The sequence below is a fragment of the Cylas formicarius genome, unplaced genomic scaffold, assembly GCF_029955315.1.
Source record: "Cylas formicarius isolate icCylForm1 unplaced genomic scaffold, icCylForm1.1 PGA_scaffold_6__28_contigs__length_40554024, whole genome shotgun sequence".
Classification (NCBI taxonomy): Eukaryota; Metazoa; Arthropoda; class Insecta; order Coleoptera; family Brentidae; genus Cylas; species Cylas formicarius.
Window position 1 is genome coordinate 37,400,598 of NW_026844347.1, and position 487,587 is coordinate 37,888,184.

General features: G+C 34.7%; 8 protein-coding genes, 1 long non-coding RNA gene and 2 other non-coding genes across 16 annotated transcripts; 8 read left to right on the top strand and 3 right to left on the bottom strand.

The window, feature by feature from the left end:
• Positions 1-66,032: 66,032 nt before the first annotated feature.
• Positions 66,033-70,230, bottom strand: LOC132703871 (uncharacterized). The gene is made up of 3 exons (XR_009619178.1): positions 69,743-70,230; positions 68,946-69,656; positions 66,033-66,399 (listed from the first exon to the last, which is right to left on the bottom strand). It is a non-coding gene; the product is annotated as an uncharacterized LOC132703871 (long non-coding RNA).
• An 8,790-nt stretch (positions 70,231-79,020) lies between these two features.
• LOC132703469 (endoglucanase-like) lies at positions 79,021-82,562 on the top strand. The gene is made up of 3 exons (XM_060672737.1): positions 79,021-79,085; positions 81,800-82,096; positions 82,151-82,562. Exons 1-3 carry the CDS (start codon positions 79,046-79,048, stop codon positions 82,534-82,536), a joined length of 723 nt encoding a protein of 240 aa, XP_060528720.1. The 5' UTR covers positions 79,021-79,045; the 3' UTR covers positions 82,537-82,562.
• Positions 82,563-84,451: 1,889 nt separating this feature from the next.
• On the top strand, positions 84,452-92,039 carry LOC132703325 (endoglucanase-like). The gene is made up of 3 exons (XM_060672499.1): positions 84,452-84,525; positions 89,740-90,039; positions 91,624-92,039. Exons 1-3 carry the CDS (start codon positions 84,489-84,491, stop codon positions 92,007-92,009), a joined length of 723 nt encoding a protein of 240 aa, XP_060528482.1. The 5' UTR covers positions 84,452-84,488; the 3' UTR covers positions 92,010-92,039.
• A 48,904-nt stretch (positions 92,040-140,943) lies between these two features.
• On the top strand, positions 140,944-141,061 carry LOC132704225 (5S ribosomal RNA). Its single transcript, XR_009619246.1, has one exon. It is a non-coding gene; the product is annotated as a 5S ribosomal RNA (ribosomal RNA).
• Positions 141,062-141,122: 61 nt separating this feature from the next.
• On the top strand, positions 141,123-141,240 carry LOC132704235 (5S ribosomal RNA). Its single transcript, XR_009619254.1, has one exon. It is a non-coding gene; the product is annotated as a 5S ribosomal RNA (ribosomal RNA).
• Positions 141,241-166,570: 25,330 nt separating this feature from the next.
• On the top strand, positions 166,571-459,005 carry LOC132703035 (roundabout homolog 3). Of its 3 annotated transcripts, none has more exons than XM_060672056.1 (14): positions 166,571-166,845; positions 419,388-419,571; positions 427,698-427,972; positions 436,409-436,591; positions 444,236-444,418; positions 444,474-444,655; positions 445,392-445,772; positions 446,039-446,266; positions 448,547-448,727; positions 448,782-449,350; positions 450,933-451,163; positions 453,145-453,334; positions 453,398-453,945; positions 455,843-459,005. In XM_060672056.1, exons 1-14 carry the CDS (start codon positions 166,782-166,784, stop codon positions 456,041-456,043), a joined length of 3,600 nt encoding a protein of 1,199 aa, XP_060528039.1. In that variant the 5' UTR covers positions 166,571-166,781; the 3' UTR covers positions 456,044-459,005. The 3 variants fall into 3 exon arrangements, with proteins under 3 accessions (XP_060528039.1, XP_060528040.1, XP_060528041.1); XM_060672057.1 differs by lacking the exon at positions 166,571-166,845 and adding an exon at positions 327,869-328,173; XM_060672058.1 differs by lacking the exons at positions 166,571-166,845; positions 419,388-419,571; positions 427,698-427,972; positions 436,409-436,591 and adding an exon at positions 444,000-444,052.
• On the bottom strand, positions 272,010-275,056 carry LOC132704158 (uncharacterized). Its single transcript, XM_060673984.1, has 3 exons — positions 274,492-275,056; positions 272,746-273,405; positions 272,010-272,195 (listed from the first exon to the last, which is right to left on the bottom strand). Exons 1-3 carry the CDS (start codon positions 274,894-274,896, stop codon positions 272,010-272,012), a joined length of 1,251 nt encoding a protein of 416 aa, XP_060529967.1. The 5' UTR covers positions 274,897-275,056.
• A 581-nt stretch (positions 459,006-459,586) lies between the features above and the next one.
• On the top strand, positions 459,587-478,599 carry LOC132703255 (phospholipase A-2-activating protein). Its single transcript, XM_060672402.1, has 9 exons — positions 459,587-460,219; positions 463,809-463,953; positions 466,622-466,789; positions 470,187-470,321; positions 470,377-470,566; positions 472,344-472,623; positions 472,683-472,798; positions 475,809-476,034; positions 477,994-478,599. The coding sequence occupies exons 1-9, from the start codon at positions 459,655-459,657 to the stop codon at positions 478,575-478,577; spliced, it is 2,409 nt and encodes an 802-aa protein (XP_060528385.1). The 5' UTR covers positions 459,587-459,654; the 3' UTR covers positions 478,578-478,599.
• Positions 478,586-479,310, bottom strand: LOC132703256 (NADH dehydrogenase [ubiquinone] 1 beta subcomplex subunit 7). The gene is made up of 3 exons (XM_060672403.1): positions 479,094-479,310; positions 478,870-479,038; positions 478,586-478,820 (listed from the first exon to the last, which is right to left on the bottom strand). Exons 1-3 carry the CDS (start codon positions 479,224-479,226, stop codon positions 478,718-478,720), a joined length of 405 nt encoding a protein of 134 aa, XP_060528386.1. The 5' UTR covers positions 479,227-479,310; the 3' UTR covers positions 478,586-478,717.
• Positions 479,311-480,312: 1,002 nt separating this feature from the next.
• Positions 480,313-481,691, top strand: LOC132703446 (uncharacterized). Of its 2 annotated transcripts, XM_060672703.1 has the most exons (5): positions 480,313-480,471; positions 480,523-480,655; positions 480,718-480,873; positions 480,924-481,053; positions 481,109-481,691. In XM_060672703.1, the coding sequence occupies exons 2-5, from the start codon at positions 480,586-480,588 to the stop codon at positions 481,302-481,304; spliced, it is 552 nt and encodes a 183-aa protein (XP_060528686.1). In that variant the 5' UTR covers positions 480,313-480,471; positions 480,523-480,585; the 3' UTR covers positions 481,305-481,691. The 2 variants fall into 2 exon arrangements, with proteins under 2 accessions (XP_060528686.1, XP_060528685.1); XM_060672702.1 differs by having other exon boundaries at positions 480,523-480,873; positions 481,109-481,687.
• A 222-nt stretch (positions 481,692-481,913) lies between these two features.
• On the top strand, positions 481,914-486,209 carry LOC132703115 (uncharacterized). Of its 3 annotated transcripts, XM_060672189.1 has the most exons (6): positions 481,914-482,156; positions 482,782-483,096; positions 484,630-484,756; positions 484,807-484,935; positions 484,989-485,057; positions 485,113-486,209. In XM_060672189.1, exons 1-5 carry the CDS (start codon positions 482,108-482,110, stop codon positions 485,047-485,049), a joined length of 681 nt encoding a protein of 226 aa, XP_060528172.1. In that variant the 5' UTR covers positions 481,914-482,107; the 3' UTR covers positions 485,050-485,057; positions 485,113-486,209. The 3 variants fall into 3 exon arrangements, with proteins under 3 accessions (XP_060528172.1, XP_060528171.1, XP_060528170.1); XM_060672188.1 differs by having other exon boundaries at positions 484,989-486,209; XM_060672187.1 differs by having other exon boundaries at positions 484,807-485,057; positions 485,113-486,206.
• Positions 486,210-487,587: the final 1,378 nt, after the last annotated feature.

A 487,587-nucleotide genomic window follows, 5' to 3' on the forward strand; every position in this document is an offset into this window, starting at 1 on the left:
GGATAGATAAATGGCTAAGCTCGTGATGTCGACAGAAACGTCACTAACGATTGGCTGGAGAAGACGTGGCCAAAACTAGCACAAAAATACAGCTTCTTTTAATTCAACTTCGTCGTTAAACCGCCGTCCACGTAAGTCCTTTTTCAAATATACAAACAAAATAATAGTCACTGGGGCCATATCTGGACACACTCTAAAATGGCAGCTTGTGCAACACCAGCAGTATGGACAGGTGCATTTTCCTTCACAATTCTAAAAGATCGTGGCTATTACCATTTTTGTTGACTGGCAGACTATGAATTTTATTGGAGGTGCTTCACAATTACGACTCCATTCCATTGATTCTTTTTTCAATAGAAGGTCATAATAGAGAACCATAGTTTCATCTCCAGTCACAACAGCTTTTGTCACACGGTTCCGACCCACAGAAATCCAAAAAAGACCGCGCACACACGACACGGCGTTGTTTTTGAATAGCCTAAAGGTGTTTAGGAACCCATCTTCCACTTACCTAATGCATACCTAAATGAGCATGCAGGATTCGACGAACACTTGTATCAGAAAGCTTAGTAATTTCTGAGATTTCCTTGACCTTTAAATGTCGATCACTCAATACCACCTCTTCCACAATCGCAACAATATCTTCCGTTATGACCTCCACTGGTCGACCAGTTCTTGAACCATCTTCAAAACGTTTTGCCCATTCTTTCACTACAGAATACGAAGGAGAACTTTGGCCGTAAACACCATACAGCCTTTTTTAAATAATTTTAGGTGCTAACCCTTCTTTTGTCAAAAACTTTATGACTGCTCTATACTCAATTTGCGCTATTTGAGACATTTTGTCGGACACGTTTTCTTTAAAATGCTGTCAATACGCAACATGTGGAGCCCATGGCTTGTCTTTGTTCCCAAGGCAAGGGTCAAAATATGCTTCGTAGGCTTCAAAGGGAACGTGAAAATTCTATACCTCGAATTCGACGACATTTTATGGTTTCTAAAACACATTGTTTATCATTCAAATGGCATCTACCTTCGCCGTGTGAATTTAAGAACTCCGCTCTCTTCGCGTAGTATTTTTGACTGTATTAAAATTAATTACAATTCATAAAAAAAATCAGAAATGATTATTTTTGATTTATCACAAAAGCAAACTTTTTTGTGCATAATTAATCGACGAATTGTAAAATAAATTTTGGGACAAAACACGAAAATTCTTTTGTAAAATCGTGTAATTTTTCACCACGTTTTAGTTCAGCAAGTTCCAAGGAAGTTTCTATGGGACGTTCCCTTAGGTGTTTCCTGTCGGCTCATCCACAAAGACGTTTTGATTAAATACCGGCCCTTTGACCAATAAAAAATAATGAAACAACACGAGCGGAAACGTAGAAAAGACAAAAACGGCCAATTACCAGTCGCTTCAGGCACCCGATGACGTAACAACCTAATATTTTCCCCCGATGAGGGACGCCCTTTAATATGGCGTACGGAAGAAAAAAATATACCATTTAATGCATCGCTGATCGGGCAGTGTACAAGAATGAAAGGGGCGAGGGGAATTGGACAGGGGGATAAACATTGACATGTGGGGTAGGGTAAATCCAAGAAGGGCGTAATTAAGAATCAGTGGCGGAACAAGACAAAAGAACTGTCGGTGAAAATGGATAACATATATTGAAACAGTACAAAAAGGAGATTGAAGTTGATTTACTGGTTGCATACACATGAATCAGACTTTTACCGAATCACTTTGAGTAATTTCTCGGTTTAATCTGTTGGGGGCCCGGACGTAATAACAGCGATTTTATCAGTACAATCAAATGCATTTGAGTCGGTTTGTTGTAATAAAAAACTTGAAAAAATCTTAAAAATCAAATTACGAAATGTGTAAAGTACATCAACGGCTTGTAAGTAAATTTATCCACGTAAATTTCGGTACTAATAGAAAAATGTTACATTATAAAATAGTGAAAGCAAATTAATAACAAGGTTATAAAACATCGCCAAAAATTGAGCCCTGCAGAATTTTATGCTTATAAAGATATAATAATATCGTTTGAAGCGTATAAAAGCAAAGCAAAAAAAAAGTATCCACCTGAATTTTAATATTTATTTATGTTGATATTTATATGTAGTAGATATTATTTACAGTTCAATAATGTTTTGAGCTTTGAGAATTTGGTAAGAAAGGAAACATTTTTTCAAAACATAAAATTATCTATTTATTTTTATTTTTCTTGGCCTATAGCGATATTTTCTCACAATTTTGCAAATTTTCTACATCATAACATAAACTCAAAACAACTGATAATCACAAAGTTTTGACTTTAGTTTATTGTTATCACATTTGGAAATGCGTTAATGAAATTCTTGAAATACAATATATTGATCCACAAGTTAATAAAAAAATTACGAAAACCCTGTAAGGCCATAGGAAATAAAGTATAGTTCAATAAGACAAATTTCTAAGGATTAAGTCAAAATTGCTGAAAAACAGGCCAGACTTTCTGCAATCAAAATCATAATTTTTGAAAAATATGTCAATTTTTGAAAAATAAATCACAATTTTTGGACATCAAGTCCAACCAAAATCAGGTAAAAATTTCTGACTGCTTTTTCAGAAATTTTTACATATTTTTCAAAAATTTTTACTTATTTTTTGGAAATTAGAAATACATAAAATTATCCCCCTTACAACAAAAACTAAAAGTTTCACTTCCTCATGTAGAATGTAATTATATAAAATATATGATGATGATGACAAAAACCACGAAAATGGGATAAAAGACTTATTATTGATTTAATTTTAATAAATTTCTCTTAAAAATATAAAACAATCGATGATAACAAGGTTAATAAATATAATACGCTTTTTTTTTGTCAAGATCCACTTTGCATTTTGAAGTTGATTATTTATATAGATTATAGAGATAATAAAATGATTCGAAAAACAAAATGTTTAAAATACTTCAAAGATTACAAAAAATACTGGATGCTTTGAATATTCGACCAAAAACAACTGTTTGATTTGCTCTAAGTTTATAGAGTGATCCACCAACTGATGACAAAGTTACAAAAGCCTGAAAACCCATAGGAAATATATATAGGCTTTAATTTAATGAGACAAATTTGTGACGAATAAGTCAGACTTTCTGAAAAATAAGTCATAATTGCTGAATAACAAGTCCGAATTTTGATATAAATCCGAATCAGACTAAAATCGAGTCAGAATGTCTGGTCTTGCAGCGATTAAGACTTATATTGGAAATAAATAAACTTAAAGTCGGCTCAAAATTTCTGACTGAAATTATGATTTATTTTACAAAAATTCTAACTTATCTTGCAGAAATTGCTACTTAAACTGGATATAAATAAAGTTATTCGTCTTAAATTTGGTATTGGACGTATTGAAGTCACAACAAAAGCAACAGCTAAAAAATAATAAAAAAAACACACAATATATTAGTTTGTTATTGGTAAGTCAGAATTTCTCATTTGTTAGGTTTTAGTTTATTAAGGCAATTTTTGAAAGAATAAGTCAGAATTTTTAACGCAAGTGAAGTCAGTATTTCTGACTTGTTTTTTAGAAAATCTCACCTACTTTTCAGAGACGCTGACTTATTTTCCAAAAATTCTGAATTATTTTTCAGAACTTATGATTTATTTTTCAAAAATTCCAACTTATTTTGCAGAAATTGAGACTTAAATTGGAAATCAATAAACTTAAAGTCGGATCAAAATTTCTGACTTGTTTTTCAGAAAATCTCACCTGTCTTCTAACTTGTTTTCCAGAAATACTGATTTATTCTTCAGAAACTATAACTTACTCTTCGAAAATTTTAACTTATCTTGCAGAAATTGCTACTTAAACTAGAAATAAATAAAGTTATCCATCTTAAATTTGGTATTGGGTGTATTGAAGTTACGACAAAAGCAACAGCCTCATTTACCCTTAATCGAAAAATAATAAAAAAATACGTCAGGATTTTTAACTAAAATCATGTTATCTACATATCACCTATTTTTTAAGAAGTTCTGACTTGTTTTTCAGAAATTCTTAACTTTGGTATATTGTATTTTGAAGCTATCATAAAAAATATCAGTACCGTCTAATATAGCCTAATCGAAAAACTTAACTTTATAAAATAATTAAAGAAAATCGCACAAGATATATTATTAATTTTACTTTAATATATATATATATATATATATATATATATATATATATATATATATATATATATATATATATATATATATATATATATATATATATATATATATGAGTGAATAAATAGAATACAACGCTTTTTATCGACTTCAGTTTTAGCACACGCGAGATATTTTCGTTAGGATCCATTTCGCATTTTATCGTTTGTTATTTACCGTATTCTTCGCTGCCCGGCATACCTTCAAAGAACGCTTTCCCTCCCAAGTTTATCATCCAAAGTAAGAACCTTCCTAATCCCCGCGGTATAGTTGATACAAGCGTATAAATTCCTCGCCATAAAAATCCCGCAATTTGCCTCTTATATCGTTCTTCGTCGACGAGAAAAAATCCCCACTCGAACAAGTTTTCACATAAAATTCGGGTTTTTTATCGTTAAAAGACGGCATAAAGAAGACGTTTTTGACATAATAACGTTTCCTGAGCGATTTTTGGGGGTACGCATAAATAAACACGCGCGTTCGGAAATTGCTGGGCCCGTTTTCCGCCTTGAAAAAATAACTTCGAATGCGTAATTTTTGCTCCAATAGTCGAGGTGGTATAAAAATTTTAGGGACGCTCTTGCGAGCGCAAAATTTGTAAAATTTTGAATTATTATTTTCAATTATTTTTCGAAATTTTTTTTTATCGAAGGCCATTTATCTTTTCTTCACTTTGTCGTTTTTCAGAGAAATAATAATTGTAAGTTTTATTGCTAAAATTTATCATTTACGAACATCGCATAACTACGCCGGTTCAAGACCGTTTTTGAAGATGAAGCGCCCATAGAACTGGTTAGGCATACTGAGGTGGCAAAAAATAGAGCAAGATCTGGTACAAGGTATTTGTTTTGAACTTTATTTAGTTAAAATTATATATTATCGTTTTCAGAGAACGAATATATAATGGAATTTTTTTTTATTTAGCATTATGCTACATAAAAAATACAAAATACAAATTCTAAATATTTTTAATTTTCCTTTCTTCAGGACATTTTCTTCAGGTGCGCTAATAAACTTCTCAGAAAGGACATATCTGGGTTCTCAGAATTTTTTTAGGACATTCTAGTAATTTCTGCTTTTTTTTTGAAAATATTGAAAAGCGTTAGTATTTACTTCTTGCAAGGTCGAATTTTTTTTGTGTTCTTCTTCTTTGTTATATGTAAAGTTTCTGAACAATTTCTTTCTGTGGATTCATCCCAAGGCAACCTTTTCAGCAACATCGTCTGAAACTGCTGAAAAGGTTGTAAATATCGTAAATTTTCAGCGAGGCAGGCACTTTTGCTGATGATCCTGAAGGAATTTTTGCCAAGTTCCCCAGATATTCTTCGATATACAGAACGCGGAAAACAGAACTTATTGAGATATAATTTGATATCAACTGTTTATAATATCTTCCCGTTGATGCATTTGTGTGTGATACATAAGGAAGATTCTGCAAGAACATCGGTTAGATTGTAGACAAATTTATGAGTGTTATAGAAACAGTTTGATTGCAAAAGTTGTTTAAACTATTTTTTTTTGTATTATTTCATATATCACTCAATTACATACAGGGTGGTCAATTAAAGGTATATATGGACATTGACCTGAAATGCATTGCTCTGAATTTATTGAATATTAATGTAGTTAGTTTTGGTTAGTTTTTTCTGGCCTAATTCTGAAAGCGTTTCTAATATTTTTTTATTGAAATTTCTGGTTATTTCAAATACGGTTAAGTGTTAAAAAAATTATTTCAATTAATTTAATTTAACTTATTTAATTTCACTTTAATCATTAGTCAATATTGATATCGGGAACATCAACTCCTTATTTGGAATATTATGGAAGTGGTGATAAAAATGGATTTCAAAATGGCGTCGTCTTTTGGCCGATAAAACGCCCGGATTTAAACCCACTGGACTTCCGTTTATTTTTATAAAAGATGTATTATACAAAACTAACTCCATAGAAGCTTTTGAATTACAACTACAAATTATTGATGCAATTAACGCAAATATGTACATTCAATATGATATAAAATTATTTATTTTATTTTTGAAAAATTCTGTCAAATGTTACTGTTTTAAAAATAAAATCCATAATTTTAACAGTATTTTATACAGCAATTTCATAAAAAAGTATTGGAGAATTAGGATTAATAAAATGATAAATTGAAAACGGTGCATCGAATGCAAAAATGCACAGGGTGTTTGATTTAAAAAAAATGAGAGGAGTAACATTTTGCGGAACATTGCAACACGGCAAGTATTTTTTTGCTTTTTACAAAACTTCTAGATTGCTCCTGCGTCGGTTTTTGCTTAATCGAAATTGCTAACGTTTCGCAAGGAGGAATCCGGAAGTTTTGTAAAAAGCATTACAGTAGCCTGTGGAAGTTTCTTTGAAAAAAAAAAATTAAGTATTTTTCTAATTGCAACATTTCAGTTTTGAAAATAGTCTTTGCAAATAGCATTATTTCTTAAAATGTGTTACGCGGAACATCACCTAATAAATGCATCTTATACATATAAAAATGCAACTTTATTTGACCACCCTCTATGTAAGTGAAGTAATAAAAAAAAATACTGAAAACAAGTTTTGGATTCAATAAATTTAAAGATATGCCGCTCACCCTGTAGAAAATTGTCTTAATCTTAATACCCGTAATTAACTAGTTTTAACTCTAGTTATTGCCTATTTCATTTTTAAAATTATCTTGTTTTTTCGGTCCTAATTCTGAAAGCGTTTCCAATATGGTTTTAATGATTGCTGGTTATTTCAAGTGTTAAAGAAATTCTTTATTACAAAAGCATTTGAATTATTTCAATTTAATTTAATTAATTTTATTTACAATTACAACTACAAATTCTGGACGCAATTAACCATCTGTTATAAAATTATTAATTTTATTTTTGAAAAGTTTTGTCAACTGTTTTAAAAATAAAATCCGTAATTTTTACAGTATTTTAAATAAATCATTTAAATAAATCAGTTTTATAAAAAAGTATTGGAGAATTGAGATTAATAAAATGATAAATTCAAAACCGCGAATCGAATGCAAAAATGCACAGGGTGTTTTTTAATTGCAATATTTCAGATTTGTTTTAAACGTAAATGCAACGTGACAGAAACTTTATCAACCTCACCTAATAAATAAAAATACGGCTTTATTTGACCACCCTCTATGTAAGTGAAATAATAAAAAAAATGTCCATTTCATTGAAAACAACTTTTGCAATCAATAGATTTAAAGATATACCGGTCACCCTGTACAAAATTGTTGTAATCTCAATCTTAATTCCCGTTATTAACTCTATTTAATGCTTATTTTATTTTTGAAATTCTCTTTTTTTTTGTTGTGTTCTTTTGGAATTTAATCTTTGGCTGATACCCTTACTAAGTTGGAATAAGAATGTGGTTAATTAAGTTAATATAACAGTGTAGTGCAGCGTTAATTAGGGGCTTATTTCATATGTCTATGTATTAAGTACCCTCAGAAATTTTGAAGTGATAATTCTGCACTCTCCTTGGGCGATATTCTACGTACCTCGTATCTTCCATGCGGTACGGGCTGGAAAAAAACGCCTTTAATAATAGCAAAGCGAATAAATTGGGGATAATAATTGGGGTTGCCTCGAAGTTAACAGTTGCGAGTTTTGTCGAAATCGGTAGGAAAGACGGGGAAACTTCCAGACATACACGAAGATTTAAATCTAATTTAAAAACTTGCGAACTCCATTAAAATTTCTCCTTGATAGAGCGGATTCTCCCGCTTCAAATAGTAATAATTACGGTTCGGAAGATAAAGTTTTATCTTTAGACCCAGGGCCCTAATGCGGTTTTAATTTGACTTTTGATTCGCCAAAAAATCGAGAAGCGTATATTTTCCCTAAGCCGGATTTAGAAAAAAAAAACACGTAAAGTTAATAAATCGGATCAATATTTATAATATTTGAAATGGCGTGGAGCCTTTTAAAAGAAAAAGTACATTACATTATTTTTTAATTTAACTATAGATTACATATACATGAATAACAAATATTTATTTTTATAATTTCATGATCATGCATTCGGGTAGATAATACAATCACCTTAAGATACAGTTTTTGCTTTTTAAATAATCTGACATCATTGATTGTCTCAGTTAAAATAAAACAAAATGAAAGAAAAAATATTTCCCTTAACCTTAACCTTAAAGTCAGGTTCTTTAAAATCGTTTTCAGCATCACGGGCTTTTTTGCCGTATTTCTTCAATACAGTTAATAATAATCAGTTCTTCAGTCTCCGTGGCTAGATTGATGTCAATTAATTAAACTTGTTTCAGGTAAAAAAAAAATTTTTTTTTTAGCAAACTGAAAACATATGAAGCTTTGAAGTCACTTAATCCTACATTCTATTTGCTTAAATTATGGTGAGTACTTGTTTTGAGTCTTACAAAACCTTTAATTGGCCCACGGCGAATGCTTCGGTTTTATTAAGCTTTCGTTTTTGATGACGGTTGTCTCTGTCTTTTTGGTATAATGATTGTAGTTGATATAATTAGCAAAGCAGGGTGAAGAAGGACTTGAAATATCCAAAATTTTTAAGTATTTTCAAAATTCAAATTTAAAAAATATGCATCACATATTATAATACTAGTAAGCAAATACAACTAAATCACACTATGCCAATCCCAACCACAAAGACTACCTTATCTATCCAAAATTCATATTTGCAAAATTAAACTCGAGATATTCTCGTATATTGTAGAAAGCCCTTTCAAGTAGATTTTTTTTAAGTTCGCTAGAAACGCATTCAAACTTAAATCCCTTAATTTGTTGGGTAATTTATTATACAAGACAGGACCGTAATAGTTATGAAAGTACCTGCTATGGGTCAATCTTGTAAAAGGCAATCTTATATCAGTTGTACTACAGGTGTTATGTTCATGGATTTTAGTATTTGTCGTATAGAGTTTCAAATTTCTTGTCTTATTGGGGTTGTGTCAAAAATATCTGGACTATAGAAATTTTGATGTAGTCTGTCTCAATCTTCATCGTGCTGGCTTTTGCCCGCAATTATGGAAGTTAGCTGCCGACGGTCTGGTAGGTTTTAAAGGAAAGAACATTTGGGACGGACTCTCAAAGATTTTGGTAATTTTTTTTTTGTTTATTTAGGTTTGCATATATTACTAAGAAAAAACAATAACATATACAATAAATTCATAGCTAGGAATACCTATTCCTAATTAATTTTTTATTCAAAATTTCTAAATATAATTATAGTTGTAATATAATTATAAAATGATTTATATTTTGTATATACATTTAACTATCCTTAACTTTCATAATGTGCTGTAATGAATTTATCCTGATGTCAATTGGTATGATATTAGTTACATTTTTTATAAAATTTATAACAGTGGGACTTAAAGTAGGAGTAACCTTTTCTGCCCTGACCTTTGATTTTATGCATTATGGGGTTAAACATGCAATAATATGGAGGAAGAAGTAAAACAGTATACCCATTGCGTATGAATTAAGGACTTCCAAAAGTTTTTGTAACTGAATTCAAAATGAATATCATTTTCTAACAAATGTTCGTGGATTTCAGTTTTTGAACTTATTGAGCCTGGTGCTTTGCGTTATCAATGACAATAACCTTTTGTGCATCAAGCGACAAATGATTTCGACCCGACATTTTTATATTCTCGTAAAATAACTTTTTCGAAAGGCACAGTAAAAGCTATTATTCAATATTGCCAGAAATGGTCAGCACTATATATACCTGTTCCACCCCTGCCTTGTCACACAAGTATAGATAAGTTTTTGTCAATGGCTTATTCCAATAACAATAGGTAATAACATGGTTAAAATTTTATTGGAGAGAGAGGGAGACAGACTATACCTGGAGAGGTGAATGGTCAAGTTAGTTATATCTACTACTTCGAACATTTCAAACCTTTCATTTTATTTCAGTTGTCTTATTTGAAGAAGTGTGTGTCAAACATGTATTACGAAAAATTGAATGTTCGCTTTAAAAACATTTTTTAAATAAATATTTAGCAAGTCGACATAATTCGCTTCAAAGAGAGGTACAACACAACGTTTTAAATTTTTTCCTCTCAAGTAATCCGTTAAAAAAATGAGACATTATAAAAATATGCGCCAGACGCTAGTATTAAAATCAAACTATGAAAAAGGAAATAACTCACTGCGTACGTACGAGGGCAGCGTCAAAATTTCCCGGCCTGAATATGGAAGAAACAACAGAACAAACAAAGTATATAATCCCCCTTAAATTCTATACACTTATTACATCTCTTTATTAACAACTCAATCCCTTTAAAAAAATATTCTTTTTGGTTGTCTGCAAAATGAGCTAAAACAGCCTCTTTTAACTGAACTTCCTCGTTAAACCGCTCTCCACGAAAGTCCTTTTTCAAATATCCAAACAAATAATAGCCGCTGGGGGCCGTATCTGGACTACAGGGAGGATGATCTATCTGTTGGAACCCACACTCTAAAATGGCAGCTTGTGCAACACGAGCAGCATGGACAGGCGCATTATCGTGCAAAAGACGCACGCCTCTGGTCAGTTTTTCTCGACGTTTTACACGTATGCAGTCTCGCAATTTATGTAATAATGTTGAGTAATATTTACCATTGACAGTGGTATTAGTTTCTTTAAAATCAATCAAAAGAATTCCTTCACAATTCCAAAAGATCGTGGCCATCACCTTTTTTGTTGACTGGCAGACTCTGAATTTTCTTGGAGGTGCTTCACCCTTACGACGCCACTCCATTGATTCTTTTTTCGATAGAGGGTCATAATAGAGAACCATAGTTTCATCTCCCGTCCCAATAGCTTTTATCACAGGCTTGGGTTCCGCCCACAGAGTTTTAAAAAAGACCGCGCACACTCGACACGGCTTTGTTTTTGAATAGCCGAAAGGTTTTTAGGAACCTATCTTGCACTAACCTTATGCATACCAAAATCAGCATGCAGGATTCGACGAACACTTGTATCAGAACGCTTAGCAATTTCTGAGATTTCCTTGACCTTTAAACGTCGATCACTCAATACCACCTCTTCCACAATCGCAACAATATCTTCCGTTATGATCTCCACTGGTCGACCAGTTCTTGAATCGTCTTCAAGGAACTCCTGCCCAATTGGAAAACGTTTTGCTGATTCTTTCACTACCGAATACGAAGGAGAACTTTGGCCGTAAACACCATACAGCCTTCCTTTAATAATTTTAGGTGCTAACTCTTCTTTTGTCAAAAACTTTATGACTGCTCTATACTCAATTTGCGTTATTTGAGACATTTTTTTGGACACGTCTTGTTTAAAATGCTGTCAATAAAAAACTATTTGACGCAAGACTTCAATTTTTTTTTTCGCAGCCTACTAAGATATACATTTAAGAGAAGACAAAGTTTTATTGTGATGCTGGAGCTGCATCTATGTCAGGCCGGGAAATTTTGGCGCTAACCTCGAATATCCTTACCTACACCGAAGGCGCGTTTACTTAGAGGAAGGAAACGACGAGATAAGAAGGGCCGAATTCATTTCGGAACCACTATCAAGAGCACAAAGTTATCTTCGTCCGTCGAAAAAGGAGTACGCCGCGTCATTTACCTCTTACTCGCAACATTTGCATGCGAACCGTTTCTATAATTTCGAAAGTTTGCCGTCTGGATATCCCGGGCTAAATAAAAATATGCTCCGCAGTGTACGAACTTATAAAGTTGCCGCTCTATAGTTTTCCGTGGGTCCATTATTAATTCTTACTTATTCTGCGAGCATACTCTTCGACGGTTCGTTGGGAATACGAAACTTTGTGTTTAGAACGGGGAGTTTAGGAACGGAATCAAAAATTAACGTACCGTAGCTTATAGACCTGACTGCTCTTTCATTGGAAAGTAACAAAAAGTTATTTTGCATAAATGCATATATATAACAGCCAAAACTAAGACTTACGTTGATACCTTGATTAAAAATGTATTGGAATTTCTTCCGAAAATTTAAAATAGAAGTTCATTCTAAATCTGTAACATACTCATGCCAGCTCTTGATCTAATTCTAGAAACATTTTTTGCATTCGGTTTTCGGCACATGCATTACTTCCTCTGGGCTGCTGAAACGCGTTCACAGTGAGCCAAATCAGGTGAGTTCGGAGGCTGTTGAATGGTTTTTAGCCTAAATATTACTCTTTGACCTTCAGGCAAAAATTCATGATGCAGTAAACAGTATTCATGAACATTAACTTCTTTTTTGGTCGATAACAACCTTTTTTTTGTCTCAGTTCATTTCGTGAACGTCTGATGTGTGATGTCTGGAATGTGTGTCGTGCTCATAACTCCAAGTCTCATCTTCAGTAATTATCGTGGGATCACATTAAACCTTAAACCTTGCAAATCATCTGGATGTCAACTTGGTCTCTCTCTTATGAAATTGACGCTTTATGATCCCAACTTTGCAGCACACGACGGTAAACCAAATCATTAACCAAAATGTGTTCGACGGATCCATAGGAAATGTTCAAGTCAGTAACATTTCTGTTACTCTATCAACATTTTCGGCGGCTTTTGATGTCGATGGTATGCCATTGCGTTCATTATCTTCGAATCGAACAAAATTTCCGACATTCGCGCACCATTAAATCCGTTTTTAACGCAAGATTTAATACAAGTTCGTTGTTCCAATTTTAAATTCTGAGATAGTGGTTTTCAAGGCTACGTAACTTCTGCAAATGTAAGGCTATGACGTTAAAAGTTAGAGGGAATGTCAACAACATATGTGCCAACATAACACAGAAAAAAAAACTTAGTAGAAGCACCACACGGCGGTTATTCCGGACGCTTTTTGATCAAGGGATTACTTCATTTCAATGGAAGTGCAAATTTTCTTAAAAATTTTTGATTTGAAGTAGTTTACCAGAAAAATTAAATATTTAAAAATATGGAGGCTATAGTTACCAAAAATATTGAGATGGAATCCGATCCAATATTTATAATATTTAAATTATATATGACACAATTAACATACGTTAAGCTGGTCAAACTGTCTTTTTCTTATATTGTATTATGAAATAATTCCTTATGGTTAAATTTATAAATAATTACTCAAATAGTAGATATGCTTCACTTGATATTTCTCAGTATCTAGGGGGAGGAAGATGCTCAGCTATCAAGATTTTAAAGTTCAAATTTCTTGGCGAAACTAAATCCGAATTCTTTCGTGAGCGAAAAGAGAAATCGAAATTTTACTATCTACAATTCTCCCAGAGATTACGGTGGATGGTCAAGTTAGGGATGTCTACTACTTAGAGAAAATATTTGTTTTATTTAAGTAGTAACTTTATTTACAAAAGTACATTTTTTAATACGTATAAATAAAAACTTTTTCAACAACTGTTTTAATAAACAATTTAATCAATGTTCAGTATGTTGACATGATTCGTTTCAAAGAAAAATTGGATACCGTGTCAAATTTTTGACATTTAAATAGTCCGACAAGAAGATTAGATATTACAAAAAGTCTCGACAGAAAATATCCTTTAAAACGAACTATAGGAAAGGAAATACTGCGTTTCGTTGCCATAGAAAAATATAAAACGTAAAGTAGACATACGATCTTTCCTTGGAGAGTAAAAGGAAACTTAAGAAAATTAGGCAGAGAAAAATCTCGAAACCAAATTAATCTGGTGACACAGAGTATAGACACGACTGCTCTTCTTTTTTGAATAGTAATAGAAACTCATTTTTTTACCCTCTTTACAAATGCATGTGTTGGATATTCACTTCAAAAATAATTTTCTTAATAAATTGTTCTTCGTTGATTTAAAACGTTACATTCTGTCAATTCAATTGTGGTTCAAATCGTCGGCGAACAAAATTCGATATTATATAAAGATGCGACAGAAAAAAATAGATTCAAATTTATGTTGCATAGTTCCAAAATTCGTCTTATTTCAAAAGATAGCTTATTTTCAAAAATATGAGTGTAATTACAAATTGTGAACTGCATTGTTGTTAGGTTAAGGATAAGTATGCAAGAATATGTTTATAGATGTGCATTTCATGTTCTTATTTTCCTTGAGCGATATCGAGGTTTTGAACATTGAAAATTTCGGAGAGTCATTGATATAATCTAATTAGACAACTTTCGAGTCCCACGTTAATTTTCTCACATATTTTTTTTTTGACAAGTTACGAACTCTTTGACAAACAAGCTGTCATTAAAGTTTATTGCTTGTATTGAAAGATTTTCCTTGAAAACCCGGATAACAACAATGCAGGACATGCCTTAACCCCACCCTACCCGAATATTCACGGCAATGAAAAGTTTTCCTCTGCTTAGAATTGGTACCACCACACTGATAGGTAAACACTTTCTTGGACCTGAACAACGATTCGTTTTTGTCTTTGAGTTTAGATTCAACAGTGCCTGTAGTTTTGGTATATCTTTGCATCAGCGTCACACATTCAAAATCAATGTAAAAACACGGGACGATCATAAATGGCATTGACATTAGTTAATTTCAGGAAGAAGTGCAAAATTGTATAACATATTTTGCTTTTGTTAATGAGATGATTAAAAAACGATTCGAGAAAATGATTAAAACCACACCACAGGGAAACGATGAAAACAAATTGGACAGAGGGAAACATCAAAAACTCGGACGCTTTCCAAGTATTTATCGCTATCACAAATGACCATTTTAACGAAGTCACGATCAAAAGTCGGGTTTATCGTCCCTCTCGATTATGTTTCCTGTTGGATCACGGGGGCTTACCGCCGTCTACCCCGGCCCAAAATAAATCGTCCGGGAATGGACCGATGAACTACCCCTCCGCAATATCGTTGCAAAGCAATTTCCTGAGTCGACTGGTCCCCTATAAAAGAAATTTCCTTACGCAATAAGAGGGTGAGCGGGATTTGTATTGTTTCGTCAACGCGTTTTTGCTTTGGTTGTAGCAGTGGGGCTAAAGTCTCTCTTAATTCCAATGCACTTCATAATATCTTTGATCTACCTGGCGATACAAGAAAATGTGAACGTGGAATTTTTCGACACCGTGAGATGCGGTTTGAGCGGAAAAGACGGTAACTTTTGAAATTTAAATAACACTCAAAATTTTTTTGCATTTTGCCCATTTTTTTTTGGTTTTATTTTTTTAATTTTCATGCTACTGGTATCACGTGAAGATGAGAAATATTCTAAATGATACTTTGTTACACTTGTCTAATGGCAAAAAAAAACTAGCTGCTTCAGTAGATGAAGAAAAGCATATAATCTCAACACACAATAACGCGTTTTACCACAAACCGAAACTCAATTTTACGTACTCAACGCGCGTTTCGCCAACCAAGTTGGCATCTTCAGGAGAAGATTAACACTCAGTTTTAAACTTCTCCTGAAGATGCCAACCTGGTTGGCGAAACGCGCGTTGAGTACGTAAAATTGAGTTTCGGTTTGTGGTAAAACGCGTTATTGTGTGTTAGTACAGTGCCGAAGGTTCCAGTCAAGAGATTGACTATAATCTCAAACCTTGATTTGAAGCAGGAATGTGAGTACGTAATACGTCATAGGCGAGGATGATTTGAAACAGGTTATGTAAGCCGGAACTCCCTGAAGTCATCTACTCACTTCTGACATCCATGAAATATTACCCACGGGTTCGGAAGCGGCCAGATGTTTTCGGAGATTCTTCTTCTTTTCCTTCTTCTTCTTTCTTGATGGACACTCGCCGATCGCCGACATCCGTCGAGAGATCTTTATAAAGCCTAAAGGACAATAATAATGGACCATTATAAATGTTAGCTCCATACAGAGCAAAGTTCGTCATCAAAGCAATTTATATCACTAGTTCGCACTACCAGTTCAAAGCGCGTATATTAAGAAAGCTACATATAGCAGTAAGTTCCTAATTGCATGGGGAAAATAAAGCAGGAAGGAAGGAAATAGGATTGAGAGTAAATCAAATGCCTCACACAACCAAATAATATGCCTTCACATCCATCTGGTAGCGGCAGTTGTAATTTCTTTTCTTGTGAGATTCAACCCGTGAAAGCAGGCTTTAACTAGGCTGATCCTCATCCTTCAGGAAACCATTTTTCACCATTTTAAGGAGCAGGATCGCTTTTAAGAGCTCAAAAAAATTCAGTAAAATCCAGTAGTAGTAGGTTCTGTTAATAAAAAAGTATTTATTAAGAATTATTTCCGAATTGTTTACTGTTTTTGAAAAAAAAAACAATAACAATGGAAGTACCTTTATCTTCTCTGAACCAAGTTTACTTATCAGTAAGCAGCTTATTAAATATTCCTAGTAGTTTCAATTATTACTCGCTTTATGGTGTAGTTTAAAACCTGTATTATGATTTTGACTATAACTGTCCAACGCGGGAGTTGACGTTGTGCTCATAGGTCTGGTAACACACAGACTCGCTAGTCATTGTGCTCTACTCAGCTGCCTAGTCGCTTTTTCCTCTATATAATAGATTCATACCATATCTATAGAGTAAAGTTTTTTCTCTCGTTGGTTTTAAAAGCTACGAGAAAATAGTAAATATTGTTATATATTGTTAAAATAACGCACAGTAAAAACGATGATCACTTAAGAGATATATCAGAAAGAAAGGAGTATACCTGGCCCACCCCTGCCTTGTCATTCAAGTAAGCCATAATATTTTGTTAATGACGTTACCCAATAACAATAGATAATAACATCGAAAACAAACGCGATGAAGGTTGAGACAGACTATACGGACGGTAAATGGTCAAGTTAGTTGTATCTACTACTAAAAAATTTTCAGTCCTTTCTTCAAATGAGTTTTATTTAAATTAACTTATTTGAAAAAGTGCGTGTCTAATATGTATGACTAAAAATTGAATATGAGCTTCAAAAATTTTTTTTAAATAAATATTTAGTAAGTCGACATGCTTCGTTATGAGAGGTACAACATCGGTTTAATTTTTTTCGTTTCAAGTAATTCGCCAAGAAAAATTGAAAAAGATGCAACATTAAAAAAAATATATAAAAAAATAAATAATGTAAACAAATTCGACATAAAAAAATATGGATACTTTAGACAAATGTTACGACTAAAAAAGCCCCAGTGTTATCTTTTGAATGTGAGATTACCCAGTGAGATTTTCGTCAAACACGACTCCTAAATACTTTGCTTATCTGGAAAAATTCAATCTCTAGCAAATTATACATTTCGCCGTGCTAATTTCGTGGCGCATAATTCGACTTTATGAATCCGTATTTGATCGCGGAGTTTATAACGAAACGAAGTCCTATTTACGAATTCCGAACGAAACAAACAGACATCCGCAACAAAGACGAAATAATAGTATTTGTCGATGAGGTCGCGTTTGTTCATAGTTCGTAAATTTGCCGTAATTATGTTTACTTTTGTGCCGACGCAAGATTCAATTTCAACAGTTCGGAAACGCGGTAAAATAAAGCAGGGCTCTGTTTGCGCGGATCGCTCGCCGTGAAAGTCGAAAGTTAAATTGGGAATTCGGAGAAAAATAAAACCGATTTCGGTTGCTGCGGTTCTATTAGACACACGTGTTCGTCAATTACTTCATTAGAATTATAAATTTTTCGGTCGTTTTGCTCTTATGCGAATCGAGTTAAATTCCTGAAAATGCAGTCGAAACTCTGTATAGCGAAATTGAAGGGACCCGTTATAAAGAATTATAGGCACTTGAAAAATAACACTACGCATATGTGTTCTGTAATATTTAATTATTTTATATACATATTTTAACATATACTTAGGAACATTTTATATATATATATATATATATATATATATATATATATATATATATATATATATATATATATATATATATATATATATATATATATATATATATATATATATATATATATATATATATATATATATATATATATATATATATATATATATATATATATATATATATATATATATATATATATATATATATATATATATATATATATATATATATATATATATATATATATATATTTAGGAACTACATTTAATGTTTCAAATAATCGGTCATTTTCTTTTGAATTTTTTTAGTATGCCAGTACGCATCTCGTACTTTGCCTTGTATTTGCAACATTTCTTCAACAGATCAACTTCTTCATCTTCTTCTTCCTCTTGTTGCTTTCGAAAATCGATGAAATCGTATCTGCGCTCGTATAAAAATTTTATATCTCGGTAACGGTAAGTCCTACGGGATCGCCGTTGGTACAGAAATGAAGAAATTTGTTTTTTGTCTGTCCGTTCTCGTCTTTTGGTTTTTCCTGAATAACTTTAGAACGGTTGGAGCTACAAAATTGAAATTTGCCTCCTTTTTAACAGTCCACGAGGCACATACAAGAAACAAAACAAAAACAAACAAAAAACATCATTTTTCAAACACTGTTTACGTGACCAAAAATATTCTTGAACCAGTAGAAGCAGAAGGTACGGCTCTATAAACTTGTGTTCGTGAAAATTTTCCAAAAATATATAAGGTGCGTCGAAAATTTTCAATAATTTTAAATCAGTGTTTTAGATGTCAGTTTCTTTTACATGACAATATAGCCCACCTAGCCGGCTTAAACTTTTGTATTTACGGTTTTTAAGTATTGTACAAGGTGTTCGCGATATTCCGTGCAATATTAAAAAACATAATAAGTACTCGAAATTTGCAGCTGCCGACTTCAGACTTGGGCGAGAAATAGAAGTCTGGACCCGCATTCAGACTCTAGACTCTAGAGTAATAAGATAACGCGAAGTATTTTTTTTAATTTTTGATTTTTTTTGTGGTTATTTTGGCATCCAGAACAACATCTTTTCCTTCAAAGCCATTACAGTATCGTAAACTGCGTCGAGAGAGAGTTTAAGGTTTCGTCTATAATACAGGGGAAGCAAGGTGATTGAAAAAAATTAATTTTAAATTACCTTTACCAGTACAAATTTTAATATTTACCGATGTTTGCTGTAACTTTGAAGTTCCAGGAGATGTGAAGGACATTTTAATTAACAATTAAATTAGATCGATTTTGCGAAAGTTCCACAATGCGTCCCTCTAGGACAAGAATCCGCGAAGCGTCTTCTTCTTAAAATAACAAGGTCATTCGCGCTATTCGCGACAAACTTGCCCCTCCCAGTGAAGATTTTTCGAAAGCAATCTTGTTGCTCTTCCTCACCCTTCCTTGCTTGTTGTCCTGCATGGCGAGGAGTGTTGAATTGTTTCTGCTGTCACCTTTTTCCAAGCTTTGCTAATAAAGTTGTATCTGGAAAATTTATCTTCGGACTCGATCCATTCCATTAAAATGTTTTTCCTGTATCGCCTTTTAAGATTTTAAGACTTTTATTACGCTCTGACCCATCGGCTGTAATACACTTGTTGTTTCAAAAATTTGCCATGTCATCCATGCAGACTTGTTTGCCTTGCAAGTGACCGGCAAATGCAAACATCGTGGGTTAGTTGATTTTCCCATCACGACTAGCTTTTTTTTCTGTCCCACTAATATGGGCAGCTGCTAACACTGTTATACGTTCTTCAGAAAGTTTTCCACCCACACACTTTTCGCTTTGAAATGTAAGATTTTTATATGGCGTTATTTTGTAAAAAATATCAATTTCGTCAACATTAAAAATGTTGTCAGCAGGGTACTTTTCTGCTAGTTTTGGCCACGTCTTCTCCAGCCAATCGTTAGTGACGTTTCTGTGGACATCACGGGCTTCACGCTAATCTGTCCCTAATTTATACCATGTTTCTGTTTGAACTTCTCCAACCATCCTTCCGAAGCCTCGAAATCGATAATGCCAAGCCGTTCAGCAAACTTTTTTGCTTTTAGTTTTACGATAGGTCCAGAGACGTTGCCGTTGGCACCACTGCAACAATGCCCGATCCAAATCTTCAAATTTTGACTTTCTTAGATATTTACTAGAACTGCCTGCCGCTTCAGCCTGAGTGATTTTTTCTTTGCACTTTCAAATCGTGGATACAGTCGATGGTGCAAGTCAGTATCGACGTCCCACATCATTTTATAGGTTGACTGAAACTGGCTCTGAAGCTCTGAAGAAGCCGATAGGATTTGGCGAAACGTCAGCAATTTCGACTCAGCAAAAACCGACGCCGGAGGAATCCAGAAGTTTTGTAAAAAATATTTCAGTAGCCTGTTGAAGTTTCTTTGAAAAATATTCAAATTGATTGCATAAAATCCTAAAAATTTAATGGCCGTATATTATAAACCCATGGCACGTCATCAGAAATAGTTCGACTTTCAAACAGATGTATTCGGTCTGACTAGAAATCAATTTATCGATTGCAGCGTAGGTTCGAAATTTTTGTTCCTGCGTGCCTTGTTTTGTGAGGTGAATTGCATCTATGTCTGTCTGTTCAGTGTTTGTTAAAATGTCGAAAACTAACTTGTATATCTACTATGTCGTGGATAAAGAGCTATCTTGGGTTCACTTAGGATGTCACATATTTTTTTCCAGTATACAGTAGAAAAAGAGTGTGTATTGGCATAATCCAAAATGAAATCAGGTTTTCAAGCAAATTATTGGTAGCTAATGTTAACAATTTTGGATTTTACAAATTTTTTTTTGGGGTTTCCAGCGAAATTTCTGTCGGGATAAATGTTCAAATACATTTCCGGTATCTTGTGTCTAGATTTCATAATATGGTAAAGATTATTTTTATCGACACCGTCTAAAAATATTAAAATGTCATCGGCAGATTTGAAAACTTAAAGCTTACTATAGTATAAAAATTTTTGTTCAATATTTCGAATTCGAGGGACTACAAATACAACTTTTGATATATCTATAAGAAGGCGATAATACGGACTAATCAACACTGCAAAAATCCAATATGGCGATCACGAGGAAAATAAAGTTGATGATGGTTTGAGAAAAAGCTCCAATGAGGATGTATTTAGAGATTTTTGATAAGTTTTAAAATAACGACATTAAAAAAAAAGGAAAACCGGAAGTTTCAGATTTTCCGCTACATTTCCCGAAGTAACAAAAATAAATTTAATTGCAAAACGGAACGTTATAGAACTCACCGATGCGCAACTTTGCCTTAACTTAAATCACCCTGTATCTCTTACCGTTACCGAGGTCCTAATTGTGAGGGTTGAGTTTGAAACGCCCGGTATATTCTAAGTTCTCGTCAATACTATAAAGTTTGAATTAAAGAACAAAACTAATTTAAAATAATACCCAAAATGACGGACACTTTGCAAATGCTCTTACCCTCCTTACACTCTCAACCGGATATCAAACGGAACCGGATATCCGTGTTTCGCGTACATATTTGATTGGCCTCGGCATAATACCGCCAGCCAGATAGCTCGGCGCCATCTCTAATAATCAAAACGCTCTAGTCGCTCGTGTGTGTATTAATTAGAAATTTCCCATTCCGTTAAGCGATCTCGATTATTTTGTCGATGTTCGGATTTAATTAGTTATCGGTATGCGGGCGAGCATAATGCGCGTTGTTCTGACTGATTGAAATTTTTCTAGTGGAGTCAACGATGGCCCGCGGCAACCGTAAAATTGTATTCGAAAATTGTATCGATACTTCGCTGGCATAGCGGTAGAAATCACAGAGCCGGGGGTAGAGTTGAGCTCAAATTATTATTATTTTTTTAACCCATTTTGTCCCAGTGGTGCTGCGGTGGCTTTTACTTGATGAAAATCCATTTATTAAAATAAATAAGAACTAAAAGTCACATTTTCACGAAATTATATATTTTGACATGACAATTGTTTCGACAAAATCGCGTCTTTATCAAATTTGATAAAGACACATCCAGGAAATATTTTTGCGCATCCATTTAGAAATTTTATTATTATCACTACTAAAGGACATAAAACCGTAGAAATCGCTAATTTATGTGTAAAGGAAACATCTTATATATGACTTCAAAAGTTAACAACAGTTGTACATAAATTTGTATCATATTTTCAAGTAAATCCAAAATAGTAAAAAAAAATATTTGGGATTTGTGTTGCCATTTTTGTAAGGTTTATAGCATGTAGATTACATCGCAGGACACATATATTGGAAATACTACTTTGATTATGTTTTATTTTTTGAAAATATTTATTGGTGCGTGAATGCACCACTGGTTTTATCTCAGCGCATGTAAAATAAACATCCAACAATTAGCGTGTTCTTTAGTATTAGTTTGAGCCTTGAGCAGTGAACGTTACAGTTCGCAAAATATGCCATTTCCGAGGTATTTGACTCAAAAGGAATTAAAGGCGGCTATGGAGGAGATCGTGATGGATGGGGACAATAACAATGAAAGTCGTACGTATTATTTGGATTTACGTATTCTTATGTGTTGTAGCATTCCATTCCTTGTAAATTTATGCTCAAAATAACATGAAAAATTTTTTAGAGAACATATTGACGCGGTCTATATTCCATCCGACTTGGATACCTTGACTGACGAAGAAGATATGAACGATAACATAAATCTACAAGAGTTTGGGGAATCAACTGAGTTGTGATACAGCTGTCCTTCAGCAGTCCTGTAATTCATCAACTACTGAACCTGAATGATGATGAAACCCTGGAATTCAACGACAGGCTCGATTCTACTGTCAAATGAAAGATAGGTCAGATTGAGTACACTCACACATATCCGATGAATTTGGATCATGTGAGGAACTAAAAAATAGGCTTTCTGTAAAAACTCCGCTTGAAATTTTTTTTATGTTTTTTGATGACGAAGTGATTCATTTGATTTTAAAATTATGGGCAAAATGAGCTCAAGACAATAACCGCCATGAATTCTCGTTGTCAAAAAATGAACTTTTAAATTTTATTGTTCTCGGGTTATCATTCATTGCCACATATTTAGCATTATTGGTCTACTGATGAAGACAAAGGAATTCATCTTATAAAAAATGTATGAGCCGCAATAGATTCCAATTGATAAAGCAAAACTTGCACTTATCTGACAATAATCTGTTGGATAAAAATGATAAAATGATTGATTTGATTTTAAATCTTACATTGCTTGGCGACTTTTGAAAACTGATAAAACAATTACTCAAAGAAATCTTGCGCCTGCCATAGATGGAGTGCCCGAAGAAGATGTAGAATCTGCCACGGTCACACAATTTACGTTTGTAATACGTGTAATGTGCATTTACATACTTCATGCTTTGTAAAATATCACCAAAAATGAAACTGGGTGTTACCAGTGGTGCGCTCATGCACCATAAAATATTATGTGTTTTTTGGTATCAAATCAGGTTCTATTTGGAAAACAATCTACTTTTAGTTGTTTTCTGTCGAATTTGAACTTTCTTTTGTAAACTTATGAATAAACTATATGTTACATCTTTTGTGCTACAAAACATTTTTTTTATTTTTTTTTATTTTTGGGATAATATGGGTTCTTCCTTATATTCAAAACATCAGAAGTTTTTAAAGAATATAACGTCAAAACCAGATTTACTGCTTGTCCATCTTGGATCCGTCAAAGATAAAATTCCATTTGAGATACAATATCGGTGAAAGGTAAAGACTTGAGTCGTGGTACAAAGTACAAGGCGAGCCAGTTTCAGTAAGCTCTGATGAAGCCAACAGCACGATTGGCGAAACTTTGCTAGTTCGACTCAACAATAACCGACTCAGGAGGGATCCAGAAGTTTCGTAAATACAGTGAAAACTCCCTATAGCTTAACTGTGTATAACGGAAAACTCTGTATTACGAACAAAATTTGTTGTTCTATTAGGTCCCCATACAAAGCTATGTATAACGAATTTCTCACTCTTTATACCGAAAGAAAAAAGGACAAATCAGGTAACAAAGTAAGGAATGTAGGCCGACTTGTAATCCATAGAGTCTCTTACGACACAAAAGTAGGTGAAAATTATTTTTCGCATGTGCGAGATATATTGCGCACACATTCATTATAGTCATAGGAGAAACCAATGAACCAGAAACATTAACCAACCTTTTTTTCCAAGCAGAAAATTTCGTATTCCTAATACGGTTAAGGCAGCGCAAAATTCAAAAATATTTTATTCTGAAATATTTCATGTCACTTGTTCGGCTCATGGTATCATCAATAGGATGCCAGAATGTATAATACCTCGTTCCATTGATAAATAATTTATAATTTAACAAAAAAAAAAGTATTTCTAAAAGCATCTTCACGTGTTCCACCTCGTTTTTTTATGACAGATTCACTGATTCTAATAAGTCATTTTGTGGGAGATAAAAGTTTTTTTAAATTTTTCTGATTTTGTGCTTTGTAATTTTCTATGTAAGTATCAACGTGTGTATCTATGAATAAAGAACTTTTATTAATATATTTTTTTATTCAAATAGGTCTGCGGTGTAGGTAAAAAATGATGGGAATTCTGAAGTACGGGTTTAATTATAATGTAATAATAAAAATTATAATATAATCTAGAAGAGTATCTACAGAACTTCCGGATGTAGTGTGTGTATCAGAAACTTGGTGTAGAGATATGCCGAAGTGTAACCACAATTACGACGAGATAACCCTACTTCATATTAACAATTATATATTGGCATCACATTTTTCTCGACAAATCTTCGAAGGGGGTGGTGTGGCTATATATGCTCGCAATGGTTTGAAATTTGTTTCAAGAACGGTGGCAGTGGCCAGTGTTGAAAAACAGTTTGAATTCGCTTTTTCTGAAATTGGGTTTCATGACAATTTTTTAAAAATATTTTGCTCGTCTCGTTCTCCTTCCGGAAGCGTTGATACTTTCGTAGATTGCTTGGATGACCTATCGCGTAGATCGATCGCCACTTCTGCTGCTGCTTTTATTTGCGCAATTCAGGAGAGCCTCTTAATATTGTTAATATATTTGCAAGTTACTGGTTCGGTAAAACTGTAGCCGAATGTCCCATGTCTATAATCGAAAATATTTTTACCAGTATTGACTTTCTTTCATCTATGCTATCTATACCTTTTTGCAACTTTCCTCCATTATGTTGTTTTAAAAGTGAAAGTAACATAAATGAATTTCAAGTTGAAGTATGGCAGTTTTTGTTTGACGATGTTGGTACAGGTGAAGAGAAATTTGACTTATTCTATAAAAAATTTCAGGAATTATTTCACTCGTCTTTTCCATATCAAAGATGCATGCACAGGGCCAACAGAGCCAAAAGAGGATGGCTTTCCGTTGAAATTAGGGAATGGGGTGAATTGCTTAGAGACTTGCACAAATATTTTAAATATACCAACAGTAATGAAATTTTAACCAAATATAGAATTATAAAAAAGTACCATGAAAAACAACTTTTTACAATAAACTTCTTACAACTACTGCTAACAAATCTCAAACGGCGTGGACGATTATAAAAAATAAAGTAACCTATCTAAACATAAAAAGTTTCCAGAATACTTCATTGATGATGAAGGTAGCGAGTATGTTGATTTACACGCGACCTCTGGAAAATTTGACCAAATTTTTGTAGATTCCGTTAGAGAAATAATAAATAATATAAAAACAACACAAACAACTAATAAAAAATCTTCAAGTCGAATTCTAGTCTTAACATCTTTAACGGGTGTTGAACTTCGAAGATTCAGCTGGGTAGAATGAAATACCCTGTTCATTAATAAAAAGTGTTACAGATTTTATAGTTAAACCTCTTACTTTTTTGATTAAGCTGCCCTTTTCAGAAGGTGTATTTCCCTCAGCCTTAAAACACTCCATTGTTGTGCCTATACACAAGAAGAAGAATACCCATTTAATTTCCAATTATTGTGGAATATCACTTCTATCGGGTTTTTCCAAAATATCCGAAAAGTGTGAAAAGAAGGAGCAATTTTTCTCAATTTCTCAGTTTGGTTTTCGCAATGGATTATCTACTTAAAACTGTTTTCATATAATCAGATAGTCTCGAACCTGAATCAGAATAATAAAACATTATGTATGTTCTTTGACTTCAAGCGAGCTTTTGATATTAATTTGTTGTTGAATAAGTTAAATAATTGCAGTATACGGGGGAATAGTTACTCCTGGATTGAGTCGTTTTTGACGGGTCGTGACCAAAGTGTTGTGCTTAGAAGTTATACTTCTGTGATTAGATACTCATTTAAAGAACTCACCAGCGGTGTCCCACAGGGAAGCATACTGGGACCTATATATATGACATATCTGATCCTTTCCCAGACAATTATGCTTCCTTATATGCAGATGATACTGCTGTGACAATGTCATCTAAGAGTCTGGAAAATCTCACGTCCTTGGCGACTAGGGCGGTAAGTGGTATGACCCGATATTGTTAACGTAACGGTATTTGTTTGAACGGGACGAAGACTGAGATGATGTTGTTTTCGCTTAGGGATTTGAACAAAAGCTTATTGGTTAGAAAGCAGGATCGATCGATTAATCAGACTAACGTTGTCAAGTGTTTAGGTTTGTTCATAGACAATAATTTTTCAAAGAAACTTTCACAGGCTACTGTAATGCTTTTTACAAAACTTCTGGATTCCTCCTGCGCCGGCTTTTGATTAGTCGAAATTGCTGACGTTTCTCCAATCAATCATCCTTCTACAGAGCTTGACTGAAACTGTTTCAGTCAAGCTCTCAAAACAAAAACGTATTGTTCGAACAATGTTGGAGCAGTCTCGTGGTCGCTCTTGTAGAACCCTGTTCCCAAAATAAAATATTTTAACGTTTCCCTCTCTCTTCCTATTAAATAGCTTATTTTACATAAAGAATAATCTATCTAATTAGTGCATGACCATCTCTGCCGATGCATGCCGATCTCTCAGAGTGTTTTTGTATGTATCTGTTTTTGTATTTTAATATTCTAATTATTTTTATACTTGTTGACATTATCTGATACTTTTGTTAAAAGTCAATGGAAATAAACATTATTTTTATTATTATTATTATTATTATTATTATTATTATTATTATTATTATTGTTACTATTATTGTTATTATTAATATTATTATTATTATTATTATTAAATTATTATAAATTTTAGGAGGCGACAAGATTGATTGCTGTTCCTACGGAGGCGAATCCTTGGAGTCGGGTCCAATTCCTGATGATTCGGGAGCAAACGCTCCATTTGATGCCGCAAAAGAAATCATGTATTTAAAAGAACTTTTGAAGCAAAAAGATCTTGTTATCGAGGATCAAGCCATAGCCATTACCGCTTTAAAAGAACAGGTGAGCCTACTAAAAAGCAGCAGACTCCTTGAAGGGCAAACTCTGGATTCTGCAAATAGGGCTAAATCATCACAGACAGGTTCAATTAAGCAAAACGCCTCCAAGTCGGAGCACCTGAATAAAATTACAAATAAAGAACTATCTAGTGCAGTCAGTGACGCTGTGTCACGTCAGATATGCTCTGAAATGATAGAACTGGATGGTGGGTCCAAACGCAAAAGTTTCAGAGTCCTAAACGATAGGGTCAAACCGCTTAAAGGATCTCTTAGCGATAACTCTAAATGTGCACTTCGAGTTGCTGAACGTAAAATCAGTTTTCACATTACTAAACTGCATCCGAATACCAAAGCTGAGGAGGTCCGACAATATCTAGCACCGATAGTTAGTGGAGTAGAAGTGTTCCAGGTCCCATCAATGTATCCTGAGAGTTACTCCTCATTTAGGGTATCGGCCATGGATCACGAAGCGCAAAAAATTCTGGATACTTCCATCTGGCCCACGGGTGTGTTGATAAATCAATTTTCCCCCAGGCGTCTGACAAGAGAAAAAACCGATCCAATTCTAGTATCAACAGAGAGACGTCTAGTGAGTGAGAATCCCGACCCAAGACTACCGATGGAGGTAGGAACAGCATTAATATCTTGAGCTACAATGTGCAGGGTCTCCTAAGTAAACTCGATGTGGTTACTGAATATCTAAATTCTATTGGTTTTGACATTTTATGTTTCTGTGAACATTTTGTAAATGGTGAGAAGTTGCTTAATATTATTAAGGTTCACAATTATAAATTAGTTGGATATTATTGTCGTCTCAGTACCTCCAGAGGAGGAACTGCTATATATGTTAAAAATAATATTGCCTGTAGCAGTCTTAATCTAAGTAAATATTGTCTGGATCTTCACGCAGAGTTTTGTGGTGTGGAGATACCAGTGCTTAATCTTATTTTAATCAATGTTTATCGCTCTAGCTCTAGAGGCAATTTTTCTATATTTGTAGAAAAACTTGAACTCTTGCTCGCTGAAAGCTTAATATTTTGACCTTACCATCACTTTTTATTTACTATACAGTCACTCTCATACATGAGCTAAAGAACGATATGCCTAAGCACTGTGATCGCCACAATCACTACACCAGGGGATCTGAATTAATTGTCCAGGGCCATTCTAGGCTGCGCACATCCGAGTTAAATAAATTGTACATTAATTACTACAATGTTCTACCAACCGTTGTCAAGGATCTGCCATTCACTAAATTTTATAATATAATAAAACAATTTCTATTGGAGAACGCATTCTATACTGCAGATGAGTACATCCGTGTTGCGTCACGAGTGTCTCTATAATACTAATTGGGAATTTATTTATTTATTTATTTACTTTTTTTTTTTACCTAATTTTTGTTTCAATGTTTGTTATTTGTCTATCTGATAATTATGTTGCTCTCTATGAATGTTATTAGAATGTGTTTGATATTGTGACTTGCCATTTGTTGTTCTTGTAATGTATTTAATGGCCAATAAAGTCTAAAGTCTAAAGTATTATTATTATTATTATTATTATTATTATTATTATTATTATTATTATTATTATTATTATTATTATTTACTATAATAATATTGTTTGTAATTTTTCATATTTTATGCATTTAAATGCACATAAATTAATTATTAGTCTTTTTCCTTGTGCTGAAGGCACCATAGTAATTATGATGAAGTTTCCATTTAATTATATCTAGAATCAGGCATCGAAAACAATCAGCCATATACAGTTAGCTTCAGCTGCATCGCAAACATACCAAGGATTATTCTTAACTGACGTACTAGGTAGCGTGAATGGTGAAAAACAGTTCTGTTATGTTCACACAGTTCAGGAGATTCTTACGCGGCAAGTCTGCAAGACAACTGCGCTTTAGCTACACAAAGCATTTGTTTTATTTAGCATTTTATCGGAACAGTATCTGCGAAGGTGAACGAGGTAAGCATACATTGAAATTCGAAAATTATTTTTGCTTCATACCAGCAAAACTATGTAAACGCATTGCGCTGCAATTAAAATTAACATGTTTCGTCCATATCGAACGAGATCTAATCCCACGAACGAAGGAAACTTGTTACGTTTTCAATTAAAGTATGCTAATATCGACGATTAATCATTTACAATCTTATACTTCTAGTAGCAAACTCTACTGGCTCACTATTTGTATAGACTATATATCGATTAAGGCAGCACTAGGGAAAACGGGACACAACAATCCACCAAAAAAGCAATCAATTTTCAGAATCGCAGCGTTGCCGGTTGTAACCAAAAGTAGCGACAACTTCGTTTTTTTTTGTGGAATATTTGCTCAGTAGTTTTCGAGATAAACATTATTTTTAATATTTTTCGAATGTAACAGACCTGAATTGAAATTCCTGTTGCCACTAGTACTTCCCGGTGGAGTATTTACTTCTACATTGTACAGGGTGGTTACAAAATCACGATTTTGCAGTCTAACACAAAATTGGAAAACAATCATCACTTATTTTGACATATTTTTAAGTGCTAGACGGCCCGTGATATATGTCTGACAAGTTCGCCATTGACAAACAGATATTTTATCCACGAAAATCCCACATTTTTATTTATTTTAAAGTACTGATAAAGAAAAATACGTTTTCAAACAAATTTTTGAAGTAATTTTGAGTTTGATTTAGTTAAGCAAGCCCTGGTTACCAGGCACCTAAATTTAGATGTCAAATGACCAACAAAGGAAAACCCAAATCTTTGTGGATTAATGCCATTTAAAAGTGCTATTAAATAAATAAAAAGTAAGTAAACTAAGGGAAAATAATAAAATGACAATAATACACACATCGCCATACAAAAAATAAGAAAACAAAAACTAAGAAAAAGATAAAAAAGTACGGGAAAAGGAGAAAAGAAAAAGCAGTAAAAAACCGACAGTTAACTGACATCGCTGTAGAAGAAATAAAATACTGTGAATTAGATCAAAAGTTCGAAATGTACAGAAAAATCGGAATGTAATAACTAAAAAGACTAACTTAGCTTAAAAAAATATTCAGGACAAACCAGGAATAAGCTTTGAAAAATACAGAAAAAGCAAAAGAATTAGGAAGCGGGAACCGGAGAAAAAATCTCCATGGTGAAAGAAAGCAGTTAAAAAAAAACGATATAGCTGCAAAAAAGAATCTGAAACTACAAACTAAGGAAAAATAAAACAGAAAAAAAATCGAAAATATGAAAATGGGCGAGGAAAAATTGTTAAAAAAACTACATAACTGACATCGCTCTAGAGTAAAAAGAGTAATTAGGAGAAAATGGTACTATAGAGGAAGACAGTAACTAACAACATCAATTAATTGACAAAGATTTAGAAAAAATATTTAATGTAAAGTTTGAAACTTTTGAAAAATACTAAATAAGCGGAAAGGAAAGAAATACTAATGAGAAAGAAAGTAATTAAAAAGATTACGTAAATATGGAACGACAAACTGGGACAAACAGAAAACTTTAGCATAACTTTAATGGAGAAAAAGAAAATAGGGAGAGAAATATTATAAGATATCCAGAAAACAGTAAATCCTATTTATCCGGAACCTAATAGAGAACACGAACAATTTAAAACAATTACATACATATTAGAACCCAGTGAAACTTTTTATAAATAAAACATTTGATAAAGACACAGTGTTGTCGAAACAATTGTCATGTAAAAATGTAAAACTTTTAGTTCTTATTTATTTTGAAGAATGGATTTTCATTAAGTAAAAGCCACCTCAGTTCAATTTAAGGAAGAAAATAATTACCAAATATTATTATATTTTAGGTATTAAAGACCAACTACGAAGAAAAGAAAGAAAAGAATACTAGGAATGAATACAATCGAGGGAAACTTGGGGAAATTGGACCTTTAAGATTCGCCTCCCGTCGATCGAGTTTTTCTCTTCAGTGGCGACGACAAGATCGCTAAATCGACTGGTCCGGATTTGGTCGGTTAAAAAGCCCCGAGCTGACAAATTGAGAGTCGCGTTCGCCAGTAATTCGCGACGTCTCGTTGCCGAATCTATCATCGAATAAAGAAAACTACATTAGCCACCAGACCGACGTCGTAACGACCGGGCCAGTGCGAAAAAAAAAGTTCCGGGTTTTATTCCGGACCCTGAAATCCGGGTATACGATTTCGCTTCTATATCCGTCGGCACTATCAATCTTTAAAAATGAGCGAAAAACATTTCTGAACATCTTAGTCAGACGCTACGGCCCATTTGTCATTTCCGCGTGGCGCGTAAACAGAGAACGCAGTGGCGGAAGGTTGGGGGGGGGGGAGATACAGGGTGGTCCGCTAGCCGATCAGAGAACACGTAAGAGTCACAGCAAAGAAGAAAATCTATTAAAAATGAATTTTTATTGAATTAATTATCTTATTTATTGTTGTTATTTAAGTGTAAGTTCCTCTATTTGCACAGATCGTACTAGGTATTTTTTTATGTGTCTTTTTCGTGCCTAGCGCTGCTACCTTCTTCTTAGGATAGGTTTAAAAACGGAGACGCAAAATATCTTATTTACCCAAAAGAAACTTCGTATTTTCAACTGTTTCAAGTACTCGGATGTCACGTGAGCCACTCTGTATACGATGAAAAGAAACCCGTCGTCTGTTGGAGAGATAATAAACGGAATAAACGTATAAATCTCTGTTTCACCCGGAAAAAAATGGCATTGCGTTCCGGCGACGACAAACTCCGGGAAGAAAAGTGATTCTTGACGGGGTTTTTATTAAGCGGGATGTCCTTTCTTCTAGAGGTTTTCTTTCGCGTTTGTATCGCGTTAAGTTGTTTTGTTCGCGTTTTTCGCTCCCGCTTAATCTATTACGGCAGATAATTTAACGTCTCCGTTGTGAATGTAACCGGGAATCGTCGAGACGTTGCCAGAAAGAGACTCGTGACGTCGTCAAAGTTATGCAACCAACATCTCGGGAGTCGCAACGCATCACAGGTGCCAAAGCTTTGTAAGTCAACAGTGTTGAGCCAATCAGAAGGCAGTATCATCGATATGAATCGAATAAGAAAACGTTTTTCTTTTCCATTTATTAGGTTTTTGTTGATAAGGCCCGCCTATATTTTATTATTATTTGAAATCGAGTTTTAGCAGCGACTTATTTAGTTGTAAAAGCATTTTTTTTATTTATTTCAGACCTGTGATTCGGCCTTTAATATTAAACTGACCAACTATACTCATTTACTAAGTTTTGTACTCTTTTTTCGCAAACCGTACTCTGAAAGTACCCATTTGTATAATTTTATACTTGTTTGTACTCTTAAAACATTTTTTGAGATATTTAAAATTATTTTGACAGTGATTTGAATTTCGCGGCATGTATGGCTGCCATTTCCGGCACAATTGATAGGCCGTATTATGTACCTCGAGAGATAGATTGATACTACAGACCTCTTTTTCTAACAACGTCAAAATTTCATTTGTGAGAAGAGATGGATATATCTATCTCTCCAATATTTGTGTACGTAATCCCCAGGCTGATCTTTGAAGTGCAGTATGTACGGCAAAGTTTTATGTGAATGTTCTTTCTGTTTGATTAATTTGAAAACCAACAATTTCGTACATTTTGTTCAAGTTAACAAGATTTGAAGTGTACAAAATAAAATAAAATTTGATTTTATTTATCTAGTGAAGGCCAAGTTGCATAAAAGTTTTAATGCTATAGTTTAATTTTCATTATACTCAAATAATATCAGATTATAATATTTATTTAAAACCAAAATAAAAATTATATCAGTAATATAATTTTTAGATTATTAATTCAAATGCAAACGACAACAAAAGAAGGAAAAATTGTTTAAACGAAAATTAAAAAAAAGTGTTTCTGTTCATTGTAGTCAAAAATCGAAATGATAACTGCTTGGTTAAAAGTACAATCTGCAATAGGGAATTTTCAATTACAATTCACGAACGTCCTGCAACGACACACAAATCTCAAGATTTTCAAATGGAGTACCCTATATTTTTATTCAGATATCAATTCTAGGATAAAAAATAAGTAAAGTTTGTAATTTATCTTACATTTAAATTTTTCATACTTTTTGAGATACTCGAGGTTTAAGATAACACCCGTATAAATTCTTGTTGAATTTAAAGCTGCCCATACTAGGTTACTTGTTGGCAATATTAAGTATTTTTTAAATAGCAAAGACACGATCCTACTTCTTTTAAAGATGTAATACTCCAGATATACGAATAAAACGTTTCTAACAATACACATTTAATAAAACTGCAGAATTCATATAATTAAAGTTTATAGGTTAACTAGCCAAGGTAAGAAATTCGAATAAATATATCTATAAAATATGTTCGTTAATTCGGTCCATAAAGTTTAGTTAAAAATATTGCTCTTAATAAGTTCGTTTCCTCTGGCATCAAAACAATAAAGAAATATCAAAATATTTAAAAGTGTAGTTGGCTATGAGATCACAATCTTTTTTTTTGACATTTCTATTTATTTTTGTTGTTTTTAGTATTTCTATTTAAAAAGTTCTCAGTTGTCAAGTTTTTTGTTAGAGTATATTTTATTTGTATTTTAAGTAAGTTATCGTTTTTTGGTTATCCTATAAAATTTAATTATTTATTTTTGTTATTAGGTATTTTCAACCAAGCTAGATAATGAACTATTAAATGTTTCTTTAAATATGAATTCTGAAGTTTTATTAAATCTGTTAAAGCGTGTAGAGTCCATTTTTCTCAAAATCTCCACGTGATAATGAACACCCTGTATTGTTAGCAATAGATTTTATTAACTAAAATGGCAATACAAATCCAAAAATATTGTATATTTATGTACCGCTTTTGTTAACTTTTGAAGTCATATATAAGATCTTTCCTTTACACATAAATTAAATATTTCTACTGTTTTATGTCCTTTAGTAGTGATAATAATAAAATATCTAAATGGATGGGCAAACATATTTCCTGCATGTGACAAAAAAAAATAGAATAAGTGGTGCATTAACGCACCACGGGGACCAAATGGGTTAAAAGGAAAATTCCAGATAATTAGAATTATTTATTTATATTGGAGGAAAAATTTGCGCTTATTTTGTCTTTACATTTTTTTATTATTTATTAAAAAACATGTTTTTAGGTTTCAAGGTTATGTTGGGTGCGATATCGTTGCCGATTTCTTAAGTTATTGCAACTATAGTAAATGTGAATTTTTCACCGTTTTTCCTTTTTTTAAGTTCTGAATAATAAGCGGTTTGTCGCTATCAGCCATTTCGAATGCGGACTTTCCAGTGGTGTAAAAATTTTACCGAAATTCGCGATATAGCACCTGTTTATGTTTATAACAGGATTGAAAAAAAAATTACATTTCCGTTTCTTTTTTTACAAACGTAATTCAATCCGGCTTCGCCGCGAAGGGCAGACGTCGTCTCGAATCCTGCGTCCGACATTTCCTCCGTTCATAAGCCGTATCTCAAAGTTTCGGACACCTTTCTGACTCCGTCCGCAAAGTTTCCTCCGGTTGCAATTCACTTGTCTCGGACAACAACGGAATATCAGTCCGGAAACTTCGGCCGAAGTTAAAAAGATAGTGGAAAACACGCCATTACCATTTAAATGCAGAATCGGGAGATGCGGCGAAAAGTTTGGTTGCTGACTCCATACCGTACGGCGACTACTAACAATGCCGCTTGTAATTTTCCGGAACTCTTTTAGCTCAAATAAAATAGTGCTTAATGTATTGCTGTCGGTTCTCCTCGAGTAATGTCAAAGAAAAAGAAATATCTGATTATCAGCAAGGCCAATATCCCATTTGCTATTTACAAATGATGATGATGACGATTTAGACTTGCAACTATTGACTATCAAATTCTGCAGGTGTTGACTGTGTACCTGCTAGAATGATTCAGATGACCTTTCATATTACCATACGTTACACATATTATGAATTGCTGTTTGGAAGTAGGCTTTTTTTGCTAGTATTTGGAAGTTTGCTTTGATCACACAAATATGATCACACAAATGATCAATCAAATAGTTTTTTATTGACAGCATTTTAAACAAGATGGGACCAAAGAAATGTCGCAAATAATGCAAATTGAATATAGAGCAGTCATAAAGTTTTTAACAAAAGAAAGGTTAGCACTTAAAATTATTAAAGAAAGGATGGATGCTGTGTGCGGTCAAAGTTCTCCTTCGTATTCTGTAGTGAAAGAATGGGCAAAATGTTTTCGAATGGGGTGGGAGTCCCTTGAAGATGATTCAAGAACTGGTCGACCAGTGGAGGTCATAACGGAAAATATTGTTGCGATTGTGGAAGAGGTGGTATTGAGTGATCGACGTTTAAAGGTCAAGGAAATCTCAGAAATTACTAAGCTTGCTCATACAAGTTGTTGTTGTTCAGGTATGCATAAGGTTAGTGCAAGATTGGTTCCTAAAAACCTTTCTGCTATTCAAAAACAACACCGTGTCGAGTGTGCGCGGTCTTTTTTGCGGAACCGAAGCCTATGCTAGAAACTATTGTGACGGGAGATGGAACTATGGTTCTCTATTATGACCCTCTATCGAAAAAAGAATCAATGGAGTGGCGTCATAAGGGTGAAGCACCTCCAAGAAAATTCAGAGTCTGCCAGTTAACAAAAAAGTTGATGGCCACGATCTTTTGGGATTGTGCACCATAATGCACCTGTGGGTTCCAACAGATAGATCATCCTCCAGATATGGCCCCCAGCGACTATTATTTGTTTGGATATTTGAAAAAGGACTTACGTGGACGGCGGTTTAACGACGAAGTTGAGTTAAAAGAGGCTGTTTTAGCTCATTTTGCACACAAACCAAAGGAATATATATTTTAAAGGAATTGAGTTGTTAATAAACAGATGTAATAAGTGTATTGAAGTTAAGGGGGATTATATTGAAAAATAATAAAAAAATGTTACTCTACCTTGTTTCTTTCATGTTCAGGCCGGGAAATTTTGGCGCTGCCCTCGTATCAGAGAGTTACCCTTGACAATGTAAGTTCTGAATTTCTCCCTGTTTCCAATGTTCTGTCCTTGGACCTATATTATTCTTAATTCATATTATTTAACATATATTATTTTAATATATATTATTTTGATAAATGGATTTTCATCAAGTAAAAGCCACCTCAGTTCAATATCTAATAGAGGTTTTCCATCTGTTCTATATTAATAAATAATGAGATCACGATTCAAATTTAGAATACAAAATAAAGAAATAAAAGAAAGAAGAGAAAAAGAAGACTTTCCATAAAATAGGCCTTTCCCCAAATTCTTTGATCAATTGTACACACATATGGGTGTGTTTAAAGACGCATTAACGTGTTCGAAGCAGTGCGTGCTCATTTGATTCGTTCGCTCAGACGTGTACACGGCTCCACAAAAAATAGGTTTGTCTTGATCACTTGCAAATAAGCGTAGTGCTAGGAACACACAGCAAAATATATCTGGAATATTTTTGCCAAAGTTTGGCATTTTAAGGAAATTTAACTGGACAATACACACTAACTTCACTAGACGGTTGACCACAACGAACAATTATACGATAAACGGGCTTTCTTCCAGATTACGTATTTGAGAATCTCCTCTATATTTTGCTTTCGCGAATTTGACGCTAATATACGAGGTGTGTTTAAAAAGTTAGGTGACTTTTAAGTTTTATCAAAAAATATTTATTTGTTTCTCAAAATTAATGTTGTCCCCTTCAAAATAATCCCCTTCCCCAGATATTGTGTAAGCATTTTGTGGTATAGCATCGACTTCTTCCAGAGATTTTTTTCTTTATCTCCTACATCGTTCCAAACCTCTTTTTTAGGAAATACAACGTCCGAACCAGATTTATTACTTGTCCAAAAATCTCTTCGATCCTTCAAAGACAAAATTCCGTTTAAGATGCCACCAGGAGTTTACAGCCAGAGTGTACTAAAAGTTAGTTTTTGGCGGTATTTTCGAAGCAAACTAATTTCGACAAAAATTGCATTTTAGGGCGGGCGCCGCTAACCAACAAATTTTCTCGTATCTTTATAACAACGTGCTTAACTATAATATTAGTATTTGTAGACGTATATATCAGTATTTGACACACTCAATAATGTTAAATGAAAAAAAAAACATTCATTTTATGCTGTAATCGTAAAGAAAACATTCTAAGGAATTATAATTTTTTAAATATTCGAAGTGTGTTCAAAACGTAAGGTCACTTTTAAGTTTTATCAAAAAGTAATCCCCCCAGATGTAATACGCTTATGCCAACATTTTGGTATAGCCTTGAGTTCTTCCAGCGATTTTCTCTCTGCCTCCACAATCGTTCTAAACCCCCTCCCTTTCATGGGTTTCTTGAGATTTCGGAACAGCAAAAAGTCACAGGGGGCTGAGGTATGATTGTGGTTCTGTTTTTGGTTAAAAAGTTAGACACAAGCGACGATGAGTGATCATTATCGTGATGCAAAATCTATGAATGGTTTTCCCACAATTCCGAACTGTTTCTCGCAATCGGCGCATGGCTTCAAATTGACAGTACGACCTGGTGGTGAGAACTCTTGATGTACTACTCGACGATAATCAAAGCAAACAGTAAGTCTTCTTGATGATATACCCATAATTCGTCACCAGTTATGACATTTTTGACAGCTTTTGAGGGATGATCTTTCGACGATCTTTTTGTTCAAAATTAAGCAGTTTCGGAACAAATTTTGCTGCTACACGTTTCCTGTCCAAAACTTCGGAGAAAATTGCGCAACACAGCAGCCACTTCTCTAACAGTGATTCCACGATTTTTCAACACCATTTGTTCCACTTCTCCCACGCTTACATCAGTTATTCAAGTAATGGGGCGTCCAGAACGAGGTTTGCCTTCTCAGCCAACTTGAAAAGCTTCAGCAGAGAGCATTCATCACATGCCGTTGTCAACATTTCATATATTTTGTAGCACTGTATTCCATTTTCCATACAAAATTTTATGCTTTTCTTCTTTCTTTCTTTCTTTGTGCCATCTTTTTTGACAGCAGAAAATCACCGAGCACACAAAACGCGTCCATCAACTCACAAAAAAAGCAAACGTGCAAACTGCCTGATACTGCGAACATTTGTTAGGGACTAACCAAAAAAAAACATCGAACATTGAATGCCCAATTACAAAAAATCTTTGTTGGCCTGTGTAATCGGAATCAGGGTTGGCGATGTTTGTCAACTTCCTGAAAGGCCGGCTCTACCAGTCTGATGTTAAAAGCGTCAGGCGCACGCGATTTCAAACTCAAATTATACGCTCGGCAGCTCGAAATGGATTCAAAATCCGTCGGGGTGTCATCGGAGGGGGTCGCTACCAGACGCGTACTGAAGTGCACACTAAATATCCTCGGCATTTATTACGAACTCCGCTAGAGGGTGATTGATGACGAGCCGCCCGAGTATTGTTTCGAAGGAACCCGCGCTCGATATCGCTGCTCGATTTGCCGTTTTGTTTTCGTTTGTCTTTTCCTTACCCCGGAAGTTTAAATTGAATTCTTTTTACTTCGGGAAAAATATTTCAATACTATATACGGGCGACGGGTGCTAAAAGCCTCGCAAAAGATGTAGGTCTTTACACGTGGGAAGCACGAACCTGCACGCAGAGAAAAAACGTTGTAAAATTTAAAAGAAAACGCTAATAATGTAATCAAAATTAAATATGACTTTCCTTCCTTGGTTCCTCTTTCTACTTCTAACTATATATACATATTATAATTATATGTTACAAGCTAGATATTATCCCTTGCCTAAATCATAATCCGTTTCCCATTTAAATAACATTGGATTTTCGGACTTTTCGCAGTTCATTTTTTTTATCGAAACAAATATACCGTTCGAACATACTTTGTCGGAAATTTCAAATTTTTTTATTCATATTAAATCTATCAAATAATATTAGCGAACTTGAGTTAATGAAGAAATCACTATCCTCCTTTCTTAACTTTTTTTACTTCATTATCGATCGGATTCTGAATCTTAACTACTCTTCAACGCTATATTTGGATATTTGGATCGAAAAATGCCAGAGTAGCTGTTTAAGTATTAAACAACGCAACATTTGACCCATCAGTATTTGGTATTTTCGTAACAAAAACACAATTTAAAACTAGTTCGTAAATGTCATGTCTGCGAGGTAGATATAAAAGCTCCGTTTGTAATATTTGCTCTAAATTAATCGCCGCTCCACTTCGACAGCCTAGATTTGATGCCGTTGTATCACAACAAATTGCTTTAATATTATCAGTTAATCCCCATTCAAATATCAGCTTTCCATCCCAATACCGGACCAACTTCAATCTCACCAAATCCTTTTTTTTATTCGTGCAGCAGCTTCTCTTCGAAGCTTTGATCGGTATTCATTGAATGATGTTTTGTTCAAAATTAAAGTACCAATGTAAGTTCCCAGGGCGGTTGATATAACTGATATTAACAGAACAGAATTCCTGGAAGAGATGTTGCAGCTATCTAAGGCAGCAACTACGTCTTCAGTCAAAATATTTTTAGGCTCCTCTCTCATTTTTAGGCTCCTAATATCGACCTTCAACTTCAAACATTGAGTGTGAGCTTTGGTGAGCAGTAGATGCACCGCTTAATGCTTGCTCCCCACTGAAAGGCTCATCACTAGTGATTTTAGAGCTTGAAGGTAAAGTCAAATCTAGAGAGAAAATAATAAATTATTTTGAATTCATCCTAATATATAGTATATACGATATTTTCAGCTCCGAGCAGTAAGTTGCTTTTATTTATCTGAAACCGAACGATGCTCATCGTTGGTTATCAAATCAATATGGTCTTCATTTTCAAATACAATTTTATCTTTCCACAGGCTACTTTTTACAAAACTTCTGGATTCGTCCTGCGTCGGTTTTTGCTGAGTCGAAATTGCTGACGTTTCGCCAATCATCCTGTTGGCTTCTTCAGAGCTTGACTGAAACAGTTTCAGTCAAGCTCTGAAAAAGCATCAGTATTCTCGTTTAACTTTTACTTATCTAGTGACTCACGATCATGGTCATTCTCTATGCAAATACGTAAATGATATTTTCTTTCTGTTCTTTGATCTGATAACAACTCTAACGCTATCAGCTATCTCTTGCAACGTCCAATAATTTTTCAAGAAGCTCACAACATTCTCCTTCTGCCTTTGGATTTGGATTTTTCTGTACACTTCTATAATTATTATACAGTTTTTCTACTTTTTTCACACATGTTGATGTAATTTGTCCTTGATTTACTGCCTTATTCCGGATTTTGATTACTTGTTCTGATACGACGAACTGATAACTTGCTGAGAGTGTTTTGTTTTCTTCTCGTGTTTGATAAAACAGCAATTTTAACACTTGTTTGTTCGTTGGTAATTTATTGCCATTGATTGTTTCAACAGGTTCTCCTAAAAGAAACAATTGATTTCTCAAGCTTACAGATTTATTCATTCTTTTGCCAAAATTTTACTGAACACTAAAATTGCACAATAATAATTAATCATAATAAATACTTCGCCGAGAGGTTAGAATCATGTGACATGAAGTTCTCTCAGGCTGCTAATAGATGGCGTTGAAATACAAGACGAATAAAATTAAAACGTGACGTTGTTTAGCTTCTTTAGTTAATTTGCATTAAATTCACATAAAAGAGAGTTATTTAAAAACCAAAATTTATGTTAAAGTACGTTAATATACAGTTATTTGTACGCATATTGCAGTTATTTCATAATTTTATTGCAAAAAAAAGATAGTAGATAGAAAAAAAAGTAAAACGATGATTTTTTTTTAATGCTCTTTAATCTTTAAATAACTTTTACAGGGTTGAATTTATCGAAGAAAGTATTCAGGCCTTTTTGTAGAGCGTGAAATTTCCGACCAAATATGTTCGAACGGCATTTTTCGCTATATTTGTTTCGATAAAAAAAACTGTAAAAAGTGATGATCTAGACACGGGTTTTTTTCTTTCACAATCTAAAAGCTTGGGGGGTTTTTGAAAAAAATACCAATTTGAAATAACGGACACCCTAATGTCCAAAGATAAATAAATAGATAGATAGATTTTAAAAATGTAAGCGGAATTTTTAAAATAAAAAAATATACCTATTAAGGAGTTTGCGATCATTTCATGATTTCCTCGAACTGCTCCGGTATAGTTATTAACAATTTAAACTTGAATGAAACCGCTATACGCATTCCTTATCGCTTGCATCCGCATTAGTTGGATAAAGTTCCGGAAAGGAAGGAAAACTTTGCACGAACATCACGAAAGACGGAGGTGAGATTGCTCGCAAAAGCCCCTACAGTTAATGCTGAAAGCTTAACTCGTTACCAAACAAGGAACTTTTTGGCGTGCTGCTTTTAAAAGTTCATTAGTGATTTACATTTAATGAATGATTTAATAAATGATTTGATGCTCACATGCACAAGTAGCTGTACATCGAGAACATTTTTGTTGCAGGATTGGCAGGGATTCTAATTAAAATTAAAAATGTTAAAACTTTAATTACGTCATAACGGCCACAATTTTAAAATAAAAGCCGATAAATGCTAAAAACCTCAAATCCAATTAAAATATATAAGACAGTGAAAGTCAGTAGTCAAGATTTGATGATAAATAGCTCTACAGGTCCGGAAGGCCGATCGGCTGGTTGACTTTGTTTCTCCATTCTTTTCTGTCCTTTTTTTGGCAATCTATCCCTTTGTCATTCGCTCTGTGTGTTCTATACATCTTTGTCTATGTTCTACAATGCCTACAATATGAAGGTTGGTGAAATAGCTCTTGTAGTTCCCAATTGAATCTTCTTCACCATGGTGCCAGGACAAGTCCTTTGCAGTTGCAATTTACTCAGCTGCTTATATCATCTGAAAACGTTACACATATGACTCCTGTTTATAGAAAATATACGTACGTGTTAGCTTGATCATTCTAATGGGCTTGCTATCTACTCTGTACTACTTAGTTTAATCTGATCAGTTAGCAAAATATACCTATTCTACTAGCCCTGTTACGCTTACAAGCGCCATACAAAGAGCTACTAACCAGGTACTGCTTGATTTTAAGTTTAGATAACTTTTTTTAAGGACCTTATATTCAATGTTCATCTTTTCAGAATTTAACTGAACAAATGAATAATATCGAGATATTTGTAAATAAGCATATATAACTGAATACAAGAAAACTACAGCAATAGCATCATATCAACAATTTTTTTTTCAAAAATACCAAAAATTTTGTGTCTGCATTCCACTTTATACCTGCTTATATACTCGGAATTTTCTTTGGTAGAAGAATTGATTACATGCAAGAATTTTAGTCTGGTCGTATAAGATTTGATGTCCGGTTCTCAATTTCATATCCTTTTAGCTTAGTTGATATTGTTTTTCCTATGTATTCGTTGCCGCAGTTCCAGTTAAGCTCTGAGGAAGTCATTAGGATGATTGGCGAAACGTCAGCAAGTTCCATCAAGTCCTAAAGTAGGCTGTTGAAGAATTAAGGACAAGTTGCTAGGTATGAAATATTTTGGTGACTTTAGGCACATCCCTAAAAGTATAGATCAACCAGTAAGAACTTTTTTTAACGACTACTTGACTTGATTACGGAACTTAAAGCAATTAACTGGTGAGACGGTTTTATTTAAATCAGCAGTTAATAAAATTGTCTGTTAAAAATCCACAGAAAAAAGTGGATCTTCCTTTTCAAATCTGCATGACTCTCACTTAAGAAATTGTAATCTTGATATTTCTAAATTTAAATTAACCAAATGTAAGAAAAACTAGCCGGACTTCAAGACTGATAAAATAAAAAAACACAATTTTAGAGATTTTTAAATATTTTCTTCCTAATTGTTTTTGCATTGTTTTGAATTTTTTATTGGGTGCTTCTTAACTATCTATATTTCTTCTTCTTTTGAATTGCTATAATATACGTACTTCGAAAATTGTACAAATTTAGTCAATTAAATTCTGTTTTATTGTTTTTTTTTTATATGCATAGGTTAGAAAAAAAAGGATAGGTACCATCGAAAGTAGGATAGATGATTTATATAAAAAATGGTTTCTGAGTTTGTTAATCAATTAATTACAATTTGCAAAAAAAACAAATTTACATTATTAAGACGAACGCAAAAAATGGCAAAAAAATAGACAGAGAACAGCTGCATATTAGAAATCCTTTAGCGTCGTTGCCATTGGAATATGGAATAACCTGCAAAATCATAAAAAAAACTTATGGGAAACAACAAGAAATATGTTTTCATTTTTTCCTGCTTTTAAGACAAATTTTAAATAATGGCAACATCGCTATGTATAATTGTTTTGTATCGCAAACGTCCACTTTTATCGGATCCTTTGTTTAAAAAATAACTTCACCTACTTCGCATTCGAAGCCTTAAAACACAAGCCGAATGCAAATTGTTCCGCAATTTTCGACATTTTGTCCGCATTGCGAGGGGCCGGGGGGAGGGGAACGAAAGAAATAGGACGAACGCGCGTGTAATTAAAATCTCATTTTTCGCCTAAACAGCAAGGAAAAATGAACACGCCAATAATAGACGAGAAACTAATGGAAAATTCCACGCCAGGCGATACGAGTCCGCGATAGCTAAATAGCGGCCTACTACAAAAGGAAATAGTTTGAACAAAAGCTTCGAAACGGGCGTCATTTCCGAAAATTCATCTTTTTCGAATATTCGGATATTTTTTGACCACGATGAGATGAGATGAATGAAACAAGAATGCAACAGAAGAGAAATAGAGGCTGCATAATCGGAATTAGGAAGAACGGAGAGAAAAATAAGCTTTTTGAGACTTTTTCACCAAAATGAATGAATTACTATTATCCGTGAAGGCAAGTGTCTCTCATCTTTTTCCATAGTTAACTAATTTGCATTATCTGTTACGATTATGGACAGTCTTTTGTCAAAACTAATAGCTGTATTGTTTTGAATTGAGATTTATCTTCTATTTTGCAATAACCTTTTTTTACATTATCTGTGGTAATTAAGGATACTCTTTTGCCCAACCTATTCACTGTATTATCTGTGATTAGACACGTTTCTTCTCTTTTGTCACACTAATCATTTTCCAATATGTGTGGTGATTAGGAGCACTCTTGTGCTAAAACTAAGAAATGTCTGTTATCTATGACGATTAGGGATACTCCTTTTATCTGTGATTAGAGATTTTTCTTCTCTTTTTTGCTATAACCAATTTCTAATATCTCTCAGGATTAGAGTCAATTAGGTCTTTATCTGTGATTGAACATTTATCCTTTCTTTTGTCAAATTTCCAGTATGGCTACTATGCGTCGGTTGTTGATCAACCAACCTTATTGACGTTTTGCCGATCATTCTACTGGCTTCTTCCAGGCTTAACTGAAACTGCATCGCATTCTGCTCTGTACCCGCTTATATATTGATTGAGGGAGGAGGAGTTAAAGGAGGAGCATGAACATTGTCTCGGATGACTGATTCCCATATTGGCAAAGGCCTGAGTTGGAATTAAGATTGTTTGGTCTGTGTGCGTAGGTTTTCTGTAAAGAGAATGACCAAATGTTAGGTCTGAGTTTCTTTCTCATTTATTTTACCATAACTAGACAAATGTCATCATATATGGCAATTAAAGACACACTTTTGACAGAAACTAATCCATTTCTGTTATCTCTGAATTATCGGGAAAGTGAGCTTTATTTATCATTTGAATTACAGAACCCAAAGAAGCTTGGGGATATCGAGTAATTAGGAAAACAAGAATATTTTTGGACACGTTTTACCAAAATCGATGAATTTCAATTTTCTGCTAGATGAGATGAATGAAACAGGACTACTGATAGCTGACATCTGCAGTTTTGATGCGGTTTTAGGTTCGATATGTGTCGGAGGAGCCGATTTTGATGGGAATCTGATTGAAAAATGGAAGAAAAACCTACCATCAATCCAAGAAAGTGGGTTTTTGAGTAGTTATCTGCAGTTTGAAAGTGGATTTCAGTCCGATAAGTTATGAAAATGCTGGTTTTGACTGTAAACTGCTCTTTTTGGAATTTTATGTACATATCTGCTTTTCTAAGGTAGATTTGGGTACAATAAGATACGAAAAAGCAGATTCTGACTGGGATCTTTTCGAAATCGGCAACTATTTGACTCAGAAAGAGGGTTTTACACCGAAATCTAATGGTTTATAAAATGTATCGTTACTATAATGCTTAAAGATGTCAATTTCGACTAGTATTTGAAACTAAGCACTTTACTGTCCGTAAAGGAAGATTGGTCTTCTCTCCAATTTCTATTATCCGCTATCTCAACAGAATTGGGGTTCAAAATTCGCCAGTCAAGGAAACCCGAGATAAAAAAGAAAATGGCGCGGCCGCGCGGAAAACTGGTTCCTCGAAAAACGGAGACGGCGATAAAATAATCCTTGACCGGTCGTCTGGGGTTTCTGCATCTTCCGGGGACTCAATTAATTAAAATCCCCCCCACTCGAAACAAAGAAGAGCGGCGCACCGTTCCCAGAAGTACGCGTTATATAGAGGGATAATTAGTCGGCGGAATTGCTTTAAATTAAAGTAAACTAGATCCGGCAATGGGACGGACGAATTCGTTATCGCCGGCGTCGCTCCCGAATGATTTACGACTACTACGCAATTCATTTACGGTAACCTCAAACTCCCGGGATACTTTATTGGACGAGATAATAGAAATTCGTGGTTAGTTTTGGCAAGAGGACATCTCCGCGCAGATAATAGGAATTGGTCGGTCGCGCCAAGAGAGAAGTGGACTTTTATTCGTGCATATCAAAAATTAGGTTATTTTTTATGAGTATATAATAGAGATTTTGTTTGCTTTGCGAAAACCTTTTTTTACAGATATAGTTGAAATGGTATTCTACCAAAAGAGAAGAAGAATTTACTTCTTAGATGCCAGAAGATAACTAATCATAGATAATAGAATAGGTAGGTAAATAGAGGTAAATCTCCTCTACAGCTAATAGAAATTGGTTGGTTCTTTGTAAAAGAGAATAAGAATTCTGTTCGCATTTATTTGATCTGATCTGACGAAAGAGGTTTGCTCAGCTTAACAAAAACAGTGCCTTTTGTGGTCATAGATAGTTGGAATTGGTTAGTTATGCCAAAAGAAAGAGTATATCTGAAATTAGGGTATTTTTTATGAGTACATAATGGAGATTTTGTTAGCTTTGCGAAAACCTTTTTCTACAGATATAGTTGAAATTGTATTCTACCAAAAGAGAGGAATTTACTTCGTAGATGTCAGAAGAACTAATCATAGATAATAGAATAGGTAGGTAGAATGGAAATAGTTATGAATGGCAAAATAAAAGGTAAATCTCCTCTACAGATAATAGAAATTGGTTTGTTCTTTGTAAAAGAGAATATGAATTCTGTTCGCATTTATTTGATCTGATCTGATAAAAAAAGGTTTGTTTAGTTTTACACAAACAGTGCCTTTTGTGGTCATAGATAGTTGGAATTGGTGGGTTATGCTAAAAGGAAGAGTATATCTGAAATTAGGATATTTTTTATGAGTACGTAATAGAGATTTTGTTAGCTTTGCGAAAACCTTTTTCTACAGATATAGTTGAAATTGTATTCTACCAAAAGAGAAGAATTTACTTCGTAGATGACAGAAGATAACTAATCATAGATAATAGAATAGGTAGGTAGAATGGAAATGGTTGTTAATGGCAAAATAAAAGGTAAATCTCCTCTACAGATGATAGAAATTGGTTTGTTCTTTGTAAAACAGAATAGGAATTCTGTTCGCATTTATTTGATCTGATCTGATAAAAAAGGTTTGCTTAGTTTTACACAAAGAGTGCCTTTGGTGGTCATAGATAGTATAACTTCATCATAGTCATATATCATACATCATAGATTATTGTTGTAGGTAGGAATTTCGTTATCTTTGCAAAAATAGTAATTTTTGCAGTCACTGGAAATGGTTATTAATGGCAAAATAAAAGGTAAATCTACAGATGATACAAATTGGTTTGTTCTTTGTAAAAGGGAATAGGAATTCTATTCGCATTTATTCGATCTGATCTGACGAAAGAGGTTTGCTCAGCTTAACAAAAACAGTGCCTTTTGTGGTCATAGATAGTTGGAATTGGTTAGTTATGCCAAAAGAAAGAGTATATCTGAAATTAGGGTATTTTTTTCTGAGTACATAATAGAGATTCTGTTAGCTTTGCGAAAACCCTTTTCTACAGATATAGCTGAAATTGGTGTGTTCTTCCAAAAGAGAAGATGTATTTACTTCGTAGATGTAAGATGTTATCTGATCGTTGATAATAGAATAGATAGGTAGATATTCGGGATTTTGTTATATTTACAAAAACAGTGTTTTTTTCAGTCACTGGAAATGGTTAGTAATGCCAAAATAAAAGGTAAATCTCCTCCACAAGTAATAGAAATCGGTTTTTTCTTTGCAAAAGAGAATATGAACTCTGTTCGCATTTATTTGATCTGATCTGATAAAAGAGGTTAGCTTTAAACAAACAGTGCCTTTTGTGGTCGTAGATAGTTGGAATTGGTTATTTATGGAAAAATAAAGAGTATATCTAAAATTAGGTTTTTTTCTTTTCATAGGCAATAGTGGTTTGTTCAACTTTGCGAAAACAGTGTCTTTTGTTGTCACGGATAATGGGAATTGGTTAGTTATGGCAAAACAAAAGATATTTATATATTAAAAAAATTGGTTTCTTCGGCTAAAAGGGAATAGGAATTCTCTTCTTATATATCCGTTTCTCTTCTTAGATAGCAAAGGTGTGGTTAGCTTCACAATAACAGTCTTTTGCGTTCACATAATTCTAATTGATTTGTTTTGTTAAAGAAGAAATTTTTCTTTAATTATTAATTTAATTATATAATAATAATTTAGTAGGTTATTTTCCCTTCATAGATATTGAAGGTATGGTTAGGTTTTCAAAAACAGTATCGTTTGTGGTCATGTATAATTGCAATTGGATGATCATGACAAAGGAAAAGATAAATCTTTCTACTGATAATAGTAATTGATTTGCTCTGTCGAAAAGGAAACGTAATTCTGTTCGTATATATCTTATTTTAGGTTATTTTCTCTTCATAGATATTAGAGGTGTGGTCAGCTTTGCAAAAACATTGTCGTTGGTAGTCATACATAATTGCAATTTAATGGCTACGGCAAAAAAGGTATCTCTCTGCCGATAATAGTAATTTATTTCTTCTGTGAAAAAAGCAACGTAATTGTGTTCGTAGTTATCTGAAACTGTGAGGATTGGTAATGTAATTTATATCGTCACAGTCTTGCAGCAGAGTTCACGAATCTCAGATTCGTGAAAAAATACAAGTGCAAGGACACTAAGCTGACAGAGGTCTGCTTCAGCTACTCATCTTTTGTCCACGGAGCATAAATTTTCTCCGCATATTTTTATACTTCTTAATCTTAATATTTCCTATTTCCTGTTTTAAATCTCGATAAAATCAAATGGATTCATTTCATTTCTTGCCTGTGTGCGTATTCTTAATTTACGTAAATTATTTTATTATTTAAAAAAAATTGCTTTTAGAGGTCGGAGGAGTATCGATAATACAGTCATTTTAGTGATTGAGATCATTCGCGTAATACAAAGCGACCCCCATCACGAGCAGACCTCGCCACACGTTAATTGGGCAAGATTAAACTGCGGCAGTGGGGGTCTACTCCGGCGGACTTCTTAGCGGGAAATGGCGTATCTGAAGGACAGCCATCCCTCCGAATAATTAGTCTGCGGATAGACTAAATAATTTGCATTGGCTTATCCCGAAGTCGGCAAGTGTCACGTGACAGCGGCGAAGTGTTAAATTCGAGTTCCTATTTAGATTGCGGCTAGTTTAGTAGTCGGTTACGAATTTGACGAGCCCGCGGCGACGGAAGCGACGTTGCCGCTTCTACCGCGTCCGGGAAACGAGTCGCCTCTGTCAAAATTTAAGTTGATTTTAAATTGTGTTATATCAAAAAACTTCAATCGGTAATAATCTAATGGTATGTCGCATTAAACAACAAACAAAACCCGGTTTAATGCAGAAATGACGTCACAATTCAGAGTCCCTTGCAATTCTGCATCAATCTTAATCCTTACGTTCTAACAATTTTAATTTTGTTGATGCCAATGTTGTGTAGCTGGAACTTACAGGGATCTCCGTTCCTAGGTTAAATGGCGAAAGTTGTAGAGGAAATGAACAAATTGACAGCTGTCAAAATGAGACATTAATCAGACGACTTCCCAAGAAGCCAGATGATTTGTCCAACTGAAGAATAATGAGTGAATAACGATATTAGTAGATTTGCAACCTGGTGACTGTCTTTCGTACAACCTTAGCAACTCTATTTCGGTTAATATTTTTAAATCGGAAGCACGACTTAAAAGATTCTTATGCATTTTCAAAAAGTCAATTTGTAGAGGTAAATCTTGAGAATAGCAGCAAAGTTATAAAAAAGTCATACTGGCTGCTAACTGAAGATAAAGGTTCGAAGTTGGTTTATATCATTTCAATTTTTCAAATAAATTTACACAATCTCATGTAATACTAGTTTTCTACTCCCGTGTGTAAAATGCCTGAATACACAGAGATCTAGCGGGAAGCGGCACTTTACCACGCCAGTTTCGTTTCCCACGGCGCCGTGCCACTTCGGACATTTCCGGGATTTTACCGCACGGGTTTGGGAGCAATCGGACGTTTTCGGAGATATTTCCCACGCTTTAAATTTTGACGTTTGTCAATTCTGACGGTTATGTCAGTGAATATATTCGTGTTGTTTTGCGAAAATATACTCAAAAACTAAGTCACTCGTTTTTTAATTTTTTAACTGAAATGTTTTTGTGTAAATAATATTTTTTATGTTTTTTTAAAATATAATATATAAAAAAATGTTTATTCCCTAATTCATAACATAATTTGCTTATGCCTATTTAAGGAGTGAAAGCATGTAGGAAGCTGGAAGTGTACTTCAAATATTGCCATTAAATTTTATTGAAATTAATTGAATGACTTTTAATTTATTTTATTTAGATATTTGTGCTCTTTTGAAACGTCACTGAACTGAAAAATATCCAATGTGGCGGCCATAAGAAAAATGGATTGAGGCATGTTATACGAGCTACCTTACTCGTATTAGAATGTGTCACATTTTGACAGCTGTCAATTTAATCCTTTTGGATTTCCTCTAACACAAAACTAAACTAAACAAATTTATTGTTCCGGATAAAAATTAGTTATTGAAACACATGTTATAAGGACAAACATTCAGTTGTACAGCACTGCTCGTTAAATTTCTGATATTTTTCTCAGTTTCCCATCAATATCCCCAATTATGGAAAAGATTAAAACACCGCCAGTAGCTCAAAATACGCGTTATAATATACGGGTTAAACATCGAACAGGCTACGTTATAGATTCGGTAAATTTTGCCGTGCAGTCGCTTAAATTAACATCCTAATGCCATTACTGGCACATTAAAATATCGAAAGCTTCCCGACAAAGCTCTTCATCTAATAATAGTAACGGTGTTTATATATAACTAACGGCGGACTGATCTTTTTGCCCCGATAGGCGCATTAACTTTATTATATAAAGCTTTTAGAGTAATATAATTGCTCGCCATAATCTAGATTAATATAGTATGCGTCACAAAATAGTAATAATTTATTTAATTATGATGGGCTCGGCGCGGGTGGTGCTGGGGGGGGGGGGTGCAAATGTCAATAACGAATTTAGCTGAAAGAAATAGGTTCAACCCCGTCTATTTCCTAATAGACACTAACTAGATTGAACAGCTTTATCTGGCACAAATGAAAACGATGTCGCAATGTCTTCATTCACTTCACTTCTTGTCGTAGACATTTGCAAAGCTGTCCGCACCAGTTGCGACTGCTGGTCGCTCGATTGTTACTGCTGATCGATGCAGGCGTCACATAGTATGCAGTCCACAACATCGACCAGCAGTTATGTTCAGCAGTCACACTCAGGACTCTATTTATATTTACTTTTAGTAGTTTTATCATTATTTTCTTGAGAACGGAACTAACCACAACGTTGAGATATTATTTATTTAACAATTTATTTTATAACAAGGTACCCTAACATAATAAACTAACGTCATAGTTTGTAACTTATATGGTTTAGAGAAAAACTCTTGCTGTTTGATTCCCAAATGAATTGTGCGACAAAACAAAAATATCTATGTGCCAAAAGTAGAACAAAAAGGAATATTGTTATGTAATATTTCACAGAGGATATTAACATTGTCAAGAGGTACAATAAAAAAACATTTGGCGCCAACACACGTATTTCACACAGTAACACAATATAAAATATATAAGCACAAAATTTACTACATTAGTGAGTTAGTTCAAAACAAAAAACATTCACAATCAAAAATTAATATAAATCCTTGTGCTATGAAAACAATTATTTACAAAATATTCTTTTGTTTTCTTTCGTAAATTCTTTGATGGTTGTTATGTTTCGAATATTATCAGGGAGTTCTGATAACATAATATTTTGGAGTTCTTCCATTATTGGGAATGGAAAGATTATTCCGTCCTCACGTCACATCCTATGACTATTTACCTGGCCGTTAGCAAGAAAAAGTTATTTGTTATTTATTACAAAATTCACTAAGCGATGTATATATAATGACGGTAATGATATTATTCGATTTTCTAGAAAATCCATAATTTAGTAGTGATTGGACATGAAAAAAATAGTAGACCATCAGTGCTCCTAAAGGCTCCTTATTTCGTATCTCTCTTAAAACATATGCATAAACAATGAATAATAGCGGACCCAATATTCAGCCCTCTGGCATAATTCATTATGTAAATATAGAATCGGCTATCGCCCGTTGTTTTGGTTAGCCGTCCACTATGCACAGTCCTGGGTGCACTATGACCGCTCGATTTTGACTGCTGGTCGATGCAGTGTCACATAGCGGCAATTACACGATCAGCAGTCACACTCATGACCCTAATTAAGCTCGTAGTTTTAAGAGCTTTACCATTATTCTCTTGAGAACAGAACTAACCACAAAGTTGAGATATTATTTATGTTTTTATTTATTATATAACAAGGTGACAAGGCAAAAATATCTTGTGCTATATTCAGGAGCCTACATAAAGATAAAGATAATTCTTCTAACAATTTTGGACAGTCTACTTTGTAATTAATTATACCATTCACCTAGCAGATAACTTCAACTTCTCAAACTCTTGAGAAAATGTTTTTAATTCTGATTTGATTGATAAGCTACATGTTATATTCAAATTGTTTGCTAATAAAACTCAATTTTTTGTTCTCTTTTTTCGTTGCGTTTTCAATATGAAATTCTAAACTAATTTTGGTTATTCTCAGATCTCTTACGAAGAGAACGGCCGAAGTGTCAAGTGCGTTGCCTGAGGTATGTAAGATGTGATAAACTCAACATACTGAGTCCTAGAACTACGTTATGATTGAAGATGGTCGTCGCACGATCAAAGTTTTTAAGTTTTACTAACATTGTAAAATGAGAGGGGAGATTTAAAAAAGGTCGGGACAATTTGTCTGGGTACATTGACTTGCTTAACTGAATCCCAAAATGCTTTTACGATTATTTTCCTGTATTTTTGACGTAACTTTTATGACGACGCTAACTCTCAGTTTAGAAAAAGTCACATAATCAATTGGGTTGCTCTATTTTTTGACATGAGACATGCCAAGTCGGATACTTATTGTTAGTGTTTTTCTCAGGAGCATTATCAGCGACAATCTCATAAAAGACATGCACACAGACCTCAACTTTCAGATCATTGAAACCATTTACCCACGACACTCGTGAAAATTCATTATTTAAGTTTGGTAAAATTCGAATTTTTTCTTAAAGGATTCTAATGCGTTTCTTTCAATAGAAATATAAAATTTAGTTGTGTTGCGTGACCCTTTCTCTCAAGAAAGGATCAGGAGAAGAGATCAAGAAACCTGTATTGTCATCAATCAAATTAGAAGAGTCAATCAATAGTCCAAACATTGCCTACACCCTGGTTAAACCAGTCTATTTGGTAATATAAAGTAGACGAACCAAACTCTTCATTATGTAGATGTAGCTATCACTAGCTGCTGTAGACAATCACCAAGCTGGCTGGATATTGCCTCCACTCCATTGTCCTTTAGTGAGCTAGGTGTGGCTGATAACCGCTCGACTTTGACTGCTGGTCGATGCAGACACACACCACACACCAGAAGTCAGCCTTCAACGACCGGCAGTCACAATCCAGCTATCAGCAATCACACCAAACACGATAGAGTAAACTTGACTATTTCATTGGTTTCAAAAGTTGGGAGAAAATGGTAAATACAAGAGTTGTGATGATTGTTGAGATGCACAATTTAAAATTATTTTAAAGTATACGTGATGACTAAAACATACATAATATATTTTTTTGAAAGTTTTTTGAAAACCTTCAACTTTTTTATTAATAATTATTCCAAAACTAAATAGTTTTGCAAATAATTTAATTTTTCTTTAAAAAAAAAATAAAAAAAGGTAGATAACTCATATTTTATTGTTGAGCAGCGTTCCTCTTAGAACTGGCTTTTTTGGATTCTCGCGTTATTCGAATTCTTTACATCCCTTTGGATTTTTTATTCCAAAATTTACGTAAAACTGTAAACGTCCAAGGGTTCTAGCTAAGAAAATGTTCTCAAACTATTTAGTTTGAATTGTTCACATTAATAGAAAATTACAAAAGCTTTTACATTACCTTATGGGGCAGAATGCGAATTTCATTTTTCTTCTTAACAGGTACCGTCAATTTATATTGATAACATTTTAATTGGCTGTAACTTTTTTGTTTTTAGAGATATCAAGGTAAACAAAAGAAAAAAATGTAGGGTTAGTAGCCAAACCCAATAATAATTTCAAAGAACAAAAACACCAAAAATGACAAGACCTACTAAAGTAAATAATTCTCGTAAATAACCAATGTAATAGGAATAAGATAATCTATTAAACACATATATAATATACAGGGTGTTCCATTTAAAAAAAATATGATATAGGCTTATGTGTTACAAAATTGATAGTATTTTGTTTCATACATTTAGAATAGAATAAAACTTGGCTACTAATCCTACATTTTGCTCTTTTGTTTACTTTGATATCTCAAAAAACAAAAAAGTTACAGCCAATTAAAATGTTGTCAAGATAAATTGAACGCACAATACATTATTACTTACATTCTTCATTATGTTCATTACACTCAATTCAGTGGTTCGATATTGGCGTTTTTTGAAGTAAAATTCGCCCCTGCCGTGTCCCCCAATAATATTGTTCGTCGTAATCTAAAACGATATACTTTGGGACAGACTATACCTCGATGTGAGTTTCTAATAATAATCGCTCGAGCCTTATATTATATATACTGCGAAATAATTTATCATAAATATTAAGGAGGGTTCTGGGTTTTATAGAGTTCGTGTATTTCGAGCGGCTGATAAACACTCTCCAGGATGTTATTGATTAAGTGAAACATAATTTCGGGTCAGCCTCGATCGGCATAGTAAATATCTGTAAATATATAAACGAATACAGTTAATTATAGAAATTTCGGGGAATATGATTGATTCACTTCCAATGATGAAAGATGAGTTATCAATCGGTAACACGCAACTTGGGGCTAAGATTAAGATTAGGTTTAGATGTTTATATTAACCACGATGCATTTAGGCAGGATCTATCGAGTTTGTGCGATTTTTTCCAGCTAATATAATTTGCGATGCTGGAAAATGTTAGAGACGGGAACAACTGGAGTACCTAATAATAGCGTTTAGTTTACTGTTCCCTCCCAATATTACCAAGAGATCTTCCTGTAAGATTTCGCTTTCGTCTTGGCAGAATAGGAGTCCAGATTTCAATCCTATTGATTTTTGTGTCGATAGTGTATGAAGAGTAGTTCATACTCCATAATAAGTAATAATAAAAACGCTGCTAAGGTATGTAGTAGCATATCAGATCGGTTATCACGGTTGTTATTTTAAAAATTATAGCATAAAAAAATGAAATTTTGCTTTTGTGTTTTTTGTTTGAATATAAAGAAATGATATTATATAATAATATAAATATAAAGATATTTTTATTATATATATATATATATATATATATATATATATATATATATATATATATATATATATATATATATATATATATATATATAATATTTTTTATTTTATATTTTTATTATATATATTTTTAGTTGTCGTTACCGCTGCATTTTATGTATATATAATTTTATGTAATTTTATGTATAATAATGTATAATATTTTTAGTGTACCAAAACGTATATACAAGAAAACTAACTAGGTAAAAATTATTTATACTAACTAAAACATGCTATTCTATTCTCGCACCATACAAATATGTGACAAATATCTTTAAATATTATCATTTCGAATTTTGAGTCAACAATCTCACTTGTGCATTCAAAAAAAATCCTCGAAAGGTTTTCATTACGATTACTGCATGTTGAATGTTTTTTTTTTCATTTTACTTTGTTGCATGTGATAGTTAAACACCTTATATACAGATATTATTGAAAATATTTAAAAAAGTTTAATAATAATAATAATTTTATTTAGGTATTAATCTACAATGAAAAGGACACGGTTCAGATGAACAAGATAAGATATTTTGAGCCTCCGTTTATAAACCTATCCCAAGAAGAATAATAAATAAATAAATGCCTAGCGATATGGGCAAATAGAGGGACTTACGCTTTTGAAAATAGTATACAGTAGACATTACTTAAATATTTAATGTGCAGGTGTGTGGAAAAGGTATTGTTTAGCAATTTAAGAGACTGATCCAATGCATTATATGTTTTATCCATGTCACAAAAATTCCAGAAGTGTGACGTGGAGGGGTGAGCAGGCCTTTAAATCTAAAATTTAAATTGTGAACGTCCGTGCGAAAGCTGATTTTTTTGAAAAGATAACGTGGAGACTTCTATCTTATAATCTTGTGTTAAAGATTACATTTATGGAGATATCGTCGATTCCTTCCTTCAGGTTATGACTAACAGGCCTGCCGCGTTTAATCCCAAAAATGATTCTTAGACAGTATTTCTGGATTTTTTGAATCCGTTCTGAGGCAGCCGATGTTAGACATGGGCTGCCATAGGGCAATGCTGTAGGAAACGCGGACGTATATATACAGTATAAAATTGGCCCCAGAATGGAGCCTTGAGGCACCCCAAATATAAATTCAGTAAGTAATTTAGACTGTATAAATTTAATGTAGGTAATTTTTTATCTGACAGGCAACACTTTTCCAAATTTTTATCGACACGGGATTATGTGAGCTATTCCTTGTTCTTCGAAACTACGGAAGAAGTTGTAACCTCTTGGTTACATAAAGCGGTTTATCCGATTTCTTAATCCTATAAACAAATCTTTGTATATGAAATTTTTCACGTTTCATTTTGAGGTCGAAAATGTCACTTTCCGAATGAAAATTACGAAAAATATCAAACTGATTAAAAAGCAGCGTCGCGCCTATCGGTTTTGTATATATAAATGTTTGCGAGTAGCATGCTGTTGGCCCAATTTCCATAAAAGGTTGGCCGGGGGGGGGGGGGGGGAGTGATATTTTGTATGTCGACGTTGCGGGACCGGAATGGAACGGAATACTTCATGAACTAAATGGATTTGGAGCCATTGAAGCCCCGACGATATATATGGAGCGCTTTGAAACATTTTTAATTATGAACTGTGGGCGGACCCGCGAATTATCCGCCCCCCCCCATCGGTGATTCGTGGGCAAAATTGAAAAAATTGCCGTTCCTTCACGCCAAAAACATCCGACTTTTATGAGAACAAATTTCGTTTCAAACATAACCTCCGGTAATTATCAACGCGGTGGTTCTTCTTGATATTTATCAATAAGGGAAAAAATAAATGCCAAAAACTCCAATACGCACGTGACGTTCAATTAAAAAATATTTTCGCTTTTGCAATGTTGCCGGTTCTGCCCGAAATTAGTCGCAACCTGGGAATTTCAAATGGAAGTTTTTTTTGCTTTTTGAAGTACTTCAAGAAATTCCCTTTGCAGCATTTCGAAACAGCAAGAAGAGTTTGCTTGCGTAAAATAATTTGGACTGAAAAATTTAAGATGCTTTTTATAGATACACAGTCGACATCTTTGGGCAACAGAAAATCAACTCCCAAAAATAATATTGAAGAATCAATTATTCTAATACGCAGAACCTAAAATCGAGGTGATATAAAGAGCATTTGTCATGCCCGATTTGAGAAATGGCTAGTGCAAAATGGGGGACATATTGAATATTTAGATTAATTATTACTGTCATTAAGGTATTTATTTCAGACTTTTGTTACTAAGAAATGCACATCACGCATATTCAGTTGTTTCGCCGAAAGCACAATGATTTTGTAGATAATTCGTCAATGGAAATGAAAAAAAAAATAATTCTTTTAATATGACTACACTTCTTTCAAAAGTACACTTTTTCGGGGTCCCCTGTAAAAATATTATCAATATCCCATTAAGTGCATTCAAGGAGTGCAAAGGGGTAGTGAGGAAAGTAGACGAAGCGACGAATGTCACGTTGGTCTGGGTCCCGGGTCACACCGGGATCCGGGGCAATGAGGCAGCGGACGCCTCAGCCAGGGAGGGCTCCTCGCACAGGCATATGAGACCACAGGCTCGCCGCGTGAGGCAGGGAGCTCTCGAATCCTGGGTGAGAGAACGAGCCGTGGTGGGCTGGAGGGTTGCTCCGGGAATGAGGCAGGCGAGACTTATGATGGATGGGCCCGCGCTCCCTCTGACCAGGGAACTGCTTGGTCTGACCAGAAGGGAGTGAAGAGCACTAACACAGGCTTAGGCCGGCTTATGAGGCATCTTAGGTTGTTAGGCATTGTAAAATATGGCATTTCCGAGGTATTTGACTCAAAAGTCTTCATACCATGGACAAGTAGGCTTTGAACCGCGTGGCCATAATACGAAATTGGCCGACGCGTAATTGTCGTCAAAATACACTTCCCATCTCGGCTCGTAACAACTATTACGATAATTAGCGCCATTAGCAGCCACGCGAGCCTTCCATAAATCAATAGGTTTTATAATATTAAAAGACGCGTCGTTAAAACGTGATCAAAATTTCATCCCCGGTGTGGGCGTGGTCGAAACATCGGATGCGTCGAATTGTACATCGTTATAACCACATGCCAACTTCGAATCAATCAAACGGCGTTGGCCGTGACGGCTCGCGATCCCGCCCAAGAACGTCACTTCGGAGAGATCGACGCGAGCCGGTATCGCTGCGGTGACGTCACCCGTCCTACTCGAAGCGTTTTCCGCATCGATGCGGTTTTGAAGGATTTAGGGCGATAAACTTCTACGGCATGTATGTGCAACTAATAAAGGAGCACTCCTTTCAAAACTTATGGGAAAATGACCGAAAGCTGTAAACATTGTTAGTATGGACAATTTAAAATCTTTGTAAAGCATACAAGGGGGCACCAAAAAAGTGCAACGAATGAAGCGTGCTTTTTTTATGGAACACCCTATTTTTAAATTTTGTGTTCGTTTTGATTTTTTTTAATAATAATAATAAATACCAAAAACTAATAGTTCTTCAGACTAGCGTTATTCCAAAATGTCGTAAAAGATATATTCAACGGAATTTGAATTAAATATTACAGGGTGTTCGAAATATATCTAACAAAATTTAAATTAAATAGAAAATAATTTTGGTTACTTTTGAGAAGAATCCTGTTATTTTTCAAATGAAAACTTGCCGCTACCAAAATTTTCGAGGATCTTTTAGTTTTCTTTCCTGTAGATTTCAAGTCCGCTTTCGGAATCAGTATATCGGGCTAGGTCAAAAAGGTTTCGGATCCTACGTTATTTCGCATATTTATTTATTTTAACTATAATTTTTTTTTTCATAAATATAAAACAGTATCCAGTTTTTCTCAGAAACAAGCAAATAAATGACAATTTGCTCTTTAGCTTTTACAAGGTGTCCCAAATAGGAGGTGCCGTTTTGGCGAATTCAAATAACAAAATTTCAAGATTTTCAAATGGAACACCCTATATTTTTATTCAAATATCAATTCTAGGACAGGAAATAAGGCAAGTTTGTAATTTATCTTATATTTAAATTTTACTTACTTTTTGAGATATTATTAGTTTTTTGATATCTCTTTAAATAATGCCGACAAAAAAAATAAAATCGACATTGCCAATATCATGTAAATAAGCGTCATGGACCACAACTTTTTCCTGATTTATTATAAGCTCAATTTCCAACAGATACCCGGATTCCAATGCAGGATCCTTATGTTGGACACACTGTATACTCCATTTCAGGGTAGCATCGATGTTTACAACCAATTATTTGCAATTACTGCTTACGATTTTTTTTCCCATTTTTTGTTGTTTTAAAAGAGCTCTATCGGTACATAAAATTCCGTTTATTTGACAATCTGCGGGGGGCAGCACGGCCTACGGAACATATCGCACAATGGCCTGTATGGCTGTCCGAAATACAATAGATAATGGTTTCCGACCGCCCCTCGCCCGCCTTTAGAAAAAAATCAATCACACGTGCCCCGCGGATGAAACATCCCCCGTCCGGGTATACAGTTTAAAATTGATTAAAACCTCCCTTTCTACAAGCATCCCGTTCTTTGTTGATTTATTGCGTTTAATCTATATGCAGTGGCGACCCCCGCGGTCGTCCCCCCCGTCTCCGCCCGCCCCGCAATAACAATTTCGGTTTTGACGGTTCGGGGGGTGGGAGGGTTCCGTCTCTAAAATTCTCCGATGGGGGAGCGTTCCCCCTCCTGTATCGCCCCCGGCATGAATTACCTCCGCTCCGACGGAATTGTACGAGGGCTGCCTTTTATATTTCGGGATTTTCTTAAACTAGTACTGCCATCTGGCGACTAACGTTTTTATAGGGAAGTTTGACATTTTGAGGTTAGGTTTGCTCAGTTAGGTTTTGGCGAAAGAGTTTTGTTTGTGTTTTTTCATGATAAATTTAAAAAATTGTGACTGTTAAAAATGGAATGGAATACTCGAAAACCAGTAAAAGTAAATTTATTTAGTTTGGTCCTTTTAGATGGTAAGATAACTGCTCACTTACGTGCCGGTATAAAATATGGGGTGCTTCATTTAAAATTCCCACCTAACATGGATTTTTATATCTTGCCAATTGGGCCTTAATTTATGAACGCCCTGTACGCGATAAGTTAATTCCCATACTATGTTATGATAAAGTAATTGAAAATTCAAATTCATACGGTTGCGAAAAAAATTATGATTTTATATTGGGTTGTTCGAGATAGGTATGTAAAAATGTAATGCGTTACGAGTATATCTGGCAACACCGCATGGCCGAAAATATTTTACGTAGGTAGCTTACATTTCAGGTTTTTACCGTAAGTGACACTCCATAATAATAGGAGTAACCATGTATAATTTGGATTAATTGGAAAATGTTGTAAAAGCAACAGCGGTTCCTCTGGTCGGAAGCAACACTAGTACAATACGAAATTCAACGAAGCAGGTTTTATCCAGGAAAGCAAAGAGGACTTCCGCAAGAAATCAGTCGAGGCAAAGAGAGCATGGATACCACAAGTCCAACAAAGACATCATAGACCAGCAACCAGGAGTCACACATAGTTAAGCTGGTAGTTTTGTGAATTTTTTCATTCCTCTTTAAGTTGAATGTGAACAAATCGTTTTTAGCTACCTTTGACTCCATCAGTATTTTTCCCGGTGACAACCGGTATACTAAAACCGTTTTCGAAATCTCCTCCGATTCCGAAGTCGTCAGGCGATCTTTTCGATATCTATTTACTAGCGAAAACTACTGGTCCACGCGTTTAGTATGCCCGACGTTATCCGCTACTCCAAACAGTGAATTCTTTGAAAACAATCGCGTTGTTTGTCCTTGTTTGGAACCTAGGTCACGTGCCTCTCCGAAGTCTCCACCTAATCATAATTGGAAAGGTATACATCGGACTGACCGTCGGGTACTTTTAACAAGTCGTTTCGCAGAGAACGTGTGTAATGGAGAATACCGTTAATGCTCGAAAAGAGCTTTATCGACGACCCAGAAAGCTTCCGTTCGGTTTTATTAGGTTCGTTCCGATAACTAGGTTAATTGTGGAGGATAGATATGACTTGGCGACGCAACTGACTGACATTATCATGTCTCGATTTTGAATTAACGAATGGGTCACCATCCCATAACTAATGCTTTAGATATTATTCGAAATTGTACTAAATAGTAGTAGATGGTAGGTAGTCGACTATCACTGCCTTGGGCTCCTGGGTCCCTCCAGAATCCTACAAACGAGGCAAGGATAATTTGGCAGTAGGTACAATGTTTTCTGGGCATGGGGCTGCCTCCTAAAACGGACAAGCAGCTGTCAATTTTCAATTAATTTACAGGGAAGAATGTATTCTGAAGGACTAGCTGCAATTTTAGAGGAAGGAAAGCTTCCCATCTACATAGGAAAGACCTGAATGGGCGAATGGTCCTTGGAGTCGCGCTGAACATTAATTGCGAAACAATTAATTAAATTGATTTGAATCTAAAATTATTGTGGCTACAATGTGGCTCATTGAATTGGCTTATAAAGTAATTACGATATTTACAGCTATTGTTACTGGGTAAATCTAACAACTAACAATTTGTTCATAAGTAGACAGTGTTGCACAACCCATTTGTTATTAGAATCTTTAATAGAAACCTGTCTACATATAAAACCCCAAAATCCTTGATCAATGATTTGAATTTTTGAATGTAAGAAAGAAACTAGTTATTTTCAGCTTTATCGTCTGGACAATAGTAATCAAGATATAAGATCAAAAATATATTCGTTATTCTGCTTAAGGCAATCTGTTCCATTTTGCAATATCATTCTAAATACACAAATAAATAAATAAAATACAAGCAAAATTTAAAAAAATGTTTTAGGTAAAGTGCCCTTTTACTAAAACAGGGCTGTGTGTAGAATACCAGCTTATTCCGTTAAAAGTAAAATAAAAAAAAAGAATTTTTTCTACTCCCGTCTGTAAAATACCTAATTACCCACGGATCTAGCGTGCGGGGAGCGTCACTTTACCACGTCAGTTTCGTTTCCCACGAATCCGAGCCACTTCGGACATTTTCGGGGTTTTACCGCACGGATTTGAATGTAATCGGATGTTTTCGGAAATATTTTCCACGCTTTGAATTTTGAACTTTTTAACTCACTCGTTTATTAAACACTCGCTCCGCTGCACTTCCGCTCGTGTCAAATAAACTCGTAAGTCAAATGCCGTTTACCGCACTTGTTGCATAATATGCTATTGAAAAGCTATAATTCGGAAAATATTACGACTTCGATATTTCGTTACATTGCTTACTTCATTACCAATCATTCCTCCAAGTTTCCGAACTCAATTTTCGAACACCCTGTATAAATTTAAACCCGGGAAAAGGGCGATTCAATCAAAACCTATATTTTTAATATGATGGATAAAATAACAGAAAATCCTCCCTGAAAAGCAGGATTCAAAATGGAAAATATTGGTTCTGGAAGGCCTACTATACTAACGATTCTGCCTTATTGCAGATTCTAAGGATAATCTTTCCATAATAATGCAAGAGATAATACAAAATTGTATTCCTCTCCCGGTATTTATTCATGTAGACTTTTCTGGTGATTTTTTAAAGTAGTCAAAACCTGTTATTCCTTAAAGTGGCTTTGATTTTATTTTTTGAAACTTCGGTAATTGGTTAAATTATGAAGTGAACAAAAAATTCCACACATATTTCCGCCTTTTTTCTTAACAGATACCAACAACAGACACCATAGTCAACTATGACTGCCATATAAAATTAGAAAGTTTGTATCCATTTATGAGAAAACGGGGAACTGTAGAAATTGTTTGAGTACGCCACTTCATGTGTACCTTCAAAAACGGGAACAGCTATGGGTTCTCCACTATCACCAGTCATCGCGAATATATTTATGGAAGCCTTTGAGAAGAAAGCTCTCGACACCGTCCATCTAAAACCAAAATACTTTTGTTATTTGGCCTCATGGTCAGGAATCCCTAGTAGATTTTCTTAGACATTTAAACTCTATATACCCTGCGGACGGCACCGTTATAATTGCTGACAGTCCCGAGGTCTTCAAAATCTAATATATAAAATAACAACGGTAAGTGACCGCATAGGGCTACAAATAAATACAAAAAAGACAAAAACGATGTTAATGAGCCGAACCCCGAACCAGCCTCTGGACATAGGTGGGACAGTTATATCAAAAGTGCAGAACTTTAGATATTTGGGTTGCTGGATTGGAGATCTAAATCCCGATGTTGAGATAAGAACAAGAATAGAAATGGCCAGAGCAACATTTTTGAAAATGCGAAACTTGCTAAGTGACAAAAGCCTTAACACCCAAATCCGGTATAATTTCGTTAAATGCTATGTGTTTTCTGTGCTATTGTATGGGGTCTAGAGTACTAGACTAGACTAGTACGCTAAACAAATCACAGGTGTTAGAAATATGGGTTTATCGCTGAGAATACGCTGGACTGACCATGTAAATAACGAAGAGGTATTACTAAGGATGAACAAAGAACGGGACCTCATAAACATCATTAAGAAAAGGAAAACGGCCTACCCAGAGGCAACAAGTATGCATTTGTAAAACTTATAATAGAAGGCGAAATTGAGGGTAGATGAGGGCTGGGGCGGAGACAAGATTAGACAGGGCTAGACTCCCATACATGGCTGAGGAGTGCGCAAGATCGAAACGAATTTGCCAGGATAGTTGCCGATCTTCATTGAATGGAGTTGGTACTTTAAGAAGAAGAAGATACCCTAACATACGTTTTACCATTGAAATAGAAACTAATAACAACATCTCACTCTTAGATATTCTTATCAACAGAAAATCAGATAGATAGGTAGAAAACCTACGCACACAGACTGATACCTTAATGCATTGTCATCAACTATCTCAGTCCCGGTTATTGAACCCAGAATTAAAACACCTCACCTCTGCTCTTCTCTCTAATAATTTAACGTTCTATCGCAAAATACAGTTCACCACGACCTTCCAATAGCGACTGTTGTCCTTCCTTATAATCAAAACATCACTGACCACAAAAAAAATTTCAATGAAGCTCTGAAGAAGCCAACAGGATGATTGGTTAGCTAGTCAACAAAAACCGGCGCAGGTGGAATCCAGAAGTTTTAGAAAAAGTACTTTTTTTTTCTGAAAATGAGTCCTTTCCCTTCGTATCGAACGACGGCCAATTATCAAAACCGTACTATATTCCGCGAAATTATGCGGTGCGGGCCGTTAAGCAAATACACACGGAACGGGTGCGCAAAGTGGTCGTTTGTCCCCATTAAAGGTGCAGCGGCGTCACCTCTACCCTCAGCGTTGTTCATGCATATTCGATTAAGCCGCTATCGGCGAACCAAATGAGGCAAAAGTATCGCCGTCGCTACGCTAAGCCGACGACGCCTCATTTTAATTTCATATCCCTGCTAAACGGTGTCGTCGCCGAAAGCGATTTTTTAAATTCGCGTTTTGATCTGAAAATAATCGACAATATCCCTAATTTTTCGATATACAATAAATTTCCTTTCACAACATATCCAGAAAAAATGGAAATAGGAAAAAATCAAACATTATAAGAATGAAGAAATATTCAATTTCTCGTATTAAATGTAAAATGTAAAAATAAAAATAGCATTTAATCACCTTACTGTCAATTATCTGTCATATTCACAATCAATTCTTCGGTTAAAAAAGGATATTCTCATATTTTCGTCATAACTTGGCAACAGGGCGAATTTTTTGAATGATGAGGTGTAAGTAAGTGTTTATGGAAGAAAAAAATTGAGACGGTCCATTCAAGATTTAAAATCTTTTTTGAAAGCAATGACCCCCGCGACATTCAACAGCCAACATTGCCGTTATGAATTAAGTTTAGAAGCGGAATTTTTAGGTTACTATTCTCGCGAAATATGCCAAGATCACTTCAGACCAATAAATTTCCTTTTATAACAAATCTAAGAAAAAATTAACAATTTTAAGAAAATTATAATGATAATAAAAATAAAAAAAGGATATTTTCGTACTTTCGTCATAACTTGGCAACAGGGCCAGTTTTCTGACTGACGAGGCGCAACCGCAGAGTAATAAAAGATATAGTGGAGGCGCCGTCTAATGCTAAGTAACTATGAAAAAATATTGAGAACGTTCATTCAATGATCAAACGAACTTACCTGGTAAGTGAAGTTCGATCGTAATTATATGTTACACCTCTTCGTAGAAATCAATATACGTAGTCCCCCTTCTAGTCGCTAGGTGGCACCACAGCTTTAAAGCAGAGCCAAAAAACTGTGGAATAACTTACCATGGACGGTATATTCGCCATCTATGGTCTTAACCTCATTCTATTTTAAAGCCCGTTTATAATAAATTTGCCAAAGGGCATTTTAGTACTGTTCAGAACAGTAAATTGGGCGGGAATGGGTGATTTCTACGAAGAGGTGTAACATATAATTACGATTGAACTTCACTTACCAGGTAAGTTCGTTTGATCATTGAATTATATGTTACACCTCTTCTATGAAATCAATATACGTAGACTTTCAAAGGCAACTCAGCAAATTTGTTATAAAACGATTTTATTCGGCTATATAAGGAAATCCAGGAAGTTTATGAAAGCCTCGAGTACAAATACAAAATAAATGGCTATCCGAGAAAACAAACCTTCTGAAAAATTCTATGTCCCAAATGTGGCATTAACAAAAAGGCCTGCACTTGCTGTACAAATAGGTCTATTATAAAAAAGGGGAAAACATTTAGAGCATTCTCACCAATCTGCCGTTTTTCCAATCATATCAATTGAAACACCTTTACAAAACGCAGACGATGTTGAGGCATGTCGAGTTCTGTGAACAGTAAAAATAAAAGTGTAGACACCACTATCTTCTAAAGTTATCTTTATTCATCTACTTTTGTTGGGTATAGTTGCTGCCCTACAAGGCTTTTTAAATGTAATGAGTAAACGAGATTCACTGCCTCTTAAAGCACTGGCCCTCTCATAATATATTTGAAACCACACAAAGATTTACATCTTCATATTTATGCAAAATTAAAAAACAGGTCGAATCTTATTTATAGCTGAAATCTTAATTGGATTCGTTATTCTAATTTCTAATCCATCTGGAAATGATTTTATGTTGACCAATTCTATAAGAGAGAGCGTTTGGACTCTATGTACAATCGTTAACTTCAGTAGGAAAAACTAATTTAATTGTTTTAATGACAGTTAATTGCTTTAATGACAAGTCATTAGAACGTAACCCTTTTACAAAGTCAGGGACATAACTAGGGCCCCAAGTGCTGTTATATCTTGGTTTACTTGGCCTTAGATTATAAACACCTTAAAAAACCTAGTTAGATTTGCATTGTTAAATAAATCTGATCCAAAAATAAGGCGGTGCTGCACTGAAAGAACTCAATGAGCCATAGGACTTGCCTTGTCTAAAATGAATAGTAAGGAAATCTAATACAGCCTAGGTGAGAAGTAATAACACTCCACTCCCCTCCTTTCGTAGAAGCTCCACCAAAGTTTAAATGCATGCAGGTATTAAATGCCTCAAGGTAGCGCTCTGAACAGATGATAGAAAAATATCCAGCAAATCTTCTGGAATGCTTGCCTGACAAAATCCCTGCAGCCAGGGTAAGGGATTTCCACAAAGGGTGACCTCTCCTGTCAAAAGAAGAAGGTAATTTGTCTGGAATTAGAAACAATAAATAACTACAACGCCTCCCATGAAAAAAGAAAACCAATGCTGGCTGTGCCCGTAAGGGATTACTGCGATCCCTGTAGCTCAACAAACAAAACGGGGAGAAAACATAGAAGAAACTGTCGCTCCAAAAAACAGTAAACGCGTCTTCATTAGATGCCTCCGGATCTGGAAATTAGGAAATAAACTTTCCGCATTTCTTACTTAGGCGAGAAGCAAACAGTTCGATTTATGGGAATCCAAATTTGCTTGTTGTTTTATCAAAAGCATTGTCCGAAAGGTACCATTCACCATCAAAATTCAAATTCGTGGGTTCCTTATGCGCTTCAAAATTATCGGAAGATCGAATGTAAGATGCTTTAACCCATAACCTCCTTTCTTCACACCAACCCCAAGGCGCCTCGAAATTTCGTTTAAAACAGGAAATTTTACTCACCCTATTCTATTTACATACAAAATAGCAGTTGTGTTATCAATCCTCAAAAGTGTCTCGCAGTTAGTCAAATACGAGGCGAAGCATTAGAGACCAAATGAGGCCGCAGTTAATTCTAGTGCATTAATATGAAACTGAGCTTCCCTAGGACTCCAAAGTCCTCTGGCACAATTCCCCAACCCAAAGGAGTACCATCTGAGAAAATCTCAAGTTTGTAACATTGCTGCCTTACAGGGCATTCAGGATTCTGTAAACTTTTTAGCCACCACATAAAATCCCTCCGTAAATTACAAGGAATTATCATCCAAATATCATAATTATCGACAGAGTCTTGAAGGGCTAGATATTTGATTCTCTCAAAAATTCTTAGTATATACCCAACTGTAACAAACTGCTGGGCAAACTGAAAACTAGCACAGCACAAAGCTCGGCAAAGACTCTTATTTCGCAACGGTTCAAATTGCAAAACTTACTTACTCATCAGAAAAACAAGTGGTGGGATTCAAAAAAAACAAAACCTAAAAATTTACGGGATTTCGAAGGATGTAAAACATTCTTATAATTAATAACATAACCCAACCTAATCAGTGTGTTGCAAGTTACTTGAACATTTTTTAAGGATAGCTAACTATCACCAAATAGTAAAGTTATCTAAATAAACTATTGAGGGAAAAGCCTTGGCAGGGAGATAAGAAACCACAGATTTCATTAATTCTGTAAAGGCCCACGAGGCGGTGCATAAACCAAAGGGTAACACGTTAAACTGATAACAGAGAGCATCAAAATAAAATCTTAGAAAATTCTTTTGATTTTCAATTATTGGGACTAGAAAGTAAGCTTCTTTCAAGTCCAGAGTGGTCATAAAGGACTTCCTTGTGAAGAGTGTTTCTACTAATTTTCTGTCTTCCAGTTTAAAATGACAAGTGTCAATAAAAGCATTCAGTTTCTTTAAATTTAAAACTAATCAAACCGAACCATCCAATTTTGAAACCAAAAAGATCTGTAAAATAAATTGATTCTTACAAGGTTCGCAAACTGCAATTGCACCTATCTCTAACAGGTGTTTGACCACATTACAAATTGAATCTTTTTCTTGTTGGGACCAAACAGGATCTGTCGTAATCAAGTCCTGTATAACTGGCCTCGCAAATGGAATTTTATATCCATCTAACCAAGGTAGAATCTGTGCATCTTGAGTTCTAGAGTTCCAAATGTCCCGAAACTCGTGCAATCTTTCAACAAAAGTACTTACTATTTTTTCCTGGGGACACAACTCCACCCCCTTTCCTCTCGAACCTTCCTGTATTCCCTCTTTTGAGGGTACAATGACTTTCACCCACTTCAGCCTTGCAACTTCCGGGAACGAAGTGGGACGGTCGAGTTTAAATTTGTATGCTATAAAAGCCTTGTTCCGGATGCACCTGACTTTAACTCGGCCACTAATCTGCAGCTAATCTGATTGATTTGAGCCTATCAGCCAAATCTTCTCCATATAAACAAGAGTGCAAAGAAGCATCAACGAGCACTTCCTTCATACAAGGCTGCATTTCATTTGAGACCAGCGAAAGGCTTAACGCGGCTGAACTTCTATATACTGAACCTAAATGGTGTATTTTGCTTAAAACAAATATTGCATTACTCAACATTTCGATGAGAAGTAAGTACTACTCATCCTTAACCGGTTTCAAAAGTAAGGTCAAGAGCGCCCTACCAACCACCATCAAAGCACCCCTTGTTGCAGTCAGTCTCTCATCCCTTTTCTTTCCACCTTTGTTGATGGCAGATTTCATCTGCACATTCAATTTAGGAGAGTTATTGAGCGGGCAATTCTTCGGCACAGGATATCAACGCAAAAGGTCACTGAGACAATCTTCGGACACACCGGATTTCAAAAAGGTATTAATCTGACTTGCCAAAATGTCATGACACATCAAACTTTGTGTTGGGACTATCGACCCCATAGCTTACAGGCCATTTTGCTTTAAATCCGTCTCAAGGGGCTCAACAATGACATCAGAATTAATTGAAGGGCCTAAAAAATATACTTACGATGGAGTAAATGCATTCCAACAGCCATAAAAAATTGTTCATTATGTCCCAGTATCCCGGGCGCCTCATCCATAGCCGGACGAGCCAGAAAACTCTATTTTTTCGATGTCGAAAAAATATAAAACCATATGTATGGCCGACCCCCTCACAAAAGGATTGCTTCCAATTGTGAAACACTTACATACGACTGCTGTCGTATAAGTGGGAAAGATGGGGGGTCTTTCGAGTTCTGGGGATTCCGATCGGAACCCGGACGATGAAGAAATCGTCTCCCAATTGTAAGAAAATCTCGTTGATGGGAACCACGCCACTAGCGATTATGTAATCGCGGATGGAAAGATTTAATCTTTCGTCGTAGGTAGGTTCTTTCTTCATCCGATAAGGAATAACGTAAATCTCACTTGTACTTCTCCATTTAACTTCCAAAAACGCTGAAAAAAGCTGAAAACACCGACGCCGAATAAAAATGAACATGTGCCACCAAAGCACAAAAAGAGCAATGAGGTTAAGACCATGGTAAGTTATTCCACAGTTTTTTGGCTCTGCTTTAAAGCTGTGGTGCCACCTAGCGACTAGAAGGGGGACTACGTATATTGATTTCATAGAAGAGGTGTAACATATAATTCAAGATTCTTGATTGTAACCAATGACTCCGCGGCATTAAACAATCAATATGGCCTCTATCGATAAGTTTAGACGTGACATTTTTAGGTTAGTATTCTCTCAAAATGTGTCCAGATCCGTTTAGCACTTCAGGCAAAATAATAAATAAATAAATAATAAAAAAAAAATAGAAATAGAAATAGAAATAGTTGAGATATAGTAAAGAAATATGCGATATTTTATATGAAATTAAATGTAAAAATAAAAAAAAAGCATTTTATCACCGTCAATGAAAATAATTAGAATTCTAGATTCTTCCAAATTTAATTTATTAAAAAAACGGAGATTAATCTTTCAGGCGACAAGGACGTTAATTATTAACATTGTTATTGATCTATGTTAACAAAACTTGGCAACATGGCCAATTTTATGGCTGATGAGGTGCTACCACGTAAGTACTAGAGACATTGTCGAGGCCCTTCCTCATGCTGATGACAGTTTCGTGTGAAGCAACTATGAGAAAAAATTAAGAAAATCCTTGCGGTATTCAACAACTAACATAGCCGCTGACAAATCGCCAATAAGTTTGAATGGGGCATTTTTACTATGGTATTTTTTCATAATAAAATACATAGAAGTAAATTTGTTGCTATAAACTTTGGCAGGAATAATTTTTCCCGATTTTGTATCGTATCTTTTCTCTGAATTCCGTTTAATTTTACGAATTTTCTGAACATAAGTAATACTTCTGCGTTCTCTGAATCCTTCTTTGAAGGTGCTGTTTTGTAAATTCTCATTCTCAATTACTTCCTCTTCCTCTCTTGAAGAAAAATTAAATATAAGATTATTGTTTAAATTTCAATTTAATATCACAACCTAATTTACCTTCATCACTGCTTTCAACATTTTGGGCCCCACTTTTTGACATCGTCAATAAAAAGTGGACTTAGGTCACTTTCAAAATTAGGATTTTCAGTATTTACATTATTTTGAAAATGTACCTGATATAAAATTTTCAAACATAATAATACCGAGATGAAAATGGACTTAAGCCGCTTACAAAATAAACAGCTCAAATATATTGCGAAATAAGTATACATTTGTCTCATTCATAAAAAAAATCCTACTTAAACTAAGACCTATATGTTATTTTTGCGCATTCACAATTTCTCAGCCAGTTTGTAATTATTATCACACTGATTAATAGTTCTCTATTAAACAAAAAAAAGATCGGTACGCCACTGAGCGGTCGTTTATAGTGGGACTTCTTCCCGACGATATCGCACGTACGGCGTTTTGTTGTCCCAAACAAGAACACATTTTTAGGGGAGATAAAGTCCTTTAAAGCACACGCACTCTGTCTTTCCGACAACGGCACCTTGCGAACCATAACAATAAGTACCGGACCGAACGCGTTGCCTCTCCTGCCCCCCTATTGTGTCTCGCGATATTCTTCCGTCTCCCTGAGGATGATCGATGCGGAGGGAGCTCGACTTATCATCCCCGCACCGTCAGCTGACGCTTCGTTCGTTAATAACCGCGGTGGATGATAAAAAGGATGGATGGGATACTCTTAACAACTGTTTGTTAACATATTCCTTTGGAGTTTTTGTTTTCAATTTTGAAAAAGGTTACTTTACTTTCACTTATACGGGAAATTTTAATAAGTTAATCAATAAATAAAATAAATAAATAAATATTTTTAAAAATCAGCCCCATTTTCCAAGTAATCGAGATAGACCATAGTCTATGGAGTCCAGAGAAATATTAAAGGCCTTTCGAGAATGTTATCAACTTCCTTTTTCTTCTGCAGAATTCCAGAATGATTTTGCTCCACCTTACGTGGTTACCAAAGCTACTATTCATATTTATTTATAAATTTATTTCAACGGCTGAGTCAATTTACAAGAAAAAAAAAACATTATAAATGTAAATAAAAATAGCAACATGGCATATCACCAACTTAGGTAAAAAGCTTAATGTAAATAACCTTATATAAAATATGAAAACAACAAAAAAGCAATAAAAAAAGTAAAAAACAGTATCACACTAATAATCTACAATCGTTCCTTCTTTAATTAATTTGGTTAGTTTTGGTCAGTATTGTTCAACAACTAAACCCAGAATTAAACTAAATTAAGACTGTTGTACTGACCGCATATCAAAAGTTCTTAAGAAATATAACGTTAAACTAGATTTACCACTTATCAGAAAATCTCTAAAAATCTTCGATCCTTCAAAGACAAAATTCCGTTTGAGATACCAGGAGTTTACAGCATGGGAGAGACCGGACGGAAAATATTGACTAGGCTCAAAGAACACGAAAGAGCCTTAAGACTACGCGAAATAAACAGTATTTGAATGAAACCGGATTACAGTAGCCTGTGGAGATAGTTTTAGGGCTCTGTAAACAAGAGAGTTGATAAACGATGATTTTTGGGTCCGGTAAAATGTATATTAGGGTGTATAGAGTTTAAACGGTAAAGAAAATCTTCAATTTAAATCAGAAGATTCTAGGATTTTAATATATCTGAAATAATGTTGAGGGTGTCAGGAAGAGGGACTATGAAAAGTCCTGCTGATATGTGAGACCTACTCTGGAAAAACTCATAGTGGTTGTCACATTACTTTTTACAATGCCAGGAAAAATGTCGACAAAGTGCATTATGAAATCATTGGTTTTGTCACCATTCTTATGACTTAGCGTGAAATAACTTTCCAGTAATCAAAAAAAAAACACTGCTCAAAATAAATGCAATATTTATAGTTAGGAACATATCCTTCATGTTTTTGTATGCCGATGAAAACTGTTTCGCAAATAAGTTAGCAATTTCTTGCAATTTTGAAGTGGTTCCTAAATTGACTAGGATCCCTTATGACTTCAGTGTTTAATCTATATATAAAATAGAAAATATTCTACCAGAATCTCAAAGAATTATAAAGGTCACAGATCACGATAACGAAATATATTTGGACTTTATTGGAGAAAATGTTACCAAGGGACTAACTATGGAAAAATCTAGGCGAAAACAAAATGATAAAGATGTAATATACCAAAATAAGTTCTCCACAACCATAGCAGGATTAAGAGGAGGAGCACACTTTAATCTTCACAGCCTATGTTGACAAAATATAATATATATAATACATGAGAAATGCGACAGTATCCGAAGGATCTAGTAGTAGAAATAACCGGAAACGGGTTTACAGAATAGCATGATGATCTGGAATGATGCTCTGGTGGATTTTAGAATGAAATTGAACAAAACCAAAACAAAAGTAATGATGTGTTGATACAGCAGGTCACAAGATTAAATTACTTAGGAGAAGAAATAGTGAACAACGGAAAACAGGAAAAAGAGATAAATATGAGAATAGAAAAAACACTAAAAACGTAATTTACACTGAACGAACAATGAACTGAACTAAAGACAAAAAACAAACAAACATGAGGCGGCAGTGTTGCTGTGATTCCGCAAAAAAGTGGCAAAACTTGGAGCAAGGCGAGAAATAAAAAAAATGGGCAAAAGTCCTACATGAATATTAAACCAGACATAGTTAAGATGATATTGAACGTAAAATTATAGGATATGAATAGTAATAGCCCAACACCATTATGTAATAGTAACATGGGTTTCTTGAAACTATATCAAAATATAAATATAATATAAATAAATAATTAAAAATAATATAAAAAATAAAATAAATATAACAGACTACGCGCAATCATCATCTAATCATTTAATTTAATTAATTTTTTTTCTGAAACCAGTGATCAGATCAAAAGAAGAAAATGCTGTTTAAAAGGCAATTTAATATGTTTTAATACGAGGTGAAATTGTTTGAAATTTATTTCGGATTTTTGGGTCTCGCGAATTCATGAGGCAAATTAACTTTTTTATTACTAAAAGAAATAGGCTTATTGACAATTAACAACTTAATATTTATTCCCTATCAATATGTGTGACCTTCTCTTGCACTAATGGCATCTCCTATATCATTACGCATAGATCTAATCAAGCCGCTATTGTTTCATGTGGAATGTTAAACCACTCTTCCTCTACTGCAACCATAAGCTCTGAGATCGAGGTTGGGGTACGAGTTCTAGCTCGAACTGATTGATTGATAACTCGAAAATTATGTTTTCAGTTCATTCAGATAATCATCAATACCTCAATTCCTCCTCAAATTTGCTTCGAACTAGGAAGTTTAAAGGCATACACTAAAAGCATGAAAAATTCTCTTGACCAAAATAATACAACCTAATTCCAAATCAAGTCAAAGACTTGCAATTTAAAATTTTTGATAATCAAAATAAAATCTTCTTTTTTGGAGCATTGTTTTTGCTCTGTGGAGGAATACAAACAGAATGTAAACGATATTACCTGACTATCCGATTCTTGATGGTGGCCACTGTTTGGTTGCGTTCGGCATCTTCCTTTTTTTCATTTTAATTCCTGTATATTTCTATGTTATATATATGCAACCTCCTTCATAAACCTAGCACCCTTCGCTGCCTTGACCATGGCCGCCAGGGTCGGTTCCTGCATCCATAGAAACTGCACCCCAGATCATGCGGGAAGCCTAAGCACTCTTTTCTTCATTCTTCAAATCGCCCTTCTGGGTCTTCGGTTTCTTTTTCATGGTCGGTCGCAAAAAAAAAAATAGACCAGACCCCCATTGTTCCGATGTCGAATTCAGATGGAAGTTTTGAACCAATTGCAGGTATTTTGGGGTCAGGTTATTTTCGCGCAGTCTTTTTTTCAATGTCAATTGACTAATCGCCACCCACGGAGCTGTCCAGCTGAGTAAATTTTCGACTGAAGCAATAATTTGAGCAACCCTGGCATCAAGCTCACGCGCTTAAGCGCAAACCAAGTTATTAAAAACGAATAATATGAAAAGGTCGGTTGTAAAGGCAATTAATTTAAGTTCAATCCAACCAATCGCTCGGAAACTGCGTCCCCCAACTCCCGTCGCGTTAATTGTCTCGAAAAATTCGACGCCTTAATTCAACAGCTCGAACTGCTAACAAGAGCTAAATCTACACATAATTTAAAGTTTTCCAAATTGTCCGTTCGCGAATCAGGTGATTTCGACTGCGAGGTTTTAACGAATCGGTTTTGCCTTTCGCGCGTTCTTTTTTTCCTCTCACTCCAAAGAGTTAACATCGTTATTAGTTTCGTTTTAATTTCCGGTAGAGGCGTACTTTTCGATTCGAGCCGACCGCCAGTTGATGCCTCGTGCTCCCTTCACCTTTCCGATTTTAACGACGTCATTTTACGCTTTGAAAGGCACACGCACATTCTAAACGTCAACGGTTTTTTCCTTTGCAGAAAAAACTGTCCGGCCTTGATCTCGGTTTTTGCACGTCACATATTTCAGCGGTACATTTAATTTGCAAGACCGGCAATTAGACCATCTATATCGGATCTAATGAAGCTTTGATCGGCAAATGTCAAACGTTAATTACTTGATCGTCAGAGATAATGGTAAGTCGTTGATAAACCGTTGATAAGAAATGGTTTACTATTCTGCAAATCTAATGATAACATTTTTCAACTTGATAACTAAAATCCTTGCTATATGGCAACGAAGAACTTGGGAAAACATGTAAGCATCTAGGAAATTAATTTGGTGGTTTTCGAAATGGTTATTTAAAGATGTTAACTGTTGAAACTGCTGAGAAAACAAAACTAGCCCGGTCAGTAACGCAACCAACCATGATCCTGATTTCCTGTAATTAAAAGTCAGTCATGAAAACGACTTTGCTGAAAATGACTCTTATGAATACGATATTTTCTTTATAATAGAAGATCTATATAAAGCACGAAGCGCCCAGCTTGAAACCCTGCTCTGGAATGATAATGTCTATCCCAAGTCGTGGAAAGAAGCAATAGAAGCAAACGAAAACTGCTAGAGAGAATGGCTAACGACAGACTTCACGGATGCCTGATGAGTAAACACTTAATTTTTTCTTACCAAGCAGGCTGTGGAAAGAGAATGTCGATAATATAGTACAGCTTAAACATCATATACATTAAGTCCTCAGAGAGGACTTAGTGTCAGTATTTTTTGATATACCAGTACCACAAAAACTGAAAGAAGTAGGTGCAAAGGGTACTCTTCTATGATTTATTAGCAGAAGTTTCAACGTTAGAGTTGGCGATACTTACTTATTTAATATCTTCCTTTCTGCAGAAGCTTGGCAGATATGGTGTCCGTGGTCACCCTCAGGAACTTATATAATTTATTCATTGTCTTGTTTTTTATATACATATTTTGTTTACGCATTGTATTTATGACTTGCCATAATTGTAAGAATACAATGTGGTCAATAAATTCTATTGTATTCTATTCTATTCTATTCTATTCTACATCTAGAGTACCAGAGAACGGTATCCCTCAAAGACCAACCCTTAGCTGTACGCTATTTGCAATAAATGATATATGTGGAAATATAAGTATATAAATAAAAAAGTCTGTCTATGTGGATGATATAATAAAAAGGTTGTAAATATAACAAAAGTGTTAATGTAATTAAACAAAAGTCAGAAAAGATCGGTTTTAAATTTTCAAAAGAAAAAACTAGTTGGATGTGTAATAAAAAACTATAAGCTACTAACTTTACTGCTTCTTTTATTAATGGTCGATAAAACCAATCATCAAAGCACTTTTCCCGTATCTAGTCGGGCACCTCCAAAACATGCTTTTTAAAGGCATCAATCTCTTCTTCCGGTGTTAAAAATCGAGGCCCACGTAATTTATTCTTAATGCATGGGAATAAAGAGAAATCATTAGGTGCTAGATTAGAACTGTATGGTGGATAGCTCATCAAATCAACGTTTTTAATGTTCAAAAAGTTCTTTGTTTGCACTGATCGGCGAGAGCTAGCATTGTTATTGTCATTTCTTCGAAGACTTTCGGCAAACAAATGGATGTGTACTATTCAGAATTGACTGTTTTACCTTTCACCACAGAAACAGATGCAACGTGGCCAGTGGCGCGCGAACAACTCTTGTGGATATTGTCTCATTATGAAAGGCCCACACAGTTCATCACCTGTCACGATATCATAGACGTGTTCGGAAGCACCGCTATCGTATTTTTTTAGCATTTCCTTCGACCAATCAACACGAGCCTTGTTTTGAGCTAATGTCAAATTGTGTGGAATCCAACGCGAACAATTTTTTTTAACGGAAAATATTCATCCAAAATTGTATGTGTGCTGGTCCCGCTAATGCCCAAAGATACCCGATCTCATGGTAAGTCACATGACGATCCTGCAAAATCAATTTCTGCAGTGCATCAGTGTTTTCTTGGACAACCATTTTGGACGACCTTCCAGAAATTCATCCTTAAGAAAAGTACGCTACACCAATCCAGAGACTCCACTGTGGACCTGGATTGATGCTAACAAACCTAAGAAGGAATGAATTGCTGTTTTCCGATGTACATTCTGACTCCAGTAGGAGAAGTATCGCACTTTCTATGCAGAGTGAGATATTGAGAGTATCCCGAAAAAAATGATTTTAACGTACAGTGGAACTGATAGATTGCAACTGCAAAAAAGAAGAAAACAGTTCAGAAAATTCGGTAATGAAAAAATCAGTCCTAGACTGCCAAACATCTTTGTTGGACGTAACACCTTGCTTAGAAAGACAACAGCAGAAGTAACAAAAAATATAAATGCACAGAACTTTCCAGACTGCGAGCAGTACACACAACCCTTAACAACAAATATTTTTTGACAGTTTGGTAAAAATAACACCAGTCAGTTTAAAAGAAAAAGTATAGTATAACTATAGTATAGTATAAGGATTTCAGTATAAGTGGTATAGTATAAGTAGTACAGTATAATCGTTAGCTATCTCAAAAAATGTGAAATTGTAATAAAGGACGGAATAACTGATCAAGCGTCAAAGTTCAAACAACTTGGAGTAGAAATATCTAGCCAGGTTGACAGCAGCTTATATTTGGGGATGCTTATGGGATAGCATCTGGAAGAATAAAGACCTGAAATTGGGCGGATAAGGCCTGAAATATAAATCATGGGTTGCATTTATTATACTTTGGAAATTAGAAGATATACAACGGACACAAAGGTGATTCTAAAGATTGTAGAAGTGAAAACGCAATAGCAGGGAACACATTGCTTGAGAGAAAGCCGAATGGTCAAATAAGAGGTCTTGTTAAGTTCAGGATATTGTGCGGGAAGACAGAAAAGAAAGTAGTGGAAAGAGCACATTTGCTGAATGAGTCCCCAATAGGAAATAAGTCGTCAGGAGGTCACTTCAAAAGATGGTTAGTCAGCTGGCAATCTACAAGAGTATCCCATAAATGGTAATGTTATCTCCATCTTGCAGTTTTTTACAATATATTCTCCAAAGTGCAGATTGCTTCAGAGAACGCCGAATGGTCAAATAAGTAAAGTTCAGGATATTGTGCGGGAAGACAAAAAAGGAAGTAGTGGAAACAGCATATTTGCTGAGACACCGTGAGACAAAGTGCATGGGGGAAACAATATTTGTGTAGGGTGTTAGCAGGGTAGTTAGGTAATATACGTGTTGCCTTTATGCCGGTTGCTTTTGGAGGGGGCGATAAAGCCTATAAATAACCGAGAAATAAATCTATATAAATCGACCGGCCAATCGTTGTACATTTAATACGTCGGCAAATAATCGAATAACAACACTTAAGATGAAACGTCAAGCATCTCTAATCTATTTACTTGTTTTATGTAAGTAAACAGTTTTGGTTCAATGTTATTCAGGAGTAATCTCGCTCAGATAAATTGAAGTTGTTATTTTAAAAGGTATATTTTCTTTTTCCGTTTAATAACAGCTGATTTTTTGAAATTCTCCGTTCTCGACATGGCGATGTTTCTTTTGTGAAATTCGTGACCAATTAGTAAAAAAGATAAATAAATAAATGAAACGCGTAAGTCAAATAACGTAATATTTAGAAGAAAATATATGGCATCTTCAATGCTCGCGCTCCGAAGATGCCAAGTGAGATTTTGGCGAAACGTCTGCAGGATTCCAGTCGGATGCAGGATTCCAGTCGGAGTTCAACGAGCGAACGGATGATATCCCGGAATATAGTGTCATCACATTTTTCCATCCGTGAATCAATACGTGAGAATTCATCACAATATACATTTTACCACACAACCTCCTCAAGAAAATGATTCTGAAATCACACCCACACTTACCACTGTGATCTTTGCTTATGTAGATTATGAGGCGCTATAGTATATTAAGCAACAAGTCCGGTAAAGGACATTTAACTTACGAGTTTTTTTGACACGACCGGAGCGAGTGTTTACTGAACGAGTGACTTAAAAAGTGACGCTTCCCTCACGCTAAATCGGTGTGTAATTTGATATTCTACAGACGGGAGTAGAAAAATATGTTTTTCCGGAATTTTACAGCACGGGATTGGGAGCAATCGGATGTTTTCGGAGATATTTTCCACGCTTTGAATATTGCCGGTCATGTCAGTGAATGTATTCGTGTTGTTTTGCGAAAATGTACCCAAAAACTAACGGTCGTAGAAAAGGTATAGTATGCAACATGTTCGGTAAACTTTTTAAGTCACTCGCTTATTAAACACTCGTTCCGCTACGATCCGCCCCTGTCAAATAAACTCGTGAGTCCGCTGCGCTCCGCTCGTGTCAAATAAACTCGTGAGTCAAATTACCGCACTTGTTGCATAATACACTATTACGCCAACAAATATCACGCTGACGCTGTAAGCGTCGATTTCGGAAATAATTCTGCTAGAAAGCGCATAGAAGTAAAAAAAAAAAGTTTATCGCATATGTAAAAGTATATAAATAAGATAAGTAGGAAAAGTTTTTCAAGTTGTATTAGGAATACTAGTATATGTGCAACAGTTCAAATCATACTTTAATCTTCAGGAATTATTAAAGATTGGCTTGATCACACGGGATTGTATTGACATGTATAGAACTTGGCATAGAGTGTATTGGAAAACAATGACAGTTGGCCACTTTTCTTTTCATTAATGATGTTTAGCGTTGTGGTGACTACTATCTATCTGGGCTGATGAAAGAGAGTGTTATCTAATAATGATAATCACGTACATTGATGCAGGTAGTGCAATAAGCACTTAGCACTTTTAATTTTAAAGAAAATTAATGGTACCTAGCCACATGCGTCACATATTGTGTAAGTCAAAACGACAATAGACATCGTCGAAGTAGAAAAAAGTCTTTATAAACACACCTGTCTTTTAAAGAAAATGAGTGTATAAAGAAGAATGTATATAAAAGATCTTCGATCGCCTTTCATACTATGTTCAGGGTGAGTTACTAGAAAGTGAAAAATACATACGATTTTTAAAATGCACAATTTAAAATCATTTTAAGGTATAGGGGGTGGCTCAAAAAAAAGTGACATATACATTTTTTCAAATGGAATTTGAAAATTGTGTTTTGAATTCGTTTTGTAACCTAATGGTTTTTTCAATATTCTAATTTCTCACGCATGCAAATGGATAACGTTAGCGCGATTATTTTTGAAGGTATATTAGCGTTACTCAAAGATGACGAAAAAGGTATATCAAACGTATATTTAAATAATTTTCAATTGAAAAATCTCTATTGTCTTAAATGACACAATGGTATACGATATATAGTTTATTTTCTCGGAAAGATCCATCAAAAACCTACAACTTTTATTAAACAGACAATTATTAGCTACATCAAATACCTATAACTTCATATTAACTTATCTTACTGAAACCACATTTGTTGGATTTCAATGTTATCAACTTCTTGAAGAAGTTCTTTTGTTCCACACCACAGATTAAGTGACCAATGGTTTTGGTTTTCCATTTCTAGTACCCAGGATTTGTCGGCCGCTGACCTGTGGATTATCTTGAGCTTGAAAACCTTTAGATTAAACACTGAAGTATCTTGTTGGTATAAATTTAGTCTTACTGTCAAGAAAATATTTTTTCCGCCTCACCCAGTATATAATACATCAATTAATTGATGTATTAATTGTATGTATCGTATTCCAACCGCCCTGTGTACCTGAAAATAATATTAAATTGTGCATTTTAACAATCTTGTAAACAGAGGAGTTTACAGTATTTGTTGCATATTCAGCAAAGATAACGTTGGAGAAACAGGACAAAAAACATCTACTAGGCTAAGAGAACGTCAAAGAGCCTTAAGAGTTTTTCAACCACAAAAAAAATCCAAGAATCCATATAAAAACCTGCAAACGACCAAACAATTTTAACCGCTGCTCAGATCCTTATCTTTCATCAATATTTGAAGACAATGATGATTCCAGAAGATTTGTAAATTGTACTAGTGAATTTAATTTTGGCCGACTTGGTGTTTGGTCCAAGATTAGGATAAAATTACCCAAATCGTCAGTCTACGCTGATGAGGTGAGAGGTCTGAAACTTTTGTTTCAGGTTCCTTTTCTAATGGACAATCTTCTCCGGAGATCGTCCCAGTCCAGAGAGGTTTTAGCGGTTCAGGGGTAACGACCAGGTACTGGGACTGTTGTAAACCGTCCTGTGCCTGGCAAATACCTCAAACCAACGTCAAAACTCCGGTCGAATCTTGCCAAATTGACGGTGTCAATCCGATCGACTTCAACGACCAATCAGGTTGCGATGATAATGGCGTAGCCTATATGTGCAACGATCAGCAGGCTTGGGTGATCAACGATACTCTCTCTTACGGATTTGTAGCAGCCTCGTTTTCCGGTTACTGATATATTTAAAAGAGAAAAACGTAATTTCACTCATACCGCCTTCTAGGTGGTTCTGATTTGAGCCAGTGTTGTCATTGCGTCTTGCTGTCGTTCCAAGGGAGATTGCTGGGCAAACATCTACTAGCGCAAATCACCAACACGGGGAGCGACTTGTACCAGAACCATTTCGACATCGCCATACCCGGAGGAGGCCTTGGTATCTTTAAGAGGGGGTGCATGACCCAATGGAACACCACGGAAACCGGATGGGGTCAGGAGATCGGTGGAGTGACGTCGGAAGCGGAATGCTCTGAACTGCCGGCAGCACTTCAGAGGGGCTGCGACTGGAGGTTTGAGTTTTTGGAGGGAGTCGACAATCCGGACGTCTTGTTTCAGGAAGTCGAGTGTCCCGCTGAGTTGACCGCCATTACGAAATGCGTGTCCCTTTCTTAATAAATTCGATAGAATAAAACGTAATAAAAGCAGCCAGGATTTTTTTTATTGCTCCCTTGGTAAAATTCCAAACATGATTTACATTAAATTTTTTTGTGGCCTCTAGGTACCTTCCAAGGTGTTCTTTATACCAGAAAAATAAAATAATAAAATGATTGAGTGAAAAGCAAGATGTGTCTCAAATTAAACTTTTATTTTCGTTACTTCCGGAAATACGGCAGAAACTTCCGGGTTTCGTTTTAATTGTTTCAAGTTTTTATTTTAAAACTTAGCAAAACTCTGTAAATACATTCTCAGTGGAACCTTTGACGCTTCATGGTATGGCCATCATCATCTTTATTTTTTCTTATGATCGCCATATTGCATTTTTGCAGCGTTGAATAGCATGTTAGAAATTGAACTGAGGTGGCTTTTACTTGATGAAAATCCATTTATCAAAATAAATAAGAACTAAAAGTTCAGATTTTCACGATATGATATTTGAAATATTATATATTGTTTCGACAACACCGTGTCTCCTTCGTATTCTGACGTGAAAGAATGGGCAAAACCTTTCCGAATGGGCCAGGAGTCCCTTGAAGATGATTCAAGAACTGGTCGACCAGTGCAGGTCATAACGGATGATATTGTTGCGATTGTGGAAGAGGTGGTATTAGTATTGGTATTGGTATTAAAGGGGGGCGCCCTCGCGGGCGTCCAAGCACTTAGGCCACCAGAAGGAAGAGGTGGTATTGAGTGATCAACGTTTAAAGGTCAAGGAAATCTCAGAAATTACTAAGATTTCTGATACAAGTGTTCGTCGAATCCTGCATGATCATTTAGGTATGCATAAGGTTAGTGCCAGATGGGTTCCGAGTGTGTGCGGTCTTTTTTGGAACTCTGTGGGTCGAAACCGAAGCCAGTGATAGAAACTATTGTGGCGGGAGATGAAACTATGGTTCTCTATCGAAAAAAGAATCAATGGAATGGCTTCGTAAGGGTCAAGCACCTCCAAGAATATTCAAAGTCTGGCAGTCAACAAAAAGGTAATGCCCACGATCTTTTAGGATTGTGAAGGAATTCTTTTGATAGACTTTAAAGAAACTAATACCACTGTCAATGGTAAATATTATGCAACATTATTGCATAAATTGCATACGTGTAAAACGTCGAGGAAAACTGACCAGAGGCGTGCGTCTTTTGCACGATAATGCACCTATTCATACTGCTGGTGTTGCACAAGCGGCCATTTTAGATTGTGTGTGGGTTCCAACAGATAGATCATCCTCGACTATTATTTGTTTGGATATTTGAAGAAGGACTTACTTGGACGGCGGTTTGACGACGAAGTTGAGTTAAAAGAGGCTGTTTTAGCTCGTTTTGCAGACAAACCAAAAGAATATATTTTTAAAGGGATTGAGTTGTTAATAAAGAGATGTAATAAGTGTATTGAAGTTAAGGGGGATTATATTGAAAAATAAAAAATTGTTACTCTACTATATTTCTTTCATATTCAGGCCGGGAAATTTTGGCGCTGCCCTCGTATGTCTGTGAGAAAATTGACAGTGTTTTGCTTTATACGTTACTTGAAAAAAAACTTTTTGATTTTTGTTTACTTTGATATCTCTAATGAGCAGTATGAGCAGAAAACAACTACTCTTTTACTAAATAAACGAAATTTGTAAAGAATTCTTCTAGAATATTAGAATATGACGTTGATTATTCTAACTGTTTGTAGAATGTTAATAGAATATTTTCAGGATGTTTGGTATTGTAAAATAATATTGTAAAACAAAATGGTGTTATACGTATATCATACCATTCTTTAGAGTAACGCAGCGACTGTAACTTTTCCTGCCGGTATATCTCTTCCCTCTTCAAGTATCACCGATTAACTGATTAGAGAGAAACGGAGGTATAAATATCAGCTGCATACCAGAGGGATACGTTTCTCGATTTGATCAGAATTCAAAATGAAAGCTCAAGTGTTGTTCGCTTTGTTCGCATCGCGTGAGTACAACGTTCTAATTAAAATAGTTCCGGGTTATGTTCCACTAAAATATCTTTTTTTACGTTGCTTGCGAAATTCGTTAATTCACCACGTAATTACATACGCTTGTGAAGAAACGGTGAAGCGATCATGGCGATAACAGTTGTTAAAACCTTTAACTTGTCTAAACTTCTACGTAAATTTAAGGTTAAAATTAACCGAGCTGCGTCTGCAGCATGTGTATCTTCTAATTCATTCTGTAATTATTAAATAAACATGTTTTAATTTTTGGAAGCCTTAAAATTGCCAAAATGTTGTCCCCAAAAGTTTTCTCTTCCTTCGAAAGTTTAAAAAAATAAAAATGGCGGGGGGATATTAAACCTGTACTCGTTATGTAATTATCAAATTATATTAAAAAAAAAATCGTATTCAAAGATCGAAAAACAAATCAACTATAGATAATGCGGTATGAAAACACTTCAGCCGTTATCCGAGATAAGCGTAGGACATGTTTTGGTTAGTTTGGTTTGGTATTTATGATTCCTCGAAATTCTGCTGAATTCCTTCAAATTTCTAGGAATTTGAACTGAGGTAGCTTTTACTTGATGAAAATCCATTTGTCAAAATAAATATGAACTAAAAGTTCAGATTTTTACGAAATTATATATTTTTACACGGCAATTGTTTCGACAACACCGTGTCTTTATCAAATGTAATGTTTACAAACTACGTGCTACTATATGTACCGAAAAATAACAATAAAACCTTAACTAATGTTGTTGTGAGAATTTAAGTTCAATAAAGGAGACAAAGACAAATAACAACAATTATGAATCCACAACCGTCGAAATTATATTCTTTATTTAAATTATAAGGTTGTTCGGAAAGTCATTTCGTTTTTACCCGTCAGAGGACTTAATTACGTTTTTTCGAAACCAACTTCACACTTAAGCCGCATAACCATTATATGTCTTGAGAGCTGATATTGCAAGGCTTGTGTGTGAAAAAGTTCTATTAATTCTACGCAGTAGTTTTTGGTTGGTGCCCTTTTAAATATGGAGAGCAATAAGCAGCATTTTCGTCATATTTTACTTTTTTACTTCAGAAAGGGTAAAAATGCTGTCCAAGCGAGAAAAAAATTGACGGATGTGTATGGAGAAGGCGTGTTAACAGTACGCCAGTGCCAGAACTGGTTTGCAAAATTTCGATCCGGCAATTTTGATGTCGAAGATGCACCACGGTCTGGAAGGCCGGTCGAAGCTGACAAAGATGCGATAAAGGCATTAGTTGATGCAAATCGGCGAATAACCACACGAGAGATCGGTGAGAGATTAAATTTGTCGAATTCGACTGTTTATGGCCATTTGAAAGGCATGGGCTTAACCTCAAAGCTCGATGTGTGGGTGCGCCATGTCCTTACGGAGCGAAATTTGTGTCGTCGCGTTGACGTGTGTGATGCGCTCCTCAAACGTCAAGAAAATGATCCATTTTTGAAGCGGATTATTACTGGGGACGAAAAATGGGTTGTGTACAGCAATGTTAAACGCAAGAGGTCATGGAGCAGAAAAGATGAACCGGCTCAAAGCGTGTCAAAAGCCAACATTCACCAAAAAAAGGTGATGCTCTCCGTTTGGTGGGATGTCAAAGGAATCGTTTTTTTTGAGCTTTTGCCGGAAAATACAACGATTAATTCAGAATGATTCACTTAAAGAGAAGAGGCCCGAATTAATCAACAGGAAGGGTGTAGTGTTCCATCAGGATAATGCGAGACCTTACACAAGTTTGGTCACTCGGGGAAAAGTTTTACAGCTTGAATGGGACGTACTGCAACATCCACCATATTCTCTAGATCTGGCGCCTTCCGACTACTATTTGTTCCGGTCCCTGCAAAATTTTTTGGATGGCAAAACCTTTACCTCAAATGAAGATGTCAAAAACCACCTGAACCAGTTTTTTGCCAGCAAGGACCAAAACTTTTATGAGAGGGGAATTATGTTACTGCCAGAAAGATGGCAAAAGGTGTTGGACCAGAATGGCCAATATATAATTTAATAAAATATTTATTCATTATACGAAAACTGTCTTTCATGTTCCCCAAAAAAAACGAAATGACTTTCCGAACAACCCAATACATAAACAAGATATATCCATTAGACCAGTTGTGTCTTATGTAACTACTCCAGCAGTTAAACTCTCAACAAAATTAGTAAATATTTTAAAGTTCCACACAGATTTTAAATCAAAATTTGCAATAAAAAATTATTTTGAATTAATCAACAAAATTAAAGATATCAAAATCTCTTCTAATGCAACAGTATTGTCTATTGATCTATAAAACTTATTTCCCAGTAATAGATTTAGTAGGTTTCACCCTAACTCGGAAACAAGTTAACCCATTGGTGAAATAAGATTTATTAGATTGCTTGATAGTATCTTTACACCAAAATTATTTTGAATTTAATGGACAGATTTATATCTTGATTGATTTGATTATGGGAAACCCACTTAGTCCTTTGTTAGCCGAGATTTCTATGGATAATTTGGAAAATATCATACTAGAACATACTTTAAGTAAAAGTTTTCCATGGTGGTACAGATACGTGGATGATGTCTTTGCTTGCATTGTTGGAACGGACAGACAATTGAATTCTTTTTTAAATTACAATAACTCATGGCATAATCGTATAAAATTCACTTTCGAGATTGAACAGGATAACTCTATTAATTTTTTAGACTTAGCTATTACGAAAACGCAAAACAAATTAGATTTCTCCATTTGTCATAAAACTTCACCCACGGACACAGTCATATATTACAGCTCAAATCGCCCTTATAGACACAAAATGGCTGCACTTCACTCTTTTCTACACAGATTTCTTAAAAGACCACTCTTAACAGAAAATTACAACAAAGAACTTAATATCATTAAACAAATTGCATTGAACAACAACTGCAATCCGTCCAATACAGATAAAATTATGAATAAACAACAAATCCAGACAATAGTGAACTCTATTTATCCGAAACCATATACAGAACACGAAAAAAAAGTTAAAAAAAGTTAAAACAGTTAAAAAAGTTTCAAAACATTTGTCAAAATGTGGTTCAAAAATTGCTTTCAGAACTAACAACACATTAGGAAAATTTTTGAAAAACAATAAAACCAAATGTTCAAAATCCCAAAAATCTGGTGTCTATAGGTTGAAATGCGGATCTTGTCCTTAAATTTATATTGGTCAAACAGGTAGATCCTTCAAAAAACGCATTAACGAACATAAAAGAGCGTTAAAAACAATAGTCTAGATTCTAATTATGCTACACACTTAACCACAGAAAAACACATTTTTGACGACAATTTTGATATTTTACATACGGTCACAAAAAGTTGAAAATTTAATTTATTGGAAGCCATGGAGATTAACAAAATGAGATATTCGAATGTATTGCTTAACGATCAATTACTCTCCTTTATGGAACTTAAATTCTCACAACAAAATTAATTAAGGTTTTATGGTTATTTTTCGGTATATATAGTAGCAGGTAGTTTGTAAATACTACCTTTGATAAAGACAAGGTGTTGTGTAAAAATATATAATTTCCTGAAAATCAGGACTTTTAGTTATTATTTATTTTTCTTGGAATTTATAGGAATTTCACCGGAACTATTCGAAATTCCTCAGAATTTTACTAATTTTTTTTAGAATTCCTTGAAAATCCTTAGGCATTTCTTCAAACCGTATGTACAGAGTGAGTCAAGGATAGAATAAAGTTCATTATCTCATTGGTTTTAAATGGTATGGCATCAAACCTTTCCACTAAACACTGCAGAGGTTATCTAGTTCGTAGACGTCTATTACTTCGCCTTGTACAGTCTTACTGGCAGCAAAGAATTTTTTTTTGCCTCACTGACACCACAATAAATTTTATGAATGTATTTTCTCGACTGTCAATAAATGTTTTAGCAATAGTGTTTGACAGAAACATGGGTAAATATTGGAAATTTAAAAAAATTGGCATTTTTTAGAAAAGATAATATAAAAATGAAATAATATAAAAAGAAAAATTCATATGAACATATTATGTCCTCAAACTTTTGAGATACAAGGTGGTAAGGTTTCGACATTTGATAATTTGACATTTTGGTTAATGATTTCTCTTCAAATAAAAATTATTCTTACAATCTCCAATTTTTTCTAAAAAAATTAAATTTCCTATTTTTTAAATTTGATGTACGGTTTTCGATTTAAACAATAAAAACTCTTCTCTCAATATCGTTAATATGACATCATTACTATTTCTGACTTAAGTAATTATCTGTTATCTGTTATGTACGTAACCTTAAATAAATAAAATAAATTTAATTAAGAATCGTTTGTTTATATTTTGGCTAGTATGTTGTGTAATTTCATTAAAACTGCAAAAGTAAAAAGACCAGTCCTCAAATTATTTTTTTTCTTAAGGGCACTACTTGGTAATTAAAAACTGGATATTTTGTTTTAGATAGATATTTTTTTTTTAAAAATAAGTGCAGTGACAACCAAATTAACCAAAATATCATTTGTTCATAGACAGGCACGCCACTGATTTTCTTAAAAAAAAGACATTTGCATTCATTTATGGCCAGATTTGATGTCTTCATTTCTTTTTTTCAACAACAAATTAAAATCTAAATTGTGCTTAACGATATTGTTATGATCATGCAGAGAAGAGGTTTTTATTTTTTTAGCTAAAACCGTACATTGGATTGAAAGAAACCAAGAAATGAAATTTCTTTAAAAATGATTGGAAATTGTGAAAATAATTTTAATTTTAAGAGAAATCAGCGCCGTACCATTAGTAAGCGTACCAAAATAGACAGATGAAAAAAATTTTACCATCCTTATCTCAATAGTTAATACCTTTAGGGCATATGTTCATATGAATTGTTGGCACTCAATTAGAAAACACCCTGTACATGGTGTGCCATTTAAGAAAACCGTGATTTTTCAATTTAAAACGATCCAAATATACCCGGCAATTTTGAATGTCCTGTAGCATCTAACTCAAATTCCGTTGCATATAACTTTTACGCCATTCCCTCATAACTTTTGCAAACCAATAAGATAATGAATTTTATTCTATAACCGACTCAAAATGTTTCGTCTGTAATTGAAGAAACCATAAAAGGGCCACCACCCTAACCATCAACAGGCAAGAGTTGCCCAAGGCACCAAAAGACCCATTTAACTTTCCAGTCCAGCTGGCTTATGGTCAGAGCTCCTCGCCCGAAATCGTTCCCGTCCCGGGAGGTCTCAACGGCACCGGTATCACCACGAGGTACTGGGATTGTTGTAAACCATCTTGCGGCTGGTTCGTACCAAGCACCAACGTCAAAACCCCAGTCGAAACATGCGCCGCCAATGGTGTGAATCCGATCGACGCAAACGCTCAGTCTGGTTGCGACGACGACGGTGTAGCTTACATGTGCAACGACCAACAAGCCTGGGTGGTCAACGATACCCTTTCCTACGGATTTGTAGCTGCCTCGTTTACTGGTAAATCAAACCGTTGCACAGAGGAACGGCTTAGTATAAAATCAGAGACATGGACCAAAACATTTTATTAATATTTTTAAAATTAAATTCACGTAATTATTTAGAAAGGAGTCCGCTTATTAACGTTTTGTTGTAATCTTTGTGCGTTAAATTTTGGCTACAAGTGTGTCTAATTACAAATGTTACTACTATTTAAATGAAATGCCAACAAAAAGCAATTATAAAAAAAATGAACTATAAATATTTTTGTTATATGATTGCCTAATACTGATTAGTGATTTTTTGAAATTTTTACACAAGTTTTTATGTATTCGCTCTACCAATAATCTCATTATAATTACTGGATTATTAGGTACACCAAAAATAAACATTTAACTACTACGATCTGCTACCAAGATAACAACCGCAATTTTTATTAAAACTAAAACTAAACTAAACTAAAACTGGGTCCAATACGAATTTGATTAAAACAAATTGAGGGATTGCCAATATAGAATTCAAAAATGGCACAAGAAGCATTAAAAAAGTAAAAGAGCTTGCTAATATTGAACATTTACATTTGGGGATAGAATAGAAGATCAAAAATTTTTGCGCAAAATTATATCGGAAGCGGGCCAAATCCTGTAGAGTCACATTTTGTTTAAGAAAATAAGAGATGGTTAGACGGCGCCTTTCAGTTTTTAAAAATTCATCCTAAAGCTATTTATAAGATGTTTATGTACAGAGCATACGGAAAATGGTTGTACTATATGGAAGAAAAAATTCTTTTAAATGTTTTTGTAATTTTTGTTCAGTTTTTAACTAGATGTATATTTTTTTCAACCTCAAAACAATTTTTTTTATTTTTTGAAAATTATCTTAAGGTAGACATAGTTGCCATATGGTGCAAACTTTAGCGCTTGCACTGTATTATATAGGGTGTCTCAATTGCCATTGCTATCTCGCTAACTATAAGAACTACAAGAATAGTCAAATGAGATAAAATGTACAGGTTTTGGGGCATATTAAAAATCTGGTTTCACATTAAAAAAAAAATTGTACCGAGCTAAGGGGGTTTTTCAAGTATAATTTTTACAATAACTTCGCAAGGAACATTTTTTTTGTATTTTTGACATATCAGTACAATTTTACTCGAGATGTAACACATAGTAAACAAATGGAAAAAAAATTAATAGCCTAATAGCTAAGTTTGTCAGCCATCTTAATTGTTTATGAAGTGTCGGAGGTGACAATTTTTTAATGTTGAAATACCCACTGAGTTTTTCAAAAATGACTAAAATTAAGTAAATTCTACAAAAATATTTGTCTAGCTTTTTAGTGCTTTATAAAAGAAATACGTTTTTATAATAAAATTGGTAGCTCCTTCTTTCCAAAAAAGGCGAGACGAAGAATTTAGATGCCATAGAAGCAAAGTTATAAGCATATAAAAAAATAGATTTTTGTAAAACGCACTATATTTTTGGATTTCCCTGTATATGGTTTAAATTATGAGAAGTAACTATTTTTTTTAAATAAAGACGTTGCTCTTTGTACAATATAAAACTCGACCAGCCACTTGTTTACTTAGCAGATTTAACGTTGCAGGTGGTGCGGATACCAGTCAGTGTTGTCGTTGCGTCTTGCTCTCGTTCCAAGGCAGATTGCTGGGCAAACATCTCCTGGCTCAAATCACCAACACCGGCGGCGACTTGTACCAGAACCATTTCGATATCGCCATTCCCGGGGGAGGGGTAGGTCTCTTTAGGCGCGGCTGCATGACCCAATGGAACACCACAGTGAATGGGTGGGGCGATCCCATCACCGGTGTAGCTTCTGAGAACGAGTGCTCTGAACTACCGGAAGTTCTCCAACCTGGTTGCGACTGGAGGTTCGAGTTTCTCGAAGGTGTCGATAACCCGGACGTAGTGTTCCAGGAAGTCGAGTGTCCCGCGGACTTGATTGCCGTTACGAAGTGTACTGCCCTCTCTTGAATCTACCAATAAAAGTCTGTTAAATGTGTGGTGTGTTTATTGTATTGCAAAACCCTCTTCTAGTATCCAGAAATGGTGGAGAAACATGCCAAGAGAAGAACAAGGAAAAGAACAAGAGTAGGTCTACTGACGTGAGTGGGAGAAAACACTGACTGCAGGTTCTGCCAAAAAGAGGAGAAAAATGCCACATATATGCTACACCAGGAACCCACTTGCTATCTATCACAAATCCCAATTTCAATCCTGAATCTTGAATACTCAAACGCAAATCGCAGATGTCATACGAATTATACAGGGCGTCCAAATAGTTATTTTAGCAAAGAATCTATTTAAACAGCTACAGCTAAACTTTATACTCTCTGAGGTATACACATTTTCACGAAAGCCACGGAAATTTGTCAAACCATGAGAGAATATAGCAATAAAAGCAGAAAAGTAAAAATAAATAGGTTAATTTTTCTGTTTTCATTAAATCAGAAATTTTCTCTTTTTTAAGGCTCAAAACATTTTTGAACTATAAATAGATCAGATCGCAAAAAAATCGCCATAAATCCGAGAACACTCAGTATAGACCATACCAATTGGGCGATTTAAAGAGAGTGTCTCTTATTTTGCCATATATTCATGAACCACGCTGTGTATTTGAAAGTAATTTTATATTGTTACCTTTAGTCTCATCTACAACTTTATTAATGCTTACACACTATACTTTATACTTTGATATACTATTTGGACACCCCGTATAATAACTGAAAGTTGTGAATGAAAGTCCACGTCTCCCACACTCTTGCGATGTTTGAATGCAAAAGATCCGGCACGGTTGATCAAGATTTTTCTTCGGTTGGTTGGATCTATTTTTGATGCACCGTTGCCGGGCGTGTGTGTGAGATTGCAGATATCAAAACTGACCGTCTCAACTTATTTTTTTTATAAGAGAAACTGGTGACGTCAATTAGAAATACGGACAGCTATTGGAACCAAATAAAATCTTAATGTATCTTATCTTATGTAATTTTGGTTTCGTTTTGAAGGAATGACAATAAGATAAGAACCTTGTACGTTTTAAAGAAAAGAGTTACGTAACTCTATAGGCGTAGATTAAATGAGAGACGCGGACATTTGCGACCAAAGTTGCAACTAACCAAAACCAACCAAAATTAGCGTTCATAGAAATAGTATAGTATCTCTTTTAGAGTTAAGGTACTGGTGCCTCATAAACGAGCCACATCTTGTACAAATTTATACTTAATAAAAGAAGACAATCTATTTTTAATGTCGAGAATTTTGAAAAACATGTAATTGCGAGTGGTAACGAAATTGTATTTAACCTGAGTTAATGAAATGACATGGGAATCTTTGTAGATAGGTGTAAATATGTAGATAAGGAAAAAGGACTTTATTTATTGAGTTTTTGATTTCATTTACTTTACATATTATAGTGTGCATATTTCAAGTACGTAATTTATTAGTATATAAAGAGGAGCATCATTTATAAACTATAAGTAAGTGAATGTTAACAATTTTTAAGTATTTATAAAATTGCTTTACTCGATTAACTAATGTTAACAATTTTCTTCTTCTTCTTATTTTTATAAAGCTTTTGCCTTGAACATTCTCTGTAGGTTGTTCTCATCTTCCGATATCATCACGGCATCGTCCGCATAACAGATTATTTTTATTTCTTTGACCCCTATCCATTTCCAATCTTCTACACTTCAGATATTAGCTTATCCATAATCAGATTGAAAAGAAAAGGGCTCAGGCTGTAGCCTTGTCTTATTCCTGTCTGTATGTGTACTTTGCGTATTTTGCAACAATCCGAAACTACATTTATAATAACGACATTTATTTTCACGAAGATTATACCAAAAAGCAATTAATTGAGGTTCTCCAAAGCTTGAACCTACAAAAGGAATACGTCTTTGATAATTATGCAAAAAATCTAAGGCATACAGTTTTAAGGCTTCCACCTTACCACTGTATATTTAATCTCCGTGTTAACTCCAACGTCCTCAAGCTTATAGAAACCGAAGTTTTTAACATCCCTCCACAAAATTGGGCAAATTCTGTTAAACATATAGAAAAAGCAGAACAATCGTATTGCAATATTGCAAATAATATAGAACAAATAATAATTAGAACAGACGATGATAGCGATAATGATAGTGATATATTAAATTGTGAATAATTTGAAGTAATTTAAGTAGGTAATAAAAATAATTTGTAATTTTAATTTAGATTTAAATATAAATAGATACATAAATAAATAAACATTGTTTAGTACCTTTCCTAACAAAATCTCAAATAATTAAATTCTTAGCAAAGTACGGACCTGTTCGCCCATATTTCATTCTTACAGCTTGCCCGGTTCTTTCCTTAATTCGTATCAGTTAGTCACTTTCTTATATCTATGAACAGACCTTACCAGCAGTTTAGAGCATTTCATGGATGTGGAAAGAGCACATCTTATTCGATAAATCTAAAATCCTTCAATCTAATCAATTGTTTTATTAACAAAATTTAGGAATAAGTCATCCGAGACCAGGTTCATTTAACCTCTGAAGAAGCAGGCTAGTGTAACTAGTTTTAGAGTAGCCTGTAAAAGTTGCTTTGAAAAATTGAAACAATTATAGGATTCTTGAAGAACGGGTTTAATTATATTGAAATAGTTCTAGTTTCATTTAAAACAACGGTAATGTTTATAATTTTTCAAATAATAGTGGGAAGTAGAAGAATGCATATATAAGGGGTGTTTTTTTCCGATGTATAGAACTTTAAGTTGCAATAAAACAACGATGGATTATTCGATTGACATGAATTTTATTTATCCGAAAGATAATCTTGTGGCATTACATTTTAAATATGATTTTTGGAATATGACCGCCACGGCCACATGTACTCCACTCTGGACGTCTAATTTTCGATGACTTTTGCCAACATTTGTGGCCGTATATCGGCAATAACACGGCGAATGTTGTCTTCCAAATGGTCAAGCGTTTGTGGCTTATCCGCATAGACCAATGACTTTACATAGCTCCACAGAAAGTAGTGTAGCGGTGTTAAATCACAAGATCTTGGATGCCAATTCACAGGTCCAAAACGTGAAATTAGGCGGTCACCATAAGTGTCTTTCAATAAATCGATTGTGGCACGAGCTGTGTGACATGTTGCGCCGTCTTGTTGAAACCACATCTCCTGGACATCATGGTTATTCAATTCAGGAATGAAAGAGTTGACTGTAACGTTCTGGCCATCATCATTTTTGAAGAAGAACGGACCAATGACTCCACCGGCCCATAAAGTTCACCAAACGGTCAGTTTTTCTGGATGTAACGGTGTTTCGGCATACACTTGAGGATTAGCTTCGCTCCAAATCCGGCAGTTTTGTTTGTTGACGTAGCCATTCAACCAGAAGTGCGCTTCATCGCTAAACAAAATTCGCTTATGAAAATCGGGAACAACGGCAATCTCGTTTTGGGCCCTTTCGACGAATCTACGCCTTACTTGATGATCGTTTGGCTTCAATTCTTGCACGAGTTGGATTTTGCAAGCACGTAAACCAAGATCCTTCCGCAAAATCTTCCATAAAGTGGATGGACACAGATACAATTCCTGTGCTCGATGGCGAATCGACTCATTCGGGTCTTCCGCAATGCTACGCTCTACAGCAGCAATAGCTTCTTCTGTACGCACCGTGCGCCGTCTCTGGGGATGTGAGTTATCAATAAGAGTAAACGTGGTGCGAAAACGTTCCATGGTTAATCGAATCAACTGCTTTGATGGACGATTTTGTCGACGATAAAATGGACGTAGTGCGCGATACGTATTCCGCACAGAACCATTATTTTCGAAATAAAATTGCAATATTTTCAAGCTTTGTTCAGGCGTGGGTCTATTCATGATGAATTGCCAAACCAAACTGAGAATAAATCACTTGACAGCTGTTAAATCGGTCGCCATCTTGAACAGTAATGCGAACTTAAAGTTCTATACATCGAAAAAAAACACCCATTACTTCCTCCACTTTGAGGCGCATCTTTTAAGTAACCCCTTGACCTTCCTCTCGTGCGGGGTTAATCCTCGTTAATTAACCACTTGGCGCGTGAGGCAAACGTCCAAACAGCGCGGACCATATAACGTAATATTTCCCGAAACAAATGTAGGTGGCAGCGCGCCTAATTTGCTTCCGTCGCCGTAGCGGCGCCCTGTTTTACCGGCTGTTTACAGTTAAATAAGGTCTCTAATCAACGCGGGACGACGAACGGCTGCAACGAAGGCGGAGCCGGGAGTGTGTGTAACGAATTAACCGAGAGTCCCAACTTGAGGACTCCCGAGGACCATAAAATCGCATTCGACTTTCCGTGCACACGCAAACATCTGAGCGAGTAATTTAACCAGTTTTCCGCAGGTTTAATTAAAGCGAGTTTCGAATTGCGTCGGTTACCGCGGATTAGATTCCGACCGATGCATGCCTGTAACGGCTCTTCAAACGGACGATGATGGATATGCGAGTAACACAAAATATAATACGACAAAAATTGTAGTGCATTTATTGCTTTGACGTTTTAAGAGTTTTACAGTACCTTAACTGCAGACCTTCGCAGGACCGTGGTAAATTCCATTCCAACAGATGTTATATATATATATATATATATATATATATATATATATATATATATATATATATATATATATATATATATATATATATATATATATATATATATATATATATATATATATATATATATATATATATATATATATATATATATATATATATAAACAACCTAACAATCTGAACAGCGACTCAGATCTCTACCTGTCACCAATATGGGAATTAGTCATCCGAGACGGTGTTTATGCCCGTCATTTAGCTCCTCCCCCCTCAAACAATATATAAGCAGGTACAGAGTAAAATACGAGCCAGTTTCAGTCAAGCTCTGAAGCAGCCAACAGAATGGTTGGCGAAACATCAGCAAGTTCGACTCAGCAAAAACCTACGCAGGAGTAATCCAAAAGTTTTTTAAAAAGTAACAAGACTATGGATTATATTCGCATAGAGAATACAGATAAATATTTATTAGAATCTTGCAATTAAAGTTTTCTGTTTTTTATGACTTTAAAATGTGTAGACCGTGCAATGAAGACATGGAAACCAACGCAGAATTTGAAGACGAAGTGGAGATTGTAATCGTACCTAATGACAAATTGTTTTGAACGTTTACAATTTTATAAGAAATTCAGGAGGGGAACTAGGAGCAGCAATAAAATCAAGTGACATTATCAACGTCCCGAAATCAACTGTAGGAAAGATTGTTGCAAATGGTCAAGGGGAAAGTGACAGAAGGTGCTGGTAGTGGTAGGTAGAATAGTGCTTTAACCCTAGAAGAACTGCATTAAAAAGTACTGACAGACTTAGACATTAGTTGTGATAAAAAGTCATTGCGTACTTGCAATTTTGAAAAATTTCGGGAGCGAAAACCAATCATAATTCTTCATGCTAGGTCCACACATGGTTGGGTAGAAGATGCCTTATTTTTGTCTGCCAAAAACATCAAAGATGTGGCGGAGTTGATCATTGAACTAGGTGACTAAAGTAACGATAGTGACGATTTTCTAAGTGACTGATACTCTATTATTATTATATTTAATATTTAACAATGAAATAGAACGTGATTAATTGTTACTTTGTATTATTTTTTTTATGTACAAGAAATGCTCGGCGAAAAAGATTGAAAACATACTTATATCGCGCCTGTTAGTGTAGGTAGATAAATTCCTAGCACGGTCCTGGAATGGTTATGGGTAAGGGGCTGCGGTTTTGGAGTAATAAACAGTAGGCAAAGTTAATCACGGTATCGGTTGTAAAAGCAGTATATTTCTGGTCCAAGTATAACTTTAAATAGCTTAATAAAAGGAAATGTCAGTCGACTTGAACATTATTTTTATTAGTACAAGAACAACGAATTGAAAAATCTAAATTGAATAACAAAACGGTCCATTATTTTTGCAAAAAATTCGTTTACTGGATTTTCTTCTTTAATGGCCTTGATATCTGCGTTCAATTTCTTCTATACCTTGCTCCTAACTCACAACACCAGGGGAAATATGTGAGTGTAGAAAGTGTAGTTTTATTTCCATTTTTTCACATTCACTCTATAATTTGGAAAATTGTTGTTTCCTAAACAACTTTGATAATATCAGTAAATGAAACCCACGTAACCTTTTCTTTGATCTTCCATTAATCGCTTTATTGGAGGACCTACTGAAATAGATATATAAAACATGCTCCATCTTTATTCAAAGGCTTAACTTACTGCTTCATCAGTCCTAACTCAATATGCAACGGCTGTAAGATCATTTTTCGCGAATCAATGAAGAATATTTTCTGGCGTGGCGATTTCTGAAAGGAGAATAAATTCAACGATATAACTTTTTTATGTTATTAGATAGTTAAATAAACCTAAAATATGAATAAAAGAATTTAACTTGCAAAACAAGGTTATTAACGTATTTAAATAGTAAAATATTTCAAACCACTTAAAAATGAATAAAAAATACATTTGCATTATTTCCAATTATCAAAATTGCCATGAAAACAATTTTTTTTTCATTTTTTTATCTTGTTAAGAACTACGCATATTTTTTTACCACAAAATGGAGTTCAGTTGTTGAATCGTCCTATGACTGTTGTTAATAGCTTTTTCGGTGTTTTTGTCTTCATTAATATAGCTTCCTAGGTACTTATACTTTCTGCAGCTTTTAATTATACTTAATTAAATTTTGACTTGATTTTCATAAATTATTACTTATTTTTCGGAAATCCTAATTTTATTCAGAAATTTAGACATTTTTCTGTCTTCTTATGTGAGAAGTTATGACATGTGAGAAATTCTGACTAATCTTTCAGAAATTCTGACGTTTCTCGAAAATTCTGATTTATGTGGGAAATTTTGATTTAATTTTCATCAATTCTGATTTATTTTTCAGAAATTCAGGCTTGTTTCGCTGTTATGTCAAAAATATGACTTATGTCAGAAATTCTGACTTGTCTTTCAGAAAGTCTTAATTTTTTCTCAGAAATTCTGATTTGTGTGAGTAATTTTGACTTATTTTTCATAACTTCTGACTTATTTTTCAGAAATTATGATTTTATTCAGAAATTAAGACTTGTTTCGCGCTTCTTATGTGAGAAGTTATGACTTATGTGAGAAATTCTGACTTGTATTTCAGAAATTCTGAGGTTTCTCAAAAATTCTGACATATATGGGACATTTTGATTTATTTTTCATCAATTCTGATTCATTCTTCAGAAATTCTTATTTATGTCAGAAATTCAGCCGTGTTTTTCATAAAGTCTTACTTTTTACCCAGAAATTCTGATTTGTGTGAGTAATTTTGACTTATTTTTCATAACTTTGACTTATTTTTCAGAAATTCTAACTTATTTTTCAGAAATACTGATTTTGTTCAGAAATTAAGACTCGTTTCTCTCTTCTTATGTGAGAAATTTTGTAGTTTTGTTAAAACACCATTGACCCTTGACCCATCCGTGTTTCTCGGCCTTCTATTAAATTTTTAACTTTAGAAGCATTTCATGAGGACTTGGCACATCGTTTCAACCCCTAGCCTAACGATATTTTCTCTGTATTTTGGCTATCTAAAAAAGTCACATCAACGCCTCTATCCTTTTTTCAAAATAGATTTTTTTGCGTTTCTAACTATTTAAGTTTGTTTTATTGCTAATTTACGAGCCGAAGAGGCAGTATCTTTGGGTGTGGCGGAGACAATCTAAAAAAGTCGAGTACTACGCGTCAGACTTTGTTGGGGGAGGGGGTAAACCGATTTGGAAAAAAAAACGCTTCCGAGAATTCGGGCGACGTTCGTTTCGAAATTTATCGCGTCGGACATTTTTAATCCTTAATCACGTTTTACCGAATTTAATCGCATTCACTTCGGACGTAAAACCACGCGAATATTAAAACTCGACGACGAGTACGAGCGATGTTTTAAATTTTCCCGCTAGATAATCTTATTCGCTTATATCTGGACGTTTAATTTCGCCGAATTTTTATCTCCCGTGTCGTGACGTTTAATTTATCCGCGGGTTAAAATGTCCCGCGCCTCTGTCGGCATTTTAATGCGGCAGTGATCGCGATCGAGAGGTCCGCTAGGCCATAAATGGACTAAGTCGCATCTCTGCCCTTGCATTTTGAAAATAGCGAAGTCTGTGGGAAAAAATAGGCCACGAAAGTGCAGATATTCATATTTTCGGAGTTAAAAGCAGCAAAACATTAACTAAATAAATAAGAACTAAAAGTTCAGATTTTCACGAAATTATATATTTTCACATGACAGTTGTGTCGACAACACCGTGCCTTTCTCAAATGTAATATTTAAATATAAATAACTAAATAATAAAACCGTAATTAATGTTGTTGTGAGAATTTAACTTTAATAATGGAAAGGTATGCTCTGTTCATAGATATAAGAAAGTGACCAATTGGTATTGAATGGGATTATGCAAGAATCATTAACATACAATGCAACAAAATCATTACCTAATGATTCGGAATTTAAATTTAGGTAAAATTGTGGTCCGTAATAGAAAATACCTACCTGTGTTTAATATTCTTTGGTTTGGTTAGTTGACTTTCTCTGTCTGCGAAAAATATTAAAGATTCTTCCACACATTCCTCCTAATAGCATCATTGTAATGGACAATGCAATTTATTACAGTAGACAGTTGACTAAAACCCATTCCTCATGTGACACAAAAGCAACAATCCAAAAGTACATGTATAATAAGGACATTTATTTTCACGAAAATTATACCAAAACGCAATTAACTGAATTTCTACAAAGCTTGAACCTACAAAAGAAATACATCTGTGATGAATACCCAAAAAATCTAGGGCATAGAGTTTTACCATTGCGCCATTGTATATTTGACCCCATTGAACATGTTTGGCACCAACTGAACTCTGACATTCGTTGTAACAATATTTTTCCGAAGAAGAAACCGAAGTTGGGCAAATTCTGTTAAACATATATAAAAAGCAGAACAATCGTATATCCATATTGCAAATAATATAGAACAAATAATAATTAGAACAGGCGATGATAGCGATAGTGATACTGATATATTATGTGAATAATTTTAAGTAATTTAACTAGGTAATAAAAATAATTTGTAATTTTATTTTAGATTTAAACATAAATACATACGTAAATAAATACATATTGTTTAGTATCTTTCCTAACAAATTGTGATTTATGTTAGAGATTTTGAATTATTTTTCATGAATTGTGACTTATTTTTCAGAAATTATGATTTAACTCAGATATTCAGAATTGTTTCTAAGACAGAACCTCTAACTCAACCCACATACTGCCTTCAGGTAACGATGACAAAGGATGTCGCTAACCAAAAGCAGCCACTACACAAACCATAGTATCTTAATTACTAGTAACTTACTTCATCAAGAATTAAACAGAAGCAGAGAAGAAGGATGAGTTGCAAAAGCAAAGTAACCAGCAAGACGTTGGAGCGAGCATGTCCGAAATTCTAACATGTCTTTCAGAAACTCAGACTTATTTCTCATAAATTCTGATTTATGTGATAAATTTTGACTTAATTTTCATAAATTATGACCTATTTTTCAGAAATTCTGGTGTAAGTCATAAATTAGAATTCTTTCTCTCTTCTTAGGTAATAAGTTATGACTTATGTGAGAAATTCTGACTTTTATTTCAGAAATTCTGAGGTTTCTCAAAAATTCTGATTTATTTGAGAAATTTTGACCAATTTTTCATCAATTCTGGTATTATTTTTCAGAAATTCTGATTCAAGTCAGAAATTCAGGCTTGTTTCTCTCTTCTTTGAAAAATTATGATCTATGTCCGAAATTCTGACTTGTCTTTCAGATATTCTTATTTTTTTCATAGAAATTCTGATTTATGTGTGAAATTTTGTGTTATTTTTCATAACTCCTGACTTATTTTTCAGAAATTCTGATTGAAGTCAGAAATTTAGACTTGTGTCTCTCTTCTTATGTGAGAAGTTATGACTTATGTGAGAAATTCTGATTTGTCTTATAGAAATTCTGACGTTTCTCAAAAATTCTGATTTGGGTGGGATATTTTGACTTATTTTTCATCAATTCGGATTTATTTTTCAGAAATTCTGCTTTAAGTCAGAAATTCAGGCTTGTTCCTCTCTTATTTGAAAAATTATGACTTACGTCCCAAATTCTGACTTGTCTTTCAGAAATTCTTACTTTTTTACCAGAAATTCTGATTTATGTGAGAAATTTTGACTTATTTTCATAACTTCTGACTTATTTATAAGAAATTCTGATTTTATTCGGAAATTCAAACTTGTTTCTCTCTTATGCTAGAAATTATATCAGCAATTCTGACTTGTCTTTTAGAAATTCTGCTTTAAGTCAAAAAGGCAGACTTGTTACTCGGAAATGACTTGTGTCAGGATCTCTGACTTTTCATTTAGAAATTGTTACGAATTTTTATAAAATTCTTATTGGCCTCATGAATTTAATTAAACCTTGAAAACGAAGACGTCCAGTATCAGCGCGCCAATCGTCCGATGATATTTAAGATGCGTCCGGTAGCCATGATGCGCACTCTAGATTTTCGCTCAAAAACTATCGGCACGTCGTCGTATATACGCTTAGAATATCAAAGATATCACTAATAGATTCCGCGAGAGGCGTCTACTCTATCCGGTATTCCATCTGCGTTCCGATAGAACCAACAACGACGTCGACGTGCCCTCGATCGTTATTAGCTTTGGAGATATAATATTTGAAAGTCGGTCAGTCGAAAACAACACCGGCAATCAAGAATCGTTCGGGCGTCGACTGCCGTCGCCCATATTATCGAATCGGGATTTAAACCAGGACCGAACGTCATTATAGAAAGATAGACATTTTATTGAGTAGGTACAACTAACCAGGCTGTTCTTCTTTTCTGCTTCGACATTTTCCTTTACGAGATCGCCGTTGTTGTACTCCACAGTTCTCTTACCCTCCAGTCCCTTGCTCTCAGATCTCTATCATGTCCTCTTCGTCTTCTCCTTGGAAGTTCCCAGCCCAGTACATTCTTGGTATGTGACCATAGCATTGTAATGCTCTGTTTTCTAATATCCTTGTTACCCAGCATTCGATTCCCATTCGTTGCCAAATTTCTGCAGTTCTTTTTCGTCAGTTATTGTGACTTGCGTCTTTCGTTTGAGTGTAAACAATTAAATGTGCCAATAAATCTTCAAAACCCATTAAATTTTCCAGATATAAAGAGAGATCGAAGGACAATGAGTTGAATACACAGGTTGTAAGGAGTATACTAATAGAGGGCGCTGATTTTCGTATTCAGACGTAACCACTAATGATTCGAAATGCAATAGGACCAGTCTTGGCAGTTTCCCATGGGCGGGATCGAGCATGCCAGTGTGGCAACCGTAACCGATCCAGGCAACAAAGTAACTATACCGCATATACACAGGTAATATAGTTACGCCGTATATGATAGGGCCAATTATCGAGCCGCAGTGAGACTGTATTCGGTTAGTCCTATTATTGGTGCCTTTGAGCAAACCCTCAGGATGCACGGAAGTTGATTGCTTTATCCAAACAGTCGGGACGGATGCAGATAGCAGTGGGTAATATTTCGATCGATAGATACGTTGTCTCGTTGTCTCAATAATAATAATAAGAAGAAGAATAATAATAATCATCTTTATTTTAAATTGCGATAGTATATTACAAAATACAAAAACGCAACACACATAGCGTCTAATACCTAGAGATACTATACAATTAACCATAACATATAAAAATTCTTACAATATTTTCTTAAAATAGGGTCCTAATATTTATTTTAAATCTTTTCAAAGTATTGAAAGAATTTTTACGGGTGTTATCTTAAACCTCGAATATCTCAAAAAGTAAATAAAATTTAAATATCTGAGGGGGTACCCATAAAAAACCGGAATTGAATTGCCGCGCGCAGAGCTTGTATAGTACACAGTCGTAGTACATAGTCATGGTGCTATGGTTACGATCCAGAAACGAAGCAACAGTCCATCCAATGGAAGACGTCACTGTCTCCCCGTCCAAAAAATGTCGTCAGGTCAAATCAAACATCAAAACGATGCTGATTTGCTTTTTCGAAATCAACGGCGTAGTTCATGCAGAGTTTTGCAGAGATTTTTATCTGGAAGTTTTGGTAGCAACAATATTCGACAAGAAAGACCCGATTGTTTTGGTTCTTTCACCACGATAATGCACCTGCACACACAGCCATTTCTGTTAAGCAGTTTTTGGCTAAAAATGGCATGGTTCCTCTGCCCCATGCACCTTGCTCGCCTGATCTCGCACCGTGTGATAGCGATTTGACAACATTGAAGAGGTCAAGAAAAAAACGAGAGATGAGTTGTCGGCTATAGCCAAAGATGAATATATATATAATATTTCGAACAGTGGAAGCACCGCTGGGACAAATATATTAGTTGTAATGGAGTGCATTTTGAAGGAGATAAGGTCAACAACAACTATTAACAGTAGCAATCATTATTACTGTACAGGGCGAATAAAAGATTCAACCGCCGCTATGGACACGAAAACTCAGGAAATAAAAGCGGTACTGATTTATTTGTATCAAGCGTAAGTAGTATGGTAAACGGGTTTCGGCGACAAATAGTACCACGTGCATGTCCGCTTGGTAGTTTATAACAGTAACATTCTTTTACCTCCCTATTCGAAAAAATTAATATTTGATTATCATGTGAAAGTAGTAAGGTTGCTAATATTGATAATTAAGTCATTTAAAAACAAATGCACGGATATATTTTAATAAATCGTGTACATTTTTAAGCTTTTAGAAGAGACTGTTGCGCAAGGTTTAATTTGGCGAACACGTTGCTTAAATTGAATTGGAGTTCATCCAGAAGATTACTGAGTAAAATACTGCAAGGAAAATGTGCAATAGGAAATGGGTGACCATAATGGGGAATATAACTCCCTCAAATTTTAAAAATATTGACTACTGTTTCCTGGCAAAGTTTTCTTTGGCGTTTTCATGTTCCAAGCCGCGAATATTTCGGAAATCGCGTTGACCCGAAACTCGCGCCGCTGCCTCGTAGCCGCAAACTTGATTAAATGTTGTGCCGAAACATCCGCGTACTTCCCCAAATAATAATACAACAAAGCGATCTAATTTGAATAGCGACCACGCCGTCGGACGACTTCGAAATTCATTAAATTTGTCTTCTCGTGCAACCTCTAGCTCCTCCATTTTCTCAGCGCAGCGGAGACACTGATACGTAGCGGCGGCTGTTTCATTACGGTTTGCGGAAAACTAAACCGGGAAAGTTCGTCCCGAGTTTTACGTATCGTTGTGAAATTTCCATTACGACTACTAATAATATTGTACGGGTTGTATCGGTTCACTGTGACAGAACTTTAACAGCAAAGAACACATTTAAAAAAGATAGTGATTTTTGTAGTGAACTGAGGTGATCTTTACTTGATAAAAATCTATTTATCAAAATAAATGAAAACTAAAAATTCAGATTTTCACGAAATTATATATTTTGACATGACAGTTGCTTCGACAACACCGTGTGTTTTTTAAATGTGTCACATTATTTATTTCTCTATTAGATACATCAAAACCTATACGAATCTGGATTGTGGGAGTGACCATAAGGAGAGAGAACGCCAACGGTCATCTAAACCCAACCCCTGGAATCTCGGTAACAACCACTTTTTCAAGCAGATGCTGACGGACACCGATGTAATTAACCAACCCAAAAAACCTCAGGAGGGAGCTCAAAATTAAAGGTATCAGTGATGGCGACGATAGACAGAAATATAGCGACCTTAGCAAAACGATCACCGGGACTATAAATAATGATAAAAATTCATATGTAGCCTCAATATGCAAAGACATCGAACAGGATGCTAATTCCAACCAGCCTCGAGATGTTTTTAAAAAAGTTTGAATGCTTTCAAAAACATTCCAACTTCATTGTCTCCCAATCAACGATCCCCATTACAAACTACCTCCTACTATATATACCGAAAAATGACCATAAAACCTTAATTAATGTTGTTGCGAGAATTTAAGGAGAGGTATGATCGTTAAGCAATACATTTGAATGTCTCATTTTGGTTAATCTCCATCGCTTCCAATAAATCTGATTTTCTACTTTTTGTGGCTGTATGTAAAATATCAAAATTGTCGTCAAAAATGTGTCTTTCTGTGTGTAAGTGTGTAGCATAATTAGAATCTAGACCAGTGTTTTTAAACTCTCTTTTATGATCGTTAATGAGTTTCTTGAAGGATCTACCTGGTTGTCCAATATAAATTTTAGGACGAGATCGGCATTTCAACCTGTGAGATTTTGGACATTTCGTTTTATTGTTTTTTAAAAATTTTCCTATTGTGTTGTTAGTTCTGAAAACTATTTTTAAACCACATTTGACAAATGTTTTGAAACTTTTTCACTAGGTTCTCCTATGTATGTAATTGTTTTAAATTGTTCGTGTTCTGTATTAGATTTCCGATAAATAGAGTTTACTGTTGTCTGGATTTGGTTTTTATTTATAATTTTATCTATAATGGACGGATTGTAGCCGTTGCTCAGTGCAATTTGTTTAATGATATTAAGTTCTTTGTTGTAATTTTCTGTTGAGAGTGGCGGATTAAGAAGTCTGTTTATAAAATAGTGAAATGCAGCCACTTTGTGTGTATAAGCGTGATTTCACCAGTTATGTATGACTGTGTCCGTGTGTGAAAGTTTATGATAAATTGAAAAATCTAATTTGTTTTGCGCTTTCGTAGTAGTTAAGTAAATTGATTTATACTGTTCAATCTCGATAGTGAATTTTATACGATTATGTAATGAGTTAATGTAATTTAAAAAGAATTCAATTGTCCAACAAAGCAAGCAAAGACACCATCCACGTATCTATACCAACATAGAAAACTTTTACTTAAAGGATGTTCTAGTATGACATTTTCCAGATTATCCATAAAAGTATCGGCTGACAAATTACTACATCTTTTATATGATAATTCTTAGCAGACGACTTTTTAAAAACAATGAGACCTGTTTAATCTGACGAAAATCATAAAAAATTGTAGAAAAATATGTATAGTGGTGCTTATAATATCAAATAAAGCAAATAAAAAGTCAGTGGCTATTTCTGTTTATTAGTTGTTAGTGAACAGTATACTGGGTGTTTATAAAGTATATATAATAACTGTAGATAATGATTCCTTGGCCAATTTCAAAGCGTTTTTGAGATACAGGGTATTTTAATTTTATTGTTATTTTTGTTTTTCGTGTAACTTAAAATTGTGCCGATTTTCATAAACCATTTTCGGCGTGTGAGAGCGTAAAGTAAAATACAGTATACAAGGAAAAAAAATTGCAAATAATTTTTGACAGGTATATTTTTCTGGGTAATATTTAAAAAAAAAACAATGCTAAATTTAGAGATGCACTCTCAAACTTTCTTTTTAAAAAACTATTTTTGTACACTTTAATAACAACTTACAACAATTTACTTTTTTTTTACAAAATGTCATAAAAACAAGGATTTTACCAATTCCTTATATAAATTTCACAGGAAAATATGAATTTTAGGTTCTTTGAAGAAAAGTAAGAATTTCCAAACCTTTTCTTCTTCTTCTCATTCGTTGTCCTAACGGAGGTTGGATATTATCATGGCTATCCTAGTCTTGTTGACAGTTACTCTGAATAGTTGGTTTGATGTCATTCCAAACCATTCCCTTAAGTTTTGGTTAGTGAGCTAACAGGTTCTTCTTCTCCCTTGAGTCCTTCTACCCTTGATCTTTCCTTCCATAATGTTCTGCAGCATCGCATATTTAGGTCCTCTGATCACGTGACCAAAGTATTTCAATTCTCCTCTTTTTAGAGAGTTAATTATTTCCTCCTGTTTCTGGATTCTCTGTAGCAGTTTCAGATTGAACATTGTCTTTTCCAGTATCCATGTTTCTGACCCGTAAAGTAATTTTGAAAAACATACCATTGAAGCATTCTTATTCTTAATCCGAAACTTATATCTCTGCTAAAAAGAAACTTTTTGATCTTTACAAATTTGAAGTTTCTTGCTCTTTCTATAGTTGTGTTGTCTAATGTAAGAATTCCGTTAATATTTACTGTCTTTGTAATAATCATCCACATCCATGTATCATTAAACCTTTGCAGCAGGATTTGCAGATCTTCAAGCCTGTCAGTAACTATATCCAACCAAACCTTTTACTTTCTCAATTCTCAAGTTGAATCTCAATGACGATTGTTACCAGAAACAGGACCAATACCAATATTTTCAAGTGAAGCTTCAGGGCAGAAAGAAATTTAAGCGAGTGGTGATCCTTTACTTCGAGGGTAAATCTTTTTCTTCTTTTAATTTTGAATTTCAATGGTATCCATATTGTCAATTGTTCTGTCTTTCTGTTAATTATAAATTTTTGCTACTATATTGCGTAATCTTATCCCAATGGGTTATTTCTTTCAATTGTTTGTAAACTCTTTATTTACGCATCCTTGTCAGTTATTATGATTTTGTTCGATTATACGGGAGACCCTCTTTTTCGCCAAACGTCATGTCTATTTTAAGTTCGCACTGTGAATCTATCATAGTCACGAAATCCATCGAAAGTTCCCAGTCGAGCAGCCGTCCATTTCCCCGGAGATATTTTACCATCGGCACCCCCCCCAAACCGTTTCGTCATTTATCCCGAATTGTGCCGCCATTTGAATGGGGGAAAAGAAGGGGCTCCCGTAGGCCGATCCAGGGGTCTTTGTTCAACCGAAACCGAAGATTGAAGAAAAATTACGTTATTACACAACGCGGGGATCAAGTGGTGTTTTCCTTTTGTTGCCGGATGACAAATGAACGCCGAGACACGAGTAATTAATTGCTATGTTCATTCGTCAAAGTTATTGCTCAAAATTGGTCCCGTTTATAGCGGAAAATTTAGAATGTTAACGAAAATTGCTACAGTTGCCTTAAATAGTGAAAAATTTCAAAATAATTTCGGCAGGAAAGTGCTCAAAATTGACCTCTGTTGGGTAACTGTCACTTCAAGTCAATAAATACCCTGTGGATTCCATCATTCTTGGTCTAGCTGTTAGAACATTGTGTTCCACTTTGCATCTAACTCCTAAATACCTGTTACTTTTTCAACATTACTTCTAGATAGATTAACAAAATATCTATATCCATATAAGTGAACGCACTACACCACGTAGGTTGGTCTCACCATATCCTCCCTGGATAATATTCTGCTCCATCTTTAATTACAAAGATTATCTATTTTGCTTTGCTCCAGTTAAACGTTCTCAACAGCTCTCAATAAACGCCCGTAGCTCCGCAGATCGAGTTTTTAGCTTGCCAAAGGCCTTTGCCCGGGATATATATAATTGCAAAGTTTTTTACTTTCTCGATTTGTTTGCATATAAAATCAGGCATTGAAAAGAGCCAAGAGTTGATTTATTGGGAGGAAAACTGGCATTTTGTTGCCTTCGAAGTTTAAAAAGTAGGACAACAACGTTATTCCTCAAGGTTCTTGCACATAATATCTGGCATTAAAAAGAGCCAATTTTTGTGAAGAAACTGATGTTTTGTTAGTATTTTGTTGTCTTAAATTATCTGCGATATTCTTGGTAACAATGACATCCTCACGTTCTAGATTTTTAAGAAGAATAAAACCTGGCATTTTTAAAGGAAGGTGATACTTTATTCTGAGAATTCAGAAAGGCTGATTTATTGGAAAGAAAATATACTTTGTTGGTATTTGTCGTCTTTAAATGACCTTGACAATATCAACTTCCCTGCATATAAAATTATTATGAAGAAACGGAAGTTTAGTTAGCATTTTGTTGTCTTCAAAAATCTTCGACATTCTTCGTACCAATGGCATCTTCACATACTTGATCTCTAGGTTTTTCTGAAGAAAGAAGTGTGATCTAGCTTGTCAAAAGCCTTTGTGGGAACGATTGCAGTGTATTCTCTTCTCAAGTTCATTGCATATAAACTCTTCCATATTTAAAGGCCATCAAGGTTATTTCCCAAGTTTCTTGCAAATAATATCTAGCCTCAAAAAGAGCAAATTTTTGTGAAGAAACTGATGTTTTGTTAGTATTTTGTTGTCTTCAATTATCTGCGATATTCTTGGTAAAAATGACATCCTCACGTTTTAGATTTTTAAGAAGAATAAAACTTGGCATTTTTAAAGGAAATTGATATTTTATTCTGGGAATTCAGAAAGGCTGATTTATTGGAAAGAAAATATACTTTGTTGGTATTTGTCGTCTTTAAAAGACCTTGACAATATCAACTTCCCTGCATATAAAATTATTGTGAAGAAACGGAAGTTTAGTTAGCATTTTGTTGTCTTCAAAAATCTTCGACATTCTTCGTACCAATGGCATCTTCACATACTTGATCTCTAGATTTTTCTGTTGAAAGAAGTGTGATCTAGGTCGTCAAAAGCCTTTGTGGGAACGATTGCAGTGTATTTCTCTTCTCAAGTTCATTGCATATAAACTCTTTCATATTTAAAGGCCATCAAGGTTATTTCCCAAGTTTCTTGCAAATAATATCTAGCCTCAAAAAGAGCAAATTTTTGTGAAGAAACTGATGTTTTCTTAGTATTTTGTTGTATTTAAGTATCTTCGACACTCGTGGTAACAAGATTTTTTCCGAAGAATGAAGTATAATCTAGATTGTCAAAAGCCTTTGTGGGATTGATTGCAACCTTATTTAGTTCCTTGCACATAAAACCTGGCATTTTTAAAGGAAAGAGCTAATTTATTGGGAACAAAACATATTTTTTTAGTACTTGTTATCTTTAGAAGTCTTTGACATTCCTGATTAAACTTGCTGCAATCACATCATTGATTCCCAGTAAAAAGGAGTGTGGTCTAGCTTGTCAAATGACTTTGAGAGATTAAACTAAAGGACAACTTTGCTTCTCATCTTTCTGCCGTATAAAATTATTGTGGAGAAACTGAAGTTAGTATTTTTTTGCCTTCAAAAATCTTGGACCAATGACATCCTCACATACTGAATTTGTAGATTTTTGAGTAGAATAAAGTGTGATCTAGCTTGTCAAAAGCCTTGTGGGATTGATTGCAAGTTCATTGCATACATTTTCAAAAGGAAACTTATATTTTATTAGCGTTTTTTTTGTGTTTAGAGATAGTCGACATTACTGGTGGCTAACTTGTTAAAAGCCTTTGATATATCGAAATATAGAAAAGCAGCTTTCTTAAATTCCTTACGCAAAAAATCTGCATTCAGAAGAGAAGAAAACATTTTGTTAGTATTTGTTATCTTTAGAGGTCTTTGACACTGCTGATATCTAGATTTTTCAGTAAAATGAAGTGTGATCTAACTTGTCAAAAGCTTTTGTGGGATTGATTGCAACGTATTTCTGCTCTCAAGTTCATTGCATATAAACTCAGGCATTTTTTAAAGAAAATTTTTATTTTATTAGTGTTGGGAAGAAAACGAATTTTGTTAGTATTTGTTGTTAGTTTAGAGGTCTTTGACACTACTGGCAACACGATAGAATTACACAACTTATCGCTGATTGTAAAAGGTAGCGTAGTATTGCTTGTCTTGTGCTGTTGTAGATCAAAATCTAGGACCACAACCTTATTTGTTGTCTCAGATTCGTTTCATATAAAACCTAGCATCGACCAGTAGCGTCTTGCTTTATTTAAAGACCTTCAACCTTACTGATAACAATGCTACCCTTATATCACTGACCTCCCTCTGTGCAATATAGTACTGCAGCCTGCTCAAGAGAGCAGTCAGGTAATTTTTTGTTGTCTTCAAAGATCTTCGAATATTCTGGTAATAATGACACTTTTCTGCAATTTCTTGGATGGTTCTGGTTAATAAAGTCCAGGGCAAAGTCAAGTCAGTAAAACACTTAGTGTCCAGTCGGTTACGGCCAAAAATCGGTCACGCACCACGCCCCTAATTTAATTCCCGGGAAACGAATTTGGTTGTCGTCGTAGCTTCCAAATTTGATTTTCGATTAACGCCGACGCCACGCTATCGCCGATCGGATTACAACCCTCGCCCTCGATTTTTTGACACCTACGCCCCACGCCACACGCGTTCGTTTGATAAATGACTGTCTGGAGGATAGAGTGCCGATTCTTTTTGCATGTCCATGCACACACATGCGGTGTGGTTTGGCTGGCTCAGGACCGGACTCAGTAACGGAACCCCAAAACTATGAGGTGAGTCGAAAAGATGGGTCATCTCGTCACTGCCAGATGGTTTGTCTGAAAACATTGAGACTTTTGTTATGCCACTATACTAAGGAAAGACCTGTATAATGAAAAGGCCATCTCACCACAGCAAAGCACATCATAACTTGCCAGGGATTTTATGATCTACAATCTAGTAGATTTTAGCGATAATCCCACTGCTATGGCAGCACCTCGTATTATGTCAAAAATATGCAGCACTAGGAAATCAACAAAGGACTGCTGGAACAGGAGACAACACTATTCATCTAAACATCCAAAAGAAACCCTAAGACTGGGCCTATCTTATCTTGATGATCACCATGTGGAACCACGATGAAGAGGACATGGTACATGAACAAACTCCAGAAAGCATTTTCATCCAGAAATCCATGAATTGAGGTAAACAAGCTATTACTGGATTTAAGCAGGTAGTTGAGATATAATTAAAAATGAAGGCAATGGAAGTCCAGACATTTATATTTATAAATCTTTCACATATTTTGTTGAGACTGGATTTGTATATTTGTCCTTTTTCTGTAAATTTCTGTGGTTGTTCTTCTTCGTCCAAGAAAGGTTTTGTTTATAAGGCGGCCCCCAGAGGTCGTCTTTCTAATTCTGTCTCTTCTGGTCTTATTGTCTATTCTTCGTAAGAATCTCATTTCCTTGAATTGAATTTCTGCCTTTTCTATTTTTGTTTATGTTCACGTTTCTGATTGTTGAAAACTTTTACTCTCTCTTCTGTTCTGATCCCTTTCTTTCTTAGGAAACTATTTTTATAACACCAAATAATTTTCTTCCTTTTGTCATTTTCTATTTTATTTCGTCGTCCTGTTTAGATAGCATTGGACCAAGATATTTTTTTCTCTCGTCTTTAGCTATTAGGACCATATCATCCGTCTAGTATAATTCCGTTATTTCTGTTATTTCTCATTTTCTTTGTTCTCGCTTCTTTGACTGCTTCATCTAGTATTGTTTGGAACTAGTTGTATATACACGTGTTTTCTCTTTGGAACTTATCAAGAGCTAGATCAATAGAGAAGAGATGTACATTTCCTCCTTCTCTTGAGTGATCCGTTTCATTATAAAGATTACAACATTAACTGCATTATTTGCTTCAAAATCAAACTGTGTGTCTTGCGAATTGACTATTAATCAGCAGAACCATGATAATTATTTCTTACTTAAGTTATTATGTATCCGTTTTATTAAAATACTTCAAAAAAACTAATACGAATACCAAGTATGTAAACTCTGATGTGTATATTTGAAGTCTTTATAATTATTTCTTATCATTGCAGTAGGCTGTGTCTGTAAGAATTATTAAATCAAATTGCGTATTATTCCTGGTTAAACCAATATTTGGGCCGATGAAAATAGCCATGTAGTTGTAGAATTTAATTATCAAGAACAGTTTTCGGTAAATGTTTGGGCTGGAATTGTTGCAAATTACTTAATTGGATCCTTTTCCCTGCCAGATAGTCTAAATCGCCATAATTATCGCCGGTTTTTAGAAGAGGATTTGCCAATATTGCTAGAAGTACCATATTTAATTAAGAACAAAATGTGGTTCAAGAAAATATTGAAATCACACATGGTGGGCCTCAACCATGGTCCCCTAGGTCCCCAGATTTAACTAGTTTGGACTTTTCTTATGGGACATCTTAAAAGTCTGGTATATAGCACCCCAATTAACACTGCAGAAGAGCCGAAAGATCGAATAAGAGCTCCCTGTGATTTAACAAGAAATATTGGAGGAAAAAAGCTGAAGGCGGAGGACACTTTCAACAACTTATCTAGTTTTTATGTTCCATTTTATTTTAAAAAGGATGTTATTTATTTAACACACCATTTTATTAAAAATTATTGTTGCTGTGTTTTTTTTTTTTAAATAAGTATCGCTTATTATTTGTTGTTGTTCTTAGGATGTTATTTCACTACAACTCTAAAAGTAAAAACAACGGTGTTCTAATATATTTTTTCTGAAAGACACTAGTTGTAAAGTCTGTTCATAGATATAAGAAAGTGTAATGATCTCTCAGAGAAGAGTTTTTAGAAAACCGTACATTGGATTTAAAAAAAATCTAGAAATAAAATTTCTGTATAAAATAATGCCTCTGGATACATGGTGCACGTGTGCCAAATATCATAACAATATCCAAATTGTATCAAATATATCAAAAATGGGCCAAATTTTTCATTTTAAAATATGCTACTTCAAATAACACTAATATCAATTATGAGTAATCTTTTTGTAAATGTAAATGTATTTTTTTAATTAAAAAATTGTAAATACTATCAGATTTAGGTGTGTATTATTATTATTAAAAAAATTGAAGAATTTTGTTCCCTAAAAAAAAGTATACTGAAAAATAATTTTATAGTTGATTCACCTTGTACCTATAATCGAATCTTACTGAGACTCTTTCGTTCAATTTCAAAATCTTAAATAATTGCTTCGCTTATGCCGATAGTGTATATCGGATCCATTAAACTTCTCCATTAACAGCGACCGTCTTAACATGGCGCCAGATGTTGTTAAGCTGCGTACGCCGCAAACTAACTCCCCCGTATTGATGTTCAATGAGCAAATGGCCGCATTAGCGATGTAATTTTTTATTGTTACGTCGCATCGCGCCCAAACCGCGATATCTTATTGTCGTCAAAATAAATATGCGCCGCGAGAGGGCGCAAACTGCATAACTGAAATGACTTTATTTGGCGGGTATGCACGCAGGCCTCCCAAGGGGTGAAGGTATGTATATTTAACGTTACGGCGACGTAGCAGATGCGGCAAATGTTTCGGCGTGATAGATAGTTGCGGGAAACTGCACGTTTGCATAATGTAGTAAATAAATAATGATAATGATAAGAATGTTCCGCGTCGACGACCTAACAATTACACGAACTTAAGGGAGTCACGGTGCTGAGGGCGTTTTGATGTCTGGGTATAAGACACCACCCTTAAGTGATAATATTATGATTAATACATAAATAAATAAATGAATAAATAGAGAGTTCTCTATTTTCCAGCAAAAAATAACATAGGGGTGGGTGGGGCAAGGCGGTCCACTTAAGCTTTTTATTATTTTTTGTGGCTTTTCACCAGCAAGTCGATTTATTTTATTCATGAAAAGTCCGTTGTGCCCAAGGGTGGTCATCGTTACCCACTCATCCCTATTTATAATGTTATATATAAAAAAAACGTTACTGATTACTAATTATTTTTCTATAGATTAAAAAATTTGTTATTGGTATTTATAAGATTTTCGAACTGTGGCTTTAGGCTAAATCCATAGAATTATCCAAAAAATAATACTTTCAATACATTCATTATGATTTTATAACGTTGTATATAATAATTATAATTATTTATTAAAACGTATTTAACAAAAAAAAGGTTACTGATTACTAATTATTTTTATATAGATTAAAAAATTTGTTATTGGTATTTATAAGATTTTCGAACTGTGGCTTTAGGCTAAATCCATAGAATTATTATTATGTTTATTAATTGTTCAATGAAGTGAAAGGAATTAAGTACGAAACTGCCAATTTTCCCTGTAAGGGCTTTTAAAAAGGAAGCTAGATATTTTGCTAGAGAATATCTTGGAGAACCAATGGTAATGACAATAGGTCAAAGGGATAATCCTGGTTTGTGATTTTTTGGAACTCCGTAGAGACGATGAGCGGTAACAGATGACTCAAAAGTTTAAAAATTGTTGGCCCGAGTAATCAAATGAAATTTAAATTTTAAAGATTATTTGACGACACATTATTAATTTCAAGCATTTGTAATACCCCGACTGCTGGAATAAAACAATAAAAAAAAACGCTCTCCACGTAAAAGGAGAAGGAAACCAAACACCCCCCGATTCTGACGCAATGCACAGCTTTTTCGCAGCTACGTAAATCCTTGCGCGCAGCACCGGAAAAGAGTTGAACTAAATAAAGTTTAATTTGCCGCGAAGGCTAATTTCCACCGAGCTTTTTGTCCGGCGTTCATCTCAATTTCCGAATCGCTTTTATGACTAACGTTGTAATTAATTTCGGCGGGGTTCTCTTAATTAAAATTTGTTTCTTCGTTTACGTTTAATCTCGTTTACACTCGCGCAGCGTCGTACTTGGAACAAGAGCGCTTTCTAGGCGTGCCGGACGTTATTTGGTCCCGGTTTGGGTCCCCACACGCGAGAGACGTGAAACGTGTTATTGTACGACCAAAAATATAGTGCATTTATTGCTTTGACGTTTGCAGGATTTTACAGCAAAGTCTGTCCATAGATATAAGAAAGTGACTAACTGATACGAATTAAGGAAAGACCCGGGCAAGCTGTAAGAATGAAATATGGCCCAACAGGTCCGTACTTTGCTTAGAATTTGATTATTTGGGGTTTTGTTAGGAAAAATACTAAACAATATTTATTTAGTTATGTATTTAAGTTTAAATCTAAAATAAAATTACAAATAATTTTTATTAGCTACTTAAATTACTTAAAATTATTCATCATGGCCTGTTCTAATTATTATTTGTTAAATATTATTTGCAATATAGATATACGATTGTTCTGCTTTTTCTATATGTTTAACAGAATTTGTCCAACTTTGTGGAGGGATATTAAAAACTTCGGTTTCTATAAGTTTGAGGACATTGGAGTTAACACGGAGAAAAACATTGTTACGACGAATGGCAGATTTCAGTTGGTGCCAAACATGTTAAATTGGATTAAATATACAGTGGTATAAACTGTATGCCCTAGATTTTTTGAATAATTATCACATGTATTCCTTTTGTAGGTTCAAGCTTTGTATAATCTTCGTGAAAATAAATGTCGTTATTATACATGTAGTTTTGGATTGTTGCTTTTGTGTCACATGAGGAAGGGGTTTTAGTCAACTGTCTACTGTGATAACTTGCGTTGTCCATTACAATGGCGCTATTAGGAGGAACGTTTGGAACTAGTTTGTTTTTAAACCAACTTTCAAATAAATCAGCGGTGGTGTCTTCATGATAATCCAGAGAAGAATCTTTAATATTTTTCGTAGACAGACAGAATCTTTAGAGTCAGCATGCAAAATAGTTTTTCTTTTACCTCTTTTTGATAGCGCCTTTGTTTTACATTTATCAGTTGAGTCAACCCAACCCTTTTCCGAGGTATCGTAAGTGTTGAAACAGGTTTCATCCAAGTAAATAATTGTCTTTTGTTGCTCTCTGTAAATTCTAATGTTTTATAGATATTCCAGTCGCCATTGTTCCTCGTATAGGTGGTAAATTTTACGCCGTATTATATCTTTCCTGGCTGAAATGGGATTATTCACAATTTTCCATACAGCTTGCCGGCACCACGTTCAATGAGAGTCAAATAAACATTGTTTATAACTTCCTTAGTCTTTACAATAGAACTTGAAGAGGATAACAGTCTTCCCTTTCTAGATGTACACATCACAAGGACCGAAGATGGACACTGTCTATAGAAAACCAACACACACCAATAGATATCTGAACGCCACCACCACCCATCATAGATAGAAGCAAATTGCTCGGTCCTTCAGGCTTACGAACGAGAAGAACAGAGATGATGAACTGAAGAAAATTAGTACCTATCTTCGGCAAAACGGATACCAAAGGCGCACCATCAGCAGGGCAATAAGCAAACAGCAGCCGCAACAGAGAGTGCAGGACGAAACCCAAGAGAGATCGGTCGCTGTTCTGCCATACATCAAGGGGGTTACTGACAGAATCGGCTTATATGACGAAAACACGAGATATCTACGGCATACAAAACTGATCATACCATTGGAGCAATATTAAGAAACTCCAAACAAAAAAATACTTTGGAGAACCAAGGAGTATATAGTTTGACAGCTTGACGGATCAATCAACAGATCAATAGGAGGATTAAATAAACAAACAACATCGGTTCTATTCCAGCACCAACACCAGATATTCCAATCTAAGTGAAAACTTTCGTTAAAATAAAAAAATCGTGATTTTTTTATTCTCTGTTGCAACGCCCCTCATTTTAAAAATGGCGTTATACCTTATTAACCCTTTTATTAGCACCTGTACCAATTCTATCTCCAAGTAGCTCCTTCTTTATAATATCTTTTTAAAATTGCTTCTTAATTATAGTAAGCCAATGAATGTTATGATTTTTTTTTTCGAGAAGACGTAGGTGTTGCTTCGGACTTTTATGACTGGTGGCTGGTATTATCTAAGGCTATAACAGACCTAGAGGGAATAAGATCTAGGATTTGCTGGAAGTAGTCTTTGCAAACATCAGCATTCATGCCTTTATGATAGTCGTGGATCGATTATCAATCTTTTATATTTTTCAGAGAGTGCTTTTATTGTTGCAGGGCGATAAGCACAAGCGGAATTCGCTACTTGTATCGACGTTTGCCGATAAAATAAATACGTACAAAATAACCGACACACGACAGACAAATACAGAGAACAACTGAATCCGATATCTACAGTGCTGAGAGGCAAAGATAAATAAACGTCAACGCAATATGTATTGCATATTACATATTCAATAGTATATTACGCAACAAGTACGGTAAACGGCATTTGACTCGCGAGTTTATTTGACACGAGCGGAGCGACTTTTTAATAAGCGAGTGAGTTAAAAAACGAAACTGACGTGGTAAAGTGACGCTTCCCGCACCCTCGTTCGGTGTGTAATTAGGTATTTTACAGACGAACGTAGAAAAATAAATGTACCTAACACGCAAATTATTGAATTCGTACATTTATTTATTTAATTTTTGATTCTAAAATGAATTATTCTTCATCTTCCCAAGTTTCGTCAGTTCCCGTCGGAACTGTCTATAAATATTAAAACGGATTTTCTGATCTTCCGTAACGCAAATTTGTTTCCTTTAAAGTGTTCCACAATGCCTTCCTTCTTTTTACATTTATTTTACATGTAGTTCCCTCAATTAGATATATTCTAGAAAATGCTTTTATGCCACGCATTGATTTTTTCAATCCTTCACATGTCAATGACATTTTCGTAGTTTGCGAATCATTCCCTTGGCCATCTGGCAACTTTAAACTCAATTCGAATAACATCCTTGTTTGCCTCCAAACCGGAACGTGATCCGGAGTCGACGATGTTTATTTTCGTCACCTCGATCCGGACCCGGAAAGAAAACTTTCGACATACATTTCGGTTCGTTACCGCGCGGGCGAAATTGGAGCTCGTTGGAATCCGAGCCAAATAAATATTGTCTGATAATAGGAGAACAGGTAAACTTACCAGAATCGACAATCGAACAAGTTTCTTTCAAATATTTAACGAACTAATGGGAAATGGGTCGCTTGCCGACACAAACAACACCCTCCCAATGGCCGTGTCCCCTTTTCCAAAATGGCTCGTCTTGAAATTTGCCTCTAAAACATACAGAAATTTTCAACGTTGAAGCTCAAGTCCTGTGTAAAAAAAAATATAATGAAACAATATCAAAACAAACGCAAGGGAACAAATTACAACCCATGTATAAACAAACCTATCAAACTCACAGTCTAGAGTGATTTTTTCTTTGCTCCTCTTGTATGTCAACTACTAACATCTATGACAGGGTTCCTAGCTTACAATTTTCTGGAATTTTTAGAAATTGTTTTAAAGGGTTGCGCCCTCGCGGGAATCCAAGCACTTAGGTCACCAGATGGGCCCCTTGTACCCCCAGAGGCAGCTCGATCCCGTTGTCTCGCAGTACGCTCCACCTCCGGCCAGATCTCCCATTCTGGACCCGTCCGTGTACCAGACAAGTCCATCCTAGGAGCCGACTCTGCCCTCTCTCCACTCTTCCCTTGATGGGAAGAGAAAGGTCAACTTGTCAAAGAAGGTCATCTCGGGGATCATGACGTCACTCGGCATGCTCAAGACCACGCGATCCCCTCTAACGGACCCCGATTGAAGGTTTCCTCCCTCCAGAGCCCGCAACTCGCGAGCCTCACAGCTGTGCTGGCCGTCTCCATCTGTACCCGATCCGCCAAAGAGGGCAACCCCACCAGAGCCTCTAGAGCCCTCGTGGGCGCCGTTCTCATGGCGCCCGTTATGCAGAGGCAAGCCAATCTCTGCAGTTTGTCAAGAACTAGCCTTGCTCCCGCTCTTTTGGTCCCCGGCCACCATGCCACTGCCCCATGCGTGAGCATAGACACCACCATGGTACCGTAGATCCACTGCATGATCTTCGGCCCCAGGCCCTAAGTGCCCCCTACCGCTTTCCGGCACGCCCACAGAGCTCCAAAGGCCGACCTGGTCCTTGATCTTATATGTTCCTGGAAGGTCAACTTGGAGTCCAACCATTTATTTCATTGTTCTTATTTGTTTTGATAAATGGATTTTCATCAAGTAAAAGCCACCTCAGTTCAATTGTCTTCAACGTTCATATCGGTTTAAATTAAGCTTAGGCGAACTGAAACGCGACATTGCCACACCGATTTTGCTCCCCTAAATACAACGAATACAGACACAGAACCGCGTCGCGATAACTACTTTGATTTATTCCAGGTTAATTGTCTTTTTTGCTCGTATTTTCGTAGTACAACCTCAAGCGAATATTTTACCAGAAAAATTACTGCGAAGCGTGTTCATAAATAAAACCGGGTGGCGATGGGACATCGCTGATATATTTTTAATGCATTAGCTAATGTTTTAGCAGCACCTAGGCAGACAATCGGAGATAAAAGCGGTAAGATCGGAGCCGGCTGAATAATTGAAATGGCCGCCTGTAGCCCCTTTTGTTTGCCTTTTTCGTTGGGGCTCCTAATTAGTCTAAGAGATCGCCCCAGGTATGGTCTGTTCATAGATATAAGAAAGCGACCAATTGCTTTTGAATGGGATTATCCAAGGGTGGTCATTAACATAGAATGCAATAAGATTATTTCCTAAAGTTTCGGAATTTAAATTCAGGAAAAATTGTGGTTCGTAATAGAAAATAATTTTGTACCTACCTGTGTTTATTATTCTTTGATTTGGTATACTACTTTAAGTTTATTAGTAATTTTTCATATTTCTCAGGCGATGCTTCCGCCCAATTGTAGAAAACACCATTCTATTTGAGACTAAGGAAGTTATAAGCAATGTTTATTTGACTCTCATTGAACGTGGTGCCAGCAAGCAAGCATCTTTAGAAGAAACGGCCACATTGACGAAAATTCCCAACATCAACTGTATGGAAAATTGTGAATAATCCCATTTCAGCGAGGAAAAAAAGAAGCGATGCTGAACTTACAAAAGGAATACGTCTGTGATAATTGTGCAAACAATCTAGGGCATACAGTTTTAAGGCTTCCTCCTTACCACTGTATATTTAATCCCATTGAACATGTTTGGCACCAACTGAAATCTGCCATTCGTCGTAACAATGTTTTCCCCGTCTTAGCTCCAATGTCCTCAAACTTATAGAAACCGAAGTTTTTAACATTCCTTCACAAAGTTGGGCAAACACTGTTAAACACGTTAAAAAAGCAGAACAATCGTATATCCAATGCAAATAATATAGAGCAAATAACAATTAGAACAGGCGATGATAGCGATAGTGATACTGATATATTATGTCAATAATTTTAAGTAATTTAAGTAGGTAATAAAAATAATTCGTAATTTTATTTTAGATTTAAACATAAATACATACATAAATAAATTAATATTGTTTAGTACCTTTCCTAACAAAACCCCAAATAATTAAATTCTTAGCAAAGTACGGACCTGTTCGGCCATATTTCATTCTTTCAGCTTGCCCGGGCCTTTCCTTAATTCGTATCAGTTAGTCACTTTCTTATATCTATGAACAGACTTTATATACAAATACCGGACGCAATTTCCAGCTGTTTATACAGAGTCGACGCCATATTGGCAAATGGAATAAAAATTTTAAATAAATTGACAACCATCACGACCGCAAGTAGGTAGCAAGGACTTTCGAAATGGGTATTCGTTTTAAGAAAAGCTCTAGGCTGAATCTCGTGAAAGATTAGCGATTGAATATTTTTCAAAATCTGTTGTTTTAATTATTAATATAAATGGCAATGACTTTTTTAATAAATGCTTTCTCTCAATAAACCCCAAATAACGTTATTCGAAGCCCACCATGTTGTTTTTAAATTTATCTAGATGAGCATGCAACATACCCAGATAGCACATAATATCCCCAGTATATCCGGTCAATGTCCCATTTAAGTCGCATGTCCTGGGACATATATACTAAGGATATACTGTAAAACATTTCTCAGGGATATCTTTCTAGCGGTCGTGCCGCGCCGGACTCACTCGGGTCTCGTCGATTTCTCCTCCGTCTCGTCATCCGCCATCTTTTCAGTCTTGTTTTTGTTGGCGGTAGAAGCTATATGGCGACTTGGCGTCTATTTTGAGTATTTTGTGTGCTGTGCTTACTGCTTTCGGTGCTTTAACTATAGTTATTTTTTTGTGGTATTATTGTTACTGAGTAATTCATATAAGTAAAGTTTTATGGTAATATATAACATAAGATTTGATAAATTCTAACTTGAACGAACCATTGTTGTGTAGTCTACCAACATCATGCCTTGTTTTTTATTGTCTTGCTAGGTCAATGAGATAGCAGCAGTTATGAGTTTGTAAAACAAGCCCCATTGATTTCAAATGAACTTGCCATGAAATTTAATTGGTTGGGCATGAAGAAAAAAGAGAAATTTTCAAAATTAAAATTGTTCACATTAATATTTGCTAAATAGATATTATGCTTTTAAAAATAAATAGGACCTAAACACAATATAAATAAAATATAAGTAAGTAAAGTATAATTTATTAAAATATGGCGATTGCTTGGTTGTTACTTGAGTGATCGCTGGACCCAGTTGAAATAAAACTTTTTTGTATCCTATATACGTTTTAGATTACATATATTTTTGGATTCTAGACTTCTTTTCGTATCTTGTTGCTTAGTTTTTGAAAACAAAAATAAAATCAACATTCTCTTCATGTTTTTTGAGGAGTTAAATTAAGGCATAAAAAACTAAACTATTTTTTTATGTTAGAGAAAATCCCCCAGGACAAATTTATATTTTTAGTTATATAGTATAGTTAGTACATATTTTTCATAAAATGGTTGCAAGAATCACCCCTCAAAAACAAAGTATTAATTTTAGGTATCACCCTTCATAAAGTACAATTTTCTCATTGAAACGGTTGTGGGGTAATTCATGAAAAAAAATTTCCTATTTTTTAAGGCTTGTTTTGATGGTGATAGTAGGTACCATCGCGAGCAAAAAAAACAAGGAAAATTTTTAGGTTGACAAAAAATATTGCATGAAAAACAGTCAAACTGAAAAGTCATATTTGTTCTATTTTTCCTCTCATGAAAGAGATCTTACCGATAAGAGTTGAATGAGGTTTGTTTGTTTTTCCGTTTCAACAATAGGTTCAAAGTGAATACAGGTTGTCCCAAAATTAGACGTCAATATTTTAACCACGCATTCTATGACCCAAAATAAGGATAAAACTTCATATAAACTAGGGTCCAAAACGCCTTACTTTTTAACAAACATTTTGATACCTGTTGCTTCGCTGTCACGTGAATGAACAATGAATCATTTGTTTAAGATGCACTTTGGACCTACTTGGGAAATACGCCTAAGGTTCGCTGCACTTCCTCCAGCATAACTTGTTTTCCGGAGTTGCTCGATATTTCTGTGGTTAATTCCTGAAGGAATATGAAAAGGTAATATTATTACATTTCGGTGGGAAATCCTTACTAATTTCTGCTGATATTTCATTTATCCATTTCCCCTTGACCAGATTTTGATAGTGAAAGACCATCCCATCCCTCCGTGTTTACATTCTAAATTATAAACTTTTTATTTTGATGTTATTACTATTCAGTCGAATACCCACAACGTTATAAATGATCTCCTTGAAGATATACGTTTCTTCAGTAAAGAAGTGGTCCGGTGTCTCCCACTTAAGAAATGTACATCGTTGTAACGTCTTGGATTATGGTTTGTCAAATTAACTAGCTAATTGATATTTCAATTTTATTTACATTATACCTTTCGAATGAAATTTATATAATTAAAATTTGAAACATCTTAAAATCACATACAAAATAATCGTTATTTACAAGGTTTACAATAATTATTTTTTTAAAACACTAAAAACTTTGGTTATGTTTTTATTTCAAAGAAACTTCCACGGGCTACTGTAATACTTTTTACAAAACTTCTGGATTCCTCCTGCGTCGGTTTTTGCTGAGTCGAAATTGCTGACGTTTCGATAATCATCCTGTTGGCTTCTTCAGAGCTTGACTGAAACTGGCTCGTATTTTACTCTGTACCTGCTTATATATTGTTGGAGGGGGGCACTAATGAGGGGTACAAACACCGTCTCGGACGACTGATTCCCAAATTGGTGACAGATAGAGACCTGAGTACGCCGTTAAGATTGTTAGGTTGTTTATAGATTTCTATAGACTCTGAGACTGATAGAAGAAACGATTACATGCAAGAATCTTAGTTTTATCGAATACAATTTTTATTTATTATTATTTTATTTTTATTATTTGTCTTAGTCGTAAGGCTCCTTCGTGTTCTTTGAGCCTAGTTGATATTTTTCGTCCGGTCTCTCCAATGTATTCTTTGCCGCATATGCATCGAATGCTGTAAACTCCTGACATCTCAAATGGAATTTTGTCTTTGACGGACAGCAGATGTTTAGAGATTTTTGAACTAGTGGTGGTGACGTTATACTTTTTTAGAACTTTTGGTAAGGAAGGACCACAGTGGCAAGTGTAGGATTGTTTTCGGCCTCATTGCTATTGGAAGGTTGTGGTGAAGCGTATTTTTTGATGTTTACAGAAAACCTACGCACACAGATCGATACCCTAATATCTGCCGTTCTCATGCACGCATACGGCATATAATCACCAAAATAAGCTCTATATTTCACTTTTTTTGTTGGAGTTGAGAATAATAATAGTCAAGACTGACTTCCACAGTGTTTTCACTATCAACTTGGTTAAAAGTTATGGATCTAAAGAGTTAAGAGTCTCCTGAGCTAGCACGTAGCACAACTGAACTAAAACCATAAAACATATGAAGCTTTAAGTAAAAAAAAGGATTTTATTTCATTGAATTTTTTGCAATTTCGTGTATAACGTGTTGCCGACCTGTGCGGTGCTTGTTAAGTGTCGCTTTAAGCTTACGGGTTCTGTTTTGCTTTAAGTTGTCCGGAAATACGATTAAAAACCGGCTTTATAATAAATTACGTCCGAGGCTGTTCCCCCTGCGGAAACTTTTTTCGAGCCCCGAATACTTTCAATTTATTTTTTAATTAAAAACAAACTTTCGGCGCGGGTGCCTCGAAATCGGCATTTCTGGTGTTAATTAAAATTAAAAGAAACAATTTGCGAGCGGCCGCCTTTCCGCAATCGAGTTTAACGAAGTAGTCACCGGTTTGTTAAAAATAAAGATGGCGATGCGTTTGAATAGTCCCCCGAAGGCTTCGAGAGCTTCTTCTTCCGCCTCTTTTCCCCACCAATTTTTGTAAAAAACGATGCGAACGCATCTTCACCTGACGGCTGGACTTATACGAATGCGGAACATTCTGGCACTTCTTTTTACCCGACCGTGTTACAATTTTTTTTATTCTAGTCCTGAAATTCCCAACATTTTTTCGGATATATTGAAACATTGAAATATGCTTGAATTGAAAAACGCTTGTCTGGAACACATTTTTCTTATTAAGGCTCGATGAACCTAAAAAATTGCATGTAATCAAACCTTCTATCAAAGAAAATCCAAGAGTCTATAGAAATCTGTAAGAAACCAAACAATCTTAACCGCGCCTCAGGTCTTTACCTGTTACCAATTTGGGAATCAGACATCCGGCGCAGGAGAATTTTTGTAAATGATGTTAAGATTAATAGTTTCTGTGTATTTCAGTCTTCCCAAAACTAATAATTAATAGGCGTTATTACGTCGTGACCTGTGACCTGTGGATGAGAGAAACGTGTCAGAAATAATCAATCCAATAGCGAACATGACAACATTTTCAACAATAGGGCGGCGATTAACCATCGACTTATCCAATAAATTATTCGTGTAAGAACTTAACGAAATGAATTTAGAATCATGTTTTTGAAATTTTAAAAATTAAACCATATGTGTATGTACAGGGCGTTTCACGGTTTATGGTAAAAACGAAAAAGTAGCATCAACATTGAAATTTGAAATGGGACATCATGTATATTATTGCATTTTTCGATCCTCTAGTACTTCAGACTTTTTATATTTAAAACTACGCTTACTTGGGTCGGCAGGTGAGCTTTTATATAGGGCACATTTTCTAAACTTCAAACCAAGTCAGGAAGGAACTTCCCTGAGTAACATATTGAGATCACTCTTTCTTGCGATCCCGGTAAAAGGTTGCTGTGGCGCCAGATGTCAGTAAATGCTTATCACGAAGTCTGGAAGCTGGCAAATCTGGAGATCTCTAATTAAATCATTTGATTCGCTCTGATTAAACCCTTCCAGCTCTCTGAAATCTGTTGTGAAATCTGAGTCATATCGGTCGGAATTAGATTCCTCTGAATCTGACGATATGACGTTTTCTATTTCTTTTGATGCATGACTAACTGATCGAATAGCAGAGTCAAGATTGAGATACACAGATTGTTTCTTATTTTATCTGTTGAACATTACACGAACAAACGTAACAATCATCACTGAGATTCCTAAGCAATCGCCATACCATAGGGACACCAAAGGTTAAACATTTTTTCCTACCTTTTTGCCAAACAAACAGTATGAGGAGCAAAAATAGGCGTGGTCCACATTTTTTTCAAAAGAAGTTATAGTTTGCCTTTGGTCTACTACTACTAGAACACTAGAAACACGCAGCAGCGAAGACAGCAGCTGCTAACACAGCAGAACGACAACCACTACAACCAAACTGCGCATAAGCAGCTTGGAATGCGCTATAGGCGCTTCTGCGCCAACTCTATTGCTTTGCAAAAAAATCTAATATTATCCAGCGTTGCCAAATCAAATTAATTTCATAAAAGTCAATTCATTTAAAAATCATGTCTAATATGAGACAAAAATATTTATTCAGTTATAGTTGGCCTTTGCTTTACTACTATATAACTACCACACAGCAGCATGGCTACTAATACAACCACACTGGGCATAAACAGGTTACAACACTGAATTGACGCTTCTGCGCCAACTGTGTGCTTTGCAGATAAATCTAATGTTGTCCAGCGTTGCCAAATCACATTTAATTTCATAGAAACCAATTCATTTAAAAACCATACCTAACATTGGACAAATATATTTATTCAGTTATGTTAATGTCTTCTTTCCTTATTTATACCTTCTAGAACACTAGAAACACGCAACAACAAAGACAACACCCGCGAACACAACGGCACTACTACTAAGCAGGTTGCAATGTTGTATTGTCTCTTCCGCGCAAAATCTGTCGCTTTGCAGTGAAATCTAATGTTATCCAGCGTTGCCAAATCACATTTAATTTCTTAAAAACCAATTCATTTCAGTTCCAAAGTAACTAGCGCGGGCGCAAGGAAATGAATAAATAAACAGCTTCCGTTTGTTGCTTCCAAAAACTAAACAAATTTCGTCCCGACTAATCGAAACAACCCATCTTTGATGCCACAAAAACGATACAGTTCCAGTTCCCAACGATCGACTCGGTAATATCCATTACGAGTCTGAATAATTTCCCCGCATATTCGATTTAGGGGACGTACGGATCGCTTTCGACCTCCATTATTACGATTTCCCTTTCGAGGCCACCCCCGTCGGGCGAATTTTAATTATCGCATTGACCACTTCCGACGAAAAACGCATGCTGCCGAACGATTCCGCTTTTATACGGCCCCGGAGCCGCCCGGATTTTATTTTAACAAATCGGTGGCAATTTTGAGCGCGATAATGCAACGCAAACTGAAACAAATGAGCGACGTTTCGTTTCACGGTTATGGGGTGACAGCCTGGTCCGCAGAACGATATACACGATATAAACCCAGTTTACGTCTCGGGCGCTGTCTTTAAATTAAATGCGCGAATTTGTAGTCTGTCGCTGCTGTCGGAAACGTTGCGAGAGTTTATTTACTCCGTACAGAACCTCCCCCGACCCCCCACGGAAAAATGTTTACTGTAGGTCTGAGTCACGTGACCGCCACGTCTATTTCGTGATTAAACCTGACGAAAATTCACACAACAAATTCCAAGACTGCAAGCACTTTTTCTTTTTAAATGTACAGGGTGATTCGTAAATATGCGGAAAACTGACTTTGTATGCTTTTCAAATAGAACACCCTGTATATTACAGCATTAATAGATACTCCATATATTATATAGATATTGATTCGCCCAATATAGAGTTGTTACGGTCTATATTGAGTGTTTTCCGATTTCTAGCAATTTTTTTCGTTTTTAATACTGTATATTTTTGACAGTTATTACACTACACTTACACTTACAATTGTCTTGAAGTTTGTTCAAATCGTTTATACAGGGTGAGTCAAAATGTGAAGTATTACTTTTCGTGAAGAAAACAAAATTGAACTCGCTGTATATTATACTTCCATTAATTGCTCCCATTCAAATAAATATTTGCCCACATTTTATGAACAGAGTAATAGAAATTTCCTAAAAATCACGAAAGTTTGAGAACAAAATGGATATTACCTGAACGTGAAAAGTCAACCGAGGCGAATTCATTATAATTCTTTCTGATATTAGCATTCGTTGCATATTAATAGAAAATGTAATGCGGAAATAGTTTTTTTAAACATAAATGAAATTATGAACATTGCCATTTTGGAAAAACAATGTTGCCAGTAGTTCCACTTAAAAATTAGGAACAAATCTGCAAAACAAAAAAGAACTGTTTAATTAAGATTCTACATTCATTCATTAATATTTCGGGCTTTAAGTAAGAATAGAAAGAAAGGGATCATTTTTCTCAAAAAACTAAATTATTTACCTGTTCATTTTTATTTTAAACAAGAAGATTTGTAAATAGAACATATTTTTAATATTTATTTATAGAAAACGACATATCAAATTTATTAAATCATCAATTTATCAATTGTCCCTCGTAGCTTGGAAACCATGTAATTAAGAAGAAAAAAACAATAACGGAGTTCGCATAAGAACATGGGACAGCCGGTTCATTCAGCAAAATTGTATCTTCTGTTCTACAACATTATTTAATGGTTTATATATTGTTTGGTATTAACATTCGATTAACTTTTATTACATATATATACCTTCTTTTACAATTGGCCGCAACTAATCACTGGTGTCATATCTACTAGAAAATTTTATCTTAAAATAAGAAATACAAAAAACATTTATTAACTAACATAACTAAAATTAAAAATACTATAATAAGTAATAGAAATAATAGAAACAAAATCATTTTCTACCCTATGTTTGGTGGAAAACGTTAGCCAAGAATTCAAAAAATAATATACCAGGTGTTCCATTTAAAATGAGGCACTTGATGGCTGAGAGATACTTATTCGATATCCTTTTTCGGAATTTAACGGAAACTGTTAAGATTTATAAACCATTTTCATTGCATGCACATAGTAGTAGTGAGCTAACCTCAATAGTTATAACCGAATTTTCTATTTTTATACAAACGTATTATAAAAAACACTAAACAACTAAAATTTATTTTCAAAATCTCATCAAAAGAAATGTAATGTAGGCAAAAACAAGTAAATAAAATGTTACAGTCTTACACTATTTCAAATATTCAGAGATTTACTTTGTATTTTAAGTGAAATAAGTGAAGAAAGCCTAACTATGGTTTTCTGTTACATTTGTTTTAAGGAAAGAATGTCCTTAATGTCGAGATTATTACCTTCAGCCAGTTGCAATATTAATAAAAAAATATTTTTTGCCAAACTAGTGCTAAAGTTCAATTTCATGTTAGAAACTGCCTAAATAATCAGTTTCCTTATCGTTGGATTGCTCGTGGGAGTCAAAAACCTTGGCCGCACAGCAGTCCAGATTTCAATCCTATTGATTTTTGTTTTTGAAGGTTTATGAAGTCGCTAGTGTATGATGAAGTAGGTCCTACTCGAGAATTTGTGTTTCAAACGTGGAATTATTACTTAAAATGATGCAGTCTTTCAATGAACGCGCCTCTAAATGCATTAGGAAGAATAAAAATCATTTTCAAAGTTTATTGCTGAATAGAAATATTTTTTATGAATAGTTTTTTTTATTTTATTGTAGTTTAAAATCTCAAATAATAATATTAATAATAATAATATAATCTTTATATAACATTATGCTACATAAAAAATAAAAATATAAATTCTAAATATAAAACATAAAATTCCAGATAAACGGAAACCAAAAGCTAAGCACACAGAAATCAGAATTTGGACATTACATGGCGTCTTAACAGTAATTTAAATTTATTGAGAGTATCACAGTTTTTAATATCATGCCGTAAATTGTGAAAATGGTTTAGGCCTTTATGGTATATAGAGTTTTGTACATGACTAGAATAATATTCTGTCAATATAAAATTACCACAATTTATTGTATTGTAAGTATAAATATCTCTGAAATAGTTAACATATTCACAAACATCATTGGGAACACACTGCTGTTTACTTTTTGCTTTACAGACAAGAAATTAAGAACACTGAACATACTTTGAATTGGCGTATTTTAGTATATTTCTCGTGGCTCTATTTTGAACAATCTGCCATTGCTTTAATTTATAATGAGATAAACTGAACAAAATTGTGGAACAAAATACTAAATCGGGAGCAGCTAGGCTGTTATACAATAAGATCTTGGTGTCAATTGGAACATTTTCCCTATTTTTATGCATTTATGCATTGTGTAATCGACATGTGTATGACACGTCAAATTTGAGTCAAATATTCAGAAGTCTTCTTCAGATCAACATTCGTTTTTCTTTGAATCTCATCCACATTTTCACCCACAATAAAAATCATAGTGTCATCTGCAAATAATACCGCTTTAGTATCATCTAAAACATTTACAATATCATTTATATACATGGTCCCGATACTGTCCCCTGAGGAACACCATGTTCTACAGTTATGCAATTTTTATATTTCGTTTTTTGTACCCTATCTGTTAAATACGAACAAAGCCATTTATACGCTGTTCCCTTAATACCCACTTCGCACAATCTTCTTAACTGGCTAGTTCTGCTTATTGTTTTGAAAGCACGCTTAAAATCCAAACATACAGCCAACACAAATTTACCATCCTCCAAGGCCCTCATATCATCATCAGAGACAATAACAACGACAGATTCAAGTGAATATTTGGAGCGAAAGCCCGACTGGTTAGGCAATAAAATATTGTTTACGCCACAATAACTTTGCAGCTGCTGTTTCACCACAACCTCAAGAACCTTCTCATAAACTGGCCTAAATTCTTGACATAGATTGGCGTTGGGAACCTTCTGTATAGGGGTCACCATTAATGTCTTCCATGCCTCCGGAAAAATTCCACTCGTAAGGAAGGTGTTCACAATGTCCAACAATCGATTTCCAACAACTGCGCAGGCATCAATCAATACACTCTTTGAGATACCACACTCATCACCACTCACATTTCTTAATTCTCTTATATTTTTTATGTCCTGCATAGTTATGGTATTAAACTGATCTATTTCTCCATAAGTGATATCATTCACATTCACACATTATTTTATTTCTATCAATAATATCTTAAAAATATCTGTCTTCTTCTAATTTAATGCAGCTTACAATGCGATTTCTCTCTTTTTGTAGGCACTCAATGTATCACTATTTTGTACAAGTACCGTTTATACAAACAGTCTCTTTGATACATAATTTCTTTTATCACATGGGTTATCCACTTTTTGTTTTGAAATTTATGTTGAACTTACAATTTTACTTTCGGACACATATGGTACTACCATATTAGTTTAGTTGTATGCATTAATTAATTGTGTTAAGCGGATTTTCATCAAATAAAACCCATCTCAGTTCAATAACTAATATTAATTTAACTAAACCGTATTTCGATGACTCTTCACGGCTCACAGAGTAGCATCCTAAACGCGTCAAACAACTTTTGTTTTATGACTCGTTCGCTGCGGAAAAAACTGCGAAATAATTTTATCTTTCCCAGTAAAATAGTCCGGAATTAATCCGGATAAACAGAGGCGGCGCTAAATCTTCTCCCTCGTTGCGGAACGATCTTCAACAAAGACCTGAGTTATCGTCTTAACGTGTTTTAATTACCGACATCTTTTTATCTCCTCCGTACCCCTTTTTCGCAGTCGTTGATTATTTTTATTGCTTTCACTTGGAGTACTCATAACCGTAGGAGAGAAAAAGTCAGGGAGGGATAGATAGGGATCGAGCGAAGATGACATCGTCAAAGTTTACATAATTAAAGATAAATAAATAAAAGAAAAGTATTTTTATTTGCATAAGAAAGAGTGACGATGGTTGTTGACATATGTGAAAAATACCAAAAACTCAGCACTTAACATAGGAAAAACACTATTTGCAGTATTTTTTTGTGATATTATTGTAATTGAAGAACGAATGATTCATGTAAGTTAAGCTTTATGGTAATATATAGCATAAGATTTGATAGATTCAAATCTGAACGAACCGTTGTTGTGGAGTCTACCAGCATCATGCTTTGTTTTTTATTATTTTGCTAAAATTGGACGAATTAATACTTGGTCAGCAGGTATTATGTTTTTTAAAAATAAACAAGACGTAAATGTAATATAAATAAAGTATAATATAATATAATTTAATAAAATAGATATATTATGGTGATTGCTTAGTTGATACTTTTTTTAAGGAGTGATTGCTGGACCGAGTTAAGATAAAATTGACTTTTTTGTAACCTGTATAGCTATATTATACATTTTAGATTACATATCTTTTTTGATTCTAGATTTATTTTTGTATCTTATTGTTTATTAAGTCAAATGGTTGTTGGGTTAATTCATGAACACGTTTTTCCTATTATTTAAGGCTCGTTTTCATGGTTAGTAGGTTACCACCACTTGCAAAAAAAACTTGGAAAATTTTTAGGTTGACAAAAAATATTGCATGAAAAACTGTCAAACTGAAAAGTCATATTTGCTCTATTTTTTTTTTGTCCGCAGAGTTTAATGAAGTTTATATTTAATGAAATGAAATACATAAATGTATACCTACATCATCGTGGATATTAGCAACTTTCATCACGTATACATTTATAAAACCTGTCTTTCTCAAAACTAAAATATTTTCAGATGCGGATAAGAAGGCAAACACATCACAAACATCAAAAGAACGTGAGAATTCGATAGTTGCTTGGCTACTTTTTTCATATCTACAATAGAAAAAAATGAACTTTTACCATCAAAGCAAAATTAAAGGTTAAATACACTGGTCTGCAAAAAAAATTTTTTCTCTCCTTGTTTTCATGCATGAATTCATCTTATTTTATGCTCTAAACACGGAATCTGATATACAAATAAGTACCACACACGTAGGTTTTTAATTTAATATTTATTTCATCAAAAAACAATATTATTAAAGTATAAAGTATTATAAGGAAATAAAATAAATGTGGCGGCTTGAGATTTACAGTAAAAAATCCTAAATTATATTAACAAAACTCGATTGAGATTGTAGACCTGAAATATTTTTATTTCCAGCCTCCTCATTAACTGGTGAAACTGGAGGTGGAGTGTCTTTATCACGAGGAATTGGTCTCTTTGCAGATAGGACGTTCGGATAAACAATCTTATCTCTATTTTTTTTCGATAATCCTCGTGTAGATGTCATTCAGAAATAACAATGATTCTCATGATTTTGAGGCTTACTCCAAATCATTGGCATTGAAAACGGCATGGATTTGTGACTTTCTTCAAGCCAACCTGTCAACGTTCTTTAACCAGATCGGTCATGAGATGTCGCTGTGTAGCAAAAACAATCTGAGGAATTTTTACAAGTCCGTGGCATTTTGTAACCTAAAATCACATAAAATTAATTTTAAAACAACTTTCAAACTTCTATTTTATATTTATTGGCTATACTTAAAAAAAAATACTCAAACTACACATCAAATACTTAAATCCAATGTGTCACAATGAATAATGCGCATGCGCACTTCCCTTCTTTCTCTTACAACTCCCTGAAACTCATTTTGTATGTATATTTACTTTTTGTAACGTCGACGAATGAAAAAATTGAAAAAAAAAAACAAAATTTTGAAATATAAAAAAAATCATATCTGAAAATCTAGACGTGATGGAAAAAATCGGCCAACGGGGATAGATTCAAATCGTTTGAATCATTATAGTTATCATAAAATTTTTTAAAGGAGTATTTCATTGCCAACCAAAATTTCAAATATCGCCTGCAGTGAAAACTTCCCCAACCATACCCACTAGAGGCCCATCGAATTTCGACCATCAAGTACAGTAAGATGATACTTATACTATTGGTACAGTTTGTTTGTATTCGGTTTTGTATGCATTGGCTGCTGATTTTCTTTTATAGAAAAAAGTTATTTTACAAATATCTCAATATTATTGATTTCATTGATTGATTGCTAACTTATTGAGTGAGTTTTATAGTTGGTATCCGAATAAACGACTTAAAGCAGCTCGATTCGATTTAATAACGGTTCCCCGATCAATCACGATTGTTTCGTTCGCCATGATAAATCCTGATCCGGGCCAATATTCCGCCCGACAAGCGACGGCAACGCGATATCGTCGATTCTCGTTTAATCAAGCACGTTACGTGATCGAAATATGCAAATACCGAAAATTACACCGTAATTAATCAGTCAGATCGTTTGGTCGGCTTCTAATTACTCGGATAAATTCATATTTCGCAGTCTCGAGCGACGGGGTTTGACTATCGACGAATTCCGGACGGAAAATGTCTCAGGCAAATACACAGAAAAATAAAGGCTGATAATGATTGAAGATCATTGCAGGATTGTATTAAAGTGGTCAAAAGGTCATTCGCAATATTTCAAGGTCAAAAAGTGTTTATTTACATAAAACCAATAGTCGTCGTCGGACGTTCCTTAGGAACGCCCGAGCAGTACCGATCGATATCCCGAGACCAACCGAAGCGGAACAAGCCCCGCCCTCCACCAATCGGCATAAATACAACCTGCGCAGGAAAAATCGTCAGTCTACGTCCAACATCCGAGATGGAAGGACCTCTGAAGAAGCTCGCCACTCGTGCTAGCGAAACGTTAGGAAGTAATTCCAATCGACGACGGCCTTTAAACCCGAATGAAGATAATAGCTTAGGGTTTTCAAATTATAGGCAAAAATCTCATAGACCAAAGACCTAAAAAATTGTTCTTTCACAGAGTAAATTAATAGCAGCAAATCAAAAATAGCAAAAAATATGACTAATAGGTTCAAACAGCGTCATAGGCCGCATCAAGAGCTAAAGTTTTTACGTTTGCGGTTTTCTTCTATCACAAACGCTGCTAGAGATATTTGAAAAAATCCGTATTGAAATCGCTATTTCGGGGGCTGTCAAGACCCGAAGACGGCATTGATTATTACGGGCGCACGGCATGGTTTCAGAAAAAACGTATTTTCTTAAAACCATTTACTATTTTCAAAAAATTCTCCATTGTTTGAATTGTGTACAGGGTGTGTCCTTGATGGGCAAAAAATCTAAAAGATCCTAAAGATTTCCGTTTTTCTGGGTAAACTATTGAAAAACCGTTAAATATGGGATAATTTTATTTGAACAGTATTGTAAACTGTGTCGAGAAAGAGTTTCACGTTTTATCAATTATACAGGGCGCGAAATATTTCTATTATTTGTGCAAAATTTTAATATCTACCGATGTTTACTGTAACTTTGAAGTTCGACGATATGTAAAGGACACTTTATACAAGGTGCATGTACAATTAAATTACACCGATTTTGCGAAAGTTCCTTAGTGGCCCGCAAGAGCACGATAGAAGAACATTGCGTCCCTTTTAAATGGAATAGAATTTTGTTAGTCTTTCCTTGAGTCTTTAAAAAACATATGCTAAGTATTTGGTGTTACTCATAAATTATTCCTAAATATTTACTACTGCCCACTCTTTTCAGACTCACACCATTAATCTTGGTTTTAAAATACTGTGAGAACAGAGTCTCTATATTCACGAAAGAGAAAAAAACTCTTTGTTGATTTGATAGAGCCAGGAGTGTATAATATCCATAGTTGATGACATGGCTTTAAATATTCCAGTTCATCATTTTGCTATCATTTGTACGGCAGTATCATCCGATCAATCAAGGTGATTTGCAAAAGCAACTAATTATTTATATATAACATTGATCCAACTATTGAGCCCTGAGATACTCCAACATTTGTGTTTATTTGCCCCTACTTACCTTCAGATAATTTGCTTTCAAAGTCAAACGTATCGAAACCTTTTCTGTAACCGAAAAGAGTCACAACTGTTGCTAGGCTAACGTACATTGAGTGATATTCCTCTATATCGCTTGATTATATTGTTATGGTATGATCTACAGGAGTAAGTCCAAAATGGAGCTAACATACTAGGCAGAAACCGCCGAAATATATTTCCGCTTTGGAAACGCGATATTAATTAAAGTTCGAGCCGTAAAGGAAATTGTATCACTGGTTGCCGCGAATCTGGCACTATGCGCGGATCCATATCCGATGCGGGTGATTTCTATGCAACGTTCCGGCGTAAGATAATTGCACTCGTACCACGTAATTCCAGTTATTAACTGCATTCGGGTATTATAATCGGACCAGCGAGGGCGCTAATGTGCTATTACCGTTCACTTTGGTGTCCCGGCGCTTTGTGAGGGCGTCTGATGCGAGCTCGGCCGCGTGACACACATTACACGCAATCTTATTCCGGACTCCGGAAACGACACGAGGCGCGCCCGATTATTCTTCCGGTTTGTTCCGGCGTAAAAACTCTGTTACCAAAATTAAACACGCAAACAGGCATACGAGGTGTGTTCAAAAAGTAACGTGACCGAAGTGAGGTGGCTTTTACTTGATGAAAATCCATTTAACAAAATAAATAAGATCTAAAAGTTCAGATTTTCACGATATAGTCGTTTTTGCAAGGTCAAGACCAAAGAGTTGTGCTTAGAAGTGATACTTCTGCGATTAGATCTTCATTTAAAGAATTCACCAGTGGGGACCTTTATTATTTATAATATTTATTAATGATATACCTGATTCTGTCCCAGACAATTATGTTTTCTTTTATGCAGATGATACTGCTGCGGCCCTACGATTTTACCCATAAAACTATATATTAAGTTGCCCTTGTCCGTCAGACAGATTTCCATTTATTTAAGCAAAAATTAAAGCTCATTGTGAATTAGAACGTTATTTATTCTATCGAAGATTAATTCGATCGACGTGATGCCGATCTCTCAGTGTGATATACTTTGTGTGTTTGTACGTATTTGTTTTTAAAGTTTGTATTTTAGTGTTCTAATGTTTTTTTTTACTTGTTGACATTATCCGATACTTTTGTTAAAAGTCAATGGAAATAAACATTATTATTATTATGTCTGGTGACTGGTCCCAGGTTTATGCCCCTCAAACAATATATTAGTCAGTTTCAGTATGGTAAAACGTCTAATTTGCCAAAAGCAGTAGTTCATTGCCGCAGATCCAATGGCTAGTGCGCAACATTTTGGAAATAGATACAAAATACGAGAAGATTACAAAAAAAAAACTGTATTTTAATTGAGTTGAATTATCTGCCTGCACGTTATTTTGCACTGTGGCCACAAAATTTGGTTAGAACGCCGCGTGGCATACTCAGAGTCGGCAGTTAGAATCTCGGCAGCAGCTAAAAAATGGCGGCATCCAGCTCTCGCTTTGTGTGCCTCCGTTTCCCGCAAAACGGTTCTAGGCGCGTAATCGGAATTTAATGAAAATCCATCTTAGACTATAATACAGTTGCCACACACGATGCGCTCGTTTGAGCTGCGGCGTTGCCGAGGCGATAAATTTGCGACGTTGCCGATGATAAATTGTAACCAAAGAGGCCGTGGGAAGAAGAGGCAACATTACGAACACGGAAATGGTGTTTTCACAACATTTTAAGGTGGTATGGCATCCTAATGTTCAGCAAATTTAGAGTTCTCTTTGTTTGATTTTGATTGATTGATGATTTTTGGGCAGGGTGGTCATGTGACAATGCACTAAGGTATCGGTCTGTATGCATAGGGTTTTGTAAACACAATGACCCAATGTTATTGGAGGTTATTATGGGAAAAGGTATGCTAAGGTGTATAGAGTTTAAATGTCTAGATGAAAGGTGTCGAGAGCTTTCTTCTCAAAGGCTTTCATAAATACATTCGCAATGACTGGTGAAATTGGTAAGGACGAAGCAATGCATTAAAGTTATTAATGATGATCAGGGTGCATTACGTCTGTTTACAATTCACAAGATGTCGAAACATAAAGAGATATATTCGACAACTTTTAACAAGTGTAGGTTCTGCGAAATATTATCAGTTATTGGACAAGTGAGGTTTATATAAATAAGTTTAAATGTTGAAGTTGGGAGGTGCTAGCAATAAGCAAACATTTAAGTTATGTTTGAAGCTCTTGGTGCTATCTAGTGCTAGCCAGTTGTGACCCGGTTAGTTGATTAAGGTTATGATGTGAGTTTTTATGAGACACATTAACGGAAAGAACGCGTTTTATTTTTTCCTTCAGAAACGGTGCTTCACTAGTAGGGGACACCGGGCTTGGTTGTGCCATTTAAAAAAAAAAAAATTATTATTTTTTAAAGCAAACGTCTAACTTCGGTTTTGTGTTGTTTTTATTCTACAACATTTCTTCTGTATAAAAATACAAGCTTTTGTATATAGAAATAAAAATTATCAGGTATTATCCAGAAAGACAAAAGCTAGTAGTTATGTCAAAAATAACTTCTTCCAGAAGTTCCTTGAGACATTGCGGGGGTTAGTTGTTACATAACTAAATACATTAAAGACTACCTAGATATCATCATCTGAGTCACAGTTTTGTCAGAAAAAGGAAGGATCTTTATCAGTGCACTAAAGATTTGCATCTAACATTTTTTGAGCATCAGTTCTAGGGTTTTTTGATGAATCATTCCTATCTAATAATGGCTGGGGAGGCACCTGGAGAGACTGGTTATTGCTGGGCTCTGTCTCGACAGTTTCTGGATTTAGTTTATACCGATAACAACGGCAAGCAGAAACTTATTGTCACCAAATACGTGTCAAATAAAAGGACAAATCCCATTAACTGGAAACCCAGCTTGAATATTATTTGGTGTGGCAGCAAATGGTAAAGCCTCTTTAGCAATGCAGGATGGTTTCCCACACAGGAATCAATCGCACTGTTATGTGTATTTTTTTAGCAGATTATATACTGACTAGTCTAATGTGCGAAACTTGTGATTTTTCTTGCCTTATGCCTCTTATAGATAGGTGAGATTCATAATCATCCAAGTACTTGCTGAAATGTTCCAAAAAAAATTCATTTTTCGATATCCGAAAGTAAAACAAAATGTAACCAATGTACCCTCCCCGCAGAAGTGACATATCCCACTTGCTTAACCCCCTTCCTAGCAACTATCCGATTGGGTTTTTGAACTGTGGTGATTCCCATTTCATCGATATTGTAGATGTCTTGAGATTCAACCTTGCAACTGTCTAAGACTCCCTCTGAAAAAAAAAATTGATTGTCACAACTATCCCCTGACGCCATCTTTTTCTATTTTCTTTTCATATTGCTCACAAAAAGCAAGGAAAAAAAAAACAAAATATCATCTTAAACTCTGCATGCCCTAAGGCGTATTTTGATCACACACTTTCTCAAAAAGAGCTTTGTATCCGCAATGATTTTATAGAGACGCTAATATTTACTTTTTACATGATATATCCCAATACTAGAAATATCCTCCGCATAGCAACTCATACGGATACCAAAATTATACTGAAGGAACACGAAAGTTTATATTTTAGAGTATTTATGCCACGTTGCCAAGTTGTCTTTATCAGTAATGGCCACTGTCACTCTAATAATCAACAGACGCCACATTCAAAGTAGCAAAAAAGCATTGAACCTAATTTTTTCCGCCACTAGCTTCGTTTTAATTAACATGCGCCCATTTCCGACTTTATTATGTTTAAAAAAAGAAAAACGACACCTCCGTTGCAACGGAATTCCTCTACGAAAATAATTCAAAGAAACGGACTTTTCATAATTTATCCCATCGCGACTAAAAAGAAAGTCCCGACCAATTTAGTTTGTCGAACACAAAAGGTTTGTTTGTGTTCGGTAATTAAATTTTCACAAAGGGATTTTGCGCGCAAAGTACGTTCGCCGACGTAAAGAAAAAAACGACACGAACGGAGTAACTCTTCCGCGCGATAATCTGCTGTCTGCAAAAAAAAAACACTTCAAAACGGGAATAATAATTCGAGTTCGGCTTTCCGAGAATTTATTTTCCACTCCGGACTAAATCATTTGATTCCTCGCTGCAAATCTCTTAATAAAAATCAACGTTATGCGATAGCTACGCATCGAAGCTAACGAAAAAATTTATATGCAACGGCCATACCATGCTGATACACCAGATCCCGTCCGATCTCTGAAGTTAAGCAGCGTCGGGCGCGGTTAGTACTTGGATGGGTGACCGCTTGGGAACACCGCGTGCCGTTGTATTTTTTTAATTATTTCTTGCGCAAGTTCCATTGTATAAGCTTCAAAAAAATTAAATTTTACATGCAACGGCCATACCACGCTGATACACCAGATCCCGTCCGATCTCTGAAGTTAAGCAGCGTCGGGCGCGGTTAGTACTTGGATGGGTGACCGCTTGGGAACACCGCGTGCCGTTGTATTTTTTTCTAATGAAAAATTAAAATAAAATGAATCAAAAGGTTATATATAATCCAGCAAGTTTTTTTTTGCGGTGTCAACTATTCAAAAGATCAAATGGCCAAAGAAAACTGAAATCAATGAAGGTACCGGTACACTTTTTGAAAAAATTGAAGATTTGAAACAAAAAATTTAAAAATCAATCAAATTGAATCAGGGCATTGTGCGTGTGCGTTGGAAACAGTTTCCAACTTTACAGATTCCAGATGAAACGATCTTGTTCCACATGTTTCATGCTCGCATGGAATCGTGGAACGAGTGACTTGAAAAGTTTACCAAACGAATTGCATACTATACTTTTTCCACGACCGTTAGTTTTTGGGTACATTTTTGAAAAACCACACGAATAATTTCACTGACATGAGCGTCAGAATTGGCAAATGTCGAAATTCGAACCGTGCGGTAAAATCTCCGAAAACATCCGATTGCTCCCAAACTCGTGCGGTTAGATCCCGGAAATGTCCGAAGTGGCTAGAATCCGTGGGACAGGAGACTCAGGTGGTAAAGTGACGCTTTCCGCACGCTAGATTTATGATTAATTAGGTTATTTTACAGGAGGGAGTAGGAAAAGAATATATTCGGCCACCATAAACAACATCGCAACATCTCAGACATACTTGTCCCTCATTTTTAAAAAGGCATGAACTTTTAAATTTAAGGTAGTCGTCAATGTTGTATTTAATATACATGGGCATTTAATTCCCAAGTACCCTCCCAAAACACTATTCTGTTTGGAGATGGAACTAGCTGAGGGTTATTAAACAGAAATGCCGTTTTTTCTCTTTAAAAAAAAAAACAGTGTAGTTTTAGGTGGAATAAAGGCCCTTTATTATTATTATTATTATTATTATTATTATTATTATATAATATTTGTCTATGATGAAAACAATAAAGTTTACATGACAAAGACATGGTGGTCATTAATGCATTGCCCACAAGCTTGAAACATAGTGCTTTAAGAGTCGTATCAGTTTTTTAGGAAACCAGCGGTACGTGTTTTACGTTTAATATAGACCATACGCACCGCAAAAATGAAAAATTTGGAGGGACACAAAATTTTGGTATCGGGTGTGGGGTCGATCATCAACTGCGCGACTTTCCTGCTTTTTTCTACGGTTAAGATTTTACGTAAAGTGTGACGCACGCAATCCCCAAATCTGTCCATATTAGATGGACCACTTAACCTAACGGTTTTCTGTTATCGCCAGTGACATTTTTTGAAAATAAAATAGCAGGTGATTCGTCGGACCCGACTAGAATATTTACAGTGAGGATGCCTGCATATGCAACCCTACCCTCATCCTACGTGTAATTCGAAAAATCCGACGCCTATTAAAAAACCAGTGATATTCGGACCTAAAAAAAAATTCCTACCGCGAAAACCCGTAATTTTTGAATGTTTGATGAGACGTCAAAGTTCAGTCTGACATGTAACTGATTTTTGCGAAAAAGGCTAATGGAACGGCGCGAGACAATTTAATTATGGCGTCGAAACTAAAAAAATATTCATCGCTGACGCTTTGCAAGTTTGGTTAGTTGGCATATACGCCCTGCATATACAGTAGGGTTTAGGCTGTTTCTTTTTATTAAAAAAAAAATCGTCACCAAAAATGATCCCTGTAGCTCAACTGTAAGGAGTCGGTTTTTTTTGTTTCCCATTTAATTAACAAGGGAAAAATTATTTTTTCACTAAAATTAAATTTACGTATTATGTTAGCGATTTTTTACAAAAAAACAATTTATTTTATTAAAGTTGAGTTTTTAAGCTTTCCAAAACAGTATAACAAAGTATGATTATCATTAAAAGAAGATTAATTACAGCCATTTAAAAATTACTAAACGTTGAACTTTTCAGAACTAGTTTCTAATCATTTTTTATCTACATAATTTCTCAAAATTTTTATCCTAACTAACCCTGATTATAGAAATGAGCTTAAAAAAATTGACAATTTCAATTCTGCATAAGGAAAGGAATTTAAAATATTCAGAAGTATTTAAATGTCGTTATTTTCAATTCAGTTTTTTAATCAGGGAATAGTGAGTATTATTATTTTTATGGGTTACAAATTTCAAAAATGGATGTCAGTACGTAGTGTGGGTGGCAGAACTCATGATGATAATTGAAAAATAATGGAGGTTATGTGGAAATTGTTTAGCATTAATTATTGATATTCTTATTGTTTGAATAATATATTTTTATTATTTCGTGTTTTTATTCCTCAGTATAACCCATTTGAAATATGTTAAGTAGCTTGACTTACACTGCAGATCTTTAGTTTTGATTAGTTGTCAAAAGTAAACAATTGCAAACACAGATAATATGGTTACTATCAAGGCAGACTTGACCAAACAATATGGCTATGGTCCAGAAATCGAATGATAATTATTTTTAAACTGAAATATCTCAAAAACGGCTAAATGAAATGTCATTAAACTAAAAATTTTTGAAATCAGGAAAAAAAGGTCTACGATTTAAGCTAATAATATGAACGGCATTATTAGGTTTTATAAAAATATGATGTTGCTGTTATTTTGACAGCTCGCGATTATCGTTTGTTATTTCTGATATTTGTGCAAGATGATAAAGCAAAAATCTTCATACTTTCGTATGATTCGTAAAATTAACCCTGTGCGTGGGTGTCAAAATATAATGAAAAAATAACCAGTACAATTTTTTTTTTACAGAAAAGTGGTAAGTAAGAATTCTCATTGTAAAAAATTACAATGCGTAATATAAAATCATGGCCGGATATCGTTGCGGAGTTCCGCCGCCTCCTCCCGCCCCCCGCAAATTTTGATAAAACAAACCCCCTCCGCGCACGTCAGCTACAATCAAAATTCTCGTCAAGCGGCCGTGCCATACGCAGAGATAAACGCAAAATTAAATTTCGCGAAAGTTTGGGGGGGGGGGGGGTGAAGGGGTGGGGCCTTTAAAATTCGTTCCGTTGTTTAATAATCAAACTCTGCGACACGTCGATGTGTAGCGGATTAACTCTGGCAGGGGCCGTAGCGCTTCGCCTCCGTCGATTTTGACATTTCGTTCGACTCTAATCGCTTCCGACCGCCGCTGCGTTAATGATTCGCCAATTACTGCGAGCCGAAATCGCGGCGTGCGGTTTCGTTATTATGGTGCGGATTTTGCGCGTCGGGCGGAACATGTCCACGCACCGAGCCCTGCGGAACGACCGCGTTATACCGGGTGGACATAGGAAATCCCATGTAAATTTTTAGGTTCCCAAGTATTGGCTCCCCTGTACATTTTATAGCAAAGTTGTAAAAAAAAATGAAGGGGTCGGTATGATTATATATTATATATTTTGACATGACAATTGTTTCGACAACACCGTGTCTTTATCAAATGTAATATTTACAAATTACCTGCTACTACATATACCGAAGAATTAAAAACCATAATTAATGTTGTGAGAATTTAAGTTCAATAAAGGAGAGGATAAATAGAGTTTACTGTTGTCTGGATTTGTTTTTTATTTTTAATTTTATCTATAATGGAGGGATTGTAGCCGTTGTTCAGTGCAATTTGTTTAATGATATTAAGTACTTTGTTGTAATTTTCTGTCGAGAGTGGCGAATTAAGAAGTGCATAAAAGAGTGAAATGCAGCCATTTTGCGTGTATAAGGGTGATCTTAGCTGTTATGTATGACTGTGTCCGTGTGTGAAGGTTTATGATAAATTAAATAATCTGATTTGTTTTGCGCTTTCGTAATAACTAACTCTAAAAAATTAATAGAGTTATCCTGTTCAATCTCGATTTTATATTTATTTTATATTTTATACGATTATGTCATGAGTTAATGTAATTTAAAAAAGAATTCAATTGTCTGTCCGTCCCTACAAAGCAAGCAAAGACATGATCCACGTATCTATACCACCATAGAAAACTTTTACTTAAAGGATGTTTTAGTATGATATTTTCCCAATTATCCATAAAAAACTCTGCTTACAAAGGACTAAGTGGGTTTCTCATAATCAAACCTTCTTTAGAGATGTAAATCTGTCCATTAAATTCAAAATAATTTTGGTCTAAAGATACTATTAAGCAATCTAATAAATCTTGTTTCACCAATGGGTTAACCTGTTTCCGAGTTAGGCTGAAATCTGCTAAATCTATCACATCCATAGGTGGAATACTGGGAAATAAGTTTTGTGCATCAAACGACAATAGTGTTGCGTTAGAAGGGATTTTGATGTCTTTGATTTTATTGAGTAATTCAAAAGAATTTTTTATTGCAAATTTTGGTTTAAAATTTGTGTGGAACTTTAAAATATTTACTAATTTTGTTGAAAATTTAACTGCTGGAACCGTTACATAAGGCACGACTGGTCTAATGAGCATATCTTGTGTGTAATTTAACAAAAGAATATAATTTCGGCGGTTGTGTATTGTCTTTGTCACTAAATAGTGTGGAGTTAGAAAAGTTCTGGTTTAAGAAAATTGTTGGTTTTTGAAATATATTCTGGGAGATCGATAGCTATGACTGCCTTCCCTTTATCTGCAAGCGTAAATATTATGTTATTTTCAGAAGCTTTGTTTTTCACACTTTTTACTAGTGACATTTGAGCCACCTCAGTTCAATTTTTTGGCAAAATCCTTCTGAGAAATTCAACTTGAAAGTGTTCCAAACCTCAGTTGAAGCAATTATTTGTGATAATAGTTAAAATATTATCCTAGACTGCTCAATTCGCTACCAAAGCCTTATCCGCCCCCACGATGTGAAACAGTACCCTTTTACCACGCTTAATAACCAAAATTAATATCGCGGCGCATCAACCCTCGGTCCCCGGGACTTGGTAAAAAGCCGGTTGCTGGGGAGGGGTAGGAAGACGTCAAGCAACCCTTCATTTTTGCCACCGGCGACGTCATGAAGTATTGGCTAAATCCGACCGCGACACGTGCTGTCGGGGGAGTATTTGCGCGTTAGGTACAAGGGAGTTCGTTGGTTGCCACCCCACCCAGAACCCCCACTCCGTGCCTAATCCCATGATAAAAGGGTACGGGCACGCACTGCGAAATATGCACTCCGTTGACGGTAATCCCGGGCAATTAATGGCCCCTCTGCATATACACGCCAACCCGTATGTGTATTTTAGATTGAGATTTTTATACGAAGGCGTGCGAGAGAACATCAGACGGCGTCTTCTCCCTCATGCAGCGATACAGATAGTCAGATATTTATTTCGCGTTTCGATACTACATATAACACGTAAATGGGTAAAGTCTGTTCATAGATATAAGAAAGTGACTAACTGATACGAATTAAGGAAAGACCCGGGCAAGCCGTAAGAATGAAATATGGCCGAACCGGTCCGTACTTTGCTTAGAATTTAATTATTTGGGGTTTTGTTAGTATGCATTTATCTTTAAATCTTAAATAAAATTACTTTTATTACCTACTTAAATTACTTTAAATTATTCACATAATATATCAGAATCACTATCGCTATCATGGCCTAATTATTATTTATTCTATATTAATATATTATATATATTAACTTTGTGGAAGGATGTTTAAAAACTTCAGTTTCTATAAGTTTGATTAAATAAACAGTGGTAAGGTGGAAGCCTTAAAACTGTATGCCCCAGATTTTTTGCATAATTATAACAGACGTATGCCTTTTGTAGGTTGAAGCTTTGTAGAACCTCAATTAATTACTTTTTGGTATAACTTTCGTGAAAATAAATGTCGTTATTCTACATGTAGTTTTGAATTGTTGCTTTTGTGTCCCATGAGGAAGGGGTTTTAGTCAACTGTCTACTGTGATAACTTGCATGGTCCATTACAATTACGCTATTAGGAGGAAGGTTTGGAACTAGTTTGTTTTCAAACCAACTTTCAAATAAATCAGTAAACTTGTAAACAAATTGCTAACATTTCTGATTATAGGACCAGGATTATACGAGAGGTCATCGAGATAGAAAAGTCCGGACACCTACATACGTGAGACGACGCTCTGCATTAATCCAATACGTGGAGAACGATAATCAAGTGGCAGAGCGATACGCTGCAGCCAACGGGGACATCGCAACTACGATCGGGCGAAATAAACAACGCGACAATTCGGGGGGCGGAGCCGTCTCCCCTCCCACAGAAGCAGCACCGGGGCAGGTTATAAATACCGAAGGGATCGCAGATAACCTACCAGTGTTCGAAGTGTTTTTGGAGCGCGAGCATTTAAGATGCCAAATGAGATTTTGGCGAAACGTTTGCAGGATTCCAGTCGGAGTTCAACAAACGAACGGGATGATATCGCGGTTACGCCTCCTTGCGTCTATTTTGTGAACCTTATTTTGAAATGTTTTTTTTTAGATTGTCGGCGTCCTTTATTGATTGGTCACCCGGTACATTAATTACAAGCCCACAAAAACCACTCTGTGTTTAATCATAATAAATGAATTCTTGAAATTTCGTTTGATTGAGTACAACTGAGTTTAAAAGTGGACCAAAAACAAATTATTTACTTTCCGAGTTGCTTTTTACGATTCAATACAACGGAGAAAAATTGAATAATATTGCGCCCTCGAAGTGGCCATCTTCTATTAAATTGCGACTCAAGTGTGGAGGTCAATACCGTTCTGCGGCGGCCGTTATCAAATAATTTCCTCCCACGGAGTGCTTTGGCTGTGGATGGGAGAGTAAACAAGAAAATTTCCGGCGATGGAACGGGTGATGATCACTACGTCACGTATAAGGTGTATCGTTCAATATTCTGGAGAACTGACAAATGGGACTTTATGTCGATAATATAATGGACACGGACATGTAATTCCAAATACGACATGCTTTATTTTAGTGCAACGTTTGGTTGAAGGTGGTAGAAAACGATTCAGTAAAAATACTACAAAATTCCATCTTTTTTTTTTGTTTACACAGACTTGCAACTCGAAAGACGCCAATATTAGATAATATAAGAGACGTTACAACTGTAAACAGATCAATTGCGATCTAAATACGACCACAATAGAAATATTAGATATTGTTCATATATTACTCCAGTGTCTGGCGCATTTCACAGCATTCTCATTGCACGTCCAAAGGTCACGCTAGAAGGTGCTCCATTGTCTGGGATTCTCCACATTCACACGTTTCCTCTTCTACGTATCGCCATTTCAGGAGGTTGTTCTTGGATCTCCCCATTTGGCACCGGGGTCGGTTGAGGGTTTTCCAGGTACCCCAGTCTAAGTCAGAGCCTGCAGGAAGTTTTTCTTTTATATTCCAGGTTGGGAGGTCGTTGATTGCTAGGCGCTGTTCCCATTTTGTCTCCTTGGTAGCAGTTTTAGAGGCTGTGTAGATTGCATAAAGCCTCGCCTTGATTTCAGTCTGGCCGCTGCCGGAATATATTGGTACATAGGATGTCTAGGGTCTTCACATTGTCTGCTTCGTTCGGCCATGGCTAGGGTTTCCCTACGTATTTGCGGTGGTGCAATTCCGGCTAGCATGTAAAGCTGATCAAGGTTAGTGGGTTTTAGGCATCCGGTTTTTAATCTACATGTCTCATGCAGGACAGAGTCCAGTCTATGGGCATGTGATGATCTCTCCCATACGGGGGATGCATACTCGGTTGCGGAGTAGCACAGTGCGAGGGCCGAGGAGCGCAGGACGTTAGGTTCTGCCCCTCATCGAGCATTAATCAGTTTCCGTAGAATGCCGTTTCTGGTGTTGACTATGGCCTTGATTTTATCGATATGCTTTCTGAACGTTAGGGAGCGGTCTAGATGGACTGGGTTTGGGCAGTGTTGCAGTCTGACTGAGTTCCATTCTATTTAGAGTTCCCTTCTCGCCTGTCGGTTATTGAGGTGGAAAAGGCATGTCTGCGTTTTCGCTGGATTTGGACGGAACTGATTTGATCTGTAATAATCATTCAGTCTTGATAGGGATTCTGTTATCTGCTCCTCTATCTCTGTGATGTTTTTTGACTGGCAGGTGATAGCTACGTCGTCGGCATATATAAAGCTTCTTGTTGATGGGCCTATTATAAATATTGAAAAGCATGGGTGCTAGCACGCTACCTACCGTCCTGAATTGGGGCTTTTACACTAATTTTCCCAAGGTCCCAGGTATTTTGACGTTTCTCAGTTGATATTGACAAGTCGCTCAACGAATGTGGGAAAAAAATACCATCGAAAGTATGAACGGTGTTTTACAAAAGTTAATATAAAATCGTATGCGATGCAATACATATAATAATAATAATAATAATAATATTTCGTAGTTACTTTCGTATGGAATGTCTGCCGAGCGCCTTGAATTTTTTTTGCGACGTAATTATTAATAAAATTATATTCGGTGATAAAGAAACTAACACATACGGTGTGTCCAGTGAAACGGGATCGTCGTTTCGAATTCGATGACCCCGATAAAAGCGAACAAAATCCAGAAAACTTTTATGTTCCGTGTCGGCAGCCCATTGCAATTAGAAAAGAAACCTTATACGTCCGTTAACTTTAATTAAGTGGCTCTTGATCGTTATTTACGTTTTAGCCGCAGTCGTGAATTCATTCGATAGCGTTTTTGCATAATTATTATTATCCGAGCGGTGGAAAAGTGCATTATGAGAGAAAAAAAAAAGCAACGCCATTTTGATGCGCTTTATAATGCCCCACAATTGCGAAAAATCACTGGTAAAGTATAAAATATGCCCTTTTTTTTAAACGAGATTCCACACGAAACTCAGCGTCGTACGGGGGCGAATGGAAATTAATTCAATTATAAATTAATCGCATAATTTAATGAATTAATTAAACTAATTTAATTAATTAAGAATTTAGTTAGTGATTGTTTAATTTAATTAATCCATTTAATTAAATTAAGCAAAGCAAGTGAAGATCTCTTCTCCCAAATAACTTTCCTTTAGTTTTGCATGCAACATCTGGTAAATCTTTTCGCCCACAACAATACGACATTTTTTGGAAACTGAAAGATTGTGATTTTCGCATGATTAACATTAATATTATCGTGTCGTGACGTTGAATTGCTTTTATAAATTCTTTTAATTTTAAAGTGAAATTAATTGAATTACTTGTTTTTTTTTTTTTTAAATACCCTTTTAATATTTATATACGGGGAAATGAATATGTGAAAACATCATTCCCAAGTAATTCAAAAACGGAAAGAGTTTAGAAAATAAAAAAAAATGCAAGCAAAATGCATGAAACTAATCATACTCAAATTATTTCCCGCTGCTCAGCGTAAAACAAAAATCTCGTTCTGTGACGTATGCATTATGGGATGGTACATTTTCTCCGAATTAGTAAAAATATCAAAAAAAGCAAAGTTGTGGATTCATTTTTACTTTTAAAATATTGTATTATTATATACAGTATGTTTGTATTTTGATGGACAGCTGGCAATTTTCTCATTTTAAATATTGAATATTTTTTTGGTAACTCCCTTATACTTGCATTGTACATATATATTTCCTAAAATTAAATGAAACAAGTTATTATTTTATAATATTTTATGGGTAAGAAAATCAAGATTACAATATTTAGAATATCTAGAACAAATATGGCTTTTCAGTTTGACAGTAAATGTCTATTTTCATGAAATATTTTTTGTCAACCTAAAAATTTTAATAGTTTTTTTTACTCATGATGATACCTACTATCACCATGAAAGCAATCCTTAAAAAATAGGAAAAACGTTTTCATGAATTAACCCAACAACCATTTTAATGTGAATATTGTACTTTATGAAGAGTGATTCCTAAAATTAATACTTTGTTTTTGGGGGTGTGATTCTTGCATCCATTTTAAGATAAAAATATACTAACTTTACTATATAACTAAAAATATAATTTCGTTCTGGGGGATTTTCTCAAACATTGCTTACTTAAATAAAAACTACTCCAAAAACATGATGAGTAAGTTTATTTCATTTTTGTTTTCAAAAAGTAAGCGACAAGATACGAAAAGAAGTCTAGAATCAAAAAAGGTATGTAATCTAAAATGTATAATATAGCTATACAGGTTACAAAAAAGTCAATTTTATCTTAACTCGGTCCAGCAATCACTCTTTTAAAAAAGTATCAACTAAGCAATCACCTTAATACGTATTTTATTAAATTATATTTCTCATACTTTTTAAAAACATCATACTTACCAACTATTAATTTGGCAAATTTTAATTTTGAAAATTTCTCCTTTTTCTTTATGCCCGACCAATTAAATTTCATTGGTGCCGCCGCCTGATCTTGCTATCTCATTGACCTAGCAAAATGATAAATAACACAACATGACGTTGGTAGAGTACACAACAATGGTTTGTTCAGCTTAGACATTATCAAATCTTATTTTATCTATCTATCTATCTTAAAGCTGAATGAACAAGAATTATTAGTTTTTCAGTAATAATCACAGCACACAAAATACTCAAAATAGACGCCAAGTCGCCATATACCTTATACTGCCAACAAAAACAATGCTGAAAAAATGGCGGACGATGAGACTCGAGCGAGTTCGGCACGGCACGAACGCGAGTGGTTGCGTCAGTGGTTGCAGCCGAACAGTGTTGTGTGTGTTTTTTAAGCACTTACCAACACGCAAGCTACACGTCCAGAGGATATTTTTGGGCTTCTGTAATTTTTTCGTTGAGTTTCCTATATTTATGTTATTCCTGCAACTTTTAGACTTCTCTGCATCGTATAGTCAGCCACTGTTCCCGCGCAGTCTTGATTTCTTCTTGGATTACACGATTTATATATATATATATATATATATATATATATATATATATATATATATATATATATATATATATATATATATATATATATATATATATATATATATATATATATATATATATATATATATATATATATATATATATATATATATATATATATATATATATATATATATATATATATATATATATATATATATATATATATATATATATATATATATATATATATATATATATATATATATATATATATATATATATATATATATATATATATATATATATTTATATTCCTATTATTTCTTGTACAGTTTATATTTTGCGGACGATCAGATAGTCATAGCAGAGGACCAGGACGATCTCAACTATATGATACGAAAACTGAAAGATGAATATCAAGCTGCTGGCCTTACAATAAATTGGGAAAAATCAGAATATATAATAGTAGGGAACGAACATCAAGAAGACCTAATATTAGAAAATCATAAACTCAAAGGTGTAAAAACTTGTAAATATCTAGGAGTTACACTTAACAAGCAGGGCAGCAATGACGATGAAATAAAGGAAAGAACCAATAAAGGTAAAAAGGTTATAAGAGAGTTGAACTCGATCTTATGGGATAAAACAATTAAAAAAGAAACGAAAAAATGGATATACATTAGCATCGTCCAGAGTATAATCACATACGGATCCGAAACGTGGGATATGACAAAAAAGAACAGAAACAAATTGATGACGACGGAAATGGACTTCTTACGACGTAGCTGCAGAAAATCAAAAGTGGAAAGAGTAAGAAATGACACCATAAGGGAAAGCATGAACATGAACACAAATATAATAGAACAAATAGAGAAAAAACAGCTGATATGGTTTGGACATACGAAAAGAATGGACGATACAAGATGGCCCAAACGCCTACTCGAGTGGGTACCAGTAGAGAAAAGAAAACGTGGAAGACCTCGAAGAAGCTGGAGGAATGAGGTAGATGAAGCTATGACATCCAGAGGGCTAGAGGAAGACATGTGTCTGGATAGAAAGAAATGGAAACTGGGGACGGAGAGGCGGCACGTACCGTCGAAATCCGTTATATATATATATATATATATATATATATATATATATATATATATATATATATATATATATATATATATATATATATATATATATATATATATATATTATTTCTTGTTCAGTCTCAAAGTTTGTCCGTGTGCTTTCAATGTCCTCCTGCTTTAGACTCTCTCTGCCCATCCGCGTAATTTGAAATGGCGTACCACAGTATGATAAAAGATTCCGGTTAAACAAACCCCGAAATCGCACACGTCAACAACATTATTTACCTCGAAATATATTCAGCCGTGGCTTTCAAAATAATCCGGGACCCGCGAGGTCGATTCCGGTTATATGCATGCATATCCAGAGGTTCATTATTTCCGCGCTCGCATAATTCCCGGAATATAAATAAACCATCGACACGTACGACTTCATAACATTCTAAAATCTAGGAAAATCGATACGGTTATGGAATTGCCATGCATCGAAATGTTCGACGGTGTCTCGCGGGACCCCCTCCCCCCCACCCCAACCCGTCCCGCCCGCAGACAACAAACAAAGTCGGATTGGGTTTAAAAATTCCGCATCGGCCATTTTATAAAATAAAAAGTTTTTGTAACGCGATTCCTTTCGATCCGACGCAGACGGCGGAGTTGAAAGTCGGTGACTTTCGCATTTGAATATTGCGTTATAACTTCCGCAGGATCCGGTCCGATCGGGGGCTGAACTTTATACGGGGTTAGTTAAATATACTGGAACGCTTAAAAAATGCATTTTACGTTTACATTTATTGAGTAATTAAACCTGTCAGAAATGATGATATGATATTAAAAATGACAATAAAAGCATTACATTTACTGACATAAATTTTTAGAAGAGAAATAGTGATAATTGCTTTTTTTTATTTACGCGAAATGAATTTCAAATTACAATTTTCAATTTTCACAAATTTAATTTTTTTTAACAAAAATTTTACAATTTTTTTAAAAAAATTCGTGATAAAATTGTGAATTTAGAAGCAATTTCTTAATCGACGAACAAAATTTCGCAAAGTTTAAAGTGAATTCACTAATTAAAAAAGTATGTATATTTCTTAATACATAAAATTCACAATATTTTTTTAAACGTTTTTCTTACAAAATTTAGAAAAAATGTTGTCTTCCAATTTTCGTATAAAAAGAAAAATTTTAAAAAAAATTATTTATACATTTTTACGGAATTTAGAAAAATATGGAAAATATTTTTTTTGGTTTATAAATTTATAATTTTTTTATGAAATTTTGAATACCAATCTCATATTATAGGGTGAATTCGCAAATTTAGATTTTGTTAGAAGTTTAAATCCTTTTCAAATTTATGAGTTTAAAAAGGCGTTAACCGTGTTTTTTACATTTATTGAAAAACTGAAAATTTTTATATTTTTGACCCTTAACGAAAAATTACAAATTTGCAAAATCAAGAAAATTGCGAATTTACGCTATCCTTGCGAAATTTTTTGAAAAATGAAAATTTTGGTAACTTCGTAAATTGGAATAAAACGGTAATTCAAATTTCTTTTAAAAACATACATTCACAAATTAACACCATAAATTGCTTTTTTTTTTAATCAAGATTTCGTAAAAAATGAAAATTTTAATTTCGAAAATGATTTGTAAAGTTTTGTGACTCATGAACTTAAAAAGGAATTATTTAAACTTCTTAAAACGTTCTGTAAACGTTCATATAGTATTTAGTTATATAATAACATTCATATAATTAGCGATTGGCATTCAAGACTCGGGAAATATAGTGTAAATTTATAAACTCCTTATAAAATAAAATTAATATTTTCATTCTTCTTCTAAATTTCTGGAAATATAGTGGAAAAATAGTGAATTTTAAAATTTGAAAACTTTGTAATAGTAAAAATAATTTACGAATAATTATTACAAACTTTGGTAAACAACTGAATAACAACGTCTTTTAAATGGTGAAAATTTCTTTTTTGTTTTTTTAAATTACATAAAGAAAATTCAAATTCAGAAGAAAACCATTTTTTTTTATGTTTGAAAATTTCGGAATTTGCTTCTTCAGGAATTTGCTTTCTTAGGGAATATATATATTTTTTTGATTTGCGATTTTAAATTAAATTTTATTTTTTATTTTTTTTTATTTTATTACGAAAGTTAATTTTCACTTTTTTAATTATTTTAAGAAAAAAATTTGAATTTGCAAATTTAAACTTTTATTGGAAAATTTAGAAATATTCCTTTTTTAAAAGAAGGGGTTGCGATTTTTCCTTATTTTTTGCTCGTAAACATTAGTGAACTTCCACATTTTTTTAAATACATGTGAAAATGTAAATTATAGTGTGGATGTATGAAATGTAATAGATCCACATTATCTGTTAATTAAAAAATAACAATATAAAACATTTATAGTTAAAATAATAAATACATTTCGGATACGTTTCATTCCATTATAAAAATGTTCATGACTATAATACTAGAAACCGTACAGACTTCATCCTAGTCAATCAATGTCTTAATTGGCTCGCAAATAATATTAAGAACGAAAAACGATTTGACCGACTCTGACAAACAGATAGAAGACAACTTTAGCAGTAACGAACCGTCACACAGTCGAAGACCTTTGATATTATTAGGATACTAAACGGGCATCGTACAAATGTGTTAAAGGGGGTAAAAAGAACCAGAGTAACATTCTTTAATAAATCGGCTATTGATTTATATGAGAAAAATCAAAGCATTTATAAACATAACTGCAATTATTATATACATTTAGAAAACAAGAAATATTATCTATACGAGTACATCTATTTAGTTCAAAATTTACTAGTCTCCAAGAATCATTTTTATTTAATTATTTGAGTTAAATCGTCGCACATTGCCACAGAACGCAAACTTAACGTCCGAAGGAGTTGTCTAGACGAAAATAATCGGCATAATGGGGTAAACGCTTGGTAATTTATACTCGATGCGCCAGGATCCGAGCACGGGATCTGATAATTAGCGAGCGGCACAACAGAGACGGAGCTCTACGTTAATGGAAATGGTAAATTAGAAGTTTTGTTCCGCGCCGCTATCTTCAACTCTATTTATTTCGATTTTCGCCTTTATCTCTCGCGCGGATGCTAATTGGGGCTGTTTTTCAAAGTAGACGCCATTACGTTATAAGGTGTCGGGACGTGTTTAGCACTCGGTGCGGTTAGTTAGGGAACATCACAAATGCTCGAATGTTCAAAGTGTCGAAAATCCCGAACGGCGTTCGGTCGCCTTTCGGAAAGTCTCGGTGAGTCTCGTCTCTCGAGGGATCTCGATGTAGAGGACGATCAAATGGTATGCTTTGTAATTTGACAGCCGATACTAGATAGGTATGGTCTCTTCATAGATATAAGAAAGTGACCAATCGCTTTTGAATGGGATTATACAAGGGTGGCCATTAACGTACAACGCAACAAGATTATTACCTAAAGTTTCGGAATTTAAATTCAGGTAAAATTGTGGTCCGTAATAGAAAATAATTTTATACCTACCTGTGTCTAATATTCTTTGGTTTGGTACACTACTTAGTTTAAGTTTATTAGTAATCATTCTTATTTCGTGTGTAATACAGCGTGTGTTGAGTCATGCGCGAATTATGCAAAATATGTGCGAGTCCAGTGTATCTCAGGAGATGCTCCCGCCCAAATGCAGAAAACACTATTCTATTGAGACTAAGGAAGTTATAAACAATGTTTATTTGACTCTCATTAAACGTGATGCCAGCAAGCAAGCATCTTTAGAAAGAAACGGCCATATTGACGAAAATTCCAACATCAACTGTATGGAAAATTGTGAATAATCCCATTTCAGCGAGCAAAGAAGGGATGCTGACATTTTCTCGAGTGTAGATAAAAGATATAATACGGCTTAAAATTTACCAGTTATACGAAGAACAAAGCGTGCCTACCTTAGATATCTTAATTAGGAGGCTTGAAAAGATGAAACCGGTGTTAAATGTGGCAGAACTACCTTATGGAAGTGTATTCAACACATGGGTTTTAGATTTTAAAAAATTGACAAAAGGAAAGTTTAAATGGAATTTTATAGAATTCGGAAATGGCTACTGGAATATCTAGAAAAAATTAGGATTTACAGAGATCAACAAGGGCCAATTATTTACTTGGGTGAAACCTGGTTCGACACTTATGATACCCCGAAAAAGGGTTGGGTTAACTCAACTGATAAGTGTAAAACAAACGCGCCATCAAAAAGAGGTAAAAGAATAACTATTTTGCATGCTGGTTTTAAAAATATTAAAGATTCTTCTCTGGATTTCCATAAAGACACCACCGCTGATTTATTTGAAAGTTGGTTTAAAAACAAACTAGTTCCAAGCATCCCGCCTAATAGTGGCACTGTAATGGACAATACAAGTTATCACAGTATACAATTGACTAAAACCCCTTCCTCATGTCACACAAAAGCAACGATCCAAAACTGCATGTACAATAACGACATTTATTTTCACGAAGATTATACCAAAAAGCAATTAATTGAGGTTCTACAAAGCTTGAACCTACAAAACGAATACGCCTGTGATAATTATGCAAAAAATCTAGGGCATACAGTTTTAAGGCTTCCACCTTACCACTGTATATTTAATCCCATGTTTGGCACCAATTGAAATCTGCCATTCGTCGTAACAATGTTTTCCCCGTGTTAACTCCAATGTCCTCAAACTTATAGAAACCGAAGTTTTTAAAATCCCTCCACAAAGTTGGGCAAATTCTGTTAAACATATAGAAGAAGCAGAACAATCGTATATCCATATTGCAAATAATATAGAACAGATAATAATTAGGAGAGGCGATGATAGCGATAGTAATACTGATATATTATGTGAATAATTTTAAGTAATTTAAGTAGGTAATAAAAATAATTTGTAATTTTATTTTAGATTTAAATATAAATACATACATAAATAAATAAATATTTCATTACTAAATATTTCCGGGCTTTTGAGCCGTGGTCCCGAGATTAAACTCGACGTTTCATCTACAACTGCGGAAGACATTTTCAAGAGCGGCGATGCGGTAACGGTCGAAGTGTTCTTCCGTACTGCTCTCCGATGACTGGTTTGTTGACTGGAAGATCTGCCGTATTTAAGCGCGCTGTAGTGGGCGTGACCTCGGTGGCGGGCTTGGGTTGAACTTGTCTGGGTAAACACGTTGTTTTGTTGATGACCTGAGTCCATGTTTTACTGGTATTGAGACCTTCTTCTTTTCTATTGAAATTATTCCGATGTTTTTGAATTTCAATAGCTTCTCTGAAAAGACGTGGATAAAAATGTGGTGTTTTGTCCAGTACCTGCGTGTCTTTGAACATGATACGATGGTCACCTTTGTCAAAAGCATGTTCTGCCACTGCTGATTTTTCCGTGTGTCCAAGTCGGCAGTTCCGTTAGTCTAGTTTCAATGCTTCTCTTTGTGGTACCTATATATACCGAGCCACAGGAACACGGAATGCGGTATATCCCTGGTGAAGAAAAGGCGTCCCTTGTATCCTTGGCAGACCTGAGGCTTTGTCTGATTGTAGTCGTTGGTTTAAAGACGACCCGAACGTTGTGTCGTTCTAAATGTTTACCGATCCTGTCTGTGACGTTCTTAATAAAAGGAAATGATACCTTCCCTTGAGGTTCCTCTGTCGTATCTCTTGTCTTAGAACTTCTATTTTTCATAGCTTTTTGTATTTCAGAGGTGGTATATCCGTTATTTTTCAGGGAATTGGTCAAGTGACCATCGTATCATGTTCAAAGACACGCAGGTACTGGACAAAACACCACATTTTTATCCACGTCTTTTCAGAGAAGCTATTGAAATTCAAAAACATCGGAATAATTTCAATAGAAAAGAAGAAGGTCTCAATATCAGTAAAACATGGACTCAGGTCATCAACAAAACAACGTGTTTACCCAGACAAGCTCAACCCAAGCCCGCCACCGAGGTCACGCCCACTACAGCGCGCTTAAATACGGCAGATCTTCCAGTCAACCAACCAGTCATCGGAGAGCAGTACGGAAGAACACTTCGACCGTTACCGCATCGCCGCTCTTGAAAATGTCTACCGCAGTTGTAGACGAAACGTCGAGTTTAATCTCGGGACCACGGCTCAAAAGCCCGGAAATATTTAGTAATGTAGTTTCTGGCCGTGAAAGCCTAACATCTTTGATAAATAAATATTGTTTAGTATATTTCCTAACAAAACCCCAAATAATTAAATTCTAAGCAAGGTACGGACCTGTTCGTCCATATTTTATTCTCACATCTTGCCCGGGTCTTTCCTTAATTCGTATCAGTTAGTCACTTTCTTAATATATGAACAGATTTTATTGTAAAACACTTAAAACGCCGAAACAATAAATGCACTATATTTTTGGTCGTATTATATATGGGTTAAATATAGAAACACCGGTATCTCCGCATCATCGTTTTCTGTGTTTACACAATAGAAGAAGCGTGTGCGGCAGAGGCAACATTTTAATGCACGTTACGATCGTTACTATCGTTTCCAGTTCCCGCACGCGTTTAAATTTTCTATATTTAAGCCGCACGGGTATTGTCTTTACGCCCGGTTCCGGATTTCTTTGTGTTTGTTAAACCGAAATTTAATGTATACGTACGAGCGGGCGCGTATTTTTAGATACTTTAATATGCGGCCCGCGGGTTTTCGGACCCAGCCTGGCGGTCGCGGTTAGTCGGTTCTCGTACCTTCCGAAATGTCGGCATTTGCCGTGACTGTTTTGTTTCCAAACACGATATTATTTAAACTCCGGTTCGTAATTCGGGCAGAAATTACGTATTTTCGCAACCAGGTGTGGGAAAACGAAAGAAAAAACGACTCTTTGCCTGTTGGATATTCGAACTGACGAATCGGAGTTATTCGCATATTCTAGAAACTCCTCTTCTTCTTTTTACTATTTATGGTCCTGCGACACAACAAATTGCGCCACCTCTGCCGTGAAAACCAAGAATCAAGTAAGACGATATACTTGAAAATTGAGGGTTTATTGTAAAAAGATCTCAAAAGGTGTACAGGGTGGTTCGAATTCGGGGGGCACCTATGACTATTCTATGATTTTTTTTGTCACATCCAGGAAATATTTTTGCATTAAAGGACATAAAACCGTAGAAATCGCCAATTTATGTGTAAGGAAAAGATCTTATATATGACTTCAGAAGTTAACAAAAGCGGTTCATAAACTTGTTGGGCCTCATCAGATGATGAAACCCTGCAATTCAAAAGAAGTCGAATGCTTTCGATGAATTTAGATTACGTGAGGAACTAAAAAAAAGACTTTCTGCAAAAACTCCTCTTGGAATATTTTTTATGTTTTTTGATGACGAAGCGATTGATTTGATTTTAAATCTTACATTGCTTTGCGACTTTTAAAAACAATTACTCAAAGAAATCTTGCACCTGCCATGGACGAAGTGCGTTATGATAATCAAGGTCACCTCATTATTGTTCATGCTAATAAAGCCCGAAGGCGATGTAGACTCCGCCACGGCCACATAATTTACGTTTGTAATAAGTGTAATGTGCATTTACATACTTCATGCTTTGTAAAATATAACCAAAAATGAAACCGGGTATTACCAGTGGTGCGCTCACGTACCATAAAATATTATGCGTTTTTTTGTATCAAATCAGGTTCTATTTGGAAAACAATCTAGTTTTAGTTGTTTTCTGTCGAATTTGAACTTTCTTTTGTATATTTATGTATAGATTATATGATGTTACATCTATGTGCCCCAAAACATTATTTAATGTTTTTTCCTAGTGGTTCGTTTACGCACCAGTATTTTTTTGTATGTTTAGAGTTTTTATTTTTTTTTTGAGACATTCATATAGTATAAAGAGCAAAAATGTATTTTTTAATTTTTTTTCTATGCTTGGGATAATATGGGTTAAATTTGGCGCCACGAGCTACGCGTTCTGATTGGTCGGCACAATTAGAAATTTGTACTGTCGGAAAATTAGTCTAGCACGCTCGACTAAGAAAAGGCGGACGTGTATTTACGCGGCTTTGTTGCTCCGACGGGGTGTATGAAAGCGTTTTACTACCTGCGCAACTGGATATTTACTCAGGTTAATACGGAACACGGAAATCTTAAGCAACGGGATTCGTACGCGAGAGTTTCACTCGTAAAATACTCCAAGGCGTTTATAACTGGTGGAGACGAAGTTACGTTGAGGTTATGAGGAACAACGAATTTTTTTCTGGTGAAATTAGACACTCGATAAACAAAGCAAACCTTAGCTTTTATTTGCCTAGCATTAAAGACGTCTGTTCCGTTGCCAGCTTTAGTTTATCGCCAAAGCAAAAAGAGATATTCGCCACATCTTAGAACATTGCCTATATCCATCAGCACTCTTTCTAGGCACTTAATGGCACCAATGTAGTAAAAGAAAACGAAACACTAAATGGGTTGTTATGGTCTATACCGAGTGTTTTCGGATTTGTATCCATCTTTATTTTTGAGGCATTTTCTGGAAGCTGCAATTTTTTTATGCAAAACAATTATATGAGAAAAATGAAATTGAGACTGTTTTATCAAAATTTCATCATAGTCCGGTTCCATTTGCGAAGCAGAAATTCTTAAACTGATGAAAGGTGGTCATCTTTAATTCTGTCTCTTAAAGAAGTTTTCCTAAGCTTCATTGTTGAAAAGATTTGTTCGCATCTATAAGATGAGCCGAACATTGTCATTATCTTCATTGCTTGAGTAATTAGATTGGAATTATTATTATTATTAGAATAGTACTGTATAAAAAATTTGTTTTAGGAGAGTATTACAGTTCAATTCTATTTTGCATCAACTTTTTCGTAATTAACATTGAATGGGGTCTCAAAAATACTAAACGTCCTGAAATCTCCTTTCAAATTCTGAAGATAAATTTCTCAAATTGGTTTCCTAATTTTTAATCTTATTGTTCAAACATTCTCAAGACGGCACTCTTAAACGGACCGGATTAAGTCTTTCCGCGGACCGTAGTTTCCCCATCACTGCCCTAACCGCAGTTCCATTAGACTACCCCGTACATAGCGTGGCACGGCAACCTCCCATCCCCCCGCTGCCCCGCACTATGCATAATTTCAGCGCGATCGGCGCCCAAGATCTCACTATAGCGAATTACCGAATATCAACTCGCTCGCTACCCGAAATCCAATTAACAAAACATCAAATCACTCGTTAAGTATTCGCGTTTCACCTGATTCGCGTTCGGTGGGTAATCGGGTGGGTTGGGGAGGGGGAACCCCACCCCCGATTACCGATAAACTTATCTCCGGTTACTGTCGAGCAAAACGATGATGCAACCCGCTATGCAGACGGTGTTCCCGATAAGCGATTTAGTGCCACCGCGTGTTTAACATTCAACGTTGTTAGCGGAAAATGGCCGTATGACGTGAAACAATCGCTTCTTGACGTTTTATCCGAACGTACCAAGTTATCAGGCAGGGAGTGACTCTAAGAGTCATGAAGTCCACTCAGAGTGGTGTGTAATTGGAGGGGGTGTTCCTCAAGGTAACGTCCTGGGGCCGCTCTTTTTTCTAATTTTTACTGACGGCATAAAAACCGTCCATTGAATATAATGAAGAAACAATTGAGCAGTTCCCCATATGACTGAGTAAGGAAGACGCAGTAGCCAGACAGACTCCGTTCTTTTCTCTTGTAGAACGGCTAGGGGTATTTTTATAACTCCAGCCTCCCTGGGGGCTCCATTTTCGAAAAGGAATGTTATCCATTGTTTCCTTACAATTTCGTCTTTTGTTAAACTAAAAAATACAATGTAAATTGAATTACCTAGATAAGCGACATCGAAAATAGGAAACAGACATATGGGCACGTCTACAAAAAAAATGGGACTTGCAATGTAACCCAAAAACTTGTACTAAATAGTTATTTACGAGGTGATACTTATGAGTTAAGGACATAGTTGGGGGTTGGGAAAATGGTCAGAGACTAATTAAGATCCTTTCTACTCAAGATGTCCCGAATCCAACAATCAGACATACAAAATCAGTACTTTTTGTTAGGACGCGTTTCTATATAATTAATGTGAAATTGTGTGTAGTATTCACTTAACTGCCTGACATATTCCTGGTAATTCTGAAAAATTCCCTGCAAATATTTCCTTTAAATTCTTCCTATTGCAGCTGAACTGATTTTAGTAATTCCCCACTTTTTTGCGGTAATAATTTCTGTAGTTTTTTTACCAATAGAAAAGTAATTACGTTTTCGTTAAGTGTGATGACCTAATAGGATTGCCCAATCCCATAAGACATACGTTCGCCAATATTATCGATCACACGTGGTCACTTGTAACGTAAGCGAAGTCCTCTAACGATTTTGGTGTATTCTGTCAATACATTTGAAGACGTATTAAACCGTTGGATTTTGTGTTCTTTGCACAATTAAAATAATTTCAACTAGTGAGTAGTGCACTTATGTTTGTGTTAATTATATTTCTGTAAAAAAAAACATTATTTAATGTTTTTCCCCAGTGGTTCTTTGACGCACCAGTATTTTTATGTATGTTTCGAGTATTTATTTTCTTTTTTTTTTACGCATGTAATGTATTCTTAAGTGCAACAAAATAAATAATTTTAGAGCAAAATTTTTTTTATGCTTTTGATAATATGGATTAAAGCTGTTTTTTTGTAAACACCTGGTGTAGCTATTCCGCCACGCCCCTGCGAACGAATTTCTCAAGCGAAGAAATCACCTGTCTCGACAAGATCCCGCGGTACAAGGGACGAAAGGGGCAGGGGGGGTTATTTTTCCTCCCGTTCCATTTCCGTTCTGGAACGCTGAGAAGTCATCAAATATTTCATTCGCCATTATGTACGCGCGCATAATATCGTTCGAGGCCTTAAGCCAACATGTGCTTTTCTCTCAGTCTCCGCATAGAGTCGTGCCACTCTAATAAGTTACCCGTCGAACAAAGGCCGAGCTTTGAATAGAAACCCAGTTCGGTCGAGAAGTTGTCGCCATGTTTTAAGTGCTTCGACGCCTCGAGTGCGGTTTTGCGGATGTAACCGGCCGATTTGACATTGCCAGAAAATACCGCACCGTATGCGCTTCACAAGCGAACTTTGGGGAAATGTAAAATGCGTCGCGTTTGGCAACACCGCTTAGAAACGTAAATACTTACTACGACACTGTCTATAAATCTTCTTCAGAGCCTAACCGAAACTTTACTTGTACCTGCTTATACAGGGAGTCTCGAAATCAGACGTCAATATTTTAACCACGCATAAGGATAAAAGTTCATATAAACTAGGGGTCAGAACGTCTTAGTTTTTAACATAGGGGGTGTTAAATTTGAAAAGGTGGATGGCGATTTTTTGTAAATATTTTCGAAACACGAAAATATTTTGAAATAATATTTGAATTTGAATTAAAACTCGCCTTGAGGGGGGGGGGGTAACACAGGGGAGGCGCGGGAAAAATTTGCCCCAATTTTTTTGTTTGTCGAATTTTCGTAATTTGGACTGCAGAATTTTAAAATCTGAAATTTTCACCGATCACACCGTTTTCGAGAAAAATGTTTTTGAAAACTTAATTACAAATTATTTTTCACGAAATTATATATTTTCACATGACAATTGTTTCGACAACATCGCGTCATTATCAAATATAATATTTGCAAACTACCTGCTGCTATATATATCGAAAAATGACAATAAAACCTTAATTAATGTTGTGAGAATTTAAGTGTAATAATGGAGAGGTATTTAAATTTAATTAACCGTTAAGCAATACATTTGATACATAATACAATACAGTCTCCATGGCTTCCAATAAATTTAATTTTCTATTCTGTATGTAAAATATCAAAATTAAAAATGTCTTTTTCTGTGTTTAAGTGTTTAATTAAAATCTGGACTATTACTTTTGAAAGCTCTTTTATGTTCGTTAATGTGTTTCTTGAAGGATCTACCTGTTTGTCCAATATAAATTTTAAGACAAGATCCGCATTTCAACCTGTAGACACCCGATTTTTGAGATTTTGGACATTTCGTTTTATTGTTTTTTAAAAATTTTTCTATTGTGTTGTTAGTTCTGAAAACTATTTTCAAATCACATTTTGTCACAAATTTGTCAAGTAAAAGCCACCTCAGTTCGACAAATTATTTTTTTTATTTTTATTTTTTATTATAGTAAGCCTTGGCAAAAAGTCCTGGGGTTGGAGGGCTTGGACATGCTGGTAATGATAGGGATGAAACCCTTGCATTCTTAACATTCTACCAATCTAAAAATGCGTCGCTTAGCGCTAACGCATTAAAAGCGAGTGATTTTTGAAAGGATATGACACTATTTATAAAACAAACTATAGCATAGTCAGTTTGTGAAAAAAACGTTTCTAATAATTTTAACACTGCTATAGTGAATTCGAAAAAGAAATACATATATACAATCTGATAGTTACTAGTTTTATGATCGGTCTCTATTGTAATAAGCGTATTGTTTAAGTTTTTGTTTGAATGAAGTTAGTGAGGTGACTGATATTAGTTGGAGTTTCTTGTAAGCCTTGATAGCATTGTAAGTGAAACTGCGCTGGAACTGTGCTGAAGTATGTTTGGGAACCGCCCCCTATGGCGAGTATTAACCGAATGAATATCCGCTCCACTAGTAAGTTTGTCAAAATGATACTTTTTTAATTAAGACCAAAAGCTGCGATCTAAAACGATCGTCTACTGTTAGCAGGCAATAATTCTATTCTATTCTTAACACTAAATTCTAATTTTCAAGTCCTATACTAACCATGGAAAAAAATACGAATTTAATGAATTACATATTTGAAACGCCCTGTGGGATTTACTGATAAGGACAGAGATGATTTATTGTCAAACCCCAAATAAATATGATATAGATTGAAGCTAATATCTTGATGTATAAAAACCCTGTTTTATTACGCTTCTTTCAAGCAAACAACCTTAAATATTTTGAAAAATTCGATAACAATATTTTGCTTTAATCTATATTAAATAAATTACCTTTTTTTGTTAAATTGTTACTTTTGAGGCACCCCGTATTATTTTTTTTTTATTTACTTAAATATAGTTATTCCAAAACTATTTATTTTTATTAAACGGTTTTCATGATTTAATTAGAACTGTTTGTAAATATAGAGTTTTTTTGCATAATAATTGTATTGTATTGTTTTTAATATTATTAGTCAAATGCGTACGATTTCCATGGCCCAATGCGCGACGCCCGTTCTCTCACCGTAAACACGATCGATCTTCCCTTAGACACAGTCTCCAATTTTCCGTTACCAAACACCAAATATCTAAGCACTCCGCGCCTACTTCCCTGACCCGGTCCAACAACCGCCTTCCCCATACATCGGCAATGAAAACTTCATACGCTTGTTGAGCGTCCTCATGCCGTCTCGGTCTCGCGCCCTCTCGCTCCTGCTTTTATCGGCAGCACGCGCGCATTTTCCGCACATTTCGCCGTACAACGTAGAGTCCGCATTTCGCTCGGGAACGGCGATCGTAGTGTGCCGTGGGCTCCCTCGCGCGTCACGTAAAAAACATCGCGACAGGCCTCGAATGACGTTTGATAGATCGAGAATGACATTTCGTGTCGTCGCACGCGTCCGTCGAACTGTCCGCGCGTAGATTGAAAGTGACGGTTGTGCGTCGAATTTTCTGGGATATTTTCGAGACTTTTCGAGACGCCGAGATGCGGCCGGCGTTTGGAGTTTCCGCGTTGCTGCTGGGCTGCTGCTTGGTCGTCGGCGTTTCATGTAAGTCAGAATGTTAAGGCGGCACACCATGTCTTATCATTACAGCAGGTTCAGGTCATCCACTAAGCTCGTTTCTAATATTTCTAAATTGCCATCTTGAACCTTCGCTGAGGACCTGTTTACGTATTTTATGTCTGGTGGTGTACAGTCGGTCAAAAAAGACTCCGTTCATATAGTATATTTCAGTTTTCTTTTAGTTTCTTCTTTCACTTACATTCAATGAAAAATATATCTCAAGTAAATATCGGCAATCTCATTAAAGGTAATTAAAATAACATAAAAATCATTTAAGACACTTTATTTGGCAGTTTTAGAAGCAGGAAACTATGTCAAATAAGTCTCTAAACACTTGAATAAATCACTATTCAGAACTGCAGGTAGAACCGTTAATTATTGTAGGGATCTCAGAAAAAATTGTTTACTTATTTATTTATTTATTCATTTCAACGGCCGAGCCAATTTACAAAGATAAATATAATATAAATAGCAACATCACAAAACAATAACTTAGAGAACAAGCTTTTTAAGCAAAGATATCGAGAGGGCAACTGTTAAATAACCTCAAGGTTGGAGTTAAAGTAGAAAAATAGCCATTTTTGATAGATGTTAAAATCAATGGACTGGGGGAGAGCCGGACAGTATATACACCGTTCAAAATTTTATAAAACGTCAAGATATCGAAGTAGGTTCTTCTAATTTCCAGACCATCTATCCCAAAAAAAAACCTAAATGATCATCATCATATTCGACGAATACTTGTATCAGAAAGCTTATTAATTTCTGAGATTTCCTTGACCTTTAAACGTCGATGACTGAATACCACCTCTTCCACAATCGCAACAATATCTTCCGTTATGACCTCCACTGGTCGACCAGTTCTTGAATCATCTTCAAGGGACTCCTGCCCCATTCGAAAACGTTTTGCCCATTCTTTCACTACATAATACGAAGAAGAATTTTGGCCGTACCCACCATCCAGCCTTTCTTTAATAATTTTAGGTGCTAACCCTTTTTTTGTCAAAAACTTTATGACTGCTCTATACTCAATTTGCGTCATTTGCGAAATTTTTTTGGACGCGTCTTGTTTAAAATGCTGTCAATAAATAACTATTTGACGCAAGACTTCCTTTTTTTTTCGCAGCTTAAAAGGAGAAGTTTCATCGTGATACTGGAGGTGCATCTATGCCAGGCCGGGAAATTTTGCCGCCAAACTAGTATATGGTTATTTAAAAAACTTGTTATCTAAGTCGTTCTTTTGTCATGTTGCTATTGATATTATATTTATATTGTTACATTTTCTTTGTAAATTGCCTCAGCCGTTGAAATAAATAAATTATCCATATTTTATGAAGTCAGCTTCTACCAAATTTTGCTTAAACAAATGAGCAAAAAGCAAAATGAGCGCTGAAAAATGTCACCATTAATTTCGGAAAAAAAAAAACCGAAAAGAAGTTTGGAAACACATGAACAAAACCAGGGAGTTTTGGGGAAACGTTATCTTTACCAAGGAAACAACAGTTAATCTTTTTGGGTCAGATGGTCGAGATAAAGTTTGAAGGAAAAAACATGGCTATTTGAACATCCCAAAGAATAATTTAAACCAAATTGTTGAAAAACTTGAACCTCGAGTGGCGTTATTTGTTGCAACGAGATAACGATCCTAAACACACTGCTACGTTTGTACATTACTGGATGATCCACAATGTCCACCACAATCTCCAAATGTTAACCCCATTAAAGCTACTAATGAAAAAACATCAAGTTACGAGTAAAGAATGCCCAAGAAATTTTGTAGTGACGATGAATTTTATATTGACTCGCCTGAAAATTGGATAGTGGTAATATTAGTATCCAAAGTGACTCTAGTAGTAGTAGTGATATTATAGTTAGGTACTAAGACAGAGAACCGAACCTTTACAATCAAGTTCATGCAGCAGTGACGAAAACGAGAATATAACACAACAAGGTAACTTTAGTCCATGGCAGGAAGCCACATGCCACGATAAGGTACCAGACAGGATTCTACTTACTTCCGTGGTTAAAATGGTAGGACCACAAAACCCATAGATTTTTTCAAGCTCTTTTTTACCGATGAGCTAATATTAAGGATAGTGGGCACACGTGGGCAGATCCCACAGTGGAAGAGTACCGCATTTATCGGGGTTATGTTAAGTATGGTTGCGATATCCTTATTTCTTATCCAACAGTTTACGCCAGAATACCTTTTTGTAGTAGCATATTTAGAAGAGAACGATTTTTACATATTTTACAAACTCTTAGGGTTGGATTTCAGAAAGTCAGTCACTATTTAGATTCTTTGGACTAGCAATTCATAGAACATTTTGTTTAAGGGTAAAATTAGTTTTTTCGTTGCTTGTGCCCCACTTTTTGGCCAAAAACAAAACGACAATCATGCCTCAGCCACCATACTCCCCAGATATAACCCCTTGCGACCCTGTTCCCGAAACTCAAGATACCCATGAATACGTTTTGATAAAAGCTACTTTTTGAACACACCTCGTATTGATTTATCTGTTTTTATAAAAAAAAATTCAAAATTTTGGACAAAATCTTCGAGAGGCTTATAGGCCTCAAATCTCCAATTACGGACAGATCAGAATTTCAAGGCATTTGACAATTATATTTATCTATTTACTTTGTCATCTTCAGTGTGATTAATTCGGCACACCGCCATAGCATCCGATTTTAGTTCTGATTCCATGCACTTTTATTATCACTGTTCTCAAACAATGAGAAAAAATATTAACAGTTTTCAGCTATTAATATTTAAAGATTTATGAACAAATATAAAATTCAATTATTTCTGTAACTTTATTTTAGTGGAAATACATATTGAATAGGTTTTGGTTAATCTACTGCAAATATACTGCAAAACTTGAACGATAAATGAAAAAGGAAATTTCGGAGCAATGATATCAGGAAAACTTGGTCATTTTCTCTTTTAAGCTTTTTTACATATGGACTTCAACAAATATTAACTTATGGAAAATATTAACTTATGGAATTCATTTATTTTCGTTCCTTTGGGGCACCATTTTGTGCCGGTCAATCGTTTCACAGCCGGCTGGAAATTTTCGTCTTTTCCCCTCCTTCCGGCGTGTTCTGTGGTGGAAAAGCTCTGTCAGAAAGGCAAGAACGTGTCGATAAGCGAGGTAGAAAAAGAAACATGAAAAGAACATCTTAGAAGATGAATATCATATATTCTCTCTCGGCATGGTGTCTTAAATGTTGATCCAAGCGGGAAGTGCGATGCGAGGTAATATTCGACAAAAATATAAACGCATTTTTTTTATTGCGGAAATGTTCCATTTCAAACCGCGATTTTGCAAGTAGCAAGTCGCGCGCCTCAGAAGATATTCAAGCTCTCATTGAATGCTCTTTCTATGTATTAGAAAAGGAAGGATTGCATTACCAAAATCTTTTTACAGAGGTTATAATAATAGTAACTACGCTTCCGACATAATCTCGTACACTGATATGAAGAGGAAATTTAAAGAAAATTTAGATGTAGACTGGGCAATGTTCTAAATATGAAGCTTTGTAGAAGGAGCTTAATATCAATGCATGGGAAGACCTCGATGAACTAGATGGTCTCTCTATGACTAAGTTTCGATGTCCGCAAAAAATATTCTTGGAGTCGATATAAGTCCAGAAGATGATATAATAAGGTAGTAAAAATTCTCCAGTCACAGTTGGCAATAAAACACCATCTAGTATAGGATCCATAACCGTAGAGCTACCGTTTAGCTTTATGAATAAAATTGGAACAGGAGGCTGGTATTATAAAGATTCGTGTGCTAGCTATTGGAAGCTCAGTAAAGCTCATACAGTTCGTCTGGTTAGATGTCATTCCTGTACAATTAACATAGGCAGGGCCTCTATATGTCTAATAGCCATATGGTACAGACGATCTCAGGATGTGCTAAATGGGATAAAATCAAACAGTACAAATACGACTTCGGAGGTATCTCAGGAGTTACTTTTGGGTCTCTTATTGTTTGCCATTTTTTTGTTAATCCTGAGAAATGTCACTGTGTTTTGTTTACAAAAAATTACCACAATTGATAGGTAAGTAAAAACTGAACTTTTCAGATTCTGTATTACATTAGATTCGGGGCTTCTTTTTAATATGCACCTAGAAAACATTGTTGGGTTGAATATGCTATCCTAGTCTGTATTTTAAATATATCGAACGGCTGGAGAGTGTACAACGAAAATTTGCAAATGCTGTACATTCTAGATTTAATAGACAGAGACATTTTTAGTTATATTGAGAACCTTAATTTCTATTGTACGCAGTCTTTGGAAAATCGTAGAACGAAGTTTGATTTATTATTTCTTTATAACGTAAGAAGTTTGATTGAATCTCCCTTCATTTTGGAGAAAACTCTCCAATTATCGGATGTATAGTCTGTTCATAGATATAAGAAAGTGACCAATTGTTCTTGAATGGCATTATCCAAAACACTTCGAAGTGTTTTCGGAGCGCGAACATTGAAGATGCCAAGTGAGATTTTGGCGAAACGTCTGCAGGATTCCAGTCGGATGCAGGATTTGCAGGATTCCAGTCGGAGTTCAACGAGCGAACGGATGATATCCCGGAATATAGTGTCATCACATTTTTCCATCCGTGAATCAATACGTTAGAATATATATATAAATATATATATATATATATATATATATATATATATATATATATATATATATATATATATCCGAAAAATGGTAGATCCATACGTTACGGAATTGTTGAGTGGTTTTTCCATCTCGCTTTTCGTTTCCTCGAACTACCGCTTTGGCCACCGTGACTCCGGCTCTTTGCAAGATTTTCGATTTTCACGCAAGTAGTTTTCGTCCTATAGGTGCATATATCGGACCCACCTAATTCGATTTGCCGAGAGTTTATTAAATGGTTTCCGTCGGGAGTTGGCACCTTGATTCGTGCCTCTATTCGTAACGTTGAGCTCCGTCGGTGTCGCGCGTTTTTGTCTCTTTTGCCGACCTATGCGCCGTGATCTCTCTTGCGGTGTGAAAGTTGACACGTTAGAACTGTGACAGAGGTATAGGGTGGGTACTTTTTCTCAGGAACTACTGATTTCAGAAGAAAAGAGTTTATGCGAAAGCTTTATGGTTTAAATTAAAATTTAAAATTATTTATTTTTTATATATACGGGGTGTTCGATAAGTTAGTTTTAAATGTTTTAAACGGAACACCATATATATTTTCATGTTTTTAGAATCCTTGCCAAAAGTATTATTATCACTATTAAATGTGTAAAGGAAAGATCTTATATATGAGTTCAAAAGTTAACACAAGCGATACATAAATTGGTATCCCATTTTCAAGTAAATCAAAAATAGTAAAAAAAAAATATTTTGGAATTGTATTGCCATTTTTGTTAAGTCTATAAGCATGTAGATTACGTCGCAGAAAACGTACATATTTTTTGAAAATATTTACTGGTGCGTGAATGCACCACTGGTTTTATCTGTAAAACAAAACTTTGTTATTGCAAGTCTAAACAAGTCACCGCATGTAGAATAAACATCCAACAATTAGCGTGTTCTTTAGTATTAGTTTGTGCCTTGTGCAGTGAACGTTATAGTGCGTAAAATATGGCATTTCCGAGGTATTTCACTCAAAAGGAATTAGAGGCGACTATGGAAATGGACTGGAAAATGCTTCATCCACCTTACTATGCAGACTTATGGCCATGTGATTTTCACAAGCTTAAAACTCTCAAAGAAACGATGAAAAAACCTTGAGAACAATATAAAATTTGAAAAAAAAAACGAATATAGATACCGATTTTGTTAAGAGAGATGAAATAGATACATAATAATTTATAAAAAAAAATGCAAATGGCTATCGCTTCTAGTTTAGTTGAAAGGAAAAGAAAGTAACTAAAAAAAAGGCATCTGGGATTACGAGTATTGTGAAACTTCCGCGTCGTGACCAAAGCTGACCCTTGCCCCCCCCACCCCCTCGCGATTAAACACGGAACACCAAAAATAGAATTAGCCCGAAACGAGAGAGATGCCCGGCTTGATTTTGTTTTGTAGCAACAGCGCAAAACGAAAAACGTGAACGGGAAATTATTCACGAAGGCACAAAATTTGCATAATGACTTTGCGGTAGCGGTCCATACGGGGTACGATCAAAAGTTTTCCAGTCGTAGAAAATAGGATTATTAGTTCCACTTGGAATGTTCTTACTACCAAAATATGGTGCTCGTGAATTCTTGAATATTATTTTTATGACATTAGAGCGCATTTATACAGCATTTCTATAAAATAACGCTTTGAATCTGATGAAAAATTAAGTATCCTTTTACATTACCTTGGTAGATTTGTTAAATAACTTGTTGAGTTAAATAGATTAATGTACCATTTTTAAATTGTCTAAAAAATCCATTAAATTCCGTACGGAAGTTACAGAAAAGTGTTGGAAAAATTTGAAGAACCTTTTTAACCCTTTTTAATTTACGAAAATTCAGAATTTGACTGACTGAGAACCAGATGAACCACGTTCAACTCTCGATCAATTTGAGTTTTTTTTGGTTCCTTCAGCAGTAAATCTAACCTAACCTTTTGGTTAATGCATAATAATAAGTAATAACAATTTTTTTTAGAATTATTTGCTATGTGTGGAAGACGCATAAGGAAAACTCAAATATTTCCATAGCAACTTTTTTTGCTCACATCATATGATACGGTGCTGTTTCCTAGCCATATTCTCCTTTTTAAGAGGTGGTGACTTGCATAGTATCGATAAAAGCACTGCGAGTGGACTTGCAGACAAAGCAATACAACGACATAAGCTACCTTGTTGTTAATTGTTCTTTTCTTTGTTACTCTATATTTGCTCTTTAATGTTTACAGATACTTTTTAATGGTGGTTTTCAAATAACAGAATTTTGTTTGGACGCCATGATAATATAGATGGCATTAGAGTAAATTAAAAAGAGGATATCAACTACGTATTCAGGAACATGGATGGACCGGTGGATTTTCAACATTTACGAGGGCAGCGTCAAAATTTCCCGGCCTGAATATGAAAGAACCAAAGTAGAGTAATATTTTTTTATTATTTTTCTATACACTTTTTCAATACACTTATAACATCACTTTATTAACATTTATTTGTCTGCAAAAAACAGCCTCTTTTAACGCAACTTCGTCGTTAAACCGCCGTCCACGTAAGTCCTTTTTCAAATATCCAAACAAAATAATAGTCGCTGGGGCCATATCTGAACTATAGGGAGGATGATCTATCTTTTGGAATCCACACTCTAAAATGACAGCTTGTGCAACACCAGCAGTATGGACAGGTGCATTATCGTGGAAAAGACGCACGCCTCTGGTCAGTTTACACATATGCAGTCTCGCAATTTATGTAATAATGTTGCGTAATATTTACCATTGACAGTGGTATTAGTTTCTTTAAAATCTATCAAAAGAATTCCTTCACAATCGCAAAAGATCGTGGCCATCACCTTTTTTGTTGACTGAATTTCCTTGGAGCTGTTTCACCCTTACGACGCAACTCCATTGATTCTTTTTCGATAGACGGTCATAATAGATAACCATAGTTTCATCTCCCGTCACAATAGTTTCTATCACAGGCTTCGGTTCCGGCCCACAGAGTTCCAAAAATGACCGCGCACACTGGACACGGACACTGAATAGCCGAAAGGTTTTTAGGAACCCATCTTGCACTAACCTTATGCAAACCTAACCGATCATGCAGGATTCGACGAACATTTTTATCAGAAAGCTTAGTGATTTGTGAGATTTCCTTGACCTTTAATCGATAACTCAATACCACCTCTTCCACAATCGCAACAATATCTTCCGTTATGACCTCCACTGGTCAACCAGTTCTTGAATTATCTTTCACTACAGAATACGAAGGAGAACTTTGGCCATACACACCATCCAGCCTTTCTTTAATAATTTTATGTGCTAACCCTTCTTTTGTCAAAAAATTTATGACTGCTCTATACTCAATTTGCGTTATTTGCGACATTTTTTGGGACACGTCTTGTTTAAAATGCTGTTAACAAAAAACTATTTGACGCAAGACTTCAATTTTTTTTCGCAGCCTACTGAGATATATATTTAAAAAAAGACAAAATTTTATCGTCATACGGGAGCAGCATCTATGTCAGGCCGCAGCGCTATATTCCTAATCAACAAATTGGTGTTTATTTATTTTACTTTTTATCAGTTTGAAAGATTATTCTTTTATACTTTTTTCGCAATAATGGATTCCTCCAGAGTTTGGTTGCGGATGAATTTGATATTACGTCATGACAAAGATGAAAATCTACGTTTGGCGTCTCCCACTGAAGAATTTGAAAAATTAACTTCAACACAAAGGAGACCTTCAAACTCAACCACCAGTGACTTTGGTGAAAGTATCATCGCACCAACTTTCTGAGGTAGGAACATCAATCCTTCCAATAGGTTCAAACTACGTTCTTGTCCCACGTATTATCCCGAGAGATGAAATCATTTCAAATGTCGAGTGTATTCTAAACAACCGCTCATGATTCTAAAATTCTTCATTTCTACACACTCTAGAGACCATTGGTTCTCCATATTAAATCCTTTACACGAAAAACTAATTGTTTCGCACTTAATCCTTTCGTTGAAGACTTAAAAAAAAAAATTAGATCCAAACGATATTCTGGTTAGTTTTGGTTAGTTTGACGTAGAATCCCTGATATATTGTCAGCACCACTAATAGTTTCTTGCTTAATTGCTTTCATTAAATATAAAATATTACAATAAATCCAACAATATTCTATTCTTATCAATACGTACTGTATGACGGAACGAAGTCTCAGGTAAAAATCAACACCTCTGGTGTTCCACAAGGCTCCACGCTTGACCCAGTGCAATTCTTAATATACATAAACGACATAAGACTGACTGATATTGATCAAGGGACTATCTTACTGTTCGCTGACGATACGGTTGTAATATATAACGACTGCAATCTCCTATCTTTAAATAATAAGTTAAGTAATGGAATGTCTGATATATATAATTGGTGCAGTTGCAATTTACTCAGTCTTAACTAGCAAAAAAAACACAGCAAATGGTTTTTAGGGTTTTATTTTGATCCACATCTAACATGTAGACAAATTATGTAATAGGATTACCGGCGATATATTTTTAATTAAATCACTGAACCATGTTGTACCTCGGTCTATGTTAATGTTGGTTTACCACTCGCTTTTTGTCTCTAAATGTTCTTACTGTTTACTTATAGGGGGCCATTCTGCTCATACATATCGTGTATTTTCTTTACAGAGGAGATTGGTGAGAGTATTGTCGGGAATAGGATATGCCGATGACGTATGACCATATTTTATTGGCCTCCGTATTCTGACGTTGCCCAGTCATTATATTTTATTGTGTCTTATTTACGTGAAGAGGAATGCTAATCTCTATGCGACAAATACTAAAATCCACGAAGATAACACCCGTGGTACAACTGATATAAGATTGCCTTTTACAAGATTGACTCATAGCAGGTGCTTTCATAACTATTACGGTCCTGTCTTGTATAATAAATTACCCAACAAATTAAGGGATGTAAGTTTTAATGCGTTTATATCAAATTAAAATCTACTATCTACTTGAAATGGCTGTCTACGATATACAAGAATATCTCGAGTTTGCTTTTGGTTAGTTTTATGTGTTTTATATTTTTGATTAGTTGAATTTGCTTATTTATTAGTATTATGATGCTTAGACTGTTATATCTTTTGATATCTTATACTTTATAGTGCACGTGTGAAAACAATTGTTTTATTGTAAATACCACGAAATAAATTAAAAAAAAAAAAAGTTGAAAAAATTTAGTTTCGTAAACGGACTTCTTTTTGAAACACAATAATAAAATATAACTTATATAGTATGTGTTTTTGGCACACCCTGTATATAAACAAGAGCGAAATATTAAATCTACATCTGCACCTTTTGTACTAATTTGTTTTTCTCTAAAATTCAAAATAAAAACGTTAAAGAAGAGTAACGTTTATAATGGACGAACCAAGTACGTTAGTGCGACCGTTATAGTGCAGAACATCTGCCGTTAAAGTGTAAATATCGACAGAAGCGTATCGCCAAAAAGGTGTCAAATCCGCGATCGACGGGACGTCATCAACAGGAATTGACTCGTTTCGGTCGTTTCCCAGTATTGAAATAATACGGCGTGCACCGTTAAATTTTGTACGACCGATAAAGCTGCACAGGTATATTTATTACGCGATTCACAACAATGTGACGAAGTGGTATTGCTTTGGTCGCGTATTTGTATTGCTTTTAAATAATACATGTAATTAAAAATGCATTTAAAATGTTCCTCCTTATCCATACATGCAATAGAAATTCTATTCTAGAATATTTCCCTAATAGAATAATAATAAATTAATATTATAATAAATATTAGACTTAAAACAATTTCTCTTCATAATAAGTTTAACAGAAACTCTACTATAATATTTAATTATTTGTTTCTCCGTATTTATAAATATAATAAAAATTTTACTTCAAACATTTGCTTAATAATAATTATTATAATGAATGCAGTACTTAAAATATTTCTCCTTAACAATCACTATAATAAAAATTCCACCTTAAATAATTCCTTAATGATAATTATTTTAATAAACACCATACCTAAAACATATTCCCATAATAATAGGTTTAATATAAATTCTACTCTAATATTTTAATATTTTTTATTATTACAGTTAATACTCTAATTAAAATAATAACAATAAATACAATAAAAATTTATTCTATAACATATACCTAATATAATAATAATAAATTACTATTATAATAAATATTATACTCAAAATATTTCCGTAATGATAATTATTATGATAAATACCATAATTAGAATGTTATTTCATAATAATAAGTTTAATAAAAATACTACTCTAATATATTAATGATTATACTTCTCTAAGTCTAATAAGAAATGTGCTTAAAACATTTTCTCAATAATAATTATTGTAATAATCATAATGGTTAAAATGTTATTTATTTTATTAATAATATATATAATTAAAATTCCAGTTTAAATAATTCTTTAATGATGATTATTTTAATAAATAGCACATTTAAAACATTTTTTTATAATATTAGGTTTTAAAAAAGTCAACTATAACATTTTAATAATTCATATATATATATATATATATATATATATATATATATATATATATATATATATATATATATATATATATATATATATAATAAATATATAATAATAATAAAATATATAATAATAATAATAATAATAATAATAAAATACCATACTTAAAATATTTCCTCATAATAATAAGTTTAATAAAAATTCTACTATAATATTTATATTATAATCATTACCATACTGAAAATACTTACCTAATAATATGTATTATATCAACACCATACTTAAAATATTCCTCATTGACAATAAATTTAAAATTTAATTTTTTTTAAATTTAATTTTTAATTTTTTAAATTTATAGCCAAACGTAAGGAAAATATACAGGAAAGTATTCATGATTTGATTGCAATTATGGTCTGTCTCAAAGTTCTACCCACCCTTTTTATAACGTATCGTGTGTATTGAAGTCTGTCTTGAAATTAAAATATAAATAAAAAAAAAGGAGGGCAAAAGATCAAAATAAATTAGTTTCGCAAGACGTGACGTCAGATATTTGGCCGAGCCTATTCGGACACTGTCGCTTCTGTCTGGTGTTTATTCTGGGAACGCCACGTCATCCACCATCCGTCGAATTAACGCCGTTTTATCCGTCGCGGATAAAGTTGTCATACGGAGCGATTTCGTCTGTCGCGTCCATCCGAGAATAGTTTAGCGGTTTTAATTGGATTGTTTTGACAGTCTCCGGGGACGGCACGCCAATGAGCACCCGAAATGCACTACCGTGTTGCCAATTCGCAAATCGTAGGCCCGGCCGTAAGCCCGGCTTGAAACCAACTTTCAAATCGAAAGCGTCTGTTCTCTGTTCTCCGTGACGAACTTTCGGGATGTTTTTGAAGCCGGATAAACCCAAACCTGCCCAGCAGACCATTACCCGTAACTATTCCAGGACCGTTGAACTGAGGTGGCTTTTACTTAATGAAAATCCATTTATTAAAATAAATACAGATTTTCAAGAAATTATATATTTTTACATGACAATTGTTGCGACAACACCGTGTCTTTATCAAATGTAATATTTACAAACTACCTGCTACTTTATATACCGAAAAATGGCAATAAAATTTGTATTAATGTTGTCGTGAGAATTGAAGTTCAATAAAGGAGAGGTATTTAAATCTAGTTGATCGTTAATATTTGTTAATCTCAATGGCTTTCAATAAATTTAATTTTCTGCTTTTTATGGCTTTATGTAAAATATCAAAATTGTCGTTAAAAATGTGTTTTTCTGTGTTTAAGTCTGTAGCATAATTAGAATCTAGACTATTGTTTTTAAACGCTCTTTTATGTTCGTTAATGCGTTCCTTGAAGGATCTACCTGTTTGTCCGATATAAATTTTAGGACATGATCCGCATTTCAACCTGTAGACACCGGATTTTTGAGATTTTGGACATTTCGTTTTATTGTTTTTTAAAAATTTCCCTATCGTGTTGTTTGTTCTGAGAGCCATTTTTAAACCACATTTTGACCAATGTTTTGAAACTTTTTCACTGGGTTCTCCTATGTTTGTAATTGTTTTTAATTGTTCGTGTTCTGTTTATCGATAATGGACGGATTGTAGCCGTTGTTCAATGCAATTTGTTTAATGATATTAAGTTCTTTGTTGTAATTTTCTGTTGAGAGTGGCCTATTAAGAAGTCTGTGTATAAAAGAGTGAAATGTGTATTTTGTATATATATATATATATATATATATATATATATATATATATATATATATATATATACCCATTTTATTTTATAGTGCTCTATTTATTTATTTATAAACAAGTGTTTCTTGGAGACAGACTTCGTGGTAGTCCAGAGAAGAATCTTTAAAATTTTTCGCAGACAGAGAAAGTCCATTTGGAATCCAACCATTTTTAGTGCCATCGTGCAAAATAGTTATTCTTTTACCTCGTTTTGATGGCGCGTTTGTTTTACACTTATCAGTTGAATCAACCCAACCCTTTTCCGGGGTGTCATAAGTGTCGAACCAGGTTTCATTCAAGTAAATAATTGGCCTTAGTTGTTCTCTGTAAATCCTAATTTTTTCTAGATATTCCAGTCGCCATTTCCGAATTCTAAAAGATTCTATTAAAACTTGCCTTTTGTCAATTTTTTTAAATATAAAACCCATATGTTGAAGGTACCATAAGGTAGTTCTGCCACATTTAACACCAGTTTCATCTTTCCCAAGCCTCCTAATTTTTTTTTTTCCGTAGCGTCACAAGCCTTCGTGGGTCTTAGCTGCATCTACGACTCGTCTCCATCTGTCCCTGTCCAACACAACCTCCTTCCAGTTCCGTACTCCCAAGATTTTTACATCCTCTTCGATATTGTCCCTCCATCTGAGCCTTGGTCTTCCTAAGGGTCTCTTTCCTGCTGGGTTTTCTTCCCATATCCTCTTTACAAGACGTTCATTCGGCGATCTCTGCACGTGTCCAGCCCACCTGAGCCTTTGTGCTTTTATTTCGTTTACTAAACTCGGTCTTTTGTACATGTCGTTAAGCTCCGCATTCGTTCTTATTCGATATTGACGCGTTCTCTCATCTATTGTTGGTCCGAAGATTTTCCGCAACATCCTTCGTTCAAAGCGTCTTAACACTAGTTCGTTCTGCTTTGTCATTGTCCATGTTTCCGAGCCATACATTACGATTGGCTTGATTACTGCCGAATATATCCGTAGTTTTGAGTTCCTAGATATCAGTCGGGACTTAAACAGGTTCTGCAAGGCGAAAAAACATTTATTACCCTTTTGTATTCTTGCTTTTATTTCGCTGGTGATATCGTTATCCGAAGTTATAACTGCTCCTAGGTACTGAAATTGGTTTACGCATTCAAAATTGTGGGTGTCCATGGTTATGTTCTGTCCTATTCTGCCCCTTCCTGCTCTCCGTCCGGCCCACATATATTTGGTCTTGTCCTCGTTGATCATGAGTCCTACCTTCTTGGTCTCCTTCTCTATGTTCATGAACATTTCTTTTGTTTTAATCGTACTGCTTCCTAATTAAGATATGTAATGTAGACACGTTTTGTTCCTCGTAGAACTGGTAAATTGGACGCCGTATTATCTCTTGATCACTGTCATCTACACTCGAGAAAATGTCAGCATCGCTCCTTTTTTTCCTCGCTGAAATGGGATTATTCGCAATTTTCCACACAGTTGATGTTGGAATTGTCGTCAATGTGGCCGTTTCTTCTAAAGATGCTTGCTTGCCACGTTCAAGGAGACTGAAATAAACATTGTTTATAAGTTCCTTAGTCTCAATAGAATAATGTTTTCTACATTTGGGTGGGAGCATCTCCTGAGATACACTAGACTCGCACATATTTTGCATAATTCGCACACGATTCAATACACGCTGTATTACACACGAAATAAGAATGATTACTAATAAACTTAAACTAAGTAGTATACCAAACTGAAGAATATTAAACACAGATAGGCATAAAATTAGTTTCTATTACGGACCACAATTTTACCTGAATTTAAATTCCGAAACTTTTTATAATAACCTTGTTGCATTGTATGTTAATGACCACCCTTGGATAATCCCATTCAAAACGATTTGGTCACTTTCTTATATCTATGAACAGACCATACCCATGGGTTTTTATTTCGTATATTTGTCTAGGATTATTTAAAGACCAATATGGCGTATTTAGTCTATTACAACCATTTCTTGGGGTGAACGAACTTCCCTCAGTCCATAAAATGTTGTTCAAAAAATTATTATTCTCATTATGTCTATTTAAAAAGACCAAACAAAACTGCATCCTCCTTTGACATTGTTCTGTACTTAATTTTTGCCTCTTACGAAATTGAAATGTTTTATATTTATATTCTTTCAAAACTGAGTATCAAGTTATCAAGATAAATTGGAAGCACAGTACATAAATGATTATTATATATTATTCAATAATTTCATTTCATTTTTTGAAAATTTTGTTTTTCTCGGAACGCACGATATCAGAACTGTCGTCTTGAATTATGAACGTGCTCATAAATTTTAAATCGACTTTCCTATAATACAAAAACCCAACTTACTCTATTTAATGACAACGTCCTAAATATAGGCAAAAGCCGATATCGAACCAACTATAGAAGTCCGCGATTCGGGCAGATTTTGCGTGGCCGAATTTATGTTCGGGCGTCACGCAATTTTTCCGCCGATTTTCAATATAATTTCATCAAAATTGATGCTATCGGCACCGTATAACGGCAATAAAAAAAATACAATCTAAACGGTACAATATTTATAACCGCCGCAATTTTGTTTTCCAATTTGTAAAACACGCACCTTCATTATTGTTATTTTCCGATGGCACGTTTGCTTTAGACCAAACCCCCGCCTCTCCTGCCGTACGACGAGCTTAAATAAATATTTTGAAAGTGTATGGGGTAATAGAATTGGAAATTATTTGCCGATGAGTTCGCTCTTTTTATTTAAAAAAAAAAACCATCCCTAGGTACGATTTTAATGGAGCTGCTAACAGCTGTTAAGGTGCCTTCAGGAAAATAATCATCCATATTGGAGGCGAAGAGGGATTTTTATTCGGTGGAGGTTACCACATGGCGTTCGCGAAGATTATTTTCGTGAAATGATAAAATATCTTCCGGCTGATTCAGTCATCGATCATCTAGATACCTTAGGAACTATACCAAGCAAAGCAAAGAAATATGACGTCAAAACTAGAATTACCAGTTGTCCAAAAATCTCTCAACATCTTCGATCCTTTACAGGGAAAACTGACAGTTTCGTCCTTAATTCCTTTCACTTTATTGAACAATTAAAAAGCATTGCATTAGATACACAAGATGTTCTAGTTAGTTTCGACGTAGAATCCCTCTTTACCAAAGTTCCTATTCCTGAAACTCTCGACATCATTTCAGATATATTAAAATCCGGGAATCTGGAACCAAACCTTCTCACCTTAATTGAAAAATGCTCGTCTGGAACATATTTTTCTTATAACAGCGATGGGTTCTCCACTATCACCAGTCATCGCGAATATATTTATGGAAGCTTTTGAGAAGAAAGCTGTCGACACCTTTTGGTCCATAGTTGGTCCTATGAAAATCGATGTTAAAAAGAGCCTTATTTCTTGCATTGGTAGGAGAAATATGAAAACCAACAGATGCCAGAAGATCCGGTGCATCCATCAAGTTATTAAGGAAAGGTGTCAGATTCAAAAGTTTCGTAATCTCCTCGTAGTTTATTTCCTCAAATGAGATTCCCCATTTAAAACCTACCCCTCTAAGGAACTTGCTGCACACGCTCTAGTTCTAGCATACTTGAACGCACAAGCACACAGTACAGCAAAGTCCGAAAAACAAACCCAAGCGGTCGAATAGCTCTGTTAGTCATAAAATCAATGTGATATGTACATGTGAGCTCCGAATCGAGCCAAACTCCAAGATCTTTAACTAGGTTCTGTCTCTCGAGCGATCCAGAGTTCAAATGATAGCTGAATTTTGCACTTGTTTGTATTAAGAGTTAAATTGTTCTGTCTGCACCACAAAGAAAACCTATCAAAATCCTCCGGTAATCCATGATAGTCAAGAGGTGATGCTACAACCTTAAAGAGCTTTAAGTCGTCCGCAAATGTGGCAAAAGCGAAAAATATTTTTTAGGTCATTAATGAAAAAGGAACGTGGAAAGATGTCCCCCTTGTGAGACACCAAGTCTCTAACGAAGTGTCATTTTTAACTTTAACTGATTGCTTTCGGTTACTGATATTACTGCGAAACCAATTTAGGAGGTCTCCAAAGATTCCAATCTCTGAGAGCTTCCCGACCAGAATGCCATGGTCAACGCTGCCTTGGAGAAGTCATCTACTTAATATCCATTCTCAAATGCGAACAGCTAACGTTCATAGCTCAGGAGGTTCAAAACAGTTGACCTTCCCTTGACAAAACCATGTTGTTCGGTTATAATAACATTTTTAAAATGAGGGGCGACATAATCGGAAACTATAACCTCAAATGTTTCCGAAAACAAGCAGATTTTAGAGATTGGGCGATAGTTTTTTTATGTTAGAACTTTGAAAGTGGGTGTAACACAAGATTATTTCCCAGCTTAGTGAAAAATTAAAAATTTTACATCAAATTTCGGATAGAACGAATTCTGCACCAGTGTCAGAAGTATACCGTCGGGTCCCGGTCCTAAGGTTCGCCGTCTTGGATTTTACCAAATCCTTTGATACTATTAGCCACCTCTTACTGCTATTTTACAGTGTTTTACAGTTACAGCGTCGGCCGGTGTCCTATTATTTTCAATTTGCATCGCAAATATGGGTAACATCGGAAATAAACTTCAAATTATTTATATGCGTTTAAAAAAATAAAAAAAATTTCGAACAGCATTCGCCATCAAAGACAAAAGATTCAGCTTTGTGATACTCTGATATTATCGCAGCTTGATTACGGCGGTCATCTTGCAGTAATTACCACATAGTCCAGACTTAAATCCAATACAGCACCTTTGGGATGTCCTAAAAGGATTAGTTGAGGGTTAGGTACCTACGTCAATTAGCCTGCAAGAGATAGAGTATTGGAAATTCCCTTTGTTTATAAAGTTGGGTGGATTTCTCTAAATTTAATTTTTTTTTACCTGACTTCTACATCTTGTACCAAAACTAACACTAATTTAAATAAAATGTGCAAAAATAAAGACATAATTACAAAAATTATAATATTGCCCTAATTTTGAACAGCCGTTTATAATTAGAGAAGAACCAACCAACCAAAACTGTTTCACTTTTGCTCCCATACGTAAAAAACGCGTCTTGGTGTGGCCTATGTGCCCGTAATGTGTGTGTATTTTATTATGTGCAGCCAGTCGTTTTGCTGAATCGGCAGTGTTTTACGATATTGTAAAACGCAAACAGAAACACAAGCGTAACTAATTTATAGCGAGGTAAGCGCTATTGCATAAAAAATGGTAATGGGACAGTTCCATATACCATGCGCGTTTGTGGTTGTCGCAGCGTCCCATAATAAACTATTGTTTAATTAGCCGTGTTGTATTTCAAATACGTTTTATTTCCTCTGTTATTATTTATATTTTTTTCCATTTGTCAAATTTGAGTAGTAATTAGTAATTATTTTTTCACCCATTTCCGAAAAACTTACTTAGTCATGATAATTGCAATGAATATGAATGTGATGAAATTCTGAATACGTTAAATACGTAAAATCTAGCTTAACTTAATTTGTTGTCTGGAAAAATGTATGAATGAGTATGGAAAATCTGCAATTTCCTTATTTATAATGATTCGCTCCGTTGTTTTATTATTTATTTTATTTCCAAAAGTACTTAAGGTACTTAGTCATGATAATTACAATAAATAGGAATGTGAGGAAATTCTGAATACGTTAAATGCGTAAAATCTAGCTTAACATAATTTGATGCTTGAAAAAATGTATATACTTAATGCAGAATAAATATCTACAATACGAGCTGAGAAGGTTAAGATAATGACAGAAGTCAGAGGTGTAAAGCGAGTACAATAATGGCGCCAAAAGACTACCCTGAGGAACCCCTCGAACCACAACCATGCAGTTTAGAGTACCCGTTTCCTAGAAATACCCTTTTCGTAATATAAGCAAACATAAACCGTCATGGAAAACTTGCGGAACCCTCAGGATGGTTGTGAATCCAAAAACCGCCAACGTTATTCGCGAATTCGAAAAAAACTGCTCTCAGCGACAGACATGTATCTTTATCGTCAGAGAAGTCTTTACCCGAGTTTTTTTTTTAATGAACACTTTAATTTAGTAGAGACTAGAAGCCTAAACATTTTTTTAAACTGCATCCAAACACTAATTAGGCTTTTAAAAAAGCTTCCAACGGTTGGTTTAATACAATTCACAACTCTTCTGGATTCATCCTGCGTCGGTTTTTTATAAATCAAAATTTTCTTGGGATGCGGGTTTGGTTATGGAACTGACAAAATTTGAATACTACATTTTTTATTTGACGTTTCGGTCCAAAAGTGACCTTGCTCAAAAAAAAAAAAAAATCTAGACAGTTAGAGTCAATTTCGGGAAGCATTGTATTATTTTCCAATTATTAAAATTGTTGGTCATGTACCCTTTTGTGGCACAATCCAAAATAATATGTATATAAAACGGCTCACGTACATGGAACGGTGGTTTACAATACAATTAACAAAAGGGGGGTAGAAACCCATTGAATTCAAATAAATAAAGTTTATTATTCAGTTGCTTTCCTGCTGTGTTGCCACAGTTGACATGGTATTTTGGTATTTGAAAGCAAAAGATTTTGACTGAAGCGATACAGTGATATGTGTAATGTTTAACTGTTATATGAAAAATAGGGAGGTATAATTAGTAGTAGAAGAATATAGCAATTGAAAACAAAACAAAAGTAATTTCTGTAACAAGAAACAATTTTTTCATTCAAAAGTGGCATGAAAATATGGCTTATTAAATGATTTTAAGTAAGGATCATTTATTAGTTAGATAGAAATAAAATCATCAATCTATATTTCATTTTCCAATTTTGACTCCGGACTAACTATGTTTTGGTCAGTTTTGAATGGCACTTGCTGCTTTTTCAGTTCATTAAAAACTGATTTGGCCTTAAATTTATTGGTTTATAAACGGTTGGGTACCAATAATTATAGCAGAAAATCATTAACAAAAGAGACAACAATTTAAAAAATCTATTTTTATATATTTACAGATGTGATTAGTGTTGCCTGCCTTAACTAAAAAACCTCGTTTCCGAGCTTAGTATCTCAAACCCAGTTCTTTGGGAAATTACTTAGGAATCTACCTTAAAAAGTCACTTACTACATAAATGACTCGCAAACAGCAATTTTTATTAGATTATTCGATTCGATGTTTTAATCTATATTTGGGGTCTCGTTAGAACTAGAACATTTTAAACACTTATTATAATATTTTAATTTGTGTGCTTCATTTACTAAATGTAATATTCGCTTACGAAATAAAAATTTGCTAATATGCACTTTAGACAGCACTAAATACAGGGTTTAAAATCAAGTGTAGTGTCTTATTTAAACCTTGTGTCAAAAGCCAACCGTTCGGGAGATATCATGCTACTAACATGGTGGAAAAATAATGCTAGGTCGGTGGGTAATTAGGTATTTTACAGACGGAAGTAGAAAAAAAGATGTTAATGTAAACAAATCGTAATTATTCTCTATCGAGGAAAATTCTTTCTTCACGGAAACGCTTTGTCGGCCTCCCTCCCGCGCTGCCCCTGACGCACCGATACGATTTTGACAAATGAACATTTGGACAAATACACGAAACACGAACGTATATCTCCGAAACTCCGAAAACATCCGATTGCTCCCAAACCCGTGCGGTAAAATCCCGGAAATGTCCGAAGTGGGAAACGAAGCTGACGTGGTAAAGTGACGCTTCCCCACGAATTCTTCCTTTTTTGCATTTCCATCTAATAACCTTACCTCACGAATATTTTTGTCCTACATAAAAAGTATTAATATATACGTCAGTTTTGCTACAGAGTTTGTCGGGTGCAGATACGTGTGACGCCCCGCTAGTCCTCCACTATTTGCGATTCCAATTACATCACTGCCTCTGTGGTGATAAGTACCAAGACACTCTACACAATACCGAGAACGGGATTTAGGCGAAGATTTCGGGCATGCTAGACAAATAGTTTCTCCACAATTATCCGTTCCACTATTTGCGGAACCACGCCTCAAGAACACTCTTAAAATAAAAATTATTCTGACATTTCTAAAGAAATATACAAAAATACAAAAACCTCTTCTCTGCATGGCCATAGCAATATTATTTTTTATTTTTAAGTAAAAACCGTACTAATGCAAATGTAATTTGTCTGTTGGCAAATATGGTTAAATCTAGAACCTTTTTTGTGAAAAAATATAATACCCGTCTAAAACAAAATACCTAGTTTTTAGTTACCAACTAGTGTCCTTCAGGAAAAAAAATTAGAAGACTATTCCTTTTACTTTTACAGTTTTAATGAAGTAACGTAACATCCTAACAACAAGAATAAACAAAAAACGATTCTTATTTAAAAAAAAACACTACCTGCTATCAATAATTTTTACCAAAATTTTAAATTAATAACCTTTTCGAAGAAAAGTAGAACATAGAAACTAAGTAAGTTGTTAAAAGGTATTGCTGCGCAATGTTTGAAGTATATCTCCAGTGTATCTTATTAAATCGCAGGACACTCTTATACGATCCTTCAGATCTTCTACGGCGTTAACTCGGAATCGATAAACCAGACTTTTAATATGCCCCCGTAAGACAAAGTCCAAACTATTTAAATCTGGGGACCTAGGGGGGCATGGATGAGTACGCACTGCATAGTTGTATTGCCATCTTTCTCTGCAGGCAACAGCAACAGCACGGTGCTCCATAGACAGTTCACTACCGCTGAAAGCGTTCTGCGCTTTAACGCAGACGGTGCTGCTTTCCTCGCAATCTGTCCGATGTGGGACTCAAAAGTTCAGCACGATTCCTAGATAATTCGATAATTCACTGACTGAGTAGGGTCTATATCCTCGCCTTTTAGTCGGAAAGCTACAGGTTTTGGCCAGCGCAGAGCCTTTGTTTTCTGTGTTGCCAATTCTAGGCCATTTCTTTTCATCCACACGTCCATTCTGTCCAGAGCCTCCTTCGCGCCGAGGATGAGGTTAACAGCAGAGACGCTATAACAGCGAGGTCGTCGGCGTACTCAACTGTTTCGGTCCTATTTGGAAGTCTCTCCCTGAGCAACGAGTCATAGTGGTTCCAGGTGAGTACCTTGTGGTACTCCGGTGGTCTCTTTATAGGTTGTTCCTCCGCTCTTATCCGTGCGGTTTGTTAGATAGCTTTCTACTACTCTTTATAGATAGTTTTTTCCCATGTTTTCCCACAATAGAGTCATATCTCGATCCAGAATTAAAACACCTCTAATAATTTCCACATTAAAGCTATTAAGGGTTCCATCACAAGATACACTTCACCAAAACTTTCTAAACTCATCAGCAGTGGCGAAACATTTAACAATATATAAACAGGTACAGAATAGAACTCGAGCCTCTGAAGATGCCAAGAGGATGATTAACGAAACGTATGCAGAAAATGTGTAAACGGTGGTGTTGCTACTTTTTTTTTCCTTTTTTTTTTTTTTAATTTAAAAGGCCCGTACCAAATCCTAATCAAAAGGAAAAAGAAACGCAACAGGTCGCCGCCCTCTGGCCGTTTAATTGTTATTTTTTGCAGCATACGGGAAGATTGCAAAATTCCCCGCCCTTCCCGACACTTTCAATTCGCCTCCAATCAACAAGTGAAAAACGGCGCGTCAGAAAAAGGAGACGTCGACGAAAAAAAAAACGAAACGGAGAACTCAAAAGGCCCGGGGGCTTTTTAAAATTCACTTAAGGGGGACGGCAAAGGAAACTCGGTCGCGTGGATGACGCCGAAAAGAGAGAGACGTAATTTAATTTGAATTCGGCGAAGATATGCCCGAATTTTGACGTATGTATAATATTGTACATCTATATATATTTTTTTTGCGCTCAGAATTTCTTTATTCGGGACGAAAGCTTCTCGATTGTTCGCGCGTTCAATGAGATCGCTCCCATTCGGCCCGCTATCGCGTTAAATTTTCCCTATATAGCGGAAAAAATAACGTTTCTTATGTTTTAGAGAAATAAGTCTGCAAAGAACTCTCCCATTTTAATAAAATAAATAAATAAAATTAATAGATTAAATAAGTATACTAATACGAGGTTGGCTCCAAAATTACACGGCCTGACATAGATGCAGCTCCAGTATCACGATAAAACTTATATCTTAGTAGGCTGCGAAAAAAAAAATTGAAGTCTTGCGTCAACTAGTTTTTTATTGACAGCGTGTTCGAAAAAATGTCGCAAATAACGCAAATTGAGTATAGAGCAGTCATAAAGTTTGTGACAAAAGAAGGGTTAGCACCTAAAATTATTAAAGAAAGGCTGGATGGTGTGTACGGCAAAACGTCAGGAGTCCCTTGAAGATGATTCAAGTATTCGTCGAATGCTGCATGATCACTTAGGTATGCATAAGGTTAGTGCAAGATGGGATCCTAAAAACCTTTCGGCCATTCAAAAACAACGCCGCGCCGTGTCGACTGTGCGCGGTCTTTTTTGGAACTCTGTGGGTCGGAACCGAAGCCTGTGACGGGAGATGAAACGCTGGTTCTCGATTATGACCCTCTATCGAAAAAAGAATCAATGGAGTGGCGTCGTAAGGGCGAAGCATCTCCAAGAAAATTCAGAGTCTGCCAGTCAACAAAAAAGGTGATATCCACAATCTTTTGGAATTATGAAGGAATTTTTTTGTTATATTTTAAAGAAACTAATACCACTGTCAATGGTAAATATTACGCAACATTGTTACATAAATTGCGAGACTGCATTCGTGTAAAACGTGGAGGAAAACTGACCAGAGGCGTGCGTGTTTTGCACGATAATGCACCTGTCCATACTGCTGGTGTTGCACAAGCTGCCATTTTAGACTGTGGGTTCCAACATAGAGATCATAATCCCTATAGTCCAGATATGACCTCCAGCGACTATTATTTGTTTGGATATTTGAAAAAGGACGAAGTTGAGTTAAAAGAGGCTGTTTTAACTCATTTTGCATATTTTTTTAAATGTATTGAGTTGTTAATAAAGAGATATAATAAGTGTATTGAAATTAGGGGGGATTATATTGAAAAATAATAAAAAAATTGTAACTCTACTTTCAGGCCGGGAAATTTTGGCGCTGCCCTCGTAAATAACTGTGTCGAGAGAGAGTTTCAGGTTTAGTCCATTATACAGAGCGTGCGAGATATTTGAAAAAATATCATTCGACAACTTTTAATATTTAACAAAGTTCGCTGTAAATCTGAAGTTCGGCGAGGCTTAAAAGACACTTTATACAGGGTGTATGCACAATAAAATTACATCGATTTTGCGAAAGTTCCATAGTGGTCCGCAGGAGCACGATAGAAAAACAGTACGTTTCTTTACTACACGAAACAGCGAAGTTATTTCCTTCTATAATAAAACGCTGCTTCGCGCTTGGTGTTATTTTAGTCTATTTATCAAATAATCGTAATTTTTTTACTCTCACTTCTACTAAATAATCTTTTGTTTTATTTTTTTTAACGTTTATTTTTTTGGTTGTGTATTTACGGGAATTAGTATGAATGGCGTTATATTGTAGTCGTGATATTGTGGCTGATACTGTTGGTAAATTGGTAAATAAACTTATTGTTATTATTATTATATTTCTGTCACGTCTACGGTTGATTCCAAAAAAACGCATTAAAATCTTGCGGACACACTAGAAATTGTTGGCGCCCCAAATGATAGCTCTCCGCATCGGCCATAAAATCCGCTTTAATTTCTCCGCAAGGCGCAAACCGGCGACGAACAACTCGCAAAAGTCGAAACGTCCGTATATATATATATATATATATATAAAAGGATCCCGCAAAAGTCTGGAAGTAGGACAAACTGTCGATTCGTTTTGTCCGTTTTAACGAAAGGGACAGCGAGCGAAGAGGAAAAAAGAAAAGCGTCGCTTTAACTTTAAAAGTTCCGACGCACTCCAGGCAGCCCGATAATTCAGGCCAAAACTAATTTTTAAAAAAACATAGGCGGCTTTGGAGAGCTGAAAGGTGTTTCGATTAATTGGCCGTTAGGTGTCAGACGCGCTGTCAGAATTCTTCCGCGTATGGTCTGCTATTTTTACGTTGGACGGGCAAACTGTTTTTTTTTAAAAGACCGTGAAAATTGTTCTTTTAGAAAGTAAATTATTAACCATAAATCAAAATTCGTACAAAAAATAGCTAATCCTTTTAAACAGTGTTATAGACCGTGTCAAGGGCTACAATTTTTGTATTTACGGTTTTCGTATATCACATACGCTGTTCGAGATATTTGAAAAAAATCCAAATGAAAATCACCATTTCTCGACCTCAATCTAGACGCGATGACGTCATTTACAATTACCACGTACTCCGTGGTTTCAGAAAACAAGTAGTTTTTTACATTTACTCCATTGGAAAAATTCGGATACCACGAAACTAAGGAGATCCAGGGCTATAGCCTCTGTTTCGAACATTGTTGGAATTGTATACAGGGTACCTCGTTTGTGGGCACAAAATTCTAGTAGATCCTAGAAATTTCCGCTTTTGTAGGAAAATTATTGACGATAAATGAAAAACTTTTAAAGATGTTATAATTTGATATGAACGATATCGTAAACTGTGTCGAGAGAGAGTTTAAGGTGTCGTCTATCATACAGGGGATGCGAGATATTTTTAAAAAATAACAATTTTAAATTGCAATTACCAGTACAAATTTTAATATTTTCCGAAGTTTACCGTATCTTTGAAGTTCGACGAGATGTGAAGGACATTTTATACAGTGTGTATTCACAATCAAATTACATCGATTTTGCGAAAGTTCCATAGTGGCCCGCAGGAGCACGATAGGAAAACAATGTGTACCTTTAGGACAAGAAGCCGCGAAGCGCCTCCATTTTAAAATAAAAAGCAGCTTAGCGCTAAGCGCTACGAACTTGCCCCGCCCAGCGACAATTTTTCGAAAGCAATCTCGTTAATTTTGTTTCTGCCTGGTACGTTTACTGTGTAAATAACGTATATATTTATTTACGTTTCAAAAGCAGTGACGTGCTCAGATTTTTTGTACAGTTCTGCTTTTTCTCGTAAACGAGCATAACGTTCTTATTTCATGTGGCAATCATAGTTGGCCATGGTCTTAAAAAGTAGCGATCCCGTTATAACGAAATCGGCGCGCGACGCTGATCGAAAATCGCGCCAAAAACCCGTCAGTTATTACAAAGCGATCGCTTTTATATATCCAAAGCGACCGCGGAAATAACTTTCCCGAGGTAAGTGGTGCAAATAAGCAAGGACTTTGAACGCGAGTCTTCCGGGAGTTTCCTAAGTGGAAAACAAATTTGGCTCGGGGGGACGAATACCGGCAACTTTCGCGAAGAGCCGATTTCGGAAAAACGTCTCGCGGATTATTCGGAAAATTATCCTGACGCGAGTTTGAGGAGGAACATCCAGCGGAATTAAAATATCGGATGAAGAGCGGCATTTTTCCGCTGTCGCTTTTTGATTCGGCGGATCGACGGAAAATGCGGGTGCTAACCAAGTCGGTATATCTTTTTTATATTACAAATTGGAAAAAAAAAACGCAAATATGCATCTTCGTTATATGAAAAATTATGAACATTAATGTTATTTTAAATAATGCCGGCACTATTTATAATTATTCGAGCATACTTCGTCCAAAAATATAGTGCTTTTACAAACCGACCCCGTCATTTTTCAATTCCATTAAAATAATCCACTCTCCATTGCGAAATTCTTTGAGATTCTATTAGCACTTGATTCCATTAGCATTAATTTTTTGGAACCGAAAATCTTTTTTCTTCAAAAGAGTATGCAACGACTCTTTGGCACAACTAATGTTTAAGTCTGTCGGCGCTTTATATGCCTAATTAGATCTGCTTGTTGCTATTTAAAAATTTGCATCTCCACTTCGTCTTCAAATTCTGCGCTGTTTTCCATGTCTTCTTCTAACAGGAAAACATCTGCTTCATTCCACGGTCTTCACATTTTAAAGTGTTAAAAAACAGGGACCTTCAAAATATGTTTAATTGTAAGAATATTGATGAATAATCTAATGAATATGATCTAGTATTGTTTAGAAATCGAAGAACTATGTAGAAGGCACAACAATACAAGAATAGAAGAATGTTGTTAATCGACAGGCACACAAGACAAAAATGATTATTTTCCTTACTTAATGCAGTTTTACCACGGTCCTGCGATGGTCTGCGGTTAAAGTACTGCAAAACACTTAAAACGTCAAAGCCATAAATGCATTATATTTTTGGTCGTATTATACCTATTTGAATAAATATGAATGTAAGAATCTTACAGGCACAAAATATTGTGATTATAAAAAAATATACAATTAATAATAAAATACCCTTAATGCAACTCGCACAACATACAATTCAAAAATTAACAAATTAAATGTTTTTCGAAATTTTTCAAACGCTTTTTGTATTTACCATTTTTCCCTTAGTAGCATCTTAAACGGACAACTCTGTAAAGTTTGTCAAAAATTCTTATCTCTACGTTTGTGAACAATTTCAAGGAAAATATCCAAATATTCCATTATGTAGGAATTCAGCACGTAAGCTAGTAAATAAATTTAATATCAGTATTTTAGTTGTGCAGTTATTAAAAAAAATCCATATATTGCACACTAAAATGAGCACAAAATTATTATCTCTCTGAAATTGGTAACACAAAAATTGTGAGATCAGCAAGCTCGAGATAAAATACAAATTTCGTTTTTGGTATATTTTCCTTCCAAAAAAAGTAGTATTGACGAGTCTTTTTGTATTTTATACTCTTATTCGTGATTATTACCGAATAAGGAACGGAGATGTGCGGACGACCCGAACGCGCAAAATGCCAAAGCATTACCGAAAAAGAGAACAAATCGAAATGAGGAAAAAGGAAACTTGGAAAAGAAACAAGGTCTGATTGTTTACCGAAGTTGTTCAGTGTGATGACTGGAATTTAATTTGTGTGTCGATAGGGATGTCGAAGTTTTTACGTAACCCTCGCCCTTTCTATATGCCTACCATTTTGAGTTTCTGCTTGCGACAAAATTCCATTTGCGAAAAGCGTTCGCGTTAAAAAAAAAGCTTTTATATACTTTAAGTTGGATATTTTTCGAAGCCCTGTTGATGGAATATTCGTTAAATCTGCACCGATGGTTGAGAAAAAAAGTAAAGAACAAATGCTAGAAATTATTTTCGAGCTTTCGAAATGACCACCAGGGGGCGCAATCGCCGTCTGAAATTTTAAAGAGCGTTATTAACAGGTGTAACTTGACTTTCACCAAAAAAAAAAGATAAAGATACAAAAACTAATCGTACGTGACACTGAAAAGCCATTTGCAAGGATGGTGCAGTAAAATAGAACCGTAAATCTTCGGGACGGTGCTTAAAATCAATATGGCGCCGGTTTTATTTCTCACTCGGTGCTATATATTTAAAATTTTGCGATTTAAATTCAGATAGAAACACATTAAGCGACCTGCAATAGTAAAGTGTGGCGCATAAAACGTTTTAGTATTTTTCTTGTCGACTCATTTTAACATCGTTTGGTTATTATATACGGGGTGAGTCGAAATGAGGCTTCAATACTAAGTCATCAAGTTTGAACTACGTATACATGGTGATTTATAAAGTACAAGGGAATCTTTAAACTGGAGATACTATATACCCCAAATTTCGTTTTGAATTGTCTCTTTTTTAAATGTAAGTAATTATTATAAATTAAATTATACACTCACAGATTTATAATTATAATATTATAATTATCATCATAAATATTATAATTATTTATTATTTTATATTATTGTAATATTTATTATAATTTAAATTTATTTAAAAATAAAAATTACAATATAAACAACATTCTCAAATAATAAAATGATTTAGAATAAAATTTATTTATTTTTTTAGTGCCTTCAGTTACCATTAACACTGAATCATAACTAGACTCCACAAGGTTTTCGTTTTTATTATACAGGGAGTAAAATGCGAACCGGTGTCGGTTGTCTTATTGAAAATATTGTATTTTCGTATAAAGATGAGTAAAATTTGATTGTACTTTCCAATACAGGATTTTGATCTGTTTGGGAAGTAAAAGTCATAATAGTATATTATGCAACAAGTGCGGAAAACGGCATTTGACTCACGAGTTTATTTGACACGAGCGGAGCGCGTGTTTAATTAACAAGTGACTTAAAAAGTTTACTGCACGTGTTGCATACTATACTTTTTCTACGACCGTTAGTTTTTGGGGACATTTTCGCAAAAAACAACACAAATACATTCAGTGATTGACAAACATCAAAATTCTAAGCGTGGGAAATATCTCCGAAAACATCCGACTGCTCCCAAACCCGTGCGGCAAAATCCCGGAAATGTCCGAAGTGGCTCGGATTCGTGGGAAACGAAACTGACGTGGTAAAGCGACGCTTCCCGCACGCTAGATCGGTGCGTATTTAGGTATTTTACAGACGGGAGTAGAAAAAATCTTTAATCTTTAAAAAAAAAAAATTAAAAACTTTCATTTTTAGATTGTTTGATCCAAGAAATTCATTTAATTTTACAGGAAAATCAGTAGCGTACCATAATTACCCCCTGTGACGCCACTGAAATGAATAATTTTGATTTTATACCGCAAATTAAAGTGTCGGATTTTAATTAATGAAATATTTGTACTGAATTCTGAAACACCCCGTAAAAGGAAAAAACGAATAGCCGCTCGGGGTCCGTAACATCCCATCCCCACGGTTTCGTATTATGCAAATTGCCGAAACAATGCGGCAACTACAAAGAGTTGGGGGGGGGGATAGGCAGTGTTCCTTATTTTTCGCGGAGGTACGTGACTTTTTTATTAAGCCTTTCGTTCACGGCTACAAAGTACATGCCGTAAACTTAAAAAATTTAATTAGCGCAGCCCCCCTTCCACCCCCTCCCGCGTTTTCATTTTTCTCCACCCCAAGAAAGGATCGAGGGCCAGTCGAATAAATCCTGGGCGCTAGAGCGGGGGGGAGGCGTCTGAGTTAATGGCTGACGTAAATTTCAAGATCGGGGCGGCCCCCTCCCCCCGTACCACCGATGGCCGGTTTTTTTGTGGGTTGCGGATTCTTCTCATTAAATATTTATTTGCTCTCGCCAGGGAAGCGGTAGGGGGTAGGTCAGGATTTTTTATGACGAAAATCCGTCTCCATTCTACACTATATATGTTATGCATTGAGATTGATAAAGCGACACTTTGGTCACGAGTTTGTTTTGGTTAAACGAGGGATTGAAGAAGTTATCAACAAAAATAAAAAAAATATCTTGACCTAAAGACACTCCCTTTAAATAATAATAATAATAATGACAATAATAATAATAATAGTAATAATAATAATAATAATAATAATAATAATAATAATAATAATAATAATAATAAAGTGCAGTTCTTAACAATAAAGTGGCCTTCTTCTATGTAACCAGAAGAACCCAGAAAACAGTAAATAAAGAAAATATTAAAAGAAATACCTTAAAAAGTTTATCCAACGTGTTGCATACTACACTTTTCTTACGACACGAATACATTCACTGACATAACCGCCAGAATTGGCAAAACTCAAAATTCAAGGCGTGAGAAATATCTCCGAAAACATCCGATTGCTCCCAAACCCGTGCGGTAAAATCCCGGAAATGTCCGAAGTGGTTCGGATCCATGAGAAACGAAACTTAGGTGGAAAAGTGACCCTTCTCGCACGCCAAGTTGATGTGTGATTAGATATTTTACGTGTTACCAGTTGAATTTTTAATAAAATAAAAAACTCAAACTCAAGAGTTAATAATTCTTAAAGGTTATAATGTTTAAAACAAAAAATCATTTTGAGCAATAAATAGTAAATAATATAGGATACAGCCAGTTTCGCTGCGCACGTAAAATTCAAAAATGAAAAAAATATATTTCGTGTCATTTTATTGCTCCCAATTTAAAGAGTAATGCGGGTCCAGACTTCTACTTCTCTCCCAAGTCTGAAGTCGGTAGCTGCAAATTTGGAGTACTTATTATGGTTTTTAATGTTGCACGGAATATCGCGAAAACCCTGTACAATACTTAAAAATACAAAAATTTAAGCTGTCTATATTGTCATGTAAAAGAAACGGACATCTAAAACACAGATTTAAAATTATTGCGCACCCTGTATATTCTTGACAAATTGAGAGGAATAAAAGGTTATGGAGCCGTATCCTCTGCGTCTTATGGTCCGAGAAAATTTTTGGTCTTTTAAAAACGGTTTTTGAAAAATAGTCTTTTTTGTAGACCCTTGCACACGCGATTGTTAACTTTTTTTTAAATACTTCCCCTAGCCCCCCCCCCCCCATTTTCAATACGTTGCGTCGCGGGTCAATGCTGCATACATGTGCCAAATATGAAGTCGGTTGCTTCACATTTCGGACACATAGTGTTTCATAGCAAGTTCCAAAAACCTGTCGAAAATCGCGAAAAAAGATGGATACCGGCTACGGATCATGGCCATTTTTTATAAGCTTATGTGCCTCGTGGAGGATTAAAAAGGGGCAAATTTCAATTTTGTAGCTCCAACGATTCGAAAGTTATTCAGGAAAAACCGAGAACGGAGAACGGACAAACAGATAAAAAAAATTTTTTTTTTTCGACGGTGATCATTTCTGTACCATCGGCGATCCCGTAGGACTTGCCGTTACCGAGATATAAAATTTTTATACGAGCGCAGTTACTTTCGAAAAATTCGATTTCGTCGATTTTCGAAAGTAACAAGTGACTTAAAAAGTTGGCTTGAAAAAAATCAAGTAACATTATGGAACATGTGTGGTAAACGGCATTTTGGGTCACGAGTTTGTTTGGCACGAGCGGAGGGAGAGATGTCATGTCAAAAATATTGCCTATGTACTTTACCGTTACCTTCAGTTTTTTATGCATTAACATTTCTGTTGGTGTCTGTTACGGAAATATTATTAACTTACCTAGAAGTGATTCGGCAATGTTAAAGTTAAACTTCGAATTAGCAGAACGCAGAGCAGGACGTAGCACATAGTTTGTATCGACCATTTTATTGTTCTTGTTAGCGTTGATATTTTGTTTTGCGCGTATATCATACAAAATACATAGATTATGTAAATTAATCAAACAGCCAACGAAAGACAAACAGTTATTACGGGTTGCGTAATGAAAGGCGTAAATATTGAAGCACTAACGTTAATATGAATAATTATGGGGTCGTTATTTATCGGGTGTTGACGAGCCGATGGATAAATTTAATTCGGTGGTCCCTGAAAAATAGACGGACAGCATTACACAGGGTGTGTAGAAATTAATAATAACAGCTTCATGAGGTTCATCGATTAACTTAGAACACTTGTTGTTGATGTTTTTTTTACATTTTTAAACTAAATTTGACCTTGCCAACGGTGGCCGTGACCTTCAGAAAATGACCTCAATTTTTTTTGTTTAAAGTTTTCTACACACTTTAAATACTCATTAATAACGACATTTAATAAATCATTTTTTGGGTAGAACTAGCCCTTAGACTGTTCATATAGTAGTTCTATGAAGTAAATAATACTTAACTTTGAGAATCCGGAAAAGTGGGAAAACTTGCTGCACAGGGAAAACTAATTTTTTTTAATCTGCAAATAGTAGTGATTCTGTTGTGATGTCTGGAACACATCACGAGTTCAGTTTCTCAGTAGTGAGTAGTGATTTTAAAATAATTGGAATATTTTGTGAACTTATTAGTTGGTATTTTATATATATTTTTTTAATATTTATGTCCTCGGGTTAAGAATGATACAAAACTGCCTTTGTTTAACTTAAGTGGGGCCAAAGTATTTAAAAATACTGGAAACGTATTTTTTATTCAACATTTTAAAAAATGACAATATTTTTTTTGTTTTAAAAATTCCTCTCCTTTTACGGTGATGCATTTAAAATTAATTTAACTTCCAATATTCCAAATATTTTTCTTTATTGTCGTTTTTTTTGTGTTTCAGCTTTTATAATTTAGGTTTTGCTAAAATGACAAAAACCTCAAAAAACTTCGTCGTCAAACTATAACTGGGGGTTTTATTTACTGCCATTTCGCTGTATTGTTTAAAAATAGTGATTACCAATTTTTTTTTTAACATCGTAAAAAATGTAAAGAGTTTTTTTGTTCCAAAATACTTCTTTATTTATTAATTTAAATTAATTAATCGAATCATTTCGAAACGTTTTTTATCGTGTTTACCTCAGCTTTTATAATTTGTTAAAATTCATTTTTTTATTCTTCATTTTATAGTGAACCAGTTAAAATTAATTTAAATTTTTGTGTCTGCTACGGCCGTCCCAATTTCGGTTGTGTTAAAATTAGCGTCGCAAAAAATTTGCGTGTAATTTAATAATGATTTTTTAATATTTATATTCTCATTTAAAAATAATACAAAGCCGTAGGCTTTTTATAACGTTATTGGAGCCAAATTGTTTCAAAATAGTAGAAACATAATTTTAAAAATTGTAAATATTTTTTTTGTTCTATAAATAGCTCTCTTTTTTTTAGTAACACATTTAAAATTAATTAAAATTATTGCTAATATTTTTTCCTTAATTTTTCATTCTTTTGATTCATTCTGTCGATCATTTTTTTTTGTTTGTGTCTGTTTTTATATTTTCGGAGTTTTTTGATATCTATATCCTCGTATTTATATTCAATTCATATTTAATATCAATACAAAGGAAAAATGTGAAAGAGAGAAGGAAAATAAATACTTTTTACAAAACTTCTGGATTTCTCCTGCGTCGGTTTTTGCTGAGTCGAACTTGCTGACGTTTCGCCAAACATCCTGTTGGTTTCTTCAGAGCTTGACTGAAACTACCAGTTTCCAGTTTCAGGGCAGGATGTTTGGCAAAACGTTGTCTAGTTCAAGTCAACAAAAACCAACGCAGGAAGAATGCTGAAGTTTTATAAAAAGTATTACAGTGGCCTGTGGAAGTTTCTTTGAAAAATTAAAGGAAAATAAATAAAACCAATCCCCTGGAAATTTCTTTTTTTCATTTCTTGTTTAATTCTTTAATTTATCGTTTTTTTTTGTTGCCTGTTTGCTGTATTCTTATTAGTTTGTGTTTTATTATTATTTTAAACTATAGCGAAAACGTAAGGGATATTTTCCCTATTTTTTCTCTCACACCTACGATCGCATCTCGCGGAAGAAATCCTCGGAGAAACATTCGAAAAAACGCGAATTCCTTTACGCGGATAGTACAGAGACGGACGCCCGACTTAAAGTATCAAATAGCTACGACGATTTGTCCAAAGGTAACGGCGGAAATATATATACGCGGCGGCATATCGCTCCCGCGTTTTTAGCTTTTCTAAAGGAATACTCCAGAGATGCGGCGAAAGCTCTCTTCGATCTTTTCCGAGGAGTTTCGCGGAAATCCCATATTTATTTGAGAACGTCGGGGCGTTTTTGTGCGATAGTCGACTCCGCGCGTTTTTGATATACGATACCGTCGCATCTACACTTTGACGTTTGATACGCGGAAAATACATTTCCACGTCTCTAAATTTCCGCGTTTTCGTTATCCGCGTCTACAGGGTGGCTCAAGTTCGAAGCTCAACATGGAAGCAAAGTGATGCTCAATAAAATGCCGTTGCTATTCGGGGATTTTGCGTGTTTTACATTGTCGATTATTATTCGGGTGTATTTTACGTGCTATCAGGTTCAGTGCGGAGTAGTACGTATAAACGTGAGGTTTTACACACCAAGTATGTCGCAAACAAGGAAGTGTTTGAATTTAAAACTAAAAACGTGAACTGCTAGAATCCGTGCGTGAAGGTGATTGTGCGACTCCGCTTACTAAAAAATATGGAATAGCCAAGTCAACCGTGTGTGCAACAAAAAAGAAACACAAAGCTATGTTATAGAAAAAACTCAGTTTGTTCTGGTCAATGGTTGCAAATGTGCACGGGTGTCCCCCAGGGATCGATCTCATCTGGGTCCTTTACTCTTAAATATTTTTGTTTTCGATGTTGACCTTTGTTTCCCGGTTTCTGTTTGTGCTTCTTTTGCCGATGATTTAAAAGGAAAAAAAAAGGGATTCGTTCACATTTAGATGATCGACACTTTTGATCGTATGAAGAAAACTTAATATTTTACAATTTGAAGTCGCTTGAAACTCGAAGAAACTGTTTTGATATTGTTTTTCTTTACAAAGTTCTTAATAACCTTGTAGAGTTTTCTTTTTGTATAAATTACCTGAGCTTTAACGCTAACGTTGTTGTGGTTTACCTAAATCCAACCTTCGCTTTCATTGTAGTCAGCCGATTTTGTTAAAGAATATAAGCCTACCATGCTGTACCATTCTGTAATTGGGTAGCTGCGTCTACCTTTTGAATGGCCTGTGACATACAAGGTTTTTCACTTAAAACTCCGCACGCCAATAAGTCCAAAACCAAAAGAAATATTTAACTTATGTAAAAAGTAGTCAAAGTGTGGGGTCAAGTAGATATTTCCTAAAGTTTAAAAAATTCGACGCCTGTAAAGAGCTGGGCGTCGCGACGCGTCGAAAAATTATTCGATTGCAGAGACAAAAGTACATATTATTTAAAAACTTTTTTGTTATTTAATCAAACTTATTTACTTTACCCGTTTCTAAGTTATACCGATTTAAATTTTGATTGATATTGATTAATAAAAAATGTGATTAACGCTTATTTTTACAAGTATGCCATGAATGTTAGTTACTATGGCAACCATTGTTATCGAAGTTGTTTTAAGTGCAATTACAAACGTAAGTTGTTATTGCTGTATCAAAAAATTGTCACATTTTGTCAGAAGAAATATCCAAATTTGTTCGGTTAAAAAAAAAACTAAGAATTATTATGTGAAAATGGTGCAATTTAGCAATGAGGAAAAAGTAGACATGTTACTGGTGTTTGGAGAATGCAGATGCAATTGTAGAGAAGCAAAAAGAGTTTACGCACGGCGTTATCCGCATAGAAGAGTCCGCGATGCAAAAACCTTTTCAAGTTTATGTAAAAACTTAAGAGAATATGGCAGCTTCATAAAACCTAAAAGAGATAGGAACAGGACGGCTACAAATGATGAAAATACTGCTGCTGTAATTTAGCAGGTTGATAGTAACCCCAAGATATCCCTATCAGAGATAAAAGAAAATACCGGTGTTACCATAAGTTCTTCGTGGAGAATTCTACATAGAAACTCTTTTCACCCGTACAAAAGTAAACTAGTTCATAAACTAGAACCAGGCGATTATGCTAGAAGAATGTATTTCTTAGCGACATTGTCCGATTTGTGTAGCCAAGATGCAAATTTTCTCTCGAAAATTTTATGGAGCGACGAAAGTCGATTTCAAAATAATGGAATCGTTAATAGACACAACTGTCGTTTTTGGTCCGAAAACCATCCTCGTTGGATTATAGAAAGAGGTAACCAACGAATTTTTAGTATCAATGTTTGGTGCGGCATATTAAATGGATTCCTTATTGGACCTTACTTTTACGAAGGAACTTTAAATGCAGATCGCTATTTAAGATTTCTTCAAACTACACTTCCGGAACTATTAGAAGAAGTGCCTCTTGACACTAGAATGAATATGTGGCTTCAGCAGGATGGAGCGCCTGCACATAATGCCCAAATAGTAACGAGGTATTTGAACCGAGAATATCCCAATAGATGGTTTGGTACTAATGGACCGGTAAGGTGGCCGGCGAGGTCTCCGGACATTACACCACCAGATTATTTTCTTTGGGGCTACCTAAAAAACGTTATCTATGAAGAACCTATCGAAGATATGGCTGATCTCATTAACAAAATTAGTGCAGCGTGTGCCGCTATCACAAGAAGGACTCTCCTACAAGTGACCCAAGCTCATCTGTTAAAAGTTTTTGATAGTTGTGTTCGAGCAGATGGACATAATTTTGAACAAAATTTTTGAAATGTCTTATTATGTAGTTAATTGCAATAATAATTTTGGTTATTAACTTGTAGGTATTTTACTGTTTTTTCATTTATTTATCATGTTATCAGAACTAAATCGATAAAAAATAATAAATAAAATCATACTAAAATAGTTGAAATCTATTGTTTGTAATTGCACTTAAAACAACTGCGATAACAATGGTTGCCATAGTAACTAACATTCATGGCATACTTGTAAAAATAAGCGTTAATCACATTTTTTATTAATCAAGAAATGTTTACTTTAAATCGGTATAACTTAGAAACGGGTAAAGTAAATAAGTTTGAGTAAATAACAAAAAAGTTTTTAAATAATATGTACTTTTGTATGCGCGTATTTCCAAACTCTCTGCAATCGAATAATTTTTCGACGCGTCGCGACGCCCAGCTCTTTGCAGGCGTCGAATTTTTTAAACTTTAGGAAATATCTACTTGACCCCATACTTTGACTACTTTTTACATAAATTAAATATTTCTTTTCGTTTTGGAGTTATTGGCGTGCGGAGTTTTAAGTGAAAAACCCTGTATAAATAAATAAATAAATAAACAAATCTTGGAGATTCAGAAAAAACGTTAAAGGCGTCTTGCTATTCTAACATGGAAAGAGACTGGGCCGATGCTTCAGGAAAACCGAAGCAATTGATGTAAGTTCTTCATTTAATGCTAGCAACGGTTGGCGAAACATGCGTTATGGCCAAATAAGTGGAGAGAAACTGTCGTCCCAGCCTGAATTAGTCGATCCATTTAAAGAAACTTCGAAAAGCACTATTGAAAGGCTGGATCTGACGTCAGAACAGATTTGTAATACCCATGAAACCGGCCAACATTTTCGGCCTGTACAAATGGCACAGGCAATCATGGAGAGACCGGACGTAAAATATTATTCGCATGTAATCAATTCTTCTACCAACGAAAAACCCAACTTAACCTTAATCTTAACCACGACTTCGGTCTTTACGTGTCACCAATATGGGAATCATCCGAGACGGTGTTTATGCAACTCATTTAGCTCCGCCCACTCAAAAAATATAAAAGCAGGTACAGAGTAAAATGCGAGCCAGTTTCAGTCAAGCTCTGAAGAAAGCAACAGGATGATTGGCGAAACGTTGGCAATTTTGACTCATCTAAGTCGATTTTGCTCTATCTGGTTCTCTTGTTAAAATACTCTAGTAACAGCCACATGGACTACTATTTCATCACTTACACGCTGCTAAGTTTGTATTTTAAAATTATTTCATTGCTAAAAACTTCCTGTTTGTTTATTTTTTATTCCTACAAAGTAAATAATAAAGGTTTCTTTTGTCTCTTTAAAGAATTGGAGCAATACTACTTTTAACTATATTCCTCCCGTTTTTCAATTAAAAATCAGAAGTCAACGAAATAAATGTCCAGTCATCTCTTATGTGGAGTCGAGTTTTCACCTCACCTCGTATATCACTTGGAGCCTCATGTATTTTTGTAAAACGATCTAATTAATACAATCACTAATTTTCATCCTACAATTCGATTCATCTTTCGAAAACATCTTTTCGGCAATTGAACCAAATTTTTCACGAAAAATCACCCCTACATATATGTAAGTTCAGAACCACCCTGTATATTTGAAAATAATTTTAAATTATTTCTTTTAGTCCTATCTGTAAGTCTAGTATTTACCGATCGTTGGGAAGTTTCGAATTTTGAATAATTTATTCCGGACAAAAGGAGTACGATATATAGATTTATACGTATATCGATTTTTATCGGGTAGTAATTAATATTGTTGCGATGCCGAACTAGAACACAACTGATGCGTGATCACGCCCCCCTCCGCCCTCCCAGACGGAAGGACAATCAAAATCGATCGGAAACAATTATTGCTTCGCTGAAAATGTGTATAATTGATAAGCACGAGATGTCCGTTGCACGTGTATTATTATTCGTCCAATGCGTTTTCCGCAGAATTAAAAACGGGCTCGTGCTGACAGTTTCAGTCAAGCTCCGAAGAAGCCAACGGGATGATAGACTCAGCAAAAACCGACGCAGGTGGAATCCAGAAGTTTCTTTGAAAAATCATCCCAACAGATGTTTATTCTGCATTAAGTAGATAATGCCTGAGATGGACCGTAACGAATATTTGTAGAAATTTTTATTTGAATCGGAAATGGGCCGTTTTAAATTTGATGCTGTGGGGTATTTTCGAATAAGTAAAATAGAGGTGTATTTTACAATTTTTCTAAAATATCAAAATCGATGTTGATTTTGGGCCGTCGTTTCAAAGCATAACCACTTGGGGCACCGCAATGTAAAGACAACAAAGCTCTAGCTCTGAGAAAAAGATTTCATTAACCTATTTACTTCATTTGCTCGCCATAGCAAAAACGCATAAAAATCACATCGAATGTACGATCGAGTGCAATGCGTCTTGTGTATCACTCTAGAAATATTTATACCCGACAATAACTGCAGAATTTGCTTCGCAACACACGATTTGAAATAAATCTTTTAGTAGATGGTTCGAAGTGTCTTTGTCGCCAGCGAACAATTCCGTCGCTTTTCAGAAAAGTTCATTCGAGTTTATGCTTTTCCCATGCAAAATTGATATTTTTTAAAGTAGTCCATAAAAGTTTTCTAGGAACACCGCGGGGTATTTCTTTTTAAATAAAATTAACTTGAAAAAAGATAAGCAGCAGCAATGAACTTTTCTTCGAGTTTAAATAAATAAATAAATAAATTAAACCGCCTTTATTTTAAACTCGGCGAAGGAACCGAAGCCTGTGATAGAAAGTATTGTAACGGGGGATGAAACTATGGTTCTCTATTATGACCCTCTATGGAAAAAAGAATCCAATGGAGTGGCATCGTAAGGGTGAAGCACCTCCAAGAAAATTCAGAGTCTTCCAGTCAACAAAAAAGGTGATGGCCACGATCTTTTGGGATTGTGAAGGAAATCTTTTGATAGATTTTAATGAAACTAATACCACTGTCAATGGTAAATATTACGCAACATTATTACATATATTGCGAGACCGCATACGTGTAAAACGTCGAGGAAAACTGACCAGAGGCATGCGTCTTTTGCACGATAATACTGCTGGTGTTGCGCAAGCTGCCATTTTAGAGTGTGGGTTCCAACAGGTAGATCATCATCCCTATAGTCCAGATATGGCCCCCAGCGACTAGTATTTGTTTCGATATTTGAAAAAGGACTTACGTGGACGGCGGTTTAACGACGAAATTGACTTAAAAGATGCTGTTTCAGCTCATTTTGTGGACAAACCAAAAGAATATGTTTTTAAAGGGACTGAGTTGTTAATAAGATGTAATAAGTGTATTGAAGTTAAGGGGGCAAATTTTGGCGCTGCCGATGAGGAATGCAAAACAAGTAAATATTTGACAATTGTAACAGAGAAAAATAAAAGCTACAGATTCCAGGAGATACAAAAACATGACATGTAAGTTACTAAAGAGTAAAACTAAAGTGAAACTAATACCGAAGAAAATAATAAAATCAGAATTTTCGGCGATTTTTACATAAATACGTAGAGTTATCGATGCAATGTTCCGCAACCGTACAAATACAGCCAGTCGACCTTTCGGGAGAGAAAAAAACCAGCGGCGTCCCGGACACTCGGTGGTGGATAATTGAAAAACGATCGAAAGAAAAGAACGGGCCCCCTTCGCCCCGCATCCGCCGACCGTACATAGTAAATCGTATATTTGTTTTCCGAGCGAGTTCCGGGAAACGCGGACGCGGCACGTCCACGATGTCGGAAATAAATGACGACACGGTTAGCGTAGACTGTCGGGTCCAAGTCCGACCTGGAAATTTAATTAGTTCAGGCGGGTGAGGGGGTTGGGGGGACGACGACACATTTTTCCAGACGGTAAATGTGGCAAACGCGACGACGGCGGTGTCGGCCGTAATGGCATAAATTTGGCGACTGGTAATTGTTTTTTTTTTGCTTTTTTTTTTGTTTTGTTATCTTGTCCTCCGCCGCTGCGCTCCGGCGCGAACCACTCGCGTTTTTTTTTCACGCCGCACAGAACGAGATTGAAACGAAAAACTGTTTTCCACTCGAACTAAAGTGGCTTTTACTTGACGAAAATCAATTTAACATATTTAAAAAAATGTTCACATTATTACAGTTATTTATCGGTTTATGGCCGATGTTTCGGCAAATAGAAAATATGAATTCTATTAAGAAAACTGCTGGCTTCCTCCTAAGTCGGTTGGTGTTGAGTCAAACTTGACAACGTTTCGCCAAACATCCTGTTGGCTTCTTCAGAGCTTGACTGAAACTGGCTCGCATTTTACTCTGTACCTGCTTTTATAATATTGAGGGAGGCGGAGCTAAATGAGGGGCATAAACATGTCTTTTGTGTCCGGTTTCGGAACCAAACCTTTTCATCTTAATTGAAAAATGCTTGTCTGAACATATTTTTCATATAATAGTCACTTTTTTGAACAAACGTCGGGAACAGCTATGGCCAGTAATAGCGAATATATTTATGGAAGCCTTCCAGAAGAAAGATCTCGATACCTTCCATCTACGAGATTACTGCAAAAATGTCCCGGCCTGACATAGATGTAGCGCCAATATCACCATAAAACTTTGTCTTCTTTAGTAGGCTGCGAAAAAAAATTGAAGTCTTGCGTCAAATAGTTTTTTATTGACAGCATTTTAAACAAGACGTGTCCGAAAAAAATGTCGCAAATAACGCAAATTGAGTATAGAGCAGGCATAAATTTATTGACAAAACAAGGGTTAGCACCTAAAATTATTAAAGAAAGGTTGGATGGTGCGTACGGCCAAAGTTCTCCTTCGTATTCTGTAGTGAAAGAATGAGCAAAACGTTTTCGAATGGGGCAGGAGTCCTTTGAAGATGATTAAAGTACTGGTCGACCAGTGGAGGTCATAACGGAAGATATTGTTGCGAAGGTCAAGGAAATCTCAGAAATTACTAAGCTTGCGGATACAAGGGTTCGTCGAATGCTGCATGATCATTTAGGTATGCATAAGGCTAGTGCAAGATGGATTCCTAAAAACCTTTCGGCCATTGAAAAACAACGCGGTGTTTTTTAGAACTGTGTGGGTCGGAACCGAAGAGTGTGATAAAAACTATTGTGCCGGGAGATGATACTGGTTCTCTATTATGATCCTCTATCGAAAAAAGAATCAATGGAGTGGTGTCGTAAGGCTGAAGCACCTCCAAGAAAATTCAGAGTCTGCCCGTCAACAAAATAGGTGATGGCCACGATCTTTTGCGATTGTGAAGGAATTCTTTTGATAGATTTTAAAGAAACTAATACCACTGTCAATGATAAATCTTACGCAACATTATTACATAAATTGCGAGACTGCATACGTGTAAAACGTCGAGGAAAACTGGCCAGAGGCGTGCGTCTTTTGCACGATAATGCGTCCATACTGCCGGTGTTGCACAAGCTGCCATTTTAGAGTGTGGATTCTAACATATAGATCATCCTCCTAGATATAGCCCCCAGCGACTATTTGTTTGGATATTTGAAAAAGGACGAAGTTGAGTTAAAAGAGGCTGTTTTAGCTCAATTTGCAGACAAACCCAAAGAATTTTTTTTTTAAAGGGATTGAGTTGATAATAAAGAGATGTAATAAATGTATTGAAGTTAAGAGGAATTATATTGAAAAATAATTAAAAAATGTTACTCTACTTTGTTTCTTTCATATAAAGTTATGGGAACGCTACGTCGGTGCTATTTTTGTTATTTGGCCTCGTGGTTAAGAATGTCTAGTGGATCTTCTTAGACATTTAAACTCTATACACCCTAACATACGTTTTACCATTGAATCAGAAACTAAAAATAGCCTCCCATTCTTAGAAATTCTTATTAATAGAAAATCATCGCAACATATACTTCACCACAAAACATCACTGACCACGTATCAAAAGTTCTAAAGAAATATAACATCAAAACTAGATTTACCATTGGTAAAAAATCTCCCAACATCTTGGATCCGTCAAAGACAAAATTCCATTTGAGATGCCAGGAGTTTACAGTATTCCATGCATATCCGGCAAAGAATACATTGGAGAGACCAGACGAAATATATCAACTGGACTTAAAGAACATGAAAGAGCCCTAAGAATAAAACAAATAAACCCATTTGCAATTGCCGAACATAATCACGAAACCGGGCATGAATTTTTTATTCGATAAAACTAAAAATCTTACATGTAATTCATTCTTCTGCCCACGAAAAAGAGTCTATAGAAATCTATAATCAACCTAACAATCTTACCTGTGACCAATATGAGAATTAATTATGTTTATGCCCCTCATTCAGCTACGCCCCCTTCAAACAATAAACAGTAAATTGCGAGCCAGTTTCAGTTGATCTCTGAGTAAGGCAAACAGGATGATTGCCGAAACGGTAATTTTTTTAATTTAAATTACGTTTATGTAATATATAGTAATGAAACTGACGAATCAAATGTTTTCAAAATTGGTATGGGAATAGAATAAGAAAAGGTCTTTAAACAGAGATATCACAATACTTCCCTGACCATTTAAAAAAAACTTAACATGGCGTCGTGCTGCCATTTTAACGTATTGTTTTTATGTCAAAAATTAGTTATTTGCGGTTTCAGTTAAGCTCTGAAGATGTCAATAGGATGATTGGCGAAACGTATTACAGTAACCTGTGGAAGTTTTTTTTTGAAAAAAAAAGAAAATATGAAAATTTTCCGACATCTATATACGGGGTATCCAAATAGTGCGGTTTACCACACTTGTTTCATAATATACTATTACAACCAGTCTAGTCTCAATATTGCTAATTGTTACTCGTTACAAATAGTTACAAATAAAAAATATTTTCGTTTTATTTACAGGCATTTTCTGTTTTCCGACTAAATTTAGTTAACTTAATAGAGTAGGATAGATAATTTCTCGGCTACTGTATCGACGATTCGTTTTTTTACAAAAAATCTGTAATTTCTGTAGTGACCTAATTTTTTTGCTAGCTGGCGCGATGATTGGCGATAATACAGAGAGTCTACGTCGAAACTAACCAGAATATCGTTTAGATCTAATGTAATGGTTTTTAATTGTAAAGGGCTTTAATAGAGAAGCTGGATTTGTTTGCTGGGAAATGGGTTGAAGGTCGAAATAATAATGAAAGGTTAATTTTTCAAAGAAACTTCTACAGGCTACTGTAATGCTTTTTACAAAACTTCTGGATTCCTCCTGCTCTGAAGAAGCCAAGAGGATAATTGGCGAAACGTCAGCAATTTCGACTAAGCAAAAACCGACGCAGAAGGAATCCAGAAGTTTTGTAAAAAGCAATAATCCAGGTTTATGAATTATGAATGAATGAGAATTTAGTTGTACGGAAAATATTTTCCTTCCATTGTTTAATATTGTTGCATTTCTGCTTTGGTTAGTTGTTTAATGTAATTTCGTGGCGTCAGGTGTGGGGTGTCACTTCTTTCAGGTATTTGCCCGTATTGCGTTATAATGTTTTATTTAATCTATTATTCTGTGATTTTTATTTTGTTAATTTTATTAATTTCTACCACCATTTAAAAAAAAATTAATTTACTAATACTAATTTAAACATAGGTTTAAAGTTATCAGAAATATTTTCTTTAACGATTTTAATGAAACCAGTAATTAAATTGTAAGCGAGATTAAAATTAAGCAAAGGTTTGTTCCCTACAGCGATTTCAGTTGGAAAATTAATGCGTTGTTAATTATACAGTTATTAAACGAAATGCACCGTTAAATTGGAAATAAATTAAGTAATATTTTACTCCATGCGCCAGTTTTTTCGGAGGGGTTATTATCCGCTATTCACCGAATTGTATTTATTTAAATATACCTGTAAACGCCGCATAATATCCGTTTTTATGTATATCGTACATTACTGACGGACCTTTTGTGGGATCTGTAACAGCAAACTAGTAATTCACCTTTCCCTATATATTATTCACGCAAACAACCTTAATTACCGAATAATTTATTTCTCATGGACGGATTATGTATTTTTAATTTCCCTTTTTCTCTTTTTCCAGGTGAGTACCGCAACGTGGAAATCGAAACTACGTACAGGGTAGACACCGTATTAGAGGCCTGTACTTTTTTCAAGGACTACTGATAATAAAAAACAAGTAAAAGTAACAAGTAAAAAAGCAGCAAACAAAATTTTCAAATTGTCCACCATTTTGAATAATGCACGTTGTGTAAAAATCGGTGTTATTTAGTTAGACTACAGCTTCTCTAATACACCTTTGGAGTTTATTTACCGTAGGGCATCTTTCTTTATAAACTATATCTTTGTCGCCTATAAAAAGAAAATCCATTTGGGTAAGATCTGGACTTCGGGGTGGCCTCCAGAAGTTTCCAATTTGTAACTTTGATTTAAAAATTCAATGATATTGTTTTGATATCTTGACTGTCGTCTAGAGTTCAAGTTGATATTAAAGAAAATATTCGCAAACTCAAACGCAAACAATAGCAGTTATTGGTTTTAATAAAATTGGTTGTCCTTCGTTCTTTTGGACTTTTTATAATTTGATTCATAATTTTTTTAGTCTTGGTTTTTATTTTTCGACCATTTTGTTCTGACGTTGCTTTTATTAATATATTTTCCTACCAGTCGATTATCATTTGTCTTTATGTAATACGTAAGAGAAACGCAAACAAAAGCAATATAGAATCATGGCAAACATGACTCCAAAAAACGAAAGTAGGCTTCGCTATTCGAAATAGCTTGTTCTCTGGAATGCGTCTTACAGGAAACTTTCTTCGATACTCTCTAAGAGCTGCACTTTTCGAATTCGATTTTAACTTAAGTAATTATAATATTGCTTCATTAAAATCGCATCTGTCAAACTGTGACCCTTAAATATAACACTTCTTTGGTTACCACATCCTACTAGGGTAAAAATTAAGTTTCATAATATAATTCTTATGTCCTTTAAAAAAATGGGAGTTTAATGAAAACTTTAAATATGCGAAATCTTAATAAATTGTCCCATCATTCGTTGAAACGATCATTAAAATCAAATAAAATATATGAAAGATATGCCATTATAAAATTCTTTTGGTTTCAGCTAGTTTCTTGTATGTATACCAAATTATGGGTATTTCGACCCGCTTTGAAAAAAATTACAAAAGCATGGGCGTCTCATTAAAAAAAAAATGAATACTGCAAGTTGAAATTTGAAAAAGAATTGCTTTAATTTAAGACACCCTGTATAATTTCAAAATACCTAGTCATCGCAGACCGCTAGAAGGAAGTCTTCTAAAAATTTGTTTGAAAATTGATTAAGTAGTCATTATTGCGAGCAGGGGAAAACCATACTTACTAAGAACTAGTTTCTATAAAAGTTTCCTTGGCAAGTATTCTAAAAATATCAGAGTCTATAGGACGTTCCGTTTAAAATTTTAAAACTGATTTCGGTGCAGCATTTATCGGACAACCCGTATATATAAAAAATAAATAATTTTAAAATTTAATTTAAACTTTTGTATAAACTTTTTTTTCTAGAGTCAGTAGTCCCTGAGAAAAGGTACAGGCCCCCGAATAAAGTGCCCAACCCTATCGGGCGGATGGGCAAGTTTTAAATCGATATATGGCGGCGCAAACGACTTTAGAATTCACCCCCCCCCCCCCCTTCGTCGCGCGGTACGCTCGTTTCCCGGGAAAGCTCATATTTGTACTCCGATATAGAGCAAAATTTATTATTCCGACTCGGGGCTCGTTCAGTAATAATAATTAAAACGCTGTGTGCCTGATGGTGTTTTAAGTGAAGCTCCGCCGCAAAGGGCTGCGCTTCCGCCATGTTTTCCTCGTTTCGGCGACCCCTCCGTCCGCGTTCAAATTCAATAATTCTTTGGCGATTCTTACCGAAACGGACACTAAAAGAAAACGAACGAAAAAATAATTTTCGCCTCCCATTTTGTGCTTTTTTATAATTTGCTTAGTTAATTCTACCGTTTTTTTTTTTGTTTACCATTATTGAGTGGTTTTTTTTTATCACAAAAGGTTTTAATTTCATCATTTTGATTTGAATTTAAATACTATTGCGAGGAAATAATGAAACACCAATCTATGTCAAGAATTTAGGCCAATTAATACCGTTCCAGTTTATGAGAAGGTTCCTGAGATTGTAATGAAATAGCAGCTGCAAAGTTATTGTGACGTAAACAATATTTTAGTGCCCAACCAGTCGGGCTTTCGCTCCAAACATTCATGTGATTCTGTCGTTGTTACTGTCTATGATGATGAGGGCCTTGGATTATGGTCAAGAATCCCTCCAAGATTTTCATAGCCATTTATGTTTTGCCTTGGAATTACAAACTAATAATAATCTCCTATTCTGAGATATTCTTGTCAGTAGAAAATCAGACCAAACATTACCTCGATGCAATAGTACATCACTATCCGGCCCAAAAATAATCGGTTATCAACTCTCTTGTTTACAGAGCCGTGAAACTATTCCAACCCGAGTCATTAAAACAATTTATATCTGCTTTTCTCTCTAATAATTTCCACATTGGAGATATTAAGCGTAAAATCGCCAAATACAAAACAGTTTCAGTTAAGCACGGAAGAAGCCACCAGGACGATTGGCGAAACGTCAGCAAGAAGGAATCCAGAAGATTTTTAAATTGAAAAAAGACATCACCAAGAGACTTTGGTTAGAACAGTAAAGAATGTAAAAAGCGAAGTGAATAGCCCTGGAGGCATTGGCAGACTTTCCTGGGATTGACGTAGTCAAGGGCTCTAATGGTGGTACCTTGTAACTTGACTACTAATGCTGGTAGGAAACCAAAACTACCAGAACACCGCCATCTAATAAAGCACCTATGAAAAAAATAACGTACCTTCAACAAGTCTCACTTTATTTCGATCTACCATAAAAAGTTTTCTATTAAATTTACAATATAATTTTCAATTATTCCAACTTATCGTCGAGCATTACAAATACGAGCCGGTCTAGGAGGGTCGATAATTATACCCCTACAAAAGTACCTCATAAAAATTTAATTAGACCCTCCCACAACAACAACAACGCGATAATAAAATATTTAAATGGCCTCTCATGCCTGAGGTCACGCACTGGCAACTTGAGTTATGGATTTTGGACAAACCAAAATTCAAGTGAAGCTACCATGAAACGTGGGATTAAGTACAAGTTCGGGGTTGGTTTCTAATCGTTTTTCTCCCGTCCGGTGAGATAGGTCGAAGTCGGAAAAAACGGCGGGAGGTTCAGATTTATCGGCTCATTTGTCCCGAGCGAAATAATAGACTCTCCCACTGTCCGCAAAACTAATCACCAACGCCACCATGCCGGATTTGGGTACTCCGGGAAATATGTGACGCTAGAGCCACCTATCTTTTGCTTGAGAAGAACACATTTTCATCTCATTTTAAAGTCTTAACGTTTATGTTATATTCAAATACAGTAATGGTTGACGTAATGTTTTGTAAGATTATATGACGTCTTCTCTTAGAAGGTCATCACGTCGAATCTTGCTTTTGACACTTTTAATATTGTCACAGCCCTCTTGCCTTTTGACATGCAAGGTAAAGTCTGTTCATTGATATTAGAAAGTGACTAACTGATACGAATTAAGGAAAGACCCGGGCAAGGTGTGAAAATGAAATATGGCCGAACAGGTCCCGTGCAAACCAAAGAATATTAAACCCAGGTAGGTATAAAATTATTTTCTATTACGGATCCCAATTTAACCTGAATTTAAATTCCGAAACTTTAGTTAATAATCTTGTTGCATTGTATGTTAATGACCACCCTCGGACAATCCCATTCAAAAGCAATGGGTCACTTTCTTATATCTACGAACAAACTTTAATAATCTTGTTGCATTGTATGGTAATGACCACCCTCGGACAATCCCATTCAAAAGCAATTGGTCACTTTCTTATATCTATGAACAGACCATAAATTAATTATTCGCAGTAAATAAAAAACTATAAAACATGAGACAATTTGGTTTAAACAGTATCGTAAATCGTGTAGAGAGATAGTTCGGATTTCGTCTGTCAAGTATCTTGACATTGACATTGGGTGGGGTGAGACATAATATAACATTTTTCTAAAATAGAATACGGAAAATAAACCCCAAATAACTGGCGTCAGCGGCTTTCCCGACTTTGTTTATTTTCTGTTTACCGTTAAACGAAAACGGAAAACGGGATAGTTCGCGAAAGATTAAGTCGAACTTTTCTTCCCTGGAAAGCAAAATCAAAAGTTTACGGAGAAAGGAGGGAGAAAGATGGCCGATAAGCGGACTAATGTCCCGCACTATAAGCGACGGCAGATGTCGTCGGGAAAAGGGTCGCGGGCTGGGACTTTTTTCCCCCGTCCCCCGGGGGATACGCGATCGACAAAAGGAGTCACACGAGTCCCGGGATTCCCGCAGGAATTATCGTCGCGGACAGCTACTCGGACAGGTTTAATGTTTTAGTTTTCGACTCGACTGGAAGTTCGGAATAGAAAAAAAATGACACGAACGCGGAATTCTGGGTTGACGTGATAAAGTGCAGATGACGTCACAGACGGGCAGAAAAAATATGAAATTTTAATTATTATTATTACGTCCTACAATAAGCATTAAACTTTCGACTCGTAATAGACACAATAACTAGATCATAGTAAGTAAAAGATAGATATGATCAAATTCTTCTTCTTCTTCGGATGCCATGTACTTACTGCCGTACGTTCTTTTTTTTTGTGCCCTCCTCCAGTATCTTATACTGCGAAGAGTATTGAGGCCCCCTTAATATATGTTGCATTGTTTTCCGATATCCATTAAATGCCTGTCTACTCCAGCTCTAGATCAGATTACTAAGAGATAACGAGAGAGTAATAATAACCATCAATATAATCCGTACAAAAAAATTGATGAAAACAAGGGCAATGGCATTAAATTTTCTACCTTAAAATATTTTTTTTTTGTGTCGCTCGGTATGGAAATAGCTGTTAGCTTAGCTGTTAATTGGGTCTGTCTTTAATGGTGTAAATTTCCGTTAAATAGGATATATGGGGGGGTTTGGAACTAAATCCTTACAAAAATCATCAATTCATTCTCATGAAAATGAAATAAAATATTTTAATGATTTTGGAACACATATCCTTCGCTCATGTGAACATGTTTTCCTTGTCCTAAGAAGCTCTTATCTTACTTTTACTTTTTTATACGTGATTTTTGCAGGAATTTGTATGCCGAAACGGCTCTCCCGCAGGAATCCCAATTTATTTTTCCTCCCTCGCGGCAACGTTCGTCTCTGTTTCGCTGGCCGCGGCTCAAAGCTCAAAACTCGATCCGGCGTAATTAGTCTTCAGCAAGTTTTACGCGCGGCGCGGGTGCGGGTGGGGTTAGGGGAGAGGAGAGGTTTGTCTTTGATCGTGCTTTTGCGAAAAAGGATGTTTAAATTCGAGCCGCAGGAAGCATGGCGACTGGAGATAGTTCTAGGGGCGAAGCCTGTTATTTTTTTGTTTTAAAAAAATGTCGTTTAGTTTCTATTAATCGAGTGGTGTTTATCATAAATTTGATTATAATTAGGCATACGTATTCCTGAAGCGTTTTGTATTTTCGCCACGTATTTGACGAAGAGCTCTTCTGCAACTATGTCGTTCATTTTTTAATGGGTATTATAAAATATTGTCAGTAGGTTGACCACAGTACTATAGTGATGTGAACAATGAGCAATAAAAAAGGATGTAGCACAGAATACAAAAAAATGCTGTTCGGGAGTGAGTTAAAAAGTTGGCCAATGTTAAAGGTAAAAAAAAAAACTACTCTCAAACATTGCCGTCTTATGAAATGGTGGAGTGATCTTTCCCCTAAACCTGATATTTGAATTCAATGCCTATGTATAAGTACGTAGGGCATTTGAAGTTTATAATTTTATAAAAAAAGCAAGCAGAATGTAATTCTCTCCTCCTCTCCATGCTAAGTCACCCTGTTTCAAAGAATATGTGTGAAACTTGCTGGTACTTCCTTATTCCATGAATGAGTCTAAGACATGAATTTTGAATTAATTGAATTTTTAATTCATCAGAACTGTTTAGACAATTTGTGTAAACAAGCTCACAGTAATTGAATAAGGATAGTACGAGGGAGTCGCAAAGTGTTTACCTTTTTTGATCTAAAGTGACGATTACTATATATATATATATATATATATATATATATATATATATATATATATATATATATATATATATATATATATATATATATATATATATATATATATATATATATATATATATATATATATATATATATATATATATATATATATATATATATATATATATATATATATATATATATATATATATATATATATATATATATATATATATATATATATATATATATATATATATATATATATATATATATATGTTTTATTCTGACATAAGCTCTTCGAAAACAACTATTTATATGGGCGGTAAATCTAAGAGAACCATCAAATACTAAGCCGAGATTACACACAGTCTCCTTTATGGGCAACACAGTATCCCCGTTGTCAACCCTTTGCACTGTCAATATCTAATTTATGCCCTAATAATAATAAGCAACATTTTTGGGGATTAACAAGGAGGGAGTGCTTTAAAGACGATTCTTTGAGTGCATTCAGCCCCCTACTCAATATTCCACAGCTCTCCCCGACGCTTCCCCTACTAAACGACAGATACATCTGCGTATCGTCAGCGCAATTTTACACTTTTTTAGTGCCTTGCGCAACACCTCGAAGGAGGTCCACTGGTTCTGATAATACAGATCCGATTATCTATGTGTTACTAAGGCCGACATAGTGCACAATTGCCAGAAGCAATTTGCACTTTAAATTTTGCTTTTTTTATTACTATTTTACCAATTTTCAGCTTTTTGCGAATACTGGAAACAGCCTGTACATTTTTGAAAAAGTCGTCAGATTAATTGCAAAGAAAACAACACAAATTTCTATCGGACATACTAGGATCAAATTTGCATAATTTATTTGTTTTTAACCGTCTCGATGTAAACGTTCCTCCTCAAAAGTATATAAAAAAAAATCTTTCGACCAGGGGGGAAAATGGCACCAGGTATAAAAAAACATTGCCGCTCCAAAAAGCCAGGAAACATACTTTACCGGGTTTACGAGGAAAAATAACAATTCTTTTCCGAATGTTCGTCCGTCGAAATTTACGTCGGAATATTTCACCGATCGGACAGCGAAGCCGGTCCGATTTTTCCATAGATTTAACTCGTCAGCCATACAGAATAGTCGTTAGATTGAACGGTCACCAAAATCCCGTTTTATATAGTTGAGATCCGTGCGAAAACGTTTCGACCATTTCGGAAGTCGATTTCGCATATAAAGTTCCCCTGCTGTAACAAAGAAGATCCAGTTCGGGCTCAGATTGAGAGAGTGCGCGTTTAGCTTGTCTGTTACTACGACTCAAAGGATCTAGCGTGACTGTTTCCATAATCATAGAGCTTTATCTAGGGTCGTCTGCCTAATTAGACTAAAGGGCTTCGACAATGACTGCTTGGTGTAGCTTGTTGCCGCTGGAAACATAATATTGTTTACAAATCTTCTGCATCGCTAGTTACTTTCAAAAAATTCGATTTCATCGCTTGGCAACGAAACTTATATCTCGGCAACGGTAGGTTCTAGGGGACCGCCGTTGATACAGAAATGATCAGCGTCGAAAAAAAACTTTTTTTTTCTGTTCTCCGTTATCCGTTGTCTGTTCTCCGTTTCTCTGTAGACCTGGCATTAATTGGCTGTATCTTTTGAACGGTTTGCTACACGGCTTTCAAATTTGGCTCCTTTTTAGCCATGCACACACTAGACAAACCAGTAAAAAATGAGTCCGCTCAAATCACGGCGTCCATCTTTTTTTTAGATTTTTGTCTGTTTTTTGGACTTTGCTATGAAACACTATAAATTTGAAGCCATCCACTTGGAATTTTACACATATATACAATTTAGCTCCTTAACGAAGTCTATTGAAACTGTATGGTTTTCGTCTATCACATACGCTGTTAGAGATATTTAAAAAAATCCATACGAAAATCACCATTCAGGGGTCTCAGTCAAGACGCGATGACGTCATTGATTATTGCTGCGTACTGCACGGTTTACTCTATTAGAAAAAATCATACACCAGGGAACATGAGAGATCCATGGCTACCACCCCTATTTCGAACATTGAATTATATACAGGATGTGTCGATTATTGGCAGAAAATCTAAAAGTTCCTTAAAATGTCCGTTTTTGTGGGTAAAGATGCGATAATTTGATTTGAGCAGTATGCTTTATTATACAGGGCGCGCGAGATATTTGAAAAAATATCATTCGACAACACAACACACAACAATTTTAAAATTCGGAGGGACATAGTTCCATAGTGAAATACAGGAGCACGATAGAAAAACAATGCGTCCCTCAAGGACAAAATCCCCGAATTGGCTTCTTTTTGAAATTAAAATCTGGTCCGCGCTACACTCTCCGAATTTTCCCACTCCCACCGACGATTTTTCGAAAGCAATCGTGTTTAATAAGTCCTCTACTGATTAAAGTTTATTTTATTTATATTACTTGCACTTCTGACGCAAAAAAAAAACAAAGACTCAAACAAACACCTCGATCTCTACGAGCAACCATTGTTTCCCCATTTATTCTAACTAACGATTATCGTGAAACTTGATATGAATATGCTTCCGACTCGATGAACGATCATTTAGAAAGTTTCGGGAAAATAACGATTATCCATCATACCCCGGCAACAAATGCCCCGTGCAGTACGTACAAATCATCGTTATTGCCTCTTTTTCGTCCACAACCCAAACGCGGAAATCTCAAACGAGGATGATATTTCTGCTTCCGTTCCTCCGCTTCCAATTTGTCATTTTCGCGAGACGTTTTCGTCAAAAATACGAAAAATAGCGACGCGATACAACGAAAGTAGCGGCGACAGAGGAAGAGAGAGGTCGTGGTAGGCGAATTATTATTATTAGAGTGAAAATAGACTAACTGCGACGAATGTCTCGCGAGATAGACGCAATAAACTGTATCGACTATCGGCTCTTATCGTCCGTAACATTCTCTTTGGTCGGAAAGGCCACTCCCGAACGGAGGGCAGCTGCTCGTCGAGTACAGGGCCGGATTTTCATTTTGACGTATCGAAGTTTGCAAAGGATAAGTAGTCTTGACTTCAATCTTCATCGCGTTACCTTTCAACGGACTCTACCCAATAAAACTTTGACGATGTTATTACCTATTGTTATCGAACAAAAAATGATCAGATTTGCACAGTTTTTAATGCTTTATGACTATATTCCGACACTTATATATAAAAATAGGTAGTAATAGATTTTTAAATCCACTCGGTCATAGCTTCCAACAAATTTAATTTTTTGCTTTTTAAATGATTATGTAATCCGAACTTTTATTGTTATACGCCCTTTTATGTTCGTTAATGCGTTTCTTAAATGTTCTACCCGTTTGTTAATTAATTAATGTAATCTTTATTTAGCATTATGCTACATAAAATATAAAAATATAAATTCTAAATATAAAACATAAAGTTCCAGATAAACGGAAACCAAAAGCTAAGCACACAGAAATCAGAATTTGGACAATACATGGCGTCTTATAAGTAATTTAAATTTATTGAGAGTATCACAGTTTTTAATAATATGCGGTAAATTGTTAAAATGGTTTAGGCCTTTATGTAATATAGATTTTTGAACATGACTAGAATGACATTCTCTCAACATAAAATTACCACAATTTCTTGTATTGTAAGAATGAATATCTCTGGAATAGGTTACTAAATACAAAATTTTGACTTGTCCGTGTTTATACAAAGGTTATTATTGCGCGGTCATTCAGAAAGAAGCCTTCTTCAGATCAGCATTCATTTTTCTTTGCATTTCGTCCGCACTGTCACCCACAATAAAAATCATAGTGTCATCCGCGCAAACAATACCGCTTTAGTATCATTTAAAATATTTACAATATCGTTTATATACATAAGAAACAACAATGGTCCCAAAACTGTCCCCTGAGGAACACCACGTTCTACAGTTATGCAATCAGATATGCAATTTTTATATTTCGTTTTTTGTACCGTATACAATACCGTACAATTTTCTTAACAGTCTAGTTCTACTTAATATTTTGAAACCACGCTTGTCCCATATAAATTTTGGGACAAGATCCACATTTCAACTTGTAGACTCCGGATTTTTGAGTTTTTGGTAATTTAGTTGTATTGTTTTTTTATAAAATGTCCTATGGTTTAAAAATTAAATTAAATCAATTAAATTAGATCAACGATCAATCAATTGATATTTTTCTATTTCAGTTATTCGTAGAAAGATGTCTATTATCCCATAATTACAATCCAAAATAATTTGTAATTTTTCTTTTTTTTTTCTTTTTTTAAGAGTTGTTTTTATTGTTTCTTGATCTATTTTTTTATCATCATCATGATTTTTGCCTCCAGCTGATAGCAAATTGAGAAAAAAATCTAGATTCATGAAAAGTTTTTGTAATAAATAAAAAAAAAGGAATATTTCAAGACATGTTACTTGCCTACTAATTAAAGCTGTTTAATGTAGGCTTGTCCTAATATATTTCAAAGATATCCTCCCGTTCTAATTGTTATTTTGTTGTTGTTATTACGGTCGCATCGTTGAAAACTAGTAAAATTAAGCAGAAAAAAGGTGCTTCACTTATAACTTCCCAGACTGCGAAATTAGAACGCCAAGGAAATAAAATTTCCTTCTAAACGTCCAATGTTTATATTTTTGGATTTTATGATAATATTAATTGAAAAAAAAAACTGATCCCATTGCGAGATACTGGCTTTGTTTCGGCTGAATCAGTCCCTGTAATCGAGAAACAAGTATCGAGCGCTGCGACGCCGTGGTACCTTTCGAACGTAGCTCGATATTACTTTCCATTGACCCGCGTCCAAAGAACCTAATTAACAGTCTTAAGAGCAAGCAGTCTTGCGGTTGCCCAGCATCGCCCGTTATCGAATCTTCGAAAACTTCTCAAACAATGTGATTTTCAATGTTATTCTTTTTATTTTTACTTTTAATAACTGTCTATTGCTCCATATTACTATTACATTCATCTATTATACTATATTTAATTTATCAATGTAATTATAGCTTCCGATTTATTTTTTAAACATTTAACAGGCATAAATGCAATTTATTAATATATTATCATATTATCTTTGACATGACTGTTACGAATTTGAAACTAGAGGGCGCTGGGTCCGCCGTACTTGAATTATATTATTTTATCCGTCGAGTTATGGTTGCCCATCCTTTATTAGGGTTCCCAAGTTACAGCCTTGTGGGACTCCCGACGTAGCAGCGCTGTTAAAAGCATAAATATAATCGGTAAATTTTCGAAAGGTGGTCGATTGTTCCGGAATAAAAATCCGCCATTCGTTATTTGTTCGGCAATAAATCCGGTTAACGCGTCGCTCATTTCTATGCAAATATGACGTAAACAGTGGTTTTACGTTGTATACAATTGGGTCACGGGAGCATTTAAAAGGCCATTTTCCGTTATTTACACGTTACAACAGCGCTAATTCCCTTATATATGGCGGCGGCGTTGTTTATTAGGAAACATCACGATACAAAGCGGGTTTTTTTCCCCCCGCCCCGTATACGATACCCCCCGGGGTGTAATTTAGATGCTAATTTGGCCCGTAAGTTGGGCGGACTAATGAAAATGTCGTTGCTTTCGTGAAAAGTTTTCTACCCCCTTCCCGCTCCACCGCCACCACCCATCCAGCTGCCCGATTAATATGATACCGCGAACTTTGTTTTTGATATTAAATTTCCCTCCGAACTCAGAAATAAACCATTTTGTTTGTTATATTTTAGCTTACATTTCGCGTTATAACTTTCGCCAAATTGAAAATAATAATTTTTTTTTCTTGCATTTTAACTTGCAAAATTTTAGTTTCTACTTCACCCCCTTAAAAAACACTTTAATTGGTTTTAAAATGTTTTTCCATCGGTTTATTTCAATATTATTTTGAATTCGAGTGTTTGATTAAAAAAAAAATGTTTTAAGTACTCATTCTAGTCCATTTGAGTAGTTTGATTCGTATTGCTTTAAATTGGGGTGTACAAAGAAAAGTTGAAAAAACATGAAAAAGACGAAAATTAGCATTTTTTTGGTATTTTAAAACATAAACATTTGTTTATGTTTTTTTTAGTAAAAAATAACTGTCTATAAAAAGTAAAGGCAAATAAAATATGTGTGGCGACAATGTATATACAGGGTGTTTCAAGACACATGCGCCACACGGCATAACAAAAAGAAAAAAGTTCGTGCTTTACATAATTGTCAAAAAATGTTGTATACAATCTAAAAACAGGTGTACTTTTGTTCAAAGTAAATAAAAAAGCAATATTCCTTGGGGTAGCGCTAGGGGGGCACTGGATTTCACGATTCGTACACCCAATAGCTTGTAATTTTTTTATATAGTCTTTACTTCATTTCCTATTTCGGGCGTTAGTATGTTTTTTGAAACGCCCTGTATTGTATCTTACATTTAGGGTTATAATTTCCAAAAAAAAACATTTCGATTTATACATATTTTAGATTAAAATTATAATTTTAATTGTCGAAAAAATATTATTGAATGTTTTCCACATTTTTCGAAATGTCACAACAAATGTGAAAAAAATACACATCAGTTTAATTTGTTTATTTACAAAACTGTCCTACAGGTGAAACCTAACACAGCAGTAAAACTGAAAAAAAAAACAAAAATACTTTAAATAAGTTTTACCACACACGTACAAAAGAGTGAGCAATTAAAACAATTCAAATATAAGAACTTTTAGGAGCACTAAATTCTATAGGAATAAGTCCATAATAGAAGTCGATGACTATAAAAAGTGTGCTTATTAATGTCGATGTTTTCGAAGACTGTTGATTTGCCTGAAACCTCCGTTGCTTTCGATCATGTTTGATCTCCAGCGGTGGTCACTGATTCAGATTTGTTTCGATTGTCTAAAAATGTTTTTATTTAACTACCTACAGAAAAAAAGCCTTTTTAGACAATCAAAGATCAAAATACCAGCATTGACGTAATTATTCATCCCAAACTGGTATTTATTTCTAAGATTTACTCTCGTATTTTGCCAGGACGTCCAGTATAACGCTCCTGCGTGCACAAAACAATAAACACCATCTAATCGGCGCAGGTTAACATGACAGCCCGTAATAAATTATGTTTTCCTTTTTTTTTGCGATCGCAATTAGCGGTATTACACACGTGGACGAGTGCGACGCCTTTTTAATATACTCGCCCCCTCTCCCACTTGAATCCACCTCCTTCACCACGAAAAAGCGATGGCCTAAATTTGTGGACACGAAAAAACAAACCCTCCTTTCTCATCGCGTGCTGGAAATTCCCAGGGACACGTTAGTGCATTTAAACACGACTATTAAAGTAAACCCCCCCCCTCCCTCCAAACGTGACTCGTTTGTTTTCATTACTTTATAGCTTTCCTCTCCATAACTAAATAACTCACAATGTTGAGGCGGGCAGATAAGCATGCTTTTCAAAATATAACTGACTCTCCACCATCGGGTGTTTTGGAAGTTACATTGGATATATATTTCATTTTAGTCTTCGATAAATTGCTGAGTTGTAAAGATAGAATATAGTTTTGGTTAGTTGTAGAGATTGCATCTAGTTTCACTGACCAAAGAACTTTTTTCCAGTCTTCTTTAACCCACTCGTTGTGTTCTGTAGCAAAATTTAGCCTTGATCTGCGATACTCTGAGGTCAAAACTTCGTACTGGGTTTCTTGGTTACAACTGTTGCTATTATTATTATTATTACTATTTTTATTATTATTATTATGATTTAGCATTGATTGCCATAATATGAAATTACAATGTTATAAGACAAGTCCAAATGTTGTAAATTTAACTGTAAATGACCATGGAAAACTCATTGACATCCTTAATTGGTCTCTGGTACAGGGGGTTGTATTGCTGAATTATCAGACATGGGTGTGAATCAATGAAAATGACTTTGGGAGTTCCACAGCGCACTCTGCCTGGTCCAGTACTTTTTCTGCTTAATATCAATGAAATGCTGTCATTAATTCCACATCCTTTGCTGATGATACCGTTCTCCTTCTTCAGACACGATCAAGTCAAAGTCTTTACTCCTCTTAATATACAATGATTTGCAGAAATTAAATATCATTCAGTACTACATATTGAAAATAATACACTCTCAAAGCAAATTATACCGAACTGTACTATTTGACTGTTTGATTTTACTCCTACCACGAAGAGCTACGATAACCAGTATCACAGTTTTCAAATTCGTCGGAGTACTTCTTAGCACCAAGGCCAATATCCAGTAATTTTTAATCTACACTCTTCTCGAAGCCTATAATGCCCTTGCTCTTGAGTTTGCACCATATAAATCCTCAGAATCTAAATGTGTCACTATTACAGAATTAAGAGCAAGTTTCAAAACATTTGGCAAAATGTGGTTTAAAAATAGCTTTCAGAACTAAGAACACAATAGGAAAATTTTTAGAAAACAATCAGGTGTCTACAGGTTGAAATGCGGATCTTGTCCTAAAATTTATATTGGACAACCAGGTAGATCCTTCAAAAAAAGCATTAACGAACGTAAAAGAGCGTTTAAAAACAATAGTGTAGATTCTAATTATTCTACACACTTAAACACAGAACTAACTAACATATTTTTGATTTTTGATATTTTACATACAGCCACAAAAAGTCGAAATTTAAATTTATCGGAAGCAATGGAGATTAACAAAATTCAAATGTATTGCTTAACGATCAATGTTTCATTGTCATGTGAAAATATATAATTTCGTGAAAATCTGAACTTTTAGTTCTTATTTATTTTGTTAGATGGATTTTCATCAAGTAAAAGCCACCCCAGTTCAATTTCTTATTTATTTAATGGTGATCAAACCTTTAAGAGAGACAAGGATCGGGTTTTAGATTTCCAATGTAATTTTTAATTTTTTATGTAATAATAACTGGACGTAACCAAACCAGAGACAGTGGAATCTAATCAAAGACACGAACCTATATAAACCTCCATGGCCATGGGAGGAGTCACAATAGATCCCTCCCGAACTATCTAGTCGCAATATTGTTCCCCATACGAAACATTCTTCCCTGGAAAATGGAAGCGAGTGTAATTTTTGGACGTAACTTTGGAATATTTAACGGCAAGTTAACCCAGAGTTATTTAATAGTAATGCACTGCAGTTGCAGGTGTACGCGAGTTAGATTAAAGGACCTCAGTCCCGCGTTAACAAATGGCCGAGCTTTGGCGAGGGTTAAATCTGTTGCGTCGCATTAATAAGGGGCTTTATATCCTTAAAACGTGAGCGGGAGAGATATAGAAATTTCTGACCAGCACACCCTCGGGGATATAAGCCGGACCGTTTGTCCATTATTCTAATTGTAACTTTCGTCGTAAACTTATAAAAATAAAATTAATTTTACATTTAATATTTCAAAAAAACTTCCACAAGCTACTGTAAAACTGTTTACAATACTTCTGTCGAACTTGCTGACGTTTCGCCAATCATCCTGTTGGCTTCTTCAGGGCTCAACTGAAACTAGCCCGCTGTACTCTGTACCTACCTTATATATTGTTTGAGGGGGGCGGAGCTAAATGAGGGGCATAAACACCGTCTCGGATGACTGATTCCCATTATGGTGGAGTCCCGCCTAGGATTGTTAGGTTGCTTATTGTTGCTTAGGTAGAAAAATTGATTACACACAATGATTTTAGTTTTATCCAATAATATTTTATGTCCGGCTTCGTGATTGTGTTCGGCAACTGCTGATGAGTTTATTTATCTTAGTCTTAAGGCTCTTTCATGTTCTTTGAGCCTAGTTAATATTTTTCGTCCGCCCTCTCTAATATATTCTTTGCCGAACGGTTTTCGATGAAAATATGCAGCTAGTTATTCTTCTGTATTTTGAAGATACTCCAGAGACCCCCGCCCGTCTTGCCGCTTCAGATGTAGACGTAAGACGAGCCACACTACAAACATGTTATACGAGGGCAACGCCAAAATGTCCCGGCCTGAATATGAATGAAACAAAGTAGAGTAACAATTTTTTTTTATTTTTCAATACACTTATTAACAACTCAATCCCTTAAAAAATATATTCTTCTGGTTTTTTTTGCAAAATGAGCTAAAACAGTCTCTTTTAACTCAACTTCTTCGTTAAACCGCCGTCCATGTAAGTCCTTTTTCAAATATCCAAACAAATAATAGTCGCTGGGGGTCATATCTGGACTATAGGAAGGATGGTCTATCTGCTGGAACCCACACTCTATAATGGCGGCTTGTGCAACACCAGCAGTATGGACAGGTGCATTATCGTGCGAAAGGCGCACGCCCCTGGTCTAGTTTTCCTCGACGTTTTACACGTATGCAGTCTCGCAATTTATGTAAAAATGTTGCGTAATATTTACCATTGACAGTGGTATTAGTTTCTCAAATATATCAAAAGAATTCCTCCACAATCCCAAAAGATCGTGGCCATTACTTTTTTTGTTGACTGGCCACTCCATTGGTTCTTATTTCGATAGACGGTCATAATAGAGAGCCATAGTTTCATCTCCCGTCTCATTAGTTTCTATCACAGGCTTCGGTTCCGACCCACAGAGTTCCAAAAAAGACCGCGCACACTCGACACGGCTTTGTTTTTGCATAGCCGAAAGGTTTTTAGGAACCCATCTTGCACTAACCTTATGCATGCCTAAATAATTATGCAGGACTCGGCGAACACTTGTATCAGAAAGCTTAGTAATTTCTGGGATGTCCTTGACCTTTAAACGTCGATCACTCAATACCACCTCTTCCACAATCGCAACAATATCTTCCGTTATGTCCTCCGCTGTTCGACCAGTTCTTGAATCATCTTCAAGGGACTCCTGCCCCATTCGAAAACGTTTTGCCCATTCTTTCACTAAAGAATACGAAGGAGAACTTTCGCCGAACACACCGTACAGCTTTTCTTTAATAATTTTAGGTGCTAACCAAACTTTTTGACTGCTCTATACTCAATTTGCGTTATTTGCGACATTTTTTCGGACACGTCTCGTTTATAATTCTGTCAATAAAAAGCTATTTGACGCAAGACTTCAATTTTTTTTTGACCCCCATAAAATTTTAGCTTTTTTGACAGAACCTCAAACGATACGCACTCAAGTGAAACCAATAATACAAAAATCATTGTTGGGGATAAAAACTAGCACAATTGTTTCGATCCGGCCAATCCGTTAACCTCGATCTTTTCCCGGCGATCTACTAAAGCACGGGCTTTTAAAAACAGCACAAACGATTCGCCGTCTCCTTTTGACCGCTAAAGCGGCGTATCTGCGGTTCACCGGCCCGTTCCGTGTACTTTATAAATTAAGGAGTAAATCGTATCAGATTGGAACCAGCTGCTTGATTTATTGGTTATAATAGGCAAATCCGGGATCTGATCACGTAAAAGTTCGGTCGAAAATTACAATTTGCCGAGAGCTTTGGCGAACGAAAAAGAAACGAGCTAGTGTCTACACGATCTCGATTTTTTTTACATTTGTTTAAGGGGTGTTTTTAAATTGACTCGGTTTTCCATTAGCAAATAGTATAGGTTTTGCATCCAGACAATTCTAGAGTGTTGATCTCAATTTCTAGAAAACTTTTGTGCAAATTTCCAGAGCTTTCGATTAAATTTGCGATTTTATTAAACAAAATTGTAGAAAAGTGTTAATGTTCTAGCAATTTAAGCCCAGAACTTTAGAAAACCTCGAGAAAAATGAAACACGTTAATGCCGAAATGGAAATTGTAGAACTTCAGGTTAACTTTTTCTTCAGAATTTAGAATTTTCTAAATTTTCTAGAAAAAATACGTTTATGATCTGCTATTAGTCTAGAACTATAGAATTCTCTGGAAAACTCAGCGTTAGAAAACTATAGAAAATGTAGAAAAAATGCTATAATTTTGAATTCACAAGTCTGATATAATGTTTTTTTTTAGAAAGTGTACAAAATCGTAGATGTTTAAAAAATATATATAAAATCCTGGAGTTTTAGGACCCCAGAGAAAATTAAAAACTTCAATTTTCGAAATAAAATATATACTCCGTTTGTTTGTTGTTTTTGGCAATTTTAGAACTCCGGTAATTGCTTTGAAACTCTACTAAGTTCTATAATGCTAGAGCCTTAGATGGTTCGATAAAAAATCAGAATGATCGTTAGTTTCCAAGAATGTTTTAGAAATTCCAGGAAATGCAAAATAGCGTTTCATTTGGTGAAATTTTAGGAAATGGTAAGGAAAAGGTGACACGAACAACCACCATCCCCCCCGGCCAACCTCCGTCCCTTTCGTCTTTCTAAAAAAAGCCAAAGGCCGTAAAATGTTGATCTATAAGGTTGTTCGGAAAGTCATTTCGTTTTTTCCCGTCAGAGGACTTAATTACGTTTTTTCGAAACCAACTTCACACTTAAGCCGCATAACCATTATATGTCTTGAGAGCTGATATTGCAAGGCTTGTGTGTGAAAAAGTTCTATTAGTTCTACGTAGTAGTTTTTGGTTGGTGCCCTTTTAAATATGGAGAGCAATAAGCAGCATTTTCGTCATATTTTACTTTTTTACTTCAGAAAAGGTAAAAATGCTGTCCAAGCGAGAAAAAAATTGACGGATGTGTATGGAGAAGGCGTGTTAACAGTACGCCAGTGCCAGAACTGGTTTGCAAATTTTCGATCCGGCAATTTTGATGTCGAAGATGCACCACGGTCTGGAAGGCCGGTCGAAGCTGACAAAGATGCGATAAAGGCATTAGTTGATGCAAATCGGCGAATAACCACACGAGAAATCGGTGAGAGATTAAATTTGTCGAATTCGACTGTTTATGGCCATTTGAAAGGTATGGGCTTAACCTCGAAGCTCGATGTGTGGGTGCCCCATGTCCTTACGGAGCGAGATTTGTGTCGTCGCGTTGACGTGTGTGATTCGCTCCTCAAACGTCAAGAAAATGATCCATTTTTGAAGCGGATTATTACTGGGGACGAAAAATGGGTTGTATACAACAATGTTAAACGCAAGAGGTCATGGAGCAGAAAAGATGAACCGGCTCAAAGCGTGTCAAAAGCCAACATTCACCAAAAAAAGGTGATGCTCTCTGTTTGGTGGGATGTCAAAAGAATCGTTTTTTTTTTTGAGCTTTTGCCGGACAATACAACGATTAATTGAGAAGTCTATTGTCATCAACTGGACAAATTGAATGATTCACTTAAAGAGAAGAGGCCCGAATTAATCAACAACAACAATCAAGGGTGTAGTGTTCCACCAGGATAATGCGAGACCTCACACAAGTTTGGTCACTCGCCAAAAACTTTTACGGCTTGAATGGGACGTACTGCAACATCCACCATATTCTCCAGATCTGGCGCCTTCCGACTACTATTTGTTCCGGTCCCTGCAAAATTTTTTGGATGGCAAAACCTTTACCTCAAATGAAGATGTCAAAAACCACCTGAACCAGTTTTTTGCCAGCAAGGACCAAAGCTTTTATGAGAGGGGAATTATGTTACTGCCAGAAAGATGGCAAAAGGTGTTGGACCAGAATGGCCAATATATAATTTAATAAAATATTTATTCATTATTCGAAAACTGTCTTTCATGTTCCCCAAAAAAAACGAAATGACTTTCCGAACAACCCGATATATTACTATAGATTTCTAGAAAAGTTTTATTTTGTTAGATCTAGTCTGGAAAACTTTGGAGCTCCTGGAAATTATAAAAAACTATGAAAAATTAAAGAAATTTCTGGAGCTTGCGATTAAGTTTTCTACAGAAAATTGCAGAGGAATTTAGATATTCTAGCCCTTTAAGAAGCTTTATAAAACTCTCGCAAAGAAGATTGTATATCTTCAGATTAATTTTTTTTTTGTAATTTTAGAATTTTCTCTACGGTAGAAAATGTAAAAACACTTGAATTAAAAGTTTGCCATACCGTTTTTTTTTAGAAATAATTGAAAATCTTAATTTTCGAATGGGAATGCTTGCTCTATAACTTCAGCGCTGCAGATTTTGGTTATTTTAGAGTTTTCCAGAAGAAAAAATGGTTCGTTTAGGAATGGTTTCTGTAAAACTCTAGAATTTGGCCGAAAATTCTGTAACTTTGGATTAAAAACTTTCTATTCTATCTATTATATTCTAGAATGAGCTTTATGTTTACTTTTTTCTTGTAGTTTCGCGCTTTCTAGAACTTCCGAAGCAATCTGCTTCAATTGTAAAGCTTTAGAAAGGGCGACACGAATCAGCCCCCCCCCTGCCGCTCCCTCCGTACCTTTCCGTAAACCGGAATTTTCTAAATAAACCCGGAAAAAAAATTCCGGTCGGCAGTGAATTGGAGACGAGAACGCGCGAGCGAAAAGATAAAGCGAAAAACCTCTCGCTTTTCATAAAATTTAATCAAAATTTTATATAATATTAAAGAATTCCGCGGCGCACAAAGCCTTTATTTTATTATACCCATTATAATGGCGAGTGCACGCGTACACTGCGGATGGGGTTCCTGTTTTTTTTTTATTCTCCCAGACCGCCATAATAAGTATAGGGAAAGGTCGTAGTGCCGCTTGCCGATAACATGTATCTAGTTTTTAAATAAAAAAAAAAACTCCTGGCTGTATTTTTTTAGTCCGCTCTTTATGTAGTTAATTCTGGTTAATCTTAATTGGGTGGAATTTGCTTGGGTTTTTTTTTTCTTCTCTCTAGCAAAAATAAATCGGATAGAGCGTTGCTCATTTAAACGTTTCCTCATATACGGGGTGTCACTATTTCGACAACAGAGCGGGAACCTTTGATAATTTAGCGCCTACGAACCTGGTAATTAGTGGAAATTTTAGGGGAAATGACTGGTCGCTACTGAATTATAGTGATAGCATTTTCGGAATAGGTTTAAGTTTAGGTTCATCTATTTAACCACAGGTATACAAACTGTATGTGTATCAAGTCAAAATAAAATAAAGAAATATATATAAGGATAACAAAACAATATATGAATAAAAGTATAAAACGCTTAAAACCACGAAACAAATTTGTAAAAGTAGAGAAAATTTAGCCACTTATCAGTACTTGAAAAACAGTTTATTGTCAGCAGGTGTTTGACAGGTCTCTTAAAAAAATTATTGCCAATGCGTTTTGTATTACAAAGTAATTTATTCTAACAGTTCAGGTTTAAAGAATTTCATTTCGCCTAGGGTAGGAATCAGTTTCAGGCTGAACAGAAGAGCTTGAGGGGCTTAATAAAATGTGCATAATGATTTATATAAAATGAAGAAAAGAAGCGGACCCAAGAACGATCCTTGTTGGATACCGTGACACTGGGGTAAAAGAAAAGTGGTACTACCCATCTACCCTCACATTTTGACGGCGATCAGTAAATTACGATTCGAAAAGAGATATGACAGACTCTGACAAACCGATAGTCGACAACTTTTGCAATAACACACTATTATTGACACAGCCGAAGGCCTTTGTTATATCAAAAAGAGCGAAAAATGCGCAACCATCCCTTTTATAGTTGACTTTACATGAAAAAACCCCGCTAGCTAAAAACTGAGTATAATTTCAAAAATATTTCCAAAAATGGACAGTGTTGCATTACGATTATACTGAAATATCTGGGTATGTAACTATATTAATGTTATTTTAAATAAAGCCAGAACTATTTGTTTATATGTAAACTCGTTATTCAAAAATCCTATAATTTTTACCTATATCACAAGCCTATTTGAATAAATATAAAAGAAAACAAAAAATGAAAATTTTAGCAATTAGTGAGTCTGTAAGCAACTCCGTCAGTATAATTTCCACAATTTTGTCAAAAATAGGCAACGTTGCATATGTTTTATATATTGAATATATGCATTTTTATTATTTGAAAAATTATGAATATATATATATATATATATATATATATATATATATATATATATATATATATATATATATATATATATATATATATATATATATATATATATATATATATATATATATATATATATATATATATATATATATATATATATATATATATATATATATATATATATATATATATATATATATATATATATATATATATATATATATATATATATATATATATATATATATATATATATATATATATTCTCACGTATTGATTCACGGATGGAAAAATGTGATGACACTATATTCCGGGATATCATCCGTTCGCTCGTTGAACTCCGACTGGAATCCTGCATCCGACTGGAATCCTGCAAATCTTGCATCCGACTGGAATCCTGCAGACGTTTCGCCAAAATCTCACTTGGCATCTTCAATGCTCGCGCTCCGCAGTGTTCGAAGTGTTTTCGGAGCGCGAGCATTGAAGATGCCAAGTGAGATTTTGGCGAAACGTCTGCAGGATTCCAGTCGGATGCAAGATTTGCGATTCCAGTCGGATGCAGGATTCCAGTCGGAGTTCAACGAGCGAACGGATGATATCCCGGAATATAGTGTCATCATATATATATATATATATATATATATATATATATATATATATATATATATATATATATATATATATATATATATATATATATATATATATATATATATATATATATATATATATATATATATATATATATATATATATATATATATATATATATATATAATATATATATATATATATATATATATATATATATATATATATATATATATATATATATATATATATATATATAATATTTTGCATATATGTATCGACATGAACAAAAAATTTAAATAAGCATTTTAATATATGAAAAATTATGAATATACAGAACTATTTCTTCATAAATAAACTCGTTATTCACAAATCCTATAATTTTTTACCTATGCCACAAACCTGTTTGAATAAATATAAGTGAAACAAAAAAAAATCGTAACAGAAGTTTTTTATTGATAGATAGGTTCCCAAATTCCAAAATAAAATTTTTTAAAACATAAAAATCTTAGTTACAAAAGAAAATTTAGTCTTTTATCTTTAAACCCATGTTTATATATGGTAAAACTTTGCTCGACATCTACAGAAGTTATTGGACAGTATTTTAGTTTTGGAATTTAGTATGTTTCTAATTTATAAAAATCCAGTATTCTTTCGAAATTAGTGAAACTGCCTATGAAAACATTTGAAATATTTTTTACGCTTTTGAAGCCTGTGTAAACTTTTAAACGAAGGCCCATCCTGTAGCCTGCGAGATCGTGTGATTTAACTACCCTAGATTTTTTGTTATGGGGGGCTTAAAAGATCTTACATTTAAAGATAGATATTTCCAGACCAAAGCAAAGTTAGAGCAAGGCACTCGAGAAGCGTTTGATTCCATCAGTCTTATAGAGTTAATTAATATCTGCCATTCAGTACGAAAATTTCAACATTTACGTTAAATAATTTCAATATAATTAATGTAGAATGTTAAATTTTAATGTTTTTTATTCTAATATATATTTTGTTTTGTTTATTAGGTAAAGATTATTATTATTATTAGAAATAATATCTAAAATTGAAATTAAAATATTAAATGGTTCTCAGGTTTCGTGTTTTGCAATTGAGTCATTTCCAATTGGCCTAATCTTTTTTAAAGTTTCAGTGTTTATTAAAATATTTAAAGGTTAATATCTATTAATACTAATATATCTTTATCTTTATCTTATTTATTAATAGATAAACACGCCTTATTTCGTCACACGCACCATATTGGGCTGAAAAAGACTCGGGTATTTTTTTAAGACCATATAAAATAAGAAAGTTGTATTTATTCATGAGAAAACGGAAAACTGTAGAAAAAATCTGAGTACGCCACTGCATTTGCCTTAAAAAACACTCTTATAATGTTTTTATTCTAAAAATTTTCGAGTGGCAATGCCATCTTTTTCCTCTTCCTAGCAAGGTGAATCTTAGATCAGGCCTAAAATTTAGTCGTTCCTTGGTTACTTCAACTTTAAGTGCAAGTTGGTTAGTTTAGATACCGCGGCCATATGTAGTTAGATGAAAAATTCAAAAAACAAAAGAGAGAAATTACGAACAAGGAAGCGTATAGACGTTGATAACTGGTGCGTTTCCCACCGTAAACATTTTATTGGTACTTTTCGTACAAGAAAAGGCTCTAAAAGAAAGTGACAATATATTATGGAGGGCTTAATATTTTTCCCGGCCTTAGCGTCGACTTTAAAGGCTGGAAGATATTGGAAACTTGCAGATACTCCAACGTTTTACGGCGGCTGAGTTATAAAATTGATATTTATTAAAGCGACCATATACGAGGGACACGGGCGATGTTGCCACATCAGCGGATATCTCTGAAAAATCCTCTGAAATGGTTGGCACGTGCAATAAAATCGCGTACAGTATATACAAATTTCAGTTAATTGCAGATTAAAAATAAATGATTTTTAAAAGTAAAAATGTACGCAGATGATGGTATTAAGATATACGGTATGTACGAATAGAATATAGTATTAGAAAATAATAATTATAATTACATAAGTACACAAAACCTGTTAAAATTAACCTACAAGATCGAGTCTTAAAATCCTTATCGCTAAATTGGATAGTTTTTTATACTGAATGAAAGAGAACGAAATCACAACAAAACAGGGGACTGAAAAACCTCACTATTCAAGGGATGCGGACCTAATTGTCAAGGAAACCGGAGTACCGCTCAACGAATGTTTTAGAGCCGCTGAAGACTGGGGGAAATGGAAAGATCTCGCAAATCACAGATCATGATGGGACGATACCCGAAAGGGACGGCTGGGACATGCTTGATTCAATTTTTTTTTCTTTTCTAAAATGCTCACCTTAAGTTAGCCACGAATTGAATATAAAATTAAAAAAAAAATTGTCGTGAAGCAAAATCGTGTAATTCCACGAATAATCGCGTGATCCGGCAACGTGGTGTCGGGGCGGGGTTACAGTGTACAGATACAAAGTAAGAACTCCGTATATAAAGTATCGCGGCGACTTGGACTCAAAATTTTATTGGGCGGAAATACCTACTTGTCCCGGAATCGTGGGATGTTGCCCAAATTTTACGGCACCCATTTTTTTTAATGGCGACGGTATATTTCCACGGCTTTCGCGAAAACGTTTATCTGTGTCGGCCGTTCCTACGTCCCCTTGGTGGGGAATAGAAGAAAGTTGATGAAATGGAAACTGAATCTAAAATTTAAAATAAATAAATAAATAAATAAAGATAAAAAATATATTTCTTTCTTACAGTATCTAATTTTTGCCCGTTAATGACCTGACACTTGCGTTCATTATTAAGACTTATTTTTAAAAAGAATACGATATCATCTTTATAAGATACATTTTGAATTTAAGTGTATTAGAAGTATCCAGAGAACTATGGTTTATATTTCAAAAATATTTTCACTGTGGCCAGATCTTTAATAAAGTCATAACAATCATCGGTTCAGTTATTTTTGTTCTTGTATTTTGCACAACTAACCACAACCAGAAAATACTTAATTTTTTTATTATATGCCAAAACTTACTTGTTAGAAGTATTTAGTTTAGATGAATTAAATCTATAATTTTCTAAATAAAACAAAATAAAAATAAACATATTTTTTACTTACTAAGTTTTTTGCATTTACTCTGAAATGCTCTGCACGGGATTAGTTTCTTTTCGTTCTAGTTAATTAATAAGGACCAAAATTATAAGGAAATAATACTTCTTATATATGTTATTTATATAAACTTGACTCGTCCCCGAAACCTTTTCCTTAGTACGCCTCTGAAACCTTCAGGTTATCAAATTGGAGGGCTGGTTCAGTTTAGAGGGTTTTTTGCTTGTCATTTTTTTTGAATTACGAAATGTTTTCGAGATAAATAAAGTATAAAGTTTAAGCGAAACATATTCAAAATTGACATTTATTAGGACGCATTGTTTATATCAAAAACCATTCGTTTTTCAAAAACCTACATTGAACGAGTCATCCAATTTGGCAACTGAAAGATGTCAGAGGCGTACTACGAAAAAGATTTGACGGGATACAGAAGCGTGTAAGTAACACAACTACAAATGAACTAGTCTGATTTTTAATTATTATTATGGTGCAATAAATGTTCAAAAATATGCCCTACCAAGGTAAAAAAAATACGGTTTAACAAAAGCCAGATGTGCTATGTCGACAGGTAAAGACCTGAGTTCCTTATAGATTTCTATAGACTCTCGGATTTTTGGTTGGTAGAAGAATTGATTAAATGCAAGCATTTTAGTTTTGTCGACTAAAATTGATTGTGTTCAGCAACTGCTGATATATTTGTCTCAGTCTTAAGACTCTTTCATGTTCTTTGATCCACGGAATGGAATACTGCAAACTCCTGGCATCTCAAATAGAATTTTGTCTTTGACGGATCGAAGATGTTGAGAGATTTTTGGACAAGTGGTAAATCAGGTTTTGACGTTATATTTCTTTAGAACTTTTGATATGTGGTCAGTGATGATTTGCTTCATTGCTATTGGATGGTTAGTTGAAAAAGTGAAAAGATTATTGTGCAAAGAATTGTTTTTATAGCACAGAAGAATATCTTAATAAGAATAATAGCATTCTAATGATTTATATGAATTTATTTTGTAGACTTTTTTTTTTCGAAAAAATGAAAGTAAAAAACGGCGCCCGCGACCGCCCAGTAAGCGATTCGAATTACGAAAATTCTGGCGGCCATGATTGGGTGGGGGGAGGGGTGATGGCTGATTTTCGTTTAGAATAAGTGCGGCAATCCGAAAAATAAACAGCCTTTCCGGGTTTCCGGACTCCGGGCCACATCGACTGTAAAATTGGATAGGCGAGAAAAGTCGCGGGATATACATACACGAGCAAATCCGGGATCCGGAATTCGAAATAAGTCCCCGGAATATATAACGTCCCGGACGCGGAAGTTTTCGTTTGTGTTTCTAATAGGTGGGCGGCGGGGGCCCGCCAAGGCGACGTGTGTCGACCCAAAAGTACTTGGAGAAGCGTTATCTAAATTGGCCATATTTTCCGTTTTTTTTTTATCATTATTCGATTTTTTTCTTTGTGTTTACTCCGACTGCGCCAATTATCAGTTGCGTTAGGATCGTTGCGATTTATTTTAAAATTCGAAATTTTAATATTTTATTTAGCTTTTGGCCACCTAGAGGGCAATTTTCAAAACTGGAGTGGAGCCATGAAATGAGTAGTCAGCAATCTCTTTTTTTAAAAAATACAATTTGAAAATTGTCTTTTTTTTATGTTTTTATTTTTGTTATTAACTTTGTAGGTTTCGGCAATAGATATTTTGAAAATTGTCCTCAAGTGTCTCAACTAAAAGTTCAGGTTTTCACGAAATTTTTTTTATTAATTATTTATTAATTATTATGCACTATCTTCTTAAAAAGATACAATTTGAAAAATACGTCTAAGAGTCTTATTAAAAACATTAATAACAAAAGTTGAATTTTAAAAATATTATTTTTTTTTTCTTGTTTTTTTTTTAGTAGCTTTGTAGGTCTCAGCAGTAGATGTTTCGAAAATTGTTTTTAAGTTTCTCATATTTTCATTTTTATTAATTATTTAGTCTCTCTAACGTATCTTTAGATAATTGTTTTAAATATAAAATGAAAAAAAAGAATGATGGGAAAGAAAGGTTTAGTGTAGTACAATTTTAATATAGTCGGTACGATTTGCGATGGCATAGTCGGTCACAAAGCAAATCCGCAGTAATCATTTTTGGCCGAAAGGGTTACGGGAGAGATTTTTATTGGGTTGCCATGCTGTGGAAATTAATAATAAAAAATTTAAGTTTTGTGATCCTGTGAGAAACTTAGGAATCATAATGGACAAGGATTTGAGATTTTCAGAGCATATTTCTGAATGTTTACAAAAGACATGTTAATATTTATATATCAAAATCTTGAATTTTTAAGCAGAAAACATAGAACAATGCTATGTGAGTCCTTGGTTTTGTCTCAACTAAGTTACGGGGAAGCTTGAAAACTCATGTCTCAGGTTGATTTTTGGGATCCAAAAGCTCGATAGAATTAGTCACACACTTCAAAGAGTTAATTGGCTAAATATAAAAAATTGGCTGTAGGTCTATTGTATCGTCTTTTTATTATGAAACATGGTGATAATACACTGGAAACTTCAATCAACCACGCCGTCCTTCAAGTTAACGAATAACAAAGAGTAAAAAAAAAAACACCGACGAAACAAAAAAAGTTTTTCCAAAGGATTTTTTGCGACGAAAGGTAAAAAACAAAAGGTACGGACCACAAATCAAATATTTTCTTCGGATTTCTCGGGCTTTATGCGGCTTTTCTTTATTGAAACAAAGTGCGGAAGTTGCGATGCCAACTGAGTTCCACAAGATCGATGCCTTTTTGTTGGGTGAAAGTAGCCCAACGGTATATCTATTGAATATTTAAGCCTTAAGTCTATTTTTTATTAAATGCAATTTTTTTAGATGTACCGGGTGGTCCAAATTCGAGGAGCCTCTCTGGCTTTAAACATTTGCAGCATAGTTAGCCCAAAAGTAAAAAAAAACCGCATCATGATATGTCAAAGCGTTTCTAAGCTACAGGGTGATTCTTAAAAATGTGCGTTTCTAAAAACCCTCTATAACTTTTTCATTTGTAAAGATAGAGATTTTTATTGAAAACATTTTTTGAAGATTTTGAACACTGAAAAGTACGACATGATAAAAAGTTATATTGAAAGTAACGAAAATCGAAAGACGGCGTTAAATCTATATTTCCAGAGATATCCCGAAAGAAGGCAACCTAGTTCAAAAATACTTTTGAAGTAAAAACGTCGTCTACAAGAATACGGATCATTTACAAAACCGAAGCCTTGGACGTATAAAAGCCTAGCCAGAGATAGAAACTTTGAAGAACTAACTGTTCTGGGAAAAAAGAAATTAACCCATATTATCCCAAGCATAAAACAAAATAAAGAAATACTTTTTTGCTCTGAAATTATTTATTTTGTTGCAGTTAAGAATACATTACGTGTCAAAAAAAAAAAAACTCGAAACATACAAAAAAATATTGGTACATAAACGAACCACTGGAAAAAAACGTTAAATAATGTTTTCGGGCACATAAGATGTAACATATAATTTATACATAAATATGCAAAAGAAAGTTCGTGAAAGATTTCTTTGAGTAATTATATTATCAATGTTTTAAAAGTCGCAAAACACTGTAAGATTTGAAATTAAATCAATTACTCATCAAAAAACATAAAAAATATTTCAAGCGGAGTTTTTCCAGAAAGCCCATTGTTTAGTTCCTCACATGATCTAAATTCATCGGATATACGTGTGCGAGTGTACTCAACCTGGCCTTTCTTCCATTTAACAGGAGAAGCAAGCCTGTCGTTTGCAGAAAGCATACGTCTTTTTTTGAATTTGAATTCCACCATCATTCGGTGTATGTCACTCGAAAGTTCCAACTATTCGTCTGATGAGTCCCATTCAGGTTCAGTAGTTGAAGAATTACAGGACTGTTGAAGGACAGCTGGACAACTGGAAGAAGCGAATCAAGGAAGGTTCAGTTTTAAGGTATGGGTAGGCATCTACATTCTACATTAAATTCTAGAAGCAAAATAGTGAGCTATACTTTCAACATGACGGTGCACCTCCTCACAATGCACGAGACATTACTAATTTAATTTACTAAAGAATGTGAAAATAGCATTAAGAGAAGATGTAGGATACGTTTAGAAGAAAACGGCGGTCAATTTGGGCGTTTGTTTTAGAATTAAAGAAACCTGTTAGATGTAGACTGCAAGTGTTACATATTTTAATTAAAACAAAAATTAAATAAAAAAATTGCTTTTAATAATTTTATTTCCGTTTATGATTTTAGGGTTGGTAATTATTGTAAATTAGAAATTAAAGAGCTAGGTTGCCGTGTCGTAGCCAACTTGATTTTGTATGAAAAAAAAAACAATAAAATATTATCTATATATTTAGGGCGCGCAGAGCCTACTATGGTAAATATCAAAACTTGCAAATATCTGTTTTAAACTGTTTAATGAAAATAGGTGTATGGCACATCGTTCTACAGGAAATTTTATTAGAAAACTGATTTTTTTGGAAAAATTGGGGGCATCCTATTTAAAGAAATATAATTTTGTGTGAAATCTCGGTAACTAAAGGCTCTAGGACAAAACGGGTAAAATGGAGAGATTTACGCATAAAAAAAACTAAAATTAATTCTTACAATTAAAAAAGTTATTGAGGGCCTTTTAAATCGCACATTTTTGAGAATCACCCTGCATAGCTCAAAAACGCCTTGACATATCACGATACGATTTTCAGTTTTTGACTTCTCTCGAAAATCGAGCTCTCAGCAAATTATTATTTTTCTCTATTTTGCGTGGCTATTTTTCTGTAGTGTATTTTCAGTCAAAAACAAAATTCGGATCAAAAAGTTATTTTTTTTAATTCTTTAACCTTAGAAATGGTTCGATATATCGAAAAAGTATAAGAGACAATTTTTGTAGAGCGTTCAATTTCCTATAAAAAAATAATTATAAAATTGGCTTAATGATTGGCGATTGATGAAAATGCAAAACATAATGAGGATAATATTAAGAAGTTATACGTGACAAGGACTTTCTAGGCAACTAGTTTTTGTGTTTCAGATCCAAAAAAAAAGTATCTTCTTTTTTTACCCACCCCACTGGATACGTTATAACGAAATTTTCATGTTATATGTTTTTTGAACAAATTTGAATAATATATTTATGTTATATTATAAGAAAAGTTGAAATCGTTCCTTTAAACCTAAATAGAAATAAAACCCAAGCGTTGAAATTTCGTGGGCTAGGTTATGGCACCCCTCCGCTCCCTTCCGCTCCTCGTCCTACGGAGCACAAATGAAATTCCGGTTCTCGTCCGCGGGATAAAGTCACAAAGGCACGAAAAAAGTTTCCCTACCTCGCATTAAACGATGTTTCTTAAGAGAATTCGCGGTAATTCGATTTAAAAATCGCTTTGAAAAGAAGTAAAATTGGATCAGCGGCGCTCCGGGCGGGCGCGCGGGAGAAACACGCCACTGGGTCGCGGTGGAGGGGAGCGGTGAGGTTTTTTTTTCAGCAAATTGGGCGCGTTACCGGATCCTTTTAGGCGTACGTCAAAGGAGCGAGATAATAGTGTGGGATATTATTTTATTTCAAGAAGACCCAACCAATTTTTAGGTCTTCCTACGGAGGATAATTAAGTTGCGCTATACCAAAGTTCAAGGGGATAATTTACATAATTTTCGAAATTTAGGATTGTGATTTTAACCCAATTACAAAAAAAACACATTGCCGTATATTTTTCCTTTCTTTCTTTTATATTTAATAATATTAAAAATGTTTATCGTTGAACTATATTTTCTTTCTTTTAGCTCAAATAAAAGTATACAGTAAAATAGCGAGCCTATCAGTGACATCTCGCAGAAAATAACTAAATTAATTTTCATCAATCACGAAAAATCAGAAATATAAAAAGTTTACTTTAAATTTTTTACTTTACGTATAAATTACTGCTTGGTGTTGATATATTTTTCAATTCTTTATTTTATCTTTAATAAGATTAAACATGTTTATCGTTAAAATATATGTTGCTTTTTTATCTTAAATAAGATGAACAGAATACAAGAAAAGTCAGAAATATAAAACGATTGGCAACGATGCTTTTTCTTTGAATTTTGGGTTATATATTTTCATACGCAGGGTGTAACAATTATATGACCAAATGTAAAAATAGTTTGTATATTTTTGAACCCTTAAACATTCAAACGTCTTAAATGATAGGAACTAAAAATATATTTTGGTGTAATCTACAGTGTGATCAAAATTAAATTTTATTTAAAGAAACTAGTTGTTTATATCCAAGGCTAGGTGTGTACACACGAACTTAATTATAAAATTAATATCTAATTTAGAATAGGGTATTATGTAGCTTTTGTTAGCTTTAAAATAAACGAGTTGCTGAAGAAAGCTGCCCATAACTTGTCACTACTAATTTTTGTACTAAAAGCTATATAGAATTAAATCCCATACTCAACAGAGGTGCTAAATATAGGGCGTTTCATTTAAAAAAATTAGTTTTTAAATTATAAAATACATTTCTTTTTAATGATCATTTGTGACCACCCTGTATAATATATTTTCGCCATATATAGGTCAAAGCATTATATAGTAACCACCGCCATGGATAGCTAATAAAAATTTCCCATTTTAGTTTGCAAGTGTAAAACATATCTTTTTCAAAGAATGGAAAAGTTTAGTTTTCTCAAAAACTACTGAAAATTTCGTATGACAAAAAATACCCAGAATCAAGCTAATAATTTGAATTTTTAATGATATTCATAGCGTTCGATACATACATAAAAATACTATAATTAAAATATGTACTTAGGGTCAAACACTTTTTCTATTTCACTTTTTTTCATCAATGTAGTACTTATTGAGATAACGTATAGGAGCACCTTAAACGAACCGCTCTGTACAATATTTCAGTCTAATCTAACCTATATAACTCACTTCTCTTCAGAAATAATATCAAAACAGTGATATATTGGAGTTTTTAATAAATTAATGACTTTTGGGAACAAAAAATAAATAAATTTTGTGGTTAACCTATTTTTTTTAACAGAATACCATGAAAAAATATTGTGCTAACCCTCTAACCAAATTTAAAATCACGTGAAACGTTACAATTTTAAAAATCAAATATAAACTACAACTAATCTACAACAAGAGGTTGGAAATGTTATTATATTATGGACTTTTAATTATGATTTGATTTCTTACATTTTAATTTAGCGGCCCCCATTGTTTTTTTTTCTAAGCCACCTAGTGTAATGGAGTGTTACAAATAATTTCCTTGTAAATTGGGTTAAAAATACCGCAAAAAGAAAATATCATTTATAGCCAACTTTTTTATTGTGCAACAAAATAAGATTTTAGTTATTTTTACATCTAAAATAATTAATAGCACACAGAAAATGGGTCCATTAAATTAAATACTTTTTAATTTCGTTCATAGAGCCACATATCTGTGTTTATTTTTTTTTTTTTTCATTGCAATGTCTTTTCTTAATTTTTTTTAACTAATGTTTTGAAATTAATAAGAACGAATGAAATATTTGTAACAAATAAATCTATTTTTAGCAACATATACGGTGCCACTGATAAGTAATTGTTATTTGGTTAAATTAAAAAAAAACCTTGCAGGAAATTTTGTAAATGCATTTTTCAAATTTAAAGAAAAACTCATTATTACTTACAGTATTCTTCTTCTTCTTCACGTGCCATCTCCGCTGCGAAGGTTGGCAATCATCAATGCAATTTGTATCCTTGAGACTGCAGCACGAAACAATTGGTTGGAGTTACATCCAAACCATTCTCTCAGATTACGCAACCATGACATCCTTCTCCTTCCGATACTCCGTTTACCTTGGATTTTACCTTGCATAATCAGTTGTAGCAATTTATATTTTTCTCCGCGTGTAATATGCCCCAGATACTGCAATTTTCTTATTTTGACCGTATCCATTATTTCACGTTGCTTGTCCATCCTTACAAGTACTTGTTCGTTTGTCATTCTGTCCGTCCAGGATATCCTTAAAATTCTTCGGTACGTCCACATCTCAAAAGCTTCTAGTTTATTCAGGCATTGTTTATTCAAAGTCCAGGCCTCCACGCCATACAAGAGGACCGAGAAAACATAGCATTTAAGCATCCTCACTCTCAAACTTAAGCTGAAATCCCTGCTGCACAACAATTTCCTCATATTATTAAAAGCACTTCTGGATTTTTCTATTCTTATTCTGATTTCTTTGGAATAGTCATTTGTCTCGTTAATGTTCGTCCCCAGATAATTATAATTCCTTACTTGTTCTATCTGTTCATTCTTTATATAAAGGTTTGTATTGATAATAGATTTTTTTGTAATTATCATAAATTTAGTTTTCTTTGTATTGAGTGATAGCCCAAACTCTTCGCTTACTTCTACAATTTTGTTCGTAATTCTCTGTAGATCATCCATATTTTCTGCTATTAGCGCGGTGTCATCGGCATATCTAATATTACAAACGGGTAAGCCATTAATCTTTACTCCAGCTGTTTCATCTTGGAGTGCTCTCTTAAATATTTCTTCGGAGTATAGGTTGAACAGAGATGGTGATAAGACACATCCCTGTCTAACACCTCTTTTTATTTTTATTCTGTCAATACAGTATTCAGCCTAGCCTAAATTTTTCCAATCAAGAGTTTCTGTATTTTGAAAAACAATCATATTTTTTAATATTTTTCCAAAAAAATGTCAATTTCCGACAGGTATATGTTTGAAAAGTTTCGAACACGATTTGATTTGATGAATTTTGATTGATTTCATTTTATTTGATTTTATTAATAACAAATTTTTCCATGTGATGTGTATAGACGTAATTTAATTTAAATGTTTGATATATTCAAAGGAACTAGCAACTAGTAGAAACAAGTAACTCTCTATTTAAACAAAAACCCAATTTTATTCAGTTAATTATAAGTTTTCAATAAATAAATGAAAAAAATACAATTATGTTTGTTATTAATATTATTACATTATGAAAGTAGGCATTTATTTTGGAACATGGCATCAATTTCCTTGTTTCTGAGAAAAAGTACAATCTATTATACATTTTTGAAAATGCAAAAAAAACAAAAATTTTATAGTCTGTACATGGTAAAATTTTTTCAATTTAACTCTGTATTTAAAAAAAACTAAAAGGGTTAAAAAGTTTTGTTAACGGAATTTTTATTTTCACGAATAAATGACGCTCTGCACTACTAAAATTTGTCAAATATCTAACTCACAGTCAAGAGCGTCATTCAAATTTCATTGCGCATAACAAACCGACGTAAGTGTCTGAAACGTACCATTAGTATTAAAATTTCACCGCTACTGCTGCTCTTCATCTTCATCCAAAAACTCTTTCTAGACGTCTTTACGTGGGATATTTTTAAATTTGCGAGAGATGCCGGTAGACGGTGTCAAAGCGGGCGACGTTAATTTGTGTATCAAGTCGGCGGCGGAACTTTCAAAAGACTCGCAACAAAATCATACGCCCTAGTCAAAGTAATCGACGAAAGATGCAGAAAGGGAAACTTTTTCAAACTAGCCCGACTCTAGAAAATTTGCGCTTCGCCGTTTTTCTACGCAAATTGGCGGCCATTGTCGCGTTTCGATCGCGTCAAGTTTGGTAACTGACAGATAATGAATCTTTAGCACGTTACACTTAATTATTGCACCGAAATTAAACGGTAAAAAGGGGTTTATTTGACTGCTTATGCCAGGCACACGCGGAGCAAGTGAATGCCCGGCGGCTGACAGGCTTCAGCGAGCGTTGTGCGCGGAGGGTGGCGCCCTCTCACGGATCGTCGTTGTTGTGCGTAGACGGTGGCACCCTCCCACGGATCGTTGCCGAACTACGGCCAGCCAGGAGGGCGAGTGTTGACTGGTGATGCTAACAGTAACACATTAGCATATTTATTAGACTGCCAAATTATTCGAATATTTTTTTTCTCGGTCCCATGTCAAAATTTCGTTGATATTCATGAAAAAAAAATTATGGGAAAACTACACCCCATTATCTCAATTTTTGAGTTAGCGCTCGCAAAAATAAGAATTTTTCAAAAAAACATTTTTTTCTTCGCTTATTTTTTGTTTATAATTAATTAAACACATTAAATAAAAAAATACATACAGTTAATCAAAGTTCAATTTTCTTTAAGATTTTTGTTTTTATTTTTTTATTAACACTTACTAATTTATAATTTTTTTTATTATATTTAGGATCTAAATAAATAGTTTTCATGCATTAATGAATATAAATACTACTACGCTATTAATATTTTCTAGTTTTAGAATTAGAGATTTTTTTTAAATTCCTCCTTTTGACATTAAACGAACTTAGTAAAATCAATGTTCATGGTATAACTTCTACAATTCCATGAATGTATGAATAATCATTGGTATTCTGATAGACATAAATAGTTTGTGGAGGTGAAATATATGAAAAACTGCAACTGGTAGAACATTTTTATTTAAATTTTATACCGTCTTTGTTCTTCATTATAAGTGACTTATCAGTCAATGCTACAGCTCTTTCGGCTATGTCATTTACAACATTAATTGATCGAACAATTTCTAAAGCAGCCTGATAATTGTCACCAAATTCCCATAGATCTACAGGTAAATCATAAAAACTTGTAGACAAACCGAATTTCTCAAATAAAATCATTGACCTCTTAATAACAAAATCACTTATATCTTTCGACCTGAATGATTCTAAATATTCTTGCTTTAAACACAGCTTTCCCAAAAATATGTAAGCTTAAGTCAGAAGCTCTTTAAAATCTCCTCTTGGTTGGAATATCAAGAAAAAATAAATTTTATGAATTTTATAGCGACAATAATTTTGAAGCTAATAAAATTTATTAACTATAAATCAATTAGTTTTTTTAATTCAACTATTTTTTGCAGTGAAATGAATTTTATCTTCTAACATCCGATACGATCTTCCATTAAAGCACGAAAACTATTTATTTAGATCCTAAATATAATAAAAAAAATCACATGTCAGTTTTTTGCCTCCAAAAACTTTTTAGTAAGTGTTTTTAAAAAAATGAAAACAAAAATCTTAAAGAAAATTGAACTTTGATTGTAGAAGAAGCGGTGTGGATCTTTTGGATTCGATCAGAGATAAATATATAAGTATATAATATAATTAATAACAACCATGTCCAGGGTTATTTTTCATTTGCAAAAACAAATGTTTTTTGAAAAATTCTGGGCTGTAGTTTTGACATAATTTTTTTTTCCATGATTCTAATAAATATTATTTATCTATGATTTTTTTTATTTAAAAAAAATAGTTTTCTAAGTTTTTCATTGTCAAAATATGCAAAATATAACACCTAAATTAAGCTCATGCCGCTTCTAACTTAAAAATATCAAAAACACTGTTTCCATAGACTTGTGGATTTCCGGCAAGCGAGCTTCATCAATGATATATTTATTATATAAAAAAAAGCAATTAAAAATAAAACTAAAAAACTTCTTAGTAAGTGTTAATAAAAAATGAAAACAAAAATCGAACTTTGATTAACTGTAGATAGTTGATCTTTTGGATTCGATCAGAGATAATTACATCTTTATAGAAAATTTAATTCTCTACAAAACCATGTCCAGGGTTATTTTTCATTTGTTTTTGTTTGATTAATTATAAACAAAAAATAAGCAAAAAAAAAATTTTTAAATTCTGGGTTTTTGTTATATATTCCGAAATCATTGCTGTAAAATATCAAACATCAAGCAATCGTCTTGGTTTCCGATCGGATCCGGCAACACCGCAAACGCATCCGCGAAACGATCGTAATCGTAGCCGAGGACGGTTAATGTTCGTCACGTCGATCGGTTTAGAACAATTAAGGCGGTTTGCGATTTATCAAAGAGCGCCTCGGAGTCGCCCTTTTGGTCGGCCGCCCCCTCTGCGGTTCCCGTTTACGAGAAAACTCTGTGTTTGCTTTCGGACGGGACTACAAAGGGAGTAGAGGCCGGCAAACGCAAACGCAAATTAAATAACAGTGAGTTTCGATATTGCCAAGTAGGCCGAGCTTGGCTCCAAAGGCTCGATTTCCCGGCCTTCGTCGGCCATTATCGACGGTCGGATGCACATACACGCCAGTGCGTTATGCAATCTCGATTTAAGATGTTAATGGCAGAGGTAACTAGATTGCTTTCGAAAAATCGTCTCTGGGCAAGGCAAATTCGTAGCGCATAGCGCGAAGCAGCTTTGTATTTCAAAATGAAGCCAGCTGTCGCGGTTTCTTGTCCTAAGGTGACTCTCACATCTCGCCGAACTTCAAAGTTACGGAAAGCTTTGCTGAAAAAATTTGTTTGACAAATATTAGCGTTTTTCCATGATATTTTGTCAAATATTTAACTTGCCCTGTATGAGAGACGAAACCTGAAACTCTCTCTGTTCAAATCAAATAGTGATTTCATTTGGATTTTTTCAAATATTTCAGAACAAAGTATGTGATAGACGAAAACCGAAAATACAAAAATTATAGCTCTCGATGTAGCCTATAACACTGTTTAAACCAATTGGCCATATTTTTCACGAATTTTGATTTACGGCTAATAAGTTAGTAGCGAAAAGAACGATTTTGAAGGTCTTTTAGATTTTTGTCTATTATTGAAAAACCGTGTACATAATGGAAAATCTCCCGCATTTTGTGGTTCACAAACTTTGCCGATAGGGTTAATAGTTTTCGAGAAAACATTTTTTTTCTGTAAGTCAAAATATACCAAAAAAAATTTTGAAAAATTTTGAAAAATTTAAATTTGAGTAAGTCCCTTCTTAACAGATGAAAAGCGGGCGTGGACTTCCACCCTTCTGCAAAATCTGAAGTCAATAGCTGCAAATTTCAGACACCTGTTAATTTTTGTAACAGATAAAACCTTAAATACAAAAGTTTTAGCTATCAATGCATGCTATATCGTCATGTACAAGAAACTGGTTTCCGAAATATGATCTTTTAATTATAGCTAGTTTTCAGTAATGAACCTGAACATTTTTGAAAATTTTTGAGGAATAAAATTTTATGGAGCCGAATCTCCTGCGTCTTCTCGTTTAAGAATTTTTTCGAGAAATGATTTTTTTCTTAGACCGTTGCAAACGCGATTTTTAATTTTATTAAAATACTTCCCAATTGCTCCCAACTTATGAAGAAATTTGAAGTTGATAGCTGCAAATTTAGGACGCTTACTATATATATATATATATATATATATATATATATATATATATATATATATATATATATATATATATATATATATATATATATATATATATATATATATATATATATATATATATATGATGACAATATATTCCGGGATATATATATATATATATATATATATATATATATATATATATATATATATATATATATATATATATATATATACAGGGTTTTTCACTTAAAACTCCGCACGCCAATAACTCCAAAACGAAAAGGAATATTTAATTTATGTAAAAAGTAGTCAAAGTGTGGGGTCAAGTAGATATTTCCTAAAGTTTAAAAAATTCGATGCCTGCAAAGAGCTGGGCGTCGCGACGCGTCGAAAAATTATTCGATTGCAGAGACTTTGGAAATACGCGCATACAAAAGTACATATTATTTAAAAACTTTTTTGTTATTTACTCAAACTTATTTACTTTACCCGTTTCTAAGTTATACCGATTTAAAGTAAACATTTCTTGATTAATAAAAAATGTGATTAACGCTTATTTTTACAAGTATGCCATGAGTGTTAGTTACTATGGCAACCATTGTTATCGCAGTTGTTTTAAGTGCAATTACAAACAATAGATTTCAACTATTTTAGTATGATATTATTTATTATTTTTTATCGATTTAGTTCTGATAACATGATAAATAAATGAAAAAACAGTAAAATACCTACAAGTTAATAACCAAAATTATTATTGCAATTAACTACATAATAAGACATTTCAAAAATTTTGTTCAAAATTATGTCCATCTGCTCGAACACAACTATCAAAAACTTTTAACAGATGAGCTTGGGTCAATTGTAGGAGAGTCCTTGTGATAGCGGCACACGCTGCACTAATTTTGTTAATGAGATCAGTCATATTTTCGATAAGTTCTTCATAGATAACGTTTTTTAGGTAGCCCCAAAGAAAATAATCTGGTGGTGTAATGTCCGGGGACCTCGCCGACCACCTTACCGGTCCATTAGTACCAAACCATCTATTGGGATATTCTCGGTTCAAATACCTCGTTCCTATTTGGGCATTATGTGCGCGCGCTCCATCCTGCTGTAGCCACATATTCATTCTAGTGTCAAGAGGCATTTCTTCTAATAGTTCCGGAAGTGTAGTTTGAAGAAATATTAAATAGCGATCTGCATTTAAAGTTCCTTCGTAAGAGTAAGGTCCAATAAGGAATCCATTTAATATGCCGCACCAAACCTTGATACTAAAAATACGTTGGTTACCTCTTTCTGTAATCCAACGAGGATGGTTTTTCTGACCAAAAACGACAGTTGTGTCTATTAACGATTCCATTATTTTGAAATCGACTTTCGTCGCTCCATAAAATTTTCGAGAGAAAATTTGCATCTTAGCTATACAAATCGGACAATGTCGCTAAGAAATACATTCTTCTAGCATAATCGCCTGGTTCTAGTTTATGAACTAGTTTACTTTTGTACGGGTGAAAAGAGTTTCTATGTAGAATTCTCCACGAAGAACTTATATCTTGGGGTTATTATCAACCTGCTGAATTACAGCAGCAGGATTTTCATCATTTGTAGCCGTCCTGTTCCTTTCTCTTTTAGGTTTTATGAAGCTGCCATATTCTCTTAAGTTTTTACATAAACTTGAAAAGGTTTTTCATCGGGGACTCTTCTATGCGGATAACGCCGTGCGTAAACTCTTTTTGCTTCTCTACAATTGCATCTGCATTCTCCAAACACCAGTAACATGTCTACTTTTTCCTCATTGCTAAATTGCACAATTTTCACATAATAATTCTTAGTTTTTTTTAAACCGAACAAATTTGGATACTTCTTGTGACAACATGTGACAATTTTTTGATACAGCAATAACAACTTACGTTTGTAATTGCACTTAAAACAACTGCGATAACAATGGTTGCCATAGTAACTAACATTCAAGGCATACTTGTAAAAATAAGCGTTAATCACATTTTTTTATTAATCAAGAAATGTTTACTTTAAATCGGTATAACTTAGAAACGGGTAAAGTAAATAAGTTTGAGTAAATAACAAAAAAGTTTTTAAATAATATGTACTTTTGTATGCGCGTATTTCCAAAGTCTCTGCAATCGAATAATTTTTCGACGCGTCGCGACGCCCAGCTCTTTGCAGGCATCGAATTTTTTAAACTTTAGGAAATATCTACTTGACCCCACACTTTGACTACTTTTTACATAAGTTAAATATCTCTTTTCGTTTTGGACTTATTGGCGTGCGGAGTTTTAAGTGAAAAACCCTGTATATATATATATATATATATATATATATATATATATATATATATATATATATATATATATATATATATATATATGATGACACCATATTCCGGGATATCATCCGTTCGCTCGTTGAACTCCGACTGGAATCCTGCAAATCCGCTCCGAAAACACTTCGAACTGGAATCCTGCAGACGTTTCGCCAAAATCTCACTTGGCATCTTCATTGCTCGCGCTCCGAAAACACTTCGAACACGGAGCGCGAGCATTGAAGATGCCAAGTGAGATTTTGGCGAAACGTCTGCAGGACTCCAGTCGGATGCAGGATATGCAGGATTCCAGTCGGAGTTCAACGAGCGAACGGATGATATCCCGGAATATAGTGTCATCACATTTTTCCATCCGTGAATCAATACGTGAGAATATATATATATATATATATATATATATATATATATATATATATATATATATATATATATATATATATATATATATATATATATATATATTATTCTGATTCCATCTCTACCAAAAATTCGATTTTGTCGCGGTGACGATGGATGCTTTAAATGGACTCTATAGATTTTTCTTGGTTACGGGAAAGTGCTAGATGCAAACATTTTTTCTCCGAGAGGAATTTTATTTTTAACCCTTGGTAGATTTTATGACAAGTAGGTAATCTAGTTTTGATATATTTTCTCGAAAAGGGGGGGTTAATTATGAAGTTACTTTGTGTAAGTGGTATGTTAGTACCTGATTAAGTGACTTGGCTTAAGATATTGCTCGTTCACTGAAGAATTTTAACTTGATGGAGACGTCATATTGTGTTTAAATATCGATCAGTATGAGTCGGTCTTCTATTGACAGAATGGCCTAATAGTGTTGTTTTCTAATTCTATTGGACGTATGGACGTATGGAATTTTAATTCAGAAAGGTCTGAAGTTTCGGTTTTAGATGGAAATTATCGACTAGAATTTTTCCGAAAAAACGCCAGTCCGGCTGTTTACTAGCAAAGTAATCACCACGCAGACTAACGTAATTACGTAGTTCCATACTTTATTCCGTTTGTCAGCAAACGTTCCTGTTTAGCGGGCCTATTTTCTAGATCAAAGGGACCAGTAATTGTTGCGTTTGACCCACATCGGTCAAATGAAATACGTTTACCGGTATTTCGTGCCAAATTATCAAAAACGAAGACGAACGGATAACGAAATATTAAAAAAGAAAATCCGGATTTGGCTCTTCTCGTCGCTTTCGGGGTTAATACCTTGTACATTTTTACGTCGCCAGCTTATGGGGACTTAGTACGACGGTTTCCAAGGAATTTCCACTTATTAAAGGTGACATGGTGGCAAGTTTCGGTTTTCAACAAAAGGAATCAGTGGCTTGTATGGATGAAAAAGATGTAAGGTAGGTGGTCTCGTACATACAAAACGGTTATACCAATGCAAGCTTTGCGGTGCCAAGCAAATCATAAAAAGAGTTTATAATCCTTTGCTCCATAATGGACTTAGCGTTAGTACATCTGATTTCTATGACAAAAATGAAATCCCATTAAAACCAGAAGGAAGTGTAAAGGTTTTGGTTCCAGCAAATGTTTTTATTACAGAGAATAAACAACAAGAACCTATTATGCAGGTTGATAGTAGTATGAGAATATACTAGACTACACGCAATAGCCACGGGTTCCAGACTGGGGAATCAAATTCCAGGATGGGGCGAATGTAAGTGGTGAAAAGTCTGCAAGCGATGCGAGGACTAGGAGTTTTAAAAGTCTTTTTTAACAAAAATAACGCGAAGTTTGCTTTCTTTGCAATATTTGATACACGTACAGACCACGCAAGTTCGTTAGTTACTGTCACACCTAGGTTCATCTGAAAATCGACACTCGACACAAAGTTTTCATTGATAGAATAGCTAAAACCGGGATTGTTCTTGCCAACATGCAGCACAGAGCACTTTTGAGCATTCAGCGGCAATAGCCAAGTTGAACACTACTTGGAGCTAGTATTCAAGTCCGCATGTGCTAAAGGATTTTCAAATAATTTAGTGTCAGCGGCATAAGCGCTATCATGAGAATCAATGCTGGAAGCTTTACTAAAGTTGAGGTAAATAATATCCACCCATTTCCTGAATACCAATACGCTTTGGAAAAAACTAACTTACGTAATTTTATTTAATTCAAGAGAACCTTCATTAATAATAATGGACAATTCATCCTATCACTGTGGACTTGCTAATCCAAAATCTATTCAAAGTTGGATCAAGCAGTTTCTCGTCGAATGGCTGAGAAAAAGTGATATTCCATTTCAGCCAAGTTTAATAAAAGACCAGCTACGTGAAGCATAACTTGCCAGGAAAACTGCATATGTAGTACCTAAGTATTTTTCTTTGAATATTAAATTATTTCAAAATACAATCTTTTAAGTTTTAAGTTAGCATTGGAAACAGTCATCGCGTTTTGCGACTTCCGCCTTATCATTGCTATTTTAATGAGATAGAGATGGTTCGGTCAGATTGTAAACGGTATTATGATCCCTTTACGTCTGAAGCTGTACCGGGTTTATAGACTGAAGAACTGATAGAGTATTCATAACACTTTGTTTCAGGTTTCACCCTAAAAACTGTAGGCACACAGACCGCCTGATAATTGAAGCTCAGGAAAGGGAACAATTTATCCATGAATCTAATATTCTCCCAGTTGTTATCGATATTTATGAATCAGACGATTACTAGTTTTTCTTCCCCTACGTTGCTCTTTGCTTTATGAGTTTTTGGGGGTTTTGTTGTTGAAGCATTGGGAGTTGTTCATTAATAAACCGATCTAATTGATATTTGTTTTCTTCCATATATTTGATGCTTTTTTTCTTGTCCGTTCGTACAAATACGCCACTGAACCAAGTTGCCATAATTTTTATATAACAAAATAATAATATACATGTCATTTTTGCGACATCTACTTTAAACTAATGAAATAATTAAAATCGGAACTGTTCTGACTGCAGTTTACCAACCAGATAGTTCAATTCGTATTATCTGCTCCGTTGTTATTTATACGTGATAGCAAATAATTACCAAGTCAAAGAGTTGCGAGATTGTTTCGTACACGCGCGTTCCACGCCGCCGGCCTGAAAGGCGTCCATACACGAGCCAACGAAGGTTTCGAGGAACTGTTCTCAGGAATTACTGATTTTTATTTTTATATATGCAGGGAGTCCTGTAAGTGCTGGACTTCCTTCTAACGATCTGCGATGATTAGGTATTTGAAAAATATACAGGGTGTCTTAAATTAAAGGACACTTTTTAAAATTTTCAACTTGCAGTATTCATTTTCTTTCTGAAATGTCCTATATCTAAATCTAATTGTTTTCGAAATTTTTAGGAATAAACTCGCTGGCGAAAAATAATTTTAATTATTGTTTCAACGAACGATGGAATAATTTATTATTAACATTTCGCATATTGACATAAAGTTTTCATTAATACTAAAAAACTCCTCTTTTTTATAAAGGCCATAGCAATATTATTATGAAACTTACTTTTTACCCTAGTAGGCTGTGGTAACCAAATCAGTGTTTATAATTGTTTTAAATGTCGTTATAATTAAGAGTCGGTGTTTGACAGATGTGATTTTAATCAAGCAATATTATTATTACTTTATATTGTGCAAGAAAAAACAGATATGCTTGAATGTTTTTTATCGAATGCAAAAAGTCCAGCTCTGGTTCTTAGAAGATGTCAAAGAAAGTTTCCTGTAAGGCGGAAGATGGTCGAGTTTTGCCAACATCGAAGAAAAAAATTTTCATACAAAAGCATCAATTTTTAATCTGAAAAACCCACACGCAAGGTAGAAGAACTGTAAAAGTGTGGTGCGGAATACACCGATCAAAGGTTGTAGGGCCAATTTTCTTTAATTAAAACTAACGATATTTAAATATACTCTGAAATGAAATACATTAATTAGTAATGTAAATAATCGTAAATGAAATACCGGCTTGTGAACGTGCTCAATTAATATGGCAGGAAGATGGCGCTCCGTACCATCGGGGAAACGATATCACTGACTTTTTAAATCAAAATCTTTGGATAGGACATAATGAAAACATCCACCCCGAATCCAGATCTTAGCCCAGTGGGGGGACAATTAAAGGTATGGTATATAAAAAAAGATGCGCTACGATAAATGAACTACAAAGGTGTATTAGAGAAACCGAATAACACCGATTTTGGGTCTAATGCTATAAAACATGTAGAGGTTGTTTGTACAACGTGCAGTATTCAAAATGGTGGACATGTTGAAAACCTACTGTAGATTTTTTATTTTGTTTTACCTTAGTTTTTACTTTAATTGTTACAGTTACTGTTGCTTGTTAATATTACTTGTTACTGTTACTTGTTTTCAATTTTTAAACTTATATCTTATTATACATATTATTTTACATTTTACATGCGAGGAAGTCTGCAGGTATTCATTAGTGTCAGCCGTGCAAGACACCATATTTACTAAGAACATAATTTTGCATAAAAGATTTCTGTCTAAACTACGCAAAATTCGAATAAGTAGATTCTATAAAATTTAATTAAAAATATCAAAATATATACGGTGTTCCTGTTAAAATTTTAAAACTACTGCCGGTGCAGCACTTATCGGACACCCTGCATATATAAAAAATAAATAAAAGATAAAACATTTTTTTCTAAAATCAGTAGTTCCTAAGAAAAGGTACAGGCCTCTAATAAAGTGCCCACCCTGTACGTACGATCCGGTCTTAATGTACCATAATGACGGATCTCCAATTTACGTACAAATTATAGGTCGGGTGCAAAAAAGTCGGAGAGAATATTTCGGCGTTATTCAAATGGCCTAGACAATTAAGATAACGATACACGCGGACCCGTTGGGTTAAACATCAAAAGCCTCGAGGCTAGACACGTGACGTGAAAGGAAAGAGAACGTCGGCCATTAGGTTGGAGTCCGATTTTCACGCTCGAGAGGATGAAAGCGCGGCTGGCTCTCTCCTCCGACGGTTATAAAGGTCGGAGCGTCAAAATCAAAACAGGCCCCCGTAAAATACGGAAGGGAAATGTGTTTTGTTTTATTAAAACGTCGCGTTTACTGGGGAAGCGAGCGGGAAATCATACGCGTGGGTTTGTCCGAAACACGTTATTGTCGGCGCCAGAGTGGGTTTTTATCGTTCCGCGTGAATGAGAAACAGAGTATAGCGGCTAGCTCCTGTGTTATATAATAATGTATGGATACCCATAGGAGATACGAAAAAAAGTTTCCGACAAAAATTTATTGGACTCTCCTGAAGATTTGAAATATTATAATTTTTGTTGATACAGGGTGTCCCGAAAGTGTCCCGCCGATATTATCTTTGTTATTTTAAATGGAACACCCTGTATTTTTCGACATTTTTTTGAATCCTTGGTTAGAATAAAGGTCACCTTCTAAAAAAAATCCTATTCAATTTTACATAATTTAGACATCTCTTACGGTTGATTTTTAATCCATTTTTTAATTAAAAATGCTTAAAATTTTCATTTTAAAAAATATGTTGTTAAAATCAAAATTGTAAAAAATCGCTTGAGGGATCAATTTCCTTTCCATGATAAATACTTATAAAAAATATGTATATAGATTATTTTTTTATGATCAACTGGTAAATGGGGGATCCACTTGACGTGATCTTACTCATGTATTATTATTAATAAGAAAGCTGAAGAATTTCAAAACGGATTCGAAACAAAATTTAAAAATAACGAGAAACAAAGTACTTTCAAATAATTTTAAATTGCGCATCTTAACAATCTTTGTATTTGCCATTTTCTCATAACTTTGCGAAAGTTGCCGTAAAAATTATTACAGGGTCGGGGGATTGTTAATTCTGGCCCGGCGGTCCGGGGGCTTAAAAAGACTGATGTTCGAGATTATGAAGCGACCGTTCGCGAAAAATGGCCGCGATTTTTAAAAGTCCGCGCGATCGGACGTTACTGAATTATGGGCCGCCGCCTGCCGCCGTCCGCCGTCGCCGCCGTCAGCTACAAATTATAAAACATATAAGCCTCTTCGCTCGACGACCGGCTATTTGTTGCGGTCGGCAAGAAAATGGACGCTGTCGTGATCGAATTACGAGTGAGACCGCGTTCCCCTAAGAAGACCCGACGTTATATTATAGAATTATGATTTTTAATTCTTATTCGACACTCCCTACCAAGAAATATAAATAATCTGCTTATTTCCGAAAAACCCTTTACTCAAAATTAGAAAACAGTCCTAACTATTTCAACAAAATGCTACGTCGTGAATTGTCATCATATATCGTTTTGTAATACAGTCATCATGGTTGCAGAGGAATTATTAAAAACGCAAAATAAGGAGCAAATTATTAAAAACGCAAAAGACAAAGGAAATTATTAAAAACGCAAATACAGAGGAACTTATTAACATCACAAAAGACAGAGGAAGTTATCAAAAATGCAAAAGACAGAGGAAATTATTAAAAATGCAAAAGACAAAGGAAATTATTAATAACGCAAAAGGCAGAGGAAATTATTAAAAACGCAAAAGACAGAGGAAATTACTAAAAACGCAAAAAACAAAGGAACTTATTAACAACGCAAAAGACAGAGGAAGTTATTAAAAACGCAAAAGACAGAGGAAATTATTAAAAATGCAAAAGACAAAGGAAATTATTAAAAACGCAAAAGACAGAGGAAATTATTAAAAACGCAAAAAACAGAGGAACTTATTAACAACGCAAAAGACAGAGGAAGTTATTAAAAACGCAAAAGACAGAGGAAATTATTAAAAACGTAAAAGACAAAGGAAATTATTAAAAACGCAAAAAACAGAGGAACTTATTAACATCGCAAAAGACAGAGGAAGTTATCAAAAATTCAAAAGACAGAGGAAATTATTAAAAAGCGAAAGACAAAGGAAATTAATAATAACGCAAAAGGCAGAGGAAATTATTAAAAACGCGAAAGACAGAGGAAAATATTAAAAACGCAAGACAGAGGAAATTATTAAAAACGCAAAAGACAGAGGAAATTATTAAAAACGCGAAAGACAGAGGAAAATATTAAAAACGCCGAAGACAGAGGAAAATATTAAAAACGCAAAAGACAGAGGAAAATATTAAAAACGCAAAGGACGGAGGAAATTATTAAAAACGCAAAAGACAGAGGAAATTATTAAAAACGCGAAAGACAGAGGAAAATATTAAAAACGCAAAAGACAGAGGAAAATATTAAAAACGCAAAAGACAGAGGAAATTATTAAAAACGCATAAGACAGAGCAAATTATTAAAAACGCAAAAGACAGAGGAAAATATTAAAAACGCAAAAGACAGAGGAAATTATTAAAAACGCAAAGGACAGAGGAAATTATTAAAAAGGCGAAAGACAGAGGAAAATATTAAAAACGCCAAAGACAGAGGAAAATATTAAAAACGCAAAAGACAGAGGAAAATATTAAAAACGCAAAAGACAGAGGAAATTATTAAAAACGCAAAGGACAGAGGAAATTATTAAAAACGCAAAAGACAGAGGAAATTATTAAAAACGCGAAAGACAGAGGAAAATATTAAAAACGCCGAAGACAGAGGAAAATATTAAAAACGCAAAAGACAGAGGAAATTATTAAAAACGCAAAGGACGGAGGAAATTATTAAAAACGCAAAAGACAGAGGAAATTATTAAAAACGAAAAAGACAGAGGAAATTATTAAAAACGCAAATGACAGAGGAAAATATTTAAAACGCAAAAGACAGAGGAAATTATTAAAAACGCAAAAGACAGTGCAAATTATTAAAAACGCAAAAGACAGAGGAAATTATTAAAAACGCAAAGGACAGAGGAAAATATTAAAAACGCAAAAGACAGAGGAAAATATTAAAAACGCAAAAGACAGAGGAAATTATTAAAAACGCATAAGACAGAGCAAATTATTAAAAACGCAAAAGACAGAGGAAAATATTAAAAACGCAAAAGACAGAGGAAATTATTAAAAACGCAAAGGACAGAGGAAATTATTAAAAACGCGAAAGACAGAGGAAAATATTTGAAACGCCAAAGACAGAGGAAAATATTAAAAACGCAAAGGACGGAGGAAATTATTAAAAACGCAAAAGACAGAGGAAATTATTAAAAATGCGAAAGACAGAGGAAAATATTAAAAACGCAAAAGACAGAGGAAATTATTAAAAACGCATAAGACAGAGCAAATTATTAAAAACGCAAAAGACAGAGGAAAATATTAAAAACGCAAAAGACAGAGGAAATTATTAAAAACGCAAAGGACAGAGGAAAATATTAAAAACGCGAAAGACAGAGGAAAATATTAGAAACGCCAAAGACAGAGGAAAATATTAAAAACGCAAAAGACAGAGGAAAATATTAAAAACGCAAAAGACAGAGGAAATTATTAAAAACGCAAAGGACAGAGGAAATTATTAAAAACACGAAAGACAGAGGAAAATATTAAAAACGCCAAAGACAGAGGAAAATATTAAAAACGCAAAAGACAGAGGAAATTATTAAAAACGCAAAAGACAGAGGAAATTATTAAAAACGCAAAAGACAGAGGAAATTATTAAAAACGCGAAAGACAGAGGAAAATATTAAAAACGCAAAGGACGGAGGAAATTATTAAAAACGCAAAAGACAGAGGAAAATATTAAAAACGCAAAAGACAGAGTAAAATATTAAAAACGCAAACGACGGAGGAAATTATTAAAAACGCAAAGGACAGAGGAAATTATTAAAAACGCAAAAGACAGAGGAAATTATTTAAAACGCAAAAGACAGAGGAAATTATTAAAAACGCGAAAGACAGAGGAAAATATTAAAAACGCCAAAGACAGAGGAAAATATTAAAAACGCAAGAGACAAAGGAAATTATTAAAAACGCAAAGGACAGAGGAAATTATTAAAAACGCAAAGGACAGAGGAAATTACTAAAAACGCAAAAAACAGAGGAAGTTATTAAAAACGCAAAAGACAGAGGAAATTATTTAAAATGCAAAAGACAAAGGAAATTACTAACAACGCAAAAAAAAGAGGAAATTATTAAAAACGCATAGGAGAGAGGAAATTATTAAAACGCAAAATAAGGAGCAAATTATTAAAAACGCAAAAGACAGAGCACGCAAGTATTTTTTTTTTTCGGTAGGTAACCTCTACCTTTGTATAAGTTAATGGGAACCACCAATATTAAATAACAATATATATACATATCAATTTGGCAATAGGTGTATGACGTTTCTTGGTAATTTTTAGTCTTAACTAAATATCTTTTACGCTTATTAGAGAAATTACTGATAACTCCTAATAAGGTGTATAAACGTAGAAGTTACCTTTGTCATAAAAATGAAAAATGTTATTATTATAGGCTTTTACTTGGACAAGGCACTGTCGATTGTACGTCAAATACAAGGAAATGTGGATGGAAAAAGATTATTATACTGTTTTGGGATTAATTATTAAAATGCTTGTGCTTAAAATTTTTGTTTCATTTCAACCTTTTGAACAGTTACATCATAAAAGAGAACAATCAGTAAAATATTTTCTGCTACACCAATGCAACAATAAACGATTTGGTGGGGCCATTAGAGATATTTCTGGGCCGCTCTGGGGCCGTGAGTCCAGAAGCCAATTCCACAATACTGTAGATTTAAAGTATTTTTGTATCACCATTAGTACATTTTTATGTGATTCTGGCTCCGCTAGTGTCAAATAAACTCGTGCGTCAAATGTCGTTTACCGCACTTTTTGCATAATGTACTATTATACATTTATTTCATGTTGTACAAAAAGAATGGAGGAGCAATAGATAATTTGGAATACAGAACCAAACTGATAGAAGAAATGATAGAAAAATATCACTTGATTACAAACGTCTACAAGGCAAGACCACTAATGGAAAGACATTTATTAATAATTTTCTTATTATTAAAAATATCTTTTTTTGTATAAACTAGTTAAAGTAAGCTTAAATAATAATTATTTGCAAAAAAAACCTAAATTGAGTCCTGAGCCATCTTTTTTTCCGCTGTTTATTAAATCCCCACTCTCACGAAAACCTCTACGTTTTTATGAAAATATATATTACATTCTGTAAATTTTTCTGTTACCGGTTAGAAGGAAGGGTCACAACTTCCGCAACCCCCGCCACCAAGTCGTTTAACTTAAGATGTTTGCCCAGCAAAGCCGGCACATTTGAACTACTTTCCAGCGTGAAGGAATGAATGGTGGTAAAGTAAAACTCGGAGTACGTGTTGCGTTGGCTTTTGTCGCCTATTGCCCGAGCCCCGGCTTCACGAAAATAATGTTTACTTTGCGCAGTTGCTTAACAAAGGGGGTTGTCTCGTTGAACGACCAAGTTCGTCCCGTATATCCTTGTCGCGATGTTAAGCGGTTACGCGAATGAGGTAGCAAACTCCTCCAACTTTACCGTGGAATATTTATGCACCCAGAGGTTAATCGCATTCGCAGTTACAAAATGCTTATTGTTTCAACTTGGCAGTTTATCTTCCGTGCGTCGAGTTCCGCCTTCGGGTATCACTTTGTTCTCGAACTCCTTCCTAATTATATATCTCGCGTTCTACGGAATTGTACCTTTAAAATCGTCTATCATAAATGGCGAAATAAGGAACGCGTTTGTGCAGCCCGCTCTATGATATTTAACCAACGTCATAATATCGAGAAAAATTAAGTCGGTTTGGCAACACCGCATCGCGCAATAAACGTGGAAGTCGATAGATTTCCTTGAATCTATTGATAAAGAATACTCAGAAGTGGAGTTGAATGCACACGATTTTTTTTTATTTAGGAGTTAAAGTCTGTCCATAGATATAAGAAAGTGACTGAGTTTTGTTAGGAAAGATACTAAACAATATTTATTTTTTTTTTATTACCTACTTAAATTACTTAAAATTATTCACATAATATATCAGTATCACTATCGCTATCATCGCCTGTTCTAATTATTATTTGTTCTATATTATTTGCAATATGAATATACGATTGTTCTCCCTTTTCTGTATGTTTAACAGAATTTGCCCAACTTTGTGGAGGGATGTTAACAACTTCGGTTTCTATAAGTTTGAGGACATTGGAATTAACACGGAGAAAAACATTGTTACGACGAATGGCGGATTTCAGTTGGTGCCAAACATGTTCAATGGGATTAAATATACCGTGGTAAGGTGGAAGCCTTAAAACTGTATGCCCTAGATTTTTTAGATAATTATCACAGACGTATTCCTTTGAAAATAAATGTCGTTAGTATACATGTAGTTTTGGATTGTTGCTTTTGTGTCACATGAGGAAAGGGTTTTAGTCAACTGTCTACTGTGATAACTTGCATTGTTTGTTTGCATAGTTTGCATAGTTTGTTTTTAAACCAACTTTCAAATAAATCAGCGGTGGTGTCTTCATGGCAATCCAGAAAAGAATCTTTAATATTTTTCGTAGACAGAGAAAGTCCATTTGGAATCCAACCATGTTTAGAGCCCGCATGCAAAATAGTTATTCTTTTACCTCTTTTTGATGGCGCGTTTGTTTTACACTTATCAGTTGAGTCAACCTAACCCTTTTTCGGAGTATCATAAGTGTCGAACCAGTTTTCATCCAAGTAAATAATTGGCCTTTGTTGTTCTTTGTAAATCCTATTTTTTTCTAGATTTTCCAATCGCCATTTCCGAATTCTTAAAGATTCCATTAAAACTTGCCTTTTGTCAATTTTTTTAGATCTAAAACCCATGTGTTGAATACACTTCCATAAGGTAGTTCTGCCATATTGAACACAGGTTTCATCTTTTTCAAGCCTCCTAATTAAGATATCTAATGTAGGCACGCTTTATTCCTCGTATCACTGGTAAATTTTACGCCGTATTACGTCTTGATCACTTTCATCTACACTCTTCTTTTTTTCCTCGCTGAAATGGGATTATTCACAATTTTCCATACAGTTGATGTTGGAATTTTTGTCAATGTGGCCGTTTCTTCTAAAGATGCTTGCTTGCTGGCACCACGTTCAATGAGAATCAAATAAACATTGTTTATAACTTCCTCAGTCTCAATAGAATAGTGTTTTCTACATTTGGGCGGGAGCATCTCCTGAGATACACTGGATTCGCACATATTTTGTATAATTTGCACACGATGTATTACACACGAAATAAGAATGATTACTAATAAAGTTAAACTAAGTAGTATACCAAACCAAAGAATATTAAACACAGGTAGGTATAAAATTATTTTCTATTACGAACCACAATTTTACGTGAATTTAAATTCCGAAACCTTAGGTAATAATCTTGTTGCATTGTATGTTAATGACCACCCTTGGATAATCCCATTCAAAAGCAATTGGTCACTTTCTTATATCTATGAACAGACCATACCTCGTACGTACGTTTACAGCTTGGCCGCTAGATGGCGTTCGTTAAAAATGAATTGGTTCAATTGCCATAGAGGTTTCCCACGCAGACCGGTTTACGAGTTATCGGCATAACATTTTCTTATTAGTTATTGAAGAGATTAAAAAATATTTATATAGGATTTTTCCCATAAAATCCAGTTGTTGTTTACCGGCTCTAACTGTTTATTACTGATGAAGCAAACTTAAAACTGAAAATTTAATTTTTTTCGTATTTTATTTTATTAAAATTATAGTATAATATCCAAGTAAATAATTATTAACATACAAGAAACTTCATACTTTAAATTTCAATTATTTAAATGTGTTTTATACGTTTTGATCAACTATTTGTAATAATTTTCACTCTTTAATTTATATGGTATTTGCTTTTTTTTAATTCTTTGGGGAATCGATTTTGGTACCCCTACTGCTTGTTCCATGTGTTTGCAAGATGACGACAGGGTTGCTTCAATGTAATCTAATACCTTACACTAGATTTATTTTCTGACGAGCAAATATATCTGGAAACGGTTGTCGCCTCTCAGGGTGTCTAATATAAAGAAAACACATTTCTATAATATAAAAATTCTTCTGCAGAAAGCACAAATGGATAAATAATAAAAATATAATTAAAAACTGATAGTGTCGGAAGTTTTTGACGCATTGGCTTTTTTGATTTTAATGGATAAGTTATAGCCAACTATCTACTTAACATCATAATAACATAATATTTATCATATTAATAAGTAATAAGTAAACCGTTTTTTGTATAACTGCTTACTTTGTTGATATACAATGGCCAGAAATCAAGTGAAAAATAATAAAAAATTGAATTTCTCGCTTAATTTTTAAAATAACTTTGTACTAATATATATTTTTTAAAAGCTTAAATAATTGTATTGCTGTTTTGAATTTAATAGTAGCATGGATGCAGAGGTATTTATAAATCAAGATCTTTACAGGATTAGGGAACTTTCTCGGTCCCATAATTTAAAGCTAAACCCATCAAAATCGTATTTAATGATATTTGGAAATATAAATAAAGTTAAGGTACTTAAACCAAATATTAATATAATATGAGATAATATTAAACTTTCCGTTGTCCATTCAGCAAAAAAATTGGGGGTGATCATAGATTGTGATCTAAGATTTCGTGAATATTTAAAAAATATCTTTCAAAAGACATATTTCTCACTAAAAATCTTATATAGTAACAGGCATATTTTTCAAATTCTTTATCTTCAATTGCATTTTCTATAGTGTGTAGTAGAGTGTTGTTATTCTTCCGATTTTGCATATATTTTTATATTTTATTTGTTGTTAATTCATTTTCTATTTCAAGAAATAGCTATCTGTTTACTTCTCGTTGAAAAATATTAATATTGTATATTGTTTTTTTTTTTGTTATAATGAAGGCTGTTTATTATTATTATTATTATCATTATTATTTCCGATTAATGTAAAAAATAATATAACAGGTGTTACATTAAAAATAATATATGTTTGCTTCATAATTAACAAACGGTTAGAGCCAGTAAAAAACAAACAAAAAAAGAATTTCCTTATCCCATTGCGTCTCCTAATATTTATAATATTACTGATATTTAAGCTATCTAAAAAATAAAAATACATATTTTTTTTCATTTTTTTTTTAATATTTGGAATTATGACATAAACTTTGGCGTTCAGGGCTTTCCAAAGACCTTGGGAAGGCAGAAGTATTATTCGTTATCATTTCAAATGTCGAGACTATCGTAGTTAGGAAACTCTCATGCTTTGTGATTAGTAATTTTGTTATATCAAGATTTCTTTCGGAGGACGGGAGGTTTATCTACTACTATGCCCAAACATTTTTTGGATACCACTTGTATAGGGAAGCTACTTGTGCAGTTATAACAAAATTTTCAAAGATATAAGCTCCTACTCTACCTATGGAACGCAGTCTTAAATCTGTTAAGACTTCTTCCTTATCAGAATCCATGAAAAAGTCTGTTAGTCCTCCTGACTCAGAATTTCCTTGCCTGGACGGAGGATCTAGCCTCTATATTAACACAGTTTACAGGTAAAACTGATAGTTTCGTACTTAATTCCTTTTATTTCACTTAACCTTAGATCCACACGACATCCTGGTTAGTTTCAACGTAAAATCCCTCTTTATCAAAGTCCCCTATTCCTGAAGCTTTCAACATTATGTCAGATATATCGAAATCCGAGAATCTGAAACCAAACCGTAAGTATTGCTTGCTTGTCTGGCATATATTTGTCTTATAAGGGTCATAATTTTTCACATAATAAAAATGCAAATTTGAATTTTTTGTTTTTGGAACAGGTATAAGTAGTAGTAAACTATGTTACTTCAAAAATGACAACAATCATTGGCATTTTCAGAAAAATATGCTGAAAAATAGCTACCGACTACTGGTAATGGAGTGACCACCCTGTAGGTCGCTGGGAGGAACGTAAATCATAGGGAGTTAAAAACAATAAATGAAAAATGAAGAAACGAAAATACTCATCTACTCAAAAAAAAAATAAACGCAACTGTTCAAATGCGATGGTTTTCCTCGGTAACAATTTACGTTACTAATTATTATAAGCAGCTTTCAGCTCGCTCAAAACGAGACGTTTCTAAACGCTCAACGGGGCAACAAAAAAACGAGGGCTTGGGAAAGCGAATTCATATTACTCAATAAAATATGCATAAAAAACGGGGTCACGGGTGCCGGTGCGGAAGGGCGAGGGGGGGGGGGGGAGGGAGGTTTGTAAAATTAATCGGGTAGTTTCGGCTAACACGTAAAAATCACGGATTAATTTGTCAAACGGGTGGCCGCTAAAATCGACACCGCCGCCCCTATTAAAACGGACAACTCAATTACTTTGGACGCCATTTGCGCTTTATTTTTGTGGTCGCAAACGCAATAAAATGTGTCCAAATATGGGCGGGAATTACTGTCTCGATGTAAAATAACCGGCCCGATAAAATTGGGCTTTTTGATCGTTGCGGGTGTTTTTACATAAAAATAGACGTAACGATCGTCTGAAACTCGTTACTGATGGTCTTATTAACGTATCAGGGCGATATTTCATTTTCCCCAGATTATAGTAACCGTGCACAGTCTGGCAACGTCGCAATCGGTGTGCATATACCGTCGTTTACACATCTACGTCGCCAGGCGTAAATAGTTGCGTTTCATTGGTTGAAAATAGTAAATACAATAATTGTTATGGTGCACAATTTAAAAATATTTTAAAGTATACAGGGTGGTCCAAAAAAGCACGACAAAAAAATACATATAAATTTTGTTTTGAATGTTAATTTTTAAAAACTACAATATTTTCCTTATTAGACGGGCTGAAATGTGCAGATTTTCAGGATATGGCGTAAAAAATATTTAGCCTTACCATGTTGCCTATTCAGTACAAAAATGAGATTTCTTTGATATCACTGCGTTTGTTTTCAATCAAATTGTGACTTTTAAAATAACTTACTTTTCAAATAGTGATTATTTCTTAAAAGTCCTTTGGTTAGTTAGTTATTGTTTCGTTTCAACTTAAATTCTGGGAGATATGTAAACCCTGTACAAACAAACGTAACAGAAGATGTTATTCACCTTCGACTAGCTGCTCTGCAACACTCGAAACTTTTTAAATTCATAATTTCACAACAAAATTAAAAATTAAAAATTATGTGTGAACATTTTACTGACTTCTTTTCTCGGTTCTTTCTCTTCAATTTTATTAATTTTATTTAAATGCGTTTTAAAATTGAATATCGATATCAAGCCTACTATCCTCAAATTTTATTTTTGTTATTGTTCCGGAATCATCTTGAACATTCATATAGTTGAAAAGAAGTTTTAAAGAAGATTTTAGAAATGAAGAAATTCAATATGGTGCCCTTCGGCCGTACGCAACATAGTAGGCTATTTATGGCGTCGCCGTATCCTTTTACTCATATCCCCAAAATTTGCTTCTACAATAAGGAAAATATCGTGGTTTTTCAAAAGCGGCCATTTTATTTTCCACCCTCTATCTACGTAAGGTTATCGAATTAAAATAAAACAAAGCTAGACTAATTTTTGCCTACTACTACTACCGGAATACTACGAATGACGAAAAATAATGGCAAATAGAACTTCTCTATACCGTGATTTTGAGCAAAATCTAAACTTCTGCAACTTTGTAAGTGAAGCAGCAGAGGTTTTATCGATTTTCATAATTTGTTTTCTGGATTATAACTTTAGGACTCACTTTCGAACTTGTAATAAGCCTTTCTATATATTTTACTTTAACCAACTTAATCAAAGAAAAATTATTCTTGAGTTCTCGTTTTGTCATCTTTATTCCATATCTACAACATCTATATCAATTCAATCTATTTGAATTTAATACCCCCCGTAGCGCAGGGTTGAAATCTTGGCTCAACAGCAAACGGGCCTCAGGTTCGATCCTCACTTCTCTCACAAAAAAAGACTTTTTTCAAAGCAATTTTTAGAGTCAGTCGAAATCACTGGTAAAAGATCTTGAAGGACCCGAACAAATTTTGCACCGAATAAATTTTCACGGTTAAAACGACGAGAGTATTCTACGACCAAAAATATAGTGCAATTATATTGCTAGAACGATTTAAGTATTTTCCTGGCCTTAACCGCAAACCTTCTTAAATTGGATTAAGCAATGATGATTTATTTTAACATCAGGTGATATGCATCGTTCTTAAGAGTTTAATCTAAATTTTAATACATTCGTATATATTACGAAGGAATTTGAATATGATCCTTTCAATAAGTACTTATTTATGTACCGAGCTTTGCTTTCACTAAACATTTCAAAGGGTACTTGTACTGTGTTTGTCTTACAGCCAATAACAAAGCTGGTCTAACTGTCAAAAACGAAATATTTATCTAGAATGATTAGTTGATAATTGAACTAGACAGTAGCGATAGTGACGACGTTTAAGTGACTGCTACTTTATTATTATTATGTTTAATATTTTGTGTATTAATAATGATACTATGTAGAAGTGTAATCATATAGAACGTAGTAAATTGTTACTTTGTACTAATTTTTTTATATAAATGTCAAGAATTGCTCGGCAAAAAAGATTGAAAATATACTTATATCCCGTTTGTTGGTGTAGGTAGATAAATTCCTAGGACGGTCCTGAAATGGTTACGAGTAGGGATCTGCTCGGCAGGATGTTGTGTATGGAGCGGGTTTTATAGTAATAAACAGTAGGCACAGTAGTTAATCACGGGGTCGGTTGTAAAAGCACTATATTTCTGGTCGAGGTATATATCATAATGTTTTTTTAGGATCAAACACTATTTCTGGTCATGGTATAGTCGAGATGTTGTTCGGAATAATCCCGTTCACCTGAAGATATCGAAACTTTCGCTTTTTAATCTCCCGTCGCCATCAGAAACGTATAATTGGCGGGTTTCCGATTATCTCGCCACCCCCCCCCCCCCCTCCTAGTCCCATGGTTCCCGTCGCCGCGTTTTATTGAATTTCGCGGGCGAAATAATCCCACGGGGAGTTTTGGTTAGTCGGCGAAGTTAAATTGGACCGGAAGGGGGCGCAAAGTTACAAAATTTGTTGTGTTAGTTTAGTAGTTAGGTGGAGATTGTGTATACGGTGCAACGGGTAATCATTCTGATTCGTCGTACGGCTCTGGAATAATGCTATCCCCTCGCCCGCCCCACAATTTATCGCTAGTCTCTGTCTAGAAGTCTAAAATATGGCATTCCCAAGGTATTTGACTCAAAAGAAATTAGAGGCGGCTATGGAGCAGATGGATAAGGACAATAACAATGAAAGTCGTAAGTGTTATTTTGATTTAAGTATTCTTACGTATTGTAGCGTTCCATTCCTTGTAAATTTATGCTAAAAATAACTTGAAAAAATATTTACAGAACATGTTGACGCGGTCGACGTGGATACCTTGACTGAAGAAGAAGATATGAACGATAACATACAAGAGCTTGGAGAACCAACTGTTATAGTTGGAACTTTCGAGTTACATACACCGAATGATACAGCTGTCCTTCAACAATCCTGTAATTCATCAACTACTGAACCTGAAGGAACTAAAAAATAGGTTTTCTGGAAAAACTTTGCTTGAAATATTTTTTATGTTTTTTGATGACGACATGATTGATTTGATTTTAAATCTTACGTTGCTTTGCGACTTTTAAAAACTGATAAAACAATTACTCAAGGAAATCTTGCACCTGCCATGGATGAAGTGCGTTATGATAATCAAGGTCACCTCATGATTGTTCATGCTAATAAAGCCCGAAGGAGATATAGAATCGGCCACAGCCACACAATTTACGTTTGTAATAAGTGTAATGTGCATTTACATACTTCATGCTTCGCAAAATATCACCAAAAATGAAACCGTATGTTACCAGTGGTGCGCTCAAGCACCATAAAATATTATGCGCTTTTTTGTATCAAATCAGGTTCTATTTGGTTGTTTTCTGTCGAGTTTCAACTTTTTTTTGCATATTTATGTATAAATTATATGTTTCTTCTTATGTGCCCCAAAACATTATTTAATGTTTTTTCCCAGTGGTTCGTTTACGCACCAGTATTTTTTTGTATGTTTCGAGTTTTTTTTTGACACATGTGATGTATTCTTAAGTGTTAAGGCCGGTCCAGACACTCCGTTTTGCACAACGTTTTAAATCCGCGCAGTTTTAAGACGGAATGAAACCGTTGCAACTTTGAGCGTCCAGACGGTACAGTCTTGACGGTGCAGTCTTGTATTTTCCGCTCAGTTTTGTGTGATATCGCCATGGAGGAGGTTCTCCTGTGGTCAATTTTCGCCTGCTGTATTGTAAAAAAAAAAAAGATTGGAACATATCAGAGGAACCGTTCGTTCAAAATGGTCACGGAAATGGCTTTTAAAAAGGCGGGACTTTTCCCATATAAGATTATTGAGTGAATTACGTGACGAACCTAATGATTGGCGAAACTACTTGAGAATGGACATGGACACGTATATTTACTTATTGGAATTAGTGACACCGCATATCAAGAAAGAAAATACTTGTATGAGAGCAGCAATATCACCACATGAAAGGCTAACAGCAACTTTAAGATTTTTGGCAACCGGCAGAAGTTACAAAGACCTGGAGTTCACAACAATTATATCAAAACAATCGCTAAGTGAAATCATTCCCGAAACATGTGAAGCTATCTACAAGGTGCTGAAGAAGGATTACTTGAAGGTAAGAAATATTGTTATTTTCCATAAACGATTTATTATTTAATTGAACATTATAAACTTTATTATTGTAGAAAAGTTATTATGGTAAGCAATAGAAATGCACGCAAGTATACTTCAGTTTGGTTGAAATGATGACAAGTAGGTTCCAACGGGAGAGTGGGCAGGGGCTTGGTGGGCGCGTGTCTGTACATCTTGTTCACCTTGCTGTGGGATGATGCATGAAACTGCCGGAATTTTCCCAATTGTTTCATACTCCTGAGTGTGAGGTATTTGTTCTGGGACGTAGTTATGTGGCATAGGCTGCGGCTGCTGCGAGAAGGAGTGGTATTGTCCAACTTGTGAAGAAAGATTTTGTTGCATTCTGATTTGATGTGGCGTATTCTGTTGAGGCCAATAATTCGTGGCATTCATTGAACCAAAATCATCTTGTCGCTGGCTTTTCATGTCAACAATTCGAAAATTTCTGGTAAGCGTACCCAACTCAGCTTCGAATAAAACGTCGGAAATTAGTTTCTGAGCAATTATGTTTTGTGAATTCGGGACTTCTCTGAGTTTATTAGCCACATGTTTTCCGAATACCTGAAATGCATCATCTGCCTGTAGCGATTCCAGTTTCTTCCCTATCACCTGCAGGACTTCAATTGTGCCATCATCATTCCCAACAGCCTTCCTCTTGTTACGAGTTAACTTGTGCGAGGTATTGACAGAATGGGAAGTACTCGTAGATGCTTCGGAAGCAGGAGTAGCAGGGGTAGTAGCAGCTTCACTGAGCCCACTGTCAATAACAGTTTCTTGCACATCGTCTTCCACCTGAAAATATTAAACAATAAATGTATTATTGATCTCCATATTTTTATTATTTTTACAAATTTTCAATGATGAAACTCTTGCAATATTTCTTCTTTTTTTGTTTTGTTTCAGTTTCCCAAGACTGAAGAGGAGTGGATGGAAATTGCAGCGGAGTTTGAAAGAATGTGGCAGTTCCCTCATTGTTTAGGGTCAATTGACGGAAAACATATTAGAATTGTGCCACCTAAAGGAAGTGGGTCCTATTATTTCAATTACAAAAAAACACACAGTGTTGTTCTTATGGCAATAGCCAATGCCAATTGCGAGTTTTTGTATTGTGATATAGGAACAAACGGTCGGATCTCAGATGGAGGAGTCATAAATAACACTCAATTTTATGAAAAACTCGTTAACAACGAGTTAAAAATTCCAAAACCCCGATCCATTGGAAGTTCAAACAGAGTTTTAAGATATGTTTTTGTTGGGGATGAAGCCTTCGATATGCGTCCAGACCTTCTCAAACCATATCGACGAGAAACATTAACAAGGGACCGAAGAATTTTTAATTACCGCCTATCTAGGGCGAGGCGTGTTGTTGAAAACACATTCGGCATTTTGGCTTCCCGATTTCGTATTTTCCACACAAGTATTAATTTAAAGATGCACAACGTCGATACTGTAGTTCTTGCGTGTTGCGCTTTACACAACTTTTTGCGGAGAAAGTCCCCCCAAAACTACACCCCTCCAGAAAGTATGGATCAGGAAAATATTTCTGAATGTACTGTTCAATTAGGTGAAAGATGTAACCCAGAATTAGTGCACGACCTACAGCGTGGACCAAGAGGCCACATGTTGAACAATGCTAACGGGGTCAGAGATCATTTCAAGGAGTACTTGAACAATGAGGGGTCTGTTCCTTGGCAAGATAGATTTATAACTTTAAACAATGAATGGCGTACATAAATAATTATTTGGTACTTGTAATTTTTTAGTAGACACTTGTAATAAACATTGTAAAAGCTGATTGTACCTATTAAATAAAAGAATATGTTTCAGTTAATAAAGCGATTAGGTAATAATAGGAAATTTTGTTGTTTTTTTTCTTACCAGTTGTGATGATTCGTCGCAGTTTACAGACTCTTCACTTTCGTCCATGGTATTCCTCGACGGCCTTGGTGTCTCCTGATCATTGAGAAAATGCAGCAAATCGAAATACCACAGAGATGGCTTGTAAATTTCGTCTTCTCCAGCCCCAGATCGAATCGATTTGTTTACCTTTGCCAATTCTTTGCGATAAACGCTTCTCAAAGAATTGATTTTCTTCACCACTGTCTCCCTGCTCGCGTTGACATCTATTTCTTTGAACTTTTCAACCAATCTCTCGTACGCTTCCCCCTTTTTGTCCCTGTCACTGTACTCTTTAGATTTAACTCGCCAAAGGCACGGAAAACTTTCATAATGTGAAATAAAATCCGTCAAAAACTCGCGAGAACATTGCCGCAGATCTGCCATGGTCGGATGATTAGAGAAAACTGAGGAACAAAACGGATTGGAAAACGGAGTAAGTGTCCACACGCAACGACATGTCTGCGCAGGTCACGGTTTTCAGAGCTCACGAGATCAGTTATCGCTGCAACTGTGCAGTCCTCCCGACGGACTCAAAACTGCGCAGTTTTCCGGTCCACACGCAACGTTTTGTCTGCAATGTCTTGAACTGCGGAGACAAAACGTTGTGCAAAACGGAGTGTCTGGACCGGCCTTAACAAAACAAATCATTTCAGAGCAAAAAAGTATTTTTTTATTTTTTTTATGCTTGAGATAATATGGGTTAATGCATCTGTTGAGAGGGGCACAACTACGATCGCTCGCTTTTAGTAACTGGTGTCGCCATCTTCAGGGTGAGGCGGGAAACTTTTCAAGTGACCATCGTGTATGGGCGGACAGTCTCTGGTTCGCGAAGATCTCCTCGCCGGGGATCAAAATCGCCGAAAACTAATCAAATTATTTAAATGAAACCGTATTAAAATTCAAAAGCGTCGAGGAATCCAATTATTCTCTAATCTGTCAGAAACAAACCGAATGCTAATAAGGTTTGCGGTCGACGTAAAAAAAAAGAAACGGTAGCGGCTACGACGAGTCGGATGTCGCGCGTGCAGGAAAAAAAAGTAATTTGGAAGTTGAATACCGTCGGTGGGGGGAGGACTGACGATCAGTATTCGGGTCCCGGCTCTTTAACAATTACGATTTTTTTTTTCTTAACCGGGTGTACGTGTCGAGAGTAAACGAATGCGCGTTTTATCGCTGGTAATATTTCGAGACGGTAGCAAATTGTCGAAAATCCCGAGCGGCGTTCGGGTTCGGCCGGGGGGGTGATTTGTAACAGTCGATCCGCCAACAGCCGAGTCGTGACGTATATGTGATCAAGTGACAGAATGTTTAGATTAGAACCAGCGACTTTTATAGAGATATGAAGTTCGAAACTTATTTAAAATGTTATCTTAGAAGCACAGAACCAAAATATCAAGCATCCGGAAAAGTTGAAGAGAACTGTATATTCATCTTAAGGAAGGGGCAACCATGAACACTTGAAGGACCAAATACAAGACAGGAGTTCCAAGCATGTGTAAGAAAGGAGACCAAAAGAATATATGCAATAGACTTGCGACAAAGTAAAGAAATTATTAGTAATACAAATATTTGTAGAAATGTGTACTACATTACACTGTACGACTGAAACTATATAAGTATTAATAAATTTCAATTATGTTACGTGCCTTACTTCCTTCAACTCAGTATATACCTCTAGGCATTGGAATGTACCTGTGTGCGAATTGTGCGAGTGTAGTGTATCTATTGAGATTGAGGAAGTTATAAACAATGTGTATTTTACTCTCATTGAACGTGGTGCCAGCAAGCAAGCATCATTAGATGAAGCGAAAATTCCAATATCAACTGTATGGAAAATTGTGAATAATCCCATTTCAGCGAGGAAAAAAAGAAGCGACGCTGACATTTTCTCGAGTGTAGATGAAAGTGATCAAGATATAATACGGCGCAAAATTTACCAATGATACAAGGAACAAAGCGTGCCTACATTTAGATTTTAAAAAATTGACAAAAGGCAAGTTTTAATGGAATCTTTTAGAATTCGAAAATGGCGACTGGAATATACCTAAGATTCTTTTCTGGATTACCATGAAGACACCACCGCTGGTTTATTTGAAATGTGGTTCTACCAAACATTCCTACTAATAGCGTCATTGTAATGGACAATGCAAGTTATCACAGTAGACAGTTCACTAAAACCCCTTCTTCATGTGACACAAAAGCAACAATCCAAAACTAAATGTATAATAACGACATTTATTTTCACGTAGATTGTACCAAAAAGCAATTAATTGAGGTTCTACAAAGCTGGAACCTACAAAAGGAATACGTCTGTGGCAATTATGCAAAAAATCTAGGACATACAGTTTTAAGGCTTCCACTTTACCACTGTATATTTAATCCCATTGAACATGTTTGGCACCAACTGAAATCTGCCATTCCCCGTGTTTTTAACATCCCTCCACACAGTTGGGCAAATTCTGTTAAACATATAGAAAAAGCAGAACAATCGTACATCCATATTGCAAATAATATAGAACAAATAATAATAATACAACAGGCGATGACAGCGATAGTGATACTGATATATTATGTGTTTGTGTGTAGTGCTGCTGATTTATTTACATCAGAAATAAGTAAAAACGGGCGTTATGGACACTTTAGTTCAAAACGAAATGAGGGAGGATAATATGGTCAAATGGCTTTGAAATTAGCCGAATCAATTCGAATATTTGATGATAATGAGGATGATGGGTGTCCAATATCAAAAAATCAGAAGTATTACGAAGACTAAGGAGTTACGAAGGGTACTTATTCTTAGAATATTTCGAGGCTTACATTTTTAACATAATTAAGGTCTATTTTAGAATTTACCACATCTAGAAGCGGTGCTAGAAGAGTAGCTATCACCTGGAACTAGGAGGAACCAAATAACAAATATGCTTTTATATCAAATAAAAATATGTTTTTGATGAAAATAAATTCTGCAAATAACTTAAAGTCGGGGAGGGATTCTTGAGCATCAGGCCAAATAACAATAGTATCATCGCTAGAAAACAATTAAAATAATAAAAAAAAAATTGACGACAATCCCAATGCCCTGCAAAAGTGTCGAATAATACACCCCGTACAAACTGAAAGTATTTTGTTTTTTGCATTTTCACCAAAAAAATTTATTTTGACAAATTTATGGCCATGTCCAAAAATTTTAATAACAATAAACCTCGAAAAAAAATTCGGAAACTGGGCACTATTTTATACGCATCCCGACGCCAACGCCTGATTCCCTAAAATCCGCTCCGGGATAATGGGAACAATGGCGGCGGCAACATGGCCGCAACAAAAGGCTTGAGGACAACAATGCGAAACCTGTAATGGTGCGTAGTGGAACTGCGGAGTGTTTTGTTCCCCCGTTTTCGATTGATGTCACTGACCACAGATTATCTTAACATCTACATACGACATACCTGACGACTACTGAAAAAATTCAAGCAAGATTCTTTAGTCTTAGTCTAATAGTCAAAGCAGTTAGACACAGTTGTTTTGATAACCACCATTTTCTGAATTTGGTCATATATTTGGCTTTTCCTCTGCATTCAGTGTTTTCCTCCACTCCCGTTAGGCTTGGACGCATTTTGAGCCGATAATTGATCGTACTTGCAGAACCTTGGAAAATTGCTAAAGTTTATCCTATCCACAATTTTTCGAAAATGTTGGACATTATTTTACATAATTGTAACTTTGCTCAAATGCGCAATAAACTCTCTACGCAACAACGTGGTTTTTATGCGAAAAGATCATGTATCACCAACTTTTGTTCCCTGTCTTCTTATGTCTGTGACTTCCGGAAAAAGGAAGGTCAAGTTGACGTTATATACAAAGCCTTTGACCAGATAGATTATTACTTACTGAATGAAAAACGTTTCAAAAAGTCTTATCTGGTGCATGCATGTTTGCTGCTTACCATCTTGTAGCCTTTAAATCGAAAGATTCCAGGCAATACCGTTTTACAAACCTTTTCATTATAACGCTTTTCTGTTGGTTATTATTCGAGACCGTGCCTACACTTATAATGATATTGATGAGATTGTTGACTTTTCAAAATACCGTTCTGAGTTTTTTTGAGAAGTATGCATCAGTTAGGATAGCTGCTGTCAAAGGTGTCTCAACCTTTGCCGTTTTCAATAAGAAATAAAGTGACACTTCTGGTTTTAAGGTTACCAAGGTTTACCTTACTTTTCCTTAATACCATATGGTTTTAGCTTATTTAAACCTTTTTTTTTATTATTATTCTTCATTATTAGCTTCGGGCGAAATGACATCAACCGGCCAGCATTCAGCCCGGATTAAAACCCCGTGCACTTTAAAAGAGATATATACGAAAATAAGCCACAATTATATATTAAACTAAATACAGTTAATATATACTACACTTGCATTATTCAAAATGGTGGACATGTGGACAATGTAACATAAAATTATTAATTTTATTTTCAAAACGGTTTGTTAAAGGTTACTCCTTTAAAAATCAAATAATCTTTAATTTTTGCAGTATTTTAAATAAATGATTATAGATTCATCAATTTCATAAAACATTGCTTCACAATTGAGAAAACCGTTTAAAAAGTCCATCGCAGACCACCGTTATATATCTGTATATATATATATATATATATATATATATATATATATATATATATATATATATATATATATATATATATATATCGTCTTTTAAAAAGCTTGACAAAAATGCAAAAATATACAGGGTGTTTAATTTGAAAAAAATTGAGAACAGTAACATTTAGCGAGACATCACAGTTTCAGTCAAGCTCTGAAGAAGCCAACAGGATGATTGGCGAAACGTCAGCAAGTTCGACTCAGCAAAAACCCACGCAGGAGGAATCCAGAAGTTTTGTAAAAAGCATTACAGTGGCCTGTGGAAGTTTCTTTAAAAAATTAACTTTTGTATTCAAATCTTTTTTTATAATACTCATAGAATTCCGCCACCCTGTACATGACCTGAAAAATTATTATTATTATTAGGCAGGCTGTTTTCTCGGTGGAGCACTCTATTCTCCAGATTTAGTCTCTAGCGAGCCCAAACTTTCAAAATGTCGGTCTCAGCATCCAACTTTTCAGTGCTTTAAATTTTTTATTCGATGCGATGGCAGGACGTCATTTTATCTCGCTTTTCGTTGAAAAACAACCCTCCCACAACCCCGCACAGGGATTTTCCGATACACTCGCCTTTCAATGGATTTTTAAATCGAAACTTCTTTTTCTGTAATAATTCCAATCTCGGCCCATTCTTCCCCGAAGCGATACTATAACGCTTCCCGGTCAGGGGGTTGGGGGGAGGGAAATTGGATGTTTTATTCATCGCCCGTGCACTGCTATGCATAAGTGCGCCGCTGTACTCACCGGGATTTTTTTTAAACCATCCTCGCCTCTCGCGGAACATTTGGTCGATATGATTCATTTTGCCACAATCAAAATGGTGTTAAAGTTGCGTTAAATCACACAAGTAAGCAGAGTAAATTATTATTTGAGCAGAAGTTTCGATATTCTAGAAAAACGATCATCATCATTCTTCATCTTCTTCTAATTTTTCGCTATGTTATCGAAACGTTTCTGTTTAAAACGGATCAAAAGATACCTTTCTAAAATTTGAACCAGAAGAAATTATCTATTTAGGACAAGGAATACATTGAACCTGAAGTGGCATTCACAGCTTCAAATGCAACTTTAAATATATTTTTGTCAGGCCTAATTTACAATTCACGCAGGTAATCGCCATTGTCACACCATTCAACATTTTTATAGCCTAAACAACCTAAAATGTGTAGTTTTTTGTATTTTGTAATTAGTATATTTTTTGATTTTTTTTTGTCAAGTAGAATGAAACTGCGATAGAATAAAAGTTTATTTTCTAAATTGTCAAAGTATACCGGGTGACACAAAAAAGCGGGACCCTCTTAAGGCACTCTGTAAAGTTTAAACGGCCTAAACAGGCAATTACAATATCGAAGTCATGTTTCAAAGTCAGCTTCATAAGGATGTTGGGTAAGATCACATCAAGTGATCACTTGATCATACAAATTTAATCTATATATATATATATATATATATATATATATATATATATATATATATATATACAAAGAAATAAATTTATGAAATGTGACAAATTTTCAATTAAAAGTGGTTAAAATTTTCATTATAAAAAAAGTGTTGTTAAAATCAAAATTTTAAAAAATCGTTTGAGGGATTAATTTTCCATCATAAGTACTTATAAAAAATATATATACATTAATTTTTTATGATCAAGTGGTAAATGAGGGGTCCACTTGATAAAGGTTATACTTCAAAAAATGATAGCCGTGTTTTTTTTAAATTCTGATCACAGATTCTCTTGAGATATTTAATTCTGATACCACTTCCCTTAGCGCGACGCAGCTTGAATTCCATTTCATGTCAATTATTTTGTGGATTTTTCGTTTTCAATTCCAGCTTACTAAAGAAAAGAAAGAAAAAACTGTCAGAATTTTCAATAATGCCTATAATAACTGTATTGTTGTGCTCTGTCATATATTTTCATTATATAATTTTTTAATGTAATTTTCTGCCTCATTTGCATGATCTACTTGACGAAATCCATAATACACTGATTGTATTCTAAATATGTAGGATAATAAAGATATTATTATTATTATTAAACTCTAGGTCGTACTACTGGGGCCTTATACCAGTCCGATCGGAGATCACATGTCACGTCGGCCGTAAGTGACCCCCTCGGCCCCTTCCCAACCGAACACAGTGGCGCTGGAACCCTTTTAGAATAATTAATTTCACCCTGGCCGTCGGTATGTCGTAACGAGATGAAAAATACTGGTTGATAGGCGGGGGGACCCCCCCCAGCCGGGGTCCTGCATAAAATATTTTATTTTCCCGAAGCGTCGTGTTTGGGTGTTCGGAATGCGAATCGCGTCCGAATTAAATATGCCGCGCATAAATGCAGCGGCGCGCGCTCAAATATTGACCACGTGGAGGGGGTGTGCGTCGTCAAACGCGCGAAAACGATTCTAAGATCGTGGTCTGGTTCCCGGCTAAAAAATGATCAAGATTGCGGTCAACACAATTAAATAGGTATTGTACAACCAAAAATATAGTGTCTTGACGTTTTAAGTATTCTAGAGTACCTTAACCTCAGACCTTCGCGAAAGAGTAACGAGTAAAAAAAGAACAAAATATTTATCGAGAACGATTAGTGGCTAGGTGATTATTATTGTTATTATTATTATTAATATATTTAATATTTTGTATATTAATAATGATACTATGTAGAAAGGTAATGAAGCAGGGTGTTCTATAAGGGCCTGCGGTTTTGGAGTAACAAATAGTAGCCACAGTTAATCACGATGTCGGTTGTAAAAGCGCTATATTTCTGGTCATGGTATACTATAGTAAGAAACTTCCCTGTAATTGACAAAGAAAAGACAATCACCATATAGGCTGCTACTACTTTAAATCGGTATGCGGTATGAAATAATTATACGCACGCCTATGAGTTCTTTTGAATAAGTGGAGGGGCTAGGTTTCCCTTTTTTGCCCTTACCCGTCACCTAAAATAAAAATTGTAATCTTCAGGAACTGCACATAAATTAACAAGTAAAAGTAGAATTGTCAAATTAATGTTTATCATTTAGTGCAAATTTTAGATAATGAATTATGAAGGTGTTCTCTATTATTATTATTAATGTTTGCCACCATCTTACCAGAAACAGAAATGATATGTTGATTAATTACTCAAGAATTGCAAAAATTATAAGAATTGTTATGGACCTAAATTCTTCAATCTATTGCCTCAAAGCGTCAGAGAGCTGTCGGAGAGACAATTCTCTATTGACGTCAAATCACTTCTGCTGGATCTCATTTGATGTCTTTTTTACCAATTTTAATAATGGTTAGCGTTTTTGTCTTACGTCGCGGTGCCTTTGTAATTATACGTATATGTAGATTTTGCTCAATGTTTTTGCTGACTTATGTAAAACCGTATTATTATAATTTTTAACTTTTCTTTCGTATATAAATTTTATGTCTCGGTAACAGTAAGTCCTACGGGATCGCCGTTGGTACAGAAATGATATCACCGTCGAAAAAAAAATTTTTTTTTTGTCCGTTTGTCCGTTCTCCGTTCTCGTCTTTTGGATTTTTCTGAATAACTTTCGAACCGTTGGAGCTACAAAATTGAAATTTGTTTGCTTGTTAATCATCCAGGAGGCACATAAGCTTGCAAGAAATTGCCCTAATCTGACGCCGGTATCCATCTGTTTTTCGCGATTTTCGATTGTTTTTTGGACCTTGCTATGAAACACGATAAGTGTCCGAAATTTGAAGCAATCTTTCTAAAAAAATAAAAAGTCACGCGTGCAAGGGTCTACAAAAAACATCATTTTTTAAAAACTGTTTACGTGACCAAAAAAATTCTTGAACCTGAAGAAGCAGCAGATACGGCTCTATAAACTTTTGTTCTTGACAATTTTTGAAAAATATACAGGGTGCGCCGCAAATTCAAAAAAAACTACAAAATTGTTCCCCCCATTATGGAAAATTGGTTTTAACTGTAAGACTATGATTCAGATCTCCCTTTTTTTGCGATATAGACCGCGTAGACAGCAAAAACTTCTGTATTTAAGATTTTGACCTATTGTACAGGGTGTTCCCGATATTCCGTGCTAAATGAAAAATGTGTTAGGTGGTCTAAATTTGCAGATATCAACTTCAAATTTAGAAGAGAAGTAAAAGTCCGTGTCCACATTTAAACTATAGAAATTGGGCGCAATCAAATATTACCAAGTATTTTTTTAAATATATTTATTTTTTTTTTTTTGGGTTATTTTAGCTTCCAGAAAAATATGTTTTCCTCCATAATCGTTCATCCGATTGGCAAAATTCTTTAACTGCCAATAACATTTATTTTAGGCATTTTTTCGATTATATACAGGGTTTTCAAATTAATGGCAAAAGTGTAAAAGATCTAGAAAATTGTTTTTTACAGAGTAAATTATTTGCCGCAAATCAAATATCGTAAAAAATATGGCTAATCGGTTCAAACGGTGTCATAGGCCGCATCGTCTATCAAGGGGCTGTCAAGACGCGATGACGTCAATGATTATTACGCCGCACTGTATGGTTTCACAAGAAACTTATTTTCTCGATAACCATTTCCTATTTTCAAAAAATTTTTGAACCAGGACGCGAGGAAAAACCAGGGCTATAACCTCTACTTCGAACAATGATTGTATCATATACAGAGTGTGTCGTCTATGGGCAAAAAATCTAAAATATCCTAAAAATTTCCGTTTTTGTTGGTAAATTATTGGCGATAAATGAAAAACCGTTAAAGATGAATTTTATTTGAACAGTATCTATAGTAAACCGTGTCATGAGAGAGTTTCCGGTTTCGTCAATTATACAGGGCGCGAGATATTTGAAAAAATATCATTCGACAACGCTATTATTTGTGTCAATTTTAATATTTACCGATGTTTGCTGTAACTTTGAAGTTCGACGAGATGTGAAGGACATTTTATACCGGGTGCGTGCACAATTAAATTACATCGGTTTTGAGAAAGTTCCATAGTGGTCCGCAGGAGCACGATAGAAAAATAATGCGTCTCTTTACCATACGAAACCGCGAAGTTCTTTCTTTTTATAATAAAAAGCTGCTTCTCGCTACGCGCTACGAACTTGCCCCGCCCAGTGGCGATTTTTCGAAAGCAATCTTGTTTAAAATAGGGCTCACAAAAAAATGTTTTCGTTAGTTTTTTATCTTAACATTTTTATTGGTTGACACTTTGTTAACATTTCGCGTGATTTGTGACTGTAATTCGCTTGATGACTGACCCTTCGGTTTGGGCACTAACTTTGTTTTCTCTTAATCGTTACTCTATTTTTTTTTATTGGATTCCTTACTTGCGTAGCGCTGCTACTACCCCAAATCCTACCGACTGCTCCCGTTAAGGTTTCCAAACGACAGATCTTGTTTTTAACAAGCTTTTTATCTGATTGATTTGTAGCTAAAACGGCATTTTCAGTTTATTGCAAAATATAGTATTATAGTATTATTCCCTATAGTTCTGAAATAGGTCAACAATTTTTGTTTTCTGCCAGTGTCCGGCAGTATATTTGTTTTAATATTGTCCGAACTCTATTATAAGTACGAAAAAACGCTCGACATTTTTATTTCTATTTTTATTGCTTTCGAAATAATAAATCGCTTAATTATCCTAACAGGTGTGAGTCTAGTTTCGACCAATTAAAGTACCAAAAGAAAATTTTTAGAAAATATTTCCCGTTGGTTGGTCTCATTTTAGCCACATTGAATAAGAATTACTAAAGGCGCCATTATGTTCTTTCTTAGAGATAATAATCAATGGTATTAGTACTTTTGACACCATAGAAAGGAAGACTTGTTTATATGATAAATATGATGCCTAGCCTACAAAACCCAGGTAATCATTTTTTAAATTATTTTCTTCGATGTAATTATATTTTGTATGCACCCTGTATAAAGCGGCTAAATGGTTTTCGGGAAAAAATTGTTTTCTGTAACCATGCAGTACGTTGTAATCTTAAATGACGTCATCGCTTTGAGGGAGAGGAATAGTGATTTTCAACAGCCTACGAAAACCGTAAATACAAAATTTGTAGCTCTTGATGCGGTGTTTAATGGCATTTAAGCCAATTAGCCATATTTTTTAGGAATTTTCACCTAATAATTCACTCTGTTTCAGTCAAGCTCTGAAGAAGCCAACAGCGAAACGTCAGCAATTTCGACTAAGCAAAAACCGACGCAGGAGGAATCCAGAAGTTTTGTAAAAAGCATCTGAAGATCTGAACTTTTACTTCTTATTTATTTCGATAAATGGATTTTCATCAAGTAAAAGCCACCTCAGTTCGAAAGAGCATTTCAAAAAATTCCTAGAAAATAAATAAGTTATGACGTTAAATGGACGACACCCTGTATACGGCACCGATGTTAAACCCATTTCTCAGCCATTACGAGGTCATTACGAGCGCCCGCCATTTGCGATTGCTTTGGCCTAGGGGAGTGGGGTGGGGGGGTTTTACCCAAAACGCGAAATTATACGGGAAGTCAACAACGAGCAGCAGACAACGAGACCATAAGCTACGGGCCTCGTTAATTCGCCATTATTTTGACCGCACGGCACATGGTCCAAAACGACTCCCACTCTTTGGAAAAGACTCATTAACACCTGTCGCGCCGCCTCTTACCCGCGAGGCTCACCTCAACGTGCACTTTTCAATAAAGACGGCTTCGCAAACAAATGCTTCTTTTTTCCCTTTGTATTCTCCACACACGCGTCATTAGCATCAGTGCATCACGCAGCCCAGCGCCTCTTTCCCAAGATGGTCGGTTTCTAAGTATAACCATCCAATTCGCTTAGAGCGGCGTTGCCACTACCATCATATATTGTTTATGTGAAGCATGTAAGCTATTTGTTTCAAACATAAACTCAAAATCCAAGCAAATCGTTGTAAGCGGCTTCATTGGCAATTTAAATTTAAGATTATGGTTAGAACCACACAAACTGTTCTTGTCAGACATAAGACAAACTTTTACAGGGGCTGAAATAAGTTGTAGAGGCTCAGATTGAGCAGTTATTAAGGCGTAATTGTTTTAGTTACATGCTGGGAACCATCGCAAATAAATTTTTTGATACAGGGTGTCCCAAAAGTGTCCCACCCGACATCAACTTGGTTATTTTAAATGGAACACCCTATATATTTCGACGTTTTTGGAATCCTTGATTAAAATAAAGGTCACCTTCTTAAGAAATTAAGTTAAGCTACTTAAACAAAATATTAATATAACGTTAGATAATATTAAACTTTCAGTTGTCGATTTAGCAAAAAATTTGGGCGTGATCATAGATTGTGATCTAAGATTTATTGAATATTTAAAAAATGTCTTTCATATATATTTCTCACTAAAAATCTTATATAGTAAGATGCATATTTTAAATTTTAGACTAAGGAAACAATTATGTGAGTCACTGGTTCCCTCACATTTTAACCGCTGTGATGTAATGTTTGGTTTTTTATTGATAACGAGGAAAGGTGCCGTATTCAAAGGTTTCACAACGCTTGTGTGGGTCTTCGAAAATATGACCATGTATCTGCTGCATATGGTCAACTTAATTGGCTTTAAATGGAACAAAGAAGAGCTCTTCATTTCAACATATTTGTTACGAAAATTATCCATAACCTCGGTTCACCCACTTTGCAGAGAGAACGGCTTACTCCTAGGAGTACTATCCACTCTGTGAATTTAAGATACAGATAAAGACTAACGATGCCACATCATCAGAGTGAATTGTTTCGTAGATCTTTCACATTCAACGCAATTCGTGTTTCAGTAACTTAAATTAATATTCATTTAAAAAAATGTTTATTATAATTTTCCTAATAAGCTATTGCTAATTATGTTATTAGCAAATAATTATCTTTATCTTCAATTGCATTTTCTATAGTGTGTATTAGAGTTATCTTGTTCTTCTGATTTTGCAGATATTTTATTTGTGGTTCATCGATTTTTTATTTCAATAAATAGTGCGCGATTTAGTAATTATATAAATAGTTCTTTAGCGGGTCAGTAGAGTAGCTAGCTATTTAAAGCTAGACTGCGCCGCTTTTGAGCTACCTGTTTACTTTGTTTTGAAAAATATTAATATTGTATTTTTTTGTTATAAGAAAGGCTATTTATTATTATTATTATTAATTATCTAGCTCGATTGGAAATACCTAATAACAAAAATAAATAATTCAAACTTATTAGCTAACTAACTAAAGTAACGAATTTGAATAAATAAATCTATAAAAAAAAAACTAATAAGGTTCGCTAATTCTGTCCATAAAGTTTAGTCAAACATGTTCCTCTTAAAATGCTCGTTTCATCTGGCATTAAAACAACAAAGACATGTCAAAATATTAAAAAATGTAGTTGGCTATGACATCACAATTTTTTTGACGCATTAGGGTCTACACAAACTTTGACATTTCTGCGTGTTTTTGTTGTTTTTCATATTTCTATTTAAAAAGTTAATAGTTGTCAATTTTTTTCTAGTATATATTTCATTTGCATTTTAAATAACTTATAGTTGTTTGGTTAACCTATAAACTTTAATATTTATTTTTATTATTGGATATTTCAATTAAGTTAAATAATTAAAATCTAAATGTTCCTTTAAATTTAAATTCTGAAGTTTTATTAAATCTGTTAAAGTGTGTAGTAGAGAGTCGATTTTTTTTTCAAAATTTCCACGTATTGATGGACACCCTGTATTGTTAGCAATAAGTTTTACTGCCAACAATGTGGCAACTTTAAATTTAACAAGAATTTATACCGGTGTTATCTTAAACCTCGAATATCTCAAAAAGTACTTGATGAAGTTAGTGACAGTACTTGCTTGGCGGGAGAACCCGCGTTACTGAGACTTGTTAAGTGTGGATATCTCCAAGAGTTTGGCGAAACCATCCAGGCTGTTAATTGGGCAATAGTCCTGCACTAACTCTAATTAAGACTCATTGAAGGCGATAGTGGTGATCGAATAAAAAAACTGCTCTCGTTCGTCTCTAGCAAAGATCCGGACTGTGATTTATTTGATTTTGTTTGTTCAACGTTCAACGTCCCTTAGTGTCTTTAACATCAAAGAAATAGAAAGGATAAGATAGTTCCATATTTATCTGAAAGCAGCCATGGGTGATGGAGCGTACCCATTTGCTGGATGCCATCAGACATGATGTCCATAGCAGAGCTCCCCTATGGAAAGAATCTGCCAAGCAGGGTAGAGCAAGCTGAGTGTAAGCCTAACCTCGTGTTGTTCGTTGATACACTGACTACCCCAAAAGGGTTCAAGATGTTGGGATTCGAATTTATGGAGAGTGCTAATTCTGATTGTGATTTTGAAAAGGAAGGAATTTCTAGTGAAGAACTGAGCAAAGTCGACACTACAGCCTATATTGCCTATATCACTGCAATCGCAAGGAATACAATCAAAGCCTCCATAGCAAAACTCGCACACCAGCGTTGGTCTATTGGATGACAGTGATAGAATGTCATATTGGCCTTGGCAGAAATGATCGACTGACACCCTATGAATGAAGAAATGAGGAAAACAAATTAGAAAATATCTTTAGGATGTACACCAGACGCTGAAGATGAGGAAACAGCACTGCCCGGTGGTGGGAAGGATCAGGTACCTAAAATCTGGCTGACGGACGAAACTTGAGGATCCGAATATCCTACTAATTGATAGGGCAACACTTGGCACTGTGCCAGAAGGTATATCGATGTTCGGGTTCTGGTCGATACATTTGAACTTCTCCTTGTGCCTGGCTTATTCTTCCATATATATCCTAGTATACCTCCATCACCCATTTATACCTCTTCCATAACTGCGTATATGTTAGGTACAATGGGATTTATATCGAAGTATATATGAAGTATATGGAGTAGTTCAAATGTACCAAACTGTCTGGCCCTAGCGACCCATGCCGTGAAACACTCTCATCTTTGCCACATCTACATCATGGGACTCTTTACTTTGGTGACGTCCCTTATGGCGAAACATCGCCGATTTTAAACTTAAAATGGCCGACTTATCTCTCGTTCGTGACGAACGCTTCGTCGTTCGCCGCACTGCGACAAATTGACGCCATTTTCTCGATTTTAACGAATTCTCGTAGCATTATTATATACTAGCATATCGTACATATTGTTATTATGCGTTGGCCCAAAATGCATTTCCGTGCCCACGGCCTGTGCGGTTTATTATCAATCCAAACAATATACAATATACGCGGCACGTATCGATACGAATCCTCCAGGTGGCGCAGCGAAATCCAGCAAATCATTCCGGTTATATCGTGGCCAATGCCGGAAAACAATAATCCTCTCTGACGCAAAAAAAAAATCCGAACAATTAAAATTTAGTTTTTCGTTTTTTTTTTCTAAAAATCAATGACAAAAAAAAAGAAATTTTTGTTTTTCTTTAGACTTTTTGAAATTGTTTTTAAAAATTTAATGAAGAAGATCCCCCAACATCAGAAGATAATAAGTGGAAAGGAATCTTCATTAAACTAAGATACGCTGCGTATAATAAGACCAGTTCTTCAAATTTTAATGAAGAAATTCGCCAAACCTTTGCCAATGTTTTTTTTTGCAAAAATATGATCTATTTTTGATTTTCTTTATGTTTTTTCACACTATTTTTCAAAATTTCATTCTTAAAAAATCATTCTTTTAAAATATCAGAAATCGCGTTTTTTATTTTTCCATATTCTTAATTTTCATACATTTTGTCTTATAAATAAGACAAGTTTTTATTTTCAGGGTCTTTAAGCAGAGCATGCTTTTGTTTTGTGTATATGTGTGATTTTTTTTTTATTTTTCTAGTATTTTACATGTTGTTTTTCAAGTTTCATTAAATAAGTTCGGCCGACATTAGAAGAAAATGATTACAAAAAAAATCCATATTAAGCAAAGGTACCTTTCTCTCAAAATATCAGAAATAAGACAAGTTGTTATTTTTAAAGAATTTTTCTTCACCCCGTCCTTCAAATATTTGATTTTTCTCTTTTTGATTTTTTTTTTCGTTTTTATTTTATGAATGAGAGGATTTATTGCATTAAGAAGCGAATACTTTTCAATGTGGCATTTTTATTTCCTTTCCCTTCTTTAATAAGCATTTTCTTATCAATAAGCCAAATTGTTTTTGATGTTTTTTTTTTTAATTTTAACTACAAATTTCGCCAATCGTCATAAGAAAATAAATAGAAACCCGTGTTAAAGAAATAGTTTATTTTTTCCCTTATTTTTGATTTTCGTCGTTTTTTTTTTTCTTATCGACAAGACGCCTTGTTATTTTTGATACGTTTTATGAACAAAAATTTTTATGGTTGAAATTGAAATTTATTCTTGAAAAATTAGATCCCAAATGATGGAAAAACGTAATTTAAATTAAAGTAAATTATCGGACGGCAACGTTGCGCTCCGTCGCCTCGAAACGGGAGACGACCGGTCCGCGACGTTGCCAAATCGGTCGGGTCACGTTGCACCTGTTCGTCGATTTAAATGGACGAAACGCAGGCAGATCTAGATAGCGTTGCCGATGTCGATGTCTGCTGCGCGTGGTGAAGCGATGCGTGCCGAATTTAAAATCCGAACAATATCTTCGTGCGACACGGTAGCGAAAACTTTCCGGTAGCTCTCTGGATTGACATGGCACGAATCGCGATCTACGTGGTACCCGGCCAGAGGACCTTCTCGAAATAGACTTTTTTTTTCAAAAATGTATTTAAATTTTATACAGGGTGATTGACACGTTGGACCGGAAAATTTGGTTTTGCAGCTAAACCATGTTGCCGCTTCTTCGAAAAAGTAGCATCACTTTGTTATTTTTAATGGAATACTATGCGCGGCCCGTTTTATACAAGAGCACTTTTTTTTTTCAAAGCTTTGAGCGATGCATGTCCTTGCCCTTGGTATTTTTTCAGTTTTTTCAAAGAAAATTTCTTTACTTTTGACTGAAAATCATTTTTGAGGTAAATTTTTATATACATGGCTTTTGTATTATTATTTGCAATTCGATTTCAGCGGCAGGAATTCACTTTGAGGTTGTGTTATGTTTTCTTGCTGCATTTTGTTTAATGTTTGGTTTTCATGTTTTAAATTTTCAACTAAAAGGTCCAGGTTGAGATTTGGGATACCCAACTATTAGTACCGTTTGTGCACAGAAAATTGAAAATATTGGAGACAAAATTAAGTTACAACGACTCATAGACTCCATGAATACTTGACCTACTTGACTAAGGAGATTAACTACGTAAAATAAAGTAAAATATAATAAAAATGATACCATATAGGTTAGTCTCATCATTTTTCGTATTCTAGTTGGTATATTGTATTAAAACAAATTAAGTTGGTATTCCTAAATATTTACAGATTTATTTGAAAATTTATCTCAACAAACTATTAAAATGTAACTTGTAAGATGTAAGATGGTGACGAAATTATAAGCACTCCCGTAAGCCGTACTCACTCCCCAACGTCTTAGTTTTGTTTTTAACTATCAAGTGCCGCAACAGCAGCTTTGTGATGGAGTCATATTTTCCAATGAAAAGGGTGAAATCAAAGTGTACAGAATTTCCGACAGGAATGGGAGTGGTATCCCTTATTGAGGAAAGATTGAGGAATATTTCAATATTGCAATGTGGAATATCTTAAAATTAAATTTGAATAGTAATTATTATAATACAATAACATAAATAATAATAAAATTTGTTTTATAATAATATTTTGTATTATTATTTTAAATTATCACTGATAAAACCGTAAATGTAGTTCGAGACGCTCGGCAGCTCGACGCTTCCACAGCGTTAGGCGCCCGGTGCGATGTCATAAATAAATTCATTTTGTTTAAACTAATGACGAATAGTGAAATTTTATGAAACATGATTTTTTTACCAAGAAATCAGTTAAATCTTCATTTGTTAACTTAAAAGTTAGTTAATAATACAAAAATAAACAAATAATTTTAAGTCATAAATGTATCTCGTACGGTTAATTTTTAATCCATTTTTTAATTAAAAGCGCATAAAATTTTCATTATAAAAAAAAAAGTTGTTAAAATCAAAATTAAAAAAAAAACATTTTGAGGGATCAATTTTCCATCATAAGTAATTATAAAAAATATATATAGATAATTTTTTCATGACTCTAGTCGAAAGTTACCTGAAAAATCGCCAACAATATAATAATAACTGTTTCAGTAAGGCGAGAACTGTAACCTATGGAATTCCACAGGGTACAGTCCTAGGACCCATATTTTTCCTTATATACATAAATCAACTACTTACTATTGATGTTTCCGGTAAAATCGTTTCTTTTGCTGATGATACAGTTTTGTTTGTTAAAGGTAACAATTAGGACGAAATCGACAACCGCATTAGTTCGGACTTGCGACTTATGACACAGTGGCTTGACTTTACTAACAATCAACACAATACTTGCTTTTTCCAAGTTATAATGATCTGCTACCTACAAACGATAAACTTACTATAAAACTATTGTTTAGAAACAGTCTTTACGTCATATTGACTTAAATCTAAAGTTGAACTTCCATATCGAACAGTTAGTGAAAAAGTTACGATCCTAAAATAAACTAAAATATCTGAAAAGCAATTACTTTTTTCTACTTATTTTTTACTGGTACAATCACTTATATCTTCTGGAATAATTGATTGAGGTGCTGCCTTCTTCAGCCCCTTTACGTAATACAAAAACGAATTTTGAAAATTGTGTTTAAATTAAATCTACGATATCAATCTGACTTAATTTTTACTCAATGTTCTTACTAAAAAATAACTTACTGGTTAATTCAAAAACTCACGAGTACGAAACACGCTTAAAACTTGGCGAAAATTTAACTTTAACTTAAAATTGCTTTTATAGTGGCCAACGCACTACTTCTAGAACTGAAAAATAAAATAAAATTAAAACCATTTAAAAAAAGAAATAAGTTTCTAAGTGGCTACTTATTATAAGTCAGATTCACAGATTCATTTATATATTGTAACTATATAAAATCGTTTCTCTTTTTTATTTTTAGTAGAATGCTATGTTTTTTTTCATATTATATAATAGATGGGAACATTAATCTGCGTTATGTTCAAGGATGGCTGTCAAGTTTTTAACTTAGTATATCTTGAATATGAGTGTTTTTTGTATTAATATTTATTTAATGTTTACATTCCAGTAAGTTGCTAAATTGCATATTTTTATTGATTAAAGTAAATATTATTATAATTTCTTTAAAATATCTAAATTGGTAATACAGATATTAGAAAAAATATTTTATTTTTGAAAACCTTACCATCTGATGTTAAGACTTTTAGGACATATGTTCATATGAAGTTTTCTTTTTAAAATGAACCCAAAAATCGCCAAAAATCGTCGGGGGCACATTTGAATAAAAATTTGTTTTTGAAAAATAATAATATTGTTACTTTAATAAGTAAAACCAAGTAAATTTAATTTTTATTTTGTAGCCCAAATAGCATATCTATTCATAAGAAAATTATATATACCTTGATATGTAGCACAATACGACAAATATAATATTTTATTTAAAAAATGTTCCCCTACCATTAAATTTGCCGATTTTTCAAAAAAAATTTTTTCTTTTCGTGATAAAATCGTATTAAATGTAAAAAAGTGATTTCATATTCGTTTAAAATAAAAACCGACAATTTTAACGCTATGAGAAATAAAATTTTCCAAAGTTAATCGCGTATTTTATATATATATATATCGCTTTAAATTCAAATGCCGTACCCTTTTGTCCCGTATAAAATTCGTTAAACACAAAATTATTTCCCGAACATAGGAAATCCGTACAGTCGACGCCGAGGGGGGTGCAGGGGCGTGCATAAAAAATGCAACGCGCTTTTATTGCGTATTGTATTTGCATATATTATTTATTTTGAAAATTTTATCATTTATTATAAATTCCGGGGTACGGGGGTCCCCCGCCCACTTTTTACACAACATTTGTGTAAATTACTTTCGCGCTGGGTAATACGCGTTCGTTTCGATTGTTCGTTTTAATTCGTTCCCTAAATAAACAAACTAAATTTCATTCGACTGGCGACGAGCACTTTTCAGTCAATTTTCAAATTCAATTTGAAAATGGAAATATTTTCCATTTTTTGGGACTATTATGTTTCGATAGAGAAATTAAACTGCTGTAGATAGATATTTTTTGGTATAATCCAGTGGTGTAGTCAACAAATTTCTTAGATAATCTGTTTTCGAGATATGTCCCGAATTCAGTAATGTCTAAAGGGGTATCCCTTCAAATTAGCAAATTTTTTTTTAATGTAATTCGGTTCATTTAGGAAAAATTTAAAATTTGTCAATGTTTTTCTCTGGAAAAAAAAACCATATTTCCAATTTGTAAAGAAAAATATACAAGATGTTCAAAAGATTTTTTTTTATTTGACGGGACCTCGTTGAAAGTTAACAGTGTTATTTATTATATACTTTTTTTGAACATTAATATTAATCTTTTGATGTGTGTCATTTCAGAAAATTGGTTTATTAATTTTTGCTAAAGCCGTATTTGGACGACAAAAAAAATCTGCATTGAGGTTATACATTTGCGCGTAATTTCTTTATGTACAAGGGAAATATATATATAGGTAATTTTATTCGCGAAATTTCCCTAAATTTTTTTTATTTTTTATGGTTTTACTGTACTCCCATAGACACAATAGAAGAATTAAGAAATAACATCGTAAGTTGAAAAAAATAAATAAAAATAACGAGACATGTTTAAAAAAACAGATTTCAAAATCCCTATATCCGCCTTTTACGTAAAGGCTTGATTTGAAGGTGATAGTACTCTCAGGAAAGTGACCTTAGATGATAATCTCCACCATGATGTAGGTATACATACAAACCAAAAAAACTAGAACAAATATGACTTTTCAGTTTGCCAGTAAAGGCCTAGTGTTTCTTGTATTCAGAAAACACCCTGTATAACAGCGCGACGCGGTGAAGTATATATATAAAGAGAGAGAGAAAATGGAAGGCAATGGTGCGAAAACTATCCGCGAGCGAGTGACTGCGGCGGATGGAAATGAAGGGTCGACATATTTCCAAGTTAAATGTTGGCCAAACAATTTAAGTGACTCGGCGGCGAATCGTTTTAATATATTTCGCAGCTTAAACGGATCGGAAACCGCATCGCAGCCGTGGACGTTAAAATTTTGAAGCGGAACTCCTGTCGAGCTTTATCTAACGGCGAAACGTCGTTTAGGTCCTAATTCGCAAAGTTATGGCCCTTCGAATTAACTGCCGCAGGGTAGACGCGGCGGCACTAGATATTAGTAAGATAAAAAAGGTCACTCTCGATCGGTACTCGCCTCCCTCCATCTGCGATGGCACTTAGTAGCACCCGACGATAAAAAATGAAATTAGTACCGTTAAAGAGAACAGAATTTTACCATATTATTATAAATACCATATGTATACGACCGTGCGTTCAATTTATCTTTATTACATTTTTAATTGGCTGTAAGTTTTTTGTTTTTAGTTATGCAAAGTTATGACTGTCTCCCTCACATTCAATATAAACAGCCTTTCAATTCGAAAAGCAGATTTTAGTTGGTGCCAAACATGTTCAATGGGATTAAATATACAGTGGTAAAGTGGAGGAAGCCTTAAAACTGTATGCCCTAGATTTTTTGCATAATTATCACAGACGTATTCCTTTTGTAGGTTCAAGCTTTGTAGAACCACAATTAATTGCGTTTTGGTATAATCTTCGTGAAAATAAATGTCGTTGTTATACATGTAGTTTTGGATTGTTGCCTTGTGTCAAATGAGGAAGGGGTTTGAGTCAACTGTCTACTGTGATAACTTTCATTGTCCATTATAATTACGCTATTAGGAGGAATGTTTGGAATTTGTTTGTTTTTAAACCAACTTTCAAATAAATCAGTGGTGGTGTCTTCATGGTAATCCAGAGAAGAGTTTTTAATATTTTTCGCAGACAAAGAAAGTCCATTTGGAATTCAACTATCTTTGGAGCCACCATGAAAAATAGATATTTTTTTACCTCTTTTTGATGGCGCGTTTGTTTTACACTTATCAGTTGAGTCAAACCAACGCTTGTCCGGGGTATCATAAGTGTCGAACCAGGTTTCCATCCAAGTAAATAATTATCCTTTGTTTTTTTCTGTAAATCTTAATTTTTTCTAGATATTCCAGTCGCCATTTCCGAATTCTAAAAGATTCCATTAAAACTTGCCTTTTGTCAATTTTTTTAAATCTAAAACCCATGTGTTGATTACACTCCCATAAATTATTTTCTATTACGGACCACAATTTTACCTGAATTAAAATTCCGCAACTTTAGGTAATAATCTTATTGCGTTATATGACGCGGTGGTCCTGGACATTAATAAGATAAAAAAAGTCACTCTCGATCGGCATTCATCTCCCTCTATCTGCGATGGCACTTCGTAGCACCCGAAGATAACAAGAAAAATCAAATTAGTGCCATTAGAGAGAACAGAATTTTACCATAATATTATAAATATTATACGTATACGTACCGTGCGTTCCATTTATCTTTATAACATTTTAATTGGCTGTAACTTTTTTGTTTTTAGAAATATCAAGGTAAACAAAAAAACAAAATGTACAGTTAGTAGCCAACTTTTTTACAAGTAACGTGTAAAACAAAACACTATCAATTTTCTGACATACAAGCCTACATTATATTTTTTCAAATAGAACACCCTGCATAATATATATGTGAACAAGGTATTCCATTAAACACATATATAATATACAAGCAACTTTATTATTTTTTATCTTTTGTAATGTTTTTGAATTCTTCAATGAAGTGAAAGGAATTAAGTAGGAAACTGTCAGTCTTCCCTGCAAGGGTGGTTTGGGCTGGTTTGTGGATCTTTGGGAGTCCATAGTGACGGGGAATTTTCATGGGGGATAACAGATTTTTTCTGAGTCTGATAGAGAAGAAGCCTTAATAACAGATTTGAGGTTGCAATCCACAGATGACGTAGGATCTTTGACGATATGATCCGTCTGTAAAATATCTTGAATCTTTTCCTGATATTCATTTGTGTCCTTTCTGCATTCAGGCTTTGCAATGTTGGATTTATATGGTTTTGATTTTTTAAGGATTTTTGCGGTTTCAAAACAATTCTAGTGTACAATTTTTACACAAAATTTTATGCAAATTCTTTTTTCCATTTTTTTTTGTACAGTCGAGGACCCAAAACACATCTAACGCTTCTGTCCCACAAAAAAAAAGTAAACTTGCACACTGACCGAAACTGTGAACATATGTTAGGGACATGTGTACTAACATAACAAAAAAAAAATATCGAAGATCGAATGTACGTAGCCCACCCAATCATAAAAGTCATCTCACTTTCTGAACACGCTTCGTAGGTGTGCAAATTCGCCGTGATAGAACAGGTTTTATTCTCAATTACAAATATTTAAAAACCAGAATTTAAAAAAAATGTATTTAATGTGCTACTTCCATTTATTGCAAACACATCTGTAGATACACGTGTTTAAATTCTTAACAATACTGTTTGCAACAACTCAAATCGATTTTTTTCTTTTGTTGTTCCTATAGCGTTGTTTATTTAACACAGGATCCTTGTCAAAATGTTGGTTAATAAAAAATAATCTGATATGAAAACTTTAGAAATTATAAAAATGCCAATAAAAAAGAATAATAATAATAACCAGTTGGAAGAACTTTTTCCGTTATAGACATTAGAAAAATGACAATTTACGGTTTGGGAGAGGTGGGGGGTGGGATTGGCTCCGCTCTACGTCCCCCATGCTGTTCAACCTGTACGTAGAAAACATTCCCATCAACGATATCCGATACGCAGACGACACCGTGATATTGGCAGACAATGCACAGGGTCTCCAAAGTCTGCTAACGCAGATCATTGAAGAGAGCCAGAAGAGTAGGCTTAAAAATTAACATCATAAAAACCAATACTCGAATACATAATAATGAAGAAAACATCGAAGAGGTCACACAACTTCAATACTTGGGATGTATGATCAATGAAAGATCGGACCCGGATCAAGAGATAAGATGCAGGATCGAAGGGGCTAGGCCAACCTTCTTGAGACTCCGAAATTAATTCACAGACAAGAACTTGAACTTTGGCCTCAGATATAGAATGGTGAAATGCTATGTCTGGTTCGTTCTCATGTATAGTGTGGAGGCGGAGGCTGAAGGAACAAACTATCAACAAAGCTGAGGCTTTCGAAATGTCCATTCTGCGGCGTATGTTGAGAGTGTCTTGGGTCGATTACGGAATAGGCAGAAAAAAATTATCGTGGCTAAGAAATATTCGCCAATAAGTGACTTTCAAACATTACAGAATGGTGCAATTAACAGAACCACCTGATAACTCAGGAGTCTGCTTGACACATGAAGAAGAAGAAGAAGAAGAGGGGGGGGTTATTGTTTTAACTAATGTGTTAATATATATAACCATTGTATTTTCGCATATCCCCCCTCCGTAAAATTATATTGCCGCACCCCGCCAGACAACGTTTAATAATTCAGCCGCCATTTAATAAACTTTGCGAAATTAATTATGAATAATAAAACGGGGTCGAAACCCCGTGATGGGGGGAGAGGACGGTCTGGCAACCAACTTTATACCGACGCGACGATAAAAATTGCATTTTATAGTTTACCCCCCGCCTGGCCCTCCCCGCAGGGGGTTCGCGATATGCATTTTTCAATATTAATCGGAAAGTTTCGAAAAGCGTCAACTAACGTAACCGAGTTTTATATTCGTGTTTTTTTTTGGGTGGGGGGCTAGTTTTCCGGGTAATTCTAATTTTCGCCATAGTTTCGCAATTAACTCGTTTCGGTTCGTCGCGTTGCCCGGAAAATTGAAATTTCGAAAGTTTTCGACGACGAATTTCGCCTATATTGTCAATTAGCCGTTTTGTTTCGGCAAAGAATGACGCTGCTAATTGCTTAAAATACAAACAAATTGTTCGCGTCAGGGAGACTATAATCTGCTTCAGATCGGCATAGAGTAAAATGATCTGATCAAAGATACTAATATAATAATAATAATAATAATAATAATAAAGACTAAACAGCATATTAAAAAGTAATCTAAACTCAAGAAATATAGTCAAAGCAATAAATAGCTACGCCCTCCCATCATTACAATATTCCTGTGGTGTCTCCAACAAATTAACGGCCTTAGAAAATTATTTCGAAATAATCCTCATAGAATGCATCAAGCGATAGTCAGGGCTGACGAAGATACACGCCATTAACTCTAGCCGAGGAAAACTATATACCATTCCCAGTAAGAACAGTGGAAGACAAAATAGCGGCTTGGAACGCGAAGGAGCTCCATGGATGATTTAGACACGACCTAAATAAGGAAAACATTGACCCGGAAGCATCTCTACAGTGGATTAAAACAGGAAGTCTGTACACCGAAACAGAAGGTTTCTAGACTAGAAATTACCTAAAGTACATAATCAAGGAAAATATCCCCAGTGACCGATGACATGGGCAAGATTTGGAGTCTTCGGAAGGGCCGTGATCGATCCGGACTCAGTGCACGGTATTGGGCTAAAGGAGTTGCTGACCTTCTATAGGAGGGGCGACATTCTGGACGCCCTCTAGAGCGGCCTGGGGGCACAACGGGCCCATCTGGTGGCCTAAGTACTTAGACGTCCGCGAAGGTGCCCCCCTTTAATACCAATGCCAATACCGATGCCAGTGCAAGTGCAACGAGAACCAAGAAACTACAGGGCACATACTATCCGCGTGCCCAAGATTTGCCCCAACCAAATATTTGGAGAAACACAATTAGCTGCTTAGCTGAATATAGGGCTTGTGAATGGTGGGTGGTGGTCCCAGATCAACTTCTTCATCTTCTTCTTCCTCTTGGCGCTCTTCCTCACTCTTTTTTGCTTGTTGTAATATGGTTTCATCTGTCAAGTCTGCTGTTGGGGGCAAATCCTGATCCATCACCATAAAAACGATAGGTAATTAGATTATTAGGGTAAGGAATTCTGAGAAGGTAAGGGACTCTATTAATTACAAGTCAGCTTACATTCCTTACTTTGTTACCTGATGTGCCTGTTTTTCTTTGGGTATAGAGAGTGGGAAATTCGTTATACAGAGTGGATTAATACATAGCCTTGTATGGAGACCTTACGGTACAACAAATTTTGTTCGTAATACCGAGTTTCGCTATACTGAGTTTTCGCTGTAGGGAGTTTTCACAGTACGTCAAAGTGGCGCCCTCTACGTACCTTTGTATACGCGAAAATTCCGTGGTTGCGGGGGGTTATGTACGGTTTCGTGTCGCCCTGTTTCCCCTCGCAATAAAAATAATTCCGTTCCTTATAAAGTTTTTACGACGGACGCGTCTTGCGGTCTCATTTTCCCCGCGAAGAGCGTCGTAATTGGGTTTTTGTCGTCCCCTCCACGCTCCGACGCCCACACTTTCCACGCCGTTCCGGATTCAAAGTTGCCGATTAGATAAATCGGTCCTTTTCAACCGATGGACCGGATACGACTCTCAATGTGTATCGTCACGGCTTTTGACGACAATAGGGAACTTGGTCAAAAAATAAATTCATTTGGAAACAAGTAAAATCGTATGATATTATCAAAAGGTAAGGTCTAATTAAAAGAAACATTCTAATCACAATTAAATTACCTGATAATTTAGCCAAAGTTTATTTAGTTATAAGTAAGTATAAATAGTAACGTGCCGCCATTCTTAAGGTGAATTTTTAGGTACAGAAATTTAGTTTCACAGTTATCACTTTGACTGCCACGCTGATTTTTAGATTTTATTTTCTGAGACCAAGTGTGCGATTTCGAATATACTAATGTGTTAGCGACTTTTGTGAACTTTTATGAACTTCTATAGTATATTTTTCCAAATTTTTTTATTATTTTTTTTTTAGGGGTAGCGATTTGAAAGTGTAACTGGTTAAAAACATAAAAACAAAGGCCAAAAAATACGAGGCCTGAATATGAAAAAACAAAGTAGTACATTTATTACATCTCTTTATTAACAACTTCAAGGCAAAAGATCGCTAAAAATCGCATCCGTTGCACGTGTTTATATATTTAGTATAATTATGTCAAAATTAATACACAATGGTTTGTATTCACAATTACTACTGAAAAGGTCGGAGTTAAAATAATTTTTCAAATTTAAAAGTGTCTGCATATACTATTATGTAATGGTTTTGTGTTATGTAAAACGTTAAGTTTGGTTAATAGAATTAAAATATACCTCGAAATACATATAGGTTGGCATAAAAATAACGTAGGTGCTGAAGAGTGCAACTTGTTTATCCTATTCATTCAAAAACAATGATTGATATATCACATATCATTCATAGTGAAGAGCAAAAAATAAAAACATGTAGAGGTTTACTGCAACATATTCAGTTTCCAATCACCAAAGCACGTCATATAAATGTCCACTTATTATGTGCATGTTTTTGGAATGAAATCCTTTTCTGCTGATATAGCATCATCATCACACCCCATTTTCATGCGGTGTGGTGACTGCTATGTGAGTCCTATCTATACAGCAAATAATTCCTGGGAATCCACCTTTTTCCAGAAAACCTTTTTTAATTTGAGCATTTCCTTGTTCAGTTTGGAGAAAACAGATCCAATGATTAGGCAGTTGTTGCGCAATCAGCTCTTGTTGTCCAAAATCCCCAAAATCAGGCTCTACAGGTTGAAATGCGGGTCTTGTCTTAAAATTCATATTGGACAGACAGGTAGATCCTTCAAGAAACGCATTAACGAACATAAAAGAGCGTTTAAAAACATTAGTCTAGGTTTTAATTATGCTACACACTTAAACACAGAAAAATACATAAAATTTATTGGAAGCCATGGAGATTAATATAAAGAGACATTTAAATGTATTACATAACGATCAATTAGATTTAAATACCTCTCCTTTATTGAACTTAGATTCTCACAACAAGATTAGTTAAGGTTTTATTGTCATTTTTCAGTATATATAGTAGCAGGTAGTTTGTAAATATTACATTTGATAAAGACACGGGGTCGTCGAAACAATTGTCATGTAAAAATATATAATTTCGTGAAAATCTGAACTTTTAGTTCTTATTTATTTTGATAAATGGATTTTCATCAAGTAAAAGCCACCTCAATTCAATTTTTCTTTTTTTTTCTTTCTATTTTCTCTTCTGAATTTCTTATAAAATTATAAACATTCAAAACAATTTGTTTAGCATCCGAAAATAAATGGATCCGTTTTTTTTATTTGCTGAGGTACTTCGTCTTCTAAATTGTCATTAGGTTCGACTACCATCTTCGGATTCTGCGTTGTTTTCCATGTTTTCTTCTAACAGTAGAACATCTGCTTCATCCCACGGTCTCCAACATTTTAAAATGTCAAAATACAGGAACCTTCAAAAAATGTTTAATTGTAAGATTCTAATAAATATTTATCTGTATTCTTATGACTGTTGTTTACAAATCGAAGAACAATGTAGAAGACACAAAAATACACAAAAAAGAATGTTGTTAATCGACAGTCACACAAGACAAAATAGAGTATAGGTACAGTGAAAACAGCTTCGCAGGGTCAAAACTCGAAAATCAGTTACATAAATATTGGAAGCGTCATAGTCAAACCTAAATAATATAACTTAACGCCTATAACTATAACCCCGCACCAACAATGCTTAATCATAAATCGTTTACGTTTCAAATAAAAATTTCAAGTATCTACAAATATTCGTTGCGGTCCATCCCGGGGAAGACCTACTTGAGGCAGAATACACATCTCTTGGGACGCGGTTTACCACGTCGAAGGTCTGTCGTTAAGGTACTGTAAAATACTTAAAACTTCAAAACAATAAATGCACTATATTTTTGGTCGTATTATACGTTTACCTGTATTTGATACGTCATTGCTCGCCAAGTTTTGGAAAATATTCGCTGGCGTTTGTTGTATTGGCCCTTTGCAATTTTACCGTCAAATTTAATTCAATAACTGGCTTATTAAAATTTCTTCATAACGAACACGTGACACTTTGCTATAAAATGTACAGGGGAGCCAATATTTTCCCATGTTCCATTGGACATATTAACCAAACAATATTTCTTTCTTTCTTCTTTGTTGACCTGTTAAGGTGCAAAAGAGATGACGGAAGCACGAAACGCTTAATTTCTGAAAATGTGTGACTGTTTTGCGGGGTCGAGTCCCAACAATTGGCTTTTGTGCCTCTCAGTGGGGCGAAAAACGCCATGCGGTACGACCCTGCTCGTGTAAGCGTACGATTTCCTCGCTATAAACTTATATTCTATTCCGCGCGTGATCTTCTCTTCTTTTATCGTCTCCCAATTGTAAATCTATACCAAACCCGTCGATAATCGACCATCTGGCTTCTTGCATATCCAAGATGGCCGCCGTTGTCTTCGAAGCCGAACCAATCAAGGCTATACGCGCGGTGCGTTGACCCGTTGCGCCAAGACAGTGCGACGTTGCCGCACCTGTCGACGTCTTAGACGGTTCCACATTTCGTGTATGCTTAGACCTAGAAAAGGGTGGTAACTTGAGCGGAACGAAATTTCTTTTGTTTTTTTTGATGGGTGGTTTTGGGTGGCGGGGGGGGCTTTTACGTTGCGAAGGCCGGCGACGGTTATTTTCCACGGGGGGGTCTTTTAAAATGTCCGCCTGCGTGTGCTGGGAAAATACGGTGTTATCATTTTATACGTTAACGAGGCCGTCCGTCATTAATTCGCATTTTGCGGTGTTGCCGCGGCAGGTTCCGTTTTTGCGTCGTCCCAGTTCATTGTATTTATTTATTGCATGCCGTTTTTTAATTCCGAATACAATAAATGTATAAATTGTAATAAGTAAAGAAGATGCGGTCAACAGAATTTTCGTAGCCTATGGGGGCGCTGGGGGGTCGGGAAGTAATCTAAAAAAATAAAAAATCTACAAAAAACATCATTTTTCAAAAACGAAAAAACCAGAACACGCGGAAGATACGCCTCTATAAACTTTTATTCTTGACAATTTTTCAAAAATATACAGCGTGCACCGCAAGTTCAAAAAAATTGAAAAATGGGTCCTCCTATTATTGAAAATTGGTTATAACTAGAAGACTATGATTCAGATCTCACTATCTTTAATATTGCGATATAGCCCACATAACAGCAAAAACTTTTGTACTTAAGGTTTTCACCTATTATATAGGGTGTTCCCGATATTCCGTACTAAATGAAAAATGTGTTAGGTGTCCTAAATTTGCAGATATCAACTTCAAATTTAGTAGAGAAGTAAAAGTAAGTGTCCACATTTAAACGGTAGAAATCGGGCGCAATCCAATTTTATCAAATATTTTTTTGTTTGAATTTTTTTTTGGTAATTTTTGCTTCCAGAAAAATATGTTTTCCTCCATAATCGTTCATCCGATTGGAACATTTTTTAACCGGCAGACGCAGAAGATCCAGTGCAATAACATTTATTTCGATTCGATTATATACAGGGTTTTCAAATTTTATGCAAAAGACCTTGAAAATTGTTTTTTCACAGAGTAAATTATTAGCCGCAAATCAAAAATCGTAAAAAATATGGCTAATCGGTTCAAACGGTGCCAGAGGCCACATCAAGACCCACAATTTTTGTATTTGCAGTTTTCGTCTATGACTACGCTACTTGGGATATTTGAAAAACTCGTTACACAACGTTGCCTTTTTTTTTCAGGTAAGTTAAAATTTTCATGGTTCCGCTCTGCATACATAGCCGTGCATCTGGTTTTGGTAAGTGTAGATTCGATTTTTAATAACCGAATTGGCAGCATATTATTATTTTCTTTTTTTAAATAATTATTTATTTTTTCGAAATCCTGGAAAATAGGTGAACGTTGAGCTTTTGCGTGAGATGCCGATGTGCAATGCGAAACTATAAAACGTCATTCGCGAAAAATATTTCCGAAATCATAGATTGTCACCCACTGCGTTTACTTGAAAATTTTCACTTTGTTACTTTCAAAAAATCGATTAAATAGATTCCGAGATCTCGAGTTTAGGGGAGGAGCCCGTATATCCTCACAAAAGCGTCGAAAAAAAATTTCTTTTTGTCTATTCGTTCTCCATTCCTCCGTTCTCTGTTCCAGGCTTTTTCAAAGATAACCTCAGAACGGTTAACTTAATTTTGCTCTTTTTTAACCCATATTATCCCAAGCATAAAAAAATACTTTTTTCTACTCCTGTCTGTAAAATACCTAATTACACACCGATCTAGCGTGCGGGAAGCGTCACTTTATCACGCCAGTTTCGTTTCCCATGAATCGGAGCCACTTCGGAAATTTCCGGGTCGTAGAAAAAGTATAGTATGCAACACGTTCGGTAAACTTTTTAACTCACTCGTTTATCGCACTTGTTGCGTAATATACTATTTTGCTCTGAAATTATTTATTTTGTTGCACTTAAGAATACATTACATGTCTCAAAAAAAGAACTCGAAACATACAAAAAAATATTGGTGCGGAAACTAACCACTGGGAAAAAACATTAAATAATGTTTCGGGGCGTATAAGATGTAACATATAATTTATACATAGATATACAAAAGAAAGTTCAAATTCGACAGAAAACAAAATATTTTATGGTGCGTGAGCGCACCACTGGTAACACCCGGTTTCGTTTTTGGTGATATTTTACAAAGCATGAAGTATCGAAATGCACATTACACTTATTACAAACGTAAATTGTGTGGCTGTGGCAGATTCTACAGATTAAGAGTCGCAAAGCAATGTAAAACTTAAAACCAAATCAATCACTTCGTATTTTAAAAAAATTAAAAATCGCGCATGTCTACAAAAAACATCCTTTTTAAAAAACCGCTTAAGAAACCAAAAAAATTCTTGAACCAGAAGATGCAGAAGATACGGCTCATAAAGTTTCATTCTTGACAATTTTTCAAAAAATACAGGGTGCGCCGCAAATTCAAAAAAACTGAAAATTGGGTCCCCCTATTATTGAAAATATTTTATAACTGAAGAACTATGATTCAGATCTCACTTTCTTTTATATTGCGATATAGCCCGTAAAGACAGCAAAAATCTATTGTGCAGGGTGTTCCCGATATTCCGTGTTAAATGAAAAATATGGTCAGTGTCCTAAATTTGCAAATAGCAGAGATGTAAAAGTCGGTGTCCGCATTTAAACGGTAGAAATTCGGTGTAATCAAATTTTTCCAAGCATTTTTTACAAATTTTTGAAATTTTTTTTTTTGTAATTTTAGCTACCAGACGCAGAAGATCCAGTGCAACAACATTTATTTCAGGCATTTTTTCGATTATATACGGGATTGAAAATTGTTTTTTTACAGAGTAAATTACTAGCCGCAAATCAAAAATCGCAAAAATTATGGCTAATAGGTTCAAACATTGTCATAGGCCGCATCAAGAGCGAGTTTTTGTATTTGCGGTTTTCGTCTATCACATACGCTGTTCGGGATATTTGAAAAAATCCATATTGAAATCGCTATTTCGGGGGCTCTTATGACGCGATGACGTCATTGATTATTTTCAAAAAATTCTTGAACCTCCACTTCGAAAATTGTTTGATTCATATACAGGGTGTATCGTTTACGGGCAAAAAATCTAAAAGATACTAAAAATTTCCGTTTTTGTTTGTAAATTATTGGCGATAAATGAAAAACCGTTACAGATGGGATAATTTTGTTTGAAAATTACATCGATTTTGCGAAAGATAGAAAAACAATGCGTCCCTTTACCACACGAAATCGCGAATATAAATAATAAATAATAAAAAGCTACTTGCCCCGGCCACCGACGATTTTTCGAAAGCAACCTTGTAAATCCTCCGGATATTTTATTGTAATATTCAGCTTGGGTCACCCCATAACATTTATACACGAATCGGGAATTTGTTTTCAATTAAATAAACCAAATATAAATATTTTAAATTATGCGGTTTTTGCTCCCGCCCTGGTCCATGTATCGATCTTTGTTTAATTAATAATTGTTTTTATAACGTTATTTAAATCGTCCGATATCGCATTAGAATTTATTGACGCCGGTGCGTATCGTTGTTTTCATTATATCCGCCACTGTTTCGATTGGGAATCGGCCACCGAATTATTTACTTTTCATGCCTGGACGTATAATTACGTTTTATCGTAATAATTGTTGCAGTTTTAATTTCGACTTTAACAATACTAATAGTATCATCGCTGAGGAGCAAAAAGTACAAATTTTTTATCCATAGCAAATTGGCAAAGAAAATATTATTGTCAATTATTGAATTTTTTTTTAATATAATTAATAATTCGAAGATACCATTCAGTTAATAGAACCTTGCACAACATCCAATTCGTAAATTAACTAACTATATTTTGCAGTTATAAAAACAATTGATTACTAAATGTCCTTGAAAATTTCCCAAAAGAAGATCGTGTCTTTTAAATGTATTCAACCGTTCTTTGAAACAGTTTTCCGCTCTTTCTAGTTAGTTTGGCGTTTTGAACATACCGACCGCTTCATGAGGCGTTTTTATTATTTTTGTCTGTTCTCCGTTCTCTCTGTAGATGCTCCATAAAAACGCGAATAACTTCCGAACGGTTTAAGCAAGGGAGCTTAAATTTTGCTCCTTTTAAAGAGCCCACGGGACACATAATCTCATACGAAATGGTTGCGATCGGATAAATAACCTAATTTTAGAGCTATCATTTTCAAATTTGGCGCACATATTTAATTATTTATTTATTTATATGTCACAGGTCATTCAAATAGCATTATTTAACTAAACTAAAGCAAAAGTTGGATTTAGGTAAATTATAAGTACAAGTTAAAGAATTTTATATACGTTTGTTTTAAATAAACTAAGGCTTAAACTAAACATATATAGAAAATAGAATACGTCAGTATGCTGATATGGATTAGCATTAAAGCTCAAACGATTTATACAAAAAGAAGAATCCACAAGGTTATTTACAACTTTGTAAAGAAAAACAATATCAAAACCGTTTCTTCGAGTTTCAAGCGACTTCAAATTGTAAAATGTTAAGTTTTCTTCATACGAGTCTCTGTTGTACCTAAAGTTTAAGTTGTTAAAAAGTTTTTTTTGGTATGCTTCCTATTCTGATGATGATATTTACTATAACTAGGATTCCAAACTGTGGATGAGTACTCTAGTACAGATCTTATCATACACTACATACACTATTATTACTCACTGATGCCAGATTTCCCAAACATTTTTTGACAATAGTTTCAGTATGAGCCTCAAAGTTAAACTGTGAGTCAAGAAGTCTTTTACTTGCTTAACTCTTTTTAGCTGTTTATCTGTGGTTTCTGCAATAATCGGCAAATCTGTCAAGATCGCCCAGAAGCTCTAATACATCTAACACAAACAAAAATATTAAAGAATAGAGGACCCAGATGAGATCCCTGGGGGACACCCGAGGTAACATTAGCACAAAAAGATTTTTTACCATTGACAACAACAAACTGAGTCCTTTCTGTAATATAGCTTTGCAATAGTTGGAAGGGGTGGATGATGTACTGTATCAAAAGCCTTGGAAAAATCGGTATACACAGCGCATGTCTCATGAACGGTACCAAGTTTTACTATGTTGATTTGGACCTGTCATTCTATACCAGGAAAAACAACTGTGAATAAATGCAGCCTCAGAAACCTTGGCAAAGTGACCAGACTTTAAAATAGGGACTATCTGGGCCACTTTCCAGCTTTAAGCTGCTAGAGATTTTTTTTGTATCATCATATTATAACGAAAAAAAAAAGTAGTCCCTTCAATTTCGCTGTATAGAGTTTCGATTGTATATATATTTTAAATTTTGACTCTCTGCATGTTAAAATTAAATTTAAACAGAGGCGAAATGTAATTGTCGACGATTTTACGTATTGTCCATTAATTCATCCTCTCTCTCTCTCTGGCGGCCACCTCTCAATATGGCGCCGCGTCACTTATTCAATTTTTGCGTTTGAAGTTTATCAACTGGACTAATATTGGACAGAGACCGCACGCACCGTTAACGTAATTACGTTCGATCCAATTAATTTCAATTATATCGAAATATTAATTATATTTCGAATTTTCACGTGGCACTAAAAGCCCGGTTAAAAGGCGTCGGTCCGCACTCTTCATTTAATATAAACGCTTCCCGTGGCCCGGGATTTTCAACGATTCCGGCAATCGGAAAATGTTTACTCTTTTTTTATTTTACAAATTGTCGGGAATACAATAAATTTCCGTAGCATTTGTTTTATTTTTATTTTTATTTTATTGCAATCTGTACTAAATAATTTTGGCTTAAAGGTAAAGTTTCTCTAGTTACATATTTTGCCATAGTCGAAAAACGAAAAGTTTTTTAGAGTGAAATAATTCTAGACCATTAAAATATTTTAATGAAGTTAAATTTCTTTTGGACAGGAAGGAAAGGGAGCTTTTATTATTATTATTATCCAAGATTTATAAGTTTATAAATTTATATGTTGAAGGTTCAGAGTTTTAGTTAATATCTTTGGATATTTTTATAGATAGATATAGAAATATATTTTATTGGATATTTAAAGGAAAAGCGCAGCAGCAAACAAGTATTATATTAAATATGTATACGGATTTTAACAGTAGATACAAAGGACAATTTATTTTAAGAAACAAATTTGATTTTGTCAAGAGTTTGAAATAACGAATAAGTTATATAAAAAGCGAAATATATTGTGCGTTAAGTTTACTCCATTATACACAGGAATATTAGGACATAGTTTTTAAAATTTGTGTTTATTATAAACAGTAAATTACGTTTAGTCACAAAGTCCATTTTCAGTATCACTTTCTGAATCCAGTGAAATTATTGTTATTATTATTATTCTTTTATATATTGGTATCTATTAGTTCTAAATTTGTTAATGTGGGATGAAATTTTGAAAACTAATTTCTAGGTTATACGAAAAATTTTTTAAAATTGAACTTGAAAATCCATTTAACAAAATAAATAAGAACTAAAAGTTCAAATTTTCACGAAATTAGATATTTTTACATGACAATTGTTTCGACAACACCGCGTCTTTATCAAATGTAATATTTAGAAACTACCTGCTGCTATATACACCGAAAGATGACAATAAAACCTTAATTAATGTTGTTGTGAGAATTTACGTTTAATAATGAAGAGGTATTTAAATCTAACTGATCGTTAAGCTATACATTTGAATGTCTCATTTTGTTAATCTCCATTGCTTCCAATACATTTAATTTTCTACTTTTTGTGGCTGTATGTAAAATATCAAAACTGTGGTGGATGATGTCTTTGCTTATTAAACTTAAATTCTCACAACAACATTAATTAAGGTTTTATTGACATTTTTCGTTATATATAGTAGCAGGTAGTTTATAAATATTACATTTACATTTATGCATTACATATATATAATTTCGTGAAAATCTGAACTTTAATTAAGAAAAAATAATATGCAATAAAAATACTTACAACCCTTTTTTCAAAAAGTATTAAAGAGTATTTCCAATTGTAAGTGATAAATTAATAAATATAAATTTTATAAATTCCATCGATTTTTAGAACGGACATAAAAAGAATATTTCAGAAAAAAATCCAAATTTTGTTTATTAATTTTTGCTTTTTCTTCATGTTTAATTAAATAATTTTCTTTTTAATTAAAATTAAATAGAAAAATAGCATATTTTTTATGACGAGCCACTGGGAAAAAACATTAAATAATGTTTTATACATAAATATACAAAAGAAATTTCAAATTCGACAGACAACTAAAAGTAGATTGATTTCCAAATAGAACCTGATTTGATACAAAAAAACGCATGAGCGCACCACTGGTAACGCCCGGTTTCATTTTTGGTGTTATTTTACAAAGCATGAAGTATGTAAATGCACATTACACTTATTACAAACGTAAATTGTGTGGCTGTGGCAGATTCTATTGGGTTATTCGGAAAGTCATTTCGTTTTTTTTTGGGGAACATGAAAGACAGTTTTCGTATAATGAATAAATATTTTATTAAATTATATATTGGCCATTCTGGTCCAACACCTTTTGCCATCTTTCTGGCAGTAACATAATTCCCCTCTCATAAAAGTTTTGGTCCTTGCTGGCAAAAAACTGGTTCAAGTGGTTTTTGACATCTTCATTTGAGGTAAAGGTTTTGCCATCCAAAAAATTTTGCAGGAACCGGAACAAATAGTAGTCGGAAGGCGCCAGATCTGGAGAAAATGGTGGATGTTGCAGTACGTCCCATTCAAGCTGTAAAAGTTTTTGGCGAGTGACCAAACTTGTGTGAGGTCTCGCATTATCCTGGTGGAACACTACACCCTTCCTGTTGATTAATTCGGGCCTCTTCTCTTTAAGTGAATCATTCAATTTGTCCAGTTGATGACAATCGACTTCTGAATTAATCGTTGTATTGTCCGGCAAAAGCTCAAAAAAAAACGATTCCTTTGACATCCCACCAAACGGAGAGCATCACCTTTTTTTGGTGAATGTTGGCTTTTGACACGCTTTGAGCCGGTTCATCTTTTCTGCTCCATGACCTCTTGCGTTTAACATTGTTGTATACAACCCATTTTTCGTCCCCAGAAAATGGATAATTTTCTTGACGTTCGAGGAGCGAATCACACACGTCAACGCGACGACACAAATTTCGCTCCGTAAGGACATGGCGCACCCACACATCGAGCTTTGAGGTTAAGCCCATGCCTTTCAAATGGCCATAAACAGTAGAATTCGACAAATTTAATCTCTCACCGATCTCTCGTGTGGTTATTCGCCGATTTGCATCAACTAATGCCTTTATCGCATCTTTGTCAGCTTCGACCGGCCTTCCAGACCGTGGTGCATCTTCGACATCAAAATTGCCGGATCGAAATTTTGCAAACCAGTTGTAGTACTGGCGTACTGTTAACACGCCTTCTCCATACACATCCGTCAATTTTTTTCTCGCTTGGACAGCATTTTTACCTTTTCTGAAGTAAAAAAGTAAAATATGACGAAAATGCTGCTTATTGTTCTCCATATTTAAAAGGGCACCAACCAAAAACTACTGCGTAGAATTAATAGAACGTTTTCACACACAAGCCTTGCAATATCAGCTCTCAAGACATATAATGGTTATGCGGCTTAAGTGTGAAGTTGGTTTCGAAAAAACGTAATTAAGTCCTCTGACGGGAAAAAACGAAATGACTTTCCGAACAACCTTATACATCTCCTTCGGGCTTTAGTAGCATGAACAATCATGAGGTGGCCTTGATTATCATAACGCACTTCATCTGTGGCAAGTGCAAGATCTCTTTGAGTAATTGTTTTATCAGTTTTCAAAAGTCTCAAAGCAATGTAAGATTTAAAATCAAATCAATCACTTCGTCATCAAAAAACATAAAAAAATATTTCAAGCAGAGTTTTTCCAGAAAGCCTATTTTTTAGTTCCTCACATGATCTAAATTTATCGGATATAGGTGTGTGAGTGTACTCAGTGTGACCTTTCTTCCATTTGGCAGTAGAAGAAGGCCTGTCGTTTGCAGAAAGCATACGTCTTCTTTTGAATTCCAGGATTTCATCTGACGAGTCGCATCCAGGTTCAGTAGTTGATGAATTACAGGACTGTTGAAGGACAGATGTATCATTCGGTGTATGTAACTCGAAAGTTCAAACTATCTCAGTTGGTTCCCCAAACACTTGTAGATTTATGTTATTGTTCATATCTTCTTCGTCAGTCAATGTATCCGCGTCAATATGTTTTGTAAATATTTGTTCACGTTGTTTTTAGCATAAATTTACAAGGAAAGGAATGCTACAATACATACGAATATGTAAATCCAAATAATACTTACGACTTTCATTGTTACTGCCCTCATCCATCACTATCTCTTCCAGAGCCACCTCTAATTTCTTTTGAGTCAAATACCTCGTAAATGCCATATTTTACAAACTGTAACGTTCACTGGACAAGTCACAAACTAATACTACAGAACACGCTAATTGTTGGATGTTTATTCTATATGCGCTGACTTGTCTAGACTTGCAATAACAAAGTTTTGTTTCATAGATAAAACCGGTGGTGATTCGCGCATCAGTAAATATTATCAAAAAATAAAGCATAATCAATATAGTATTTCCGATGTATGTTTTTTGCGATGTAATCTACATGCTATAAACTTAACAAAAATGGCAATACAAATCCAAATACTTTTTTTACTCTTTTAGATTTACTTGAAAATGTAATACACATAAATTAGCGATTTCTACGGTTTTATGTCCTTTAGTAGTGATAATAATAAAATTTCTAAATGGATGTGCAAAATTATTTCTTGGATGTGACAAAAAAAATCATTATCCCACCACTGGGACAAAATGGGTTAATTCCGAATGGTTAACACAGTAATCCATAAAGCATGGGAAGACATCTTTTTGCTGGTCTCTGCATTTCTGAAGTAGTTATTTAATCACATATTTTATCAATAATGAACTTTACTCTATCCTTGACTCATTTTATTTCGTTTCTCAGCAAAAAAAAAATCAGAAACGCTATCCCTTCACAAGAATTCTCCCAAACCGTCGAAATTCGTGATACCGGGCGCACCTGACTTCCGGTTATCTAAACTTCAAACGGTGCTAGGTCGTTTCGCATTTAATTCGCCGCGTCTCGAATAAAGATGAAATCGTTTTCAATTAATCTCAGTGGCGCGCGCTCGCGGAACGACTCGTGCCCCGACGCGGTCGTGACGATTTTATCGGCCCCCGGCTTTCGGATAAAATCGGAAGTTGAAAACAGTCTACGATCGCGCTCAGAATACGAAGCGAAAATAGCCAAAATTACTGTAAACGTAAAGATCGTTTTGGTTGATAAATTGTATCTATTCCAAACGCACATTCTGGTTTCTTGGATGTAGTTCCAGTGGCTCACCAGGATAGTGCTTGATTTTTATATTTATAGTTATATGAATTTTATTTACAGGCTTGCAAATGGAAATTCCTTGGGAGCTTGTCGTCTTTATTATTGATCAGGGGCGAGTGGGGCAAGGCCGTCCCCTGGGGCAAAAATTTACCAGAGGTTTCGAAAATCTTACGCCATATATTTACTTTTTGTAACGTTGACGAATGAAAAAATTGAAAAAAAAAAAAACAAAATATTTATCATAAAAATTTGTAAAGGATGATTTCATTGCCAACCAGTGTAATTAAATCATTGAAAGTGTTATTTTTTGGTTAGTTTAACCATCAAATCGAAGCAGGAGGAATCCAGAAGTTTTGTAAATACTGATACAACTTCGATCAGAAATTAGTATCAAATATCCAAGTGTGCGCCGGGACGATCCCCCCTTTCGCACAGCCCTTCCCTCCTCCCCCCGCTTGCCGACAACAATCGGCACTTGATTTAGAAACTGCGACGCAATATTAACCGGAGTAAATGTCGCGGAAGACGTCGTTTTCTCCTAACTTAATGGCCGTCGCGACGCCCTCGGCTTTCTTACGCCACGGTGGGGGGTCGATGGGATCGAAAGTCGATGAATTATTCGTTTGTGTCTCGTCGAGGCGTAAAAAAAATACTTTACGGCGATGCACGTATGATTGGTTGCATACCGTCATGTGTATCATGAAGTCCTGGAAGTGCAACTTTTCAATGTCTCGTTTATAACCCGCCCCGCCTCCTCCCTCAACCCCATCATGACGTAATGTAAGCGGCATTGTAAACATTCGGAATCGTAGGAAGCGTTGAACTAAATTATTCATCGCTTTCCGGGATAACCGCGTTCTATTTTTCAGCAACGGATTATGGGTAAGTCCTATAGGTAAGACCTAAAGTAACGAAATTTACCGCACAAATACGACCCGCGAAATGTTAGCCCCTCGAGGGAAGTTCACTTCCCTTGTGGTTCTTCCGATAAAGGAACAAGTTTCCTGGCAAACAATTCTTGAAGCGAACGTAACGTCCATTTGCATGCCTGTGACTGTTAAGACACTGTTGCCATATTTTATGGATTTCTATCAATAAAATATCAACAATCCAGCATATACCAACTTGAAACATCATTCTCTGATTAGAGCAGGAGTTTTCCACTTATCTGACACTCTCTTGTTGGTTTTCATCATATTTTAGCAAGAATCGACTTTTCCGTCACTTGTTTTACAGAAAAACTTTAACAGACCAGCAAATGATCAACTCAAAACACTATTTACTGGTGAGGACGGGGGATTTTTTTAATCGCTTGAAGTCTGACGACCCACAAAATCGGCTTTTCTGATACTCATTATAATTAACACTCCATCAAACTTGCAGGTGTCAACTTGAAACCTTTTTCTTGTGGTTTTTCATCAAATTTTTAGCTTTTTCGCTACTTATTGCACTAAAGACATCAACAGACATCATTATCTGGTTAGACGAGGAGCTTTTCCTAGTCGCTTTCACTAAGACTTTTCCGCCCCTCTTGAGCTATGTCAATTTTATTTTCTTTGGTTTGGAATTTTATAAGACCTCTATGACTCTGAATCACTACATGTCCAATGGCAAGATCATAATGATAATAATAATAATTACAATAATAATAATAATAATCCCCTTTTGTAAAGTTTATTAAGCAATATGTTTCGATCAAGAATGAGATCAAAATGATATTTTATTGATCCCTGCCCTTAGCTAACCATCATGCCTCAATCGAGAACACATCACCATCTCAAATATTTTAGAAAAACTTGGAACAAGACTAATTAGTAGATAATTACTTAAGTATCTTCAACTTCAATAACTACAATTTTATCATCTCCAGTGCTGTTTTTTTTTTTTTGATATTATTCCTTTTATCTTTACCAGTTACTTCGAGGCAGATAGTCCACATTATTGTCAGAATTGGGATTTCTTTTCTTTTCTTGATTTTCTCATTCTTTTCTGATATCTTTCTTTGTATATCTTGAAAGGAACAAGTACAACTAGCACATTCCTTTAATTCCCGGCTGTGATTATACTTTTTATTTTTCTTTTCTTTCTAGTTGATATTTTTCATCCTATCTCTCCAATGTATTCTTGTTATCTCAAACGGAATTTTGTCTTTGATGGATCGAAGATGTTGAGAGATTTTTGGACAAATGGTAAATCTGGTTTTGACGTTATACTTCCTTAAAAAGTTTCGGTTAAGCTCTGAAGAAGTCAACAGGATGATTCAGGAGTAATCCACAAGATTTGTAAATAATATGCCATTTATATGTTCAAAATTATATGCGTAACCTTTAATCCCAAAAACATTGCACTATAACCTCAATAAACTTGGAAAATGTCGTCATATACGTCATAAATAATTTGCCTTGATACCTATGAAACTACGTTTTGTGTGACGTCCTTGACTCTCGCTTGAATTATCGCCAAGTTAAATTCTTTACGTCAGCAACTATACACCGACTACTGAATACTCTTTACAATGAGAGCTTTCCATTTGTTAATTAGTTTCGACGGGGGTCGTCAAAACGATTTCAGATTCAGAGAGGTTTCGAATATTAAATAACGGGACCAGGTTAATAATAGAGAGACCCTTCCTCCCCCTACCCCCCATCCCCCTTCACCGTTTTTGTCAATAAATCTCCTTTTACTAAACGATATCGGCGTTGTCCGTTTGTAATTCGATCAACTTTCGCCATTCCAATTTTCGACGTCGGCGTCGCTTTGTTATCCGGAAGTAGGGATTTTTATCGGTCCCGAAGGGGGGCAAAGAGGGGCGCCGGTCATTTTTAACGAACACGTTTCATATTTAAATAAAATGAAAAATATATCGCCAGGTATTCTAGTATATTCTACACACACTCTCTCTCTCTTTCTCTCTCTCCTTCTCTTACTCCCTCCCTCCACCCCCCTCTCCCTCCATAACTCTCACCCTCCCTTTTTCTCTCTCTCTCCCTGTCTTTCTCCCTTTCTCTCTCCCTCCCCCTCTCTTTAATGCTTTAACTCGGTCTTTCAACGATTGGATAGTATTCGCTAGAGTTTCATGATTAACACTTTCAATGGCTCCTCTTATCCTCTGTTTCATATCCTCTTTTGTTGTAGGTACAGTTTTCTACTCCTGGTCTTTAACACAACAAAAAAAAATCCTTTGTTAGTTCAGGAGATCACTGTTAAGGAAATAAATTATTTAAGTAGTTCGTAACTTGATGTGCATGGTGTGGAGGAGCTGCATCATGAAAGAACGACATTCTCTACTTCACTTCGTTTGGAATAGTTCTTAACACATATTGCAAACTGTGCTATAAAAAGTCCAAGCAAACTTGTCCGTTCACTGTATGTCCAAAAAAATGAGGCCTTACATAGTTATTTCCTATGATACCACCCCCAACATATAAAGACCATTTTTCCTGGCTGTGTGTCATCAAAAATGCTCAAAAATTCTTCTTTGCGTCCATTCACAAAATGATGATCATCGAGTTCTTCATGAAGTACCTGATAAGGATGCATCTTATTTTTTCGCAAAATATTATTCACAGAAGTGGGCACTCAGTAATACTTGAAATTCATTTTACTCATTCAATGCAGTATTGACCCTTCCGTTCTTTCAATAAGCAACACGTTCAGACCGAGTAAAATGATTCATCAAATTCTCAAAAGTTCTTTTTGCATCACAATATAAAGAATCTTAAAAAAAGAGCGTTTATTGTATCTTACAACTCTTTGTGAACGTGTTCTATAGTTAGTTTTTTTTTTGATTATTTCGATGCTTAATAAAAATAGAACTAATTAATTTATGGATGTAATAATATACAGGGTGATTTTTTTAAGAAAATTATTATTTTCCATTTTGATTCACCTTATATAAACGATTCGACCTAACTTCAAGACAAGTATATTATAAAACAAAATATAAACGAGATATAGTACTTTGGCACACTTTTTGGATACCCTGTATGTTTAGTAATAATTTTTTTAAGTGGATGTCTTGTATATTATATCAGCACTGTTTATAGAACTATACAACCTCATATAATTTCTTTTTATAAAATAATATACAGGGCTTCCGATTTAAAAAACTATGACTTTGATATACCATGCTTTTTTGGCACACCTTGTAGTTGAATAAGTATGTAATATTAAATCTACATGTCAGTCCCCACAACTTTGTTATTAACTTTTTTCTCTAAAATGTAAAATGAAAATGTAAATGTGCACTACAATCGCTCCACCCTGTATATCGCATTTCTTCTTGTTATACCATTGAGGGACGGCAAATGGCGATCCGTGGCGCGTGAAAACGTGACGTAGGCGCGGGTGCGCCCCATTTGAATCGATTGTGCGGTCTCAATACATCGAAATCAGACAATTCCTATATATATGATCGACTATTAAAACGCGGTTTAATCTATATACCACTGGACAGGACCGTACTGATTATATGCGAGCTCGAGACTGTACGGAAAAACTAAAAATCCAAGCGATCTAAATCTGGAAGTCGCGGTGGCCCAACAACATCCAAATTCCTTTTTTTGTCAGTTTTAACTTTGAGAATCGCATTTTTTTTTTAAGTCTTGTAGATGTCATTACTTTCTGTTCACTTTGTTGGCCTCTTCTTAACCTCTCAGAACGTCATTTTGTAGTTTAGTTGGTGGTAAATTTCTTCACGTAAACTTTTGGCCCACACGTTGCGGTGTCTGACGAACGTCTCTCACAACATTCTGCTCCAGCATATCTTACCGTGGATGAAGATATATGGGAATTAGTTTGATTATAATTATAAAATTCGAAAAACAGTTCAAGATTTTGCGAAAACAATTTTTCCATTTAAGTTTTGGTTTTGGCTGATATTCGTAATCTAGTGTTTCAGATCCAGATTATTTGATAATATGATCACCTCAATAGAAATGAATCTGCCATTTACCTGGATTATTAGATGCTTATAACTTTTTAAAATTTTATGGTAAGTGTAGGCATAAAAATACTGGAATTATGAGAGAAAAGAAACAACGTAGAAGACAAAGCTTTTTCTTGAAATACATTGAAAGGCGGACTACTTTTGGAAGATAGATACATCGATTATTTTGTAGTAATTGTCTAATTCGAACCAAACTATACACTAGCCATTTGGGCTTTTTATTTTGCTTGTTGTTGTTTTGTTTTATTAAAAATCACGTGCGGCTTTAATTTTTTGGGTGAAAATACTGGTACCCTTATAGTGCAATTTTTCACTTTCGTTTCCTATTTCAATAATACAGGGCGTCAAATTTATTTGTCAAAAATATTACATTTTTATTTATAAATCCAGAAGTTTTTCCCGTAAATAATTGCTATATATTAACAGAAAAAAGGAATACCTTATACTCTACCAAATTGAGTTTAACACCGCGTATTATACAAAGTCCTGATGGATAGCGACCGACCCCTTTTTTTTTGATTCACCCTGTACAAAAAGTCACGCGCCTTTAAAAGTGAGAAAAGACATGTAGATAGCGCTGCCATCAACTAAGAGGTAAATTCAGGTTTGTCATGGCCATTTACAATTTTTTTACCAAATAATCCCCTGTATATTGAAAACGAAGCATCTTACACCCCAGTTTTTATCATAAAAATGCTTGAGAAATCGCCCTGAGAAATATCGGACACCTGTAAAATAACACCCTGCATGATCGTTTGCTATTTATTAAGCGAAAATAAAAATTCCCAGACGATATTATATTAAGTTAAATTTAAACGGATTCTTTCTTTTCACGACACTGGACTCCTGTTAACGTGTATTTTGAGCCGTCGCAAATTCCTGCGAAGATATTTCAAAGAGCAATTAAGTCATGGAACCAAACCATGTGTTAAGTGTGGTACAGGGCGATTCATTATATTTTATATTATATCATATATCGTAGATCGTTTTTCCCTGATTTCAAAAACATATAGTCTATTGACATTTCATTTAGCCGTTTTTGAGATATTTCAGTTTAAAAATAATTATCATTCGATTGTTTAAAATGGTCAAGTCTGTCTTGATAGCAACCATATTGTCTATGTTTGCATTTGTTTTAACGATGTTCAACTTTTTACAACTAATAAAAAACTGGAGATCTACAGCGTAAGTTAAATAACTCAAACAATAAAAATATCAATAATTTGTGCTAAACATTTTCTATTAATTTTTTTTTAATACACGAGGTGATAAAATCGGGGTTTTCTCTGTTTAGGTGTTGCAAAAAAATGATGTTAATGTCATTTTGACAGCTTGCGTTCGTCGTTTGTTTTTTCTGACATTTGCACAAGATAATATAGCTAAAATCTTCAAACTTCTGTGTTTACACTTTTTTTCTTCATAATTAACCCTGTAGGTGGGAGTCAAATTATAATGGATAAATAACTAATCAAATTTTCAGAAACAAATGCGAGGCCTTTCTTAAAAAGTGTTTTCAAAAGGTTTAACATCGTGCTAAAAATATTACCAAAATTTACGTCTCCTTATTGCCCAAGTAAATTTTGTACGTACATTTCTGAAAAAACAATTTTCTATCCATACGATGCACAATATTTCCTTTTGAGTAGTTTACACACTTTGAACAAGTCTGGCTTTATAAACATCATTATTACCATGTAATGTTCCCATATTACTCTTAACATTGACGCGTAGATCGTATATTATTTGGTTTAAAATCAATTTTTTGAAAATATCTCTCGCACTCTATATGACGAAAAGTGTAAATAAATATATCGTGTTGTTTTTTTTACGAAGTTGTAAATTCTTTTTGTATAAGTTATTTGAGTTTCAACGCTAACCTATATCAGTTGAAAACCAGGTCAAAATACTTTTCAAACTCTGTTGTATTAAGATGTGCTGGGACTTATAATAATTGAGTTTTTTACAAATATAACTTCATGGGTCTCAATCTTTATGGAAGTTACCTACCGAAGGCAACGAAACTTGAGTCCTTTAGGTATTAAAGGACTGAACATTAGGTTTTCGTAATAGCAAAAATTATTTTTGTTTATTTAGGTAGGTGTAATTTTATTAAATTACACTAAGAAAAACAATATCATTAAATATATGCAATAAATTCTAATTAAAAATAAATTTTAATTCTAAATGTCTAAATCTAGTCGTGACTGAAATATCATTTTCTAACAAATATTCCTGGATTTCGGTTGTTTTAACTTGATGAGGCTCCTGCTTTACTTTGCTGGGAATATTTTGTTTCTACTCCCGTCTGTATAATACCAAATTACACACCGACCTAGCGTGAGGGAAGCGTCACTTTACCACGTCACTCATTTCCGAGAAATAACCGCACGGGTCTGGGAACTATCGGATGTTTTCGATGTCCTGTCCTGTTGTTTTGCAAAAATATACCCAAAAACTAACGGTCGTAGAAAAAGTATAGTATGCAACACGTTCGGTAAACTTTTTAACTCACTCGTTTATTAAAAACTCGCTCCGCTGCACTCCGCTCGTGTCAAATAAACTCGTGAGTTAAATGCCGTTCACCGCACTTGTTGCATAATATACTATAAGTCACTCGTTGCCGCTCGCTGCGCTCGTGTGAAATAAACTCGTGAGTTAAATGCCGTTCACCGCACTTGTTGCATAATATACTATAAGTCACTCGTTGCCGCTCGCTCCGCTCGTGTGAAATAAACTCGTGAGTTAAATGCCGTTTACCGCACTTGTTGCATAATATAAGTCACTCGTTGCCGCTCGCTCCGCTCGTGTGAAATAAACTCGTGAGTTAAATGCCGTTTACCGCACTTGTTGCATAATATACTATTAAAAGATAGGATTTTTATTTATTTTATTGGTAACTGATGGGTTTAGCACTAATAGATCTTTCATAATACTTTTTTACAGTCGTGTTGGAATATGCTACGCCAGTTCGGAATCCAATGTATTTTAAATATATCGAGCGGCTGGAGAGTGTAAAAAGAACATTTGTAAATGTAAATAAATTATAGATTTAAAAGACAGAAATATTCTTTTAGTTATAATGAAAACTTTCATTTGTATTGTATGCGGTCTTTGGCAAATCGTAGAACAAATTGTTATTTAATATTTCTTAATAACAAATGACCTATTTGCTCTGAGCTTTGAAGCCTTTAAACGACACTTAGACGGTATATCAATTAACCCGCTGTAATAAAATCTGTAATCAGTTCTAAATTCGATTTAGCTTATAAAAAATAATTAAAAACTGGCCCACTGACTTTTTTGCGCTTTGCCTTTCTTGGACGGCTGCGCCTGTGTGCAGGAAAGACTTATTTATAAATAAATAAATAAATAAATAATTATTTTTATTATGAATGCGGGAAAAGATACGTTCAATTATATGGTCGGTTCTTTGTGTGAACCTTAGGAAAGACTTATTTATAAATAAATTAATAAATAAATATTTTTAGTATGAAACCAGGAAAATATATGTTCAATTATATGATCGGTTCTTTGTGTCAACCGTAGTCGTTAAAATATTAATTCAACTAGGTGAGAAAGCTCAGGAAGCTCTTGACACATAGATTCGATGCTGCCAGGAATACATCCAGGTGTGCAAGCAAAGAAGTTTTTTTTATGTCTTTTTACTTGTTTTACTGCATGGCTAGAGACAGGTCTATAATGTCTTTGTCTTTATTGTTAGTGTTATTTTGAATGAGCTTATAGGTGGCTTATAATGCTCAGTATTTCGTTTTTGTGTAGTTTTTCTTACCTTATAGCAGTATATTTTTTGAACGCACCTTGTAACTATGGGGCGACGGTTCCGAGGTCCAGCCGAGAGTTTCGATTATTAAACTAACCAAAATGTCGACGTGACCTTTGCGACAATTCAAAATAGACCCTCCATTATTATTACAGATACCTGTCAATTGCAATGATGTCATGGAGTGGCGACGGGGATTGATATAAAAGCCGCACTCCGCGCTGTTAATTCAAAATCAAAATCGTTTGTGATAATTTAGGCCGTGATAAATACCGCATTATTATAAAGCATACAGGGTATTTCAAATAGTGCGTCAAGGTAATATATCCCATTGATTATTGGTTTTTGAAAAAAATGTTAAATACAAAAGTCATAGATAAGTGTAACAGAAAAGAAACAATTTCAAATTATTTTCAAATATACGGGGTTTTCAAATATACGGGGTGATTCATGAATATGTGGAAAATGTAACATATATTTTATATATACTCAATCACCTATCCTATGGTCTGTACTCAGTGTTGCTTTGCGCGTTTTAATTTATTATTTTAGGCTTTACAGAAAAAAGTTAATACCAGAGTAGTAAGGTTGTCAGGTTGTAAGGTGCCAAAATCATGGTGAATCAAAATTATGTTTTGTTAAATCACCAAAACTATACGATGTTGTAGCACAAAAAGACCTTTCCTTTTATGATACTTGTAAACAGGACTTCCACTTTAAAATAATATATATCTTAATTATTATTTGCTTTAGAAAAAAATGTTGGAGTAAAGTAAAAATAAAGAGTAAAAGAAACAATTTCAAATTATTTTCAAATATATAAGGCATTCATAAATATCGAAAACCAAAGTAATATACTTTAAAATAGAACTATCCACGTATTTGGTCTCCTAAGGAAGGATGGTTATAGTCTATATCGAGTGTTTTCGGATTTATGACCATTTGTTCGTCAAAAATGCCCTGTTTAACACCTCCGAAAATTTGTCAAATTATGAGAAAATATCGTAATAAGCCAAGAAATATAAAAGTAAAATGAAAATAAAGAAAAAAATGTTTTAACTGTTATGGCAGCCTCTCCATTTTTGATTTTTTTTGTATTCAGTACCATAGTATTTTACTGAATTTGAGTATTACTCAAGCAGTTAGAATTAGTTGTTATCTACCACTTCATAGGGGTTGAACTATTGCTTTCATCTCCTTTTCTGCAATTTATCTGTTTACAATATCTATTATATTGTGTATTGAATACAGCATAATAAACGTATTAATGTTATTATTATTATTATTTTTCTTTTTTCTTAAAGTTGATATAATGTAAGTTGTCTATTATTATTAATAATAATTATACGGCCCAATCCTCTAAAGACCGCGTATGAAAAATAGTATAGTATTTATTTATTATAAATTTTGTTTTCTAGTAAAACCGTTATAGTTTATATAAAAAATTATCTTTATTTACCATTGCATCATTGATTTTACTTGTTTTCACTTCCATTTCTTACTATTACTATTTTGCCGTCCTTGTCCACTTAGTTTCAATATTTTGAGACTGATACCGGAGAAGTTTACTTGACAGCGTCCGTATAGCTTGCCAGTGAGGAAATGACGTCACCCAGCTGTCCCTAAGGTGTAGTAATCCGTTTTCCGACGACTTCTTGCCGCGAAAACCGTACCTAATCCTGCATAGTAAGTTTCATGCCGGAACATCAACTTAACAGTGAACATTTTTTCGCCAAAGCGGGCCGGACGAACATCGCTTAGGGCCTAACGTATCCGCAAGCGTTAAAATAAAAGGTACCCTCGCCGCTAGACTGTTTTGGCAGTTGGTCTTCGACACGCAGGGACGGAGTCCACAAAATTTCTGGTCGCGATGATAATACCCACGCGTATGCAAGAACTTTAATGGAAATCACCACTCAATGTCATAAAAATTCACCACGATGCTCGAGATACTTTGCTTATCGGCAATCAGAACGGAGAAAATAAAATTAAAAGCAAACTATTTTTTTAACTGTTTAATGTTTGACGTAATCAGTTACAATTATTCTAACTTCAGTTATCGTAGGTAAGCCCAGCAAAAACTTTGTCGTTTCCACCTGTGGAACCATGGCCTGGACCAAATACTGAAAAATCACCAAAGCGTAGGTGAAATCAAACCATACGTAAATGTTCGACTAAAGCGTTGAAGTTAAGACATGTCCTTTGTTAGATGTTCAGAGTTTCTATTCCAGAGTGACTTCAAGTAGTGTGAAACACTGTTTCGGCCCTAAAATATGACCCAGGAGGTTTTACAACGATAAACTCATTGTCCCTTTTCTACAAATTTTGTTTGTTGTTTTGTTGAAATATTACTCGGAAAGCTTTACCAAAATTCGAAGAGTGTTCTGGAAGCCATGACGTATTTTCGAAAACATTCGCTGAGGTCATTGCAAACTATTCCTCGCCAAATATGACCTAGTTTACGTAGAGTAGAGTTTTCTGAGAAATTTGACTTATTTCAGACCACGGACGCTGAGGTCATCGCAAACCATTCCCGTAAAAATATGACCCAGATAGCTTTATAAAATTCTCAAATTCAAAATTCGAAGACGTTTGTGGTATGGGGATTTGACTTAATTTCGAAGAAGTACGCCAATATTCGAAGAATTGTAACGTATTTTTGAAGATGTATACTGAGGTTATCGCCAAATATCACCCAGTTTACCAAATTCTAATTTAAAAATTCAAACAGTAAACTTTACCAAATTCTAATACCGAAATTTGGTGAATTTTTGACCTATTTCTACCCTGACATGAAACAGGCGGTTTTTTGGGAATTTTGACACATTTTTGAAGACGTACGCTGAGGTCATCGCAAACTAATGCTCGCCAAATATGAATCAGTTCACGAAATTCTATTGAAAAAATTCAAAGAGTAAGCTTTACCTCTAATATTTAAATTCGAATAGTTTTCTATTAATTTTGACGTATTTTAGAAACACGTACACCGTGGTCATTCGAATAGTTTTATAGGAATTTTGACACATTTTTGAAGACGTACGCTGAGGTCATTCCAAAAATTCCTCGCCAAATATCTCACCCACTTTGGAAAATTCTAATATAAAAATTGAAACTGCAACCTTCTAATATCCAAATTCAAAGAGTTTTATAGTAATTTTTAGAAACGTACGCTCAGGTTATTAACTATTCCTCGTCAAAGTAAAGTAACAATAATGATGATAATAAACGACTTTTTTTATTAGTCAAATAAAAAAAACATACATTTTCACAATATAATACAAACAGTTCGGTTTATTTTAAGCCTTAGTTTATTTAAAACAAACGTATATAAAATTCTTTAGCTTGTAGTTATAATTTATTTCACCCATTTTCCACCAGTGGTGCGTTAATGTACCACCTATTCTATGATTTTTTTTTGTCACATCCAGGAAATTTTATATATAAAACATATAAAACCGTAGAAATCGCTAATTTATGTATAAAGGAAAGATATATGACTTCAAAAGTTAACAAAAGCGGTATAGTCAAAAAAAATATTTTGGATTTGTATTGCCATTTTTGTTCAGTCTATAGCATGTAGATTGTACCTAAAGCCGCATCAAAACTGAAAATATCAGCTTAAACTATCGTTTGTTGATCCAAACATTGTCAATATCTTTCAAATACTAGTCAAAGTCGGCGTCTTCGAGCTTTAGAGTAACGCAAACCTTTATAAACCATTAGAAATCGATGTAAAATCCCCTTTCCGAGTCAAATAGTTGCCGATTTCGATAAGATCCCAGTCAGAATCTGCTTTTTCGCCTCTTATTGTTCCCAAATCTACCTTAGAAATGCAGATATTTACTCAAAACCCCTCTTTTGGGACAAATGGTTGGTTTTTGCTCTTGATTTCGAGCAGATTATAGTCAAAACCCGTTTTCTTGGAGCTTTTTCTTCCTCATTTCAAACAGATATTTACCTAAAACCCCCTTTTCTGGGCGCTTAATTTACAGCATGTATATTACAACGCAGAAAACATACATTGGAAATGCTATATTGATTATGCTTTATTTTTTCATTTACTGGTACTGGTTTTATCTGTCAAACAAAACTTTGTTATTGCAAGTCTAGACAAGTCAGCGCAGTTAGAATAAACATCCAACAATTAGCGTGTTCTTTAGTATTAGTTTGTGCCTTGTGCAGTGGACGTTACAGTTTATAATATATGACAATTCCGAGGTATTTGACTCAAAAGGAATTAGATAAAAGTCGTAAGTTGGATTTACGTATTCTTATATATCGTAGCATTCCATTTCTTGTAAATCTTTGCTAAAAATAACGTGAAAAAATATTTAGTTGTTTTCTGTCGAATTTGAACTTTCTTTTGTATGTTTATGTATAAATTATATGTTACATCTTATGTGACCCAAAACATTATTTAATGTTTTTTCCCAGTGGTTCTTTTTTTTTATTTTTTTTTTTGACACATGTCATGTAATCCTAAGTGCAACATAATAAATAATTTCAGAGCAAAAAAGGATTTTTTATGCTTGGGATAGTATGGGTTAAATCCAACCCTTGCTTTCATTGTAGAGGTAAAAAATTTATTGCCCACTTTCCCGATTTTGTTAAATATAAAAACTGCTTGTTGAATGACCTGTGACACATAAATAAATAGCAAGTCTAGAGTCTAATATCCAAATTAGAGGAGTTTTATGGGAATTTTGAAGTATTTTTGAATACGTACTTATCAAATTCTAATACCAAACTTCGAAGTGCAAGCTTCACCAAATTGTATTATCCAAATTCAAAAAGATTTCATCGAATTTTTGACGTTTACATTACATTACATGGACCGATGACCGCGTGACGAGCCAGCTTCTTCGTCGCTTCTCGTATTTTCCGTTCGTACTGGCAGAGACCGACGTTATTCCGTCCAGTACGCGGCAGCGGTAGCCAGACCAGCCCTGTACGCAGAACTAACTGGTTTGCGACTTTTACCTGCGACCCGTTTCCTCCGATCTTCAGTTTCGGTCCGACCATCGACGTACGAAGAAAGGCTGCGCACGCGTCACTATAGTTTAAACCGCGTCGACGCACTTTTTTAACGACTTTATTTCCCGACCCGACGCTTTCGGATTTTCTTCTTTTTTTTTGTGGCCACGCGGTGCCGGCGTTTAAGATCGCGATGAACCAACCGCGTCAGTGATCGCCAAAGGGAAACGTTGGTGCTACAGTGCGGTGACGCCTGGATATTTAAATGGTACCAGTTGGATTTTAACGAGGAGTGTTTTTTTTTTGGAAGCCACCATGTGGAATATCTGGCCGATTGTGGGAGTCGTTTTATGTAAGTGTTTTGCGGCGATTGTCTTGGTACACGCCGTATAGTAATGGCTGATGGCGTACACCTTCGAGTGTGGCTCTAAAGTAACGAGTACGTATACGCCGAGTCCGTAATTACCAAGTCCGGTTTGGACGACTTGAAATAGGCGAGGCGACTCACCTTTATAGTTGCGGGTCACCTCGGTCGGTATAGTTTGGTCCGAATTATACGGTATTTCTTCAACTTAATGCTAAAAAATGCAGTGTAATCCTCTTTTCTCCTAAACCTAACATTGAACAATTTGTGAATTGTAATAAAAACCTTGGTGTTATATTTGATTGTAGACTTAGATACGTGGAACATGTATCTTTGTTGATGAAAAAGGCATAGAACTGTGCTTAATTTCAGTTCACGGGAACTTTTAGCTCAATCGATTATAAACTATGGTTTCGTCCTCTATTACCCATGTCTTGATAATATTAATAAATCCAGGAACTTAACTGGCTAAAAATTGACAATACTTTCAAGTACTTTTCGGCGTCCATGGTCCAGAGCGGTAAAATTTTCAAAATTGAAATATATATTTTTTAATATCTATAATACCCCTTTAGATATTATAATTATTATTTAGTGTATCACATTTTTTTAATTACGCGATATTAATTAATTTAATTTAATTTTTTTTTATTTTTTCAATCCGATAACGATTTTCCCTTAAAAAAAATTAAAAAACCTCTCTTCTGCGATTTTAAGCGATATTGTAAGAATATTTTAAGAGAAATCCGTATACCCGCCACTGGTGTATTTTAAAAAAATTGTAGTATACAAATTTCATTAAAATATATTAAGTTGCATTGCAGATATTAAAGAAAATATTTTATTTTTGAAAACTTAGTCACCCTGTATCTCAAACAAGACGTTTGACATATGTTCATATGATTTTTTTTAATCGACCCAAAAATCGTCCCCTTACATTCAATTAGAAAACACCCTGTATAACAGTGAGATTTATATCGCTCTATATTGGAGGCAAGTTTTTGGCTGCCTTTAAGAAGATGACAAAATAGCATAGTTAAAAAACTAGAGCCTGTCATTCAACTCTGCAAAATTTGACAAGACAGCCTGCTAAAGCCAAACATTACACTTTCGTCCCAAATGGAACGGAACGACGTGGATAGCTTTGCAAAAATGTCACTCTTAAACCGTTTATTATCATGCATACAATTTTAAAGATATATGCACAAAAAAAATCGTAATAACGGTTCTTTATTCATATATTGATACTTACATAGCGAATTGCAAGATATATCTAGAACACGAAAATCTTAGAGTGACGAAATATTATTTTGCTATTAATGAAAAGTATGTAAATTAAAAAGAAAAGAATAATAGCAACTCGGACAACATATTTTTCAAAATTTCCCAAAAAAAAAACAATGAAAATTTATAATGTTCTATCAATAATGATCTCAAAATGGGGCTGATCAGGTAGTATATTGCCTCTAATGACTGCCTCACATAAGTGCTCATTGAACTGGGTGTGTTCGCTGTTTTCTTGCTTGAATATACCTAATTTATAAAGGCCAAACTTTCCTACAATGCAAAATACATATACATTTCTTTTTTGTTTACTATATATTGAAAAAGAAAATGTGAAAATAATTTATTAATTATATTAATTTAAAGTGAATGGAAGTTATTTTTCGGTATTTTAACCAATACTGTTCTGCACACACACACCTTCTGTCCACCTTATTGATCACAATTCAAAGAGGTAAAAAGGAGACTTAAAAATTTATTTATGTTTTATATATATACATATATAATATATATTTTTTTATTATATTATTATTAATTTATATTTATTTTCGTGGTTTCCCCCTCGATTTGACGCCATCGTGTTTTCTATTAGCACTAGCTTGATTTTATTATTATATCATTTAATTTTAATATATCTAAAACGCCCGTTATTTCGATAATTGGCGCCAAAAGCCAAAACGACATACTTCGAGACACACTATACGTTCGCTTAGAGCGTTTTTGGGGGAAGATTTACGCGTGGCATTGTTTCGGATTTGACGAAAAATGCGGCGGCGTGAGTATTTTGCGTTTCTATGGGCCTGACTGTTCGCGGGCGGGAATAATTAACAATATATCGCCCGCTGCAGGTCGAATTTGTACGCCCGAAGCGTGCTGTCCAAACGCCGCTCTTTTCTAGCTCGAAAATTCATCGGACTCCCCTTGTTTAACATTTCGAAATTTAAATCTATTCGTACTCTGATTTAATACGCATTGTTACAAGTATTTTGTAGGTTTATTTTGGATTTACGCTCGATTTTCGGATTTTATTTTTATTCGGCGCACAAACAAAGTGGACAAACGGAAAAAAATCCTTTCGTTAATCAATAATTCCTTTACTATACTATGCATTCAGGCTAGAGCAACAAAACGAGGTGAATTCAATGAGTTCCATCCAAATTTGCCCTCCTATGGGCGAAAAAATGATCAGAACGAATAAGATGTTTGCAATATTGTATTTAAATACATGACATGCCTTGCCATGATATGATTGCTTGAACCAACGAGTGTAAATTTTAAAAAAGTTATCACTTTTGGGATTCAGAAACATCCATTTTGTTTGTAAGATTAACTATCTTTAAAATTAATTCTTCATCTTCTATCTAAATCGTGGGTCAAAATATATCACCATATTTTACTGCTAAAAGAGTTATATTGGCTTGAATTGCGGTGTCCTACTTTTTTGTTTTTCACTCCAAGAGAGATGGATTCATATTTTATTATTTCGAAAAGAACGCACTTTCATTAACACCCTGTATGCGATAATGTGATACGGTGGTCTATTGAAAAGCCGTAAACACAATTTCAATCAATCAAAATCTTTTTTTTTGCTCTCCCAGTGTTCTTCGACTGTTTTTTAGTTTTTGTGGTGTCTACTCGCCTGTCTAAAGTTCAGATTGCTGAGAATGTTGCGTCTAACGGTTTGTTTCAGTAAATTTTGGATGGCTTGTAGACCTAAATAAGCAACTTTCTAATTAGCATAACATGAATTATCGTAAACTTCCTTATCGGACAATATTACATGTTAAATACCCTAAATAGTGTCATCTAAATTCATTTTCTACTACCTACGTTTCGTTTCTGCATAACCATAGTTTCCTTTCAGAATGAATGTTTGCAATGGTATTAAAGGTTTTACTGGGGGACATTTAGTCATCATAAACATCTTGAATTTATTGAATGGGAACTGGAAATTTATCATCCGTTTTTGTTTGTAATTTCGGCAATATCGTCTTTGCAGATTCGGATGACTAACTTTGTATTTGCTATTTGCAAAATGGCAGACGACGGTGTTTGTTAGAAACGAAGATTTGCGCAGTTGTTACTTTAATATATTTTTTTTAGAATTTTTTTTTAATAAATAATTACAATTATTATATATAGCATTATAAATAGGAGAGAGTGGGACACAACAGCTAGGAGCTTTCCCAAAATTAGGAAAATACAGTTAAAGATAGTCAAAAATAAATCGACTTAATGGTTAAAAGCCACAAAAAATAATGAAAGGCTTACCCTAATGGAGTTTCGATTTCACGGATTTCACAGACATTTTATGGATTCTCAAATAATTTAACGAATTTGTAAATTGATTTATAAATAAATAAAATATTTAATTAAAAATATATCAAAAATGCGCCATTTCAAAACCTGTTTTCAAAAAATATTTTCTTATTCGCTTATTATATAAAGATGTTAATTTGAAAAGAATGCTCTCGATAGCTTCCATTTAGAACCAAAAGTATGGAAAAGAATCCCTAGTAGATTTTCTTAGACATTTAAACGCAATCACGAAACCTCAGTTTTTTTATCTTTTCGATTTCGGTTAATTTTACGTTTGAAATCCCGGTTCGCGGAAGTTTTCGTGGCAAATAAATATATCAGAAAGGTGCGGGTCACGCGCGCACCTGGGGGGAATTCCAAATGCCCCCCCCCCCGAGCCGTCGGGGGGGCAATCGGGGCTGCCGCGGGCGTGTCATTCGCCCCAAACGTAACGACCTTAAACGCTCTTTCCAAACTTTTAAGGGTATCTTAAAATCGTCATCGGAAGTCGTAAAGATCCCACGATACTCACTTAACTCTCGGTCGGAACATTCGCATAAAGAAATTACATACACAATCCCCGTGCCGACGATAAAAATTGAATATCGAGAATAATGTTTGGAACGCCGTTGTAAATAAATCTCGCAAATGTTTCGACGTTCGACTTAAACAATGCTCGTTATTGAATTTTAAAACTTAGCCCTATTCCATAAGCGCAGTATAATACGACCAAAAATATAGTGCAATTATTACTTTGACGTTTTAAGTAGTGAAAACAAGTGACATGACCAAAGTTCCGTAGTCAACTGTAAGAAAAATTGTTGCAAATGGGATAGTCACAGTAAAGAAAGGATGGTGTGATAACAGTAACAAGTATAGTCCGACACGCACTAAATTGTAGTGACTGGGACAATGCTATTAGCGTTTTTATCTACTGGTAGACATTTTTGAACCGTGAGAATAGATAGGAAACATCGAAGCAAGTTTTTTTTTTGTTTCTATCTCTATTAATGAAGCCTAGCATTCTCGTCTAATATCACTCCCTTCAGTCTCTCACCCTTACTTCTGTTATAATCTGTTCGTAGATATAAGAAAGTGACTAACTGATACGAATTAAGGAAAGACCCGGGCAAGCTGTAAGAATGAAATATGGCCGAACAGGTCCGTATTTTTCTTAGAATTTAATTATTTGGGGTTTTGTTATGAAAGATACTAAACAATATTTATTTATGTTTAAACCTAAAATAAAATTGCAAATAATTTTTATTACCTACTTAAATTACTTAAAATTATTCACATAATATATCAGTACCACTATCTGTTCTAATTATTATTTGTTCTATATTATTTGCAATATGGATATACGATTGTTCTGCTTTTTCTATATGTTTAACAGAATTTGCCCAACTTTGTGGAGGGATGTTAAAAACTTCGGTTTCTATAAGTTTGAGGACATTGCAGTTAATACGGGGAAAAACATTGTTACCACCAATGGCAGATTTCAGTTGGTGCCAAACATGTTCAATGGGATTAAATATACAGTGGCATTCCTTTTGTAGGTTCAAACTTTGTAGAACCTCAATTAATAATTGCTTTTTGGTATAAAATTCGTGAAAATAAATGTAGTTATTATACATGTACTTTTGAATTGCTGCTTTTGTGTCACATGAGGAAGGGGTTTTAGTCAACTGTCTACTGTGATAACTTGCATTGTCCATCACAGTTACGCTATTAGGAAGAATGTTTGGAATTAGTTTGTTTTTAAGCCAACTTTCAAATAAATCGGCGGTGGTGTCTTCATGGTAATCCAAAGAAAAATCTGTAATATTTTTCGAGACAGATGGCGCGTTTGTTTTACACTTAATAGTTGAGTCAACCCAACCCTTTTCCGGGGTATCATAAGTGTCGAACCAGGTTTCATCCAAGTAAATAATTGGCCTTTGTTGTTCTCTATAAATCCTAATTTTTTCTAGATATTTCAGTCGCCATTTCCGAATTCTAAAAGATTTCATTAAAACTTGCCTTTTGTCAATTTTTTTAAATCTAAAACCCATGTGTTGAATACACTTCCATAAGGTAGTTCTGCCACATTTAACACCGGTTTCATCTTTTTCAAGCCTCCTAATTAAGATATCTAATGTAGGCACGGTTTGTTCCGCACGCGACTCAAGACAGCGTCTGTTTGAATCGTGTACACACGAAATAAGAATGATTACTAATAAACTTAAACTAAGTAGTATACCAAACCAAAGAATATTAAACACAGATAGGTATAAAATTATTTTCTATTGCAGACCACAATTTTACCTGAATTTAAATTCCGAAACTTTAGGTAATAATCCTGTTGCATTGCATGTTAATGACGACCCTTGGATAATCGCATTCAAAAGCAATTGGTCAATTTCTTATATCTATGAACAGACCATACTCTTTTCAGAGACCATTATTTGTGCGTATCTTCCTGTAACTTTATACAGTCGGAAAGTGTAGTAAGTTTTCTGAAAATTTTCAGGTCGTTATCATGCAAACAAAATTTAAATTTTTTAATTTGGATTTTGTTCTTGTTTTTTAATTCTTTTAACGTTTATAAAAAACCTTACATGGTAGAGGAAAATCCTTATCAGATTTAAATTATACAGGATCAAATGTCGAATCAAAATCAACTTTCAAATGTTTTAAAATTTTTGGCCCGTGTAATTATCCTCGTCACGTGATTAACTGGCGGTTAAAATAGAATAGAATAAATCCTTTTTTGGAACGGGGAAAATTAGAGACGGAAACGTGAAGCTCGGGCAATTTTTATAAATGCGGACGCAACAAAAGCCGGACGCTTAAAAGCCGACTGGATGGTAAGGAAAACGTTCCAGTTTATCTTTTTACAAAAGACTTTTTAGAACTACGACGCTCGCGCGTTTTTCGAAAAAACGCGGCCCTTTTGTCTTCCGTGCAAGGGCGGGGGGGGAGTAGAAGAAACCGTTGGTCTAATTTAGCGAAGTGCATTTTATACGACCGATCCCTCCATTTGTGGATGATTTATGGTTTAAAATGTTTCTGGGGGGGTGAAAACAGCCCGGACAACTATATGTTGGAACAAGCAGCCACTTCGGGAATAAAGTGCCAATTTGGGGAAGTTCTTTTAGTTCTTTTTACGGTTAAATTATATTTTTGTGATGAGTACTATTTAATTAATTATATATATATAACTCGCCCAACTAAGCCTTCACAGAAATCAGGAGTGAAACTAATACATATTTCTTGGAATTATTTCTTGGTAAAATTCTCTGAGGTTCATTTCTAGTTTCATTTTGTATAGTCCGTCTCAATCTTCATCGTCTTGGCTAAAATTATAACCATGGGGTATTGGGTAAAGCCATTGACGAGGCAGGTATATTTCTTTCTTTCTGATATATTTCTTGACTTGTTGACCATTTGTGGCAGTGTTGAAAAATCGTTCTTACTCTGGGTTTTGAAATATTTATTTCACGAGAATATATCTATGTCGCGGCGCTTGATGTTAAACAGGTGGTGCAAAATGTTTCTGAAACCAGTAGAGGACTTATTCACCAAGATTACTTTCGAAAAATCGTCGCTGGAAGGGGCAAGTTCGTAGCGCGTAGCGCGAAGCGGCTTTGCATTTTGAAAAGAATTTCATTCTGCATGCACCCTGTATAAAGTGTCTTTCACATATCGTCAAAGTTTGTGTAAATAATAGCCATTTCCAGTAATACACAAATTGTACCTCTTGTACCAATGTTTCAACCGATTTGCCATATTTTTTACGAATTTTGATTTATTGTCAATTATTTATTCCCGAAAAGTACAATTTTCAAGATTTTCGTCAATAATTGAAAAACCCTCTATGAAATCGAAAAAATGTTTAAAATAAAAATCATAGCCACGGATCTCCCGCGTTTCCTGGCTCTAAAATTTTACCGATCGGTTAAATAGTTTTTAATAAAATAATGGAAGCCAAAATATTCAAAGAAAAATTTTCAATTTAAAAAAAAATACTTGATGTGATGTGACATTAGATTACGCTCAATTCTTACTGTTTAGATGTGGGTACACACTTTCACTTACACCCCGTACAATAGCTGAAAACCTTAAATCCAAAAGTTATAGCTGTCTATATGATTGGTTTTATCGAATGCAAAACTGTATTGATCATCAGGGTGAATATTGTAAGAAATACTACGAAGTATGTACGGTTCCTGTAGAGATATAAACGATGAATGGAGAAGCAGAGAAGAATTCGAGGAATTTTATGAAAGGGAAGATATTGTAATGTGTATAAAGTCTAACCGCGTAATATGTGTAAGAAGCGCAGACAATCGCATCACTAACAACACATTTTGGGAAAGGCCAGACGGGAAAACATCAGCGGGACGCCCCCGTAAAAGGTGGGGGGATGCAATTGCTAAAGACCTTAAGGTAATGCAATGGGAAATCAGTGCACGGGATCGTCAATATGGACAAGGTTCCTTAAATTTTAATAATACGTAGACAGTGGAAATACGAGACGCTATCAAATTTGCATCGGTGATAATTAGTCTTTAAATGTAGCTATTAAGGTTTCATTTAGACCGGTTTAGTAGCGCCGCTGATCGCTTCCTTCTATACGGAACATCTAACTATACCGGATATAAACAATATACTCAGGACGTAATAACAAGGTTTCAAACCAATTTAATACTGGTTCTTCGGTAATCGTGTAATTCACACGCATGGAAGATAAGTTTAAAATAACTCCCGTCTCTTCACTCTTCACAAAGGAACTGAAAGTCATTATTATTCCTCTCTTAAATTAAATAAGTAAAACAGCAAAATAAAACCGACAACTTTTGTGTCCACGCCATCAAGATCGCTAATTTTCTCTTCTTTAAAAACGCCAAAACTAACCAAAACTATGTTGTACTATGTATACTAGATAAAAATAATTATTTTCTAATAATTTTTACATTTCCATTTGTATTGTATTGTATGGTATTTGTTACAAGTACATTGCATTGAAAGATATATACCTATTTTGACAATTCTGTTTTGTGTAATTGCATCTGAAGAAATGGAAGATAAGCAACACGACTGTAATTATAGAAATAGAAGACAAATAACATAAACATGATTTTAAATTGTATATATCACGTGGAGAGTAGCAATTTCATTTTTACATCATTTCGAAACACAATTTCTGTGGGAAATAGCGATCTTCGAAATTTGTTGGAAATTAGGTTATGTTTTTAAGTTACTAAAATACTATATTATACTATACCATACCAATACTATACTAATACTATACTATGCTAATACTATCCTATACTAATAAATACTAAAAGGTATACCGATACCTTATAGAAATTCTAGTCCACATGTAGCTGCAAAATATTTATATATAGAAAAAATCTGGAAAAACAACTGGAACTTCATTAAACAGTGGGCGATTAAGCCTGATGCATATTGAAATTAAATTTTGAAAAAGCGCAGTGGTCTGCAACTGAACCAAATTTTTGAAAATAATCGCAATAATATGAATTTTTTATTTTGATTGTGGCAGACAGTATAATGTCACAACAATGTCAAAAAGTAGGTATTTAAAAAAAAATATATCCCCAATAACTTGAAAAATTTTTTATTGAAGAACCAATATGTTATAACAAAATGGAAAAGAAAGAAAGAAAAGAAAGACCCCTTGTTATTTTGACCGAACATTAAGTGTATATTCCAGAAAAAAAGTGGAAAGGGAAACCAAACGTAAAAATACCTCGAAATACGCGCCGTTTTCATCGAAAAGAGGAAAAATCGTCAGATTCTATTTGTATTTACGTATGGAGGAATGCATTAAATTTATTTTCGGTGGCGTATGCACGTGAAACGCTGTTATTCCTTTTTACCTGCTCGTATTTCGGATTCAAGGAATCGACAATTTGTAGAAAGCTCCGGGTCACAGGTAAATGACAGTTGGTTTCCCCCGCATTGTTGTTCAAATCGTCGGCACGGCGCGAAAGTAACGCCTTTCGCAGGTATTTTTTGGTGTTTCCTTTGTTAGTGATTATACGCCGTGACTATATGCGTGACGACACGTCAATCTGGGGCGGCGTTTTCAGAAAATGTCGGTCTATCAAAGAAAAAATTGATCCGCGTGGCTATAGTTTGACATATGTTATAAACAGAAATAAATTCGAGGACAATGTTTTAATAAATGTCGCAAACAGGTGGTAATAATAATTATGCGACGTTGCCAGATCTTCGCTTGTTCGAGAAGTTGCCGGATTCTCCGAAAAATCCCCAGAATTGATATTTTTTGCCCATGAAACGATGAGTGTACGCCATCAAAAGTTTTTTGGGGCTTCTTTTATCATGTAAAATTCTATTCACTGGTTTGGAGCGTAATTTATTTCGCATTTTCGATAATATATTAACCCATATGTTAGAATTTTTATTGATGAAATCATACAGTACTTTGCTTAAAATTTAATTATTTGGGCTTTTGTTAGGAAAGATACTAAACAATATTTATTTATTTATGTATTTTTTTATTTTATTACCTACTTAAATTACTTAAAATTATTCACATAATATATCAGTATCACTATCGCTATCATCGCCTGTTCTAATTATTATTTGTTCTATATTATTTGCAATATGGATATACGATTGTTCTGCTTTTTCTATTATATGTTTAACAGAATTTGCCCAACTTTGTGAAGGGATGTTAAAAATTTCAGTTTCTATAAGTCTGAGGACATTGGAGTTAACACGGGGAAAAATATTGTTACGACGAATGGCAGATTTCAGTTGCTGCAAACATGTTCAATGGGATTAAATATATAGTGGTAAGGTGGAAGGAAGCATTAAAACTGTATGCCCTAGATCTTCTACATAATTATCACAGACGTATTCCTTTTGTAGGTTCAAGCTTTGTAGAACCTTAATTAATTGCTTTTTGGTATAATCTCCGTGAAAATAAATGTCACATGAGGAAGGGGTTTTAGTGAACTGTCTACTGTGATAACTTGCATTGTCCATTACAATTACGCTATTAGGAGGAATGTTTTTAAACCAACTTTCAAATAAATCAGCGGTTCGGAATCTTTAATATTTTTCGCACACAGGGAAAGTCCATTTGGAACCCAACCATCTTACACCATAACTTGTGACCGCGGTACAACGAAGGTTAAAGTTTTTTTCCAACTCTTGAAGATTTGTCTGTAGATGTGGTGCAAAATATAAACAGACACCCTGTACAACAATGTTATAAGCGTGACCAACGTGGCCATCGCGGTAGAGTGGGGGGCAAAAGGGGATGAATCCGGGCTTTTTCATTAAGACGTATGTTTCGTCTCACGGCGACGAGCATCATCCTTCTTGTGTTCGTAAACAAAAGCCACTCGCTTTAATTCGATTAATTTGTCTCGTGAGCCGCCATCAATATCGGGGGACCTAGGATAAACACGAATTCGTATTTTGACAAACAACGTTTTAAGGGGGAATCACTTTTAGAGTCGCGCCGTCGGGTCGGCACGCCTATGACCTCGAAAACTCACCCCCTCGTGGAATTCCACGCGCTCAGGTAGAAAATTAACAAGCGTAGGGTCGGTGTTTATCCGAAGATTCATCTCCGGGATAGGAGTTTTCGGAGGAATGCAGCTGGATTGACGGACCAAAGTTGCCTGTAATACAGGACACATTTTAAATGGTTATAAGTTGAAAAAGAAACAGGACTTCGTCAAATTTTATAACATTTTTCCTAGGGGTAAATCGAATTGGAAATATGGTCTACACCATGACGGAATTCCAGTAGAATTCCTGTAGAGTTCAGTAGAACTCCGTATAGAATTCCAAGGAACATAAAATGAATCAAAATGAATTTTTTAAGCCACTGTTTTCTTTAAAAATAAGAAATGCTTTGGAAATTCGCATTTAATTTTTTGTAAATTAGATCTATGCCGAAGTGGTGCAATAGAATTCCGTTGAATTCTGGTCGAATTTCGTTAAATTCCGACGAATTGCAGTGGAATTTCAAGTTAATCATCAAAATTCATTTTTTCTACTGAATATTTTTAAAAAAACACAAGTTAAGGCACTGTTTCCAATAAAAATAAAAAATATTTTCGAAATTCTCATTCAATTTGTAGCAAATTTACTCTGTTCCGTAGGGGAACATCGTGTACGCTATGAAGGAATTCCAGCAGAATTCTTTGTAATTCCTGTGGAATTCCAGTAGAATTCCGTGGAATTCAGTTTAATTACGAGGAATTCCATTGAAGTTTCGTGGAAGGCCAAGGAACTTAAGCACCAAAATGCATTTTTTCCGACTGAATATTTTTGCCAAAAAAAAGGAAAGGAAATTTGGTCTATTCCGTAGTGGAATTATAGTGTACGCTATAAAGGAATTCCAGTGGAATCCCAGTAGAATTCTGTGGGATTCCCGTGAAATTCCAGTAGAATTCCGTGGAATTCAATTTAATTGCGAAGAATTCCGATGGAGTTTCGTGGAATTCAAGGAACTTAAGCACCAAAATGCATTTTTTCCTGCTGAATATTTTTCGAAAAACAAAAGGAAAGTAAACTTGGTCTATTTCGTATTGGAATTATGATGTACCTTAAAGGAATGTAGAAATCCATGGAATTCCAACGATTTCCAATAGAATTCCAAATAACTTAAACATCAAAATGCTTTTTTTTTCGACTAAATATTTTTGAAAGAAGAAAAGCCACTATTTCCTTAAATATTAAAAATTTTTCGACATTCTCATTCAATTTGAAGTAAATTTGGTCTATTCCGCAGCAAAATTATGTTGTACACTGTAAAAAGAATTCCAATTGAATTCTGTGGAATTTCTTTGGAATTCCGGTAGAATTCCGTGGAATTACAAGCACCAACATGGAGCATTTTTTTGGACTGAATATTTTCGAGAACACAGAACTAATAAAGCCACCGTTTTCCTTAAAAATAATAAAATTTTCCGAAGTTCTCGTTCAATTTGTTCAAAATTTATTCTATTTCGCAGAGGAATTATGGTGTACACTATGAAGGAATTCTAGTAGAATTTCGTTGAATGCTTTTTTTTTCGACTAAGTATTTTTGAAAGAACAAAACTCAAGTTACTGTCTTCTTTAGAAATACCAAATGTTTTCAAAAATCTCATTCAATTTGGAGTAAATTTGGTCCACGAAGGAATTCCAGTCGAATTAAGATGGAACTTCGTGCAATTCCTACCAATTACAACGGGATTTCAAGGAGCTTAAGCAGCAAAATGCGGCTTAGTATTTTTGAAAAAAAAGAAACAAAAGTTAACTCAAGCTTTTCTTTAAAAATTAAAAATATTTTCCAAATTCTCATTCAATTTCCAATAGAATTGCGTAGAATTCCTTAAAATTTTGAGGAATTCCGATGGTATTTCATCGAATTCCATGAAAAAACTTTTTTTTTCGACTGATGTTTTATGCAGAATACTTAAGCCACTGTTTTCGTTAAAAATTGAAAATATTTTCGAAATTCCCATTCAATTTGGAATAAACTTGGTGTATTCTGTAGTGAAATTATAAGGTGTACACTTTCGGTGTACAATTCCGGCAGAATTCCGTAAAAGTCCAGTGGAATTCCAAGGAACTTGAGCATGAAAATGGTTTTTTTTCTACTGAATATTTTTGCAAGATCAATACTCATGATTAAAGTGTCCTTTGTAAATTTTAGTGCGTAATATACTTTGAAATCGTAATCTAGAGGAAAATTTACATGTTAAAGTTGCCATAACCAACGAAAGGCATTTTTTCGTTAAATCTGGCAACGCCTGTTGGGTCGACTGACAAGGGATGCATACCTTTCGCGAAACATCTGCCGCATCTGAAGCAGATGGGGTAACAGCTCCAATTTGACAGCGTTCGATATTTTTGAAACGGGGCGAAAGTGGTTCGTTTTTAAAAGTCACTTAGGATATGGCGTCCCAAAAATTGGGAACGAGAAATTATTAAATAGAACGGCAAAGAGAAAATGCGGGAAATTATGTTTGGGGGTCTGAAACGGCCACCGGAGGTCGCGATTGCCATCTGAAATGAAACTGATTTTGATAAGATATTCTTCTTCTTATAGTGCCGTGACCGTTTAACGATCCTTTGGTATCAGGCGGGCCACCATGTTGACAATCATAGTTTTATTAACAGCTGCACGAAACAGTTCGATCAAGGATTTTTCATACCATTGTCTTAGATTTTTCAACCATGATGTTCTTCTCCTTCCTGGACCTCTCTATAAGATATTGGACCACTGTAATTGACCTAGTTCTCGAATATTAATGACATTATAACCAAAGCAGCGTTCAAATTTACAGGAATTATGCTGGGGCATATCCAGAATGTTTTAGTCCTTGGGAATTTCATACCGTAACACTAAACGATCTTTCAGGTACGTTGGTAAAGAATATTTAATTAACCTTAAATAGCACACGGCGCATTTGGTTTTGAGCCACTTCAACGTAGATACTTTTTCCGATATACGACACAGCCGGATTTTTTGAAATCTGGTTTTATCAGCACCGGATAATATAATGTGTTTTTTACTACAGTGAAAACTCCCATTATCGAATATTCTCATTGGAGGAGCATGAAAAAAAAACAACATAAATCGTAAATATGTATTACGTTTATTAAAAATATAGGCGAATGAACTTTAATTATTTATACTAGTCTGAGGCATATTTATTGTTTTTTGCTTTAACAAACTTGACTGAAAATGTTGTCGTTGAAGTTGTTGAAATGCAATTTAAACCTCTTTAGCAAAAACTTTTAGATCGGTTTTTATTTTTAAGGCTTCATTATATCTGTTAATTGTGCTGGGTTCCCCACTATCATATTCTTGATCGCTGTCTTCTTGCGATTCAGGTTCTTTCGTGTTTTCAATTGCATCTTCAATGTTCAAACTAGTCTACTCTCTAACACATCTATTTCAAGTATCGTAGATAGTGAGATATTATCTTCTGGATCCCATTCCATATATATATAACGGATTTCTACGGTACGTGCCGCCTCTCCGTCCCCAGTTTCCATTTCTTTCTATCCAGACACATGTCTTCCTCTAGCCCTCTGGATGTCATAGCTTCATCTACCTCATTCCTCCAGCTTCTTCGAGGTCTTCCACGTTTTCTTTTCTCTACTGGTACCCACTCGAGTAGGCGTTTGGGCCATCTTGTATCGTCCATTCTTTTCGTATGTCCAAACCATATCAGCTGTTTTGTCTCTATTTGTTCTATTATATTTGTGTTCATGTTCATGCTTTCCCTTATGGTGTCATTTCTTACTCTTTCCATTTTTGATTTTCTGCAGCTACGTCGTAAGAAGTCCATTTCCGTCGTCATCAATTTGTTTCTGTTCTTTTTTGTCATATCCCACGTTTCGGATCCGTATGTGATTATATGTTATATTATATGTTTCTTTTGTAATTGTTTTATCCCATAAGATCGAGTTCAGCTCTCTTATAACCTTTTTACCTTTATTGGTTCTTTCCTTTATTTCATCGTCACTGCTGCCCTGCTTGTTAAGTGTAACTCCTAGATATTTACAAGTTTTTACACCTTTAAGTTTATGATTTTCTAATATTAGGTCTTCTTGCTGTTCGTTCCCTACTATTATATATTCTGATTTTTCCCAATTTATTGTAAGGCCAGCAGCTTGATATTCATCTTTCAGTTTTCGTATCATATAGTTGAGATCGTCCTGGTCCTCTGCTGTGACTATCTGATCGTCCGCAAAATATAAACTGTACAATGGGTAGTCTCCCACTCTCAGTCCCATCTCACTAATCTTCCTACTCCATTTCTCTAAAGCCTTATCTAAGTATATCTTGAAAAGTGTAGGTGAGAGACAATAGCCCTGTCGTAAGCCTTTAGTGGTAAAGAATGCTTCAGTATAGTTTTTTCCATTTCTTACTCTAGTGGAATTATTTTTATATAGGTTTTTTATGGAGCTCCTTAAGTTATAGGGTATCTCTGCTTTTCCTAGGGTCATCCATAATTGCGACAATGGGATGCTATCGTACGCCTTTTCAAGGTCAATTAAGGCTATGTGCAATTCCCTATTTCTTTGTACTCTTTTTTCGCACGCTATTTTAATCGTAAAGATATTGTCCACAGTTGAGCGCCCTGTTCTAAAGCCTGCTTGTTCTTCTGGTTCTCGTATTATTTTTGAGTATATTCTACCTATTGTACATATCACTGCAATTCCGCGATAATTTTTAGGGTTGCTCTTGTCTCCTTTCTTGTGTATAGGCGTTATATAAGAATTTCGCCAATCTGTGGGCAATTCTTCACCATTTATGCATCTCTCAAAAAGTTTAGCCAAGACCTCGAACAGTTCATTAGGGCCATATTTCAGAAATTCTGGGTATATTCCCCCTATGCCCGGTGCTTTTTTATTCTTAAGGTGTTTTGCTATTTTCTTCACATCTAGCTGTGTTATATATATCTTCTCATTTTCTCGTTCGATGACTTCCACCATATCGTTTGCAAATTCCGGCCTTTTTTCCTCTAATAGATCTTTAAAGTGTGTTGTCCATTGTTGATTAGATATGTTATTTGGAGATGCACAGTTTTTCGCGTTTTTTCTGATATTCTTAATAATACGCCATGCCTCAGAACTCCTAGTGCCTCCTATATATTGTTCAATATATTCGCATCTTTTCTCCCAACTATTATTCTTTCTATTTATTACTTGTCGTTTGATCTCCTTATTAAGTGTATAATATTTTTTCTGTAATTCTCTATTATCTCTGTCTTGTAATCGCTGTATATGTAATTTTTTCTTTGTCTCAATCTGTTTCTCAATGTCCCTATCCCACCAATAGGGTTTGTCACCTTTTTCTGCTGTTTTCCCGAGAGCTTCTTCTGCTGCGTCTGTTATACACTCTATAATGAAATCATACTCTTCCTGTGTTGTTCGATTTTCTTGTCTTCCTGTTTTAATTTTTTGGGCTAGTCTCTGTTGGTATAGATATCTTGTGCTTTCCTGCTCTAGGCTATTGAGATTGTATCTAATAATTCTTGGGTCAAATGTGTAGGATTCTGTTTCTGGATTTTTTATCTGTTTCCTCCAAGGATATGGAATATATATTTTTGCCTCGACAAAGTAGTGGTCTGATCCACAATCCGCACCCCTCTTGACTCTCACATCTCGCACTTGCAGGTTTGAAGTTTGTCTAGTAATTATATAATCAATAATAGACTTTAGGTTTCTTGTATGCTGGTACCAAGTAAATTTATGGATGTCTTTATGTGCAAAGAATGTATTGTTTATTTTGAGGGCGTATTGTTGACAAAAGTTTATTAGTCGTTCGCCATTGTTGTTAATTGCATCCTCTCCATGTCGACCTACTATATTACTGGTGTTTTGTTTGCCCACTCTGGCGTTAAAGTCTCCGACTAATATCACTTCATGTGAGTCAGCTGTATTGTCCATATGGTGTTCAAGTAATCGTTCAAATTCATCTTTTTCTGCGGATGGGGCATTGTCACTCGGTGCATAAATTCCCAAAACGGTGATATTTCGTCCTCTGATTTCTAAACAGGTTTTAATAATCCTCTCATTTAAGCCTTCCCACGACTTAATGTGTTTACTCCATTTCTCCTTTATCAACACAGATACCCCCGCACGCGCTCTTTCGCTTTTCTCTACGCCTGAGTATAAGTGCAAGTAATTTTGTATTCGTTGACTACCTGTTCCTTTTTTCTTGGTCTCTGGAAGAATGATAATATCTATGTCTCTTTGGTTTAATTCCATAATTACTTCTTTCATCTTATTCCTTATTCCCTGAATATTCCATTCTGCAATTCTCATTGTCCATTTTCGTTGCCGTGTTCGTTTTCCGTTAAATCTATCGGTTTTCCGAGGTCTACTACTGGGTTGTTTAGCGTTTTTAATGTTTTTTCCAGATATAAGGGTGCTGGCCTTATGATCTAACCCTCTATTCTTCGAAGGACCAATTCTCCCGCTCTCGTCAGCCCTGACTCTAGTTTCCACTGAGGTTGGTTACTCAATCTTCCCCAGAGTTGCTCAGGTTCCCGGGTTTTGCCAACTTGGAGGTGAGAGTCGGAATTGAGTAGGAGAGGCTAAGTGACCCTAACTTGCAATAGGATCATATATTGCGCATCACTACCCCTTTAAAACCCGGATCCCATTCCATTGATGCAGAAAAATCATTAATTTTTTGAAAGCCAGCTTTGTTGAAACGATTTTGTATGGTTTCTGAGGAAACATGTATTGTAATTTTACCTACCGTCATTCATGCTTCCTTGTTAAATTTTAGGTTAGGTTAGCGTAAAGATATCGAGGTGTGGTTTTCACTGGGTTATTGGAGTCTACGTTTATTAAAACCATTTTGAAATTCTCTCAGCTCTGAAACAGTGACCACTCTAAGTATCATTAATATAACAAAATTTTGCAGAAAAAGGGATATAAAGTTCAAGGTGGCAATTCCCCCGCTCTAGTGATAGCATTTTCTCGTTTGCGATTTACTTAACATTGTGCTTACTGGGATATATGGTACCCACGACCAACGGCAACGTTGCCTGGGATCACAGTACTACCTGGCCGCTTTTACCTGTAACTATAATGTTATTTCCCAGTACCAAATTACAGAAAGTTCGCTTTTTAAGCGGACTGCCGCCCTCTTGTAATTTAAAGCTTGGGCGGATACGGGCGATCCGGTAGACCCGTAACAAAGGACAATGGTTATTTTTCGAAATTTCACCCATCGTCGTGACGTCTAAAGGCTATCTCCATTCAATTCGTTAAAAAGAAACCGTTCTGGCAGAAAAAGGAATTCTATAAACTGTAGAGCACATTTTTCAGCAGCATAATATGCGGGTTTCGTACCATTGTGATGGGCGGGTGGGACCTTCAAAGTTATGCGGTGGGATTTTTTTTCCGTAATGGTTCTTGAAACCCGTATTAGCATCTAAACGTACCAATAAATACGGCTGACAAGTTTAAAATTTGTTACGCATATTTGTATTGTTAAAATATAATTTTTTTAACTTCCTATTCCAAAATACCCATCATGGGAATTTAGTCACTGAATAAGGATTTTAGTGATGTCATTGCGACGTTTGTCAGTTCGCACACATCACACGAATGTACGTAATCGTTCCGTTTTGGGAAATTGTCAATCGTCAAATATTAAAAAAAAATCTAAAACAGCGTTTTTAATCTCCCCTGAACATACAGGGTGTAGTGTAGCCTCTAATTTTGTTGAATGTCGAAATGTTTCAATACTTTCAAAACAAATTCGCCTTACTTGTTTCATATACGTATATGACCTGGCACAAACCATGTATGTGTGAAGTAGTCAATAACAATTATTATCACTATTATTTTTAACAGTTCCAGAAGTTACTTTGACAGTACTTGAGTTTAGAATTAATTGTGTTTCTAATTTGTACCGTGGATTCAATTTATCTTGATAACATTTTAATTAGCCTGAGATGGCTTTTACTTGATGAAAATCCGTTTATCAAAATAAATAAGAACTAAAAGTTCAGATTTTCACGAAATTATATATTTTGACATGACAATTGTTTCGACAACACCGTGTCTTTATCAATTGTGATGATAATAATAATAATAACATTTTATGGACTGATGAAAGTTCGTTCACTGCAAGAAAGGGTTGTAATAGACAAAATACGCTATATTGGTATTTAAATAATGTTAGACAAATATACCAAATAAAAACCAAGGGGTACCAATCAATTAATGTAATATTTTAGGTCCGATATTTATAGATCAAAAGTTAACTAGAGATCATTATTTGCTACTCTTAGAGCACCAAATATAGAAGATTTATCACCGCTGATTATATGGCAGCAACACGGTGCCCCTCCTCACAATGCCGTGCAAGTTAAAAATTTTCTTAACATGGGATATCCCAGGGGATAGGGAACGGCGGACTTTGGATTGGCCAGTCAACAGCCCCGACTTAACTTTAATGGACTTCTTTTCTTTTGGGGACACGTCACCGGCAAAGGATTTCGGAGGGAATCAATCAATTAATTTGCTTATAACAACTTCTGAAATGTTTTCTAGGATTTTGAAGCATGTGTCATTTTCAATTACTGACATATATTTTGTTATAATATAATTATGTAATGTAATTTTTTTATTTACTGAAGCCATTGAATTCTGTTAAAGAGCCTCCAATTTCGCGAGTACTATAGATAATATTTTTTTAATTTTCTTTCATTGTTGTGTAGTAAAAAAAAATTTTCACACATTTTTTTTTTATTGTCATTTGCAGTGGCGTATCGAAGAGGGCCGGACAGCATCTTTGTTTGGCAATAAAATGCAATAAATTTAAAAATTTAATTTAATTCAAGTGAGACGACAAAAAAAAGACGGAGAGGCCTCCGGATTTCCTGACACGAATCCCATGGATTTTGGGTATCCCCGGTTAACCTTTGACCAACCGGTTTTTCGTTTTATAACCGCCGCGCGTTACCGTTTATATTGGACCAGAATTTTCGCACCCAAGGATCACCGATACTTTCGTTTCTAAGCGGACATCTAACGGTATACACCATTTAAATCGCCTTAAGGTAAACCGCTAACGCTAATACCGTATTCGAAAGCAACCTTACTATACTTACAAACTGTAACAAGATTTGCATTTATTTCTAATAACGGCAATCGGAAAAACTGTCGCTTTATGTTCGGATTTAATTAGTTACAATTAGATTTCCAACTTTAGCCAGGGCCGCCTCTTTTTTTAACGACAAACCTCACGATAAATTGTTTCCTAACCTAAAAAAAAATCTGTCAACCCTGGTCCATGCGTCAGTGGCGTCCGATAAGGATTTGAAATTTTGAAATACATATTGGGATACAATGCAAAAGTTACTTATTGGAAAAAAAGTAGTACAAAAATAATCACCCTCTGGAAAATATTTTCACTTACATAGTTCTTTTATTAACTAAACCGTGTAGAATAAATAAATTCAGTTTAATTTTCAAAAGGAAAAAGAATTGAAAAGTATTTATTTATTCACCAAAATTATTGTTGTCATCTCTCCAGATATAGTACATTTGTGCCAACGTCCTCTCCATTCATCAAAGCACTTCTTCTCAGCACTTTCTGGTGCAGCCTTGAGTTCTTCCAGCGATTTGTCTTTATGTCCTCAATGGTTCCAAATCTCCTTCCTTTCATGGTTTTCTTGAGTTTTGGGAACAGCAAAAAGTCGCAGAGGGTCATATCTGGTGAATATGGTGGCTACGAACAGCGGATTTTTCAAAATTTGAAACGTTAGTTTTATTGGACCAGTTTCCTCGCAATTATATATTTGTTCTGGCAAAAAGTCATTTTCAGCAATATAATTTTTTAATTTAGTTAGTTAGGTAGCTCCACAAACAGACAAAATCCGTATTCTACATCGTTTAATGGTCGTCCAAAAACCAAGAAAATACTGTATCGTCGATTTCACTATATTCGCTTAATCTTCTCCGATTCACGTACGTTTGGAGGCATATTTTTCTAGATTTTCTCTTACTCTACTCTCTTACTCTACTTCACGTACCTTTGGAGGCATATTTTTCTAGATTTTCTCTTACTCTACTTTGTATTCGTTACAAATGTCCTTCGTTTTCTTATTATTTTCTATGTCTTTGCAAATGGATAGTTTATATTTTAACGAAATTGAACGTCATTTTTTCTTCTGGATCATGGCCTATGTTAGAATTTGAAGCGCAAAAATATTAACTAACAGAAACTAACAAGTAATTATTTTATTTAACAGAAATTCACTTAAGTACTGGCAGCACAAAACATATTCCAGTAACGGATTTTTTTCAAATTTGAGGTTATGTTGTTGGGGACAGCTGATTTTACTTCTGAATTGGCGCAAACTTAACTTATTATGTACAGGTTGCTTACAGAGAGGTTACTTATACTTACTTACTATAGATCGTTCACTGTATCAGGAAAAAAGTCTTGTAAAGTTCTTTATGACGTTTTTGCCATTGTTTCAGATCATAATAAAAAATAACAGCATCAAAACTTGTCACTTATTAATAAAATAATATTATTTACTGTATGTATGCACCTTTTGGTGAATAAACTAAATAAAGTCCGAAAGAACGTGAGACATTGTTTTCTGATTTATTGAATACATTATCTCACTTACAGTTATTTATATTTACGCTCAAAATAAATTTGTGTTGACCGATTTCTGTTCTTCTTCATATTCCTTTCTATGTTTTTATCATTGTTTTAGTCAATTTTTGTAATACCCTGAGATTTTTGTTAATAATATTTTTGCGTTGGAAGGGGCCAAATAAAACCTATAAACGTTTCGATGTTTTTATTACGTCCAACCTCAGGCGTAGAAACGGTTTCATTTATCCCCTCTCATCAAATATTAGCCACAACCTCAACGCATGCGGTTAGTAAATAAACAAAGCGCTAAGGCAATGACAAAAAAGTCAATCAACGAACCTAAAACGTTCTTCTAGGAAAAACACATTTACATCTACATTCCTGGACTCATTACTTTTTTGACTATTCTGTATTTATTATGTTTTTGCTAAAAAAATAAATGAAAGGGGCGCTCTGAAAAAAAAAATGAATTTATTTGTTTATTTATATTTAAATACAAGATTAAATTAAATAAATTTAAAAAAAATGTTTTTACTATAGTATGACCCCTAAAAATTAAAAATTTTGAGATACACGAATTGTTACGCTGCCATTTCACAATGTATTTTTTCTGGCTTTTGTTTAGTAAAAAGAAAAAATAACACGTAGGAAAGGGAAGAAAAGTGATTTCCTTTAAAAAAAAACATGCCGTGTTGAGGTGATTAGTTATAAACGACCTCCTTAATTGTCCTTGTTTTCTTTTTAGGCGGTAAAACAGAAAATACTCTAATTTGTGTATCTATTATTTCCAAAAATGTCACCATTTCTACAACAAATAATGCAATTATAATATAATTGTATATTTTAATAAATAATTAAATTAAACGAGTGACGCAAGTGAGAAGAGGTCAATTTTGTTTTTTTTTTGTGCTTTTATTACCCAACTTGTTATTTTTCCTTCATGAAAAGTTCATATATTGGAATGTTTTTTTTTTGTATGATGATGTCATTTTGTTTGGATAACCTTTTTTTGTTGTTCTAACGATGTCTTCATTAAAAAAATAATAATTCTACCAGTTATTCGGGGGTATGAACTTTTGTGGTATTTGGAAGAGCTTTTGACAAAAAAAAATATTTCAATCGAAAAACTTGAAAAAAACTAAATAATAAATACATTTCATAACTAACCCTAGATTAAATGCCCCGCCATCGCACACCTCCGCCCGGAACGGCTCTAAAATTTTCACTAAAATCCGGACGTTTTATTCGTCGGAATGCAGAGACGGTGCTCAAAGCAAAGAGACGAACGGAAAATACTTTTATCTATCTGCGGCCGGCTATATAGTTCGGCCATTGTGATCCTGCGGGATATTTATGGCAACTTTCCAGGGGGAAACTGTTATGGGAAACTAGTTTAGCGTGATGCGGTTCGTTATCTGAAAGAATCGGGGGGCTTTCCTATTCCCTCTCTCTCGAAATGCCAGACGTCTCGGTACCGGCAGGAATGGGGCTTAGTTTTCTAATTTGGACAAATTTCGATGACCATGCGGGATGTAATATACAACGTGCTTTCTCAAGTATTTTGTAAAGTGAAAAGTTACCGCGGATGTGTGGTCTAAAATGTTTTGTGGCTCTACATTCCTTAATTTAATTAAATATTAATTATTATTTGTTTATTTTATAAATAAAAGTAGGGGAGTCATATTGTGTTATGAATAGAAATGCTATTTGTGTTACAAAATAAAAATTAAGTTTACTTGTTTTTACTTAAGTAAATATTAAAAAAAAAACGAACTTTAAAACTTTGGTAATAGCACCTAACCTAGTTTAAATTTACTAAAATCAAATTTGAAAGTTAATACATCAGCTGTACGAGAAGTTTCCTTACAATATCAGTGATTGGTATGCGGGATTGGTCTTCTTTGTCAGGGAACAAAAATTTGAAACCCAATTTCTTTTTTAAAAAAGAAACTAGAAACATATTTTGATCTTTATGTTTAATAAAAGCCACAAAATACATTTGCGATTCTTTTTTGGCAGATTGACACTTTACCAATACATCACTTTCATTTAAATTCTCATTTGTCAAGGATTGAATTGGTTCTCTTTCATCAACTAGATTATCTGAATTATTTTGACCATGTATGTAATAGTGGAAATTAATTAATGGCTTATGAGTATTAGCGGTGAAGGTTTTGTAGAAAAGGACATTTGATTCCTTGAGGAACTTCTACAGGCAATGAGTATAGTGATTTTAACTGTGATAATGGAACTATCAATAAAAATGTAACTAATTTTGTTTTGGGTTTATGTAATGTTCTATGTGATTTCAATTTTAACATCGTTTAAAGCAAAACTAATAGTAATCGGTACTTTAAGCATTTACAGCTCACCTTTGCGTCCGATAACTCAAATTTACCATATTTTCTAAAAAAAGATCGTAAATGGGAGAAAACTTTTTTAACTTTGTTAATATTGGCTACCAATACTTTTCTTCAATACATAATCTATATAAGCAGCAATCTTATAACCAAAAAACATAATATATCGTTCTTTCTTTGCAATAAAATAATTAACATTAAGTACCAGCAATAAATTTGGTTACGTAATTTATAAAAGTCAAAATAATCTGATACCGAAATACATATATCTTTCTTTTTTTTACTACTTACCGAAAATTAAATAAATAAATAAAATAAATAAACATGCGCCGTCCATCTATTTTCAATTTTATCCATCCATTCAACATTTCAAAATAGGCGGCAGTGTTTTGTTTCTTTTTATTTATTTATATATTTATTTATTTACAAACTCAACAGTTTCATAGTCTGTAAAAATAAATTGCTGCAGACACATTTCTTCTCTTTTGCAGAGAATGTAGATTGTATGATTCCATAATGTCTCTCTCTTATATATATATATATATATATATATATATATATATATATATATATATATATATATATATATATATATATATATATATATATATATTCTCTGTAATGCTTATTGAAGTTTTAGACAAAAGAATTAGCAATAGACCAAGATGCGAACCCTGAGGAACACCTGATGTACAACAACATGCTGTCGTCTCAGGGTTATTATAAAAACTAAAATTGTTGAATATTTTTTGGTAGAAGCGCATATATACTCAAAAGTCTATATAAATAAAATCAACTTGACTTTCCTTGTGCAATCTCTCTTAAGGAAACCACATTGCCTTGTTGATATTTTGTGATTTAGGGATTATGGATTTAAATGTATTAGTAGTACAAAAAAGTGGTGATATAACCTTTTTTAAAAACTGGGCAGATTTTTGCTTCTTTCCGTGCCGAAGGAAATGTGGTTGTCTTTAAAGAGAGAGAGGTTAAATAAAGTCCTAAAGGGCTCGGCAAAAAAAAACAATCTTAGCTATAAAGACAAAAAATGAATACCATCAGGACTTTCCTAAAGAAAACTAAAATCGTCCGCTTTGAGTTGGATCGATCAATCTAGTTTCGAGAAAAACTTACACGACTGCGAAGCAAATAAGAATGGGACCGGGATCGTCTATATAAAGTTTACTGCGCATTCAAATAAAATCCATTTTTCTTGTAAACTGCCGTCATTTAAAGAAAATATCGGCGCGGAAAGTAAAGTTTTCAGTAAACTCGACTTTGTCCGTCACGGTTCGGAATTTCTTTGTGTCGGAGGTTTTAAAAGAGACGCCGCGTGACTACTAGGTTCCGATTCGAAGGGCTTTTGTGTTTCATTTACTCCCGCGGTCGATAGATAAAAAGTTCATCGCGATGCAAAAAATGCAATGATAAACTTTTTTAAAAGATTTGGAGAAGGTATTTTAGGCACGATGAAATTGTAAAAATCATCCAATTTCTATGCCTATGAATGAGGAACGAGCAGTCGGGTAGGATATTTCTAAAATATACAAACTTTTAGAAATACCGAAAATTTTTATATCGCCAATATCATTTTCACAAAAATTGAGTCATGAAAACTTAAGTAAGTAATAAAGTTACGATATTTTCGATGTCAAGTTAAATTTCGAAAAAATTGATTATTATTAAATTAAAAATTAAATTAATTTTGGTTTATTAGGGTTCAGAAATTTTTCTGGTTACTTAAATTCTCCGCAAATATAAATTGTACGATAATTCTACATATTTTTCACTGTTCGTATGGTATCGTGAATTGAAATTGTTGAACAAAACATGCCATTTTCCATTTTAGATTTTCGAAATAACAATCACTGTAGGAAGTTGGTGCAAAACATTTTTAATTTTTTTCCAATACGAAAAATATTTCTGTAACACCGTTTTGTATCCCAATCCCTAACGGTAGAATCGCATTATCAAATTTTAACTTATTTTCTTGACGTATTTTCAAAATATTTTAACACTTTGAAAATCTCTTGTCATTAAAAATGATTACTGTACCACCAGAGTTTTTGTTAAAAATTACACATCGATTTTTCGACTTCATTATGTATGATCAAAAAATACACAAAAATAACTGCTACAACGCACATTTTTGCAAATTTTATTAAAACACATATCCAGAGTAGTACTCTGGTTACACTTTAAGACCCGCTAAAGAGTCTTGCATATTTATGTTTTGATTACAAAAATATTAACTTTGAAATAAAAAAAAATCTAAGCCATATGCTACAAATTTCTTGTCCCAATGTATTCATTTCATTCCAGTAATATATTTTTTAAATTCTCTTTTCCACTCCTTCCTCTCAGACACCCTACGATTCAGGCATTTCGGATCTTTAATCACAAGGTTGGGAGGGTTCATTAATCAACTTAATTACGGACGTTTTCTAAACCATATATCAATATTTAAGAAAATAATTCCTCGACACAGCTCGTGACTAAAATAGATATGCGTTTCCTAGAATGCTTGTCGTCAGCAAGGTATCAATTTTTTAAATATAATGCTCGTTGTATTGCCAATTAGGACAAAAATTGATTTTTTCAGTAAAGGGCTGATTAAGACCTGAGATCAAAATTATTTATTTCATTTGTGTGTCTCATTTCGATAAACTTAACTTAACATAACTTTCCTAGACGAAGAGGAAAATGCAGTAAATATAAGAAAGAAAAGAAAACACTAGCAGTTTTAGAGGTATCACAACGCTAAGTGGAAGCAAGTCATGAATGAAATTGGACTGATGATGGCAAACCTGTAATAAAGCATTTTCCTATGGATAAACCGCACAGCCTACACTGTAATTAGTAATTAATCAGACCTCCTCTGTAATTCCTCCACAATTATTTTTTATTTGTAATTCCTTTGGAATTCTTTGAAATTCATCTGCAATTATTTAGAATTCCTCCACAATTCCGTTTATTTGCTTGCAATTCCTTTGGAAATCTTTGGAATTCCTCTTAAAATAGTTAAAATTCCTCCATAATTCCCATTAAGCTTATTATTCCTTGGAATTCCTCTGCGGTTTCCGCGTTTTCATGTTAGTCGCCTACAGCGGATTTTGTTTCTGCAATAACTTCCCCCAAAAATGATGCAAACCCTAACAATGGCGTAAAATTAAATAACGTGAAAAATCACTGTATTCCCCGGCGATCTCACTCATATACATGTTCATACACGTGTCATAAAAAATGTAGCCGACTCGTATGACGGGCGGAGATAAAAAGGGAAACACGGAATGGCGATTTTTTTTTGCATTTTCAAATAACGGTTGTTGTTTATCTGACAGAAGATATATGCGATTCCGCAGGCATCTGCATCGTGGCAGCTCCGCCCTCCAAAGTATTTATTTATTTTTTTTTTTTGGGCGATAAGAAGGAAAAAATAAACATATAAGGCGAAAAAAGAAGAAGTTTGGGAAGTATTATTTCCTCATCATTTTCCAACAGATCGATAAATCCCTGAGCAGTTTGCTATATTTTCTTTGCAAAATTAATATATCTAAGCACAGTTTTTAAGAATATCAAAAATTTATTTCTCAAAGAGAGACGACTAAGATTTGCCATTTTTGTAAAGACGGAATAAAACCAAATATTTTTGTAAGAAGTTCCTTCCCAATTTAACTAGAGTTAGAAAGAATCAATAAACTCTTTTTGAGCTATACTAAGAAATTTATGAGAAATTGAATACATGAAGCTATTTTTTTTTTGTGAATACCCATTTAGGCTTCTATTTTTTAGTATCTAGCTTATCTAGATCTTGTCTAGATAATACGCGCTTGGCTTTACACACCTGATAATTCGTTTTTGATTTTTTCGTGTAAAAAATTATACAATATTCAAAAAATCAGTAGCGTATCAGGATTTTTACCCATAAATATCAATTAGTTCGCCTTTTAGGATACCACAGAGAAAATAATTTTATTTAAATTGCACAAAATAAAAATATAATGATAATAAGAAAATAACACCACAAAAATGCCATAATTTTTTTTTGCTTTATTACGAAACACTCTGTAAATTCCAAAAATCAGATACCTCTTTTCTTTCCTACTTTTTAGTTGTGCTATAAAGGATCTTCTACCTTACATAATAACCTTTTTCATAAAAAGCTTATTAGTTCTTTTAATTAGTCTTTTTAAGGAGTTATTTCCTCTTCATTTTGATGTTTTTTTTTTGTTTTAATTTTGTATAAAAAAAATCCATGGTATTGATCCATAAAATAAGTCGAATGGTATGATAAAATGAATTCACAGAGACAAAGATGTAGATCGGAATTCCTTTTATACTTGTCAAAAATTGTTGAAGTTTGGAGAAAACATATCCTAAAGCAGCAATAAATTTTCGGTACAAGTTGGTACAAATTAAAACCGCAATAATACACGGGGCGTTCGATTTAAACTATGAAGTAGGCGGTATAATTTATATTATATTTATATTATATCTCAAATTTTTGTTTGTTTGAACAAACACGCAAAATATTGTACATACAAAAGAAAACTTCGTCCTCACTTCCCCTAGCATCATAGAAATAATTACGTTATTAATAGGCGTGCCACTCATCTTGAAACTCTTTCCTAAGGCTAGTCAAATAACCGTTCTCTATAATCCATCATGGCGCGGCGTTCCAAATTTTGATCGGCGGAAATATCTTTTTTAAATTTAGAACCGAAAGTTCTTAACACTTGCGCGCCTGTGTGTGTGCAGATTAACACGCCTGGTCCGTTAATCGACTAAATCGATTTGCTCGGGAAAATAAACATTTTAAAGTGATGCTGAAAGTGGACCGAGGTTCGTTTACGATTCGTTTATGGATTCGTCTAAACTGACGACTGGTTTAGCAATCTATAGGGAGCAGAATCGCGGTCGATGTTCCTACACATGTGGCGTCGTAAACAAAGTTGCAAAATCTTATCCATATCTTTATAATATTCTTGTTTTAAAGAATTGAAGCATAAATATGGTGCAGAAAAACGTGTGTCGAAGAGATCAAAAGACTGCTATAAAGACAAAGAAGACCACCATATAGGGAGCCTATTTACAAAGTTCCAATTATAGTCGATTACGGAATCAAATATCTCAAGCAAAGGCAAAAACAAAAAATTTCTCTCTTGTCTCTTAATCGCCATTATACTTTTCTAATTCCTTCTTATGCTCTTCACCTTCTTCCTTCTTCTTGATACATTGAACATTGAGGTGGCTTTTGCTTGATGAAAATCCATTTAACAAAAATAAGAACAGAAAATAAGATTTTCATGAAATTGTTTCGACAACACCGCGTCTCTCTCAGATGTAATATTTACAAACTGCCAGCTACTATATATACCGAAAAATGACAATAAAACCTTAATTAATGTTGTTGTGAGAACTTAAGTTCAATAAAGGAGAGTTATTTAAATCAAATCGATCGGTAAGCAATACATTTGAATGTCTCATTTTGTTAATCTCCATGGCTTCAATAAATTTAATTTTCTACTTTTTGTGGCTGTATGTAAAATATCAAAATTGTAGTCAAAAATATGTTTTTCTGTGTTTAAGTGTGTAGCATAATTAGAATCTGGACTATTATTATTAAACGCTTTTTATGTTCGTTAATGCGTTTCTTGAAGGATCTACCTGTTTGTCCGATATAAATTTTAGGACGAGATCCGCATTTCAAAAAAAAAAACTCACTTAAAAAGAATAACAAAATGCGGAAAGTGTAATTTTATAATATTTTATTATTTTATCTATAATGAAAACTCTATTTTTCCGCCGTATTTGGAGCGCGATATCTTTATATATTAAGCTAAGGTTTACTATTAATAAGGAAGGAATCACCGCCATAAGTTTTTCGTATATACTTTGAAACACCCTGTATATTGACATCCTCTTCCAGCATAATTGTGCGAATGTCTATATATAATATATATATATATATATATATATATATATATATATATATATATATATATATATATATATATATATATATATATATATATATATATATATATATATATATATATATATATATATATTCTCAATTCGCGTTATTTGCGACATTTTTTCGGAGACGTCTTGTTTAAAATGCTGTCAATAAAAAACTATTTGACGCAAGAGTTCATTTTTTTTCGCAGCCTACTAAGATAGATATTTAAAAGAAGATAAAGTTTTATCGTGATACTTCAGCTACTACGTCAGACCGTCGAATTTTGGCGATAACCTCGTAGCTAGGCTTCTGGGTCCAGCTACAATAGCCGACATTAAAATGTCGGTATTAAATCGGAGCCGGTTTTTAAAGAGAAACTGCGGAAATGATTCACATCATCGGTGAGAGGAGAGAAAGAGAGAAGAGGAGGGGAGTTTTTATTAAACGCCGGATCATACGAATGCCAATAAATTCCGCATGCATGGGTTGCTTTGATTTCGTTATTCGATTCGGGCTTCGTTATTTGCGATGCGCCGCCGCCTTTGAGTGGCGTTCGGATTGCCTTTTTGTCGAATTTGTACGAATCGATCAATCAAATATAAATAAAATATGCAGTTTTATAATAAACGGTTCGCTCGGGACGGTGTTGCTTGAAAATCGCAAATATTTGTTTAACGTTTTACGCTAAAAACAAAATCCGCGTTAATTTTTCCTTTAGAATTGATTTAAATATGCATCCATAAAAATTAAATTAAATCCCCTCATTAATTCATCCTTACGTAAATAAGTAAAACAACTATACAGAGTGATTCCCTAGATGGCCTATTAGTCGTGCATATCTTATTTTTATACACAATTTGATAATACAGTGAAAACTCCCTATTCCGAAACTTTATATAAGGTAAAACTCAAATACAAGCCAAAGATCGCGATCCGTATTAGCATACTAAAAAAAATCAAAAGAAAATGATCGATTATTTGAAACATTAAATGTAGTTCTTAAATACTTATACAAAATGTTCTTAAGTAGATGTTATATAAAATAATTAAATATTACAGGCCGATTGTTATTTTTCAAGTGTCTATAACTTTTTATAACAAAATAAAAAGGCAGTCCCTTGTTGCATTTTTGGCGTACTTCACGATATGTATGAGCAGAATGGCCCCATATAAGTAAACCGTAAGAACACTTAGAGACAAAAGAGAATGGTAAGCCAACATTAACACAGACCGAGGCACCGTATCGTCAGCGAACAGTAAGATAGTTCCTTGATCGATATCAGTCAGTCTCATGTCGTTTATGTATATTAAGAATAGCACTTGGCCAAGCGTGGAGCCTTGTGGAACACCAGTGGGGTTGATTTTGACCTGAGACTTCATGCCGTCATACAGTACGTATTGCTTACGATTGTTTAGAAATGTCGCTGTTTTGCACAAATTAATAAACTTCTTGTCAGTCTTTTATTAGACTTACGAAGTTACCCCCCATCCCCTCCATAATATTTTAGATAACATTATGCATTTTGGTGAATCTTCTGCTCTCCTACATTTTTGAAACATTCCAGATTTCCAACATTCCATAAAATTCACGTCACTCAAATAAATGAATACTTTCTTGTATGATTAAAGTGTCTAAATTTTGAACCCTTTGCTGGTGAGAAATATGACGTTCTAAATATTCAAAAATCAAACAAAAACTAATCACAATCATGAGAATCTTAATTAGATTTAAATAAATGCGAGATCATCTAGAAAAAGCAATTATCAGTAATTTTTCACAAAATGTTAAAGAATAGACCGTCAAACCGAACGTTGTAGCGGATATCAACAACTGCTGGCCCAAATTATGTGAAATGAAAAGCAATGACAATTTTGAATTTTTGATTACATGTCAAATTTAATATAGGTTTCGCAAAATGGCTCAAGTTGAGAGTTTTAATTTGGTTAAAGTGGGGGAGCGGTAGATTTTTTTTTAAATTTCGGAAAGTCATTACTTTCCCTACTGCCCAGTATTTTAAATCCATCGCGAAAATTTCAAAGATTCTTGTGACAAGTTTTTCCATTTTTAAACATTTTACAGTTAAAAATTCTTGCAATTGTTGCATAATATTATTTATAAATTCAAAAACCTTCAGCCTAAGCCCTAAAAGCCTAACCTACTATAATTTTTTATGATGAAAATTTGAAGTAGCTACTTTAATGTTGTTCTTCCGAGAGCCTCGATATTATCGTTCCTTTTTCGTATATATAATGAAAGCGCACACGTAAATGGGGCTTTTCAGTCGATTTAATCATCTCTCTTTCTCTGGCACCGGAAATTTATAATTTAACGCTGCCGTATTCACGTTGAGAAATCGCAAAATTTATCGCCTTAGTTTTGAATGAAAACACAAGACTTTCGTAAATACGGCGAGCGGATTCGATCAGACGAACTCGGCCGTAATAAAACATGGCGGATATCGTTCGTAAAATGTCCAGCGGCGCACGTTCTTTTACCAAATTTTGGGAATAATTGACGCGTTATTCAGTTTTTTTTTGAGAAACCGCGCCACTGTCATTTGGTCTCCATGCCAGAGTGCTGAAAAGGGATGTTGATCTTCGTTAGATTAAGTGATTTAAATCGCTATTAAAATCATTTGATTTTTCAAATTTAAAATCATTAATTAAATCAAACTCCTCTTTTTTATTTTGTTTTTGTTGAGACCAACGCAAGAAGCACAACTCTTCAAGAAAATAAGACAATTAACATAATAATTTACATTTTATGCTTCTCCATTTCCGTTGTATAGTATGAACAAAAATACTAATTTTCCCGCTTTTTCTATCCCCATCCTGTTCCTCATATCTGAGTGTTCAAAACCAAAAGTGCTGAAAGTTCATTCTTTTGGCGCCGAGAGGTCCCGACCTCTGGTTTGATGGTCATGCAATCTTTATAAGTGGTAAATAGATGTGGATTTTTCTTTATAAATAATAGTTTTTCTAAGATAAACAACCAGGGCAATGTAAGACTTTCCAAGTCTCGAAAGACATCTGCACAGTCCTCCCGATAACCAAGTAAACTAATAACTCGATTTGCTTTTCGTTGCAATCTGAACGAACCGTGCCTGCCAACAGCATGGCCCCATATTAAGATCGCATATCGCGAAATCATATGAAAAAGTGCAAAATATGCAGTCCTTAATACACCAGGAGAGACATTTTCGAAGCAAATACAATTGAGAATGCCTCAAACAGTGATTTTATTTCTTTTGAAACCAAACTGATTATTATCAAAAATCTTTGAATCAATTGAAATCATATGAAGAAGTGCAAAATATGCAGTCCTTAACACACCAGGAGAGACATTTTCAGTCAATCGTCGAAGCAAATACAATTGAGAATGCCTCAAACAGTGATTTTATTTATTTTGAAACCAAATTGATTATTATCAAAAATCTTTGAATCAATTGAAATCATATGAAAAAGTGCAAAATATGCAGTCCTTAATACACCAGGAGAGACATTTTCAGTCAATCGTCGAAGCAAATACAATTGAGAATGCCTCAAACAGTGATTTTATTTCTTTTGAAACCAAACTGATTATTATCACAAATCTTTGAATCAATTGAAATCATATGCAAAAGTGCAAAATATGCAGTCCTTAACACACCAGGAGAGACATTTTCAGTCAATCGTCGAAGCAAATACAATTGAGAATGCCTCAAACAGTGATTTTATTTCTTTTGAAACCAAACTGATTATTATCACAAATCTTTGAATCAATTGAAATCATATGAAAAAGTGCAAAATATGCAGTCCTTAACACACCAGGAGAGACATTTTCAGTCAATCGTCGAAGCAAATACAATTGAGAATGCCTCAAACAGTGATTTTATTTCTTTTGAAACCAAACTGATTATTATCACAAATCTTTGAATCAATTGAAATCATATGCAAAAGTGCAAAATATGCAGTCCTTAACACACCAGGAGAGACATTTTCAGTCAATCGTCGAAGCAAATACAATTGAGAATGCCTCAAACAGTGATTTTATTTCTTTTGAAACCAAACTGATTATTATCACAAATCTTTGAATCAATTGAAATCATATGCAAAAGTGCAAAATATGCAGTCCTTAACACACCAGGAGAGACATTTTCAGTCAATCGTCGAAGCAAATACAATTGAGAATGCCTCAAACAGTGATTTTATTTCTTTTGAAACCAAACTGATTATTATCACAAATCTTTGAATCAATTGAAATCACATGAAAAAGTGCAAAATATGCAGTCCTTAACACACCAGGAGAGACATTTTCAGTCAATCGTCGAAGCAAATACAATTGAGAATGCCTCAAACAGTGATTTTATTTCTTTTGAAACCAAACTGATTGTTATCAAAAATCTTTGAATCAATTGGAAGTGGAGATAATTTTCAACAGCATCAGCGTCACTTTTTTTTTAAATACTACAGCTTTTTTTAAAATTATCTGGAAAAGTGTTGGCTTGAATACTTAAATTTATAAGTTTTGTGAGAGGTAGTAACATTTCATTCTTGACAGATTGTTAACCGCGTGCTTATGCCAAATACGTCTCGACTATTTATGATTTCCTAACTTCATTTCTTTGTCCGTCCCTGTATTCATTTCCGTATTTCATCCGGAACCATATTTTTTTTAAATGACCAACTGCGGGCATTCAACTTTATTACCAATGGCAAAAGTCCAGAGTCTCCATATAAATCATTAGTTGGTTCTAAAGCCATATCCTTTTCTCGGAGTGTTAACAATAACATATAGGTTATAAAATGATATTGCGTCAGTGCCTGCTCATATGGATGCTCAATTTTTTGTATTTTTGATAGAGGCAATTCTGCAGGTAGTTCTAAAATACTTAAATATTCCTGTGCTGCATGTTTTAGCCCAATATTTGACACCTTTTAGTAAATAATCGAATCGTTCTTAATAATGTATCCCATCACTTGGAAGGACTGCTTGACTGAATTTCGTTCTAGCTAGATAATTATGAGTTATAGTCTGAGATTAGTGAATCTTGTAAATTCAAAATATACGAGTCCGTCTTTTAGTACCAAATTTCCTCTCCTTTTTTCTCAGTTTTTTGCTTGGACTTTGTGGAGATTTCTAAAAGTCATTTTTTTTTTTGTAATTAGAAAAGGGTTTAATTTATTTTATTAAATTTATACGGTTAACTTTTTCTTAAGTACGTTTAAAATCGGGCCCTAAGATATAGAAATTATACGATATGAGGACGAAATACTGACATTTAAAAAAAATAAATTTCTCCGTTCTTTTGGAAACGTTTTTGTGAATCGCATGCTTTCGGCGATTTAAATGTTTTCACCCAATGCTCTATTTGCCACCGGTGTACCATATTGTTTATAGTGGCTTAAAAATGTTTTGTATTTGCTATAAAAAAAAACGGGAAAATCATATTCTTGTGAAATTTAAATAAAAAAAAAAAAAAGATTTTTTAAAAAATAAATGATTTTTGATTTTTTATGAAGAGAAAAGATAAGTGATGTGGGACGCCGGTACGGACTTACACCGTCGACTGTATCCACGATCTGGAAATCATTCAGCCTGAAGCGGCATTCAGGTCTAAGTAAAAAACTAAAAAAGCTAAAATTTGAAGATTTGGATCGGGCAATGTTACAGTGGTTCCAACTGCAACTTCTTAAAAATGTACCACTCTCTGGACCTATCGTAAAACTAAAAGCAGAAAGGTTTGCTGAACACCTTCGGAAAGACGGTTGGAGAAGTTCAAACAGAGACATGGTATAAATTATGGACAGATAAGTGGTGAAGCCCATAATGTCGACAGACCCCTCACTAACGATTGGCTGGAGAAGACGTAGCCAAAACTAGCAGAAAAGTACCCGTTGACGACATTTTTAATGCTGACGAAACTAGTATTTTTTACAAAATGGCGCCAGAGAAAACTCTTAAATTTCGAAGCAAAAAATTATGTTGGTGGAAAACTTTTTGAAGCACGTATATCAGTGTTAGTAGCTACCAGTATGAGTGGGAGAGAAAAAAAAACTAGTCGTGATTGGAAAATCAACTAACCCACGATGTTTTAAAAACATCAAGTATATGCCGATCACTTACAAGGCAAACAAAATGGGATGCAGAATTAAATAGGAGGAAAATATTACTTCTCTTAGATAACTGCCAAAACAAGAACTGTATGGACCAAAGCGTAATAAAAAGTCTTAAGAGTAGATACAGGAAAAACATTTTAATGGAAATGATCGAGTCTGAAGACAAATTTTCCGTTAATATGCTAGATGCAGTCAACTTTATTAGTAAAGCTTGGAAAGAGGTGACAGCAGAAACAATTCAACAGATTGCGAACATGACTTGGAAGATGATCAGCCACTAAGCGAGTGGATAAGGCAGTTTCAAATAACGTTTACAAGTGAGGAGTTGCAAGATTTTATGGTGATAGATCAGGATTTGCCTAAAACAGCAGACTTGACAGAGGAAGCCATGTTACAACAAGCAAGGGTGAGGAAGAGCACGAAGAGGAAGAAGAAGATGAAGAAGTTGATCTGGGACCACCTCAAACCATTCAACAAGCCTATATTCACTTAAGCTGCTAGAGAAATTTTGTATGTATTATGGGAAGGACGTCCCTCTCGAAGAAATGGTGAAAATACAAGCCGACATGGTTTTCAAATCAAAAGAAAATGACCCATTATTTGAAACATTAATTGTAGTTCTTAAATATTTATATGAAATGTTCCTAAGTAAATGTTAAAATATGTATATAAAATAATTAAATATTACAGAACACATATGCGTATTGTTATTTTTCAAGTGTCTATAACTCATTATAACGAAAAAAAAAATCGGTTCCTTCAATTTCGGGATATAGAGTTTCGACTGTACTTGTGTGCCAGGGTGATTTTTTTATGTAGCACCGTATCCGTGTGTGAGGGTTTATGGCAAATGGAAAAATCAAATTTGTTCTCTAATTTAGTTTTTAACATTAAACCCGACGAATCAGCGGCGCGCTCGCGGAAATTTCCTCCCTCCTCACTCCCAGACTACATAGACGCCACAAGTGCTTTCATTAAAAGACAAACACTGTCGTAGAAAGGGTGCGGCGGTGCCCGAGAGGTTGAGGGGGGGGGGTGCGAAATAGTTAAAGCGCCCCGTTTAAGGGGATGTTTGTACAACATAAAGGGGATGCAATTTCGTTTACTCTGGGGGAGGGCGAAACCGTTAATGTGGGAAATTTTCAACGTGATCGGAGGCGGTGAAATTTCGTATAAGGGAGGGTGGGGCAAGACCCAACATTTTTTTTTTTTCGTTCTTATAATTATAAATTATGGTTGTTTGTATATTTTTAGCCCTTTGCGTAATACAAATGGACCGTGAAAAAATTTTATAAAACAGCTATTCCATATTATTATAACCGAATCGTAATTAATTTTTTGAAATTGTTATTTTTTTAATTTTTTTGGAAAATCTTATGGATACCAATAACAAATTTTTTAGTCGAAAAAAAAATAGTTACTCATCGGTAACGTTTTTTTTATTAAATACTATTTAATAAATAATTAAAATTAATACATATGGCATTACAAATGGGGATGAGAGTGGGGCAGGGTCAGGTAAATTTAGTTAAAGTTAGTCGACTTGATGGTTAAAATAGACAATAAATAAATAATAATAATAATAATAAAATAAATAAAAAAAGTGGTACGTCTTGCCCCACCCTCCCTTAGCCTGAGTGGGGAAGGTGGGTACTTATTTCTCTTTTTTGTTGCAGGTAAGTCGACGGCATTCGATTTTTGCGGGGTAGGTAAGCGGTAAGTTGGATGAGCCAAATCTGGAAATAAGGAGCACATGTCAAGTCGAAGGTGCCACGTGATTTTTGAAATGTTTCACTTTTAAGTACCTTTTGTAGTCGGATATGCGTTAAATTATCAAATTAAAAAAAAAACTAGCTATTTGATTAAAATTAAATGTGTTCCATAATTTTTAACACTTATTAATATTAAAACAAGTTATCTACATTTGAATTTGAATTGACTATAATGACACAGATAATAAAATAAGCATCGCCAAATATTATTTTAAATGTTTAAAATAACAATTTAATCATGTCATATATTTAAAACAAAGAAGCCATCATTATAAATTGTAACGAAAGTTTTTTTTTCTCTAAACGCCATCCCTAGAGCAGAAAGTCCTATTTTTTAGTTTCAGGCACATGCAATATTAATGTTTGTTTATAAAATATAATATTTTCTGAAAGAGACCATTCGCAAATGTAATATTACAATAGATGCTATAGCGCAAATCAAAATTACCGTTATGTGGTGGCCAACGATTTAAGAAATGCAATTGCATTCCATCAAAAGATGTTTGTGTAGATCCTCTAAAAATACTGTACTGTACATTATGTTTCCTTGGCATATCTTTATTTACCTAAAGTAGGTCTCAACTTAACTGAGATAAATACCCCGTAAAAGTGTCCAAAATGTTCTACACTCAGGAAATTTGCCTCACAAAATTCATTTCTTCCAGAAACTCAACAAAATGGCCGAAAGAAAATCTGAGTTGAAAGAAGGGCGAGATAATTTTGCTGCGGTGGGTTTGGGATGGTGCAAAGATAATATAGCATTGGTGTAGACTTACCTTAAATTACCTTACATGTTCCGTGCAAAATATACGTGGATAAATGACTGCGTTGAATAGACAACGGCGCAGTGAAAAATGCCAAGGTCTCTTTCACATTTCCGTGACTACACGCCGATCGTTTAAATAAAATGTTACAGTTTGTCTCGGACATTTAATAATACCCATAAATTATTAATAAATAATAAGAATTATTTAATCATTGCCACACGTTTGATACAAATATTAATCACGATTTCGCACCAAAATAAAAAGTGATTCGCTGAAATAAATTTTTAAAAAAAGGGGAATTCAATAAAAAAGTTCGACACCAACACAGAGAATTGTTGCCGAAAAATATCGTAAAAAAAAGAAGTTACAGAGACAAATTTATATGTGTATATTAAAAGGATGAATTATTGTTTTAAATGTCGTTTAAAGGGCTCAAAGTTCAGAGCAAAAAACTTCGGAATCAGGACAAGATTGTCATGGTGCATCTTTTAATCATTACACTGAGAAGAATAGTTTTAATGGTATCTGCATATGTCAAAAGTTTGCCTGTTTCGGAGTACGTATTTATAAAAGGAAATCAACTTTTTAAATGCAAAAATCAACAGATTTTGAAAAATTGAAATTTATTTCAGATTTTCATCATGTTTATACCGGAACTGATTCGATTTATCTAAATAATATCATAAAACTAGCGGCCTTTAAAAGCAACGTGTAAAAAATTGTCAATTTTTGTTATACTATAAATAATTTCTAAATCAATGATACAGTCCTGAATATAATGACTGATGATTTGATTTGATGTTTTTTTCATCACTACTACCGAAATTGTGATTGTTAAATATCGTTTTTTTATTGTTCTCTGTACCTTTTCATCTTTTAATAATAAACGAAAACGAAAAAAATGCCTTGAACTTTTTAAATGCAAAAATCTACAGATTTTGAAAATTCTTTTAGAAGTTTATGCTTCAACCAGAACTCGACAGTTTAGGTAGAATTGTGGTCCGTAATAGAAAATAATTTTATACCTACCTGGTTTGCTATACTACTTAGTTTAAGTTTATTAGTAATCATTCTTATTTCGTGTGTAATACAACGTGTGTTGAATCGTGTGCGAATTATGCAAAATATGTACGAGTCTAGTGTATCTCAGGAGATGCTCCCGCCCAAATGTAGAAAACACTATTCTGTTGGGACTAAGGAAGTTATAAACAATGTTTATTTGACTCTCATTGAACGTGGTGCCAGCAAGCAAGCATCTTTAGAAGAAACGGCCACATTGACGAAAATTCCAACATCCACTGTATGGAAAATTGTGAATAATCCCATTTCAGCGAGGCAAAAAAAAGAAGCGATGCTGACATTTTCTCGAGTGTAGATGAAAATGATCAAGATATAATACGGCGTAAAATTTACCAGTTATACGAGGAACAAAGCGTGTCTGCATTAGATATCTTAATTAGGAGGCTTGAAAAAGATGAAACCGGTGTTAAATGTGGCAGAACTACCTTATGGAAGTGTATTCAAAAAAAAAAAAATCGACAAAAGGCAAGTTTTAATGGAATCTTTTAGAATTCGGAAATGGCGACTGGAATATTTAGAAAAAAATAGGATTTACAGAGAACAACAAAGGCCAATTATTTACTTGTATGAAATCCGGTTCGACACTTATGATACCCCGGAAAAGGGTTGGGTTGACTCAACTGATAAGTGTAAAACAAACGCGCCATCAAAAAGGGTAAAAGAATATTAACTATTATAACTATATATAACTATTTTGCATGCTGGCTCTAAAGATGGTTGCGAAAAATATTAAAGATTCTTCTCTGGATTACCATGAAGACACCACCGCTGATTTATTTGAAAGTTGGTTTAAACACAAACTAGTTCCAAACATTCATCCTAATAGCGCCATTGTAATGGACAATACAAGTTATCACAGTAGACAGTTGACTAAAACCCCTTCCTCATGTGACACAAAAGCAACAATCCAAAACTGCATGTACAAAAACGACAGTTATTTTCACGAAGTTTTTACCAAAAAGCAATTAATTGAGGTTCTACAAAGCTTGAACCTACACAATGAATACGTCTGTGATAATTGTGCATAAAATCTAGGGCATACAGTTTTAAGGCCACCTTACCACTGTATATTTAATCCAACTGAACATGTTTGGCACCAACTGAAATCTGCCATTCGTCGTAACAATGTTTTTCCCCGTGTCAACTCCAATGTCCTTAAACTTATAGAAACCGAAATTTTCCACAAAGTTGGGCAAATTCTGTTAAACATATAATAGAAAAAGCAGAACAATCGTATGTCCATATTGCAAATAAAATAGGACAAATAATAATTAGAACAGGCGATGATAGCGATAGTGATGCTGATATATTATGTGAATAATTTTAAGTAATTTAAGTAGGTAATAAAAATAATTTGTAATTTTATTTTAGATTTGAACATAAATACATACATAAATAAATAAATATTGTTTAGTGCCTTTCCTAACAAAACCCCAGATAATTAAATTCTAAGAAACGTACTGACCTGTTCGGGCATATTTCATTCTTACAGCTTGCCCGGGTCTTTCCATATATTATACGTTAAATAATATGTAACAAGAATTTTCCATAGCTTAACTTATAAATTTTAAATATAATTGTTCCCCCTTAACCCTTCGCCGTTCCTACAGTTACCGTGAATAAAACCTGCCTCCCGAACGAGCGGCGCGATAACATCGAAGGCAAATAAAACCATTAAAAAAGAAGCGTCCCAGGTCGGTGCGTAAGCGCTCGAAGCCGAACCAGTCGCGGCGACAGAACCGGGTCGTAAAACCGGAAAAAAATCCGGGTCCCCGCCGCAAGCCCGGAAAAAAACAATCGCCTACTAACCGCGGAGACGCGATTGCCCTCTGGCGACCGATTTAGTGATTGATTTTACCGTTAGGACCGCACTACTTTAGAAAGGGGACGCTGCTCGAACTTCAAAAGAGTGAAAATAAACATAATCTAGACTCTGGCAACCTCAAACTGTTACGGCCTTATTTAAACAGAGGGACATGAGGTTTTTTACTTGAAACTTTTAATCTGGAAAAGCTAGAAATGAGTTTTATACACAGTTATATTGTACAAAGAGCAAAGTCTTCAATTAAAAAAAAATAGTTACTTTACATTATTTATACCATATACAGGGCATCCCAAAAATATAGTAGGTTTTACGAAAACCCCTTTTTTTGATGTGCATATAACTTTGCTTAAATGTCATCGAAATTTTTCGTCCTGAATTTTTTGGAAACGAGCCGTCAATTTTATTATAAAAACAATTTTTTTTTATAAAACCACACAGGGTGTTCAATAAAAATGAATCTTTGGCAATTGCTCTTTACTCAATTTTAATCAATTTTGAAAAAGCCAATATCTATTTCAACATGAAAAAATTGTCACCTTCCACATTTCATAAACAATTAAGATGGCTGAAAATTTTACCTATTATTGATTTTTTATTTATTATTGATTTTTTTTGAACCTGATAATAACTGCAATTACATCGCGAATAAAATTATGTCGATATTTTGTTAATTTTGCAGTGTCTAGAATATTTAATGCTTTTTTCCTTACACTGTTTTTTGGGCCTCTCTAAGCTTTCACAAAATCCTTTTATACTTTTAGCATGTTCTGGATGTTTTCCTAAAAAGTCTACGACAAACTGAGCATCTTTAGAATTTAATTGTTTTGCTACAGCAAAACGTATATGTTCTTCTGGAAATTTTGTGATATATTTCTCCATTTTTGGCACTCACTTGGAGAATAGTTTTTTGTTCTTGTATATTATTTTTTGGTATATACATACGCTACTTTTTTTCCATTTAAGCGACGCTGTGTATCTTACAGTAACCAATATCCCATGTAAAAATCGTCTCGTACTGGATACCCTGTATTGGTTGACCCCAATAACGCAGATAAAAGACAATTATGAACGTGGATTTTAGAATTTTCATGTCTTTTGATTTTCAAGATCTAGCACGCATAAAAGTACGCAGAGAAAACAATAGACAGCTTTGGTTTAGACCATTATTATGATGATACGAATGTAAAATCATATGAATTTATTTCAAAAATGATTTTTAATTATTTTTAAGTTTTAAATAAACAAATTAAGAACAATTAAGTTTAGGTAAATGCAAGAATTGTAGCAAATTTAGAAGATGGTCCTTATCAGCAGGGGTCCAAAGTTTTAACAAACAAACAGGACATGAAGAAATACTTTTCATAGCTCCTCGCTATTTTGAGGCATAAAATTTAATAATACCATAATACTAATAATAATAACAAAAAATTGTCTTTATTGTTGTATATTGTTATATACAAATATCCAGTACAGAAGAGGCGAAGTCTAGCAAAAGCTACTCCACTTAACATCTTAAATGTTTAAATTGAAAATTAAACAGGTATAATTACATTGATAAATTAAGTAAAGTATAATAGATAAATGTAATATTAATATGGAACAATAGAAAGTAAAAATAAAAAAAGAATGACTTCGAACTAAAATATTTTTTAAAGAATTTAATTGAATGTGATTTTACTTAATCTTGCATGATAATTTAGGTATGCATAAGATTAGTGCAAGATTGGTTCCTAAAAACCTTTCAAAAACAACGCCGTGTCAGGTGTGCGCGGTCTTTTTTGGAACTCTGTGGGTCGGAACTGAAGCCTGTGATAGAACCTATTATGAGGGGAGATGAAACTATGGTTCTCTATTATAACCCTCTATCGAAAAAAGAATCAATGGAGTGACGTCATAAGGGTGAAGCACCTCCAAGAAAATTCAAAGTCTGCCAGTCAACAAAAATGGTGATGGCCACGATCTTTTGGGATTGTGAAGGAATTCTTTTGATAGACTTTAAAGAAACTAATACCGCTGTCAATGGTGAATATTACGCATCATTATTACATAAATTGCGAGACTGCATACGTATAAAACGTCGAGGAAAACTGACCAGAGGCGTGCGCCTTTTGCACGATAATGCACCTGTCCATACTGCTAGTGGTGCACAAGCTGTCATTTTAGAGTGGGGGTTCCAACAGATAGATCATCGTCCCTATAGTCCAGATATCGCCCCCAGTGACTATTATTTCTTTGGATATTTGAAAAAGGACCTACGTGGACGGCGGTTTAACGACGAAGTTAAGTTGAGTTGCAGACAAACCAAAACAATATTTTTTTAAATGTATTGAGTTCTTAATAAAAAGATGTAATAAGTGTATTGAAATTAAGGGGGATTATATTGAAAAATAATAAAAAATTGTTACTCTACTTTGTTTCTTTCATATTCATTCCGGAAAATTTTGGCGCTGCCCTCGTATGGGGAGCCTTACATTTTCTAACTTATTTGCAACAAATTTCACGAAGATGGAGGTGCGTCCGAAATAATTGGGACCCGTTTCACGCCTCGAACGTTTCATTTTTTCTAAACAATGATAATTCTGAGTCACGCGAGAGTACGTTTTCTCTCGCGGTAGCGCATGTCGCGGCGATTTTATAACTAGTCATCGGAAATGATTGCGTTCACACAAGACAATTCATTGTTCGGTTCGTTAGGCAGGCCTCGGCGTACTTAAGTAAATTAAGATCGTTACAATTAAATCAATATTAAGGGTCCCACTACGAGCTACGCGGTGAGATAACTTCCAAAACGAACGCATGATATGAACCGACTTCTTTGTGAGGCGTCTTCTCATGTTCCATCTTTGTTTTTCCGTTGGTCTGACGGAATGTTAATAATGACGCACGCCGGAGGGTTGGAAAGAGATAAAAAATAGGATAAAAAAGGAAAAGGTTACAGGCAAATGCGGCTAAAACGAAAATTACAGCATTTAATAAAGCAGGACGTCAAATGAAATAAGTAATGGAAGTATGGGGAACTGGGTTGAATTAGACAAATAATAGAAACACGATATAACATATGATACAAATAATGAAACGCAAAAAACAAAATTCGTATATCCTTATTGATATAAGTAGTTTAAACTTACCTCTATGAAGTCCATCCATTGAAAAACAGTATTTACTTATCGTGGCCACAAAACAGGAAACAGAACTTGGGACGGGCGGCGGTCAGTTTGGATTTTCAACGTAATTAGAAACTTCAAAACCGACAGCTCGTTCGTCTTAATCCCGTTTCCGAAGAGTTCAGGGGCTTAATAAAAAATTCATTAGCCCGAGGAATCCTACACCTACACTCTCGCATAGCACCGCAAAACTTTAAATTAGGTAAATTTTTGTTTCCTTCGCAGTGAATTATTTTATCTCGAAGTTTCCGGAAGAAGCTGATACTTTTCCGACGGAGGCCCGTCCCGGCTGTAAACACTCGTTTTTGGAGTTTGCTAAATCGAGTTAATTCTTTGATCTGTATTGTATTTTGGCATTTGATATTCTATATGGTTAGTAAACTGTAATTCTTTTTGGTTGGTAATTTTGTTATCTCAAAATTTCCTCCTACTACTATGCTAAACAAAATTTTCAAGATACCACTGCACAGTGGTCAATCTGGGGATTTTGAAGGTTGTTCTATTACCAGCACTTCATAATATACATGTGTTGTATAAGGCAAAATATCGTGTCCTATACAATCGACAGTTATAACACATTTTCCAAAGATGTAAAGATATACTTAAAGACAGATCCTATCGTCTACTTAAAAAAGATCCTACGACATCTTAAGTTACAAACCAGAATTACCCCTTCGACCTATTATCAGCACCATTGGTTCTTCAACAAATTCTCAAGCAAAACATATAGCTTCTATATTAAAACCCTTTGCAGGGAAAACCGATACTTTCGTACTTAGTACTTAGTACAATATTACTTCGGGTATATTAAAATCCTAGAATCTGGAACCAAACCATCTTATCTTTATTGGGAAGAAAGCCCTCGACACCTTTCATTCATACGTTGATGATACTTTTATGTCTAAAATCTGCCTCTCCTCAACAGAAGGTCAGTTAGGAATCTGTAATTTTGTTACCTCTAGATCGCCTCCCGGACAGAGGATGGCGAAGTTACGTTTACTAAAACTAAGCTAAAGACATGTTTTCGATACCACTGCACGGTGTGATACGGTGTCAACTGTAAAAATATTCATCAAATATATGGACATAGCGCTGAAGAACTTACATATACATGTTGTCCCATTAAGGAAGGTCAGTTCAGTACTTCGAGATGGCTTCCATAGGACAGAGGATGATGAAGCTAGGTTTACCTAGTAATAAGACAAAAAGATGTTCTGTATAGACGCCTGTGGACACAACGCTTGTTGTATCGATCGTGTCGAAAGCTAAAGCTTGAGGAAACTGAATGTATCAGTAAAAATACATAAAATTATCACAAAATTAAGATACCGATTCGGATGACAGTGACACGTAAGCATTTTTAGCACTCGATCGTAAATTAACCACCCCACAGGGAGCAACAAACTATTGAGAGAATATGATATAAACTTAATTGCACATAATATGGAGGACATAGACATTGTGTTAGTTAAAAGAGCGGATATCTGTGCTTGCTACGTTTTTGAAGCTGCTTATTCGGAAAACCTTTGTCTTAGTCTTTATTTTGTTAAAACAATGAATGCAGTAGTCAGTTCACCCTAACTTAATCCTATCAAGACGAATAAAACAACTTCTGTAATAATCTACGGCGCTTTTTTGATTGCGGATTCTTGCTGCACTTCTGCTGCACGGATCTTATAGCAAGTAAAAGCTAATAAGAGCATAATATTCTGTCAATGATATAGCAGTAGATCCTAGCTGTGTTTCCTTTTTTGTTTTGTAATTTGTTATTCGTAGAAGTTGTTGGAGCTTTAGTGTTGCTTTCTAGTGTAACTGTGTCAACATCTTTGATTTAATGGTCTTTTCAGAGCAACATTGTCAAGATATACGAGAAGTAATATTTGCATTTTACCTGTATTACTTGTGGTGGCTTTGTGTGAAGTTTCAATCTACTTAATAACTCCTAACTTTGGAATGATAACTAAACAAAATCTAGGATTACTTGAAGACAAACGCCTGCATAACTTAATCATAAAGTAAGCAATACACAGATTTCGTTCTTGCGACCGTCACCAGGGGGCGCCATGTTCCCCCTTCTCCCCACCCGTCCACCATATTATTTGTCGGCGTTTATTTGGGAATTCTCTCGTCGACAACAACGGAGGAACACTTGCGGAGAATACGAATGGGGTACTATGCATTTTTTACTCCGTACGCGGTTGATTTGTGTTATTTGTTTTTCTAAGCCGGCGTTTCAAGTTGAAGTTTGCCTTTGCCTATATCAGGGAGAGCTATACGACGCTTTCCACACTGATGACCTGACGTATATGATTAGTAGTTAGTAGTATAGCATATAACACACATGTAGCTTTTAACACATATAGTGACTAACAAACCATCATTTAATTTCTTTGTAATGTATTTTGTATACTATGGGCATCTAATACTATGTACAGGGTGATTCAGCGATAAAGTTCATTATTTCCTTGGTTTTAAGAGTTATGAGAACATGGTAAATGCAAAAGCTGTAAAGATTGTTAGGATCCCAATTAAATTTATTTATTATTTATTATTATTTATTTAAAAAAGCGTGACGATTAATCCATTCATTTTCTTAAACGGAACGCCGCATTTTTGAATTTTGTTTTGAAATTATTAAACTTTTTGTTTTTTTTTTTTTTAACTAGTTTCAAGCTTTTTAGTTGGAAACTAGAGGGTGTTCAAAATGAACGAATATATTTGGATCTCGATTTTCTTAAATGACCCGCCATACAACTTTTATCAAGCGATAGTCATGTGGATTTCTTCAAATATCTCGAGAACCGTATGTGACGAAAATCGTAAATACAAAAATTGTATCTTTTAATGTGGCCTATCATACATACTGTTTAAACCAATTAGCCATCATCTATCACTCAGGATTCTACAGTCAAATTTTTCTCTCTTGGAGATTTTTAGTTATCAAAGGATCTTGATTATTTTTTAGTTGTTTTGGAGGAAATGAAAAAGACACATTTCTAAAAGTACCTTAAGTATATTATCTTTCTTTATCTTTATTAGCGCTTAATTGTTTGCTAAGTACTCAGGGGGAGGGGCGAGCCTGCCGTAAAATGATGAGAAAGTACGGCACTAACTACAAAATAACGCGACTGTGATGCAAATAAAAAACACATTACGGCGTTGTATCATTAAACATAATAGGCCTCTCTTGGGAAAAACGTCTTTTGTTCATAATACGGACACCGGGAGAAATCTGATACGAGGTTGGGCAACGCTGCGGGCAATCTTAACAGCCGTTTAAGTTTCCTATAGTCTCATATTTCGGCCATTGTTCCCCCAATTTTGATCAAATGGAAGTTCTACAACGTAAGCCTACGAGCGAAGCTACAAGTTTTTTCTGTATTCTTCTTCACCTACTGCTTCTTCTTAGTTCATATTACTCTCTTCCTCTCTGTCTTCTCTAATTACTTTAAATTGTTTCTGTCTTTTTGTTCTTCTTCTTGTTTATATGCGTTACGTTCTAATCTAAATATTTGACGTGCTCTTCTATTGCTTATTTAATGCTACTATTTCCACCTCTTGCGGTTGTTATTTAAGAGCTCCTTTTCTTCTTTCTTTCTTTCTTTTTGTTCTTCTCTTTGTTTATGTGGGATACGTCCTAATCCGGACGTGTAAAATGTAGCAGACATTAATACCACTAAAACAAACGAAAGTTTCGTCAGCAAAGGAAGCAATATGCTATATTAAATAAAACAAACCAAAAAGAAAAATATTACGTGAAAAGACCAACAGACAGAATAGAAACTTTTTTTTAATTTGTTGTTCGTGTGATTTTTGAATAAGAAAATGATTTTTTATTTTTATTTTTTTATTTCTTGTCGAGTAAGAATGAATGCCAGATGTTGTTTGAAAGTGGTTTTTATTTTTATGTATTTAAATTGATAGTGTAAGCTATTATGACTACTTGAGATATAGAGGTCCTGCCTATTCCGATAATGTAGCTTTAATGAGACTTACATACATACAAAAGACAAGAAGTTACAATCAGACAGACAGACAGAATTATAAAATCATCCGATAAAATGAGTTGTGTTCGATAACCAAAGACATCGATTCGAATAGAGGGGAACTTTTGGAAAGATAACTAACAAATATAATAAATATCTCGCATCACATCGATATCATTGTAATATAACACTGAACAACCAGTCAATGAATTTAGAACCCGTCACTCCTGACATGATTGGGCTGATTTTAATGAAGTGAAGATTAAAATCATGATTTACATCAAGCTCCTATCGTTTAAAATCTTTTTTTACACAAAGTAACAATATTATCACAAATTAAAAGCAAAACACAACTCTAATTTTTCGAAGAAACTTCCACAGGCTACCGTAATACTTTTTACAAAACTTCTGGGTTACTCCTGTATCGGTTTTTGCTGCGTCGAAATTGCTGACGTTTCGCCAATCATCCTGTTGGCTTCTTCAGAGCTCATATTGCAATTTAGATTAAACTCTTAACTCTACTTATTCGAAAATACCCCACAGCATCGATGCTGGATCAAATTCAAAACAGTCCATTTACGATTCAAATAAAAGTTTCAAATAATACAATACGACACAAATAATCGCAAGGCAAGACCTACTTAATGCAGAATAAACGTCTGTTGGGACCTGCGAAGGTCTGCGGTTAAAATACTGTAAAATGCTTAACACGTCAAAGCAATAAATGCACTATAGTTTTGTTCATATTATACTTTTACTTTTTTTCATTGTTCCTCTTCTATTTGGGACAAATCTACACGTTTTACTTGTTCTTCGGGTGGCTTTAGTAGCAGCAGGATATTTGATGTTTCTTCTTTCTCTATAAATCAATTTACGATACGTTTCTTAGATCCGAGAGCTGCCAACGTCAATCGGAACAGCAGCTGTTGCAGTTTAGCGTCCTATAACGGATAGCGGAAACACGAAGCGGATTTATTTTTCTGTATCTGTCGCGACGTTCGTTTGTTTTTCCTCGTCGCCGAATAACGAGACGCGTCGCACATTTGGCGGGCATGTGTTTGAATTCCTAATACGTCTGCATCCAATTTACCCCGGTTTTTAACCGAAACCACGTGCGTTCGAATCGAAACGTATACCCGCGTGTATTTTCGATCGAGCGAAAGAAAATACAAAGAAAATGAAAACATTGTTTGACGTTGAACGTTATATTTTTAAATATTTCAAATAATAAGAAACGTGGGTTGAAAAATATGTGTTTTTAATGTAATAAATAACATGCCAAGTGGTTTTACCACTCAATATGAAATTGTCTGTGCCACAATTAAAAAAAAAAGTTAGCTGCAATGTTCGTTTCATTATTTTTGTATAATTATATGGTTTAACAGTGAACTGTGTAATTAGTCATCTTCATTCATTCATCATTCATTCATTTCATCGGTCAAATAAAAAAAATTATTATATACTATACATGTTATATATTATACAATGTGGTCATAAAAACTCAATTTTTTTTAATGGAACATCCTGTATTTAGCACTTTTATTGGGTTTGGGCTTTCATTCTATATCATTTCATATGTATTGCTGATAGATAATTTGTAGTTTAGAAGTTATGGTCACTTTTATCCAACAAATGTTGTATTTTATTTTAAATCTAACTAAGCCTATTTTAAGCTCCTTTTGAAATATTAATTACATTTAAAATAAAATCAACAAGTAATTCAAGAAAATAGAACTTCTTACTAATTTTAAAACATTTTCTATATAACCTTCATTTTTGCCATTACCTTGAGTCTTTCCACCTCTTGCCGAATTCCCAATTTTTTAGTCTTCAGCATTACTATATACATTTTTATATACTTTGTTTTTTATGCCGCCAAAAAAGTCCAGGGGTGCCAAGTCAGGGCTCCTCGGGGGCCCGCCCCTGGGCCCGTACCGACCAATCCACAATGGAAAACGTTGATTTAAACGATTTCTAACAGGTACCACGGTATGATATACAATATATATATATATATATATATATATATATATATATATATATATATATATATATATATATATATATATATATATATATATATATATATATATATATATATATATATATATATATATATATATATATATATATATATATATATATATATATATATATATATATATATATATATATATATATATATATATATATGATGACACTATACTCCGGGATATCATCCGTTCGCTCGTTGAACTCCGACTGGAATCCTGCAAATCCTGCATCCGACTGGAATCCTGCAGACGTTTCGCCAAAATCTCACTTGGCATCTTCAATGCTCGCGCTCCGAAAACACTTCGAACACTGGGAGGTTATCGGCGGTGCGTGCGGTATTTATACTCTACGCCGGAGATGGTAACGGTGCTGCTTGTGCGTGGGGGGAGGTGGCTCCGCCCCCTGAATTGTCGCGTTGTTAATTTCGCCCGATCGTAGTTGCGATGTCCCCGTTGGCTGCTGCGCATCGCTCTGCTGTTTGATTATCGTTCTCCACGTGTTGGATAAATGCAGAGCGTCGTCTCTCGTATTGAGGTGTCCGGACTTTTCTATTTCGATGGCCTCTCGTATAATCCTAGTCCTAAAATCAGGAATATTAGCTATTTGTTTGCAAGTGCCGAAATCAATTTTATGGCCTGTCTGATGTTGGTGCTGAAACAAAGCAGATGTTGTTTGTTTGTTTCTTATGGCTAAACGATGTTCCTCGAGCCTGGCTGAAATCCTTCTGTTGGTCTGTCCCACATACGTCAGGCTGCACGATCCGCATGCTACACTGTATACTCCTTGGTTTTCCAGAGTAATTTTTTGTTTTGGGTTTCTTAGTATTGCTCCGATGGTATGGTCAGGTTTGTATGCCGTTGATATGTCGTGTTTCCGTAATATTCGGCCGATTTTGTCAGTAACCCCCTTGATGTATGGCAGGACAGCGATCGATCTTCGTTGGGTCTCGTCCTGCACTCTCTGCTGCGGCTGTTGTTGTTTACTGATTGCCTTGCTGATGGTACGCCTTTGGTATCCGTTTTGTCGAAGACAGGTACTAATTTTCTTCAGTTCTTTATCTCTGTTCCTCTCGTTTGTGAGCCTGAAGGACCGAGCAATTAATGTATTTGCCACTGCCTGTATCTGTGATGGTTGGTGATGAGATTTAGCGTTCAGATATCTATTAGTGTGTGTTGGTTTCCTATAGACAGTGTGTTCCAAGTGTCCATCTTCGGTCCTTGTGATGTGCACATCTAAAAAGGGCAGACTGTTATCCTCTTCAAGTTCTATTGTAAATTGAATCCTTGGGTGGATGGAATTCAGATGATCTAGGAATTTCAAAAGCTCCTCCTTGCCAAAAGGCCATACAACAAATACGTCATCCACGTATCTTGTCCATAGTTTTGGCTTCAGATTTGCCTTCTCTATTGCTTTCTTTTCGAAGTAAATCATGAAGAGGTTGGCAATCACAGGTGAGAGAGATGATCCCATTGCTGCTCCATCTATTTGTCGGTAAATTTTCCCGTTGTGCATAAAGTAAGCGTTTTTCAGGCAATGTCTTGACAGATCCATTATGTATGTCAAGACATTGCCTGAAAAACGCTTACTTTATGCACAACGGGAAAATTTACCGACAAATAGATGGAGCAGCAATGGGATCATCTCTCTCACCTGTGATTGCCAACCTCTTCATGATTTACTTCGAAAAGAAAGCAATAGAGAAGGCAAATCTGAAGCCAAAACTATGGACAAGATACGTGGATGACGTATTTGTTGTATGGCCTTTTGGCAAGGAGGAGCTTTTGAAATTCCTAGATCATCTGAATTCCATCCACCCAAGGATTCAATTTACAATAGAACTTGAAGAGGATAACAGTCTGCCCTTTTTAGATGTGCACATCACAAGGACCGAAGATGGACACTTGGAACACACTGTCTATAGGAAACCAACACACACTAATAGATATCTGAACGCTAAATCTCATCACCACCCATCACAGATACAGGCAGTGGCAAATACATTAATTGCTCGGTCCTTCAGGCTCACAAACGAGAGGAACAGAGATAAAGAACTGAAGAAAATTAGTACCTGTCTTCGACAAAACGGATACCAAAGGCGTACCATCAGCAAGGCAATCAGTAAACAACAACAGCCGCAGCAGAGAGTGCAGGACGAGACCCAACGAAGATCGATCGCTGTCCTGCCATACATCAAGGGGGTTACTGACAAAATCGGCCGAATATTACGGAAACACGACATATCAACGGCATACAAACCTGACCATACCATCGGAGCAATACTAAGAAACCCAAAACAAAAAATTACTCTGGAAAACCAAGGAGTATACAGTGTAGCATGCGGATCGTGCAGCCTGACGTATGTGGGACAGACCAACAGAAGGATTTCAGCCAGGCTCGAGGAACATCGTTTAGCCATAAGAAACAAACAAACAACATCTGCTTTGTTTCAGCACCAACATCAGACAGGCCATAAAATTGATTTCGGCACTTGCAAACAAATAGCTAATATTCCTGATTTTAGGACTAGGATTATACGAGAGGCCATCGAAATAGAAAAGTCCGGACACCTCAATACGAGAGACGACGCTCTGCATTTATCCAACACGTGGAGAACGATAATCAAACAGCAGAGCGATGCGCAGCAGCCAACGGGGACATCGCAACTACGATCGGGCGAAATTAACAACGCGACAATTCAGGGGGCGGAGCCACCTCCCCCCACGCACAAGCAGCACCGTTACCATCTCCGGCGTAGAGTATAAATACCGCACGCACCGCCGATAACCTCCCAGTGTTCGAAGTGTTTTCGGAGCGCGAGCATTGAAGATGCCAAGTGAGATTTTGGCGAAACGTCTGCAGGATTCCAGTCGGATGCAGGATTTGCAGGATTCCAGTCGGAGTTCAACGAGCGAACGGATGATATCCCGGAGTATAGTGTCATCACATTTTTCCATCCGTGAATCAATACGTGAGAATATATATATATATATATATATATATATATATATATATATATATATATATATATATATATATATATATATATATATATATATATATATATATATATATATATATATATATATATATATATATATATATATATATATATATATATATATATATATAGATATATATATATATATACATATATATAGATATATATATATGATGACACTATATTCCGGGATATCATCCGTTCGCTCGTTGAACTCCGACTGGAATCCTGCATCCGACTGGAATCCTGCAAATCTTGCATCCGACTGGAATCCTGCAGACGTTTCGCCAAAATCTCACTTGGCATCTTCAATGCTCGCGCTCCGAAAACACTTCGAACACTCAGTGTATATATATATATATATATATATATATATATATATATATATATATATATATATATATATATATATATATATATATATATATATATCCTAAATTTCGTATGCTACAGAAAATACACAAAATCAAGCGAATAAGTAGAATTTTCAAAAATATTCATAGCATTCCATTTAAAAATATCAAGTTGGTTACTGTCCTAGAACAGCCTGTATACATAAAAGTACTTTAAATAAAAATACTTAAGATCAAACACTTTTTTTATTTAAGTTTTTTTCCTGCATATTGTACTTATTGCGATAAGGTATGGGAGCATCTTAAATAGACCACCATTCAATACTATTGCACACAGTATAGTGAAGAATCGGTTTCAGGGCACCGGAATCAAATATCTGCACGGATCTCAACGAGCAATAGGTTTCATATGGGATCAACGTTTTAAAGTCATTTTGGAATGTCTTAAGAAGTGATTTAGATAATATGCTGCGACGAGACACAGTGCGCACAGTTTAATGTCTTCGGTATACCGAGATAATTGCGTTTCAAGTTTCTACGAGAGTCTCTTACGCGAGCCAGTCAACAACTTCGACACAATATCCCAAGTTTATAACGTTTTCCCCTGTCCAGGTAATTTAAACTTACTGGGAAGTTTAAATTCGCCTGGAAATAAGCTCAGTCTGCACGAGTGGATTGCATATATACGTCTATATATAGAAATATATTCAGGAATACATTGGCGCATATCCAATTTCTCCGAGTGTTATTTTATTGGCACGTGATACCCCTTGCGCGAGAATCGTTCGTAATTCTGCAGTGTGACGCTCAGGTGCCTTACTAACATGTCCCCCTTATTTGCTTTTTAACAACGCCGGGTACGTTAGCAAGCTCCGTCACGGAATGACCGTATAAATTAAGAATTGATAACACAAATCCTGATTCCAACTCAGGTCTCTTCGGCCTCAAACCGGCGTAAATAGCGAAAACAGCACACAGACATAACCAAACTGATACCAAACGATTTCGACTAGTTAATCCAATCCTCAATAAAAGCAATCAGTCCTGTGTGATTAAAAACTATAAGAATGCTTATTATACAAAGTATAATTGCAGAAAAGTATTTATCCCAATCGAATTTTGAATTTTCGGAAGGTCACAACTTTTATTGACTTTTATAAAATAATTAGGCAGAAAATGGGTTTAGTTCGAGTAAATTTAATTTGCGCCCCTTACTTTCATAATGTAAAATTCGAAAACCCTAATTAAACTTTTCATTGTATACATTGTATATATTTTTCCGGAAATGATTACAAGAAACTTTCTATAGCCTGGATATATTGATTTTATCTGTTTGATTTGTATTGTTTTTTTTTTGTCTTAAACAATTATTAGTTTTGGAAGCTATTTTTATATTATGTTTATTTAGGAAGAAGTTGGACACTTTTTAGAGGGCGGTTCTTAAACAATTATAACATTGTGTTTTCTTTAGGATTTTGTCTTGGTGAATAACTTTTATAATAAAAGCTATTTGTTTGGTGAAAAGTTGCTGCAATATAAATGGCAAGAAGATTTCTTTTTTTTTTCTGAAAATCGTAATTTGCCAGATAAAAAAAAATAAAAAAAAAATGTTTTTCCTGAGTTTGGTAAAATTTAATATTTTCATTTACAGTAGTAAAGAGCTTCTTTTAATGTAATTAGAAAAAGGGGGGTAATCTAATTGAAAGTTAGGAAAAATCATTGGACGCGACTACTTTAATATATTTTTAAAATTAGGCCATTAAAAATACTTTTCGAGTTTTTTGAAAAAAAAAATGTAACAGTTTTTGCTTGGTTTTTATTTTTTATTTTTATTTATTTTATCTATAAAAGGCTATACGAAAAAACTAGACCAAGCAAAAACAGTATAGTTTAAATAGTATATTCTAAAAAAAATATTATAAACATACAAACAGAATGCTACTATCTGAATGAATTTTTCTATAAATATCAATTGGATTACCCTCTGTGACGCAAATTTAATTAATACTTTTATTTTAACTGCGTTAAAAGAAGTCCTTTGTTACGGAAAATTAGCATATCAAGTTAAATCGAAAGAAAAAATGTTTCTGAATAATTAATAAAAACAAAGTTAGGACATATGGAGAGAAAAATGTTTTTTTTCCTGAATAACTAACCAAAACTTACCCTGGCTACCATCGGATAGTAAACAGTTCGTTTTCCAAACACAGTTATGTATTATTTGTCTTTTTTTTTAACGAAACTTAGTCGCTATGTTTGTTTTTAATCTGGATATATAAATATACAAATCTCTTGGTGTGTACAGTGTATTAGAAATTCGTTGGATGTGGTGAAATTTTTGGAAATTGTTTGACCATGGGTACTTATTTTATTTTCTTTTTTGTTGCAGGTAAGTCGTCGTGTGATTTTTGCGGGATAGGTAAGCGGTCAGTTGGATGAGTCAAATCAACAGATAAGGACCAAGTCAAGTTCTAACTAAGTACAGTGTGTTTATATATATTTAAGGTATCGAAAAAATGAAAATACGTCTAGTTTTTTACGTAGAATCCAATGGAGCTACTTTTTTATTTATTTTTTATTTTTCGAAATATGACAAGCATAAGTTTACGTCATTGTATTGTGCCCGCTAATAGTTTTCCTAATATATATGACATTTTCCGGTTCATTTTTAAATTTTTTGTAATAATTTTATATATTTAATAATTAGTTAATTTTAGTTCATTTGTATTAATTACCATCTAGTTTATTCAAGGAATAAGGATATAAATTCCTTTTATCTATTTTCCTCTCGCAAAATTTGTTTTAAGTTTCTATTAGTTTAAAAATGGAATTTCTTAGAATAAAAATTAGTCTAAACGTAAATCTAAATTTACAAATAAGAAACTGCTCGAATTTACCCCCGTTATATTGAATACAATATTGGCATCATTTTCTTTTTGACAATTTCTAACAACTCAGATTTTAGACCATTTTCTGGGTAATTAATATGCTTGCTGCGCAGCAAATTAATAATTTCTTCTTCTCCGGTTGAAGCATTTGGTACATTTTCATTCAGTCCATGTTTCATAATTAGTGTTGGGACTGGTCAATTGACCACTTCTTAATTGACTAATCAAAAAATGTTTCAAAAAACATCTTTACGAAAATGGGTGATGGTTGAAGGAGGGAGCGATGGTTGCTGAGGAATGGGTGAGGAATCGAAGGACCGTAAGTTAAAATATTAACGGAAATAAGAGGGGTACCAAAATCACCCTGTAGCTCAGAAAGGCAATGGGATAATGACATTCTGTTGACGGCATCTTTTGTTTCACAAAAAACTATCACCATGTCCCTCCTGCGTCTAGTTTTACTCATAAATATACGTTATATACACTGACTTCCACAAAGCGTTTTACCAGATATGGTGTGCCTCAGGGTTCTAACCTTAGAACACTTCTGTTCAATATATATATAGACGATCTTATATCTTTGATCGTCTGCGACAAGCTTGCCTATGCGGATGACCTAAAACTATATCAATGCATTGAAACCCACACGGACTGCATGGCTCTCTAGGACAACATCAGTATTGTCAGTCAGTGGTGTACTAAAAATAAATTGCGAATTAATATCAGCATGTGTAATGTCGTTTCTTACCACCGCACAAAAACTCGTATAGTCTTTAATGGATGGTACTATCCTGACTAGACTTGCCACTGTAAAGAACCTTCGATTTTCGTCTGGTTATCCGTACTGACAAGTTTTATCCTTTCTCCTTCTTTCTTTCTTTTTTTTTTTTCGGTTATAACATTAGTAGATTTAAGATTAGTTTTTACGTCCGTTATGTATATGTATTGTATGATTTATATTTAATATTTCCTGTTGGATATATTATTATTAATATTGTAAATAAATAAGTGAATAAATAAACGAGCGAAGATGGGGGGTTATACGTTCCATCCCCTTGTTCCGGCGGCGAGTTAATCGAAACCCAGTGCCCCCGTCACCCCTCGCGGACGTCCAGTTATTTTGCAATCGTCGCGTTCCAAGCCCGCCGATCGAAATCAATCGCGACGAAATACCCCGATATATGAGGACGCGCTTTCCAACAAAAAGCGCCCTTATAATGGATCGAAAATCGGAAAATCCGCACCACTTATTGCAGCCTATCTGCCGTGGCTCGCGTGCGACGTCGAACGACCTACCCACCCCCCCGCAGCCCCACCTCGATATCGCCCCCGTCTGTTCGTTCCATTTTCAGCGGAAATTAAAAATCACGAAAAATGGAACAAAAACGAGCCGTTAATGAAGTGCTCGGCAGAAACTACGCTGAGGGCCGTCAATTTTGGTTCAGTATTAATTGCAAAATAGTATCACATATTATTGCACGTGCATAAAATTTGTCCTCCTGGTTTGTCAATTTTTTTAAATATTTACGTTAACTGCTATGGTAGTTCAACGAGCGCTGGTCATGGCCGTTTCTGGTCTCACCAATCACAAACCCTCAATAAACCAATAAATAGCCGATTTGCAATTTGAAAATTCATTATAATTTTTTTAAGGGTCATTTGAATATATGCCGCAAGAGAATCAATAAAGAAAGCGTGCCAAAATTCTTCATCGAATGTAGCTACATCTGGAATATTTAACATTTCACGCCGTCGTTCGAGGTAAGGTCGATGCCGAAAGTCTTGATACTTTCAGCAAGAAAATATTAAATCCGCTTGCAGATATCTCACCAGGCAGCGTAGTACTAAAGGTACCATCGCCAGCATCCCACCATATATTTCTTTCGATCATAGCAATCAGCCGTTAATCGTGTCTGCTCCCATTCCGTTTTTGGCGATTTCTTTTCGTTTTCTGCAATTCGTTTTAGATGTCCATACCACTCTCACTTCTGTGCTCTATAAATATTCTTATATTTTCCACAATTTGCTTATATATTCGTATTTTATTGTTCTTTGATATCTTCGTGCTGCTCAATTGTCTGGTAGCAGTTTGCCCCATCCCGAATGTTATTTCATTCCATTCTAGTATAAGTATAATCTTCCTCCATGCTTACGTTTCGCCAATCATCCCGTTGGCTTCAGGGCTTAACTGAAACTGAAGAAGCCAAAAGGATGATTGACGAAACGTCAGCAGTTTGATGTATACATTACGGACGCAGAAGTTTGTCATATTATTCATCTAATTTGGTGATAGAAAATCCGGTTATATACCCATTTGAATCCTATAGAAATGGTATGGTCAGAATTAAAATACAATGTTAGACGCAATAATATAAACGACAAGAAGTTCGCTCATGTAAATGATGTAATTAAAACGCAGTGTTAATACGTCACGTTACGTTGTAGTGGAAAATAAATATGAAAAAAAACGTAAAACCATGAATGATAGTGATAGTGATAGCGCAGACTCAAATTATTCTGATGACTAATTTATATCATTCCAATTCTACAGTACTCAGTACAATAGAATGTGCATATAAAAACGTACAGTTATGACTATTTATCGTGACGAAATCAATATATATGAATCTTGTCACCTTTATTAGAACTTTCCTTGTTTTTCTTTTTTAAGTGTGTGGCTTTTATGCTATGTTTTGTTTGACTGTTTAGGACTTCTGTATTGTTTTTATTTTTGTCACTTGTATGGCATAACTAAATCCTCCGAAGGGACGGGGGATGTTCAAGTAATGAATCGCTACTACTGAAGTCGAAAATTATATTGTGTCAGCATATTTGTGGTTGTCATTTTATTCTTCCCTCAGTTCAGTTTTCTCCATTTTCTCTTTAGCTCTAAAGAATCGTTAGATAACCATGTTATAGAAATTTTCATACTTATGTAAATTCATTATATTTATTGACTTTAGACAAGTCATCGACAGAATGGAAAGATATAAGCTATATATGGACACTAGAGGAGTTACGAGAAGATGTCAAGCTTATTAGATATGTTAAACAAAATGATGTGTAAAAATCAAGGCCAGTATAAGTGAGAATTTAGAGGTAAGTTATCTTCAACATTGTATAATTGGAAGTGCAAAACTAAGAACTTAAAAGTCAGTCCTGTGACCCCTAGTATTATTTGGGATGGAAACATGGGTGATAGACAAAAGCGAGCAAATGAAAGAAAGCAAGGACGCAAAGCCTTAAATTAGTGCTGACATCTGGCTACTAACGTTTTTACAGGGAAGTTTGACATTTTGAGATTAGGATTTGGTGAAAGAGTGTTGTGGTGTATTTTTTGTGATACGTTAAAAAAATTGTGACTGGAAAATCGAACTTAATCTGGAGTATTGTCGTGCAATAACTTTTTACAGCTTTAGACGTGAACTAACTCAACGACAATACATCGATGAACTTAATTCCACTTTTGGAGTTAAAGCACCGTTTACCAAAACTTCAGGCGTGGTCGTAGTTTTCTTAAGGATGGTGGTTATCCAAGAAAACATTGATGCGGAAACTGATTTTGCAGGATCGTCATGTGACTTACCATAAGATTAAATGGAACTAGCATCCACCATATTGTCCCGATTTAGCACGTAATGACTTCTTTTTGTTCCCATACATTAAGAATAAATTACGTGAGCAACGATTTTGGACACCAGAAGAAGCAATTGATGCATTTAAAAAGCACGTTGTGGAGGTGTCCGACTCGATGTTGCAAAAGTGCTTTGATGATTGGTTTTAATCGAATGCAAAAGTATATTAATCATCGTCATCTTTTTATTACAAATCTCAGAATATATATGTTGCAACAGCTACTTGATCGACCTAACATTGTGGGCGCAGAAAAGTGTTATAGGCTAAGATGGAAAGATTATCCAAGAGTCTAATTGAAGGAAGGAGGAGAGACATAAATGATTAACAACTGAAGAAAACTGAAAGCAGAAGACCGAAAAGAATTTCGAAACCAAGCTATGGGCCTTCTAGGTCTGCATAACTGTTAATCGTCATCAACTCATCAACCAAACATCTTGGTGTGAAAGGGTTAGTTTGAAACGAACCGGGAACTACTTTTAAAATTAAATAATGTTTCGGGAAATACGGCGACGCTTTCCAACGCAAAAAACGTGTTGAAAAATATGGCGAGGGCCTTTTTTCACTTTACAACATTGCGGAACTAATGTCGCATCTCCGACACAACATGCCGCTTTTATTTAATTAAGGACTTAATATCAGCTGGACCGGCGTGAAACTAGCCCATCTCTCGCGAGGCTAATTACCACTTGGGAGAGAGCTCGGACGCTGGTAATTAGGCTCGCTTCCGAAAGGGTACGCTGAAAAATTGGGACCTTTTTTCGCAGTTAATTTTTTTTTTAAATATACGCCCGCCCTTGGGACGCGGATCAATTTTTGAAAATGAAAAGGAACTTCAATATTCAACTTATAGAAGAATTTTTTTACGCGTCTGAAGAAGGAAGGATAAATGATGACATTTAGCGTAATCTTAAAAGATGCGTTTTTTACAATATCTTCCCTTTTATTTCCAAATAATAACACCTGCGTTTTGTTACTATTCAATAAAACGTTGAGAGCCGCAGATACCTCCGAAGTTATTTTTAAATCTAAATTTATTTTAGTAGCAACAAAAGATAAATATAACTGGTGGTATAAATTGTGAACAAAATGGGTCCCAGAATACTCCCCTGAGGAACACCCTTCTCCAAAGCAACGCCATCTGAATGAGTATTTCCTATAACCACCATTTGGTATCTCTGACCAAGAAAATTTTTAAAAAATGAAAGGGCAGTACCTTTTATCCAGAAAAATTCTAGTTTATCTAGGAGAAGAAAATGATTCAGGTGTCGAACGCTTTGCTATAGTCCAAGAGTATGAGACAAGAGTTTAATTTAGAATCCGCTGCTCTCAATAAATCATCAGTAACATGAAACAAGGCAGAAGTAGTGCTGTGAAGAGGTCGAAAACCAGATTCAGTGTCTGAGAGGATTTTTTATCCCATAGGAACTGATCAATTTAGAAAAATGAAAGTTAAGGTGTCACATTTGGCCACACACATGGCCCATTTTGACGGCTGTCAACCGTTTTGGATTTACTGGCGAAAAAAGAAATCCGCAAATCTGAAGTCGGTTATGGAATCTACTAAGGTTCCAATTCAATCTGGGACACATTGTATATATAAGTTATCACCAATTATCTAAATAAATACGTTTTTATCCAAAATCTAATATGGTATCACTCTCAGAGTCATTAACCTCAGTTACAGTGGGGTCTATGTTATTTTGTATGCAAATATAAAGAAAAAATCTGCAATTTTTAAAATGTGTTCTACAGGAGTTCCCAACAGGTATATATTCTTAATTACAGGTGCAATTACATTTATTACTAAAGTTATTTCTTGTAACTGGATTCACAACAACGACACTATTTTCCGGAATATTTTTTAAAAGATCCTTTTGAAACAAGTTTTCAAAAAGCTCTCCACTTGATATCCACATAACAACTCAAATAACTGTGTGAAAGGTAATTAAAATATGTAACAATAAACAATATACCTTCTAGCTGCCTTGTCAATTTTTCCACATTACCAACAGACGGAATATATTTTGAAACACACACAAAAAATTATCAACGCAGATTTAAAAGAACTTACAGATTTTTCAGCACGTCATGGATCGATAATTAATACAAGTAAGTCATCTGTTATGCTCTTTGGAAAGCATAGGGATCGTTTGGTGTCTGGACTTAATATAAATGTGAGTGGTAGAGTTTTGTGCAAAAAAATCTGCGCCTAAGAATTAACACAGATTTTCGTTTTAGAGAAAAAATTGGCTAAAAAAAACTATTTGCCGTTAATTTATGGTATAAGAAAATATGATCCAGTCTCACACAAACTACAGGATGCTAAATGGTTCAATTGCACAATAGGAGTAGACTAAACTCCTTGGTATTTTTTCACAACCTTCTTGTTAACAACAGTAACATATCAGACAGATGTTCACAGATTGAATCTTAGATTTAGGGGTCTTATCTCTCCACCACCACACAGGACGTCTGTTTTTCAAAGAAGCTTCTCTTATAACGTTTACAAACTTTACAATACCGTTCCTCTCCCTTTAGAAGCCTTATCACAATTAAACTTCAAAAAAAAAAAAAATAATGCAGCCAACAAGCAAATTGCAAGTGATTTTCGAGTAAGTTCAGTCCTAAAATTTTTTATCCAAATAATTACTATATATTATTTTTTAGGGATTGCTTGCTTCCATCTCCTTTTTTGCAATTTATTAATTTATTATTATTAAATCATTACAATAATTGTCTCTATAGTTTTGTTGTCGAAAAGTTACGGCTTCGGAGACGGAAATCAATAGGCGTCGAGTCAGGTTATCTAGGTGGCCAGCTCCGGAGCTTCCGATTCAACTCGCGTGTATCCCTGGTTGCATACCTACTTAAAATTAATTTCCCATCTTCCGCGTCATTTGCTTTGACGTTGGAAAGCCGTGGGCCGTTTCGTTCGGTCGCGACCGCGCGGCACTTGTCGCTCGTTAGCGTGTCCGTCCGAAACCGACGAAATAATTAATTTACACGGTTTGGCAAAACCAAATTAACTCCCGTCCGTTCGATATAATTAGTTTAAAACCTCCCTTGCCGCGGTACGGGACGGAGAGGATCCACGCGGCGTTCTAACGACCTTTTTTTCGCCCTTTTTTCTACGACGAAAGCAACTAATTAAACTTTTAGTTGGTTAAGTTGGCTGCAGCGGCGGGCGCGGCGTGTCCGGTTACCCTGCGCGCCATTAAAATGCACCGACCAAAGGCCTAATGTCGGAACTGGTGCGAGAGACGCGGCCTACGCCCTTTTTTCGTCCCTTTGAAGTGCATTTTCCGGATGGCGTGTTTTTTTTTTTTGTGCGTGGGACGCTTTCCTTGTGTCTTTAGCGAACCGGATACCGTTATTGTAGAATCCTGCGATGTGATTTTTTCTTTTTAGTGCTCTTTTTTCTGATTGCATATTATCGCAAGTTTGCGTATTTTTCTAAAAAAATTATAGAAAGTTTAACAAGATTGCTTTCGAAAAATCATCGCTGGGCGTTGCAAGTTCGTCGCAAGTAGCGCTAATCAGCTTTTTATTTTAAAAAGAAGGTGCTTCGCGGATTCTTGTGGGGACGCGATGTTTTTCAATCGTGCTCCTGCGGACCACTATGGAACTTTCGCCAAATCGATGTAATTTTATTGTGAATACACCCTATATAAAGTGTCCTTCGCATCTTGTCGAACTTCAAAGTTACGGCAAACTTCGGCAAATATTAAAAATATTTGCTGGTAACTGCAATTTAAAATTATATTTTTTCAAATATCTCACAAATAGTTTTCAAGAAACTACTTGTTTTCTGAAACCATGCAGTACCCGGTAATAGTAAATGACATCGTCGCATCTAGATTGGGGGCGAGAAATGGTGATTTTCATTTGGATTTTTCCAAATCTCTCGAACAGCTTATGTGCCACGTTTCCTAATTCATGAATTTTTCCAATATAGTAAATGATTTTCGAGAAAATAATTCTTTCCTGAAACTATGCAGTACCCGCGTCTAGATTGAGTGCAAGAAATAGCGATAGTCATGTGGATTTCTTCGAATATCTCGAGAACCGTATGTGATGGACGAAAATCGTAAATACAAAAATTGTAGCCCTTGATACGGCCTCTAACACTGTTTGAACTGATTTGCTATTTTTTGTACGAATTTCAGGGTCTTTTAGATTTTTGTCCATAACTAAAACACCTTGTATGTAATCGAAAAAATACGTGAAACAAAAGTTATAGCGCCGGGTCTCCCACGTATTATGGTTGTAAAATTTTTCAGATCGGAAGAATGGCTTTGGAGGAAAAGATGTTTTTCTGGATGCCAAATAATCAAAAAAAAAAAACAAAAATAAGAAAAAAACAATACTTCGCATTATATTATTGCTCTCAGTTTAAAGAGTCTAAATACGGGTTCAGACTTCTACTTCTCTCCCAAGCCTGAAGTCGGTAACTGCAAATTTGGGGCACTTATTATGTTTTTTAATATTGCACGGAATATTGCGAACATACTGTACAATACTTAAAAACCTTAAATAAAAAAGTTTTATCTGTCGATATGGGCTATATCGTCATGTGAAAGAAACTGACATCTAAAACATAGATTTTAAATTATTGCCAATTCTCAATAATAGGGGGATCCATTTTTCATTTTTTTTTTTAATTTACGACTCACCCTGTATATTTTTGAAAAATTGTCAGGAATGAAAGTTTATGGAGCCGTATCCTCTGCGTCTTCTGGTTTAATAATTCTTTCGGTCTTGTAAACGGTTTTTGAAAAATGGTGTTTTTTGTACACGCGATTTTTATTTTTTTTTTTAAATACTTCCAAACCCCCCAGCCCGCCCATTTTCTATAATTTCTGTCACAGTGCAAAACTGCATATATGTGCCAAATATGATACTGATCGTCTTCCATGGCAATGTTCAAAAAACAGTCGAAAATCGCGAAAAAAATATGGACGCCTGCGTCGGATTCTTACAAGCTTATGTACCTCGTGGAAGGTTAAAAAGGGGGCGAATTCCAATTTTGTGGCTCCAACGGTTCGAAAGTTATTCAGGAAGAACCAAAAGACGAGAACGGAGAACGGACAGGCAAAAAAAATTTTTTTTTCGATGCTGATCATTTCTGTACCAATGGCGATCCCATAGGTTCTACCGTTACTGAAATATAAAATTTTTGTACGAGCATAGATACTTTGGAAAAATATTTTTCGAATGTGGCAAGTGTATTTATCTACTTAGATGCTTTCGCATCTGAAAAGTAAATTGGACAAAACATATGGAACAAAAAGTTCTTATGAACATAATATGGCCTAAAATGTTTCCCTTAAAAGTTATTGGAACGAAAGCATTTTCCTTGAAATCTGGCATTCCTTCATTTACAACATCTAAAGAACTTTATTTTTGTTGTACATTTATGTACACTACACGCATTTTCGTCCGCACGCCACTGTGCTTGATAATTATCATCTTGTGTGTGTTGTCCTTGAATTTGGCTCAGACATGTCGACTTCTCAGACAAAATGCCGTGGATATCAAATCCGTCATGTTTTTTTTATTATTAAAAGCTTGATTTTAGGCTATTTATTAATTATAGCTGACTCGCAATCATGACTTCATCGGCATGCCAGATTGGAAATAAAGTATATCATTTTTCTGTTGGGCTCTAGTAAAGCTTTTGATACTAAAATCTCTTTTTTTTTGGTTTTCAATGCCAGTTCACTAAACTAATCAACTGTTACTTTGACGGAAGCTTGCAAGAGTACAACACGTTATCTACAACAATAGTAAATCCAGCAATCTGTCTGATAGAAAAATATTGGTTAATTTTACAAGCAAGATGGAATTGATTTTGAATAATTTGCCAGCGTTTTTAACATTATTGGAAAAAAAAGTTGTAAATTTCGACGAAAAAGTTTTTTCCTAGTAAGCCCGGTTTCCATATTAAGTCATAACTGGGGATTTTATTGCCTTACCCTATATGCTATTTGACTGGCAAATATTTTAAATGCACCTAATGTGTTTTTAGAATAGTCTTTTATAAAAAAAACTTTCCAATTTCAAAAGATACAAATATTACAAAAACCAGCAATGAAACAAGGTTGGGTTTGGAATAAGGAAGTACGGGGGTCACTTGAAACGGAATGAGGTCGAAAACTTTTCAACTGACCCTCGTACAGTGCTTTCACGGATAAATGAACGTTCTTGACCCGTTGAATGAAATATAAAGCGTGTCGCCACCAGAACCACATCACTCACTTGAGGAATTTAATAAAAAAATAAATAGATAATTGTGTGACCTAACGCCGAAAGAAATAAAAAAGCGAATCGAAAGAAATGACGACAGTCTCGCGAAATTCCTAAAATAAAACGCGGCGAGAGCCCCGCTCGGATTCAATCATCTTAATATTTTTTCGCTTTCGGGTTGAATCGAGACAGGCGAAATGGAACCGGTACAATTTAGGAAAAGAAAAGTGCACACCGCGGAGCTCTCGAAAGACACAAAGGAAAGTCTCCTCTTTCGTATATAATTCTTTTTTAAAAACGCAGCGGTTTTGGGGGGCCGTAATGGAACCTATACGTTCGAGATGAAAAATTAAAGACGGCGATATTAACCTTAAATTTTCCACATCGTCGGGGTTACGTGTTGTGCGCGTAAGACACGCCCACCTTCGCGGGCGACGTTTTCATTGGTCGAACGTTGATAATGCGTGACGTTTTTCGACAGGCTCAAAGAGTTTGGAATTCCTTTTGGGCTTGGTTACGTCCAGGGACGCCAACGATAGTTCGATACTTTTTACTGTGGTGTCGATACTTTTAGATCGACTCCAAGTTATCGCACAGTAAATAAAGACACTTGGTGACGAGACTCAGCGTAGCTGTTCATCTAACTGCCCCTGACATCACACAAGATTGATATAATAAAAACATAAATTAATGACCACATGCCGACATGTTTATTCAAAAAATAGATTCTCTCTTTTCTTTAACAATATTTTTTTAGATCGTCCTTAAAGGACTTCCAAAAGAAAGTTGTCTTTTATCTATCTAAGATGAGTCGTTTATATCACAAGATAAAAATAAGAGAAACATAACAGATAACAAGATAAAAATAATTGGACATGCTGATCAACAGCAAATGTCTTACCTCAAGGAATCAAATTGTTATTATTGGCACCGATATTCTTCTACCAAAAAAAAAACATAACACATTGAGCAAAAAAATTGCTTTATTTTTTAATGTAAGACATGCCCAGTAGTATCCGCATATTCAAGATATGCAACATATTCGTGTTACAAACTGATTTTCTTATTGATGAAGTCACCTGGTCAAAGTACCCTAACGGGAACTAACCTAACATTATTTGAATCTTCACCTGTGTGTTAGGGATACTGCTACATTTTTATTTTTTTTTCCTAACTAACTTAATAAACATATTTATTGGCTCCACTCCAATATTATAAATATTCATGTAGTCGGGATTTTGTTGGCATGTTGATGATATATCGTAACTGTGAACCTCATTTCTTGGTTATAGTATGAGTTCTTTTTTTTAGGTGAATTGTAGGATAATATAGATTTAAATAATGTCAAAATCGAAATTTGTTGAGAGCCAAACTTGATGTGCGTGTGACGCTTGTCTCCAAAAAGTTATACCGTAAAACAATGATGACTGCAACATTTTCGATAGGATATCGATATGAAGTTCCAAGAAATATGTTAGACGGCCATTAAAACAGCTTTTGAAATTTTTTCCGAACTGATATGTGACATCACCGTTTGTTATTTGATTTTTTTTTTAATTTCTACTGGACCTTATATTTCTATCGTTAAATAAGTCGATAGGATGATGTTATATTACTCTCCGTGTGTGAAAAAAAAATACTTTTATTTTCCGTAGAGATAGTTTTGTTAACAATTTATATAGAAATTGAATGTTTGCCGTGTATAAAGATGTTTGCAGTAGATACCTCTTTAATCTTGTAAGTTGTTAAAGAGTTACATTTGATTGCATCAGGAAGACGACTAGAGACTTGCAGCCCCAGTATACAGGGTGATCTATACGAAATTTTATATTTGGCAAAAGTATATGAATTTTGTTTTGCTGTTTGGTGTTAAAAGAAAGAAGATCTTTATTTTGAGTGAAGTTGCTTTTATTTTGAATACATATATACTGAGCTCAAATATAAACAAACTTTTTAAGGTCAAACATTTTTTACATTTCTACATTATTTCGCGGTAGTCTCTAAAACGAAACTCAAACTAAACGAAAGCTATTTTTTCGTACTTTATATCGAGGACTAAGCGTTCATCGACTTCAACGCAGAAAGTAATATCGGAAAAAATCATAAACAAAAATGTTAAAACATTGTATAAAAACAAAAATAATATATATAGAAATATTCAATATTACCCAATGTGTGATTTGGTATTTAGTTATCAGTATATTGTTTAATAATAATTCTCTTTTTTGTTTTACTTGTTTATCTATGGTGTAATCTTGGCTAGGCTCGCCGCAGGTCCGGGCTTAGCCTAAAAGGGTCCAAATCGTGTCTTGTGATTTATTTTTCCAAAATGAAATGACTTTCCTAACGCCCATCTTCTTGAAACCGGTTGACGACGTCGACTTGTTGAGTGTATTGCCTATCCGCTGAAAAATTTTTACGATCAATAGCCTAATAAACGTACGGTATATATAGGTTATTTCGAAATATCGTCTTTCAAGGCGGGCGTTTTATTGTCGGCCATAGGAATATATTCCATCGTAAAACCCGGGCACAGAGAACCGGTGAAATTCCCAGAAGCCGTATGCGGAACATTACAAATATTTAATCCAGTAAAATATTCCGTTATTAAATGGATTATTTTATTGTCGAATATACGCGTACGCATTCGTGCATTCCGGCTGCTGTCCCATTGAGAGAAAAAAAAACCAATATTATTTGCGAAACAAGAGTAGATTAATATTAATTAAATATTAAAATGTTTCAATTTAACCGAATGACCTTTAGGGGAAGGAGCTGCTTACGCAACTAGGTTAATACATTATGAATATGTTTTTTATGAAATCCGTTTCCTTATCTGTGCAACGGGCAAAATAGTGTTTTACTCACTTTAATAATAATAATAAATAATAAACATCACGAATTATCAGTTATAATTTGCAGAACACTATTTTCCTCAGAAGTCGATTCCGTTTCTAGTAAGCTAACCTAAACATTTGAAGCTCATTCAATTACATTATGAATTTGCCGAAGGATTCCATTTTTAGCTTGATCTTTTTGCTATTGGAAAAAATCCAAGACATTCAATACTATTAGCCGTGATTGCTGATTATTGTAAAGGGTTATCGCAAGTCAATGGTTGATTTTTTTCTACTCCCGTGTGCGGGAAGCGTCACTTTACCACGTATCCGAGTCACTTCGGACATTTTCGGGAATTTCCCGGTTTGAATTTTGACGTTTGTCAATTCTAACGGTCATGTCGTTTATTAAGTACTCGCTCCGCTCGTGCCGTTTACCGCGCTTGTTGCATAATATACTGTTTTCAAATCTTTTTTGTCTCTGTTCGAGTTTGTAGTTTGTTATATGTATATTTTTTTGAGTCAAAAAAGTTTCTAATTGTCATATCATTGCACCCCTCATATAAATTTTGAAATTTAAAATCTCCCGCTGTGAGGTTCCTTTCCTCCAACATTTTGAAATTTGGAAGACATACTAATTTTCAATGCCTTTTCCAAAAAATCGATCGGTAAAACAAACCGCAAACGCTTGTCTTGGAGGCTCTGTAAAAATGTTTTGTTACTCCCGTCTGTAATATACTTAATTGAATATTTTGGGAAGGAAACAAACAAAAAAAAAATTTGGAAACCTGGGTACCTAGTCAAAGTTCATTATCAGGATACTGTAATACTGTTTTTCTACTATACCTACGTTCTTGCATACATACATATTATTCATCGATCTAGCGTGCGGGAAGCGTCACTTTAACACGAGTCCGAGCCACTTCGAATATTTCCGCTGCACTCCGCTCGTGTCAAATAAACTCGTGAGTCAAATGCCGTTTACCGCACTTGTTGCACAATATACTATTCACCAAACACCGAACAAAACCGCAACTTTTATCAAATATTCTCGGAAACTTCTGTGGTCGTCCAACAACCGTTGCTGTTTTGTTATTCTCATTTTCATTTTTTCATTTATCTTGGTCTTTGGAATTTTGTGGTGGCGCGCGTTTTGCGATGCGTATGTTTTGCCATTCTTAGTGTAAGAGTGGAGGCAGTTCAAAATACTGCGTCACTGTCTCTCTTGGTTTTACCGTTCAAACTATTGGGTTGTTCGGAAAGTCATTTCGCTTTTTTTGGAGAACATGAAAGACAGTTTTCGTATAATGAATAAATATTTTATTAAATTATATATTGGCCATTCTGGTCCAACACCTTTTGCCATCTTTCTGGCAGTAACATAATTCCCCTCTCATAAAAGTTTTGGTCCTTGCTGGCAAAAAACTGGTTCAGGTGGTTTTTGACATCTTCATTTGAGGTAAAGGTTTTGCCATCCAAAAAATTTTGCAGGGACCGGAACAAATAGTAGCCGGAAGGCGCCAGATCTGGAGAATATGGTAGATGTTGCAGTACGTCCCATTCAAGCTGTAAAAGTTTTTGGCGAGTGACCAAACTTGTGTGAGGTCTTGCATTATCCTGGTGGAACACTACACCCTTCCTGTTGATTAATTCGGGCCTCTTCTCTTTAAGTGAATCATTCAATTTGTCCAGTTGATGACAGTAGACTTCTGAATTAATCGTTGTATTGTCCGGCAAAAGCTCAAAAAAAACGATTCCTTTGACATCCCACCAAACGGAGAGCATCACCTTTTTTTGGTGAATGTTGGCTTTTGACACGCTTTGAGCCGGTTCATCTTTTCTGCTCCATGACCTCTTGCGTTTAACATTGTTGTATACAACCCATTTTTCGTCCCCAGTAATAATCCGCTTCAAAAATGGATCATTTTCTTGACGTTTGAGGAGCGAATCACACACGTCAACGCGACGACACAAATTTGGCTCCGTAAGGACATGGCGCACCCACACATCGAGCTTCGAGGTTAAGCCCTTGCCTTTCAAATGGCCATAAACAGTCGAATTCGACAAATTTAATCTCTCACCGATCTCTCGTGTGGTTATTCGCCGATTTGCATCAACTAATGCCTTTATCGCATCTTTGTCAGCTTCGACCGGCCTTCCAGACCGTGGTGCATCTTCGACATCAAAATTGCCGGATCGAAATTTTGCAAACCAGTTCTGGCACTGGCGTACTGTTAACACGCCTTCTCCATACACATCCGTCAATTTTTTTCTCGCTTGGACAGCATTTTTACCTTTTCTGAAGTAAAAAAGTAAAATATGACGAAAATGCTGCTTATCGCTCTCCATATTTAAAAGGGCACCAACCAAAAACTACCGCGTAGAATTAATAGAACTTTTTCACACACAAGCCTTGCAATATCAGCTCTCAAGACATATAATGATTATGCGGCTTAAGTGTGAAGTTGGTTTCGAAAAAACGTAATGAAGTCCTCTGACGGGAAAAATCGAAATGACTTTCCGAACAACCTTATAATTTTATTTATCGCTTCGAATAATTCTTTTCCCACGAATTTCACCTACAAGCAATTAGCGAAACGGCCAATTTTCGGCTTATAGTATCGGCTCTATATATAAAAACTTTTTGATGGGGGTCGACTTTTTTTTTTAAATGTATTTCGGGCGCATAAAAAAACCCATTCGCTTTATAAATAATAACGTAACAGCGAAAAATTTCGCGCGCCCGACGTCCATTTATTTTGATTTTAACGCTTTAAACCGGCAGAGTTGGGTCTTTTATAATTTATGTTGTTCGTTATTTTTCGCCGTTGAAATATCGAAATTTTCCGGCGCGTCCCTGCCTGCGATTTTTTCACGTTCCACGCGAGGCGACTTTTCCTTTTTAAAATAGACACCCAAGAACTTGCGTTATATTTAATATCCACAGGGTTTTGCCATCTGGAAGACTTACAGAAATTTTTTTAATATATTTGGGAAAGGTTGCCAGACACCAACTTTATTCTACCATTTTTTAAAACGTAATGCCCTGCGTATTAATATTTTTTCACACAAACGATTTTCGAAGTAGAGGTTATAGCCCCGGATCTGCCACGTTTAATGGTCCAAGAATTTTTTGGAAATAGTAAACGGTTTTCGAGAAAATACGTTTTTTCTGAAACCATGCAGTGCGCCGTAATAATCAATGACGTCATCGCGTCTTGACAGCCCCCGAAATAACGATTTCATTATGCAAATGTAGCTCTTGATGTGGTCTATGACACTGTTTGAACCATTTAGCCATATTTTTTACGATTTTCGATTGGCGGCTAATAAATTATTCTGGAAAAGAACAATTTATATATAACTTGAAAACCATGTATATAATCGAGAAATGGTTTGAAATAAATGTTATTGCACTGGATCTTCCACGTCCGCTGGCTAAAGTGTTTTACCGATCGGGTGAACGATTATGGAGAAAAACATATTTTTCTGGAAACTAAAATTACAAAAAAAAAATCAAAATGTTTTGAAAAATACGTGGTAAAATTTGATTGCCCCCCATCTCTAACGTTCAAATGTGGACACGGATTATTACTACTCTGTTCTCTGTTAAATTTGAAGTTTATATCTGGAAATTTAAGACACTTAACACACATTTCTCATTTAGCACGGAATATCGGGAACACCCTGTACAATAGATGAAAACCTTAAATACAAAAATTGTTGCTGTCTATGCGAGCTACATCGCAATATAAAAGAAAGTGAGATTTGAATCATAGTCTTTCAGTTATAACCAATTTTCAATAATTTAATTTGGGGCGCACCCTGTATATTTTTGAAAAATATCAAGAATACAAGTTTATGGAGCCGTATCTTCTGCGTCTTCTGGTTCAAGATTTTTTTTGCTCTCTTACACGGTTTTTGAAAAATGATGTTTTTTGTAGATTGACATGTGTGGTTACTATTTTTCTTATTTTTGTTAGGTTTAACTATATCGTAAATGCTAAATGCTAGTACATAGTGTTCATTTCGGTAATAGATGAGCATGCAACATATGTACTTTTAATGATGTCCTGCAGCCTTAATTTTTTTAGCCAATTCTAACTTTTCGTACTATGATGGATGAACGGGCTAATATTCAAGATGGCTTTCCTTGAAAACGCTTTTATTATTATTTATTCCCTGACTACATAACGAAAGCAAATATGACAAGGGGCGTTTTTTAAACCAAACAAAAAACGCGGAACTGAATAATACAAAAACGGACGTCAAGTTTGAATGGCGTTCGAATATCCGTTGTTTTCCATCAAAATTTAATATTTTCGTTATACCCGCAATAATGTATTTACAGTGTCGGTCGCTTTTGTGGGCCAAAATGAATTATTCAGCGATTTTTAATTCGAAATTTAGTTTCGTTGTTATCGCTAGAGATTTTTTTGTCGTCCGTTTTGTGGGTCGGTAGTTTTAAACACGAAGCGAAGCACTTAAATCTTCAGGTGAAGTTGTGATGCTGTAAATTGTAATAGTCGATTTTTCATGTTCTCCTGCGATGAATACTGCAGTTGATTGAAGTGACAATAGTTCATCTAAACTTGTAGATGTTGAAGAAGGGCACTAATGAAGCTGACTCATATAGAAATAAATAAATAGTACAGAAACTTGTCAAAAGCAGTGCCTTGTAACTAATCTGAAATTTTGAATACGGCTTGCCAGTATTATAGACTGTTACATTATGCTATGAAATGAGATTTAAGTTATCGCCACACCAGAGATAATAATTTTATAAAATATAACACTTTTAAAACCTAATAACAATAATAGAAACAAACAATGAATTTTCTGTATGTTCTTAGTTTAATTTTCGCCATATCAAAATAACATTAAATTTCTTGATAAATTGTTTATCCATCTATTCTATCTCTCTAAATTGGTTGAAAATAGGTATAAATTTGGTCATGTATTTGGGAAATATCGATTAATATTAGGAAATATTGGACAAAATTGGGAAATATTTAAGAACTACGGAGAATAGGGAAATTTCAACAAAATTTTTCCCCGATTTCCTCGCCATACTCCTATATTTCCCCGTTTTACGCTATATATCCCGTATTTCACTGTATTCGTCCATAATTCCTCGTATTTTACCATATTGCCCTATAATTTCCCATGTTTTCCCATGTTGCGCTATATTTTCCCATATTTCCTTTTATGCAACATTCAACATTTTTAGTCTCATTTTTTTCAATAAAAAAAGTGTCAAATGCTTTTTACTAACTAACTAACCAAAACTAACCAAAACTCAAATATATTTCCGGTAGTTCCACGTTTTTGTCCATAATTCCTCGTGTTTTACCATATTGCGCTATAATTCAACATTCAACATTTTTAGTCTCATTTTTTTAAATAAAAAAACTGTCAATCATTTTTTACTCAGTTTCTTATTTTTTATTATTACAATGCTTGTTTCTATCTATTGTTATGACATGCAAAAAATTCAAATGTATTTCCCCGTATTCGTCCGTAATTCCCCGTGGTTTACCTTATTGCCCTATAATTTCCCATGCTTTCCCATATTCCGCTGTAATTACCCGTGTTTGCCTATATTGTGCTATATTTCCCAGTATTTCCTTTTATGCAACATTTTTAGTCTCATTTTTTTGAAAAAAAAATCTAAAATGTTGTTTAACCAGTTTTTTTTTTATTATTTTTGCAATGCTTGTTTCTATCTATTGTTATGACATGCAAAAAATTCAAATATGTTTCCCGTATTTCCCTATATTCGTCCATAATTCCTCGTGTTTTACCATATTGCGCTATAATTACTCGCGTTTTCCCATATTGCGCTATATTTCCCCATATTTCCTTTTATGCGACACTCTTAGTCACATTTTTTTGAATAAAAAAACTCTCAAATATTTTTTAACCAAATGTTTTTTATCCAGTTTTTTTTTTAATTATTTTTACAATACTTGTTTCTATCTATTGTTATAAGATACAAAAAAAATCAAATATAAACTAAGCATACCATTTGAATAAATTACATTAAAATAACATATTTATGACAAATGAAATTACAAAATTTGCACGTTTTGGTTTTTAGATGGTCCATGTTATGTTTTGTTTTTCTTGAAATGATAAACAGTGCGAGAGCTTCTTATAAATGACGGTTGTTTTGGTTAACGTCAAAGAAGTGCGTTGATGTTAAAATTTTATAAAACCATCTGGAGCACTCAGACAATTAAGTTATTTTTTCTTAAACCTTTAACACCCAGATATAAAAAAGTTTACATCTGTCGGCATTCGCTTTTCTTCAGAAAATCACACCCACCACCGTCGCCACCGGATTAATAACCACCCCGTATATTTGACACTTGAATAAATTCGTATTCAAATGGGAAGTATTGTTGGTTGCATAATAATAATAACGTCGGCGGATGACGTTAATACGAATCAGTCTTACGTAGCGAGGACTGATTTTAATGGCGGCCAAGATAGAAAAGCTATTATTTTCCAAATCGTATACGGCGTATAAACAGACATCGGAGTAACAAAGACATTATAGCTAGACGGGGACACGAGTTGAATCAAACTTACCGGGTTTCTTTGTTCCTCTACATTCGCTCTTTCGACATACGTAATTCCTGCGAACGGAGCCATGAGAAAGCAGTAAAGGCATTGTTTGGAAATAAGTGTACGTTCAGGGGCGTGGCGGCCGGACATTTCCCGAAGAAAAAAGAATCGAAACGTACAGGGTATCGGCAAAAAAGCAGGAATTGTCTTTATTTTTTCACGTATTATCAATATCGATGAAATTAATTCAGAGATTTTTTTTGTTAAACTTTTCTCCGTTCTCTCTGTGTTTCAATTCAATAATTCCCGACTCCTTTGAACTAGGCGTCCGAGGGGTGCACAAGATGTCTAAAAGTGGCCGCGATCGAAACTCGGCGTCCATCTTTTTGTTTACGTTTTTATGAAACACGATAAATGTCAGAAATTCGAAGCCATCCGCTTCAAATTTGGCACACGTATGAGGCTGTTGAAATTTTTAGGGGGACTGGGGAGTCGGCAACTTTTTTTTTAAATAAAAAATCGCGTTTGCGAGGGTCTAACATTCATTTCTGTTTTAGGTTTACGCTATCGAAAAAATTATTAGATGAGTAAATCGGTGAGATCGAGTACTACAAATCTTTGTTCTTGGTATTTTTCAAAAATACACAGGGTGTGCCCGGAATTCGCAAGAAACTGAAAATTGGGTTGCTCTTTAAATGAAAATTGGCCATAGCTAGAAGACTTTGATTTAGTAGTCAATTTGTTGTACCCAGCTAAAACTTTTCTGCTGTACAGGGTGTTCCGGATAATTGTCTTAAATTTGCAGCTATCGACTTTAGATTTGAAAGGGATGTAGAAGTCCACAGTCACATTATTGGACGTAACGAATGTCGCAAAATATATTTTGAGTTTGTTTTGAGTTATTTTGGCTTCCAGTTTTTTAAAAAACTGTTAACTCCATCGGCAAAATTCTTTAACCAGGAGAAGCGAAAGATGAGGGACCATAATTTTTATTTCAACCGTTTTTTCGATCATATACGGCGTTTTTTAATTATAGACAAAATTCTGGAAGACCCTAAAATTGTTGCAATTGGTTTATACTGTCCTGTAGGCAGCTTCGAACTTAACAACTTTTATATTTACGGTTTCCGTTATCATACAGGCTTCTCGAGATATTTGAAAAAGTCCAAGTAAAAGACGCTATATCTTGCGCTTAATCTAGACGTGATGACTATTACGGCGTACTTCATAGTTTTAGAAAAACAGGGCTATAACTTTTATTTAGGTCATTTTTGGTTCGTGTACAGGGAGTGTCGATTAGAGTCGAGAGAGAGTGTTTCAGGTTATTATTTGAAGAAATTTTTGTTTTTATCAAAGTTTGCTGTGACTTTGAAGTTCGGCGAGGCGTCACAAACACTTTATACAGGGTGTGCATCAATTTTACGAAAGTTCCATAGTGGTCCGCAGGAGGCGCAATAGGAAAACAATGCGTCCCGCTAGAACAGTGGTCGGCAACCTCTTCAATGTGTTGAGCTACTTTAGCTACAATTAGATTTTTTTGTATTATAGAATTGTTTATGTTTAATATTATGACAATTAGATTTTTTTGTGGAATTTTGAAGCTTCTCTGATTTTTGCAGTTTGTATTTTTAAAATTAAAATCGTTGTGAGAGCAAGCTGCGTAGCGTGTAGCAGCGCCACCTATACGACAAGGCCTGAAAGCATAATTAATTAAACGACTGACATCATACTTCTACCGAAACCTGTAGTATTATAGTATTTGCAAGGTTTTTTTTGACAAAATTGCTTATTAATCCAATGTGTTTAATATCGGTATATTGATAAGCAATTTGTAGGTATAGATTCCTTCAATTTTATATTTAGTAATAGTAGCAAAGTAAGTAATTAAAATATGAATTAAATGTTTTCAAGTGTTATATCAGCATTTGCTTTTTTTTTCAATAGATGCTATTGCAAGAATGCCCTACATATAGTAATGTTGTCTGTTGTGAAAAAGATGAATTTTTAAAACAAAATAAACAAGGTGAAATTCTTAAAGCATTAATTTTCAATTGGGACACAATGGCATAGGCCGTAGTGAAAATCAGAAAATAATCAAACCAATGATGAATATTTGTCACCTCTTGTCTGCGGCAGCACCATATCTGGTGTTAAAGAAATTCCTAAAAAACTTTGTAAACAACAATTTAACAAATTTGAAATTTTGACACGAATAGCAGTTCCTGTTTATTGTTTAGTATTCTAACTGCAAATTCAAGTAGTCAATGTTTTTTATCTTTTTTCGATAGCTCTAATAGTTTTTTTGCTTAGTTAGCACCGGAAGGATACTGAAAATTGGATACTTTGTAGTAGTTTTACGCAAAAACTTCAAAGGGAAACTCCATTTTTACTGCAAAGTTGAACTTTCAATGTCCAATTATATATATATATATATATATATATATATATATATATATATATATATATATATATATATATATATATATATATATATATATATATATATCATAGTCATTCTTTATTTGAGTTAATTTCGGTGGCAAAGTATAATCAAGTTTTATAAAAAAAAAGTTTGTCGAATCCACGTCGTCCAAAAAGCCCCACAAAGGAACTTTTACGTAACAACAAAACGAATGAAATATTAATGGCGCCGTCTTAGAGCAGGAGGATAAAAAAAAGTCCCCAAACTTTTTTTTTGCGGGCTTATTTCGTATTCACAAGGTCGACGCTAGCATATCGGGCAAAAAAGAGATATATTCGACACATATTTTCTTGCGAAATTTATAGGTTTTTATGTTATAGAGCTGAAACAACTGAAAAAAGATGTGTATGTCATGTGATGTAATATAATATATATGTAATATAAACTTATCCAAATATCTAAATAGGAGCTTTAATTTAGATACGAGAAGTGAATGATTTATCGTATCAAATGTCCTTGAATAATCTAACAGTTTTTTTTTTTTTTTTTAAAAGCACTCAGAATGTGGTAAGGGCGACAGACTTCTCAATCTATTGCCATTGAAATTGAAATATAGTTGTCTAAATTTTTACATATCCTGTGTATGTTACGATTGAAGCTAACGAGACAGTTTTCCATTTTTGAAATTGAAAATTTTCTTTTCCTGGACCGACTAAGCAAAATTGTCAGAAGAGAGTATTTTCAATGGAAGCAATGAACACTTTTGGTCTGTTGAGAATTCTCATGCCACAAACTACCTTCAAATATTAAGAACAATGATAAGTGTTTTCTCGATCTGCCAGCAAGGTCGCCCGATCTCACACCACTAGATTTTTACCTATGGGGTACGTTAAATTGAGAGTGACGTCATTCGTCATCGGAGATAAAGAAGTCTACTACCTTTCTACAAAACTTCTGGATTCCTCCTGCGTCGGTTTTTGCTAAGTCGAACTTGCCGACGTCTCGCCAATCATCCCGTTAGCTTCTTCAGAGCTTGACTGAAACTGGCTCGTATTTTAATCGGTACCTGCTTATATATTGTTTGAGGGGGGCGGAGCTACATGAGGGGCATAAACACCGTCTCGGATGACTGATTCCCATATTGGTGACAGGTAGAGACCTGAGTCGCGGTTAAGATTGTTAGTTTGTTTATAGATAGATAGAGAAGAACTGATTACGTGCAAGAATTTTAATTTTATGGAATATAATTTTATGTCCGCTTTCATGGGTGTGTTCGGCAACAGCTGATGAATTTATTTGTCTTAGTCGTAAGGCTCTTTCGTGTACTTTGAGTCTAGTTGATATATTTCGTCCCTGCAATGTATCCTTTGCCGTATATGCATGGAATGCTGTAAACTCCTGGCGTCTCAAATAGATTTTTGTACATGTGGTATATCTGATATTGACGTTATACTTCTCTAGAACTTTTGATATGTGGTCAGTCAAATTCATTAAAACAGCATTACAGTACTGGTTTCCTACCATTTTGAATCGATTTTATCGACCAAATCGATATTTGATGAACATGATTTTAATTTTCTCTTAGAATATGTGTGTTTTCACCATTTTTGTATCTCGTTTGGACGAAAACGGTTTATTTTGGCCTGAAAAATCGACCTTAGACGTTTGATGGTTTCACCATAGTTCACCCTGTATAAGCGTGTTCTCCTTTAGTTTTTAGTAGTTCTGAAAGGGGAAGGAGCTTTGCGCGTAACCCGAACTCCATCATTAAAAGTTCCATTTCCCGCGAGAAGCCTATATAACTTGCTAGAGGAGTCTATTAAAAATTACGCCCGGAATTATTCAATTCCTGGCGGCTGCGGGGCGTGGGGGGAGCTTCTTCTTTCGTCCATCACGTTGATGTGGGATCGCTGTTACAAAGCGAAGGGGGGTGGCGAGGGAAAGCTGCCGTTGGGGAGTAGCTGAAACCGAACGGTCGCGTAGCGAATCTGAAATTAAAATTTGAATTAGTTATTCGACGCGTGGGTAAGTGGCTTTCCGGCAGGATATTAGAGAAAAACTGTCCCACGTTCAGTCCGGAAATGTTTTAGTGATTTCGATAGGCGCTACTATTTTCCAGGCGGAAAGTAGTATAAATAAATAAATAAATTAAATAATTGAAATAAGTATCTAAATAAACAAATAAGTAAATAAATAAAAGGATTATACATATTATTAGATAAAAGAAAAGTAATAAAAAAATAATAAAAAATAACAATGATTAAATGAAAGGACAATGGAAAAAGTTTCAGAGAAACAAAAATACTTATGAAAGCATTATGAGAAGTTGGAGTTCTAATACAAGTTGGTGACTGTTAATAGATGAATTTTTAATTTCTTTTTAAAGATCGTAACGTTTGTATTTGATCCGCCTTATTATCATAATAAAACCGCCTTTATTTTATACTCGGCGCAGGTCAGCCGAGCTGTTAACCGAGCGTGTAAAATTTGTATATACGAAGATATGAATGAAGCATAAAACAAAAAAACGAAAAAAAAAATAAAAAATAAATAAATAAAACTGTAATACATATTATTACGTAAATAAGAAAAAATAAAAATAAAGAATAACAATAATTAAATGAAAGGGCAATACAAAATTTTTCAGAGAAACAGACCGGGAAAGAGAAATATGTATTCGTGTGTCGTCAACATACCAGGTACTATTGAACTCACCGAGAAACGCGAGCTATATAAATAATGCAAAAAAGAGATCCTGATAGTGAGCCCTGAGGGATACCACAATTTTAATTCTATCGATCTCATTCATCTGATACATCTGAATGTATCAATGGTTCTGTTGTATGATTAATCGTATCATTTTTTTTTATAATCGCAAATCATATTTTGTCTCTGTCAGATCTTTGAATAAAAAACTTTTATTAGTATTTTACTTTACTTAAAGTTACAATGTTCATAATTTTTCATTAGCGGAGGTTTTCGTTTGCTTCTTTTCTGCATCTTACTGATAACGATCCTGAAAAAAACAACCCCATTTTATGTCCCTTACAAAGTTGCATATGGGACACCAGGTATATAAGACAAGTTTTTTTAATGACCGTTCCTCAATACGTTTTCGTATATACACCCAAGTATCCGGATTAGCGTCGGTGTTTATTGTCCGGGCGTGGGCGGCGGCCATTGTTGGCGGCGGCATAAATTACGAAACTCGTTAGAGATACATAAATAAAGGCCGAAAGGTAGACGGGAGAAAACGGCCAGAAAGATTTTCATCGTAGGTATGGCTATATGACCCGCGTTGCCGGTCAGCGTTATGGGAACAAGACCACGCCCAAGGCGCCCATGAAATATCGTAGTAGACCTTTTAATTTTATCTTAATGAGAAAGTTTTGAAAGGTACGCCGTTAGCGTTAATCGTTTTTTTTTTTTATTTCTTTCTACTGACGTTTCGGGAAAATTAATTCGGTGGGCCCGAATTCTTTTACCAGGACCCGTTTGCTTGTTGCCTTACTGTGGCTAAACTTTGATTATTTTAATGAACTCTATAAATATGTTTCTTTGACTACGTTATGTTTTCTAAACACATTTTTTTTAAACATTTTAGTTAACAGCACATTAGTCCCATCTTTTTTCCATCATCACCTTGCACATATGTTCGGCACATTAAGTCCCTTTTCAGTACGTTAAATATATTTCTTAGACCTTGCTAACATTTTTTAAACATTACGTATGTATTCGATCCAATACATTTAACATATTTTATTTAGCACTCCTGAGTCATTTCATTCTAGATATATTTCTGCTATATTAGATATTTCAAATACATTAAACATGTTTTTGGAATTGCACACATTTTTTGTGAACTGCACAGGCATTCCATCTTTTCGTTAACTGACTGCAGATATTTTCGGTACATGAAATTCTTTTCAATACATTAAATATGTTTCTTTGACCCTGCCAACTTTTTTTATATCTAACATTTTTTTTGCAGGTTGCCTTTTTTAATCGGTGCACGCACTTTTAAAGTAAGCTCGAGTCATCTCATTCCAGACATATTTCCATTATATTGCACACATTTCCAATACATTAAACAGAGTTTACATTCACATTTATTTTCCGCACATTTTTGTCCCATCTTTTTGTCAACAACTTGCACATATATTTTCGGTACATTAAGTCTCTTTTCAATACATTAAATATATTTCTTAGACCTCGCAAACATTTTTCAAAAATTACGTATATATTCAATTCAATTCATTTAACATATTTTATATAGGATTGCATTTATTTTGAACACATTTTTGTGAACTGTACATCTTTTCGTCAACTGACTGCAAATATTTTCGGTACATGAAATTCTTTTCAATACATTAAATATGTTTCTTTGACCCTGCCAGCTTTTTTTATATCTAACTTTTTTTTTTTGCAGGTTGCCTTTTTTAATCAGTGCACGCACTTTTAAAGTAAGCTCGAGTCATCTCATTCCAGACATATTTCCATTATATTGCACACATTTCCAATACATTAAACATAGTTTACATTTACATTTATTTTCCGCACATTTTTGTCTCATCTTTTTGTCAACAACTTGCACATATATTTTCGGTACATTAAGTCTCTTTTCAATACATTAAATATATTTCTTAGACCTCGCAAACATTTTTTAAAAATTACGTATATATTCAATTCAATCCATTTAACATATTTTATATAGGATTGCATTTATTTTGAACACATTTTTGTGAACTGTACATCTTTTCGTCAACTGACTGCAGATATTTTCGGTACATGAATTTCTTTTCAAAAATTGAACTGAGGTGGCTTTTACTTGATGAAAATCCATTTATCAAAATAAATAGAACTAAAAGTTCAGATTTTCACGAAATTATATATTTTGACGTGACAATTGTTTCGACAACACCGTGTCTTTATCAAATGTTTACATTTGATGACATTTGATAAAGACACGGTGTTGTCGAAACAATTGTCACGTCAAAATATATAATTTCATGAAAATCTGAACTTTTTGTTCTTATTTATTTTGAAATTCTTTTCAATACATTAAATATGTTTCTTTGCCCTGCCAACATTGTTTTGTATTCAACATTTTTTTTTTTTTGCCAGGGCAAACACTTTTTTAACCGATAGGCGCACTTTCAAAGTAAGCTCGCGTCATCTCATTCCATACATATTTCCATTATATTAGATATAGAACCCCTTGCACATATATTTTCGGTACATTAAGTCTCTTTTCAATACATTAAATTTATTTCTTAGACCTCGCAATTTTTTTTAAACATTACGCATCCTCTTTTAATTTTTTTTTTCATTACATTAAACATACTGCAAACAATTTTTTTTATTTCCAACCTATTTTCCTTAGCAGTGCAATTTTTTTTATTACTTTCAAAGCAAGCTTGAGTCATCTCATTCAAGATACGTTTCCAATACCCTTTTTTTTTCAACACCTTGCACGGTACACTAAAGTCCCTTTTTAATGTACATGTTTTTGGTTGGAAATTGCAAACATTTTTTCTAAACATCTTTTTAAATAATTTGAAACAATCTTTTTAATTAATTCGCGCACTTCCAAAGCAAGCTTATATTAGAGATATTTTCAATACATTAAGAATATTTTCTTGATATTTTTGCTAAACCTCCATTTATTTCCAACATACTTTAACTACGCCTAACTTCCATCTTCTTGTCTTGGCATATTTTCGATACATTAAAGGAGACATTTTCAAAATATTAAACTTATTTTTTTAACATTCTTCTAAACATTCACTCATGACACTTTTGAGAACTGTAGTTATAGGTTCTTTAGTCATCTCACAAACATATTTTCAACGTGATTCTTTTCTAAACATTACATGCACACTTTCGAGAACTGCATTTTCTATGGGTCCCGTCGTTGAACTACACAGATTGACTGTAGGTTAAAGTCATTTTCAATACATTGAATATATTTTGGTTAGTGTTCCTTGACGTCCCAAACATATTTTAAAATACTTACTATATTGTCCAAGCCTTTAAACATTTTTTAAACATTTTCTTGACATTTTATATATTACTCCGTCTTTGTATCAAACTACGTTGAAAACTTTCGTCGAAATCGTATTCTCTAAACTGCTCAAAGTGTCAAAAAACAAATCCGACGTTAATATATACGTCGGCCACCCCGTTACAAATTACCTTTGCATTTAAACAGGCCAATAGGTTTATCTAATCGAATTTGAGTATCAATTAGAGCAGATAGTCAAGATGAATTGTTTTATCAAGCGCGATAGGCAATCTTGTTTAATTATCCGTTATTGGGTATCAATTGAGATGTCCAGTGCTACGTTAATGTCCGATCTGTACAGTGATTGGCTTCAATATAGCTATTACAGGATGTTGCAGGTAAACATGAACTTCATATTTTCATGAAAAACAAAGGAACTAGTAAATTTTGTAAGTTCTGATTGGAAATGAAGAGTTGCAGGGACGCCAGACAGAACTTTCGATTTGCTCATCTGCACTGATTTGATTGTTTACACAGAATGTTTCAATTAATTGTTTTGAAAAAACGTAAATGTGATTTCTGTAGACATTAGAAACTTCAAACTTAAAAAAAAGGCTTTCACGAAATATCTGCTGTGATGTATCAATTTAAGTAGAGTATTGTATAACTGTATTGCAAGTCTAGAACTGAAGTGAAAAACTAATGGGAAGAAGGGAAGATAAGGAAGAAACCAACTTTAAATAATAACTAGTTGTTTTATAGAAAAAAAAATGGTTCAGTTAAAAACTAAATTAAACTGGTGGATAATTTCCTTGTTTTCTGGAATTTAATTAGCAATGGTAAGCTAAGATTGAACTTAGATAGGTCGTTCCAAAAAAAAAATCAATTTATCTAATTTGTTATCTGATTTTGACTGAAGTCTGACCAAAACCAACCAGAAAAGGATACTGTTCGACCGAGAAAGGGACAGTTTATGCTGAAATCTGCAGGTTTGATGTAGTTTTTTTTTTAAACTAAGTGGTTACCTTCAGGTAGTTGATTCTGGCTGTAATTAAAAATATTTTTTAGCAATGCACGATATTTTTAACACGTTTTGCTACCCTTCACACATTTTTCAGATCGTTTCATCTCATTTCAGATGTTTTCGTTATACTAGAGACTCTTTCAATAGATTAAACGTATTTTCTTGACATTGCAAACATTTTCTTCACAACATTACTTTTATTTTCAACCCAGTTTTGGGAACTGCACATATTTTCTATGGGTTTCACTTTTTTTTGTCATCGCACTACACAGATTGTCTGTACGTTAAAGTCTTTTGCAATACATTGAATATGTTTTGGTTAGACAGCGCAAACATTGTTTAAAATACTAACTATTTTTTCAGCGTCTTTTTTTTAGAAATTTTTAACACATTTACATTTTCAATATATAAAACATATTTTCTTGACATTGCAGGCATGTTGTTTCTAAACATTTCATCCATTTTCCTTGAATGTTCTATGAATTAATTTTTTTACAGTGCAAACATTACATTTATTTTGAACACTAATTTTTTTCTTTTTCTATGTTTTCTTTTTTTTGCCATCGCACTACACAGATTGTCTGTATGTTAAAGTGTTTTTGAATACATTGAATATGTTTTGGTTAGACAGCGCAAACATTGTTTAAAATACTAACTAGTTTTTCAGCGCCTTTTTTTAGAAATGTTCGAATTTTTAACACATTTACATTTTCAATATATAAAACATATTTTATTGACATTGCAGGCATTTTGTTTCTAAACATTTCATCCATTTTCCTTACATGTTTGTATGCATCAATTTTTTTACAGTGCAAACATTACATTTATTTTGAACACTAATTTTTTCTTTTTCTATGTTTTTTTTTGCCATCACACTACACAGATTGTCTGTACGTTAAGGTATTTTTCAATACATTGAATATGTTTTGGTTAGTTGTCCTTGACTTCGCAAACATTTTTTTAAAATACAAACAATATTTTCAATGCCTTTTTCTTAACGTTGTCTTTACTGATTATATATTATAGCCCTAATACTTGTAATATATTAAGCATATTTTCTTGACATTACAAACATTTCTTTCTAAACATTGCATTCATTTTCAACACACTTTTATGAACTCTCTCTTTTTGTCTTCGCGCAGTGATATTAGTTAGTTAGTAAAAGAAACCGGAACGCTTGTCTCCAAAACTGTCAAAGCTGATACTATCAAAATTCAATACCTGTGGGTTTTTGAACATGAAAAATTCAAAAAATTCAAAGTTTACCCATACGAATAAAGTAAACCGTAAAGTCTCAGAATTTTTGAGGTTTTAAACTCAGGTTTGATGCAGTTTTCTTTACACTAATGGATTGATGTAGCTGATTTTGACAGGAATCTAATTTTTTTGCGAGAACTCAAAAATATGGTGTTTAAAAATGTATGACCTCATTTAGCCACCAATTTACGTGCATTATATTAATATTCACCTAAGCGTTGAACATACGTAAGGGTATATTTAGACCAGAAATATAGTGCTTTTACATCCGACCCCGTGATTTACTTTGCCGACTGTTTATTTCTCCTAAACCTCAGCCCCTTATAGAACACCATGCCGACCAGACCCTTAGCAGTAACCATTCCAGGACCGTCTTAGGAATTTATCTACCTACACTAACAAGCCGGATATAAGTATTTTTTCAATCTTTTACGTTCTATTTCGTTACATTTCTACAAAACGTTTCTATTTATTCGTAAATACCCCGCAGCATCAAATTGAAATGCAGAATAAACATCTGTTGGATCTGTTAAGGTACTGTAAAATACTTAAAACGTCAAAAAACGTCAAAACAATACATGCACTATAGTTTTGGTCGTATTATAACAATATTTGAAACACAAGGCAATACTCAAATAAGATGGACGTTTTAACATTAGATGCCTCTACTCCAACTTCTTAAACTTACTTTTCGAAATATTTTATTATTCCACCTTAATTGTACCGTGTTATATTCAGCATCTTTCCGACGGAAGCGCAAGTTTCACCCGCGTAGATACGAAGCCAAAAGTTACTTTAAGAAGTTAACCTTAAAACAACGAAACATACGTCGAACACATGCGAGGTTTCCCACAGTTTCCATCTTGAGCGAACCCGCATAGGATTTAAAAGTTAAATTGCTTCCGCTGACACGTACCTTACTTGTCCGATATTAATTACGCGTTGCTTTTTTGGCTCAAAATTTAATTGGAAAAAATTTTTTTTTTCGCTGTAAATAAAAATGAAATTAAATATTGACAAATGACAGTTGCGAATGGGATGCAGAATTATGCACTGATTAAAATAGGGGTAATTTAACATTATTTTTAAAAGATAAAAGTATCTGAAGATACATGCAAGTACATATTTACAAAATACATACGAAATCTCTATTTTTAAATCAGTTTTTTGTGAAAACGGTAAATGCCTATTTAAATTTTAACTTTCACTTGTGGAAGTGCAAATAAAATGTGGTTTTACATTAATCTATGTGTACGGTGAAGCTAGTCAATGAATATTATTAAAGAAGGAGTAGGGCCAATAAATAAGCAATGCACTTATGTTTCAATGCAAAATATCTTTTAAGATAATATTTTATTTTCATTCCCGCTTGCGTAAAGTTTTGGTAACAACAAGTTAAAAAGAAATTCGGATATCCTCTAAAGTATTTCTTTTAATAATACTTGAAAAAAAAACTAAAACCTCTGTAATGTTAAAATTACTCTCAATTGTTCATCACCATCGTAGTGTGCTTGAAACCTTTGAACATGAAAGGGCCGAAGATCATTTTCATGCAAAACTTGCCAATCTGTAGAGCAAGCAATTGTTTCCTGAGCAGCAAGTTTTCTCGTCCTCGTTGACAGATCAGCCTCCACATTTTCAAGTATTCTTTCTTCTCTTATAACGGTTCTTTTATACCATGGTCTCCCTTTATTCATATTATCAAGTTTGAACTATCTTTCTTGTGTGTATGTTGATGAATGTCTTAGCAGATGGAACGTTTCTATTGAGATAAGTCGTCATGTCATCTTGATATTCATTATTTGAGTATTCCTAATGTGCCATCACAGTATCAGTGGAATAATAAGCTCTTTTAATAGGAACTAATTTTTAACGGATTGTCACAATGACTTTTTCAAATTTCATTAAGTCCTGTTAGGTAAAATCGCATTTACGGATCAAATTCGAACCGAGAATACAAAATCGATAACACTTATCGACTTAAGGCAAGAGTAACAGTTTTTGAGGATTTGTACTTTGCGCTTAAGGCAATCTCTTCTATTTTGAAAAATCAGTGTAAATAAGTAAAATACGGGTAAAATAAAAAACACGTTCTAGGTAAAGTGCCCTCTAGTGACGGATTTCTGAAACAATGTTATTTTGTAACGATGACTTTTACCAAAACACGGCTGAACACCCTGTATAATGTGAATAAAGTGGGTAGATAAAATAGATGTGGTATGTTAAAATGATTTTTAGATCAGCGATAAAGTACGAAGATTTTCATACATATACATAGTGTAATTAAGCGTTTCCCGCAATGCAAACTTTAAAATGAGGAAGAAGCTTTGTTTACTATCCTTGCCTTGATAAATTTACGGGGAGTGGGCTCCAAAAAATCCAAAATTCATGTTAATACAATTTGCTCGCTTGTTTGCCCTTGGCTCGACGACACAGGAAACCTGTGTTTGACCGGCTCCGTCTTCGCGATCAATCGAAATTATTGTTAATTCAGGAGGCAATTAAGCAAGAAGCTGGCGAAATTAAATTGCTTCGGGCGAGGCCGCGAAAAGTAATCCCGCGTCTCTAGTTTAATCTAGTTAAACGCGAATATAGAGAATTTAGTTAATTTGCCGTCGAAAAGAAACGCTGCGTCTATTTCGTTGAGAAACGACGTCAGACTCGCGGGTATAGGAGCCCCGGAACTGCAGGCGGGTAATAAAACAGTGGATATTTAGACGACATACATGGTACGTCACATTATTTGAAGTAAAAAGGTACTATAAACAAGTGGTCTGATTGAGAAACTTGTATTTTTATATATACTGTAAAAAAATATCTTTATCGAAGATGACATTACTTTAGAAATTTCATTGGAAATACCAATATTTACAAGTTTTTTTTTTATCTTGGTAGAATAGAAAAACTTTTGCAAGTCCTGGTTTCGTAAATATCGCGGAATATATGTTATTGCCAAAGAAATGTAAAATAAATCGAGTATAACTAACGGACACATTCTGAGAATTTGATTGATAGAATATTTTACTATACATCCAATGTCCTATTTGATAACAATGAATAGAACAATTAATAAATAAAAAAAATAAATAGAAACACATAGACATATGAATACAATTGTGAAGAAAATGTAAAATAAATCAAGCATAACTAACAGACACATTCTGAGAATTTGATTTAGAGAATATTTTACTATACATACAAAAGACCTATTTGATAACAATGAATAGAACAATTAATAAATAACAAAATAAATAAATTTATTGACTGTTTTTGTACAAGGTGCATTATTGCAAGCCGAAACAATACAAATGCACATATAAAAACCTCCGGGTATGAATTTTCGTTCAGAAATCTTCATTATTTAGGAAATTATCTAAAAAAAAGCAAAAATAAAAATTTTGACTCTTTTTTTTTTTTAAGTTTTTAGTATATTTTTATCCTTACTCGCGAAATGACCCTGTAAATGCGCGTGAAATGATCCCAATTCTTCTTCTTTTTCTTAGCGTCTTTAGATCGGTTAGTAATTTTTTTTACGTCCCGTATAATTAACATAATAACGGAATTAGAAAAGTTTCCCTCGATTTGCGTGGGTTTCCCCCCGAGTTTTCGGAATTTTATACGAATTCACGTTAATTACGCCAATTCCACACGACTTCGAGAAAAATACCCCTAATAAACGCCTTTTAAATTTCCAAAAGTTGGACGAGGCAGAGGCCGAACTTTTTATTTTATTAAATATCGCGCAAACTAGGCACCGAGCGATTTATTTTATTATTCATCAAACTGCTGTTGTTGTGATAGGCATTTACACAAGTGGTAAGTGGGGTGAAGAGTGCGGCCTAAATACAAGGGCTACCTTTTATATTTCGGGATTTGTGATGAAAAAACTATAACTACCAAAAATATATATACCAAAAAATATGAATGATTATTGTCGACAGACCAAAAGTGTTTATTCCTTCGATTAAGAACACCTACTTGCTTTGTGTAAAGTTTGGTTAGGAAAGTAGGATAACATACGAAGTCAAGCTTCAACTGCGCCTTTTGCGATATTGTTATTGGTTTTAATTAAATAATACAAAGATTCAAGACCACGTGCGGAATAGTATTCAGTATACAAAAATTAAATATACGAATGTACACTTTTCTCTGTCCATAAGTTTAAACTTGCGAGAATGTGTGCTAAAACAGGTTCTTCATTTCCAGGCATGAGTCCTGTGCATTCCGAGGATGTAGTCAAAGACACGAGGGAAGGAGAGGACGTCACCCTGGAGTGTAGGTTTCCACCTCAGACCTCCAGAGATTCGCTGACTTACTTCTGGATTCGCCAAGTAAAACAGACTCACGACAACGTTGCTATCGGAGAACTGCCGCTTGAGGCGAACTACAGGTAAGTCAATCTTATTTATTTCTCGAAATTAGCAGTAAGCGACCTACGACGAGGCCGCAGATGGGAATGGAATGATAAAAAGAAGGCATAAATCATTTTTATGAAAATGTCTTTGTTTTAATACACCCATAGATGTTTACTCAAATGATCAGTGTGGCATATCAATAGAAACAAAAAAAACATCATTAAAATTATCATAATTATATTATACATCGATTATTATGTTTGAGTAATTCTAAAAGTCTTGTTGTAAAGATATTAATCAAACGTTTTATTTTAACATGACTTTCTATCCATCTAACTACCTGTCTGTATCTTTCAGGTTCTTTGAGTGACACGCAACATACATTAAATGTAATTAATAAACACGGAAACTCATAAACTATGCCAAGATCACTTTCATTTTTTTTTTTTTTTGGCAAATAATGGTACAATCTCAAATTCAAGGAAGTGCGGCTAATTCCTGTTACAAAGCATCAAAAAGTGAAAATAATATAAATCTAGATTAAATTTAGACAACAAAGAAAAAATTGATCAAAGGGGATTTGGATTTCTTTTTTTTTTCTAATAGTTGTTACCCACACTTTTTTGAAAAAATGATTATTAATTATCAAAGTCGATTTTTTAAAGATTAAATAAAATGAATTGAAAAAACTGTAAAAATCAAAAATATTTTTTGTAAACAGTTATTTTCAAATGAGAGGAAAGGCTGCATCCAACTTTTAATTTGTTACTCAGTTTACTCAGAATATCTTGCTGGATTACATTGTTCTCAATGGTTATTACCCAAGCATCTTAGAAAAATGATAGGAAAGACTGCATGAAATCTTACACTTTTTGATTTGTTACTGAATTTATTATAAAACACGCTTTCCTGAAGACGAAATAAAATAATTTTTTTTCAATAGCTGTTACTCAAAAATCTTTGAAAAATGATAGGAAAGGCTGCACCAAATCTTAGACTTTTTGATTTGTTACTCAATTTATTGTAATATATAATTTTTTTGGAAAAATCTTTTTTGAAGACTAAATAAAACGAAGTGAATAAATCTGTAAACATAACCAAGTTGAGTTACTTTCTTTTTTCAAGAGTTATTACTCAAACATTTTTGATCAAATAGTTTCCGGAAGATTTAAAACACTGGTGGTATTTTAACGTCGATTCTAATGGTTACATGACGCTCGTTTTGCAAAAATGTAGTTAAAAACTACGAAGTAGAGTTCTCCAAACGATATACCGTTATTGTACGGTAAGTTTTATGGTTTTGACTTCGGAGTGAGTTTAAGATCCGCCTGTTGTAGTTTAAGAGTACGATTTAAAAGTAAAAATGGATTTTTCACTGCATGTGCTAATAATATTCGAGATATCTCACCGATGAAACTACACAAATCTGTCAGCTTTCAATACACATTTGTATGTACGCAGTACCGCAGTACGGTTCTGGAACGTCATGGTGGAATTGGTAATTTATTTATTGTGGATTACAAAGAGAAACCTAAACGAGTTAGGCCAATTTACCAAAGTTAAATACCGGATTACGTCGTATAATCGGTATATCATTTTTAGAACTCTACTGCATACTTATAAGATATAACACCCCGTCTAAGGTGCTTCCCACAAATTTTTGCTCGTTAGTGTTTACCTTACACCTAGAGCTATAGCTATAAATATTCCGGATACCGCGTGAAGTCATAATTAGCGTCGGACTGGGTAATTATCGCCAAACGAGGGCAACTTTTATTAAACGATGTGATTACGCGAAAGAGCCTTTTCCCTTGGCGTTTCGGTGGGTTTACAGATTGTCGCGCCGAAAAAAAAAATGGCGTCAAATTTTCGGCTCGCTAATAAGGCGTAATAAAAAATGGGTTCGCTCGTAGCTGCGGATTAAGATTTCCGTTTGTCAAAATATTTTTCCGAGCAAACATTAACAAAAGGATGAAAAATGACATGAAGAAATCAAATGTTTTATATTTATATTAAACATCGTTTCAACAAATAACATCCATTAAAAAAAAAAACAAATTAAAACTGCTTAATTTCATTCATTTCAAAAATAGGGCAGTCAGTTTTTTTAATTCTTCGCTTTAACACAAAATTACACTACGCATCACAATTTTTCATCATGCTCGTATATATAATTTTTCTGTTTATTTTGATTAGCGATATTTAATTTTAGTAATATTTATTTTTATTATTATTGTTTAATTTTAATATTGCTGTCAATATTTAGTTTTTTTATTTTTGTGTCGAAATTACGAAGAAATAAATTTATTTCTTCAATTTTTGACATCAAGAACAAAATACTCAAATTACACCTCTATAACTATTTTTCATTTTGTCTTTTTGAAGAAATTAATTTTTTGATTTTTTACTTTGATAGTTATTTTTGTTCTGTGGATATTTTTTCAATTTTTGATTTTAACAACAAATTACAAAAACCACCCGTATCGCTGTCATCATCAATTTTTCTGTTTGTGCACGGTAACCTTATTTTATTTTAATTTTATTTCGTTTTGTTATTATTATTATTTAATTTTAATATTAATATTTTGTTTTTGTTATTTGTTTTCGTTCGCCTTATTTAATTTTAGTAATATTTATTATTATTAAAATTATTGTTTAATTTTAATATTGCTGTCAATATTTAATTTTCTTATTTTTGTATCGAAATTACGAAAAAATAACTTTATCTCTTCAATTTTTGGCTTTAAGAAATACCCAAATCACACCTCTATAACAATTTTTCAATTTGTCTTTTTAAATAAATTTATTTTCAGATCTTTTTTCCTTTTATAGTTATTTTTGTTCTGTGGAGAGTTATATTTTGTCAATTTTTGGTTTTAACAATTTCAAAAATCAAATTTTTCTGTTTGTGTGCGTTCACCTTATTCTATTTTAATTTTATTTCATTTTATTATTATTATTATATAATTTTAATATTAGTATAAATTCTATTATTATTTATGGAAATGCGAGAAAATATTTTTTTTTTATAATTTTTTACTTTAAGATACTAATCACACCTGAATCACAACTTTTTCATTTGTTAAAATGATGTCATTTTTTAAAAATCTAATTATAGTAAATTAATTAAGTAAATTTAATTTTCTTTGTTTATTTTTGCATAATTAACATTTTTTAGTTATTTTTGCGCTATTCATTTCAATTTATTTTTATATAGTTATCACATCTGCCTCACTGTTTTTATTTACTTTTTATTATTACTCTTCTGTCTGGTTATTTTAATTTATATATACAGCAATTGAATGTCCACAACTGAAACAAAAAACATAACATTAAAAAAATCAACTTTTTATTATATTTATTATACATTATCATTAATTTTTTGTTTATTTTCGTTCACCTTATTTAATTTTGATGTTGTGAATTATTATTTTATTGTAATAATAAATTTACTGTTATTTTCTCAAAAATACCAGAAAATAAAAGTATCATAATCTTTCATTTTATTATTATGAACTCATTTTTTATAAATTAATTTTAATTTAACTAACTTAATTAAGGAATATTATTTTTCTGTATTTAATGTTGTACATTAAGTGTTTTAGTTATTTTCCTCCTATTAGTTTCAGCTTAATTTTTCATTAATTTTTTATTTATTTATCTCAAAAACTAGGATTGACAGAAAAAATCTGGTGTTTTCTTTGGAATCAGCACAATTTTTGCTTTTAACTATGTGATAATTTTGTTGACGTGTAAACTTTGTCGAGTATCCAAAAAAAAAAAAAAAGACAGAACGTACAAAGTCCATCTCGATCGAAAACGACTGTTCAATTTAATGGGACGGAGTGTGCCTCTGGCAAAAAAAATAATTATCAAGAGAGCCTCTTCGGACTCTCTACGGTGCTTTTGACTGAGATTTTCCGCGTTGAGAGCGAAGCCGGGTCCGTGTCCCTACATATAATGAGCAGAATGAATACAAAGGTAGAGTCGGTTCGCTAGGTAGAGGGAAAAATAACTTTTTACTGAGGGAGACTATCGAACGCCCGGATAAAAACGATTAGCCGGGAGCTTTGAATGGGGATAATTACTCGTCGGACATTTTGACGCTCAAAGTTGACAATTCTTTTCGATTTTTTTCAGACTCCGCTGATTTACGTCAAAAATTTAACCAATGGTTCTTTTTTTTTTAAAGAGAAATAATAATCATTTGGACAACACAAACCAATTTGGTTCTCCAAACGATGTTACACACCGTTTACATTTTATCAGTGACACGTGTGTGGTCAATAAACAGTCGAGCTGCAAAATAATTGCTTGGTCAGAAAGATTTCACAATTGGTCAGTAGAAAATATGTCTATAAACAATTTTGGTGAGTCTAAAAAAAAATGTAGTTATGGTCTGTTCATAGATATAAGAAAGTGTACGGATTATCCAAGGGTGGTCATCTTGTTGCATTGTATGTTAATGACCACCCCCGGTTTTTCATCCAAATGTCTATTGTTTATGTATGGCCTTGTATTGTCCAACGAAAAATCGATTTTTTATAGGATACACCCTGTATAATAGTAATACATTTATTCTGCAATGTTCAATTTACAATACAATAAAATGCCATTAAACCACATAAATTGCAAAAAAAAAGAAAAGAAATAAAATAAAAGAGATGAAAGCAATTAAAACTGTTCCAAGTTCAACCCCTATAAAACTATTTTAAAATAATTAGTTCACATGAGATAACTATAGCACGTGTACATAAAAATTAAAAATTGGATAGAAAGAAAAGTTTAGGACTGAACTTACTCGAAAATCGCTTGCAATTTGCTTGTTGGCTGAACATTTGTGTGATTTTTTTTTTTGAAGTTTGTAAACGTTATAGGAGAAGCTTCTTTGAAAAAGAGACGTCCGGTGTGGTGAGAACTTAAAATTACCTTCCCCAAAATATAGCACACCAGACATGGAGAGGGGACAACCTAATTTTACCCCCCGACCAAAAAGGGGAGGTCGCCTAACTTGCTTAACTTTAATCATTCGGCTAATAAATTAAATTAGGCACCGACTGGGGCAATTTTAATTGGCTCGTCCCAGGTCGCGTTATCAGAGACGAGGTGTTTGGAAATTGTATAATTTGACGTGACGGAGGACGGACACACGAGGGGACGCCATGTTTATACGTACAATATATACGAGCAGACCTGGGTCGACGCGCTGTCTCATATCGCTTGCACCCCCTCAATTTCCGACGTACGTCCGGAATCCAAAAGTTTCTCGAAGATTAAGATGGTTTTCCATATCCCCCCCACGGCTTCTTAAAGTTAATTATGTATTGGATGTAATTATCTAGATTGAAAAGCAACACCAGATTCGGAAACGTGGGGAGGCTTGAAACACATCGATAAGAAACTTTTTTTGATCACCTTCTGTTAACGGACTATTCATCATGTTTTCCCTAATCACGTCCATCCATATTCTAGCTATTTTTCCCCTTCTTCTTCTTCTGTGTGATGACTCATATTCCATCCCTATCTTTGGTCTTCCTTCGGTGATGGTGGAATTTTCTTCTAAAGATGCTTGCTTGCTGGCACCACATTCAATGAGAGTCAAATAAACATTGTGTATAACTTCCTTAGTCTCAATAGAACAGTGTTTTCTACATTTGGACGAGTGCATCTCCTGAGATACACTAGACTGGCACATATTTTGCATAATTCGCACACGATTCAAAACACGCTGTATTACACACGAAATAAGAATGATTACTAATAAAGTTAAACTAAGTAGTATACCAAACCAAAGAATATTAAACACAGGTTGGGATAAAATTATTTTCTATTACGGGCCACAATTTTACCTGAATTTAAATTCCGAAACTTGTTGCATTGTATGTTAATGACCACCCTTGGATAATCCCATTCAAAAGGTCACTTTCTTATATCTATGAACAGACCGTACGTGTTTACCATAGCAACTATTAACATTTAGGCGTCACTTCTCACCCCACTCTCCCCTTGCTCAATTGCCTATATCTGCGCCACAATAACAGCAATTTCGCGAATGTTTTACAAGTTTTTTTGTCTATCGGCTCCCAATTGTAAATTCGATGGGGTCCGGTTAGCGTTTCAATATCCCAAACAGTGGATTTTTATTAAAAGTCCGTTCAACATGGCCGTCACGTCTGTCCGATCCATTGTGCAAGCTAAATACGTGACGACCATAACACTCGGCAGGAAACAAAAACCGATAATATGCTAACAACGTCCTCTGGTGTTGTTCTTGGAATACACTGGACCATTTATATATGAGAAAATTCTAAGCTATGCCCGTAGAATAACTACGTACGGGTTGTTGCCGCGTTACATAAAACATGGCCTACGTGAGGATGTCTGCGCGCGTCCACCTTTTCTTCTTCTTTTTTTTTAAGTACGTGTACGTCGATAATTCATTTCGTGGGATACCGGTCCGTCTAGTGACGGGGAAGCGTTGCCAGTACGCCTTGGGTCTTCTTTAACACTGTATTATGGCGTAGTGGTTTGATGAACCGGCACTGCCGCAAAAATTGCTTTTTACAGTCTAAAAGGGAGTTAGTGATTATAATTTGAAAATTTTTAATGATATACGAGGTTCGAGTGATAAGTTTCCTGACCATAAAAAACGATGTTTTCAATATTTTTTTTGCTTTATTTTTCAACATAATCTCCATCAACCCTGATACATTTCGTATAATTTTGGTATACCAATTTTAGGCTCCTCAAAATATTGATGTACAGCTACCGTCAAGTCATTTTTTGAGGTTAAGGAACAGGTAATAGTCAGTCGCTGGGGGTTAAGTCTGGAGACTAGCGAGGTTGCGGCATCAATTCAAACTTCAAATGAGCCGTTTTATTTGCAGCCATGCTTCGAGCGTTGCAATAACTCTACAAAGTATTCCACCAGTGATAGTCTTACCCTTTCCAAGGTAACCAATGTATACAATTCCTCTGACATCCCAAAAAACAGTAGCCGTAACCTTATTTGCCGATAAAGTTGTTTTAGCCTTCTGTGGAGTTGGTTTCCTTTTCGCAATCAACTGTTTTGACTCTTCCTTATGTTCCGGAGTTTGGTAGTGGACCCAAATCTCATCAACAGTTTTGCACACAGTTTTTCCATGCTCAAATGGTTGTCCAAAATATTTCGCACACGTTCAGCTGACATCCTCCAGGTGTCGGCTATCTCATGCACTTTCAACCTACGGTCTTTCATAACTATTTAAAGAGTTTTCCCAATCATTTTCAATGCGCCTTCTTGAGCGAGGTTCGTCAGAGGTGCTCGCACGAACCATTTTTAACTTAGAAACCCACTGCTTAATAGCTGAATATGACGAGGATCAGTCTCCTAGTCTTGAGTCTATATCTTCTTTAATTTGTTTTGGTTAGTTTCAAATGGAAGTATTTTATAGCAGCAATTTTTGTCCATTTTGCGCAAAGTAAAGCTGGTGGCGCCATCTGTTAGTGAGGCCTAACACTTTTCAACCCAGTGCAAAAGGAATTGCTTCAATTGTAAGATTTTTAGTCGCACTTCCGGACAAAATTAATAGCCTGAGTCCGTAAAACTTCCAGCAAACCAATTGATCAATGTTTCTGCAGCATAGAAGAATATTTAAGATCCGATTTTAAGCTAATATCACTTTTAGTTACTCACTAATATAAAACAAGCAGATACTCTACTCTATCTTGCTATACGACTGAGTAGATATATAACAAAAAAAAGCTAGCCAGTCAAATTCGAACAATACCCAGTTCAATTCCGAATCTCATAGTAAGGAGGGGCACCAGATAGCTGTGATCTCTGACAGAGCCTTAATGATCCAACTTGCTCCCAAGGACTTCACGTCACTTTGATCTATGTGAAAACGAATTTTGTACTCTAACATTTGAAAAATGTAGACAAACATCGGCTCTGTAGTCACTCTACAAGTGATAATTTCTACATTTCTACATTTTACACAAAAAATATATACGGGGACCGGTCAACATATACCGGAATACGTGGTTACTACAGGGTACTATCAAAAACGATTCGGCGTGGGGTGAAAGGGAGATGTCAGTTATATGTTCATTAAGTCTTAGGGAGGTTGAGTGAGATTACAAATACAACGACGACACTCATTTGACCCCTTTCTTCCAGACTAAACTACCACGTGGACCAAGGCATATACGACCTGCTCATAACCAACGCATCCTACGATCGCGACGATGGACGGTTCGAGTGCAAAGTGAAAGCTGGCGGTTCGGGCCAGAACCTCCACGTGCAGCGTTACGCTCTGACGGTGCTAGCGCCGCCGAGAGCTCCCCATATAGCACCCGGTGCCCGGGTGGTCGTTACGGAAGGCAAAAGGCAGGAGTTGACATGCAGCAGCGTCGGCGGTTCGCCCGATCCACAGGTCAAGTGGTACAGAGACGGTAAGTCTGGGTGATTTTTTTGATAACATTCGGCCGTGCTGTGTCGATTAGTGACATTTTTACCTGGTTGTGGAGTCCGTGACACGCTGGGTTCACGTTGACTGTCCTGTTATGAATGTTAGAAACCTTGGAAGCTACCATAAGATTCCAAACCCAATTGGAAATTCCAACCACAGGTCATTTTAGCAAATGTTGTGGATTCCTGCTGCGTAGATTGTTTCGCCAATAATTCTGGTAACTTGTAAAAGATATAAGAGTTACCTGTTCAGTGTGTAATGCCAAGGTCCATAAATATGCTTTTTTTTGTTTTACATGTAATTTTCTTTTTCTCCTATACAGATGTTCTTGAAAGAATAGTATTGTAACTCCCAGTTTCCGTCAGTGTATATAGTTGTTTTTTTTGTTTAATCTTAAGTCACGTTATACCTCTATCTCTTCTCTTAGAATTTTAAAAAAACGTTGTGCAATAATCCGACGATTTAGGGTTCAGTAGAGTAGCCCGTTCAGCTAGACTGCGCCCTGATTTTTATTATTAAAACTCCCTGTGACATCGCGAATTATATCTTCTCTTATGTAAGTTATAGGTTATGTGTTATAGTGCATCGTGCGTCACAATCGACTTGGTCGATTGTTGCAGTTTTCTAAACCTTCCAGTAAACACTTCTGTCAAATAAAAAAAATACGTTTTTCTGAAATAGTTTTATGAAATATTAAATATTTTTTCGCTGGTCTTAGAATAAGTAATGCGACCTATAAAAGAAGTTTCAGTTAAATATGGGCTGACGTCAGTCGAATTGCGAAAATTTATTGCCGTAAAAGCTATAAAACGAGTCCATGCACCAACGTTTGACCATTCCGCATGCCGACTTTAAATATTCAATCATATTTATGGCTTTTGTTACTTAATAGATGGGGTCGTCCTCCGACGGCGACCATAAATTTATATCCCGTGATGGGTCACTCCCCGACTGACCTAACCTAAAATAAAACACCGAACTAAAAACTTTTCATTTCACACCTTTCCCAAGAAAAATATGTATTCTTCTACAAGAAAATAGAATAAAATCGACAGAAACTTAACGCATGAGATAGAAAGGCTTCCAAAGATGTCACGACAACTCTCTTGATTAATACGATGTGGAATCATCATCCCACAGTAGCATGATGTGGAAAGAAAAGTTTTGGCTAGTGACATTCACCTCTGCATTTCTTATAGTTATGGCAAATATATATAAAGTTATAGAGTGTCCTGTCTCGATCCTTGGAACAAGAAAGTTTTATTTTATTTTATTTTAACAATCCCGACGTTTATTTACGTCTCTCAGCATTACTGCGAAACCTTTCACATGATTGGGTATCCCGTTTTCTGGATACATGCCATCAAGACTTGTGTGAATATTATACCACCATTACTACAGAGGAGTACTCTGGGTTAGAACGAAAACGAGTGCCAAAGGAACAGACGATGTTGACGTTAAAATTTTGAAATTCGTCCATGAATTATTAAAGTGCTTAACTACAAAATACATCCCGTAATGTATGGAAAGCTGTTCTACTTAAAAAGTCTCTATCGAACTAGTTTTCAGACTATCAGCATTCTTCCAACACTGTCAAAGGTTATTTGTTATCATTTAACAATTTGCTTCTCCCTTGACTAAAGCGATACTACTTTCACATTTTGCATACTTGTAAAGTAATATTGATTTTCTAGTTGTTTGTTAGCGTTTGTCGGACTTAGAGAAGCCATCATGGTGATTTAGACTACTAGAAAAGGAAAAATGATATAATTCGTCCTCATTACCACCGAACTCGAACTTAGTTCAAGGTTTATTATCAATTTTCGTCTCAGTCTTTTCTTAATTTCAAATAATACTCTCGCGTATTATATCCCACTTCCGAAAACCGCACCTACGTGTTTAAACATCCACGTTTCCATTTCCCACTCGAAATTAATTATAAGAAAACACCTATTCGCCGTTTATCGCTATCTCCCTCCGCCGCCACGGTATATGTCGCTTCAATTTCGTCGACCAAGACGTCTGCAAACAAACGAAAAACACACATGTTCCCCATTAACTTACCTCTCTGCTTCCATAAACAGTCGCGCGATTGCGCGACTGTCTGCGGGAACCTACAGCCGCGTGGCCCTTAAAAGCTGCATAAATGCAAGACGGGTTGCGAATGGGGTCGGGGAGGGGGATTCGTACTTACCCCCGCCACCACCGATGTAAAATGTGTGCGGAAGGCGTTTTGGCAATCCCGGGAAAGAGAGCGTTTTAAATCGGGCGCCAAATTGGTTGTATATTTCGTCCGACTAGGGTGTTTAGCACCCTTTCTAGAAACTTTATTGTAGGGGAAGGAAGAAAACATTAAGTACAAAAGTTTTAGGGTAAAGTCTGTTCATAGATATAAGAAAGTAACTAACTGATACGAATTAAGAAGAGACCCGGGCAAGCTGTAAGAATGAAATGTAGCCGAACAGCTTGAACCTTCAATAGGTCTGTGATAATTATGCAAAAAATCTAGCGCATACAGTTTTAACTGTATATTTAACAATGTTTTTCCCCGTGTTAACTCCATTGTCCTCAAACTTATAGAAACCGAAGTTTTTAACATCCCTCCACAAAGTTGGGCAAATTCTGTTAAATATAGAAAAAGCGGAACAATCGTATATCCATATTGCAAATAATATAGAACAAATAATAATTAGAACAGGCGATGATAGCGATAGTGATACTGATATATTATGTGAATAATTTTAAGTAATTTAAGTAGGTAGTAAAAATAATTTGTAATTTTATTTTAGATTTAAACATAAATAAATATTGTTTAGTATCTTTCATAACAAAACCCCAAATAATTAAATCCTAAGCATAATACGGACCTGTTCGGCCATATTTCATTCTTACAGCTTGGCCGGGTCTTTCCTTAATTCGTATCGTATCAGACTTTAAGATATTGTTGTCTCGAAGTATATCTTTCTATATCTATATTACACGACAGACGATATACTTTGGGATACACCATACCATACGCGCGTAAAAGCCGTCCATAAAACGGGTGCGGGACTGCGGCGGATTATCGAAGCGAGAATTTTCTCGCGACCTCTTTAAAGATGTCGGGTTTTCGACACCGCCCCGCGTCTTACTCGAAAGCAGGCCCAACAACCCGAAAAACAACCCCTAATTCCGTAACCGAAATCCTCTTACGGGAAGCGGGAAGGGGACAGTTGTGTCGGGCTTTTTAAAAGATTTCGCTTTCCTCGGGAGTCATCCCCGCTCCCCCCCCAACTTTCGGATTTGCCTAATTTGTAGGATCAAGTCGTTCAACTTTGTCTTGGCAGATGTTTTTGCATTTTAACCAAAACTAACCAAAATGTCGTATATTCTGCATCGGCGTGTCACGTGGGTGATTTTTTTGTCTACAATGTCACACATGTTGAATGAACCAAGTTACCAAAATGTCGGAAGTAGTTATGGTGTCGTTCGCTCCAGGTGGGTACATTTGAACTACTCCTCATATCTGACATATGTTTGCATATACAGTGTACGGCTAAAACATGGAACAAATTCATTTAAACATTAAATGCTCTGCGGATTTTTTACAGGAAATATACAGGGTGGGTCGAAAAGTAGATCTCGATACCCAGTTCCTTTTTTTATAATGGACCTGATTTTTAAATGAATGTGTTCCATATTTTAGGCGTCGTATATCCTATTATACTTCCATATATCTCCATATACAGGTCTGTTCGAAACAGAAAAAAATAAATAAACTAAACTAAAAAAAGTTTTCTAGGTTTTACAATTTAAAAACAAATTTATTGTTTAAATAAACTTGTGTGCCGATTTTTTATTGCAATTTCGTTAATAAATTTAGATCCTAAATAAAAGCGGTATCTTGAATTTTTTCGCTCAAAGGAAAAGTTTTCGAGAAAAAAAAGTAATAAATTAATTATAATAATAATCAATTTTATTATTGTATACCTACCAAGTTTGAATGCAAAATATTTTATGTTCGAAATGAAGCGTTTTTTAAAGTTTATATTAACTTTTTTACTTGTTTTACTCTGTTGAAAGTTTTTCCATTTTAAATCTGTATCTGTAAATAATTTATGAACAAATCAATATCATATTTTGATTAGATGAATTGTAGAAACGAGTTGATTTATTACGAGGTGATTTCTTGGGCATTTTAAACTTGTGTAGGTGAATTTTACATCACAAACGCAAAAATAATTTATAATAAAATATATATATAATTATTAAATAAAGATACACTCTACAATTTCAAGATGTTATTTAAAATATGTTGATCGAATTTGACTAGTCAATTGACAGCCAAATGCACCCAAACACTAGGAGGATAAACATTTTTGATTTAAAATGTTTTAATAGTATTCGCCCTCTCGCGTGACGCCCCCCAACCACCCGCGGAAGTCCGGTATGAAAAAAAAACAACGCATACAACCCATCCGGAATAATTCGCGTGCGCCGCCGGGGTGGAAGTTGGGGGAGGAGGGGGGTAAAAAAAATTTAATAATGCAACTTTAATGCGGTTTGTTTAAAAACGCCAAAAAGTCCAATCTATATGTAAATCTACGGCAAATATTTACATTCATAACGAATTATTTCCGTGCCGTAGCGGCCCGCGAGAGTGGAACGACGATGATTTTTCCGAACGGTTTTCGAACCCCCCCCCCCCCCACGCCGCACCCGCCGCGATTCGCTTTTTGTCCTTTTTTTTGACGGATTCGTTTTTTATACGATGTTTTTATGGAAAACGGCCGAACGCACTCCGGGGGAAATGTACACATTTAAAATTCCTTCCTCAGTGTATTTGTGCATTTTTATTTGACAGGCGGTCGTTCCCCGTAACGTTTTTAGGGGCCACTTAACGCCGGGTGCCACCTAAGTTTAGGTCAAGGGGGACTTTCGTTTGCTGAAATAATAGTCTTCCCTAAGTCTCCTAGTTGGTATTTGCATTTACCGCACCTAACTAAATCTGTCCTCGAAATTGTGGGAAGAAATGGTTTTTTGTTTGCCAGTATGGTTTGTCCCAAAGTATATCGTCTTGCCTTGTGACCATAATTATCTTGTGGATAATGTAGGGTAGAACACCAGATACCCTAAAATGCATACGAAGTATGCATTTTTTGGCAGACTTCCTCGAATTACTTACCTCCACTTTAATGAAATGGAAAATTTCACTTTTCACAATTTCAATTTCTTTTCTTCTTCTGCTGCGACTTCTTCTACTGCGGAGATGAAAGCAAAGTTCGACCCCTATAAAATTATATATATATATATATATATATATATATATATATATATATATATATATATATATATATATATATATATATATATATATATATATATATATATATATATATATATATATATATATATATATATATATATATATATATATATATAATATTAGTTCGCATGAGATAACTATAGCAGAAAAAGAAGATGTGTACGTGTATATAAAAATTAAAAATTGAATAGAAAATTTTAGGACTGAACAACTTACTCGAAAATCACTTGCAATTTGCTTGTTGGCTGAACATTTTTTTAAAGATTAATGGTGATAAGCTTCTTTGAAAAAGAGACGTCCTCTGTGGTGGTGGAGAGATAAGACCCCTAAATCTAAGGTTCAATCTGTGAAGATTGAACCACTTAGCATCCTGTAGTTTGTGGGTGTGGATCATATTTTCTTATACCATAAATTATCCGCAAACAGTTTCTATTTTCTCAATTCTATATGTCAATTTTGTCTAAGCATGAGCCATATAAAATGTCAAATAGTTAAAGTAACAACACTAGAGAATCCGTTAATTTAATCTTTTGAGCCTCAGACAATAAACGGCGATGCAGATAAAGCAACTTTAAGGAGACGTATCCCTTTTGTAAATAATAGCCAACTTGCTCGCTAAAGCGAAAATCATTCAGTCAACCATGTTTCTGAAATTCCCAGAATATCATAGTTTTCATTTATTAGAAGTAACTTAATTTCAGCAAAGTGCAAAATGCAATATGCAGTGACTTCATTCCTATTGGTGAATTTTGTATTTTCAATTATAAAAGAAGTTTGCACCCTTAAACCTAAAACGAAGAAAAATATAGAGAGAAAACAAAAATGAGCGTTGTAATTATTTGCTTATATGAAATAAACGAATTTAGAAAAAAAAACATCGAGTATTTTATTAAAGGATTAAGCAATTAAGTTGCAATCTCCTTAGCTGTTTTTGTGTGCTTCTTTTAGTGTCAAAGTGTACTTCGTATTATAATTTCCCCAATCCTTTCTCTTATATCGAGTATTTGTCTGGAATTATTTAAAGACCAATATCGCGCATTTTATCTATTACAACCCTTGTCACTCGAATACCTGGGATGCAAAATTACAAGCTCTGGATTCCTGGAAGAAGAAGTAAGGAAACAAGCCAATAAAGCTGCCGCAATATCGGGACATCTTAAATATTCGCGGAAACCAGAGCTGAAACATCAGTAACAAAGAGAATCCTACGAACTACTGAAATGAAGACCTTAAGAATGATAACTGGATACACATTGAAGGACAGACAAAGAAATGTAGACATAAGTGAAAAGTGCCAAACAATTGACGTTGTCAGGTGGATAAGGCAGAGAAGAAGAGAGTGTAACCAGCATGTCAGTAGAATGGGCCCCGACAAAATGGCCATAATAATTCGCAACAACGACCACCTAAACGTTGGCGAGATAGTTGGCAGTCAACAACCTCGCAAGAGTTGCTTAGACGAGGAGGAAACCGGAACTAAACAGGCGATACGTCTTCTAAAAGAGGAAGAAGACAACCCTTTTTTGTAGCGAACGAACTTTCATCGGTCCATAAAATGTTTTTTCAAAAAATTGATATTCTCATTATGTCTATTTCAACAATCCAAACAAAACTGCATCTGCCTTTGACCTTGTTCAGCATTTAGTTTTTGAGTTTCTTTCAAAACTAAGTGGATTGGTCCCCGAGAAATACCTATCTCTTCATGCGGTCTAGTAATAGAGGAAACTGGACGTGCTTCACAGAATCCTTATTTTCTTCATTTAAAATATTATAATTCCGGGATACCTTTTTAGCATTTAATACGTTACCCTTTTCTGCAAATGTCTTTCCATTGCTTGAAAATATCTGTTTTCACTTTTATTACGTTGTTCACTAACACGTCAAACATAAACATATTTTTATTTGTCAGTCAGGGCACCCTTCGAAATTATATAAAAATATCCTAGATTTGTCGATTTCTCAATAACGAGTCGACTAAAATATAAAGTCTGTAATCGGAATAAGATTAATTATTGACATTCAATTAGAAAACACCCTGTACATGAAAAATAGTACCTTACCACGCTTGAAATAATTTTCTACTAAGTAGGCTTTGATTTTGTGGTTCGATCGACATGTCACTTCTTGAAACCTCAATATTTCAAATTGTCTTTTTTTCTATTTCGAGTACCCGTTTCGGTCGGGAAACACAATCGAACGACACCCGAAGGGAAATACTTTTCCTCGCCCGTAAAAAAATTATTAGACGAAATTCCCACGATTGAAATATATTTTTAATAGTCCCGACGATTTGACACATAATTTTCACGTCTTACTCTGTCCTGGGCCGCTCACGTCGTGCAACTTTTTCAGGTTCCGTTCCCATGCCTCGTTTTCCACGGATAATGGAAATAAGTATGGCATGGGAATCATGTCGTTGTTCGTAATATTCGTATTAGGTGAATACACTCGCGACTGCATCCGTTTTTGAGATAATTATGGCGTTGTTAAATATCAATTCCCTTTCTCGAGCCTTCGGTGGCGCCATTTTCGAGTAAGATCTTCGAAAGGGCACGTTTGAGGCCGTTTTGTGTTGCATCAACAAATTAGTTATCCAAACTAGCCGAAATTTTGTTTTATTTTTTAAAATTTAAGCAATACACCGAATGCACCGCAAATAAAACCAGCGGTGCATTCACGCACCAGTAAATATTTTCAAAAAAATGGCAATACAAATCCAAAATATTTTTTTTTACTATTTTGGATTTACTTGAAAATATGATACAAAATTTATTTGCCTCTTTTGTTAACTTTTGTCATATATAAGATTTTTACTTTTCTACGATTTTATGACCTTTAGTAGTGATAATAATTTAATTTCTAAATTGATGTGCAAAAATATTTCCTGGATGTGACAAAAAAAAATCATTAAATAAAATTTAACGCACGCACGCTTTAACGCACGACTGGGACAAAATGGGTTAATACGGTACTCACCGTAAATCACCCCGTATATTAGATATACTTTTCTTTGTAGTATATATATATATATATATATATATATATATATATATATATATATATATATATATATATATATATATATATATATATATATATATGTCATTTTTGCAGGCTCGCTTTACCCGTTGGAGGCGGCTTTGAAAAACGGAGGTTCCCGAGATCAGCCGACCACGGCCACGCTGACTGTCACGCCGGCGAAAGAAGACGACGAGGCCATCTATCGGTGCGAGGTGTGGAACAGGGCATTGCCGGAGAACAAGAAGCTCAGCGCGACAGTTTCCTTGAGCGTGCAATGTAAGTCGCACATTTTATATTTTGCTGCGCGAACAATCGACTTACTTTATCTATTACTTAAAGCGTCCTTACTACGTGCTTAGAGCTACCGATTACTAAAGTTTAAAACGTACTAGACGGTGTTGTCAGTACGATAAGTTTCGAAAATGAATTTTAAAAAATTGAATTTGCTCTTATTTGCTTTGTACTTGACCTGTCACCTTTTAAATATTTTCTATTCGATTAGTTGCTTTCTTATTTATTCTGCTATACTTGGACCAGAAATATAGTGGTTTTACAACCGACCCAGCGATTAACTTTGCCCACTGTTTATTTATTACGTTCATTACGTACGTTATTGCGTTCTATTTCATTACATTTCTTCATGGTACCATTATTAATATACAAAATATTCAATATAATAATAATAAAGTATCCATCAAAATAAATAAGAACTAAAAGTTTAGATTTTCACGAAATTATATATTTTCACAAGACAATGTTGTCACATTTGATAAAGGCACGGTGTTGTGGAAATATATAATTTCGTAAAAAAACTTTTAGTTGTTATTTCATTTGCTAAATGGATTTTCATCAAATAAAAGCCACCTCAGTTCAAGTATCCAGTTTCAATCGGGTTAAATATACAATGATTCGATTTTGTAGCATTTATTAAAATATTTATTAACGATTTATTTATTTTATTTTTGGCAGACAATAAAACAGCATGAACAATTATTATATCATTTTTTTGCTGTGTCGTGAGTGGCTTATTTGACAATTTTTTAATTGCATTTAAGTAAACCGCCCTCCATTGCGAAATTCTTTGAGATTCCATTAGCGCTTGACTCTTATTAATTGTTTGGAACTGAAAATCCAAATCCAATTTCTTGTTACGGTCTATCTCAGGCAAAACCTACTCAATGCAGAATAAACATCTGTTGGGATGGGTTTTACCACGATCCTGCCGTTAAGGTACTGTAAAATACTTAAAACTTCAAGACAATGAATGCACTATATTTTTGGTCGTATTATAAACATCTAAGACATTAATAGCGGGCTGAACGCAAGCGAGTCCGCCATTTTTATAGGGCGACAATATGATAGTTTCCGCCAATAGTGCGTCCTCTTGTTAGCAGCTCATAATTGTATTCATTTACTACAATGGTTGCCTTGTTATGGGCGCCCTCAAGGAGAAAGTAAAGCAGAATCAGTTGTGAGGTTAGGATAACACTTTTCATGTCAAGAGGTGCAAAAAATCCCTAATAATCCCTATTGAGCGTTGGTACGTTCCCCATTGCGTAGAAAATTATGTTAATTAAGGAGGTAGGAAATCATTATAATGCAAAAATTATGTTTACCAGCGAGCTTGTGAGACTGAGGGTCAACTGAGAAGACTAGTTCTTAAAGCCTTTCAAAACATGACAACCGATATGTTAAAAAATGTTGTAAATTCGACAGTTACAAGGTGTTAATCTCGAATTGGGCACTTGTTTCAACATTCTTTATAATTTTTTTTTCATTATGTCAGCGCCCACTACACCAAAACATTAAAAATTTGATAAAAGCCCTTTTTTGGGTTATAAACAATGTAGAATATTATCAAGAATGAAAATTAGAAGTCGATGTAGGGCTCAACAAGGGTCCACTATTTTTTTATATTTTTATATCTTAAATAACACGAGAAAAAAATTTGTTTTTTCTTTTATCTTGGACACACCGTGTATTTAACTCACTTCATGAGAACACAGTTTTTTACGAGTGCTTAATGATATCAGAAAATAGAAAAACTGTTAAATATCGGACATCGGAAATTCTCTAGACACTTAGGTGTAATGCTGGTTGTATAAAAATATATTGCTATTAAATGACATTTCTGTCTCCTTCCTCTCGCATGTAGGTGTCATGCTGGTTGTATAAAAACATATTGCTATTAAATAATGACATTTTTGTCTCCTTCCTCTCGCATGTCCCTAAATTTCAAGCATTAGAGCTACCAAAATTATATTTTTCAGATATGGACCAATTAGCAATGATGTTCTTTGATTTAAGAACGTTTTTAACCAATTTTACTAAAAATCAATACACAAAAAATTATAAGATTTGCAATACATTTTTTGGAATTCACTTTTTTTCGAAACTTGCGCTTCTATAAAGAATCTAAAAATACACAAACATTTCGGAAAAGTATAACTTTTTTGGGTAGCATATATCGTCGTAAAACTTTAGAATGTTAATTTTTATTTACTGTTCGAAAAATCGTTTTAACATTCCCGACGAAGAAAATTCGAAGTTTCCTCTTTTTTTTATTCTCGACTTCGACTTGCTAATTGAGGCAAACACAAGGAAAAGACCTCCTACGTAAACTTTCGTTACAGGGACACCGGAGTTTTCCAATTTTCGTAATTATCCACTCTTTTAGCTTTTTAACAAGATTAACGATGTTTACCGTCGAAAGGAGGACGTCAAATTTGCCCGTTGACTGGCCGAAGAAAAAAACCAACCGACTGATAATTTTTTCAGGAAATTTTTGAATATTCTCGGTCTTTTACGGCCACATTCTACTTGAATGCCACTAAAACAGTAAAATATGTAAGAACGAACTATTTTCAAAGGTTTTACCATGCCCTAATACTTCTTCTTCTGCTTGCAACGCCATGTTTGTCTTCAGACGTCAACCTTCATCATGATGACGATGGTTTAAAACCTCTCACATAAATTTGGTGCCTTTTAATTAATATGTCCTAAGTAGAATGGCTTCCTGACTTCTGTGTTGTTTATGAGAGTCCGGCTAGTTTTCATCATTGCAAGAACCTCAAGACATCAAGACATCTTAAGTTTTGGCGATAATACCATAAATTTTTTTCAAGATTTCTGTTAAAATCTGCTTCCAAGATGTGAATGCATCGGAGTTCCCACTTTCGCTGCTTAGGTGTTTAAAATGCTTAACCCTATCAAGAAGTCTAAATTTTTAAGACAATTTAAAAAGAAACCGCTTCATAGGTAACAGACTTAATGTAGAACTATATATATTCCATAAAATTTCTTACCTGTGCCAGCTTTAAGATCTGCCGACTTTAATTTAGTAGCTGGATATTGAGAAAATAAAGGATCTGAATTGAAGAACGTCTCAAGGCCATTCGTTATTTACGGAACGGATAGATTGAAAGAGTTTCAGCAGTACCTTGGCAAGCATGGTCAGCTGACTTTAATCCCTTAGATTACTTTTTATGGAGAAGACTGAAAAGAAACTAAGAGACTGTTAGCAGAGCTACCACTTCAATTATGAGAAGAGTTAGACTATGTATAAAGGAACTGGGTGGATATTTTGAACAATTAATTCAACAAATAAAAAATAAAGGGGTTTCTTTTGAATGGACTTTTTAACTTGAAGTCACCCCAACAACACACTCCCAGGCGCTGGCAGTCATGTCATAGGACATCCTATACATTATTATTTTTTATGAAAGATCTTACAAAAACCTACAACTTTTATTTAGCACTTTTTACCCTTCTTTCTGCCTCCATAAAACACTTTAGTGTTATTTATTGGACCACATTTTTTACATGAACCACTAGAAGGGCCTTTTTGCAGAATGATTTACGTCAATTTCTTCAAAAAGTAGATAATATTGAGATCCAACAAATGTGGTTCCAGCAAGATGGAGTTCCTCTGCATTATTGTCAAAAAGTTCGAGGATTTTTCATTCATTTTCATTTTCATTTAAATTTAGGAAAAGGTAGTGGTTTTTTTAAGATCAAATAAAATCATATATAAAATCAATATATTTCAAATTAAAATGATTCAAAAGAAATATTAAAAATGGGTTGTTGTAGTAAACTTTTAAATAATTTTAAATTATGCACCCTTATTATTTTTGGTTAGTTTTAGCTTTGTCATAATTTATTTATGAGAAATTGTTCCGGTTATGTTGTTTTTTCTTTCTTCCTCTTGTAATTAAAAATCTTCGCTTGGCCTGAAAAATAGACGCACACACCTCATTGCGGAAATTGAAAACATTTTTCTCGGTCGTTACCCGAATGCCTCGAAGGAGGTTTTGGAGGGGGTCAACTCCCGGAAGAGCGGGGAAACGCTCCGGGTACATTTTCCCAGGCAATTATGCCGGCGAACTTAATCCGGGGGGTAACAAGAACTCCCGGACGAATCATCTTGCCGTGAAATACTCCCAAAATTAAAACAAATTCGACGGAATTAAATCAGATTTAAGTCGGCCATTGTTCGCGCTCGCGTCCAGAAACGAATTGCCGTCGTCGTCGCTCCGCGTCGCCATTGTGTTGTTTTAAACAATAAAATTTTCGTCGAGCGGATATTATTCGATTGTCGCCCCCCAACCCCCTCACCAACCCGCGGATTTAATTTAACCCCCACCCGCGTTAAACCTCCTCGGTTTCAAGTTTTATCGACGCTTCGGTAAATGGTAGAGGAACCGGCAACGTTGCAAGCGAGAGTTACGTTTCTAGACGCAGCAGCTTCAAAAATGATATTTAAAAATTGTTTTTAAACGTCGGAATGTGAATTGTTGCCAAAACTTATTAATCACTAGTGTATAGCACAAAACTCAAAGAAATTCCCGTCCGTGCAAATCCGTAGGTAAAATGACATTTTAGAAAAAACAAATACCTAGGTCATGCCTTGTTGTGTGTTTTATGGTATTTTAGTGGGAAATGTTCAATAGACCACTTACACCACCAGTTTTGAAGAACAAACTTCTAAATTATGTTTTTTTGTGTTTTTTGGTGGCTTGGTGGGAATTGTATATCATTGTGTCTAGAGCAAAGCTCAATTTCCTTTTTTTCTTATTTTTTTTAAATAAACGTAATGCAACGTCGCATCATGAACACATCTGACCCGTTGATAGTAGTTTCATATTATCTCCTCCAGCGTTTGACGTCAGGACACCATTGCCGACCTCAAACGTTCCACTGGTTACTGTGTGCTTTCGATTATCAAACAGGCTATTCGAATTTCCCAATTGGGTTGCGTAAGACGAAACCAAAATGTCACTCGCGTCGGCTAAATAATCGAATAAAGTTTAATTAGTCGGAGAGGCGGTCGGTAAACGCGGCGCTTTGCTCACGAATTTATATTTAGGTACGCTTGGAATTAATGGGATGCAAGCGGCAAAGGCCAAACATGTCGTTGAGGTTTGAAATACGCTTATCAAGTACCTACCACGCAGCCCGTACAACACACACACACACACACACTCGTCTACGCTTTACTAGACGACACAAACAAATTCGTGTCCTATTAGATCCGTTATTTTATAGGGAAATTGTAGATATACCTCAGGTTCCTCAAACTTCGAGATGTCAACTCCTAGGTTTGAGTAGTTGATCCATTTCTTCGTCTCGCATAACTCATACGCACACTTCATAGATTTTAAAACTGCCCGAGGGACCCCGTTAAATTATGGCTAAGGATAAAACGCTATAAATCGTAAACCCCGTTAAATCACGACCAATTCCATATAAATCACCACTGTTAGGTCACTGATAAATTCTAATAAACTAACGGTAAATCTCCATGGAACCCTAAAAATCCTAGTAAAGCTTTAATAAGTGACGGTAAATCCCGTTAAATTACCTATCAATAATTTAATCAGTACGTCATAATAAAACATTCTAGGAAATCCTTAATAAACTCCATTAAATTACTATTGTTAGATATAATCTTCGTTAAATCAACTCCTAGCTTTGAGTATATGCCCTTCCGACACAATCTGATATTGTGATGAGGTGTTTATGTGTCAATGTCCGTATCAGGATTTTTAGGCTTGTTCTCATAACAGTACTCTACAAATTTTAAAAACAGCACTAAGTATCCCGTTAATTTTTGAGTAAGTTCCTGCAAAATCCCCGTAAATTATCCACAAATCAGCGTAAAACGCCCTAAAAATTCTTGGCAAGTTTAAGTAAACACCGTTAAATCACCAATAAATCCATGTAAATCACCACTGTTAGGTTAAAATCCTTGATAAATTATAATAAGCCATCAATAAATCTCCATTCCGTTAAAGTATCTATGAAGAATTCCACCATTGTTAAATTAAAATTATCCATACAAGTACAAGGTTATATATCAAGGAAATTCCAAATAAACTGCGTTAAATTCCAACTAATTTTGTATAAATCACCTCTACTAGGTTCGAGTCATTGATCATTCCTATTAAACTAACGATAAATCTCAATAAAAGCCAACAAATCGTAGTAAAGCTTTAATAAGTGGCTATAAATCCCGTTAAATTACATATCAATAATTCAATCAGTAAATCGTAATAAAACATCCTAGGAAATCCTTAATGTTAAATTGCCATTGTTAGACTTAATTCTCGTTAATTCAGCTCCTAGCTTTAATTAAATGCCCAACATGTGCACAATTCGATTTTGTGAATGAGATGTTTAAGTTGCAGTATCCGGTTGTCATTGCTATCGGCATTTTTATGTTTGTCCCCCTCATAACTTCGTGCAAAATTTCTGTATATTACCGGCAAGTTTATGTAAAACGCAATAAATTCCAGGCAATTTTTAGTAAACACCGTTAAATCGCCAATAATTCCATGTAAATCCCTATTGTTATGTTCAAATTAATAAGAGGCGGTAACTTCAGTTAATGATATATCTATCGATATATCATAGGAAACCCCCAATAAACTCAGTTAGATTACCATCCTCCCTACCGCCGGGATCTCCGCTAACTAACTAACTATCAGACTAACTCAAACTCGCATACTCATACTTTATACATCTTTAAAACAGAACGAGAATATAAATCCTAGGAATTATTCAATAGAATCCGGTAAATTCCCAATAATTTCGTATAAATCGCCATTGTTAGGTTCAAGTCATTGATATATTCTAATAAAATAACAATTGACATCTTGACAACTTATTTAAGCAGCTATTCTAGACCTTTCAATATTGACTCTCCGTAGGTACATTGCTTTTTCTGTGGGGAACCTGGTTCTCTACCTGGCACGGAGCTCGCAATATGCTGGGACGTAGACCCTTTTTGGTTGTCCCCCGTAGAGGGCGACATCTTCATTCTCAGTAGAGGGGTGCAATTCTGATTTGATCATTTGCTAGGTTGTAAAAGCACTATATTTCTGGTCGAAGTGTAATAACTGGTTGCCGATACGACCGAGGGCACGAAATTATTATTGTAATAGTTTTTTGTCTCGTATAACTTTATTTCCTTGGACGGTGCGGTCATGCATAGTTAATGCGAACGCTAGCGCTAGTAGGACGATAAAACGGAAAATAAAATACGGCGGACACTTAATCGCACCAATGAGCGACGAATAATTTATGACGAAATTAACTAATCATATATGCTCCAACAATGGCCGATCGATCCCGAACAGAAAGCTGTAATTTAGCCCCGCTGTATGTCTCGAGTGTGTCATAATCTAAATGATCGCTCAACTACCACTCTATTCTGAAGAGTACGTCAATCAATCAGTTACGTAATTGCGCTGATCCATTAGTCCTTGTAATTTGACGCAATTTTCTTCAAACTTTTCTCCAATGTTAAGTGATTATTAGAATATTCTAATCGGAGTAATTCCAAGTTCAGTGTGCTGGAATTTTAGAATTTCAAAGTCACTATTGGACCGCATACGAAACAGTTGTTGTTGTTTTCAGATTTTCCGAGGGTGGAAGTCGGACCGGAGAATCCGCTCAGGGTAGAACGCGACTCTCCAGCCACACTAAACTGTTCGGTCGACGCCAAACCTAAAGTGAACGGCGTGAGATGGATGAGAAACACCCGATTCATCAGCTCCAGCTACAGCCACGTTATCCACAGGGTGTCGATTCAAGATGCCGGTAAGTACGAATGCTGCAAACTTTTCGTCGTTCTTGACGCGTCCATTGTCCGTAGGAAAATACACGTGCAGGGCCGACAACAACCTGGGCAAGGCGGGCGAGAAAGAAATAGTACTAGACGTGCTCTACGCCCCTATTGTCAGTTTGGAAGCGAAAACGAAGGAAGCTGAAGAAGGCGAATCCGTTTATATCAAGTGCAACGTAACGGCCAACCCTAGCCCCGTTACGATCGAATGGGTAAATATCTAAAGTCTGGTTAAATTGTAAATAACTTCCCGCAAGATTTGCTAAATCATCGACAAATCCCCGCGAAACCCTACAAATCTTAAAAAATCTTTAATAAGTAAGTAAAAATTCCATACAAATCACCATTGTTAGGTTAAAATCACTGACAAATTCTAACAAGCAAACGATAAATGTCCATATAATAATCCATAATAAAATCGGTAAAATCGCTATAATTCCATATAAATCACCATTTTGAGATTAAAATCATTGAAACTATCAAGAATTCTATCATTCTTAAGTAAAATTCACTGATCTAAAATTCTAATAAACCAACAAATCTCCCAAAAAACTTGAAAAATACTAGTAAACCTTTAATAAGTCGCGGCAAATCCAGTTTTCTGCCAAGAATTCCACCTTCCTTAAGTAAAATTTAACTATTAATTATCAATGAGTCGCAATAAAAGGCTGTAGATCCCAGTAAATCTTTAATAAATTACGTTAAATCAACAATTATGTAGCTTATGTTGTTCATGAGAGTGAAGTTTTAGGAGTGTCATTAAACACGAGGAGTTTCAGTCATAGACAAATCACTGATAAGTTGAAATAAAACACCATAAATCTTTAATAATTCGCCATAAATCTTGTTAATTAATGGATAACAATGTTAGAAATACTTCAATATCGAAAGCTTTAATTTTTTTTGGAGGAGGAGTAATCATCAGTTTTTACTTTGCAATGGCTACAGGTGAAGGATGGCAAACCGGACTTCCGTCAGGCGGGTGACGTTCTCCGTTTGAGTCACGTGACAGCCGAGAATTCCGGAACGTACGTTTGCCGTGTGGTCAACATAATCTCACCTTCCGGTTCCGGTTCGAGACGTTCGGAAAAAGTGGGCAACGCGTCCGTCGCCCTACTGGTACGTCACAAGCCCGGCAGGGCGCGAGTATCGCCTGATCGCCCGGTCGTGTCGGAAGGTGGCGCTGTGACGCTGTCGTGCGCGGCCACGCCCCCTGGCTGGCCTGCGCCGCAGTACCGATGGCTGCGCGTCGGTAACGACGGCCAGATGAACATCCTGGCGACAGGAACGAAGTACACCATCTCTAATGCCAATCTGGCAGCCGAAGGGGTGAGTTAGTTTCATATACATGGTTTGTATAGTCGATGACGCTAGATAGATAGTGACTTCACACTCCTAAAGGGATTGTGCCACCTCAAGGAAGCTTTGTATATCCAAATGAACAGGTGGATCAGTCCTGTGTTTCATACTTTTCTGCTGATTTTCCTCCATTCTTTTCTATTGCTAATTTACGACTCCTGCTCGTCCATAATTTTTTGCAACCATCTTGATTTGACGCGTTGGACGTCATGTGTCATTTTGTTTATTTCGTTCAGACGTACAACTGTCAAGCGACAAACGAACTAGGCCCAGGCGAGATGGCTTCGGTAGACTTGGAGGTGCACCAGCCGCCCACCTTCAAGTACAAACTGAAACCGTTGGAGACCAAGAGGGTAGGCGATCCGAATTTTTCCGTAGCTTGCAGCGCGAAAGGCAAACCGAGACCTTTGGTGCGGTGGTTAAGGGACGACGAGGAGCTCACCGCGGACGCGAACTTGTACGAGGTAATTCAAGAACTTCATACTCTATCCCATTAACAATTCTCATGGGGTAAAAACAGCTGTACACAGCAACAATTCCAAACTTAATTCTGACTGCGGTTGGATCAAACTTTATATAAACAGTCTCAATATCATAAGACAAACGTAAACGTTGATGTCATTTATTTGATTATTTCGATTAAACTTATGTATTTCTAGCAATCTCTCTTTCTCTCTCAACCTATTTGGCAATACCATTTTTGGATCAGTTGCCCCACTAAAAGTCTTTGTTCTTGCTAAGACAACAGAATAAAATTAAATTATGTTTTGGTTAGTTAATCAACGTAACAACAAGTTTTAAAGAAATTCTTCCTACGCATAGCAGCCTCACATATTCTGCTTCAAATAAATGCCTGTTTTACCAAGTTTCCACCGAAAGGCACTAAAATTGGTCAAATAAATCGATATAAAACACGTGACGTCCAAAATACTAAACTTTAACCTAAATCTAGGCTCAGCGAGCGAGCTAAATAAAGTAGAACAAAATATCAATTATCTTACATTTATGTCCTGTTCTTAGACAACACTAGTTTATTCGTATAAACAAGTGTCCCCACCCGTGCTTACACAGAATCACAGAACACTAAGGTTAGTTTGGATTCACAGAATGCCAAAGTTAAGGTTAGCCTATTAGATAAAAGGGTTTTGAAAAAAAATCTATCTATTACACTAAAGTTGTAATAAGCCTTGACTTATATGTTGAAATTAACTTCGTTTGCGTTTGGCAAATAAAGAAAAAGAATTTTCTGAAACTTAACCTATAATTTGTTATTTATCAGTTCTGTGTGTTTTATATGCCGTCATCGATGTTTTTATCTTGTAATTTGATAAATAATAAATTAAATATATTTAAAAAATAATTATAACTCAAAACTGCGGTATTTATATATATTCAAAAATTGCATTTATATTTACTGTTTTGATAGCACATCAAATTCGCCATGGTTGTAGTCGTACCAATTGACTCCTAACCCTACTGTTTATACTTTTAAATTTGTCTTTCGGATGCCTCTTAAAGAAGCAACTAGTGATTAATATAAAATGCTTATAGAACTTCTTCCAAAAAAAAGTTGCATACGATTTGCGGAAGACACCCCTGAACAAAAAGAAGCAGGCATGGGATGCAACTTTCTTCAATTAGTTGATAGGGGCAATAAAGGCCACAGAAGGGTAGAAAAATATCGAATAATAAATTTTAATGGAAAACATTTTTTTGAGATTAGTATTTTCCATTCTAGGCGTTTACTAAAAATAACGTTAAACTGAAAATCAGAAATAGGGAACCGTTGAATCAATAAATGAAAAAAAAAAGAACTTTTCCTGTAAAGGATGGCAGGATATCGAAGAGCTGAGATTATTAGATAACAAACTGTGACCCAAGATATGCAGTATATTATTTTCATTAAGATGTATTTTTGTTGTAAGTCATGTCTATAAAAAAATATTGTTTTTCTGCTACAACGGGCAATACGAAAGTAAATGCAAAACAAATTATACCTGAGTATATCTGAATTCCACTTTGAGGCAATTCTACAAACAAAACTAAATTCATAGCGTTGAAAATTGTCGTAGAAAAAATATATTTAGGTTATGTTTCTTGCTTGAAAATCATTTTCAAAATCAAGTTTCTTATCGTGCTAGTTTCCCTGCAAATTGGAATTATTGACATTTTTGACTTGGAATTGTTTCAATTTTTTTCCTTATTGCATATCAATTATTGAAATTTACATGGTCACTTGACACCTTTCAATTTCTTGAAATATCTTATTTCAATCATTGATTTAGAGTGTCTTCCTGCCAATCAGATAAACTGTGTATAAATATAGCTTAATAGGGGTAAAAGATTTACTTAAAATATTAATTTACAGGTACAAAAATACCAAAAAAAGTTTCTATTCCAGGACGCCATTTGTTTTTTTATTGGTCTTCTTGATGTAAAATTTTGTATTTGTTTTATATAATATCTTTATGTTTTTCAAAATAAAAAAAATTAAACATATTGCGATTGTTTCCATAGGAAACTTTCTTTTGTTATATTGGTATTAGTGAACGTCTGCTCTACTCTACCCTACCAAATTCTAAGGTTTATTGAAATTTCTGTCAAATTACGTTTTTACGTCATAATTTCAACATTGACATCCAGTCAAAGTGCATTTGTGAAAAATTTATTGACGTATCCCACCCCATCAACGAGTTAGCCGCCGTTTTCCGTCGCCACTTTTCCAAGTCCAAGTTTCCCGGCAGGTTAAAACCGAGTATTCCGAATCGTCGAACGGTGCGGTGAACGTCCAAAGCGTGTTGAAGTTCAGCGGCAAAGCGCGCCCTAGCGGCAACGAACTCCTACCATCCGACCGTGGGGTCTACGCGTGTAGCTTCGAGAACGAAGTGAGAAGGGCGGAGTCGACGATGCATCTGAAAATCGAACGTACGTATCGACGGCTGAAGCTCCGCTCACAGCCTTAACCGTGTCATTTTACAGACGAACCGATCGTACTGAACCAATACACCAAAGTGGCGTACGATATATCCGAAACCGCGGAGGTGGTGTGCAGGGTGCAGGCCTACCCCAAGCCCGAGTTCAAGTGGTTTTTCGGCAACAACGTCAGTCCGCTCCACTCGTCCTCGGAAGGTCACTACGTGGTGCACACCAGCGCCGATGACGACGACGTCTACACCAGCGTGCTCAGGGTGTCGCACATCAAGAAACAAGACTACGGCGAGTACGCGTGTCAAATCGTCAACAGTTTGGGCAAGGTGGAGACCAAAATCCGGCTGCAGCCGAAAGGACCGCCGGAAAGACCGACCAGATTGACCGCCCTGTACACGGGACCGACGTTCGTCACGTTGGGCTGGGAACCGGGCTTCAACGGCGGCGTCTTCAACACAAAATACTTCGTATTGTACCGGAAGGTGCCGAACGACGACGACGCAGTCGTCGAGGGCTGCGGCCCTGTATCGAAGCACACCAACTGGGCGGAGTCCGACTGCCAGCAGAACGTGCCTTGTAACGTGACCAATTTGGACCAGCACCAGACTTACGTTTTTAAGGTACACGCTTATTACACTGCTTTCACGAAATTAGAGATCTCTGTTGTCTGTGACGGACCTGCGAGATTTTTTTGAAGCCGCTCAACTTTGGAACCGTTCGAGGTGGGTGGTTCAAATTGTCCCACGTTATAATGCTGGGCGATGCGCAGCACCCTGCAAAATGTTGACTCGATACACGGCATCGGTGGCCATTTTTTTGGCTATTTTTAGTTTTTTGGCGCGGAAAGTCGCTACGAAACGTAGTAAATGCCCGAAATGTAGAGGTAAAGTCTGTTCATAGATATAACACCCAGGTAAGCTGTTGTCCGATCAAAGAAAAGTTAAAGCGGAAGATGCACGAGATTTCGGACGATAACCTAAAAGTATCCTTTAATCAAAATTGTACAGGGTGTGCCGGTTATTGGCAAAAAGCTAAAAACTGCCCTTTTTCGGAGTAAATTTTAAAAAATAAAAAAATTGTCTGGCAGCGCAAAGAATGGTTAGTTATTTGGTTAGGTAAACTCAAAATCTCAGTTCTCGGTGACAGATTTGGATCAATAACCTAAAAGTAGCCCTTAATTGACACTGAACAGAGTGTGCCGGTTATTGGCCAAAAAACTAAAACTGACATTTTTCGGAATATATTTAAAAAATCAAAAAACCGTCAAGAATAACAAAAAACAGCTATTTTTAGTCAGTCAGTTGTTAGTTATACTCGAGATCTGTTGTCTGTGACGGACCTGTGAGATTTTTGTGAAGCCGCACAACTTTTGAACCGTTCGAGTTGAGGGGTTCAAATTTTCCCACTTTCTAATGCTGCTTGATACGCCGTCGCCTGGAAAATATTGGTAAGATACACGACATCGGCGGCCATTTTGTTGCCTATTTTTAGTTTTTGCTCGGAAAGTCCAAATAAAACATATTGAAAAAATTGAAAATTTTTTTTCAAGACCACAAAAACTCGATTTTCTCGAAAACTGTATGTCGGTTCCAAAAAATTGTTGAAGCGAAAGATGCGCGAGATTTGGGCCGATAACTTAAACCTATCCCTTAATCGGGACTGTACAGATTGCCCCGGTTATGGACAAAAAACTAAAAACTACCAAAATTGTACAGGGTGTGCCAGTTATGGACCAAAAAACTAAAAACTGCCATTTTCCGGAGTGTCTTTTTAAAAGTCACAAAATCGTCAAGCATAACAAAGAACGATTATTTTTTGTTTAGTTAGTTAATTAGTTAAACTCGAGATCTTTGTTCTCTGTAACGGACCTGCGAGATTTCTTTGAAACCGGACAACTTTCGAACCGGTCGAGCTGAGGGGTTCAAATTTTCCCGCGTTGTAATACTGCGCAATACGCAGTCGCCTGGAAAATATTGGGATGATACACGACATCGGCGGCCATTTTGTTGCCTGTTTTTAGTGTTTGCCCTGAAAGTCGCCATAAAACACAGTAAGTGTCCGAAATGTCAAGGTATCGAGTCCCAAACATTAAAAAAATCAAAAAATTGTCGAGCATAACAAAGAATGGTTAGTTAGAACTATTGAACCACAGATCATTGACTCAAAATATTTCTGTGGTCTATCATTTTGAAATTATTTCAGGTGAAAGCGCTAAACACGAAAGGGATCGGCGAAAACTCGCAAGAAATCAAGGCGACGACCCGCGTGGATCGCATCCCGGTACCTCAGCGCGTCGCCTACGACAAGGCCACTAACACGTTGTCAATTAACGTTCCGGCCACATGTCTGCCTATGGTCGCGGTCGTCGAAACTATCAGCAACGAGAACCACCCCGTCACAGCTTGGCAGGTGATCGACACATTGCCCTTGCAGGTAGGCCTCGATTTTAGATTCTTCTTCTTCTTGACTTCCATTGGCCACAACTGCTAAGATCACTCGGCGACTCGCAACTATGGTTCAACATTTTCTTTATAACCTGAAGCGTGCCTTAATTAAAAGGGACTGGAGGAATCCATCCAAAGGAAACAAACTAATGGAAAATTCTTCTTTCTTCGCAACATTTCACCGATAGCAAAAAACGCCTTCCCCCGCTTCCTCCAAGGACCATCTGGCCTCCAACCAGCGTGGACGACTAAAAGCAGAGGGTCGACAACGATTATACACTTAATAACATTCACTAAACACTTAGAATACTAAATAGAGCAAAAAATTTCAAGTTTCACTGCAGAATCTATCGATTTTAGGTTATGCACTATTCACGTCTTCTTAAATAACCAATGCATCTAAATACTATTTATTTGGATACTGCGTCATTGGGCAATAGGCCTCTTGCCCTTTAGAATATGTTTCCTAAAAACAAAAATATCTTTACTCTGTAATTAGACCTAGAAAACTCGTCCGCTGCTTTTTCGTTTGGCGTCATACAGAAAAGCTACGCCATTCGTCCGACGTCACCAAGTACGTGGAGAAAAGCAACCCACTGTCATCGTACATTTTATGTTGTTTGGCCTATGGTTTGTGTTTGAGTTTATTCTTGGAGGCTTGAATTTAATTCGTGCGTTCGTGTGATTGTTATTTGTAATATTTCCATATTTCCAATATGTCCGAAGGATTTATAAAAGGGCCGTTGGTGGACTACTTGATCGTTTTTGATTTTTTCGCCAAGAACGAATTCTTCACGTGTGTTTATTTTCTTTTTGTAAGACGTCCTCCAATTCAGTTATTGAGACACTTATTCCGCAGGTTTATGTGTACTCCTGCAGAACATTGGCTATATACATTTTTTTCATATGTAATATTTCTCGAGTCCGAAGTACTGGCTTCGATTAAAATATCTTGGATGATGTGTCTTGTCCTTTACAAGGTGGATAAATTAGCCTTCAGCCACCCGGGCACCGCAAAATATACAAAATTAGAGTTTTTTCATTCTTTTTTGAATTACCATCACTTTCCATATCGTGCTACAACTGAAAAAAAATATCATGGCTTCCAGCTATTTTTTCCGGGTTTTCTTGAATAGGTAATTTAATTAATGTTTATATATTATAGTGCTAACGATAACGCTAAACCATTTTCAATTCGAAATTAACTAAAAACTCACGAAAAAATGTCAAGCTGACAACTGTCAACATGAAAACGTACCTCGTGACATCACCAACAACTAAAATGTCCAGATTACATTTTTTTAGCGGGAAATTGACCAGTTCAATTTTTTTAAATTTTTTAACATCACTTATAGTAAAAATATTTAGGGGGAATATTTTTTACGTCTTATTAAGTATTTTCATTCAATGATAAAACCCTATTCAGACGGTATGCGACAAGTTTTCAAGGCTATCTACTTTTTTCAAAAGTTCAAAGTGATTGAAAAAATGAACCCATGAGAGACGTCTAAGGTTATATATTCTTAAATGATAATAAATAATAATAAATAGTAATAGAGTGTTGTTCTATATTTATCTCCCGGAAAATAAGACCAGTAGTGGATCACCCAACCTTAAAAACTTCAACTAGTGTCACTAAAAAATAATTTTCATCGGAAATTATACTACAATATGGCAGATTATTTGTTCAGAAAAACAAAGGTCCTTATAATGACGACTGGCGAAGGGCGTTAAATGATTGGCCATAATCCAATGTTGCCGGATCTATTTGCCTTCTTATTTTTAGGTTAGGTTGTTGGTTGTTTCTCAATTCTGCCACTCCAAGCGTTGGCGGAAGTTACAACTTTTCCTGCATGTTTATTATTAATTATGGAATGACATTATGATCATTTTCCAAGCGTGTTGGTTGATATTGACTGATTTATCCCAAAAACGCCGTTGCTTCTTTCAACCGCCATTGTTTAACGTAGGTGTCCGGTCAGAATCCGACCTACAAAGAAAAAAGCCTCGACAAAATGATGACGCGTAGCTTCGGCGCGTTGGGCAGGTCTCTGGTCGACGAACCCATCGGCATGGACGAGTACAGTCCGCGCATAAGAGTGAAACTGTGCCTGCGCACTCATCACGACGACCACTGCGGCGAATTCGTCGAGGCGGAACGTGAGTCGCCCCGCCCCCAAATAAACCGGCTCCCCCGCTTGACCGCCATTTTTTTTTTCGCAGTGGGTTACGCCAACTCGATCCGCGAAGCGTCGGCGCTCACCACGCCCACCCTGATCGCGATAATCGTCACCTGTATCCTGTTCCTGCTCAGCGTCGCCCTCCTGCTGATCTTCTGCCGGTGCAGACGCGCCCAGCAGTCGAAGAAAGCTCAGCAGGCAAAAGATTACGAGATGGACTCCGTCCGGCCGACCATCATACCCGCGTCGGTGGGTCAGCAGTGTCAGGCCCCGCCTCCGTATTACGCGACTCCGCCCTCCGGTCTCGAGAACAAGGCGATGGATCTGGCGCAGCTCGCGCTGGAAGATCAGAAGGCGGTGTACGCGGCGACTCAGAACGGATACGGGTACCACGGCGAGCCGAGATCGGACTGGCCGTACTTGGACGCGGGGTACGCCCCCTCGCAGACCAACGGGAACGGCAGCGTCAATTCGCAGGACTCGCTGTGGCAGCTCAAGATGGCGGGCGGCGCGCTCACGCAGGGCTACGACCATAACGGCTACGCCGGCCAAGACGACTACGCCGCATACCCTCAGGATCCGTACGCGCAGGTGAGTCGCAGAGGCGATGACATTGGTATATGGTTTTCTTAGCGCCTTGGAAATTTTTATTTAATTCATTTTATTTTCAAGATCTGTAAATTAATCCCAACATCAATGGTATGGTGTGGTGGTTAATGAACGCTTTTGGCTATTCTGTGGATAATGAATCCTATGCTGGTCATAAGTGACCTGGGAATTAATTTAAAATCTGAGCTATCCTTTGTTTAGGACAAACGAGCCTTTTATGATGTTGGATTTTCTCAAAAGGAATACCAGGAATTTCCCTTTCTCTCTATTTCTCTTTACACTTTTATCATAAGTTCACACTGTTTTTTAGCAATTATCCTTTTGATCTTCTTCTATCTTTCCAACTAACTAATGGATTGTCTACTTTTTCGATTTGAACCTCACACGTAACACATAGACATGGTCACCTCACAAATTGTGGAGCTAGTACATTTACATCACATACCTCAGCCATGGCCAATCAGTGATCATTCGTGATCTGGAGTTCAAGTGAGAGCTTAATCATCCGGTTTCATTTCATTTAATAAAATTTAAGCAGTTTTGCTAATAAGTAAATAAAATGGAACTCTCTATAAAAAAAAACTGACAATTTTCATCAGATCAGCTGATTCCAACAAGTCAATTTTTTCGACTCAATGGATCAAATTCGTTTTGTGCATCATCGAAAACTTCTTCTTCTCGTTCCGTCTCCTAACGGAGGTTGAATATTGCATAGTTGATTGGATGTCAAAATCAACAAAACAAGTGTAGACATCTTGGTTCATCGAAAATTATTATATCATAAATACAGTCAGTAAAAATGATTTTAAAAATATTAGTTTAAATTATTTAGCTACATTATTTTGCATATTAATATAATTTTGTAGTTGTTGATATACACATTGTTGGTTAGTTTTATGTCTTTTTCTTAACCTATAATGACAGTAAAAAAAATAAAAGCAAAATAATGTAGGGAATTATTAATTATCATTTATTATTTAACAAAATATATATAAATTTACTGTTAAAACCAAAATGTCATATTTAAAATGGCATGCCTAATTATTAGAATAATGAAAAACAATGACACAGATAAAACTGTTGCGTTTTCAATGCTTTAAACATGAACATGAAACGTTTCTTTAGAGGTGGAAAAGACATTTAAGTCGGTCAAGAGAAAATGGTGGAAATTATGGAAAAGACCAATGTTTTAAGATTTTTTTTTTTGTAAGACGTCTTTTCTTTGGACGCCTTTGGAGCAAACTATTATAAAAACATGGAGATATAGAATGGAGATTTTTACCAAAATTACCCCAAATTCAACCTCCTTTTTAAATCCTCTCGTAAATTTTGTCATTCATATTTTAGGTTATGATAAAATATATTGAGTTGCGGTGTTCACTTGGTTGTATCATCATGCACAAAATTAATTTTTTGCCAATATGCTAGAAAACGCCATCTGGTGGTAGGGTACTCAAACGCAATCTGATATTAAAATCCATGCTCTAGTTATCGAAATTTGTTTCCGGAAATGTTGGAGAACCGCCACCTCTTTCTTTTTTAGAGGTAGAGTGAATGTGTCTCAGCTTTTTAACAGTGTTCGCTATTTATTAAAGTAAGAAATTTTTGCACCAAGCGGGTTTTACAATTCAAGAAGTCAATCACGCCCTCTGGTTTCGGTTTCAGGATAATTTTTGCCCGAATTGTTTTTTTTTTTCAAATTTTTACGAAATTCGACTCTTGAAACAATGCGTGTGCGTTTATTCCAAAAATGTCGGAACAGTCCCCCACCACTTTTCAGTTCAGTTCAGTGTTTTTACCCCCCAGGATTTAATTGGGCAATGTAATGCAAAAAGATATAAAAATATTTGAAGTTAACGTCGTAAATATCGCTTCTTAGGTCCACAAGCCCAAGAAGAGGTTAGAATCGCCGTACCATGACGTCAGCGGCCTGCCCGACCCATACCTGGAGCCTTTGGACGAGGACAAGCCCCCGCCCCCGGGTCAGCACATGTCGCTCGGCTACGAGGAGTCGCTCGAGAGCGGCTACTCCACCCCCAACTCGAGAACGCGCCGCGTCATCCGCGAGATCATCGTATAGACGCAGGTCCGGGCCCAACAGCCGGCCGCCTTTTGCCCCTCCCTCCCCCCGGTACCTGAACATTGACCGCCGGTCGACGTTGTCACGGAGAGATTTTTTTTTAAGTGTTGTGTTTCCAAAAAAAAGTAATAAATAAAAAATATTGTCGGCAAATATGTGTAACGAGTGAGATAAATGCGAAGTGCTGCGCGGTGATCACCGTGCGAGGTTGAAATGTGATTTTACTTGCAATAAGTGATTCTTGTGCCCTATAATTTGTCGGATGTCATATTTTTGTAAGTATGTCTTTTTTGGGTGAAAACGCACGTTACTTTAGGGGAAGGTGGACGTGGGGCGCGGTTTCTATGGTTATGAGTAGGCCAACACTCCTAGAAGGCTGGTAGAGAGAGAAACCCCTCGCGAAGAAAGAAAGGAACTGCATACAGTGTGTCCAATACAGGATCTGTATTGAACAGTTTTGAAAATCCTAAATCGCAGACATGAAGAGAAACAGGATCTTTTTAAATTTATTTTCGAAATATTCCGTAATTTTTTTTATTTCCGCCATATCAAATATTTTCATTATTACATAGAGAGTGCGAAATGCTCTTTAATGATGTATCACATGATGCATTTATCGTTTAGAGTCACAAAAGCAAAATTTGATTTTTTTTATAGTAGGCTGTGATCGCTCCTAACAGACAGAAAAACAAAATTTTTTGACAATTTTATCGCTATAAACTTAGTGACTGTTTGACAGGTTAACGTCAGTTACAATACAGAAGTTATGCGCTACGTGGCCTTTTAATTTATTCAAAATCTTTTATCATAACCTAACGCAACGCATATAAATTAATAACTCTATCCCAACATTATAGAAACTAAACATCAATGGTCTTTAATGAACTTTCAGAGTGCCTCCCGTCATTTTCTATTTAATACGGATGTACTAATCTCAGCTCTTGAAAGTTTGCCTACAGCATTTCAGATACCCCAAGGTAAAAGTCTGGAGCAGTACAGTCTGGAGATCTGGCAGGCCACGGAAACAAACTGCCCCTTCCTATCCAATCGTTCGGATAAGTCAAATTTCACAGCCTACTAAAAAAGCAAACTATTTATGACAATCTCGGTAATTAATAAACTAGTTAATTTTTAACAGTATTGATAAAGGAAATAGAATTTATATATTTATATATTATTAGATGGGGCACAAAAATGCTTTTATCGTCATTCCTAGAGTCACAAAAGCAAAATTTGATGATCGTTCCCGACAGACATTCAGAAAAAAAAATTGACAGTCCCATAATCGCTATAAACGTAATGGGCTTTGAAAATAGAAACGTTTATGAGCCGCGTGGCCTTTTAATCTATTTAAAAACGAAAAGAAATTCTTTTTTGCCATAGTAATACGCCAGATATACTTAAGATTGTGTTGAGTTCCACCTATGATTAGAAAATAATCGCCATTTGTTTGAACATCCTTTTTTAATGGAGACTGTAAATATTACTATCAATGATATTAACTAATCAACAATATGTATTAATTATTGAATTACACTTAAAATTGAATAATTATTTATTTATTTTTATGTCAGTAATTCCAAGTTGCTCCAATGTAATTAATAAGTACTTTTATTCGAAATTTTTTATGCCATTTATGCCATAGTCGGTTGAAAGCGATCATGGCCTACTACAAAAAAAAAACGGTTCATACAATACATCATTTAATAGCATTTTTTATGCTCTAATAAAGTGTTCTTATAATGTACTGATCCCAAGTTCTCTGTCTAAGAACTTATTATATTTATTACATTACAGCTAGAAGTTTCGCACCGTGGCCATTTTTGTTTTTCCTTCTATAGGTTCACATCTGTGGATTTTCTTTAGCGATTTGAAATTTGACGCTATTTTTTGTCTCTAAATTTGATCCACATTGTCGTAACCCCAGAATAAATGCGTGTTCTGTCTCTCTTTGTGAGTGAATCAGCTTGTGTACTCATACATACCAACTTTCTAGAACTGTTGACATTGAAAAGAACTAGCTACGCCTTGGCTTGAAACTCAAATTGTTTTTCAACTATCATAAAATTGGTAAAAACTATTAGTTTTGAATTTCAATTTTTGTCCGTTTAATTAATTAACATATTATCCAATCACAGACATCTCACCAAGGTTTAATAAGACTAATAACTATAACAATTATGCAACTAATACTTATCCAGCAACTTCTCAAAACAATTTGTAAACATACATGGATACGTTAGAATAGGTATTCATAAAAGTCGCGCCCTCTACTAAAAAAAAATTGTACCAACAGTCCAACTCAGCCCTCCAAATTTGTTGAAGAATTTACTTTGTCGGACGCTTGGTTTGATTTCGATGTGCCAAATAAACACTAACAAAATTCCCACAAATGCTCGTTTATATTATATTTGTAATGTTTGTATTTCATGTTTGTATTATAATTATGTACTTAAATTTTATGATTAGGTTTTAAAACTGATGTGTTTTCAATTCGCCTCCGGGCACGATTTTAAATACTTTGCTGATCTCATACCTTTGTCATTCCGGCGTTTCTTTTTTTAAATTTCGTTACTTGAACAGCTTCCCGAGGACTGATTAAAGAACCGCCACTTAAAAAAAGAAACTTACCGGAAATCCGCCAAACGAAGTTATAAATTATTTTAAAAATATGTTTTTATTGTACAAAAGCGTTAGATATAATAACACTACAAATTACGCGCAAATGTTTTCGATTTACCCGTGGGCATGGATCAGAAGGAGGTAATTTATTTTTTATTGTTTTAGCGGACAGATTTTTTAATGTGTAAAGATCTTGTGTAAATAAAACTTGCAGAGACTATTATTTCCTAGGTTTAAGGTTTATCGTTTAAGAGACATTGCAATTTTTGTGTAAATAAGTATCGCACTTGTATGGCACTTATTCCGTTTTTAGTTTTTGTAAATAAATGTTCATAATTAAGATGCAAAGACGTTTTAATTTTTCGCCTCCACTCCCGTGGTTATTGAATTTCAAACCTTTATTTCCAACATTCAAGTGGTCATAATTTAAAATTCAGTTTTGCCACTCGGACCAGGATTAGTTTTCTTCTTCTTTCAGGTTTTAGGAATTCTTGCCTGCTTTCAAACCCCTGTTTTTCTTGAACTCACCCGGATTTCTTTAACATTGATTAAATCTGACTTTGATTGCTATCTTTTCCTAATGCATCCCTTGTATCTTTTCTTTCCACTTTTATTTTTTTACTTACATTTTATTATATATCTTTTTATATTATATAATATATCTCTCTGCCTTTGGTTTATAACATGCATGGCAGCCTAAATATGAAACTATTTCAATACAATAACTTTGCATTTTTGTGGAGCACCAAAAAATTATCTGTTGACAGCAATTTTAATTTTGTAAAATATGTGGCGAAATTACATCGTGGCTACCGTTCTTAAGACTTAGGGCAAATAGAAATAAGTAGGAATAGGTACTTTAAAGGGTGGACGTATGATCGTAGTACTCTTGGCCAAGAGTAATAAGGAAGAACAGAAAGTTGTGTCAAGTTAACCAATTTCGTGAAAATCATTTTTAGAGTATTCTTAGCAAACTATTCCGGACCACAATGTCCAAGAAGGAATATAGATTAAGCAAGAGCCTCTACGGGCACTCATTGGACGTTAGATGTGTGGTAGTGACGTCTCAAGCCGACATAATTAGTTGTTCTAGGGATAAGACGGCAAAATTTTGGAAATACAACCCGTTTCAGAACAACTACGAGGACGTAATGACGTACAAGGACCACAAAAATTTCGTCGGGTGCGTTTTGTACCTCGAGCCCACCGAAGAGTTCCCCGACGGGCTGGTCGTGACCGGAGGCAACGACAACCTCATATTAATTTACAAACCCTCGGAGCCTTTTGCCACGTTTACCCTCAAGGAACATTCGAACGCAGTCAGCTGCCTTAGCAATACAAACGAGGCAAACTGTTTCCTGAGCGGCTCGTGGGACACAACTGCCAAATATTTTCGTATCTCGGGCAGCCCGAAATGCGCTGTGTCGTACATTGGTCACACAGCGGCAGTGTGGTCCGTTATTCAACTAAAAGATGGTAGGATTTTAACGGCCAGCGCCGACAAAACGATAGGAGTGTGGAATAGCAATGGGGAAAAACTGCAGTCTCTAACAGGTATTCTACATATGAAATAGATAAGTGATGTTAATTTGCAAAGTGTGTTGATTCTGGAAAAATCAAGAGTTGAATGATTTTGCTCAATCGCATGACCTTAAAAAACTGAAGTAAACTGGACTTTTTGCACCTGCTATTTTGGCGTTGTTTTACTCTTAAAATGTATACCATCTAGAGGACGCTTTTTTATGTTTAGCCAGATCTTGTGTAACGAAACAATAGCTTCAGAAGTGCAAAATTAATATAAGCTACTCTTGAGGGCTCTGCTGGGTTAGAATTTAATGCCGTATATAGTATGTCCTAATATTTGGCAATTCTTTTTATCTTTGGTACATTGAACATTCTACAATCCTCCAACAAGTTTTTTCAACTCTACTTATAATATGGTTGGAACAAAATATTGAGTTTTATGCATAAAGTTTACTTTTTATTTAGTCTGAGGTTTTACCTTATCTCTTATTTGATGCGCACTTGATGGGAAGTGACGTAGTGTTCCCGTGTTAACCCATAAGGTTCAACGCCACCTACCGGAGAATTAGGCTACTGAGGATTAAAACGCACTTACCTGTTGTCAGTAGTAATACCATAGTTTTGAAAATAGCCAGGTTAAGAATTTTGAAAATTAAGATTTGTTTTCATTTCATTGCCCATGAACTGTTACCTTTTAAATATTTTTTATCATACCAAAGAAATCGTTTTCATGGTTATTACACGTTTCAGTCAGTGGTTTGAAGAAAAAAGAACTTGCAAAAACTATAAATGTTGAATTCAAAATAAATTAGGTTATAACCAACATCTTTTACATCACAAGACCCTGAACACTGCATTATGGATTAGGATGAAGCAATATAAAATGTAATCTTAAGAAGCACATTTATATTCATAAGGACTTTATCAATTATTATTTTTCTAGTCATCTTAATTTTTTGGGACCGGCCATTACATTTATCATTTCTATATGTCCCAGTAAGTAGGTATAAGTGCGTATATAGAAAACATGCCAATAATATTGCCAGACAATATTTAAATTTCGAGTGTAACCATTCAGTTCGTTCTTTTAAAAATTGTCTCAGGTAAAATTGATATTTTTTCGGGAGTCCCGCAAGGTTCTAACACTGGACCCATCCTCTTTAACTTAGCGTAGTTTCGCATTAGTTAGTATTAAAGACTTGGGTGTTCTATTCGATTCCAAATTAAGTTTTGTTATACATTTTGCGGAATTGGTAAACAGGTCTATGCGAGTCCTTGGGTTTGTTGTATGCAATAGAGGTTAGCTTACTCCAAATTGCTTCAAACTCATCTATATTTCTTTGGTTCGCTCTAGACGGGAGTATGCACCTGTAGTATGGTCTCTATATTATGCCTGTCATATAGATAACATCAAAGCAGTTCAGAAAGTATTTTTAAGATCAGATCCCAGAAGATTTCGGAGTGATTTAGTTTTTCTCTTTAAAATACTGAATATTTGATTTATTGTTATTGTTATATTTTATTCTGGTTTGATTCTAGCTATTATACTGCTGTCTGTCTCTCCATTTATGTAGAATTAAGCAGTATTAAAAAGGATAATTTCTACACTCGAAAATGTATTGACAAAACATTATCAAATTGTAAATGGAAAGCAATAGCAAATTGATGTGAGATAAATACTCCCGCTTGACGATCCCATACGTGAACGGAATCTCAGTTCTGTCAAAAAGCAAAATAATACAAGTTAAGACACATTACGGAGCATATTTATCAGGACAAAGGAAAACAATGGAAATTCGATATTAGTATTTTGTGGTAGTGAATGCAAAACTATACGCAGAATTTTGCTCATACCGTTTTAATTTCCCGTTTGTTCAGTATCAAATACCTCAATCGAAAGGTATAAAAGCACATATAATCCTGTAGCGGACGCCATTTATTCACGTTTTCGTGATTGTGTACAGCGTGTTAATAACCATTAAAATGGCATAAGGGTTAAATCAAAGAATCAAAATAAATAATCATGATAAATATCAATGATAAAGACACGGTGTTGTCCAAACAATTCTCATGTAAAAATATATAATTTCGTGCAAATCTGAACTTTTAGTTCTTATTTATTTTGATAAATGGATTTTCATCAAGTAAAAGCCTCCCTAGTTCAATTTTTAAATCAAAGAGTATAAGATAGAGGAGAAGGTCGCGTATACTGTTACGAGTGCCATCTATTATTTGTGTCCAAGAACTAAAGTACTGTCATGGTGGTTTAAAGTAATGCCTCACACTGAAAATACTACAGTAGCCTGTACAGATAACAGCACTTTATTTATTTAGTACCCTCTAAAGTAAAAAAAATTCAAATTTTAACTCCTAAATCTTTAAGGGTGCACAAAGGGGCTAGAACGATAGGTCGATTGCGAAGCCGAATTAACAAGATGGAGAAGAAATTTGTTGCAAAACAAAAAATGAAGCAAGACGTTGAATCAATAATACATGCACGGTCAAATTATTCCAACTATAAGGACTTTGAATGAATACCAGAACGATTTTCCTACCGCTCCAGGATAAAATTAAATCAACTGAAAGATATGTATGTAAAAAGCACCCCTGAGAATCGTCTTAGCATTTTATTCGACGAAATAAGTTTAGCTACTGAAGTTCATTATGATGCGGTCAAAGGCATGTTCCACGGTTATGCTGATGATGGAGGGGAGGGTACAAATGAAATGGATTAATAAACCAATGAAACAAACGATTGCATATTGGTTGGTTCATCAGACGTGATTTCAAAGAGACTGATACTGCAACATCTAATTTCGCAAAATCAACTACTGAAAAAATAGAAAAACCAAAGCAAAGTGACAACGAAAGAGGAGAAATAGAGGATGAAGTACAATTTAAAAAATCAAACCGAAGTGAGGACCAATAAAAAAGAAAATATTTTAGTTATCTGCTGTAATCATGTAAACTAAAATGTTTTTATATGTATTATTTAATTATCAAACTCTTATATATGGTAAAGCATATTTTCGTATCTTCATTTCTTTTATTAAATATATTTTTTCATATTCTAAGTGCAATGATAGATTTTTAGCTGTTTAGCAGTGTCTTTTAAGAAAACTTTTATTATTATGAGAGAACTCTAACCAATTTTTATATTCTGTTTTTAAATAGAATAAATTTTATCGTATATCAAATTATTAACTAAAAAAAGCGTTCTTCTAGCTGATATTTACTTATAATAATAATTTCATTATTTTAAGATTATCATTAATCATTTTTTGTTACTATGTATTTTCAGATGTTTATTAATTTCATAAATTTCAATAATTTTCAACTATTTTGAAATAAATTATTTTTTTTCACATTTTACATTTCCAAATTTAAATTGAATTGAACATCAAGCGTGTTTTCCGTTTCCATGACTGGACACGATCACTAGAGGCGTTTAAAGTCAACTCTTGTTAACATTGCCACTAATGGGAGCCTTCCCTTCTATCTTATACTCTTTGGGATAAATTTCATAACAGGTGCAAAAAGTCTCAGTCGTTTGCAAAAATTTAAAGGATACGAAACTAGGTTGGGTTTTGGTTAGGTTATAGGATGATTTTTATTTAAGGGCACACGGATTGCGTAAGATCTTTAGCCGACTTCGCGGAAACTGGTGAATTTATTAGTGTCGCGAATGACGCCGCAATTAAAGTCTGGTCTTATTCCGGGGAAAACCTGAATACGTATTACGGCCCAACTAGCTACATTTACAGGTAGGTATGGTCTGTTCATAGATATAAGAAAGTGACCAATTACTTTTGAATGGGATTATCCAAGGGTGCTCATTAACGTACAATGCAACAAGATTATTCCTAGTTTCAGAATTTAAATTCACGTAAAGTAATTTATACCTACCTGTGTTTATTATTCTTTGGTTTGGTATACTACTCAGTGTAAGTTTATTAGTAATTATTCTTATTTCGTGTGTAATTCAGCGTGTGTTGAATCGTGTGCGAATTATGCAAAATATGTGCGAGTCTAGTGTGTCTCAGGAGATGCCCAAATGTAGAAAACACTATTCTATTGAGACTAAGGCTAAGTTATAAACAATGTTTATTTGACTCTCATTGAACGTGGTGCCAGCAAGCAAGCATCTTTAGAAGAAACAGCCACATTGACGAAAATTCCAACATCAACTGTATCGAAAATTGTGAATAATCCCATTTCAGCGAGGAAAGAAGGGATGCTGACATTTTCTCGAGTGTAGATAAAAGATATAATACGGCTTAAAATTTAGCGTGCCTACCTTAGATATCTTAATTAGGAGGCTTGAAAAAGATGAAACCGGTGTTAAATGTGGCAGAAGTACCTTATGGAAGTGTATTCGACACATGGGTTTTAGATTTAAAAAAATTGACAAAAGGCAAGTTTTAATGGAATCTTTTAGAATTCGGAAATGGCGACTGGAATGTCTAGGTAAAATTAGGATTTACAGAGAACAGCAAAGGCCAATTATTTACTTGGATAAAACCTGGTTCGACACTTATGAGATACCCTGGAAAAGGGTTGGATTGACTCAACTGATAAGTGTAAAACGAACGCGCCATCAAAAAGAGGTTGGATTCCAAATGGACTTTCTCTATCTGCGAAACATATTAAAGATTCTTCTCTGGATTACCATGAAGACACCATCGCTGATTTATCTCAAAGTTGGCTTAAAAACAAACTAGTTTCAAACATTCCTCCTAATACCGTTATTGTAATGGACAATGCAAGTTATCACAGTAGACAATTGACTAAAACCCCTGCCTCATGTGATACAAAAGCAACAATCCAAAACTACATGTATAATTATGACTTTATTTTCACGAATATTATACCAAAAAGCAATTAATTGAGGTTCTACGAGCTTGAACCTACAAAAGGAATACGTCTGTGATAATTATGCAAAAAATCTAGGGCATACAGTTTTAAGGCTTCCACCTTATCACTGTATATTTAATCTCATTGAACATGTTTAGCACCAACTGAAATCTGCCATTCGTCGTAATAATGTTTTTCCCCGTGTTAATTCCAATGTCCTCAAACTTATAGAAACCGAAGTTTTTAACATCCCTCCAAAAAGTTGGGCAAATTCTGTTAAACATATAGAAAAAGCGGAACAATCGTATATCCACATTGCAAGTAATATAGAACAAATAATAATTAGAACAGGCGATGATAACGATAGTGATACTGATATGTCAACAATTTTAATTAATTTAAGTAGGTAATAAAAATAATTTGTAATTTTATTTTAGATTTAAACATAAATACATACATAAATAAATAAATATTGTTTAGTATCTTTCTTAACAAAATCCCAAATAATTAAATTCTAAGCAAAGTACGGACCTGTTCTTACAACTTGCCCGGGTCTTTCCTTAATTCATGTCAGTTAGTCACTTTCTTATATCTATGAACAGACTTTATATTTATTTCCACCGATTCCAGAGTATGTACAATCGATCAAAAAAGTCCCCGTACATATAGTATTTTTTCAGTTTTCTTTCACTAACTTTTAATGAGATATCAGGTAATCGGAAATCTCATTAAGTCTCTAATTAATAAGTCTCCTATTATTTCTTATGATAAATTGAAAAGTTTCGTAAAGTCTAATGTTTCCTACAATTGCCATTTGCTTTAATAAGTCCTTTTGCAAGACTTAAAACCAGCTTTTTTGTAAGTTTTGGCGATATGTTTTCCCACTCTTCCCTTATCCTATTTTTGAGGTCTTCTCTACTCGTAACTTGATGTTTTTTCACTCGTCGCTTTAATTCTTTAATAGGTGCTCTATGGGGTTAACATCCGGAGATTGTGGTGGTGTTGGCTACAAGCGTAGCAGTGCATTTAGGATCGTTATCCTGTTGGAATAAATAACGCCCCTCATGGTTAAGTTTTTCAACACTTTGGTTTAAATTATTCTTTGGGATGTTCAAATAGCCATGTTGGGCCATGATTCCGTCAATAAAAGCTAAATTGCCTGTCACATTAGCTGACGTGCAGCCCATGCGTCCCTCCACCATGCTTCACCGTAGGACAGACATTTTGAATTTTCAGATCTGTATTAAGTATAATAATAAAGATTAATTTTTGTTTCGTCACATAAAGATAGCATTTTGGAGCGCTTCTTTGAGAATTAATTCTCATTTTTTTCGCAACAGAAGACTCTTGAATGTGTTTTTTTAATTATTTTAAGAATTTTTGTAAAGGATTTTTTCTCTTTTCGTAAATCTACTATGATTTTTCGAAGCGCAATTGGAATTTCGCAATTTTTAGCTCTTATTTGGCTTTTATTTATTTATTTATTTCATTAAATGTAAGTGAATGAAGAAATTAAAAGACAACTGAAAAAATACTATGTGTAGGGAGACTTTTTTAACCGAATGTATTTTAATTCAGCATCGCGAGGTGTAAGGCGGGCGGTATGGACGCGTTCGTGACCTCCGGAGAAGATAGGACCGTGCGTTACTGGCAAAACGGAGAAAATACTCAGACCATTACTTTACCGGCGCAGTCGGTGTGGACCGTACAATGTCTGCCCAACGGGGACATCGTCTCGGGTTCGAGGTAGGCATCCGAAACGAAATAAAACCAATCGACCATCCCACAGTGGTCCCGTCTTTCTTCTTCTCGCGCAAATGGGATATTTTAAATATGGGATTTATGTGCTTATTTCAACTTTTCCAAAACAAAACTTTAATATAAATAAAAAAAACGATTTATTTTTAAAAAGTGAAATTTTATTAACAGCAGGAAACATACCTTCAAAAAAAAATCACATTATTTTAATCAAACACATAAAAATGAAAACTAAACTAATATAGTACAATTAAGTCTAAAGAATCATTATAAATTGTTCCTCATCATGGCTATGCCTATAGCTCCGAATTGAAATTAAATAGAATTTATAATTTTATAATGAGTTTTGTAATAAAACTGAAAGACCTATTACAAATAATCAGTTATGGCTGTTAATTTCAAAAGTAAATTTAACTATAAAAAGTCTTTTACACCATCAAAAAGAGGGGTACGGCTACGGCAAGTAGGTAAAACCATGGATAGTTTTTTACGTCTTTTGCTGTTTCTAAAGCGTAATTCTGATATTTTATAGAATTAATTTTATGGCCAGAGCCCAAAGACCATCTGAAACTTCAAAACTTGTAAAAAATCTTCTCGCAGTATCACCATCGTTTGATGTCTCACTTCCTCCACACGGTTTATCTGTAGTTAAGCCCACCTTTTCCCTAAAATCTTTTTGAATCCGCGATTTTCTCTCTGCAACAAGAATTTTATACACAGTGACATTGTAGTCTTTTTATATAAACAAAAACCATGATATAAATATTTTTTTTTTAACAAAAGGTTACGTTGATATTGTTATTGGAAAATACGTGCATTTAAAGCTAACCATGAAGGGATAAGAAGAACTGTTTTTGACACATTCGGCGACATCGCATCTTACTCGGTTTTAAAGTAGAGGTTCCAAGCATTTCATAACTTGCGAGTTATCGAGACGTAAAGCATTTGAAAGTTTACATGTATTAACGTTTAAAAAAAAACTAAGAAAGGGGCAATGATGTCATTAATAATTCTAAATATTAAAAATACATACCTTGAACAGCAATATCCATTATGGCATCACTTGTTTTCGCAGTTTTTAGTGCGAAACTATATAAATGTAGGTAGTAACACACACACCAAAAAGTTCACTGACCTCCACTGACAGTTTGACCAAGTTCTCACTTTGACGAAGGAAATCTTAGTGAGGGACCAATTAATACCGGGTTTTCTTTTATAATAATGATAATTGGACATTTCTCAAAAACTTAACGAGTTTTTAGGGCAAAATAAAATTAGGGCGGGACCACAGTGCATCCTCTGAGATCTGGTTTCACAAAACTATAAGAATTCAAATCAAGTCCGAAATCGATGTTTCAAAAATTATTATTTCTGAAATATCACACGTGTTTCGTCTACACGGGCATCATCAGACCTATAAAAACAATTTTTTCAAATAATAAAAAATGAAATAAATATTGCTATTAAGAAGTAAAAACTATAAAAATCTAACAAAACCCAAAAAACACCCTTGTTATAAAAAATTAATTAAATTAAATGTTTAGCTGATTTCTAATTTCTCCAGAAGATCAAATTTTCTGTTTTTTGGGCACTCATGTAAAATAGTGACATTTTTATTTGGAAAAAAGTTATGTCCCGTGGCCAAAAGATGGGTAGCAAAAGCAAGAACCCATTGCTAGTCCTGTGGTTTGTCTAAAAAATGTATTATCGAACTTGAAGAACATTTGTTCTTACTCAGTCGTCAACAGAAGAACTAGACCATCGATGACAACTTTTGGTAAATTGGAAATAAATTTTTTTCATCAAGAGAAATCAGCCTCAAGATATCTTTGTCAGAAATGTTGGTATGATATTCTCATCCTTCATTATTGTAAGAAAAATTGCTCATGGAAATTTGCGTCAAAACGATTTGATGGTGAGTGTCTTTCGAGAAAATAAAAAGGTTTATGGAAAAAATATTTAAAATATGTTTATGTAATATTATTATGGAACATGCGTTAAAAATGACGTTAGTTTGGGCTGTTTAAACCTTTTTTTTAGGTTGATTTCTACAATCTTTTATCTTAAATCATGCAATACACTCAAGCTGTCATATTCGTTATACCGTTTACATTCAACCTGTAATATACAAAATTCAAAATTAACGTAAACATACAATACAGTCGAACCTTTGTAACTCTCTGTATCTCGACTCATTTTAGGGGAACTTAAAACATTAACAATAATTGATGAAAAAAACGGAGATTTTAAAAAAGTAGATAATGGTATCCAAGGATAGAATTATTTGTCAACCATATGACATGAAATGACATAAAAAAATTATTATATTTAAAGTACGTATGTATTTTTTCTTTAACTCAAACTCTCTATGTATAACTCGAGTTTTTTTCACAGTTCCTTCAAGTTCGAGTTATAGAGGCTTGACTTCGTTTTTGTAATTTTACTTACATTTGGATTAATATTTTGTAAGAGGTCTATAACGCTTTGGTTAGCAATGTGTGTTTGATCATTGAATAATCATACTCTTAAAACATACTCTGCATTATCCAAGTTGATTGATAAAATATTTCGCCAACATTTCTTTATAACACCACCTGAACTTACTATCCATGCAGTCTTAGAATTTCTGTAACTAACTATGTGTTTGTGGCATTTGTACATACCAAAAATGTTATCTGTGGTTTAGAAATTTTTCTGCCCCGTGCAGTTCTCTCTGTCTCTGATATATAAGTCTAGCTGGCTAACAACTACCAATAAAGGCCTGTTTCATCGGCATTTTCAACCTCTTTAGCCAATCATTGCTAGCATTAAATGAAGAATGAAGAAAACCCTCGCCTTTTCCCGAAGCATCAGCCCGCTCACCAGTATATTTCTTTCTATCAAGTTTAGGAAATATTTGTATAAATCTCTTCCCACGTTAGAATAGCTAGACGCTTTTCTTTTTTATTGCACATACGATTGACTTGGCTATTCCATATTTTTTACTGAGGGATTTTAGCAGTTCACCTTTTTGTTTTAAATTCAAACGCTTCCTTTTTTGCGATATCTTTGCTCCGCACTGAACCCGACAGCATGTAAAATACACACAAATAATAATCGACACGCAAAATCGCTGTCCACTGTATTTCGAAACACAATGATACCATTTGTGTGTTCACTCTATGGGGTAGGTCACTCGAAGCGAAGAGGTCATGTTTCACAAAATTATAAGGATTCGCTTAAAAAGGAATTAAAATCGCTTCTATTGGTCTGATGATGCCCGTGTGCTTAACACGCTTAACATTTTAGACATAATAATTAATTTTGAGACAGGAACTGGCTTTAATTGAGTCCTAATAGTTTCATCCGAAATGAAGGGAAAAAAGTGACTTACCGTTTGTCGTAGTGACGGTGTGGTTAGAATATTCACTAAAGACGAATCGAGGTACGCGGACGAGCATACCCTGACAAAATTTAACGAGGACGTGACGGCGTTGGAACAGCAGAGCGTGCAAGAGATAGGAGGGGTTAAAGTGTCCGAGTATGCTTAAAAAAGGAAGAATTTCGGTCGGTTTTAGTATTGCCGGGTGTTTTAGCTTGCCCGGAAAGGAAGCTTTGTACGACCCAGGCAAACGGGAGGGTCAGATGAAAATGATAAGGGAGGACGGTAAGATCGTAGCCTACACGTGGAACTTGGACGGGAACGAAAGTTGTTGGGTGAAAGTGGGCGACGTTATGGGCGGGACCGATAAGGATGCCGCCGGAAGGACACTCTTCGAGGGAAAGGTACCCGACGTTTTTTAATGTCAGAAAGTGAAAACATGTAAATTCGCAATGACTGAAATCATTAAACGAGGTCCACAACTTAAAAGTATACGGTAAAGTTCGGATAAATTGCAGTGATTATAATTATAGATATTATTTTATAAAAACTTGTCATCGTAATCGATTATTTCAGGAATTATTTAAAAAAATAAAAAATCTCGGTTAATATTAACTTTTGTACTAACGTAAGTTTCGTTAAATGTTATTATTTTTATCTAAAGAATCTCCTGTCATGTACCATTACTTATGGGACATCCTGTATAATGAATACCTAGATATACAGTGTCAGACGCAGTATTTTATGTCCTTGAACATTTCGCAGCAAAGCAATACGAAGTGTACCAAAAACTGGTTACTTTTTGACAAGTTTGATCGATGAGTGTTAACACCGAGTAATTATCAACATATGAACAATATTGTCACACCACTGCGTTAAAATAAACATAAAAGTTCCAGTGGTGGAAAGCCTCAGATGGAGGCTCACCACGTACCTTCAACTGTATTAATAATCTTAATCTATCAGAAGTGGGATTGACCATCTGTTTTGATTAACCGCGTTGATTGATTTTTAATTGAAGCAATTTGTACAAATACGGCCCAAAAAAAAAATGTATATGCTTATGAAGATAAATACATGGAAACCTTGCCAACAGTGTTGTCGGAGTTTTTAGATAATTTATTATTGTATTTGGCAGTATGAATTTGGTATCAATCGAATGCGGTGCTAACCCATTGCGCCAATCACGATTCTGGCGAATTAAATAATATGTTTAATGATAGATGGATTAGACGCCGAGGCCGATGCATTTGGCCACCTAAATCACCCGATCCTCAATCCCCTGGATTTGTTTCTATCGGGTCACATTAGAAATTTAACTTACAATAACCGCGAATAACTGTTAAATAAGGTCCATCTAGCTTTTAACACTCTACAACTAGAACAAGTTAGAGCTACAACATTTCATAATGACGAAAATACAATAAATAATAATTATTGCAATAATTGTAACAATTGCGTTCAATTTTGCATATGTATGTATTTTGTTTTAATGTTCCATAATAATTATGACATACTAAACTACTTTCAATCTCAACGGTTATTCTCTGAATATTCAGGGTAAAGACTTTTATATCTAAAAAATGGCTGGAAATAGGCATAGATAGGATGATGTTCATATTTTTTATTCGTAATTGAATTTCGAACTTATTAAAGTGAAAAATTACAGGGTGTACCATGTGAAAAAAAAGTTGTCATTAATCAAACTTTTAAAAAGTAATAATTTTTTTTGTACACTCTATGTAGTTTTAGGAACCGTTATGGACGACTCCCTGGTCAAAGTTATTCCTGCTTCTTAGTTATTTACATGATATTGAGCAATGTCATTTAAAGCTTAACTCACTAACACTGTTTAGCATTGATTTCGATGATAATTTCTTGTTTACCCCAAGATGAAGTTCGAATCTTTTCTATGCGTCCCTTGCATCACCACTGAAAGGTTAATAAACCTCTTGAAAAACCCTCTGCGCTTCCTGAAGGCCCTTTAATGCCTATTGACAGGCCTTCCATGAAAACTAATTCTGAGTTTGAACACTAAGGCACAGATAGCTCAATTGCATACCCATCCATCTGCCACTCTCGAGACCCTTGACAATCATCATAGGCCGAATAGTAAAGTTCAAAGATGATTTATAATCCTCTCGAATTAAGAAACGAGTGTCGAATTGTATTCTATCGTAGGCCTACGATTTCGTGTTTTCCGTGGACGTCGAAGACGGGAAGCCGCCCCTTAAATTGCCCTACAACAGAGGCGACGACGTGTACAAGGTAGCGCAGGAATTCCTGACCAGGAACTTCCTGCCGTCCAGCTATTTGGAACAGGTCGTCGATTTTATCCTGAAAAACAGCAAGGAGCAATACGTTTCGCCGGCGAGCGACCCGTTCACAGGTGGCAGCAGGTACACGCCTGCCGCGACCAGCTCCGCCCCCCTCGTAGGCACTAACGTGGATCCTTTAACGGGTATGTATCGCAGTATCGTAAGTCATTTCGGATGTCTTAGTTTTGACGTTTGTCGCTAGGTGGGAGCAGTTACTCGACTAGCGCGCCGAAACCGACGGCCAATAGCGTCGCTTCCTCGGCCGGTAACGCGGATCCCTTTACCGGCGGCTCTAGTTATACAACGGCCGCTTTTCAGGTGCGCCGACTTTATTTTGACATTTCGACGAGCGATTTTAATTTATACCTAATACATTCGAAAATCTGAAGCGAATATGACGAAATACTCTTTACGACCTTTACAGGTTACTACTAAAATAAAATTTGACTAATTTAATCTGCAATCTGCAACCTTGCATAAAAAAATGTCATTCACACAATATATTCAATTAGAATGATAATAATAATAAGTTTATTTATCAATCAATACAAGCTACAATATTACGACTACAATATAACGCTATTCATACTAATTCCCGTAAATACATAACCAAAAAAATAAACGTTAAAAAAAAAAAAAATAAAACAAAAGATTATTTAGTAGAAGTGGGAGTAAAATAATTACGATTATTTGATAAATGGACTAAAATAACACCAAAGAAATACTTCTTGTGCGTGAGAATTAAACTTATAGGTTTTATATAATTATGGAAAGTAAAAAGTGTTAATGAAATATAACGAATACCTACCTAAATTATACATGTAATTAAATATGTAAAAATCAATACAAATTGGAAAAGTCAAAAGGGTAATGAAAAATCGAACGGTAACAAATTGAACGAAAACTAAAAATTGTATTGAATTTATTATGCATTGGTTTGTCACGATCAGGTACAGTTTAGTCTAGTTCTGGATACGTTTTCTTGGTTATGTGTTTTCATCATTGTTGGGGATACTTTCATTCATTCGAGAATTTATTTTTTTTTTAAGCTAGCCATATTTTTTCATTAGCAGTGAATGAATTCTCGATCTCTCTTGACTTAGAGCAGCCATTTGTTTAATCGAGATTTAAACAAAGTTAAAGAATTTATATATGATTGATATGATGAATTATATATGATAATGAAGGTATATTTCTTTGGCGTCCTACGATTTAAAATTAGCGCTGATGGCTGAGAATCGTGAGAGCTGTTTTGTGGAAAGATTGAAACAGATTTACACAAAGAATCAATTACATTGCTTGGAATTACTATTTACAAATCTTCTGGATTGCTGACGCTTCGCCAATCATCCTGTTGACTTCTTCAGAGCTTAATTGAAACTGACTCGCATCCTAATCCGGTTGTTTGAGGAAGGCGGAGATAAAGAGGGGCATGAACATTGTCTCGGATGACTGATTGCCATATTGATGAAAGTGAAAGACTTGAATTGCGGTGAAGATTGTTTGGTTGCTTATAGATTTTTATAGATTTTTGGATTTTTCGTTGGTAGAACTGATAACATGTAAGAACCATATTTGATATCCGGTTTCATGATTGTGTTTGGCAACTGCCGAGGAGTTTGTCGTAATCTTAAAGCACTTTCATGTTCTGCGAACTCCAGTTCAGATAAGTTTACGAGTCTGTAAACAAGATTTTTAGGCAGGATGGTGGCTGAATGGCTGAATCGTAAAACTGAGTCACTGAACCCAGAATTGAAATACCTTACATTTTCTCTTTTCTCTAATAATTTCCACATCACAAAATACATTTCACCACAACTTTCCAAAGGCATTGAGTCCGAAGGCCACACTTGCCACTGTTGTCCTTCCTTACCTTCAAAACATCACTGACCACATATAAAAAGTTCTTAAGAAATAGAACGTCAAACGTCAACGTCACTAAAATTCTGTTTTGAGTAAAGAATATATTGTAACGAGTCTTAAGACTACGACAAATAGACTCATCAGCAGTTGCTAAATGCAAACATAAAACCGGACATCCAATCTTATTCGACAATACTAAAATTCTTGCATGTAAGCAATTCTTCTACCAACTAATAATCCTAGAATCTATAGAAATCTATAAGCAACCAAGACAATGTTCATACCCCTCCTTTGGTTCCGACCCCCTGAGACAATATATTGGGTGTGATAGTGATGGTGACAATGAATTAAGGTATCAGCCTGTGTGAATAGGTTTTTTGTAAACAGAATGACCCAATGCTAGGTCGGATTTTTATTGATGTATAGAACTTTAAGTTGGCATTACTGTTAAAGATGGCTGATTTAACAGCTGTCAAGTGATTTATTCTCAGTTTGGTTTGGCAATTCATCATGAATAGACTTACGCCTGAACAACGCTTGCAACGAGATTTTTTTGGATTTGGAGCGAAGCTAATCCTCAAGTGTTTGTCGAAACGCCGTTACATCCAGAAAAACTGACTGTTTGGTGAGCTTTATGGGCTGGTGGAATCATGATTACTAAGTCTTTCATTCCTGAATTGAATAACCATGACGTCCAGGAGATGTGGTTTGAATAAGACGGCGCAACATGTCACACAGCTCGTGCCTCAATCGATTTATTAAAAGACACGTTTGGTGACGGCCTAATTTCACGTTTTGGACCTATGAATTGGCCTCCAAGATCTTGTGATTTAACACCGCTAGACTACTTTCTGTGGGGCTATGTAAAGTCATTGGTCTATGGGGATAAGCCACAAACGCTTGACCATTTGGAAGACAACATTCGCCGTGTTATTGCCAATATACGGCCACAAATGTTGGAAAAAGTCTTCGAAAATTGGAGGTCCAGATTGGACTACATCCGCGCCAGCCGTGGCGGTCATATGCCAGAAATCATATTTAAAATGCAATGCCACAAGATTATCTTTCGGATAAATAAAATTCATGCCAATCGAATAATCCATCGTTGTTTTATTGCAACTTAAAGTTCTATACATCCAAAAAAAACACCGATGCGAGCCAGTTTCAATTATGCTCTGAAACGTTAGCAAGTCTGATCTATAACTAACCGATGCTGAAGGAACCGGAAGATTTGTATTTGTATTGGTATTACAGTAGCTTCTTTGAAAAATTGTCTGGCACTGATTCGGACGATAATTTCACGTTTCCTCTGGCACCCGAATTTGTTATATTTTTGTCTCGCCACATTTTTAGTACTAACTATGGTACTGCTGTATACTTCTCAAGTATTTCCATCGCTAGAAAACAATTTCATCTCTTTCCAGTAAAAGTGCTTTAAAGTCGACGTTATTTATATTCGGTTTAGGGCAGCAACGGCTCCACGTATTTCCCCGTGTCATCCTACAGAACTTTCGACGCCGGCGACCCTAACGTCGTACTCAATAAATTGAAAGAATTCAATGCCAAGCTGAGCGGACGTGGTTTGGCCGTTTCTGATGCCGACTTGGAGGCTTTATCGAGGTTATGTACCGTCCCTACGAGCGACGTCTCGACGGTGGACGTTTTGTTTCGATTGTTGAACTGGCCGGAAGGTAATGACACGATTTGTTTCGGGTTCTCGGTATTTTGGAAAACTCGTCAGCGGTTTTTGCGCTGCACCTTTAAAAGTTGAGATTTATCCGTTTTTCATGTCAAAAGTGATGGGTTTTATACATTTTCTTTAGATTTTAGACAGGGATTTACCCGTTTTCAACATTAAATGTCGGTACATTTTTCGACAGTTTTCACGCTTCTCTCCCTAAAAGTCTCCAATTGTCTCCGATATGAAGTGCGGCGTATTTATCCGTATGATGATTATGAAGTTATGGGTTTATTACATTTTATCGCACTCTAAATTAACACTTCCCAATGAAAATTTTGACATGTTGCGCTAAGACAGGGATTTCCGTTTGTCACGTTGACAATGATGGATTTATTACATCTTTTCACACTCTTAATTACCAATTCTCAAAAGCGGCTTTAAGCCATTCAGCATTAAGACACGGATTTTTAGGTTATCAACATTAAAGTCGGGGATATTTATCGCCAGTTTTGACATAAAGTGTTAAAGGATTTTAGGTTTTCACAATAAATAAGTCGCAGATTTATCCGTTTTTCATGTTAAGTTATAAATTTTGTCACATTTTTTCATACTCTAAATTAGCAATCCTCAATCCGGATTTTTAAGTGTTCAGGTTAAGACGTTTTCAATATAAAGTTGGACGTATTTATCCGCTGTTTTCACATAGCATATTAATGATTTTTACGTTATCACATTAAATAAAATAAGTCGAAAAGTCACGTTGAAAGTGAAGGATTTATCACATTTTTCCACACTCCCAATTAACAATTATCAAAGTAGTCTTTTTTGGTATTCGCGCTAAGACAGAGATTTTTACGTTTTCGGGATATTTATCAGTTTCACATTACGGTTAGAAAATATTTTAGTCTTCAAGTCAGAGGTTTTATCTTTTTATATTAAAATTCGGAGAAATATCTGTCGTTTTCACGTCACATGGATTTTTAGGTTTACACAATAAATAAATCAGGGATTTATCCGTTTCACGTTAAGGCTAGAAAATTTTTTAGTCTTCAAGTCAGAGGTTTCGCTATTTACACATTAAAATTCGGTAATATATTCGCAATTTTTACATTACGTATTAAGGATTTTTCGGTTTTCACTATAAAAGAATTCGGTGTTTATCACATTAAAGATTGATGATTTGAGTTTGTTAAACACTAAAATATGGGATTTTTATATTTTCACGTAAACCGATTTCAGCTTTACAAAATGTTTTTATTCATTTTCACATTAAAATTGGAAGATTTATCCTTTGCATATTAGGGATTGGAAATTTTAAAATTTAAAAAAATTGAGTATTTTTATATTGTCACAATAAATAAAAATTACTGAGTGCATGAAATATTAAAAGTTTAAGATTTTTTTCTTTTCAACTTTAAAGTTTAGGACTGTTTCAATTTTCCAAGTTGGATTTATTTCAATTAAAATTCTAAGATTTATCCGCCGTTACCACATTACATATTAGATTTTTCGGTTTTCACGATAAACTAAAGTCACACATTCGGGGATTTATCCGTTGCGTGACAAGAGCTAGATAGTGTTTACTGTTCAAGGTAGAACCGGGTTTAGCGCGGATTTTTCTGTTTTCACGTCAAAAGTTGTAGATTGGCAGTTTTCACATTAAAAGCTGGCGATTTTTTCGTGACATTAACTGAAAGCTATTCGGTTTTCACAAGGATTTCATTTTTTTTTTTACCTTAAGCATCAAGGATTTATAACAAAGTTTCACACGTTTTTTAAATTTCACTTACCACTTAGGTTAGGAGTTTAGGGTCTATTTCCTTTTTGATTAAATTAATAAAAATTTTGTTATTCTCGCAACAAAATTTGTTTGGACCCCCACCCAGCCAGAGAAGTTTAATTTTCCGAATTGCTGAGAACCGTTCACATTTTGGCCTAACCATCACAATAACCATGGTAACATTTTAAGATTTCGTGTTTCCCGTGCTGGACATCGTAAGATTGGCCGTGAGAATCCCGCAAAACAATGAAACCGTAGCGCTCAAGGACGGCGGAGCACTGGGGGACAAAATGAAAAAACTCATAGGGGACAATAAGGTACCGAGCAACACTATAGTGGCTTTAAGGACGGTGTGCAACTTGTGCGCACACCCACCCGGTCAGGATCTGATATTTGCCAACCGTTTCGACATATTAGAACACGTCACTTCGTTGTCACATTTAAACAAAAACGCTCAAATAGCGGCTGCCACTGTTCTGCTCAACCTTACGGTCTTGTGCGTCGCCAGGGCGGACGATATGGGACTTTTTGTCTTGGCCCAAGTCGTTCCCGATATTTTAACGAAATTTACCGAACCCGAAGCCCACTTTAGAGCTTACCTCGCGATCGGTACCTTGGTAAACTGGCCCGGTCCCGAGCTGGAAGAAATCAAGGTCCGGATTAACGAGAGTGAGCAATTTTTAACCACTCTACAGCTGCATGGTTTCGCAGGCGGTAACGATTTGGAGAGAAAGAGGACGGAATGTGTGAAACAACTGCGGGGTTTCCTTTAAAGCTTAAGTTTTTGTCTTTATATTTCAATAAATTTATTTAATCGCTGTCGCCATCTTTCATTTCTATGACCCTACTGAAGTTTTAGGAATTTTATTTAAATACCTAAGGCAGCTACGTATATAAACATCGCTTCTTTCCGTTACGCCTGTGCAAGCAAATCTTTGGACTCAAGTTCTTTGATTTTCTGCGCTCTAACTCTCAGCCGGCGTTCCCTTTCATATTCTTTGGTGCGCAGAACGAAGCTAAAATGTAAAGCGACAACATTAAGGTTGGAACGTTGGTTTCACTTACTCCTCGTTTTCGCATGTGAGATAGACGTGCTTTTCGTGCGAGCACATTACCGCGAAGGGCCACTTGTCTCTAACGCAAGACACATATTTTATTAAATGGTGGGCGCAATAGTCTCGCCGATCGAGTGGCAGTTTGACGGATCGCATTTCTTCCTCGGTTGCTACCATCTCTAAAACAGGAAAAAGCACGTAAGTGTAAGTAGGTTGAGATAAACGGGTCTTTACCTCGCTTCTTTCGGCCCTCAGGAAAGCCCAACGAAGGATCGAATGTGGGCTCATCGAGAGGCCCAGGGGTCACCTCAGGATGGAAGTACAAATCGAACCCGGTCCGAGGTATATTTCCCCAGCTGTTGCCCATTTTTACGAGATTTATTTATAAAATATCAATTCTAAGCCTATAGGTTATGTAATGTTATAAACGATAGAATAAAGAGTGAAAATACAATTTGCTCTCGGCTGGACAAGATTACTGCGGTCATTCGCGCATTTTCCGTCATCCGCCAAGGATTTTCCTTTAGGTCACAGACTAAATCCGTAAAAATAAACATAAACAACATTTGTTCTCAGCTTTCGAAGAAGAACTTCGGCCGCTAAAAAAAACCGACACCCCCGTTTCCACCACGGCCCTTTCGGCCTTTAACTAAATTAAAATTAAAAAATTAAAAATTTTATTTACGCATATAGCATTTACATAATTATTACAATATAGTATAACTTAATAAAAATAGTAAAACCAACACTTACAGTTGCTAAACTACCAAATTTTGATTAAAAACAGACATCTTTACTTTGCGATTAAAACTACTGAGAGAGTCAGAAAATAAATCAATATGCTCGTTATTTGTGACTAAAATATTTGTCAGCTTGCACATTCGATTCATAGGCGAGTGAATGCCATAGTTGGTCCTATGAAAATCAATATTAAAAAGAGCCTTATTTCTTGCATTAATAGGAGAAATATGAAAACCAACAGATGCCAGAAGATCTGGTGAATCCATCAAATTATTAAGGATTTTGTATAATCTAGCGATGTCAAAAAATATGCGTCTACTCTCCAAAGATGTCACATTCAAAAGCTTTATATCTCCTCGTACTTTATATCCTCCAATGACATTCCCAATTTAAAACCTATCTCTTTAAGGAAATTACGCTGCACACGCTCTATTCTTTCCTTGCGAATTGCATAGTATGATTGCCAGACACAGCTAGCATACTTAACCGGCGTGGATGGCAAAAACAACGGGGCTGATAACGATTACACACTTTAAATCTTTTATTTAACGAAACCAACACAATTGGAACCGATATCAATTTTTTTTAGGACGATTGCAAAAGATTCTGTCTGGAGCGAACGGAGGTTAACTCGTTATGTGGAGTACTTAAAACAGCATCAACAATTACCAACTGACCATAATATATACCTTCGTAGAATACCTGTGACCTACAATTTAATTGATTCGTTGTGGTCCGTGGCATTAAGATTAATTTTAGGTATTTTCCAAAATAACACTTCTTAATTGATATTACTGTAACCGTTTTATTTGATTCGTAATAAGTTATAACATGGAAAAGTACAAAGTTGGCCCAATAGTTTTATTTATTGGTGAGTATCTTGCAACAATTACCCTTCAAAATTTATCAAAGTGTTTTGCAGTTATTTCGACGGTCAATTCTCAATCATCCACTACCGAAGTGAGTAAATTGGAAAAATTCTATTATGACAAATGTCTTAAATACTCAGGCGGAGCCGAGGCGTTTGACAAGCTCAGGACAGATGTCTATGAAATGTACGAATTTCTCTTGTATACATTCAAATCGCTACCCAACAACCGAAAAACCTTTTGTTCAGACCACAGATCAAACTTAAAAGTGAGGATTCAAGAGGTATCTAAAGACTTAAGACCTTGTCTTCCTGCAAATGAAAAGTTCTTTGCCGAATTTATTGAGGAGTCTTTCAAAGAGTTCTTGCACTTCTTGTGTCACGATAACGGGGAATATACAAGAAGTATGGACAACTGCAACTGTTTTCTGATATTTGAAAACCCTGCTTTTTAGGATTTTTCAGCGCCGACGGATCCCAATGTAGGACGCAGATTGAAAATTCTAACACGAACGACTTAGAAAATTGCCTAAACAGGATATTCTCGCCGTCCCATAGTTATATAACAAAGAAAGAAATGTGCGAGTAAGTGTTTATATATAGTTTTCAATGGATGCTGTTTGGATTCTGTTTATTTTAGCGATGTCGTGGTGGCAAGGAAATGCTTCGCCAAACTGATTGAGATCCATTGTCCGAGCTCCTTGAATTTCAAGCAGTTGAACGAGATATTTTTTGATTTTGTCGGAAAGCCTTGTGGTAGTTGTCTTCATTATATAAGTGGTTTGATAATGCTAGCTTGCCTGTTGGTCAATGTTTTGACACACAAGATTTACTAAATGAACATTTTTAAAAAACATGTTCCATTCCAGCACCTTTTCAAAGGTTAGTGCCCATTTTATTAATGAAATTTTATTTACAATGAACATACTAGTCATTGTGTAGTGAAAATCGAATTGTTTTGAGTATTATTTGATTTAACTTTAGCATCTTACATTGTAATGTTAGTTTAAATTAGTCCTTATGTTTTATAGTAAATCATTAACAGCCACAAAGGCTTGGCCTGTCCAATTCTAAAGTTAAGTGGTACTTACTCAATTGTTAGATTATTTGATATGCAAATATATAAGCCTGCAAGAGATTTGATGCCTTATATGGTCAATGTATTTTTCATATAACTTAATTATTTTGTTACCATTGAATGAAATATAAAAATTTATATTGTTAATCGCATTATGACTTTTTTAAATGCCTCCCCAAAACCCACGTCACTCGGAATATTCGAATAATATTTCGTAAAGTTATTTAAATCAATAACTGGAAAAAATAAATTTTGGTTAGAATCGCTTATCCATATCGAATTGGTAAACACTTGGATAGTTGCGGATTGGTCAGGTTCGTCGCGATGACGTCACCGCGACTTTGTTTACACAAAAAGTTTCCCCGTATAACCTTCAACTGCCCAGCAAGGCAACCACGGGAAAACCGTAGCGTAGTTTGTCGGGAAAAGCATTCCAGGACTAATAATAGAGTTTCGGTCGGGAAATTTCGCTTCGAACTTGCGGAGAACCGCAGTGGATGCATTTTTTAGTAAATTGCATCATAACAAAGTGTACGTGAAACTGAAAATCGGGAACAAATAATGGCGAAATTGCGGCTTATATTCGGCACGTTTTATTTCATCACGTATTGTAAGTTTAATTCAATAAATTTAATTGTGGTTATAATTAAAAATACTTGTTGCTGTTTCCCACAACGAGCAAATTCGACGTTAAAATAAAAAAGCATGTTAATGGTTAATTACTTCCTGTATTTATTCTGACATAAAAAGGGAATAAAAAAGAGCCTGGCTCCAATTGCCAACGAGAGCAGGTAAAAACTATGGCTTAAAAAGAATAAGGACACTTAGCCACACTTGTGTGCCCAATTTATGTTGGAAAGTAGGAAACTCACATTTTTTCTAACCGTTGTTCGTTAACCGACTATCAGAAATCGGGATGTACTCGAACGGTTGAAACGGAATGAAAAAGTGTGAGTACTGTAAAGAGAAGCGGGAATAAAAAAAAATTCGTTGCAAAAGGTTAAATACATCGATTTTTCGGTTTCCTTCGTGTTTCTCCAGTGAAAAAATCAAAAAACTATTTTTGATTGCTGTGAAATACCATCAGACTTGATATAAGTATTTAAAATGTACTTTAATAAGATACAGGTTAACTGGCGTCTTCCATATTTTCCCGTCCATTTTGAATTGTCGATCCCAAAGATATAAACTACCGGGTCCAATTTGGTTAATTGAAAAATGCGCGATTATTTCAGGCGCCTGTCAGATCCATATACCGGGCGCAAAATACACGACGAACTGCAACTTAACTTCGGAGGCGACCGAAGATTTCGTTACGATTTACAAACTGCTCGTCGTGTTTCTCGCGCGGTTCGACGATTTGCCGGTGTCCTCGGTGGACGGTTTCTGCGCAAAGACCACAGAAACTCTAAACGACGTGTTGGCCAAGTCCCGGAGAGATTGGGAGCCGTGCCTGAAAGACGGCTGGGTGTATTATGGCGACTTCGTGGGCGAAACTCTTCACAATTTCGTCGATTTCTTTTGCGATGACGACGGCGTTAACGGCAAAAGTAAGTGACTGTCGCTGGCGCTCGGAAATATCATTTAAAAAAAGCACTGATGAAGTTTTCAAAAAAATCACAGAAAAATACTGGCGGCAGTTTTCGTTAGTTTCTGAGGGCACCTTTCGTATCTTCTGTGGTTGGTGTTTGTAGGAGCTGGGCAAATAAGCGATGTAGGCTGCAATACGTAACCAAAACTAACCAAAAAATATTTTCGGGCCTAGCTATCGTGCGCTGGAGAAACTTAATTTGCTAAATCTGTCTATCTGACATCATGTAAAGTAGCTGCCAGATTAGGAATTAAGTTACTTCGAAAAAATTTGTAAATATTATGCTCCAGTAAGTTAGATTTTTATCGAAGAAATAAGGTCCAATAATTTTGTTATTCAAAATCCCTGCCCTGTAAATGCTGCGTATGATTTTCACTTATCCGTCGGGGGATTATTTCTACTCGTTGAACTTTATTTATTTACAGTACAGTAGGTGAATGCATGGAAATAATCTGAAAGTGACCCGAATTTTGACGGACTTTGAGTATTTTCAGTAGCTAATATAGCATTTTGTTTGGATAATCACTAGTTATTTTCATTTCATGTATAAATTAAATTGTTTTAGTACTTATTTAATAATTATTGGGAAGTAGCGTAGGGTAGGGTTTTAGGTAGGGTAAAAATGATACTATTGCAATCAAGTTTGTCTTATATGTATTATCTTGAAAGACATATATTAATTAAATATCGTTACACATAAATACATAAAACTAGCGAACAAAACTATTTACTTGTAAAACTTTGTGTTTTACGGCATTCCACCATTTTAAATATACAAAAATCAAAAAATCCATTTACTTAGCTTTATGATTTATTATTTGGGGTTCGGAGATGGGTTCTGGCCGGGGTTCTGGAGATGATTTTTCTGTAGAATTTCACTTGTGGCATTCTGCTTAAATAATAATAGGGTGGGAACAGCAGTTTTTTTTAGAAAAAGGTAAAAGAAATGTATTTCTTACCTTTATTATGTGTAATATTTTGAGCTTACTTCCTAACTAATAACACCGCTAATAAGCATCACGAACACAACACTTTTAAGTCTTTGTTTAAGCTTAAAAATATTGTTTTTCTCAGTTCTTGCCACTCAAGCACATACAATTTTAAAGTATTTGTTAAAGCTTAAAAACACTGTTTTGTACAAGTATTTTTAACAGAAATACAATTAACACAAACATAAGCGTACTACTCACTAGTTTAAATTATTTTAATTGTTCAAAGAACACAAACTACAACGGTTTAATACGCCTTGAAATGCATTGACAGAATACACAAAAACCGTTAGTGGACTTCGCCTACGTCACAAGCGACCACGCGCGATCGATAATTTTGGCGAACGTATGTCTTATGGGATTGGGCAATCCTATTAGATTTACGATTCTTGGGATCTTGTAATGGAGCTTTCTCAGTATTTAATTTTCTTGAAATCCGAATTTGAAATGAGTTTGTTCCATATATTAGCCATTCACTGTATTATTGTCTCTCTGTTTATTAGAATATTCCAATAACCAGTCGAAGGAGTGCCGCGAAAGGATAGTTTTTTCGAGGTTAGAGCAATGTTTACAACCAGTATACTACGACAACCGATTTAATATTCCCGGGCGTAGGGACGAACTATGCAGGTATTTTTTGCACCGATTTTTACACCATTTAAGCACGCGCAGCATTTCAGAAAAGTCGAAATTGTCAAAGACTGCACCGGGTTGCTAATCAAAGAGGAATGTCCATCGTCGCTGGAATACCAGAAGCTCGTCGAGTCGCTGATGGAGAAGATGTACGGCGTTTGTAGCGGCTACAAAAGGTACATGACGACAGCCAGATACGTCGGTGTTATTTTGACCGTGGTCTCTTTAGTCATAATTATTGCGCTGAGATTTTTCCCACTGCGAAGATGGTGGGAAGATTGCAATCGTAGAATGACTGGTACCCTATTAATTAACCACCATTGAGAATTCCTTTGCTCGAAAATGTTTTCCAGTGAAAGTTTCGTCTTGTGGAGTTCCATTCGGAACGTGGATGAAGATGTTTTGTGGGTAATCCCACTAACCAAAATTGTTAGTTGGCGTAACCATAGTTCTTTATAGAATTTTTCGCCCCTTGTTGCCAAATATTCAATTATTATTTCCTCGATGGTCTGCTATACTTGTACGGGGTGAGTCAAAGATAGTTTCCAAAGTTATGAGATAATAAAAATAATAGTAATAAACGTTTTTTATTAATTACATTTTTTTTTCTCCAAAATTACGTTTCATAAATAATCAAAGTGCTACAATGTGGCGAAGTCTAGCTTAAAAGCTATTCCAGTTAACCACTGGCACCAGTTAGAAAAGAAGTAGACGGAATCGTTAATAACAAAATAGAAGGTGATATAAAAAATCATTATTGTACATTATTTTTATTTTTTAATATTTTCATGAATGACTTTGATGACGTAACTGAAACTCGAGAGGGGAAGGGTGACTATAATAAGCGGATGAGTAAAATTTACCAAATGGATGGCTTTTTCATTTTTAACCAACCCAATTCTTTTATTTTTTCTGACAGATAATCGATCGATATTTTGCTGCTGTTCTGAGAGATCTTACAAAAAATTAAAATATTGGAAAAACTATTAGGTTTAGGTATGTATTATTAATAAAAAGCAGTTCAAAGCAAAATGTGAAAATAGGGTGTTCGTTCCATTTAAAAAATGTTTATTTTAAACGTCTCACTTTTTTGGGCCACCCTGTATACTTTAAAGGAATTTTAAATGAACTTAAATCTATCGTTGACTCACCCTGCACATACTTTGTATATTATTGTCAAGTGATACTGTTTTCATGATAATTTCGACGTGCCACCAACTGATGTACCTAAAATATACGCATTGTTTTGGTATACTGTTAAACACAAAACCACCACAAGTTTTTTTGTTATGTTCGGTATTTCTAATTAAATGGAATAAATATGGCAGTTTGGCAACACTGTGCAGTCGAATGGCATTTGGCGAGCACAGTTACAAGTACCCTTTCCAAATACGTCGACTGCAGGGTTATCGTTTTTTGTTACTGTGATTGTAAATTTATTTTTAAAAATTAAAGTATTTTTTTTAAAGTCGACCTGTTATTTTTCCCTTTTTCGGCGTTTTATATAATTTGTAACTTAAAATATGTTTAAAAGTTTAGAATTGCTTGGTATTTTTAATTTATTTTTAAATAGGAATGAAAAGCTTTAGGCAAGTGTTTTTTGTTTAACTCACTTTCAGCTGTAAATAACACACATACATATCTGTGGCATAATAATTAATGGGCAAATATGTAGGGGCAGTATTTAAGGAGTAGTTCCGGGACAAAAAAACTTTGCATTTTGACGACAAGCACTACTAAAAATAATATCAATAGTTTTAAGACCTTGCTGGTCTGTAATAAACACCAAATTAAGTTGGCTGCTTACAGGGTGTTTCAAAATAAACGTTTCCTACACTTATTAACTTTCTAAGTAAGTTCAATATTCTATTTGAGGCTCAGTTCGGTTTCCAAAAAGGTAATTCCTCAGACAATGCTATCATAAACAGAGTAAACTTTATCATCCAGAAGCTCAATGAAAAGCATAAAGTTACAGACGTATGCAGAGAGTGAAATAGTTCATTGAAGGTATTGGGCAAGATGATATTGCTCTTGACAGTGAGGAAGAAAATGGTTCTACTCAGCAGAGTAAAGTAGAACAAAAACCTATCTAAGGAAACTGAGAAATTTTGTAAATAGAGAGGCACTGCTATACTTTTATTATGGACGAGTTAACGCTACACTTTCTTATGGTATTGTTCCTTGGGGTGACAATTAGGTAGTGATTGCCCAAAAACGAATCATAACAACAATAACATTTGAAAAGAGTAGTTGTTCCTGTAGCGAACTCTTCATTGAGCTAACTGTGATTTCATGATATTGCTCTTGCCAGTGAGAGAGGCGGAGCTTTGAATTTGACTTAAACAGAGTCAGTTCTTTTCTCTTAGAGACAACCAGAGTTTCTAAAACCTCAGCAGAGTAAAGTAGAGAAAACCTATCTAAGGAAACTGAGAAATTCTGTAAATAGAGATGCACTGCTATGCTTTTAAAGAGTACTTGTTTCTGTAGCGACCTCTTCATGGAGCTAACTGTGATTTCACGATATTGATCTTGCCAGTGAGAGAGGCAGAGCTTTGAATTTGACTTAAACAGAGTCAGTATGGGTTGTTGCCAGACCCTAGTAGACTTATTACCAATAAAAGCAGATTTAAAAACTCCAAAATGTCCAATTGAAGGAAATTCTATATTTTATGTTTTGTCTTATGTATTGTTTCCGTATTGTATTTATTTTATATAGTATAAAGTATACCAAAATATTGCAATATGGTGTTTTGACTAACCTATTTGCATATCATTTGACTACGTGTTTATTAAAACAAATCATATTGCATTTAATTTTTTAGAAAAAT

Excerpts from the sequence above, each read along its gene's own strand:
- LOC132703469 (XM_060672737.1), top strand. The coding sequence starts at position 79,046 with ATGAAACGTCAAGCATCTCTAATCTATTTACTTGTTTTAT. Across the intron at positions 79,086-81,799 it reads AATCTATTTACTTGTTTTAT|GTTCCTTTTCTAATGGACAA; the intron begins GTAAGTAAACAG and ends CTTTTGTTTCAG. Across the intron at positions 82,097-82,150 it reads TGTAGCAGCCTCGTTTTCCG|GTGGTTCTGATTTGAGCCAG; the intron begins GTTACTGATATA and ends ACCGCCTTCTAG.
- LOC132703035 (XM_060672056.1), top strand. The coding sequence starts at position 166,782 with ATGCGGCCGGCGTTTGGAGTTTCCGCGTTGCTGCTGGGCTGCTGCTTG. Across the intron at positions 166,846-419,387 it reads CTTGGTCGTCGGCGTTTCAT|GCATGAGTCCTGTGCATTCC; the intron begins GTAAGTCAGAAT and ends CTTCATTTCCAG. Across the intron at positions 436,592-444,235 it reads AGTTTCCTTGAGCGTGCAAT|ATTTTCCGAGGGTGGAAGTC; the intron begins GTAAGTCGCACA and ends TGTTGTTTTCAG.
- LOC132703255 (XM_060672402.1), top strand. The coding sequence starts at position 459,655 with ATGTCCAAGAAGGAATATAGATTAAGCAAGAGCCTCTACGGGCACTCA. Across the intron at positions 470,322-470,376 it reads GGAGGGGTTAAAGTGTCCGA|CTTGCCCGGAAAGGAAGCTT; the intron begins GTATGCTTAAAA and ends CGGGTGTTTTAG. Across the intron at positions 472,624-472,682 it reads TAACGTGGATCCTTTAACGG|GTGGGAGCAGTTACTCGACT; the intron begins GTATGTATCGCA and ends GTTTGTCGCTAG.
- LOC132704158 (XM_060673984.1), bottom strand. The coding sequence starts at position 274,896 with ATGGCAGATCTGCGGCAATGTTCTCGCGAGTTTTTGACGGATTTTATT. Across the intron at positions 273,406-274,491 it reads GCGACGAATCATCACAACTG|GTGGAAGACGATGTGCAAGA; the intron begins GTAAGAAAAAAA and ends TAATATTTTCAG. Across the intron at positions 272,196-272,745 it reads AAGCCCCTGCCCACTCTCCC|CAGGCGAAAATTGACCACAG; the intron begins GTTGGAACCTAC and ends TTTACAATACAG.
- LOC132703446 (XM_060672702.1), top strand. The coding sequence starts at position 480,432 with ATGGAAAAGTACAAAGTTGGCCCAATAGTTTTATTTATTG. Across the intron at positions 480,472-480,522 it reads CCCAATAGTTTTATTTATTG|TTATTTCGACGGTCAATTCT; the intron begins GTGAGTATCTTG and ends AGTGTTTTGCAG. Across the intron at positions 480,874-480,923 it reads TAACGGGGAATATACAAGAA|GATTTTTCAGCGCCGACGGA; the intron begins GTATGGACAACT and ends CCTGCTTTTTAG.
- LOC132703256 (XM_060672403.1), bottom strand. The coding sequence starts at position 479,226 with ATGGGCAACAGCTGGGGAAATATACCTCGGACCGGGTTCGATTTGTAC. Across the intron at positions 479,039-479,093 it reads TGAGGGCCGAAAGAAGCGAG|AGATGGTAGCAACCGAGGAA; the intron begins GTAAAGACCCGT and ends TTCCTGTTTTAG. Across the intron at positions 478,821-478,869 it reads CTCACATGCGAAAACGAGGA|CTTCGTTCTGCGCACCAAAG; the intron begins GTAAGTGAAACC and ends TTTACATTTTAG.
- LOC132703115 (XM_060672187.1), top strand. The coding sequence starts at position 482,108 with ATGGCGAAATTGCGGCTTATATTCGGCACGTTTTATTTCATCACGTAT. Across the intron at positions 482,157-482,781 it reads GTTTTATTTCATCACGTATT|GCGCCTGTCAGATCCATATA; the intron begins GTAAGTTTAATT and ends CGATTATTTCAG. Across the intron at positions 483,097-484,629 it reads CGACGGCGTTAACGGCAAAA|AATATTCCAATAACCAGTCG; the intron begins GTAAGTGACTGT and ends TCTGTTTATTAG.
- LOC132703325 (XM_060672499.1), top strand. The coding sequence starts at position 84,489 with ATGAAAGCTCAAGTGTTGTTCGCTTTGTTCGCATCGC. Across the intron at positions 84,526-89,739 it reads GTTCGCTTTGTTCGCATCGC|TCCAGCTGGCTTATGGTCAG; the intron begins GTGAGTACAACG and ends TTAACTTTCCAG. Across the intron at positions 90,040-91,623 it reads TGTAGCTGCCTCGTTTACTG|GTGGTGCGGATACCAGTCAG; the intron begins GTAAATCAAACC and ends TTAACGTTGCAG.